Source organism: Pezoporus wallicus, unplaced genomic scaffold (assembly GCF_028554395.1).
Source record: "Pezoporus wallicus isolate ANWC-B61680 ecotype Strahan unplaced genomic scaffold, APGP_CSIRO_Pwel_v1 contig_6354, whole genome shotgun sequence".
Taxonomy (NCBI): Eukaryota; Metazoa; Chordata; class Aves; order Psittaciformes; family Psittacidae; genus Pezoporus; species Pezoporus wallicus.
Genome location: NW_026638688.1, coordinates 828,679 through 1,354,779, shown reverse-complemented (window position 1 = coordinate 1,354,779; position 526,101 = coordinate 828,679). Strand labels below are relative to the sequence as shown.

At 52.1% G+C, this 526,101-nt stretch overlaps 33 protein-coding genes, 1 long non-coding RNA gene and 1 pseudogene across 71 annotated transcripts; 18 read left to right on the top strand and 17 right to left on the bottom strand.

Annotated features, from left to right (window-relative positions):
* Positions 1 to 2,976: 2,976 nt before the first annotated feature.
* RNF44 (ring finger protein 44) lies at positions 2,977 to 18,195 on the bottom strand. 4 transcript variants are annotated; one of them, XM_057412055.1, is made up of 11 exons: positions 18,010 to 18,195; positions 6,436 to 6,616; positions 5,872 to 6,088; positions 5,236 to 5,403; positions 4,885 to 5,061; positions 4,522 to 4,683; positions 4,321 to 4,445; positions 4,088 to 4,175; positions 3,765 to 3,886; positions 3,551 to 3,650; positions 2,977 to 3,322 (listed from the first exon to the last, which is right to left on the bottom strand). In XM_057412055.1, exons 2-11 carry the CDS (start codon positions 6,540 to 6,542, stop codon positions 3,260 to 3,262), a joined length of 1,329 nt encoding a protein of 442 aa, XP_057268038.1. In that variant the 5' UTR covers positions 6,543 to 6,616; positions 18,010 to 18,195; the 3' UTR covers positions 2,977 to 3,259. The 4 variants fall into 4 exon arrangements, with proteins under 4 accessions (XP_057268038.1, XP_057268039.1, XP_057268042.1 ...); XM_057412056.1 differs by lacking the exon at positions 18,010 to 18,195 and adding an exon at positions 9,205 to 9,357; XM_057412059.1 differs by lacking the exon at positions 18,010 to 18,195 and having other exon boundaries at positions 5,872 to 5,991; positions 6,436 to 6,577.
* A 1,053-nt stretch (positions 18,196 to 19,248) lies between these two features.
* Positions 19,249 to 29,347, top strand: CDHR2 (cadherin related family member 2). The gene is made up of 33 exons (XM_057412018.1): positions 19,249 to 19,264; positions 19,577 to 19,655; positions 20,134 to 20,192; positions 20,594 to 20,659; positions 20,749 to 20,888; positions 21,137 to 21,190; positions 21,395 to 21,484; positions 22,019 to 22,108; positions 22,397 to 22,519; positions 22,596 to 22,739; positions 22,849 to 22,924; positions 23,127 to 23,233; positions 23,313 to 23,543; positions 23,621 to 23,776; positions 24,003 to 24,170; positions 24,368 to 24,429; positions 24,515 to 24,755; positions 24,851 to 25,087; positions 25,334 to 25,403; positions 25,491 to 26,102; positions 26,347 to 26,418; positions 26,693 to 26,742; positions 26,840 to 26,991; positions 27,188 to 27,290; positions 27,372 to 27,460; positions 27,626 to 27,700; positions 27,793 to 27,870; positions 27,956 to 28,016; positions 28,124 to 28,248; positions 28,407 to 28,520; positions 28,678 to 28,755; positions 28,861 to 28,921; positions 29,132 to 29,347. The coding sequence occupies exons 3-33, from the start codon at positions 20,147 to 20,149 to the stop codon at positions 29,249 to 29,251; spliced, it is 3,891 nt and encodes a 1,296-aa protein (XP_057268001.1). The 5' UTR covers positions 19,249 to 19,264; positions 19,577 to 19,655; positions 20,134 to 20,146; the 3' UTR covers positions 29,252 to 29,347.
* A 1,801-nt stretch (positions 29,348 to 31,148) lies between these two features.
* Positions 31,149 to 36,263, bottom strand: GPRIN1 (G protein regulated inducer of neurite outgrowth 1). The gene is made up of 4 exons (XM_057411938.1): positions 35,865 to 36,263; positions 34,358 to 34,440; positions 34,028 to 34,240; positions 31,149 to 32,733 (listed from the first exon to the last, which is right to left on the bottom strand). Exons 1-4 carry the CDS (start codon positions 36,261 to 36,263, stop codon positions 31,320 to 31,322), a joined length of 2,109 nt encoding a protein of 702 aa, XP_057267921.1. The 3' UTR covers positions 31,149 to 31,319.
* A 9,352-nt stretch (positions 36,264 to 45,615) lies between these two features.
* Positions 45,616 to 49,722, bottom strand: SNCB (synuclein beta). Its single transcript, XM_057412077.1, has 6 exons — positions 49,566 to 49,722; positions 49,300 to 49,427; positions 47,876 to 47,914; positions 47,405 to 47,523; positions 46,594 to 46,683; positions 45,616 to 46,389 (listed from the first exon to the last, which is right to left on the bottom strand). The coding sequence occupies exons 2-6, from the start codon at positions 49,418 to 49,420 to the stop codon at positions 46,357 to 46,359; spliced, it is 402 nt and encodes a 133-aa protein (XP_057268060.1). The 5' UTR covers positions 49,421 to 49,427; positions 49,566 to 49,722; the 3' UTR covers positions 45,616 to 46,356.
* A 578-nt stretch (positions 49,723 to 50,300) lies between these two features.
* EIF4E1B (eukaryotic translation initiation factor 4E family member 1B) lies at positions 50,301 to 51,836 on the top strand. Its single transcript, XM_057412072.1, has 7 exons — positions 50,301 to 50,395; positions 50,531 to 50,619; positions 50,725 to 50,820; positions 50,952 to 51,015; positions 51,185 to 51,298; positions 51,409 to 51,548; positions 51,660 to 51,836. Exons 1-7 carry the CDS (start codon positions 50,378 to 50,380, stop codon positions 51,772 to 51,774), a joined length of 636 nt encoding a protein of 211 aa, XP_057268055.1. The 5' UTR covers positions 50,301 to 50,377; the 3' UTR covers positions 51,775 to 51,836.
* Positions 51,837 to 60,040: 8,204 nt separating this feature from the next.
* UNC5A (unc-5 netrin receptor A) lies at positions 60,041 to 72,432 on the top strand. Of its 2 annotated transcripts, XM_057412020.1 has the most exons (16): positions 60,041 to 60,149; positions 67,869 to 68,090; positions 68,209 to 68,352; positions 68,430 to 68,533; positions 68,634 to 68,814; positions 68,928 to 69,095; positions 69,285 to 69,449; positions 69,534 to 69,722; positions 69,845 to 70,144; positions 70,237 to 70,324; positions 70,399 to 70,567; positions 70,656 to 70,889; positions 70,992 to 71,141; positions 71,222 to 71,386; positions 71,463 to 71,641; positions 71,853 to 72,432. In XM_057412020.1, the coding sequence occupies exons 1-16, from the start codon at positions 60,041 to 60,043 to the stop codon at positions 72,016 to 72,018; spliced, it is 2,733 nt and encodes a 910-aa protein (XP_057268003.1). In that variant the 3' UTR covers positions 72,019 to 72,432. The 2 variants fall into 2 exon arrangements, with proteins under 2 accessions (XP_057268003.1, XP_057268004.1); XM_057412021.1 differs by lacking the exons at positions 60,041 to 60,149; positions 68,928 to 69,095 and having other exon boundaries at positions 67,323 to 68,090.
* Positions 72,433 to 72,497: 65 nt separating this feature from the next.
* On the bottom strand, positions 72,498 to 77,891 carry HK3 (hexokinase 3). The gene is made up of 19 exons (XM_057412019.1): positions 77,737 to 77,891; positions 77,266 to 77,317; positions 77,018 to 77,180; positions 76,556 to 76,704; positions 76,295 to 76,414; positions 76,103 to 76,198; positions 75,921 to 76,017; positions 75,655 to 75,838; positions 75,328 to 75,483; positions 75,005 to 75,238; positions 74,622 to 74,926; positions 74,406 to 74,545; positions 74,139 to 74,258; positions 73,956 to 74,051; positions 73,757 to 73,856; positions 73,443 to 73,626; positions 73,222 to 73,377; positions 72,810 to 73,043; positions 72,498 to 72,685 (listed from the first exon to the last, which is right to left on the bottom strand). The coding sequence occupies exons 1-19, from the start codon at positions 77,874 to 77,876 to the stop codon at positions 72,550 to 72,552; spliced, it is 2,862 nt and encodes a 953-aa protein (XP_057268002.1). The 5' UTR covers positions 77,877 to 77,891; the 3' UTR covers positions 72,498 to 72,549.
* A 662-nt stretch (positions 77,892 to 78,553) lies between these two features.
* Positions 78,554 to 116,977, bottom strand: UIMC1 (ubiquitin interaction motif containing 1). 7 transcript variants are annotated; one of them, XM_057412025.1, is made up of 14 exons: positions 116,819 to 116,943; positions 115,676 to 115,942; positions 112,626 to 112,783; positions 105,475 to 105,565; positions 100,317 to 100,441; positions 98,866 to 100,005; positions 95,291 to 95,355; positions 92,662 to 92,750; positions 91,660 to 91,739; positions 88,220 to 88,388; positions 82,897 to 82,975; positions 81,229 to 81,349; positions 79,476 to 79,539; positions 78,554 to 79,020 (listed from the first exon to the last, which is right to left on the bottom strand). In XM_057412025.1, exons 3-14 carry the CDS (start codon positions 112,773 to 112,775, stop codon positions 78,767 to 78,769), a joined length of 2,427 nt encoding a protein of 808 aa, XP_057268008.1. In that variant the 5' UTR covers positions 112,776 to 112,783; positions 115,676 to 115,942; positions 116,819 to 116,943; the 3' UTR covers positions 78,554 to 78,766. The 7 variants fall into 7 exon arrangements, with proteins under 7 accessions (XP_057268008.1, XP_057268006.1, XP_057268009.1 ...); XM_057412023.1 differs by lacking the exon at positions 115,676 to 115,942 and having other exon boundaries at positions 116,819 to 116,977; XM_057412026.1 differs by lacking the exon at positions 115,676 to 115,942 and having other exon boundaries at positions 105,475 to 105,562; positions 116,819 to 116,977.
* A 351-nt stretch (positions 116,978 to 117,328) lies between these two features.
* Positions 117,329 to 138,293, top strand: FGFR4 (fibroblast growth factor receptor 4). Of its 2 annotated transcripts, XM_057412032.1 has the most exons (21): positions 117,329 to 117,486; positions 117,587 to 117,690; positions 117,778 to 117,873; positions 119,021 to 119,171; positions 120,627 to 120,866; positions 133,438 to 133,707; positions 133,811 to 133,900; positions 134,034 to 134,200; positions 134,287 to 134,410; positions 134,685 to 134,875; positions 134,990 to 135,128; positions 135,213 to 135,406; positions 135,597 to 135,742; positions 135,967 to 136,088; positions 136,185 to 136,295; positions 136,419 to 136,609; positions 136,886 to 137,008; positions 137,087 to 137,157; positions 137,429 to 137,566; positions 137,636 to 137,741; positions 137,818 to 138,291. In XM_057412032.1, exons 1-21 carry the CDS (start codon positions 117,426 to 117,428, stop codon positions 137,962 to 137,964), a joined length of 2,982 nt encoding a protein of 993 aa, XP_057268015.1. In that variant the 5' UTR covers positions 117,329 to 117,425; the 3' UTR covers positions 137,965 to 138,291. The 2 variants fall into 2 exon arrangements, with proteins under 2 accessions (XP_057268015.1, XP_057268014.1); XM_057412031.1 differs by lacking the exons at positions 117,329 to 117,486; positions 117,587 to 117,690; positions 117,778 to 117,873; positions 119,021 to 119,171; positions 120,627 to 120,866 and adding exons at positions 131,852 to 131,987; positions 132,334 to 132,439 and having other exon boundaries at positions 137,818 to 138,293.
* A 7,925-nt stretch (positions 138,294 to 146,218) lies between these two features.
* Positions 146,219 to 206,183, top strand: NSD1 (nuclear receptor binding SET domain protein 1). 3 transcript variants are annotated; one of them, XM_057412014.1, is made up of 23 exons: positions 146,219 to 146,336; positions 146,540 to 147,201; positions 163,557 to 163,692; positions 166,543 to 166,715; positions 168,500 to 171,089; positions 174,460 to 174,581; positions 174,729 to 175,020; positions 176,806 to 176,915; positions 177,987 to 178,056; positions 178,418 to 178,536; positions 183,110 to 183,253; positions 183,676 to 183,799; positions 186,877 to 187,077; positions 188,479 to 188,658; positions 188,989 to 189,145; positions 189,444 to 189,649; positions 190,179 to 190,291; positions 192,855 to 193,124; positions 194,451 to 194,567; positions 195,742 to 195,883; positions 196,332 to 196,438; positions 199,529 to 199,733; positions 203,589 to 206,183. In XM_057412014.1, exons 2-23 carry the CDS (start codon positions 146,560 to 146,562, stop codon positions 205,913 to 205,915), a joined length of 8,547 nt encoding a protein of 2,848 aa, XP_057267997.1. In that variant the 5' UTR covers positions 146,219 to 146,336; positions 146,540 to 146,559; the 3' UTR covers positions 205,916 to 206,183. The 3 variants fall into 3 exon arrangements, with proteins under 3 accessions (XP_057267997.1, XP_057267998.1, XP_057268000.1); XM_057412015.1 differs by lacking the exon at positions 146,219 to 146,336 and having other exon boundaries at positions 146,402 to 147,201; positions 168,500 to 170,720; XM_057412017.1 differs by lacking the exon at positions 146,219 to 146,336 and having other exon boundaries at positions 146,403 to 147,201; positions 168,500 to 170,441.
* LOC130600611 (uncharacterized) lies at positions 179,273 to 181,606 on the top strand. The gene is made up of 2 exons (XR_008972496.1): positions 179,273 to 180,338; positions 181,094 to 181,606. It is a non-coding gene; the product is annotated as an uncharacterized LOC130600611 (long non-coding RNA).
* A 5,930-nt stretch (positions 206,184 to 212,113) lies between the features above and the next one.
* RAB24 (RAB24, member RAS oncogene family) lies at positions 212,114 to 215,378 on the bottom strand. The gene is made up of 8 exons (XM_057412073.1): positions 215,188 to 215,378; positions 214,189 to 214,257; positions 213,990 to 214,068; positions 213,815 to 213,882; positions 213,628 to 213,727; positions 213,228 to 213,278; positions 213,065 to 213,127; positions 212,114 to 212,627 (listed from the first exon to the last, which is right to left on the bottom strand). The coding sequence occupies exons 1-8, from the start codon at positions 215,302 to 215,304 to the stop codon at positions 212,563 to 212,565; spliced, it is 612 nt and encodes a 203-aa protein (XP_057268056.1). The 5' UTR covers positions 215,305 to 215,378; the 3' UTR covers positions 212,114 to 212,562.
* Positions 215,379 to 215,417: 39 nt separating this feature from the next.
* On the top strand, positions 215,418 to 217,350 carry PRELID1 (PRELI domain containing 1). The gene is made up of 5 exons (XM_057412071.1): positions 215,418 to 215,610; positions 215,897 to 216,122; positions 216,202 to 216,315; positions 216,583 to 216,661; positions 217,075 to 217,350. The coding sequence occupies exons 1-5, from the start codon at positions 215,519 to 215,521 to the stop codon at positions 217,212 to 217,214; spliced, it is 651 nt and encodes a 216-aa protein (XP_057268054.1). The 5' UTR covers positions 215,418 to 215,518; the 3' UTR covers positions 217,215 to 217,350.
* A 102-nt stretch (positions 217,351 to 217,452) lies between these two features.
* On the bottom strand, positions 217,453 to 218,871 carry MXD3 (MAX dimerization protein 3). Of its 2 annotated transcripts, XM_057412074.1 has the most exons (5): positions 218,692 to 218,871; positions 218,583 to 218,612; positions 218,367 to 218,481; positions 218,091 to 218,256; positions 217,453 to 218,015 (listed from the first exon to the last, which is right to left on the bottom strand). In XM_057412074.1, exons 1-5 carry the CDS (start codon positions 218,859 to 218,861, stop codon positions 217,906 to 217,908), a joined length of 591 nt encoding a protein of 196 aa, XP_057268057.1. In that variant the 5' UTR covers positions 218,862 to 218,871; the 3' UTR covers positions 217,453 to 217,905. The 2 variants fall into 2 exon arrangements, with proteins under 2 accessions (XP_057268057.1, XP_057268058.1); XM_057412075.1 differs by lacking the exon at positions 218,583 to 218,612.
* A 492-nt stretch (positions 218,872 to 219,363) lies between these two features.
* On the bottom strand, positions 219,364 to 223,421 carry LOC130600593 (lateral signaling target protein 2 homolog). Of its 3 annotated transcripts, XR_008972492.1 has the most exons (14): positions 223,319 to 223,421; positions 222,495 to 222,635; positions 222,282 to 222,419; positions 221,935 to 222,140; positions 221,762 to 221,851; positions 221,573 to 221,662; positions 221,346 to 221,447; positions 221,024 to 221,272; positions 220,804 to 220,919; positions 220,617 to 220,730; positions 220,358 to 220,456; positions 219,996 to 220,108; positions 219,642 to 219,915; positions 219,364 to 219,543 (listed from the first exon to the last, which is right to left on the bottom strand). XR_008972492.1 is itself a non-coding variant. In XM_057412051.1 (13 exons), the coding sequence occupies exons 1-13, from the start codon at positions 223,358 to 223,360 to the stop codon at positions 219,793 to 219,795; spliced, it is 1,623 nt and encodes a 540-aa protein (XP_057268034.1). In that variant the 5' UTR covers positions 223,361 to 223,421; the 3' UTR covers positions 219,364 to 219,792. The 3 variants fall into 3 exon arrangements, 2 of the variants coding, with proteins under 2 accessions (XP_057268034.1, XP_057268035.1); XM_057412051.1 differs by having other exon boundaries at positions 219,364 to 219,915; XM_057412052.1 differs by having other exon boundaries at positions 219,364 to 219,915; positions 221,935 to 222,137.
* Positions 223,422 to 224,750: 1,329 nt separating this feature from the next.
* On the top strand, positions 224,751 to 232,707 carry FAM193B (family with sequence similarity 193 member B; the record flags this gene model as incomplete). Its single annotated transcript, XM_057411937.1, has 10 exons — positions 224,751 to 224,976; positions 226,850 to 227,089; positions 227,722 to 227,944; positions 228,121 to 228,330; positions 228,639 to 229,053; positions 230,028 to 230,223; positions 230,632 to 230,868; positions 231,374 to 232,376; positions 232,469 to 232,544; positions 232,629 to 232,707. Coding segments are annotated over exons 1-10 (2,877 nt in total), but the record flags the coding sequence as incomplete, so codon positions are not given.
* Positions 232,674 to 239,118, top strand: DDX41 (DEAD-box helicase 41). The gene is made up of 16 exons (XM_057412046.1): positions 232,674 to 232,714; positions 232,809 to 232,968; positions 233,049 to 233,123; positions 233,451 to 233,511; positions 234,069 to 234,205; positions 234,753 to 234,825; positions 234,973 to 235,126; positions 235,231 to 235,367; positions 235,567 to 235,729; positions 235,830 to 235,961; positions 236,425 to 236,496; positions 236,754 to 236,850; positions 237,038 to 237,187; positions 237,330 to 237,401; positions 237,594 to 237,704; positions 237,912 to 239,118. Exons 1-16 carry the CDS (start codon positions 232,712 to 232,714, stop codon positions 238,046 to 238,048), a joined length of 1,734 nt encoding a protein of 577 aa, XP_057268029.1. The 5' UTR covers positions 232,674 to 232,711; the 3' UTR covers positions 238,049 to 239,118.
* On the top strand, positions 238,726 to 241,734 carry DOK3 (docking protein 3). Its single transcript, XM_057412060.1, has 5 exons — positions 238,726 to 238,860; positions 240,091 to 240,384; positions 240,528 to 240,621; positions 240,707 to 240,879; positions 240,962 to 241,734. Exons 1-5 carry the CDS (start codon positions 238,804 to 238,806, stop codon positions 241,670 to 241,672), a joined length of 1,329 nt encoding a protein of 442 aa, XP_057268043.1. The 5' UTR covers positions 238,726 to 238,803; the 3' UTR covers positions 241,673 to 241,734.
* Positions 241,735 to 241,853: 119 nt separating this feature from the next.
* PDLIM7 (PDZ and LIM domain 7) lies at positions 241,854 to 257,116 on the top strand. 7 transcript variants are annotated; one of them, XM_057412036.1, is made up of 21 exons: positions 241,854 to 241,992; positions 243,195 to 243,301; positions 246,611 to 246,762; positions 247,056 to 247,086; positions 248,676 to 248,692; positions 249,282 to 249,427; positions 249,774 to 249,810; positions 250,650 to 250,804; positions 251,147 to 251,183; positions 251,761 to 251,799; positions 251,921 to 252,075; positions 252,403 to 252,439; positions 253,098 to 253,139; positions 253,268 to 253,422; positions 253,758 to 253,794; positions 254,918 to 254,976; positions 255,113 to 255,347; positions 255,425 to 255,605; positions 255,782 to 255,902; positions 256,375 to 256,490; positions 256,746 to 257,116. In XM_057412036.1, exons 2-21 carry the CDS (start codon positions 243,197 to 243,199, stop codon positions 256,830 to 256,832), a joined length of 1,944 nt encoding a protein of 647 aa, XP_057268019.1. In that variant the 5' UTR covers positions 241,854 to 241,992; positions 243,195 to 243,196; the 3' UTR covers positions 256,833 to 257,116. The 7 variants fall into 7 exon arrangements, with proteins under 7 accessions (XP_057268019.1, XP_057268020.1, XP_057268021.1 ...); XM_057412037.1 differs by lacking the exon at positions 251,761 to 251,799; XM_057412038.1 differs by lacking the exons at positions 250,650 to 250,804; positions 251,147 to 251,183.
* Positions 257,117 to 260,279: 3,163 nt separating this feature from the next.
* Positions 260,280 to 270,921, top strand: DBN1 (drebrin 1). 3 transcript variants are annotated; one of them, XM_057412033.1, is made up of 15 exons: positions 260,280 to 260,487; positions 264,448 to 264,503; positions 264,597 to 264,709; positions 264,864 to 264,938; positions 265,018 to 265,164; positions 265,340 to 265,417; positions 265,515 to 265,666; positions 266,036 to 266,099; positions 266,226 to 266,285; positions 266,402 to 266,516; positions 267,621 to 267,758; positions 268,578 to 268,709; positions 269,624 to 270,189; positions 270,268 to 270,370; positions 270,459 to 270,921. In XM_057412033.1, the coding sequence occupies exons 1-15, from the start codon at positions 260,402 to 260,404 to the stop codon at positions 270,527 to 270,529; spliced, it is 1,956 nt and encodes a 651-aa protein (XP_057268016.1). In that variant the 5' UTR covers positions 260,280 to 260,401; the 3' UTR covers positions 270,530 to 270,921. The 3 variants fall into 3 exon arrangements, with proteins under 3 accessions (XP_057268016.1, XP_057268018.1, XP_057268017.1); XM_057412034.1 differs by lacking the exon at positions 267,621 to 267,758 and having other exon boundaries at positions 260,281 to 260,487; XM_057412035.1 differs by lacking the exons at positions 267,621 to 267,758; positions 268,578 to 268,709.
* Positions 270,922 to 271,254: 333 nt separating this feature from the next.
* PRR7 (proline rich 7, synaptic) lies at positions 271,255 to 276,139 on the bottom strand. Of its 5 annotated transcripts, none has more exons than XM_057412063.1 (3): positions 275,660 to 276,139; positions 272,040 to 272,242; positions 271,255 to 271,913 (listed from the first exon to the last, which is right to left on the bottom strand). In XM_057412063.1, exons 1-3 carry the CDS (start codon positions 276,034 to 276,036, stop codon positions 271,525 to 271,527), a joined length of 969 nt encoding a protein of 322 aa, XP_057268046.1. In that variant the 5' UTR covers positions 276,037 to 276,139; the 3' UTR covers positions 271,255 to 271,524. The 5 variants fall into 5 exon arrangements, with proteins under 5 accessions (XP_057268046.1, XP_057268045.1, XP_057268049.1 ...); XM_057412062.1 differs by having other exon boundaries at positions 271,255 to 271,940; positions 275,660 to 276,125; XM_057412066.1 differs by lacking the exon at positions 275,660 to 276,139 and adding an exon at positions 274,381 to 274,402 and having other exon boundaries at positions 272,040 to 272,679.
* A 1,779-nt stretch (positions 276,140 to 277,918) lies between these two features.
* Positions 277,919 to 292,502, bottom strand: GRK6 (G protein-coupled receptor kinase 6). Of its 3 annotated transcripts, none has more exons than XM_057412048.1 (16): positions 292,358 to 292,502; positions 288,895 to 288,990; positions 286,401 to 286,513; positions 286,021 to 286,098; positions 285,678 to 285,778; positions 284,341 to 284,433; positions 283,964 to 284,027; positions 283,399 to 283,539; positions 282,554 to 282,744; positions 281,740 to 281,777; positions 281,515 to 281,604; positions 281,228 to 281,436; positions 280,821 to 280,958; positions 280,443 to 280,580; positions 280,170 to 280,304; positions 277,919 to 279,406 (listed from the first exon to the last, which is right to left on the bottom strand). In XM_057412048.1, exons 1-16 carry the CDS (start codon positions 292,407 to 292,409, stop codon positions 279,401 to 279,403), a joined length of 1,683 nt encoding a protein of 560 aa, XP_057268031.1. In that variant the 5' UTR covers positions 292,410 to 292,502; the 3' UTR covers positions 277,919 to 279,400. The 3 variants fall into 3 exon arrangements, with proteins under 3 accessions (XP_057268031.1, XP_057268030.1, XP_057268033.1); XM_057412047.1 differs by having other exon boundaries at positions 277,919 to 278,666; XM_057412050.1 differs by lacking the exons at positions 286,401 to 286,513; positions 292,358 to 292,502 and having other exon boundaries at positions 277,919 to 278,666; positions 288,895 to 288,987.
* A 3,491-nt stretch (positions 292,503 to 295,993) lies between these two features.
* Positions 295,994 to 297,345, bottom strand: LOC130600597 (alpha-2Db adrenergic receptor-like). Its single transcript, XM_057412061.1, has one exon. The coding sequence runs from the start codon at positions 297,134 to 297,136 to the stop codon at positions 296,108 to 296,110; it is 1,029 nt and encodes a 342-aa protein (XP_057268044.1). The 5' UTR covers positions 297,137 to 297,345; the 3' UTR covers positions 295,994 to 296,107.
* A 686-nt stretch (positions 297,346 to 298,031) lies between these two features.
* Positions 298,032 to 302,377, bottom strand: SLC34A1 (solute carrier family 34 member 1). Its single transcript, XM_057412022.1, is given in 14 exon segments — positions 298,032 to 298,664; positions 298,771 to 298,895; positions 299,055 to 299,171; positions 299,331 to 299,498; positions 299,736 to 299,835; positions 299,945 to 300,040; positions 300,217 to 300,412; positions 300,492 to 300,603; positions 300,713 to 300,856; positions 300,928 to 301,056; positions 301,294 to 301,476; positions 301,625 to 301,741; positions 301,956 to 302,209; positions 302,211 to 302,377. Coding segments are annotated over 14 exon segments (2,448 nt in total). The 5' UTR covers positions 302,363 to 302,377; the 3' UTR covers positions 298,032 to 298,109.
* Positions 302,378 to 302,473: 96 nt separating this feature from the next.
* RGS14 (regulator of G protein signaling 14) lies at positions 302,474 to 311,468 on the bottom strand. Of its 2 annotated transcripts, XM_057412045.1 has the most exons (15): positions 311,409 to 311,468; positions 310,025 to 310,046; positions 308,697 to 308,851; positions 308,498 to 308,590; positions 307,799 to 307,942; positions 307,498 to 307,647; positions 307,191 to 307,311; positions 306,978 to 307,102; positions 306,698 to 306,901; positions 306,535 to 306,611; positions 306,239 to 306,365; positions 305,846 to 305,927; positions 305,628 to 305,680; positions 305,309 to 305,420; positions 302,474 to 305,016 (listed from the first exon to the last, which is right to left on the bottom strand). In XM_057412045.1, exons 1-15 carry the CDS (start codon positions 311,451 to 311,453, stop codon positions 304,796 to 304,798), a joined length of 1,731 nt encoding a protein of 576 aa, XP_057268028.1. In that variant the 5' UTR covers positions 311,454 to 311,468; the 3' UTR covers positions 302,474 to 304,795. The 2 variants fall into 2 exon arrangements, with proteins under 2 accessions (XP_057268028.1, XP_057268027.1); XM_057412044.1 differs by lacking the exons at positions 310,025 to 310,046; positions 311,409 to 311,468 and having other exon boundaries at positions 308,697 to 309,091.
* A 1,944-nt stretch (positions 311,469 to 313,412) lies between these two features.
* On the top strand, positions 313,413 to 315,647 carry LOC130600520 (ADP-ribosylation factor-like protein 3; annotated as a pseudogene).
* Positions 315,648 to 316,320: 673 nt separating this feature from the next.
* LMAN2 (lectin, mannose binding 2) lies at positions 316,321 to 319,862 on the top strand. Its single transcript, XM_057412067.1, has 8 exons — positions 316,321 to 316,420; positions 316,500 to 316,618; positions 316,732 to 316,849; positions 317,111 to 317,190; positions 318,290 to 318,451; positions 318,658 to 318,772; positions 319,097 to 319,216; positions 319,360 to 319,862. Exons 1-8 carry the CDS (start codon positions 316,321 to 316,323, stop codon positions 319,518 to 319,520), a joined length of 975 nt encoding a protein of 324 aa, XP_057268050.1. The 3' UTR covers positions 319,521 to 319,862.
* Positions 319,863 to 320,145: 283 nt separating this feature from the next.
* Positions 320,146 to 322,722, top strand: B4GALT7 (beta-1,4-galactosyltransferase 7). The gene is made up of 6 exons (XM_057412068.1): positions 320,146 to 320,245; positions 320,364 to 320,687; positions 321,323 to 321,548; positions 321,820 to 321,903; positions 322,076 to 322,180; positions 322,368 to 322,722. Exons 1-6 carry the CDS (start codon positions 320,199 to 320,201, stop codon positions 322,521 to 322,523), a joined length of 942 nt encoding a protein of 313 aa, XP_057268051.1. The 5' UTR covers positions 320,146 to 320,198; the 3' UTR covers positions 322,524 to 322,722.
* Positions 322,723 to 327,254: 4,532 nt separating this feature from the next.
* N4BP3 (NEDD4 binding protein 3) lies at positions 327,255 to 332,038 on the top strand. Of its 2 annotated transcripts, none has more exons than XM_057411973.1 (5): positions 327,255 to 327,418; positions 329,048 to 329,491; positions 329,718 to 330,272; positions 330,479 to 330,736; positions 330,931 to 332,038. In XM_057411973.1, the coding sequence occupies exons 2-5, from the start codon at positions 329,078 to 329,080 to the stop codon at positions 331,501 to 331,503; spliced, it is 1,800 nt and encodes a 599-aa protein (XP_057267956.1). In that variant the 5' UTR covers positions 327,255 to 327,418; positions 329,048 to 329,077; the 3' UTR covers positions 331,504 to 332,038. The 2 variants fall into 2 exon arrangements, with proteins under 2 accessions (XP_057267956.1, XP_057267957.1); XM_057411974.1 differs by lacking the exon at positions 327,255 to 327,418 and adding an exon at positions 327,467 to 327,681.
* Positions 332,039 to 332,832: 794 nt separating this feature from the next.
* NHP2 (NHP2 ribonucleoprotein) lies at positions 332,833 to 334,074 on the bottom strand. The gene is made up of 4 exons (XM_057411952.1): positions 333,918 to 334,074; positions 333,768 to 333,837; positions 333,591 to 333,696; positions 332,833 to 333,013 (listed from the first exon to the last, which is right to left on the bottom strand). Exons 1-4 carry the CDS (start codon positions 334,066 to 334,068, stop codon positions 332,888 to 332,890), a joined length of 453 nt encoding a protein of 150 aa, XP_057267935.1. The 5' UTR covers positions 334,069 to 334,074; the 3' UTR covers positions 332,833 to 332,887.
* Positions 334,075 to 334,694: 620 nt separating this feature from the next.
* On the bottom strand, positions 334,695 to 340,969 carry LOC130600519 (bromodomain-containing protein 8-like). The gene is made up of 7 exons (XM_057411936.1): positions 340,934 to 340,969; positions 339,583 to 339,867; positions 338,992 to 339,192; positions 337,706 to 337,851; positions 336,847 to 336,933; positions 335,882 to 335,950; positions 334,695 to 334,945 (listed from the first exon to the last, which is right to left on the bottom strand). The coding sequence occupies exons 1-7, from the start codon at positions 340,967 to 340,969 to the stop codon at positions 334,711 to 334,713; spliced, it is 1,059 nt and encodes a 352-aa protein (XP_057267919.1). The 3' UTR covers positions 334,695 to 334,710.
* Positions 340,970 to 344,007: 3,038 nt separating this feature from the next.
* Positions 344,008 to 360,025, bottom strand: BRD8 (bromodomain containing 8). 2 transcript variants are annotated; one of them, XR_008972489.1, is made up of 23 exons: positions 359,983 to 360,025; positions 359,648 to 359,744; positions 358,696 to 358,765; positions 357,558 to 357,607; positions 356,366 to 356,488; positions 356,148 to 356,228; positions 355,623 to 355,687; positions 354,982 to 355,118; positions 354,339 to 354,554; positions 352,965 to 353,109; positions 351,585 to 351,794; positions 350,913 to 351,193; positions 349,950 to 350,405; positions 349,497 to 349,590; positions 349,240 to 349,286; positions 348,677 to 348,891; positions 348,307 to 348,399; positions 348,054 to 348,122; positions 347,181 to 347,358; positions 346,452 to 346,556; positions 345,559 to 345,603; positions 344,788 to 344,969; positions 344,008 to 344,425 (listed from the first exon to the last, which is right to left on the bottom strand). XR_008972489.1 is itself a non-coding variant. In XM_057412008.1 (22 exons), the coding sequence occupies exons 1-22, from the start codon at positions 359,999 to 360,001 to the stop codon at positions 344,366 to 344,368; spliced, it is 2,856 nt and encodes a 951-aa protein (XP_057267991.1). In that variant the 5' UTR covers positions 360,002 to 360,024; the 3' UTR covers positions 344,008 to 344,365. The 2 variants fall into 2 exon arrangements, 1 of the variants encoding a protein (XP_057267991.1); XM_057412008.1 differs by lacking the exon at positions 344,788 to 344,969 and having other exon boundaries at positions 359,983 to 360,024.
* Positions 360,026 to 360,774: 749 nt separating this feature from the next.
* KIF20A (kinesin family member 20A) lies at positions 360,775 to 368,815 on the top strand. The gene is made up of 18 exons (XM_057412009.1): positions 360,775 to 360,942; positions 361,403 to 361,492; positions 361,622 to 361,741; positions 362,191 to 362,329; positions 362,417 to 362,604; positions 362,692 to 362,836; positions 363,556 to 363,756; positions 363,991 to 364,102; positions 364,214 to 364,285; positions 364,834 to 364,977; positions 365,056 to 365,221; positions 365,469 to 365,633; positions 365,820 to 365,959; positions 366,054 to 366,156; positions 366,565 to 366,775; positions 367,123 to 367,214; positions 367,500 to 367,637; positions 368,161 to 368,815. The coding sequence occupies exons 1-18, from the start codon at positions 360,781 to 360,783 to the stop codon at positions 368,431 to 368,433; spliced, it is 2,661 nt and encodes an 886-aa protein (XP_057267992.1). The 5' UTR covers positions 360,775 to 360,780; the 3' UTR covers positions 368,434 to 368,815.
* Positions 368,753 to 392,841, bottom strand: SFXN1 (sideroflexin 1). Of its 5 annotated transcripts, none has more exons than XR_008972491.1 (12): positions 392,824 to 392,841; positions 381,987 to 382,161; positions 381,170 to 381,340; positions 379,811 to 379,909; positions 378,670 to 378,745; positions 377,504 to 377,589; positions 376,361 to 376,488; positions 375,779 to 375,828; positions 374,086 to 374,196; positions 370,869 to 370,918; positions 370,223 to 370,270; positions 368,753 to 368,875 (listed from the first exon to the last, which is right to left on the bottom strand). XR_008972491.1 is itself a non-coding variant. In XM_057412011.1 (11 exons), exons 2-11 carry the CDS (start codon positions 382,148 to 382,150, stop codon positions 368,779 to 368,781), a joined length of 969 nt encoding a protein of 322 aa, XP_057267994.1. In that variant the 5' UTR covers positions 382,151 to 382,161; positions 392,824 to 392,841; the 3' UTR covers positions 368,753 to 368,778. The 5 variants fall into 5 exon arrangements, 3 of the variants coding, with proteins under 3 accessions (XP_057267994.1, XP_057267996.1, XP_057267995.1); XR_008972490.1 differs by having other exon boundaries at positions 374,096 to 374,196; XM_057412011.1 differs by lacking the exon at positions 374,086 to 374,196.
* Positions 392,842 to 404,905: 12,064 nt separating this feature from the next.
* Positions 404,906 to 410,251, top strand: DRD1 (dopamine receptor D1). Its single transcript, XM_057412010.1, has 2 exons — positions 404,906 to 405,003; positions 405,501 to 410,251. The coding sequence occupies exon 2, from the start codon at positions 407,066 to 407,068 to the stop codon at positions 408,419 to 408,421; it is 1,356 nt and encodes a 451-aa protein (XP_057267993.1). The 5' UTR covers positions 404,906 to 405,003; positions 405,501 to 407,065; the 3' UTR covers positions 408,422 to 410,251.
* The last annotated feature ends 115,850 nt before the right edge of the window (positions 410,252 to 526,101 follow it).

The following is a 526,101-nucleotide window of genomic DNA, read 5'->3' as shown; positions in this document are numbered from 1 at the left end:
GTGTGGAGCTGCTGGAGTCAGGTAAGATAATCCAAGGGTCGGAGCACCTCTGCTCTGGAGCCAGGCTAAGAGAGATGGGTTTGTTCAGCCTGGAGAAGAGAAGGCTTTGGGGAGACCTTAGAGCAGCTCCCAGTGCACAAAGGGACTACAGGAAACCTGGAGAGGGGCTTTGGACAAGGGCCTGTAGGGACAGGGCAAGGGAATGGCTTTAACCTGCCAGAGGGGAGACTGAGATGAGCTCTTAGGCAGAAGCTCTTCCCTGTGAGGGTGCTGAGGCGCTGGCACAGGGTGCCCAGAGAAGCTGTGGCTGCCCCATCCCTGGCAGTGTTCAAGGCCAGACTGGACAGGGCTTGGAGCAACCTGGTCTAATGGAAGGTGTCCCTGCCCTTGGAGCTGAATGAGCTTTAAGGTCCCTTTCAACACAAACTTTTCCACAATTCTATGACCCAGCCACCTCATGCTTCCCCCCCTGGCTCTCCAGGTCTCTCCTCCAAACCCACCCTGGGGCTCTTCCCCCCTAAGCAGAGCATGAGCCCGGCCTCAGCCCTGCAGCCCACAGAGAGACAAGAGCCAGGGCGCAGCGTGTTGGTATACATCATACATTTATTAGTGAATATCCCTCTCAAAATCAGCCACAACATTAAAAAAAATAATGATTGCACTACTTGGTCAAGCAGAACTAGCAACTTTCATTTTAAAAAAAGTACAAATCTGTTAAAAATTTCAATCAGTATAATACACATATATATAATACAACATACTAGTTATGTTAAATGCTACAAAACCAATATGATTCCAATGGAATGGAAAAAAAACAAACACTTTTAGAGCTTTTAAGAACCTTTTTTTTCTATATATTAGCCTTTTTTCAAATACATACATGGGAAAAATGAGGTAACTGTAAAATGTGCAAGTAACAGAGCAAAAAAAATTATATATATATATTTATATATATATATATATATATAAAAACTTTCTAACACAGAACACACGTCCTAGCACCTTCCGGGGAGCCGCGGGGGCCGCGGAGGTCCCACCGGAGGGCCCGGGGACTGGTATAATAGAACAGTAAACAGTCCACTATCCCACCACAGGAAATCATTGGTAAACAGTGGTATCTACAGCGCAGTCAGCAATCACAAACACCCTAAATAATTGTTTTTTTTAGTATTTTTTTTGTCATTTTTTCTTTTTGTTATTTTTTTTTTCTTAAATGATACTTTTAGCTGCTCATTGGAATAAATTCTGCAGCACACGAGCTGTGAGCTTTCGAGTCGCCGTCAAAGGACCGTAAGGCTTTCCTGGCTCCCTGGGCACCACGAGGGCGGGAGGGGAGGAATAGGGGTGGGGGACACGGGGCGTCTCCGGGGGGCACGGGGACTCCTTTGGTTATCAGTCACTGAGTGAGGGATGGGGAGGGGGCCAGGGTCCTGCCCAAGGGGCACCGAGCCCAGCGGTGCCAGTGCCCGCGGCGGAGCTGGTGGCGCCAGGACAGGGCCATCGGCCTCGACGCTCCGCACATGGGGACCGCCAAGGCTGGGGAAGGGAGGCAAGGGGGAGCTGGCCAATAGCGACACACCACCTGCCGCCCCCCCGCACCCGATTGGCTGGGTGGAGACCTGCTGATTGGCGAGAGGCCCCTCTGGACCAATGGCGTGGCAGCGCAGGCAGCACGGTCCCGCTCCCCTCCATGTGCCCCCGGCCTCGCACCCGGCTCCTGCCCGGGGCCAGCCCCGCCGCCGGCCCCCCGCCCCGCGGGGAGCGTCCCCCCGCCACCCTCCCACCCCGTCCCCTTGCACACGCCGCCGCCTCCCGCTCGGAGGGGCGCAGACCCCGCGGGGACGGCCCTGAAAAGTCTCACGGTCCTGCTGTGGCGTTGCGGACATGTGCAGTACAGTGCATGGCAGTATCAGCTGAGCACAAAAACCCCTCTCCCCACCCCCCTCACCCCACAGCCGGCTACACGTAGCCAAGACCACGTTCCAAGCTGGTCAGACATGCATGCATATTTGTGAACATTTACATAGGGCTGGCGTCCGCTCGGAGGCTCCCAGGCGTCAGCAACGCGCGCCGCGAGGGGAGGGCGGCCCTCACGCCACCCCCCCCACCTATCACCCTCCTCACTAAGGAATCATGCAAAACCACGGCAACGCGGGATGGCTGGAGCCTGGCGGCGCCATCTCCCCTGGCCCCACACCGCCCGGCCCCAAACGGTTATGGGGAAGATATGGCAGCGGGGGGGATGCTCACAGCTCCCCCCCACACCGGCTGGGGCAGAGCCAGGGGTAGCACTGAAAATACACCACGAGGTTCTGGATAAACCCCGTCCCGTGGCCCCCGGCCGGGCTCCCCCGCCCCAGCCGCCCAGCCAGCAGGACGGGGCATGGGGCTATTCCAATCTATGGCAGCGGGATAGAGAAACGGCAGCAGGAGCCGCGGGCCAGGCGGACACCTCATGCCCATGGCTGCAAGGATGGGGCTGGGTCTACCCCCTTCAGGCATCATAGGATGCCACGGCCCAGCCCCAGGAGCTGTGCTGGGAATAGAATGAACAGGGAGAGGGGCCAGGGCTGTGCCAGCACCATCCTCCCACTGGCTAAGACCCCAAACGGCCACAACACTCCGGGGCTCCGCTGGGAAGCCGAGGCGGGAGAGGGGCTGCGTGCGGAGCGGGGATGGAGGCGATCCTGCCCCGGCCACACAGCAAGGCTGCTGGTGTCCGACCTCGGCCACCTCCTCTGGCTGCCCCCGGCCCAGCGCTGTGGCTCGGGATGCATCAACCCGCGGCGCTCCCTTCTCTCTCCTCCATGAGCAACGTCGAGGGGAGGAGCCGCTGGGGCAAACGGCCATGGAACCAAAAGCGCGACAGGAAAAGGAAACAGGGAAGGGGGGAAACAACCTACCATTAAAAAAAAAAAGGTGACGAAAGGGAAAAAACGCTAATTCCCTAACGGAGTACAAAGACCTGGAAAGTGATGGAGCAACAATAGCGTCTTTGGAGCGCGGAGGGCACGGCCACGCGCCTCCTGCCTCCAGCACAACACGATTCGGGGCCCCGGGAGCGCAGCCGAGTCCGTGCCCGGCGGGGAGGAGGAGGGCTGGCCGGGAGCCCGGGCTGCTCAATGCTCACCACATCGAGGAGAGGCTTTGGGGAGGGGGGGTAAGCACAGGGTCAGGCCCTAGCAGCGGGCAGCGGCCCCCACCCCTGGCCCGGCGTCCTCGTCCTCTAGCGAATTGTGCGGCTCAGCACCCGCCTGCCTCAGTCCGCATCCCGCTGCACCTCCGACGCATCCGCCCGGCAGATCGGGCACGTGCGGTTTGCCTGTGGGCAGGGAGAGAACAGGGGTGAGTGAATGGATGCCCCACAGTACCAGCAGCACCCAGGCCCCCCCCCTGCACCACCACCACCACAGGCTGGAAACAGCCCCCCACGTTGCCACCTCCCGGGACTGCCTGATCCACCCTGGCACTGCTCCCAGTGCATCCTGTGGGAAATGGCAGAGGCCATGTAAAAGGCACCCCCAGCACCCCAAAAAGGCACGGGCAGTACCTTTAACCATTTGTCGACACACTTGGCGTGGAACTCGTGGTTGCAGGGCAGGACGCGGAGAAGCTGCCGGGCCTCGAAGTCACTGAAGCACACGACGCACCTGGGGGAGGCAGCCATCAGTGCGACCCCACCGTGGTAACACAGCCCCCAACCAACACCAGGCACCCCCGTACCCCCACACCAGGCACCCCGCCTGTGCCCTGGGCTCACTCACAGGGTCTGCTCGGACTGATGGCTCTCGGGGTTGAAGCGGTAGGACGGGAGGTGCTCGATGTCTGCTTTGGTGAGTCCCCGCGGCTTGGCCTCCCCCAGCCGCTCGGCCAGGTTCAGGAGCGCCTGGAGGGACACGCAGAGACTGGCTCAGCTGGGCTCATGCCCCGGCACAGCACCCCTCCAGGCTCTCCCCACCCTGGCAAAGCAATCCCCAAACACCCCCCAGCGCCCCCATCCCACTGCCCCACAGAAAGCTGGAGACAATAGTGGGAACGTCTGGTAGGAGACAGGGAGCTGCTGCATGGCACATGCCTGCCAACGCACCTCGTAATTCTCCATCTCCACATCATCCACGTCCAGGTCCAGGCTGATCGTGGGTCCCACGGCTGTCGGCGACACAGGAAGCATAGAGCTGGGGTGGGCAGGACAGTGTGATCAGTGTGGAGCCACAAACCCCAACCTCCTCTCTGGCATGCCCAGAGCCACCTGTGCCAATGCCATGCCACTGTGTCCCCCATCCTGACCCCCATGCCCACTTGTATCCCCCCAGTACTCACAGGAAATAGGGCAGGAAGCTCGGGTAGTACGGGGGGGGCGGCGGAGGGGGCGGCGGAGGGGGCAGCGCCTGCTGCAGCCGGTACCGCTGGGTGTTCAGCCGCCGGGGCATCATGTGGGGGTATGGCTGCAGAGAGATAGGGTGCTCAGCGCCGTGCCAGCCCCACGGCGTCCCCCCACCCCTCCACAGGACAGGCACTCACCACGCCGAATGGCAGTTCTTGGTGCAGCGGGTCGTGGGGGAGGTAATGCAGCGGCACGGAGGGGGACAGCGTGGGAGCATGGTGGGACGGAGGGTATGTGAAGCCCGCGATGGGGTGCTGCTCCCCTCGCAGGTCCACGTCATTGTCTATCCTCTGCAGAGGCTGTGGGGAAAACAGTCAGGATGGGGAAAGTGTCCCAAATACACTGCCCCAGCATTAGCAGGACAGAGGCACGATGGGCATCCCACCCATCACCCCAACTCAGACCCATGGCAGCTGCAGAAGGACAAAGCCCCCCAAGGTGGTCTTTGCTGGGCCACAGGGTGGATTGTGTCCCCAGCCCATACCCGCACCCCAACTCACCATACGCGGATGCTGGGCTTGGAGAGGTACAAACTGCCCCAGGGGGGCCATGTGGGGCGGCTGGTGGGGGGGCACTGGCGGTGGTGGGGGGTGCAGTATGTAATGGTCGCTGGAGATGATGGGGGGGAATGTCTGGTAGGAGACGGGAAGCTGTTGCATGGCACATGCCTGGATCAGCTGATGGAGGGAAGAGAAAAACAGAGGTCAGACACCACTGTGAGCACGGCTGCCCCCTCCCCAGAGCCTCCCGTGCCCCCAGAGCCTTGCACTCTGCTGGGGTTGGGTCCCCATGCGACCTCTGGGCACCCACAGCCCAGGCTGTCCCCTGCGGGTGTCCGCACTGTCACTCACCGGGGGTGGGAGGCAGCAGAGCGGGTAGTGCTGTCCACTGAACATCACTGAGCATGCTGGGAGCTGCTGGGTGCTGCACCCAGGGATGTGCTGGCCGGCGTGGATGGGGAAGCCTTGCGTCGTGACGGTGGTAACCGTGTAGGAGAGAGGGACAGGTCCCTGGTGCACCTGAGGACAAAGCGCCGAGGGCATAGTCAGGGTACAGCCACAGATGAGCTGTCTTCATCCTGGCAGCAGGATGCTGAGCACCTGGCACTAGGGCACAACCACCCAGCACCACTGTCCCAAGGTGTGCCCAGAGGAGGGCAACTCAATGCAGGCTGTGTTCGAGGTGGGTTTTGTACCCCTCTTAGCTCCCCATGGCTTCCAACCCAGCACTGCCACCGTGGATGAGGGTGACAGTTGTGGCATGAACACTATGAGAGGACAGTCTCCAGCCCCTGGGAGCAGGGACCAACCTGGGTACACCCAAACTGGCAGAGGGAGCCCAGGGTTTAACCGCTTGCCGGACACTTGGCAGCTTCAGAGCTGGGTGCTCCCAGCAGCAACCGACCATCCTGATGGGACCTTCTGTTGGGACCACTGCCCCGGGGCCACCAGAAGGCCACATTTGGGACTGGGGGCTGCTGCACGTACCTGGTCATGCAGATCCACCATGAATGGGTTCTGGTGGGGCGGGTGAGCGGCCGGGTGAAGCATTCGTGGCGGCGTGCTGGGGAGAGCGTATGCGCGGAGCTCATCTACAGGGCCGTGCGGCTGCTGGGGGAAGGCAGGGTGCAGCTGGGGCTCATCCTGGCCCAGCAGGGCTGCCAGAGGTCGTTCGCGTCGTCCCCACTGACGCCTGGCAGGGGGGCTGCGGGGCCACCGCGGGAGAGAAACAGAGCAGGAGTGACCCCCCGGGCCAGGGGCACCACAGCCCCGGGCAGGGTGGCCGCAGGTGGGTCAGTGACAGCTCGGCTCCTGGGGTGAGGTGCTGAGGGCATCGAGCTCCAGAACCGGCTCATCTGATCATCCTGCACATGTCCGCAGCACAAAAGGGATCTCTGCTCCCCAGGGACCCATCGGCCGGGCCAGGAGAATGTGCTTCCCTGTCACAGAGTCCCCCCAAGACCCCCAGGAACCAGTGCCTTGCCCCAGCAGATACACGGAACCATCCCCGTGCCCCCACACCCATGGGTGACAGGGCCCCGCACCCCGTACCTTCGCCGGAGGTGGTCGGGGCTGCTGCAGGGTCCCCCCGAGAAACGACGCTGGTTAAAAGGGGCAGAGGGTGGCCGCCTATTCACTGCCAGTTCCCATGGTCGCATTGGTGACGTCGGGAAGCGGATGGGCACTCGGGACCTCAGGTTCCAGGCAGGGCGAGACACCAGCACCTTGGATCCTGCAAGAAGGTCACTGGGTCATGCCAACCCTAGGGCTGCGGGAGCCCCATATCCTTCCCAGGCCTGGGTACTGCAGCCCACTCCCCACTGCTTTCTTTGGGAAAGGGAAGTGAGGCCGGGGCAGTGCGATGGTGCCATGGATGTGCTGGAGCTGCAGCACACCTGGCTCCTGCCTGTGCCACCTCCACACTGGGAGCCAGGAGCCCTTCCCGTGCCCAGTACTGCCACCCGCACAAGTGACTCTGGGGCACTCCAGTGTCACTGCCCCTGCATGGCTCAGCCTGATGTTTCCTCCAATGGGGATAGCAATGCCAATGAAAGCTTCTGCTGCTTGGGCACCTAAACCTTCGCCCACCCTATCTCCTGGGGGTGGATGCCACCCTTAAGGGCGTTAGGAAGAGCCTGTCTACCCCCGCATTTACTATCCCCCCCACTGCAAGGCCAAAGCCACCCCCCATGCAAGACACAGACACTGAATGAGAGAGAAGCACTGTTTCCTGCAAGCAACGAAGGGCCCTGTAGCTGCAGCAGTATTCCAGGCTGCTCGCCGGCACACAAGGAACCTGAACCACGGCAGGAGCTGGAGTCCAGCATATGCTTGGCCAAGCCAGGCTCCAGTGCTGCTCTAGGGGCTGCTCTCCCTTGCTGGGCTTTGGAGCTTGCTGCTCCAGACTGATGCTGCTACCCCAGTGACAGGCACAGGCGGACAGCGGGGCTCACGGCTCTGCTCTGGCTCAGTCTGCCCATGTCAACTCTGCTGCATCCAGGACAGAACCACACATCCCCATGGAGGGGGCACAGGGACAGGCTGCACCTAGAGCTGGGCAGGCAGCCCTGCTCCCCTGCCAGCCCCACCGGCAGGGGTCAGTGGGCACACAGCCCCAGGCCCTGCCTCACAGCCCCTCCTGCCCCCAGCCTGGCCTGTGTCCCCAGGCCACACAGGTCCACCCCCAGCCCCAGGGAAGCCTGGCACTGCACATGGGACACATCTGCATGGGGAGGCTGCGCTGCCCCATGTGTCCAACCCCCCCCCAGGCATCCTCCTGCTGCTCCCCTGCCAGCACCCCTTGACCTCCACAGCCACGGCCTTGGCACTGCAGTCCACACACCCCTAAATCCTGCTCGCCTGCAGGCTGCTGGTGCCCTCCCAAAGCAGCTCCTTCAGATCCACATCCTGTTCCTCAGTGCACATGACAGAGTCACACCAGGGCCAGGAAGGGCACTCTGAGCCCAGGGAGTGCTGCTCAGCCCCATGAGGAAGCTGGGGGGTCTCAGCCCAGCAGGGAGAAGCCACATCTGGGTGACATGCATCACACCAAGCATGGCAGAAAGTCACCGGAGTGAGCCCTGTGCCACACAGAGGGGTCTCAACCTCACACCCACCTACCAAACCATGCTTAAAGCTGAAAGCAGATTCTTCTCTGTTATTTTGGAGGGGGACCCCAAAACCCACAAGCTGAGCCCCCCAGAAACCTGCCTGGGATGCTGCTGGGGAAGGGGCCACACTCACGGATCGGGTTTGCCCCACAGGTGCTTTATTTTGCCCCCAAACTCCTGTCCATGTGCCCTGTGCCAGCAGCTGGGGCCGAGTTGTTGCAGCGGTGCTCCAGGGTTAACCCCGCTCCCCGGGAGCCTCCGAGGTGCTGCTGCTTCAGTTCCACATCCTCACAGAGCACACGTGGTACCAGGGCACCTTCCAGACCAGACATCACAATGATGGGCTCGGGGACGGGAAGTGCCTCTCTCCACACAGGACACATTAAAGCCATGCAGGGGGTCCCAACACGGCACCCCGAGCACACGGTCCCCGCCGGTGGGACACCCCCGACTCGCGGGACGGGGGTGGCTCGGCACCGTCCTGCCCCAACCCGCACCCACATGGCGCACACCCGGCTCCCGCCTTGCACCCGCAGCCACCCCAGGCAGCGGCACCGCGGCCCCGGAGCGAAGGGGACCGCTCGGTGCGGCGGGGGGCGAGGCGGCTCCCGGGCCCTGCCGAGAACAAAGTTAGCAGCGCGCCAGCGCTCACGCCCGGTGCCATCTGCTCGGGCAGCACCGGGCTCCGGGGGAGCCGCCCGCCCCGCCGCCGCCTCTCCAAGGGTCCTGCCGCCCGGTACACCCCGTCGCCGGCTCCGTCCGTGCACCCCGGGCTCCCCCGCACCTCCTTTCCCCGCCAACACCCCCGGGAGCGGGGTCTCCGCTGGCCTCGCCGCACCGGCAGCCCCCCTGAGGGCCGGGACTCTCCGCTGCCCCGACCCCAGCCCCGCCGGTCTCCGGGACGGCGGCACATCCCGGAGCCACCCGACGGGCGCAGCAGCCCGCCGGGGCACCGCAGCCAGCAGCACCCCAGCGCTCAGCCCCGCCGCGGGTGCAGTGCCCGGCCGGCAGCCCGCGCCCCCCGCCGCAGCAGCGGAGCCCCGCCGGTGCCGGGCCGGGAGCTGTGGCTTTAAGAGCGGCCGCTCCGGGGCCATGTGCTCGGCGCCAAACAAAAGCAATAACAAAGGCGGCCGCCGGGCCCCGCTGCCGCCGCCCGGGGCAGGTGCCGCCGCGGTTCCCAAGGTAGGTCCCCGCCGCCGCCCGCACCTACCTGCACCGATGGCCTGGGCCGCAGCTCCGGTGCCGCTGCGGCGCCCCCGCCCCCTCTTGCCGCTCTTTGTTCACCGACGCCGGGCCCGGGCCGGCCCCCCCCCCCCCCCCCTCCCCGCCGCCGGCCCTCCCTCCCCTCCCACCCTCCCTCCCGCCCGCCTCCCGCCGGGCCGGCCCCCTCCCCGCCGCCGCTGTTTCCGGTGCCTCTTTGTTTTCCGCGGCGGGGCCACCGTGGCGGGGCCGGGGCAGGCGCGGCGGGGCCGGGGGTCGCGGGGGTGCCTGTCCCTTTAAGAACCGGCGGCGGTAGCGGAACGCACCGGACCGAAGTCACAACACTCGGAGGCCCCGGGGGCGCGCGCGAGGCTGGCGGGGGGGGGGGGGGGGGGGGGGTGGGGAGGATGGGGGGGGGGGGGGGAAAGGCGGTGCGCGCGCTCCCCACGTGACCAGGCGTGTCACGCTCCGCAGCCATCTTGGAAGCGCGGGGCCGGGCCGCCACGCGGGGCAGCGCCGGGCTCCCCCCCCCCCCCGGGGGGGCGGTGTCTTAGCAACGGTCTCCATGGAGAGGGGGCCCGTAGCAACGGGGCCGGCCCCGCAGGACCGACCCGCACCGCGCACCGGCCCCGGTACCGGGCGCGCCGCCTCACCCCGCTGGGACGGGCACCGCGGGGGCCCCTTACCTGCGGTCCGTCCCGCCGCTGCCATCGCTCCCGGCCCACTAGGTCTCAGCAGCTCCGTGAGCCCGGTGCGCCATGGGGACAGCAGCACCGTGTGCCCGGGCAGCCCATGCCATGCTCCTGCTGCCAGGTGGGTGGGAAAGCCGGGGCAAGGGGGAAGGTGAAGGCAGGATCTCGGCTCCCCATCACCCTCCTCACCGGCATGGGAGCATGGAGAAGCTGTCCCCATCCCACCCAGCACACTGAGACCTCGCCTGCACCCACCGCCTGCCAGGCACACGCAGCTCTCCCACGGTATCTCCACACAGTTCAAGCTTCCAGGCACCAAAAAAGCCCCTTTTGCTTCAGAAAAGCCTCCCGCTCTCTCCCCTCGACTAAACAAAGAGCAGGAACCCCTCAGAGCATCCCCTCCAAGCGAGCAGAGCAACGCCGGGAGCTGCACACCGAGGCTGTGCCCCCGGCAAGACCGCTCATCCCCAGTCCAACCCCTGCGCTGAGGAGAGCACATCGCAGCGGCTCTGCCGAGAACCAGATGCTGCATCCAAGGCAAACTTCCCCGTGTTAAAACGCACACTTAGAAATTCCCAGGTAGGCGAGCGAGCCAGCCGGCAACCCTGATGTAATGCCTATAAACCAGCCCTCCCCTGACAGCTGGGCTTTAAAGTGCTAACAACCGAAAGGGAGCTAATTAATTTGTAACATCACCCCTTTCAAAGAAAACCTCAGATCCCTGGCAACAATTTAATGATTCAGCAGGCTCATCATTGCCATGAACAGTAGGAGTCTGGTTTGCCCTATCCCAACCCCGTGCCCAGCTCTATATGCCACGATTGCCAACAGCACCACAGCCAACTGCTTCTATCCCCCGGGTAGGGTCACACAAGACAGGAAAGCAGCATACCAGGGTATCATGCAGACCTATGATGGGGTCCAGAGCCATGTGCACCATAGGCGAAAACAGCCAAAGGACTCAATCAGCCCACACCTGAACAATCACCCTGAATGTCTGCACCACTACAGCCTCTTCGCTTCAAGAGCTTGGAATTGGAGGGAAACAGCACTCTGCACTTTGACCTTGTCACTATTTGCAGGCAGAGGCAAGCACTGCACCTTTGCAAGCCTACCAGGACATGGTCTGATCCTGGGCAAAGCACCATCAGCAGGCAGAGGCCATAGATGGTGGATGTCCGAGCAGACACTCCTTCCAGACCCACTCCAGCATCACCAGCTCCCCCATGGCCAGCAGCTATTGATGGCTTCGGGATGGCGGCAGGAGAAAGCCATCAGTGGCGCACGGCTCACCTCCCTGTGCTCCCTGCCCAGCCAGGCTGCACAGTCCCAGTGGCAAAGCCAGGTCCAGCCACACCATGTGCAGCCATGCCGAGCCTGCCTTGCCAGCTCCAGTGAGGACGGGGCACCGCACATCCAGCCACAGGGCTACAGCATGTGGGAAGGGTCAGCTCACATGCTCTCAAGAACAGCCACCAGCATCACACGGCCCTAGGTCTGGGATCTCTGGCTGGAAGAGCCGTGTTAGGAGCCCACGTGATGCCCCTCTGATGCTACACCAATACAGCAGCACTGGCCAGTGCTTCTAAGCCAGCACAAGGGGTCCCCAGTCCAGCTACCAAAACCTGTGACACCCCAAGTGAGCAGAACCTCCCATGCCAGACGGCCTTAGAAAGCTCTCGACTTGCAAGGGCTGCTCAAGCTGAATCTGCCTGCTCTGCAGCCAACGGGCAGCCCATCCTTTCCCTCATGAGAGCCAGGGGCCAGCAGGATCGAAGCCTCCCGAGCCCAGGCTCTTTAAGACACCATCTGCTGCCACAGACATGTCGCCTCCCCTGCCCCATATATAGGTCAGGTCTGTCACAGGATTAGCTGGGGTGATTCGAGTGGTGCGAGCACGGTTCTCACTGGAGGTATGCTCTGCCCCATCCTCTCCCCAACAACCAGCATGCCACAGCTCACCTCCATGTTCTCCCCAGCCTTTTCCCAAGTCCAGGGAGAGCAAGAGGCCCTAGATCCTCCCCTCCCCAGTGCCTTGAAAACAAGTGGGAAGAAAGCAGCACCAAGAACTGGTGCAGGGGAGAGCAGAAGAAATGTCCCTGCTCTGCCCAAGGCCACCAGGGTCCATGGGACACCGCAACATGAGCAGGTAGCACAGGGTGAAGCGGGGGGGTGAGGCTCTCCCTCCCTGCGCCGCACAGCCCCGAGCAGCCGAGGCAGGACGCCTCTGCCGCGATCACACGCCTCCCACTGCCACCCCCGGGCTGACAGCACTCCCATCAAACGCCTCCAGCCACACACACGTGGAGGATGCTGACATGAGGAGCGAGTAGCTGCACAGGCAGCGGAACTGATAACGCCCAGTTTCCTGTCGATCTCTCCCACGTGGATTCTCTGATGTCTAATAGCATGGCTGAGCTGCACTGCAGAGGGAGAACTAGCAGCATCTTCCTCCACAAGAACCAAAATGTATAGCAAGCCAAGACCTTTGAGACACATACCACACCTGACACCATCCAGCTAGTTCAAAGCAGAAAGGAGAAGACTCACAAACAAACACTAAGCTTGCACAATCCTTCATTTCCTCAAGACAGGGTAAATAATCTGCAGAGTTATCTCCACCTTCCTTTGTTTGCCCTAGAAACACTAGCACTACCTGAATAGCATGACCAGAAGGCTGCTGGTGCAGCAGCCGGGCCCAGCTCAGGTCCCTCTGTAGCTCAGTGGCATCAAGCAATGGGTTATGTCCTCTGCTCTCCTGGATGGACTCTTCTCCCCCTGTAACTGCGCATGAACCATGCTCACCTCTGTCTGTCCCAGCATCCTGCAGCAGTCAGTTCCACAGCTCAGCTGCATGGGGGGGGGGGGGGGGGGGGGCGGAGAAAAGCAAATGCTGCCATGTCCGTCCCCAACCTGTTGCCTGGGCAGCCTCCCTGGTCCTCCCCTTCCTTCCTACCACAAGACACCACAGTTCAGGACTCCATCCTCCTTTGCCCTTCATGTTTTAGTTCTCCTTTCATACACCTCTTTCCTAAAACAGACCTAAATCTCTCCTTGAGCACAGCCAACCCAGGCAGCAGGGATTTAGCCCCTTCCCTCTCCCCAGACAGCATCCCTGGATGTCCCCAGCTCACCTGTCACCGCTCCACAAGCATCCTGAGTCCAGCCCACTCTCCACATGCTGTGGACTGTGTTAGCATCTGCCAAGCAAGCAGCGAGGGCAGGAGGGGCTGGGCTGCAGACACCTTCCCCGCTGCTCCGCAGGCTGGGCTCAGGCAGAGCAGCAGTGGCTGGAGTGGTGGCTCCAGGGAAAGGATACGGCAGAGCCAGAAGTTGGTGGACAGTGAGGAGCAATTTCATTACTGCTCAGTAACACGAAGCTTCTCTTGGAAGTGCCAGTGACAGTCAGGAAGTTGGGCTGGGTGTTTTGGTTTGCATTTTATGAAGCCTGCAGGGACACTGACAACCTGCAACGAGCATTCTCACAAAGGAACTCAGAGAAATTCCTGATTTCCAGCAACCATTTACCCTCTTTTGTCCTTAATATGAAATTTACCAACAGGCTGCTTACCAGATGCACCGAAACAGGCAGTGACCACAGCCTTAAGCATGAAGGAGGCTCGCTGCAATACCTCCCCAGTCCATCACCCACAGAGAACCCCACACCAGTGCCTGGGGATGGTTTTACGAGCAAAAAAATGACTTCCAAGCTGACAGCCCCTGTGCATAAAGCGCAACTGTGCGGTGACAGCAGAGCAGCCTGGGGCAAAGGAGCTGGCTGACCTCTGCTACAGCTCTCCACGGCAGATCTTTATTGTTCACCACTTCCCCAAAGCACAGGCATGGACAGAAAAGCAACTAAGACACTCGGCTCAAAATGCAAACGCAGCCAGAGAGCCCCAGCAGCACAGCAGGAAAAAGACAACCTGCCCGAGGGGACCGCGGCTCAGCGCTGCCAGGCTGAGGGGACGAAAGACCAGAGCACGAGCCCTCCCTTCCCAGAGGTGACAGCAAGAGGTGCTGGAGCCCTTGGCACCACCACACAGGCTCACCTGAAAGGAAGCAGCTGCTAACATACACCACTGCAGGCCATGGTTGAGCTGAAATCCCTTGTCCTGCTTCCCAGGGTAGCCAAGGAAAGCCCACAGCCACATCTCCACAGCCAGCAAGGCCAGGTCTCCAGGGACCAGGCTGCAGCCAGAAAATAGTATTCCCAAGGCCTGTCACGAGTGCTGCTTGCTGAGGACACTGCTCGCCTTACCCTTTGCCATGCACACAGCTGGAAAGGGTAAGTGCCCCGGGGTGAATCTGCTGCTGAGAGAGCAGGCAGGCTGACTACCCCCAGCACCCCTGTGAGCTGCCAGCATGGACCCACACTGTTCCTGTCCAGAACTGACCTGGAGCCACCCAACATTCTCATGCAGCTCTGTGACCACAGGGCTCAGGGACTCGCTCTCCCAAATTCCTGCCACGCCAATGTCAGAGGGCTCTGGGAGAGCACCAGCAGCTTCCTCAATAATTTAGCAGCCTCTGAACACATCAGACTGACACCCCATGGACTACATGCAGACCCCTTGGCCAACCATTTCCCTGCACTGGGCTGGTGTTAAACCATGTTTCTCCAGCTCACCCCAAGCAGGGAGCCGAGGGATGGTGGGAAAACACCATGGACCAGCTCCTCAATTCAGAGATTAAAACCCAAAAGCATCCAAAAGCTCCACGCTCTCCTGCCAACCCCAGCAGCACCTCCCCAGCTGTGCCCTGCAGCCTCACGTGACGGTGAAGTGGATGCATACAGTAGGAGTGCTGGAGTGACAGTGTTAGAGCTTGTGTCCGACACACAGCAAATCCCAGCGAATCCCAGCTCTCATTCACAAACCCCACACGCTCTGCGCAGGTACCAAGAGTTCAGTGCCCACAGCCCCAGGGAAAGCACACCTGGATGGAGACAGCCCAGCGAGCACGGGGCTCCTGGACACGCCAGTGTCCACCAGCACAAGGCCCACACCAAGCCCTAGCTATGAGGAGAGCTCTTCCTACAGAGGCCCCTGCTCAGCTGGGAGCCCACCTCCCCAGCACCAGTCCCTCTGCTATATGAGCACTGAGGACACAGGGACACCTGGCAGGACAAGCAGGACTTCACCCCCTCCTGCTCTGCTCCCAGTGACTTCACTCCCCACCACGGCCCTGGGGTGACAGGACTTCACCAGCCCTGCAGACACCTGGAAGAAGTGCTGGGAGCTGAAGCACAGGCCCCACCTGCCAGCTGCTATTTCATTCCTCTAACAGGTCCATAAACCAGGGATAATTAAATCTCCCCTAAACTCTCTTCCATTTAAAATAAAAATCTATAGTCCCTATTTCATTAGCTGCCTCTGGGTTTTACAGCTTGATCAATGCCCCTCACAGAGTCCCCAGTCCCAGGCAGGCAGACACAAACACACAGCAGGCAGCTTCCACCACGCGAATCAATGGGCACTCACAAAGTCTCCTCTCCTCGTCCTTTGTTTCTCATGCATCAGAAGGGACCCACACAGCACAGCAGGTAGGGACAGCGTGTTTCACTGTTCCAGGGAACACTGCTGCCATGTGTGGTGGCTTCAGAGGTCAGATTTAGCACCTGGCAAGAGCTGAAGCAGTGGTGATGCTTCCCCTCTAGTGAAAGGAGGGCCCAGCATGAAGCCCCAAAAACACAGCCATGACCCTAAAGGTGAGGCAGCACATGGGCTGGGAGACACCTCTCCACTCACTCCAAGGTGAGGAGGGACAAGGCTCAGCTCTTGCAGCCCCTCTACAAGCATCACTGGGAACCCAGAGCATTCACCACCATTCCTACCTCCCCACTCCCAAGCACACACCATTTCCTGCCCTTCCCAGCTCTCCACTGCTGCCCTGCCACTCACCGCCTTGTCCCCGCCAGTGTGCCAGGCCGGTGGCTATAGCAGCCAGGGCTCCAGATGGTCCTCACCACCCCTACAAGGCTCTCCCTCCGCTGCAGCGGGGAGCTTCCAGCTCCTGGCAGCAGATGGAGGGACCACAGCAGCAGCAAGAGCTGCACAGGCAGCGGCCAGGCAGAGCACCTGCCTGCCCACAGAGTGGAGCTCAGCACACTGGGTCAACACCCATCACACCAACTCTCTCTGCTACAGACACACATGTCTCCCTCCCACCTTTGCTCAGACAGAAAGGGCAAGATCCCTGTCTGCTGGTGCCAGGACACTTTGCAGGGGCAGTCCCACAATGCCAGTGACAGGCAGACCACACGACCTGGGCCTGAGCCCTCATCTAAACCAACCCGCCTGTAGGCAGGCTAGCACGCTGGTACCATTCCAGGATCATCGCTATGATGCAGGAATTAGCCACTAGCCAGAGCACTGAGCTCCAAGCAAGGCTGGGGTGGACAAAGCCACACCACCCCTCTGCAACTGTGTGCAGGGCAGCGTGCAGGGGGGTGAGAGCAGAGCCTCTCAATCACATCCAGGTGGCTCCCACCTCACCTCCGGTGGCCATACCTGCCCCAGCTCTACTGCCCAATGTGGAGGGGCGCAGAGGGATGCTGAGGGACCGCAGTTCACCTTCTAAACCAAACCCACTGCCCCAGGGACGTGACGCTGCACAGCATGGTTCCCACTGCCGGGCCAGCCTCGAAGCAATCACCCATAGGTGACAAACAAAGGCACCCAGCAGGCGCTCTGCATTAGCAGTATTTTTAGACACCACTGTGGAGCCGGCCTTATTATTTTCATTGCAACGTGCATAATTACCCACCATGCACCGCAGTGACATCAGACGCAGCTCCCCTCCGACCACCGCCACGGCCGGCGCCCGCTGCTCCTCTGGGGCTCTGGGCCCTGGGGATTGACCTCTTTCCCCCGGGCTTTGCCCTGCGCATCTCCCCAGGGTGGGAGTCAGGGTCCTGGGGAGCCCGAGCCGGCAGCAGAGCAGAAGCGGGTGAAGGTGGCAAAGGAACCGAGTGAGGCAGTGACACAGGACAGTGGGGAGGGAGCACAGGGACACGCTCCAGAGCTGCAGACACGCACACCAGCTGTGCTGGAGCACGGGGCCATGCAGAGCTTGTGGCCGAGATGCCAGCACAAAACCGAGCCACACTCGTGAGAAGAGGGACTGTCCCCATCTGGAGGGACAGCACCAGCCTGGCCACAGGCTGCCCGCCGGGCTCAACCTCTGCCCAGGAAAGCAAACCCTGGAGCACACCCCAGCTGCCCACAGCCCTGCCCCATGCATCCTCTGCAGGACCCGGCTGCTGCGGCCCCACACAGGGGTCCCCCCTGTCCCATGGCCTCGGTGCCCCTCCACCCCTTGTCGCTCGGGCTCATCCCTTTCCTACCTCTTCCCCGTGTACAACTTCCTGCAGAGTTTGGCCACTTCCCCTCCCGCACGCCCGGGGTCTCGCCCCGAGCCCGGCCCTGTCCACCGAACCCGGGGCAGGCTGGGGGGCCTGGGGCTCCGGCAGCGGCGGACGGGGCACCCGGGGCCGCAGAACCGGCCTCGGCCGGAGCCACCGGCTCAGGCCCGGCCGGTGAACGCGGGAGGCCCCCGAGATGGGGCTACGGCCAGGGCAACCCCCGCTCTGCTGGCAAGGCCCCGAGGGGCGGCAAGGCTCCGGTTCCGCCGCCCTGCCCGATGTCCTAGGCAGCCGCCTCCCAGAAGGGGCTCCCCGAGAACCGGGGACTCCTCCCACCGCCGTGCGCCTGCCGGTGCATAGGGCCCGGCTGCCCTTTACGGCGCCGGTGCCCCACTCAGCCATCACCCCCCCACACACCGAGGGCTGAGCTAGGCCCCGGCCCCGGCTCACCGGACCCCGCCTGCCCCGGCCATCCGCCCCCTCCGAGCCTCCGCACCGGAGCCCGCCGCGCACCGGGCCCCACTCGCTGCTCCGCCCGCCGCAGTGGGCTTCGCAGCCTCGAGCATCCGCCCCCCTCGCACCGGCCCCTGCCCGCTGCCCTCCCCCGGTGCGCCGGGGTCGGGCTTCGCACCCTTCCGCACCAGCTCTACCCTGCTCCTCCCGCAAGCCCCAGGCCCTACCCGCCGCCTATTTCCCGGTGCACCGGCCCTGCCCCGCGCAGCCTAGGCCTGCGGCCGCCGCCTCACCCCAAACCTACCGGCGGCGCTTCCCTCGGCGTTCGCGGGCCGCTCGGTGCCTGCCGCGGCCCTGCCCGCCGCTCAGCCCGCTCGCATGGCGCGGCGGCCGGGCCCGCCGGGCTCGGTGTCCGTCCCGGTGCCGGCGCCGCTCCCGCTCCGGCCTCAGCCCCGCCTCATGGCGCCCCCGCGCCCGCCGCCCCGATGGAACCGGCCGCACCGATGGGCGCCCGCCCCGCTCCGCCGTACTGCGGCCAAGAGCGGCGCCACCCGAACCGCGCGGCCGTAATGCTCCGAGCGGCAGCGCACAGCAACGCGCCGAGCCGTGCTGTGCTGAGCAGAGCCGTGCTGAGCCGAGCCAAACCAAGCTGTGCCGAGCCGTGCCGTGCTGAGCCGTGCCGTGCCGAGCTGAGCCGTGCTGAGCCGTGCCGTGCCGAGCCGTGCCGTGCCGAGCTGAGCCGTGCCGAGCCGTGCCGTGCCGAGCCGTGCCGTGCTGAGCTGAGCCGTGCCGAGCCATGCCGTGCCGTGCTGAGCCGTGCCGTGCTGAGCTGAGCCGTGCCGTGCTGAGCTGAGCCGTGCTGAGCTGAGCCATGCCAAGAAGTGTAAAGCCGAACCGGGCTGGGCCAGGTCATGCTGGGGAAGATGTCCCAGGACAGCCCGCGGGGGTACCCCGGGACAGACAGGGGCAGTGCGCAAGGGGGTGTCCAGCGCCATCACCGGGAGGCTCAGAGGCCTCCCCTGTCATCATGAGACAGCCCTGAGGGGCTCCAGGGGTATCCCCAGCAGCTAATGGGGTGTCTGTGGGGTGTCCCAGGGCAGCCTTCACACAGGCTGGGAGATCCTGGAGCAGTCCTGGAGGGGCTTGCTGGCACAGGGTGCCAGGCTGGCCCCCTGTACCCTTTCTCCAGGGGGTGCCTGACCCAGTAGTGAGGTGAGATGGGGACCTCGGAGCATGCAGGGTGTCTGGGGGGAGGATCACAGAGCTTCCTGGGCATCCAGACCCCGCAGGTTCCCCAGGGAATTAGGGGTCTGGGGACCAGGGTAATGGAGGTGGGGGTCCCACAGGCCGAGGGATGTCTGTGCCCCCCCGCCACATCCCAGCCCTCTTCTGCCTGAGTGGAGCTGCACAATCCGCCCTTGTCCCCAGCAGGTCCAAAGTAGGTCAGGGAGGCTGGGCCGAGCCCCCAGGGAGGAGAGAGGGTGGCAGGGGGGTGCAGAGGGCTCCAGGAACTCACCCCAGGAGCTGCACCACTGAGTATCTGCCCACCCCTTGTCCTGGTGAGACCCCAGTGTCCCCAGCCCAGGGGATGCAGGGCATTTCCCCAGCACCTCTCCAGTCCCCTGGGGTGGTTCAGGATCCCTCCACATCCCCACAGGCTCTTTATCCCTCCTGGGCGGCACAGTCCCATCAGTGAAGATTGGGATGGCTGAATCCTGGGGGAAGGCACCCTACCTGGGAGGCTGGGTCTGGGGAGAGTGTGAGGCTGGGCTGGGTAGGAACTGGAAGTGAGCACAAGCAATAAGAAAGGTGAGAGAGGGATTTCTCACCCCGTAATTGTGGTTAATAATTGATGAATTTGTTTACTGCAGGAGGCAAAGGTCTCTGTCAGTGTCAAGGTGCGAGCGCAGAGCAGCCTGGCCAGCAGCATCCCCAGTGACGGGGCCACAGGTAAGAGATGTCAGCTGGCGCCTGGTCCCCCACGGGTGCTGTGGTCCATCGTGGTGGGAGATGGGGGTACCTGTCGGTGGGGGTACCTGTTGGCAGTGGTACCCATGGCACAAGGAGAGGGACACCATGGTGGTGTCACAGATTGCTCTTGGGCTCTAAGCACTGCTTTGGCCCCATGAGCTGGAGCAATGGAGCCTCCAGTCATGCCCAGAAGAGGATCCTGGGGTCCCCAAGCACCCCCATGGTCTCCAGCACCTGGAGGCCAACCCTATCCCCTGCATGCCATGTCCTCAAGAAGCCTGTGCCCACAGGTACAGCGTGGAGCCTGATGCTTGCTCACCAGCCTGGCTCAGCAGAGGTGACAGCCCCAGCAAGGTCCCTCCTATCCCAGTGGCCTCTCCCCAGGAGGGGTTTGGGGTGGCTGCTGGGAGCAGGGACACTCAGCCCCGGGCACTCATTCTCTGGTGTGTGCCCACAGGCTTGCTGGCAGGATGGGATGGCGATCGCTGGTGGTGCTTCCCTTTCTCCTGGCAGCAGGTGAGGACTTTGCTCAGTGGTGGGCATGGGTGGATGGGAGGTGTTAGAAGTGCTTTCAGCCCCCAGCACTTGTTGTGAATTCTCTGAGGGCAGCTGGGACCCCCAGAACAGCTGCCCACCCCACTGGCACCTTGGAGAGTCATTGGCAATCTTGCTACCCCAGGACAAGGCAGAGCGGGCAGGGGGCAGTGGGGATAGCATCCAGCATGGGTGCTGCAGCTGGAGGACAAGCATGGTCTGGAGGTGGGAGGTGTGGGATGAGCATGAGGAAGGTGAGAGGTTGTAGGTGTCCTTTGCCTTCTCTGGAGACCCAAACTGCAGCTGGGAGCTGGGGCTAGAGATAAGTGGACATGGGGGTGCAGGGCACAAAAGTGGGTGCTCAGCACGCCTCCTGCTTGTAGTTTTAGGCAACACAGTGCCCTTCTTCAACATGACTATCGTCCATGTGCCTGAGGACCTGGAGCTGGGTGAGTGGGGTAGTCTTGAGAAGGTCCTGGGGTGCAAGAGGAGTGGCTGAGGGTCCTTGGGCAGAGGCTGACCCTGCCTATGTCCCCAGGCCAGGAGGCTTTCCAGCTGACAGCTACTGACATAGATGGGGACCCACTCACCTACAGCATCAGCGGGGAGGACGCCTTTTACTTCTCTGTCAATGCCCAGACAGGCATTGCAACACTGAAGAACTCTCTGGATCGTGAGGTGAGGGCAGAGACTGAGCTGGGGCTCTGAGGTGACAGGGATGGAGGCAGAGCCTTGAGTCCTGTGGGAGAGCTGCTCATGGCAGTTCCTGTGGGTCACTCCCTGGCCTCAAAGACCAGCTCCAGGGGGAAGAGCTGCCTGGGAGCAGCATCCCACCCAGGGGTGGTGGGTGGCAGGGTGTTAGGGCTCTGTTGTCCAAGGATTGAGCTGCTCCTGGCCCTGACCACGTCCTGCCTTGTGTCCCCCAGGTCAAGGCCAAGCTCACCATCACCGTCGAAGTGTCTGATGGGATAAACAATGCAGTGAGTGCTGGGGCACAGGCTGGGGGCTGCAGCAGGTGATGGGGATGGGAGCAGGGTCTCAGTGGGGCTGTTGACAAGACTTGATGGGGAAAGGGCTGAGGTGGGCTTTGGCCAGGGGTGGGTGATGCTGCTGGCTTTGGAGCCAGAGTGGGTGCTGGGTACCATCTCCTGCACCCATCCCATGCCCTCCCTGATGCCTGGTAGGTCTCCAGAAAACTCACCATCATCGTTGATGACCGTAATGACAACGCTCCAGTGTTTCAGTACCTGCCATATGAAGCCTTCATCCCTGAGGTACCTCCTTGGGACCCCCAGTCTCCCCAGGCAGCAGGGCAGGGGTGCTGGGTGACTCCTGTGGCATGGGTGTGCTGGCAGCAGGACACCAGTGTGCAGGGAACAGGTGAACCCACACCCAGGTATGATGCTGTGCCTAGGCGTGGGGCACAACACACAACCCTCCATCCCAGTCCGAGACGTCAGTGCCTAGCTGGGACTCTGCCCTTGTGATGAGTTTCTGATCAGGGAGTGCCTGGTTCAGGCCAGGCCAGGGTGAGGTGGATCAGGGTGCAGATGGGCTGAGGGACTGACTGTTGGAGGGCCCTCCAGCAGCCAGGGAGTGTGGCAGCGGGGGGATCCAGCCTCTGCCCCGTATGAGCAAAGGCAGCAGCTCACCCCTGAGAGTCCCACAGCGCTGGGCAGCCCCTGGAACCCTGCGGGGCCAGAGCACCACAGAGCAGGGCTGGCAGGGCCAGGCTCAGTACCACCACCCCTGATCTCACCCCCTCTGCTCTCCTGCACAATGCCACCACCACCCTGCTGTGTGCCCAGAACACAACATTGGACAGCATCATCTACACCGTGTTTGCCAATGACAGTGACACTGGAAATGCCTCCAAAGTCAGCTACAGCATCGAGGAGGTGAGCACAGCACATTGCAGAGTGGGGCATGCTGTATCCCATGCCACCGCCATGGAGCAGAGGTGCTGGGTGACCTGGCCAGGGGCAGCCCTATGGGTCTGGGGGAGAGGTATGTTGGGTCAGGAGGGCTGGTTCTGCACCCTCTGGGCAGTGGGTGCAAGGTGCTGATCAGTTGCAATCTGGAGATGTAGGGGCCAAGACTGGCAGAAGGATGGGGCTGAGCCTCCATCTCTGCTGGGGCACCTCTGCTCCCTGCCTTGGTGACACAGAGGGATGTTCCCTGCTCAGGTGATCCCAGACAACGCAAACAATTACTGGCTCTTCTACATCCGGCCCAATGGGAATGTGGTGCTCAATGGCTCACTGGACTATGCCAAGAACACCTTCTACCAGATCAAGATCCTCGCCAAGGTGAGAAACAGCCAGGCTGAGGGTGCGGAGCTGTCAGGTAAGGGGGCCATAGGACTAATGGTGCTCTGGTCCCCAGGATGGCGGGGGGTTGCTGCACAACGTGATGGTCTTCCAGAGCAGCTCAGCCTACCTGTCCCTGACCATCACTGATGTGCCCAACCTGGACCCACGGTTCCTCAACGAGCCCTATTCTGGCTCCGTGCCTGAGAACTGTAACCTGGTAAGGAGCCTGCTGGCCACAGTGGCATGTCCCCAGGGTGTCTGGGCCAGCAAGCACAGGGGTGGCTGAAGACATCATAGGTCCTGCCCTGATGGCCATGTCCCTGCAGGGCACCAGTGTGCTGACAGTCACTGCCATGGACAGAGACACAGGGGTGAATGATGAAATCTTCTACAGCATCACCAGTGAGTGATGGGGCAGGGCAGCATGGGCAGGGGGTAAGCAGTGGCAGGGTGGGATGGGCAAGGTGGGGGATCAGGAAACAAGGGTCACCACAGGGAATGATTCTGGACTCCCAGGCACTGCCAGCCTGCCCTTGCTGGCAGAGAGAGGTCAGGCCTGTATTTCCAGTGGCTGTAGCGGGTTCCTGCCATCCCCTTGCCATAGATACCAGCATCCCCTTTGCTATCAATGCCACGACGGGCACCATCACTGTGAGCGCGCCCCTGGACCGTGAGCAGCTACCAAGTGAGGAAGTGCTGCTGGAAGTCAGGGTGAGTAGGAGGCAGCAAGGGGAACCCCATCCTCTTCCTCTGCCTGGGCCCCTCCAACCCTTTCTTTCCTCCTGCCCAGGCACGTGAGAAGAACCTGGACATCTATGGCAAGGTGGCCCAGGCCAGCACCCTGGTGACAGTCACGGTGATCGATGTCAATGACAACAAGCCTCAGTTCTACAACTGCTCCCTCCTGAGCTGCAACTTCTCCACTGATGCCCAGAGCAACTTCACGGGCACCATAATAGAGCACTCCTCCTCCAGACTGCCCGTGTCCAACCTCAGCATCGTCGCCCATGACCCAGACAAGGTGGGAGTCCATCCAGGAGGCTGGGCTGGGGTGCAGGAGTTTGTGCACCCTCACTCCTGTGTGTCTCTCCCCTGCAGGGCATCAACAGCAATTACAAGCTGTACCTGCAAGGTCCAAATGCCAATGCCTTCTCTGTCTCCCCCACAAATATAATGGGCACAGGGGAGGTCCAGATCCTGGTGCAAGACCCGGCTGCTGTGGACTACGAGATAAGCCACGTCATGGTGGTGCAGGTGAGACCCACAGGACTGGCTCACCCTGGGGACAGTTCTTGCTCCTTGTATATGCCAGAGCGCAGCAGGGACACAGCTCTTCTCCTGCAGGGTTCAAAAGTCAAAGCAGAACATGGCTGTGCCCTGACAGCTTCTTCAGTGCAAGAGGAGTTGGGCTGGAGTGTGACATGTCTCTTTCCCATGCTCAGGGACCCATGTGAGACACTGTCCCTTCTCTGTCCTGCAGATTGTTGCTAATGACACAGGGAACCCCACAGACTGCTGCTCTACAGCCACTGTGACCATCGACCTCATTGACAGCAACGATCACATCCCTGAGTTCCCCCAGAGCATCTACAACCTGAGCGTGATGGAGAACAGCCCTGACGGCACCATCATCTCCCCAAACATCACGGTCAGGCACTGGGCAGGGAGTGGGCAGAGCTTACATCCCCCGAGCAGGGTGCTGGGCATGCCTGGCCCCACTAGTGCAGCTTGCATTGAGGGCACTGGACTCTCCATGTATTTTTAGGGTGCTCACTGCCCATGGTTGGCACCCCAGATTCACCACTGCTCTGGCGCCTAAGGCAGATGCTTCCTTCTGACTTTCAGGCCTACGATCCAGACAGCGGTGTCCTGGGCCAGATCACCTACCAGCTGCTCCCAGAGAGCATGTACGTAGGGGCACAGCCAGCCACAACCAGGGCACTGTCCTGGCAAGGGGTCTGAGCCCCGGTAATGTCTCTGTGTATGCCATAGCCATAACATCTTCATGGTTAATGCCACAACCGGGGCACTGCTGGTGCGGAACGGGAGCTTACTGGACCGGGAGACTCGTTCCATCTACTATGCAAACCTCCAGGCGAAGGATGGGGGCAACCTGGTGGGCACCACGGTGCTGGAGATCTCCATGCTGGATGTCAATGACAATCCACCCATAGTCATTGGCTCCTACTTCATCTCTGTGGAAGAGGGACTGAACATCAGTACACAGATCCAGGTACGCACAGACAGAGGTGACAGGCGGCTGTTGGAGGTGAGCAGGGGCTGTCCCCAAGGTGCCAACAGCCATGTTCCAACTGCTGACCTTTTCAGGCCATTGACAACGACGAGCCTGGCAACCCCAACAGCGAAGTGGGCTTCAAGATCTTGCCAGGACCATTCAGCAACAACTTCACCATAGATGCAGCCACAGGTGAGATGCACAGCAAGGAGCCGCTGGACCGTGAGGCCTTGGAAGATGAGCGGGGGCAGATGGTGGTGATGGTGGAGGTGTATGACCATGGCGTGCCGCAGCTCAGCACCTTGGTGAATGTCACCATCACAGTGGGGGTGAGTCCTGGGCACAAGTGGGGACACATGGGGGCAGGCCAGGGCCTGGAGCTGGGATGGATGGGCAGAGAGGGGATGTGGGATCCCTGGCCATGGCAGAGGCACTGTGTCCCCTCTCTGTGGAGGAGGAGGGAATAATTGATTCAGGGAGGCAGGAGAGCACAAATGTCCCTGCTCCTGTCCCCAGCCTGCTACGGGGGATCCCGTTTCCTGGAGCAGCTACAACCATGGCTTTGTCTCCTGCAGGATGTGAACGACAATGCTCCCGTGTTCCTCAACCAGTCCTATGAGTTCGCAGTGTTTGAAGACTCTCCAGGTAGAAGTTGTGTGGCCAGGATTGTGGGACCAGTGGTGGCCCAGAATGTGTGCCTGCTGGCCACTGAGTGTCTGTCTCCACCTGCAGGGGCCCTAGTGGGTGAGGTGGAGGCCACAGACGCTGACCGGACAGAGATCAATTCCCGCATCTCCTTCCTGCTTGAGAGGAGCAGTGGCTCTAGCAACTTCTTGATCCGCTCATCCCGCCTGAAAGCAGGGCACTATGTCGGGCAGCTGACTGTAGACCCCGACATGTCCCTGGACTATGACACCCTGCAGGAGAAGTTCTTCTCCTTGGTGGTGGTGGCGGAGAACACGGCCGCGTACGACGTGGGGGACAATGCCAGCGTCCCAGTGGTGGTCCACATCCTAGACGTCAATGATGAGCCCCCCACCATCCAGCAGGTCTCGCAGGACATTCACGTGAGCGAGAACGGCACGCAGGAGGGGCTGGTGGTCACACTGGTCGCCTCTGACCCAGACACCAATCACTCACTGGTCTTTGAGGAGCTGGCAGTCGCCTGCTACAAGGATGGGAGCAGCACCGGGGATGTGTGCTGGGACTGGTTCCTGCTGGCACCCAACGGCTCCGTGCTGGTGAACAGCTCCGACATTGACTACGAGCTGTGTGACACAGTGGTGCTCACGCTGCGGGTTGAAGACCTCTACACTGAGAAGGGCAACCGCTACAGCCAGAACGGTAACGGCACCCACTGCCCACTCCTTCCAGCACCACTGAGCGTGGTGGGTGCTGGGACCTGCCTCTCCCACCTCCTAAGTGTGAGGAGCAGGGTGGGAGCTACGTGGTTTGGCAATGGAGAGAGGGTGTCCCCAGCTCTTTTGGACTGGAGCCTGCTGGGAGGATGGGGCTGTCACAGAAGCAGAGGAGGGTGCTGCAGGGCTGCTCTGTTGGTGACCAGAGTTCTGCTTTTGGGATATTGCAGAAACCCTGAGAATCCTCATCACTGATGTGAATGACAACGCACCAGTCTTCCTGCCTGTCACAGAGACCTTTGGTGAGCAGCTGGGGTTAGTGCATCCTGTGGTCTCCTCCCTGCACCCACACATGCTCTGACACACTGCCCAGCAGCAGGGACCTTCTCCCAGTAGGGAGGCAGGGCTGAGAGAGTTGCAGGGGTTATTCAATGCTTTCCATGAAGGCTGCGGGGCTTAGGGCAGCAGGGGTATGCTCAAAGCTCTGCTGAGCCCTGGGGCTGTGGGGCATGGGGTCTGCAGCAAGCCTGGCTGCACACCAGGGTGAACACACCATCTGTCTGCTTTCCTTGGCAGTGGTTGTCCCTGAAATCTCCCCAGTGGACCTGCAAGTGGCTGTTGTGAAGGTGAGGATCTGTGTGTGTCTGCTGGGCTCACCCATCCCCACTGCAGGCAGGTGCTGGCCATTCCTATCTGGGCTTCTGCCACACTTTGTCCCTGCAGGCCACAGATGCTGACTCAGGGCAGGGGGGAACCATCAGCTTCTCCATCATCAGTGTGGTGCTTGTGGAGGACAACGGGGTCAGCCGGCCCTTTGAGAACCTCTTCAAGCTGGTGACAACGACTGAGAAGGACATCTACATTGGGAGCATCCAGTGAGGCCATGGGGCTGGGCTGGGCTGGGGAGGGTGCAGCAAAGCAGAGGTGCAGGCAGTGCCATTGCAGGCTGGAGAGGGGACAAAGCCATCCTGGGGTCCTGCCCTGGGTAGGGTGGAGCCTGGGGGATGACGGGGACATCCTGGGGGCATCCTGTGCAGCCCAGTGTGATTGTCGATGTCCCTGTTCCCACAGGGTGGCCAGCAACCTTGATGGCTCGCTGAAGGGGCAGTACCAGGTGACAGTGGAGGCTCAGGACAATGAGGCACCAGTGCACAGAGTACAGACTGTGCTGACTGTGAGTGTCACCCCTGATCTCCCTCTCTGGGGACACCCCGCACCCTGCCCAGCCACACTCACCCCTGTGCTCCATGTGCAGATCTTCACGGTGGATCAGAGCTACCGCATTCGCCTCCAGTTTGTGACAACGGTGGATGAAGTCCAGAGTAACATCCAAAGCATCAGAGCGTAAGGAGAGCGAGGCCAGGCTGGGGAGGTTGGGGTGGTGGCTGTGCAGTGGGGGACACGAACATGCAGGCTGTCCCCACTGGAGCGGGATGCTGAGCTGCTTCCCGTGCCCATGAGTGGAGCAGGAAGCTCAGCCCAGCCTCCCTCCACCCCTGCTGTCCCTAGGGCCCTGACCGCCGTGACCAAGGCAGGAGTGTACGTGGCAGCAATCAAGAGCATGGAGGAAACCCGCGCCTCCCAGTGAGTGGGGCCCTGCAGGCAACGGGGAAGGGGACAGGGGGATCGGGGGTGTCACCCTGCGTCCCGCTTACCCCATCTCTTTGCTCCTGCAGGGTGGTAGCCAAGTCAGTGATGGAGGCGTACTTCGTCTACAGCAATGGCACTGCCCTGGACGTCAACCAGCTGAGCATGTGTGTGCCGGGGCAAGGGCCACGCACGGGCACTGCTGCGCACCCTGACTAGCCCATCCACTCCTATCTCCTCTTTCCTTGGCAGGCTCATACAGTCTGATCCACTGATCCTGGCTGAGCTGGTCAGCCTGGGCCTGGCCATCATCGTGAGTGGGGCTGGGCGAGGGGCACAGGGAGAGGGCACCAACCCCTCATGAGGATGGGGGCTGGTTCTGCTGGCCAGGGCTGTGCCCTCACCCCTGCTCTGCACCAGGGCCCCGGGGAGGTGGTGAATCCCACCAGGGAGACAGAGCTGATCGGCATCATCGCAGGGCTGGCAGCATTCCTGCTCATCTTCATCCTCATCATGACCCTGGCCTTGGTTCTCACCTCTAGGAGGTACCGCACCACCTGCACCCCCTCCTGCCTCCCCTCACCACTCTCATCCTCACCAGCACCCCCAGACTCATCCCTGCCCTCCATCCCCCTCCTGCCCACCCCATCCCAGTGCCCAGCTACCCCTGCCCCTCTCACCCGCCCTGTCCCTGGATTTGCAGCTACAAGAGGAAGCTGCATGCAATGAAGGCTCTGAAGGCAGCCACAACGTTCAGCCCTGCCATGGTGCAGCAGGGTCCTGGCATCCCTGGGACCAACCAGTACAATGCAGAGGGGTGAGTGTGGAGCTCCTCTGGCAGGAGAGGAGAGCCCAGGCATTTCCCCACAGCCAGGGGCTGCAGGGCTCGCTGCACACCCCTCCTGCCCTGGGGACACAGCTGTCCCGGGCTGCCCCATGGGACGGTCACTCACCTGCCACCTATCCCTGGCCAGAGCAAACCCCATGCTGAACCTCTCACTCGATCCCTCACATGACTTGGGCTTCCACGAGGACTCCAGCTCTGTGGCCAGGTGAGCTCTGCAGGCAGGTCCCAAAGGCCACGGGGCCATCACCCTGCGTCCCCACCCCACCAGTGCCTGTGCCCTCTGCTAACGCCCACCCTCCACTCTCCACAGCATGAATTCCCTGGATGAAAACACAGTAAATGCACCTGGGGATGAGAAACTCAAGGCCAAGGTGAGCATGAAAATCGCTACTGGTGTCCAGCAGGGAGTCCTGCCACAGCACCCCATGTCCCCTCGTCTCTGCTGGCTCCCCAGGCTCCTGGATCCTTCATGTCCCTTCCTCTTCACCCCCTTGATAGCCCTCAGTTCCTGGGAAGATGGGAGAGTGTCCCTGCCCCGGGACTCTGTCCCCACCCCATCTGACCACTCTCTTGTCCCACAGCAGGTCAAAGCGGAGCTGACAGACCCCTCTGACAGGGAGGCTCTGGTGGCTGCCCTGAACCTGAACCAGCCCAGCAAAACAGCGTACATCAACACCACCTTCACCACCACGGACTTGTGAGCAGGCATCTGGGGTGCAGCTGGGCCAGAGCAGGACTCAGGCAGCTGCGCTGGTGATGTTGTGTTCAGAGGCTGGCAATAAACCTGTCCCACAGTGGTCACAGTGTCCTGTGCCCATCAGAACGTCTGCTGGGGTGCTCAGCCAGCTCAGGGGTCATCTCTCCTGGCATGAGGAGGGAAGGCGAGTGCCACCATGGGGCTTGGCCCGGCTTCTTGTCCCCAGGACCCTTCCCTGGGCTGCCCCACTGTCCCAGCTCAGCCCCTAGGGAGGGAGGCGCAGGCAGCCCCGCGCAGAGGTTTGTGCAAGGTTTTATTACCCAACATCCACATTGACACAATGGTCCCCCTGCCCCTTCCTCCCCCCAACCCCCCAGAAAAGAAATGAAGAGGAAAAAAGAACAACATGGGTGATGAAGCCACAGCTCGGCAGTGAGGGGCTGGAGGTGGGGAACAGCCCGGGGCAGGGTGGTAGAGGGATGGCGCAGGGCTCCTGGTCGTCCCTGCGTGGCCATAGCACTGCTCCCGCAGCCCAAGGCACTGAGCAGAACCGGGTCCAGTGAGTGCCATGGCACAGAGCAGGCACTGGCTGCTCGCTGATGCTTCAGCGAGTCCCTCACAGCCCCTCCCCGAGCAGAAACAGCCCTGCAGGCCCAAAACAGGCGCAGGATCCCCAAAAGGGATTTGGGGTGTGGGGCAAGACTTGCCCCTTAGAGAGGAGAAGTGGCTGCACTGGTGACCCCGGCACCTCAAGCCCTCGTACACCTCTGCCCGAAGGGGATGGTGCAGCTCCCCAAGTACCCCCTGTTAGCAGCTTCCTGCCCATCAGGTGCTGGTTGCCCTCACTTGGCACTGTGGGGCTGGTCCTCTCCACAGGGTCAGGCCCCACATCATGGCTGGATGCCACGGTGCAGCCGGCTGTGGGGATGCTCACCCCCTGCAATCCCACCCTTTGCTCCCGACGCAGTCCAGAAACGTAGGAAAAGTGTTTGAAAAGAGGGTGACAGCCCCGCAGGACCCCGGGGAGGAGGCGGCTCCAGGCAGGACACACACGGCTCAAAGAGTCTCTTAAAAAGCTCCAAAAATGCAAACACGGTTCAAGAAAAGGCCCCTCCCTCCCACCCTCTAAAACCCCAGCTGTAAAAAGTGGCAGCGCTTTGAGACCATCGCATCCCTGGCTGCTGTTGGATGGGGATGCTGGAGGGACGTCACAGGGTCGTGCACCCACGTCCCAGGCACATGGGGCCTCTCCAGCACTGGAGCAGCTGGATGGGCCCGGCAGCAGGGCAGGCCCCATCCCCACCGCCAGCCTTGGTGAGGATGTGATCTGGGCAGACCCCAGGCAGGGGGAGCTGGGGGCCATGGGGACAGACTCCTCAAGGGCCTCCAGCCACAGTGATAGGGACAAGCAGCTCTCCATTAGTCATGGTTGCTCCCAGCCTCTCCCATTTCAGTCTCAGTGCTCCATGTGCCTACATCCTTCCAGCTCCAGAGCACCCACAGCACACAGTGGGGCAGAAGATGGGGCTGTGGCTGGGATGAACAGGGCTGGATGGGCAGCCACAGGGAGCTGCGTGTGAATGGCCATGGGCTGGTCAGAGTGTGGCTGAGCCCTGGGCAGGCAAAGCGGTGGCACAGGAATGCACCAGCATCTCTCCGGCATGGGGAGTGATGCTGCTGCCTGGGATGTGAGTGAGACCAGAGCTCAGGGGAGCCAGCAGCTCCCTGCCCATGCCCATCCTGAGCCCTCTCCAGACCTGTGCCATGGGCAGCTGCCTCTGGCTGGAAGAAGCCATGTGCTTCTTCATGCTGACAGACGCCACCAAGCACAGAGACAGGGCACCAGCGTCATATCCCGGGGTACCTCTATGGGGCTAGGTCTGTGTGGGGACCCCAGGCTGCCAGGGGGACGCCCAGCAAAGGAGATGCCTTGCCCCAGCATGCAGTGCTCCATCACCACCTGCCCCAGGAGCCCTGCACGCTGGCAGCGGGTGTCTCAGGATGCCAGGGCAGGGACTCCCCCTCACCTCCCACAAGAAGCCCCATGGCACCCCCACCCCAGCAGCAGCAACTCACTCCATGGCGGGGCCGGTGCGGGAGCAGCACCGGGGCCGCCGGACGTTCTGCAGCAGAGCCCGAAAGACACCGGGCTGCCTCTTGGGCTCCTCGCCTTTGCGGGGGTCTCCCTTGATGGAGCTGGTGCGGGTGCTCTGCGGGGGTACCACCACCTGCCTCTCCTCGATCTGCTTCTCCAGGTGCTTCTGGATGGCCATGCCCAGCACCTCCACCTCCATGGAGGCCCCGTACACCTCCCATGTCATCCCTTTCTCGTCCCAGCTCACCTCCCGGATGGGCTCCGGAGTCTCCTCCACCAGCGTCCCCTTCACATGCACCTCGGGGTACGAGGCCTGCGGGGACTTGGCCACTGGTGTCATGGGGCCAGTGGCCACGGAGCGGGTCTCCACAGGCATGGACACCTGCATCTCTGCATCCTTCTTGGAGGGCTCCAGGCGTGGGGCGGCAGCAGAGCCCAGCTCCCTCTTGGGGAAGGTGAAAGCAGCAGCCCCGCCTGGGGGGCTCATAGGACTCAAGGCCACTGACACCAGGGACGCTCGGTTGTCCACTTGTGTACCCATGTCCTGCGTCCCGGCGTCCTGCGGTGGGGTCACTTCAAAGGAGTAGGACTGGCAGAGCAGCTTGCTTTGCTGGGGCTGCTGGCTGCTCCCAGCGTTCGCACGCCGGGCTGGGCTCTCCTCGGCTCTGCCCTGGCCTGGGGTAGTGGGGTTTGACCTTGACTCGCTTTTGCCCTTGCTCCCCGAAGTGCTGGTGCCAGGGGGGTCTGCTGTGCCCCCCTGCGGGTTCTTGGGAGCTTCACCACCCCTTGGCTGGGGTGCAGCGCCCAGGGATGTCCCTGTGACACCCTGGGGCTGCCCCTGGCTTGGAAGCTCCGCTGCTGCTCCAGCAGCCATGGTAGGCTCCGCAAATGCCACGTGTTTGGCAGGAGCCGACGCACTCCCCACATCCTTGCTGGGTGCTTTGAGGCAGGGCTCGGGCAGGGGGGACACGGAGGCTGTGTTCTTCTGGGTGCTGGGAACCTCCATCCCCGCAGGGCCACAGGCTGGGGCAGTGCCACTTGGTCCCCCACAGCTCCCCGTCGTTGCTGCTGCGTTTGGCTCTGTGCCGGCGTCCCGGAGAAGCGTGCTGGGAGCTGGTCCTGTCGGCGATGGCACCTTCTCCACCACCGTGCTGGCCATGGTGCCCTGGGCCTCCGGTGCAGCCACACAGCAGGTCCTCACAGCACGGCCCCCCGCAGCACAGCCGGAGCTGGGCAGGCACTCACCCACTGGAGGGCAGCCAGGGGAGCTGGCACCGGGCTCACAGGCGTCCTCGGCACCGGCCTGGCAGCTCAGCAGCCGCAGCCCCTCGGGCTCCTTAGAGCTGCCCATGCCTGGAAAAGGCTTCTCCCATGCTAGTCCTGCTGTGGGTCTGCAAGAGAGAGGATGGGGCAGTGAAGAGGGAGCAGCGCATGGGCCCCCAGCTCCCCTCGGCTGCCAACTGTTTTTCTGCATGCCATCCATGACAACAGGTTGGGCAGCTGCCTGCAGCTTCTACCAGCACAGCCTGTGTGGTGGCACCCAGTGCCCAGCCCCACGGGAAGGGAGGAACTGTGTTGGCTGCCTACCGTAAAAGCCAACCTTCTCCTGGCACAGCCAGATTGGGACCGGGAGCAGGATCCAGGCGCTGTTGCGCCTGCCAGAGCAGGGGGATGTGGCACAGGCACAGCAGAGGGGCAGCTGGAGAGTGGCCCTGGGCACCAGGCTGAGAGCCTGAGGGGGCTCAGCACCCCCCACCTGCAAGTGGGGAGTTGGGCACAGCATGGGGTGACAGCAAGCTGGGCACAGGGACTGAGGGGGGCTGCAGAGCACAGCCCAGGCATGGGGCAACCCAAGCCTTTCCCTCCATTCACTGGGACCAGTGTTCCCAGAGCTAGGAGTGATGTGTATCCCCCAGGCACAGGAACCCCCAGCTCAGCACCGACACCCCAAGCTGAGGGTGCACCCATCTCCAGGCCATGCCCCTTCAGCCCCCCAGGACAGCCGTGTAGCAGGAGCATGGTGGGAAGCCCCAGAGAAGCCCCCAGCTCTGCCAATGCCAGTGACTCCCTCCGGAGCTGGGAGCGCACGAGTCCTGGTCACGGTCACTCTGGGTCCCGAGAGGGCAGAGCAGAGCAAATCCCCCCAAGGGACATTGCAGGAGCAGCGACCAGGCTGGCACCAACCCTCCCCAGGAGCACCGGGGCCCGGAGGCGGTGACCCCCCGACTCTGTCTCCCCACGCAGCACCCTCTATACCCGGGGGTCATGCCACCGCGCACCCCGACCTGCTCTGACAGCACCCTCCATCCCGGCGGGCTACGGGTGCCCCGACCCGGTGCCGCTGCTCCACGGAGAGGCTGCGAGGCCCCGCACACGCGTGTGCACACGCACAAACACGCACAAACACGCGTGTGCACACGCACAGGCACGCACACGCCAGCACATGGCCACGGGCACACCCGCACGCACGGGCACGCGTGTGCACGCCCCGGTTCCCCTGGCGAGCCCCGGTCAAACTGGCTCCAGCGGCAGCACCGGACAGGGGGAATCCGACACACACACACCCCCACTCCCCCGGCCCCGCCGCCCGTCCCTGGGGAAGCCGGTGCCGGCCGGGCTGCGGCGGTAGCACCGGGAACGGGAGCGAGACCGGCCCCGCCACGTGCGCCCCGAGGCCGTCGTTACCTGCGGCGGCGGCTCGGCTCGGCTCGTCCCGTCCCGTCCCGTCCCGTCCCGTCCCGTCTAGCTCGGCTCGGCTCGGCTCCGGCGCGGTGGCGGCAGCGGCGAGCATGCGTGGGGCGGCGGCGGCGGGGGCGGTACCGCGCCCCGGGCCGCTCCCCCCGGCTGCCGCCCGCCCCGGAGCCCCCGGGCAACGGTGGGGAGGAGAGGGAGGACCGGCTGCCGCGGAGGGGGGGGCCCAGTACACACCCCCCTCCCCTCGCTGCCATGGGTGTCACCCCCCTTGCCCGCCCGGGGAGACCCCATCACCCCCTGGTATTCCCCAGCATCACCGACCCTGTCACCCCGGTGTACCCGGGCACAGCAGAGTACATGTCCGGCACAGGCACGGTCAGGGGGTCCTCAACCCTTAGGGGGTCCTGCGGGTGGGGGTGACAGTGAGTGACACCGAGTCCAGTCCCCCTCCTACCTGGTGATGGAGACGGATGCTTCCCTCCCAGGCATCACCGGGGAGGGGGGGGTGGGAGGGGGTGCTGTACCCCAACCATCCAGAGGGACCGGGACAACGTGTCACCGTGGTGTGACAGAGGTGGGCTCCAGCGCACCCCTCGCTCAGGGGTGGGAGAGGACGGGGAGGGGAGATCGTCCCCGTCTCCCTCCCGGCAGCGCCTGCCTCTGCTCCCAGGCTCAGGCTTTGTCTAACTCCTTCCCACGCACTCCCGCTGCTGGGGGAAGGCGGCCTGCTCGCTTCGCCTCATCCCTGCATCCCCCCAAGCCCCCCCAGCATCTTCCCAACCCCACTTGCATCCCTCCAAAAGCCCCCAGTATCCCCCCAAAACTCCCTAGCTGCCCACCGGTCACCCAACCCCTCTATATATGCCCACATCACCTTATAGGATTCCCTCCCTGACCTGGGGATGTCAACAATGGAGTAAGAGCTATAGATTTATAGGGTCAGGGGGTGTGTGTGCTAATGCTAACCCCAAGACAGGGATCTCTCACCTTGGTGTTACCGTTAGCATCCCCCTACCCTATATCTACCTATAGATATAGATCTATAGGGTGAGGCTGGGTGATGGGAGCTGGCACACCTGGTTGCTTGGAGACAAGGGAGGTTGGAAATGCTCCTTCCAGTAAACAGCCAGGATGGAACAAAAGCCGAAGGCTAAAAATAGGGAGGCAGGATATGGAAATAAAAAGCTTTGCCTCTCCCCTCAACCCTGGGGCAGAGTGGGGCACCCCCATGTCACCACCAGGCGCCCCATGGGTGTCTGGTGTGAGGCTGTTCCCCTGCACACATCAGCGTGTTCCCCCCTCATGGTTTTTGTGGACCCATGGTCCCAGTCCTGCAGCAATGACTGGTCCCAGTTGCCCACCTGCAGGGTTGGGGCAGCACAGGGTGGGGGACAGGTATGGCTTCACATCCCGTGCTGTCCGGTGTGGGCTCAGACCCAGCCCTGGGCACACACCCTGGGGGGACAAAGGACACTGCGGGCAGAATCAAGTCCTGGCAGAGGAGGAGACCAGAATGTCTCCATCCCCTGGCTGGGACCTTGCCTCAGGGCAGGGGGGCTTGGGACCGCATCCTGCTGACATTCCCTTCCACTGCCACTCTCCGCTCTGCTGGCAGCCGCTCTCCCCATCCCCATCGGCATTCCGGAGCGCACCATGTCCCAGTGGCCAGCGCGGGTCATGGGGGGCACCCCCCCGTCCCCTCCGGCAGCCTTCATCCCAGGCCGGATGCCTCCTCCTCCTCCTCTTCCCACCCGGGCACCTCGAGGCTGGCAGGAGAACAATAGCGAGGAGGATGAGTAAGATGGTCCCCATTGCCTTGGCAACGCACTCGCGAGGAGCCAGGCGCTGCCTGACAAGCGCGCTCTGCCTCGGCGCAGCGGGCGCAGGTAGCACGGCAGCCCCCTCCCTCGCCGCCGCGGCCCACCTCCCACGCCGCACGGGCAGCGCCACGTGAACGCGCCCGGCTCCCCCACCGCCGCCGGCACCCGCACACGCCGGAGCAGGCAGCGGCATGCACCCAGCAGCCAGCTCGGGCCAGGCGCGGCCCAGCACCGCCCCGGCTCACCGGTGCCTGGCTGTGACCGGCTTGTGGCCGGGCGATGTGCTCCTCTGCTGCGGAGCTGATGGGCTTCCTGTGGCTGCCCGTGGTATCTGCGGGCAGGGAGGCCGGGCTCCGGGTGCTGGCAAATGGGAACTGAGGGGATGCCTGCGGGCACCGGGCTCCCATCACCGACTGACCGCAGCCCCTGGCTCCCCTCCCCAGGATGGGTCGTGCTGAAAGAGGACCTTTGGTGTGCCCACAGCTGAGAGTGCTCTGGGGTGACAGGGATGTTTGAGAGGTCCAGAAGCAACACGAAAACTGCGCTGCCTTCACAGCACCTTGTCACAGAGGTGCTGGGGGAGGAGCTGATCCCTGCCAGCACCTGCTGTCCTGGGTGCCCCAAAGCACAGCCTGTGGCTGGCATCAACCTAACCCAGCCCTGTGGGGTGGGAGGGCACTGCGGCTGGGACACCACAGTCGGGTGTCTGAGCACATCGCCCTGCATGCTCCTGGGTGCAGGTAGAGCCGCAGGTGCAGGCAGGGACATGGCCCCAGGGGTCCATGCTGAGTGCACAAGAAGGGATGGGGGCACAGGGTGAACACCCCCTGAAACCCCACATCCCCATGGCCCCACATGCCCATAACCCCACGGTCCCATGGTCCCACCCTGCCCGTTCCGTTCTCCACAGCGCCCCCTCACGGCCATCCGGGCAGGGATCAGCCAATCAGAGCTGTTTGCTGCAGAGCATGTGCTCAGCGCCATGCTGTGGGGTCGTGGGGGTGCCGGGGGGCACCATGGCAGGGCGGGCACGGTGCTGGGGCATGGTGGGGTGGGCAGGGGGCGGCCCTGGCACCCCGGGGCTGCTGACCACAGTGGAGACCTTGTTCAGGTCTCCCTGGCAGGGTGCCCTGGGTGCACGGGGTGCTGGAGACCATCCGGTGCGGCAGCTTGCAGCTTCCGGCTGGAGGTGTCCTTCCCCCTGCACAGGGACTGCAGCACTGGGAGATGGTGCAGCACAGCCAGCACTGCGTGCCCTGCGAAGGGGGTGAGGCGGGGAGCATGGACTGAGCCCTTCCATCCCCACCCAGCCCTGTGCGTGGGGCGCTGCCGGGAGCGGGGTCGCTGCGCTAACACGGTGGTGGCTGGGATGTGCGCAGTGGTGCACAGGAGGATGCCATCCTCGGGTGCACCCTGCAGAAGGATGAGGGGTGCATGGGGAAGGTGGTTTTGTCAGCCCAGTGCTACACCAGGGCACAACAGCAGCATGGTGCTGACCCCTGTATGCGTTTGACATCCTAAACACCATAAACTTGCTGCCCCTTACACATCTCAGGGCCTGCTCTGAGCCTGAGAGCTCTCAGCCCCACATCCTCTCACCCTCAGCCTGAAACATTTGCCATGCTGTTTGAGATGCTCACCACAGCAAGAGTCTGTGTCTATGGGATGAATGGCTGGCAGGGTCCAGCTTTCCATTCCGTGGTGGTCTGGAGGAATGGGTCTAGCTGAATGATTGCTGATCACCTATTGCGACTAGATGCTGCTGTTTCAGAAGAGTCAAAACCTTTCCTACAGTGCCTCTGTGCCATTTGTGGTGAAAAGGCAGGGACTCTTCACTTCTCTCTCCTCTCCCAGGGGTTCGTTTCAGCAGCTCAATAGGTGTGGATGAAGTAAAAGCCCTGGCTGCATTAATGACATACAAATGTGCCGTAGTGGGTAAATACAAAGGGAACATGAAGCACATGAGGACCTGGGCATGGGATGGGGCTGTGGTACAGTGAGTCAGAAAAGCTCGTTAGACGCTTTGAAAATCAGAAGTGCTCTAGAAGTGCAGGATGTTCCTCTGGGCACGGATGTGCGAGGGCACGGCTTGCTGCGGCTGCAGAATATGCCACTGGCAGTCCAGGATGTTCGTGTTAATCAGGGAGCATCAAGCACTGTGCTTTTCAGAAGCAGCCTCTGTGCCTGGGTTGTCATGGATTCAGCTCTGGCTGGTGGTTGTGGCAGGCTCAGGGTCTGTATCCCATCCTGCCTTCAGCTCTGCTCCACAGAGGCCATGTGTGTGTGGTGTTGAGGGGGGAGCTGTGTGTGGCGTGGGGAAGCAGCGTCCCCCTGCCTGGGTTCACCAGCAGGGTCCTGATTGCCACAGTCACCTCCTCTCCTGGGTAGCTGACAGAGGACATCTGTTTGCCTCACCTGGTCTTTTCCAGATGTCCCTTTTGGCGGTGCCATGATGGTGTGAGGATCGATCCAAGGAAATACTTGGTGAGCTCACTCCTTCCCCCGCTGACAGCCTGTTACTCACAGTCCAATTCCACAGCCCTCCCTCTCCGTGCCTATCACAGCGATGCTCTCGCGCAAGCCGGGGGAGATGTTTGTAGTAACACTCACCCAGTGACTGTGAAAAGCAGCTTGGGGTGGGGAGGGGGGCGGTGAACTCTGGTTTATGGGTCAGTGCATCTGGGCAGAGACGTGCTGAAGGAGTAGGGGCACTCCTGCTGCTGCCCACTTTCCACTGGGGGAAGATGCAAAACAAGAGGGGTTGAAAGGGCACCGAGCAAAGGGACCGGGAGTTCACATAGCTCTTTTGAGCCCAGGCTCCCCTCATGCTGTGAATTACTTCCCTGGGGGACATCAGGGTGAGCACTGTACAGGCAGGGCAGAGCGGAATGCAGCTCTGTGATTTTCCTTGGGGCCTGTAGTAACAACGGTGTTTTGTTGTTCTGCTATTCTCACGCAGGAACATGAGCTGGAGATAATAACAACACATTTCACTGTAGAAATGGCCAAGAAGGGATTTATAGGTGAGTGTTTTGTCCCGGTTCTGCAAGCAGAGGGTGGTGTGCAGGCAGGGGAGCGGGCAGCGGCTGCCTGGCTGCTCAGGCACAGGGGCTGTCGGCAGCGCTCGCTGCCCTGGTGCTCTGCTGTCTGTGCACTGCTTTCCTCTGCCTGCGCTGTGGAGTTGGAGCAGAGGGAGCCTCCTGCAGCACCAAGCACAACAGAGCTGGCCCAGGCTGCCTCCCAGCTACTGCTGGGCAGGGTCTCACCAGGTACTGTCCTCCATTCCCACTGGCCTGTGCAGTCACAGGGAGGATCGGAGGTTTCTCCCACCTTAGTGTGTGATGGATAACTCAGTGGGTGCTGGTCGCAAGGCAGACCTTTACCTTCTCTCTTTACTTGAAGTACTGGGAAGCCACAAGGCAAATACTCAGCAAAAGCCAAAGCTGTTCATGCCTGAGGGAAGCTGGGGAGACTCTGGGGTATGGGCAGTGCCAGGGTATGGTCAGGGGACTCCTTGGTGTGCCCAGGGCCATGACCAGCCGTGGAAATCACCTGGCTGTACACATGCCATTGGCTGGAGCAGAGCAGCTGAATCGCAAAGGCAGGATTTGGCAGATTTTTCTGCCTCTATAGGGCCCGGGATTGATGTACTGGCCCCTGATGTCCACACCGGGCAGTGGGAGATGTCCTGGATAGCTGACACCTGCACACACACACACTGGGTTACGGGGTAAGCTCCCACAGTGCTGGTTTGGAGCCCAGGATGCTAAGGGAACTGTAAGGGTTTGTGCCCAAAGGCCTGTGCCAGCGAGTTGCTTCAGGTGCAGCTGAATTTTAGGGGAGTGTGAGGGAAGCTGAGGCTCGGGGAAAGTCCCTTCTAGAGGTCTTGCACCAGGTGAGACCTTAACGTTCACTCTGCCCATCCTGTCCTCGCAAGACAGCAGTGCCCAGGCAAGTGTGACAGGAAAGCCCATCAGCCAGGGAGGCATCCATGGGTGACGCTCGGCCACTGGGCGCGGGGTCTTGCATGGCACTGAGAACTACCTCACTAATACTGACTACATGGACCGCATCAGCCTGAGCACTGCCTTCCCTGGCAAGACTTTAGTGCTGCAGGTGAGTGCTCAGCCCAGCTACAGCTTTGAAGAGGACATTTCATTTCCTCAGGACCATTCTGCCTTTCCTTTCAGACTCAGCACCTGCAGTGCTCTCTGGACATAATTTCTCAACTCTATCCTCACCCTGTGGCAGCTGACACTCATTTAAGCAACATTCATTTGAGTGTTTCAGACCTGCTGTGGGTGGATCAGTTTCAAGAGCCAATTGATCTCTTGGAGATTTGAACCAGCGGTCCAGGGGTGCTGCACTATTCACTCTGTACCATCATTCCCAGGGTCTCCCTGTAGACATCCTGCCTGAACGTGCTTATAAAATGGAAGCTGTGCCTGTGCAGCAGGCAGAGCGGAGAGGTGGCTGGACACAGCGAGCTCTGCCAGGCTGGATGGCAGCAGCCAACCAACTCCGGTGATTTCTGCCACCTCCAAACCAGCCACAACAAGCTGTGATGCTACCTATGGCAAAGGTCCTGCTAGTGGGCGCTTTGTGGGTCTGGACCTTGCCTTGCCCAGCAGCCTGGGAGCTCGGCAGGACCCTGAGGGTGCCAGCCCTGCGTTTTCCCCTCTCCTCCCAGGAAGGGCATTCCCTTCCCTGCAGCCCAGGCCTGTTCACAACCGCGGTGAGGTGCTTCCCCCTGCTGTAGCTCCAGGAGCTCCAGCGCCGGGGCAGGAGCTGCTGCCCAGCCACTGCCCGCTCTGCGCTGCTTCTGCTGAGCCCACTGCGCTCTGCAAGGGAGAAATAACCCGGAGAGCGCACACCTAAGCCTTGCCTGCAGCCAGCCCGCTGCTGCCTCCGAGCCTCTCTCCCCGACACAGCTCCCTGCCGCGGGGAAGAGGCGTTGAACCGAGGCAGCACTCGGAGGTGTGGTGCCTTTGCTGAGCCCTCTCCTTTCCACACGTCCTTCTGCTTCACTGATGCAGCAGCGAATGAGAAGGCTGCTCGCTGTGTGTACAGTGTTTTGGTGTATTTTGCAGTCTCAGGAACCAGTGGTGCTTTTCAGAGCTGTACTAAGCTGGCAGGCGCCTTTCTGCAGACAGTACAAACCCATCTGTTCCCGTTAGAAGAGCTGAGCTCCCCCCCGGCCCTGCCCTGTGCCGGTGCCGTGGCAGCAGGTCGCATCCCTCAGCATGAGGGGCAGCAGCATTGCTCAGGCTGTGCCTATATGCTGCTTGGTGCCCACTGAGGGGCTGTGTTTCTCACTGGATCTGTTTTCTACCGAGATTGGTTCTTAGAAGCTGAAGGCATGCTGTACTTGGAACATCACAGCTCTGGGGGGATAAAAACAGGTTGAGCTGAAAGCCCTTATCTCAAGCGTTTTGCTTTTCACAACCCTCTAACTAACCAAGGAGATCTCTGTCCTGCCAGGTCCTGGTCTCCATCCAGCCAAAACACCAAGAACTACTAGGTCAGGGGTTCTTCTTTGTGCTTCTCAGCTCAGGCTCCTGAGAGGGGACTGTTACCAGAGCAGCAGGTCAGTGTCCCCACGGCTTCCCTCTACCCAGCATGTCTCTTCTCTGTGTTGCTGCAGGGCTTTGGCAATGTGGTGCTGTACACCATGAAATACCTGCATGAGTATGGAGCCCGCTGCATCTGTGTTGGGGAGAGAGATGGAGCCATTTACAATCCCGGAGGGATCGACCCAAAGGAGCTAGAAGACTATAAGCGGGTGAGTTGATCCCAGTCAACCCAGCCCCTGTTCGTAAGGAATGGTGGTCAGTGCCTCCCTCTGACGTGCACATGGAGAAGGGGGCTGCCCTTCATCTCCTGCAGAGCTCAGCTCTGAGGTCAGTGCCCAACACTGCCAGGGATGGCCCAGCAGGGCTCCCTTTTCTCATTCCAGGGCCAGAGCACCATAGCTGGCTTCCCAAAAGCAGAGCCCTGTGATGGCAGCATCCTGAAAGTGCCCTGTGACATCCCCATCCCTGCCGCTACTGAGAAGCAGCTCACGAGGGAGAATGCCCCCCAGGTGCAAGCAAAGGTACAGACTGGTTCCAGGAGGCCCTGCCTCAGTGTGTGAGTGACAGCAGCTCAGCCAAACTTTGGCTTTTGGTGCTCAGCGCCCCAGGGAGGTGTTGCATCACTGCACTGACAATTCAACTGCTCTGCCAGAGGGAGAGAGTGTGAGGCGGAGGTGGCAGATCACATCACTTAGGGGAGCAGAAAAGCCCAAGCCCTTTCCTTTGCTGGCAGGGAGCTAGGATTGACCTGGCTGGTTCTTCTGGCAGCCTCAGTCTTCATTGCTGTATCAGATTTTCCCTGCAGGGCAGAGGAGATGATACCCTCGAAGGGTGTCACAGTGTTGACCCTGAAAACCACAGTCAGCAGGTAAGAGCAGGCAAAGCAGGGGAATGCTACAAGTGCCAGCTTCCTCCCTTCACTGTAAGCTCCGGGGACTAAAAGGACATTGCACGCTGGCACCTGGGACTCTGCCACAGCCAAGGCCTTTTGCATCCTGGGCCTTTAATCATCCTGTGTGAAATATCAGGTCTGAGCTTCTGCTCATCCTGAGCAGCTCTGGCGGGGAAAGCACCCAGACCCCTGCCACCAGAAGTGGCCTGAGAGGTGGGGCTGGGTCCCAGCAGCAGGGAGAGCAGCCTGGCACTGGTTTCTTCTTTGGTTTCTTCCACCTATCTCACCTCACCTCTGCCTCTGCTCTCAGATCATTGCGGAAGCTGCCAATGGCCCCACTACACCAGCAGCACATGATATATTCCTGCAAAGAAACATCCTGGTGATCCGAGTACGTCCATCCCCACGTGCACAAGGAAGTGATGTGCTCACGGCTATGAAGGCCACTGAGTGTTATCAACTGCACCAGTGTGGACCCAGCTGGGCTCTGGCAGGCTCTGGGTGGTGCTGATGGTGCTGTCTCAGTCAGCCTGTTCCCTGCCTTGCCTAGCTCCTGAGCACATCTCAGATGCTGGTTTCCCTTCTGAAAGTCATCATAGCTCTAGGATCTGGTCATCCAAGTAACCTCAGGACTGTTCCTGATGGCGGAGCCCAAGGGTATGGGGAAGGACCCAAGGCAGAGGAGGAGAGATCCCCGGATCTGTCATGGGCCTTGGGGACGCTCTAAGCAGCAAACCTGAAGCAGTTTCAAGTTCGAGCAGAAATCCACCTACCACATCTTGCAGTCAGTTCAGCATAGCCTGGAGCAGTGGTTTGGCAAGGTCAGAGGGGAGACTCCCGTCACCCCATCTGTGGAGTTCTAGGCCTGTGTAACTGTTAAGTGCCTACAGCCATGGAGGGTTCCCTTGGATCACTTGTTTCTCATTCCTGGACACTCCTGTCTCCCTTGCTATCATCCCGTTGATGAAGGGGATGGGGTGGAGACACTGCATGTGGAGGTACAGCCCTACCACCTAAGAGTGCTGCTGGGTGCTGCAGGGAACCACTTAGGAGCCAAGCAATGTGGTGGAACCAGCTGCAGAGGTGGCATGCCAAGCTTGAACAGCCTGTGATGATGCCGTGCCAAGCAGAGGGGCTGTGTTTGATAACTGGGTTTAGGGGAGCCAATCTCCAGCCTCTCCCACAAAGGAGACAAAACTTCTTCTCCCCATCAGTCTGCCTCAGAGAAGCACATTGTGTATTCACAACTGGCCTACACCATCGAGTACCCAGCCAAGGTACCACCAAGGGCTCTTTGCCTTGCTCATCCCTGCCCTTGGGCCCCTTGCCTTGCTGCAGAGGCTCTGGGCTGTATTTGAGGAGTGTTCACCCACAGCACCCCATCACCACTGCTGCCAGCTCAGCACAAGGCCTGGGCTCATCTTCCTGGTGGTGGCTGTACCCACCCTGTGGGTAAAGCCTTGTGCTTGGCAGTGTCCCTTGTTGCTGCTGGGTTCTTGTCCTTCTCTCTGTTCCCCCAGACCAATGTGCCCCATCCTGAGGGTTGCTTAGGTGAGCTGGGGGGATGCAGTGCTGGGTTGGGGGTGTCTTGTGCCACCCCTCAGAGAGGTGCTGCGCTGTGCTCAGCAGTGTGAGCAGTGTGTGTGAAGCCCACCCATGAGTACAGGGTTTGTCCCCAGGGGAGTGCTGTGAGGCAGCAGTGGGAGAGCATCTCCAGACCCACTCGTAGGTAGCTCCAGGTCTTACAGAACAGCCCCTTGGTCGCTTGGTGCAGGGGTGACCCTCTCCCTCTTGGGTGCTTACTGGGTCCTCTGCCCCACCTTGTCCCCAGACCCTTCCAACACACATCAGCCTCACAGCTCTCCTCTCTCTCTCTAGCAAATCATGGCCATGGCTGCAAGGTACAACCTGGGCCTGGACCAGAGAACTGCTACCTACCTGCGTGCTCTGGAGAAGGTGTTCACTGTGTATGGTGAGCCTGGCTTCACCTACTGACACAGCGCCCTTCAGGGCTGGCACAAGCATCCCTGCCAGTGCACGGGGAGGGTCACAGTCCTGCTGCACAGGGGTGCCCAGGACATTGTGCTGCACAGAGGGGACACCTTGGTCTCTATAAATGGTTGCTTCGAGCATATTTTCTCCCTGCTGCCTGGTTCTCAGCTCTCCTGGGCTTCTCCCTCTGTCCCAGCCCCTTCACAGCCTCCTGGGCGCTGGAGGAAGCCATGCTGGTGCTGGTTTGTGTCTGCTTGCCCCCACCTGGCAGAATTGGATGAGGGAAGTTAAAAATGCAATGAGCCCTAGTGGAGGGGACAGCCCATGGCACAGCCAGCCCCGGGAACAGCTGCTTGGTCCATCTAATAACACAGGGTGGGTGCTGCAAGCACCGCCGCAACTGGCGCAGCCATGCGGAGCGCAGCCAGCGCGGGGATTTGCAGGCGTCAGCAAACCTGCTGTGTGGCTCTGCTGACTGCTGCAGCTTCCCTCTTTCTAGCAAAGCCGGCAAGCAGCACAAGCTGAGGATTTAATCTGGGGATATTCGTGGTGGAGAGACTCAGAACAGCCTCACCCCAGTGCTGCAGTTGTGGAGTGGAGGATGGCTGAGGACACGGGCTGGGTTGGTGGCCTTGCCCTGGGGAGCTAAAGGAGCAAGGACCATGCTCTGGAGTGTGTACAGGAGCCCCTGTGGTGGGCATCACTTGGTGCGTGGCCCTCACCTGCCCTTGATGTGGTCATACTGCAGCCGCAGGTGCCAGCCCCCTGAGGGGAGCAGGGTCACATAGGAAGGTGGGGCAGCAGAGGAGAGGCTTCCCTTTGCTCTGCACTTCTGGCACAGGATCAAGGTACCTTCCAGGAGGTTCCTTACAAACAGCAGCACATCCTGCTGAAGGGGGAGCTGGGGGAAGCTTGCACCCAACACCTGGTCCCCTCTGTCAGCACAGCCAGCATCCTGGGAGGGAACCAGGATGTGTCTAGCCTTATCCCAGCTTGGGGTCCATCCCAGAAGGCCCCCTCCATTCACCTGCAGACACAAAGCACTGTAGAGAACACACAGGCAGGTGACATGGGGACACTGCCTGCACCAGAAGTGTGGCTGGTGGCTCAGGGCACGGTGACCTGCTGCTCACACAACAGCAAGCAGACAGGAAGACAGCTTGTCATCACAAGAACCCAGTCCTGCCCACTCCCCCAGCAGGAAGGGGTCAGTTAGCCTGCCCCAGCCCCTCATTCCTCTTCCCAAAAGAGGAATTTTGATTCCCCAAATCACCCCTTTCTCCTTGGAACCCACAACCAAGCTTACAGACAAGAGTTGGCTTTATTCACGGACACGAGAGCAGCTGTGTCACTGGCAGCTGCCCTCGTACTGCACATCCAGCGACAGGAGCGGGGCGATATCCATGCCACGGCACAACACAGCGTCGGCACTACGGGACCTCAGGGAGGGCGCGGGCACCGTCACCACCCAGCAGGCTGGGGAGCAGGCTTGGGCACCAGGGGTTCACAAAGGCAAAAGACCCGTCTACCCATAGAGATAGATATAGATATATATATATATATATGTAAAAAAAAATAGTTCCACAATGACCAGAGCAGAACCACAGGGACATGCGTGCAAGCCGAATGTACAGCAGCCCGCGAGCAGGTAAACATGCTTTGTACAGACACAGACACACCGGGATGCAGCCAGGGTTTATGGCGCTGGGAGGGATACAGAGCAATAAACCCGGGCTACACGCACGCGCTCACACACACACACACACACACACACTAGCCCCTGCGGGCAGTGCCCATGGCTCAGGGATGTGCCAGGGCTTGGGGGCTTGGACACAGCAGGGGTTTATCACTGCTAGACACAATACAGAGACACGGACACTGTCCCTTGGAACGGAACTGGAGGAAGAACTCGTGAGCGAACAGGGCAGAAGCACCCCTGCTCCTCCTCGGCACGGAGGCACCGGCCAGGGCCGGCTGGGGAGGAGCAAGGGGCTACCGCCAGTTCGTTGTGCTGCTGGTGGAAGAGGCGAGGATGGGGATCCTTTATGCCTCTGGTTCGTATTCCTGGTATTCCTCCTGTGGGGAAAGAAAGAGCCCTTGAGAGAGCTTCTGAAGCCCCTGTCCCACCCAGACCCACAACAGCCTGCCCATGGGCTGCAGGACTGCAGCTACCTCGGAGCAGGCAGGTTCCTGGCTTTGCTCCAGACAGGGATGGTCACTGGCACGCTGAGCACCTGGCACCGTGTGCCCTCTGCAGTGCCCTGTGCCCCATCCCCTCACCTGCGGGGGATCCTCGTAGTTCTCCCCCTCTGGCTCCAGCAGCGGCTCCACCAGCGGCTCCTCAACAGCCTCCTGGGCCACCTCCTCTGCCTGGGGGTGAACTGGGCGGTCAGACAAACACACACAGCCCCCCCACACCACACCTACCCTCCCTGCCCCTGGCACAGACCAGCAACACACCCAGGATACTGAGAGCTCCACATGGGGAGCACCAGTGGGGCCCAGTGTGCACCCACCAGCCCACCCAGCTGGGAGGAGACAGGCACGGAGCCATGGGAGCAGGGCTTAAGTGTGCGTGTCCCTGAACTGCTCCCAGCCTCATTCCCCAGCAGGCGAGGGGTGCTGGCACCATGTGGTTCCCAGGCACTGGGAGCATCCTGCATCCCTGGCAGTGAGGGCGGTGCTGGGTAACCCCTCCCCGGGGCTGGCAGGAGGGAAAGGCGGGCAGCTGATCCCCCCCAGTGCAGCGGCGCTGGCCTCATTTCTTCAGCTGATGCTATTTTGGGCTAAGCTGGAAGCCGACAGCTCGTGGGGGTGGCGAAATGTCCCTGCCCGCCCCTCCGCTCCCGCAGCTGTCAGGTCACCTCGCAGCCGCTGGAGCAATGCTCCTCGGGTCCCGCATCGCCAGCGCCATGCAGGAGCCCGCACACGCACACGTCCGCAGCAGCATGCTCGGGGCAGTAACGCCTGCGTGCCCTGGACCTTTGGGACCCTCCCGCAGGGCTGGGGAGCAGCCAAAGGGCTCCCCACTGAGCCTGGGGACATGGCAGCATCCCCATGGGCATGGCAGTAGCCTGGAGGCCTCACTCACCTTCAGGTCCACAGGGAATTCCTCCTTCTTCACCAGCCCGGTGGCTGCTGCGATGTTGCCAGCGCCCGAGAACGCTGCTTCACCCAGCTGGGACGCCTGCTCCTTTGCTTTCTCAGCCACTGCAAGAGTCGAGGGTGCCCATCAGTGTGTCCCCCCCCCGGGCCAGGGAGAGGGCTCCAGATGCAGCTCCGTGCCCCGCAGCACCTTGGAGGGCTGGTGGAGAACTGCTGGCAGGATCAGACCCTCCCCATATCCCTATCCTGGTGCTGGGGAGGGGAGGTGGCAAGGATGCTGCTCTGCAGCTGGGCAGGGAGTGTGAAGAGCCACTGCAAATCCTTCCTTGCGGGCCCTGTTATACAAGAGGCTTTAGCTGGGTGACATCAGCCCCTCAATTAGCCTCTGATCCTGTTAGCACAGCCACACTCTTGGGGCCAGAGGGGTACCATGGTGGGGATCCAGAGGGGACCATACCTGAGGTGACACCTTGCACCACGCCTTGGGTTTTACTCCCTGGGGACAGAAAGAGACAGAGACAGGGTTAGAGGTGCTGCAGCTGGACTCTGCACATGCAGTGCGTGGGATGCTGGTAGGGCTCTTTGAGGCTGCATTCTGCCCTGCACCAGGGCAGCCGGGAGCTGAGCACCCGCACAGCTCCCTGCAAGGCTCCCCTGATCCCTGCAGGAGCCTGGCCTGGGGCAGCATGGGGCCTAACGCTGTGCCAGGGCAGCCAGGCAGGGTGCACACCAGCTATGCTGCTGAGCAAAGCCTCCCACTGGAACTGGGATCCATACCCGGAGCTGGGGCCAGCATGGCACGGGAAGCTCACAGCCGGAGCAGCCCAGGGCTGGGAGCTGCTTCTGGCCATGCCACCCTGCCATGCTCCGTTCAGGTGGAGTGACACAGCCCGCAGATGCCAGGACACCCCGCGGGATGGGAGCAGGTGTCTGTGATGGGGAAAGGCAGGGGCTGGACAGCTCCTGCAGGATGAATCCTCAGGGCGCTCCTGGAGCTGCTGGACCCTTCCACACCACGCAACCCAGGGCAAGCACCCACCACCGCCCTGGGGAACAGCTCCGGGGCCTCAGCCCTCCCGCAGAGCTGGTGCCCTCTGGAGCGGGACGGAGTCAGAGCGCTGCGCCCTCCTACCGCTGCGGGCAGCACGGCCTCAGCTCCCTCCCAAGAAGCCCATCACCACCGCGGGCACACTGCCTGCCCGGAGCTGCCTCCTCCCCGCCAGCCATGGCTTCAGGATTCGGCCCCGAACAGACCCCGGCCCCCAGGGGCAGCGCGGAGGGACCTGCCGCCGGCGGGATGCAGGGGAGATGCCGGCAGAGCCGTGGTGTGGGATGTGCTCCAGGACACGGCCTCTCCAAGGGGGGCAAACGTGTTCCCAGCCCCTTGCTCCAAGGTGGGGACATCCCAGCACAGGGATCACCATCTTCACCACGGTCCCTCTCCGTTCCGGCCCCAGAGCATCCTCGGTGAATAGCCACGGAGCCCTTGGGCTCAGACCACCGGGAACCAGGATGGGCTCCCGCGGGTCCCATCCCCTCAGCCTGGGGACCAGCCCTGACATTGCCCCTGCCCGCGGGGCCCAACCTCCTGCCTGCACCCGCCCTGTGGGCAGGGCACTGCGGCCACCGGCTCCTGCCCCGGGACACCCCGCCGCAGGCCGGCCGTGACGGGGGGAGCGGGGCCGGTGACAGTGGGGCGGCCGGGAATGAGCAGGAGAACGCAAGGGCAAACGCAGGATCCGGCAAGGACAGGCAGAGGGGACCGGCAGGAGCATGCAGGGCAGGGGCATGCAAACAGGGATGGGCAGGGATTAGCCGGGGGGCTGGCAGGGGGCTGGGCAGGGGGCAGGCAGGGGGCAGGAAGGCTGAGCCGGCCCTTACCGACATAGAGGACCCCTTCCTTGGTCTTCTCGGCAGCCTCGGCCACCCCCTGCTTGGTCTTCTCGGCGGCGGCGACCACCCCCTCTTTGGCCTTGGACAAGCCCTTCATGAACACCTCCATGGCGGCTCTGCGGGGAGAGGCCGCACGGCTTCACCCCGCCCCGGCCCGGCCCCGCTCCCGCCCGCCCTGCGCATCCCCGCGCATCCCGGAGCCCCCGGCCCCGCCGCCCTCCCGCCCCGGGCCCCTGTCCCGCCGCCCGCCCGACCTGGCTCGCTGTCGGCGGGGACGGACGGGCCGGGCCGAGCCGGGCCGGGCTGCGGCGGGGCGGGCTCAGTGCGGCTGTGCCGGGGCCGCGCCGCGCTGCGCCGTGATGCGCGGGGGGGACCGCGCGGCGCCGGGCTGAGCAGAGCCGAGCCCGGCTGCCCCCGCCCCGCACGGGCTCCTTTCCCTCACGGCTCGGAACTGTGGGACGGTCACATCAAGTCGCACTTGCTCCCTGTTCCCACCCGTCCTGATCCCATCCCGCGCTACCCCCACGCTATCCTGTCCTGGTCCCCATCGTGTCCCATCCCCATCCCACCCTCTCCCATGTCCTCCCGGTCCTGATCCCATCCACTCTACAGGCTGTCCCTGTCCCATCCTGTCCTCATCCCACCACCTCCACGTTCTACCCCCTCTCTACACCATTCCTGTCCCTCATTCCACCCTGACCCCATCCCCTCCTCATCATGTCCTCTCCCCATCCCATCCCCACCCCTCAGCCTGACACTACCCCACCCTATCTGTGGACCACCCTGCCCTACCTCAAAGCACACCATCTCGAGCCCACCCCACACTGTCCGCACTTTACCCCATCCTTCCCCCCATCTTGATTTCATCCCACCCTGACCTCCGTCCCCCAGTGCCCTGCCCTATGGGGGATCCCCCCAGCTTCCTGCCCTACAGGAGGGGCTAGTCTGCCGACCCCCCGACCACACCTCCCTCCCGCCCCACCAGCTGCAGCTGGGGCTGCCTCATCCCACCCGCCTGTGGTCACTTAAGAGCCAGGGGCTGCTGGGGGAGCCTGTGCTGGGCACGATGGCTGCTGGGGAGCAGGTGAGTGTTCCCTGAGGGCTGGGCCAGGCAGCAGAGCCCGGGTAGCCTTGATGTCCCCCCGGGGCTCCCCCTGTGGGTCCGTGTCATGGTGTGCGGGTGGCCATGGGACTCCTGGTGCTGTCCCTCCTTCCCCAGCGCAGGCAAGAGGAGCGGCGTCGGAGGAGGGCTCAGCAGCATGAGCTGCTCCTGGCAGAGAGCTTGGGCAAGCACCCCCTGCAGAACAGGTATGGAGGGGCCTGGCTACAGGCAGCTCCTCCCAGCATGATGCTGGGGCTGGAAGGGGCTCCAGCAAGGCTGACACGCCCTCCCCATGTTCTCTCCCTGCCCAGGTGGGCACTGTGGTTCTTCAAGAACGACAAGAGCAAGATGTGGCAGGAAAACCTGCGCCTCATCACCAAGTTCAGCACTGTGGAGGACTTCTGGGCGTGAGTGTCCCACGGGTGGGCAATGCGTCTCCTCTGGAGAAGCCCTGGGTAGGGGTGGCTGGGCCAGAGGACTACGCTGGGGGCCACTGAGGCACCTCTTTTCATCTGTGTCTTGTGTCCGTCCTGTGCAGGCTGTACAGCCACATCCAGCCTGCCAGCAAGCTCTCATCTGGCTGTGACTACTCTCTCTTTAAGGTACAGCATCCCCTCTGCTGCAGTCCCCTCTGAGAGCCCCCCTGCAGCACCCAGTGTTATGGGGCACACTGAGTGCCAGTGGGGCTGGCAGGCCACCGCGGCCATAGGGTGGGAGGGGAAGCCTGGTTGAGTGCTTGGTGCACCCAGCCATCCCTTTGCCCATCCCTAGGATGGCATCGAGCCCATGTGGGAGGACAGCCAGAATAAGTGTGGTGGGCGCTGGCTCATCACTCTGGCCAAGCAGCAGCGGCACACTGAACTGGACCGTTTCTGGCTGGAGACGGTGAGTGTGGCCCTGCTTGGTTGTCTGCGGGGTCCTAGCAGTAGTGTTCCCACTCTCCCAGCACCAAGCCCTCATGGAGACTGTCCTGAGCTTCATTCTCCTCCTGGCAGCTGATGTGCCTCGTCGGGGAGATGTTTGATGATTACAGTGATGAGGTGTGCGGGGCCGTCATCAACATCCGTGCCAAGGGGGACAAGATCGCCATCTGGACCCGGGAAGCAGAGAACCGGGAAGGGGTCATCCACATCGGGTAATGCAGCTTCATGGGGTAGGGGTGGGTCTGGCGAGAGTGGGGTCCCTGGGTAGGCAGCTGGTGGGAGAAGTGATGCTGCTCATTCATGCATCCCCTTCCCTCCTCCAGGCGCATCTACAAGGAGCACCTGGGCCTGTCACAGAAGGTGGCCATTGGGTACCAGGCCCATGCAGACACAGCCACCAAGAGCGGCTCCCTCACCAAGACCAAGTTTGTAGTGTGACTGCAGGGGGAACAGGGCATTGCCCATGGGGTCCCCTGTCCAATCCCACAATGAACAGCTGCAGATAAGCATTGTCTCTGTGTCCAGGGCTCTGGCACGCTGGGGTGGCTCTTGCTTTGGGGGTGGGGTGTCTGCTGGGAGGGTGACTATGTGTTGCCATATCCTGTATCTGCCTGCTGAGTGAGCAGGGCCAGGAGCACAGAGCTGCCATCACCCAGGCATCCCTGCAGGTTTGGGCACTGTGTGATCCCTGCCTCCCCCAGTGCCCCTCTCCCTGGGGCTGCAAGGGTATCCCTCTGCTCTTGGGAACCCTGGATAGTTCCTGAAAGGATGGTGGATGCTGTCCTCCCCTGGTTAAGGCACGGGCACAGCTCACTGCCCTGTGCACCTGGATGTGGGAGGGGGGTACCAGAGCCCAGGTCCTCTGCCTCAGCTCAGTTTGCTTGCTGGCCTCCATCTCTCCCTAGAGCTTCACATAGGTAGGACACAGCTCTACCTGCTCAGGCACAGCAGCTCCCTGCAGAGTCAATGTCAGGGCTGTAGCACAGCATGGTCCCCAAGCTGCCCACCTTGGGCTGTGTTTGCCCACATCCCCTCTCATAGGCACTTGCAGCATAGGTGATATGAAGCTTATTTATTTCGCAAGGGTTTATTGGTGTCAGACCTGCAGGTTCACAGCCCCAAGCCATTGAGCCCTATAAGTCTGGCTCCTCCTTTCCCTGGCCCATGTCCTCTGCTGTCCTTCCTGGCTGTCCTGGTCCTGTTTGTAGAAGGCCATCCCCTTACTCCAGCGCAATCCATGCTGTTCTTTAATGTTTCGTTTTGGTTTTGATTGTAAGGGCCTGTCCTTCCCCCCCATGCCTACACAGATTCTTGAGGTGGAGCTGCCTGTTCCCCTCCTGACAGTGCTGGCTGTGCTTCTGCCCTCACTGCAGATCTTCCTCAGGAGGAGCCTCCTCCAGCAGCACCCCGGCAGCTCCAGCTCGGCCCTCATTGCATCCCGTCCCGGGCAGCACATCCAGCCCATCCCTGCCTCCCGGTGAGCCCAGAGCTGGAGCCACTCAGCCCTAATGCTGTGTGGTGCCTGTGCTGGCTCAGTGCTGCCCTACCTGCTCCCGGGGCTGCTGCCTGCACTTGGGGCTGCAGAGAGCTGGTCCCACAGCAGGGCAGAGTCTTGACAATACCTCTGCAAGTGCAATGGGCGAGGCATGTCCGTGCCGTCTGCCAGGCCCTGTCTCCATGTCCTTGCATCACGTGCTGCCCCTGGGCTGCTTCTCTGCGCTGGTACAACGGGGACAGGACCCTGCTGCCCTCCCCTGTAGGACAACCAGGCTGGGGTGCTGCCGGCAGCACTGCCCCCAGGGCAGGCGGGGGGGGGGGATCAGCACTATGGGGTGTCCAACGCCCCCGCGCTGGGGCTGTCTGCAGAGGGGAGAGGAGCCCCGGATCTGGCTGAAGACTGCGGTGTGCGCGGCGCGCTCCTCCCGCACCATGCCCGCTCCGGCAGCCCGGGCTCTGCCTGCACTGCCGGCCCCTCGCCACGCGATGGCGCCGCTCGCCCGGCCTTGGCCGTCTCCGGCACGGCAGGGCTGGCAGCCTGCCCTGCCTGCAGTGGGGCACCTCCTGCTCGCCCTGCCTGCAGTGGGGTACCCTCCAACCTGTCCTGTCTAGGGTGGGGTGACAGAGCTGCCCCTCACTCCCCAAGGTGAGAGGCAGACAGGAACCACTTGTGGGGCACGGGCTGTGGGACTGGCAGGGCTGAAGCTGGAGGGGTTGATGGAGGAGCGAGGGATGCATGGGATCCAACGCACGGTTAATGGCCTCTGTGACCACCATCACCGTCAGTGGCAGCATGAAGTGAGTGAGGGCCAGGGGCTGCCTGTCCCTCTGCCCCTTCAACCCACTCCCCTGCCTACCATATTCCCCCCATAGCCTCACACCTGGCTCTGATGCTGAGTCTCACCCCAGCCACTCTGTCCCTGTCCCCTCACCCCCACGCTGGGTGAAAGGGGGCTGTGCTCTGTGCCCCACCATGGGGGTAGGCTAAGGTTACCTGGGGGGTGGTGGCAGAGGCTGCTGCATGCTGCTGCAGTTCGTTGCCATTCGCATGCAGCCGCGGTGGGATTTCATTTGATTGGAAAAGTAATAGGAGCCATTTATCTCCATGGCTTTATGGGCTCCCGGCAGCCCTGCAGCCCAGACAGCCTGGGGGGCTGGCAGTGCCCACCTGCAGCCTACCCTTTGGGGGCACAATGGCTTCTATCTTTAGCTCCTGCACCCCAGGTTCCCTGCCTGCAGGATGAAGAGTGCTGGGAGGTTGGGTGTCTCAGGGACCCCTGGGTGGGTGCAGCGGTTGCCAGGAGCACCCAGTGAGCACAGCAGTGGCAGGGCTGCCCCAGCCTGTCTCATGCCGGGCAGATGTCCCAGCTGGCAGCCGAGCTGGCAGCCCTGTCAATAATAATAATTAAAAATTAATACTAATCAAAAGGGAGAGGCAGATGGCAGCAGACATGCGGCAGGGCTGGGGGGGGGGGGTGGGGTGGCGAGGGGCAATGGATACTGGGAGGCCAGCAAGGATGGGAATGGGAGGGACCAGGGGGCAGTGCAGCAGGAAATAGAGATCAGGGTGGTGTGGGGCACAGCAGGGATGGGGGGGTGTGAGGACAGCAGCATGGCACAGGAGGGGATGCATGTCCCCCTCTCCTGTGTGCGTTGCAGGGTCACCTTGCCGGCAGCTGGCGGGCAGCCCGTGCCTCAGCTCTGCAGGCTGCCAGCACGGCCTCTTCCTGCACCACCAGTTCTGACGGCTCCGGCAGCAAGGACAGATCTTGCCCCTGACATGCATCCAGTGCCAGGATGGGTGCAGGCACTCATCTCATTGCAACCAGTGGGTGCTGCAGGGTTAAAATCCCCCAGAGTAACTGGGGAAGGAGCTGGCTCCATGGCAGAGTGTGTGGGCCGGGAAGAACAGGCAGCACTGGCTCACCGTGGGAGTGGGCAGGCAGCGCGGCTGCGGGCCCTGGGACTGTGCCACGGCTGTTCCTTCAGTACCTGCACCCACCTCCCTGCCCCATCACCAGCATTGTGGCCAAAGAGATGCTCTGGGACCTGGAAGGGGGCACCTGGGCAAGCAGGAGACCTCCACCCCTGAGTACCACCAGCATTTCTGGGTGGATAGGACCCTTGGAGGTACCCCACACCCTCCATACCCACCCTGCAAGGCCCTGAGCTCGCCTTCCATCTGGAATCAGCATGGCAGGCAGGGAGGGGTACCCAGAGCGAGGGGTACCTACAGTGCACCGTTCCCATGACAACCTCCCTGGAGATAGCCGCCGGTGCGGGAGATGTGGGAGGTGAGGGGCCCATGGACCCCTCTGTGCTTGGGCTTCTGCACCTGGCTGCACCCGTGGGTCTTGCATGTGGCCTCAGGCTCTGCCTGCCCTATCCTGACCCTGCAGCATGGGGCAGGCAATCACGGCAGTGCTGGTGTTGTCTCCCTGTTCTGGGCTGTTCTCCTACAGCTGATTTGAACAAGGGGGTGATTGCAGAGGAGCTTTGCTCAGTGGGGTTTGCATGGAGGGGACTGCAGGGAGCGAAGGGGTTAAATGCCTGCAGTGCCATCCCCAGTGCCAGTAGCAGAGAAGGGGGAGCGGAGGACAGCATCTCCTGCCCTGTATAGTGGGAACGTGTACCTGAAAAGGGTCCCTTGCTGTCACTTCTCATCTGGATGGCAACCAGGCTCTGCAACACGGCTGAGCACTTTCCTTCTCCACAGGGACAGGCTTGCGCTTCCCACTTGTCAGAGGCAGGCAGGAAAAGGGGGGGGGGGGGGGGCTCCATTAGCACCCCCACATCCTCCCAGCATGGCACAGGGACCAGTCTCTCTTCAGGCTTGGAAGGAGCTGCTGCCAGCCCCAGGACTTCTGGGGCACAGAGCAGACAGCGGGCAGTGCCACCAGTGCCTGTCCTTTCCCTCCTGACCCTGTGCACCCTGGTGTCCCCTCATGAGGGGCTGGCGATGCTGAAGCCCACAGCCACCCCCCTGCCAGCACCCAGCCGCGGGGCTGCCGGACTCCCCATCCCTATCCCTGCCCAGCCCCACGTCCCTGGCTGGGAGGGCTGGTGTTTCCCGGGCGGTCGATGCACCCATCGATCCCGCGCAGCTCCGCCGGCTGCTCTCCCACCGCCCTGCTAATTAATTGCTGCTGCTGCTGCAGGAGCACTGGGTACCAAGGTGCCGGGGCTGCCTGCGCCCTGCCCTGCCTGCGAGCTCACCACCCTTGCCCTACGCATGGCCACTTTCAGCCCCAAAACCTGCCCATGTATAGGACACCTTCTGCTGCTCGCAGCCGTGTCCGCCCCAGCCAGATGTGGGGACAGGGATGGGGACAGGGACGCTGCCTTTGTGCAGGGCTGTAATGAGATTTCTGCTTGGCTGCCTGGGTAACAAAATCCCAGTCAGAGGATGCAAGAAGCCCCTGGGAGCCCCATCAGCCTCCTGCCCCTGCTCAGCTTGGGGTAGATGGAGATGCCCCAGCACCCACAGTGCTGCTGGGGGGCATCAGCACCAGCTTCAGCCCGGAGCACCCTGGCTGCATAGGATGTGCCCTGGCTGGGAGCACTGGCTGGGATGTGCAGGCCAGTGGCTTCACTGCCTGTCCACCCCACTCCCCCCTGTCCCAGCCCCACACTGCCACTGGTGCAGCCACACCATGCCTGGGCTGGGGGTGCCAAGCCCACTCTTGAAGACCCCATGCCATGTGCCACCTCTGTGCCCACCCTCCCGTCCAGCACTGCCACTCCCTGGCACTGTCCGGTGAGGTTCTGGCACCGTGGCATTGTGTGTGCAGGACCCACGTGTGTAGGGTGGCACCGCACTGAGCCCCAGCCCCTCCAGGCACCCCATGGCAGCAGCAAATCCAACTCCTTGCACAGCAGGGAGCAGCCCTGTGGGTGCCGAGGGCTGTGAGGAGTGGACTGTGCTGGGATGGGCTTTGCCATACGTCTTGATGGAGCCTGTCCTGCCCCTGGCACCACACACGATAATCTGCTCTTGCAAATGGCTAATTTTGAAAATCCTCTTATCAGAATTAGGTCCTCAACATCCATACTTATTTACTTTTTATTGTCACAACCTTCCTATTCCTCATGTGGCTGGGATTGTTCTCACTGCCTCTGTTTCCAAGTATCCCTGTGCACGATGAGGCATGGGGTGCCCCATGCCATGCTGTGCCATGCTGTGCCATGCTGTGCCATGCTCTGTCACTTGTCCCTCACATGTCACACATGTTCCTCACACCCTTGGCTCTGCTGTGGACACCAGCAGCACCAGTTCCCGCTCCCCAGCAGTACCCTCCTGTGCCCAGCACCATACACAGCCCGTTCCATGCCTGGCATCCTGCTTGTGGGGCCATGCATTATGCATTGTTTATTCGTCAGCACCTTCCCCGTTTGTAACTCAATTAAGCAGACGGCGGTTTTGCTAATACAATGGTGTTTAATATTCGACTTCCTTAAACACCACAAATGGATGGGGAGGCAGCACGCAGGTGATCCATTATACATGAGCTCAAATATCTATTTAAATATTTGATGGGAGTTTAGAAAATCTCCGGGCTGGCCTTGACCATGGCTGACGGGGCTGGGCAGGAGGTCAGGAATGGAATGGGATAATGGATAGGAGCTGCCTTGGCTGCCCTGGCTGGATGCAGCACCCAGAGTTCATGGTGAGCAGGGGACAGTGCCAAGGTGATGGTGTCCACATGGCAGCTGCAGCCCACAGAGCCGGGTACCACCACTCGCTGGGCAATGCCCTCCCTCCATCTCCACCCCAATCCAGGAGGGAGCCCTGGCACAATGGCTGTAGCATGTGGCTGAGCCATGACCACGGCGTGCTGGAGAGGAGAATTAATTTTTAATTCCATCTTAATTAGTCTGAGCAATAATCCATTTACAGCACCCAGTGGGGCCAGCACTTCTGGCATCCCCCCGGGGCTCTGGCAGTCATGGGAAACCCAGGCACCGAGCATGCTGCACTGGGGGAACCAGGCTGTCCAGGCACCGTGTTCCCCTCCTTGAAGTTCCCAGATCCTGTGACTCCCCACATGCTGTGGACCCTCATGCTCCCCTGGGTGGTGGTCAGGGATGCTGGGGAGCCCCCACGGGCACAAGCCAGGCTGGCACAGCCCCCTAGCAGCAGGGCTCAGGTCTCTGGCAGCTGCGGAGCAGGATCCAGCTCATCCATTCCCTCATCTCCTCCTCAGCAAGAGGCAGAGCAAACAGAATTGAAAGTGATCTCCCCAATCTGTATTAATTAAATTCTATTAATTCGTCAGTGCACGCTGCTGCTTCCCCACAGACAGCCTGGCCATGACAGTCCATGGTGCAGGAGGGACATGCTGGGTGAAGCCTTGGCATGGCACCTGTGTGGCACCACGCACGATGAGCACATGGCAAGGGAGCTGGACGAAGCCAAGGCAGGAGCAGACAGCACCGGGACCTCGGTACCTGGGCAGTGGGAGTGTTGTTGCTGGCACCACCGGTGCAACGGGAGCTGGAAACCATCCCAGGAAAGCAGCACAAGGAGCATATGGGGCTGGCACCACACTGGGGTCCCGAGCCCCCTCCCCACCGTGCTGCCTCAGGGGGGCACCGTGCTGGGTGCCCTGCACAGGTGCCATCCACACCGGGTACTACTGCCTGGCAGGGGGTGCCAGGCTGGGGGTCCTGGCGCTGCAGGGGAGCTCACCCTGGTTCCCATGGCAGCCCCCCGGGAGCTCGTGTGCAGCGCAGTGACTTCAGCGGGAGCAGATGGAGCCGCGAGGAGTAGAAACATCCTGTTTCCATGCAAATGTCATCAGTAATAAGGAGCCAGCCTGAAGGAGGGTGATGAGCACTGCACCACGGCTCTGCCCATGGCGGGCTGGGGGTTCCCTCTCACGGCTGGGCTCCCACCAGGATCCGTGCAGGATGTGCCTGGGGCAACATGGTGGAATGGGAGTGGGTACCCATGGGCACCATGCACGTGCACTGCCCTGCCTGCCCACATGGCCGGTGAACAAGCATGTTGATACGGGAGGCCTCTGGCAGGGGTGTGATGGTGGGAGACGGCTCTGGCTCACCCCGGGGCTGTTCTGCTCTGGCCTTGGCTCTTCCTGGCACTGCCAGTGCTGCCCTGGGGCGGATGGAGGCCGCAGCACAGCCAGTGCCACCCGGGAGAGCCGTGCTGGCTTCGCACCCGCTTCAGCTCTTGAAGGCATCAGAGCAGTTGTTAATTGTTCCTGCAGCTGCTAATGAAATTATCTCTGCATGGTGCTGGGAGCCTCTGCCCAGCCCTGCCCTGCCTGGTCCCCGCTGCTGGGGACAGAGGGCTGCTCGGCGCTACTGGCATGGGCTCTGGCTCCCACAGAGGGCCTGGAGTCCCTCTGGTACCCCAGTGCAGCCTCACCCCTTTCACCCTATGCCCATACTGTGGTCTGGCTGCTGGTGACGGTACCTTGGCTGGGTGCAGGGATGGTGCTGGGAGGGAAGGGGCCGCATGCTGCAGCAGAGGCAGAGCCAAATCCCCTGGGAGAGGCCAGCCTGGCTGTGTGGGGGGCATTTTGGGGACAGGGCCACGCGTGGGTCAGTGAGATGGGTCCCTGCAGGTGGCACATGGTCCCACCAAGATGGTCGTCTCGTTCCCGTGGCATTGACCAGCATGAGCTGTGGTGCCCAAGCAGGGTGCAGGCAGGACTCCCTTCGCCTGGAGTCCCCCCCGCACCCATCCATGGTGTGCCAGGCTGGGCTGGGAGAACCCTGGGCATCACTTGGCGCAGGTCTGCAGCAGGGATGAGGGGCACAAAGGGGTGCGTGGGGAGTGCCGTCCGGGGGGGGGGGAAGGATGTCCCTGGGGATGATGCCATGCCGTGGGGGTGGCACCTTGCCCGGGCGAAGCGAACCGGGGCTGCGGACCTCCCGCGCCTGTCCGGGGCGGGATGCGGACGGGAGATGCAGCCGGGGGGGTGCGGTGCCGGCGGTGCGGGGCGGGGGGCGGCGGCGGGGGCGCGCCCAGCTGTTGCGCCGTCCCTTCCGCGGGCGGGTCCGCGCTCGTCGCCCCGCATTGGCGGCGCCCGGGCGGAGCGGAGCGGCGCGGCGGCGGGCGGCAGCAGCGGCGGGGCCGGGCCGGTGGCGGTGGCGGGGGCCGGTGGCGCCATGGCCCGCTGAGGGCACCGCGGAGCGCGGCCCGCCCTGCTCCCTCGCCCCGCAGCGCTCCGCGGGGCGCGCCATGGGTGCGCGGCCGCGCCGCCGCCGGGCCCCCGCCGCCGCCGCCGCCACCACCGCCGCGCCGGGGCCGCTCGGTGCCCTGCTCGCCGCTGCCCTCCTCGCCGCCGCCGGTGAGTCACCGCGCGCCCCCCGCGGGCACCGGCATCCGGGCGGGATGGGGGGGTGGGAGTGCGGCGGGAAACTGGCACCGGGGGCTGGACAAGGTCACCCGGGGAGCGGCGCCGGCGGCGGCGGGCGTCCTGCGGGCAGCCGGTGCCCTCCCGAGAGTCGTTCTCTGTGCGGGGTACCCGGTCGGCTGTGGGGTACCGGGGGGTCCGCGGGGTGCCCTCCCGGGCGGGGGGCGTGCCCCTGTCCCTCGGCAGGTACCGCCGCCCCCCCCCGTGCCCACGGACGGCCGCACACCCGTGCCCAGCCGACGCTGGATCGCGGACGCTGCCCTCACTGGCGGGGCTGGCACTCGCCGCCTCGCCGGGAAGGCTCCGCTCCCCCGGGGCCCTGCCAGCCCTGGGCACGGGTGTCCACAGCGGAGCTGCTCCGCGGATGGGGTTCCAGCCCCACGCACGGGGACTCTGCCCCACACACAGCATCCCTGCCGCCGGCACGGGGTCCCTTCCGTCCCCATCACCTGGCCGGGACACGAGGGACCGTGGTGACGGGATGCTCTGGAGAGCTGCTGTCACGTCGCGGGGGTGGCCATTGCGTGGGGGGTTTGCGGGGCTGCATCGGTGTTGCTGCAGACGCGGACGGTCCGGAGCCCGCCTGCCCCCCGTTCCTCCTCATCGGGCAGGACCCGGCGGGTGGGGGAGCTGTTTGGCCGAACCCCCGGGGCTGAGCGGCACCGGCTGCCGGACCGGGAGCCGGGGGTGCGGGGGGTGCCCGGGGCTGGCGGCTGCGGGCAGGTGTCACGGCAGCCTGGAAGTGGCGGCTGCAGACAAAGGACCGGGCTGGGGGCGGGGAGTTGCGAGGGGCTGGACGCGCGCTCTGCGGGGGTCCTGGTGGGGACACCCCGTCTTTCAGCACCGGAGACGTCCCCGGTGCCTGGCCTCGGTGCGCCGGGCGGGCACCCAGCGCGGCTGCATCCCCCATGCTCCCCGCACCCGTTTTTCCCGTCCGGGCACCCCTGGGGACCCCTCGCCCAGAGCTCCCAGCATGGCCCCGTCTGCAGGGGGACACTGCAGAGCCGGCGCGGTGAGTGGGCACCCCCCGACATGGAGGGTGCTGCGGGTACCGACCCCCAGCATGGAGCGCTGCTGTCTCCATGGCACTCGCGGGGCCGTGGGGATGGATGGAGCTGGGGGGCAGTGGGACGTGGGGTGCACCACATCATCCCACACCGGCTCTGCGGCGGGAGGTGTGGGGGGGGCCGGCGGTGCCAGCGCGGTTCGGGGCAGTGCTGTGCGGGAGCTGGTTCCCATCGCTTGGCAGGCAGCTCACAGCCGGCCGCGGCGAGACTGAGCCCAGCCACCGGCGCGGCCACTGCTCGGCTCGGGCCTCTGCGCACCGGGTGCTGCTGCAGCCTGGTATGGCACGGCACGGCATGGCACGGCAGGGCAGGGACCCCTGCTTCTGGGGGCACTGACGCGCACGTTGGACACAGGGGAACCTGGCTGTCCAGGCGCAGGGCCCCTGCCTGCAGCTGTGGAGCAGCATTCCCTCTGTGGGCTGCCTGCTCTGCTGCGGGTGCCCGCAGGGGAACGGCAGTGAGAGCTGAGGCTCACCCATGGGCAGCAGAGCGGGTTGAGCACCCGAGACTCAGTGGCTGCCCCTCTCGACTGCTGCTCTGGAGGGTGGGCACAGGTAGAGGGGCAGGGTTCTGCCCCAGAGTTACCCCTGGCCCAGTGCTGCCAGATGCCAAGGAGAAGGCCCTAGAGCATCTCCTGCCTCCAGGCTTGCCCCTTGCCCCCACACTAGCTCCTGCTGCAGCTCTTCTGGCCGGGGCCATGTGTTCTGCTCTCACTGCTCTGCCACCAGCTTCACTGCACTGCTGGGGAGCCTCAGGCTCCAGCAGGCAGCCCCCAACCACTGTACCCACAACCTGGTGCCCCACAGCCTGGCACCCAGGTCACTGCATCACATCAGCACCCCACACCCTGTGCCTGACTGGACAGTGGAGCCTGTGCAGGCGAGCAGGAGGGCAGAGGGTGACGGGCAGCACTGGCACTTGCTGCGTGGCTGGGAAGCCGCTGTGCCGGCTGTCAGCACAAGCACGCGGCAGACGCAGCCTGCCCAGGGCTGTTTGTTCTGGCCCAGTGCCACACGGGGCTGGCACTACAGCAAACTGTGGAGGGCCTGGCAGGTGCCAGCAAGAGGTGATCGAGCTCCGGTGGTGCTGGCAGGGGCTGGGCACCCCCAGAGCCACTGCGGAACCTCACAGCCATGGGTAAAGCTGATGCTTGTCTCACCTGAGTGGACAGCGGTGCCCAGGGCTACACTGGGAATGGTGCCAGTGTCTGAGGGATGATGGCATGGGGACGGTGCGCTGTGCATTTCCTGCACCCTTGATGTCAGCACCATCACTGCTCCGTGTACTGTGTGTCTGCCTATGGGCAGGCTGAGGTGGGTTGGCGGCAGGCTGGCCACACTGGGACCCCATCTTCAACCAGTTGTCAAGTAGCCCTTGGCCCTGCCGCCTGCCTGCTCTATGGGTGCTGCTCCCAGATGGGTGTCAGGCAGATCACAGCTTACCCTGGCCCCTACAAACCCTGCCCTGCCTGGGGCTCCTGCTCACAGGGTGGGAGTCTTGGGTCCCTCTCCAGCCAGCCCTTCATGAGGCTGCTGTCACCACTGCGTGCACCCATGGGTAGGAGGGGAAGAGGCTTCAGGGCTGGACTTCAGCACCCAGGACTGTTGTGTGGCTGGAGGGGCCTTCCCAGCACCCCAACCATCTCCCATCCCTGCTCCAGCAGGGATACAGGGCTGAGGGTCACCTTGACACTCCTCCCAGCGGGGCCAGGGCTCGGCGGGAGCATTTGCTCTTCACTGTCAGTTAAAGGAGAGACAGGAAACCACTCAGCTCCCCTGGCTCAGTACCCCAGCATGCAGGTCTGGGCCAATCCTATCCATCCACACCCCCACCCCCCCCCCCCATCCCACTGCTAGGCTGGGCTGGGGCACCCCTCATACCCCACTGATCTGGAGCCAGGACAGGACCCTCTCCCTGTGCAGTGCTGCTGATGGGCTGGCATGGCTGGCACAGGTCCTGTGTGCATGCTGGGTCTGGGGGGCTGTGGGGCTCAGCAGGCACCCAGGACTGGTGCGGAACAGGGCTCTGTGTGTTCTATAGTGCTGAGAGGGGTCCTATTCCATTGGTGCCTGGAAAAGGGTGCCCAGAACTGTGTGCCGGGGCCAGTACCCCCCAGGCAGGCAGAGCTGGTCCCTGTGGAGGGGCTGCCACCCCCGGCTGCCTTTGCTGGCTCCGTTGTCCCCAGACCCTGGGCACAGGGTAGCATGGGCATAGCTAGGGCACTGAGGCGGGATGAGGGCACAGGGAACCCTGCCTGCCCCAGCACATACTAATTGAGTGCAATGGGGAGAGCGGCATCAGCTCAGATCCGTAATTAGGCAGCTCCATTGTCATGCAAGCCCGCCCGACTAATTCATTCATAATGAGCACTCGCTTAATCAGCGCCCAGACGCTGCCATGCGCTTGCTGGGAGACCAGCACCCACCAGCCCCACCGCCCCATCCAGCCTCTGCCATGGCCATGGGTCTGGCACGTGTGAGGCACACACATAGGGACCAGGACAGCATCCGGCTTGAGGGGACACACTGGGAAATTGGGGGCATGGCCCTGGGACAGGCGGAGGCGCTGTGGCTGTTGGACATGGGGGATGCATTGGCACGCTGTGCCCATCATCACATAGTCCCCAGTGCTCACCACACGCCAGACTGGCCGGGAGCCAGGCCCTGCTGCCCAGCGCTGGCATCCGACCCTGCTGGCTCCCTGCCCAGCTGGGCCTGGCACTGGCACCCGCCTGGCGTCACCGGGGGGCTGCATGGGGTGGGAACGTGGGTGCAGTGGGAGTGTTTGCCTATGCTCAGATACCCCAGGTGAGTGTTGGAGCAGCCACAGGCAGCTGAGCAGTGCAAGGCAATGCTGTGTCCCCTGTTTGGGGGTCTCCCGGGGGCAGCACCGGTTCGTTGTGGCTCAGAGCCAGCCTCTCCTGGCAGGATGGTGGCCGGCTCAAAGCCTCAGACAAGCTTTATGATTGCAGTGTGTTGTGCCAGCTCCTTTTCTCTATGCTCTGCGGCAGCAGGGACTCCTCGGCAGGCAGGGCTGGCACCCCCAGCTCCCCTGAGCACAGCCGGGCATTCTCTGCCCTCCCCTTGACACCCACCCTGCCCTCGTTTAGGCCATGGCAATCATCAGCAATTACTGCCTTAATTACCTGCTGCCGGAGCACAGGCCGGGCACTGGGAGGTGCAAGGAAATCTTTCATGTTTATGGTGTGCCGGGTCTGGCGCGGGTGCGATGGATGAGCCGCCAGCTGGGATTGAACCTACCGGCTGCAAATCCCACAGGGATTAGGGGGGATCCGCAGGAGGGGGGCACGGCAGCAGAGGCACGTGCTGGCATCGAGGTCCCAACCCCACTGCAGGGACTCCCGAGGTGGCCGGCATCAGGCAGGGGGAGGCTGGGGATGGACGACGTGCTGGGTTCAGCTGGGCAGCAGCATTCGGGCAGAGCCGAGCCATGGTACAGCAGCTGCCTGCTCCCTCCTGAGCGGGCACACACTGGTGTGCCGGTGCTGGCACTGGCACTGCCGCAGCCGCCCGCGGGCAGCCTCTACTCGCCAAGAACACGCTGACCTTCCCGGTGTCTCCCCGCGGCAGGCACCGAGGTGCCAGAGTGCTGCTCTCAGCACTGCCGGGAGTGTGGTACCCGCACCAGGGGCAGGATCAGCCCCTTGAGAAGGACCAGGCTGCTGCCCAGTGGGTCCTGGCAGTGCCCCAGTGCTAGGCAGTGCAGTGTCCTGCAGTCTCTCCCTGCCCAGTAACACCAGTACACCTGCTGTTTCTGATGCTGGGGGACCTACGTGCTGCAGTGAGGGGCTGGTGGCCACTTGGGATGGCAGCAGCTGTGGGGCACAGAGAGCAGGGGTGTTCTGTGCATGGGGAGGGAGACCGGGAGCTGCTGGGGGTCCGGCAGTGCTGGGTTGAAGGGGAGTACTTGGAGCCCATCACAGGGTGTCCCCAACCCCTCTGCATCCCGAGGTGGGTGCTGCAGCCCTGCTCCCAGCCCGAGCACCCTGCCCCTTCGGCAGGGCTGCCAGTGCCCTCGTTAGCCCACGTGGGCAAGCAATAATTGATGATAAAGCCCTGCTTAATGCACTGGCTTTACCAGCCGTGATTTATCGGCGCTGGAGCAAACCGCACTCCCTATTAGCCCTTCAGCTGCTGCAAGAACCCCCGGCCAGGCTGTGCCCCTGCTCCGGCACGGGGTCCTGGGGCTGAGTGGAACCCAGCTCTCTGCCACCCCCCCAGTCCCCGTCCCCTATCCCCGCCGAAGTTCCCGGTTCCCTTTGCCAAGGTGACATAAGCATCTTGCCTGTTTCCATGGCAACGCAGCAGCAGGTGAGCGCGAGGCCGATGCGGGAGCCTGCACACGTGGGGGGCCACTGCCCACGTTTCCGGGTGCCCACGCTGCGTGGGGCGTCTGCAGCGTGGGGGGTGCCCACACTGCATGTGGTGGCCATGGTGTGGGGGGGGACCACAAGCCATGGGGTGTCCATGGTGCGTAGCATGGCCTGCAGAGATAGAGGCACTTATGGGGTTTGGGGTGCCCACAGCATGGGTGGTTGGCATAGCTGTGCTGCATGGGGTGGCTACAGGGTGCATGGGGTGGCCATTGTGCATGCAGTGCCCACAGTGCATGGGCTGCCCATCATGGATGGAGACTCTGTCATGGATGGGGTACCCATCATGGATGGGGTGCCTGTAGTGCATGGAGCACTCAGACCACAGCCCTTCCACTCCATCACAGGGGCTCCAGACCAGCTCCAGCCTCCCAGCCATGCCATGACCACACCACAATGTGGAGCCCCACAGTGTCCCACACAGTGCCCAGCAGCAGCATGGCATCTGTGGGGGTACCTGGCAGGCCCCCTGCTCTGATGCTCACTGCTTGTCCCCAGCTTCATTTGCTGCCTGTGGTCCCACTTTACCCAAAACACCCCCAGTACCTGGTTGAGTGGGTGCTGGGGGACTCAATTAACATCCTGCCTCCTCCACCCATCGCTGCTGGCCCCCACGCTTCCATGGTGATAGACACACAGCTCAGCGATTGCTGTACTCATTTCATGTGTGATTACAAGGCCAGTCCCCAGCACTGCTCCCCCGTTAACGTTCACCCAGCATGCCCGAGTGGGAGGCAGCAGCGGTGCTGTGCAGCGGTGAACCTGGTACTTAATGGATAAATTGGATTGTCTTTTCCCATCCCAGCCCCTGACTGGCACAGCGTGGAGACCCACAGACTAGTGTGGACACCCAGGGATGCCTGAGTGGGAGGCACAGCAGTGAGAGCCACGGGTGGTGTGCTGAGCCGTGCCGCAGCCGGCACCGGGCCCTGCACCGCGCTGGGGACTGCAGCGCCTGTCCGCGCCGTGACCCCTGGGCCGGCCCCGGGCTGTGTCTGAGGGGGTCGTTAAACCAGTGAAATATGAAATGCCTCTGTATCCCCGACAGGGGTTTTAATTAAATTAATTGCCAGCGACATTGTAAAAGTGCTGATGGGGTAATAACCGGCGCATTATGGTTGCCGTTTATCTTCCCCGTGTAAATTAGCTGCCGCACCTTGCCCGTCCCGGCGGGCACCGCGGTGGCTCGCTCGGCACCTGCTCCCTGGCTCAAAGGCTCCTGATCTGGCTGCTGTGAGCAAGATCCTCCACTGGGGTGCTCAGCCAGGGCCCAGGGAGCTCCGTGTCCCCCATGTCCCCTGTGTCCCCAAGTCTGTTGTGCAAGCGAGAGCCAGCCTGGGTGGGCACCATGGGCAGTGGGGGTCCCGTGGGCGAGTGGTTGCCAAACGAAGGCACTTAATTACTGCGCATTCCATCCCATTTAATTGCTTATTAAATCCTAACCAGCCAATTAGCAGCAGCAATTACAGCTTCATTCAGTGACACAATCGCTATTTTATCGTTTGTTAATCAAATGCTTATTTAGGGCCCTGGTTTATTAACTCCTTCTGCAGCAGGAGCCAGTGGGGTGAGGGAGCAGGGGCACCCGGCCATGAATGGGCTGGAGACATGGGCACTGTGGGTCTGTGCCACATGCAGTGCTTCTGGCCCCTGCTGCATGGCACCCACAGCCCCCAAGCAAAGCTGGGGGATGCCTGACGCCCCAAAGGATGTGTGTGCAGCCCAGAAACACAGGGGACAGCCAGCCCCCATGTGCCATGCCTGTGCCTGCTCCCAGGTGGGTGCCAGTGTCCCCAGAGCATGTGCCGTGCACCCCTCCATTCACTCTGCATCCCTGTGCCGCTCCAGGGCACCTGGGGCAGGATGCAGCCCCTGGCCTGCACCTTGCAGTGTGCCGGGGAGCGGTGGCAGTGGGCGCCCTGGGAGGCGTGAGTGATGGCCCTTGTTGGTCACACTACATTTCCTTTTCATTAGCGTTAAGTGTGGACATGAGGGATCGGTGCGGGTTCAGCGGGCACAGCCACTGTGCTGCTGCTCTCCCTGATGGATGGCAGGGACAGGAGGGGGCTGCCGCATGGCAGCAAAGGGGGGGACGGTGGTGATGCACAGAGACACGGGCACAGGGGCACACCGGTATGGGTGATCATCCAGCCTGGGCACAGTGGAGGTGTCCGAGCCCCCATCTCCCTGCAGGTGCTCAGCAAAGCGCGACCGTGGCCAACCCGGTGTCTGGTGCGTCCCCGGACCTGCTGCCGCACTTCCAGCTGGAGCCGGAGGACGTCTACATCGTGAAGAACAAGGCAGTGAGCTTGGCCTGCCGTGCCACCCCTGCCACCCAGATCTACTTCAAGTGCAACGGGGAGTGGGTGCACCAGGGTGACCACATCATGCAGCACAGCACTGACCGCGGCACCGGTGAGCACCAGCGCGAGGGATGAAAGCAGCCGTGGTCATGGGGACATGTGGGGGGGTCACATGGAGCTGGGCTGATGGGCATCCCTCCCGGTGCTGACATGCTGCCCACTGGTGGCAGGGCTGCCGGTGATGGAGGTGCGCATCGAGGTCACCCGCCAGCAAGTGGAGAAGATCTTTGGGCTGGAGGAGTACTGGTGCCAGTGCGTGGCCTGGAGCTCCTCCGGCACCACCAAGAGCCAGAAGGCGTTCGTGCGCATCGCCTGTGAGTGTCTGTGGGTGCCTGGATGAGGTGTGGGGCGCTGGCCTCAGTTCCCCCACTTCACCCCTGTGCCTCCCCAGATCTGCGCAAGAACTTTGAGCAGGAGCCGACTGCCAGGGAGGTCTCCATCGAGCAGGGCATTGTGCTGCCGTGCCGCCCTCCCGAGGGCATCCCCCCGGCCGAGGTGAGCCCCTGCACTCTAGCAGGGCAGGATGTGGCTGAGGGTGCCCCTTCCCCACAGGGACACCGAGGGGGTGACCCAGTGATGTCCCCATGCCCCACAGGTGGAGTGGCTGCGCAACGAGGAGCTTGTGGATCCGGCGCTGGACGCCAATGTCTATGTAACGCCAGAGCACAGCCTGGTGCTGCGGCAGGCCCGCCTGGCCGACACCGCCAACTACACCTGCGTGGCCAAAAACATCGTGGCCCGTCGCCGCAGTGCATCCGCTGCCATCACTGTCTATGGTAAGGCCCCACCGCGCCTGTCCCCACCATGCTGCCCCAGTGTCACCCTCCCCGTCCTGTCCCTCCCCGTATCCCCATGCCGGCGGGGCGCTGACGGGTCCCTCTCCACCCAGTGAACGGCGGCTGGTCAACGTGGACACAGTGGTCGGGCTGCAGCACCAGCTGTGGACGGGGCTGGCAGAAGCGGAGCCGGACGTGCACCAATCCCACGCCCCTCAACGGGGGGGCTTTCTGTGAGGGCCAAAACGTGCAGAAAACCGCCTGCACCACCCTCTGTCCAGGTACCCGCCTGCCCGGGCATCGCCAATGCCCCCCCCCCATGCCGATGCTGCACTCCCCGCTGCACCCAGCCCAGTCCCCGTCCTCCCGCCCCGGCTGTCTCGTCCTCACACCCCCTGTGTGTCCGTGTCTGCGGCCCCGGGGCAGGGGAGGGGATGGCGGTGGGGCGCTGACCCAGGCTGTGCCCGCAGTGGATGGTGCCTGGTCAGAGTGGAGCAAGTGGTCGGTGTGCGGGGCCGAGTGCACCCACTGGCGTAGCCGGGAGTGCTCGGAGCCAGCGCCGCGCAACGGGGGCCAGGATTGCCACGGCCCAGAGCTGGACACCCGCAACTGCACCTCCGAGCTCTGCAGCCATGGTGAGTGCGGCAGGGGCAGCGGGGCTGTCCCCTGGGATAGGCGATGGGGGTGCTGGTGGGTGCTGATGCCCTACCCCACCACAGCTGCCTCTGGTGCGGAGGACGTGGCGCTGTACGTGGGGCTGGTGGCAGTGGCTGTGTGCCTGGTGCTGCTGCTGCTGGTGGGGGTGTTGGTGTACTGCCGCAAGAAGGGGGGCCTGGACGCTGATGTGGCCGACTCCTCCATCCTCACTGCTGGCTTCCAGCCCGTCAGCATCAAGCCCAGCAAGGCCGGTGAGTGAAGGCTCCAGGGACGGGGCTGTGCACCCATGCCAGGATACGGTGCCCCTCAGGATCTGGTCTTCAACCTGTCCCCCCCCATACCCTGTGCCACGGTCCCTCGCTTTGTGCCGCAGACAACCCCAGCCTGCTCACCATCCAGCCTGACCTCAGCACCACCACCATGACATACCAGGGCTCGCTGTGCCCACGCCAGGACGGCCCGGCCAAGCTCCAGCTGCCCAACGGGCACCTGCTGAGCCCGCTGGGCGCCGGGCGGCACACGCTGCACCACAGCTCGCCCGCTGCCGAAGGCGCCGACTTCGTGGCCCGGCTCTCCACACAGAGCTACTTCCGCTCCCTGCCCCGCGGCACCAACAACATGGCCTACGGCACCTTCAACTTCCTGGGGGGGCGGCTCATGATCCCCAACACAGGTACGGGGTGGGGAGGGGGAGCAGGGTGCCAGAGCATCACCTGGCACAGGCGGGTCCCCATGGGCTCATCCCTGCTTGCACCCCACCACCAGGGATCAGCCTGCTCATCCCACCCGATGCCATCCCACGGGGGAAGATCTACGAGGTCTACCTGACCCTGCACAAGCAGGAGGAGGTGAGGTAGGTGCTGGGGCTGCCAGGGCCCGGGGCTGCTGGGCTGGGATATTCCTGCTTCACCTGCCCCTACGGTACAGGCTGCCCCTCGCCGGCTGCCAGACACTGCTGAGCCCCATCGTCAGCTGCGGCCCTCCTGGGGTGCTCCTCACCCGCCCTGCCATCCTGGCCATGGGTCACTGCGTGGAGGCCAGCGCCGAGAACTGGAGCATCCGGCTGAAGAAGCAGTCGTGTGAGGGCACGTGGGAGGTGAGCGTCTGCCGGGCACGGGGCGTTCCAGGGTGGGTGCTGGAGGGGGGATGCCCATGGCCGTGGTGCGTGTCTCTGGGTGCCGCAGGACGTGCTGCAGCTGGGCGCGGAGCCGTGCACGGAGCTGTACTACTGCCAGCTGGAAGCGCAGGCCTGCTACATCTTCACGGAGCAGCTGGGGCGCTTTGCCCTGGTTGGGGAGTCCCTCAGCATGGCGGCCTCCAAGCGCCTCAAGCTGGTCCTGTTTGCACCGGCCGCCTGCCCCTCGCTCGAGTACAACATCCGCGTCTACTGCCTCAGCGACACCCAGGACACCCTCAAGGTACCGGGGGGTCCCCATGTAACCCTCCCGTATCCCGGCTCAGAGCGAGGGATGTGCTCCCAGGGTGCAGCATCTGCTGCCTGACCGCTGCTGTGCCGGCAGGAGGTGATCCAGCTGGAGAAGCAGCTGGGGGGGCAGCTGATCGGAGCCCCCCGGGTGCTGCACTTCAAGGACAGCTACCACAACCTGCGCCTCTCCATCCACGACATGCCCAGCTCCCTCTGGAAGAGCAAGTTGCTCGCCAGTTACCAGGTGGGGAGCCCAGCTGGCAGCTGGGGATGGGGACAGTGTCTCTGCCACTCTGACTCCTTCCCACCATCATCCCACCACAGGAGATCCCTTTCTACCACATCTGGAGCGGGCTGCAGCCCTTCCTGCACTGCACCTTCACCTTGGAGCGCCTGAGCCCCAGCACCTGTGAGCTGGCCTGCAAGATCTGGGTCTGGCAGGTGGAGGGTGATGGGCAGAGCTTCACCGTCAACTTCAACATCGCCAAGGTGAGGGCAGGGCTGGGGGGCTCCTGGGGGTGACCCCAGGATGGGCTCACATCACCCCCCTGCTGCTCTGCCCTAGGACACGAGGTTTTCGGACTGGCTGGTCCCTGACAGCGAGGTGGGCGCCCCGGCCCTCGTGGGCCCCAGTGCCTTCAAGATCCCCTTCCTCATCCGCCAGAAGATCATCAGCAGCCTGGACCCGCCGGGCACCCGGGGAGCCGATTGGAGGATGCTGGCCCAGAAGCTCAACCTCGACAGGTTGGTTTGGGACGGGGACAGGGCTGGGGATGAGGTGTCATGGTGGATGGGGACGGGGGATTTCTGGGCTCATCCTGCAGCTATGGATGCTGGAATGCTGCAGGACCTTGGGAGTGCGATGGTGCCCGCGGTGAGGCCAGCATGGGGCTGGTCCTGGTAAGCGGAGCCACCCCTCTGCCCTGATGTGGTCCCTCTCTTCACCCCCTTCCAGCCATCTCAGCTTCTTCGCCTCAAAGCCCAGCCCCACAGCCATGATCCTCAACCTCTGGGAAGCGCGGCACTTCCCCAATGGCAACCTCTCTCAGCTGGCTGCCGCCGTGGCCGAGGTAGGCAAGCAGGACAGTGCCCTCTTCGCCGTCTCCGAGGCCGAGTGCTGAGCATGGTGGGGATGGAGGCACAACCCCTTTCCTGGGGGACCACCGCCATGGGGCAGCGGGGGCCCCGGCCGGCCCCCAGGCTCCCGCTGCCCCACAGCCCACGGCAAGGGCTGCCCGATCCCCTTGTGAGACAGGGATGCCTGTGTCCCACGGCAGTCAGGACCCCCCAGTGCTGCCACCCTGGGCATCCCACAGCCCCATGGTGGGGGACCGGGGGGCACTGGGTGTGCGTCGAGCGTGCGGTGCCGTCGTGCTGTCTGCGTGTGGGGCCCCGTGCCGTGTTGTGTAAAGACCGTTTTTTTAATTCTGTATTAAGTGCATTCAAGTATTTACACTTGGCCTTATGTACATAGCGGTGCCGCAGGCGGGGGGGCTGCCGGACCTGAATGTAAATAAATTCGATATATATTGCTACGTGGGGCTCTGCCTGGCCATGCTCTGCCCCCAGGCCCTCCCCGTGAACCCCCAGGAGGCAGAGGTGTGGAGAAAAGCACTTTATTGGGGTGATGGCAATGGCAATGGTGCCTGTGCCTAGGGCCCGGCTTTGCGGCAGGCCACGGCTGCCACGAGCGCAGCCCCTTTCCCCGAGCCATCCTCCGACTGCAGGAAAGTGACGGTGCACTTGGGTGCCAGGACCTGCAGCGTCTGCTGGAGGTTCTGAGAGAAGCTGGAGGCACAGGAGGGAATGGTGAAGGCTGGTGTCCCCCCCTCCATGCGCCCCGTGTTCCCCCACACCCCTGTCATAAGGCAAGGGTCCCCGGTGGGTGCCCGCCACTCCCGTCCCCACTCACTGCGGGTGCATCTTGTACAAGGTTCCGTCCACCCCAACGGTGACAACCAGCTGGTCCAGGCCCCGGTTCTCCCGCATCTTCTCCACCACAGCGGCCATGCCGGCAGCACAGAGCTGGGCCGCCCGCAGGGACACGGTCTGGCACACCTCCCGCACCAGTACACTGTCCTCAAAGCTGGCGTGCAGATCCAGGTCCCGCAGTATGGCCAGTACCTTTCGCAGGGCCAGCCCATCGCTGCCCCGGACCAGTGGCACCATTAGCACCACTGTCCCCATCACTGTCCCCATCCCACAGGCAGGAGATGGCATCACCTGCATGTGCCACATCAGTGCAGTGTGGCCACTCTCCCTGGGCTCTGGCTTCACACCCTCCCACCCCGGGCTCAGGGAACTTGCTGAAGCCCAGCACTCACATCTCGATGGTGGAGAGGAACTTGGTCTGGAAGATGTCCTTGGTCTGGAGCTTGGGGCAGGGCTTCCCATGGAACAGGACCCGTTTCTCCACCATTGCCAGCAGGATGTAGCGCACAATCTCCCCCAGGTACATGCCGCTGATGAGCTTCTCGAACCTACCCCAGACACAGCCTTAGCTGAGCACAGCAACCCCTGGGTGTGCCCCGGGGCCTTCACCCACCTCTGCTTGCCCGGGTTGATGGTTTTCTCGTCCACCATCCGGTCGAATGTGGTGAAGATGTGGTCCAGGCAGCCATTGTCCCCGAAGGCCCCCCACTCCATGTTGATGCACATGCGGCCATCATTCCCCTCCACAGTGCCCACGTTCCGCATTTCCTCCATGTAGCAGGCATTGGTCCCTGTCCCTGCGGGCCCAGTGCTGGTGTCACCCCCACCACGGCTCTGCAGAGCTGCTTGGCACCCTGCGGCCATGCCACACGGGCTGGGGTGGTGATGAGGGGATGGGAGACCCCTGAGTGCAGCAGTGCTCCTCACCTACAATGAGGCCGATTTCACATTTAGGGTCGTCATAGCCGCAGGACATCATGGTTCCCACTGTGTCGTTGACCACAGCTACCACATTCAGAGCAAAGTTCTGCCAAACCAGAGATGGGGACGTATGTGGCTTAGTGGCACTGCCTGGGTGCAGGGTGACACCCTGGGGACAGACAACTGTACCCAAGCCCTTCCCTACCTCTTTGCGCTGGGCAGCATCCCGCAGCAGCTGGACCACATCCTGTCCCACACAGCCTGAGGCGTTGAAGCCTTTGGTCCAGTTCAGCAGCACTGCCTGCAAGGGAGGTAGGAGCAGAGGCTGGGCAGCTGCCTTGCACCCTGGGGCCCTCCCCATCCTCAGGGTCTGGAGCCATCCCCTCACCTTATCCAAGCCCAGCTGCTGGCAGGGGAAGGAGAAGGTGAAGCCAAGTGGCAGGATCTGCTCTGTCAGGTCCTGCTTCAGCTGGAAGTCCATGATGCACTCAATGATGTGGTTGAAGAGCTGTGGAGAGGAAACATGGTCAGCAGGGCCCAGGCTGGGGTGATGCCGCAGGGGCTCTCCCAGCCCCACCCCAGGCCCATGGGCAGTGAGGGGGGAGGCAATTCCCATCCTTTCTCCCTCTCCTTCGGCACAGATTCTCAGCCTCACCGCCACACCAGTGCCCTGTACGATGGAGGTTGGGATGACATAGATCTCGCTGGCCATGCGGATGCTGTCCTCCGCCACACGCACCACCAGCACCCGGAAGTTGGTTCCCCCCAGGTCCAGCGCCAGGAATTCACCTCGCTCTGCAGGGCACCAACACGGGGCATCAGCAGGGCCACAGCCACCTTGCACCCCCTTCCCCAGGCCCCCAGCCCTCACCGGTGCCATCAGGCGTGGCACGGACATAGGTGGGCAGCATGCGGACGGAGGATCTGGCATTGGTCTCCTTGCCCAGCCCCAGGTCCATCTCCTCCCTCATGAGCGCCTGGACACGCTGCAGGTCAGAGTGGCTGAGCCGCAGTGGGGACAGCAGCCGATCCACCTCCCGGCGCTGCTCCGCCAGGCGCAGAGCCACTGCTGTCACGATGGCTGCCCCGCGCCCGGTCCCATCCACTGAGGGCAGGAGGGTGATCGTGCACTCCGGGGCCAGCAGCCCTGTCACGCTCTGCAGGATCTCCCCAAACCTGCCAGAGGAAGAAGAGCATGGCAAAGGCCGGGTGTGAAGCACCCCACCGGGGTGGGAGCCCCGTGACCCTCCTCACCTGGTGTGGTCCCGGTACAACTCGCCATCCACCCCAATGTTGACGGAGAGCTGCTCCAGCTCCCGGCTCTGGCACATGTGTGTGAGGATGGCAGCCAGCCCTGCGGCACAGAGCGCGGCAGAGCGGCTCACCACCACTCGGCAGACCTGCTGCACCCGGCAGCAATCCCGCTCGTTCGGCTGCAGTCCCAGAGTCTCCAGCGTGCTCCTTGTCTTGGCCATGCCATCCTCGTGGCTGCAAGGGAGGACACCGTGCTGGTTATGTCCTCCCCATCACCCGCCTCGCCTCCCAGCCAGAGCAGCTCCTGGTCCCCAGACACTCACTTGATGATCTCCAGGACCTGATGGGTCTTGAGCACATTCTTGTTCCTCAGGATGCCAGTATTGCTCCCCGTGAAGATCGCTTTCTCAGCAGCCAGGGTGATCAGCACGTGCCGGACGATCTCCCCCAGATAGAGGCTGCTCACCAGCTTCTCAAATCTGTGTGCAGCCAGCATGGGGGTCAGTTGTGCCCCACCTGGCACCTCTTGGCCCCTTGAAAGCATGTAGGAGCAGCGCAGGGAGCCATGTGCTCCTGTTAGTGGGGCCTGATTTGCCCAGGGGTGGACAAGGAGCCCTGGGGACCCTGCCCTCACTGGGGGGTGGGAGCACCTCTTCTTCCCAGGGTTGGAGGATTCCTTGTCCACGCGTTGGTCATAGGTGGTCACGATGCCACTTAGGGTGGTATCGTCCCCGAAGCAGCCCCACTCGGTGTTGATGCACATCCTCCCGCTGGTCTCCTCCACCATCTCGACCAGTTGTGCCTCAGCCATGAAACAGCTGTTGGTGCCCACGTCTGTGGGGGGTGGTGGGTGTGAGCACTGGTGCACTCCCTCCCCCAGTACCACCCCCTGGCATGGGGGATGCCCACTGCTCACCTACAATGATGGCAACCTCACAGGCCTTATCATCCTTGCTGGAGGTCATCATGGTGCCCACGGTATCGTTCATCAGAGCAACAACATCCACATAGAGCTGGCCAGGAGCAAAGAGAGAGCATCATTAGCCCCTCCATGGGGGCAGCTCCCAGCCAGGCCCCCTCACCTCGTGGCCCCCCCACCTCTTCCTTGTTGATGGCTGACTGCAGCAACTGCACAACGTCCTTCCCCTCCACATCAGTGCACTTGAAGCCCTTGGACCAGGAGATGAGTTCTGCCTGTGGGGAGCACATGGCTGAGCTGTTGGCCTCCAGCACCAGTGATGTGCTGGGCATGAGGCGGCCGCAGACCCAGGTCAGGGTTATCCCACCCACCTTGTCCAGCTGCGTCTGCTTGCAGCTGAAGGGGAAGACAAAGCCCAAGGGGAAGCGACGCTGGAGGCTGCTGAGGCCAGCCAGGAACTGGTGCAAGCATTTTGCAATGAAGCCAAAGAGCTGCAAAGGCATGGCCGGGGGTGACAGGCTGCACCCCTTACCCAGCACCCACCCTGTGGGAGGCAGTCCCGGACCCCTGCCGAGCCGCCATGGTGCTGGGCAGCCCATCACCAGCCACCCTGTGCCATGGCCTCCTCATACCGCTTCCCCCTTGCCCTGCGTGATGTTCATCGGTATGTCAAAGATCTTGTACATCACTTGAGGTCTCTGGTTCCCGTCACCCAAAAGGGTTACACAGAGGGTCCGGACGTAGTTCTGGCACAGCTCCACCACCAGCAAGTCACCCTTCTCTATGGGGGAGCAGAGGTGGTGTCAGGCAGAGACCTTTGCTGGGGCAGATCCCCTATAATCTGCCCCTTAACCTGTCCCAGGGACAGTCTCCCATCCATGGGGGAGGCTCCTGAGAGCCTGAGACAATCACAGGAGACAAGAGAACCAGCTCCTGGCCTCTGGTCCTGCACCAGGGACTGGCAGAGGCAGTGCAAGGGCAGTGCATGGACCAGACACCAGTGCACCCCTCCCCAGCACCCCAAGGCCAAGTCCCAGGAGGCATGTGGGGCTGTAGGTAGCAAAGCGGCCCATCGCCAGGACTGGCTACCTTACCGGTGCCATCGGGCATGGAGCAGATGAAGGTGGGCAGCATCTGCATGGTGGCCTGCGCATGCATCTGGCGGCTCAGCCCCTTGCGCATGTCCTGCATCATGTGGCCCTTCAGCACCTGCAGCGTCTCCAGCGGGACGGTGAGTGCCCGCAGGGCTTTCTGTACCTGGGGACAATGAGCCTGGACCTTAGGGCAGGTCTGAAGGGCAGGGGATGCCTCTTGCAGGGTGCGAGGCAGGGATGTGCCTTACCGGGGAGCCGGCAGAATTGCTTCGCTGGTCCGGCTGTTGGCTCAGTGAGGGCCTGTGTGGAGGGAGCTGGTGTCAAACGCGGATCCCCAGCCCGCAGGGGAACAGGGCTCCGGCCTGCCCAGTCCCGAGCAGGGTTTTGGGGCCCATCCCCGACTCTGCCTCCCACTTCGCCTCTGCAGGGTCACAGCCTCAGCAGCATCGTGGCTTTGCAGTGTCTATCGCGACTGTGACCCGGCAGTCGGAGGTAGAGGAGGCAGCGGCGCCCCATGACGCCGATGGGGGCCAGGGGATTAAAGGGGCTGCCCCTGCCTCACCCTGCCCGCCTGTCTGCTCAACCTGCGGGAGGCCGGAGGCTGGTCTGTGCCCCGCCCGGAGGGCAGAAGGGGAGCCTGCTGAGCCCCATCCCCGGCCCCGAACGCGGCTTCCCCACTCCCAGCGTCGCTCGGCCGCCGGCGGGCCGGAGCCCCTCACCGGTGCACGGGCAGTCTGCCTCGGTCCATCGAGCCCAAGGCCCGCCGCGGGAGGCTGCGCGCAGCGGCGCTAGCGGTGCTCTGCTCCTGGGAGCTCCAGGGCGCCCTGCCCGTAGCGCCGCGCCGCTCCGCGCTGCCCATGGCGGACGGCCGGTGGCAGAGGCCCGGCGGTACCGTTGCCAACGCCGCCGCCGTTGCCCTGGCGACAGGAACGGCACCCTCGGGCGCCCCTGCCCGCCATTGGCCGGCCCGCCGAGCCGCTCGCCCCGCCGTGGACAACGGGCGAACCCCCCCCGCCCCACGGGCCGGTCCCGCTCCCCGCGGCAGCGCCTGGGCTGCCGTCAGCGCCGAGTTCGGATCCCAGCTTTAATTGGCCCCGCGTTAATTAAGCGGCGCAATAAGGAGACATCCACGCGGTTCCTAGCAAGGGGCTCTACAGCAGGGCGACAGTGCTCCTGGGGAACGGGGGACAACACAGCCCAGCCCAGGCTCCTCCATCCTCCCCCCCGGGCAGCGGGCTCCGGGCACACGGCAGCCAGGGAAGCCACCAAGGACACAGGGACATCGCTGTCACACTGGTCTCCACATCCGCTGGCTGCAGCAGGCAGCTGACACGGAGGTGTCCTTTCCCCACAGTGCCCGTCCCCACAGAGCTGGGCACTGTAGCCCCTGCTCAGGAGGCCCCTGGGCTCACAGCATCCCCCCAGAGCCCAGGGACAGGCTGTGGAAGCGTGAATTTGGATGCACAGTGTGCCGTTCCTCCTCTCCTCCCTTCAGTGCCTCCTGTTTCCCCAGAGAAAGACAGCACAGCTCCCCGGTGTTGCTGCAGTTTCATAAAAACATACATAAATATATTTCCATTTCTTTAACAGAGAGCAAAGCTGCACAGGCACCTATAAAACACAGTCACGGCTCCACCCAGCGCTCCCTGCACAGGTCGTACAAAACATAGAAAAGGGGGGGGGGGAGAATGGGGCTGCGCTAGAACAGGGGCACGGTGCCATGGAGGGGATCTGCTGCCCACGGCAGCCTCAGAACTTGTGCTTCCTCCGCCGGCAGCCTTTGGTCTGCTGCTGGCTGCCCAGGCAAAGAGCCGCGTGCGGCTCCAAGTCTACAACGCAGTCTGTGGCTTCTGAGGAGACGCTGGGTTTCACAGGGGAGATGGTGAAGGGAAGGTGCTGAAGGGAGGTGGGGCTGTTCCCCACCGGCCCCCTGGCTCTGGCTGGGCGAGCAGGAGGGGACTGTTGGTCTCCTAGTCCAGAGAGGGGGGTCCCCGCATCAGCACCTGCAACAAGAGCACAAGTCAGTCCTGCCTGGCTGCCCTTTGTCGTGAGCCATGAGCAAGGGAGGAGGGTGCTGCTGAGAGCATTTCTCCCTGCTCCTCTCCTCTTGTGCTTGGATCCATGGAGGGAAGCACGAGTGTGCAGGCAGGGACAGCAGCACCCTGCCACCCCCTCAGGAAGCTGGACATCTCTTGGTGCAATGGCTCTGAGCACACCCTTAGCCCTGCGAAGGCTCTGGGTCGTGGCACCGGTCCAGTGGGCAGAGGCAGGGATGTGCGCAGCCAGCTGGGTGCTGCTGACAACCAGCTAAGCCCCAGCCTCATGCTCTGCTCAGGAATTACAGACCCCTTCAAAAGGAATTTGCTGTCACAGCACAGTCCAGGCTGAGTGGGACCTAACAGGGAGAGCTGGGAAAGAGAAGCTCTGAGCCAGCCAGGCACAGAGAGCAGCTTCCCACCTGCAGACTTGCTCTCTGAGAGCTCCAGCATCCTGAGGAGTCCCCTCTCCTGTCTTCCAACATCCTGGCAAGGAGAAAGAAACACAGTCACATAGTGCTGCCACAAGGGAACCCCAAAGACAGGGTAGCCCCATGCTCCCCCAGTCCATGGGGTCCAGCTGGGTACAAGAGGGAATGCTGCATTTCCAGGGCTTCCAGCTGAGCACAGCTAGTCACCAACGGGAAGGGCACTGCCCCATTCTCAGCCTGCCCGGTTCCTGATCAAAGGCAACCAAAGGCAGATAATAAAGCAGAGCATGGTAAGGAGGGAGGCTGGGGTGCAGGAAGCCACCCCCAAGCCCAGCCAGTGAGCACATGGCTGTCACAGGGGCTCTGCCATGGTTCGGGCACATCCGCAGCACTGCACTCCAAGGCTCCATCCTGCTCCATCCAAGCCCCGAGTGCGTAGGGGCTTGGTGCTGGAGGAAAAGGCCTTTCTACAGGGAACAGCCAGAAGAGGAACACACATCTTGTGCTCCCTCTCTCAGCCCCTGGCAAGATGCAGCTGCTCTGGTCATGCAGGCTAAGACAAGACCGCTTGGCCTGGCTGCTCCCTGACTCTAGCAATGCTCTAGAAGGTACTGGCATCCTGGCTGCAGGGTTGGGGCTGCAAAGCACCCCAAAATGTGCTGTGGCAGGAACCTGCAAGGCCAGCAATGCCACTAGGAAGCTTTCTAACAGCTCAGCCCATGCCCAGCATGACCTGCTCCCCTGGTGACCTGCCACCTTGGGACAGACCCTTGCTGAGCTGTCCCAAATGGCCACCCAGCTCCAGCACCTTCCCCCATACCCCGTGCCTGTGCCTATGTACAGGACCCTACACAGCAGTTGGCTGTGGGGCACAGGGACAGAGCCAAACACCCCCCCACAGAGCTGGTCACATGCAGGAGCAGCCGTGCCCTGCAGTACTCTGAACCACAGCACTTGGCTGTATCCCAGCCAAAATCATCCACCAGAAATCTCATCATTTGCATCTGAATCCCCAGAGGGCTGAGGCCTGTGATGGATTTAAGGGATTATATGAAACTAAGACATCATGTTGCATCTTCATGCTGAGAATCACATTTCTGAGCGCAGGCAAAGCTGTGGCATTGGGGCTTTGCCCGCAGGAACCAGCAGGAAGGCTTGGAAGGACCCCCTCTGCGCTCCATTGGGATCACCAAAGTGGAACAACACGGTGGGGACCAACACCTGATGACTGCCCATAAACAAGCTGCTACCCATACTCCTGCCTCCCACCTCCTCTAGAGAGGCACGTCCCACACACCTCCACGTCTCCCCTGGGATGCTACAGTTTGCTCTCAGCACCGAGTGGTTCCCCTTGCTCTGGCTCTGAAGCCTTCCCCATGGGAAAGGGCTTGTGGATCAAGCCAGATAGGCTTGTCACCCTGACACTGCCCTCCATCTATATTCAGATGAGGAAGCCTGCAAGACTGAGGCGTGCTGTCTGGCAGCGGGACAGTGCTGGCTGTCTGCCTGCTGGAGAGGTTACTGGCAGCTCTGCTGGATTAGCTCACCCCTGGGACAGCTCCATGCTCTCACAGAGTGTCGTGGGAAGGAGGGCAACGAGTTGTCTGGCCACAGCAGCCCGCAGAGATAGGCAATCCTACACCAGGTCGGCTCATCCCATCAACCAGGGAAACAGCTTCTGCTGCCAACCCAGCCCCAAACCCAGCGCAAAGCAAAGGAGATGGTCTGCAGGGTTGCCCCTCACCTTGGCTCTTCGCAGCCTCCTGGTTCCCTGAGCTTGCCTAGCAGCCTGAAGGCAGCTGTCCACATGCCTCTGATACTGCAGCAGTGGCACCAGTGACTTACAGAGGTAGCACTTCTCACACCTGCCAGGCAGCAAAGGACAGAGCACCACATTAGGATTCACCCTGCACTGGGCTCCCAGCCACCAGCAGTGACTTTCCTCCTCCAGGCCACACCACAGAGAAGACATGTCACCAGATCAAGCCTTGCTCAGTGGGGTCAGGCCAGCACCAATCGCAAAGACTGAGTGATTATCAGTTTTCCCTGCCTGTTCCTCTGTATCCTGCTGCTGCAGCAGCGGGACAGTAATCAAATCTGCTCATCTAACTATCTCAAACACCGCTGATTTCTCCCCAGACATAAAGCACCCTGTCAAAATCCACAGAAATGAAGTGCAAGGGCTTTGCAAAGGGGAGTTAAATTCTGCCTGAAAAGCAAACCAAGTGTGTTAAATCAGAGAGACATTTTACCAGGGCTGGATGAACTTGTCTGACTAGTAAATCAAGTCTTTCTCTGCACTGTCTCCATTTTACATCATGCCACGCTGGGAGAGGAATGCAGAGCACTCGCTCCTGCTGGGGGGCTGGCACAGTGTGCTCCTCAAACCCATTCATTTGTGTAGAAGAGCCCAAGCTCATGCAGGACATCCCTGTCCCCCCTTCCCAAGTGTGCCTGGGAACAGAATTATCCTGGCTGAAAGGAGGTGAGGCTCAGGCACGGGTTTACACACCTACACTCGATTCCACACTGGCTGTCGGCAGGGACTGAACCATGCAGGAGGGCACTGGCTCTTCAGGAAGGGAGTATCCAGCCACGGAGCTATTCAGGAATGGACCATCTCCAAGAAGAGACAAATCCCCAGGGACCAGCCCCAGCAGCACTGTGTTCAGTTTGATGAGCAGTGCTCTCATAGTAAAACTCACCCCAGGCTCTAAAACGCTTTTGGAGAGCCCCCATCAAGCAAAACTCTGCAGTACTTTTCCTGTATTTTCTTTCCAGTCAGTGCTGATTACCCAGATAATGTGTCTAAACAGAAGCTGTCCTCTCTATAATTAGCCTAATTCCATTAGTGATGTTGCCATCCACTGTTTGTAACAGCAAAATTGCTTCCATAGCAGGGATTTTACTGTCAGATCCTCTCTTATGATGCTTTGTGTGGGTGGCAGGAGGAGGGGCTGCATGGAAAGACATTAAACAAAGCCACTGCTATTCTGAAAGTCTAATTTAATTAAGAATATCACTACAGGTGCCATATTGACAGCCTCCCTGTCCTAGCCCCTTCTTATCCCAGGGTTACCAAGCTCAAATCTCCTATTAGAAACTGGCTGAGTTAGCACCATTTTAGCTACACAGCTCCCTCCAACCATGGCCAGAGACCATGTACCCCTGACCCGCCATGGATTGGGCTGAAGGGAAATCAGTGCAAAAATAAACAATCTGAGAACAGCAAATTCCTCTTGCTTTGGTTTAAATATAGCCACACTACAACAGAGGCAATGAGGGAAGGCAATTTCTTAGGGAAACATTGCTGTTTCCAATGGCCAGCATTTCTACAGGAATAAAGACATCCACAGGCAAGCTAGAATGGAAGCACAGAAACAATCTTGGAGAGGCAAGCATACCTACTTACTTGTCAATGTCTAAGGATGACTGGCCGCTGTCACTGCTGGCTGCTTTACTTCTTGCTTCTCTCTGACGCCGGGTGAGCACTGGAAGAGACAGGAAGGGTTGGTTACCTGCCATCCACCCCAAAAGCACCCCTACACCATGCCTGAATGCAACAAGTTTCAATCACTTCCACTCAAAGCTGCAGTAGAAGTGATGGTAGAGGCAAAGAAATACTGCACTGGGACAGGCAGGGTCCTTTCCCTGCAGAAGAGGTAGCTGGCCAATTCTCCCTTTTCCAAGGGGGATACTGCAGAAGTATCCCCCCATACTTCTTCCCGGGAGCCAGGAGCCATTTCACACTGTAACTTGTCTTCTGGCAGAAGCAGCTGGATCAACAATATGTAGTTTACAGTCATTTTAAAGCTGACTGCAGCAGTGCAACAGCCTGGGAGGAGAGCTACACAGCTGCTCCAGCAGCACAGCCCTGGCCCTGCCGAACTGAGCACCCTGCCTGCTGCAGGAGGGAGCGTGGTAACTGGCAGCTAGGTAAGGAGAGCTAAGAGGGGCTGTGCAGAGGCTCAAGACCCTTCTGAAGGTGTGGTAGGAAGAGCTCATGCTGGAAAGGGAAGGTTACAACAATCAGCCTGCACTCACCCATGTGAACTGGGGGTGATCTATTGTCTGTGTAGAGCTCTGTGGGGGCTCTGAGTGAAGATCTCTACCAGGGCTAAGCATCAGCAGTGCTCCAGCACAGCTGCTCCAGCACGTGGCTGGCTAGCAAGATCCTGGCTGACCAGCATGATGATGGGACCAACAATTTGTTCCTTCAGCAAGCCCCAGCAGCCTTCCCAAACCTGCTCTTCAGGCATCTGCAGGGAGCATGCCAGAGTGTTCTCTTTCAGTTGAATTCCTCTCAGCATATTCCTGTTGACATGCCACCAGCAAAGCTCCTCAGGGAACATATCAGATAGCTTAGCCTGCCTCGCCAGGGATGTTCAGAACTCCAGCTCCAAAACAGCTGCCACAGTAAGTACTCTTGGGCAAACTGGCTAAGGGGACAATGCAGGGAGCTATTTTACAGCCCAGTAACATTGCTTCCCATACTCTCATTAGGAGAAAGGTCTGAACTGAAGGTATAAGCATGACAAACCTCTTATTGTTGGCAAATCATCTGTCATAAAGGGACACAAAAGATTTTGCAGAGAACAAAGGAGATCCTTCAGAGTTTTAGGAAAACTTCACTTCTAGAGTTAGACAATCCTAATATCTATCCATGATGCTGATACAACATGGCCTATCCCTTAGGAGCAATCACTGATCTGCAGCCACAACGAGCAAATGCACTGCAAGATGCTCAGGAGCTGTTGGGGCTGATGAGAGACATCCACGCTGAAGAACAAAGCTCGAGGGTTTCCTTGAACGTTGGTATTGTCTTGTAGGCGATGACCAATACCAACAGCTCATTTCTCGCAGGCACTGAGGCGGACATTTCTCTTTGACTTGGCCTGGCCCAGATTCGAAGTGGCAGCCTGACATGGAGGACTGATAACAGCAGCCACCCCCCAGGCCACTCCAGCCTCCCAACAGCCCAACTCATATGTGCGTTTGACAGCATGGTGAGAGCCGTTCTCCAAATCAGCATGCACTTGTTAATGTTCGTTTAACACTGCCTCGGGAGCCTCATGCACCAGCTCAGGTGCTAATCAGTTCTAGCTCCTTCCAAAAGCAGTGAACACATCTGACATAATGGCCCCATCAGAGATATCTGGGCCCAGCTTTGCATCTACCCATGGGAAGCCCCCCAGCTGTGCTGCTGGAAGCAGAGGCATAGGAGAGAGAACAGGGCTGGCTGGTGAGGCACAACCCCTCACAAAACATGGTGCTCACCTGCAGAAAGAGTCTTCAGAACACTGGAGAAGACATGCCATGGGGAAAATCCCCACCACAGAGCGGTGCTGACCCAGTGTGTGACAGAAGCCTTGTAACTCTCCCAGGTGCAATGCTCTTTGCTGGGTCAAACACACTCTGTAGCTCAAGAACAACCTGCTCCCTGGCTTGGCACTTTTGGCTGACCCACCAGGCTCCTCCTCACTGTCACCACCAGCCGTTCCACTTTCTGTGCAGGATTCTACCACAGACAGGCCCACCGGCATCTTGTCCCTTCTCAGAAGTGATGAAGCTTTCTTCTGCATCCCTTCTGTTACTCTTTCTGCTGCGTCAGTGCCACTTCTATTGATGTCAGGAGCTTTTCAACAGCACCAGTGCTGCTGCTGAAGACTGACATCAGGTTGCACTTGAGGCTTTGGGAGGAAGGGATATACCAAATGCTCATTTTCCTGGGATCACTTGGGAACTAAGAGGTTGGAGCATGTAGATGAAGGGCAAGAGGAACAGAGCATGTCACAAAGCTCAAGACCATTTGCTGTACTCAGTATCAGCCAAGACTCACTTCCAGACTGAGACCAGCAGACTCCTGCTTGGCAGCAGCAGGAGATGCAGTGACTCCAGCACTCCCATGTCACACAAGCAAACTCTTCAGTAAGTGCATGCAGGAAGAGTGAGCTGGCACAGTGCTTCCATGGCTCCACTCCTTCACTTGGAATTAGCACCAGTCACTGAGCTGGAAACCTGTGACCCGAACCTCCCCTAGCCTGGTACAACAGCAACAGCAGGCTCCTCTTTGTTGTTTACTCAGACCACAGGAAAATGGAAATTCATGAGCAGATTTTCATCCTGCCCAGGTATGTGGTGTTCTGGGCATCTGGCCAGGGCAACCATGTACATATGTGAGGGAAACAGCTCCTAATCTTGCCCAGCTACCTCATTTGAAAACCTGTCCTTAAATATCAGCCAGGCTGAGCTGGCCTCCTGATAGGTAACACTGAAAGACTTTGGTGCATGATTACAAGAAGGATGAAGAGAAGTAAAACCAGCAAGGACCCACCCTTTTGTAACCATAAAACGAAGCCCACTGACAGCTGTAGTCTGCAGGACTGCATAATCTGCAGTTCTAGAGACATCAGGAATAAATCCAATTAGTAAGTCCAAAGACAGACCAGGCACCCCTGACTCAGTGCACCAAAGACAAACTGAAGCCGTCTTTTCTTAACAGATCAGGACATGGCTTAGAGGGCAGAACTTTGATTCTTCTCTCACACAAGGCTGTTGCTGTGCTCTCAAGACACCAGCAGCCAGCCAAGAGCACGCAGCGCTGCAGCAGTAGAGAACAGCTTCTGGACCCACACAGGCGCTGGCATTTGCTTCAGAAGACAACTCTCCCACCTCTTTTTTTCTCCCCATGCATTAGATTTTCCTATGGATTTTGTGCTAGTGATGGATGCCAAGGTAACAGCAGTGGAAGCAGAGTCCTTTTGTACCTGCACAGCTGTGCCAAGCTACTCTCTGGCCTCTGCACAGAGCTGAACATCAACCCTGCCTATTGAACTCAAACCCCACTGACCAGCCCATCAGCTGAGACCTCTTTGCGTGACTGTTGCCTTTGTACAGGCACTTGGAACTGGAGCCAGGTGCCCCACAAGCTAGGCAGGATTGTGACCCACATTACGTCCTGCTCCAGGTCCAGGAAGCCAATTGTCCTGCAGACAGCCTTAGTGCAAACAGCACTGGCATCACAGACTGTTATGGCTAATAAAGCCTGGTGTCTACAGAGAAAAAACTAGAATAACTGGCAATAGAAAACCCAAATTACTGTGATTTTGTCCCCAGACCATCACTCTGCTTAGAGCCATTGCTGCAGACCAAAATCTCTTTTAGTTCAGGCTGGTTTTCTTATGGGTAGACTGTTCTGTACAAGCCAGAACAGCAGAGTAGCAATTCCAAATTAACTACCCTTACAAACATCCCCAAGGAGACCAGTCTGGAAGCAGAGTGGAAAGGCCAGCCTTGAACTCTGTCCTGTGGAACACCAGCACCAAAGGAAAGAACAAATTTCCTCACACTGCCACAGAATTCAAAGCCTTTTCCTGATCACAGTGAGGATTCCCCAGGATCAATGGATATACTCACAGTCCAACCACACCAGGGACCCGATTATCACAGGGCCAAAGACATCCCTGCTAAAAGGCACACTAAAAATTCAGCTCCATTTTCTAGCACAGATAAAACCTTTATCAGTGTTGAGGATGGGAGAGGAACTGTGATAATTTGTGATCTGCTGGAGCTGAACACTTGCATTAGCAGCTGGTTTGTGCCTGCAGAGAGAACTCCCCACCAAAACTAAGCACCAAGCAATATCAGCCACAGCTCTGGCTCCTGTTATCTTGACAGGACCTATGTCATATCCCAACAGATTTAGTATAACAGGAACCTCGTATTTTAAAACTACATCAACTCTGCATTAAGATTACATGGTGAAACTTCTTCCTCCTAGAGGAAAGCAGAAGTTACAGCTCTTGTACTAACTCTGATTTGCTCAAATTGCTTAAACATCACAGATTAAGGTTGCATTTAATAACCCAGTGTGTAACTGAAAATTATATATTCACAACCTAAAAAGTTAATCTTATTACAAGCTATTACTTCGATATTACGTGACATTGTGCTAACACAGACTTTACATTTCAAGCAGCAGCTAAAACATAACTTACTGAGTATGCTGATAACCAACCGGTGTTGTTTGTTCACTTAAGCTCTACAAAGGTTGGCTATGGAAAACTGATACAGAGAAGACTGAAGAGGATTAATATAGGCATTCTGACTGTGCTTCTATGCCTCACTTCACATGAAGGAGAAAAATCCAAGCTCCCAGATCGATAGCTATCATTCTGCAATTTTAGAGGAACAAGAGGGAAACTTTTCTGTAATCTCTTGCAGCTGAACAAGACATTTTTGCACATACAAATGCCAGACTCGCTGCAGAGCACAGGCCGTGCTTGGAGTGGCACAAAACACTCTCCTTTCTCAAGAACCCTGGAGGATGCTCACCCATGTGGCTCAGGAGCTGCCATTTTCTACCACTGGCAGATTCTCTGCAGGTCCTCAACAGAACAGACAATAGATATGTTCTATGACATCTATCCTACTGCCTGAAGCATCCAGGGCTGGAACCTGTGGTTATATTCTGTTTGTACACTTTCCAAGGGACTAATAATGTCATGAATTATGAAGTCAACCAGAGAGAAGATGTCCCTGTGCAGGAGACACTGGAAACACAAGAACCTCTTTTAACACTCTCCTGGCCAGCCTGGAGATGGAACAAGCCAGAGTGAACAACCTCCCTCCATGCCAGGCCATGCACCAAACATCCCGAGAGGCACAAGACTGAAGCATCGGGCTGCAAGTAACAGGGAAGTGGACAAACACAAAGAGCAACTCTCTTGGCAGACCTGGGCTGTCCTTGCCAGCCTCCTGTCCCATGACACCGTTGCAGTACATGGCATGCGGCTCGATCTCTGCAGAGGGAAAGCCTTGATCGCACATGGGGCACAACACATGGTCAGCAGTGGTAGGACTGCGCTCAGCCACCGCCTTGTCAGTGTCTTCATCTCCACCAGCCTAAAGAAGAAATAATTAGGCAGACAGTTAATTGTGCCATTTCTCTTTCTTTTCCCCAGCTGCAGAGCTCCATGCTGTCTGGGAGTCACCCTCCCACAGACTCAGTTTTTCTTGGAAAGTTTTATTCTTCCCTCATCATACACTGGTCAGAAATAACACCACTGGCTGAGTAAACTGTGCAGCACTAATAACTAATTCTTCTTCCAAAGGCAGTATGTCCTTCTGAATCATAGTGAAGCCTCCCTGCACAGCCATGCATACCATTTAAGGCAACCATCACCTGTACTACCACAGAAAAATGGCAAAGCTTCCATTAATCAGGAAAGCTCAGAAGCGAAACTGATGGAAAATTCATGGGGCAAGGCAAGAGTTCAACACCTGAGTTGTGCTCATCAGTTTCTGGACATGATCCGCGCTACACAGGCAGCACTGTCTGGGAACACAGCTTCCCCCAGGATGAAAGGATGTGCTCTTAGGGAGTCTGGGGAGATCACTGGGAAGCTCCTCCTCTCTAGAGGAGGTGGCTGGAGCAGTCATCAGAGGGGGCACACATCAAGGAGAGAGGCAACACTATTAAAAACCCATGTCACAAAGAATTACTAGCAGTACCTTTTCATCAGGGCAAAGTGACAGCCCATGTTTGTTCTCTGGGTGCTGTTACCACTCACCAATACTCTCTCTTTCTGCACTGGTTACACAGCTGCAGAGGTGCTTCACTACTCACCCGCAGAGATACAGCCTGCTCCCTACACTGCCGATGCTCCCAAGGTGCAGCAGACTGCTGCCATCTCACTCATAACTAGATCTCTGCCTAGTCAGGCATGCTACAAGACTTCTCCACATTTAAGAAAGAACCTTTCCCTCCCTGCAGTGATTTTAAAGTTATTTAAATATTAACCACATAGAAGAAATCTATAGGAGAATAATACAGGAGAGTTTTCTGTTAGGGCTAAGCAGTGACATGTAGACAGTGTGCAGCAAAACTGCTGTCTGCTTCCCTCCAATGGTATAATTTCAGGGAAGCAGTAATTGGGGTCAGCCAAGATGCTCGGTGCCACCAGAGTGCTTTGTCACATTACTCAGTTTATTACTTGCCTTTCCAAATGAGGGTCTGATCCTGATTTTTATGTCTTAAAGGGAAGGAAGGTGGTTTGTTGACTCAGACCAGCTATGCAAAGAATTGCAGGACTGGGCCTCAAAATAAAAATTCAACCCACAAAATGCCTTTCTTCCAGACACTGGCTGAAAGGCCACAGCACCGAGCTCCAGGAACACCTCTCTCATTTCCAGGGAGGCTCTTTGCCCTGGATTTCTGCAGAGGAGCTGCCACATGAGTTCCCCCAGCTGAACACAGGCTGCTGAAGTACATCTCTCATAGCATTAGCACTCATACCTTCCTCTCACATCTCAGTGTCCCTACATCTTGCAAAGTCCTCACTGTAGGGCGTCACACAGAGGAGTCATAAAAAACAAGATGTGTCAGATATGAATGATCAGATCAAACCTGCATTATCCTCGTCAGACAACACACAGAAAAAACATGATGGGAAAAGCAGCAGGCACTGCTCCTTCTAGCTGCCATTTCTAAAGCAATCTTTGGAGATCTCTGATTCTGCACACCCTGCCCGCCTACATTTGGTGGTAAATTACTAATTTTAAATGGAAATGCAACATTCTGTAACAAAAGACACCACGGTCCCAAAACTGCTTGTACAAAACAGTGCTGTAACAGTCTAGAAAACCTCAACTGCAGAACCAACCACCCTTGTCAGAGGCTGAGACTGTTGCCTCTCTTCTTCAGCAGAAGAAATTGCTTACAACACATAGCACTTCTAGCCAACAGTGAGCCAAGAGCAATGCTAGAGGCTGAGCTCAACAAGAAGACTACTGTGTCCTGGCTCAGCATCTGCTAGGAAGAAGTCAGTCCCTGCGGTCTGTGCTCACTCCATGCTAACTGCTGATGCACTGTAGCTGTTTCTGCTGTCTTCCTGGAGGGCTGCAGGCTCTGGAATGATACCTTCTGCCAACGATAATGCTGACAAACAATCCCTAGGAAGCCCCACTGCACCACTCCCAACACTGTGCTGATCACCTTCTACTGTTGAGTCAGGGGTGTGAGACCCAGGCACCCTCTGCAAAGCACAAGGCACAGGGCAGCGTCCTGGCCATAGCCAAATGGTCGTGAGCATGCTTCTGTGGCTGCCCAGCTCTGCACAGACCCGCCGCCTCCCACTGCTGCAGTCTCTAATTGACTAAACAGTGCTTGGAGATACCTGCAGAATGAAAGGCACATGAGAGCAGAAGCTGGTTTATTAAGAGGCCCACAACTATGAGACATCAGCACTGCAGACGCACTGTACAAGCTGCAGACTCCCAGAATGAGCTTTCCACAAATGAGTCCTCTTGTTGAGAGCTGTACGACTCTGTATTCATGTACCCTGCCAGAGGAGTACTTGGCAACCCCTTTGATATCGCTCTCTAAATTAATAGACAAAGGGAGTTTTATCAGAAGCAGGAACTAAAGTCAGACATCGGCACAGCGGCAGCTGCGAAGCAATTGCTGTGCAGGTGTGACAACGGGGAAAGGAGCCACACAGTGCACATCTGCATCTGAGGTATGAGGATGGCCCTGCCAGGGCTCCCTGTGAACTGTTCCTGCACAGAAAATAACAGTCCCGGGCTCAGGTCATTCTGCCTGGACTGCAAACCACCACCAGCCCTCAGCACTTCAATGTTGTCTTTATCGCAGCCCAGTCTCTGAGTGAACCTCTTCTTTATCAGCCTCTTTGAAATGGTGCGTGGAGAAAACCAAAGTTCAGATGACGGTAACATGGAAAAGCACATCCCAACACAAGTGACTGAGGTGTTGTAGGACTCCCCTCACAGCTCCTGGGGACCCTTTGCATCGCTGTCCATCACAGCACTATTATTTCTGCGCATGGGCAAGCACCAGCACTGCTACCCCCACGGATGGCATCCTCCAGCACAGCAGTGTATGTGGTATAAAAGAACAAGCTGGGATTTATAACAACTCTCTCCAGCTACAAGACTGAAAGGCTCCAGAAGCAGCTGCAAACAGCCCCCAGCCAAAAGGGACTGGAATTACAAAGCAGTGGAGAAAAAGTGAAGAGGCAACTGTTTGTCAGGATCCTAACAGCAAAAATCCAAGCTCCCAGCTGCCCAAGGGGAAACACCAGCACAGCTCTGCTGAATCAAGGTCTAGAAGGCAGGACTGGAAACAGGACCCTTCCCCAGCTTCTATGCCTTTTACCTGCATAGGTGCATCTCCAGGGCCTGAGCAGAGCTCTTCTCCCTCCACCTCAAGAGCTTCCTGTGGACTCGTCTGGGTCTCTGCAGAAAAACACCTCCAGGTCAGCGCAGGTTTGCAGTCCCCAGACCACCTCCTCACCTGTGGATGTAACTCAGCCCACTTCCTTACAGCGCTTTCACAGCTTCAAAATGTCTTTTTTAGACTTGCCACCGATGTTATCAGACAGTGTGCAACGACACAGCTAGATGAGGGGTTAAAGTCACAGCATGCTGGTGTGAGGACAAAGCCACCTCAGCTTCGCGGCTTCATGGGGAGTGAGACTAGACACAGGGAAATTGCGTGGGATACTTGCTGGGACAGAGACAAAGCAAGAATAGAGCTCTCGCATCGAGACAAACAGAGCTTCCCTTCTGCAGCCTGCCTCACAGTCACACCTCCTTTAGACCTCCACGTCTTCCTTAGCAACAAAATCTGCCTCCAAGCACCACCACTACCCCTCTCTCTCCAGCTGCTCGGGAACAGCAATGGGCTCTTCATGAATGTCCTCACTGAAAACCCTGAACTGGAAAACCTCAAACATGGTAGGGCAGAGCAAGGAAGAAAAACTCGTTGGTCCCAAACACGTTTCATTAATGTAGTAATTTAAGACAAAAAAATTATTTCAGCTCTCACACTTTACATGTTTTGACACTGAAAATCTTGATTGCACTGAAGAGACCATTCCTGACACCTTGGTTTGAGTGATCCCTCCGTATCCATTTACATCCTGGTGTCTCTTCAGCAGCAAGTCCCCAGCAATCTCTGGTCACAGAACCATCTTTGAGGAAATGGGTCCAAAACCAGGGAATCAAATTACATTACCTGAATAATTTCACCCCTGACAAACGAGACTGGGAAAATAAATCTCTGTTGGAATAACCTGAAGTTTTTCTTCTTTTCTCTGAATTTCAAAAGTGTGGAACTTTCAGTGCAAAGTTCAGAGCCTTTTCAAGTGCCTCTTACCTGGGCAGACAGAGATCTCTTCTTCTGCAGAGTTTTCTGTGGCAGTATCTGGGCTCCTTTTACTGCCAAGTGGAGTCAACACAGGGATGCTATTCAAAATATAAATACAGTATCAGTCTCCAATCCAGTAGCTGTGACAGCCACACCAGCCTGCCTCACGCAGCTCAGGACAGCAGATGATGCCATAATTTCCAAGCAGTCAATATCTGATAGCCAGAAATAGGACAGTCAGACCAGGCTAACAGCAAAATATGGGTAGAAAAAGCTGTCCTAAGCAAAATACCTGAAGGGAACATTTTTATCTTCTAGAAGCCCTTGACAAAAAGGCACAAAGGGCCACTATCGCGTGTCAAGGGTGCAAAAATACCTGCTCACAACTGTGCAACTCTCGATTCTTTCTACTCTTGGAAGATTTGGGAGCTGTGCAGGTATCAGCAATGTGCTTCTTTCTATCTAGGGAAGGAAATCCCCAGAGAGAAAAGACACAGAGTTGCTTTATCCCACCCTACCCTCTCCCTCCTCACACTGCTAATTTTCTCCCTTATCACTGCACACAGCAGCCAGAAGCATCACAGACGCAACAAAAGGCAGGGCTTCCCTGCAGCAAAGCCCTAACAGCATTAGTGTGGCGGTTCCTCTGGGCAGCACTGGGTACTGCTCGTCTTGTTTTAACCTTCGGATTCCTCCTTTTCTTCTCTCCCTCCCAACAGTGCTCAATGTCTTTCTGGAACAAGCAGGCACTGCTGAGTAAGTCTGGCACCCATGCTGACACACGCCGCGCCTCGCGTGGCTCTCTGATGAGTCTGATCAAGTATGCAAGAACACACTTTAAAAACATGAATCCCCATACTGACAAATAGAAAATTTATTAAGCTCAACCACAGGCCCTGGAGAGCAGAGAACAGCCACTGCTGATTTATGATAAATAACAAAATTCCGATAGGAAATCTCAAGTGGCTTTTCTCTCTAAATAAAGCATCTCAGAGCATTTGTTATGAATCCAGGCTGAGTGTGTTTTACTCCGTGTCTAACATCAGGGCTCACTTCAAAAGAAGTCACACAAAACAACTTGCTATGACATTTATAAAATGGGCTAATCAATTTGAAGTCAAACCACATTTCTTGCTACACCAACTATCTCCTGGTAACAAAGCCTATAATCATTTATTAAAACCCCAATGTACCCTGCTCCACACAAAGTGTAAAACAATCAGGCAGAGCAGCCCACAGAAAGCAAAGCAGCTTCTTCCCACTGCTCTGCTTCCTAAACTGCTTCACTACCTCCAGACAGCTCCAAGCCGTGTGCTGCTGTGAAGTGCTGCTGAGGGCAGCTGGTTGGGGTGCCTCAGCCTCACCCGAGAGAGGGCTGTGCTGGCAAATTACCAGGAGCCAGATGGCAACACTTAATGTGCACAAAACTGCAAAGGCTGCAGCCATTCCTTGCCTTGCTGCAGATGTGCCAGCTGCTGACAGAGGGGCTGCAGCACCCAGCTGTGCTCGGGCCCCAAGAGGGGCAGCCGGGAGCTCCTGGAAGCTTGGGAATGTCCCGAACTAACCCCACCAGCCACACCAAATGGAAGAGCTCCCTCTCTTGCCATATACAGCCCTGGGCTCTTCTGCCTTAAGGAGAGGGCAGCGCTGCAGAGCGCACATTTCAGTGCCTTCCACACAAGCACACGAGCTCGGACCCCGGCGGTCACAGACTCATCATCCAATGAGCAGTACAGCAATGGCAGTACCAGGGCCCTCCTGCTCCCCAAGGAGAGCTTTAAGCTTGTTAGATTGGTGCAAGCAAGAAGGATTTTCATACTCTGCATATTGATATTAACTGCTCAGGCCAAACGCTGTTAGATCAGAGGAGAGCTGGCAGTTCTGTTCCAAAGCAGGTTTAAATTATAAAACCCAGCAAATTAAAACCATGACAGTATCTGGCCTCTCTTGTAACTTGCTCCTTGAATCTTCTCCCATTTGCCCTTCTTTTCCCACAGCCTTCGCTGCAGAATTGCATCCCACAGGAAGGGAAGGAAAAAACGGAAAAGAGGAGTAGGCTTAAATCTGAAGAAAATCATGTTGACTTGTCCCACACCTGTCATCTGCTGAAGTGGCTTTTCTGGAGCACTGCACTCTATCTTTGGCTGATAGGCAGTGCCGTCTGGCTTCCTCCTCCCTTCTTTCCTCTTCAGCAGTAAGGCAAGAACATAAAAATACACGCAGAAATCCAGTAAACCCTCCACCGTGCTGCCTATGTGCCTTCTCAGGCAGACCACGTGATGGCATCGCTATAACTCACCTTCAGCTCACCTCCCCGTCTCCACAGCTTTAGGGCACCATGTCACACTAGATTCAGAGGGCAAGGATCAAGTCCTCCTACTTGTACGAGAATGCACCTTGCATGTTTTATAAAGTAATAAGGGTAACTGATCTCTTCTCCCCAGTTGTGTCCCACCTTTCTCCCATACTGCTCCAGATTCATGAATTTCCAGGAATACCCTACAGCAGAGAGCTTTTCCAGCAAGCCCTGCAGCGAGTCCCAGTGAGACTGCACCCCAAAACATTGCAGGGAGAGTGGCAGGGTCCCCATCACCAGAGTGAGCCCGTAAGCCCCACGTTCTGAAATCACTGTCCTCACCTCTGTGCAACTTGCATGGGTTCCCCTTCCTCACGAGCATCGTCTGCAGGGAGCGCCTGGGAGGCCTGGAAAGGAACATTCTGGTGTTATGCAAACAACGTACAGGGCTAACCAGGATCTGCTGGGTCATCAGGCTCTGTCCCTGACACCACGCCCAGTCTGTCATGTACTTTTTTTTCTGTAAATGGCCAAGTATCCATCCTGAACCAGGCAGCTCTCCTCCATCACTCCTTTTAGCAAGGTGTTCCCACAGCTCCCTGAGATAACGCCTGGCAGTACTTTTTGTTGCCCTGCTGTCTAGACATATTCCTGGACATTCCATGTCCATCCATTCAGGCCAATGTTGCCCAGTACCTTCCACACCCTCTGCCTGTTCCTAGCACCTATCCTGATGCATCTGTAAGCAGCAGCCACAGTTCTTCTCCATCTCCATTTGTACTGAGCTAGGCAACCAATGGATTGTAGTGTTCCCTCACACTCCCTCAGCTCCCCAGCAGCCCTCACCTCCTCCAGTTTAAAATGTATTTGCCTGAGCAGGGTGACCTGATCAACTGGTACAGCCCATGTCTGAGCATGAGAAGTGCTTCTCTGAAATTTTGTGTCGATAACATCTGTGGCATTTTTCTTGACTGGGAATCAGCTGTCCCATCAAAGAGAGGGAACAGATTAACCTGCACAGTCTACAGCTAGTAAATCCCTGCGCATTTATCCCATTTTTCATTTAGCTCCACGACTTATTCTTTCCTTTCAAATTTGTTCAAAAGCCTTATGCAGTGCCGAGGTCAGGCTAACATGCCAGTCATTACCCAGTTCCCTTTCTTCTTCTCCAGCATACAAGTTACACTTGCCATCCTCTAATCAGATGGAATTACAACGGTTTATTAGCAGTCCTTGCTGTCAGGCCTGCAATTTCTCATGCTAGTTCTCAAAGCAACTCAAGGGGTTTTCCTCCCCCTTCCTCGAGTCTATTAAACTCTCCGAGTTTGATTTCTACCACAGGTTTCAACTTCAATCAGCTCCACTCCTGTATGGCTGATGCGCTTCCCCAGCAAGCCCCAAAACAAAGCCTCCTGTCAGATTTCCCTAAAGTGACTCTAAGCCCCCAAATATTCTGTTTTATCTACACTGTTCTGCACTTCTTCACAACCTACCTCATCATTAACATAAAATACCACACCTCCTCTTTTATTTTTATTTCTCTTTTTTCCTGAACTGCGCATATTTTAATACCTCTGCTCTGGTCATGAATACTGGACCACGCTTCTGGTTTTCCTGCTACATATAAGACATGACATGAATACACTAATTCAGGTCATCAGACTAACTCTCCAGAACGGGGTCTTTTCCCTCCGAATCTTTTAAAGACCAAGTGTCCCCTAACTTAATTTGAAAGGCTATGAAATAATTTATTCTATTAGCACTGAGGTTTGTTAGTGCAGGTTCCCAGGCTATCAGGTCTCCTGACAAGAGCATCGGCCCTGTGCAGACATCCCTGTCACAGCAGTTGGGCACTGCCAGGGTGGAAGGTCTCTGCCCACTCCAGGTGAGGGTTTCAAAGCAGAGGTACAGGCAGCCCCCTTCAAGCACATCCCTTGCACCTCCACTTCACTGGTACAAGACACAGCACAAGGCTTTTTCAAGGACGGCTTTGAATCCCCAGCCTAAAATCACCAGCCCCGTCAGCAAAGCAGCCCCAGGGGCACTGGGGAGCCCCAGGGCAGCACAGGAGACAGGGTCTGCAAGAGATGCAGCACAGCGGGGACACGACTGCTCCGAGCCCCTCCTTTGTCACTGCCAGTGGAATTGTATTTGATAGAAGGAAAAAAAAAATGGAGACGAGGCACAAGCAAACATCAAACATATCGATCCTGCAAGTAAATCACCTGCACTGGCCTCGGTGTGCGACTGCACAGAGGGGCGAGAGAAAGGAGCAACCGCTCAAGCTGGGTGTGATAAGGCAGATGAAAGGGCATTTGAAAATTATTTCCTCTCAAGTAAATAGAAGACTGGCAAGGGGTTTGGGCAGGGGTTCCAATGTTGAAGTCTGCTTCCCTTCCCCCTTCCTGATTTTTTCACCTTAAAAATACCAGAAAGGCTGCACCTACATACACATTACAGCTCTTTGAGCTCTTGTGGTCAGGATGAGTGCATTACAAGTTCCCACTCAGTGCCACTAAACTCTCTTTTCTCCCCAAGTATTAATTAGATATTAGCATTAAACGGATAATATAAAAATAAAATACCCCACAATTTTCAATACTGATTAAGAGTTCATGCCCTTCCCAGCTGCTGCAGCTCTCCAAGGGCTTTAGCATACACCTCCACAGACCTGCAGTCACCCCAATCTTCCAGATTAATAACACCTCCCATTTCCACAGGAAAAGCCAAAGAATTAAAGAAAGCAGTTTGCCTGAAGAACCTTTCAGGTCTTTTGTATTTATCCTAAATAAATGAAAAAAGGCACAAGTCAGTTTCTTTCCTCTGCAGGTCACCTCTAAGGCTTGCTTAAATCTGTCTGCTAAACCCAAGCCAAAGCACTGTCACGAAAAGTCACATTTCAGCACAGGCTGCTCTGCTCTTTTTCTGCAACCAGAAAATGCAGACATGACGTTTTTCCTAAGTGCTCAATATTACAAGACAGAATATAAATATCACAAAACAAGTTAAGTATCTTTCTAACACCAGGGTAAATGATCAAATACACTTGAAAACAGGAACAACAGAGCTGAGGCTTCAGTCACAGAGAAAATAAAGTTATACAATGATCCGAGAGTGAAGTCATTATGAAAAATGAGGGTTGGAAAAGGCTGACACAAACCTAAAATACAGCAGTAATAAATACTTCATCTGACTAGCAATCTGTTTAAACTTAGCAGTGACAGAAAGCTGCCTTCCGCTCCAACAAGAGCCCTGATGGAGACAGAGGCTGACACCTAGCGTCTAGCAGCTCCAACAAGCAAGCCGAGGAGAAGGTGCCCAACCCCACAACAAGGACGATGAGCACGGCTGCGGTGACAGCTCACCCGGGGCAGGCAGAAGATGCCTGTGAGCAGGCAGAGCCTTGCCGGCCACAACTGCAGGGCCACGAGGTAAAAGAGCTCTCACAAGGCTGAAGCACAGACGGACGCAGATGAGCGTGTAGGTGCAAAAAGGAAGAGCTGCACCGCAAGGACAAAAGGCACGTTTCTGTCTGTGAAGGAAAACACACGGCCATGGGTTTATAAGCTGTTTTGCCAGAACTGGTGGTGGTCAGCATCATCTCTGTGCTTCCTACCCTCCCTGACACACTGCCAGGCTTCACCCTTTGGAGAGGGACAACTCAGCTGCAAGTCTTTGTCACAGGTGCATTAATGGACACCTGCCACGCTGCATGATGGCCCCTGCCATTTGTGAGCCGGACATCCGCCTCTACACTTCCCCTCTCTCTTTCACAGTAAGCTGTGTGGCTAGGGGAGGAAGTCCCTACGTTTAAGGGGAGCATTAAACAGCAGTGCCTGCTTTGCAGGAGGGACCGAAGCCTGAAACGGACAGAAGTGCAGGAATGTTCAACAGCTGCTCAGTGGTGAAGCTCCTACCTGGCAGTAGCTGGTGGTTGGTTCATCATCGGAAGTGGAGGTCTCTTCTTCCATGCTGTGCCCTGGACTCTCTGCCTCCCTCCTCTTTGAGGGCAGGAGCCAGGTCATGCTCTCAGACTCCTTCTGCCCATCTGGATTTCCATCTTCTGTACCATCAGCAACCCCATTCTCCCTGCTTATGTGCTCTTCTTTCCCAAGCTCATTTCTGCTCAAGGAAGGACTGGGCACAACTGGGTTACCAAACTCCTTCTTATGCAGTAGCTGCCTCTGAGCCTGCTTCAGGCTCTTCTGGTAAACCTCCAGCTGACACAAGATGACTTTGGTGTACTGGTTGGGGTCCGCCCCTTTGGGGCAGAAGGGGATGCCCCAGTAGTAGTGCACTGTGTCTCTCGCCTCCTCCTGCTTGTACTTCTCCTCTGCTGCATTCGGTACACAAAGCTCAGGGGTACTGTCAGGCACCTCATTCTGCTCTGCTTGCTCTGCGGAAACACAGACTTTGGTGGCATGCCTGGGCTGTGAGCTGTGTTTGGTACCTGTTCCCCCATTGCTCCCCCTGGGGCTGCCACACTGTTCTGCAGTCCCACTCTTCGAGAGCGTGGCTGAGCTCCCAGCACTAGCTTCTCCCACAGAATGGCCAGTGCAGGGCAGGGGCTGCTCTTTTGGTTCGTGGCCTGTTGTTCCAGAAGAGCTGGAAGAACTCATGAACAGTCTCCGAGGTGTCAGTTGCCGGGAGCCTGAAGTCACCCTCCCAAAGGTGGGACTCAGAGAGATGAGGTCCTCTCCGAGAGTGCTGGGTAACGTGTTACTAGAATCACTTTTTGCTGGTGAGGAAAGCTTTTCACTTGACCTTGTCACAGGCTGGTCCTTCCCCGGAGACACGATTATGCTGGATACTAGTGAGCTTTCAACAATTTCCTGGCTTAACCTCTTCAACACTACCAGGGGGCTCCGGGTGACATCCATCTGTCCATTCCCATCAGCTCTGGCGCTCTGTGAGTGGGAGCTGCACTCGGAGCGAGGGGTGTCAGGGCACAGTGCCAGACCTCCCAGGATCTCAGAGCCTTCCTTCTTGGTGGGCTGGCTTTGGCCTTCTGCACACAACTGAGGGGTTGCTTCAGAGTAGTCCGAGGACTGACAGCTCTGAAAAACAAAAGGTTGATTCTCCAAAAGGCACGTACTCTATCAGCAAAGCACACCAAAGGCTGGACTGCAGACCCCGCATCCTGATCAAAACCCTGTACCCCAAAATAGGGTACAGCTGAGGCTTGACTTCATATGCTACACTCACTAGGAATGCTACAAAACATCTACTCTGCAACTACTGCAGTTCCAGCTCATGCTAGAAATAGCTAGGCCCCCACCGAAACCTTGTTTTGTGCAGTGTGGCAAAACAAGCACACAAAGCAGGAGCTGAAGAACCCTAGTAAGCCTCTTCACAGAAGCGCACTTACACTAAGGCTCTCAGCAATGGCCTTCCTCAAGAGCTCCTCCTCTTCCTCTTCCTGACAGTTCACTTGTCTGGCTTCTTGCTCACTCATTTTCAGGGCCAGTGCAAACTGTTCCTCTTCAGTCATCTCTACAGCAGAAGAATAGGAAAATGTCAATTCACAGCTGCAGGTGTATGCAAACAGCCAACACATACCCAGCGTGCTGGGAGAAATGTCCAAGGGTTCCACCTCCCCAGAGCAAAACATCTAAACCTCAGCTTTCCTGAAAAGGTGTCACCAAAACCAGAGCAGGCAACACTAAATGAAAAAGATAACCCAAGTCAAGAACTTCAGCTAGGGTATCTACATCAATCTAAGCTCTGACTCCCTGGTTATATTAACTGCAATGGAATATTTTATTTGTCCTCATCAAACAATGCATTCTACAGCTGCAGAACATGTGTTCAAGGAGAGGAAAAGGACGGATTTCCAAAGTGTGCTCTTTTTTCCATCGGGTAGGCTCAGCAGCAAGGCAGGCTGAAGAACACATATTCTTTAATACACTTTTTCAGCAGCCAAAAAGCACATCTCGCTGCCTTCTGACACACAGATACCTGCAATACCACAGGAGACCTACCCGAGAGAGAAAAAGCTGCACGTTGTTCACCCCGAGCCGCAGGTGGAAAGCTCAGTGGAGGATAATGTTCCTTGTTCGGTGGTATTATGGTGGATCTTTCACATGCATACATCCCCCTTCTGCTCACATCACCACTCCACTGCATCACTAAGTCAGTCATGCATGGGGAACAGGTTTCCTACATTTGTAACTGCTATTTCAGCAGAAAAATCTTTCTGAAACAGTCAAGAGCAAACCAGAAGCTGAGACTGGCTATTTAGAAACAAAGCAGTTAGTTACTTTGGAAAACACTTATTTACTCAGATTCAACCCAACACTTCCACTATGCTTAAAATATATAATGCCTGCAGAATGGAGTGCAGCTTGGAAAACAACTCAACAGCACTCTCAGGAGCTGAAAAATACATCTTCTCACTTGAGACAAATTGACAGATTTCCTTCAGAACCCGCTCCCTCCTTCAGGCAGAATCCTGCACGCACCATCTCATGCGTGAAGCAAGAGGCTTGCTGCTGATGGGCCACAAGATCTTTAAGACACATGATTTGAACAGGAAGGCCGCCCAAGCACAAAACATGCCTCCGTTGCAGCCCATTTCAGGCACAGACATTTCCCTGGATAAAGATACATTCCGAAGTTGCAGGCTCCCATTTTCTAACCCATCCTCTTCCTACCAGCTGCTCCCGAAACACAGCACCGCAGCCTCCCTTGAAGCAGCCTGGGATTCACTGGTCTGAGCACAGCCTGTGCACCACGGCACTACTGCATTGAGGTGCATCAACACAGCAGCAGGCTCTGCTTTGCCCTTCCCCCAACTCTTTGCTAATGGCAGGCTGGTTCTCCCCCAACCAAGCAGGATTTGAAGCATTTTTGGACTGTTCCGATTCCTTTATGTGTCCTACTAAATCAGCACTTAGCTGTAGGTTGGGGTTTTGGTGTGGGGGGTTAATTTCTTCATTTTTAAAGAAAGAGATTGAAGTGAAGGCAGAATGCAGTGCACTCAGGGCTCGTGGGGCTCTTTTGTCCTTGGACAAAGTCATTCTGTGATGTTACAGCCAGGAGGGACCAGGGCAGAAAAAAAGCAGCATCCTTTAATGGAAAGCACACGACAGTTCAGTGTATGAAGAAGGCTCCTCTCCCCAAGAACAGCAGTAATACACAGTGTTTCCACTATGCCAAACACCTCCCCAGCATTCAGCCGATTTGTTTCCCTGCCCAAACCATCACAGCAATCATGCGAGACCCTTCAAACTCTGCCATGTGCAAGAAAACAGATTCACGTGATCAGTGCCCCACAACACAAGACTTTCCACGTGCTTAAATGAAAACAGGGGGCTGAGTGTTCATCAGTTCAGACTATCAACATCCATGAAGCTTAATAAAAAGAAACATTTTTTTGGCGAGTTACTACTGTACATTTTGTTTTCTTCTCCCTCCCTGGCACAGCAATTTCCCCTCTGGAGACAGGGAATGTGCCAGACAAATGCTGCCTCTGGCAAAGAAACCAGTGACAAACAAGATGCACTTAGTGCATGTTCCAGTTGAGTAGGTGCTCCCGAGATGGGGAAATCTCGAGTTTAAATCCACCTGGCATTACGGTGGGGAGAGCAAAGAGCAGTGCTGCTCATGCCTTCCAGGAGACCTGACCTGCTTTAAGCTGAGTGCTGTGGAGCCAATGGGATTTTGTGCTCCACATCTGATCCTTTCTCAGCACCGTGTATTTTATTAAACCTGATGTTGATTGCACTGGCCATAATTTACCATGATTAGAAACCCAGAGCGCTGCATTACCCCCGACCGACCAGTGTGTGCAAACAGAGCACTGGAGCGCTCCCGGGGCACGCCGCGGGGCCAGGGCTCCGCAGCCCTTGGGAGGAACGACCCCTCTCCATCTGGACAGACACGCTCCATTATGCTCAACACATCACTCCCGCTGCTGGGTAGGGAAACGCCAACACCTCCGGCTGGGAATTCTGCATCTCACACTCCAAAATCCACTCTCCACACGTCCATGCCAAAGCAGCAGGAAATCCCAGCGCCTCTCCCGGGACCAGGGCATCCAAGAGACCCACAGATGGGAAGGAGGGGTCAGGGAGAAGTGTTTCAAAGCTACTGCAGCCCTAAACAAATTAAACCATTTCAGAACCTTTTTAAATGCTAATATGGCAATTTGCTAAGCGATTTATGTTCCAGCTTGACGTTTGCAAAGTGAATTAGATGCAAAACCCTACTAGTTGGAGTTCTAGCACTTACTAGTAAGAGATTTACTCAAAGATAACAGAGATGCAAGATCTCAGTATTTCCACATATCCAAAGTGCAATTACAATAAAAACATTCAAATGTGCTTTAACGCTCTGGCTTCCTCCGGAAAAAGAAAGAGAGACTTCTTTAGGGTTTGTATTTCCATTTATCCTGTCAGGATGAAACGTCACAGATATATTTAAGTTATGGCTTTAGGTTAAAATGAATAAAACCACAACAAAGCAAAAAAGGGAGGATACGCTTTATAACCAGAGCCTACGAGTAGCTGAAATGTTCCAGTTTTGAGGAGAAAGATCGTGCTCTACCCAGAAGCTCCAAATCTTTACAAAAGACCAATTTGCCTTGCAATTCAAAGAATTTATTTAAAGACATTGGGAAAAATAATTACTACTTCAAATCTTAATTTGCCTAAAAGCAAACACCAAAAGTCTAATTATAGCTTCCAATAAACGAGAGAATAGACCCACCATCACAAGCACTTAAACAAAAGACCTCCCTCCGACCGAGTGGCACCAGACGCCCCCAAACTCCTCCGCTTCGAGGAGACACATACACCTCCAAGAAAAAAGGCAGTTTTTGCCCCAGGAAGAGAAAAACTATTACCAAGAATTTCAACTTTTAGAAATGCAGCAAAACTCCTCATTACACAATGGCTGGAGAGCTGTCCCTGTTTCCTGTGGGTTTTCTGGAGCACACCAAACACCTTCAACACAGCATCAGCACACTCAACGATGCGATGAGGACATCCAACTTCAGCAACTCCCTGTTCTTAGCACCATATGTTTGGTCACATTTTAACAGCATCTCTAAGGGGGGGGTTCAGTGTTTATTTGGCATTCTGTTTCTTTGGGGAGAAAAAGAAGAAAACAAACTAAAGGACTCAATCTCTCCCCATCTCTGCCTTTGCTATCTTACTTCTTCAACCCAGGACACGCACAGTGGGTTTCAACTCCCACAAAGAGCCAGGCTGTTTCCTGCTATGGCCTTAGGCCTCTATTAAAAACAATTTAATTCACACAGGCCCTGTGAGGACTGACAAGCCCAACTGCTGCTGTTTGTGGAGCACTGGCTGGTGTGCTCCATTTTGTTCAGTGATTGCTTTGGGTTTTGCAGGAGACAACACCTCTCCCATTTTAAAACGTTCTGAATTTAACACGCTAGGCGGATGGCTGCCTTGTGGAGTGCAAGAACATGAGCAAGGATCCATTGGGATAGAGTGGTGTCCAGCTGCCCGACTGCTGTAACAAGTGGTGCTGTACAGGCCTGGTTCAGTGGTCCCTTCTGCTTGTACAACCCCAGCATTCAGAAATGCTGCTTGCAGAATACGAGCAGAACAGCCCAGCCTGATCCCTTTGGCATCTATTTATAGAGCTATTGTCCATGAATGCATTTAAGCCCTTATTAAAGTTGCTGATGCTGACCTCTTCACAACCTCTTATGACAAAAACTTCCAGGAGTTCACTACATGCTGTGTGAAGCATTACTTTCCTTCACCCATTTCAAACCTACCTATCTCCCGCTATTTCCACTGACTGCACCCTGGCTGTAGGAGCTGGTAAACAACAGCTCTGTGTTCAGCTGAGGCATTGCCTTCCTGATGTGAACTTTGATCCCACCTTCCTCTCTTAACAGAGCAGCCCCAGGCTTTCCAGTCTCTCCTCATAAAGCAGCTGCTCCATCCCATTTATGGCACGGGCTGCCGTTCTCTGGAGTACCACCGCGTCCTTGAGATGGAGAGACCAGAACTGCACACAGCACTGTTGATGTGGGTGCACCAACACTTTATATAACAGCAATATGACATAAAGCAAATCTCTTGTTCTTAACACCCTTCCTTGTGTTGCCCAATGCTGCTGGCTCCTCCGGCTGCCTACGAGCCCATGATTTCAGAGAACTGTCAACTGCGACTCAGATCTTCCCTGAGCTGCGACTGCCAGGTCAGAGCATCGTGATGTTTCAGGGAGACAGCAGCAGAGGGGCCTGAACAGGAAGGCAGTTTGTGACTGACAGTGCTTTCAGATCATCTTCAACCGAGTTTGAAACCCGGTGAGGAACCAACACCCTCACACACTTATTTTGGAAGTGCACCAGTCTGTGCCTGGGGAGAAAACAAGTGACAGTGTCTACTCAGAAAGGCAAACTTCACCCCTGAGAAGGGTCTTCTCCAGGATCTGTGCTTCCCCCACCACATCACAGCCTTTCTGCAAAGGAAATAATCTCTAACACGAACAGCAGAAGCTGCTCAGCACCAGTCTACTTCCCCAACCCCACACTCAAGACCTACGTGCGATTTTTCTTTTAGCAGCAAACTTCGTTCTCTCCAGCTGCTGTTTTGTTCTCTTCTTTTGCAATGCACTCTCCTCCTTTGACTCCTGCTGTAATGGAAAAAACCATGGTGAGTGCATACAGCATGTAAGAAATACTACCAGCTCCCTCTCCGCCACGACTCAGACACAAACACTGGTTCAAGAACAAGCCTCTATTTGTGTGAAATTTGAATTTCAAACATAATTCAAGCACATTCTGTAACTATTAAAAGCTGTGTGATAAGCATAATGAGCAAAAAGAGTTACAGACTGACATAAACAGAGAAGTAGGAGAGACAATAGACTTCATGCCAGTCACCACCATGCACTGCACCTGCTGCCCATGATTTTAGAGAGAATTCATTTGGCCTTGCTAAAACATTGGTATTTGTCAGCACTCAAAACAGAAAAGCAAAACCTTTTTATATCCAAACATCACACACCTCTAAGCTGTAACTGCTCCCTGCCATGTAGCTTCTAGTACTCTGCCCGGACAATTTCAGGTGACCAAAACTAGAATCCTAGCCATTTTGGAGGATGATGAGGGCAGGAGAGCCAGCTGTATTTATTCCTCCTGCTATTCTCTCATTGTATTTACAGCAAGTGTTTAATTTTTGAAGCCTGAGTACTCCGGGAACCTGAAGTCTCAAGGCCCCCCATGAACAACCTCAGTGCCTGCTGCTTTAAGCACATGGACTGCCACAAGAATGGTCACAAGCTGAAATGACAGACATTTATGCAAGTTGCTGTCCTAACAGCTCAAGTGAGGGCATACACATTACCAAGGGCTGGCACTGGACCTCTTCCAATGTGACTCTCTGTATCACGTAGGATTAGAATCAAACTCAGCGTTTCAGGCAGAGACCAGTGTGTGGCCAGGACGGGGCTTCATGCATCTCCATCTGAACTGGTTTTGCTCTCCGTGAGACTCCTGCAAACCAGCCACATGCTTGTCCCTCATGCCACCTCCTGTGCCAGGACAGGGCTTCCAGATGGGGCATGTGGCTGGGGCTACTTTAATGCAAGCAGATACACTGCTTATTATCAAGTGTCATCAATTTCTGCTGCCCATTGCCTGTGTTTCTGAACCTGTGAAGTCCTTTAGACTGTACCTCTATGCTGAGTTTTGTTCCAGCCATCTCCAGTTTAACGTTACCTGTAGATTTTATTAATGTATGTACACCACTTGCTCCCTCTTACAGATCATTAATGAGGATGTTAAAAGACACACAGACCTAATATTGATCCTCTTGGCCTCAGCTTTACACCTCCCTGAAACAAGCTTCTCTTCTGTTCATCACCAGCCTTTGCTCACAGTCTTTTAGCAGGATTTCAATCCAACAATGTTACTATCTAGACCAAATTGAATTATTTATCCGACTAAGATTTTGCAAGACATACTATCAAGCAGTTTCCTGAAAGCCTAATACATTACAGCTTCTACATGCCCCAATACCTACACCATTCCTCACTTCCACCAATTTAAGAATCAGCTCACAAAGCAGCAATCGTGCTTGTCAAGTCCACACACACATATTCATGCTTGCACCTAAGGGCTTTTCCTCTGACTGAATCCTTCTCTTCCTCACCCAGCCTGGTTTTGGTACCCTGTGTCTAAAATCTGCTGTGTCTCCAAAAGGCTGCCTCACAGCCAGATTCTCTCTTGCTAGAAGATGGATGCTCACACACAGCAGGAGAAATCCTCTCTCTCCCGGGGCCCTGCACATTTTCCATAAGGCACCGATTTTCCTGTTCCAAACTGCCCTGCAGTGGCAGTCCACACCTAAGGGAGTGCGGAATGGTCTGTGGGGCTGCACCAGGATCACGCTAGGATTGTATGCTGGAGAGAGTTCAGCAACAGCTCTCCTGCTGTCCCCCAAAGCCCTGACTAACAGTGCTAACCCTACTGCAGTTTAAGACAGGGGCAACTTAATCCTAGGCTCTGTAAATCCCCAGCTCTTCTCTCTGGACATCAATCTTCCCCTCATCACTCTTACACTTGCCAGAAGGTCAACCCTGACACTCTCATCTGCAGCTCTCTTCCAGGGCACGGATGTGATTTAAGAGCACACCAAACTTTCCACAGCTGCCAGTGTCTGCTGTGTGCACAGAGACACACGGTTACAATATGCACCACAGGACAAGATGGGGCCCAAACACCTCCAGGGCTTTGGAGGAGAACGGCGTGCCTGGTGGCAGGCAGGCTGCCCAGCTTCACCACACAGCCAAGGCCGTGCCTCAGTGCTGGGTCCTGAAGAACCTCCACATTTCCAGCAGCGGCAGGAGCAAAATGATTGCAGGACACGTGCTGTATGAACCTCATACATTTGAGAAAGATGTTTAAATTGCTCAGCAGCGTTCTACCGAACAGCTTCAGCACAGTGAAGCGCTGAAGCAAATCCAATTAATCCTGATGGACCGAAATATACACACACATCTCAATTCCAAGAATTCTTAAATCTTCTTTATTTTTAAACCCAGAAAATAAAACATACCTTTTAATTAGGATTTATGGCTGTTTGTACCTCTGCTGGGAGAGAGCCCCGCAGGCCCCAGAGTGCTCTGCATAAATGCAGGCATGGATGGAAGAAACAGAAGGGGCCTAGAAAACTCCGAGAAGACAACAGGGCTTGCTCCTTCTGACCCAACCTTTTTAATGCTCATCTCTCTACAAGGATAATAGGAACTCAGGGGGCCACTCAACCAACTGCCTTTCTAATAAGATCACTAGTCCAAAAATAATCTTAATCAATTAAAATATTCCCAAACTGCAGCCAATACTCTTAGTTACAAGGTCATCTCCAACACACAACTTCCAGGGGAAACTAATTATTCTAAGCGGAGGCGAGGTAGGGGCTGTGCACCTCTGCTCAGTGCCAGCCTGGAGAGCGTCTCCCCTCCTCTGCCATCAGTTTAAAGCATAATGGCCAGAAGGAACCCAAATTCTCTTCCTGTGTATCGGGCTCTGCAGTTTAATTTATGATGCTCTCCAATGAGCAATTCCACTGTCAGCATTGTACACAGATGAAGAAAAAGACAGGTTTCCAAAGTCCTCTGCACGTTTAATGGAAGGCAGCCACTATTCTTCCTTGGGTTTTTTTTACCCTGCTTGGTTTCACCAGACAGCAGGAAATCAAATTCCCATTTTAAAAATGCTTTTGCACATACTTAAGAGAACCTGACGCTGCCAGTAGAAACAGACAGAGCTCCACTTGCTTCTAAAAGCCTGTAAATGGAAGCCAGTAGCCAGCCTCCCACATCCTGCTCCCTCCAATCCACATCATAAACCACAGAAATCAGCTTCCACTGACTCATGGAAGGAAAGGCCACAGAAAAACATCTCCATAGCTAACAGTGCAGGCTGCAAAGTCAAAAGGTCTGGGTAGTTTTACTGCTCAGTAGCAGTTGGGACCACCTAACAATAGGGCACAGCCAAACACCACACGTCCTGCATGGGAAATACACAGATGAAAACCAGACTAATTTATTTTTAAAAGCCAATTAGATGTTGGAAGTGCCACCCTTGGCTCTAGCCAAGGCTGCTGCTGCCGAAATTAATATCACACCCTACCTTATTAGTCTCCGACTTCAGCTCATAATCTGTTTCAGCTCTGCTCTGTCTTTCAGCTCATTAGAACAAACCTGCTGGAAGTGGAGACTTGAACAACAGACACAATGGGGCTTGTGCCAGACGTGTAGTTCCTGACACACAGGAGGGAGGCCTCTGCAGGAAGAACAGCTTTCACCAGGCTGTGAGGAGCCTGGATTCAGACAAACCTGATTTCTGAGGAGAAGGTACAGCACAGCACACTCATACTGTGTTCTCCCCTCTGGGAAATGGAGTCCCTCAGTACCACAGCAGAGCCCCTGGGGACAGGAGGGTGCTGTTGTGATACTCCCACGTGGCTCTGCTTCACTCGGATTGCCAGTGGCGTGAGGAGGGCACTGCCACCCTCATGTGAGACTGCCAGCACCATCTTCACTACAAGGGTGCTGAGGCACTGGCACAGGGTGCCCAGAGAAGCTGTCGCTGCCCCATCCCTGGCAGTGTTCAAGGCCAGGTTGGACACAGGGGCTTGGAGCAACCTGCTCTAGTGGAAGGTGTCCCTGCCCATGGCAGGAGGTTGGAACTAGATGAGCTTTAAGGTACCTTCCAACCCAAACAATTCTATGATTCGATGATCTTCTCAATAGCAAGGCATCCCTCAGGCCATGCCTGGTCCTGAGACAAGCGTTCTCTGCCGTAGTTAATGGAGAACAGGACACGGCAGTGGCTGGGTTCCAGCCAATGTCCAAACACAGTTCCCTCTTTCTACCAAAACCAACATCTGATCTAGAACATCAGCACATGCTGCTATTTATCCAGAGTGCGAATATCTCCAAACACAGGGATAATCACGCAAAGGAATGTTCCACACCAAAGGGAAGAGGGGCCATGGATACCATACAGAAATAGATGGCACCATCACCACAGAGTCTTGTCATATGTTCCCCAAGGGCTGGCAGAGCTGATGAATCTGGCAGAAGGAGCCTGTGAGACTTCATGCAGACTCCATGAGCGAAGGCAGGTATTCTCACAGCTCACAAAGGATCTACCCAAGGAAAAAGAGTCCCACAGCAGATCAGCAGCATTTTGGGTTAGGGTCAAAGAGGTTAGCACAGCTACTGGGCCTCTGCTGGCTGACAATCATCTTTCATACATGCGTTCAGAACATCTTGGAGGTCAAAGAGTCTCTATAAAACAGCCCAATTCACGCAGGAGGCTAGTGAGCCAGCCCAGGCAATTGCTATGCTTGGAGAGAGCATTGGTGGGCACTATTTGAAATATTGTCTTTTTGTGAATGACCACCTGTAATCTGGCATGGGCAACTGATTCCCTGCAGGACTGATCAGTCAGGGGAGACAGGAGCCACTTTGCTCATTCGTCACGTCTGCATTTTCTCAGGCACAGCCTGCACAGAGAAGGTAATCTCTTGTTTCCACAGAGCCAGAGAGACTGTTTTATTTTGTCTGACCCTTCCCAAAAAAAAAAGAGAAGTATTCCCCAAATCCAGGATTATATATAGCAGAGATCAGAAAGCCCCACATCCAGAAAACTTCCTTCTGATGCAGCTCTGCGAATGCCACAGCATAGACATGAGCAAAGAAAGAAAACTTGGCAAAAATAAAACCACCATGGATGAGCTTGATAATCCAGCATGACTGAAAAATTCCTGGGAGAGGCAGTCTGCCAAAGATCATCAAAAGTGAGAAGCTGGAGGCTTTCCAGGTGCAGCTGCTACAAGATCTGCTGGTCTGGAAGCAGAACTAGGGACTTGTTCTATAGATACCTGCCAAGAGACTGCCAAGGAAGAAAGCCATCGAATCAATGATGCCCAAATTGTCCTTGTAGCTTTTGATTCATAAGGAACCATGTCCTAACAGATGCAAGATTAATTGAGAATGTATTGTTCTCTAAAATTGCTATTGATCTGAGCTTCCCACACCTCTTCTTGAACACATAACAAGGTCTTACTAGAGCAAGAACAACAGTTGCAAGGTTTGAAATTGAAATTCAACTTGATGCACACTGAAAAGCTGAGACAGTTACAGAAGCCAGACAGTTATTTTTTTTGAGATCCCAAGTAAATCACATTTTTGGGTTTGATTTTGCAGAAAACAACACGACAAGAGACTGTGGCACCGGATCTGGAAGCTGATGACTCACAGAAAGAGACTGAACTGAATAAATCCACTCATTCAACTGACTGAACTGTTGTCACTTATACAGAACCTAATTGGCTCTTTAACGGCCTCTCTGAGCATATCCTTTTCTGTAATATGACCGATTATGCCATCAGAATTTATTGTTTATAGACAAACTTACACAACAGTCAGGAGTCTAACCTTTTTATAGATGTCTTTTAAGAGACGTTTGCTTCCCCTTGCTCAGATACGTGCACATTGAGATGAATAATTGCAGACAATAACAGGTCCTGATCTTTTATGTACTGCAGCAGCTCTTATAGCTGCTGATTTCTTTTTTCCTTATAGGTTTCACAATAAAGGCCAGTGATGCAGCAGGCATCTGAAGTTAACTTAGCATATTGCAGAGCTAAGGGTTTAACCCCACTGAACTATTACTGCCATATGTTCCATTTCTTTCAGGGAATTTCCCAATGGGAAAGAACTCAGACAATGTGAAGAAAAAACATCCAATATCATTTGCCCTACAGCTTCTTACTGTTTATTTCTGGTGCTTTTCCCCTCCTCACATGATAATCGCCTTATTGTAGAGGAGCATGCTGCAGATGTGGGAGCGAAAGGGACTTGATTTAAGATCTGCAGCTTGAGAGTAAACTGAAATGCTTCTGAAAATGGTGGAATTGCAAAAAAAGCCGATTAGGATCCCCAAACACCAGCAAGACAGAGCAGAGCCTCAATAATCATACACAAAAACCCAATTCTAATAGTTTCCTCTCGTGTACCTCAGCATGTTGAGGACAGATTCTCAAGCTCCGGGTTTCCCCCAAGCAGGAGTTCCTGCACTCAACCCAACGCCAACATGACAGACACAGACATTTCAATCTTCTAGGGCAAGGCTGATGTTTGCAATGAGGGATCAGGGATCTGAGCCTTTACGTCTCAGTGAGGCACTCCCACACTGCAATTCACCTTTACACCCTATGGAAGTGGGTTAAAAACTCAGGCTTCTGTAATTCAGGATCAGTTTACCTGACACCAGCTGTGCCTGAGCTACTCACAAGCCCGTGTTCTAAACCATTTTCTTATCTATTTGCACATAATACAGAATCATGTTTCTAAGGTTTAGCTGGAAATCAATCAAATAAAAATGATGGAAAAAAGATTTGTAAAGGGATTGAGGAAAGGTTACTTTGAAATTACGTTTCAAATTCAGTTCTGAGAGGATTTGGTTATCAAATCCCAGACTCATAACTCACCCTCACGAAGCACACCATTCATTTCCTAGTCAAACAGGATTTGATTCATCTCATATGTAAGAAAAGGAACGGCACAATAACCCCTGCACAAAGCCTGACCCCAGCACAGGCAGTGTGGGGTGCTCCAGCTCTCTCCTGCCACAGCAGGCCCTGGCACAGGCTCTGGCCAGCACAAGGTGATCACTGACCTCTCCATCACTGTCAGATATAACAATGAATGCATCCACAAAGCTGCGCTTCTTCTTGGTGTTGGCTGAGTTCCTCTTATCTTCCTCCTCTTCCTCCCCATCCTGGCCTCGAGAGTCCAGGCCCTCTGTGGGCTTCTTCCTCCTCGGCATCCTTCACTCTGAAAGAGAGGGAAGGATTAAAAGCCATTTGTTTCCTTCTGATTTAGATTTCCCCTAACAGCCATCCTTTTTTTTTTTTTTTTTGCTATTTTTAGTCAAAATGCTGCAGGCATCAGAACCTTTATTACAAAGCGTGGTGGATTTAGTGTTACTGGGAGCCACATGTACAAGTCGCCACTCATCTAGTTAAGAATTCTTTATTACAGCTGATTGCTAAAAAGGGGTTTCAGGGCAACAGCAACACAGAAGCCACTCTGAATGCCCTCGCTCCAAAGTAATGAGGCTTTCCTCTTAAAGCTCATCAGCAAACTCCACTAAAGCATTGCTTCACAGCAGGTCTACTGCCCTTCAACACAACCCCAAATGTCCCCTCCTCAGCCCCACACCTTCATTATCCTGGTGCAGAACAAACCAGGCTGTGGCTGCGGATCAAGCTGGAATTTGTGTGCCAGAACAAGAAGCCACCACAGCAGAGCCATTTGTCAGCTTTTATACTCAACAAAACAAGGGGGAAAGGCACGTTCTTCAAAGGAAGCTGTTTTGCTGTCAGCACAGCAGCTCAGAGGAAGGCTGCATCAGCACTACAAAAAGGGAAAATGCAGGCAATGGCAGTAGGCAGGCTGGAAACAAAACAAAAGGTTTATGTTGCAGCCTGGATTTCTCAATGAGCATCAGGCTCCGGAAGTCCTCTGTGCAGACATGCCCAAACCATTTGTATTAGAGAAGGCACTTGACAAGCAGCGAGGAACCTGCTGAGCATTATTAGTGCAAACCTGAGTGCTCTATGAGCAGCACAATTGAGGGCAGATGCCCACACAATGCAAGCTAGCACTTCAGCGTCTCCTTTCCTTGCCAGCCCAGACTGTTGGAGAGAGATGCACAGCAAGTGTTAGCTGCTGTGATCAAAAGGACTCAGACGAGAGGATCAGGAAGAGATCTCGCTGAAGGAGAGCAGGGGGACGGCACACACAGTTAAACCACCCTTTCCCTTCTGTGTTTGCTGTTCGCCAAACAACCCGACAACAACATTTGGCGCTTCCTGAACTGTGATGTAGAAGAGGCTCACAAAGCAGGCTGAGCACGATCAGCTCTGTTGAAGTTAGAATACAACATGTGCAGAGTGGTTAAGCAACAAGCCCCTCGTGTTACACACCAGAGAACAGCAGAGCTGGAAATGTAAGTCAACTTGGCTGGCTCCCAGACCAGTGTCCTTCCACAGGATCATTCTGCCTTCCTTCAAGATCACTGAAATAGCTTAAATGTGCTGCTTAAATCTAAAATAAGAGTAGGAGAAGATACAAAAAGGACCCTAGGTTACCCAATATAGAGCCAAACCGTTCTCTGTAACACCACAAAATTGCAAACAGCCACTTTGTGTAGAAATGATAATGGAGAAGCTCAGAATCCCCATCGGCGCCAGGAACAGCAGTGCACTGCTCCACCTACAGTCCGCGGCAGCAAGGTGAGGCTGAGAGAGGAATAACACGCGTTCCCTCCCTATCTGCAGCCTCCAGAAGCTCTTGTAGCCTCTCAGCCTCCCTTCCTCTGCAAACCCATGCCTAGAGACAAAAGATGATTATCCTGGTGAGTCACGATCTGCACTGAAGGTTTGCTGAGCCCTCTGAAGATGGAACACTGTACAAATGGCATGCAAAGCACCAGAAACGACTGCAAGGACCGCTGCAGTCCACAAACGTTTCTCTGTTTAGGAAAGGCAAACAAAAACAAGTGCTGCTTTCGAAAGAACAATGGCTCTTGCGAAACAAAGCTGTTCTGCTCCAGCCGAGCGCAACTCGGGTCCTGTTGGAATATCCTCATTACACTTCATCCATTTTTTATCTTTTGCTCCAAATGGCCTCTTTGCCCTCTGCCCAGAAAGATGAGCCGAGCCTCACCCCCCCGCTGCTGAGACCTGCCCCACGGAGGGCGTCTGTGGCGGTGGGGAGCACTCCTTTATCAGAAGGAAACCACTTACAGACGGTTTTGCACAGTGATGGGGAGCGAGGCGTGTGCCTCCAGTGCACGAGTCCACACAGGCTCACCCTGGTTTTGAAGAGCCAGCCTGGAAACCTCTTCACCACCAAAACAAAAGCATGTGCCATGCTGCCTTGTTTTTAAAATCCATGCTGGTATCACCAGCTCTCCTCTGACTCCACGATGCATCTTCTGCTTGATGCACTGTGCTAAATAAGAGATCACTGAGAAATATCAGCTGGAGTTTTGATGAGTCACCTACCTTCAACATTTAAAGGGAAGGGAGGAAAAAAAAGGAGATGTAACCACACAACTCCCACAGCGCTGCTGAAAATGAAGGGACTTGTGGCAAAGAGTCTCTGTAAATGTAACTAAGGGAACAAGACAAATAAGAGATCACCTGTAGCTGCGCTAGTCTGAGGCTATGAGTAGGAGAGCAAGATAATAGCTTTTTATTAGACAAGCTGGTACAGCTGAGGGAAGAAAACATGCATCAGAGCACACACACACACACACCCCTTCAGGTAAGGAAGTTAAGCTGTATGTTGCTTTTAGCACTCTGGGAAAGGACAGTTGCTTGTACCCAAGGTGATGACACCTGCTTTCAGGCTCAGTAAAACCAGACTGAATTATCTAAAACTACCTTTGCAGCTTTGTTCACAAAATCGTTTTCCAGTTATCCAGGTTTTTTCCAACTCTGAGTTTAACAGAATGTCTTTGTAAACGCTGACAGCAAAGGTGACCTCCTGACAAGGAACTCGCACATGCCACGCTTCTCCAGTCACATTTTTAGGGATATCCTTGAAGATCCCCAACTTGTGATTATTTGTCATTTTCCCCTCTCATCTATCATTTTGATGAATCAGAAAGCAATTACCGACAGAATAATTCTAAATCTTGACACTGCAGCTACAGACCTGCCAAGCTGTGACAGCTTGAAAAATGCTTGAAAATGAAGCCAAAAATGAATGACTCTCATCCCCGGATGAGTTTCTGAGCCGTTGGAGACACAGGCTGTCGCTTTGTAAACAACTCCCCCCACCTCAGGAAGAGGAGGCTCCATGCTCAGGCAGGTCAGCACCACATGCCTCAATTCAAATATCATCCCTGGACCCCCAGCTCGACCCATCACGCAGCACCCAGCTGATGCTCTGCAACCAGCAAGATATAAGGGCTCAATGCGCCTGGGGGAGAGGATTTCTTTACAGGATTTATCCCTTTATAGAGCTCGGTCTTCACAAGAAGGGACTACAAAGGCCACACGGGTCCATCTGCAAATGCCACTGAGCTCTCGGGAGATCCAAACTGTTCCACTGCCCAAAGCAAATCCTGCACACAGCACCTCTCCCTCCTCCAAGGACAGGTCCTGCATGGCAGGGGGAGAGCAACCCTCTCCCTAGCACCCACCTGAGGTCCTCAAGTCCCCAGCCTGCTGCTTTGGGGCATGGAGGGCTCTGCACGGAGGCTGACAAGGACAGGGTCGGGGCTACTCAACAAGCATCACCCTGGGGAGGAAGCATGGGGGATCCCAGACAGGATGAGGGGTCAGTTCGGGAGGCGGGGATCAGCCACAAGGAGCGCGCTGGGGCTACCCCAGGAGGGGCAGGAAGCCGGCACAGGGCTGAGCCTGGGAGATGCCGCAGGGGATGGGGCCAGGGCAGAGCCGGAGGGTCGGGTTTGGGGAGCCCTCCAGAGGGTAGCGCCCCATGAGGGGTCCCAGAGTGTCCCCAGAGGAAGAGGCGCAGTACCAGGGACCCAGGGCAAAGGACGGGGAGCAGCCCCCGAGGGGAATGATACCGGGTGTCCCCTCAAGGGAAAGCCTGGCGCTGGTGGCCGGCCCCCGATCACCGGGACAGACCATGAGCATGCCTCGGGGGTCAGACCTGGAGCAGCGCCAGGGGAAGGGGGCAGGGAACGGCCTCGGGGGAAGAGAAGGCCCCGAGAGGGGAAAGGGGATCGGTGCCCGGCCGCGGGAGCCCCGCGGCAGATGGGCCCCAGGCGAGCCTCGGGGCAGCGGGCCCGGCGCAGAGCGGCAGGCCCCGCAGGGCACAGGTACTCACCGGGACCGGGCCTCCCGCGGGCCGGCGCCCAGCCCTCGCCGGGACACCCCACCGCGCCGGCCCCGGTCGGCGGGTCCCTCACCCGAGCTCAAGTTGGCGGCGGAGGCCTCATTGCCCTCACCCAATATGGCAGCGGCAGCTTCGCGCTACGTCACGTGGCCGTCGCGGCGGTGAAGTGAGAGCCGCCATGCCGCTGGCGGGCAAGTGGTGGGCCCGGCGTGGAGGGGGACCGCGGGTCCCGGGCCCGCGTCCCGGGGTGCGCCGGAAGGTGCCGGCACTGCCGCCGTTTCCTCATCCCGGTAGCGGGTGCCGCAGACAGGGCGGTGGGCGCTGGTTTCCAGGGAGGAGGCCAGCGCGGTGGGGAGGAGCACCTTCGACCCTCTACCTGCGAAACCTGGGTGCCTCAAAACCCACCGTCACCGCAGCAACCGGCTGCTCCGCTGACCCGCCCGCACAGGCGGGGAGCCGCCGGTCCCCGGCAAGCTGCCCACAACCAACATGGCCACCACCGCCTCCCTCCACGGTCTCGCGGGAGGGCTCCTTACTGTTGCTAAGCGGAGGGAGCGGGCGGTTCTCGCGAGAGCTGCAGGAGGCGGTGGCGGCGGCGATGGCGGACGGGGCGGGTAGCAACGGGGACGCCGCGGGGCTGCCGGTGGGCAAGGAGGCGGGTGAGGAGCCGGGGAACGAGGCGGTGGGGTTGGAAGTGTGCGGCCTGCCCGGGCCGCTGACCCCCTGGCTGTGCGTGGTGTCTGTGTGTGTGTCCCGCAGTGGAGCGCCTGATCCGGGAGAACGGGCACATCTTCACGGAGGCGCAGTGCAAGGTGTGCAGCGCGCTGCTCATCTCCGAGTCCCAGAGGCTGGCTCACTACCAGGTAGGGAGCGGGGGCCGCCGCCCGCCGCCGCCGGGCACCGCGGGGCGCTGAGCAGCGGGCGGGCCGGTCTCTGTCTGCTTTCCGCAGAGCAAGAAGCACGCCAACAAGGTGAGGCGGTACCTGTCCATCCACGGCGGGGAGGAGCGCGGCCCCGGGAAGAAGATGAAGCTGGATGCGAAGCAGGTGAGGGGGTAGAGCTGAAATACGTGGGACCTGCTGGGCTAGAGGCTGTTATACGGCCCCAGCACTTTTATAGGGTAGATTGAGATGAGCTCTTAGGCACAAGCTCCTCCCTGTGAGGGTGCTGAGGCGCTGGCACAGGGTGCCCAGAGAAGCTGTGGCTGCCCCATCCCTGGCAGTGTTCAAGGCCAGGTTGGATGCAGGGGTTGGAGCAGCCTGCTCTAGTGGAAGGTGTCCCTGCCCATGGCAGGGGGGCTAGAACTGGGTGAGCTTTAAGGTACTTTCCAGCCCAAACCATCTTATGAGTATGAAAACACTCTTGGAAAGGAAACTGTGATAAGTGCAGAGCTTGATGGTAGGTGTGTTGCTGGGCCTTGTCCTAGCAAGCACAGTTCCTGCTGCCCTTCCCATTTCAGTAGCCTCTGTGAGTATGTCTTCCCCAGTTAAACAAACACATGTTGCCTTTTATTGATAGGCTTGCTCAAAAGGGCAGGGAAGAGCTGAATGGGAGCAACAGCTTGTCAGGAGTGTCATTGCATAACCTTTACTGCCATGAGAGCGTGTTGGGTTGACCATCTACTGGGACTCTCATTCCTGAGCGATCTGGTTTATACTTATGTAGGTTTCCTTGGCCTGTAGCTGGAGCCTGTTGGTCAGTAAAGGCACCACGTTCCACTCGGCCATCTGTCTGCCCCGTGACTCACTTGGGAAACTGATTCTTCTTCTATGATTGCTTCAGCTTTAATCCCTAACTCCCCAACATTTGCAGGCGGGGGGGGGGGGTGTGTGGTGTGTGTGGAATAAAAGCAGATGCCTTCTCACATAGTGTTAGGCTTAGAAATGACTGCTGCCGCCTGCTCTGTCGGCGTCGTGTTGCAGATGACCCAGCTGATAGCGGTGTTTGCGTTGCTCAGTTCACACCTCACAGAGTAAAAGGCTGCCTGTTCCAATTCTAGCAGCCACAAACTTAACCTTATCTTTAATCCATCCTGTTCCATCGCCCTTCTTTAACTTAACATGGGTGTCTCCAATTACTTTGTTTATTTAGACCCCCAAACCTTAGTGTTTCTTCTTAGCACAAGAAGGTTGGATGAGGTGACCTGCAGAGATCCCTCCCAGCCTCAGCCCCTCCATGGTTCTGTGTGCACAGGATAGCAAGCAAGAAGGCAGCAACGGGGAAGACAGGAACAAGTGTTGTCCCATCTGCAACATGACCTTCTCCTCACCAGCAGTGGCAACATCTCATTACTTGGGCAAGACTCATGCCAAGAACATGAAGCAGCAGTCCCCCAGACTGGAAGGTATGACTGTCTGCAGCATCTGCAGATTGTAATGAGAGGCTGTTCAAGCCATATAAAAGTCAAGAGGCTCATTGGTCCCCAAGTGTAAGCTCTTGTGAGGATGTGTGCACTCTTTACTGTGAAGCAGAGTAAGCCAGCAATACACTTCCAGAAACTTGGCCTCTCAGAAGCCTGCTTGGTGGGCTGGTGTTGGCAGAACCTTGTGTGTTGTTTTGTGTTGCTTTGTTGAGGAGAAATGCAGCTTGTGGCAGCCTTGTACCCATCCCTGTGTGCAGAAATGTTTGTCACAGGTTACAGTGCTCACTAAGAGCTTACAGGGACTGAAGTGATGGGTGAAACTTGGATACAGCAAATTCATCAGAGCTGATCAGCTACAAAGATGGAGCCTCTGGAGTTCAAGAACTTGTGAGCTGCAGATAGCTGGGGACTGGGAGAGTGTAACTGGGAAACATCAGTATGCGCTTGTCCTGACCTTGTGTTTTTCCCATGGCACCTACCACCGGCTGCTGTCGTGATGTGAGACAGTCCAGGCAGACCTCGGGTCTGACCCGGTGCAGCTGCCTGTGTGTCTCACACAGAAGAGCCCAGAGGATGGGGGGGAGACCAGCTGTCCAGGGCAGGAAGTCAGCCAAGAGCTTGGGGTGCTGTACCTGGTCAGGATGGAGGAAGAGCACAGCCTTTGAGTGCACCTGAGGGTAGCAGCTTGTGCTAGCTCCGAGCTGGGATCTTCAGGCAGATGCTGTGCCAGGGTGTCTTCATGGCTTTGCTTTGTGTTGCACAGCAAAGCCACCTCTGGGGTCAGGGTGGCCCATGGGAATGAGCCAAGCCTTCAGGAAGGGGAGGATGTACATGATCAGTCTGCTGCGTACCTTCCATTTAGGCGTGAGAGGAGCTCTCTGAGCCTTAGAAGGCTCCTTGCTCAGGTCTTTGTCACCTCGTAATGAGAGGGTGCAGGTTTCTCCATCAGAAGGGCCGGTTCTCAATGTCAGACCTGGCCCATTCATGCTATTTCTCAGGCAAGACTCCTCGTGGTTCAGGATCAAGTCCTGCAGCTGCACCATGTTTCCCAAAACATTCTTGTTTTTGCTGCACAGGGACTGGTACCCCTATTCTAGCTGGGTGGTGGTAAGAGAAGGTGGAAGCTCCTCCATATCCAGGGTTTCTTGAATATAGCCATGCTTGTGTTAAGGAGAAATAGGCAAATCCGTTGGGGGTTTTTTAACCCTAGAAGTTTTCCTGGCCTACTCTAGTCTTACAGCACACCATTCAGTTTTGCAATGTTAAGGGAAGAGGTGGGAGCAATGTGAATTTATCTAGATGTCTTACATTCTCTGTCTGGGTTTGGGTTTTAGGTGCAGTGGGCTATTTTTTTTAATGTGGGTTTTAGGGAAATAATGGGACTGTTCTTTACCTCTGAGTTCTGTGACTGACCAGGAGTTTGGATTCACCCTACAGAAGCGGTGCCCCCACTGAAACATCCTGCGGCACTCCCCACCTCTGCTGTGTCTTCTAATGAAGACAACAAGGACATTACTGACCCAGACAAGTTCTGCAGCCTCTGCCACGCCACTTTCAACAACCCCCTTATGGCAAAACAGCATTATGTAGGCAAGAAGCACAGAAAGCAAGAGACCAAACACAAGCTGATGGCACACTATGGCCGAACCCCTGATGCACCCGCATCGTCCTTCATGGGTGAGTTCTCAGCAGGCAGGGAATAAATAGCTGAATAGCTGGAGAGCAGCAGTATGTGTCTGACAGGTCTTTGGATGAGAGTCTATGTGGAGGGAGCAGGGGAGAATTGCTTATGATGAGGATCTTGATTATATGCCCTAAGATTGATTTGGTTGATGTTCTAACCCCCTGGCAGCAGAAGAGGTTTTAGATTGTAGCTACTTGTGACAAGCTTTGCGCTGTATTTTGCAATGTTGTCTAATTAGGAACGTGTCCTTTTTGGTTTTTGTCCGGATAATCCAGGGATTTTGGACAGTGCTGTTTCCAGTTAGGTGATTGCATCCAAAATGGAGAGATAAAAGTGGCATTTGATGCTTCAAAAAACATCTTTGGAGGGGACTTACCAAAGATGGAAGGAATAGGTTTAACTGCACCTGCTGCTTCAAAGCACATGAAAGCCAGAGAGATTTCTCCCTGGATGCTTTTCTGTCTCTGTGTGGGCACTTCATGTGATGAACTAATGCAACTCTCTCTGCAGCAAGCAGGAATGTGGGGGGAAAAAATAAAAAAGAGCTATTAAGGAGGAACTTTAGGCAGATAGCTAAAACTCATTTGGTTTATGATCTGCTGCTTATGAGCACTTCTACACAATGAAGGCCCTTAGAGTCCAGTAAAAGCATTAGGAGCTCACAGTAAACTCCCTTGTTCCTCCCAGCAGCCTTCTGTTGGGCCAAGAAGTCCAGTACCTGCTGGAGGCTTGAAGTAAATAATAAGCAGACAAATCATCTTTAAATCTTCTTTGAGGGCTTTGTTCTCTGTTGTAAAAACCCACACAAGCAGAAGATTAATTATTCTAATTCTTTTCAGGCCACCTTTAGATACCGGTAGCACTTATGAGAAATGAGGCTCAATTATCCAAGTAATATTCCTTCCCACCTCCTGTAGTCATGTGGGAGATGGAAGGTGCTCGCTCTCCAGCAGTACCCATCTGCTCTTCACCTAATTAGTGAGCTCTGATGAATGGTTCCAATCAGTGAGAGTCAGGCGCTGACAGTGGCAGAGCCACAGCCCAGGCAGGTGGGCAGTGTCCTCACCTGCCTGATGGATGTGTCCCATCAAGCGCCAGCAGAACCCCAGTACTTGAGGATGCAGCTCCATGGACCTTGGACCTTTCAGGAGAGGTTTTGGAGTCAGGGGCTGCTTGGATGTGATGGGCTGCAGTCAGGGGTGTTTTCTTCTGCTCTCTCTGCCCACCTCTGTGTCCTAACAGCCGTGCCTGTCCCTAAACTCCTCTCTGCTGGGACCCATCTGGCAGCACATAAAGATGTGTTCTTTGCAGTGCAACACCAAGGTATTTGCTTAAAGCTCCTCTAGGAACTGCCTGTTTGGGGTGCAAGGGGGCAGTTTAGACAACTCTGTGCACACTGCTGTTTGCCAGATTTACAACAGAGAGATCCTGACTCAGTTGTCCAGGGCAGCAGACATGAGGGCTGTAACAGCTTGTGCGGCTTTTCCTGCCCAAGTCCATCTCTGTTTTGAGAGCTGGATGTCTCACTAGAGTCTCAAACCTTCCTGAGGTGTAGGAGAAGAGTGGGGAAATGTCTGCTACATCATGTGCTGTGCTTCTCACTCATTGATTATGCTGCTCTGCACCCCTGGGGTGAGTCTGCTCTTTCACCTTAAGGAACTGTTTTAGTTGCAAGACAGGCAAGAGCCCTTCCCCAGTGAGTCCAAATACAGGAGCACTTAATGTCTTGAGGACAACTGCCAGGATTTTCCCCTGTTACAGACTCCTGTGCTGAGCTGTGCTGCCAAGCTTGCCTGGTTGGTATCTGTGACCTCCTGAACTTTAATTCCAGCTGGAGTTGTCAAGTTACACAAAACCATTGATCTGTCTGGTACTACTGTTGTTGGAAACCTTTTTTTTTGTGGCAGTTAACTGATACTCTTGAGTGTAACGAAACTGCTTGAGGAGAGAGCTTAATATTCTCAGTTGGCACCTGAGCAAGGCTAAGCAGAATGCTGCACTGTGGAGCTGGACGTTGTGTGTAATCTCCTCTGGCTGCTTTTTTTTATTGAAACACTACAATTTTACAAATTATCTTCCTCCTTTTTTGTTTATGAGATGTACAGGTCAGGATGAGTGGGAATTTGGGAGATAAATGTTGTTGCAGTGTATCGTCAGGGTTGGTGTCCTAATGATGAGACTTTTACTATGTCTGATACTCTGAAGTGTTTGTAGGAAATGTGTCTTTGCTTTTATAGATAAACAAATCCGTGTTCTGACCAGGAAAGCATTTCTGGCTTAGGGATTCTCTCACAGTGACTGGCAGTGAGGTGAGGTAGTGGGATTCGGTGACCTTCCCATCTAGTCAGGCTCTAGGTTTGCTCTTTGTCTTTGTTTTGCAGTTGTTTAACACATCAGGTGATTGATTATCTCACTTGTTTCTAACTCGGGCACCAAGTTGTTGACTAGCTGTGTGTGCTAATACTGCTGTCTGTTTCAGCTGGGAAGGGGTACCCCTGCAGCACATGTAACATAGTACTGAACTCCATAGAGCAGTACCAAGCTCACATCAGCGGCTTCAAACACAAGAATCAGTAAGTAACCCTCCTGTCTAAGAGTGTTTCCAGCCTCACTGTTCAAATCAGTGGCTTAAACATAACTTAAAATGCAGTTTTCAGTGCGTATTTCCAGCTGATTTACAAGCAGAACGGCAGGGTTTGTGCAAGCTTGTGTTGTTTGTCCTGAAGCGGGTTCACTTCAGCAGCTCCCTCTGCAGACAGCTCTGAGATGCTGCTGAAGTAGAAGGGCTCTGCAGTTCATTTTGGTTCTTGATAGCTCAGCACAGGGTGGACCTTTGCAGGGAGCATGTCCAGCCTGACACCCGTTAAACACGGTTTCTATAACAACCGAGGCTTTAATTTAATTAAAGCCTGGCTCGGGGGGAGATCTTTTTGCCATTTTAATCTCTCTTGGGGTTGCTCATCTTAAAATTTGGCATGTAGTCAGAACCAAGCCTGTATTCCTGAGCTCGCTGTCACAGTTGGTGACTTAAATAATGGCATCCCTGCATACATGATTAATAAAAAAAGAAAAATTAGGCTGCCAGATGATTAATACAAAAAAATACTTGTTCTGGACACTGTCAAAGTTCAGATCTCTAATTTCAAAGCATTTGCTAAAAGAGGCTCAGTAATGAGCTTGGATTGCTTAGAGAGGAGCATAGAAGAAAGTGGTATTGGGAAAATCCTACCTGAAGCAAGGACAGACTCCTAGCCAAATTTCCCAGACAGGACAAGAGGAAAACTGGGATCTGTTGTTGCCTGTCTGTGGAATAAGAGCCCCATGCTCCCTTGGCTCTCTGAAGTACTTGATTGGAAGACACATGCTCCATCTGTCAGCCCAGGCAAGTTTTGGCTCTTGAATGGCACAACTGGATCAGTGAATAGCAAGTATCCCATTCTAGACAGATAACACTGAGGATGTTCCCAATACACACACACACACACACACATAAATGTTCCCTTTAAGGATATGGACATTGTCCATGTGCAGCCACACAACTCCCTTTCAGAACACTGTTTCTGGATCCAGCTTTCGGCCCTGCTCCAGGCCAGCTCCTGCAGCCTGAAGAGAGGCAGGACACTCCCTCTGTAATGGAAGCTCTGTAACAGTCCTCGAGCTGTGCGCTAGCTAATTCTGCCATGCTAAAGGTGTCTGTTTACACACAGGCACAGAGGGCAAGGATGCACTTGGAAGCTGTTTCTGGCAAGTTGTTTACTTGGCTGCAGTAGGCTGTTGCTCCACTGACAGCCATGCCTGCTGAGCAGTGATTGCAGCTGGCAGGTTTCAGAGCACTTCTGACATTGTCTCCTTTTTTCCCTTCTCTTCCTTTCGCTCCCTTCAATGTCCAGGATGCCAGGAGCAGTGTCGGTTGTTGGACCATTCCAGCCCCAACAGTATGTCCGGGAAGAGTCAACTGCCCCAGGAGGCTACAGTTATTTCAGCCAAGACTTCTAGAGCAAGTTGCAGCACTGTTCTTGGAGTTGTTGGTGGCCCAAGAACGCACATCCTTTGCCAGCCCACAATGGTTTCATTATCCCTCTGGATAAGCAAAGCCCTACCCTCCTGTGTGCACCCGTTGAGCAGAACGGGGACTGAATCTGTCAGGAAAAGGATCCAGCTGGAAGAGACTTGCTAGACAGCAAATACTTCACTCCCTTAGAGTAGTTTTCATTGTGTAATTGCTTCCTGTGAAGGTGGGCGCAGTGTGAGAGGAAGTGTGTACCTGGTTAAAGGAGGGTTTGGCAACAGGCTGGTAGTGGCCACCTCCTCACTCACCAGAGCAAATAATGGATTCCTGCACCTGGAGGGCAGCCTCCCGTGCTCAGAGGTGGCTTTTGCTGGAGGAGAGCTCCTCTAGACCATAGTGAGCAGCGTGGATGGGACACGATGCAGGCTGCTTGGCTTTGTATAGGTTAAAGTAGGAAATAACCAGTGTGGCGTCTCCTTCTGTGCCTCCTCCAGTCAGGTTTGTGTGCAGGGTTCCATGAGTCACTGATTGCCATCAGAGCCTTTTGCAGCCACTGGTTCTGGAGCTGGGTTATTTGGGTCTATCTCACATGTAGTAACAACATCTAGTGTGTAAACTGCTGCTGGTGGGAGTGCAGGGCTGCAAGAAGGGTTAGAGCTTCTGGCTCACCCCAACCCTCTGCTCTGAGGGTTTCCACGTGGAAGGAAGTAACTGTTCAGCCTGGTTTCCTATGAAAACAGGTGTATGTGATCATTCACAGTGTGTGTCTTTACCCCCTGTGACTTAAAACTCAGCCAAATTTGGCATCGGTGGAGATCTCCAAGGTCTGAATGCAATCAGCAGAGGAAGGTAGAGCAGGGTGGGTTCATCTCTTAATTCTGTCAGGGTCTGCATGGAAGTGCAGCATTTTCCCTGGGGCTACCAAAATACTCTGGGGAAGGAGGGTTTTAAGGGAAAAGAGAGAGAATAAATCTAGATGCAGCAGAAGACTATAGTATAACGTAGTCAAATCATGAGCTGACTAAAAATCCACGATCTCTGATAAACCTGCCTTGGTTAGTCCTTGCCCAGCTCTCTTCAGAAGTTCTTACACATTTCTACCATCCCAGAAAAAGGGTGCTCTGTATTTCAAACCCAGAAATTAAGACTGATGGTCTCTTCATAGTGCTAATGTACCAGATCTGTTAGAAAAGGCCCCAGAAGGAAGGGCAGCACCTGAGATCTGCTGTGTGTTTTGGACGGGTTCTTTAGATGTTTTGCTTTAAGCTAAGGTATTGCCTGTTCTCTGCTAGCCCACCACAAGAGTCCAGGCGGTGGAGTGCCCTCATGTTCAGTGCCAGTGCTCTGAGTCAAGCATCCCATGTCCCAGCATGCCAGGGCGGGCTGAGCCAGGCTGCTGCCTCCTGCCTGGCCCCAGCAGCTGCTGGAAGACCCTCTGGGCCCTCAGCTCGCAGGTTGTGTGCCAGGGGAGCAGCTGAGCCGCGCTGGAGAGGCACTTCCCAAATCCGCTGGTCAGGTTAAGTGAGGAGAGAGCGAGCTGTTTGCTAATCTCAGTGTTTGGAGTGCCTGCCTTCCCTTCCCCACTCCAGGCTGTGCATGAGCTTTGTTTTCGTTTACCCTGCACAGAATCTGCCATCTTCCCTTAGGACAGGCTCCTGCTGGTCTGGGTTCGCCTTCCTAATGTTTTCCGGGCTTGCTCTGCTGCTGAGGCGTGACCTTAATCTCCTGCTACAGAGGGGAGTCCTTTTAAACCTTGCAAGCTGATCAGTGAGTAGAAAATTGTGATGACCTGAAGGAAACTGTGTGCCTGATAGCCCTGGATGGCCTCCAGCTCCGAACTCTGATGCTTTGCTCTCATCCTGCTGTACCAGGGCAGGTGCCCACTAGAAGTGCTGTGCATCGACACCAAGAGGGACCCATTTCCAGCACTGCCCAGTCCGGTGTGTCACTCCTGTCTGTGTACTGACAGCTTTGCCTTCCCCTGTACACAGTGTTTATATATCTGCTGTTTCCCTAAGGTGAAGCTCTCCAAATAGAGTGTTTATTACTACTTTTGGGTGCTGTCTCTCTGCTAGAGCCCTTCCTGGGATTTTGCCATACTTCAAAGCAAAGAACAGGATGCAGACACCTTTAAAATATTTGGGAGGGGCGGGAAGCTTGTGTTCCCATCTGCCCTCCAGGCCCTGCTGTCATCCTGTGGCACCCTGAGGTCCAGACTAAGGCAGTAAGAGCCTTCCTCTGTGCTGCTCTGGCAAGTCATGAGGCCTTGGGCACACCGCAGTCACCAAGGGGAAGACAGGACAGTCTGGGCTGGGAGGGTGCTGGCACTTGTGCAAGCTGTTGTGCAGCTTGTGCTGAGAACATCCATGATTGATGCTGGGCTGTTCTGTGCTGCCAGAGCAGTGTGATGGCAAACACACAATGCTCTGCTGCTGTCCTGTTTGAGGGCAGCTTGCTCGATGGGGCAGGCTTGGGAGGCAAGAGTGCATGGGACCAGTGTCCCCAGGAGCAGTGCAGGGCCTTGTGCTGGCACCGCAGGCGGCACTGCCACCGGCAGTGTGAGTAGTGCTGGGAGGGACAGGCTGCGTCTGCCTCCAGTGGCACACGGCTCTGCCAGGGCAGCGTGCCAGCTGCTGCCAGCCTGTCCCTCGCTGACCCCTTCCCTTCCTCGCTGCAGGGCTGTGGTGTGTCTGGCACCTCCCAGCCCTTCCATTTGTGCAGGCGCTCACTGGGACAGGTGCAGTTGGTGGCTGTGGTGCTGCCTGTACCCCTGGCATGTCTTCTTTGTCAGCAGCAGGGTGGCTGGCAAGCCCCTGTGCTAGGGCAGCCACAACCAGAGACCCTGCCAGCCATGCTGGTGGCTGCAATGCCCGCGGTGTGTCAACGCCAGCCCCATCCCTGTGCTCCAAGCACACAGACCAGGTGTGTGCCAAAGTCACTGGTGTCCCCACTCTGATGGTTGCCCATCCTAGAATCATAGAATAGTCAGGGTTGGAAAGGACCTTAAGATCATCTAGTTCCAACCCCCCTGCCATGGGCAGGGACACCTCCCACCTTCCTGCTGCTGGATGGCTCTTGAAGGGACCCCAGCACCCATGGACATCACCAGGAATGGATGGCACAGGAACGGGAGCCTTGCTGTGGGACCAGAGCCATCCCACATGCTGGGAGAGGCTGAGGATGGAGCGTGGCCCTTGTCCCCAGTGCTGGTGAGCTGTCAGTCTCATGCCCTGCCGGGCTGTGGCCAGGGGCTGCCCAGTCCCGCTCCTCCCTGCAGGGGCCTCTGCAAGCAGCACCTCGCCGGGCTGGGGCTCTGTCTCCTGCGCCGGGCCCAGCCCCAGCCCCAGCGCCTCCAGGCTGGCAGGCACCGCACAGGGCACGGAGCCACCCGCCAGCCACGTCCCCATGGAAGCGCTGCCGTCCCCTGCCCGTGCCGCAGCCAGCTCCATGGAGCCTGCCTGGCCGAGGAGCCGCTGCTCCCCCGGGGTCCCGCCTCAGCCCCGGCCGCAGCCGCAGCTGCTGCCATCCCTCGTGGCCCCGCTGGCTCCGGCGAGTAAATCAGGTGCAGATGTGGAGGCAGAACCCGGCGCCTGCTTGCGATTAGCGGCTGGGAGCAGCGGGGTGGCCCCATTTCTGCCTCGCAGCCCTCTGCTACGGGCACATCGCTCCGGGAAGAGCCCCAGTGCCACAAGAGGGGTAAGCCCGGCTGGCAAAACCTCCTGCTTGCTCGGCCCCTGGATGGGCACCATGGTGCTCAGCCCAGCGCATGGAATGTGCCACATCCCCAAGGGGAGCAGTGCCCATCCTGGCTTCATGCACCCCATTCTCTGTGCCAGCTGCAGCCCCAGTGCTTCCCAGCACAACCAGGATGGGCAGGGGCAGCAGGGCTGTAGCAGGGATGAGGCATGGCACTGCCAGGCCAGCTCCAGCCCATGTGTTCTCAACATAGCCTTCAGTGCCCAAATCCGTGAGTGCTCCTGTGCTGTGCTGGGGGCTTGGCCACAGCCAGGGTCCCTGGTGTCCCTGTCCGGCAGCCCCTGCACCGGGCCCCATGTTCTTGGCTCCCGAGAGGAAGCAGCAGATTCGTGTTTGCCAAGTTCTGCCTGGTTAAACCTTAACCGGGCCGGGCTGCTCCATTGGTCCCTCCCTGCTGGAGATAAGGATGGGCAGGCAAGAGAGACCAGGGGGTGAGCACCGCCCCAGGCCCTGGTGCTCACCTCCAGAGCAGGACCTGAACTCTGCAGAGCATCCTGCCTGCCCCTGCAGGTCCCCGCTGATACGAGGACAGTGGGTTGTGGCCAGGACCAGATGCAAGGCCAGCAGGGCTGGATGGAGCCGTGCGCTCCGGGGCTGGCCTGACCCCTCCGTGCTGAGGGGTTCGCATCTCCCCAGCACATGGCATGAGCGTGCCTGGCCTCAGCCCCCAGGCTCTGTGCGTGTACGGGGTACAGGGAGCCCCAAACAACAGCCGTTCAGGGGAGGCCAAGAGAAACTTCCAGGAGGAAAGAGCCCCCCGGGCTCCGGCCCCCCCAGGAGCCACCGTGCCACAGGTGCCACCGCAGCAGGAGTGGCGGCGAGCGCTGGGGCCAGGCACAAGGGGCGGCTGTGTTCCCGCAGCCCCGGCTGCCTTCCAAGAGCAATATTGTTGGCACCAGGCAGGCTCCCTGAGCCGGCAGCGCATACACGGGCCTTTCATGAGGGGGAGCGGGGATGATTTACTGCCTGGGGGAAGGGGCAGGGGCGGGAGAATGGAGCCCAACGTGCCGGCGCCCAGCCCCTCGTGCGTGCTCGCTGCTGCAGGGCCCTAGGCATGTAAGCGAGGCGAGGGTCTGGCCAGGGGGGTCACCTCTCCTCGGTTGGACATGGGGCAGAGCGAGTCCCCGGCCCCATCTGCACAGTACCACGCCGCTCACTGCCCCATCTGCGGGGCCCTGAGGACATGCTCCTGCCTTCTGTGGCTCAGTGGCTGTGGGGACACGTGTCCCTTGTGGTACCGCAGCTGATGGAAGCAGCCTGCGGGGTTGGGGGAGCAGGAGCAGCAAAGGAGGGTGCTGTGGCAGGGGTGCACCACAGCAGGGGTGCCGGCGCTGGCACAATCCCCGTTTGTTGAGCTGCTGGCGTGGCGGAGGCTGTGGCGGTGCTGCCGGCAGCGGGTGGCAGGCAGTGGGGCTGCGCTGCCATGAAGGGCTTTTTGTTTGCCGTCAGTTGCTGTTATAAATCAAGCCAGGCAGGCAACCCGGCCCTGCGCTGCCCCACGACAGGGAAGCGACCAGTTCCCAGTAGCCCACAGCACAGCCCTGCCATGGCCCAGCCTGTGCCAGCACCACCCTGGCCCTTGGTATGACACGGGGTGAGGTGCCAGCTGCGATCTCCATGCCCTGCTGCACCCAGCACCGTACCCACCGCTGGGGTAGGAGGGTTCTCTCCATGCCCATCCCACACGGTGGCTCCCACAGGCTCCCCTGAGTCCCATCTCTCCCCCGGCATTCCCAGCGCTGGGAACAAACCCCTTCTCTCTGGTTTTAATTTGGTTTTGGTTCGAGTTGAGCTGAACCCAACATTTTTGTGTGCTTCCGGTACGCTGCAGCTCTGCAGGGGCGGCCGCTGCGCCGTGAAATTGATGTTCTCATCGCTTCACGCGCCAGCAGGAATGAACAGCTGCTGGGGGCTGCCGGCCCTGGGCTGCTCTGGGTGCCCCTGCACCCCGGGGTGGGACAGCACCACGGGGTGGGGACCAGCACCACGGGGGCGGAACATGGGGAGTATGGTGCTATGGGATACCACAGTATCAATCAGCCCTTGCAGGGAAACCGTGTCATGGTGGAAGCTGCTGGTTTCACACGGACGAGGCTGGGCCCTGGCCCTCTTGGCGGGGCTGTGAGGGGTGACAGTGATACCCCACACCCTGCTCACACAACCTCAGGATCCATGCTGAGCATGGGCAAGGCTGTGTGTGAGACCTACCATGGCCCCAGAAGGTTTTGCTGGAAAGCAGGAAGATGGCGAAGCAGAGGGTGATGGCAGCAAGGGAGAGTGGCTCTGGAGCCAGATCTGGCCCCATGTACTGTGGGCACCCTCAGTCCTCTCTCGCTGGCAGCAGGATGCTCATGGGAAGGTGTGCCTGGGGACCATGCTTATTCTGAGGGCCTGAGTCCGGACTCCTCCAGTGCCCAGGTGTGGGCCAGTGGGCAGCGAGGCCTGGGCATAGTGGGGTCTGCCTGCCCCGGTGCAGGCAGCAGCATGGGGAAAGTGAAAGCAAAGTGTTTATGGGCCGGATTAGGGCCACTCCAACCCTGGCTGGCAGCCTGGCCATGTTTTACGATGCTCGGTTATGGGCTCCTAATGAGGGTCACAGCCACTTTATGGCACCAGCAGCGATAACGCTACAACTAATTGCAGCACAATTAGCGAGCGAGCTGATGGGCACCCAGCAACGCCATTACCCAGCCCAAGCCAGGGCTGCCCGCCGGGTGGGCACCGCTGCCGTGGAGCCCGTGGCATCAGCGGGGTGCTCCCCGGGTACCACGGGGGGGAAAGGGGATGGAAGCGGCTTTGTCCTGATGCGCTACTCCCGACCTGGGGACCCGACATGTGGGGTCTGCACGGAGGGGCGATGGGGGAGCAGCCCCGGGGGTTCTCAGCTCCTGCAGTTCCCCACCCGCGGGCGGTGCTGCGGAGGCGGGGCCGTGCCGGGGGGTGCGCAGGGGCCGCCTCTCGATGCTGGCAGGGACCTGCGGGTGCCCAGTGGCCCCCCCCCCCCCATCCCGGCGTTGGGTCGGTTCGTGAAGGAGCCGGCGGAGCGGGGCCGGTGGCAGCAGCGGCGGCTCGGGACCGGTGCCCCCCCGCTCTCTATCCCCCCACCCCTCCGGCGCTCCGGGCGGGGCCGCTGTAACCCGAGCCCGCCCCTACAAAGTACCCGCGTCCGGCGCAGCGGCGGCACAACGGAGCCGGAGCGAGCTCGGAGCTCTCCGCAGCCGCCCCGAGCCCTGCCCGCCATGGGGCCGCGGTGCGGGGCGCGGTGGCGCTGAGCCCGCCGACTCCCGGACTTTGCCCGGGCCCTCCCCGCGCTGCGCGGCGGCTCCGCCGAGGGATCCCGTCACTGCCGGTAACGCCGCGACCCTCGCCCTCGGGACGCTTCTCCCCGCATCCCGCACTGGGACCCCTCTCCCCGGCCCCCACCCCGTGCCCGGTTAACCTCTGGTCAGGAGTCGGTTCCCTACACCCAGCCGGGACCCCTCCACCCCGGAGCCGTCGCGGGGGTTTGGTGCTGGTAGGGTTCCGTCTCCCCGTGCCCAGGGACCCCCGTGCTCTGTCCCCCACTCCGTGCGCACCCGCCGTCGCCGTGCCCCGGGGACCCTGCCCCACAGTGCCCCGGGACCAGCCCCCTGCTCCCCGCCGGCGGGTCCCTGCCTCTCCCGGCTCCGCTCACCCGGGTCCTGCCTGTCCCGCAGGGTGGGAACCGCCGCGCCGGAGGGGCCTGGAAGATGCGGCCCCTGTCGCAGGTCCTGGTGGGGCTGCTGCTGGCGGCTGCTGCCCGGGGCAGGGCGATGGAGCCAGGTACGGCTGCGAAACGAGGAATGGGAAACGGGGCTTGGGACGCTGCAGTGGGGTCCTGCTTTCTGGATGCTGTCCCCGTCTGGGCAGAGAGCCCTTGGGGGTGCTGGGTGCAAGCGCCATGGCTCCGACTGCGGGGCTGGTCTGGCGGGAGCTGGAGGCACTCATCCGGCTGGGGTCCGGCTCGGAGGGTCCGCACCTACATCACCGGGCGAGGAGGTGTGGAGGCTGGAAGAGGCAGGGTGGCTCCGAGCAGGCAGTCCCTGCGCTACGGGGGCTCAGCTTGCTCTGTGGACCCGCAGCAGAGAGGGATGGTGTGAACGCTGTGGGCTGTGCGGGTTGTGCATGGCTTGGTGGGGAGTGCAAACGTCTTGGATGGTCCGTGCCTCTCGGTGGTGGGTACAAGGAGAAGGACATGTTCCAGGGCACCAAAGGGCCGGCTGTCCCGCATCCCCCTGTAATGACCATGCAGAGGACTGGAAATACACGTGTATCCCCCCAGACCCCTGCATGCAGCAGTTGAACTGTGATGGGTATTGCTGTTTTGGTGGTTGGGTTGTTTCTGCCCTCCATGTGCATGCTGCTGCTGCTGGCCATCACCAGGCAGGACACCATATCCAAGCCTCGGCATTGCCGGGCCCAGCCAGGCTGGGTGTGGGGGGTTATCCCAGCCGCGCCTAGGGCACGTGAAGGTCCAATGGTGGGTGGCTGGGAGGGTTTGGTGCCCTCGGGTGAGGCAGGATGGGCTCGAGCACCCTGCACTGCTGGGAGTGGCCCCTGCAGAAGGACGGTGGCATGTGTGGCCTTGGACAGGGACAAGCCGCTGGGGAAGCCACGTCCCTGCGCCCCAGGGCAGAGTCCGGCCCTCGCCTGCCTCCAGGGTGGCAGAGCTGGGCATGGGCTCTGTTGTACCATGTATTCTCCACACTGGGGTGGGCACATGGTGGGGTCCTGCAGGGGAGGGGTGGTCACCGGGGTGGGCACTCACGGCGTCTCTGCAGAGCTGTTTGAGAGCCCGTTGCTGGAGTCAGAAGAGGAACATCTCCTGCTGGACCCGGGCAATGTGTTGAAGCTGTACTGTGACACCAACCAGAGCGGTGTCAGCGTGGTCTGGTACAAGGAGTCCCGGCCGCTCACCTCGGGAGGCCGCATCCGCGTCCAGCAGAGCCTGCTGGAGATCTTGGAGGTTTCCTACGAGGACTCGGGGCTCTATGTGTGCCGGGCACGGGAGACAGGGGAGATCCTGCGCAACTTCACCATCTCCGTAGTGGGTAGGAGCCTCGGCAGCACCCAGCTCCCCCCAGGGCAGCAGCAGCCACTGCCCACCCAGCCCTGCAGGCAGGGATGTCCCTCCCAACCCATTTTCCTTTGCAGACTCGATGGCGTCAGGTGATGATGATGAAGACAGTGATGGGGACGGTCCTCACAGAGATGGAAAGGAGGAGCCCGTCTATGTGCACAGAGGTCAGTGCCACCCCAGGCAGGATCAGCAGCTGGGGCACTGCTGCCTCCTGCTCACTGCACAAATGGCTGGGAACAGCTCTGGCAGCCTCCATACTGCCCCTTGACTCTTGATGTACATCCCATGTCCCCCCAGCTCCTTACTGGACTCACCCGCACCGGATGGACAAGAAGCTCTATGCAGTGCCTGCAGGGAACACAGTGAAGTTTCGGTGCCCAGCCTCAGGCAGCCCCAGCCCCAGCATCCACTGGTTCAAGAATGGACGCGAGTTCCGTGGGGAGCACCGCATTGGGGGCATCCGGGTAAGGGACAGGTCCCACCTCCACAGCCTCCCCTCCTGGATCCTACTCTCCCATCACACCTCCCACCTTGCCTCCCCCCTCTGCAGCTCCGGCATCAGCACTGGAGCCTGGTGATGGAGAGCGTGGTGCCCTCTGACCGCGGCAACTACACTTGCCTGGTGGAGAACAGGTTTGGCAGCATCCACTACAGCTACCTCCTGGACGTGCTGGGTGAGTGCTTCTCTCTGCGGTGCTTGTTCTGGCTCCCTGCTTCCGCTGTGCCTGTCAGAGGGGTTGGGATCACGGGGAAGGGGCAGAGGAGCCTCTCTGCTGGCATCCCTTGCACCTAGCAGACATGGGGATGGAGGCCAGGCTTTGGTCCGCATGGGTCTGCTTTGGGGCTGGGGAAGGGCTCTCTGTGGCTTTGTTGTGGGTTTAGAGAGAGTGAGAAAGGAGCCCTTCTCTGGGCCACTGTGGTGGTGATGCTGCTCTGCTTTGTGCACAGAGAGGTCCCCGCACAGGCCCATCTTGCAGGCTGGGCTGCCCGCCAACACCACAGCCCTGGTGGGCAGCGATGTTGAGTTCTTCTGCAAGGTCTATAGTGATGCCCAGCCTCACATCCAGTGGCTGAAGCACATCGAGGTGAACGGCAGCAGCTACGGTCCCGACGGGGTACCCTACGTGCAAGTGCTCAAGGTAACAAGGGCTGGAAGCACCCAGGTCCCAGATACCCACCCTAAAGTGGTGATGGGGCTGCACAGAGCGCCCTGTGGAGGAGGGATGCTGACCATCCATTCGACTCCCTGTCAGACTGCAGATATCAACAGCTCTGAGGTGGAGGTGCTGTACCTGCGTAATGTCTCTGTGGAGGATGCTGGCGAGTACACCTGCCTGGCAGGGAACTCCATCGGCCTCTCCTACCAGTCTGCCTGGCTCACCGTGCTGCCAGGTAGGGGTGGGAGTCCTGGGGTGGGAGCTGGGACCCCTGATACACAGGAACTGTGGCTCTGTTCGACTGATTCGCTCCCTCCAGAGGAGGAGCTGGTGCGGGAAGCTGAAGCCCCTGAGACCAAATACACGGACATCATCATCTACACCTCGGGCTCGCTGGCCGTGGCCATGGCCATCATCATTGTGGTGCTGTGCCGGATGCAGACTCAGTCAAGCAAGCAGCCCCTGGAGCCCATGGCAGTCCACAAGCTCTCCAAATTCCCACTCATCCGACAGGTTGGTGCTGAGCTGGAGCCCTGCAGGTGTGGAGGAACCTTAGCGACTGACTGGTTTCACAATGTGGCACTTTACCTTGCTACCAGCCCCAGGGCTGCCCTCGTTACTGCTTCCTGAAGCTCCCTTGCCCCATGGCTCCAAGTGAGGGTCTCTGGCTCTGGAGCTGAGGTCCCTTGGGCTCTCTCCGCAGTTCTCCTTGGACTCCAGCTCCTCCGGGAAGTCCAGCACGTCCCTGATGCGCGTCACCCGTCTCTCCTCCAGCTGTGCCCCGATGCTGGCTGGGGTCATGGAGCTGGACCTGCCCCTCGATGCCAAGTGGGAGTTCCCCCGAGACAAGTACGACACTGTGTGGGGCAGGTTTGGGGCTGGGGCCGCTCTCCCCGGCTGCCCTGGGGACAGCAGCACATGGGTGATGGATGGGGAGGTTTCTGGCCACCTCTGAGCACCTCAGCACCACTGTACCCTGGTGTGCTGGGATTCAGCTTGGATGGAGAGGGGCAGCCCTGTGGGGAAGCAGAGCCATCCCTGTGGTCCCTCATGGTTCTGCCTGTCCCTGCCAGGCTGGTGCTGGGCAAGCCCCTGGGCGAAGGCTGCTTTGGCCAGGTCGTGCGGGCAGAGGCTTACGGCATCGACAGAGACCGGCCAGACAGAGCTGTCACTGTGGCTGTCAAAATGCTGAAAGGTAATGGCTCCTCCACCAGTGTCCCAGGCAGGGAGGTGCAGCAGTGCCAGGCTGTGGTGCCACCCTGCTGGCATGGTGACAGCCCTCCTTCCCCAGACAACGCCACTGACAAGGACCTGGCTGATCTCATATCTGAGATGGAGATGATGAAGCTCATGGACAAGCACAAGAACATCATCAACCTCCTGGGAGTCTGCACGCAGGACGGTGAGGGGGCTCTGCAGGCAGGGCATGGGCATGGAGCGGGGAATGGGGGCTGTTGGGTTCAGTAGCAGGCGGGATGCTGTGGTGGGGCAGGGCAGGGGCTGAGTGGAGTGGACACCCTTGCAGGTCCTCTGTATGTGATTGTGGAGTTTGCTGCCAAGGGCAATCTGCGCGAGTACCTCCGTGCCCGCCGCCCCCCAATGCCTGACTACACTTTTGACATGGCTGTGATGCCCGAGGAGCAGCTCTCCTTCAAGGACCTGGTCTCATGCGTCTACCAGGTGGCCCGTGGCATGGAGTACCTGGAGTCCAAACGGGTAGGACTGGCACAGGGACTACTTGTGCTCAGCACAGCCTTGGGGAGCCATGGCAGTGATGGAGGACCTGTGTATCCCTGGTGAACCCACTGTCCCCATAGAGAAGGAGCCCAGCCCCTTCCCCTGGGCTGCCCAGAACCTCCCAGCTACATCCAGCAAAGCTATGGGCAGTTAACTCCCCCAAAATGTGGGGCTTAAAGCCTGACCCACCTTCTGGGTGGCACGGAGCTGGAGCCACCATCTCAACCCCTCAATGGGTGATGTTCTCCCTGGCAGTGCATCCACCGTGACCTGGCTGCCCGCAACGTGCTGGTCACAGCAGAGAGTGTGATGAAAATCGCTGACTTTGGCTTGGCCAGGGATGTCCACGACATTGACTACTACAAGAAAACCAGCAATGTGAGTGGGTTCTCTGAGAGAGCGGTGAGGGATACAGGGATCTCCAGTCAGGGCTGAGCAGGGGGTTTGCTCTCATAGGGTCGCCTGCCAGTGAAGTGGATGGCACCCGAGGCCCTGTTTGACCGTGTCTACACCCACCAGAGTGATGTGTGAGTCCTGGGGCTGACGGTGCTGTTGGGTGTGGGATGGAGATGCTGCCTGTGGGCATCAGGGAAGCACTGTGGGGTTGTGCATGTACTGGAGGGTCCCCATGAGTGCTTCAGTGGTACTCCGTGGGCACAGTAGCAATCCCGTGTCGCATCCTCACCACAGCTGATGCCACCCTCTCTTCCTTGCTCCCATGCAGGGTGCAGGAGGGTGAGCTGGGCTCAGAGAGGTCCTAGGATGTGATTGACCCCACTTTGCCATGTGTGATTCCAGGTGGTCCTTTGGGATCTTGATGTGGGAGATCTTCACACTGGGGGGCTCCCCTTACCCTGGCATCCCTGTTGAGGAGCTCTTCAAGCTGCTGAAGGAGGGGCACCGCATGGACCGGCCATCCAACTGCACCCATGAGCTGTGAGTGCCAGCCAGACAGGGTGGGCAGGGCCCGCAGTGAGCCCCCGCTAACGCGCCGTCCCCCCGCAGGTACATGCTGATGCGGGAGTGCTGGCACGCCGTGCCCTCGCAGCGCCCCACCTTCAAGCAGCTCGTGGAGGGGCTGGACAAGATCCTGGCAGCCGTTTCGGAGGAGGTGAGTGGCTGGGAGGTGTCATGGGCAGCATGGACACTGACAGCACCGGTGCTGATGGTACCATCTCTCCCTGCAGTACCTGGATCTCTCTATGCCCTTCGAGCAGTACTCGCCCTCCTGCGAGGACACCGCCAGCTCCTGCTCCTCTGATGACTCTGTCTTCACCCACGACCCACTGCCACTGGCTCCGCGCCTCTTCTCCTACCCCAGCGTGAGGACTTAAGGGTGGGCAGGGAAGGGTGATGCCGAGGCTGCCTCTGCCCTCGCCGGGAGTGGGTCCAGGTTCCCACAGGCTCCCTGCTTTGTTGGGTGTGAGCAATGTGCAGGTAGGCCCCCGAGCTGCAGCACTGGGGCAGGGCGTCCTTCTCTCTGGGCTCTATTTCTGCACCAAGCCCTCAGTCCTGGCTGAGACCTGCCTGGCATTGCAGGGCAGCGGGAGCCAGAGCCTCTGCAGGGTGGGCACTGCCTGGGATGCCCATGGCATCACCCAGGGAGTTGGGCTTTGGCTTCAGTGGAAGTGTCTGTGGGCAGGAGCTCCTGCTGCGTCTGTACATAGCCACAGAGATGAATATTTATGTACATGAAATACCGACCTGATAAATTATTTTTTTGGAATAGACCCCAGTGCAGTTTCTGGGCTGCTCCTGGGGCTGAAGGGCTCAGCTGAGCTTGGAAAGATGGGAGAGGGGCTGCCTCCTCACCAGCTCAGAGCCCTGTGGGTGCTGCTGGGGAATGAAGAGGCAGTGCCACAGGTGCAGGAAGCGATGTCCCTGCTCCCACTCGCTCCGGCACAAAGCACCCTCGCATCTGTTCCCCATTAGCTGCTGCTGCGCTAAGCCACCGTGAACTGCGCTACCAGCATCGCCCTGAAACCGATCCCACAACTGCCACGGGCTCCCAGGCTGGGAAAGCGCTCTGGGGCCCGGCCCCGTGCCTGGGGACCTCTCGCACCCCCCCTGCCCGCACCCGCCCCGGGACTGCAGATAAGAGTGAGTTACAGTGCATGGCCTCCCTGGAGCCCCACACCCCTGGGAGTACGAGCTGGGGGGCTCCAGCCCCAGGCCCTGCTCTCTGGTGCCTGCTTTGTGCATCCCCCTTGGCCATGGTGCCCGGAGCACTGGCAGGGAGGACTGCAGCTGTCTCACCCCCTCCTGCCAGCCTGCTCCAGGTCTAGGGTTTCATCTAGGGCCAGGCTTTGCCGGCCATTAGCTCCAGGATCTTGTTTCCTCCTCCAGCTCCCAGCTGCACTTGCAGCCCCCCCAGCCTAAAGCTGGCTCTGCAGCATGACTTGCCCCAAGCTGGCCTGAGAGGAGGGGGGTGGCAGGAGCTGTGGGGCAGGACCTAGGCCAAGGGCAGCTGGAAAGGGGGTCCCTCGGTCCTGCCCACTGCTGTGATGGCACTGGGGTCTGGGCTTTCAGGATGCTGCTTGTGGCTGCCCTTGTGCAGGGCTTGGTTCAGCCATGGGTGCAGTACCTTGCATGTGCTGGGGAGCCTGGCAGCTCTTAGAGCTGTCCTGGGGTCCCCTCCTTGTCACAGCCCCTTGCAGGGCTGCTGTGGGGACCCCAGCCCCTGTGGTGTGCTTGCAGCCTGCATCCCCAGCCCTGCTCCCCTTTCCTGGGATGAGCCCCAGCTCCAGCACGGCAGGCAGAGGCAGGAGTGAAACCTGCCTTGCCCAGGAGGGATCCCAGCTGTCCGCTAATGTGCCAGAACCAATGCATTTCGCACAGCCCCTGAATGGAGCATTCACACGCTGGAGGGCAAACTGCCCAGCCTGCCCAGGGGTGGACACAAATGGGTGCGTGGGGAGGGGGCTCAGTTCGCCCCCACCTCATTCCAAGCTGGGGTCTCCATGCTCGGGGCAGCGTGGGGAGCAGGCAGTGCCCCATGCCTGGCAAGGTTTGTACTGCTCTTGCTTGCTGGGCTGTTGCCTTTTCCCTGGAAAATGGGGCCACAGCTGATTTCAAAGGGTAAGGCCGAGATGGGTCCATCAGTCCTTAGTGCAAGGTGGGGGTATACAAGGGGACATGGTAAATGGGGATGTGCCACCCCCTGCCATGGCCTTGCTGCTTTTCTGCTCACCTGTTGAGCAGGGCATGGGTGCAGGCAGTGCCTTTTCCCCCCAGCCCAACCTACAGCAGCTCAGCCCAGAGATGCTTTTGGGGTCCTGATGGTGCCCACCACTGTGCCCCATCCCCAGGCACCAGTGCATCCCGCATTGCTGCAGCAGCGGGTGCTGGGGGGCTGTGGGCACAGGGCAGCCGGGGCTGTGGCAAGGAGGCAGCCCAGGGTGTCCCGCAGCCCCACGACAACTGGAGGCAGTTTTTATTGTTTAACATTCCTGGTATTTTCTGTCAGGGCTGAACCAATTGTCCTTAATCCGCCAGGCTCTGCTGGCCAAACAAGTGTGGCTGAGCCACCAGCATCCTGTCCGAACGAACAGGCCCCTTTTGTGAGGGGGATTTAGCGTGTAGCCCAGTAAATCCTGCTGGTTTCCTGAGGCAGCGTTCCCACACACCACTGCCACTACACCCCCCCAACGCCCCCCCCCGCTGCCTGCCCCCGGACCCTGGCATCACTCCTGGCCTGGCCATGCCCACAGCACCCTGCTGCCCCTGCACCCTGCCTGCCCCAGCCCTGGGGGGCTGTGTGTCTTCCCTATGGGATGTGGGGTGTTAGTGGGGCTGAGGAGTTTTCCAGCTACCCCCCTGTGCTGCTGGTCCTGGGCAGAATGCTGTGGTCCCTGTGGGATGCTGTGGTTCCTGGGAGGATGCTGTGGTCCTGAGGGAGACGCTGAGTCCTGGGGGAGATGCTACAGTCCTTGGGGGTTGCTTAGTCCTGATGGATATGGCTCTGATCCTGAATGGGATGCTGAGCCCAGAGGGAGACAGCACCCGAGGGGCAGCAGGAAACCGGCTGATTCCTCATTCCAGCCCCGGGATGTGGCTCTAAGCCACTGGCCTGGAGATGCCTTCGATTAACGACTCTGTTGTGGGGCGGGAAGCCTCTGTTGTCTTTTCTCCCCAAAACAAAGGCGACAGGATTTTATCTCAGGGGAGAATCTGGCTTTTGTGAGATGCAGAAAGCCTCTGCCCCCGGGCAGGCAGGGTTTGAAAGACAATAGATTCCTGCCTTCCCGACCTGGCACTGCCCCTCTGCCTGCTCCTGCCCACCATACCCACTACTCTGTGTCCCTGTCCCATGCCTGTGCCCAAAGTGAACCACTGGTGACCAGGCAGCAGAGGGGAGAGAAGGGACCCCATGGGTCAGCAGGCACGGAAAGGGGGCCCGTGGGTGCCCACACTTGGGGGCAACCCATGCTGCTTCCCAGGCAGTGGCTGGGGCAGGGGCCGTCCTCTCCCACCAGATCCCAACACCAGCAGTTGCTGCATCCCTGGACACCACACACACAGACACCCACACCCAACACACCTCCCTGTCTGCACAAACACCCCCATCCATGTACAAGCACCTGCGCACACTATCTCATGCACATACATGCACACGCCAGCATATCACAGACTGGGTTGGGTTGAAAGTAACCTCAAAGCTCACCCAGTTCTAGCCCCCCTGCCACGGGCAGGGACCCCTTCCACTAGAGCAGGTTGCTCCAAGCCCTGTCCAACCTGGCCTTGAACACTGCCAGGGATGGGGCAGCCACAGCTTCTCTGGGCACCCTGTGCCAGTGCCTCAGCGCCCTCACAGGGAAGAATTTCTTCTTAATGATAACCTAAATCTTCTCTCAGTTTAAAGCCATTCCTCCTTGCCCTATCACTACTTGCCCTTGTAAAAAGTCCCTTTCCAGGTTTCTTGTTGGCCCCTTTAGGCACGTGGAGCTGCTCCAAGGTCTCCCCGGAGCCTTCTCTTCCCGCAGGCTGAACCAGCCGAGCTCTCTCGCGGCGGCGGCGGCGAGGGAAGCAGGGCTGCGAGCCCCATCTCCTGGCCAGCGGGAGCAGCTCTGCTCGGGGCGCGCTGTAATGGGACGAGCGGCCCCCCCCCCGCGCCGTGGAGATTTGAGCTGGTGGCAGTGGCTTATGCGGCGGGCCAGCCCTGGGACTGTGCTGGAGCGCTGACAAACTGAGCTTGGTAATGGTTTGCGGTACGGGGATGTGTCCTGGCTCTGCTCTCCACTCATCAGCCTCAACGATGGGGCTGGGAGTGGAGCAGGGTGTGCAGAGGATCCAGGCTGCAGAGCTGCGCCATGTCCTGGTGTGGATCCTACTTGTACTCACTTCGGGTGACAGAGACCAGCATAGGAAGGGCACCCAATGAGCACGGGAGCCTGGTAAGCCTGGGTTTACTTTGAGTGGATGGAGCAAAGCCCAGCAAGGGTTCAGCTTCATGGCCCAGGGCTGGGGCCCTGTAATCCCCTCAGCTGGAGATGGGGGTTGCCATGTCTGCTTGAAGGCTGGGAGCAGGGAAGTGCCTGAGAGCAACTCAGCACCCAGCTGGGCACCCTGGACCTCGATCCCTCGGGGACTATCCTATGCTGCACATGCCTGTGGCAGGGACAGCTCTCCAGCTGACCACAGCCCAGCGATGCCTCTACCATGCAGGGCAGAGGAGCTCAGCAGCGATGGTTCCTGCCCCAGCAGCTTGTGGCGGAGGTCCTGCCTCTCACTCACTGCCCGTGTGTATTGTGGGGCTACCCCTCCAAGGTTTTGAGGGGCTATGGGAGCAGCAGGGCAGGGGGTTGCAAGGTGGAAGACCTGGGAAGCCAGGCACATCTGTCCAGCTGGGAAAAACTCAGGGCTGCCTCTGCCGGCAGATGCGGGCAGCTCTTCCTGCTTGCACAGACACGGCGCTGCCGGCACAGAGCCGGGCTAAGCCTCGCGGTTCCCCGCTGCTCCATCCCCAATGGTTTCAAGCCCCGCAAGCCGCTTCCTGGGGGAAAGGGGCCTCGGCGAGCCCCGGGCAGGATGCTCTCTCCTCTCCTCTCCTCTCCTCCTCTGCTTCCTTCCTCTCCCCGGCCGCGGCACACCCCCCCCCCCCCCGCCTGCCGCGACTTTTTAACCCTTTCACCCACGCTCCGGCCGTGCGCCAGCCCCACGACCACGGCTCCCGCCCGCTTCCCTGTGCTTTGTGCGGGGTCCCCGGCGTCGCGCTGCTCCCGGCTCCCCTCCGCCGCCATCCTCCCGCAGCGCCAGAGCACCTGCCGAGGGCCGCCCGCAGCGAGCCCGGGCTGCCCATGGCCCCGTGCGCCACAGCTCCCCCTGCGCTGGGCTCTCAGCTCCCCCCCTTTGCACTGGGGAGACCGAGCGGGAGACCCCGCTGCGGGGCCGCGCTCCCTCTGCTTCGCTGCGGCGGCGGAGAGCGGCCGTGGCGGGAGCCGGGGCTGTGCATCGGATGCTGTGCGCCCGGAGGGGAACAAGGGGGCCGGGGCCGGGCTGTGCACAGCGACCGGGGCCTCCAGAGGGAGCCCGCAGTCACCCCGTCGGGCTCCGCAGGCCCCGCCGCGCTCTGCGAGGCCGGACCGGGCCGGGGGGCTCGGCTAACGCGGCCGGGGGGGTGGCTCGCAGGCAGCGCCCGGCAGCGGGGTCCCTCACGGTGAGGACACCCCCAGAACCGCAGACAAAGCGCTGCGCTATGGCGGCAGGGCCGGCCCGTGCTGCCGCAGTGCCGCACATCCGGGCGGGAGCGCAACCGGGATGCCATTTGCTTGCTCCTGGCCGGAAGGACCCTTCCTGCTGGTGCTGGCCATGGCACGGGGAGAGGGGACACGGCAGAAGGGGAGTGCATCTGAGGGCACCATCTGAGGGCACCCAGCCACCCTCACCCTGCTCCTCTCTGCACCAGTAACTGTGGGTGGTGGGGCGCAGTGAAGAAATCAGCACTGGGCACCACTGAGGCACTGCTGCAGGGATATGGACATGTCTGGGGTTGCCTGAGCCACCCAGTCACCACAGCCCGAGTGGTACAGCCCTGCCCACCAGTGCCTGTGGGGCTGTGCTGTGCCAGGAGCAGAGGGCTTGGCCTCTGGGGGAGGACACCTGGGGAGCACCAAGCCCAGGTGGGGAACTGCCCTGCTGCTGGCCCTGGCTCTCCTCACTCAGCCAGCACCAGAGGGGGACATGTGAACAGAGTGAGGGCAGCAGTAATGGTCAGATCTGGTATGTAGCTCCACTGCTCTGGGACAGTCCTGAGCCTCTCGGCAGGGCAGCCCTGACTCACTGGGTCTGGGGTGCCAGGCTGTGGGGAGGCACCACACCATAGGGTGCTCCCGCCCTGTGCAGAGCCCTGCCCACCCCCGGGGGAGTTATAAATAAACTATTAGCTTTATTTTGGGAACGTGGCGGAAACGTGCGTGGCAGGTTGCTCGGGAGAGAAAGGGGAAAGTTGGCTGCCTGGGTGTGCCGGGGTGTGGCTGCTGGAGCTGGAGTACATCCTGGAGAGACTGGCTGTGCCCAAGGTTTTTCCCTGGTTAGGCATAAACAGTGGGACCCTGGCCATACCAGGAGCTGGGAATAAGGCCGCATTGATGCTAGGCCTTGGTACGGAGCTTGTGCAGCGCTTGGCACAGAGCCGTTGCAACTCCATGTCGCTGCAGCGCATGGGCACTGGGCAAGATGGCCCATGGTGGGTTGGGTACCACTGGCTGAGGCCTGGGCTGGGACCCTGGGGGTAGAAAAGTGTAATGAGCAAAACCCCTGACCATGGAGCTTCCCATCACATCACGCCATGTTCTGAGACTGAGCATGGCGGTGTCTGTGTGCTGGCGGCACACAGTGGGGAGACAATGGAGTTGCGGACCTTGGTATAACCCCGCTGGGGCACGTGCTGGTGGAGAATAGCTGCCCCATGGCCAGTTGCAGGTAGGGCAGGGCCAAAGGGGGAAGCCGAGAGCCCTAGGAGGAGCTGCCAAGGTGTGCAGTCAAGGCGCAGGCAGGGCACAGGGATGCCCGCTGGTCGGATCCTGCAGGCCCGCTGAGGCGCCAACCTGCAACCGCTCCAGAACGGTGTTTTCAGCGGGGAAGGCAGCACCCGTCCGGGCAGCGAGTACCGGGCAGCAGGTGCTGCCGCCCGCAGCGTGCACAGAGGCTGAGTGGGGCCCCTGCCCGGCGTGGAGAAGGCGGTGGCGGCACGGTCAGGGGCTCCCGCACGGCCCGATGGTGGTGGTGGGGGGGAACAAAGAGCAGCGGCGGGCGGGGGGAGCGGGTCCGCCCGGGCAGCGCAGAGCCGAGCCGAGCCCCGCGGCGGCACCCAGCACCCCGCCCGGCACCCCGGGGGGCAGCCGGGCCCTGCCCTGCCCCCTGCTCAGCCCGGGCAGCACCGCCCCGGTGCCACATCCTTGCGCTACCCTGGCCGCTGCCCCCCGCCCGGCCGCCCCCGCCCCGTGCCTGCCCAGCCGTGCCTGCCCAGCCGTGCCGGTGCGGCGGCGGCGTGGCGCGGCGCCCGGACCCGCGCGGCTGGCGGCGGAGACCCCGGCCCCCATCTGGAGGTAGCGACGGAGCCGCCACCGCCCGCCGCGGGGCCGCCGGCCGGCCGAGGAGGAGGCGGTGGGCGCCGATGGCGGCCCGGCCCGGCGGAGCGGGCGGGCGCGGGGCCGGCGGCGCGCCGCTCGGCGGAGGGAGAGAGGGCGGGAGCACGGCGCTCGCTGTCCGGGAGCGGCGGAGCCCCGGCGAGGACAAGCCAGGCCGCGGGCACCCGGGCGCCGCTTCCCGGCGGGCGAGGCTCGGCGAGGCTCGGCAACAGCACGGCCCGGCACAGCGGGGCCCGCGGTGGGCGACGGCCCGGCCCGCGGGTGGGTGGCGGGGGGGAGGGCGGTCGGGGCGCCGGGCCCGGCGGACAATGGCAGGGGGTACCCCGAGCCCGGCGGGGGAGGGCGGCGGCCCGCGACCCCCGCCCCGATGGCTGCCCGCTGCGACCGGGACCGGGACCGAGGCGGAGCCGGCGGTCCGTGCCGCTGGGCAGCAGCCGCCGGGTGCCCCGCCGGGGCGCAGGGCCTGGCGACTCCATTTTGTGGGCGCTCGCAGGCCTGTGGCCTGCTTACCGGCCCCGCGGCCGACCGGGAGGGGGAACGGAGGGGGGAGAGGGCAGCGGCCGGCTGGGGCACCGGGGCCGGCAGGTGAGGCACTGCCCGGCCGCCCCGTCCCGCCCCGTCCCGGAGGCCCGGTGCCCCCACCACTGCTTGAGATGGGGGTAGCGGGCCCGAGGGTGCGGGGCCGGGTGTGCCGCCATGTGCGCGAGGCCGAGCCGGTGTGTCCGGTGCGCAGGGGGGAGCGGGCCCGGCGGGTCACACCGGGGGGGGGCAGCACTGAGTGTGTGTACCCCGGGGTGATGGCGCTTACGGGAGGGGGAGTAAGGGGGGGCGCCCGTGGATGGGGGGGGCGGTGGGGGGTAAGGGGATGGGAGGGGGGGAGCTCGCGCGGGCGCGCGCTGATTGGCCGCCGCCGAACCCCAAGAGTGGGCGCGGGGGGGCGCGCGCAAGCGCGGGTCGCGCGCGCCGGCGGGATGGCGGCGCCGGGCGCGCGCATGCGGGGGAGGGAGGAGGAGGGAGGCGGCGGAGCGGCGCTGGCGGGGCCTGGCCCGGCCGGGTCGGCGCGTCTCCTCCTCGGCCCGCACCGCGGGCAGGCGGCGAGCCGGCCGCGGCGGCCGCAGGTGAGCGGCAGCTGCCCGGACAAGGCGGCCGGGCCCGAAGCCAGCCGGAGTCGTGTCGTGCCTGTGCCGGGCGGCGGGCCGAGGCCTGTGGCCTAGCGCTGAGGCGACGGCGTCGGCCCGCGCGGGGCCGGCGGATCGCAGAGGGCCCCCGGGCGCGGCTGCCATTTTGCGGCAGTGCTGACCCCATTGTGCTGTGCCCGCAGGTGGATGCCCGCGGCCCGGCATGGAGCAGGCCTGCGAAGTGAGCCGCCGCAGCTGCCTAGTCCCCTTCGGCACCTCGCTGGCGGCAGCCGAGGCCAAGGGCGGCCCCGAGCCGCCCGCCATGCAGCTGGCGGCCGCCAAGCCCGTGTACGGCCAGGATCCCTCGTCCTGCTACATCCCTTTGCGCCGGCTGCAGGACCTGGCCTCCATGATCAACGCCGAGTACCTCGGCGGCGCTGCCGACGGTGCTGAGGCCCTGCCCGACCCCGGCTCGCCTCCACCCCGCCTCCCCGCTGCGCAGGACCCGTCAGCCGGCGTCGACGGACCCGGACCGGCGGCCGAGGCGCCCCGCGGGGCCTTGGCCTTCCCCCTGCTCCTGCGGGACGACGGCGAAGAGGAGGCGGAGGAAGAGGGCACTGAGACGCCGGAGGAGGAGGACGAAGACGACGACGACGACGAGGACTACGACGAAGAAGAGGAGGTGGACGCGGAGGAGGAGGAGGCGGCCGAGCCCGTCTCCCGGAGCCGAGGCCACTCCGGGCCGCAGCAGGGCCGCGGAAGCCCTCCGCCGCCACTCTTGCAGCCGGTCGAGCCGGTACCGATTACGGTGTCGGACGGCGGCCCCGGGGAGAAGCCGGAACCTTCTGTCGCGGCCCTGCAGCTCGTAAGTACCGGCGGGGGGAGGGTGGCGCCGGGCGGGGGGCCGTGGCCGCTGCCATTTTGCGGCGGAGGCCGGCGAGGCGCGGTGCGGCGGGGCCGGGCCGGGCGCCCTCGCAGCCGGCACCCTCGAGCGTGGGCAGCCATCTTGCCGAGGGGACCCTGCGAGGCGCCGTGGCCGCAGCCTGCGGCTGCCGCCCTTCGGGGCCAGCGGGGCCAGCTGTCAGCGGGCTCTGCTGCGCACCTTCCGCGGCCTCTTTTCCTCTCGGGAGTAAGAGCCATCATCACCGCGCCGCACAGCAGCGGATCACCGCGAAGTTCGGTGGAGTTTTTCCCCCATTACAAGGTTCTTTTTCCTTTTCTTTGCGCGCACTGCAGATGAGGAGGGCAGGAGGAACGCTTTTCCTATCCTGCCAGCTTCGCTGTGCCGCTGTCAGACGGCTCTTTGTTTGGCCTGGCTGGAGGTACCCAAGCTGTGAGAGTTTGGCGGTGGCCAGGGAGGGGCCGTGTCACGGCCTGACAGACCCCGGCCAGGAAAGCTGGCCTGCTAGTTTGGCTTTTTTTTTTTCTTTCTGAGCTCACAAATTCCTTTATTTTGTTTTCTGATATGCTTAATAAGAAGCAAAACTGGTTGAACTTTCAGAATTCTGAGTTAGCTGCATTCAACTTTATTGTAAAATGCGTTTTTGAACGGAAGTATTATTTCTGGGTCGTCCTCAGAGTGATTATTTGCAGATATGTATGTATATTTCTTGCAGCTCTTAAGTGTTTTTTTTGGGGGGGTGTTATTAGTTGTGTATGTATTTCTTAGATATGTTTTGGCAAATTTAAGGTTCTTTACTGGAGGATGCTCTGGGTGTTAAGCATTACTTGATGCAGGGTGTGAAAATCAACACATGTGACAGCACTGACACCAAAACCATCTTGCTCTCTTTAATTTCAGTAGAGCTGCTGATGCTGGACAGATGCTCCTGGTGCCTACAGCACTTGCGGAGAAATATTTGCTTTCACCTGAGTGCAGTTGGGAACATGCAGTGTTCCTGCTGTGTGCTCTGGAGGAGGGGGAACACTTGTCACAGGGAAGGGGCGATTTCAGGAAGGTGCTGACAGCGGCTTAATTTGTCAGGCTCAGCTCTGACTTGTGGATCCTCTTGAATGTTCCTTGGGAAGAGTCATTCTCCTCGTGGATACTCAGTTTTGAGTGTTTGGGGGTAAGAGGCTGCTGTTGGGCCGAGGTTTGTGCACACACTTAGGTTTGTTTTGTAGAGCAAAGCGGGGATCATTCAACAGACATGTGCTCAGTGATGCGGTTGTGGGAGGGTCTCACTTTGTAAACAGAAGCGAGCAGAGGTACTTTCACAACACTTGTCTCTGCCATGGCTTTACAACGTGCTTCACAGAACTGCAGCTTGTACGGTGACAAAACTGGCTTAGTGATTGAGCCTGGTATTTGAATATGCATCTAGGGGTTGACCTTCCCGTAAAACTGCCTTCCTGTTTGCTGTGGTACATTAGTGTTGCTGAATTGTGCTGGTGACTTAAAACATAGCTGCATTCAGAAGAAAACACAAAGAACAGCGTTTTTTAGGCAGCCTGGGGTCCTTCTCAGGTGTTGAATTCTTCCTTTAGTAAGTGCTGGTTGTCTGAGTGGTCCTTCGTTTTAGCCTTCTGCTTGTGGGATGGGAAGAGAAGGGGGATTTTTCTCTCTGCCAAGTTATCAATGTGACAGTTAAATCTTCTGTTGAACATGACATAGTAACTGGAAATAACCAGGTTCGCTCCTGCGATCATGTGTGGATGTCGGCATTTAATTCCAGCCTCGTTTGTGTTTGGGTAACTGGAACCAACTTTGAGAGCCTGCTAAAACTAAAACTAAACAAAAAAACAGCCTGAAACAAGAACCACAAGCCCTTGGGAGTTCTTCACTGATGTATTTAGGCTGCTTTGTCACAGCTTGGGCTACTGTTCCAGGTAATAACCTTTATCCAGCCTGATGATGGGGCTCCTCCACCTTACAGAGAGACTTTTTCAGAGCCTTTATTCTTGAGGCTTAGCTGCTGCTCAAACTTCCTGCATGTATCTCAAGACCTCTGTGTCTGCCCCTTGCAGGCTTTGAATTTTTCACTAGGTCATTGTGAACTGGCTTTGAAAATGCTGATTTCCAAAACGTCAGGAGTGCTTCCAGCTGAAGGGCCATCTTTTGGATTTAGTCTTTAGTGGGATGCAAAGTTCAGCATTTAAGTAGTGCCTCTGGGTGGCAGGTATTGTTTTGTATGGGGATTTGTCAATAGCCCTGGCATCCTGTACTCAAATGTTGCCCCAAACGGGGAAGAGGTTGCTCAGACAGCATTCAGTTGTAAAGAGGGATCTGCATATTCTGAAGTGAAGCTATATTAAGTGTCAAGTTAATCTTAAAGTTGACTGAAGCTCCCCATGCTCCCAGCAGCCACTGACAGATTTTGTGTTGGAGAGAAGAAACTTACAGCAGTGGTTCTTGGGTCTTGTTTCTGCTCCAGAAGTGATGGTGCAGTGACTGCTGGCAGCTGCTGGCTTACTTCCTTGTGCATGTGTTTTGGGTTATTGCCACTTAAATTGAAACAGGAGGCTGTTTTTTAATTTCTCTGTTCTTTACCATCTTGACATGAGCTTCTCTTTAGTGCTTTCCCAGCCTTTATGAGTTGAAGAAGTCCTGGGCAGCATTTTTTGGAGTTAAGAGGGAGAATTGGGCCCTGTCTCCAGCACTGGGGAGGATGGGTACAGCCACATAGGGTCTGAGTGACATGGGTCTTGCTTGAACTCAGTTGCTGTGGAGCAGGAGGTGGATGTGTCTCTGACAGAACCCACATGATGAAATTTTGCTTTTTTAATGTAATTTTTGGTGCTTTATTATTTGGCTTTTGCTTTGTCAGTTTGTTGGCTTTTAATTGCTACCCACAAAACATGTCAGAGTCATTTGGTTTGCAGAGTTGAGCACTCGGAATCAGAGTTGTTGGATTCAAGTACATCTGTGCCACTCTTGGTGCATGCATGTTCTGCAGTGTATGATCCCGGTTAAACATTCATAAGCTGTTTTTTCCACGGGATGCTGATGGATTCAGGCTGCAGGGCGTGCAGAGCTCGCATGTGGCACTCGCTCAGTGTTGCTTTTCATTCTTCTCATACTATTTCCTTGTCCAGCTCCACGCTGTAGGAGTGTGATGTTCAAGTAATGGCAGTGATGAAATGAGGTACAGGGAAATCCAGAACCACATCTTTCATCACTAAGGATGGCTGCTTCCAGTGGCTGGATGTAAGGAATGAGTAAGGCATATGTGTAGGGCTACTGGAAGGTTTTCACTTTACCAGAACCACACTGTATGCAGTGTGTTAAAAGCATTGAAGGCCAGCAAAGTCCTCTCTTTAAGCGTACAATTAAGCCATGACGAACTTGAGTTCTGTTGCAGTCTGCAGCTGTGGGGAGAGTACTCTCTTTATAAAGAGGATGTGTCCCTGAGTGAGAGTTACTCGGGTTCTTTGTTTATCAACTGAGATGTGTAGTGCCATTTCTCTCTTTGCTAAAAATAAAATGAAGGAACCAATGCCACGTGGTGTGTGTTACTCCTGCAAGTGGTTCTGCAAGAGTCTCCTACTACAGACTGATTCGAGGTGTAACTAACTACCAGTAATATTATATCCCTGAGACACAATAGGCATGGCAGTGGTTTGTTTGAGCACGGAACATAAATTTCCTTGGTCAGTTGACATCTTCCTGGTGGAGAGATCATTTCCATTTGGCTGTCTGCACTTGTTGCGGACATGGTTTCCCCCTCTGCGCACCTGGTGAGACCAGGCTGTAGGCACACTGCTGTCCCTGTGTGTGCCGTCTTGCACACACTCCTCTTTGCCACTAAGATACATGCTGTGAGCACAGAGCTGGATCTCCCCTGGCTGTGGCTGCTGGCATCCACTGGGCCCCTCTACTGAAGTGCATTCATGTCTCATACAGCTCTAAACTTAGTCAAAAAGGACTTTAGCTGTGGTGGACATCCAGAAGAATGGATATTTCCATGGTTATGGCACTGTCTGGGCTGTTACTGCTCGACCGTAAATTTTTGAGGTCCTTAAAGAGCTTGTGGGGCTTTCATGCTTTGATGGCACGGCGCTGCCTCTTCCTTGCAGTGGTGGTGGTGTGAGCAGTGGGTGTTAAGATGCTGTCACAGCAGGACAGCGTTCCCTAGGTGCAAGGAGGAGCAGCTCCCTTTGAGTGACAAAAGGGTTTTTTAGCACAGAGTAGGGTCTGGAGCACAGCAGATTGGATCCTGGAAGTATTTATTCTAGCATTTGGCTATAGTTGTTCTTCTTTCCTTCTTTCATTTCTATTTGTTCTCTAATCTTGTATTGCTGATTAGGTGCAAAATGCCTGTTCCTGTAGGTGATGTTACAGAAAATAACATGGTTTCTCTAGAAAATATGGATATTCTGGCTATGTGTCATGTGCTGTGAAATGTGAATGATCAATGACAGTTCATATGGGGCTGTGCAGCTCTCCAAAGCTGAACATTGTCTGTGTGCAAATAGCAAAACCAGAGGTTTTTCCTTGCTGATTGGACAGCCCTGAAGGTGAGGTTTTGCTGAATATAATGGCAGAAACCTCTATGTTTTTCTGCTTTCTATACTTAAAACTTAGTTTTAAAGCTGGAGTAAGAAAGGCTCTGTTGAAGCAATGTCTTGGTTAACATACTGTCCGCAGTCATAAATATTTCAAGTCTCCAGTGAAGATTGTTGCCAGAGGAGTGTAGACTTCGCTCAGCTGTTCAGCAGTGAATTTGTGCTCTGTAGTGTGGTGTGCTTAGTACATTGCCTGCTACTCTTGCAAGAAGAAAACAGCCGTCAGTAGCAAGAAAATCAGATTTTATAGGTGCTTTTTTAGGATGCATGCTGCCTCTCGGGGCCTGCTGCCTCTGCTGTCTCTGTATCAGCTTGCTAGGGATTTGTTTTTAAAAGTTCATCTCCCAGAACTTGGACCATTTTTTCCTCTAACAAATCTTACCTCATTGAGGGTACAGTGATTCTGGTTCTGCACTTACAGCTTCTTCTAAGAGATTGTGGCTCAGTTTGATGCTGGAGCAGTGATAATTAACTTCAGGGCAACATCCTGGTGCTTTGCCTGACATCATGGATTTGTTGATGGCCTCTTGCAGTATAGCAACTTCTCCTTGCACCTCACTGCACCTTGTTTCCACAAGTGGGGTTGAACTGTAACGTGTAACCATTATTAGGTTGGGGATTCTGTCTGTTTTCCTTAATTCATGTTAACAAATCTGGTGGTTGCTGCAGAGGGGTCAGCTCTGACTATGTTAACAGAGTACTTGAGCCCCAGGGAAAGAAAAGTGACATTTTCTGAGTTATAATTAAGACAGGACTTATTAAAAAGACATTCTTAACTCAAAAGTCAGTGTTATGGGTGATGATCAACTTCCAGTCTAGTTGCTTAGAGTATACTTAGGTTTTTCTTGCCTGTCACTGACAGCTGCTTGTACATAGTATTCCCCCTCACCCCCCCCCAGTTACTTGCTCTGGCATTTAGAAAGGCACAGGTAATAGAAACACCTAAAGAAAAACTAAATCCTAGCAAGTTTGCCCTGGGAGTTTAATGCCATTTTTGATACCAGAAGAATATGACCTGTGTTTTGTTCTGTCTGCACAGAGCCATACGTGCTGCGCAAGGCAGTCTTCACTCAGTGAAAGGCATTGCCAGGATTTCCAAGTTAATGTGTGGAAGAGGTCTGTATGAGAGTCTGCTTTCAATTAGAGAAGCAGTTTTCAACCTCTGTTGATTTGTGGACCCCTAAACGCTTCCCAGGTGCAGACTCCTGTGATTTTAGACCTATCAACAATAGCCTTGCTTCCTTTCATATAATTTCATGGCATCAGAAGTATTGTTCTGTGGCCATGAGTTTGCAGACTGGTAGTTACAGAACACATTGCAAATGTTGTAGTGTCTGACCTGTGCGAGTTTTGTATTGAGTCAAATGTACTGTTGACATTTGTGCTGCTGGAGCAGGCAGGGCTGTCCTCCCCTGCCTGGCTTGCTGCTATTGCCTCTTGCAGGAATGCGTGATAAAAGCTGTAGTTTGCTTTGCTGAAATAGTTACTGGAAGTTTAACTCAGTTTGGCGTGTGCTGGTGTGAGCATGATGTTACTGGGTAAGGTCAAGCTGGTGATGGGAGGAACTGCAAGGTGTAGTGACATCAAAGAAACAGCTCGGTGCTAATACAGACAGTTTAGGGCTTTTTGGGTGTGCTTTTGTGTTTTTGGCTTGTTTGGTTTCTGTTCTGGTGGACAGGACTGAGCAGTCACCAGTGCTGCCCTGTGGGCTGCAAAGAGCAGTCCATGGCTCAGCCTGCCCAGAGGTCAGTCATGTGCAGGTTTGGAGATGCTGGAGCATAATCCCTGCAGTTGTGGCTGGGGATTGTAGGGGCCTCTGTGAAGTTGCAGTGTTTGTGGTGGTGCATGAATAACATGTTGGTGGGAGTGTTACCAAAGACACGTGCAGGGCATAGGTGTGTGTTTGTAATCCCTCGGGAACATGCCGTGCTCCTCCCAGGAGGCAGGTGCAGCCAGGGAGCTGAGTGGTAGCACCAGGGAGTTTGGCAGTGCTGCAGAGCTGTGCTGTGCAGAGGCAGTGGAAGATGGGGAGCTGCGTGTTCTGCTGGTGCAGTGCTGGGTGCAAACATAGGCCTTGCTTTGGCTGATGTGAGCTCCTGTATGTGCTCAGCATACACCCCAGCAGGTGCCAGCTGAGATTCTCTGTCCTTGTTAAATTAGAAACGTGGTTCCAGCATGGCTGCTGGCAGTAGCTTTGCAGCAGTGATTAAATGTGCAGCAGAGGTAAAGATGGGCTTGGTTTGCATCCATTCTCCTGTGTGTCCAACAGCATTGATGGAGCCAGGAGGCATTTCAGCAATGTGCTTGGTTCTATTGAACGATGGAAAAACACTTGTTACAGTTGACATGCTGACTCTTTTGTAGTACTTGAGGGCAAGTTGACCCTGGCTGGGCACCTTCGCTTCTGTCTCCAGCACAGCCTGAGCACCAGGTTTGTACCAAGTTGACCCACTTGGGTCTATGCCTGATTTGGTTGTAGCTACAGCAAATGCATGTCATCTGCATCCACAAATGAATGGTTTGTCCTGCAGCCAGGGAAATCTGCCTGCTGCCCCTTTGGGGCTGAGTTGCTGCAGTGGCTCTGTGTGAGGCAGCAAGTCTGCGGGTGGAAGGGGCAGCACTTGGGATGTACATGGCATCGGGAATGGCGTTGCTTGGGAGCACTGTCAGTGCCTGAACCACAGAGAAAGGGCAACATGTCTGCAGTTGTGGAGGTCTCCCCATGTCCCTCTCCATCCTCTTCCTCATGGAGTGCAGGTGGGCAAGTGCTGGATAGGGAGCAGCAGGTAGGGCTGCCAAGCAAAGCTTTGTGTGAGTTCTTGATAGGGAACTTGTTCTGTAGGTTATGTACGGTATCAGACAGCTCTGCTGGAGACAGCACATTCACACTGCTGTGGTCTTCAGAGAAAACCCCACCTGGTTTGCTAGGTACTAAACCAGCCGTGTAGCTTGGTATTCAGACAGTCATCAGTACTAACACTTTGGGGACTCGCTTTTCATTTTCTGACATGCAGAATTTGACTTTGTGTGAGAAACCAGAAGTCCAACACAGCGTTGCCTGCTGCCCAAAGGATGGGGTGCCCTTTGGTTGGTATTTTTGAAGAACAGAAAATTTCTTGCCCAGTAGCATCTTGGCACACTGGAAACCTCCAGCTTTTTTTTTCAGCTCCAGTAGGGCCTCTCCTCTGGTGCTGAGCATGCAGCAAGGCTCTTGCCCTGAGCCCTGCTTGAAGCTTCCATGTTCCTCTCCTTTTAGAGGAGTGTGCTCCTGATTTTCCCTCCCACTGTTGGTGGAAGATAGAAACCTGCCTGTTGCCTAATTCAAGGAGGGCGGGAGCCAGGGTGGTTATTGCCCTTTTAATAGTTCCTGTTTGCCCTGATGTTTCTTTGTTGTTGGTTTTCCCAAGCACCTGTTTAGGCTTACTGCTGCCCACAGATTTCTAAATAACAGCAGTGAACCAAGTCATATTCCTCTTTAATTTTAGCTGCCTGTCCTCTCCCAGTGTGTGCATGAAGCTTGATTCACAACATAAAGGCTGTAAAGCCTCTCTGAAGCATAAGTTTGCAGGACCTGATGATTGAAGCACAAACCTTCCTCAGGGTATGGCTCTAAGAAGTAAATAAGTAAAACCAGGATAAGTTTATTACACTGCTACTGGCCAGAAATTCTGATTTCAGTGCTAGTAGGGGTTCAGCAAAAGTAGTTGAAATTCTAAATGCAAATGACTTTAAATACAATTAAAATTTATTTTTATGTGAACAGAACATTTGTAAATGTATGTTTGTTTTGGAAAAACGGTTCAACTGGGTGGGGGATTGACATGCTCATACTGCCTGGTTTTGAGGCAGTTACTGACCTGTGTAAGTGGCATCTTTGCATTTGGACTAACAAAGGAGTTGTACTGCCTTCTCCTGTGGACAGATCGCAGTTTCCACAGAAGGTTAAATTTGCAAGCCCAGGTTAAATGTTTATTGCTTTCAGAGAAACCCACAGAATTAAAATAAGCAGAGAAACCAAGCAAAAAGCCCTAACAACAACCAAACCAAGTAACAAGGAAGTATTAGCAGGTGCACATTTAATACAACCCAAACTGCCAATTTTTAGCTGTTGGGGTTCTAATACAGGATATGCTCTGCGCTGCATGTATGTGCTGTTCAGTGATACTGCTTCATTCTGCTTACAGCTTAAGCTGTAATGGCTGCACTTTACATACATAAATCAGAATAGCCAAGTTTCATTTTATGCAGTTTAAATCTGGGTTTCATTTTATGGATTTAGAAACTTAATTTCTGAAAACAAACGTTGCATTCAGATGTGTTGCTTGTGTACAATCTGATAACATAGAAAACCACAAAAGTAAGGCTGAAAAGGGACAGATCCATTGACCTTGTTTCAGTTTGGGTTTTTTTGGTTAGTACTCAGACACAAGAAGTTACTTTTGATATTTGTTCTTTGTGATACTTGGCAAGGGCCTGGTAATACCTGCAGTTCTGAAACAATTACTGCTGACTGGGGGAGCCAGATGTAAAGAGAACTTGGTTTCTCGTTTAAAATGTATGCAGATAAGCAAGTGTGAGCCTCTTCCCTCTGCTTCAGGCTCCTGACAGTGGTTTGAAATCTTTGTGTGTCTGGATTTCTCTCTGCTGGGGATCTGGGTAAGATCATACCCCTTCTCCCCCACCTCCTCCTTCAGCCTTCTTCAAGCCTTCTGTCAGGTGCATTTCTGGTTATTAGGATGCTAAAGTACATTAGGTTATTAGGATGCTAAAGTAAAGCTTTCTGTTGCACTGCTGTTCCTTCCATAAGGAATATGATCTCCATTAAGAAAGTGAACCAGGGATGCTGTTAACCAGTTATCTTGGTGTCTCAGGCTTGGTGTTCTCCCATCAGTATGTTCCTCATTTAAAATACATACATTTATAACCCCTGAACTTGATAGAAATGCTTCTGGATGTGGGAATTACCTGATGCAGTGCCATCAACTCTCTTTATCTTTCACAGTGGTTCATACCTAGCGCTAATTGCATGTGTAGCTTCCACAGCCTGGAAAAGGGTACTAAAAACTAGCCAAAGACAACAAATACCGGCAGGCATGTAGATAACAGACACTTGGCTTGTATCATAATCTCTGCTGTGTTTTTTGCTGGTGAATATTTAATTAGTGAGTATTTAACACTTTGGTGTGATAATGGTCCCAGATAAGAGGTACTGTTATTCTTTAGTCACTAATGTAGGTCAGACGCCTGTTTACTTTTTGCTGCAGTGCTGAAGCCAGAGGAAGACTGGAGCAGTGGGGGACAAAGAGCATGTCTCCTGGTCCCCAGAGCATGTCCTCTGTCCCCAGCAGTGCTGGCTGCCACTCCAGCAGACTTCTCTGACTCCTGTGTTTGACTTGAAGCTTGCTGTGAAGTGTCATACAATTATTATGCTGGTGAGGGGCAGTGATGGTTTCAGCAGATACACTGTGCAGGTATTGTGCTTTGGGTGTTCTGTTTTTTTGCCTACATACTCCAGTTGGGTTTACCCCTTTCTCTGTGCAGGGATTTATTCCTTTAAGTTCTCTCACAGCAGAGTTGCAGAGGGTGCTGCTCTACCTGCACACTGCAGGCTCAGCATCGCAGCCTCTCTCTGTAAAGGCTTAAAGCTTGGATGCTTGGTAATGCCCCTTTGTACAGAGGAAACTTTGATTGATGACCTCTTTTTGCTTGGCTTCAAATACTTCTTAAGCTATGAAGTAGATAAAATTTAATTTTCTTTCCATTTTATGTTTTTCCAACCAATTTGTTTCTCATTTCAAAAAAGCTTCTTTAAAACGCAAGTCTTTGCTGATCATAGAATAGTTAGGGTTGGAAAGGACCTTAAGATCATCTAGTTCCACCCTCTCTGCCATGGGCAGGGACCCCTCACACTAAACCATTGCACCCAAGGCTCTGTCCAACCTGGCCTTGAACACCTCCAGGGATGGAGGATTCACAACTTCCCTGGGCAACCCATTCCAGTGCCTCACCACCATATAAGAATTTATTTCTTGGCTTTCATCACAGGTAGTTACTAATTTCAGTTCTTAATCTCAGCTCCTTTTTATCTTTACATGCAACATTCACAAACAAGATTATTTCCTAGTCCCTGTTGTCTTCTGTCAGTATTCATTCATTTCTTAGTGCACAAGTTTTGGAGCTAAGTGAAGTAATGAACAATAGATCACTGAGTCTTCTCTCCAACTTCCCATCCTTAAAAGCAGGACTGTGGTAGGAGTTGTACTTTTAACTGTGTCTGTCATCAGCAGTCGCTGTATGGGAATTGCAGCCATCACTGCTTCATTTCTGTGACAGGTTAAGTGATGTTAATGTGACCAGCTAAAGGATCTGAACCCCCATGTGATGGGAGCTCTATGGACTTGTGAAAGAATGATAAGCCTGAGCTCAGAGGGCTGAAGTTGAAGCTGCTCTGCTTTGTTTTAAACTGTAAGTTAATTCAGTGAGGTTGAACTTCAGCTGGAGGGAATCATCCTCTCATGAAAACTTTAGGAGTAGCTTCAGCAATGCCCTTCCAGGCTAGTTCTAGGAGTGTTTGTAACAGGATTTGCCCCACTTGCTGCCCCTCTTTTGCAGGAGCAGAGGGTGAATAACCTGTTGTGTGATGGTGAAAGGGCAGGAGCTGGCATGGCACTTTCCAGCATGTGACACCAGCCCTGTGGTTGGTTGTATTAGTAGATATTACTTTAAATGGACTTTTAGGCCCAGGTTAATCCAATGCCTTCAAGTGTCACCTCTCCAAGTTTGCTTTGTTAGGTATTTTTATATACCACCACCCCAGGTACAAAGAGCTGTTGATCTTCAGCCATATCTGGGAATGGGTTTGGTGGCTCATGGGAATGAAGTGAACTCCTTTTCAACCCATCCTCTTCAGGAAAAAAAGTGATCATTGAACTTTAAGGGAAAAAAAAAAGGTGATAGTGGGCAAGGTGCTGACCTGACCCTCATCAGACTCCCAGTTCTAACTGATAAGTAGTAGATATTACAGCTTGTTTGTAATCAAGTTACAAGCTTGTTTGCTGGTGTGCTGCAGGGAGAAGCACAGGGATTGCTTCCCCAGGAGTAGGGAGGTTTGAGAAGAACATGGGAAGTTCATGGGGCAGAGCTGCTGCCTTCTGGCAGCTGATGTGTGCCTGTGCAGGGTGTGATTTACTTGCAGCTACCAGTGTGGTGAGATCTGTGCAGGAGATACCCTGTGCTGCTGCTGCAAGGCCCTGGGCAGGTGCCTGACATGCTCAGCAGAACAGGCTGTTAGTGTTGTTTATTATGCCATATTGTTTAATTATCGCTTGGATGTGGCTGCCTCCTCTTGTTTTCTTCCTTGGCTTTGATTCTGTCCACTTGCTGAAACTAGGCTTGGCTGCCTTCATTATTCTTGGGGGACAGCAGCTTCCTTCTTGCTTTTCTTCCTTTTCACACAATCTCTTTTGCAGACTCTCTCCTAAAGTATGTTCTGTCCCTTTCTTCATTGGATAATGTCATGTTTATAATTGTCAAGAATAAAACATAACAGGGATATTTTGACCACACATTTATATGCTGGCTTTCCAAAGCAGGTCTGAATTTCAGGTGTGCAGGGCTACAGTGGCTGCAGCTTGCTGCTTGGACTCTGGACAGCAAGGCTCTTTGGGTATGTGATGCTGAAAATGTTGGCCTGTAACATAATATATATGTATCTCTGTCTGCCTCTTTGCTTGTAGTTTGGTCTTAACATGGCTCTGCCAAGGTGGTAGCATCCCAGTTGTGCTGGGGCAGCTAGAGTGTCTAGAGCCGTGCCACACTGTGCTGGAGATGGTGGTGCTGCTCTGGTTATACAGAGATGATCAGTGCTGCAGAAGAGTGCATGCTATGGCTATCAGCATATATGTATGTTTGTGTGGACTTGTGCTTTGTGCCACGTCTTCCAGGAAGATCAATGGGTTGAGCAGCAGCTTCAAGTGCCGTAGCCCAGAGTTGTTACTGGATAAGCATTATTTTTGTCACTGTCTAATTATGTGATTATTTTAAAGGGAAGATTGGCGAGAGACAGTCAAGGACAGTATTTATTTATAACGTAACAGTAAAATCACTTAGAAATATAAGCTTTCCTTGCATGATACGCTTCATACTTGCCTCACTATGAGAATTTCAGGAGGGGACAGACACTTTGTTTCTGTCAGACTGCTTCCTCACGAAGCTGAGCACCTGCTTCTGGTATTTTCACCCAGTGAACTGCAGAATGGTGGTTTGGCACAGTACAAGTTCAGGAGGTGACTTTCAAGGTGGAAGTGTTTGTGTTGTCTGATGCAGAACCTTGGCTTGTGACCTCTTCATCTGTGGTCAGTTGTGACTTAGTTGCAATGGTGGAGACTGGTTAAAAATATCCTCAAGGTACATTCTTGTGCTCTCCAAAAATAGCACAAAGTCATCTGAAATATTGTGTATTGTCTAGCATTTAGTCTGTAGCTTGTCCTATCTGAGCAAATCATTGCCAAACAATTGATAACAGAGTAGACGATACTGACTTCCTTTAGGGGAATGTTTCACAATACAAAACCTGTGGTGTTGCCTTGCTCAGCCAGGGAGCACTGTCCTTCCCTTCCTCACTAGTCCAGACCTGTAATCTGCTTTGAATTCAGCTTCTCTCCACTGCAGTTAGGACATGGTACCTACCTGGTATGCAATGGTTCACAAGTTTTCTTGTTATTTAAACACTTGAAGGTTTCCATGCTCTGTAGCTAAACAGTACTCAGACCATATGTTGTAGGGATTATGTCTGAAGTTCATTGTTCAGAAACCCTTGGCCTTTCCCTAGCTGACAAGAAAGCTGCCATTACTGCAGGGCTGAGGTTTTGGCCATTGAGCTGTATTAGCAGTTTGATCTTGGCACAATAAATCTTAATTGTAAGAGGAATTAAATTACTTGTAATCTGACAGAAGAAATACATGCTTTGGGTGTTGTAATTCTGGCATCATGGAGCAGTTTGGAGGAAGAGACTTACTGTACCTGGATATGCTGATAACTGATGCTGTTGCTCTGCTAGTTGTTTTTTTTTTTTATGTTAATGTTAGAAATTCTAAAACTCTTAGGGTATTTCCCCCCCCCCCCTGGAAATGTAAAAGGCATCTCTGGCCAGGTGGTGGGATCTGGGGAGAGAACAGTGCAAGACAGTGACCTGCCGCAGTGCATCCTGTCACAAGGCTCTCCTTGGACATGGGAACATGGTGCTTCATCGTCTTCATCTGTGACCCACTGGTGGGACCTTTGTGGTGGGTGGTGATGAGTCTGACTGCTGGTGCCAGGGAAGGGATTGCAAACTGCTGAGGAATGAGAATAGCAGTGACTGCTGAGGAGGAGGTGACTATTTGAGCATTGTCTGAATAGTTTCCTGAAAGCCAGGTTTTCATCAAGCCCCTGTGTGTGGGGTATTGGAGGGTGACAAAGAGTTGATTTAAATGCAGACTTGCCTCTGGGCAGGACTGGTGGTGTCACTCTGGTGGGTCAGTGTGAATGGCTTTGGCAAAGCTACTATGCGCTGAGATTGAGAGAATCAGATATAACAGACATGAGCCCATTAAAGTCTGGAGTTGGAAAATGTGTTTTTTTAAAAAAAGGCATTTTTGCAGGGAGAACAGAAGATGTAGAAGGGCCTTAAAAAAAAGGTATGTGGGAGGGGAGGAGTATTGCATCTGCATTTTAAAAGCAGCAGCAAAGGCAGCACCTCTGGTTCCCATGCTCAGGGATGCATGGTTTTGTTCCAGAAAACTTGTGTCTGTGGTGTGGTGGAGGCACGGAGGCTGCAGCAGGGTGGTGGCAAAGTGAGGGGCTGCAGCCCCCTTCCCAGTGTCCCTTCATAGAATGGTTTGTGTTGGAAGGGACCTTAAAGCTCATCCAGCTCCAACCCCTTACCATGGGCAGGGACACCTTCCACCAGAGCAGGTTACTGCAAGCCCTGTCCAACTTGGCCTTGAACACTGCCAGGGATGGGGCAGCCACAGATTCTCTGGGCACCCTGTGCCAGCATCTCAGCACCCTCACCAGGAAGAATTTTGTCCTAATATCTTACCTCAATCTCTCCTCTCTCAGGTTAAAGCCATTCCTCTTGTCCTATCCCTGCAGGCCCTTGTCACAAGCCCCTCTCCAGGATTCTTGTAGCCCCTTTAGGTTTGGAAGCTGCTCTAAGGTCTCCCTGGAGCCTTCTCTTCACTTTCCCTGTTCCTGAGCTCCTGCTAAGCAGTAAGTTATTGTATGGCTTTTGATGACTGAGTGAAAAGAATTCCAGCAATGTAGTCTGTAACATCATTACCTGCTTTTTCATGTAGCAGAGGAGTTTATCCTTTTGTATTTACTTCAACCACATGAAGAAAACCCATAAAACTCAACCTGAAGCTGAATGTACATTTTATTGGCGAGGTCTGTTGTGTTTTAGTTGCTAGGATGTTGAACTATGAATTGCAAGAGACGTGCCTCAGGAAGGGTGGTGAGCAGGATGGAGAAGCAAACTGAGAAGGTGTGCATTTGTGGTATGACAGCTTTAATGAGGAGCATATTGCTAATGCTTATTGGCAAGAGTAATACCTGCAGCACTTCTTAGAGCTCTTAAAATGATGAACCCAGCTGGGACATGTTGTCTGGTGCTGGCAAACAGGCAGATACTTCACAGCTGGGCACGGGGAATTCTGTATCCTGTGGAAACCTATTGTACCCCATCTTGGCTCAATTAGTCACAACATCAGTAAGCTCCTCAATCCTCTTCTTGGCAGAGGTCCTGCTGGTAGTGCAGCGTCCAGCCAAGGAGCTGTGTGCTCAGCAAACAGCACGGGATCTGCTCTCCACTCTTCCGCAGCGAGACAGAAATGGCATTAAGCTGCGTTAGGATTTGTGTGTTGAAAGATTTTGACATTCTTGTGACGGCTGCACAGCTCTGGGAAGCTCTCACCTGTGTGGCTGTTGCTGCAGAGCTCATACTTGTGAGTGGGTTTGAGAGACAGGCACAGTCTGCGTGTCCATCTGTCTCCTAGAGGTGGGATGACTGCTGTTGTGCTGCCTTGCTCTGCCCCAAAGCTGCAGGGCAGGAGAAATGGCAATTCTGCTAGTATAAACCCAAAATTACACCATAAGGTTTTTTTTTCTCATTGTGCTGGCCTTGGGTTTCAAACAGTTTGTGGTGAAGCTTTTTCTGGAGTACAGAAGCAGGGCAGTTATTAGCTTGTATATACCAACTTTCTCTTTCCTTTAAATTGATTAATACTTATTTTGCTGTTCGCATCACCTTCTTCCAGTCAGGAGTATTTAATTGTCTCTTACTCTACTTTTACTGTACATTGCAACCTTTGAAATTAACTTTGCTTTGCTTTGAATGAAATTGGTGTTAGTAAAGTAAGGGGGCCTTTAAAGTCTTGCTCCAAATATTTACCTGCTCCAATATGTGAAGTTTGAGCTCAGTCCTTTACCAGAGGTCATGTTCCTTACTGAAGCTTAACAAAAAAAAACAAAACAGGTTTGTTTTATCCTTTAAGGAGGATGGGGAGAACTGTTGTGTTTTGGAAGGTGTAGAAACCACTAAGGAAAATCAGGACTTGCTTTTTAATGTAAATGTGTCTGGTGGCCCAATGTAACTGGCACCCAGGGGGGAGGCAAATCTCTCTGAAAGCATCTGGAGCTTTAGTGATTTCTTGTGTTCTGGTTTTTCCCCAAAGATCCAAGCCAAGAAGAAACCTACTCCAGTGAAGTATGAAGTTGGGGATCTTGTTTGGGCCAAGTTCAACAGGCGCCCTTGGTGGCCATGCACAATTTGTCATGACCCAGTGCTGGACTGTCACTCAAAAATGAAAGGTACTGTATCTACTCAGACTACAAAGTGGAGGTGTTGTTTATGGCAGGGTGCTGCAGTTTTAAATTAAATTTCAAGGGCCAGAAATGCTTTTTTAAGGTATGAAGAAATAAGACTTTTCTGTGGAAGACATGGATCTAAAAAGTGGACCTAAATCTGGGAGGAGACAGGAGGAAGGTGGGGCTGAGGCTGATGGAAGTGGCATGGATAGCTGTTGGACATGTAGACTTTTCTTCCCAGGGTAGCTGGGCAGAGCTTAAGGCAGTGCAGAAGAAAGAACATCCTCTCAAGAAAAGGATGCAGAGAAAAGGAGGTGGATCAGAGAGGTGAGGACAGAGGTGCCCAGCGGGTGGAGAGGGAGAGCTGAAGTACCTGGACTGTGTGAGGACGCAGTCGGCTAGGCTGGAGAATGGGAGGCTGGAGAGGCTGAGAAGCAGGGTGTATGGTAGCACAGTGTAGCTGCTGAATGCCTGAAGGTGTGATGGGGAACATGTGTGAAGAAGTGGAATATTTTTGGTCTTGTTTGGCACAAGGAAGCAAGGGGCTAGAAGTATCAGGAAAACCTGGAGATGGAGCCACATGTGTGAAAGTTTAGGGCATAGTGTGTCAGGCTGAGAGCTGGCTGAGTGGAAGGGATGGGGGAAATGAGGCAGAGCTGTGTGTGCATGAGTGCCAGGAAGGAAGACTGTCTTAAGTTCAAGGCAGAGAAGTGTAGGTTAGTGATGGAGAGAGCAGAGGGGAAGTGGTTGTTTGTTTTGCTTTTAGGATCATACAGCCTGCCGTGGGGAGACTGCCACACATGGAAAGGCTTGTTTATGTGTTTCTGGATTCCCCTTCAGATGCTTTCTGTTCTGTGGGCAACTGAAACCCCTTGACCAGTGCCGTCTGCCACTGGCAGCTCTAGACTGGTGAGGTTGCCACTCACTGATGTGTTTCTCTCCAGTTCTTGTGGTCCTTGTCAGCTCTAAGAAGCAAGTGCTGAGAGCAAGTAGACTTTTTTCCAAGTAGGCATCAGCTCAGAGCCCTCTATTTCTGTAGAGACATGATGTAGATTTTCCAACGTTGTGCTCATGTCATGCCCAGGACTGATTGCTGCAGTTGTCTTGTTTTTCTTCCATCTTCCCCTTCATCCTGATTTTGGATAATACTGAATTTGCTATTTTAAATAGTCCCTTTTAAGCTCTCATTCCTGTCAAAAATGTTGCTGGAAGATAAGCCAGATGCATATTCGCTCCCCTCATCTCTCCCCATGAAGTTTTGGGCAGGATTTAGTGTATATAGCTGTTCATTAATCCCCTCTCAGCCTGTGTATAAGGATTTCTAATAAAGGAATTTTGCAGGGAGGAAGCATGCTATTAACACATTCCTGCAAGGTCTGATCTCCTGCTACACGATGGACTCTCCGATCGTGTTTTGTCCTTGTTCAAACCAACGGAGCTCTGAGGAAAACTGCATTTTCCCGTGGTGGCTGTATGGAATGTGCTTGTCTCCTCCCCCTGATGCCGAGATGGCAGAGCTGAGCTCTGATTTTGGGCAGGGGGAGCTGCTGGGTAGAAAGCACAGTCCCACTGCCTTGGCTCTCCTGTTGCCAAGGGAACACTCCTTTCAAAACAAGACAGGTCACTTCAAACTCATTATTTCTGCAAAAACCTCTTCCCTTGGGTTTGAGGCATGGGATTTCATTTAAAGCAGTTTGCCTTTTCTCAGCAAGCCTTTGACTGAAGATTTTTTGGAGCTGAAAGATGCAGGCTTAGTAGCTTGAGTTCCACTACTGGGAATGGGACAAATGAAGTCTGTCATCTTTGTCCTTGGTTTGATGTTGCCCTGGTCATTATTTGTCATCCTCTCAGTGGTCTTGTCCAGAATCTTGGTGTCAGCATCACTAAAGGCCAGGCTGCTGTGCTGTGCTGGAAATCCTGGAAGAGGCAGCATAAACCAATGGTCTGTGAAATCCAGAGTACATGTTCAGACGGTGAAGGTGTTCCCAGGAGAATGTGAAGCACACAGTGCAGTGAAATGCAGGCAGAAGTTTATATATCCCTTGTTCAAGCTTTGTTTGCTCTGTTCTAGTGCTTTTAACCTGTGCTTTTTCATCAGCACACCCAGTACTGGTTCAGCTCTTACCTGTACCATGTCAGTTCAGCATTTTCAAACAGAAAGCACCTTTGTCAAATCTTTAGTTGTGCCCTTATGATTGAGTTTGTGTGGAGATACTCACTGAAACTAACATTTTGTCACATTGCACCTAGTCCTTGTAGAGTGTGTACGTATGTGTGTACTGCTGTTAATATTTTATGTCCTAAATAAGAGTGTGTTTGGTAACAAAGCATTGAACAAAATGGGATATATTGTGGTGGGAGAGGTTCAACCTGTATGAGTAAATCCTATCCAGAAGGATGTCATTTCTGGGTGTTGGCCAGCATACTGTTGTTTTCCCAATGGTCAAGTGGACTGGGCTGTTTAATCATTAATCAGGGAGTAGCAACAAAGCAGTGTCCTGCCTGATACATTGTGTGTCTCGGGCAAAAGAATATTTGGGTAGTTTTGCAATATTTTGCAGCCAAGCCTTTGCTCTGGGGAGATTACCCATCTTAAAACTGTTAAATCAATTGATTATAAGAAACATAAGCACAACTTGGAAATGGAGAGTGGCAACACAGACCGTAGACAGCGGAGATCAGAGGTGTGTCCCTCAGCTCAGAGTAGAAATCCCCAGAATTCACATTCATGTGGGAATGTTAGAAAGCAAAAAGTGGATGAAAATTAATTGGCAAATTACTGGTTTTTGTGATTCTTTGTGTGTCTTTATTCTGTCATTTGCAAGGGGTTATTTCTGTTAAATTTCTCAATAGTTTCCAATCGGAGACCGTACCGAGAGTACTATGTGGATGCCTTAGGAGAGCCTTCAGAGAAAACCTGGGTTGCTGGGAAAGCTATTGTCCTCTTTGAAGGAAGACATCAATTTGAAGAGCTGCCCATTCTTCGGAGAAGAGGAAAGCAGAAGGAAAAAGGCTACAAACATAAGGTGAAAGATCTTTTTTCTCTACTATGTTTTTGATTCTTTGAATCTGCACAGTACAGAGTATTCCTTGATGCCAGGAACAGCACTTTGGCAGCTTTCTTCTGTGGCAGTGACTGTAGCATCACAGCCAGGGAAGTGGTTCTTTGCATCATTACAATGAGCAAAGTCCATAAGCTGCCAGGAGTTTCTAGGCACTCTTTCATATCTGGGTGTGACTTGCTGCTTTTACTGCCCCAGACAGGAGGAGTCAGGTCTCTGCTGGTGAGATGCGTTCAGCAGCACAGCCCTCTCCTGATGTCTATTATAGCACGCTTCTAAATAACTTCCTGTGCTGTCTGGCAGCCTCTTTTGGCTGATGTGAAGCAGAGGTGGAGTTGCACGCTTCACTAGATCACTGACTGAGATAAAGCAGAAGGGTTTTTAGCCCTGCTTCAGTAATTCTCTTTATAGAAACCTGTTAGGACTTACAGTTTGACTGGGAAAACACTTTGCCAGTGAGGTTCCAGCATTACTGAAAGAGAGCAAATAGGCAAATTAGGCAGTGTTGTCTGTTTTTTCTTTTTATCTTTTTCCAAGAGGTGTATGACCTGTGTCAGTGCAAACCCATCAGATTAAATGTGCTCTTGCAGATGTGAGTCCCTGGGTGTAATGCTCTCATTTGTTTTCCCTTTTCCATGGGCATGTTCAGTATCTTCTCTACGGACTTTTCCCCTTTCATTCCCAGCCCTTTATCAACTAGTTACATGCTCCCAAGTAACTTTTCTAGTCCTAGAAGGGCTGCATGGCTTGAATCTCACCCTAGAAGTATATGGTCGGGTCTGTGGCTGCAGTAATCAAATGTTTGCATAATGTGCAAGTTTGCATTCCTGCAAGCCAGGATCTGATACAAAGCTGAGAGGTTTTGGCTTGGTTTGCTATCAGGCTCCATAAAACTTTTTTAATTTGCCAAGATGCAATTTTGTTGGTGTGGGTTTTTTTTAGGGAAAACTGTGAGAAATTTGAGCTGTTCCTTGTGCCTTGGAATTGGTTTTGATTTCGGGAGCAGTTGTGAAGCCTTTGATTTGCTGTTGTGCAGCCAAAACCTACCCATACAAACAAGAAACAAGTTTCTTGCTGGTTTCATGATATTAGCGGAAATTCTTGTAGAGTATGCAGAGTGCTCTTTATTATATATTAAAAGATAAAGAGTTAAAGCTGGGAGACTTCACAGTAATGGACATCTTGAATTTGATAAGAGTACATTTTGACTCTGTGTGTAGATCTTGCGTTTGTGCCAAGGTGAGTTGATGGAGAGGGAAGATAGAGTGCTCCGAGTTCAAGGAGTGCAGGCACAATCAAGAATGAGCAAAGCAAAGATGTCTGCTCAAATGTTTTGGGGAAAATTTTGGTGCATTCACCTTGAGAAGCTTGTTGGCTGTTGCTTTGTGTTTCTATGCCAGGGATCCATACCATATGCGTTCCCCTTTACAGGCTGTTGTGTTCACGGTGTGCTGGGATGCCAGGACATCTGGCTCCTGGGAGACCTGTGCTTGCAGGGACCTTTTTGCTGGTTTGGGAGTGCACAGGGATTTTTATTAGGCTCAGCAGGAGCGCAGGATGCTTGCCCAGGAGCAGTATTTTCTGTGTCTGTAAGGCATAGGCTGGGAATCCACGTGATTGTCTTAAAGATGTAAAATGGAGGGCTGTCACTCTGTTCTGTGCCTTGTGTACCTTGATCTCACTTTTATCTTTTTGCTTACACACTCAAAATTGTTTTTCTTTCTCTTTTTGTCTCCTCTAACTTGAAGGTTCCTCAAAGGTTTATGGCTAAATGGGAGAGCAGTGTTGGACAGGCAGAAGACATTCTTCTTGGAGGGCCAGAAGAACAGAAGTCCAGCCAGAACTCCAGTGAGCTGGACAGTGAGAAGGAAGTGCAGTTGGAATATTATACTAATGGCCCTGGAGCTGAAGGGGACAGGCAGCTCAATGGCTGTTTTAAGTCTATGACTTTAGACTCCAGACACCCAGCCAGGGAGAAAGGAAAATTACACATTAAGCCACACATGAAAAAAAGCTCTGACAGCAGAAAGAGGACGAGAGTAAAAAAGAGTGGTGCAAGAGGGGAAGGATCTGCTGGAGAACTCAAAGATAAAACAACAGAGAGCTTAGTTAGAAACATGATGATTGGGGACCTACCAGACAAACACGCGTCTCATGAGCTTCGCCGGATTGCCAGCAGTTTAACAGGCTCCAGTAGCACCAGGGAGAACCATTTGCTTTCCTCCTTTGGAGAAAGACATTTTGAAAAGACAGCTTTGAAACCGGACTATGAGAATCGTAAAAGTGATGCTCTGAAGAAAAATCTCCAAGGGGATTTGTTTTCAAGTGCATCTTTGGAGAGGGAGAAGAGCTCCCTGGGCATTTTGTGCAGTTCCAAATTACAGATACACTATTCTGCATCTGATGCTGGTATTGAGAAAAAACAAACTGAGTCTGATTCATCCTCTTCCCTCTCAGATGGTGGGAACAGTGATGCAGATACCATGGACCAAAGTTCAGAGAGAGCTTCTAGTGCTCTTGAAGTTAGTGATTCTTCAGATAAGGTGGAGAAGGAATTTCCTATGACGTCAAGTGGAAACATCAAGCTTTCCATGTATCTTTCCCAGAAGAGCAACAGAAGGGCCAGGAAGAAGTCGTACAGAGACCGCAAATCTCTGGGCGGTTCAGTAATCAGCAGACTTGATGCTGAATTTGCAGATGGGGAGCTTGAAGTAGGCTTCTCTGATGCTGAGATGTCATTGACAGCTCTTGAGTGCTCTTCAGATGTGAGAAACGACAATCTTTCCCCAGCAAACAAGCACACTACTCCCCAAAGTGTTTCCAAGGACAGCTCCTGGCCTGCTGTTGAAAATCAAGCAATCTTAAAACCGAAAAGCACGAAACTGTCCCGAATCAGGAGTATAAAATGCAAACATAAAGAAAAAGTTGCTGGGTTAGAGCCTCTTCTTGCAGAAGAGGAGGGTGGTGTGAATCACTGCTCTTCTGATACCAAAGGTTTCTCTGACCTTCAGAGGGATTCTCTTCAGAGCGGCAGAAAAGTTGATGGTCAGAAACTGTTAAACAACATGCATGAGAAACCCAGGGATTCTGCTGAAATAGAAACGGCCGTGGTGAAACACGTCTTGTCAGAGCTGAAGGAGCTGTCTTACCGGTCCATGAACGATGATGCCAGTGACTCTGGCACTCCAAAGGCCTCAGTACCTTTACTTTTCTCTCCTGCCTCTGGTCATGGTCGTTTGCCTATTGAGCCAGATTACAAATTCAGCACCTTGTTAATGATGTTGAAGGATATGCATGACAGTAAGACAAAAGAACAGCAACTGATGACTGTTCAAAATATAGTTCCATTTCGAAATACCAGCACAGCTGATGGTTCTGGAAGCAATTCTGCGAGTTGTCTGAAGTCCTTGTCTATTGTAGGTCCCTCATATAAAATCGAAAAAAATGGAGATTGTGTCCAGGAAACAGTAAATCCAAACTCTGCTCTAAGCAACTCCTCATTTTCACGCAATCCTCCAACCAAGTTGACGGGGATTGGTGCTGGTAAAAGGGAGCCCACGAGTACTGCTGTTTCGGGGACAAAAGGCACCAATTGTGTGTCCAAACGCAACTGTTCAAAATCTAAGCAGTCATCAAAGCTTGGAGATAAAACAGTTTCAAACAGAAAGGACTTAAAACCAGGAGGGCCAAGTAAGTTACTAAGTCGGTTATCCAGAGGTTCAGGAGAACGTGCATTCCGCGTTCACGGTTCGGTTACCAGTCCTCTAGGTAATGGAGCAGAAGATACTGAGAGGAAACAGTCAACAGAGTCTGTTGGTTTAACAGAACATTCAACTGATGAAGACTCTGCCTGTTTATCTGATGACAATTTAGATCGTATTGGAAGGAGACCTGAAGCTGGTAGAAATATTGAGAGCTGCATTTCTACTGCAAATGGAGAGAGTCCAGGCTTGGATTCAGAGGCAAATAGTGAGAGCTCTCTTGGTGATGAGTCTAATGATGTAAATCACGTAGCACCCAAAAAGCGATGGCAGCGTTTTAACCAAAGCAGTGCTAGATCTAATAAGCACACCAGTAGATGTAGGGAACAAGGAAACTTGGAGAGTGCCTTTGGCCTGAATTCTCGTGGCTTTTCACGGAAGGGAAATGAGTGCTTGGGACGTAGGCATTCCCCTCATACAAAGGTGCTTGAGGGAGACCTTGCAGATCAGGACTGTAAGAATCATTTAGACTTAGCTGAGAAACGTTTGAATGTATGTGGTAAGCCAAACAACAGTGTGATGGACTCAGAAACAGAGCTTGGCAACTTTGCTCCCCAGTCTGAATTCTCTGCACAAGGTAAGGGAGCTGGACTTGCACCAGAGTGTGTATTTGTATACATTTAATACTTTCTCATTTAAAGCTTAAGTTATGGAACTTGGGACTGTTTGGAGATGGACCCTTTCTGAGCTGAAGAAGGTGTGATATGTTGGTTTGGGGTTCTCTGTAAGCACGGAGAGCAAAGGCAGCAGAGCAATTATGGGGTTTTGCTTAGCTTTTTTCTGTCAGAAAGCTTAAGTACATTACAAGTTATTAGTTCCTCCACAGTGCAAGGTGAAATAAGCATCCCTCCAGATTTGGGAATTCTTTTAAATTTATACCTTCATAACGTGTTTCTTAGAGTCATGTGCTTGGTGTTAGCTGATAGGTCAGTGCTGGAAAGTGTTGCGAAACTGAGCCTCAGTGGCTGCTCTGACTTAACAGTGCTCTTCGGTTTGTTTTGTAGGATTTTTGGTGTTTTAGTGTGGAATTTTAGGTGCTAATAATGAAGAGGGGAGCCCCACAGATTGCCTTATTCACAGCTCTGATGTGGCTGCCTGACTGGTGAAGGGGAGAATGAAAGAAGGGGAAGCTTCAGGGAGGCTGGGCTGGAGGCAGGCAGAAGGCAGCATTATTGAAAGGGAAATGACCTAGGAAGGAGGAGGCTTCTGAGGACTATCCCTGAAACAAACTAAATGCCAAAGGGTGTGTGTGTATAAGGAACAGGTCCAGCACAACAATAATAAGATCTATTTTATATAGATTTCACCAAACTAAATTGCTCTAATCTGGTTGTAATAGCATGAATTAATGTAACTTGATGGGATTTTGAACCTGTGTGCTTTCTGTCACTTAGGTGTTCCCTCAGTGCACATTTTGGTGTCTGCATTTTGCTATTAGTGGTTGTAGGAGGTTGCCTGCACCTCTGTTTCGGTGTGGAAAAGGCAGCTTCTGGCATAGTAGTTGTAGGACCTGCCCAAGGCAAGTCACAGCAGGCACAGAAAATGAGCCCATAGGGTGTAACACATGGGGTGGAAGTTCTGGTTTGAAGTTATGACCAGCTTAATCATTCCCTGACTGCTGTGGCTGTGTGGTTTTGAGGACTTAAATCTTCACAGAGCAGGTGAGAGGATGCGCATTGTTCTGGGGCTGTCAGGGCTCTGCCACAGGAGTGTCACAGTCCATGGAGGGAGCGAGTTCCTCATTTGCACCAAAATGCAGCCAGGTTCTCATAGCTTCATGGTGGTTTCACTATTGAAGGTTCCCTGTAATGTTGCTGTATGAAGTGAAGATGCAAGTCTACAGAGAGAGCCAGAGAAGAACTGCTAAGAAGTAGTAATGTTAGGAGAGGAAGGAACAGGCTCTTGGGTAAGGCAGCATTTGTGGAGAGCAGCACAGAGCTGTCCTGGTGCTGCATGGAGGGATGCAGTGGCAGTGAGGGCCTGGATTTGCTTGCAAAAGTGGCAAATCAACTGCAGTGTAACCTAATTCCCTGCTCCAAATAGTAAGTGAGCCTCGAAGCACATCTGAAGCTTACCGATGCAGATGTGCCATAGGGAGGCAGTGGAGATGTGTGAGGAGCTGTCTGGACTGCAGTAACATCCCCAGTGTGCTAGTGGGAGTGAGTAAATCTCTAATGCTGTGAAAAGCCCATTTGTGGAAACCAGTCTTGCTTTTCTATCAGACAAGGCCAGTTACATAGTAGAGAGAACAATGCTGGAAGTAAACTAACTGCATCTTACAGAAGACGCTTGCTCTGCCAGTGCTTTGAGAAGACGTGGCTAATCCTTGCCTGCAGCAGGCAGAGTGTCAGTGTAAGAAATCACAACAGATTGCAGTTACAACTGTCTAATTTCCACTAAGCTCAAACTATGAATTCATCATCATAGCTGAATAGTGACATTTGGCATATTTTTGGTACAGACTTTGCAGTGTGATTGAGTGCAAATCAGACAGAAGTGAAAATTTGGTCAAATTTGCTGATGTAAACCCATTTTTATAACTAATGGTTCTGTCAGGTGTGTGATTTGGCAGTGCCAGTCAGACTGCACTTGGGATTCTTGTACATGACTTGCTTGGGGAGAAAAAGGCAGCTAAGCCAGCCCTCCTGGCGCAGTGCAGTGTGCTCTGCTGCGTGGCTTCAGGGCCCTGAATAGTTTCCCAGTGAGGATCCTCATCCTATAGCTGTGTTACGTGAAATGTGTATTTCACCCAGACACCTGTGCAGAGCGTTGCTGGAGGTTGAAAATAGCTGTGTTTGAGAAGTTTGTTCCTTCTCTTTTGGCCAAGTTTGACTTCTATATGCTTGTTTAACCACAAAGCCACAGTAAAGGGTAGCAATCTCGTCCAGTATCCCTGTTCTGAAGTGTTGCTCTGGAATGCTTTGGTATAAAATCCTTCTGTTTTAAAGGTGAAAAAGCCACACCTCCTACATGTGAGAAGAAGCAAAGAGAATATTTATTGTTTGTTCCTAAACTTCCAGGAGAGACCACAAATGTTTTTGTGACTAGAAAAATTTTCTGATAATACAAAAAAGAAGGAAAGTCTGCGGTATTTCAGGATGTGAGGAAAAGACATAAATTTGCATCATCTTTCTTTTGTAGCTTGCTGAGTAGCAGTGACACAGAGCTCTCTTTTTGGAGCTTGCTGTGTGCCAGGTTGTTGAGATGGTGCAGCATGGGTGGTTAGGTTTGTGTTGAGGAAATAAATACCTGCTACTGGGTTTCCTTTGCAGTGGTGTATCATTGTGCAAACTCAGAGATGCGGGAGCCCTGAAGAGCTTTCAATTGCTGGCAAGGACTGTTTGCTCCCTGATCTCATTGTGGAATCTATTGTTGGGAAGCAAAGGCAATAACTGGGCTGGCAGCAGCAGATGGGGAATACAAGGCTCTTGTAGTATATAAAGGAGGAGGGGAAGGGAAGGAGTTAGGCTCATGTGTTACAAGTGAAACTAGTGACTGAACTGTGGGACGGGAAAACAGTGCTTCCCTGTGTCCCTGCTCTAAACCCAAAGGAGTTTGGGTTAACAGCAAAGTAACATGATGAGTCTTGAGTTGCCTAATGGTCTTAGGTTTCAGTAAAAGTACTGCAAGAAGGTTGGATGTAATTTGTGTAGGGAGATGGTGGGTGAAATGCCAGGAGCCTCTCGGATACCTGGTTTTTGCTTTCTTATCTGAACTGCATGAAGTCCCTTAGGTCCTTAAAAATCCCACCTGCCATCTCAGGCTTGTGGAAAATAGGAAGCTCAAAAATTATAAGGCTGTATCAGTGAAACAGGTTCCAGGGCTCTTCCCACATGGAGCCCCTGGAAGGGAGGGCAGAAACAACTACTATTTAGAGATCATGGGGATCATTTTGTCTTATGATCATCTCAGAAACAAAGTCTTGAAGCTGCTTTCCTTTTTCTTAGTACATTCAGAGAGGAAACGCCTTAGAAAGCCAAGTAAACGGCTTCTGGAATATGCAGAAGAATATGATCACTTATTTGCACCCAAGAAAAAATCAAAGAAGGGCCAGGAGCAAGCACAAAAGGTGGGTGAAGGCCAACGTGCTCTTCATGTGTATTGCTCTGGGGCTCCAGTCTGTGTGCTTTTGATGCATTCTTGCTGGCTGAGTGTTCTTGCTATGTGTGGTGCTGTGCAGGAGGAATGTTTTCACCAACGTGTTTCACTATGCTAGGTGAACTCTGTGGTGAGGTCTGAGTTTGAAGGAGGTCTTCCTGCACAGTGCAGTCCTGACAGAACTACCCAGCGGGGGCCCAGTCCTTTGGTTTCAACTCCATCTTCAACCAAAGAGTCCCCTCCCATCCTTGAAGCAGAGTGCTCCTTATCAGAACTAGGATCCCACTCCACTAATCCCACTGATCAACTTCTAGAAGGACCTACAGAATCTCTGGAGCTGGTGTTGTGTTCCTCAGATGCTTCTGAAGTTTCTGCTTCTCCAGATGCAGAAGAGAGATTTGTGAAATCAGGTAAGTGGGAGGCGGTGTGATTCTGCTCCCACAAATTAGTAATATCACAAGTTCAGCAGAAATTGTTGCTTCAGTCAGTGTGAAAAGGTTCGTAGGTGTTGATCAGTTAGTTTGGTTTTGGTTTGCTGCATTCGTGACCACTGCTGGTGCTGGAATGGGTGAGAGGGCAGAGGCAGTGGGTGGCCCGGTGAGCTGAATGATTACACTTATGCTAATAGCTTTCTATAGTGTGTCTTCCTTAGGTCCTGGCAGGGAATACTGCTTTGTCCAGAAGAAGAAACTCACAGCTCCTTCTCTTGAGTCCTTTCCGTGCAAACAGTGGCACTTATTTAGCTTGAAGGTCTCTTGCTGCTGTTAAAACCTCTTGGATGAACGTTGCTGTGCTGAGCTTTCTGTGCAGTCTAATCTGCAGAGCTCATGGGTTGACATTTTGTTCTCCTAATGAACTCCAGGAATTGTGGCAAAGAAATCTCTCTGGAATTTTTTCTGGAAGACATTTTTTCCTTTCTTTCTAAGAAAAATTGCTGTAGAAGTTGTTGGAGACTTGTGGTAGCAGCAAGCCAGGGCCTTGGCTTTCAGTAAGGCACAGTATACAAAGAGTGAGTGTGGTCTGATGGGCTTTTCCCTATTCCAGGAGTCAGTATTGGCATCTACTTTGCAGTGCATTCATTCTCTGGTAGCATCTGAAGACATGTCCAGGGTTAAAGCCCTAGTGTTCTGGCTGTGCTAACGTGGAGGCAACACCGTGTTCTAAAGGGCCTATGGTCAGTCAGAAGCATTAAACCAGGCAGAAAGATACAGTCACTGGGAGGTCAGCCTGTTATGTTTGAGGGGAAAGGGGTTGCCTTGTGGGTGTCAGATGGAAATGGAAAGTTGCAGAGGATTAAAGGAAGACAAACTGGGGATGTGAACCTCAGGTTGGAGGTGCAGGAGAGCAGTACAGGGTGCAGTAGTGGGAACAGACATCCAATGTGCAGAGGTTGCTTGGCTCTGAGAAAACTTGCCTCTTGCCTGAGACACATGGAGCCCAAGCTCTGTTTTGGCAGTCTTGCTTTGAGGATGATGCCCTGCTGTTCTCTCCATCAGGTGTCCGATACATAAGCATTGTCATGGAAAGGACACAGCTAAGGCTGATAAAGCAAGCAGATGAACAGGGTGGGATGGGTAGCAGACTGTTTCTGTGGAGTGCCTTTCACTCATAGCTTCGTTTTTGTTGGTCATTCTAAGTCTATACTGTTGCCAAGATCAGTGTGGATGAGCCTAGGTCTAGCAATTTGTTACCTCCTGAGTGCCGGCAAAAAGCTTGAGTAGGAAGTGGTGCAGGTTACAGCTAGTTTGTTTGGGGTGTCTTTTCCCAGGTACTTCTAACCAGGAGCATGTCCTTTAGCCTGTTTACTATGTGCAGCATGAATCCTGGTGACAGTAGCGTGGGAGTGGAGGCAGGGCTGATTTGTCAGTGGTAGGACTGGTTTATGCCAGATCAAAGTGATGGGGAAATCGTGGTCTGAATTGTGCTGCCAGGATGGGTTACCTGCTGGCATTGACTCTTCTGTGGGTGGATTTTCGTATTGCATATTGAGGTTTGCCTGAAGGTCGTGGCAGACTGAGGTCTGTTTCTCTGGAAGTTGCAAAGAAACAGGTGATTGGCATCTCTGCCCAAGGAGCTTATGGTCACAAAGACAGGATGAAGCCAGTTGTTTTGAACTGTTGGCTGATACTTGGTTAATGGTTTGGTCTGAAGGTAAGAAAACCCCTGTTTATCTGATGTGAAGAGTTTCATTTCAGGAAACTTCGAAAGCAAGCGTCAGAGGAAGCCCACTAAAAAGCTCTTGGAATCCAATGATTTGGACACTGCCTTTATGCCAAAGAAGGAGGAGTGGACTCCCCCAAAGAAGGTACTTCCCTTCCAGCTCTTTTGAAAACCAGATAGAAAACAAGCCCAGACAGCAGACCCTGCTGAATGAGACACAGTGCAATGGGCTGTGGTTTTTTTGTTGGCTGTAGACCAGGAGCAAAGGTCCACCCTTCCCAAAGGTGCTGGTTGCTGTGTTATGATGAAGAAATCTGCTGAACATAGATGTGTTCCCCACCCCTCCCCACTTGTACTGGTGATGGGGTAGTCTTGGCTATAAAATCTTTTCATTAATTTATATGGAAAAGGAGTCACCTGGATGCTGGCTGGGAAGGTGTGAGCAGAAATGTTCTGTGCAGAGGTTTTCTGTCACTGTTACGTTGTGGTGCAGCTTGAGCTTCAACTTAAGGTCTTTTCCATCAGATTTCCTCTGAACACCATTTCTTTTGTTACCTTTCCAGGTGAGCTGGTGAGTGGTATGTAAGTGCAGAGCTTGTAGCAGGATAGAGGCTTGAGTTGTATTACATGTAGCATACGGTGCTTGGTGCACATTTTTAAAGAAAATGCTGCTTTTCTCCACTAAACACTTGATATTCAGTGACATGGCTTGGAAAAAAAGTAACTTACAAAGAATGGTTTCAGGTGGAGTACCTGCACAAGACTTGTGGCTAGTGTTTCTAAGGTTGATTAATAGCCATTTTCCTCCTGTGTGGCACAGCCTTAATACAGTTATCATGGTTGCAGTAATGCAGAGGCCGGTGTATTTCAGTCTTAAGCTCCATAAAAGTGTAAAATCGGAAGAGATTCTCTCTTCCCAGCAGCTTACAGGGTGTTAGCAGCCTTCCTGGGAGAGTCCAGGAGACAGTGGATGATGCTTGGGAGCACAATACGAAGCAGACTCAGCATTCCTCTCCCTGCCCAGAGGCTGACTTTTCCATGTGGGATCTGTCGCGCACACTAAACAAATGTTTTCTTGTGAAGTCTCTAATCACTGATGAATTTGTGACCTGAGCTGTAAGTTACGTGTTGCAGTTGTTCGTAAGGGCTTTGAATGGCTGAGGGACCTTCATCTCTGATTTGCCTCTTGTGACTTGACTCTGTTGTGTACTTGCAGGGTACTGGCCTTTCAGAGAGCGACAGCTCTGAGCTCTACTCACCAGCTCACTTGTCAGACCTGGGAGAAGGTAAGTGGAGACTGTTGGTGACATGTGGGAGGAGGTAGTTACCAGCGTTTGATTAGCTTTGTGTAAGCTTTGTGTTGGTAGTGTTTCTTCTTTCATGCTGGAGGCTGCCTCAGGAAAGTCAGTGATACCGTTCAGCAGCTTAGAAAAAGAAGCTAAAACCAGTGTGAATCAATGGTCCTCTGGTGGTCGCAGGAGAGAGGGCAGGCTGCCCGCAAGCTGGTGTTATCCCAGCCCTTATGCCTTCAAAGACAGCAGGATCCAGCCTGAAGCTCTCAAAAAGGGTGTAAAACTTGCTGGTGGCACCTGCAGCAAGGGAATAATTTCTGCATTTTCCTTGACTGTTTTTTCCATTGCATCCCAGCTTCTGAAAAACTCTTGGAGAAGCAGCGGAAGCGGAAGAGACAGCGCCATACCTCTACTGCAACGCATTCCAAGAAGGAGAGAAATGAGGAGGGGCAGGGAGAAACCCCACACTCTGAGGTACTGTTGTGTCTTCCTACCCACTGTCATCTCTGTAACCTGTCTGCTACTTCCCAGGGCACTTTGCGGAGCCTAGGCCAGTGCATCTTTGTCTGGGTGGTGTGTCTGTTGGGAGTTATCCCACTGATGTACTTGCATGAGTTGGGATTGAAGCTGAAGATACCACCTTGATTCAGTACCTATTTTGTGATGACTGCTTAACTTGGGCTCAGTTTTTAAGCTGCTGCTCAGCTGATTCTCCTGGAGAGAGTCTGTTCTGTTCTGGTAGAACCAGGGTTAGCCTGGCATCTTGCTTTGCACCTTAGAAGGTCTAACTGTTGTAAAAGGTCTTCTCTGGTGGTGGTGGTGGGAATCTTTCCCACACCAGTATGACGCACAAGCGCTAGGCTGTGGACTTCCACCCCTCCTTCTGCTTGTACCCACATGGCAGGGTGAGGTAAGGAGCACATTGGAGGGGGTGAATGGACCTGTCTGTGATTGCTCACAGAAGCCTGATTACATTCTGCCATCTAGCAGAAGGGGATAACAGGGGTGACTCCCTTTTACTGCATCCCAGTAGAGTTGGCATACAAATATCTCTGACAAGCACGTTTTGCCTTTTAGGAATGAGCCAGGTGTAGGGGAAGCAAGACTTTTCCTGGGGGAGGCAGGACACCTCTCGGCCTCTCGCCATCGCCTCTCACTTCCAGTGGCCCAGGTTCAGGAGCAGGCTGTTCTGTCAGGATAGTCAGTATGTATTTCAGGAGCCAATTATAGACATATATTGTTCTATTTGTTGTTGTAATACAGCTTCCAGGAGAGCACAAACCTCACACCCCTCAAAGACATGCCAGCCACCCTGCTGCTACTGCTTTCTGAAGAGGTTGTTTTTGTTGGGGTTGATAAAGTGGGGTAATACCCCTGGGCTCTGCAAGCCTTCCTGTGATGGTGTTAGTGCTCTTGCTGAAGTATGCTCATCTGGAATTATGTGTCAAAGAAGCTTGTACAAATATCTTTGCCAGTGCTTGGAGGGGGCAGTTAACACTGTTGGCTCTTAGGTACCCACTAAGAGACAGCACATTCTCTGTGAATCTTTTATAGGGAAGATGCAGAGCTGCAAAGTAGCTAGGCCATGGCTCTGAATCCTGCACCCACCATTCACTGCAGGGGAAGCCCAGGGAGTCTTAACTGCCTCCAGCCTTAGATATCTGTGTTGAATACCTGAAGTTAGGTATGGTGAACCATGCCAGAAATAAAAGGCAATGCTTGGCACCTTTTGCCAGCATCCGTTTCTCTGTGGTTGTCTCTTGAGCCACTGTGGTGAGCGTTCACCCCTTGGCTTAGATGAGTGCATGGGTACTGGTGAGTATTGGGATGCTGTGGAGATGTAATTGTGCTTTCATGTGGAATTCGGACCAAGCTGCTCCATTAAGTGGCTTTCCGCACACCAGACAAGGAACTCCACTTTGTGCTGAGCAGTGGTGCTAGAAGAAATATATGCGGTCTGATGATGCAGCGCAGCGAAGCCTTGGATCCACCTGATCTCAGAGGAAAAGAGGGCATAGGAAAGCATGTCCGCCTGGGCTGAACTAAGCAGCTTTCTCTGTCCTTGCTTGTCTGTGGAGCCAGGAATGCAAGATTTACAACATCAGGGCAGCAAGAGACTGAGAGAAGGGAATGGAAAATGCTGTTGAAATGATTGTCAAGGTTGTGAGCCAAGGTCAGGCTGTGTCAAAGAACAGGCATTTTGAGGATGTGCCAGATACAGCAGCAAGAGGTAGCTCTGGAAGAAGACCCAGGATGAGACCTGCCCTCTGTAGGAGGTATGTAGTTTTGCAGTACTTAAGCTGGGTAGAGGAAGGAAGGGGAGCAGTGAGACAGGTCTTTTGAGTGATGGCCTTGAATGGCAATCCACTTCTCCCTGTTCACAAAGCACAAATATCTGGCTTTGCCCATCCTGCCTAGCTCTGACATTCCCTTCCCTGTGTGGTTCTGGAAGCATTGACGCTAAGATCCTGGCATGTGAAACGTGCAGACTGGCCAGCTGTTTGCAGAACGAGAGAGGATGGGTTTAGGCTGAAAGAGCAGGGCTAGAGCATGCTGTGCCACACTGAGCAGTGTGGGCCCAGTTGTTAAGGCAGCATTGCTGCTGACAGTCCTTTCAGATCTGAAGAGGGAGTTGCTGTCGTGTGACTCCTAGATGCATTTTAGTTTCCCATTCCATGAACATGTGAAATGTGGCTATCAGGTTTCAAACCAAGGTGTCCTAACAGCTGTGGTAGAAAGCCGCCCGAAGGATGCAGTTCTAAATCCCGCGTACCTCTGTCTGTAGCAAATCTCTGTGTGTGTGTATTTTGAAACCTTAGCTACAGAAGGAAGCCAGTGCCACTGACCACAGGACGGGTGGTGCTTGTTTACCAGCACCCTGCCGCTCCTGACCAGGGACCTTGGGGACCATGAGAGGGGTGATACCACTATATGTCTGTAACACCGGGGCCCCAGCGTAAGCAGAAGCTGTAGCTGACATTGTTTGCCCATTCCAGTAGCTGATTAACCCTGCTCTTGTTCTTCGTTACAGTGACCCCTGCAACCCTGAGGTCACTGCTGAGCTGAGCGGAAGAGGGAGCACCTATGTAGGAATAGGAGTACCTGAGCTGTAAGCAGTCCTTGGAGCACCAATGGCTGGTGCAGCTCCTGGAGCATTCCAGGAGCCAAAGCAAGCGTTTGGGCGAGAGGGTTGCCTTGCTGCAGACCTCATAATTCCCAGCAGAAATAGAGCTGCAAGAGCAGAAGTATCATAGCAGTTAGCTTGAGAAGATGCTATTGTGTGTAGAGGCAAAGGTGGCTGTTGTGGTTTTAGATGGTCTTCTTACCAATGCCATAGAGACGTTTCCCTTCCCTTTGCCAGGGCTGTGTGGTAGGGTGGCAGCAGCTTATGTGCTCATTATCAGTATCCCACAGGCTGCATCACTGCCAGCCTTCCAGTGAGACTGTAATGATAGGCTGTACACTGTATGGGATGTTGGACTGGCAGTAGTTCGTAGCTGGGACTTTGCTCTTTTTGTGCTTAATAAAGGCAATTTATAACATTTATCTTTGTATTGTGTGCTTTAATAATACTGCCAGAGCACCTGTGCATCACTGCTCCACAGAGCTCACATGGCTTTAAACTATCCCCAAATAAAACATACTGCTTTATTCAGGGGAAACAAGCAAAACCGACCAACAAAATAAAGCACCAGGCAAAAGAGGCATCATTATCTGAGTAGAATACCAGCTCCAGGTTCTTCTAGCTTTAAACTTTGGGAGATCCTTATGTCCTTATTTTTCGCAGGATAATCATTTAGAGGGCATTCAGCTTATCCTACAAGCTTTAGTAGCACCACAAATCAAGCTGATGTTGTCCCATACTGAAAACGGTGCAAAACTCCCTCATAATGGTTAGCTGAACATCTGCCACCAGGCAGGCTTGAAAGTGTGAGAGTGGTGGCTGCTGCTCCTGCAGAACTTTGAATTCCTCACAAGGTCTTTCAGTTGTACAACAGTCGGTATGGCTTGGTGACCCAGGGAGGAACTGGTAGCTGCACACTGAGATCACTCAGCTAACTGCAGTGAGCTGGGGTATTGAAAAAATGGCAGAGTCCTTAAAATGTTCTTGCTCAAAGCCCTTGGCTAAAGGCATCCCTTTGGTGCAGCATCAGTGGCCCTTAAGGCATACTAAGACATGCTGGTGTGTTGCCTAGACTGTACCAGAGGGGTCTGGAAGCTGGTGGGATCATCCTTCTTAGCTCTTGATTGCCTGTCCTGAGAAAGTGGAAGGCAGAGTTGCAGTATTTTGTAGTAGATCTTTAGGATACCTGTTGCTGTCCTTCAGCTAAGAGTGTCTGAGCAGGTCCTATGAACACATTGGAAGGTGTCCTTTGACCTTGGGATGCCTATTGACTTTGCCCATGAGGGTGAGGTTGGCCTTCATCTTTGGAAACTCATGTGTCCTAGCAGGATGCTCTTTCACTTGTAGTCAGTCAGCGCTGTGATACTCATACAGGACAGATGCTTATGAGACTCACAGGCAGGGTGGTGGTGTAAGTGCTCTCCTGCACTATTCACTTTGGTGTTGACCAGCTGGTTCTTCTAGCACAGGCGCTTGAGTACTTCTGTGCCTCTATTTTATATGGAGGTAAAATGTATGGAGACAAAGTTGGGGAATGCCTGTCTCATTTGCGGAGTGCCAGCTGCAATAAAGTTTTTCATTTGCATTTCCAGTGCATGCAGGATGCTTCAGACTATCCCAGCCTGCCTCATTTATTCCTATGCAGGGCAATACCTTTTTTCCCTCAGCCATGACTCTTTCCTCAGAGGGGGGTTACGCACAGAAAAATAATTGTGTTGAGTATGTGATTTTTTTAATGATTTAGTAATTTAAGAGTTCTTTCCTTTTTTGTCTTTTGGTGGAACTATATGGGGGATGTCCTCTCCAGGGTGGGTAACATACAGACTAACTGCCAGATCTCTGTTATGTGTTTAATGGCTGAATTTGTCATTTCCAAGTGGACAGGACTCACTGACATCCCTGATTCTGGATTTCTTTTTAAAGGGAGAAACATCAGTTCATGGGACTGCTGCCAGCCCCAAAGAGGGAAATGAAGAGGGGTCAGAGAATGACCATGGCGTGCCTTCATCTAAAAAGATGCAGGGGGAGCGTGGAGGAGGAGCAGCTCTCAAGGAGAACGTGTGTCAGGTAGTGTCCTTGAAGAAATCTCTTTGAAACTTTACTGCTCTAAAGTGGTTTTGTGCAAGTTCTGGAACATACCTAGGCTTATCTGGTCCAGATAAGCCCAGGTAGCATCAAGGTGCTTTTGTAGGATTAGCCAGCTCTTTATTCTCTGAATTGAGCCTTTTCTCTGCAATTTACTCCCCTCCTGCTGAAGTTCACAGATTTTTAGGGAGATGTGACCAACATAGGATTCCTTTTAGCCAATGCATGGTAGCAAGGACTGGATGGCAAATGGCAGTGGTGGTGCACAAACCACCTGAGCTAACTGACATGAGGAAAGCTTAGCTTTTTTCTGGTCCCTGCTGGCCAGCACATGGATTGCTGCTGTGTGGGATGAGTTGGGAAGGAGGTTGCTCAGATTTGACGTTGTGTTTCTTTCTCTGCAGATCTGTGAGAAGCCAGGGGAGCTGTTGCTGTGTGAGGCACAGTGCTGTGGTGCTTTCCACCTGCAGTGCCTTGGGCTCTCCGAGATGCCAAAGGGCAAATTCATCTGCAATGAGTGTTCCACAGGTAGGGCAGCTTTTGTGAGTGCAGGACAGGGTGCTTGCTGGTGCTTCCTTTGCCATAGTATTGTGCCTGCAGTAGAGCTATTAGCTAGCTTTCAGTCCTCTTGATTATGGGCTTGATGTTTGATAATGACTTTCTAGTTAATTGGTCTTACTGTTGATTCAGACATGTGGGGTGTGAAGAAGTGAATGATGTCCAGGATTCATGAAATCCTGGGAAAGAGAAGGGGAAATTTTTAGCTGGGACTAAGGAGAGAGGGCTGGTGGGGAGGATGAGTCTGGAGCAGGCTGGAAAGGTGGTGTCGTGGTTTAAACCCAGTCAGGCAACTCATTCACTCACTACCCCCCCCCCCCCCTTTTTTCCCTCCCCCTACTCCCAGAGGGATGGAGAGGAGAATCAAAAGAATGCAACTCCCACAGGTTGAGATAAGAACAGTTTAGTAACTAAGGTATAACACAAATCACTGCTGCTACCACCAATGATAATAATGATAAAGGAAATAACAAGGGAGGAGAATACAACACCTCAGCACCAGCCAACCGATAACTCGCCCCCCCCCCCCAGCCCGACCAAGCACCGACCGATACCTCCTCCAACCCCGCAGTCCCCCAGCCCTTCTGGCTAACTCCCAATTACATCCTGGACATGACGTGCTGTGGTATGGAATACCTCTTTGGTCAGTTTGGGTCAGGTGTCCTGTCTCTGCTTCCTCCCGGCTTCCCCTCCTCCCTGGCAGAGCATGAGCCTCACAAAGTCCTTGGCCAAACCAAAACATCCGTGTTATCAGCTCTGTTCCCGAGCCGAAAGTCAAAACACAGCACTGCACCAGCTACCAAGAAGGAGAAAAAAGACTGCTACTGCTGAGCCCAGGACATTATCCACCCCTTATTCCATACCATTCACGTCATGCTCAGATCCCAGATTTTCAGTATACCATCACTCTTATCTTAGTGCATGGACCAGTCCCTATAAAGCTGCTGAATCCATCTGGTCCATGATGTCAGGCTCCATCTCTTGTAACAGTCTTCCAGAGCAGGAGAGACTGTGTGCAGTGTTCACACTCGTGAATAATCTGGGCAATAGTGTCCATTGCTAAGTCCACCCCTCGATCATGAGTCCATCTCTGTGTTGCATCTCTGCTCTGATGGCCTGAAGTGCCATTGGCCCACCAGGCTTAAAATAATTCACTGTCCCCTTAAGCAGTTTCTGCAGCTTGTTGCTGGGGACTCCATACAGCTGCTTTCCATCTCCGATGCTTCCAAAGCACTGGAGGGGCCCAGTGGACTAGATACTTGCCAATACTGTTCCACACACCCTGCCACTCATGACTGTCCAGCTTTGGGGAAAATCTCTTGGTCCCCCTATATTGTCGTCTAACCCCAGACAAGACCCAAACCTGACTGCTTAACTTTTGAGATCAGACAAAAGGTTGTGGGTAAAACACCCTCTGTATGTGTGCCAACATGGTGATCCCCATCACAATCAGCAGGCAGGTCCCAAGGATACCCAAAGGCCATTCAAAACCTTCTGAACTCTCAAATGATGCTGCTGTACTTGTCACTGGGGCTGGTGTAGCTGCTGTGCTTGCCAGCTCTCCCACCACCAGCTTCTCTTTTCCTGAGTCCAGCTCTTCCTCCTCTGCCTTGCTGGGAAATGCTGCGTGGTCTCCTGCATCCTCCTGCGGCTCGGCGGGTGGCTGCCGGGGGATGCTCTCGGCCGTCGCGGGGCTCGGCTCCTCTGCTGCCTTCTCCCTCTGCTCGGCAGCCGCCTCCTTCCGCTCCTCGCCTGCCCCGACCTCCTCCACTGGCAGCCGTCCCCTTGCGGCCTCCGGCCCTGCTCCCGCCGCCGGTTGCTCCCCAGGGCAGCTCTCCGGGGCCGCTCCCCCTTGGCTCCCTGCAGCCTCACAAAGATGGAGGCGAGGACGAGGGCCAGGACGGTGAAGAGCAGCCGGACGGCCAGGTACAAGTCCACGGCCATGTCCGTCCCGCCCTGCTGCTGGAGCCTGCCCGTATTACAAGTCATTGCCATAAAGCACAGTGAGACAAGAACCTTAGCCCAAGTCCCACACTTGATAAACACTAACACAGCAAATACTGCCTCTAAGTAATGTACTCCATTCTGAAACTGTGAGATCAAGAGGAACAGCTCTGAGAGCCAATAAATCAGCATTGTGACGAGTGACTATTAATCCAGTCAGATCTGTTGTTACCTCAACCCTTCTTGCCCCACATTGGGCGCCAAAAGAACTGTCATGGTTTAAACCCAGTCAGGCAACTCGTTCACTCACTCCCCCCCCCCCTTCTTTCCCTCCCCCTACTCCCGGAGGGATGGAGAGGAGAATCAAAAGAACGCAACTTCCACAGGTTGAGATAAGAACAGTTTAGTAACTAAGGTATAACACAAATCACTATGGCTACCACCAACGATAATAATGATAAAGGAAATAACAAGGAAAGAGAATACAACACCTCATCACCAGCCGACCGGTAAGTCGCCCCCCCCAGCCCGACCAAGCACCGACCGATACCTCCTCCAACCCCGCAGCCTACCAGCCCTTCCAGCTAACTCCGTTACATCCTGGACATGACGTGCTGTGGTATGGAATACCTCTTTGGCTAGCTTGGGTCAGGTGTCCTGTCCCTGCTTCCTCCCGGCTTCCCCTGCTCCCTGGCAGAGCATGAGGCTCACAAAGTCCTTGGCCAAACCAAAACATCCGTGTTATCAGCTCTGTTCCCGAGCCGAAAGTCAAAACACTGCACTGCACCAGCTACCAAGAAGGAGAAAAATGACTGCTACTGCTGAACCCAGGACAGCTGGGAATGTCTTAAGTAGGGTTGTCAGGTTTTGGTTTTCTTCTTACTATTCCCTTGCCTGATACCACAGCTAGAATAATACTTTTATTTGATCTGGAGTTCTGTTGCAGCTGCAGGCAAAACGAACCTGCTGCAGAGACCTGTGCTTTGGGATAGGTACAGTCAGTTGGAAAGTTGTGCTGTGCTAATATGTGGCCTGGTGGAAGTGTCAGATCTTCATTTGGTCCTTTTGTGTGCCTGATGTTACATCTGCTGCTCTTTCTTCAGGGGTCCATACCTGCTTTGTGTGCAAGAGCTGCGGGGAAGATGTAAAACGGTGCTTGCTGCCCCTCTGTGGGAAGTACTACCATGAAGCCTGCATACAGAAGTACCCACCCACAGTCATGCAGAACAAGGGCTTCCGATGCTCCTTGCACATCTGCATGACTTGTCACGCTGCTAACCCAACAAACATCTCTGCATCTAAAGGTACCAAAATCTCGGAGGGTGTTCTAGGAGATGCGGTCAGAAGCCTTTTCTTTGTTTCATGTCTAGTCCACTAGCTCTTTAAGTGGATTTTCTGTCCTTGACACAGTGCTTTGCTGTAGGGAGGAATAGCTTTTCCCAGGGGAGTGGAAGGGGAGGTGTCAGTGTGCGAGGTTACTGCTCATCAGCACTCCTGATGGTCAGACATGGCACTAAAATGTTCTCTTCTGTCCAGACGCCTGGATGCCTGCACGTCCAACGGTGCCACATTGCCTCTGGCTTTTTTAACAAGTCTCTGGAGCTGTACTGACACTCTCATGTTTCTCCTGCCTACTTTTCACTGTGCTGGTGCTGCAAATGGTGCCTGCTTAGCAGCCCTGGCTATGGAGACAATGACACAGAGAGCAACGTAGTAAAAACTACGATATTGTTGTAGTTCTCCTTTTTTTATAGTGCAGACTCTTGTCTTGTAGTGACACCCTTGGGTTGAGACTCTTGGGCAGACATTTGTTTTAGCTGCTGGCAGCAGAACCTTGACCTTTATCTCACATGATTAAACTTAGAATTTTTATGTGTTTGTCTTGTATATCTGCTTCTCAAGCTGCCTTCCTTTAAATCCGTGGTATCTTAAGATGAGCAACAAGAAGACCAGCTCAGTTTTTATCCTCAGGGTCTGTGTTAAAGGTGTTTGGGGGGATTTTTTCACCACATACCAGTATCTGGTGTAGAAGACAATGCAGGCCTTAAAGGCCACAGCTGACAGCTTCCCTGCTGACCATTTACGTTGTGTTCTTCTGGCCGCTGCTTCTCAGTGGTCAGATTTACCCCTTTCCTCCCACCTCTTCTTGTTTATGGTTTCCTGTGAGGAACTGAAAACAGGCTCTCCAAAACCTTGGGTTAAATTAGGCCTGTGGGCAATTTTAAATTCTCCATTTTGGAATTTCAGGGTAAAATCTGATAAAGTGGAAAGGCAAGTGCTGATGTTTTCAGAAGCGGCACAGTTTGGTTTCATTATGTGCAGCCAAGCACTTGGAACACCCCCTCTGTAATTACTGTCTGAGCTGATTTACTAATTATTTGTGTATGATAGGAAGCAGTCCCAGTCTGTGAACTCTTGAACTGTTTCTGCATAGCATGCAGGAAGATTTTCACTTCTAAATAATAACGATTTTATATATGTTAGATACAAACATAAAGGATATTCCTAGTTCTACTTATGTTTTGTTAAATAACTTAAGAATCTAGTGAGGATGTCATGGACAGGCAGTAAAAAAGGTCAGTTTCCTTTTCACGTACAGTTGATCGTTTTGAGCGCAGGTATCAAATAGAGGCTGGTTTTGGCCAGGAACAAGAACTGATTGTCCTTTAGAGGCTCAGTGTGCTCCCAACATGTTCTGGTCCTAGGCCGCCTGATGCGTTGTGTGCGGTGTCCCGTTGCTTACCACTCGAATGACTTCTGCCTCGCTGCTGGCTCCGTGGTGCTCGCCTCCAACAGCATCATCTGCCCCAACCACTTCACTGCACGACGGGGCTGCCGCAACCACGAGCACGTCAACGTCAGCTGGTGCTTTGTCTGCTCGGAAGGTGAGATGGTCTGTGCTGGGCCCCCTCTCACCAGAGAATGCCCGCACAAGAAGCTATTAGCGAGGCAGAAGCTTTGACCACTCAGAATGTGCCAGTGAGATCTGCAGAGAACAGATTGCTTTCTTATGCATTCCCATTTAAGTCCAGCTTAAGGCTAGGACTTTTTCTGGATCCTCACAAGGATTCTTTTTGCAGCATGAGTAGGGCACAACTTTTGAAAAGGGTGTGCAGAAGAGCATCATGCCCTTTTCTCAGCTCTGTCTCTCTGGAAGTGTGGAGTCCAAGGCTTCTGCACAGTGACTGATGAAATCCTTCTCCTTTTCTTTGCAGGGGGCAGCCTCTTATGCTGTGAGTCATGCCCGGCTGCATTTCACCGTGAGTGTCTAAACATTGAGATGCCAGAGGGAAGCTGGTATTGTAATGATTGCAAGGCAGGCAAAAAGCCACACTACAAGGAAGTAGTCTGGGTGAAAGTTGGGCGCTACAGGTAGGTGAAGGTAGAACAGAGTTGTCCCCATCTCTTCTTCATGCAGTACTCATGGTGATCGAGGTGAGAAGCTGCTCCTCTCTGCAGGGTACAGTGCAGCAGCCTCTGGCTTTTTTGCATTCAAGTAGTGGCTGGTAAAATGCGTGCTCTTCTCCTCCAGTAGCCTCTTGTCTCTCCCACCAGCTGCACTGGTAGCTGTCACACACTTTTTTCCCCACGTGTCCATGAAGTAGTGTGCTTCAGAGTTGGTTGGAAGCTGGGAGTCCAGCTGTTTCATCAGCCCTTCCCTGTGTTGCAGGTGGTGGCCAGCTGAGATTTGCCATCCTAGAACGATTCCTGTCAACATTCAGAAAATGAAACATGACATCGGTGAGTTCCCTGTGCTGTTCTTCGGCTCCAAGGATTACCTGTGGACCCACCAGGCCCGTGTGTTCCCTTACATGGAAGGTGATGTGAGCAGCAAAGACAAGATGGGAAAGGGCGTGGATGGCATATACAAGAAAGGTAACTTGTCTTTGTCCAGGGAGGTGCATGTTCTTTTCCTCTTCATTCCCATTTGCAGAAGTGACTTTTTTGGAGCAGAGAAATTTTCTTAGGGCTAAAGTAAATTTAAATCTGTAGAATGAGCTGCTGCTTATCTGTCATCCAGTGCACTCAGTGTTCATTGGTCTGACCCCCAGAGAGGGAGAAGGGTGTGCAGATCTTGAATACTTCCCCAGCTCTGACATAGCCACTCTAAATCTGAGTGAGCTGCTGCTTTGTCAGCTTTCCTGTGTCACATACAATCATTATCTCTGTATAAAAACACACTTGGGAGTTGTGAATGCAGCTGCCTGACAGTTTGGATGCTTCATCATCCATGGGCAGGTCCCTTACTGTAACTCATGTGACTGCACTGGCTGGTGAACCTCTGCCTGTGAAGTACACAGCCAGGGAGTTTTGCTTGTGGAACTGGAAGCACCGGGTGGACACTGGCCCAGCTTCCTGTGAGCAGAGGAAGTTTTTTCATAACACAGCCTGTTCTCTCACATAGCTCTTCAGGAAGCTGCAGTAAGATTTGAAGAGTTGAAGGCTCAGAAAGAGCTGAGACAGCTTCAGGAAGACAAAAAGAACGACAAGAAACCACCTCCCTACAAACACATCAAGGTGAGGGGGGGGGGTGTGTCAAGTATGGAAGTCTTGAGCTGTTGGTGCAGGTGATATACAGGTATACAGAAACATTGCTACTGTTAGGGCATTTGGCTGCATTTAAAAGTTCCTTTGGTCCTCTTGGCATCTTCAGTCATCCTCCACAGAAAGGATTCATGTATGCGCAGTGCTGTATGGAAGCTAGAGACTAGTAAGAGAGGTACTCTGATTTACTGGAACAGATCTGGACATCTCTGTGCTGTCCCATGTCAGTTGTGTGGTCTGAAGAAATGTCTCTACCTGGAGAACTTAGGGGAGAGTGCTAGTAATACGCAGTATGATCAAGTGCTGTGTGCTGCTCATGGCAAGGAGGGCATCCCAGGACAAACGATGGTCAAGGTGCGGTGGAGCAGAGCTTCATGGAGGATGGTAGCTCACAGTATCTTGTTTCATCCCTGCTATTGTTCTGTATCTCTTTTTGTATGAGTTGGTGACTGGACAGAAATACTAAAGCTGATGTAGCTTCTGGAATATCATATCAGCCATTCTGCTGAGTTTTGGGGGAACTCTTCATGTTTGGGCTGTATTTTGTGGTAGATCTAGAGCAGCAATTGAAGTTCTGTAGGATGGAGGTGATTTGAGGGGAAGGCTGGGGCCAGGCAGGTGTATGTGTTTGAGGTGTGGGTCCAGACTGATCAGAAACCTGGTGACTCAGGACTGTGTTCTTTTTTCATTGCCTCTGTCAGCTCTTTCCCTTTTTTTATGTGGTAAACTATGAAAGCTTTACTGACTGCTGGTGTTTTTTTATGTCTAGCTGGGACTTCTAGGCAGGCGGTTATATCCTGCGTAAGTTACTGTACAGTATAAAAAACATAGCTGAATGCTGTGGCAGCAGTATTGGCCAGGCAGCTTCAGTGGAGGAAATACAGTTTCTCATTAAAGGTATTTTTAAGCTTGTCTGTGGCCACAACACAAAGGAACTTTGGAAGCAGTTTGGAGCCTTTGAAATACTCTTTTAATATAAATAATAACTGTCACGGTGATTAGCCGTGGCAGCTCTCGTGAGTGCAAGCTCTTTGTCTCTGTGAAAGCAAAGCAGTTTGCAGGAGCATACAGTGGACTGGAGAGGCTTTCAGGGTGGAATAGCTGGAGCTGACTGTATCTGCTCTTGTCCTGACCTTCTAAGGAGATCAGCACCTGGTTCATTCCAAGGAGACACGAGAGTCTGCTGCAAAATATACTTGGGATCCTTCATCACATCAGGGTTGTGGCTAGTCCACGCATTGCCCTGTTATGGAGCTGGTTTGGAACTAGCAGTGCCTCAGAGGAGAGTAAGGCAGGCCTGCTGGGCACTTGTGCATGCTGACACTGTGATCACTTGGAGTGGCAGTGCCAGAGCCAGCAAGGACACTGCTGCCTGGACTGACCTGGTCCTGTGACTGTCATCACTGAGTAAGAGATGGAAAGCACCAGAGGAGATCACAAGAGTGACAAGGAAGGTGGGAGGCATTATTAGGAGGAAGTGGAGACTATGCTGAAGAGGTTAACCAGGGTTTCTGCAAGGTTTGCTTTTAAACAGAGAAGGAGGATCCAGGGCAGGCCAGCCTCAGGCAGGCTGCCAGCATAGAAACCTTGCTCTGTGGGTAGAATTAGGTAAATAATGTGGGGGCTGGAATAGTTGTGCTAAGTGATCCCCTCCTTTTGTGTTCTGAGAGAGGAGAGGAAGCCAATGGTATTGCTTACCCAGGCAAAGAACAGCGAGGAGCTTTTCTTCAGTGTCTCTCTCCAAAGTACTGACTCTGTTGCCCACTTTTCAGTGTTTGCTGCCTTTAACCAAACCCAAAGGACCCTGCTCCTTCCACAGACATGCCAGTCACTTCTCCAGCTGGTGCTGCACTCTGCTTCCTTCTGGAGCAGTTTTTAGAGAGCTCCTTGCCTTAACTCTGAGCTCCTCTCTGGGCCTTCCAGCCGTAGCCTTGGATGGTTTTTCTTTATTTCTATCTGCAGGACAGTGGGGCAGGAAGCTGACTGCTTGTGGCCTGGTGCATAGGTAGGCCCCCTGCACTCTGTCATGAGCATAACAGCCCGGTTCTGATAGTGACAGCTGAGAGCACAAACCAGCTCAAAGGTAACAGGTTAAACAAAACAGGACTGTAAGGGAAAGCTGAGGAAAAGGGCTCAATGCACAGAGGCCAGGAAAGGTGCTGTTTTACATAGAAAATGGTTTGGTGTTGATCACAGGTATGGTGTGCACCCAGCAAGAGTGCTGGGCCACTTCAGTTGGATGTAGACACAGAGGTGATGGGAGGGGGACACTTGGCAACCTCCCTCCCCTCCGGAATCACAGAACGCACACTGAACCAGTGGTGCTAATGGGGGACCTGCAGCCTCCTTAGCTCTTCCCTCTAACCCCATACCTCTTGAAATAGTGTGCCCAGAAGCACATCTGTACTTGTGTCTTGCTGCCCCTTGCTGTAACTCACCCTGCAGCCTGTCAGCTTGTGGACAAGGGTTGGGTATAGAAGTGGCTAGCAGGGTAACTGTTGTTCTTGAGAGCTGACATCCTTCATGTGTGTTCAAGGTGAACCGGCCGGTGGGTAAGGTTCAGATCTTCACCGCAGACCTGTCTGAGATACCACGTTGCAACTGCAAACCGACAGACGAAAACCCATGTGGCCTGGACTCTGAGTGCATCAACCGCATGTTGCTCTATGAATGCCATCCCCTGGTGTGCCCCGCTGGGGAGCGCTGCCAGAACCAGTGCTTCTCCAAGCGACAGTATCCTGAGGTACAGATTTTCCGTACACTGGCACGAGGCTGGGGCTTACAAGCCAAAACAGACATCAGAAAGGTACCTTCTCTGTTTCTGCATGTAGTTTTCTCTTGCTGCTTCTCTCTTATTCAGCGTTGGTTTCAATAGATCGGAAAAATTCCTGACTTCCATAATTCGAAGATGACTTCTTGCCATAGAATGCTATTTAGGTAATGGATGAGTTTAACTTTCCCAGTCCTGACAAGAATGTTTTGGCTCAGATAACCAAGAAAATGGTTTGCATGTTGTTATCCCACATGGTAAGAAAGATGATTGCTTGATCTGTCTGCTTGGATGGACAACGGGCTTTGAATACACCAAAACATTGGCCTGAAGACTGTGCTCAGGTTTTCCATATGGGGAACAGTGATTATACCTCCCCCATTCTTGAATAACCAGGCTTTTCCAGCATGAGAATCTTGTATCAGAAACTGAAATCAGGGCTTGGCTCTTAAAAAAGGGTAATGTCTTGGAGATGGCTGTTGTTATTGCTGAAACTGGTATCTCCAGATACAACATTTGTATTTGGTTTTAAAATCCAAAGAATAGTAGTTCTGTGGACACACATCTGTGCTGAATGAAAAGGAAAAATGTTAAAGAGAACCCCAAAGCTAAAAAAAGGATGAAGTGAAACAGAGGACAGATAGCTTAGTAGGAGAAGAATGTCTGAAAAAGGAGTAGTGCCAACGTGCTATGGGGGAGGGCTTGATAGCAGAAGGAGAAATGTGAGTCTCTCCTCTTAAGGCTTTGCTGCTTGCTGTAATACAGGTTAAAGGGTCTCTCTGCTGTTCATGTGCCTGGAAGTTATGTGTCACTTTCAGCAGACAGTGTGGAAACAGCAAAACTCAGTTATTTAATAGAGACACCTATTAGCCCCACTGCAGCAGAGTTGGTGTTCCCTTTGATGGCTGGAGTATGGTCTCTGTGGTACTTCAGTGCAGGGAACTCCATGGATCTACTGCAGGAGCAGTTGTCCTCAGTGCATCATGCTGCTTGGTGTGGTTGGTCCCCAAAGGGGTATTGTTTCATGCTGGAATGTGGTTTTGCAGTGCTTTGAGCTTTTCAGCAAAGAGCTGGTTTTTGTGGTTCACTTCTGCGCTATCCCTGAACCGTAATTCTTTCCATAGCACAAAGATGGCTGTTGTTTAATTTATTTCAAGTTACTTCTTGAGTATATGAAAGGGATGTATGATTCAGGGCTCTTAGTGAAGATTATAGGTCAGACTGGCTGCAGAGCACATGGAGATATTTTTATGAGAAGGTTTCCACAAAGGAAACAGGAACTAAGTTTTAGAACAAAGATGTATGTCCCTTCATCCTGGAGGGAATTTGTCTCATCTTACCAGCTTGTTTCCTCTCTGGCAGGGTGAATTTGTTAATGAGTATGTTGGGGAGCTAATTGATGAGGAGGAGTGCCGAGCCCGAATCCGCTATGCTCAGGAGCATGACATCACCAATTTCTACATGTTGACACTGGATAAGGTATGTAAAGGGATTTTATTTGTTTTTGCCAGGATAACTTATAGAAGTAAAATGACAGCAAGGAAGGCACAGAGTGGTCTTCTCCAGTAACTAAAATCGGTGCTAAGAATTTGGTATCTTCAGGATGCTTCCCAGCAGCTGAACTCTGTAGAGTCCAGACCTGGGCTGGTGTGTGCCAGAGAAGGCATCAGCCTTCAGATACACAAAGTACCAGGCACAGTGAGACCTTCATTTTAAGTTCAGATCCCAGGTCTTGCTGACTTAAGTAAAGCAGTGGAGTTTGTTACACCCACAGACTCCTCAGTGGGTCCTGGAAGCCAGGTTGTTGGTATGAGCTCCTGGCTTACAGAGGTAAGTACTTGTCAGATGCTTTCCATGCTTTTGTCACTTAACCTTGTGAAGATTAGAGGGAGACCATGCAAGCAGGCACAGGAAGCAGCTCTCAGGTGTGGGACAGGATAACAAGGCGACTGCTTTCTGGCTCTCCCCTCTTGCTGGAAATTCACAGACCATATATTGTTCTCCTTGTTTGTCTGATGGGTGGGAGCAGGGGCAAACCCAAGTGTTAGTATCTGTCCCATTATTTCAAAAGCAAATCTCAGTTGCAGCTGCCCTCTCCTCTCCAACACAGACTAACAAAGTGGTAGTATGCTGTAGAGAAGTGTACCTCACACATTACATACTGTTCCTGTTTTATACATTGACCTACAAGAAACAGGAATTGCTGTTTCACTTTTAAGCAGAAGTTGGGGTCTGGAACCACCAAGTGCTGCCTTAGAAGCTTAGTGATTATCCAGCACTGACACCGCAGGGAGAGTTAACTTCCCACAAAGCAGCAGTAGGATTTCCCTGGCTGTTCAGGAGCTCTTGTATCTTGGAAAAGGAAGATGAAGCCGTGCAGGAGACTGTTTTTCTGTGTGATCTGCCAGTGTGTGGAAACCGGTTGGGTGTCTGTTGATTTTTCCAGGCAGCACAGCGACACCTGTCACTTACACTCGGTTAAAACACATGGATGAACTTGGATGCTTCACGAGCATCCCCAAATGCCTCTGATGTCACGCATTTCAGTACTGGTTAATGCTTTCTTGATATATAAACTGGGCTGCAATGGTCTGAGCAACAAATAACAGTTTATTAACTGTGTGTTTCTGATTTTTCTTTCTTCCCATTCCAGGATCGAATCATTGATGCTGGGCCAAAGGGCAATTACGCTCGGTTCATGAACCATTGCTGCCAGCCAAACTGTGAGACTCAGAAGTGGTGTGTGAACGGTGACACGCGGGTCGGGCTCTTCGCAATTGTAAATATCAAAGCTGGTAAGAAATCTTGCTCTGGCAGTACCTGCAGTTAAAACGTGGGAGTGTTTCTGTAAGAAAGGGGAGGGTTTGTAGCTCCCTGGGAAGATGGTTAATTTTTGTTTTCCTATCAGTATTCATGAGACTTAAGACCAGCACTGACATAATGAAACACATCCATGGTATAAATGGAGGTTCCTAGTTCTGATTTACAGGGCTGAGAAATGGAACTAAGCATGCTACAGGTGGGGTGGAATGCCTGTTTTAGCTGTAGCACATGGTAGGAGCATGGGGTTGCACTGAACTTTCAATCCACACAGATCCATGGGAGATGAATAGTTGGTATCCTTGTGTGTTTGTGACAGTCATTTGTGACATTGTATTTCAAAAGTGCTTTTATTTCAGCAGTGAGCCATTCTGCCCCATAGCTCATTACATCTTGCTTGGTCTTGATCTGCTTTTGTGCCAGGGACTGAGCTGACTTTCAACTACAATCTGGAGTGTTTGGGAAACGGAAAGACTGTTTGTAAATGTGGTGCCCCAAATTGCAGTGGCTTCCTAGGAGTACGGCCAAAGGTATGATGTCTCCTTTAAGCATTTGTTCTTCCACATCACCTTCTTTCATAGACATGCATCATTTGTTGCAGAGATCTTAGGAAGGGTAACAGTGTGGCCATGAGAACAGTGCTTGAAATGAGCTGAATATTCAAGTTCCCATGCTGAGAGAACAGATCTTAGACCTCAGTTATACAAATTGCTAGAAATAATGAAAGGAAATTGTATTTTACACCAAAAGAGTAAATGAAAGATTTTTTTCAGAATTTTCTGTTTATTATCATGGTAGTTTCCATGGCACTAGAGGAGCAAAGGACAGGCATGGGAAGGAGTTCCTTTGGATAACCAGGAAACCACAACTCAGCCCATTTCCCAAAGTAGAGGCCTGAGTAAATTGTGGGCATGCATGAAAGGCCAGCAAACTTGCATTCCTTCAGACTGGAGGTGCTTTATTCTACATCACCATCTTTGCTGCAATAAGAAACTTTGTTTTTTTTCCTTCTATTAATTAAGCAACTGAAATTTACACATCAGACAGGCATAAGAAATGCCATATATATAGTAGAAAAATCACTAGCTTTTAGAACTCGCTGGCTTTTGAGAGCTTCATTTTGTAACTGCAATGTTGCAGTAACAGGAATTGATTTCAGTTACCTCCTTGTATAAGCTGGTTCTCACTGGGGAAAGGAAATTACAGGAGCAGTTGGCCGAGTTCCCAGCTGTCACCAGCAAAATCCATGTCTCAGCTGTTGGATTGTTTCAAGAGCTTCACCAAATCAGTCTGTAATCCCTCTGCTCTGGTATGTGGATACTGGTGGCTTACCCACAGTTAAGGGTCAAAAGCCCTGTTAATAGATACGGGAGGTTTTGTGAATTCTCCAGAAAAGTTAATTCCTCTGCAGAACAAAGTTATGATAAAAAAATATAAATAATTGATGTGTTAAGAAGTTGCCGGGTGAGCTGAATTGCACATCTGATGTACTTAGTTCCTTTTTTAGGGGTTGAGATTTAAAGTTCAATTGATTTTGTGCTGCTCCTGTGTTACACATGGTTTGATAGTAATTTTTACCCTGAAATTGTAGGTTGCATCATGGAAATCAGAGAAAGGTGCCCTTTAGTTGGCATTAATGTTCCATTGTGATGCCTGAGGCGACTCACTCTATCTTGATGAGATGGGCTAAGAAACAATGCCCAAGAAAACAGTACCGTGGGGGGTGGGGGAGTGGTTTTCTTTTCTTTTTTTTCAAATTCCTCCCACAATAGATGCATTTTTAAGCTTCCTGAAGATACAGCAAGACAAGATTATGGTGTAGCTCAGTCTTCAAAGTGACCTTGCTAACTGGGACTGGGGAAGAATGCTTGGAAGTCTATTGTATTGAAGTGTGAATCCCTTGGTCCAGCTGTTAGACCTTGCCTTAGACATTCAAATTAGCTGTGAAAGGTTTTTCTTGTTCTCTTTGTGGTTAAAAAGCCGAGGTACTAGACGCTGATAATAGGTGGATTGATTTCACTGGCTGCATTTTCAGTGATAAGAAAGGCTTTACTGGTCCCCATTGTCAGTGTGAATGGTGGTATGGAAGGAGAACTATCCACCGGTAGAAGGGAAGGAAACAATCCAGAGCTGTAACTCCCTAGTGGCAGGACAGCTGGATAACCACTGTTGCCCAATTATAAAATTGTAGGTCTGCAGACAAAGGTTTTTAAATGTTTTGTTGGTTTTGGGTTTAGTCTTCATATGAGAGCGATGAAAATAGTGCCCAATATTTATGCAGAACAAAGGATGCAAAAATCGCCTTGTAGGTGTCATCTCAGCACACAGATGTTTTGTGCCAAGAACCCATTATTTGGACATAGATACGTGAAAAATGACATAAAATTTAGCTCAGGTCTATTTAGATAAACTGAATGGATAGTGCTTGGATAAGGTCACTGATTGGGGACAATTAACATCATCTTTGTAGAGTGCTTGGTACAGTGGGAGGCTTAGCCTGGAGAGGATCTCTGCTAAGGAGGTTAGGAGTGGTCTGAAGAACTAGTCTGAAGGGAAAGGCAGCCTTTGAGGAAGCCTTAGGCCAGAGAGCACTTAAACCATTTATATGCCAATCTGGGGACCAGTTGTGGTTATTTCATTACTACCTGTAACACAGTTTTTGGAAGCATGGTAATATAATTGTAATAAAAGGGTGTTGGAGAGGATGGGGCTGTTACAAAGGAGTAACTGAGTATAACTGGGAATGGGCTGGAGTTCAGAGATTCAGTACACCAGAGTACAGAGTGCACACCTGAAGGGTAATAGAAGCAAATCTTCCATGGTCACGAGCAGCAGTGGAAAAGAAGCTGTTGAGCAGTTCAGCTGCTGCAGGACTGAGCTACTGTTGTGATGTAGTTGTGAAAAAGGCAAATGGTGGCAGTGCTTTGGGAGGGAATTCCTATTCTTTTGGAGAAGCGTTGATGTCATTGAACACAACATGTGAGGCATCATCTGAAGTAGTGTGTTTGGGAGAAATAAACTCCCTAGGGGTAGAGAAAAGCAATTAGGAAGACTGAGGGTGCAGACTGTAACTTTGGTTTATGAGAAGGAGAGTACGTCCCTGTGCTTACTTCAGGGAGAGAGGAAAAACTGTCTGGAAAAAAGCAGCATTGACATGAGAAAAATACAGGTCTAAACTGATCACAGATAAATGCAGACTGAAAACGGGAAGAGGAGTGAGGAATGTCAAGAAGTGCAGGAAGGCTTCGGAGGGACTCTTCGTAAGTCATGGATGCAAGGAGATGAGACTGCTTTGAGGGCATGAAGCATGTGAAAGGTGGCACAAGCTCAGTGACATCAGGCAGCCCCTGGCTCCTCATTCTGCTGTTGCTAATTGTATATATCCCACGTTTAAACAGGCTTTGGTGCAGGGTTTCCAGGCTCTTAAAGAGAACTATTTGCTGTAGTAGATTGGTTGCCAAATATTAAGAAGTATGTAGAGATCCTACATACATGCGCTTTCAGGTACAGCGGGCAGTGGGGTTTTTGTTTGCAGGGTTTGCAGTTACCTCCGCTGTAGCAAGAAGGGAGGAGATGGAAGGGGCAGAAACCTGCATTAACTGACATTGTCTCACCCACAGAGCCAGCCCAACCTCAATGAGGAAAAGTCCAAGAAGCTAAAGAGACGCCCGCAGATGAAGCGCAGGTCGCAGGCGGAGGTGATGAAGGAGCGAGAGGACGAGTGTTTCAGCTGTGGAGATGGAGGGCAACTGGTTTCTTGTAAGAAGCCAGGCTGCCCCAAGGTGTACCATGCAGACTGCCTCAACCTGACCAAGAGACCTGCAGGTCAGTGCTCCGCATGGCTAGGCTCTGCTTGGGTCGTGGTGTTGACTCGGTGTCCCAGGTGCTGCTCATCACCTTGCACTCACTTCACAGCATCTCAGGGTTTAGAGAAATCTTTCTTACATGGTCCGTATGATACAGCCCTAGTTTTCACCCCAGTGTGCCTGCAAAAAAGTGAATTAATTGCTCAAGGGGCACCTGGTTCTTGCCTAAAAATGGTACTTATGAGCCGACCCCATCCTTGGGGCCTGGCAAAGGACAGTCCCAATGACAGCTGAGATACTGGTTCCTCAGATTGGCTATTTTCCCAAAGTTGAAGGCCATTGAGTGAGTTGAATGGTGTAAGGAAAAGCACTGGTGGAAAATAGGAGTCACAGAAGAATGTGTTAGATGTCTGAACAGCCATGAGTTCATAGTAAAAGAAGAGAACAGTATCAAAGCATCTCCTAGTTTGTGGTGAAATGGGGGCAGAAATTTGAAATAAAAAGAGAAAATATTCCAAAAGTACTTCTGGTTGGGTACAGACAAAGAAACAGGCTCTGTGTATGAGTGATAAACCAGCTTTGAGTTCACTAATAGGTTACTAACAGGAGTTTCTGCAACCTTTAATGAGTGTTCAGGTTTAGCAATGCTCAAAAAGTGAAAAAGTGTGACCCGAGTCTTGGTAGTCCAGTTAGCCTGATGTCTGCCAGGCCAGGAGCATGGGAAAGCTGATACAGCATCAAGTTCCTGAAAAATTAAATGGTAAGAATATAATCAGTACTAGATGACAATTTTTTAGGTACAGTAACTCATCAACCCTAATTTAGGAGCTTTTGCTAAGATAATAAATTTGGTTAATACAAGCAACTGCATTAAAATAATTTGTTTAGGGGGTTGTAAATCTTTGATTCAATACTGAAAGCGTTGTCGTAATTAGAAGCTCCATATGCAGCTCTGCAGTGTTTCTGAACCCACTGGAGGCAGGTGAGAAACATGGAGCTGAGTGAGCTCTGGAAGTAACTGTCAAGAGAGTCTCACTGCACTACAGGGAGCGAGAACTGGGTGTTCAGCATCTCTAGCCGTAACTTGGCAAGAGGTGTAGGAGGGCTAGTAGAGTATTTTGTAGCTGACAGAAATTATGCTGTGTGTTAAGTCTGGGGGAGAATAAGGCGTTTGTATGGAAGAGCTTGGGTTGCTCATTGAGCAAACACTGTAAAAGCCAGTGGGAGTGCAGGTTATTCCTATGGAACGTCAACATTCCAGGTGAGGGAGCCCTGAATATCACCTTCCTGTTTATTTTCATGTGCTAAAACAGGGCTCTGTAACATCCTGGCAGGTTTTCCCCTGCTTCAAAGTCCCCAGTAAAGGAGAATCCCGCCTTTCCCTTGCTTTCCATTTGAAACGTTTCTCCTAACAGCCTCATTTGAACAAACAAAGGTTTGCCAGCTCTCCAGTATCCAGTTTTTTACATACTGGAAGGCTGTGATCTCTCTTAGTCCTTTTCCAGCTTAAACAAACACAGCCTCTTCTTGCAGCTCCTGTTCTACTGTTCTTGGTCTGCTCTGGACTGTGTCCCGTTTGTCTGCACATTTTTAGACCTAGTAACTTGATTTTTAGCAGCATTGCAGCCAAGGCCTTGCTAACCCCAGCAGAAGAGAGTAACATAGTTTGTGTTTTAGAGAAGGTTTCTCAAGAAATGAGATCTGACTTGTTTTGCAAAAATAACTTTTAATGTTTGTGATGTCTATGATTTGCCCTTTCATCCTTGAGTCTTTACGCTGATTGCTTTTCACATACTTCCTTTCTTCCTCCTGCAGTCCTGCTTTGCATTAGTCTTTATTTAATTGCACTTTTCCTGGTGCAAGAGCATCTGTCCAGTTTAAATTCTGAGCCTATCTAGCTGCATATCCGCAGTCCTTCACAGTCCTGTTGTTATTTGCCCGTTTCTGCAAGACTCTTTGCTGTTCTGCTTCCAGAAATGTGAATTCAAATACAGACTAAAATAGACTCCTGCAGGATGTCACTGAAAATGCCTCCTCAGTTTGCCAGGAGATCATTAATACCTGGGTTTTTGAGAATAACTTTTCAGTCAGTTGTAAGCATTTTACTCCTGGGCTGTTATTTTTATAGCCTGTTCCTTAGAGTATCGTGCAGGACATGAAAGGTTCAGCACTTTTTCCTGCAAATGTTTCCTCTGCCAGGAGCATTGCTGTGGAGTAATTGGAATTTCCTGCTTGTTTGCATCTTACTAATTGTGCGATCTTGCTTCCAAGAGCTCCTGGCTGTCTCTGGAGAGGCCGATTATTCATTAGGCCTTTTATCCTGTCAAAGACCATTAGAGTGGTTTGATAGGATTTATCTTTCCTGCAGTATACTGGCAGCTTTTGACTTTATTTTTCCATCCTTACAAATGACCTCTGTAATAATAGCCTCAGAGTCTTTCCAGTGGCCAAAGTGACTGTTGAGTGTGGCTCTCTGGAATGTTGATGGTGTGGAGGGAGCAGCAACAGCCTGTGCTGCAGCACCATGAGCCTGGAAGGGGTAAACCATATGTAGTGTTAAACATCCCTGCTCTGAAAAGTGCTGAAAAATTGGAAGAGACATAGAAAAGTGATGTACCTATTTTGGGACTGGAACAGAAGCCTTGGACAGGCTTCAAAGGAGAGGAAGAACATGCTGCATGTTGTCTTCAGCCCTGGGGGAAAATCAGCATGAGAGAGGGGAGTGGAAAACTGATGTTGCACAAGTGCATTGAGAGATGCGCATAGCTACTCAGTGCCATGCTGCAGTCGTGCTCTCTTCCAGCCTCCCTGGAAAATGCTGGTAGCCAAAGCCACAGATGCATGGGCCTGGTTCAGGGAGGATGGGAAGTGCTCTGGCCAGACTGGTGGTGCAGCAACGCTCCATCACTTGTGCTCTGAGCATTTGCCTGTGTGAGGGCTGCTCCCTAGGAGCTGTGCTTCCCTGCAAAGCAGGGAGCCGGGTGGGCATGGAGGAGCATGGGGGCAGGAGGTGTATTTGGAGGGGCAGCTACACTGGTCCTATGGGGAGAGGTCAGGAACTTGGCATCCTGTAACGTGGGTGCAAATGGTCTCACTGTTCCTGGTGTCTGTGAACTGGTGAGAAGCATTTGGTAGAGACAGCAGCAGCCTTGGGTGGGAGAGCAGGGGGTTGAAGCAGTGAGGTCATCTACAAGTTTAAGAAGCAGCAATCTCTGAAGTGTAATGTTTTTTCCCTGTGTGATGGTGTTGATAGTGGTGGTGAAGAGATTCAGTGTGAACATGGAGCTCCTTAGGAGGGAGAAGCTTGGCTTTGTATTAAGAAGCAAGTTTATTCTGGCTATACACAGAGGTTAAGGAAAATGCCTTGGGTACAACAGAAACTTACTCCCTTGAGATCACTGCCCTCACTACTTCTCTCTGATAAACAGGAAGGCAGGTCATTGACCCAGAATAACAAAGACTTAGGTGAACCTGACACATCTGTTTTGAAAAGTCCATTGGGTGTACTGTACAGATACCACTGTTGCTGGCTGGGGAAATCAGAGACACAGAGATATGCAAGCTGGGTGGTGTCTACTCTTCTTTAGGCACCTGAATTGGTTAGTGTCATGCTGGAGCCAGATGGGCTTTTGGTCTGCTATGGCATGGCTTGTGTTTGTCAGGAGTGTCATTGCCCTTGTTGCTGCTGAAGATGCAGGTTCCTGTTAACTGCCCATCAAACCTGGGAGCTATGGCAGAAACTAAGGAGGACATGTAGAGGTGTATGGGAGTATTACAGGGTGTTTCCACTCTCCCTTAACTGCTTTTGCCTAAGGTCTTGTCTCTTCCTGTTGTACCAATCCTAAGGTACCTTTTTCTTTCTCCTGTGCTGCAGGAAAATGGGAGTGCCCATGGCATCAGTGTGATGTGTGTAGTAAGGAAGCAGCTTCCTTTTGCGAGATGTGCCCCAGGTCTTTCTGCAAGCAGCACCGAGAAGGCATGCTCTTCATCTCCAAGCTGGATGGACGTTTAAGCTGCACAGAGCATGATCCCTGTGGTCCTAACCCTTTAGAGCCAGGAGAAATCCGTGAGTTTGTGCCTCCCATAGAAGACCTGACTAATGATGAGGAAACCCAGCCACCGGAGCAGCCACCTGCAGACACAGACCTGAGCATTCAGCCTCTGGACAGCCTACCTCAGTCTGTGGCCCTCAGACTGCAGTCACCAGAAAAGCCCCCCGCTACCTTAGCACTAAGGCTGCCGTCATCAGACAAACCCCCCACCACCCTAGCCCTGAGGTTGCAGCCGTCAAACAAGCCCCCTACCACGCTGGCCCTCAAGCTGCCTCCACCAGACAAACCACCCGCTGCCCTGGCACTGAGACTGCCACCATCAAATAAACCCCCCACCACCTTGTCACTGAGGCTGAAGCCATCCAACAAACCCCCCACCACCCTGTCACTCCGGCTGCAGCCTTCAGACAAACCTCCCACCACCCTGTCACTCCGCTTGCAGCCAGCTGACAAGCCCCAGGCTGCCCTGTCCCTAAGGCTGCAGTCAGAGAAGCAGCCCATCATCTTAGCACTGAAGCCTCAGCAGCCTGACAAACCTCCCACCAATGCAGTGCTCTGGCCGCTGGATGAGTCCTCCAGTGATGCCTCACAGCCTCATCTGCCCAGCACATCCCCAGGATCTCCTCAGTCGTCAGACGAGTCGCTGGTTACTGCTGGTGCCTTGCAGCTCCAGCTGTCAGATGAGCCTCCTGCCACCCCTGGAGTTTTGGCGTTACCAGACGAGTCTCTCCTTGACACCAGGAGCCAGCAGCCAGAGCTGCTGGATGAGTTCCCTGCTGAATGCCTGCATCCTCAACTGTCGGACAGACATCTTGCCACAGCAGGGACCCTGCAGTGCCAGCCAGTGGATGAGCCTTCTGTGGCTGAGCAGATTCAGCTGCTGGGCAAAGCTTCTGCCCAGAGTCTGCAGACTCAGTCTGTGGAAAAGGCTCCCAGCTCTGTGGTGTCACAGGTGTCAGCATTGGAGATGGCTCCAGCTCCTGGGGTGCTGTGGCCTCTGCCCATTGAAAAAGTCCCTGGCTCTGTGGTCTCACGGATCCTGCCCATGGAGAAGGCTTCTGGATTGGTTGTTCCACGGCCCCTGCCTACAGAGGCTTCCTTCTCCGGGGTAGTGCGGGTTCCAGTCACAGAGAAGGCTCCGAGCTCTGAGGCATCCCGTCCCCTACCTCCAGAGAAGGCTCCTGCCCTGGGTATGTCACGGACCCTACCCACAGAGAAGGCTCCCAGCTTAGCGGCGCCGTGGCCCGTGCCTCTGGAGAAGGCCACTGGCTCCCGGTCGCCGCACATCCTGCCCATGGAGAAGGCTCTCAGCTTAGGGGCCCTGCGCATCCCGCTCACACAGAAGGCACTCACCCCCGGGGTGCTGCGGCCGCTGCCTGCGGACAAGGCTGCTGAGACCGGGGCCCTGCGGGTCCTGCCTCCAGAGAAGGCTTTCGGCTCTGGGGTGGCTCGGCCTCAGCTCCTGGAGAGGCCTCTCACTCTTACAGCCCCGTGGCCCCAGTCGTCGGACAAGCTGGCTGCTGCCGTGGCTCCTCGACCTCAAGTCTTGGACAAGCCTCTGGCTGTGTCGGCTCCGAGGCTGTTGCTGTCAGAGAAGGCGCTGCGGCCTGTCGACCAGAATGCTCAGCTGAAGGAGAGAGGAGCTCCAGCGGTGGAGCTCAGTCCCCAGCAGAAGGAGAGGACTATGTTAGCAGGCGAGCAGATCTCTTGGTCTGCTGGGAAGGCAGTGCTGCATGTCGGACAGGTACCTTGGCCTACAGAGAAACTCCAGATGCATGAGCAAACCCACTGGCCCACTGCAAAAGCCCTGACGCCTGCAGAGCAGCCCCCCAGGACAGCAGAGAAGCTACCGGAGCCAACCCTTCAGCCCAGCTGGGAAGTGGCCTCAGCCCCAGCAGAGCAAACCCCTTGGACATCAGAGAGATTGTGTGTGTTTGAGCAGACCCCTCGGCCAGCCAGGGAAGCGCCATTGCCCCCGGAGCAGATGCAGTGGCTTGTCACGAACGTTCAGACTATTGACCAGATTTCTTGGCTGAGTGGAAAACCACAGACTCCTCGGGGGCAGGACCCTTTGCCTGAACAAAACACAGCGCTAGCCCGTAACCAGGATTCTGTCTGTCGTGAGTTGGCCAACTCAGAGCCAAAGTGAGGTTGGTGAATATGGGAGGCAGGTTTCAGTCTTTCAATGTTTAGGGAGGGGGAATCTTTATTTTGGTCTTTTGTTTTTTATTCACTTCCCTGAGCCCAGCCCCTAACCCATGCACATCCTATCCATATTCTCCTGTGACACGAGCAAGGACATTCTCTTAAGTCTGAGTGTGGCCCAGCCAAAGGAAGAGAGCATCTGTGACCTTTTCCTCTTCCTTTTGCAAATGGTAACGCTGAAATAAAGAGTCCGCTCTGGGTAAAAATCTCCAGTTCCATTGAAATGGTCACATTACTGATGCAGTGTGTTTGAGCTCCAAGTCTGATTCACAGGCGGGTTCCCAGGTACAGCCAGGGGCCTTGCTCTTCTTCCTGTATTGAGAGTCAGGCTGCTCTGGGAGCGGAGCTGTTTCAGGATCAGGCCATGAGCAGTCAGGTGTATGTATGCTCTTGCTAGATTCTGTAGCAACAGAGAAGGGGTTTATCCATCGTCTGCCCAGATCTCTGTCCCTGCAGGGTGTTGCTTTGCGAGGTTTGTCCGTATGTTCACTGGGACGTGCTGTGTGCGTGGTTCACTGGTGGACAGTTGTCATCTCCAGTTGAGCTGGGAGAGGAGTGCGCTGCACTCGGTAGGTACAGTTTACTCCAGCAATAGACAGTATCTATTCAGGCTCTGTTGTACACAGCTGCAAGTGGCCAGGCCTGAGAAACGGAGAATTTGAAGGAGACCAGGGAAAAGAGAGATCTTGGAAGAAGTCATCTGGCACTTTCTTCATCCTTGTGTCTTAATCCTTAAGCACAGGACACGCAGAGTGTTTCCTGCACTTGAAAGCATTGTGACCTATAAAGCAGCAATAGCAGAGTAGGGCAGAGTGGGTTTCCCCAAGGTGCTAAGCACCACCCCAGCAGGGTGGTGGTGCTCCCTTTCAGATTCCCATCCAGTCTCTTCTTGTGTCATCACCGTGAGCCAGCAGACTGAGCAGTCTTTTCTCCCCTTGCCCCAGACGCTTTCAAGACGTGTTCACAATCGTACCTGGTCTTCGCAGCAGCAGGACATGCTGCCGAGCTGCATAGGAAGCCTGTACCATTCGCTACGCAGTGTGGAGGCAAGGGTGCTGTAGCTGTATCAAGACCCATCTCAACACCATCCCCTTGGGTAGCTTCTGGTTTAACTCTTCTACAACCAAAGGAGACTTGAATTAACTGGACTGTGTTTGTGTGCGTGTGTGTGTGTGTGCGTGCATGTGTCCTTCCAACTGAATAGTTCTCACACTGGAACACGGTGGGCTTCAGCAGCTGGCTGGCTTTCTTCTTTCCTCTTCTCCCTTTTCCAGTTAAGGAGATGCTTAGTACGTGGTGGTCATCAGGCTGGTGCCCCAGACTAGGCCTGCTGAAAGCTGTTCATTCAAGCATTGAAGCAGAAGTTCACTTGGCCATGGTACTCGTGGGACAAGCAGTAGAGTCCCAGGGACCTGCAGAGTGGCACCTTGTGACTTCCAGCACCGAGAGGCAGGAGGAGGACGGGCTTGGCCTCCCTGGTGGCACTGCTCAGGCTGGATGGGGCTGGTGTCGTGCCAAGGAAGCGCTGCTGACCGGCACATGCTGCTGACCAGCACACTCTCCCACTCTCACAACGCATTACCTCTGTGGCTTGTTTGAGCTCCGTGGATCCAGGCACCGCAGCTTCGGATCTCCGTGCCCACCGCCAGACCCTTGTGCAGCTCCAGTGTATCCTTGTCCTTCCAGGCTGATCTGCGGGTCTCTCTGTGGAAAGAGGAGCACTAGCTCCAGGCTGACCCTCTCCTTCTGACGTGGGAGCAGATCTTTGTTCCCACCTGGCTTGCAAGTGCCTGCTGCTCCCAGAGCAGATGGTCACGAGCTTTGTGGTTTACTATGAAGGGAGGCAGGCACTTGTACTGAGACAAATCCCAATCCATTCTCCTTTTCTGATGTGTGCACCCCAAGACAAATGTCCTGCTGTTAAAGCCTGTGTGCGCTGGGCACGAAGGGACATTACCAGTGCTATGGTGCATCTCTTCTCTAGTCCAAATCATTTCAGATCCTTTGTAGAATAGCTAGTGACTTCAAACAGCTTTATGGCTTATGGAAACTTCCTGTTTGATGTTGGGTTTTTTTCTGGGAAGACTGGCAGGTCAGTTCCTGCTTGCTGCTGAAACTGGGGAAATGCAAGCAGCTTGCGTTTCTGCGTGACTCCTGCACAAAGAGAATCAGGACAGCTCCTCAGAGAAGAGAAATCTAAGGGCATTCATTAACTCTTTTTAAACAAAATTTAAAAAGAAAAAAAAAAAGGCGCTGATGTTTGGTCTCTTCAGTATTTATCATGTGTGAGAAGGAAAATAAACCTTGACTTTTCCTTTATAGGCCTTCCTGTGAGCTGGACTTAGTCATGTAGATTGTGTCAGTAGGGTTACCTCCGTGCCAGCCGCCCAGCCAGCTACAGCTGTAACCAGAAAGGTGTCTGCGCTGCTCTGTCCACCTCCGCTTCGCATTGTCACGTGTTCACTAGTTCCTTGTTCCATGAAAAAAAATAAACTGTGAATATTTTTGGTGCAGGCTTTTTTAAATCTGTAAAATGGAGACGTTCTCTTCAGTGCAGGTTTGAAAAAATCCCTTCTGTCAATGGTGTGCTCGCTGTAGGGTGAGGTTCGTGGCAGCAGTGGCCTTTCACGCAGCAGGCTCTTCCCCAAAAGCTTGTTCTGAACAGTGAATGTGGATTGAACCGTTGCATGGCATTTCAAACCCACAGCCTTATTCCTCATGTCTCTCTGTACCCCACCTCTCTTCTTGTCTCCCTCTTGCCTCTTCCATGAGCATCCAGGTTTTTGGCTTTTACTGCTTTTCAGCTGCTGTTGGGAAGTTGATTTCGGCGTAGCTGCGAGGCTGCTCAGTAAAATTGGCATTTGGAAACATCATTGCAGGGGGAAGCCAGTGAGCTGCTTTTCCTTCCTTGCCCTCGCTGGGCCCCTGGGCGATGCTGTGTCAGATCAGGAGGGCTTTTCAGGTGCACCCAGGGCTTGCAAGAGGAGTAGTGGTGCTGTGGTGGTGGCTGGCTGTCCTGGGCCACCTCAACAGGACCAGCAGGGCCTGACCAGACATGGAAATAGGTCCCAGCAGCCCTGCCCTGCCTGCCTTCAGCAGCAGGGAGCATGAGCCAAGGTACAGATCTGGGCAAGAAACCCCCCACAAAGGAAACGTGGGCTTCTGCAGCACTTGAGGTGATTCATGCTGTTCGTGGCTCCTTGGAGGAGGAGAGGGCGATGTCTGTACTGAAGTAGTTGGGTTCCTTCCTGCACTTTGCTGCCTTCAGAGTTGAGCCACTTTGAATCACGGGGGTTTTAAGGTAGAAGAACGCAGCAGATTAACACATACTCTCTGCAAACTGCTCCTGCAGGAGAGGAACTGCTGCAGCTCTGCTCCAGCCTCCCTGAGCCCTCACCCTGGGCTGGGCGAGCTTTGCTACAGCTCCATGACCAAGGCCGTGGTGTTTTTCTGCTGTGTTGGAGGGATCTGATTGATCACTTGGCCACTAACAATCAGCAGTAATCGCACCCGAGGTGTGTGAGGTGACTCGTGTTGATTCACAGTTGTGGAGAGTTATGGAAGAAGAATCAAGGGTGTCATTAGTTCTGCTCAGAGCTCTGTCTCTTTCTCTGCTGTCCCAGGAAGGCTCAGGGGAGAACTTCTCAGGCTTTTGAGCTCATCCCTGCTTTAGGACTGGCTCTGCTTTACCAGTTCTGAAGGGGATGAAGGGTTTGTTCTGCTGGTCAACAATCCTGCTCCGAGCAGAGGGCTGGGGTCCCTGGCTGTGGCCTCCATAACACAGCAGGACCTGCAGTAGTGGTGGATTTCCATACAGGGCAGGAGAGTCCCAGCTAACACTGGAGATGGAGGAGGGCCTCTGCCAGCCAGAGGCAGAGTGAATCTAGGTGAGTCTGGCAGAAAAGAGACCACTGTAAGGGATAATCCCCTCGTGCACATCTTCACATACCACCTAGCTCATGGTAGCTTGCTTTATTGCTGTTCTCAAGTTAAAACTCTTTGTATTCAACAAAGTAAACCTCACAAGAACCAGATTCACTTCAATGCACAAGGTATCTGGGTGGTACTGCAGGAGCAGGCATTGTAATTCAGGGTCAAACCCCCTGCAGGCAGAGGCTTGGCTTTGAAAGTGGCTGTGGTTGAAACTCCAGAGCTGAGACGGTTGGATCTGAAGGACAGTAACTTATTAAGGTGAAATGATGTGGACTGAGGATGCTAGAAGAGCTTCAGCTCAGTTTCACAGAATGAAAGGAAGAAAAAGCAGTCCTAACCCTGATGCTTCTCGGCAGAGGTTTAACCTGAACATGCTGTGGATGTGCACTGCTCCTCCCTGACACCATAGCCAGCATTGGGACAAGGCAGGGGGAGTTTGGGAAACCTCAGACCTTCAGCGCTTTCCATTTATTTTTAATTTCAGCCTTAACTTCTGATTTTGCTTGGTGTTTGGAATAACCATAATTGTAACCTGCTTGTAATGTGCTTTGCCCTAAATTACCGATGAGGCTTTTCAGCCTTTGCCAGCCAGTGAGTGTTAAAGCAAAGTGGCAAACCCTGCAGCTACTCTTGAGAGTACACAGGGGGCCTGGGCTTTGTGCTGACCCCTCCCCTGTGATAGCGGTAATGCTGGTGGCAGCATTTGCAGCCAAGGCTGTGCCTCTTGCAGCAGCACAGCTGGGCTGACGGGTGCTCGGGGCTCAGGATATGGGATGCTGGAGCTTGGGGACCACGCCACCACTTGCCTGGGAGTCTCGCCTGGGGGTGGCAGTGCCCTCGCTTAGCAGGAGCTGGGAAAAGGCAAGATTTCCACTCCAGGTGGAAATCCCTGGGTGGGATTTTCCAGGTGGAAATTCCAGGGTGGAAGCCCCTATGGCACTGAATCTACCTCCTAGGGAAATCTGAGAAATGGGTGTTGCTATGTCCTATTTCAAGGTAAAGTTTTAATCAGTTTGCCCTTGGCGAAGCACTTGGGCTATTGTGGTGCTATTGTAAACCATCGGCAGCTCAGCGCGGTAGGGCTGAACTTGGCTCCAGGCCCACAGTGTGGAGGTTTCTTTACCAGTCGAATCCCATCCCAATAGCTGGGGCTGGGCTTCAGTGTCTGTGATAGAAACAGGATGAGGCGTGACTCGGTTCCTTCAGTTCAGGATGGTTTTGAGACTCAAACCAGTGTGCTAGTGGGCCCCATGGGCAGAGGGAGCAAGTGGAGCCACGTGAAGCAAGGCAGGCATCCGCTAACTGCATGTTCTTTGTGTCCGTTTGGTACTGAGCTGGTTTCAGGTTTTTATTGGTTTTTGTTTTTTTCCTTTCTGATGTTTCCAAGTTGTTGACTTCAAGGAACTGGGGTTTGTGGATTTTTTTTAGACACTGGGAACTTGTTATAAAGCAAAGCAGCAGCACCAGGAGGCTCAAGGCAGAGCACGGCTGGTGCTGAGGCTGGGAGGAGGTCAGATGTGTTGGCAGGGAGCAGCTCTCCCTGTGATGGGCAGAAGCCTTTCAGCAGCAGCTCTCCTGGCCCTGTTTAACCGCGGTGCCAGGTTCACCACCCCCCAGCCTGCTGGCCAACCGTGTCGGATACCGCACCTGGCTTCGTGTCCCCATCCAAGCTCCGGTGCCACGTGTGCTTGCTGGGCTCCTGGCGGCCGGCTACGCTGGGGGCTTCCAGGGAAGTGGGCCATGGGGGGAGTCACCTGTAGCAGCAGCGTAAGTTGTGCTGAGGCCGTGAGCAGGATTGCTCAGAGGAGTGGGGAGCCATGGTGTGAACAGCCCCACGCTGCATTCCTCCCCTCGGAGGTGTGCTGCCCATGGGGTGTTGGCAGGAGGGATTTCACCTGCAGGGTTCCATCCGGAGGAAGGGCAGTGGGTGCTGAGGTGCCCAGCTTGAGGCAAGAGACTGCCCTGGCTGGGATTTGTTGGTCGGTTCTAAGCAAGGATGCCAGAGTGGGTGAGACCTACATATTTCTAGCATGTATGTTATTTTGGGAAGAGGGAAAAGGGGAGAGTCTTGGACCATTGATTACTTTAATTTTGCTCCCCTTAGACTGGTGGCTGTGTATGTGAAATTTACAATGAAAAGAGGGTTGCCCTGCCCAGGTGCTCCCAGAACATGTACTGTAATTCTTTGTATATAGAAGAAAAATTACTGTAAAGTAAAGTTTAACTTTACTCTCGATGTCTTCTTGTGGTTTGTCTTGGTGAATGGGGGGGTGTGGGGAGACCCCAGCAGGGATGGGAGAGCCCTGGCACTGGCTCAGACCACAATGCATTTATTTACATCGTACATCTCAAGAGAAGACGCTTAAATAAATCTGCAAAGAATCGGGCAGCATCTCCAAGAGAATAAGTTAACGGCCACGGCTGGGCCCCAGCAGTGACCTGAGGAAGCAGCTCCTGCAGTTCCAGGTGGCAGGGAGAGGGTCCCCGGGGATGCCGGCTGCAGGTCCCAGCACCACGGCACAGCCTCTGCTGCTCAGAGCAGTCCATGTGGCTGCTGCCACATTGCAGAGGGGCCCATACAGCTAAAACACAGCAGGTAAAAAAACGGAGCCCAGCGCACACCGGGCAGCAGCAGTGGTTCCCTTCTGGCAGGAGGTGTCAGTGGTGGCAGCAGCTGTAGAAGTAGGAACCGCTCCTCTGGCCCAAGTCGACACCCTTGTCCTCTGGAAGAGAGCAGGGGCACAGGCTGCCGGCACATCCACACCATGCAGGAGCCTGAACGCTGCCAGTCCTGGATCTGGGCCCTGGCAGGTCTCAAAGGGAGGGGTTTGGTGCCCTGGCAGGGCTCATGGCCACGGCACAACCCAGGGATAGAGGTGTCACTGCGGTGAGCACGCCTGGACAGGCCTGGTGCAGAGCTGAGAGCCGCTCCCATGGCCCAGCAATGCTGACTGCCTGTTCAAAGGCCACTCATGGCTGTTAGACGGACAGGCCAAACCTGGCCTGAGCAGGGATCTGGACACCACAATGGCACCAAAGCTCCATGGGACAACCCCCAGCACGGAGCCACAGCACTAGTCCTCTGCCCCTTCCCCAGGAGGACGTGCACCCCCTGACATGGGAGAGGGTGCCCGGGGAGGGCTGGGTCCTGCCTGCTCACCTGTCATCACCTGGAAGGCGGTGAAGTGGACGTAGTCCTCAGCCACCTTCTGGAACAGCTCATCTGTGGGTAGAGCGGGCAGGGTGGGTGCCAGCAGGATGGGTGCGGGCAGCCCCTGGCCAGGCAGAGCCCAGGGTACAGCCGGCAGCAAGAGGCAACTCACCCACACTCTGTCCCGTCTTGCTGGAGGTCTCGAAAAGCTCGGCCTTGATCTCTGCAGTGAGGGCCCAGGTTAGCCCCTGCTATAGGAGCAGGACACGGCCACACAGGCTCAGTCCCCCCCAGAGTCAACCCTTGGGCACGATGGCTGCTGGCAGGAACCCAGGGCAGGGCTCCATGCTCCTGTCCCCTTGTCCCCGCTGGCTGCATGCCTGCCCGTGTCAGGACATGCCATGCCCAGGACCTCACCATTCAGGGAGCCTCGGCACCAGGCGCCCCCGGATCTGCTGCGGATCCAGGGCGAGGGCAGAGCCCCTCGCACCTCCCAGCCGGAGGCAGCAGCTCCATTGCTCACCCGCTGCCCAGCCACCAGCACTCCGACCCCACGCAGAGCCCGGCCGTACCGTCAGCGTAGTCCTGCACATCGTGGAAGTCGACGCCCCGCTTCCTCCTGTCCTCCTCCAGCAGGTCGCTCTTGGTACCGCACAGGTAGATCCGGCAGCCCTGCGGCAGGCAGAGGGATGGCAGGGACACGGTCGTGGCACCGCCGCCGGGTCCCGGCCCCTCGGTGATCCCCCCCGGGCCCGTTACCTCCTCGCAGTTCTGCAGCTCGTTCACCCAGAACTTGGCGCGCTGGAAACTGCCGCTGTCGGTGAGATCTGCGGGAGAGCGTCAGGGGCTGCCCGTCCCCTGCCGGTGCCGAGATCCCCAGCCCGGGACCTCCGCAGCCACCGGCTTCTCTCATCCCTCGGCACCGTGCCCTTACCATAGCAGACGATGGCAGCCCGCGCCCCGCGGTAGTAGATGCGGCTCATGGCCTCGTACCGCTCCGAGCCGGCCGTGTCCTGGGGGCGACAGGGGAACGATCAGCACGGGGGGTGGGCCTACGGGTCCCCGCGCCAGCGGAGCGGCACTGGGGGCGGCCCCGGGAGTTCCTCCGGGGTGCCGGTACTGCCCGCGCTTACCCAGATTCCCAGGGTCACTGTCTGGTCCCCCACAGACATCACCTTGGCCACGAAGGCGGCCCCGATCGTCTGGAAGAGAAGCAGGAGGAGCGGTGGGGAACGGCCCGGGGACACCGGCCCGGGAACACAGGGGAAACCTGGCCGGGAACACAGGGGAAGCGGCCCGGGAACACAGGGGAAACCGGGCCGGGAACACAGGGGAAGCGGCCCGGGAACACAGGGGAACCGGCCCGGGAACACAGGGGAAGCGGCCCGGGAACACAGGGGAAACCGGCCCGGGAACACAGGGGAAGCGGCCCGGGAACACAGGGGAAACCGGGCCGGGAACACAGGGGAAGCGGCCCGGGAACACAGGGGAAACCGGGCCGGGAACACAGGGGAAGCGGCCCGGGAACACAGGGGAAACCTGGCCGGGAACACAGGGGAAGCGGCCCGGGAACACAGGGGAACCGGCCCGGGAACACAGGGGAAGCGGCCCGGGAACACAGGGGAAACCGGCCCGGGAACACAGGGGAAACCGGCCCGGGAACACAGGGGAAGCGGCCCGGGAACACAGGGGAAACCTGGCCGGGAACACAGGGGAAGCGGCCCGGGAACACAGGGGAAACCGGGCCGGGAACACAGGGGAAACCTGGCCGGGAACACAGGGGAAACCGGCCCGGGAACACAGGGGAAGCGGCCCGGGAACACAGGGAAAACCGGGCCGGGAACACAGGGGAAACCGGCCCGGGAACACAGGGGAAGCGGCCCGGGAACACAGGGGACACCGGGCCGGGAACACAGGGGAAGCGGCCCGGGAACACAGGGGAAACCTGGCCGGGAACACAGGGGAACCGGCCCGGGAACACAGGGGAAGCGGCCCGGGAACACAGGGGAAGCGGCCCGGGGAGCACGGGGAATCCGACCCGGGGGGACGCGGCAGGACCCAGGCCGGGGACACGCGGTGGGGACCCGAGGGGACGCGTTCGCGTGGAGCGCCCCGCGCGTGCCGGTGCTCACGTTCTGGTAGGGCCCGGGCCGGAAGCGGCGGTGCGCGCAGCGCTCCACCAGGCTGCTCTTGCCCACGCCCTCCTGCCCCAGCAGCACCACCTTCGCGTCCACCCGCCGCCCGCTCATCCTCGCGCCGCCGCCGCCGCGGGGCGGGGCCGGCACCGGGGCACGGCGGAAGCGGCGGGGCCGAGCTGGAAGTGGGGGGAAGCGGAAGTGCGCGGCCGGAAGTGCGCGACGGCGGCGGCGGTGGCGGTGGGGCGGGCGCAGGGCCGCATGGCGGCCGCCCAGCAGGCGCGGTGCGGAGCGGGCGCGGCGGCGCGGCCCTGAGCGGCGGCGGCCCATGGGGAAGTACTGCGCCAGCCTGAGCGTCCTCAAGGGGCCCTGGGACCAGGTCTTCGCCGCCTTCTGGCAGCGATACCCCAACCCCTACAGGTGCGCCGGGGACGGGCCCCCAGCGCTGCCCCGTGGGTCCCTGCACCCCTTCGCGGGTCCTCCGTGCTTCGGCCCCTTTTCCCAAAGCTCTTTTTCGCCCTACGGCGCAGGGCCGCTGCCTGCACCCCCCATTTTCCTGTGGGTTGCATGCCCCACGCCAGGGGCAGTTGGTACCCCCCCCCCCCTTAACACCGCAGCTCTTCTCCCCACCCTGCTGTGCCTGGTGGCTGCCAGGCAGCGGCGTTCCTGGCTGGGAGCGTGGGCTGATGTTTCTTCCTCACATTAGCAAACATGTCCTGACCGAAGACATCGTGCACCGGGAGGTGACGCCGGACCACAAGCTGCTCTCCCGGCGGCTCCTCACCAAGACCAACCGGATGCCGCGCTGGGCAGAGCGCTTCTTCCCAGCCAACGTCGCCCACTCCGTCTACATCCTGGAGGACTCTATCGTGGACCCCAAGAACCGAACCATGACCACGTTCACCTGGAACATCAACCATGCGCGTCTCATGGTAGGTGACCACCCACCGGCAGGGTGCAGCCCGGTGGCAGGCGCTGGGCAGTGCCCACAGCCGGTTGTGTCTCATGCAGGTGGTGGAGGAGCGCTGTGTGTACCAGGTGAACCCCGAGAACAGCAACTGGACCGAGGTCAAGCGAGAAGCCTGGGTCTCCTCCAGCCTTTTTGGTGTCTCGCGGGCCATCCAAGTGAGTGCTGCCAACTGCTCGAGCAGTGCTGGGTACCCTCTTTGGAGAGGCCTTAAAGCTGCTGTTCCCCTGCTCTACCCCTTGTGCTGTTTTCTCCACCCTTTCCACTCTCTTCCCCCGTCCTTATAAATTCTTGGGGCACTCAGAACCATTACTGCAGGTGGGCATGAGCCCACCAGATGTTTAGGACTGATCAAGCTGGAAAAAAGCCCCAGGACTGTGTGTGACTACAGTTGGACCTGCAGTTCATTGACGTTTCCCTTGCAGGAGTTTGGTCTGGCCAGGTTCAAAAGCAACGTGACCAAGAGCACTAAGGGATTTGAATATGTGCTAGCAAGAATGCAAGGTGAGCACTCACAGGCAGGTTGGTGATGACCAGAATGGGCTCTTGGTGTTACAGATCACACCGGGAACACTCCAGTCCAAGGGCAGGGCAGGTTATGACTCGAACTAATCTGACGGTGAAATCCCCGTCCCTTGTCTTTGCCCCCATGTCTTGGTACAGCCTGCTCTGAGCAGAGCAGCGCTCACAGGGCCAGGCAGGGGTGGAGCTCAGGCAGGAGGGGACATAACGTGGCAGCAGTCATGTGGCTGCAGTTCCCCTTCACGACATGCCCTGACGCACGCAGGTCAGGAGCCCTGGGCTCATCTTCCCTCCCGCATGGGGAAGTTTCTGAGGTGCCGGGGCCAGTCTAGCTTGCATCAGCTGGGGCAGGGCGGGAGCTGCTGCGGCTGGGTTAACAGCCTCCCCTGTTACAGGAGAAGCTCCGGCCAATAAAACGCTGGTGGAGACAGCCAAGGAAGCAACCGAGAAAGCCAAGGAGACAGCTCTGGCTGCTACGGAGAAAGCCAAGGACCTGGCAAGCAAGGCAGCCACCAAGAAGAAACAGTACGTGTGAAGGGCCAGGCGCAGGCTGCACCAGAGCAGATAGGAGCCTCCTTAGGTTTTGTACTTCTAAACAAACTGTACCAGTCTGACAATCAGCTGCTGTTAGAACCTTTCTGAGATGTAATTATCATTAAAGAATCAACTCCAATCTCTGATTTGGCTGGGGCTGGCCTAGCTAGAGCAGAGCCCAGTGCTACCTCCACTCCGGGGGTCCAGCTGCCGGGCTTACAGGCAAGACACAGGCAGCATTTTCACCAAGTGCCTTTACTAAAATAATATGGGGTATGTACAAGAGAGGAGGGTGGTTGAGGGGCATGAAAGCAGGTTGCTTAATGCATTTGTTTCCCCATCCTGGCTCTCCAGGGATGGCTGAGTCCTCCCACAGCAGCGTTTGCTGGGGCCAGGGCTGCTTCACACCCCTGCCAGGAAGCCCCCAGCCCTCATGGTGGGGGAGTGGGAGGGTGTCCCTGGCACAGCCAGGACCTCTTCCAGCCGCTCTTGGTGCATGCTGCGGTGCACAGCGGGTGCCACAGTGCTGCACCAGCCCCTTGTGCCTAGCACCATGGCCAGTGCCACTTAGCAGCTGGCTGTGGGGGCCAGGCTGGGTGCCCCTTACCCGGGCAGCCATGAGGAGCCTGCATATCCGGTGGCAGCAGGCGGGGGGAGGCAGGCAGGCAGCGCAGGGAAGGCAGCAGGTGCCGTCAGGACGCGGGGATGCAGGGGCTGGAGTAGCTGTGGTCCCTCCCAGAGCCAAAGCTGGGCAGCAGGTCCCCACTGAACGCCATGCCATCCACCTCTATCTCAACATCCTCTGGGTACCGGGGGAGGCCAGGTCAGGCTCCCAGCAGCCTTCCCTTCCCTGCCCACTCTCACTTCTCTCACTCACCTTCCTCGGATGCCTCCGAGAGCTGTGAGGAGTCCAGGCTGTCAGCCCGTGCCCGTTCCCCGGCAGTGGGTGAGAGCAACCATTCCAGACGCTGTTGCAGGTTCCGCTGCCGGTTACGCAGCCGGTCTTTGGCCTTCCGTGCCCTCAGCTCCTGCTCCTCCAGCCTCTGCAGGATTCAGTGAGCCATGAGCACAGTTCCGAGCAGGGCAGCCCTGTCACCACCCAGGGCCCTCCAGCCGGGTCCCCAGTCACAGGGCCCATGGCCATCCTGCTCACCTGAATGTGAAGCCGGGCTCGGTGGAGGAGGCTCAGTGTGGTGGGACGGGCCGGCCCTGCTCCCGCTGGCACCTGCTGCTTCAGCCGCTCCAGGCAGCACCGGAGCTGTGCTCTCCTGCGGCCGGGGTGGACGATGATGCGCTGGTCAACCCCAGCAGAGGGAAGCACGGAGACGGCCACCCGGTGCCCCGCCACCGCCCCCCCACGCACTGGTACCTGTGCTTCTCCAGCGCGTTGTGCACCGACCTGCAGGAGAACCCCCGGGGATCAGTCCCGGCTCCACCGGCGGCCACCCCGCCTCGTCCCCACCATCCCCGGCGCTCACCTGACGCTGCCCACGGCGCGGCGGGACCGCGTGGGGCAGAGCGAGGCGTACCCGTGCTCGGCCTCGGCCAGCCCCGGCGGGGAGCGCGCTCCGGCCGCGCCGCGCTCCCGGCGCTCCAGGAACTCGGCCGCCTGCAGCAGTACCTGGATGCTGGTGGCCGCCGGCTCCATGGCGGGGGGGGGGGGGGGGGGGGGAGCGGGCGCGGCACGACGGGACGAGTGCTCATTGGCTGCTGTGCGCCCCGCGGAGCTGACGTCAGCCCGGCGGGGAAACAAATTCGGGCGGGAAAGCGGGTCCTTCAAATTTGAATCGGCGGGAGGGGCGGCGCGGGGCCACGCCCCCTGGAGGGAGGCCACGCCTCCTACGGGATGACCACGCCCGTTTGCCGCTAGGCCACGCCCCCACGGCGCGCCCGCTCCCGCCCGTGTCCGAGGGTGCGGGTTGCCGGTGCGCGCTCACGCGTTATTGTCCACACGGGCCAGGCGGGGAGCGCGCCCCTCCGTGTGCACCCCCCTGACCCTCCCAGCCCACTCGGGGCACCCCCACCCCCCTGCCACCCACCCCCGGCACCTACAGGTGTCCCCGGACCGGCTGCACCCACCCCACCCCACCCCAGCGGGACCGCATGGGAAGCACCCATCCGGCGGTTTATCTCTTTATTAAACCAGGCAGAGGCGGTGGGGAGGGGAAGGGAAGGGGAGCGCCCGCACCCGTGGGCGAGGGCCAGCCTCCGTCACAGCACGGCCCGGCCCCGGGGCACCTGCTGTCATGTGAGGGCTGTTTGCACCGTCTCAGGCCTGGCCCCGGGGTGGGGGAGGCTCTGCCCCGGGCCCAGCAGCAGCCAAAGTTCACCTGCAAAAAAAAAACCACCACCACGAAGCACGTTTCCAGCCGGGGGCTGGAGCTTGGCGGTGGCTGCGGTGCGTGGGGTGAGGCGGGCCTGCGCCCACCCCTGCCTGGGGTCCTGCTGCCGTGCACCGGGGGTCCTGCCGCCATGCCCACCGGGCAGTTGTGCAGTCACGCAGCTGCCCAGCAGCCCCAGAGCAGCTCTTTCTCCCCATCTGCGTCGCCCTGCGGATGCAGATCTGGTCCGGGGGGGTCTCACCGGCTGCGGGGCGCGGGCGCAAGGTGCGCGGTGTAGCAGTGTGTGCACACACGCACGGGTTTGGGCTGGCCATAGTGCGGCAGCGCAGCGGTGTGCGGTGAGCAGCGGGCACAGAAGATCTGCAGGGAGAGAGCCAGAGTGGGGCTGAGCAGAGCTGGGCACCCGTGGGACCCTGTGCCCCAGCCCCGCTCCCTCCTACCTTCCCGCAGCTGCGGCAGTGGTGCCGGCGGCGCAGCAGGGTGAAGGGCGAGCAGCAGGCAGAGCACTGGCTGCACCTGCTGTCCGGTACCCACTCAGGCCGGCGGTGGGTGCCTCAGGGGAAAACACATCCGTGAAACTCCCAATCCCAGCCCCTGTCACTGCCCCAGGATCGTTCCCAGCTCCCTTTGTTGGATCCACACTCACAAGTGTCCTGGAGCTGGCCCCAGGCAGGACACACCAACTATCCCTGTGTGCCCAGGACTGCCCAGGGCAGCTGCACCCCCCGCCAGGCAGGACGGAGCAGGATCAGCCCCAGCCTCAGACCCTGCCCCACAGCCGTGAACCCCATGCAGCCCTCACCTGCCCTCTGGAGCCCAGCAGCTTCCGTGGGGCTGGAGCAGAGGGGACAGTCAGCCACGTGAGGAGCATCTGCTGCACACAGGTCACTGTCCTCTTTCTCTGCGGGAACAAGGGTTATGGTGGTCCAGCCAAAGCAGGGCTGGGCACTGTGGCTGCAGCATCCCCATGCCCAGGGCTGCAGCTTGGTCTCACCAGGGATGGGCTATGGGCAGGGAAGAGAGGAGCCGTCACTGTCCCTCCTGTCCCTGGGGTTACTCACGGCTGGCTCTTGGCTCCTCCGAGGGCTCTGCCTGCGAGGCCACAATCTTGAAGACTGTTTTCAAGATGCTCCGCAGGTCGCTGGCAAAGTTGGTCTGGAGCTGATCGGCCACACCTGCACCGGGAGAGGGGGGTCAGGGTGCTGGGACAGGGCTCTGGGTGCAGGGGTTGGCTTGGAGATCACTCACCCGAGATACAGACGAAGAGGGTGTGCAGCATGTCCTTGGTGCTGCTGTAGCGGGAGCGCAGCTCTGAGCAGTGGGCGCCCGGGGCGGCACTGAGCCCCGTCCCTGGGGGCTGAGGGCTGCACAGGAGGGAGGTGATGATTACCCCAGGGGTGGCGTGAAAAGTCCCTGTCTCAGAGGGCAGGGATTGGCCACCTTGGTCCTGTTCCCTCCCCCCAAGCACCCCCCCCACCAGTCAGTGCCCGGGTTTTCCACTGCACCAGGGGGTTCCAGCCACGTCGTGCAGGCAGGGGGTGATGGGGTGACATTCGGGACATCCAGGAGACCCCAGGGAGCAGGAGGGTCTGCTCGGGGTACGGCTGACCCCCAAGCTGGGGGGGTGGCCGGACTGCAGGGATCTTCCTGCTCGGCTGTGCACAGGCTCCTCTCCAGCAGGCAGAGCTCCTCCACCGACAGCACCCGCAGCAGGTCCCTGTGGTGAGCGGATGGCATTAGCCCCGTGTCGCTGCCCCACTGCTGCTCCCTCATCACACCTCACCATGTACCTGATCTTCTTCAGGAGGTTGTAGAAGGGGCTGAAGACCCGAGACATCTGCTCAGGGCTCCGCTCCAGGCTGAGGGGACCGTCAGGGTAGATGAGGAGACCACTGCAAGGGGACAGAGCCCAGCTCACATCAGGGGTTTGCCCAGGATCCCAACTTCCATGGGAAAGAAGGGACTGGTATAGGGCAGGGAGCACTCAACACCTCCTTGTCCAGGGGGCTGTACCCACCTGATAATGGCCAAGCGAGGGATGGTGAACATCAGCAGCGGTTCGTAGCCATCAATCATCTCCTGGGTCAGATAACCCAGGTGTAGGGCTCTGGGGGGGTCACACACAGTGGGGCTGAGCCCAAGGACACAACCCCATCCCTAGGGCTGGGGTCCCTACCACCCCTGCCTGGCTCTGGATGCCCCTCACCTCTCCACTGTCTCACAGAAGAGCACAATGATCTCTTGCTGCCTGTAGATCTCTTCAGGAGACTTCACCACCACCAGTGAGGACACATAACTGGAGAGATGGGGGGATCATGAGGCTCCTGCAGCCCCAGCACAGCCCCCCCCCCTCCCCAGCATCCCAACCCTGGCTCCCACCTCAACTCGAACTCTGCGAAGAGCCGGTCGAACTGCACGAGCACAGCGCGGACGGGCTCCGGGTAGGAGCCAGGCTGGCTCAGGCTCTGCTCCCGCAGCACTGTCCGCACCAGCTCCAGGCTGCACAGCAGGTTCCTGGCCTGGGGCCTCAGGTGAGCCCCGTCTGCCTCCTCCACCTCTAGGAAGGTGCCAGCCAGGAGACACTGCTGGGACCAGGGCCTTGTCAGAAGCCAGCGCCTGGGGCAGCACAGCCCCTGCACCCAGGATCTGCCCTCGGTGGGGTGCCCCTTTCAGCCTGGGTGAGCTGGACCTCATCACCTGCCCCAGGACAGCATCTCCACGCTCACCTCAGCAGCAAAGAGCATGTGGTTCCCCAGGTTGTCCACCAAGAGCTCCTCGGGGAACTTGACCAGGTAGTCACGGCTGTGCCGCTGTGTGGGGATGCACTCCTCCATGATCCGCTCCAGCACAGACAGCAGGTGAGCCTGAGGACAGCAGGGATGTCACCCGCAGCCACCCGTAGGGCCCAGGGTCACAGCGGGGCCCGGGCTGCCCCATACCTGGCTGAGGTGGAGCTGGTTGAGGAGCACCAGGTACTGCTGCGGGTCCAGCTCCGCATCCAGCCCGTTGATCTCAGCCACCACCCGCGTTACCCGCTCATCGGCAAAGAAGAACTGAGAGAGCAGGCGGGGGTCGGAGCGCTAAGGGGAGAGCAGAAGGGTGATAGTGGGAGCACCCCGCAGCTCCGGGTGCTGAGCCAGCACCCATGCTCCCGGACTGGGGGGTTTGCCCCCCTGGGGCAGCCTCAGGACCACTCGGGCAGGTACAAGGGGCCCCGACAGCGGCTCCGTCTGCGCCGATCTGGACCGGGGCCCTGGCCCAGCCCTCCCGGGGAGCGCCGCGGTCCCCACCCACCTGTACCTCAGTTTCCCCAGGGCAGAGCAGGATGAACAAGCTCGGCCGCATCCCGGCAGCGTGGGCACGGATCCGAGCCCGGCTGTAAACACCGGCTCGGGTGAAAGGTCCGCGGGGAGCCCGCTGGAGAGCGGGCAGCCCGGAGGGGCGCTCCTCGCCCCATCGCTCCCACAGACCCCCGAGGGGCCGCCGGGATGGACGGGACAGGGGGAAATCTCCTTGCCCTGGGAGCGGGCGGTGCCGGTACGGGCGCTGAGCTTCCCGGTCCTGCCCGCTGTCCCCCGCACCCCCCGCCGCACCTCCAGCCCCGGGGCTGGGCACCGCTTCGTCTTCCCGCTACCCTGCCAGGGGGGTCCCAGGCGCCGCCGCTCCCCTCCCGCCCCCCTTCACAGCTCCCGGTGCCGGCGGTGGCCCCGGGCAGCCCCGACTGGGAGAGGGTCGGCCCCGGCACGGCCCCCCCCGTGCTCACCTTGGGCCGGCGGAGCCAGCGGCGGAGGGCGGCGGGCAGCATGGCGCGCTCCGCAGCTCTTGCCGCCGCCCGGCTCCCCGCGCCCGCCGCTCGCCGACGGGGCGGGCCGGCACCGGGCACCGCCCGGGGGCGGACCGGGGAGGTGTCCGCCCGGCACCGGGACGACCCGGAGGACCGGCCCCTACCGCGCCCCGTCCTGCCCGCTGCAGGACCCGGGGCTTTGCCGCCGCTCGACGGGCCGGTTCCCCCCTACGGCGGGCAGGGTTCTCTCGCCGGCTGTTCTGGTCTCGGTTGCTGGCTCCGATTCCCAAGTGCAACCCTCGCGCTCCCGGGTCTCCTCAGTTCCCTGGCTCTTGCCTCCCGGTTCCCCTGTCCCCTGGGCCCCCGAGCCCAACCTTCCACAGACCGGGACACCCCAGAGATGCAGCCCCACAGCCCCTCAGCCCCGAGCATCCCCGGGCTGCTGGGGTCACCCGCAGGCATCCGCCTCCTCTCTGCTGCCTGTCTATGTAGAGAGGGGGGTGCCGAGCAGGGTGTTTCAGTGGGAGGGGGGCAAAGCAGCCCCTTGGTGGGAGCAGAAAGGGCCGAGTGGCCACGGAGGGGTCCCAAGAGATGCTCAGGATGCTGTGCAAAGCAAAATGCGCCGGCTGTGCCAGAGGAGGCTGCTCCTGTGCCTCAACAGTCCTGACACTGCTGCCCACAGGATGTGGGTGCTGATAATTCAGATGGCTGAAAGCCTAATGGGGTGGATTCACGGGTAAAATATCCGCCGAGGACGATTGAATAAACACGGCGGCACTACCTTGGCTTGAGGAAGTCCCTGAGTCACGGCGGCCCTGCGGCATCCAGGCTGAGCCGGCTGTGGGTGCACAGCGCACCTGGAGCCCCGCCTGTCCCTCTGCTGTGGGCCGTGCTGCCACGGCGGTTATGGGGGGCACAGTGGGCTTTCCTCAGCGGCCAAGTGCTCCACATGTCCCAGTGTCTACAGCCCTGTGCCCTGCTCCACCATCGGAGGGGAGCTCCGGTCACAGGAGGCGCAGGATGGAGGAAGGCCCGGCCTCACACAGACCCCTGCCACGATGGGGGGTTTTGGGGTGATGCGTGGCCCCAGAGCTGGCAGGGAGGTGAGGGTTGAGCTGGTTCCCAACTCTTTTGGGGGTCCAACCTGGGGGCCCAGACCCCCAGGCAGCCTGTGATCAGGCAGCAGATGGAAATGGGGACAGTGGGCATGGTGCTGCATGGCACTGCATGGTTGTAGGGTACTGCATCGGGGGAACCCTGCGCTGGGACCAGAACATGTGGTGAACCGTGCAGGGCTTGCCCTGCCTGGATGGGGTCACGCAATTCCGTGGATGCCGTGGCACTGAGCGCAGCCAGGAGCACACAGGGTACCTGGAGAGCATCGTTACATGGGGTGGGGTGCAGATCCTGGCTGCGGCGGGCGGCGGGCCGCGCTCGCCATGACTCGCAGGCGGAACAAGGCGGCGGCAGCGGCGGCGGGTGTCGGCTCCGGGCCTCGCCGTGAGAGGCTGGGGGGTTCCGACGCCGGTCCTCCTCCCCCTCCTCCGCCACCGCCGCCTCCACCGGAACCGCCCGCCCTGCCTGAGGTGGTGGTGGCGGCGGGCAGCAGCGGGGAGCCGGGCAGAGCCACCGCTCAGGTACCGGGTTAGGTCCTGCGGGGCTGTCTTGGAAGGGGGTTCAGTGGGGCAATGGGGAACGGGGCAGGATCCGGGGGTTGGGCCAGAGCCGAGCCCCCTCCACTCCCCCTCCCCGAGCCCTGCCCCATCCCTGCACGACCCCGTCCTCGGAGCATCCCTGGGGCGCCGCCACCCTTGAGGCACTGCTGCCTCCCACCTCCCGCTTTTGGAGGGTCCTCTGCACCCTCGGGGGTGGTGCTGGTGGGGGTGCCCCGGCGGAGCCGCGCTGCCGGGGTGCGCCTTTGGCGGGGGGGGCAGGCTGAGGTGGGTGGGGAAGGTAAGAGGTGAAGCCCCAGCCCTTCTCCGAGGGGACTGGCTGCCTTGGAATGCGGGAGCCACTTTGTGCAGCATCCTGGGGCACGCGTGAGGCTGGGCTGGGTGTGCGGGCAGGGCCTGACCTTGGCTGGGTTGGGCTGGGCGGTGGAGCTGGGTCGTGGCCATGGGTTATGGATGTATTGAGCTGCAGTGGGAGCTTGGGGTGTCTCTGGCAGATGGCTGGGGTGCTGGGGGCTCCCACTGATGCTCATCTCTCCCGGCAGTTAGGGATAGCTGAGATCAGACTTTCCTGGGGAGGATGGATCAGCCAGGAAGCCTGTGCCCCCACCATTGCATGCTGCTCCCGCTGACATGACAGCAGTGATCTGCAGCATGAGAGCAAAGGGCTCTTCTGTGTGCCCCTTACTCGGTCCCTGTGAGCAGATCTGCCCAGGAGCCCCATGTGCGCTGGGGAGGGCAGAGCCCTGCGCTCGGGTGGCGTGGCCGTGCTTCAGGGGGTGTTCCCACCGCTCCTTCCTGCGGGAGGGTCCAGCCCTGCCCATGGCAGGTGGCTGAGCATCTGCCGAGCAGGCTGCGGGCTCTCCCGCACCTCTCGCTGCCCGGCTGCAGCTGCCTGCTCCGGGCCGTGGCTGGGAGCCGGGGGCTGGGCTCCGGGCCCGGATGCGCTGGGCGGGTTGGGGACCGCCGCGCTCTCACCCGCCGTGCGCTGTGTCCGCTCCCGCTGAGACACGGGGCGGCCCTGGGAGCCCCCCCTCCTTGCGGGTGGGCAAAGGGAGCTGTGCCCCCCCTCTGCTCTGCTTGGCCTCTGACCTTTGCTTCACCTTGAGCCTGGGAGACGCCATCTGTTTCGCAGCAGCAGTTCAATGTGCAGCTCATTGTCGTGGGGCCCCGCCGCGGCGGCAGACAATGGGGGCCCCCTCGCCCGTGCCACGCCGGGCTCGTCACGGCTCTCAGGCCTCCGGCGAGCCCGCGAGCTGCGTCCCGGCTCCTGCTGCTGCCCAGTGCGGGGAGAGCACGGGGGGCTGCACCCACCACGGTGCGTCTGCCGCCGGCTGCACAGAACAAAGAGGCAGGAGGGAGGGCCTGTGGTTCTTGGGTAACACAGTGGGGGGTCTGTGATGGGTAAGGAGGGAGGGTTGTGGCTGGCGGACCCCTCTTGTAACCCTGTGTGGCAGTTTCTGTGTGTCTTGCTCTTGCTTTGCTCTGAGAGTCGCCTTGGTCCCACTGTACCAGATGTGATGGTGGGAGTTGCTAGGGGCTTCCCAGCCTTGCTTGGTGGTGAGGCTGGTTCTTTAGCATAGTGTGATCTTCCCAAGGGTCCAGAATGCTCCAGGCTGGCACACGGCAGGCTGGCAGCAGCTGGGCAGCCCGAGGCTGCTCTCCTCCAGTGGGAGAAGGTGCAGTTCCACATGTAGCCTACAAGAAATCCTCTGGTTTGGTGTCAGCATCCTGAGGTCTCATTTGCTGCCTCATCTTCCCTGCACCTGTGCAGACCTGCTGCCCTGCCATGCGGTGGATCATACCTGGGGTGACTCATGGTCTGTGTATCCTTCTGCAGGTGCTGCCCACCACTAACCAGTCAGTGCAGACATGCTGCTTGCTCTGTCACCGGGAGCGCAAGGACTGGGGAGGGCCGTCCCACAATGGGCTGGTTTCCCCCGGCGAGAGGCTGCCACCGGACTTCGTGCCAACACTTGTGCAGAACCTCCTGGGAGAAATGCCACTGTGGATCTGCCAGAGCTGTCGGAAGAGCGTGGAGGAGGAAGAGCGGCGGGCAGTGCAGGAGCAGGCCCTGGCGGTGAGCAGGGTTGGAAAGGGAGGGCTGAGGTGCTGACCACCCTATGGTGCTGCCTGAGTGTGCAGGTCCCCTCCTCACTCAGAACTGAGCGCCCCAGGCATCCCTCCACCATGCTGCACTCCCTGGGGCTTCTGCTGCTGGCTCCCTGGGGAGAGTCTGCCATGGAGGCTTATCTGGCAGCGTGTGTTGGGTTGGAGCTGTCTGCCTGGAGAGGTGCTTCTCTGCCAGCCCTGCTCCAATGTGTGTTGTGCCGTGTGCCCTTGATGCCAAAGCTATCTCCCTGGAGTGGCAGCATGTGCCAGAGCAAATGCCTGCCTGTGCATGCATGGAGCTCAGGGGAAGAGAAGTTTCCTCCTCCCCGATTTTGTTTAACCCTGGCGTGGTTTGAGGGCGGACAGAGCAGGCGTGTGGCTCTTGCCACAGCATGGCTGTGCTGGTGGGGGTCCTGGGAGCCAGGTTGTGTTGCTGTTGGGCAGGTGGGCAGTTTGCCACCCCCAAGACAGTGACAGAAGCAGTTCTTGCGTGCTGAGCCCCTGCCTTCAGGCAGTAGAGGGGGTCTTGGTGCTGATGCCCTGGGCCAAGGGCTTCCCCTCCCAGTCCACTGCTGCTTCACTCTTTGTTTTCCTTGCCAGGTCTCGTTATCCCACACATCCTGCAAGTCACAGTCTTGTGGGGGTGGCTCCCACTCCTCTTCCTCCTCCTCCTCCTCTTCTTCCTCCTCGTGCCACGGGAACTCAGGGGACTGGGACCCCAGCTCTTTCTTGTCTGCTCACAAGCTCTCGGGCCTCTGGAACTCACAGCACACCAACGGGGCCGTGCAGGGCAGCCCCCTCGGGGTCCCCCCTGCTGCACTAGGTGAGTTGAAGCCAGCCATGGGGTTGAGCAGAGCTTTCTGCCTAGTCCTTAACTTAGGTGGTTCCTTTGTGGGCAGGGGCAGGCAGGCTGGGCCTCTGGATGCCAGTGCCAGCAGGATGCCTGGGTGCCTTTACAGAGGGTGCTGGGAGCCAGCCCTAACTCCGCGTTCCTTCCAGGCGAGAAGCACCCTGGCCTTGCTGTGTCTCTGGAGTGCACGAGCCAGGCGCCGGCCGCGGCACCAGGGCTCAAGGCCTGTCCCTACAGCCACGCAGCCTCCCCCACCTCCAGCAGTGCTGCCCCAGGCTCGCCTCTGCCTACCTCACTTGACTTCTGCAAGACACTGCCGAAGCAGTTCAAAAGCATGTGCCGGAGGGCCACCCCACCAGGTACATGCCCGGGGCAGAGCCCTCCTTGGCCTCCTGTGCCACTGATCCACACAGCCTTCACTGCCCAGCACCTTTCCCCATGATCTGCTGTCCATGGGGCAGGGCTGAATCATGTGGGAGAACCAAGGTGCTGCTGAGGCCCTTTGTGAGCAGGGATGGCTTCTAGCCCAAGCATCCTGCTGCCTGGGGGGAGGAGGGGTTTGTCCCATGGAGAAGCAGCCTGTGGAGAGTGTGAGCAGCTCTGAATGTGGCCCTGGCCTGTGCAGGATAGCTGGTGTCTGACTGCCTCTGCTCCTGCCCCTTTGCAGGTGAGGCCTTCCACTCCTCAGAGCATCATCAGCACTCCGACCTCACTGCTCCTCCCAACAGTCCCACGGGCCTCCCCTCCCAGCCACCAGCGCTGATCCCCTCCAAGCAGACGCCTGCCCATGCGGGGCCCTTTGGCTCCCCACCCCACGTCCCACTGGGCACCTCTCCGCAGGCTGCGCTCTTCCCTGCACCCAGTGTGCAGGCAGCAGCCCCAAAGCTGGTGTCTGAGTCCCCTCCCGCCGGCACGGTCTCGCACAGCCCGGGGTCGTGCAAGAGCCCTCATCTGCCCTCTGCCAACGTGCCGCTGCTGAAGATGCCGCCTCCGCTGTCAGGCTGCACTCATCCCTGCAATGGGCACTGTAGCACTTCGCTCATCCCTCCTCCTGCCTCTCACCAGCTGCCCAGCACGAACAGGTGAGTAGAGGAGCCCTGTCTGCTTCCAGCCTCTCCTTTCTGGGCTATGTGCCCATTCTCCCTGCCCGCGGATGTGCTTTTCCCTGCGGAGGGGCTGGCTGCTCTGGTGTGGTGGTGCGGAGAGCCGCTGTCTTTGCAGGGCAGTTCCGCTGCTTCAGACCCCTGGTCTATTGAGGGTTCAGCTCTTTCTCTCCCCACGTGTCTTCTCCCTGCGGTTGTCCTTTAGTACTGTGGTGCAGAAGAGACTGTGCTTGCTCCTCCTCCAGCTAAAAGACCAAAAGGAACCGCCCGGTCAACCTGCTGTTGGCCAACAGGACCTTTGTCACTGAGACCCGTCGGGCAGCTGTGGCACTGAGCAAAAGTCCTCAAGAAGATGAAGCCTGTGGTCTTGTTCTGCTTGCCTGCTCCCCTGGCCCTCTTTGGGCTGCCTGTACCCTGGAAGAGAGCGGGTGCTGTTTTTTCTCCGCTGATTAAGTGTTCCCTGTGGAGGGCCAGCCTGGTCCTGAGCTGCAGCTGGAGGAGTTGTGCTGTGGGCCTTGCCCTGGCCTCCCTGTCTGAGCTGGGTGGTCTGTGGCTGTGGGAACCGGGCCTGCCTGCCCGTGGGGATGTCTGGCAGCTGCATGCAGTTCCAGCGTTTCTCACCTGTGCTACCTGCTGCCCCCAGTGAGTACCACTCCCTGCCCTGGAAACAGCTTGTGGCCTGGCAGAGGGACACTGATTTCTGGAGCTCTGGTGCACCAGCCTCCTGCTTGCCAGAGGCCCTGGGGGGCGAGGAGCTACAGATGTCTTTTGCCGTGAGCTCCTCTGGCATCTCCCCCTGGAGGAGGATGCAGGGGAGGGGGTTTGCCTTGCAAATCCTTCTGCTCGGGCACAGGCTGCCCTGGGAGGGGTGTTCCTACACAAGCAGTGTGTGGGCCAGTTTTTGAGACCTCCTGGATCCTGCTCACCTTTCGCCCTTCTTCCCTCCTGTGCAGGGACCCCTCTTGCAAAGGGCACAAATTTCCAAATGGTACCAGCTGCCACCCGCCGCAGCCCTGCGAGGCAGATGAGGGGCTCGGGGAGGACGAGGACAGCAGCTCTGAGCGCAGTTCCTGCACCTCTTCCTCCACCAACCAGAAAGATGGGAAGTTCTGCGACTGCTGCTACTGTGAGTTCTTCGGCCACAATGCGGTGAGTGAGGGGCTGGTCTGCAGCCACCCCCAGTCCTTGTGCTCTGCTCTGCGGTGAGGTGTTACACAGCCCGTGTGCCGAGAGCACGGGGATGGGCAGGTCTGGCCACAACTGCTTCCTGCCAGTGTGTGCATGCCCCCTTCACTTCCATCATCATCATCATCATCATCATCATCAGTGTGATGGTCCCCTCACTCCCAGCTTGCAGCCATCTGCTCAGCCCTGGGGCTCGGTTCTGCCAGCCAAACCCTGTGGCTTCACGGTGGAAGAGAGTTCCGTGGGGGCTGTGCTGACTTGTCTTGCTGGGACCTGTGAGGCAGGGATGGTTGGGGAAGTGGGTGTGGGGCTGGTGGGAAGCTGGGGTTGGCTTTGTGTGCCTGTCCAGCTGATGACTCTCACCTACTGCAGCCGCCAGCTGCTCCCACCAGCCGCAACTATGCTGAGATCCGGGAGAAGCTGCGCTCGCGCCTCACCAAGAGGAAAGAGGAGCTGCCACAGAAACTGGGGCACAACAGCAGCTCTGGAGAGCCTGCCGTGGACCACCGCAATGTGGATGAGCTACTGGACTACATCAACAGCACAGAGCCCAAGCCCTTGAACAGTGCCAAGGCAGCCAAGCGAGCACGGCACAAGCAGAAGAAGAAGGTGAGGGTGGGCAGAGGGAAGCGTTGCCTGGGGCAGGCTGCAGGAAAGAGGTCAGAGCAAGACTGTGCCCCTTGCAGGGTTTTGTCTTCTCTCCTTTGCATTCCTTGTTTTGTTGATCTCCATCTACTTTGCTGCTGTCTCCCCTGAGGTGACAGTGGTGTTTGGTTCTGTGCAGGGTTTCCCCTTCCCCTGCCTCTGATCCTGCAGAGGGTGGCTCAGCCCTTCTGGGTGCTTTGGATTGTGCTGTTCTACCTTGCTGTATGCCACATCTCTGACAAGCACTGCATCTGTGGTGGGGAGAGACCCATCTGTGCCGTGATCATTCATACCCAGAGCAGTGTTGTGTACAGTGTGGCAGGTGTTGCACTGCAGAGGACACATGGCAATTTGAGGGCTTTGGAAGGTGGGGGGTGGCCATGCTGAGCACTGGCCCTTAGGTTTGCTGTCTAACAATGGCTAGCCCTGGGGTCTGGGCCACCCAGTCCTCATGGCACCCATGTTGCAGGAGAAGGAGAAAGCCCAGCTGGAGGCTGAGGCCCAGAAGCGGGCAGAGCACACCCCTGCAGCCAGCCAGGCCAGGGAGCCAGCCGAGGAGAAGCTGCTGGAGTGGCCAGAGCTAGAGCTGGAGCGGGTGAACAGCTTCCTCAGCAGCCGGCTGCAGGAGATTAAGAACACCATCAAGGACTCCATCCGAGCCAGCTTCAGTGTCTATGACCTCAACCTGGACGTCAACGACTTCCCCAAGAAGGCAGCTGTTCTGGAGCAGAAGAACCTGCTCTCCAACCTCAATGGCTCCTCTGACCTGCAGGACATAGACCTGGCCCTGGCCCCGCTCAGCCTGGGCCCTGCCAAGAGCCACACACTGCTGCGGAGTGAGCTGGGGACCCGATGGAGCGAGGGGCCTGGGGAGCCGCCACCGGCCCCGGCGGCTGAGAATGGCGTGGTGAAGCGCCTCAGTGCCGTGCCCAGCCTCTCCCGTATGATCTGGGTGCAGTCCAAGGCTGCGGACTCTGCTGTGGATGGTAGCGGGCTGAGCCCGGAACCCAAGGAGGGACCACAGCCCAAGGGGCTGGAGCCACTGGAACCAGTACCGAGCCGGCAGCGCAAGAACAAGCGGCAGAACGGGACAGCAAAGAAGGGGGAGGGCATGGCTGCAGTGCCCCGGCTGGAGAGCCCTGGTGTGAAGGGGCAGGTGCTGGGAACCAAGCACCCTTCCAAGGCCAGTGCCTCAGAGCTGCAGCGGGTGGGCAGCTGTGCCGAGCAGGGCGAGAGTGGCAAGGGGCAGCCCTGTGGTGGCGGCAGGATGGAGAAGGAGAGAAACAGCGAGTGGAAAAGCCGGAGGGGAGAGGGCAAAGTGGAGCTGCCAGAGCCAGCGCAGCAGCATCTGCCTGCACTGGGCACTGGGGACCGGCAGCTGCCAGTGCCTCCCATCTTAGGGGGCTCCCCCCAGCCTAAGGGCAAGAGCAGGAAGAGCCGCAACAAGGTGGAGAAATCCAATACCTCGATCGGTGAGTGCTGGGAATGCCGCTCTGTGCTGCCCTCTTCCCGCTGGCACCTTCCCTGCCCCCTGCACTGACCCTCTGCCCCTCTGCCTTGCCAGATGATGTGTTCCTGCCCAAGGACCTGGATGGGGCTGAGATGGATGAGACCGACAGAGAAGTGGAGTATTTCAAGAGGTGAGAGGCAGCCCTGAGGGGTCAAACCCGGCTCGGGGTGTGGGGCTGGGGGCTGACCAGGGCTGTCCTTCCTGTCCCCACCAGGTTCTGCCTGGACTCGGCCAAACAAACACGGCAGAAGGTACGACTACGTGCCCTACGTGCCCGTCAAGCAGCGGAAGCAGCAGATGGTAACGGGGCCCGGCGCTGGCGGGGAAGGGCTCTGAGTGTCCCCCCTCAGCCCAGCGCGGGGTTCTCACTCGGCCTCGACCCATTTCCTCCCAGCTGCAGAAGCTGCTGCAGATGCGGCGGAAGGTGGTGTCGGAGGAGGAGCAGCGGGACAGCGGGAGCGAGCAGCGGGGTGACGAGGATGACATCCCCCTGGGGCCACAGTCCAACATCAGCCTCCTGGACCAGCACCAGCACCTCAAGGAGAAGGCAGAAGGTAGGGGAGCAGCTGGTAGCTGGGCTGGGTGACTTCCAGAGGGGAGTGGCTTCCATTGCCTGACTCTCTCCTCTCCCCAGCTCGGAAGGAGTCAGCCAAGGAAAAGCAGCTGAAGGAGGAAGAGAAGATCCTGGAAAGTGTGGCGGAGGGCCGAGGTGAGTGGTGGGAGCTCTAAGAGCTGTCAGGGCAGCAGTAGTACCTGCCTTGCAACACTCAGGGATGTTTACACCCAGGGATGGGACAGGAAATCACAACAGAACCCCTCGGTCAGCATCTGACTGCCTGGGTTAGCCTTGCCCTGGCAGGCCCCTGGACAGGGCAGGCTGCCGCACTTGTTGTTCCACTGCCCAAAGGGCTTTCAGGGATGTTGCATTCCCTTCTCTGTCTCCACATGTGGTCTTTGCCTGAGTAGCTCAGTGCTGAGGTTAAGTGCATCTGGAGATGGAGAGTTTACACTGACCCCCTCTGCTTTGTTCTTGCAGCTTTGATGTCAGTGAAGGAGATGGCCAAGGGCATCACCTATGACGATCCAATTAAAACCAGGTGTGTTTCAGGGTACAGAGGTTGTCTTTCTGAAAGCACTGCCTCCTGGCAGCTGAAGGGAACCAGCAGCCATACAGCCTTGCAGGCAGAGCACTGGTTTGCAGCCACTGGCTTTTCTCTTGCTCTGCTGTCTGGCTTCTTACTGCTGAGTGTAAGATCAAAGGCTGTTGAGTCACTTTGGATGCTGTTTTATAGACAGTAAGGTTTGCTAAAGCACAGTTATGTTAAACTTGAAGATTTGAGGTGGGTATTCAGATCTTGGAGGTGACTAAGCTACAGGAAGAGACTGGGGGAGACTACAAAGCTGGTGCTGCTTGAGGCAGTGTCACTGAGACATTTCTAAAAGATTTTGGCGTATTCCATCCATAGGGTGTTCTCAGCTGTTAGCTTGGCACTTTCTACTGAGACTTTGGGGAGACATTTCATGTGGAACTGCTCCTGTGCTCCTTGGGGTTACTTGTTTTCCTTGGTGGGATGCTGGAACCCAGCCCCTGGGCCACAGGCTCAGGAGCCTCAGCCTCATTCTGCACCATGACTTTCCTCTGTTGCCCTCACAGCTGGAGAGCACCTCGTTACATCCTGGCCATGTCGGAGGCCCGGCACGACCGCGTGCGCAAGAAGTACCACATCCTGGTGGAGGGGGAAGGGATCCCACCCCCCCTCAAGAGCTTCAAGGAGATGAAGTTCCCAGCAGGTGGGTCGGGAGGAGCTCCAGACAGGGAAGGGGGAAGCTTTGTGCTGGGAAGTGCACATCAGTGAGAGAAGCTGTTGAATGGAGAGGGCCTCTTCATCAGGGACTAGCGATAGGACAAGGGATAATGGTTTTAAACTTAAACAGAGGAAGTTCAGGTTAGATAGAAGGAAGAAGTTCTTTACTGTGAGGGTGGTGAGGCTGGAACAGGTTACCCAAAGAAGTGGTAAAATGCTCTGTCCCTGGTGGTGTTCAAGGCCAGGTTGGACAGAGCCTCGGGTGACATGGTGTAGTGCGAGGTGTCTCTGCCCATGCAAGGGGCTGGAACTGGATGATCTTCAGGTCCCTTCCAACCCAAACCAGTCTGTTATTCTATGATTAATGCTTGGTGTTAGTGGGGTCACAGCTTGAATTCCCAGCAGTGCCTGTGTCGCTTGGTTTTTCCCCAAGCGGTTTGGGTTGCTGGTGCGAGAGCTGCTACTGGGACATGAGGAGGGAAAGAAGGGGAAGACCTCATGTAACAAACGTGCATGTCCATGTTCTGTCACAGCTATACTGAGGGGCCTGAAGAAAAAGGGAATTCAGCAGCCAACACCCATACAGATCCAAGGCATCCCCACCATGTGAGTGCTCTACCTGTCCCAGAGTGGGGAGCAGTGTGAACAGGGAGCTCTTCCCTGGCAGATGCACCCTGTCACCTTGCTTGAGCCCCAGAGGTTTGAGATGTTCTGTGATGCTGCTTTTCACCACTGGCCCTACTTCTCTGCCAGCCTCTCGGGAAGGGATATGATTGGCATTGCCTTCACTGGCTCTGGGAAGACCTTGGTGTTCACCCTCCCGGTGATCATGTTCTGCCTGGAGCAGGAGAAGAGGCTGCCCTTCTCCAAGCGAGAGGGACCCTACGGACTCATCATCTGTCCCTCGGTGAGTGTCAGCGGTGCTGTGACAAGCATTTGATTGACATTCAGTGGCAATCTCTGATCCTCCCTGCACGGAGGTGCAGGAATGAGTGAGTTCTGTCTCTGCAGCGGGAGCTGGCCCGGCAGACCCACGGCATCATCGAGTACTACTGTCGCCTGCTGCAGGAGGACGGGCTGCCCCCGCTGCGCTGCGCCCTCTGCATCGGGGGCATGTCTGTCAAGGAGCAGATGGAGACAATCAAACAGTAAGACCTAGAGGGGTTTGTGGGGTTGGAACTGTGCTCTGTTTCCTGGTAGGGGACTATGGGGTGGCACTCTAGCTAGATGGCTTCAGGGAAGTGTCGGGGCAAAGGTGATGTGCCCAGCAGGTGCCACATTCCCTATGTGTCCTGCATGGGGCAGGAATTCCCAAGTGTGTGACCATGGCCTTCTCTTGTCTCACAGTGGTGTGCACATGATGGTGGCAACCCCTGGCCGCCTGATGGACCTGCTGCAGAAGAAGATGGTGAGCCTGGACATCTGCCGTTACTTGGCCTTGGATGAGGCTGACAGGATGATTGATATGGGCTTTGAAGGGGACATCCGTACCATCTTCTCCTACTTCAAGGTACAGAGCTGCTGTGATACCAGCACCCTAAAGCTCAATCTCCAACCCCATTTGGTTGGGTGAGTGCTAAATCCTTGTCCGCACTGTGTTCCCCATGTAGGGCCAGCGGCAAACCCTCCTCTTCAGTGCCACAATGCCCAAGAAGATCCAGAACTTTGCCAAGAGTGCACTGGTGAAGCCCATCACCATTAATGTGGGCCGAGCGGGTGCTGCCAGCCTGGATGTTGTGCAGGTGAGGTAGTTGGGTGCTCCCCCAGACTGTGTGGGAGGCCACCAATATCTGTGAGGGCAATTGATGCGTCTCCCTGCCAGGGAGTTGGGGTTCATAGAATCACAGACTGCTTTGGGTTGGAAGGGACCTTAAGATCATCCAGTTCCAACCCCCTGCCATGGGCAGGGACACCTTCCACTAGACCAGGTTGCTCCAAGCCCCATCCAGCCTGTCCTTGAACGCTGCCAGGGATGGGGCAGCCACAGCTTCTCTGAGCAACCTGTGCCAGTGCCTCACCACCCTCATAGTGAAGAACTTCTTCCTAATATCTAATCTAAATCCACCCTCTTTCAGTTTAAAGTCATCCCCCCATGTCCTATCACCACTTGCTCTTACAAAAAGAGTCCTCCTTCCCAACGGGTTAAGGGATACCAAGCAATAGCAGTTCCTTTGCTGCCTGACTCACCCCTGTGCTTGTTCTTAGGAGGTGGAGTATGTGAAAGAGGAGGCCAAGATGGTGTACCTCCTCGAGTGCCTGCAGAAGACCCCACCACCGGTGAGTAGTGCACTCTGACTGCTCTGGCATCATGGGCACAGGTGCCACAGTGGCACGGGTGGAACTGGCAGTGGGGATGTAGGGGCATGCCGTGAGCATGATGCTGCAGGACGCTGGCATGTGAGTGAGCTGTGCTCCACATGTGAGCAGGTTCTGTGCCCAGAGCTATTGTGTATTCCCCCCAACGATTGGGAATGGGTTTCTGGGGGGTTGTGCTGGTGCCACGTGGCTTTTCCATGATGTCTGTGCTGCTGCAGGTGCTGATCTTTGCAGAGAAGAAGGCAGATGTTGATGCGATCCATGAGTACCTGCTGCTCAAGGGTGTGGAAGCTGTGGCCATCCATGGAGGAAAAGGTTGGTGAGGGTGTTGGGCAAGCCCAGGTTCTGGTGTGCCCTGCCTGGGGCTGTGTGTGGCTGTGGGGAGGTACCAGTGTGAAGCAGTTTGTGATGGTCTGAGGAAGGGCTTTGAGGTTAGTGGTTGCTGTGATAGGTAGTTCTGGGAGCTCTGCCCTTGCTGATGTTCTCTGCTGGGCCTTTGCAGATCAAGAAGAACGGACAAAAGCCATTGAGGCCTTCCGGGATGGGAAGAAGGATGTCCTGGTTGCCACTGACGTCGCTTCCAAGGGCTTGGATTTCCCAGCCATCCAGCACGTCATCAACTACGACATGCCGGAGGAGATAGAGAACTATGGTGGGGACTGGGACCACAGAGGGTACAGTGGGGTGGGCACAGAGGTCAGCGAGGCTCTGTGCTTGTCTCTGCAGCAGCTGGGGGCAGGGGTAGTCTGTCACATTACACTGACCAAGGCCCAATCCTGTCTCTTTCTCCACAGTTCACCGCATCGGGCGTACAGGCCGTTCAGGCAACACAGGCATTGCTACCACCTTCATCAACAAGGCCTGTGGTGAGAAATGGGGGGGCGGGGGGGTGCTGCGGTTGTGAGGTGCAGCTGGGTGCTGGAGCTGCCTGTGACTTGGCTGGGGGTGTTCTGAGCAGGCAGGGACAAGGCATGATGGCCTGTGGAGGGGATATGGTGATGTGAGGCAATGCCCCCACCCCTACCTGGGCTGCGTCTGATCTGTGCCTCTGCCCCCAGACGAGTCGGTGCTGATGGACCTGAAGGCCCTGCTGCTGGAGGCGAAGCAGAAGGTGCCGCCTGTGCTCCAGGTGCTGCACTGCGGGGATGAGACCATGCTGGACATCAGAGGTGAGAGACTCCAGGCTGGCTGAGGGACGTGTGCTGCGGGCAGGATCCCAGCTCCCAGGCCATTCCTGCTGCCTTGAGGCTGTCATTGCCTGCCCTGCTGTGGCATGGAGGGGAGCTGCTGTTGTAGCCCCTCTGCTCTGTTCTGGGCAGGAGGGCCACTCTGCTGGCACGGCACACCTCCCCCTGACCTTGTCACTCCTGTTGCAGGCGAGCGGGGCTGTGCCTTCTGCGGTGGCCTGGGCCATCGCATCACCGGCTGCCCCAAGCTGGAGGCGATGCAGACCAAGCAAGTCAGCAACATCGGCCGCAAGGACTACCTGGCTCACAGCTCTATGGACTTCTAGCCTGGGGAGCCCTCTGCCCATGCCCCACTGCGTGGGCCTTGGCTTCCACTCAGCCTTGGTGCCCCAGCTGCCCCCTTGCCTTTCCCAAGCCCAGGGGCCTGTCCTTCTCTGCCATGGCCCCTTTTCCAGGTAGTTGGCCAGCTCAGCCTGACAAAGTTCCTGCCCCTGGCAGAGCTGTGGAGCTGTGCTGCAACAGCCATGACATCATGGTTGGGTTAAGTCAGCCTTACCTCAGCAATGTTGGGCAAGCAGGTAGCAGTGCCTGAGGGGAGGAAGAAGCCCCAGGAGGGGTAACTGGTCTGTGGCTGGCTGCCTGCTGCCTCTGCAGGCCCCTGCAGTGCCCTGACCAGGGTCTTACCTCGCTCTTCCCCAAAGCCCCTCGATTTCTCCAGGAACATCCCTGTTTTTTGGGCGTTTTCAGCTTGTGGCTTTTCCGTGCCCCTCAAACATGCTCTGATGCAGCTGGGGTAAGGCAGAGCTTGCCCTGATCCTGCTGGGTGGTCCCTGTGGTGTTTCCTGTGCTCTGCCTGCGCACGTTCTGCACTACTGCCCTTCTGCGAAGGGGAGGGCGAACAGACAAGACACCTCCTGTGGCCCAGCCTCTGCCCCTCATCCCACACACCAAAAAGGGGAAGTTGTTGAGAGAAGGAAGTCTGCCCCATGCAGTAGTTTCAGCTGCAGCAGTCACATTTTCTCCACTGCTGGCAGCCCAAGTCACCAGTCCTTGCGCAGGGTGCCAGAGCGCTGCTGGGCCCATGGAGAGACCGGTGAAGGATGGGATCCTCTATGTGCAGCACTACAAATTTGGAAAGGTAAAAGGTGGACTGGGGGCTGGGTACAGGGTTTGCCCTGCTCTGTCTTGATGCCAGGCCTGGAGCTGGGCCCTCAGTAGCCTGGGAAGGGAGACTGGAGCCAGACCCCTCAGAGCTGCCTGGAGGGGGTCCCAGGGCTCTGCAGTCCCAGGGGCAGGGCTTGTCCTGTGGCCGAGAGGACTCATGCTGCCTGCAGGGTCCCTCTTCTCACTTGGTCACTGTGTGATTGGCAATGAAACAATAAACGTGTGTCACCGAGGCGCAGCCAGCGTGTGTGTGTGGGAGTGGGGCACCAGGGCAGCGTGTGGGATGTGGCTCTGTGCGTATCCCTCCATCAGCCTGGTTCTGGTGGGACACTGCCATTCATGGGGCACCCCTTGTGGCTTGGCCTGCTGCTCTGCACCTTTGGGGTGGGCACTGAGTGCTGCAGCCCTCTTGGTTTGGGATGGGTGATATGGTGGGAGACTGCAGGGTCAAGCCAGCTCTAGAGAGGTGCGAGATGGGTGTTAGTGAAGCAGGCCCATCAGTAGCATCCTCTCTTCCCTTGAGGTGTCAGTGGATGTGCTGGGCTGCAACCCCCCTGCTGAGCAATAGCTCACCTTGGAAGTGAAGCGGGCAAGCCCTGTGTGTGTGTGGCTGGTGTCCTGCTGTGTATGAGGCAGGGGGCTGGCAGTGGTGGGTATTTTGGCTGCTCTGGTTTGTGCAGGGTGGAGGCTCTGATGGTGCTGTTCAGGTGCGTGGGGGCACTCGCCCCCTCCATCCCATGACAGGCTGGGAAGGTGCTGGTGCTGCAGAGCCTCCCCTGGGAGGAAGCGGGCTGCAGGGCCCGTTCCTGCTCCACAGATGTGAAGCTGCCAGCAGGAGCTTTAGCAGCTCAAAATGGCTTTAATTTGCATCAGGGTCTGTCCTGAGCACAGCTCTGAGCTCAGCTGCAGCGGCAGCAGGCCGGCACTTGCAGCAGGGAACAAAGAGCAGGACCTGGTGCTCGGGAGCGAGCGTGACTCATGCAGTGAGCCAGGCTCCCCTCACCCCAGCATGGGGACTGCCCTGCCCCGCAGCACTGGGGGTCTGCACTGGCCCTGGTTCGCTGGGGACCCCCATGTGCCCCCTCCTATCCCTTTCCACCCTTCCTGAGCACTGCTGGCCCCGCATGGAATGGAGCACTGTGAACACAGCAGGCAGCTCGTTGCTGACTTGGTTTTCCCTGCCTGTGCCATTCCTGTGCCCCAGAGGTCCTGGAGGAAGATGCGAGCCCAGCTCTTTGCTGCCAGTGCCTCCGGCGTGGCCCGCATGGAGAAGTTCGATGTGCGGGATGATGGCATGATGCTGGAGAAGCCCTCGCTGCGGCAGTGCGCCCGCCGGGTGATCCGCCTCTCTGACTGTGTCTCCGTGGGCCCAGTGGGCACAGAGAGCTGCCCCAAAGCCACTGCTGCCTTCTACCTCACCACCACGGAGAAGAGCTACGTGCTGGCTGCCGAGCAGCGCGATGAGTGGATCTCCCAGCTCTGCCAGCTGGCCTTCCAGGTACCACCATGGGGTCCAGTATAGCTGGGAGCTCTTGTGCTGCTCCTGGCTCGAGTGACATGGGGGTTCTGGGTTGTATGGGCAAGCAAGGGGTGCTTGTGCTCCTGCAGTCCAGGGGCAATGCTCACATGCTTCTGTTTTAGGGGACAAAGGAGATGACACAGAGGAACACCAGGACCCAGCCCAGCCCCCCTGTCCCCATGGAAGAGAACGTCCTCTACTCCTCCTGGCAGGACTGTATGTACAGGAGTGGTGTATTGGGCTAGGGTGGGCTCCAGCTCCGTGCTGTGGTGCTGACCACTGCCTTGCTCTGCTCCTGTAGTGACTGAATTCCTGGTGCTGGTGGTCTGGACGGATGCGGCTGCCCGCTGTGGCCTGCGTGGGCACTACCTGCTCTCAGTCCTTCCCCAGAGCCTGACGCTGAAAGACCTGCAGTCCCGCCAGCCCCTGCTCACCTGGCCCTACCCCTTCCTCCGCAAGTTTGGCCAGGATCAGGTGGGTGTCCCCCCTCCCTCCCTGGAGCTGCTGGCTTCTCAGGGTGGATGCTAGCTCCTCACCCTATCCTTTGATCCCACAGACTGTCTTTTCCTTCGAGGCTGGCCGCCGCAGTGACACTGGTGAAGGCACCTTCACCTTCAGCACCCCCCGGGCCCCGGAGCTCTGCCGCGCTGTTGCCGCTGCCATCGCCTGCCAGCAGCAGGGCAAGGACACCCCAGACCCCCGGCTCTCTGCACAGGGCCTCGAGCCCCAGTCCTGGAGCCCTGGGGCTGAGGAGCCCCAGCCCAGCCCCACCCCTGGGGGGTCACAGGCCCCATCCCAGGCCCCTGCCAGCCTTCTCCACTTCTCCGCTGCTGAGCCAGAGGGCACAGGCCCCATCATCTATGCCTCCATCGCACGGAGCCAGCAGCAACCCCTGTTTGCAGCAGGGGCGCCGGGCTGCAGTGAGGCCTGGGCTGCAGGGAAGCCGGCCCCTGAGCATCTCTACGAGAACATCTTCTCTGCGGAGCCGGGTCCAGCCGGGGCCGAGGAAGAGGAGAAAGGGCGGTGGGAGCTGGAGTGCCGGCAGGCCCCCGAGGGCCACAGCAGCGAGGCGACCCCCCTCTATGACAACCGGGCCGCCATGACCCAGGTCCCGCGGGGCAGCCCCCAGCAACCCGAGCAGCGCTGGGGCAGGGGGGGGCAGGAGCCGCTGTCTGGACGCGCCGGACACAAGCCCCAGGGCACCCTCCGTGCCAGGCTGGTGCGGCTGCTGAGCCGGGAGGCCCCCGGCCCGCGGGACTGGGCCTGATCCCGGTCTGGATGAGGTTCGGTGGCGCGGGGCGGTGAATAAACAGCCAGGGCAGGACCGGGCGCTTCGGGGTCGGTGCTGCGGGAACAGGGTGGGGGCAGCCAGCAGCTCCCCGCTAGGGGGCGCCGCTGTGCTCTTCGCTGCAGGCAGGCGCGCGTGGTGATTGGCCAAGCCGCCGGCCGGCTCCGCCTCCCCCTCGCCGCTATATAGCGCAGGGCCGGGCAGCGGGGCGGTGCCCGAGTTCGAGTCCCGCGGCAGCCGGATTGCTCCGCTCCCCGCTGTGGCGCCCCCCGCCCCACCGGGGGCCCGCCCGGCCGCGGGTGAGTGAGGGCTGGGGTCCGCGTGCTCTGCCGGGGGAGTGGGGTCATGGGGGGTGCGGGGCTGAGGCCTGGGTCTGGGAGCAGGGGCTTGGTTGGGGTCGGGCCCATGTGGGGCAGGGTCGGGGGCCCCGACCTCGGGAAGGGGGCTCTGTGGGCCGGGATGGGGAGGGGTTCCCCGTGGGGCGGGCTGTGGAGCGGGGCTCGGGGGCAGGGCTGGCTGCCCGGCCCGGCCGTTCCTCCGGAGCTGGAGAGATGCCCATCGCGGGGCTGCTGGGGACCCTGGCCCAGCCCCGAGGGGAGATAGGGGCTGCCTGCCCGGTCCCGGCGCTTCGGCGCTGGGAATGCCTGACACGCAGCTTCCTCCGGCCCTCCCGAGCGGGGAGCGGGCTGGTGTCGTCTTACACGCCTTATATAGCCCGCACCGGGCCGGCAGAGCGGGGCACGCTGGCCCCCAGCCCTGCGGCGCCCGCCGCCGCCCGGCCGTCCGGTGCGAGGGGCAGGGAGGGCGTGGGCCCCTCTGACCCCGGCTGGCAGCGGCAGGAGGAGGGTGCCGGGGGGCCCGTTCAGGTGAGGGGTGTCCGATGGCCGCGGCTGCCCGGGCCCCGGCCGGCTGACAGCTGTCAGTGTGGCCCTGGCAGGCAGCGCAGCGCCGGGATTCCCTCCCGCCGAGCCCCGGCTCTGAGCGCAGAGATGGGCTCGCTCCCAGGTACCATGTGCTGGGCCAGCTGCCGGAGCGGTGCTCTGCCAGGCGCCTCGGGTGGTGTCCCGCAGCTCCTGTGCTGCCGCTGATCTTCCACCCGGCAAGAACGCTTCTGGTTCCCATCCTTCCCTACCCGCTCCCACTTCTCCGTGGTCTGAAACGGTCTTGGCTTTCAGCAGCGTGAGTTTCTGGGATGCTGCAAGGGATAACAAGTGCCAGGTTTGGGCGAGGGAGGGCAAAGCCAGCGGGTCCTCCGCTGTGAGCGGCAGCGGGGCTATGCCTCACTCTTTGCACTAGTCAGCATTAGTCTTGGCTCTGGCACTGCTGGAGGAGATGCTGATAGATTTGGGGTGCGTCTCTAACCACAGTGTAGGATGGTCAGGGTGGAAACATGACCAGTCTCCTGTCCTGTTGTGTAAGGCACCGGCCCCCCTCCTTGCCTGCTCTCCTTGCATTTTTCCTGTGTATCCTAATGCCAGGATCACACCCTCTTCCCTTGCAGAGATGGGTGACATGGAGTCCTACAAGGTGATGCTGAACGGGCCAGCGCCCTGGGGCTTCAGGCTGCAGGGAGGAAAAGATTTCAGCATGCCGCTCTCCATCTCCAGGGTAAGAGAAGCCAAGACCAGTGATACCCACCCTTCCTCCTGCCTCAGGGGGTGGGAAGCCATGGTGACTGCATCCAGGTGGCTGAGGCAGAGATATGTGGGGGATGTATATGAGTTGGGGCCCTGGGAATGCTGCATCCTGCCCTGCTTGGCTCCATGTAGCCTCCTTGGTGCCTTATCAGCTGCAGTCCAGCTCGGGGGTGTTCCGGGCAGAGATGTGAAATGCTGCCCGGCCTCTGCAGAGTCATTCAGCTGCTTGGGGGGGCCGGGGAGGCCCCTTCCTGAGCTTGCCCACTGCAGGGGGAGGGGAGCTGCTCTCACGTCTCTGAGCTGTGGGGCCAACGTTCTGGTCTGCACTCCATTGCTGGGCTCTGAGTTCCAGGACCCAGCCTGTGCCCTTCTGCCCCCCTGTTGTGTGCTTCCCAGCTCCACACCTGAGCTGGCCCCTGAAATGGACAGGGAAGGGAGGAAGCCTGTGCTGGTGCCTGCACAGAGATATGGCTCCCTTTACAGAGCCAGCCAATTTCTGCAGCGTGAGCAAGAGCCGCTGTGCTGCCTGTTGTGGCTGAGGTACCTGGTGTGAGCTGCTCCCGCTGTGATGCTCACCCAAGCCATGTCTGGCTCCTGGCTGTGTGTGTGTCCTTGTCCCTGAGCAGCCTGGTCCCCAGGGTGGGTGCTGGCCGGGGCTCTGGTCACACAATTGCCTTATAAGCATTGGAATGTGACTGCATCGCCCGTGCCGCTGACGCTGGGGCTGCTGGCATGATGCTGCTTTTGCAAGGACCACGTTGCTGGTGGCACCAAGCGCTGCGTGGGGCCTGCCCCTGGCAGGAGCCTGGCACCGTGTGTCTGTCCCAAAGAGCACGGGTCTCTGCAGCATCCCACACAGACCCTGAGTGCTCTGTGCGAGGCTGGAGCTGCCAGTGCCGCTGCCCCGGGGCCTGCGAATCAATGCTGAGCACAGAGACGGCTTCAGCGGGTTTATGCGCTAAAAAATGTTTCCCTTGGCTGCGAGCCAGAGTTTAACAAAGGGTCTGGTTGGATGGAGGAGCCTCCCAGGGCAGGGGCCTCGTGAAGCAACATCCCCGCTGTTCAAGCAGTCCAGCGCTGCCCTCGGGGCTTGGACACTGCTGCTGTCCTGGGCAGGGCATGCAGGAGCAGTGAGGATGTTCCCAAGGGATGTGGCCAGCTTTAGCTGTGCTGTATGTAGGGACGTCGGCCCTGTCTTATGGGAAGGGGTGGCCCTGCACCCCAGAGGCATCCCCAGCCCTAAAGCTCCTGCCCAGAGCACACTGCTGTCCTTGGCCACTGCTTCCCTTGAGCAGGGAGCTGGCTGCACTGGCAGGCCTAGGGCTGCTGGAGCAAGCTGGAAGGAAGCGTCCTGCCCTGGCTTTGAGAGCTGCAGTGAGGCCCTGCTCTGTGGGGCAGGGGAGCACATGGGGAAAGCAGCACTGGTGAGTGCTTTGGCTCTTGGCTGTGTCCATCACCATGACACTGCTGGGTGAGCTGCGAGGCTTCTTCAGCTCGGTGGTCACATAAAGGAGGTGCCACCCTGGTCCTCTGCGTATTTCTTGCATGGTAAGGGGCTCTGCTGGGGTCCTGACACCTTGGCTAGACAAGCTGCAAGAGCCTGCAAGGTCCTGAGCTGCTTGTAGTGGAGCCAGGGTAAGGGCTGGTGTCTGGGGGCTTGGATGCTGTGTGGAGGAGAGACCCTTGGTGCTGCTAGCAGGACAGTGCTGGGGGATGCTTCCTTGGCCGCAGTGCAGGTGCCTCACTCCCCTCAGTGCTGTGTGAGGCCCTGTCTGGGTGCCCAAGCCAGGGACACCTTTCTGGATGTAGTGATGGAGGCACTGGGGAACAAAGGGCTGGCTGGGTGGAGGGGGAGGAAGGAAGCCCTGGAAGCAGGAGGGCTGGCACTGCCATGGCTCCTGCCTGAGCTGGCACCTGCCGAAGGGGTTTCCTGGCGCGGGAAGGGCAGCGTGGCAGGCTGGGTGCGGTGTGTGACGCAGCCTTTGAGCTCTCCCCTTCCCGTGTAGCCCTGTGAAAACCTCTCCCAGATCCTACTCCTGCTTCCAAACATATGCAGTCACCTCATGCCTTCCCCAGCCCTCCAGGGCAGCAAGACGGGGCTTGCAGCGGTGCGGCCGAGAGCCGGCCGGCGCCACTTCATGCCCAGGGCACCCTGTGGTGCTGGGCAGGAGGAGCGGGTGCTGGGTGGTACAGGGACACAGGAGGAGGTACCTGTGTCCTATGGGGTGGCAGTGGGATGCAGGTAGTGCCAGGCCGCATCCAGCCTGGTTGTGGGGTTTGGGCTCTCGTGGAAGACCTGTGCTGACGTGGGGGAGGAGAGCACAGCTCTGGGACAAGCAGGGCCCCGTGCATGGGCAAGGAGGGGCTGGGGCTCGTCGCAGGGTTTTCTCAGCCCTCTGACAACGCTGGGAATCTGGCTCGCTCCTTTTATGTTCATGTTGAACAGGACTTGAGGAAATACTTGGTCTGGGTCCAAGCGCCTCAAGTTCTTCTGTGCTGGAGGAGCAGGAATGGCTGCAGCCTACCCACGTCTGTCTGTCAGTGCCTGCGAGCTGTGTGCGGTGCTCGGGGCCCTGCTCACCTTCCGCTGTGCATCCCCGGCGGGAGGGGAGGGCAGCCTCTGCTTCCCCGCACGGGGCTGACGCAGCGCCGGGCCACAGAACCGTGCTGGGGACAAGGCACATCCCCGGTGCAGGGGAACCCATGGCTGTGCTCACAGGTGCCCCAGCGGGGTGAGGCCTCAGGGAGCTGTGTGGGTCGGGGTTGGTGTCTCCCTGCCCTGGGGAGTGCTCCCACTGTGGGAATGAGGTAACGTCTGCACCAGGAGGGAATGGGACGTGCGCCTGGGGGCTGCCTCCCCTGTCCCAGCGCTCGCCCCGGGCGATGAGCTGGACGTGCCTGTGGTTTGCAGCCAGGCGTGGGCTGTCCGGCGGGTCCTGACTCACTGCGCTCGCTTCCCACCGCCCGGATGGCTCTGAGGGGTGGCCGGGCCTCCTGCTGGGGCTGAGGCAGCACCGAGGCTGAGCCAGCACCGCCTCTGCCGTTCGGTGTCATGGGGACTGGGCCCCGGGGTGCTGTCATGGCCCCAGCTGTGCGCTCAGTGGAGGGGCCAGTGGGCTGGGAAACGGGGGTGATGTGTGGGTCCCTACTTCCCCCTCATCAGGCTTGTATGGGTGTCCTTAGCTGGGACCCAGCAGATCCCTGCTGTCAGGAGGACAGGGCTGTCCCTGTGCTCCCACATCAGCCGTGCTGGCTCTCCCTGATTCTGTCTGTCTTTCAGCTGACACCGGGCGGGAAGGCGGCGCAGGCTGGTGTGGGAGTGGGCGACTGGGTGCTGTACATCGACGGGGAGAGCACCAGCTCCATGACACACATCGAGGCCCAGAACAGGATCCGCGCCTGTGGGGACAGGCTCAGCCTCACACTGAGCAGGTGGGATTTGTGGGTCCTTGTGTGGATGGAGCAAACCGCTCTGCCCAGTGCCCCCAGTGCCATCTCCCGGCATCACTGCTCCTTGCTCGGAGCCTGGCAGCCCCTGGATGAGTCCAGGGGCTCTACTTGGCTGGATGAGGCTTGGCCTGGCCGCCAGCCCTCTCCTGTGAGCCATGGGACAATGTCAGCAGTCCATGGCTCCCCTTGGGTGGGGGCTGCCTTCTTGGGGTAGCAGTGTCCTGGTGCTGGCTGGTCTGGTTTCAGTACCTGCCTCCCTGTCTTCTCTCTTGCAGAGCTCAGAACCACATGGGGAAGCCACAGAAGGTACGTGTCGCTCCTGGTGCTGCAGAGGTACCTCAGCCTGGTTTCAGGGGAGGGGAATTGGCTCGGAGTGTAGATGGACAAATGGACTTTGCTCCTGGGGCCTGCAGGCTTTTGGGGGGACTTGGGTGTGTTTGAAGGGCTGGAGAACTCCCTGCTGGAGGAGCGGCCCTGACTGCTGTACTGCAGGGGATCAGAGGGAGCAGGGTCTGTCCAGCGGGCACCCAGGTCATGGCTGCTGCCCGCCTGTGCCCCTGCCAGTGCTGGGTGCGGGCAAAGGCCAACAGAGGTGAGGAGGCCAGGCAGTTGCTCATGGCCTCGGGGCCCTGTATTTGCCAGCGCTGGGCAGTGCCCTGGCACGGGGAGCAGGGCTGGGGCCGGTGACTCCTGGATGGAAGCCACCTGCATGCATTCAGCTTCGTGCTGCGGGGCAGTTTGGATCGGTGTGTGCATGCTCTGCCCTGCTGCGTGCAGCAGCGAGTGTCTGGGCACTTACTAATTCTCCAACAACCCTCAGGCTTGTGACCTGCAGAGTGAGGTGCCAGCCTGGCAGAGCCTGGTGCCCTGTGGTGCACATGCTGTCCGGCTTCCCTGCCTGCTGCGCTGCCTGGCCCCTTGCATGCTGCTTGACGTGTGAGCCCGTGTCTGTGTGTTTTGTCTCGCTCAGGACTCACTCCCCTGCTCTGAACCCCTGAAATATAACTTCGCTCCCAGCACCGCCCTCAACAAAACAGCCCGGCCCTTCGGGGCAGGCTCGCCTCCGAACCCACGGCCCGGGCTGGTGACGAAACCCGTGACGTACGCGCCCCTGGCGCCCGCCTGCACCCCCCAGCACAATGGGTACGTTGCTGTCTGTCCTGCTCCCCAAGGATCGGAGGGACCCCGTTGCCCGGCCCTGCTGCGCCTTGCATGCCAGGCCCCAGGGTGGTAGCGGGTAACAGTGCCCATGCTGTGGGCCCCCGGTGGCTGGTGCTGAGGAGGCACAACAGGACTGTCATGCACAGCCATGCACGTGCTGGTCCCTCGCTCAGGGACGTGTCAGGCCTGTGGGGAGTCCTGCAGGGCATGGTATGGTGGTTGCAGCAGGACATTCACTGGCATCTGTGGCAGCACGGAAGCACCAGCCAGTGCCTGCCCCGGGATGTCCTGCTGGTCCCATGGCTGCCAGGACGGGCTGGGCACAGTGAAGCCCTCGCACCCCATGCAGCGCTGTCTTCACCCTGCTTGCAGGGAAGAAGCTCCTGGCTTTCCAGGCTGCCCACCCGTGTGTCTGGCAGCTGCCTGTCCCGGTCCCTCCTGCCAGGAGCTGCTGTGGTGCCCTGAGACAGGGCAATGGGGGTATGCAGCCCTGGCTGTCCTGGGCACCCAGGTGTGTTTTGGGGGGCTGAGGGAGGCATGGTCTGGTCTGCTGGTGTCTGCCCCTGTGCCCCAGTGTGCTCCCAGCCCTGGGCAAGCTGGGCATGATTCTTGGGGTAGGGGAACTGGTGCAGGCCATAGGTGAGCTCTGGGAACTTCTCGGGTGCTGCGGGTCTAATTTCTCTTTCCTTTTTCTTTCTTTCTCTCCTCCCTTTCTTTTTCCCTCTCCCCTACAGGTGCTGAGCCTTGACAAGTCAGTAAGCCTTTTGCCTGCTCTTTCTATCCTCCCTGCATGCCTCTTCCCTGCTATTGCCAGCCCAGGGACAGGCAGTGTGTGCTGCTCTGTCCATGGCGTGTGTCCCTCCTGGCAGCATGCTGCCCCTAGCCTGAAGGGCAAGCGCTGCCTGTCTGCTGGGGCCCTGGAGTGTTCTCATGCATGGTCCCTTTCCTCCTCCCCAAGACATGTCTTAGTTGGGCAAGGGCTGTCAGCTGTGCTGGGTACCACACCCAGGGCCAAGCAGGCATCACTGCCATGGACACCATACGTGTTCATTGAGCTCTCATGCAGCTGCCCTGCCAGTGATTTATTTACCTTGGCTTATTCTTGCCCTGTGCTTTCCACTGCTGTCCCGTGGGACCAGTCTTACAATGCCAGGAATGGTGGTCAGTTCTTAATGGTCCCTCCTGACATGGAGGAGGAGTAGGGGGTGTGGGGAGCAGGCAATGTGTGGTATCTCGGGTACTAATGTGCTGCAGTTCTGGCCTGGGGAAGGTGTGGGGCAGCCCCAGGGAGGTTATGCCGTGGGGATCTGTCTGATTTGACAGACCACTTTCACTCGCAGGCAGCCCCTGGAGCCCCCCAGCACCCCTGTATATGACCCCATGAAGTTGCAGCTGATAGAGGATGCTGAGAGCTGGCAGCCCCGCTCTGGGACCTCCCAGTCCCGCTCCTTCCTCAAACTGGCCCGGCTCACGGGCACTGATGGATGTAAGTTCCCTCAGGGACTGGCACTGGCAGCCTGGGGGTGCTTGGCTTTGCCAGGGCCACTGCAGCCAGATTGATGACCTGGTGTATTATGGCACTGAGCGTTGGCTTAGGCCCCGTGTGGCCTCTCAGAGCCGCTGGGAGTTGCCCAGGGCTCTGTGTGGGCTCGTGGTGGTGCCACTGGGCTGGGGCCATGCTGTGCCCCATGCCCGGGCACGGCTGTGTGCTGGTGCAGGAGGGCAGCAGGAGGAGAGGGTGGTTTTCCTGCCTTTTCTTTTCCTTCCTCCTGTGGCTGGTCCTCAGTGGCCATAGACTGACTCTCTCCTCCTTTCTCTCCTGCTGTGCTCAGTGGAGGACCATGAGGATGTGCTTGTTAAAGAGCCCAGGTAAGGGGAGTGTGCACCAGGGTAGCAGCAGGAGCCTTGATGGTGCCACTCAGGGCTGAGCCCACCCGGCTGGTTTGCACTCACTGCTTGCAGTGACTCTGGGGAACCTCTTTGCCCTGTTGTTTCTTCTCTCCTGTCCTCTGGCTCCATCCTCACGTTCCATCTCTGTTCTCTAGCTCTTCCTAAGCTGAGCTCTTGATGGAGCTGCAGAGCCTGCCCTGCACTCGCCACGCGATGGGCACCCTCAGTGCTCAGCCACCGATCTGACTGTCACCTCGGCAGAGTCCTGCCTACGCACCCACCTGCAGGGCTGGCTGTCCTCAAGCACGGTGTGCCAGGCAGGACCCTTGGGCACTGCTGGCACTGAGCTGGGGAGGCTGAGCTGCACCGTTGCTTCTTGAGCAAATCAAACCTGGAGGAGGCTGGTGGCACTGGCAACACTTCACTGGGGGGGTTAGGAGGTGCTGTGAAGTACCTGGACCCGGGGCACAATATCCTGTGGGGTTGTGAGACAGATGGGTAGATGGGGGTGAGCGTCACCAGCGTTCCTGTGGAGCTGGGGGTGGCCAGGAGTCTGGTCAGGAATGAGTGCTGCTGGGGGTGTGTATGGGAGGGATGCACTGAGCCATGGGTCAGTCACCCAGTGCTGTGCCGCCGGTTTTCTGATGCCACAGGGATGCCTGAGTCTGGCTGGGGCAAAAGGGGGCTGTGACGTGTGCTGGTGGTGAGGGTCTGGAGTGGGTGTTAGTGTGTGTGAGGGCAGTTTTGGGATCACTGCCATGTGCCCAAGCAGGGTCCATGGATGGTGCCGGCTCAGCACCTGCCTCTGTCACTCGCAGGCAGCCCCCGCAGCTGCTGGAGCCCCCCAGCATCCCTGTGTGTGACCCTGGGAAGCTGCGGCTTGTAGAGGATTCTGAGAGCTGGCAGCCCCGCACTGGGACCTCCCAGTCCCGCTCCTTCCGCAAACTGGCCCAGCTGACAGGCACTGACAGCAGTGAGTTCACACAGGACCTGGCAATGGCTGCCTGGGGGTGCTGGGCTTTGCTGGGGCAGCTGGAGCCCGGCAGAGGCTGCATCGTGGCACCGGTGTGTTGGATGTGTCCCCATGTGGCTCCTGAGTCGATGGGAGCTGCCTGGGGCTGTGCGAGGGCCTCTGATGGTGCCACTGGGCTGGGACCGTCCTCTGCCCTGTGCCTGGGCAAGGCTGGGTGTTGGGGCAGGATGGTGGTGGGAGGAGGTGTTAGTTTTCCTGCCTTTCCTTTTCATTCCTGCTGTACTTGGTCCTCGGTGGCCACAGGCTGACTCTGTCTCCTCCTTTTTCTCCTGCTGTGCCCAGTGGAGGATCGTGAGGATGAGCTTGTTAAAGAGCGCAGGTAAGGGGAGCATGTGTCAGTGCAGCAGCAGGAGCCACAATGGTGCCCACTTGGGGCTGAGCCCACCCGGCTGGTTTGCACTCACTGCTTGCAGTGACTCTGGGGAACCTCTTTGCCCTGTTGCTGTTTTTCTCTTTCATCCTCCTCTGTTCTCTCCACTCCCAGAACTGCACTGTTGGCAGAGCCACGTGACAGGCATTGCCAGCATTCACTCATTGCTCTGACCATCACCTTGGGAGGGTCCTGCCAGGCTGTCCACATCCGGACTTTCCCTGTGCTGGGTGTCCTGGGCATGGCCCTTGGGCACTGCTGGCACTGAGCTGGAGAGGCTGAGCTGCACCAAAGAGGATGTAATGGGTAGGGGCAGCTGGTGGCACTGGCAACACCTTGCTGGGGGCGTTGGGAGGTGCTAGGCACATGTCTAGGCACAGTGTCCTGTAGGGCTGCAGGTGGCTGCAAAGCTGGTCATGAGTGAGTGCTGATGGCACCTTTGTGGGGCTGCAGGTGCATAGGGTGGGATGCACTGAGCTGTAGGTCAAGTCCTGACTATAGTGCCACCGTTTTTCTGATGCCACAGGGATGCCCATGGGTCTGGCTGGGGCACAGGGCACCAGCGGTAAGTGCCAGGGTGTGGCAGGGGGGGCTGGCATCTGCGAGGGCTATTTCAGCATCCCTGCCTGTGCCCAAGCAGGGTCCATGCATGGTGCTGGCTCAGCGCCTGCCTCTGTCACTCGCAGGCAGCCCCCGCAGCTGCTGGAGCCCCCCAAGAGCCCCGTGTGTGACCCTGGGAAGGTACGGCAGGTAGAGAACACTGAGAGCTGGCAGCCCCGCACCGGGACCTCCCAGTCCCGCTCCTTCCGCAGACTGGCCCAGCTGACGGGTGCTGACAGCAGTGAGTTCACACAGGACCTGGTGCTGGCTGCCTGGGGGGTGCTGGGATTTGCTGGGGCAGCTGGAGCCTGATCCAGGCTGTTGTGAGGTCTGGCACCGGTGTGTTGGCTTAGGCCATGCGTTGCCCCTCTGAGCTGGGTGGAAATTGCCCAGGGCTGGCTCACAGTGGTTGGGCTGGGGCTGTGCTCTGCCCCGTGCCCGGGCAGGGCTGGGTGTTGGGGCAGGAGGGCGGTGGGAGGAGAGGGTGGTTTTCCTGCCTTTCCTTTTCCTTCCTGCTGTGCCTGGTCCTCAGTGGCCGCAGACTGACTTTGTTTCCTGCTGTGCTCAGTGGAGGATCATGAGGATGAGCTTGTTAAAGAGCCCAGGTAAGGGGAGTGTGCACCAGGGCAGCAGCAGGAGCCGTTCACTCCTGTAAGCTACTCACTGCTTGCAGTGACTGCGGAAACTCTTTGCCCTGTTGTTTCTTCTCTCCTCTCCTCTCCTCCTGCTCCATCCTCACATTCTGTCTCTGTCCTTTCACTCTCCCAAAGCTGAGCTCTTGATATAGCTGCAGAGCCCGCCCTGCACTCACCACACGGTGGCTCGATGGGCCCCTCCAGCACTCAGCCACTGATCCGACCTTCCCTGCGGGAGGGTCCTGCCCAGGCACCTGCCTGCCAGTCTGGCTTCTCCAGTAGGGATGTCCTTAGAGTGTGTGCTCCCTGTGCTGGGCAGGACCCTTGGGCACTGCTGGCACTGAGCTGGGGAGGCTGAGCTGCACCACGGTGTTCCTGGGCATAATGGGTAGGGGCAGCTGGTGGCACTGGCAACACCTTGCTGGGGATGTTGGGAGGTGCTAGACACATGCCTGAGGCACAGTTTCCTGTGTGGAGCTGCAGGGGGCTACAGGGCTGGTCATGAGTGAGTGCTGACGGCATCTGTGGGGCTTGTGCCTCTGTGGGGCTGGGGGTGCATATGGGAGGGATGCACTGAGCCGTGTGTCAACCACTGACTGTTGTACCGCCGTTGTTTTTAATGCCGCAGGGAAACCCATGGGGCTGGCTGGGGCACGGGGGAGATGTGGTGGTAAGTGCCAAGGTCTGGCAAAGGGCTTGGTGTCTGTAAAGGCACTTTTGGGATCACTGCCCTGTGCTGCAGTGCTGGGCAGGAGCTGTGCATGGTGCCGGCTGAGCGCCTGCCTCTGTCACTCGCAGGCAGCCCCCAGAGCCGCTGGACCCCCCCAGGAGCCCCGTGTGTGACCCTGGGAAGCTGCGGCTGATGGAGGATGCTGAGGACTGGCAGCCCCGCACCGGGACCTCCCAGTCCCGCTCCTTCCGCAAACTGGCCCGGCTCACGGGCACTGATGGATGTAAGTTCCCTCAGGGCCCAGCGGTGCTGGGCTGCCTGGGGGTGCTGGCCTTTGCTGGGACAGAGAGTGCCTGGCAGAGGCTGTGGGGTGATGTGGCACTGGGGCTTTGGTTGTGGCCCTGTGTGGGCTGCCCAGGGCTCTGTGTGTGCTCGTGGTGCTGCTGCTGGGCTGGGGCTGTGCTCTGCCCCATGCCCAGGCAGGGCTGTGTTGTTGGGGCAGGAGGGCAGCAGGAGGAGAGGGTGGTTTTCCTGCCTTTCCTTTTCCTTCCTGCTGTGCCTGGTCCTTGGTGGCCACAGACTGACTCTCTCTCCTCCTCTCTCTCCTGCTGCGCCCAGTGGAGGATCATGAGGATGTGTTTGTTAAAAAACCCAGGTAAGGGGAGTGTGCAGGGCGGCTGCAGGAGCTGTGGGGCTGCATGTCCCAGACAGGACCTGCTGGGCGCTGCTGGCACCAAGTTGGGGATGCCAAACTGTGCCATGATGCCCCAGACACAGCGGGTCTAATGCGGCTTGTGGCACTGTTGAAACCTCACTGGGGTGGTTGTGATGTTTGGGCAGCACCTTTACATGGGGTGTAACATCCTGTGAGCATGGTGTGGGGCTGTGGGGTGGTTGGGCAGAGCTGGGTGAGTTTCACCTGCTCCTCCCTATGTGAGGACAGAGAAGGGAGCTGGGGCTGTGTTAAGGGGTGCCGGGTGCTGTTCTTTGCCCCATGCAGCTGGGCAGGGGTGATGCACAGTGCCCCTGTTCTCCCTCCCCCTCTCGGAGATACCTCCTGCCCTGGCGCTGTGACCACTGGGTCCCACCTGTGTCTGGTTTGCTCTGCTGCAGATGAATGCTTCTGGCTTTGGAGCTGTCTCCTTGTCTTTGCCCTGGAGAGGCACAGAGACCCTGGCTTTGCCTTTGTCCCTGTCCTCTCGCTTGGCTGGGTTGTGCCTGTCCGGCCCTGCCTTGCCCTGCCTGCTCCCCAGCCCCATGGTGGCAGCCTGGAGGGGGGCAGCACAGGCCTTGTTCCTCCTAAGATCAGTGTGGCCCTGCGTAGCTGGCGGGGATGGCAGAGCCTGCCTGTCCCCAGCTGTGCGAGAGCTGGGCCCTGGTGCTCCCCACTCCGTGTCAGGTCCAAGTCCCTCTGCACCCTGGTGGGGCTGGGGGTGACTATCATGTAAGTGGGAACCCAGGGTCTCTGGTCCCTGGGGTTCCTGGTCAGTCTGGAGCAGGCCCAGAGCTGGTGTGATACCCCAGCAGGCCTGTGCTCCCTCCCATTGCTCCCCAGAGCGCTGCATTGGGTGCCAGAGACCCCAGGCATGCTGTGTCTTCGCAGGGCTGAAGGTGCTTGGCTTGGTACCCATCATCACCAAACCAGCTGCTGGCTGGGCACATGGGCTTGGCCGGCTCCTGCCTGCTTGTTGGGGTGGAGGAGTCGTGCTTGCACACACGCAGGCCTGTTGGGCAGTGGGGTTGAGTGGGGCAGGCCGGATTAACTGCTTGTTCTGTAGCCAGGTCTCCGTGCCGGACCCATCCCCAGGAGCAGGGATGAAGACTGAGCCAGGACTGGGTGAGCAAATCTTTTCCTGTGGTCTTGGGATGAGTGGGATGTGGGTGCTGGGGGATGCTGCTTGCCCATCTATGGATGCTGGGAGTGGGCTGCTGAGGGATCAGGAGCACTGTCCTGGAGACCTGTGTGTGTGCAGCCCCCAGGACCCCTGCCGCCACCCCTGGCCCTGCCAGCCGCCCTCCCTGGGCTGTGGACCCCTCGTTTGCGGAGCGCTACGCCCCGGACAAGACCAGCACCGTGGTGAGCAAGCACAGCCAGCCGGCCACACCGACCCCCATGCAGAACCGCAGCTCCATCGTGCAGGCAGCGCAGCAGAGCCCCGAGGGGCCTGGCCGCACACCGCTCTGCTACAAGTGCAACAAGGTCATCAGGTGAGCCCTGGTCACCACCACTACCACAGCAGCATTCTGGGTCCCGGCATGGCTGACGTGGCTCTGTCCTGCTGCAGGGGACGCTACCTGGTGGCGCTGGGACATTATTACCATCCCGAGGAGTTCACCTGCTGCCAGTGCAGGAAGGTGCTGGATGAGGGCGGCTTCTTTGAGGAGAAAGGCTCCATCTTCTGCCCCAAGTGCTATGACACGCGCTACGCGCCCAGCTGCGCCAAGTGCAAGAAGAAGATCACAGGGGTGAGTAGCCTTCAGTCTGCCCCACGCCTCCCATCTTTACTTCCTGCTCGCCTATGGGCACCTTCCCTTCCCATCCTGATCCCATCCCATGGGATCCCTTGTCCCTTTCTGCCTTGGATGGGACTCCCCATGGCACGGGGTGGTCCTGCCCCTGGCTGATGGTGGCTCCTCTCCAGGAGGTCATGCATGCACTGAAGATGACCTGGCATGTGCAGTGCTTCACATGCGCTGCCTGCAAAACTCCCATCCGCAACCGTGCCTTCTACATGGAGGAGGGACAGCCCTACTGCGAGAGAGGTAGGACCTGGGGACCCCATGTGTCACCCTACATGGCACTGGGGCATCATCGGGGCTCAGCAGCTGCCCACAGTGGTGAGGGTGAGCTGTCCTGCACTGCAGGGCTTCCCTGAGCCACAGGGAACACAGGGACCCCACTCACACAGCCCTGAGCCCTCCATCCCGGTCCTCCCCGGATGCTCCCGGGGGTAGTGTCATTGCTCCCGTGTTGCCATGGTGATGACGCAGGATGTACATCAAAGGCGAGTGCTGCATCCTGGGAGATGAGGTTTGCCTCCTCCGTGCGCCCAGGGGCCACCCTACACAGCACAGGCATCTCTCCTGGGTGTCTCAGTCATCATGCCCCTGGGGCTGGCAGCAAGTTGTCCCCAGGCTGTGACTGGGGGATCCTGGCTGTGCAGCAGCCCTGCTCCCCTGACTGAGGGGCTGCAGTGCTGGGGAACACTGACCTGGGCTCTGCCTCTGCTCGCAGACTATGAGAAGATGTTTGGCACAAAGTGCCGCGGCTGCGACTTCAAGATCGATGCTGGGGACCGGTTCCTGGAGGCGCTGGGGTTCAGCTGGCATGACACTTGCTTCGTCTGTGCGGTGAGCCATGTGCCGCCCTCCCGGGCTGCTGGCAGGGCTGTGGCTCTCCCTGGCAGTCATGCTGTGCATCGGATGCACCAGCAGCATGGGGTCCCTGCTGCAACAAGGCTTTCCCACTTGGCCCTATGCTGGTGGCTCAGAACCCTGCCTCCTGCCATCTGCACCACACCAGTGCTGAGCTCTGGGCTATGGGTGGAAGCCAGGGGCTGTTTCAGCCCCCTTGACCTGACCTCCTGTGCTCTCTCTCCTCCCCAGATCTGCCAGACCAACCTAGAAGGGAAGACATTCTACTCCAAGAAGGACAAGCCGCTCTGCAAGAGCCACGCTTTCTCCCATGTGTGAGGGGCAGGAGTTCAGCTGTGCCCACGCGTGCCCCTGGCCCTGCATGCTCCTCTCCACCCCACCCCTGCTGCCCCCAGGGAGCCAGGCTGGGCCCTTGCCCTTTCCCCTTGCTCCTCTTTCCTGGCAGCTCTTGGCCTGGCTCCAGCCCAAGGCAGTGCTGGGTCCAGAGCCCCTTATACCTGTGTCTCCTGACTGGCCCTAGGAGCCCTGGGACAGGGATGCTGCATGGATCTCCTGCCCCCCAGCCATGCAGTGTGGTGGTTGTGTTGTGCTGAGGCTGGAGCTGGGGGAGGGTCTGGCACAGCAGAGCTGTTCCCTTGCTCGGCTGGGGCCCTGCTGCCTAGTGGCTCAGCGCTCGGGCAGGGATGCTCTGAGCACATCCCTGACTGGGTGAGGACCAGCCCCCTGCCACACTCTCTCCCATCTTCCCTGCTGTGTGCTCAGTGCGTGGGGCTGGAGCCCTGGCCCCACTCCCCTATGGGCTCCTGCCTGCAGCAACCTCCTGACCACCCCACAAACTGCTGCAGTGGCTTCCTGCCTACCCCAGCTCTGTGCCAGGGGTCTCTGCCTATGTCCCCCCTAACCTAAGCCCACCATTCCCCTGCGGCTGGCATGTGGCAGCACCCCCCCAGGGGCTGTGCTGGGATGCAGGGCATGGCTTCCTACCAAAGAGCGCTCTGCCACTGCCGGCCTGGGCCTGTGAATGCCTCTCCCAACCCCACACTCTCCGGTCGGGTTGCTGCTGATGTAGCCACGGTGCTTTTAGTGCCTTTAATAAACACTTCTCTGCAAGTGCCTCCTGTCTCAAGGAGTTTTGCCGAGCGAGGTGCAGCCGGTTGGGAAGGTCACAGTCAGCCCTTGCCCTGCTCCCTCCCAGGGCCTGACTCAGCTCCTTCCAGCTTTCCAGGGAAAACCCTGGCCTCGCATTCGACCTCCTCTGCCTGTGTCAGCGTGGGCTGAATCCCTCATGGCTGGGGTTGTCCCTCTGTCTTCATAGCAAGCAGGACTGCTGACGGAGGCAGTAATTACTGAAGGGCAAAGCTGCAGCAAGGGAGGATGGGGCAGGGTTTGGACCCTGCAGGGTGGTCCCTGCTTTGCCCAGTTGTGTCCCCTGGTCTCTGCTGTGCTCTGGCCCTGGGTCCTGCACAGGGACCAACAAGCGGGGGCACGCGTGGGCCACGTGCATCAGCTCTTGGCGCGCTCCAGCATAGATCAGCCAAGCGCTTGCTCATGGATGCAGCTGCTGTCCCAAAGGATGGGTGCGAGGCCAAGCCGGCACCTCTGGCTGGAACGGGCTCAGGGCAGCGGGTGTGGGGAAGAGCTGCTCCTCCTGCTCAGCTTTGGCAGCTGGAACGGTCATTAGTAATTGCAGCTCTTACTGTGATGAGCAATTGTAAGGAAAATTGCTAATCTACTGGAAGGTTCTGCTGAGGGCAGGAGCTGGCTGTGGGAAGCCAAATGCCTCCCTCCCAGCATCACCCGGAACTGGCTTGTGGCTGGGGTGCCAGCTGCAGGAGTGCAAAACCCCATCTAAGGTGGGGAGGGGGAAGCAGGAGGAATGGAGGTAGGCGGTGGTTGAGCTGGGTGCTTGCACTGAGGTATGTGGGGCAGTGGAACGGTCACACCGAGGAGCAACAGGACATGGCTGACAAAGGGGGAACGGAAACAGCTGGTGCCTGCCTGGCAGGGCTGGGACAAGCAGGGCTATGGTAAGTGCCCCAGCGTGCGTCCCGGCTGCAGCCAAGGTCAGGGGAAGCGCAGGGGAAGGTGAAGCGATGGTGGCCTCACGTGAGCAGCCACCGAGCCAACGCTGGCTCAGCTGGGACAGCGGAGGGCAGGGCAGGGGAGGCAGCTGTGCGGGACGGAGCCCTGTGGGGTGGCACGGCCCTGGAACTGGTTGTGCCAGCTCAGCCCCTGGGTACCCGACCTTGGAGTGGAGGCAGGGCCACAGCCTGCCTCTCCTTTGTGCTACTGCAAGGCACGCATCCACTGGGGGCTCAGCCCCTTCTGCTTGGTGCCCTGTTGCCTCTGACTCCTACTGATGACACCTTGACCACCCAATGTGCTTCTGTGCTTTGCCGAGAGCAGCTCTTGCCTCCCAACTCCGTGCGCCATGCGAGAGGCTTGTGCTCAGGCAGCGGAAGGAGGGTCTCGGGTGGGATACGGAGGTGGAGCCTGAGGAGGGGCTGCTGCCGCTGCTCCGAGAACAAAGCCTGGCAGCAGGCTCAGGGCACCCATCATGTCCTAAGTTGGGGTCTCACCACATCAACCCCAATGGCAGCAGAGTTGCTTGCAGGGTGCCTGCTGCAGCCCTGGCCCTTGCGCTGGCCCCGGCAGCTGCTCCACAGATGCTCACACACTCCTGCAGCCTCTGAGGGCGTGCTCCAGCTCCGGCCTGGCTCCGAAATGCTGGTGGGAGCCGGGTGTGGGGGGAGCAGGGGGGAGCAGGGGGGAGCAGGCAGGGCCCGTCGCACCCCGTCCCCTATTCCACCGACTATGGGGGGCTCAGCCACAGGCAGCTCTGAAGGGCTTGGTTTGGGAAGGGCCACACCAGCATCAGCCCCAGCTTGTAGGGATCAGTCCCCGTACACTCCCCTCTGCCACTCCAGCACAGAGAGCCCTTCAGCACGGCTCTGGGCTGGGATGTGGGCAGTGCTAGGGGTCGGTGGGGGGGGGGGTTAACAACAATGCTGCCTGCCTGGCAGGAGCATGTAGACCCTGCCGGGAGCCCTCACAGAGCCCTGCAAGGTCCGTGCACGAGCAGCTTTATGGGTTCATGTGGAGGCAAAACCTCCTGGAAAAGGCACCATCGTACTCAGAGATGGGGAGGGCAGGTGGGTGGCAAAGGGGCCCCCACAGTGGCTTTGCCCACTGATACCCTGTGCAGAGCGAGGGCATGGCTGGGTCCATGGGGTAGAGCCCACAGTGCCACATCCTTGGAGAGGAAACCTCAGGGCACAGGGGCAGAGGGTAGCTGAGGGCATAGGATTCCCAGTGCCCCTAGGGTGGGGGGACATGGGGCAGAGGAGGGGCGGGTGTGCAGAGGAGCAGGAGGTCCCCAGGTTGCAAGGTCCTCGGGAGGGGCAGCACAGGGCACCAGTCCCCAGGGTGGAGGAGAGCCCAGAGTCAAACACCGCGGGCGCAGGGTCCCGGCGGGGAGCTGAGCCGCGCTGCGGCTCTCCTGGTTCAGAGTCGCTGGTGGCGGGGTCGGAGCAGAGCGCAGGCTGCGGGTCCCTGGGGTGCAGGATCCCGGGGCCGAGCCGCGTGCGGGGGCACCCCGGGGCGGGTGGGTGCTGCCCGCACCCCCGAGGGCGAGGTGCGGTGCCCGGCGGCGCGGCCCGCGGTGTGCCCCGGAGGTGCCCCGGGGGCGCGGCGGGGCCGGGCGGGGGCCGGGCTGGGGGGTGGGGGGGCGGAGAGGGGGGGGCCGCCGTTCGCGGCGCTAGGACCGGGCGCGGCGGCGGGCGGAGCCTCCCCGCCGCTCGCCCCTCCGCCCGGCCGCTGCGGCAGTGTCTCGGAGGCGGGCAGGCGGCCGGTCCCTCCGGTCCCCCCGGCAGCATCCCGGCCCCGCCATGGCTGGCGTCGGCTTCGCGGCGCACCGCCTGGAGCTGCTCGCCTCCTACCAGGACGTGATCGGCGAGGACAGCCCCACCGACTGGTGAGCGCGCCCGCCGCCGCCGCCGCCCCTTTGTCCCCGCCGCCGCCGCCGCCCTTTGTGCACGGAGCCGCCCGGTATCACCGGCCGCGCCCCGCGCTGCGCCTCCCGCCGCCCCGGGCCCGCGGTGCCGGCAGCCCCGGCACACAAAGGCGGGCGGGGCGGCGGGGGGGGGGGGGGGGGGGTTGCGGAGCGGTGTGCCCGGCCCGCGGCCCCCGGTGCCCGCACCTGCCCGCCGCTGCGGCCGCACCGGCCCGGGGCGCGGTCTCCGCTTTGTCTGCGCCGGGCCGGCACGTGCGAGCGCGGGACCCGCCGCCTCCGGGAGCCCGCGGCACGGCCCGACCTCCCGCCGGGCAGCGAGCGCGGGGAGCAGAGCATCCGCGCACGGCGGTGCGGGCCCGGCGGTGCCCCCGGTGCTGGGCCCGGCCCCGGGTCCCTCGCCATTGTCTGGAGCCGGAGCCGCGGGCAGGGGCGCCAGGGGAAGGGGGAGATCGCGGTTCCCTCTGCCCGGCGGAGCGAGGCCTGCGGCCGCCAGGACACCAGGCATCCCCCCCCCCCCCCGGTCCCGCTTTCCGCGGTACCCCAAGCTCCCGGGGTGCTCCATCCCCGCGGGGCCGCGGTGCATCGGGCCGGGACTGCCCCACCGCGGTGATGTGCTGCTGGCTCGGGACGAGGGGGCCCTTCCCCGGCGGGACCCCCGCGCTGCTCTGCCCTGCCTGCACCCCCCGTGCGGGGCACCCTGTGCTGCGGGCGCCGGGGCCCGGCAGGATCCAGGCACCGCTGCAGTCGGTGCAGCAGCCCGCAGGGAGCATCTCCCCATCACCCTCCTGGTCCTCCAGCACCCATCCACATCTCCCAGCCCCACCCGGGTGCCGTGGGGCTGGCTGGGGGTGTCTGACCCGGGATCCTCTCCTTGCTCCCCCAGGGTGCCTGTGCTGTGCAGTGGGGGGGGATGCTACTGGTATCCTGGGGTGCAGCTCGCTGAGCAGAGCTGGGTGCTGGATGCATGCTGCTAGTGCTGATGTCTGATGGGGATGCCAACCGTGCACCCACCACCCACTCTGGGTGCACCCACTGCCCAGCTTGGGGTATCCAGCACCTGGTGTGCATGCTGCTCTCTAGCCGGGTGCCTGCTCTTGGGACACAGATGGGGTCTGGGAGCCCCCCGGGCTTTGTGCACCTGGGCGGGTCCAACCCCCTGCCCGGCCCCGGGTCTCTGGGGAGCCCCACAGTCCTGCTGCCAGCCCAAGGGCACTGTGGGGAGCGCAGTGTGTGCTGGCCAGGAGGCAGCTGTCAGCCCTGGGTACATCGCTTCCCGGCATCTGCTGCAACGAGCCCTCCCTGCCAAAGCTGCTGAGAGCAGCAGAAATGGTTCCTGGGAAGGCAAGAGCCAGGGCTAGGCTCCCCCCCCTCCCGGTTGGGCCCCCCCACCTCCAGCACTGAGCCCCATCCAGGCAGCGAGCCTCTGCCATCCCCATCCTCGGTGTTGAGCTTGCCCCATCATCCGCAGCCCATCCATCCCATGGTCACTGGGAGTATCCGGTACTTGATGCCAGATGGGAGCAGCATCCCCACTGCAGGGCCCAGTGCCCCGGTGTGGGATGAGGGGTGATGCTGGGGAAGCTGTACTGGGCAAGGTGACGGGGACCATCCTCCCTGGTGGTGACCCAGCGTGGCTGAGCCAGGGGCTGTTAGGACACTGTGCAGGAGCCCAGCCCTATGTTGGTGCCGAGGGATGTTGTGCTCTTGCCCAGTTGGGATCCCTGTGTTTATCCTGAGATCCTTGTGTTTAGTCCGGGATTCCCCCTGCTCCAGCCCGGTCCTGGAGGGTCCAAGCGTCCCCTCCCCCTGCCCGGCCCCGCGGAGGCTGCTGGGGCCCATTACTCGATCAGAAAGGAATTTGGTGCTGCCTTCTGAGCACGCCGACTCCCTGGAGCTCCCAGCCACATTGGAAACACATGTGCCCGGGCTGGGGTGGGCGGGCTGGGGCGATGCTACCCCTCCCCAGCCACAGCGTGGGGTCAGGCAGCTGCGAGTGCTGCATGGGTGCTGCTCCAGTGAGCCATGGGGCCATGCCAGGACAGTGGGGCCACTGTCCCCTTGGTGGGGTGATGGAGGATCTTCACTGGAATCCCCTAGCCATAGGGAGCCCACCCTGCCTGGGCTTCACCAGGCACCTCTGGTGATCTGCCTGGAGACCAGAGGTGGGAACGGGCTTGTGTGGGTTGGGTGGAGGGATTAAAGCCCAGGGAAGGGGGTGAGTGATGTAGGATGCTGCCTGCACCCGATGTGACATGACTGGTTCCTGCTGCTGGGGGGATGCTGTTGGGCTGTGGGTTCCTGGGACACCCCTGGGGATGCTGCTGGCTCTGCTCACCTGCAGACTGGAAACCTTTGGATCCTCCATCCTTGGATGTGCTGCCAGGCCATGCTGCTGGCCTGTGTTCTGGGCATGGCTTTGTTTCTGCTGCAAGCCCCGGCTGTACTGGGAGCATCCCTGGGTGCAGGCAGCAGCATTGCACTCAGCTACCACCCTGCATGTTCCCAGGGGGAAGAGACCAAGCAGTGGGTGCCCACAGCACAGCAGGTCCTGGGCTGGGGCTGCATTTGCCCTTCCCCAGCACAGCATCACAGACGGCGCTTTGCAGCTGCTTTGCCGGCTCCAGGCCGGGAGCTGGCGCCGGCTGGGGCGGCCGATTAGCAGGATCGGGATGTGCGGATTAAAGTCAATCTTGTTGGTGCAATTATCTGCGGCTCGCTGCCAGGGGCTCAGGGCTGTAGGTGCCAGGAGGTGGAGGAAGCCCCCCTACTTGTGTTCCACACCCGTCTGCCTTCCCCTTGTCCTCCAGCACCCAGGGTCCAGCCGTGGCCCTGGTTTCGGGGTGGCTCTGCCCATAGGGACCCCCAGGTTCCCATCCCCCAGACTGTGGCTGGAAGCCGGGTGAGCATGGCTCTACTTGGCACTGGGGGATTTTGGTGCTCTGACAAGCACTGCACAGGCGCCGCCAGCCGAATGCCGATGGGCAGAGCCGCCCTGGTGCAGGGATGGGGGGGTCCAGCACAGGCGGCCCCAGCTTTCCGGGTGCAGCGTGTGACGGTGGCAGGAGGTTTGGGTGCCTGCCAGGCCCCGGCAGATCCCCACTGCCTGCCTGCCTCCCCCGCTCCCCTCCGCTAATCACCTCGTCATCAGGGCAAGCTGCATCCCAGCTGGGATGGGGGGGTTGCTATGGCGACGGAGGATGCTGGTTGCCTAGCAACATCCATCCCCTCGCCCACCTGCCCTGGACCAATTTGGCATGTGTTCTCCCCCCCTCTATAACTGGCTGCATGCCCCTAGGGAGGTGCAGGCTGGTGGGGGTCCCCATGGAGCCCCGGGGGGGGCTGGCCAGGGTGCAGTGGGAGCGAGAGGGGGTTTCCCATCCGCTGGGAATGGTTTCCAAGAAACAGTCTCCATGACGGCCCCATCACACCCCGGCGGCACATTGATTTGCTGCTGCTGGTGCACCGGCATCCTCCCCCGGCCTGGTGCCTGCTGGGCTGGCAGCTCACGCAGCCCAGCACGTGAGCGGCCCCAAGCTCCCTGCCAGGCCATGGGGCTGGCCCCAAAGCTGGTTGGTAGCTGGCAAGGGTGGGGGGAGGACAGGGGCAGACATGCAAGGAGCCACAAGGCCACAGTGGCTTGTGTCATCGCACGGCTGCCAGCTGTTCCCTGTGTCCAAGTGACCCTTCTGTCCCCAACCTGGGGACCCTGCCTGCAGGGAGGGGGAATAGGCCCTGCCCAGAGCCCTGGCAGCCTGGCCCTTCACAGTGGTGATGGACAAGGGTTTGGGGTGGCTGTGTGGCAGCTTGGGGACACATGGGCAGTCCTCCAGGATTCCAGTGACCTCAGTGTTATCAGGATGGGGAGGTAGGAGGCTGGCTCATGCTCCTCCCAGCTGTGGCTGACCCACACTGCTTCCCCAGGGCCCTCTACACATATGAGGATGGCTCCGATGACCTGAAGCTGGCAGCATCAGGAGGTAAGCTCCTCTCCCCACAGCTCTGCTCTGCCAGCCTTTTCCCCGGCACCCATCCTGGTGCTGGATGGACATAGGCTGATGGTGCTGTGCCAGGCGGAGGTTTGCTGGAGCTCTCTGGCCACTTTGAGATCCAGAAGGTGATGTACGGCTTCTGCAGCGTCAAGGACCCCCAGGCCGTGCTCCCCAAATACGTCCTCGTCAACTGGGTGAGTGAGGGTGGCCGTGCTGGTGGGGCTGTGCTGTGCTCACCAGAGCCACAGTGTTGGCAGGGGCATTGCTGGGTACAAGGCCAGGGAGGATGCGAGTACCCCCCTGTCCCACTGCCCGTGGTGGTCGCCCTGCCATCCATCCCTGCCATAGGTAGGTGAGGACGTGCCGGATGCCCGCAAATGCGCCTGCGCCAGCCACGTAGCCAAGATTGCCGAGTTCTTCCAGGTGGGTGATGCTGGGAATGGGGATGATGCTGCCGGGGCACGGACCCTGGTCCCTGACGGCTGCTTTGCCCCCTCCCCAGGGCGTGGATGTCATCGTCAACGCCAGCAGCGTGGAGGACATCGACCCCGGGGCCATCGGACAGCGGCTCTCCAATGGTCTGGCCCGTGTCTCCAGCCCAGTGCTGCACCGCCTGCGGCTGCGGGAGGACGAGAACACCGAGCCCGTGGTAATGTCCCCATGGAGGCAATGGCGATGGTGGCGGCGATGGCAGCGGGCGGGGGGCATCCCTCCCGCCCGGGGCTCCTGTCTGCCACAGCCCGTCACCCCCTGTGCCGCTTACTGTTATATCCCCCCTCGCTGATCCCAGCCCCTCCGTCCCCCCCGCCTCTCCTCCGTCCCAGGGCACCACGTACCAGAAAACTGATGCCACCGTGGAGATGAAGCGGCTCAACCGAGAGCAGTTCTGGGAACAGGCCAAGGTGGGGTATGGGGAAGGCAGAGGGTAGCCCCTGGGGAGCGGGGTGAGCTGCTGGCAGGCTGATGGGCAGCCCTGTCCTTCATCCCCCCCCCCACCAGAAAGAGGAGGAATTACGCAAGGAGGAAGAGCGGAAAAAGGCTCTGGATGCCCGGCTGCGGTTCGAGCAGGAGAGGATGGAGCAGGAGCGGCTGGAACAGGAGGAGCGGGAGCGACGCTACCGGGAGCGCGAGGAGCAGATTGAGGAGCACAGGCACGGCGGGGGCTGCGGTGGGGCTTGTGTGCGGGCATGTGCGTGTCTGGGGTGGCTGCGAGCGTCTGGGTGGGCGCAAGGGTGCTTGTTCAGGGGAAGAAGTTGTTCCCGTTGAGGGTGCCGAGGCACTGGCACAGGGTGCCCAGAAAAGTGGTAAATTCCCCATCTCTGGCAGTGTTCAAGGCCAGCTTGGACAGAGCCTTGGGTGACCTGGTTTAGTGTGACGTGTCCCTGCCCATGGCAGGGGGAACGGGACTGGATGATCTTGAGGTCCTTTCTAACCCAAACCAGTCTGTTATTACATGATGGGGTTGGGGCAGGGGCTGGCAGGAGCCAGTGCCCAGCCCCTCTCCTGTGCCCCCGTCGCAGGCGGAAGCAGCAGAGCATGGAGGCAGAGGAGGCCCGGCAGCGCCTGAAGGAGCAGTCCATCTTCGTAAGTGCTGTGGCGGGCATGGAGCCGGGCTTGGAGCCGCAGCCTGGCATCACCCCCAGGGAAGGGCCTTTCCCAGCTGGGTCCCCAGGGCATCCCGTTGCTGGGGGTGACGCTGTGTCTCCGCAGGGGGAGCAGCAAGAGGAGGACGACAGGCAGCAGCTCAGGAAATCAGAGTCGGAGGTGGAGGTGAGTGTGGTGTCAGCCGTGCCCGGTGCTGGACCTCGCTCCCCAGCCAGTGGTGCCCAGAGCATGTGGAGGGTGCCTGGGGGGTGTTGGGTCTCAGCCTCCCCCCGTCCCCGCAGGAGGCTGCTGCCATCATCGCTCAGCGGCCCGACAACCCCCGGGACTTCTTCAAGCAGCAGGAGCGGGTGGCATCGGGCAGCAGCGACGCCATCTCACCGGGCAGCCACAGGACAGGTGAGGGGCTGGGGGGGCTGCGGGCACCAGGGGGGCACAGAGACCCCCAGGGGAGCAGGTGAGTGTGGGATCTGGGGGGGGATCTGTGATGTGGGGAGGGGGTGTCCCCTCTGCTGTCCCCAGCGCCATGGTTGTGGGTGCCATGGGCACAAGGATGGCAGGGTGTCATTCTGCTCTGCTGTGCCGCCATCACCACCACTGCCACCACACCTCATGTGGCCCCTGCAGCCGGGGCAGCTTGGCAGGGGCTGGATGTCAGTGTCTTCAGCAAGGGGGGCTCATCCTGCTCCTTGCTGGGTGTCGTCCATTCACCCTTCATGGCACCGTGCTGACAGCCACGTTGGCAGCGTGGTCGGTGCGGCTGGGGTTCGGGGTGGCTTGGGAGCTCATCCCATGGGGGCAGCTATGAGAGTAAGTGGGGCACCTGGTGTGCTCCTGGCTGGCAGGGAGTGACCCATAGAGAGGCTGGGCTGCCCCACAGTGAGGGGTCCAGCCCTGGGCCTCTCTTTGTGGCTCTGGGGTAGGGGCTGGCTGCCCTGGTGAGCACCTTGGCCACGGGGCCATGTCATTGCGCAGAGCTGGGGATTGTGCTGGGGTGCTGTGCCATAGGGCTGTGCTGGAGGAAGCCTGTGATGTGTGTTCTTGCTGTGGGGTCATGCCATGGGTCATGCCATGGGCTGTGCCATGGGCTGTGCCGTGGGGCTGTGCTGTGGAGTTGTTCCTCAGGGCAATGCCGTGGGTCTGTGCCGTGGGTCGTGCCATGGGCTGTGTTTTGTGGCCGTGCCGTGGGGCTGTGCCGTCAATTGTGCCGTGAGTTCGTGCTGTGCCTGAGCAGATAGTTGGTCCCAGGGCTGTGTCCTGGCCTCTCTTCCCACATGGCCTTGCAGCACCACCTTCCATTCTTCTGTCCTGCTGTCTTTCCATCCTCTTGTCCCACCATTCTCCCACCCCGCTGTCAGTGCTGCCTCCTGTCCTGCCATCCTCCCATCCCGGTGCCTCCGTGTCCCGGCCCCACCATGGCTGCGCCGAGCAGGGACTGACCCATCTCTTTGCTCTCTCTTCTCTCTCCGTCCGTCTGTCTGTCTGTCTGTCTTTCTCTCACAGGTCGTCTGCACTGTCCTTTCATAAAGACAGCTGACAGTGGGCCGCCTTCCTCTTCCTCCTCATCCTCCTCCCCCCCGCGGACCCCCTTCCCCTATATCACCTGCCACCGCACCCCAAATCTCTCCTCTTTCTTTCCATGTAGGTAGCTGGGAGACCCTGGGCATGCAGCTTCGGGGGGGCCGCACCGCGGGCGGCTGCCCCAGAGCCCACCCCAGCCCCACAGCACATGGAACCGACAGCAGAGGCAGCGCCGCTCCCATGGGCACCCTACACACCTCAGCTGGGGCTGGCCCCATGGCGGGTGCTGTGCCCCTGGGGTGGGAGGATGCAGCAGGCTGTGCCTGTGGGGCAGCTTGTGCCCGTGGTATGGGAAGGGGACACCAGGCAGGCTGTGTCTGTGGGACAGATGGGGACAGGGCAGAGCTGTACCCATGGGGCACACCGTGCCCATGGGGCAGGTGGGGATGGAGCAGGCTGTGCCCTGGAACACGTAGGACTGTGTCCATAAGGCAGTGCAGGTATGGAAAAGGCTGTGCCCATGGGGCAGAAGGGGCTGGATGGTGCCTGGGGCCGTGTGGGACTGTCCCCCCCACTAGCCAGGGATGGCAGGGCACAGAGCTGTGCCTGAAGGGGCTGGGCAGTGCCAGGGCCCAGCAGGGTGATGTGTGGGCAAGGCGGGTGTGCGCCATGGCATATATGGGGCTGCCTGTGCCCATACCTGGCAGATGTGGGGTCTGTGGCTGCGTGGGGCCAGTGGGCATGCCTGGAAGGGCACATGATGGTTGTTGCACCCATGGGTGCCTCTGCCCCGCCAGTGCAGGATGCAGTGGCAGGTATGTGGTGACGTGTTTGACAGATCATGGTTGGCGTGGGGCAGGAGCAGGGGCAGTGCTGGGGGGCTGGTCCCCTGCCTGTGTGCGCACCCCCACATACACCCCCCGTCTCCCTTGTCTGCAGGCAGCCAGTCGGACGCGTACCGCAAGGCCTCGGCAGCGGGCTGCAGCCCCTGCGAGCGCAGCCCTGCCGCCACGCCGCTGGGCACGCCGGGCACCCGCGTGCCGGGTGACGACACACCAGCAGCGCCCAAAGGTGGGCGCAGGGCTGGCACTGCCCGGGCTCATCCCCGCAGCGCAGCCCCTGCTGCAGCCCCGCCACCCTCCCTTGCATGGCATTGTGCATCCGTGCTGTCCTGTTTGCATCCCTCGATAGACCCCTGCCCCGCCGGCTCTGCTGTGTCCCCAGCACATCCCCGTCGTATCCGCTGCTCCGCACCGGTGCATCCCCGCCGTCTCTGCTGATTCCCCCCACCCAGTGCTCCGCCGTCATTGTTGCATCCCTGCTGTCTCCAGTGCATTTGCTAACACCAGTGCATCCCTGCTGTCTCTGCTGTACCCCACCCCTGCATTTCCCATCTCCAGTGCATCCCTGCTATTGCCAGTGCATTCCCTGCGCCAAACATCCCCACCATGTCTGCATCACCCCAGTGCAGCTCCCACTGTCTCTGCTCCATCCCCCAATGCGACTTTGCCCTATCTGCCATCCCCACCAGCGTTGCTGCTTCCTTCCATGCATCCCCACTATCCCACTGCATCCCTAATGCGTCCCAGCCAATTATGCTGCAGTCTCCATGTGTCCCTGCTCTGTCCCCATTGGCCCCTTTGCACCCTCTGGTGCATCCCAGCTTTCTCTTATGTGTCCTTCCAATGCACCTCTCCCTGTCCCCTCCACATTCCCTGAGCTTCCCAGCTACTCCCCCCCACCCAAGTAGGGCCGAGTCACCCCCCAAGGGATCGCCTTGCCCCGCACCATGTTCTCTCCATCCCTGGTCTCCTGGTGCATGCCATGGGTCCCCTCCTTGCCCACCCACTCCCACCCATCCCCGCAGCATCTCTCTGCTGCAACCACACAAAGAAACCCCTCTCCCAAGTGCAGCCCTTTCCCTGGGTGTCCCTGAGCCCTGGATAAGGGGGCTGCCCCCACTGACTGCTGTGCCCCCCTTGCAGACACCCCCAGCCCCAGCACCCAGGAGGCCGAGCCAGCCACCCCCGAGCAGCACTGGCCCTTCCCGGGGCCGGAGGACAAGGCTGCCGAGCCCCCCGGGGACGAGCCCAGCCCCAGGCCGGTGTGGACAGCAGGGGGTGACATCCTGGGGGACCTGGTGACCCTGGAGCCCGCTGAGCCCTCCCCGCCACCCACGGCCACCGAACCCCAGCCTGGGGGGACCCCCAACCCCGAGAGCCTCATCGACCTGTGGCAGAGCGACGGGGCTGCCCCCCCGGCGGCCTGGCCCCTGCCTGCTGCCCCTGTCCCCGAGGGACCCCCGGCCGCACTGCCCGACGAGGGGCCCCTGCTCAGCCTGGATGAGCTGCCTGAGCCCCCCGCCACCTTCTGCGATGTGGAGCAGGAGGAGGAGGAAGAAGAGGAGGAGGCAGCCGGTGGGGGGGGCCCCCAGCCCGGGGGGCTCGGCTGCCAGAGTGCCCCCCAGGAGGATGTCCCGGGCCGAGAGACCCCCCCCATCACCAACGGGGAGATGGCCCCCAAGGATGGGACGCCGGGTCGTGGGGAGCAGGTGAGCATTGACAGCGGGGAGGTGGTGGTGGGGTGATGGGGTGGATGGGGGGCGTCCTGACCATTGCCCCCACCCCAGGCCAGCGAGGGCTACTTTAGCCAGTCCCAAGAGGAGGAGGTGCCCCCCCCCGAGGAGCCATCGGCCAAAGCCCCCCAGCCTGTCTTCTACAACAAGCCCCCAGGTGAGTGGGGACGGGGAACATGGGGGGATTGTCCATCCCTCTATTGGACATCCCCGCCATGCTGACCCCCCCCACCTTGTCCCCCCAGAGATTGACATCACATGCTGGGACACGGACCCCCTGCCCGAGGAGGAGGAGAGCTTCGGGGGGGGTCTGTAAGCCCGGGTCCCGCTGCCGGCACCCGCAGCTTGCCCCGGCCGGCGCGGGGCATGGGGGGGGGGTCACAGCTGGGGGCCTGGACCCCCCCATTACCCCGCTGGGGCCCCACAGGCTGAGGCCTCCGGGTGGGGGCCCCCCCGCTGCACCCCCACCCCGGGGCATCTTTTGCAGCCCCCCCATCCCCTCTCTTTTTTAAGTTGTCGGTAGGAGCCGTGTCAGCCCCCAGCTCCCCATTAGCAGCTCCCCCCCCCCCCGCTGCCCCAGCGCCCCTTTGGAGGGGGGGGACATGACACACGCTCGCATCCCTTGCCCAGCTATGGGACAGGGTCCTCGTTCTCTTCGTCCCCCCCCCCCCGGGAGTCCCCAGTACTTTGCACGAGTTAAAAGCAAAAAGGAATAATACTAATAATGGATGAATATGGCAATAAAGTGACCTGACCGAGCGAGGCTGCGGCCAGCAGTGGCCCCCCCCCCCCCAACCCAAACCCCAGCAGGGAGCTGGTGTGGGGATTTCACCCCCCCACTTCTTTCCTTGCTGGGAGCCCCTCCCCCCCATTCCCTATCCCTTTCCCCATTCCCGGTGACTGTTTTTGGAAAGCACAAGTTCTGTACCGGCGGTGTGCTCATGTCTGTTAATAAATAAAGAGACTCCCATGGGGGCTGCAGCCTGCTGGGGGAGGGTGCAGGGAGGGCTGGGGGGATCCCCTCAACGCCAGGAGCCAAACCCGAGCCACAAACTTTTATTCTCAAACTGTAACAAACGAAAAAGTTAAGAAACAAGAGCAGAGTCCGGGTCCCCAGAGCCCCCGGCCGGGGGGGGGTGCAGCAGGGGCCAGGCGGGGAACCAGCCCCTTCCGCGCCGGCGGCGATGGCCCGCGCCAGGGCGGGTGTCCCCGGGGTGATGGGGGCAACCGAACCCAAATTCCCATGCCCCCTCCTCCTCCAGTGCCGGAGGGGCACCCGCAGTAAGGTCCGGGGGTCCCCCGGTGCCGCTGTTAGACAGCGGTAGTCCTGCCGAAGAGGGGCATGGAGACCGGGAGGTGCCAGGGTCCCGGCTCGTAGGTGTCCCTGCTGCTGAGCTCCGAGTCCGTCCAGCTGGGAAACATGCGAGGGGAGCACTCTGCCTGCAGGTAGAGGTCCGGGCAGGCAGGGCCGGGGCTGGCCGAGCGGGGCAGGTGCAGTGAGGAGCCGTAGCCGGCATCCAGGAAAAGGGGTTTGTAGCTGGGGGGCTGCTCCTGCTTCTCCAGCCGCTCGTGGCTCAGGAATGGGGCGTTGATTTTGCGGTAGAGCCCCCGTGTGTCCATCAGCACCTCGCTGTATGGTGGGGGGGGCTCCGCCATCAGCAGCGCTTCCTCGTAACACGGCGGCTTTGACAGGTCTGACTCTGCAAGGCAAAGCCCCCCCCGGACCCCTGCTGCCATCAGTGCTGCGCCCCGCTTCTCCTGCCGTATCCCCCCCCAACACCAGGGAGAAGCGCACGCTGCGCCGACATCTCCTCCCTGCTCCTTACCGTGCCGGCAGCTCCAGGGCCGGGGGGGAGGGATGTGGTGGGGGTGATGATGGTGGGGCTCGAGGCGCAGGCGGTGGGGAATGGCGATGCCGGGGGGGCTGCCCCCATAACCCTCGTAGTGCAGCGGCTCCAGCTCCAGCGCACGTAGGCTCTGCTCCCGCAGCCGCTCCTCCTGCTGCCGTTTCACCCGCCGCCGCAGGTAGCTGCAGAAGCAGCACAGCAGCACGATGAGGCCCCAGATGAGCCAGAAGCCCGCGAAGCAGGTGAGGAAGGTGTAGGTGCCCTGGGACATCACCATCTTGGCTGCCGGTCCCGGGGGGAGGCCACAGCCTCTCCCTGCCCTCGGGGTGGGGGACGGGATGCTCAGGGCAGCCGCAGGGCCAGGGCAGGACCCGATGCTGCCAGGGCTACCGAGGGCATCTCCCCGGGCCGTGCCCGGCGGCGTCTCCTCCGGCCCGCGGGCGCCCGCCGTCAGGGGTCCGTCCTCGCCATGGAGCCGGGGGGGGCTGGAGCAGGTGGGTCAGGCCTGGGTGCGCTGGGCGGGCGGTGGGGCTGGGGGCCGGCGGGGCGGGCGGCGGGGGGATGGGGCCGGCGGGGTCCCGCTGCCCATCGCTGGGAGGGGACCGCTGGGGAGGGGGCCCTGCAACGAGACAGACGTGAGTGTGAGTGTGGCAGGCACGCGGCCGCCGCGTTCCCATGGCGATCGGCGGGGAGCCCTACGTGCACCCCCGCAGTTGCCCCCACGGCGGCAAACCCGCACCCAACCCCAGCTCCCCGCCACGGCACTGGCGGGCACCCCCGGGGAGCAACACGGGTGCTGTGGTCACCACAGCACCGACACCTTCAATGCCAGGGGGTGTCCGCTGGTGTCCCCCGCTCCTGCCCACCCAGTGCACCCCACATCGGCTGCAGAGCCCGGGCAGCTCAGCCCCCTGTGCTGCCAGCAGGGAGCCCCGGGGTGCCTGAGGAAGAGAAGGAGGAGGAGGAGGGACGCGCAGAGCTGCCGGCTGCCTGCGGCACGTGGTGCTCGCAGGAACACGTGCACTGCGGCCATCACTGGCCTCGCGGCCACCAAAGAGGCTCAGGGGATGGTGGCACCTTGACTCGGTGATGCAGGGCAATGGGAACTGTCACCCCTGTCAGGTCACTGCCTTTAGGCAGGGTGACAGTTTGGTTATGTCCAGCCAGGCACCAAACAGCGCATCCCAGGGACTGGGGGGAACATGCACATCGAGTGGGGAGCACCACCCATGGGTGTTCACAGATAGGCATGTAAGCATACGTGAGAATTATGGCATGGGAGAAAACTGCCCTGCCCATGGGGAGATGGGTGAATGCTGAAGGGCTGGTGGCTGAAGGCGGAAGGACCACGGTGGCATCATCGCTTCCACGTGCCTCTGCTTGGCAAAAGGGTCCCTATCAGCTCATGGGGCAAGATCGAGGTGACCATGGCAGGGCCACCGGGTGCCAGGGGGCTGGGGGGGCAGAGGGAAGGGCCAGCGGGGCCAGAGGGCTGAGCCCAGCCGGAAGGAGGGATGAGGGAAGGAAGAGGCCGGGAGCTCTGGCCATGCTCTGCGGGCAGTGGTGGACAGCAGAGGCTGCTTCATCGCACGGAAGCAGGGACAGGGGCAGTGTCGGGATGTCAGTGCCTGGGGAGGGGGTGCCCCTTTTCTGGGGCTCCCCAAGCTGACATCACTGCCTGGCCAAGGCCAGCTCGGTGCGGGCAGAGCCCGCCGGTGCCAACAGGGTTCCCACCGGCAGCCTGGGTGTCCCCGGGGGCACCGTGTGGGAAGGGCCGCGGGTCGAGCACCGGGAGGGCTGCCAGAGGAACACCGGGAATGATGGCGGGGAGGGGAGTACTGACGGCGCCTGGAGACCGGGGGCGTTTGCATCTGGGGGGAGCGGGGCTGCCTGGGCCGTGCGGGCTGCGTGAGGAGCGGGGCCGGGCTGGGAGACACCCACACCGGTGGGGGAAAGGACCGGCTGCCCGGTTGGGAGCAGCCACCGGGCCGCCCCGCTGCCCCCGGCCGCGGCCTGGGCCCCGCTGCCCGCCCGGCGCCTCCGGCGGCAGGGGGACACCCCGGCGGGGACCTCCCCGCTCCCAGCGCCGGGCGCGGCAGCCCCCTCCTCATCCTCATCCTCCTCCTCCTCTTCCTCCGCCGGAGCGCGCTCCCGGCGGGCACGGACCGGAGCCGCGCGCCCTGCTACGCGCCGCGCGCCTCGGCCCTGGCCGCCGCTTGCCGGTGCCGGCTGTCCCGCGCGCCCCCGCCCCGGCCCCGCTGCCTCCGCGCCGCGCAACAGGCGGAGGCGTCGCGCCCGCTCCCTCCGCGGCTCCCGTTACCGGCGGCGGCGCACGTGGCTCAAGCGGCGGGCGGCGGCTCCATAGGGTGGCGGCGGCGGGAGGGGGAGCGGGGGGAAAGGAAGGGGCCCGGTGCGCGCCCGATGCGCGGCGCCGCCGCCGCCTCCCGGCGCTGCCTTTGTCTCCGGTGAGCGCTCCCGCGCCGCCGCCGCGCGCCGCCCCGCCCGGGCTCCCGCCCCGCCGCTCCGCCCCGCCCTCGGCTCGGGGAGGGACCCGGCGGACCCCTCGCACCCCCACCCCGGGACCCGCCGGCGAGCGGGGGCTACGGGCACTACCATGGGAATCCCCTTCCTCTCCCCCGGGGAACGGCCGCGGGGTACCGGTGGCGTGAGGGCCGTGGCATCCCCGCGGGTGACCGCGGGAGACCCACAGGGCGGGGATCGGGGATGTCTCCCGGGTGACGGCCCCACGGTCCGGGTGGGGTGATGTTCCACGGGGTGATGCCACGGGCTCCCTCATCCGCTGGCCCTGCACTCGCCCGGGAGGTGGTTGGGGGATGCCGGGGGATGCCAGCCACCCACTGCCCCGGTGCCAGCCGCAGCCTCCTTGGGTGACAGGCACGGGCTCCCCGGGGGTGGCGGCCAGCGCAGGGACAGTGACAGGGGCAGTTTAGCCGCTCACGAGACCTTGACAGCCCTCACTGCAGCGGGGCTCACGGCTGTGCGGGGCAGGAGGCGAGCCTGGCCCCGAGGACAGCGAGGGACAGCGGTGGCACTGGGTGACACAGGAGCCTGCCCTGGGGGTACCCCGAGCTGCCCCTGCTCCCGGAGTAGACCCCTCACTGGCTTCGTGTCCTTGTGCGCTGGGGCTCCCCCGCCCATTTGCCATCGGGGCCGTCACCAGCTCTTCTCTGCTGCGCCCAAGGCTGGTGGTCACGGTCCCCATGGGAAACCTCCCCAGGCTCCTTGGGACGGCTCCCCATCCGCTGCACCCTGGGGCACCCCGGTGACAGGGCAGAGCCGTGCCAGAAGCCGGGGGGGGGGGGGGGGGTGACCGGGTGTGGGTCCCCACGCAGGCTGTGACCCCGCCGCTGCTTCCTCCCCGTGGGCAGGGTGACGGCCGCACACACGGCGCATTGTTCTGCCGGGGCCGGGCCGGAAGGACTTCCTCCATCCCAGCCAGGGGACGACCCGGGGCCGCCGGGCGCCCGCACGGGTAGGCAGAGCGGCTGCGGCAGCCGGCCAAGCCCCGCCACCTCGCTCGGAGCAGGGCCGTGGTGGCCATGCCTCCCCCGGCCCCCTTGGCCCCGGCTCCGACTCACCTTGTCAAAACTCGCCTCCTGCGATCGGACCTCAAAGCGTGGCCGCGGCCGCCCGGCAGAGCCGGCTCGACGGTTGTGGGGGTGCCCGAGCAGCACCCTCGGCGGGCAGGGGGCTGCGGCCATGCAGGGGGGCTCGGGTGCTCCTTCGGGGCGGGGGTAACGCAGAGGCGGGGGGCACGGCGGGGCCCTCTGGCATCGTCAGGCCAGGGCGATGGAGGGCGGGGGGGGGGGGCAGGCCTCCGGCCCCGCCAGCGCCGGGGGCCGGGAGCTGCCTTCCCCTTCCCCACGGCGGCGGGGGGAGGCAGGCGGGGGAGCGCTCCCCGAGCCACATGGTGGGCTGGAGGAGGAGCCGTTGCCCAGGCAACAGCTGAGAGCATCCTTCACCCCTGAAAATCGTGTGCCGGCGCTGCTGCCACAGCCCCACGGCTAGAGACTCAGCACCCCGGACCCACAGCGCCCTAGCGCCCACTCAGAGCTCCGTCAGGAGCTGCCGTGCCCGTGGGGCACAGCTCCAGCCATACACCAGCACCCCGTGACCCACAACCTGCTCTCTCCCCTCCCCTCAAGACAGGGATGTGGATGAGGCACACCCCAAATGTTGGGACTGGGACAGCACTGGGCAGGGGGAGAGCTGGAGACAGGCAGGACCCCCTCCCTGCCCTGCTCAAGGCTGAGGCTGCCCCAGAGCCCAGCCCTTCCCGCACAGCCACGCTGGCGGGGTGACAGACACCACTAACACACTGGTGACCCCAGGACCCGGGTGCCACAGCCCCAGCAGTGCCGGCAGGGCGGCACCACATCCCTGGCTGGTGTGGTGGGAGCAGCAACCCCCAGGCAGCCCCATCCCCCATCCCTGCCTGCTCTCCTTCCATGGCTGCAGAAAATTCCTGGATTTTACCCCAAGATGCCCCCTCCGAGTGTGAGAACTCCTCCTCGGCCTGCTCCCATAGCAACTGTTCCCTAGCTACCCAGCCGCACTTGCTATTCTCATCCCTGTGCAGCTGCATGCAACCCCCCCGCGCTGCGCATGAGGCTGCTGCCACCACCGGCAGCCCCACCACCGGCCCTGGTCCCCAAACCCACCCTGCAGCCACCCCAACCCCCTGTGCATGCTCCCTCTCTGGTGACTGTCATGACCCCAACCCTATTCACACAGTGCTCCCTGTGCTTTCAGGGGCTGACCCTTGGCCTGAAACTGCTCTGTGCTGACACAGGGTCTCCCAGTGCACAGTTCCCCCAAAGCAGGGATGCACTGCACCCAGAGGGGAGCAGGACTCTGTCCCCAGCCCCACAGCACACCAGGACAGCCCAGGAGGGGCTGTGCTAAAGGCAGACAGGGGGCATGGCAGACATGAGCACCCCAATAGTACAAGGCCCAAACCACCTGCCAGAAGCCACGAACGGCCACCCATGCTCGCCGGGGCTCAGCATCAGCCCTTCTCCTGGAGGACAGGAGACCCAGCAGAGCCCATGGCAACAGGAATAGGGGGGCCTGCTTCTCTCCTTCCAGCCACCAACCCTGGCTGGCCCACACAGGCCCCCCTTGACCGACAGCAACAGAAGGCACAGTCAAACTTAGGCTTAAGAAAAGGTTAAAAATTTAAATACTCTCCAACTTTAGTGCAAGGCAAGCAAATGATACCACAGGTCCAAGTCGGTGCTCAGCCCCCCCGGGGGGCCTTGGCTCAGAATGAGCACGAGGCAGCAGCACACACACGTGCACGCACGCATGTGTACATACACAAGAGACAAGTTATTGCTTGGGGCACAGCTGGGACAAGTGTACAAGGAGACAGGACAAGCAGAATAGAGAGGTGGGCTGAACCCCACACTGCTCCCCAGGGCCATGCACTCTTGCACTTGGACACACACCAAGCCAGCACAGCAGGCATGCTGGTCCTGGCCCTGCTCACTCTTAGGTCACAGCTCAGAGCATGACCCCAGGAAGGGACATTACCTTTACCACAGCTTCACTCCCTGAGAGCAGGGTCCCTTATGTGTCTGCTCCTCTAACACCACGGTGGGCCTGGAGGGTCCCAGCATGCATAGATGGGTGGCCCAGAGCTGGCAGAACCACACTGGGGCTCAGATCAACCCTTTGGCCCCAGCAGCAGATACCTTCCAGCAGGTACCTGCTGTGGCAGTGGCTGCGTCGCACTGTAGCAGTCTGGAGAGGAGACCACGATCAGCTCTCCGGAGCTGGCAGCATGTGTGAGACGAGGCAGGAGGAAGAGGGCTCCAGCTGACAGGGAAGCAAGGATGAGGCAGTGACGCTCTGCTGCCAGGATGCAATGGTAGACGCTTTGGCACAGCAGTTTCCTGTGCCTCGGGGCTGAGCAACGGACTCCGCTGGAGCCAGGGACACCTCAGCACAGCCAGAAAGGTCCAGGAAAGATGCTTTAGACACCTCAAGGCACAGAAGGCCTCTGCCCAGGATTCCCTGGTAACAAAGGTGGCACCATCACTCCCCGCATAGGAGGACATTTGTGCCTGTGACAGTGTGGGGGCACTGCAGACCCCCACCTATAGGTTAAAAACTGGCATATGTAGATTAAAAACTGTGATATGTACAGACCAACATACATAAATATACACCAAATCTGCAGCGCCGCTCCGGCACCATGGAATGTATGAGCAGAGCTGCTCCAGCCTGGCCTCAGCAAAATCCCTCCCTCCCACCCTGGGTCCAGGAGGGCAGTGGCAGCAGCACAATCCTAAGTGGCAGATTCAGAAGCATCCAGGTCTGCCTCTGGGATGAGGGTTTGCCCACAGGCAGAGGCACCTCAGCCTGAGCTGTGTGCTGCTGCCAGCCTTGGAGCATCCAGTCTTCAAATGCAGGTGTACAGAGCTGTAAACGAATCCACCTTGTGGGGCCGCTGCTACCTTGTCCTTCAGGTTGGGCTGTTCTGCTGGGCAGAGGCAGAGGGGTCCCAGGGGCTGAAGAACAAGCTGTGCTCTACAGCCGGGTGGGCTCTTCCTCACTGTCGCTGCAGTTCCCACAACAGTCCTGAAGTCAGAAGGGCAAGGAGAGGGAGGAGGGAAGAGAGGAGCACAGCAAGCAGAGGGTGAGCATGGTCACACAACCCAGCCTACAGCTGCCCTCTGGCGAGGAAGGGGCAGGTCCCCCTGATCTGCTCATGGGAGAGCTACATGGAAGCAAGGAGCTGGAGGGGAGCCCCCATTTGCAGAGGAACAGTCAAGCTGCATGTGGGGGTTCAGCTCCTGGCAGACAGACTGGTGAGCACGCAGCTGACTAGCTCAGAAGCTGGGAGGAAAATGGGCTCCGTGGACTAGAGCACCCAGCAATACAGCTTAGTGCCAGCACAGACGATTGGCCCTGCTCAGGGCTCAGCCAGCCGCAGAAGCAGCTCAAGTCCTTTTTGCTGGAATAGGAGTCTGAGAACAGGGCAATGTCAAACCTTCACGGTTTCTTAACCCTTCTGCGTCTCCCAGACATCCAAAGAGAGGAGTGAAGGAAACTTCAAACTGCCCCCTGGGAGCAGAGCTCCCAGCAGTGGCTATGCAAGGGCAGCTTTGGCTCAAGCTGAGGGCAAGGCCTCCCCCATGAAGGAAAGCAGGGAAGCGGGATTAGTGGCTATGGGGCAGTTAGAACAACAAGCCGCTTGTGCTCTGCTGGGGGAAGGGGATAGGCACTGAAGGACAACACTCCTCTTTCCCAGATCTTGCCATGTCCACGGGCCACCAGGTATTTCCCTGAGCAGAGCAGCCAGGAGAGACTGCTCACCTCTGGAAAGAGAAAACACGTGGCAAATCACAGCCCAACCCCTGCTACAGGCGGCTGCCCATCTTCCAGCAGGTCCTGCCTGCCTCGGAAAGGCTGGGTATCCCAGCCCAGAGCTGGCTCTGGCTAGGGCAGCCCACTGAACAGTGAAGCACAACTCAGAGCTTGGCAGGGATGCAGGAGTCAGCACCAGATGGCTGAGAGTGGGTCCAGAGCCAACCACGCTTGAGTCCCACAGCTGCAAGCAGCTGTTGAGAGGCAGCAGCCCAGACTTTGCCAGTCCTAGAAAGAAGGCAAAGGCTGTTCTGGGCAGAGGAGACAGGCAGGCAAGCAAGCCTACAGCAGCTGCAAGATGTTTCCATTCTCCTCATCCCTCGAAAGAGCTGCTCTTTCTGCCTGGCTCACGGTCTGGCAGAATTGCTCTGGAGAGCCCAGACAGCCCATTCCAAAAGCAAGGTCTTCTTCAGGGATGTTTTATGCACATAGGAAGGGAGAAGACTTGCTATTCTAGTGCTTTCAACATCCCTCTGCCTGAGTGACTCCAGCACGTTTAACCAGGACATGCCACTCCAGTTCCCTAGACTGCCCCAGCATGAAGAGTGCACTCCCTGAAGCTCTGCACAGGTGCCTGAGAGCCCTGGGGCCTGGTCACCCACTGACTGCCTGCTGCCCTCGTGCCCACCTCCCTAGCATATCTACTTGGCACAGGCAGGAGCAGGCTCATCGCTGCTAGAGGACTTGCTGAGGAGGAAGCACAGGGATTCTTACCTGTCTGCTGAATAAGCGCTGGAGTAACCCTTTTTTGGGCTGTGGAGAAGGCTGCCCTTTCCAGTCCAGATCTGGAGGCACTGTCCCATCTGTGCTAAAGACATTTAGCTCTTTAAAACACTCCGTCTCGATCATCTGGAAGAGGGCAAAGAGAACTATAGCAATCTGTCACTGAGAGCTCAGTGAGCAGCAAAGCAGACACAAACCCTGCAAGACACTGCACTCTGCCATGGTGGGCACAAGCAGGAGCAAAGATCGGCCCTGCAAACCTACCTCATTCTGCCATGGAATGGGCACGCTTCCTGTGGCAAACTTCTGGTAGAAGTCATTGTCTGTGGGCTCCAGCTCCACCCCTTTCACCGTGGAGAACTGCTCAATGTCCAGAACATCCTTGCAGTAGATGGCCTGAGGCTAAACAGCACAAAGATTGCTCTAATGCCAGGATCCAGCGATGATGCCACCACCACAAACAACTGTGGCTCATGGTCAAGCCCACGCCCCCTCTCCCTGCAGCCCAAAGCTTGCTTGACTGCTGTTCTTGCAGGCTCCAAGAAACAAAAGGAAAGGGGATGTGCCCCATCTCCTCAATTAAACCACACCAGGGCTCTTGCTTCCCAGTGACTGAAGAGGTCAGGATACACAGGCACTTACATCTGGCTTGAAGGGGGGGTCCAGCATGCCTGCTTCCAGCCTATTGAAGTTGAGGTGTTTGAAGAGAGGATGCTCCTTCACTTCCTTGGCCCCAGCTCCTCGGCACCCCAGGCGCTCCAGAGGATCTTTGCACAGCAGCTGCAACACAAAGGGTATCGGTGCCCTGGACAGAAGATGTTTTGGGCAGGAACAGCCCTGAGTTCAGCTGGGCTCCTGCAGTGTGTCTCTAGGGACAACATGGGCCCACCAGGTAACTGCAAGAGTGAGGAACTGAAGCACTCTGGACCCTTCTCTACTGCCTTATCAGAGACAAGGGAATCTGGCTCCACCACACCTCTACAGGGCACAGCCTCCGTGTTCTCCAGCTACGTGCAAAGGAGCAAAGGGTCAGGGATACCCACTCGTACCATGGTGCAGAGGGAGCGGGCACAGGGCGAGAACTTCTCTGAGTACTCCTCCTGCACTTCCTTCACCAACCGCTCCACCTCCTCCCGCTTGATCTTCTTCTTGCGCTGCTGGAAGGGGGACTGTCCCTCGATCATCTCGTACACCAGGCAGCCCAGAGCCCACCAGTCTGGGCTGAATGTGTAGCGCTCATTCTTCACCACCTCTGGAGCTACAAGGGGTGAGGGACGTGTGAGGGCAGGGGAAGCACGGGTGCAGACCACTTTTTGATAACACTAGGGCCACTTACCCATGTAGCCAACTGTCCCTACCCGGCCCTTGATTGTTTGGCCCTCTGGCACATGCACAGCCAGCCCCAGGTCTGAGATACGGATGTGACCTGCACAGAGGAGGGGCCAAGTTAACAGGACAAAGTCAAGGGGCAGTGTTTGAAGCTGCCAAGAACACAGAGAAACTCTGGTACAAGCAGATGAAAAGGACTCGGGTCCAGAGCTTTTCTTGAACCTGCACTCACCGTGGTCATCCAGCAGTATGTTCTCCGGCTTCAGGTCCCTAGGAAGGAAGGGGCTTGATTAGCAAGAAGCCTGCTGTCAAAGCAAAAGACACAAGCAATAGCATCATCTCAAGAAGTCACAGGTAAGCAGCAGAGGGATGCAGTGCCCCTCCCTCAGGCACACAGATAACGTTCCTCTCACCCTCTGCCCCATAGCTAGCCCAGCAAGCTCTCCCCTCGTGGGCACAGAGAGGCAGGCCAGGACAACATTGAGTCCTCCACAAGGAAGCAGTGAGCATGTGGGCAATTCCCTTTTTGCAGGTGTAGGACTCACTATGGGGCAGCCTACACAAGAGAAAAGGAGCAGCAGCTTCTTCTGCTTGTCCTGCCCCAAGGCAAGGCACAGGGTAGGACTAGAAGGGACTTTCCAGCCTGTGTTTAGCCATGCTGTCCCTAAGGGGATCACACAACCTGGTCAGTACAGTCATTACAGCTTGTTCTCCATTCTGCCCATATCAGGGCAGCCTACCCTCCTTTGTTCTAGAGTCAATACTGCCCAGCAGTTAAGCACCCAAGTGCCTGCCCTGAGGCATTCACAAAACGATCACATCCTGTTCTTGGCGATCATTTACCAGCATGAGGAAGCCAAGCTAAGCTCCCCCTCTCCTCCCATGAGATCAGCTTTCTGTTCCTGATCCTTTCTCACTCAGTTCTGTACTGCTTTCAAGCATGAGCTTATTTTCTTGAGCAGACAGACCCAGCTGGCCTACTAAGAGCAGCTTCTTGCTTCTGCAGCCCATACAAGGTCTCCCAGCAGGGACCAGGCAGTGCTCACCTGTACACTATCCTCTCCTGGTGCAAGTCCTCGAGGCCACAGCAGATTTCAGCAGCATAGAAAGCTGCCCGGGGCTCCTCGAAGCCAGCCTCTCCCATGTGGTAGATATGGAACTTGAGGTCCCCTCCATTCATGAGGGTCAGCACTAGGCAGAGAGCATCTTTAGTTTCATATGCATAGGCTAAGCTCACCTGCAATTCAGGGCAGAAAGGCTGTTAGAAGACACAGCTGGAAGAGGGAGGTGCCCACACTCTGATGGGCACTTTGTCACACCCAAGCAGCCACTCCTGGGCAGCAGGACTGGGCCTTTGCCAGCAGAGGAAGCAGAGGGGAAACTGTGCAAACCCATCAGTCCCAGCACAGCCCCAGCTTTCCTCAGACAAGGAGGACGCTGTTTCCTTGATGCAGAACTACTCCCCTCCATGGCTAGCAGCACCCAACAGCAACCCTGGGGCAGCATCTGGTGAATCCTCCACAGTGGGAGGTTTCAGGTTGTCCACACCTCAGTGCAGACAGGGAGAGCTCCCTACAGTTCAGGAATAGGCTTCTGCCCACTTGGGTGTCTGTAGAGACAAATCTCACTGTTTTCTTGTGCCCCAGAAGCTAAAAACGTGCCTGTGAGACCAGACGGGTGTTTGGCCTGACTTTGGTGGCATTTACAGGCAGTAGGAGGTCCTCCCAGACCACAGCCTTGTGAGAGATCTGCAGCCACCAGGACCCTAACCCGAGGGCAGGGTCTGCTTCTGTCTCTCCCCACCAGGTGAGGAGCACAGAGGTGCCAGCCCAGCTGGTTGGAGGAAGCATCAACTACTGCAGCAAAGTGAGAGCAATTCCTATGTACTTACTACAAACCTACTGTTCACTTTTTCCAGGATCTGTTTCTCATTCAGGGCCATGGCCTCTCCCTTCCGCTTTTTGATCCGTTTCTTCTCCAGCTTCTTGCAGGCATACATCTTCCCTGTGGCACGCACTTGGCAGGCACAAACCTGGAGGGAGGACAAGGCTCAGCACCCTTCCACGGCTGTTTCCAGGGTGGGGGTCTACGCTCTGCTCTTAGGAGGAAGCACAGGAAGGCAAAAATGTCCCTGTCCCCACCTCCGTCTGAGGTTAGCAAGAAGCCTGTTGTCAAAGCAAGGACACAGGGAGCAGTGATGTCTCTGGATGTCACAGATAAGCAGCAGAGGGCTGTGATGCCCCTGCCACCTGCAGTAACACCATGACTGGTGCCTGGGAGGACAGGCAGCCATTCCAGAAACAGAAGCCTGACAGTGGCAGTTTTTGATGTCCAGCACACAGCAATGCCCAGCACCCTAACCCACCACTCAACCAGCCAGCAGAACCTGCCTCCAGGTGAAGAGAAGCTTGTGGCTGCCTGGTACCCCAAAAGTAGAGGAAATGGTGGTCACTCACCTCCCCAAAACCGCCCTTGCCCAGCACACGGTACTGGCGGAAAGTGTTTTTGGTCACTGGCTGCCTGTGAAGTAAAGAAAACTGGAGTGAAATGGGAGCAGGAAGGGAGCAGGAGCTGAAGCCCAAACCACCTCCATGCCCTGACCTGAGAGACTGTAGCTCACCCCAAAACCCCTGCTCAAGCAGACCTTGCTTCCTTGCAAGGCAAGCAAAGATGGGGCTGCTGATGGTGCCAGGGCCCTCAAGAAGAGCAAGAGCAGACAAAGGCCAGGCCCTTGGCTCCTGCCAGAACCCAGCACAGGAAGGACCCCAAGGGACCCCTCAGGCAGCCTATGCAAGGAGGGTGCATGTCTCCCAGGGATGCCGGGAAGCATTACCGTTCCAGCCATTTCCACTGCAGGAAGCGACTGAAGTACAAGCTGTCGAGGTAGTCAGCAAAGGGGGCCACACTCAGGTAGTCGTGGATAAGCCTAGGAGAGAGCAGAGCCAGCAAGTTCCTAAGGGCTGATCACAGCGGTCCAAGCAAAGAGGAGGTGAGCAGCCCTGAGGGCACATTTACTTTGCCATCCCCTCACCCAGCCTCATGCTGAATCACCCACGTAGCCCTCGCCCAGAAAGCCCCCTCCATGCTGACCCTGATGCAAAAGGAAGGTGTGTTGGAGGTACCGCTGTGACAAACAAACACCCTGGGACAGGGCTGGCACTGCTAATTGTGGCCTATCAGCACCAGCCTGGGCTGTGGGACAAAGCAGGATGACAGGACTCTGCAGTTGCCCCTTTGCTCGCAGGGCAAATGCACACAAGGCTATAATCAGCTGCCGAAATCTGCTGGTAACATTCAGCACCAGGTGCTGAGTTCACTTTCAGATTAATATCCAGCACAAAAGGCCACAGGGGATCTGGCCTGGGAGAGCTAACTGCCTTGGAGACCAGTGCCAGGGCTGCCCAGTGGAGTAAAGAGCCTTAGACACAGTGTCTAGACTGGAGACATGCATCAAGGAGAAGCGGATGGGCTCTTCCCCTTTCAGAGCTTGCCAAGAGCAGGCAGGGCCCAGCCCGGAGGCTCTGCATTCAGACAGTGACACTAGTTACCACACACAGAGCTAACGCTCCCCAGAAGACTGCAGCAAATCCATTGCCACAGCCCTGCACTCAATTGGGCAACGTGCTGCAGCTACTGTTCAGGGAGGGGTGGAAGCTCTAAGCCCGGTTTGCCCAACAGCTTCCGCTTCACACCCGGAGCCAGGGCCTCAGCCGCTGCCTCTGCAATAGGAACAGAAGTGACCTTAGATCCCTGCGGCAACAGCCAGCATCACCTAACCACAACAGCCACATCTGCAGCCAGCAGAAGAGGACAGCTGGCACTGGGGCTGTCAGCTCTGCTCTACAGGTGCCTGAGAGATCCTGGCACAAGACAGCATGGCCAGATGCTGAGGCTCATTGAAACAGCACCTTCCCAAGTGGCAACTCAGACCCATGGCAGACTGAGAGGAGTGACAGGTTTCTGCAGCAGCTTGGGGCTCCCAGAGCTCACAGGAGCTCCCTGCACTTGCTTTCCTGTAGCTGTGCTAACCCAAGACTTCCCAGGCTCCAGCCTTAGCACCAGCCCTCACTCTCCTGGAGGAAAGGACCAAAAGGGATGAGGTGAATTAGCTGCAGCGCCCACCCCATACAATGGTGCAACCTGCAGGTAAGCCCCAGCTCTCCAACTTACTTAGTGGATTCCTTGAAGAGCTCCTTGGAAGGCTCCTGCTCCAGCCTCTCAGAACAGGCATCCACCAGCTGCGACGGAACTTCAGGCACATGGTCCTCACTCTGGGGACAAAGGGATGGAGTCAGACATAGGGAGCGGAGCCCAAGGGTCCTGCCAGGAAGGAGAAGCCCACAGTGGCTTTAGGGCCACTGCCAAAAGCAGCATGGTTGTTTGTGAGGTGGTAGGGTGGCTCTGTACTCTGTCCTCACTGTCCTGCCCAGCATGTTCGCTGTGGCAGGACATGGGTAATGACAGCTGTCAGCTGCTCTACCACTGCAGGCAGCGAACACAACCTCTTACTCACATTTGGCTTCAAGTACTTTTCAATCAGGCGCTGCCCACATTCCTTCCGCTTCTCATCTGGAGCCACTTCGTACCCTGCCTGCACAGAGCAAACAGCGTGAGGAGCAGGTCCAGCCACGAGCCACAGCAACCAGGCAACAGATGCAGAGCAGCAACACCCTCTGCCCAACATTTCCCTTGCTTTCCTGGAAAACCAGATCTCCGGCAAGCAGCTCCCTAAGCAAAGGACTAACAACAGCTCACGGGTTTTTCCTCCAGGAAAACCCTACATGCCCAGGAGTACCTGCAACTGTCAGAGTACTCAAAGCCAACCAGTCCATGCCCAAGGCACCAAGAACATCCCTGCCTCCCTTAGCAAAGCCTGACAAGCTCTGCTCTTACCACGGCATCCAGGAACTTGACGCAGCGCGACAGCTCAGGCCGTGTCTCACAGAACTGCCGAAAGAGCATGTGCCCGATGGGCTGCTTCTCACACAGGCTGTGGTAGTCCCGCTCTGCAAACATGGAGAAGACCACTCACTGCCAGCCCCCAGAGGAGCAGCCACAGCACACTGCCCAGCCCCAGGCAGCAGTGGAGGGGCTTGTGATCCATCAGCCCAAGGCTCCCAGGAGAGTGATGGGGACGAGAGCTTTTATGTTCCTATATGAATATCTTCTTCCCCAGAAGATGTTTGACCTCCTGTTCTGTACAGCCTGGCCTAGCTTGAAACCTAGCAAGAGACCTTTTGTGTCTCCTGCTTGCCTGGAGACTCTCTTCTCAATCCTTTCTACACAATCAACTGACTACTCCAGAGACACAACTTTCCTTGGAACACACCAAACTTATTTTGAGGCAGATCTTCCAGGCCAAGAGTTGCTCTGATGACTCTTGCAAACCACTTGTATTCCCAAAGGCCCTGCTGGAAGCAGCAGCATGAAAATGGGAGGCATCATTTCCACAGATGTCCTGTTAATGCTGCACACAGCAATCGGACCACCCCACTCCATGGGACAGCCACGTGGTTGTACATCAACTTCTATTGCCCTCTTAAGCTCAGCTTCCCTGCTAATTCCTCCTACCCCTCTCTGAAGTCTGGCAGCCCAGGCACAAACCCTTTTGACTATCAAAAGCACTTCCACTTCTCCACGTTTTTCCCCTCCCCTTCCACTCATAAGGCGTCTGATCGTGTGCCAGAACAGATTTCTGTAACAGCCTCTGCCACCAAGGGCTGCCTGGGGTGCAGATGTGCAGCCATCCATCAGGGCAGGGATCTGTCAGCACTCTCTGGCGCTGGGCACCGCCGGCCTTCCCGAGCCAGTGCAGCAGTTTATCCCGAGGAAGCTGCAGCTTCCTGAGGGTGCTGGAGAGCACAGCGCTGTGGTGGGGGAGGAGGCCGCCTCGCCAGCTCCGCAGCACTGGCCTGTTTCCTTGTGTCCGCAGGGGAAGGAGTTCCCTTCAGCTGGGGAGGACAAGAGTTTGCTGCCAGAGAGATCAGAAGCTTTTGGGTGTCCAGGCTCAAACAAGGTTGTTCCCTGTGGTCAGGGCACACAAAGCTTAATTCTGCAGTGGGCAACCAGCCCACCATGCCCACAGTCCTGCCAAGCCTTGCAATAGGAAAGAAATTTCCCTCACAGCCTGCTAGAAAGGGAAATAAAGCCACTCCATCCAAAGAGTGACCCAAGCACGAGGAACAGGGTCATCTCTCCCACAGGGAAATTAATTGAGGTGGCTGCAACCTAGGCCAGAAGCATTTCTCATGTGCCTTCCCAAGGGGAAGTGGATACATGGGTGAGGACAGCCAGCAGCTGGGAGAGATTTGCCTCCCAAAGCTTCACAAGGTCACCGTCTTGGACAGTAGGACAGCAGGGACAGACAGACAACTGGCACCCACCACTGGCAAGTGGGCAGCACAATGAAGTCCAGTGCTGTAAAATGTCATGACACCCACGGGAATGGTGGCTGCAGGCAGAAGATGGACATCAGCTGAGGAAAGCTCTGCTGCTCTGCTGAGGGCACACAAATCAAAGAAGCAGGCAGGTATTTGGATGGCCAAGATAGGAGCAGCAAGGAGAGCCCAGGTCAGAGCCGTGTTCATTCAGTGCTCACAACTTGCTCCAGAGGCAGTCTGCAGCAAAACCAAGGTGAGAGTCTCCATCTGACTACACCTGGCTGTAAAGCCAGCCCCAAGAGGTGATGCACAGCACGCACTGGGCTGTTGTGGGCTTGCGGGTTACAGTATGAATGTCCCACTCTCCAGCTGGCAGCTGAATCTGGAGTGACAAACAAGCTCTCCCCAGGAAGCAGAACATTCCCACCCTCTGTGCCCCAAAACGATGGCACATGATCTCAGGACCAAGCCTGCTGCACAAACAACATTAAAACCATGAAGAGTACAAAGTGCAGTATTAAAATGACAGGCCAAGCCCTGCCCACCTCTACAATTCTCATCCATACTGCACAGCAAGAACCCACTTTTGTCTGACAAAAGCTGCTGCATTAGTGTTAGAAGTCAAGGACTGTGGAGCAGGGCTGAATCCCAGCCTGGAAATCCAGAGGACATCAGCGGGACCTGTGTTATTTATGCAAAGGCACCCCAGGGTGCCACTGCAGAACTGCAACACCCAGCAGGTCTGTTTGCACAGAGAAGGTGGTGTATCCCTAGTGAAGCTCATCACAGACTACAAGGTGTGTTTGTACATCAACAGGCACTACCCAGCGAGCATTGTGCAGCTGTGATGTACCCACCCACCACTTCTTCCCTACACCTTCAGCTCCAAGTGATCGTGGCTGGGATTTGGCCAACATCTCTGACCCTCACAGGACTCGACTTCGGGCGCACGACACCCCACATATGGTCACCCACTGGCACCACTCCAGCCAGCCCCTGTGTCTCACCAAGGGTTTGTCGAAGGTCCTCGCAGAGGCTGATGTGGGGGAACTGCAGCATCTGGCGCCATTTCTTACTCTTCCCTTTCCTGTTTCCGCCACCACCTGCAGGACACACAGAATTGGTACCATGAGTTACGAAGCAAGGATGACCAGCTGCAGCCGAGCCTTGCCAGGAGCTGAGTGAGGAGACACCCTGTCTGTTTACACAAACAAGCCCAGGCAAGGAAAACAAGACTGAAGTGGTCATAGCAGCCTCCTGGCTGGTGGAACAAAGTGTTAGAGCCTCTGACTGCCAAAGGAAGCAGATGGACCAACCACTCTGGCTGCTGAACAAAGTCCCAACCAAGAACATGAAAACTTTTCACCTGGACCTTTCAGTGGCTTGTATTTGTGATGGGAGAATCACAGCAGGGCCAGCCACAGGTCACTCTATGCACGCATAATAGTTCTTGGCTTGCAGGCCTGTCCTCAGGACCTCTGCATAACTGATCATCTCTTGAGGCCAAGCCTTGCTTGGTGTGAAGCTCTTCCTGCTGTAGTAAAGATGTTCATGCCACCTACTCATTCCAGGCTGATTGCTTACTCCAGGGAGAGGCTCTAAGAGGGAGGACATGAAGCTGGGAGACAGGAATTCCTGCTCTAATCCTGGCTCCACAACTTACTGCATCGCCTGGGGCTCATCACTTCAGTTTCCCACCTGTGAAGTGGGGACACTCCCACCTTTCTACAGAGATAAGCCAGCCTCAGAAAAGGGAGATCAAGAGCCTGATATTATTCTAACTTCAGTTGCTGGGGTAAATGCCCAGTGCTGTAGGACAGGGTGGGAAAGCTTCTAGATAGACCAAAAAATTTACATCATAGCAAGCACTAGGTACTGAAATAGGATTGCTGGGATCAGCCAATCTCCAGGGACTGCTTTCCCCCTGTCCGGTGCCAACACACACAGAGTCTCCTACCTCCCTTTGGAAATATGTTAAATCACCCTGCTTGAAAGAGTTAGGCCAAAGGCCTTCTGAAATCGGGGGGGGCTGAACATCATTTATCAGCTCTTAGGAAACACTTTCATAACATTTTCCTCCACTGCGGATGCAATTCAGCCCCAAATAATAGACACAGTCCATGGGCACCCCAGCTCCCTGCACTGCAGGAGGCCTTGGCTGGACAGGCAGGTGGGATGGGGCCATCACACACAAGGTGTCCTTGTGCAGGGCCAACCTCAGGTCTGAGCCCCTGGCACGCTGTGGGTCACTGTGCTACATCTGCCCCACACCAGCAGCTGGGCTGCATGATTGTACAAACTCAGGAAGGAAGTGACTCAAGGGTAAACAGGGGTGGAAGGAACCAGCAGCACAGACACCTTGTCAGCCACAGCTTGCAGCAATGAAACGGAGGGGGACAACTAAGGGAGGGCACAGGAGGAGAAGCCATCCTCACCCTGAGAGTCCTCAAGGAAAGGCAGAGCAATGACCCACAGCTCCTGTGGGATGTGGAGTGGCAGCTTGCATTTCCTTGAGTTGTTTGCTTTGAAAGGAGGCTCCAGCACCCTTCTGGCATGGTCCCTCCCAGCACCACAGCAAACAGTCCAGAAGGGAACTTGGCTCCTGCACACCAACCTCCCAGCACCTGCTATCTAGGGATGGGGCAAGGGGGGGGCTGCCTCCACCAAGAGCTCACCACAAGGGAGCTTCAGGGCTTAGTGACATCTCAAAGCTGGCCTGTTGTCCCTCTGCAGGAGGCAAGCAGGCAAGGGGGACAATGGGGAAAGGATCCTTCACCTTCCCTAGGCAAAACCTTCCTAGAAGTGCTTGAACGAAACACAGACCATAGTCATCCTATGGCAGCAACCGAAGACAGCTTTCAGTATCCCTCAGCATGTCCAGAGTGATCTCAGCCCCACACTCCCACACCAGACCAGAAGGCTCCCAAGAAAGCTGAAAGAAAGCACCTAGTGGTGCCAGACCTGGCCAGCAAAGCAGCTCTGTCCAGTCCCACAGGCTGCCAGAGCTCACCCCAGTGAGCTGTGAGGTGGGAGAGCCACCATGGGAGAGGCACCACAACCACCTGCAGCTCTCACAGGCCAGGAACCAGCCAGTGTGAGTGTGCCAATGGATCATATCTGCCTGCAAGCAAGCTGCCCAACTCCTGCCATGGGAGAGGCACTGGGAAGAGCTGCAGCAGCCGTCCTATGCCTCACTCTGCAGCAGTGACCAAACTCTACTCTGCTGATGGAACAAGAGGAGCCAGTCTCCTGGTCACTCACTCCATGTGAAGCAGGGTCTTGCGTCTGGAATTCACAAATGCTGCTGTTTGGTTTTGAACCAAACCTTGCCATTATGAGCCATAATGTCATGGTCACTGAGCCTGGAGTACCTACAACTAAGCCTGATTTTCAAGCAGCTCAGAAATGTTTCTGCCCATGTAAATTTAATTTCGTTGTTCTTTGCTCCCACAAATCTAATCTCCAAAGCCCTCTAACTGGATTTCAGCAGGCCCCTCAGGCTCCAGAATGACTTGGTCTGGCCAGCTGCACACCAAGGGCCAGGAGGGACTGTGTTTCCTGGCCACTTTATGTGATCTAATGAACTTCCCGATACCTGGCTGCATCAGATGTTCTCTGCAAAGGACCAGACTCTTGTGTGACCCACTGCTCTCTTTAAGCCATCCTGAGGGTTCTCTGTACAGCTTCTCAGATGCTCACAGCAGCCTCGCTGATGGCAGGGGGCACTCCACACCCATGCCCTGGAATGCAGCCGGGACCCCTGAATCTGCAGGAGGGCTGTGAACCCAAAGCTCGTGGTGCTGAACAGACCAGGGGCCGGGGCTGGTGTGAGGGTGGCGGTGGGGTGGGGCTCCCCACCGCAGTTTCGGGATCGGCCCTTGTGTGGGAAGCGGCACTCACCAGCCTGAAATCAACTTTCTTCTCCTAAGGCACCAAAACTGCGTTTCCCCTCTGCCAAGGGGCAGGAGCAGCCTCGGGAAGGGGGAATGCAGGAAACCGCCAGGACGGAGGGGCCCAGCGGGGCTGCAGCGCGGCCTCCCCAGGGGGAGGTCAGCACCCCTGGAGGAAACGCGGCTTGGGGCGCGGGGCCACCGCCGGCTGTCCGGAGCAGCGCCCAGCACCGGGGCCCGTTCACAACCGAGAGCTTTAAGGCGGCCCGTGCCCGACCCGCGCCGTTACCTCCCCGCTTCCAGGAGCGCCGGGGGCAGCCAAGGCCGCGACCCCCGGCAGGGCCCGCCCGGGGCTAAGTCCCGGGACTAGACGCGGCCGGAGACTGCAGCTCGCCCGCCGCACACCGGGCAGCAGACGCCGCTCTAACAACCACACCGCTGGGCTCACGGCTCAGGCCAGCGGCCGGCATCTTCCGGGCGCCGCGCTCGCTCCGCGCACGGACTGCTCTGGGCCTGCTGCCCGCCCCGCGGCCCCACTGCCAAGTCCGAGCACCGGCGTCAGCCCGGTACAGCCGCTCACCTTCGCGGGCCTTCAGGAGGACGGTGTTGGCGACGATGTTCTCCAGCTCCATGGGCCCGGGGGCGCCACCGCCTCCCGCCCGGCTCCGCGCCGCTCCCGTCCGCTCGGCCCGCGCCCCACCGCCGCTCCCCCCGACACCGCCGCCGCCGCGCCACGCCCCGCCCACCACCGCCCGGCCAGCCAATGCCTGACCACGCTCCTCCCGCGCCGCGCTCCCATTGGTCCATCCCCCCAGGAAGCCCGGCCCCCTCGGCCTAGCCGCTGCCCTCCTGTTGGCTTCGGGGCGGGCGAAGGTCTGAGAGGGCGGGGCGGGGAGAGAGAAGCGCGCGTCATTAGGAAACCATTGGCGAGGCTCAGCCGGGAAGAGGGAGCGGGTGCTGATTGGTGAGGGACGTGTCACTCAGCCACCGCTCTGGGAACGGATTGGATAAGGCGCAACAGAGGAAGAGACCCTCCTCCTTCTGCATCTGATTGGGTGTGGAGCTGCCACTCTGCCCGAGCGGGGCTTTGTGCGGGAGCCCTGGGCTCGGTTCTCCTTAGTCGGCGGTGCCTTGCAGGGGTTGGGGTTGTTGCGGTGGGAGGTGTCCCGTGTCCCGCGGTGCTGCTCACGGCGGTTGGGTGGCCCGCCTTCCCTTCTTTGTAGCCTGGCCCTGTGCTTGCGATGGCTTTAATAATAAAGTCTTCGAGCACCCGTGTCTCTGGTGTTGGCCGGTCCCTGTGCCATGGTGACACGAGCTGTGGTCTCCCCTTTTTCACCGCTGCTGTGAAGGTTTGGGGGTTCCCCGTCCCCGGGTGCCGCTGGCTGATGCCAGTGGCTGCTTATGTGCTGTCCTGGTAATTGAGCTCCTGGCTGAGTGCAGCTGGTCCCACAGGCTTCCTCTGTCCAATGATTTCCTCTAAGAGCCCTTTTTTCACTGTACTTCCATTGCCAGCAGCTTTATCCTATCTGAAAATGAGCTGTAGCATGAGAACCTCTTCCCCAGCTGCTCCTCGGCAAGTAGGTCATTGATTTCTCTGCAGAGCTCAGTGATGTACTCAACTTAATGACCTGTCGGCCCTGCAGGTGACCTCCCACGCTCCCTGCTCCTCCTCTGTGTAAAGCCACTCATCAATCCGCTTACCAGTTAGCAAGTTGTGCCTGTCCTGCTTTCTGCTCCTTCTGACTCTCAGGAGCAGATGCCACCTCTGCCTTCCCATGGCTCCCATCACTGGCTCCAGCCCATGGGTGATGCCTCCTTCCTACCTTGTGTGTGGCTGGTGGCAGTGGGGCTGCCCCGGGTGTGAAGTATGTGGTACCCAGGGCACAGAGGGGCACATGGTGACAGGCAAATCCCTCCACCAGCCTCTGTCAATGGCAACCTGCTGGTGGGCCTCTGAGCACCGCTCAGACAGGCTGTGCTGGTGATCAGGAGGGAGAAGATCATGTCCTCAGGCTGTAGTGAGGCTGATAATAACACAAGTTACTCCAAGCACTCATTGACCCTGCAGTCAGTGCTGCCTGTGGTCCACCATGCCCTTCAGCATCCAATGGAGATCAAGTGTTGCATCTTCTGTTTATAAAAACGCAGCAATAAGGAGGAGGATGCTTTGCCCTGGCATACCTTGGAGGTGATCTCCTGTGTCACTCTGCCATGAGAGATGAGCTCACACCGTGAGCTTTCTTTTTTTAGAGCTGCTTTCCTTTTAAAGGTGGCACACACTTATTTTGAGCTTCCAATGTGATGAATTTGTTCCCATGCATTTGCACACTTAACCCTTAGGTTGCTACTTTCCGCTTCCTCCCAGCTGGCGTTTTGCAGCACCATGGCAAGAGTTGTTGGCCACGGAATGCTGCTGAAGCAGCATGAGTGTCCAGAGGGGTCCTGGTGTCCCCATAAGAGCTGGTGGCAGCGCAGATGGTGGAACTGGCACTCTGCTTTTTAGCTGTGCAGAGGGGACCTTGCTGGAGAGGGCTTAAATCAGGGGAGTAAGTAAAAATAATCTTGAGAAACTGAAGAACCAGCTGAAAATGCAGGATGCAGTTCCAGGCAGAGGTAGTCCCTGGGGCAAAGTGGGGGACCAGGTGCTCCCAGACTGTGTCCAGCCCATGGGATTTGATGTGTTAGAGATCAGCCTGAAGCTCCCTTTGGTGGCTCTTATGTCACCCTGTTGCCAGAACAAGCTGAATGTGTCAGTGACTCCTTGCCCAAGTAGAGGGGTCCCTGGGTGCCCTCAGTCCAGCTGGTCCCTGTCTCTTCCTGCCCTCCAGCATCCTGGAGCTGTGTATCCACGCCCAGAAGGACGAACAGTGCCTGCTCCCTGTGTCAGCCCCAGTAGTGCTGTGCAAGGATGAGGTCAGGGTGCAGGAGCCAGACACTCCCCAGGGTGCTGCCCATGGGGCTGGTTCCCATTTGGCAAGTGCTCCTCTCCCTGCCCAAGTCCCCATCAGACACCCTCATCTCCCTGGGTATTTTTAGAAGCAAACTGCTGTTTAATTATGAGAAGGAGAAAGGCGACCACAGAGGGGAAGCCAGGCAGCAGCGATAGGGCAGCTCCTTCCGCAGACAGGGCCAGCCGGGCTCCAACCACCAGGACCAGCCATATCCAGGGGATCAGTGCGAGGCCCCCATCCCAGCACCGTTCCACTGGGAGCTTCCACTGACCCCAAAATTCATGCCACAAGCCTCCATGTGTAGGGCCAGCAGGTGCAGGAGATGGCCATGGGATCCTTGCCTCTGCGCGTACCCCTATCCCTTCCAGACCCTCTGACCAGCTGCACCCACCCCAGCAGGGGACATGGGGGACGGTGGGGAATGGCATTCCTTGGGCTCCATCTCCCAGGCGCCAGTGGCTGTTTTTAGATGAGTGAAAGTCCGATGTTTGGAGGTTTTCTATTTTGAGCATAAAGCTGGAGAAGTGGAGCAGCTCCTGACCCCTGGGTGTCGGCGCAGCACAGGGCAGTGAGCAAGGCAGGGCAGGTGCAGGGCCCCTGCCACCCCTGGGGGGATGTGGTTGCCCCCGGGTCTTCACCCTGTAGTTCCCCTGGTGGCCTCTTGCAACTCAGGCTGTGCCGGAGCTTGTTCCCATGCTGTGCCATCTTCCACACTCTCCCAAGGGACACGGCATTTCCAGCCCTGTGATGTCATTCCTCCTTTCCCTCCTGCAGCAAGATCCCAGTGAAGCCCCTGAGCAGGATGTGAGGTGTCCCACCCCAGCCCCACACCCCTCATACCACCCACAGAACCCCCATAGCATGGCACAGCTACATGCTGATGGGAAGCGAGAGGGGATGCCCTTGGCTGAATGGCACAGGTCTTGGACTGGGTTGCTGCGGTGGCATGGCCAGCTCACCCTGGCACTGGTGACACTGCTATGTGGGGGGTTTCATATCCCTGCAGCAGCCTGGGGTCTGTCCCCTGCATGAGGATGCTGGGTGTCATGAGATGGGGAGAGGAACTGGGGTTTGCCTGCCAATGGAAGGGCTGGCGCTTCCCAGAGCTGCCATGGTGAGTTGTCATCACTGGCAGGTCACCCATGCTGCAAGGGGGACAGATGGGTCACAGCAGGCCTGGTGATGGCTCCCGCTCACTGGGCTCCTGGGAGGCAGATGCCAGCCCTGGGCACAGGCTTTGGCCTCGTTTTATTCAAACCCTCATTTCCAAAGTACCTTGAGGTGCTCCCCAGTGCTGCAGTCCAGGGTCCATGGTGGGGCCGGGCACTGCCAGCTGCAAGCAGGGCTGGGAGCTGCATCCCCCATGTGCTGGTGTGTCCCTAGGTGCGGTGCTGGCAGGGGATGGCGAGAAGCCGTCGGAAGGCAGCTCGGAAGTCCCGGTTGAAGAGGGTGTAGATGAGGGGGTTGAGGCTGCTGTTGCAGTACCCGATCCAGAAGAAGAAGCTGAAGAGGGGCTTGGAGATGTGGCAGCCATCCCCACAGATAGCCCCCAGGCTGTAGGTGAAGAAGAAGGGGAACCAGCACAGCACAAAGGCACCCATCACCACAGCCAGCACCACGGTGAAGCGCCGCTCCTGCACCCGCATCAGCCGGCGGCGGCACAGCAACACGCTCTGGTGCTGGTTCCGGTGCCTCCAGCCCAACATCCTCATCCCTGGCTCCGTCTTGATGGCAGCAGCGAGGCGCAGGGAGCGGGTGGCGAGGAGGGCTGCAGCCCTGCGGGTGGTCAGGCGATAGACGCGGCAGTACATGGTGACCATGATGAGGCAGGGCCCGAAGAAGGATGCAGTGCAGGAGGCCAGCACGTACCATGTCTCCTGGCTCAGCTGGCACTCGCGACCACCCGGCCGGGCCCACAGCAGCGGTGGCAGTGCCACCAGGGCCGCCGCAGCCCAAACCGCCCCGATCATCCCCTTCACACGCCCAGGGCTGCGGCGCAGGTTCAACCGGGCCGCGCGGGTGACGGCCCAGTAGCGGTCGAGGCTGATGGCGCAGAGGTGCCCAATGGAGGAGGTGCAGAGCAGCACGTCCAGCGCCAGGTACAGGCTGCACCACAGGCCCCCGAAATACCAGTAGCCCATCAGCTCGTTGGCCAGCGAGAAGGGCAGGACGAGGACGGCCACAAGGATGTCCGCTGAGGCCAGGGACAGCAGGAACAGGTTCTGCGGGGCCCGCAGGGCACGGCTGGTGGAGATGGCCACCACCACCAGCGTGTTGCCCAACACAGTGGCCAGCAGGACAGCCAGGGCGGCCAGCAGGATGAGCCCCATGGCTGCAGGTGAGTGTGGGGCACTGCTGCCACTGCTGCCATTACCGGAGGCATTGGAGAGGGCATCGGCTGGCTCCATGCTGGCCCAGCCCCTCGGGTGGATGAAGCCCCATGGGGGTGTTCCCCACCACAGGTGCCCTGCTCACCAGCCCCAATGCATCTTGTGCCACAGCCCCAGCATCGCTCAGTCCTTCTGTGGCCGTCCCGGCCACACCGCTCCAGTACTGACCTGGTCTGGTGGCAAGGAGAGGTCGTCCTGGTCCAGTAGTCACCTGGCCATGCACTCGAGGTGATGGCGCTGGGAGCCCCGAAGCAGCTCCCACCGCAGCCCTGCTGGCTGGGCTGGTCCCAGCCCGGGAGGAGGGCGGGCGGGAAGGAGGAAGGGACCGGCTGATAAATAACACTGGCAGGAGCCCAAGCGTCTGCAGGCAGTGGGAGACGCCATTATTGCCAACACTTAAAGGGCTTCTGCTGGGCTCACCATGGTGGGTGGGCTCCTGCCACAGGCAGCAGGGTGCACGGTGAGCCAAGGGTACTGCCTGACTGTCCTGAGCCAACATTCTGCTGATGCCCAGCCTGGCAGCCCTTCTCCAGCTGCACCACATGCCTCATCATGTGTGGAGCTCTGCCCCACTGACACGCTGCTGTGGCACATAATAGTGTGACATAGACCCGGCCATCTCAGCCCTCTGGGGACGAGGCAGGTGAGAGAAGATGCTGCCCATGACACTTTGGTACAATCTGGCTGCAAACTGCAGGTGCAGGGTTCGGCTGTGGCTTTGTCAGTGTGTGTCCCCATTGCACCAGCAGTGTGATGGGTGCAGTGTGTGGTGTGCTGGGCACCACGCAGGGCTGGGCTGTGCAGGGGTGGCGTACGGACAGGAGGGTGCATGGTGGGTGTCTGGTACCGGTGGCTCTGACTGTGGTTCTGACAGGGTTTGCAGAGGCAGGAGCCAGAGACACACATGCAGGGCGCAGGTGCTCAGCATTTATTAGACACCAGCTGAGCAGGGATGGAGGAAACCGGGCAGCCACGGAAGCAGCGGTGCCGGCTAGAGCCGGGTGGCTCCGTGTGGGAGCGGGCGAGGGGAGCCCATCCGGACGGTGGAGCCGGGCACCTCCTCGGGGTAGGAGAGCATGGGGTTGTCCAGCCCCAGCCTGGCCTTGTCCCGGGGAGGGCCCTCGCGCTCCTCCCAGCCCTCGGGGCTGCGGCAGCGGTCGGTGCAGCAGAGGGTGGCCCTGGTGATGAGCCGGTCCAGGGGCTGCAGTGAGTGCATCCAGGTGGGGAGGAAGTCCCAGGTCTGCAGGCATTTGGGCAGGCGGCCAGGGCTGTGTGCCTGCAGCGCGTTCACCAACCCCACGAAGAAGAGGAGGCTGAGGAAGGGTGCGCCCACCCCCACCAGTGCCCGCCAGCCAGCCATAGAAATGCCAAAGATGAGGGAGGGCAGCAGGAGGAAGCAGATGATGAGGTACAGCACGGCAAACCAGCGGTACTTGGCCGTGCGCTCGCCCAGCGCCTTGGCCATGCGGATGGGCAGGCGGGTGAAGGGCAGGGGGTACCACAGCAGGATGCCGGAGATGTTGAAGAAGAAGTGGCAGAGGGCGATCTGCAGGGATGGCATCACAAGGGGGTCGGGCACATGGGCTTCCCCCAGCCCCTGCTTTGCCCAGTGCCCCCCTCCAGCCCAGCTATGCCTCCGGGGTTGCCTGTACCTGGAAGGAGCTTGCCAGCTTGTCCCCCGGGCTGGCCAGGGCAGCCAGGATGGCGGTGGTGGTGGTGCCAATGTTGGAGCCCAGGGTCAGTGGGTAGGCGCGCTCGATGCTGATCACCCCTAGGCCTGTGGGACAGGCACCCATCCCGTCCCATCACTCCTCACCAGTGCCATTCCCACAGTCTCACAAGGAGGCACAGCTCCTCTCAGCCCTCCAATTAGCACCAATGGGCCACTGTGGCTGGGAGCAGCACATGGCAGGGACAAGGCATGGCTGGGACTCACCTATCAGGGGTGTGATGGCTGAGGTGAAGACAGAGCTGCTCTGCACCACGAAGGTCATCCCAGCACCCACCACCATGGCGAAGTACCCGGTGAGCCAGCTGAGAGGGTGCGGGAGGTCTGCCATGACATGGGCATGGGCATGGACACAAGCATAGACATGGACACATCAGCTGGGAGCAGCCTGTAGCTCCTGGATGGTGATGGGGAGGGGTCTGTGGGGATGGAAGGTGGGGATAGGGATGGAGACTGGGGCAGGCAGGGTTCCATTGCACTCACCAGTGTTGATGACCTTCTGGATGGCTTTAGCCACTTGCCCCTTGAGCAGGGAGTTGAGGAGTTTGACCAGGAGGATGAGGCATGTGCAGAGCACGACAAGGGACCCGGCCAGCAGCACCAGCCCCACGGCCAGGTCAGGCAGCGGCGTGTCAGTGAAGAGGTGCTCACCTGCCCCACAGCATGGCTGGGAGAGGAGCTGGGGCCGGCCTGGCCCTGCTCACAAACCTGCCCTCCAGGACAGCCCCACACCTGGACCCCAGCCCCAACATGTCTTGGCCCTACATCACATCACCGCTCCAGCCCCATGCCCAGCATCTCTCCAGACCACATACAGCCCCCCAGTCCCATCTGCACCTCCCCAGCCTCATGACCTCTGCTCCCCAGTGCTGCCCAAGCCCCACTCACACTTCTGCCTGGTGATGTTTTGGAGGCTCTCGAGGCCCTTGGTGCTGCAGTGGCCAGGGCCTGTGCAGTTCAGGGGGGGAGCAAGATCCACAGCAGCTGTCTGCAGGGAGAGGGTGTTTGCAGTGCCTCCACAGAATCCTCAGCCCCTGCCCTCCTGCCACGCTCCATGGGATGGTTTAGTGGCCCCAGCAGAGCCATGGGCTGCTTACCTGGGCAGGTGCAGGACCACACCAGATGCGGATGAGGCTCCGGTTGCGCAGGCTCTCATCCCCCGTTGCAATGCCGGTGATCACTGACTTGTCCAGCTGCAACAACACATGGGTTGGAGGGGGCCCTTGGGGCTGACAGCACCCGCAGCCTGGGGACATCACTGGGATGGGGGCACCACTGTTGGCCTGGGGACGCTTGGATACAACCATGGTCAAAGGGACATCCACCAGCCTGGGAACACCACCCCTGGGGACACCACAGCTGAGGAGACCTGGATGATGAGCTTGGTGAAGGGCTCTGTGATGATCTTCAGCAGATCAGGGGCATCCTTCCCACTACGGATGTTGAAGGTGGCCACCACCAGGCGAGTGACGTGGTGCAGGTACCCTGTCACCACCTCCAGCGGCAGCAGCACCAGCACTGACAGCCAGTTGAAGCAGTCGTGCACCGTGGCACCGGCAAAGGCCCTGTGCAGAGGAACCCATCACCATAGGGTGGCCCCTGGGGAGCAGCTCCCAGCCCCCCAGGTCCCTGACCAGCTCTCACCGTTTGAACTCACTGCGGTCACCAGCCTGCATGAGGGCCACAATGGTGTTGGTGACGGAGGTGCCGATGTTGGAGCCCATGATGATGGGGATTGCAGAGCGCACCTCCAGCACTGGGGACACAGAGACCTGTTAGCCCCATGTGGCTTGGCTCAGGGTGATCCCATCCAGCTACCCTATTCCCAGTCTCAGGTAACCCAGGAGTCCTGTGGGTGCACTCACATCCTGAGGAGACCATGCTGACGATGATGGAGGTGGAGGTGGAGGAGCTCTGCACCAGCACAGTCACCAGGATGCCCACCACCAGCCCAGCCACGGGGTTGGAGAGGATGGCATTGTCCTTGAAGATGTCTCCTGCCACCTTGCCTGCAAGGAGCATGAGCAGCAGCATGCTGGCACAGTGGGTGCCAGGCACCCAGGCACCCCCACCACCCTACCTCCAGCCAGCTGGAAGGCAGAGCTGAGAACATCCAGGGAGCACACGAAGAGGTACAGGAACCCGAACATCAGGGGCACCTTGAGAAGGGAGACACAGATGGACTGGACCCTGGCCCAGTACCCCAGCTCTGCACAAGACAAGAGAAAGTGTTAAACACTGGTTGTGGCGCAGCCCTGGCTCCCTGGGCTCTCGCAGCCCTACACCATCCTCCCATGGCAGGATGGGGCTCGTGTCCCCAGCCATGCCACCACTCCCTGGGTCCCATCCATCTCCTCCCACCCTTGAGTGCCTTGTGCCCCCTGCCTCCCTCTGGCAGGTCTCTGTGGTATTCCCCAACCCGGGTGCTGTGTGCCCGGGGTCTCACCTGGCTTCTGCAGCTCATCCAGACCAAGCCGGGGCCCCTGCCAGGGCAGCGTGTCCAGCTCGTACCGCTCCCGGCCCTCGCGCAGGCGCCCCGGGGAGCCGGGACAGAGGAAGCCATGGTCAGGGCAAGGCACCGCTCCCACAGTGAAGGGGCAGGAGTGGGCACCCGGCAGCCGGTGCAGGGCTGGGGAGAGGGGACAACCGTGTTACAGCCCCATCCTCCTGTAGAGGAGAGCCGGGAACTGCCTGGGCCAGGATCTGGCCAGAAGCAGAGCTGAGCACAGCGGGGTGAGGAAGAGGAGGAGGAGGAGGAGGAGACTGGGGGCACCTACCTTGGGGGCTGGGGCAGTATGCGAACTGGGGCCCGTGCATCACCCTTCCTGCCCGCACCGGGCAGCGAGGCAGCACCGGGCTCTCCCTGTGGTACGGCAGCATCGCTCCTGCTGAGGCTGAGCAGAGGCAGCCACGTGTCAGCACAGCTGTGCTGCAATGACCACCACAAGCCTCCCCAATCCCTGCAGTGCCGGCACCACCGAGGAGCACCATCCCATCACCCAGTGGTCCCCTGGCCCACCAGTCACCACCGTGCCAGCCCAGTGAGCTCCTGCAAAGGCAGGCAGGAGACATGGGGAGGGGACCACTCTTGCCCAGTGGCCTGCTCACCTGAGGCTGGCCTGGCACTCAGGGCAGCACTGTGTCCACATGCCACATCCACATGTCTCTCCAGCGAAGTAGCCTGCGAAACACCACAGCCCTTTATACTCATGCCAAGAGCAAAGTCTAAGGAGCCTGCGTTGCCCCTCGCCTCTGCTCGCCGCTCACCTCCTCCCCAGAAATTCCTGCAGTTAATGGGTAACCCCACAGCATCCCCATCAGCTGCAGCACTGCGGTGGGATAGGGCACATGGCACCGGGTACCGGTGCACCTCTCCCTGCCTGAGGCTCAGCATCGGCCTTGAGCAAGTGGCAGCCAGTGGTAGGAGGTCAGACAAGGCAGAGCTGGAGCCCAGTGCCTGAGAGGCAATGCTAGAGCAGCCTCAGCTCTCCATCACTTGGTGCTGGGTTCTTCATGCCCTGCACCAGAGGAGGAGGGCTCAGTGCTGGTGCTGTCAAAGTGTCCCAAACTGGAGGAGAGGCCACACACACATCCACCTTCCTTGGAACCATCTGAGCATCAGCTCTGCACAGGACGTGCGGTCCTCGCTGCCTGGGCATTGGTGGTGGGTTACATCAGCATCAGTGTGATCCTTGTGCCCTGTCGCTGCTGGTGATGGTGCCACATGGCCTGTCTCAACCCATGCCAGCAGCTCGGTGTAGAACAACCTGCAGCACTGTGAGGGCTGCATGAGGCAGAGACTGCGTTTTCCCAGCATGTGTGATAGGGTGGGCAGGAGGGGAGCGACGCCAGCGCTGCTGTCACCACCTCCTCGATGATGTTTATCATTACCTGCTGTTTACGCACCTCTAGCCAAGTTTCCATCCACCCACAGGGTGCTCAGTCAGCTCCTGTCCACGTCTGCCCGGGGAGAGCCAAGGGCCAAAGGCTCCTCCAGCCCAGTGACTGCGGGGAGTGGGCATAGAGAGTCCACACAATCACCACATCCTCATGCCTCCATCACTGGGCACTCCCAGGACCCATCACCAAAGACAAGCCAGCTGCAATTGTATGGGGAGAGCAAGTGGAGGTCCCTTGGGTACCCCAGGGTGCTCCTGCCACTGCTGGACCATCACTGAGCCTCTACCAGGTCACAAACCAATGGAGCCAAACGCCGGGGAGGTGCCACAGCAGGGTACACAGCAGAGGCAGAGGGTTGGGGACCTGTTTGTTCATGGGGCGCAGCCAGTGGCACCCGCAGAGCCCGGTGCCAGGCTGCAGTGGGCTGGAGGACCGTGTCCGCACTTGCCCTGTGCCCGGGGGCTCTTGGCTGGCTGCCACACAATCATTAACGCAGTGAGGCCCTGGCAGCTCTGGCTGTCACTCATTGACAGGGTCAGGGCTGAAGTCCTTGGCCATGCCGGCCCCACAGCTTCCCCTACACCATCAGCAGTGCTGGGAAAACAAGCTCCTGGCACCACTCCTTGCTGCAGGGCAGGGTGGCACTAGAGCCGAGGGCTGACTCCAGCCCTGCCCTGGCCCTGGGGTGGCTCTGTGGGGTATGGGAAGGCTGGAGGGACATTACTGCCCGGAAAAGTACCATCTGGCTTCAGTGGTGGAGGAAGGAGAGGAATGCACGTCAAGGCAATGCTTTTTATTTCCCCTGGTTTCACAGGACAGACAGGACTGAGCAGCACCACAGACACAGAGGGCTGTGACCAGGGCTGCAGGGCTGCAGCTGGCCACGGCAGTGTGGGGCTGGGTGGCCATGGCCCTTGTCCCTGCGTGAGCTACAGGGCTACCTTGGGTCACCCTCTGTCTCTTGCCGGGCAGTGGTGGCAGAGCGGTGACCCCAGGGCACAGCCAAGCAGGGCCCCAGCATGTGAGGACAATGGAGGGATCACTTGGCTGTTGGGGGGAATGCTTCCATCACAGTCTGGATCTGGGACCTCTGGGGACATGGGGCTGCTGGGGATGGGGACCTGTAGAGCACAGCCAGGTCTGGCAGAGCTGGGCTCAAGGTTACAGCCCAGCCCAGCCGCTGGCAGAGATGGCAGGCTGGGCACACGCTGGGTACCTGCACACAGGCTGAGATGCTCAGCACCCAGGGATGCTGCATTCCTCTGGCATTAGAGAGCTGAACACCTCCAGTCCTGACCAGGCTGGGGCAGGGGACCTACTGGGATCTGCTCCTGTGGGTCGCTTCAGCAGACACCCAGGAGCCACAGGGTCTCTCTGCAGGGGGGAGAAAGGCTCCTTTGGCACGACCTGTGGTCTGTGTGGCGCAGGAACCAGGCACCCTGCTCCACAGCAGTGCTGTCATGGCATTATCAGGCCCAGCCATACTCACACAGTGTGGACAGTAACAACCTGCTCTGCAGGGCCTGCAGGACCATGCACTCCAACTATGGGGAATCCCTATTCTTGCAGGGTCAGGGACCGGATCCAGCCCTCAGCTCTGGACACTTCTGACCCTGCCTGCCCACAGCACTAGGGTTGGGGCTGCCACCCCACCCTCTCTATCCTGAACACCTTTTGGGTGCTTTCCCTACCCAAACAGTCAGTGGGGCTTTGCCAGCCCAGCACAGGCAGGATTTGCTGGGCGGGCAGCTCTGCCACAGGCACTGGGTAGGACAGTGCCAGGCACGTGAGATGTTGCAAAGTGCTTTGCAATGAGGGTTCAAACTATGTACAGGACACCCTTAACGTGCACCAGGATGTGACCCACTGAGGGGCAATGGCAGCTGCTCAACCACTCACAGTGACACGACACGACAGTTTGGGGCAGGACGTGGATGGATCTGTGGTCCGGGCAGTGTTGGCAGTGCAGGGCAGGGGCTGGTTGAGCCCATGTTGAACCCCGGCATGGCCCGAGGGCACCACACACCGGTGCAGATGTGCAGCAGAACTCATCGGAGCTCGTGGTCAACTGGAGGCTGAGCTGGAGTGGGCTCTGCGGGCTGGGGATGGCTGCTCCCCTCAGAGCCCGGGCGATCCGGCCCCTCGCAGGCGCTGCTGTCCTGCTCAGGGAGCTGGAGGAAGTCAGGCAAGACCAGGTCCTCCTTGGAGAGCAGCCCACGTTGGTCGTTGGCCCGGCAGCTCTGGGCACGGTTCAGCAGCTCCACGAGCCCTGGGGGAATGCAGGTTGTGTGCCTGAGCCTGGCACTTGGGCTCTTGTGCTAACAGCTGCCCTCACCAACTGATGTGACCCTGAACATGTCACAGGTACAGCACCCACACCTTGTCCCTGCTCCATGCCAGCACCCATGCATATCCCCAGCATACCAGGGAACCCTGGGGCCCTCACAGCTCATGCCCAGCTTCACAGGACACTGCATCCACCCCCAGCAGACTGGGAGCCCTGAGTCTCTCACCCCATGTTTTGCCCCAGCCCCTCAGGTTTCAGACACACCAGCTCTCACCTTCCAGGTCATAGGTGCGGCGGTTCAGGTTTGTGGCAGCAGAAGAATGGGCCCGAGAGAAGGAGGAAGACATCTCCCACAGTGTATCAGGCTCTTCTGTTGGGCTTCCCTCCTGTGATGAGCAGCCCAGGCTTCACCCATGGGGCAAGGAGGCAGCACTGCCACATCCCCATCACCCTCCCACAGCCTGGCTCCCCCCTTGGTGCCCTCTGTCCAGCCCTGTGCTACGTGCCAGTGTTGCAGCAGGACATATGTTCCCCATGGACCATGGCAGCAGCCTTGGGGCATCCCTGAGCAGGGCAGTGGGATTTGAGCTCACCTCACTCCTGAGTGGGGATGGGGCAGCCGCAGCACTCCCTGTCACTCGCATGTCTGCAAGATAAGTGATGCTCAGTGTCTCATGCCAGTACCCCAATCCTGGCCCAGACTGTGACAGGATAAAGCCCATCCCACGGAGCAGGAGCTATGGCCAGCAGAAAGCAGCCTGGCCCTGTGAGTGCTCTGTGGTGGAACATGGGTTGGAGGAGGACACTTTACCTGCTGGCGTTTCCAGGACAAGTTTCTGAGCAGCCACTGTGCTGACCAGCATCTCCAGGTCCAGGGCAGCCAGCTCACCTTGCTGCAATGTGAAGGACCAGCAAGTGTCACACTCGCTGTGGCATGGCAAAGGCAGCCAGGCTGAAGAACCTGTGAGCTCCCCAGCCAGACCCTGCTGGGTCATGGGCTGGACAGTGCAGAGCACACCCATGGGTCCCCCTCTCAAGCTCACAGTGGATGTGGTGCCATGGCCCATCTCAAACATTGGCATCCCTCCATGTGCCTGCAGTACAGACCACTGCTCCTTAACACTGTCAGCAGCCCCTGGCCCAAGCCCCAGACCTGTTTCCCCCCCCCGGGATCCTGTCTGCAGGAGGCTGGGTGAGTGCTCACCCTCCGCAGCAGCACCAGCTCCACGCTCACACCGTACTTCCCCAGCACAGGCTGCAGAGCTTCCCGGATGCGCTTGGTTGGCTTTGCTGTGATGCGGATGGTCTTCTTGAGGGAGGAGATTTCCAGGCTGTGGATGGGGGAGAAGAGACTGCCTGGAGGCAAACACAGACAGGCAGGGGCAGAGCAAGGGGTTTGGGACTGCCTGGGGGCAGTTGGGTGTGGGTCACAGTGCATGGCTGCACATGATGTGGACCAGACGTACGAGAAACAGCATCAGCCCCAAAGCTCCCACTCACTCAAAGCTTATCCTGTTCTCCAGCTTCACTTCCTGGTCTGCCAATACGGAGCACTCCTGGTCCAGCACCAGCGCTTTCTGCAAAAGCCAAACCATAAGGAGAGAGCAAGCAAAACAGCCCGTGGTCCCAGCCTGGAGGCAACATTCCTCTCTGCCCCTCCTACCTGCTCATTCCCCACCAGGTAGACCTTGATGTCGGGGAGGCTGAAGCCACGTTTCTCACAAATCCCCGCCAGCATGTCACGGATGGAGTGGCCAGGCCGGATGGAGGCCAGCGAGGCTGTGCCGTCGGGCAGGTACACACAGCAGTACTTCATGGGCTTGGCTGGCAGCTCTGCCTCACTGCCGCCCAGACTCTTCCGATGGCCCTGCAGGAGCGATGCGGCGCGATGAGCCCAGCCGGTGGCAGCGTGATGCCGTGGGGCCGGCATGGGGACAACTCACCTCTGTCCAGGGGCTTGGGGCCGTGCTTCCTGAAGACAGGAAGCCCAGGTCCAGGCTGGCGGAGGAGTTGAGTGAGCCCTGGGACTCCCGCCACAGCATGGCACTCCCACCACCTTCTCCCCCATCTAGGACAGACAGAAGGACAGTGATAGGGAATACAGACACTGTTTGGGGGGGGTGTGGTCCCTCTGCCCCACTCGGCACAGCACCTACCTGCCCAGGAGGGCTCCCTCCTCTCTCCCTTCCTGAAGGAGCGGCGGGGGCTGCGGTTGGCACCACTGCCTGCCGTCTCCACACCCAGAGGCAGGGACTTGCCCAGCTTCAGCTTTGACTTCTGGGGTGAACAGAGAAGCATCTCAGCATGGGGACATCCGAGGCTGCCCCTTCCCTTTCGCTAGTCCCCTGCCTGCTTGTCTGTCCTCAGCCTGGGACTGGGTTTGCTCCGAGCAGCAAGGAAGGGACCCAACATCATTTCAGGTGAAGGGACAGGCCCTCGTCCCCTCCTTCCCACCCCACTCACCTTGCTGAGGTCGGGCGGAGGGCTGCTGCTGCGGGAGTGGGGCCGCAGGTCGGGCAGGGGCTGCCCCTGGCTCTCTGCCCGCAGGCAGGCCTGGTAGAGCGGGGATTTCACGAAGCGTGTGTAGCTGTCAAACTTCATCAGGTTAAAGATCTGCAAAAGGAGGACGTGTGTGCTCAAGACCCCGGCCCACCCACAGCTCGCCCCAGCCACTGCCCCGTGGCACAGCCCCATGGTGACAGCAGCGATGCTGGGTGATGTGCGGGGTGGTCCCAAAGCTCCCATCCTGCAGGTGCTGTTGTACCTGGAGCTGCTGGGTGCGAAACATGTCTGGGGAGGGGGTGGCCAGCATCTCCTCCCCAATCCAGGCCTGCTTGTCGATGTTCACGGGACTGATGGAGTGGCTGGAGAGGAACTCATCGTAGATCCGCCGTGCCTCCTGGGCCAGCTGGAGGGGAGCAGGGAGGTCAGGCTGAGGCCGGGAGCAGGGGGGTCAGGCCGAGGCCAGGAGCCCCTTCCTCACTGCTACCCTGCAGGGAGCTCCTGGTTCACCCCATGGAGGAACCTGAGCCCTGAAGGACCGAGTGTCCCCTTGGGACCAGCTCGGTATCTGGGCTTCAGGATGGGCACTGGAGCCAGGCATTCCCACCCAGTGCCAAGCTCTGGGCACAACACACCAGTCTCTCCACAGACACACAGCTGAAGGCAGGAACTGTCCCTCCAGCTGTGTGGATCTGTCCCCATGATCCCAATCCAGCTCTCTGCCCTTGGACTCTCTTTTTCTGCCAGCAGCACTCTCCACCCTCTGGCCACTCCACGACGGAGAAGCACACCCTTCAGATACACATCACATCCATCTCCTTATTCCTCCCACAAGAGCACCCAGCCTGCTCAGCCTCCCACAGCAGGGGTCTGCTGGGACATGCAGGCACGACAGCTACTCCCATGCCTGCCCACCTCCCTCCCAGCAGCTCTGTGACCATGGCTGCACGGAGGCCAGTACCTGCTGCGTGTTGCTGGCTGGGATCTGCTGGAACCGCTCGCATGCCTGCCAGAAGTAGACATTTTCAGCGCTGAACTCCTTTTTGAGGAACTCCTGTGGGGCAGAGGGAGCTGCTGGCCTGGCTGGCACCAGGACTGTGGGGCAGCCGGTGCCAGTCGTGAGAAGGAGCAGGGACCAAGGACTGGGCTGTGGCACTCACAGTGAAGTAGGTGACAGCCACACGGTCCTGCAGCAGCGTCTCGAAGGATTCAGCCCAGCTGACCACAGACCCCGGAGCAGAGCTGCAGCAGGCAGAGGGTCCCGGCAGGCTGTTCACACTGTGGTTGCTGCCGCGGGCCCTGGAGGCGTTTAACTCTGAGAGAGAAAAAGGGTCAGTCCTGGCAGCCTGGGTGCTCCCCAGTGTCACTCCCATGTCACCAGCAGCTCTCTGTATCTGCATCAGTTTCATCCACCTCATCCCAAGCAGAGCCAGCAGCCCTCAGACAGGGAGCACAAGGAGCATCACAGCAGCATCCTTGGTGGGTTGAGCTGGTGATGGCAGAGCTGGCACTTTCTGGCACGGCAGCCTCCCTGCCAGCACCGGCCTCTCCTCCCTGTGTCACCATGACTCCACCAGTGACTCACTTCCCAGGGGAACAAAGCGGATGTGTGGGGAAGGCACCCAGCCAGGGAGGGAAAGTGGGGAGGAAGGGGACCTGGGATGCACACAGCATGGAGGGAAGCTCAGAGGATGGGTAGGGGTCCTGATTTCGTTCACCATTCCTCCAGCCATGACGAGGAACAAACCCAGTGAGAGGAGGGCACAGAAAGTGTCATCTCCAGCTCCCAACCCAGAGGAAACCCTCTCCTGGGGAAACCCAAGGTGACCAAGCATTCCAATGTAATCCCTCCATCAAAAAGATGGAAGTTCCCAAGGGCAACTCCAGCTTTTGAACTGGTTTGGATGGTGAGCAATTGGCAAGAGAGTCATTTGCAAGAGAAGGTAAAGGTCTCTCCCAGCAAAGCTGGCAGGAGCAGAGGAGGAGTCAGGCTCCTGCTTTGCTGGGCTCCCCACCCTTTCCCTCCTGTCCAGAACAGGGGGTAAGTGCACACACTCTGCCTGTGGGAACATCAGCCACCAGCATCCCGCATTGGAAGGATCCTGCAGCGGGACGGAGATGGGTGAATGGACTGAGATATCTGATACACAATGAGACAGATGGACAAACAGACTCCCTCAGGAAGCCGGGGGCTGTCTGGTACCCAGGTTCTGCTTGCCCCAGGAAGCCTCTCAGCCCTCAGCACCCAAGGGTGCCAGCTGAGCAGGAGGGACAGGCACAATGGGATGAATGGGGGTATGGTGAGTCCCTTTCAGAGGGCTCATCCCAGAACCGCAGGGGCCCGGCTATGCACTCGCCCATGGCACAGCCTGTACTGACACAGGACCTGGCTCTCGGCTAGCTCCTTGCCCCTGGCATCAGGCTGCCTCTGGCTTCCCCCTCCCCTGCCGATGATGCTGGGCTCCAGCAGAGCAAAGAGCAGTCTTACCTCCATCTGACACAGCCGGACCCTGTGGGATGGAGAGAAGAGAGGTGAGAGGGGCCACACGGCACCTGCCAGCGTGGTGGAGCGGTACCCGGGTGAGCAGCACCACCAGGGCAAGACCAGTCCAAACCCAGGACACAGGTTGCCTGCAAACACTGCTCTTGTGATAGCTGGAACCAGAACGGCTGTCCCATGGCAGAGGCAGGACAGCAGTGAGCAGGGGTGGGGGGTTACAAGGGATGCACAGCTTTTCTTCCACCTCCTGCACATCTACTTCCCTTGGGCCAGGCCAGCAGCTGGGAAAGGGCAGATGCTATCGGATGTAACCCTGCCACCGCTGCCCAGAGAGGAGAGAAGCAGCCTCCTCAGCACAGGAAGAGGAGGGGAGGAGGGGAGGGAAGGAAGGACAACCACAGACCTAGGCAGGCAAACTGCCTGCTCCCTCCTTCCTTGGGGCCGGGACTACTGGAGTTGCAGATGCCCCAAACTAGGGACTGGAAGCTGCTAGCCCAGGGCTCAGCAGGACAGGAAGCCCTACAGCACCCCTTGGGCCATCCCAGATACCAGCCATGGGGACGCGGTACCCCAGAACCCACAGCAAGCAGGGACATGGGCAGAGCCTCCACAGTCAAAGCCCAGCCAAGAGGTGCTGCCTCTCATCGCCTGCCTGGGGCCCTACTGAAGTTCTCCCCACCCTGCCAGCCCCACACACCCCAGCCTACCCTGCACACCGCCTGCGTGTCCCCATCCCAGACCCACACACCCCAGCCTCACTATCCCACTCTTCCCTCTCCTTTCTTCCCCACCGCATATCCCGCTGCCACGCCCCTTACTCCAGCCCCACATATCTCTATCTTGCCGGCTCCTTGCTCTTCCCCATCCCAGCACTGTTAATTCTTGTAACCCCATCCCCATATGCCACTGTTTGTCCATTACCCCAGTGCCATACACCCCCACTTACATTGCCGTCTCAGACTCATAAACCCCTGTCTGCTTATTACTCCATCCCCATATGTCCCTCCCTGCCTGCTCCTATACTGCTGTCTGCCCTAATACCCCTCTACATCTCTGCTTGCTTTGAATACCCAAGTGCAGTGCCCAGCCCCAGAATTTTCACCTGCCTTTATCCACCCCACACCCCTGTGCCTGCCCGGTACCCAGCTGCACAGCGCCTGCCTCCTGCCCAGCCCCATACACCCCTCTGCCTGCCCGGCACTCAGCTGCACAATGCCCCTCCTGCCTCCTACCTAGCCCTGTACAGCCCTCTGCCTGCCCGTTATCCACTCCACGCTCCCCCGCCTGCCCAGTTCCCGGCCCCAGTCCGTGCCGCCGGGCGGGGCATCCCCGGGGGATGGAGAGCGGCGCCCGTGGCCAGGCAGGGACTCACCATGCGGCCGTTGTGGACCAGCAGCAGCTTGGCCTTGCCCTGCATGCCTGGCACCGCCCGGCCGAGCGCGCTACCGGCGCGGCCCGCGGCCCCGCAGCATCCCCGGCGCGGCTCTCCCGGCGCTCCCCGGCACTACCGCTTTCGGCTGCCACAGGAAGTGTCGCCTTGGGAACCGAGACCGCAGCGGGGGGAGCGGAGCCGCCCTCCCGCCCCGCGCCGCCGCCACCGGCCCCTGCACCGCCCCGGCAGGCACCGGCTCCAGCGCCGGGACAGACGGTGCCGCTGCCCCGCCGCATCCCCGTCCCTGCCGCCATCAGCATCCACATCCGTGGCCCCATCTCTGTCTGCATCCCTGTTCCCGTCCACATCCACATCTTCATCCCTTTCCCCATTTCCATCTGCATCTACATCCATGACCCCATCTCTGCCTGCATCCTGTTCCCATCCACATCCACATCTCTATCCCCATCCCTATCCCTTTCCCCATCTCCATCTGCATCCACATCCACAACCCCATCCCTGTCTGCATCCCTGTTCCCATCCACATCTACATCCCCATTTCTGTTCCCACCCCTGCCTCCATCTGCATCCATATCTGCATCCCTGTTCCTAACTGCATTCCCATTCCAGTCCCCATCCCTATCCCTGTCCCTGTCACCATCCCAATACCCATCCCCAACTCCACCCCTATTCCTGCCTCCATTCATATCCATGATCCCATTCCCATCTCCCTGGCAGCAGTACCGGCACGACCCTCAGGGCCACCCCCAGGCCCATTGCACGGCATGGGGCTGGGAGGCAGCCACATGTAACTAGGGCATGTGGCTGCTCCCAGCCCTGTGCCATGCAATGGGCCTGGGGGTGGCCCCGAGGGCCGTGCCGGTGCTGCTGCCAGGGAGAGCTGCCTGCACCACGGATGCTGGCAGGGCCCGGCAGAGGAGTAGCGGACTTGCCGCTTGGAGCCACCAAACTGATGCCTAAGCAGTTTTGCCCATCTCCTAAGGTCGGGGTTCCATGCTGATCAGCAACCACAAACCAGTCAAGGATATTTTAGGATATTTGTTAGGAAAATACAAGTAACTAACAGTTTGAGGATAAACCGCAGAGCACCATGGCAACCTGCTCATGGAAATGCTAATAACTGGGACGTAAGGTGGGTGATTAACCTATCAAAAGCAGAACCCTAACATTAAGTCGGGTGCAGATCTATGCGGAGAAAAATGAAGTGTTCCCACTGTGAACATGCACAAAAGCAGTGTGGCATTATCAGCCGCAGCCCTGGCAGGGGGTCTCCGGGCAGGGGTAGTGGAGTGTGGTCCCTGCTGCTGCCCCATTGGCCCCTGCTGCAGCTCAGAGCAGCAGTGGGGCAGGGGGTGATGGTGCTGCTCCCTGTCCCTTTGTTAGAGCAGAGCTGTGGTGTTTGGCTTGGCTTTGTAACAGGAGTTATAAATAAGAATGTCTCACCAAGAGTGCGTGACTCACGGTCCTCACCACAAGGATAACCTCTGCTAGGAAACCTGATCTGAGGGCCAAACTGCGGCATGAAAGAATCAAAGACATTGCCTCATTAATGTATTTAATGCAGATGGTGAACAGAAGAGCCTTTAACCCCACTTGGGCAAGGTGCCTGTGCCCCTTTGGAGCCCATTCCTGTGCCATCCCTGACCTCCGGTTCCCAACAGCCCAGCCCTCGCCCTGCTCCAGGGCCTGGTGGTTTCCCTTGGATGGCAGCGGGGACCTGTGGCAGTGGCTGACGTGGCCTTGAGCAGCTCCAGCCTCAGTGTTACCTCTTGCTGCCCTCCACGGGGGCAGCTCATGGGTGTTGGTGTGAGGGGATGGTGTGCTGAGGCATCAGTCCTCACACAGGAGGCTGTGTCAGCCCCATGCACCAGGATCCCATCACCATGCTCTGCCCGTGGTGTCTGGTACCACATCCTCCTGCCATGCTGCCATCCCCAAGCCACCAGCTGGTCCCATTGGGAGAGAGATACCCTGTGCCCCAGTGCCCCAGCCTGCAGGACCTGCTTTATTCTGGGGGTAGGGGATGGCGGGGCGACAGCTGGCTGGGGGATTTGCTGAGGGCATTATTTAATGCTGCGGGTAAATGGAGAGACAGCAGCTAATTCTGGAGCCCATAATCCTCTTCCTCCCCTGGGATGGGCAGTGTGCCAGCCTCACAGCCTCCGGCGGGCCCTGGGGATGAGCCCCTGGCAGGTCCCCAGGCGTGCTGCGTGCTGCAGTGACTCCTGGACCATGGGTGATGTGCAGAAGGTAAGCGGGGCCCGGTGACATCCCAACTGCGCCAGGGCATCAGCTCCCAGTGTCAGTGCTGGGCAGGCTGACAGAGCAGGACTGGGGCTTTACGATGGGCAGTGTCCACAGCTCGCCCAGGAGCCAACAGGGCTCTCAGAGCCAGGGACAGCCACCATGGGGGGACCAGGGTTGGGTGGATCTGCCATGGGGTCACCCCAACCTGGGACAACATGGGAGCAAAGCCCTGGTGCTCACTCAGGCCATAGACATAGAGTACCACGGTGAACAGCATGCCCAGCTTCCCCCTCTGAAATGAGAGTGCTATGCAGTGACCTGGCACCCTGCAGGACTCACCCAGCACCCCACGCCCCCAGGGGCTGCTCTCCGTCATCCAGAGGCTGAAAGGATCCCCGGAGCAGGAGGTCCGCATTGTCCTGCTGGGGTTGGACAACGCGGGGAAGACCACGCTGCTGAAACGCCTGGCGTCTGAAGAGGTCAGCACCATCACACCCACCCAGGTAGGTGCTGCTGGGGGCCAGCAGGAGGGTGGCAGGCCCTGCCCTCCCCTGCCAGATGCCAGAGTTTGTTCCTGTTCCTGTGCAGGGCTTCAACATAAAGAGCGTCCATTCGCATGGCCTCAAGCTAAATGTCTGGGATATCGGGGGGCAGCGCTCCATCCGCCCATACTGGAGGAAGTATCTGGGCAGCACAGACCTGCTGGTGAGTGGGGTGGCCGCCTGCAGCCCCCCCAGCCCCGCACATGGAGAGCCATGCCCTCTGCATGGGGCCCTTACAGCCACTGACTGTCCCGTTTGTCCCCATGGCAGATTTATGTCATTGACAGTGCAGACCAGAAGCGTTTTGAGGAGACAGGACAGGTATGAGGGGTCTGCTGGGGGGGAAACTGGGGGGGTCCTGGGGCTCAGGCTCTTCTGGCACCAGCTCTTTGAGGACTGGAGTGGGAGTGAGGCTGCTCTGTGCCATGTCTCCGCACTGCTGTGGGGGCCAAGTTGTCCTGAGAGCTGTGTGGGAAGGGCTCGTGATCAGTCTCAGCATGCAGAGCCAGCCCACTCTATGGCACATCCATGACCAGCAGCTCCCCCTGATCCAGGCATGATGCCCAAGGGGTACCCAGCATGGGGGTGACTCTGCCCCTCAGTCCCCAGCCCTGCTCCCACCTCCCCAGCACCAGGTGAGCCATTTGACCAAGTGAAGATTTAGAAGTAGCAGATTCAGAGTTACAAACCCTGGGAATGAAGCTGAAGAGGGGAAGGTGAGACTCCAAGTGCCAGCCTTGGCTGTACCAGCACCAGACGGCGGCGTGGGTGTGCCAGACAGCACAGGGCTGAGAGCAGCTCCTGTAGCTGCCCTTTGCCCAAGGCTCTGGGTGCTGGTAGTGCTTCAGACCTCAGGCAGTACTGCATGCGGCTCCAGGATCTCTGCAGGGCAGATAGAGCTTCCTCTCCCTTGGGATGTCCAGACCTCACTGCTTCTTTGGCTGCAATAAGAGCACCAGAGAGAGGGGAGTGTGGCACTGTGGGGGCAGCCCACCCTGGGCAGCTCAGGCAAGCAGCCCAGCAGCTCTATGGAGGAGGGCAGCAGCCCTGGGAGATGGCTCTATCTTGGCAGGAGTTGGCAGAGCTCACTGAGGAGGAGGCCCTCACAGGGGTCCCGCTGCTGGTGTTCGCCAACAAGCAGGACCTAGTGACTGCTGCACCCGCAGCTGAAATCGCAGAAGGGCTGAGCCTCCACACCTACCGGGACCGGGAATGGCAGATCCAGGCCTGCTCAGCCTTGTCTGGGGAAGGAGTGCAGGTAGAGCTGGGGGCCTGCAGGCTCTGCAGAGCTGGGAGAGAACCCCAGGACCTGCCATGCTCTCGGGGCTTTGCTCACATATCTCTCTTCCCTCCAGGATGGGATGAACTGGATTTCCAGCCAGATCATGAATAGGAAGAAGTGAGAGCTGCAAGTGCCAGAAGGGACTGAGCTGCAGGTCCCTAAGCCACAGCCAACCCCCCTCATTCTTAGACTCCCCCAGAGGCTCAGCAGGGCCCTGAGCCTCAGACCGCCATGCTCAGGGGTGCTTCCCACCCAGACTTTCACTGATCATTCAGCTTCCCCTCTCTCTGCTTCCCCCAGCTCATAACCCCCGACCCTCCTGCAGCCCTTGTGCTGTTGCAGGGAAGCACATGCCCCACTGCGTCAAGGACTTGCCCACCTCCAGAACAAGAACCTGCTCAGGACATGTCCATCCACACTGCTGGCACCCTCTGCAGAGGCTGCTGCGGCACACACACTGCACAGAGCACACTGGGCACCCCACGATGGCACCAGCTACATCCTCTGATATGGCACCTACAGCCAACTGAATAGTGTGTATTCCACCCTGTTCCCATAGGATGTGAGTGGTGCTGCCCCAGCCATGGCAGTTGGCTCGGGAAGGCCGAGTTCAGCTCCTTTCACTGGCCAGAGGAGCTCCCACATGTGCACAGGAGCTGGCACAAGGACACAGATGGGACTTGGCTGGGCAGTCCCCAATGGAGGGGTCACATTGCCTGCTCACAGCTTAGCTGCAGCTGCGGGGGCTGCTCTGCAGGGAGCCCTGGGAATTCCATGGTCCTCAACGCACCCGAGATGGGCCTTCTGCACCCAGCTGAACATGCTGGCAGTGGTCGGGCCGCGCCCGGCTCCCGCCGAGCTCACGGATGGCAACAGCGAGCACCTGAAGCGGGAGCACTCGCTGATGAAGCCGTATCAGGGTGAGCGCGGGGCCGCGCGGACGGGACGGACGCCCCGCGGCGGCCCGGGCTGAGCCACGCTCTCTCCTCCCCTTTGCAGGCGCGGGCTCCGCCGCGATGCCGCTGTGGGACTTCCAGGGCAGCACCATGGTCACCAGCCAGTACGTCCGTCTGACGCCCGACGAGCGCAGCCGGGAGGGCTCCATCTGGAACCGTGTGGTGAGAGCCCGGGGGGAGCCCTCGGGCGGTGAGGGGAGACCGCGGGGGCCCGGGGAGGCCCCAGCGCCTCTCCTGTTCCGGCTCTGAGGCTGCTGGGTGGTCTCTCCGCGCAGCCCTGCTTCCTCAAGGACTGGGAGCTCCACGTCCACTTCAAGATCCATGGAGCCGGCAAGAAGAACCTGCACGGGGATGGCCTGGCGCTGTGGTACACGCAGGAGCGCCTGGTGCCAGGTACGGTGTACAGTCGGGGCTGCCCACCGGGATGAAGCCAGGTCAGCTTTCACGTGTACCCTGTCCCAGAGGGTTTCCCACCAGGGAGGGTGTTTGAGCTCCCCTCTGCCTGGTCTCACGAGATTGGATGGTGTGTTCTGCATCTTCAGACCCTTGGTCATCAGCCTGGCAATAAACAGCTAATGCAGCTCTTTTCAGTACAAGTGTCTGAGTATAAACTCTCTGGGAGCCTTTTGTTTCCAATGTTCTGCTCTGTTCTAGGTCCTGTCTTTGGCAGCAAGGACAACTTTCACGGACTGGCTATTTTCCTTGATACGTATCCCAATGATGAAGCAACTGAGGTGAGTCAGTCAGTGCCAAGGAGGCTGTTTCCTCAGCAGCTTCATGCTCCAAGTGCTTCCTGGCCAGAGCAAGAAAGAGGCTCTCCTTATATGATTGGGCTGCTCTTATCATGGGAGCTGGAAAAAGGAAGAGTTTATACATGGAGATAAGAAGGTCCTTGCTCCATCTTCTGCTGGTTTTGACTACACAGATGTTTCCAAAGCCCTTCCTCCTCCTCATGAGAGCATGGCACAGGGCTGGTATGAACTATGCACCAGCTACTAAGTAAGTTAGAGGAATCAGCCCAAGAGTATATTAATCCTGACTGTAATTTCCTGAACTTCTCTGTGCTTTGGTTACTTATTCCATGTTGTTCTTGCTTTATTCTCCATTGGCAACCTGGGTATCTAAAAGACAAACTCCTGGCCAGGCTTTTTGCTCCAGATTCTCCATGGCCCAAATACAGATCAGTCCCATGGGGCTGGTGTCCTTTTCTTCTGCCCCGGTCTGTGTTTGTGGATCCCATTACAGTAGTCAGAAAACATAATTCTGCTAGTGAAATTTGTTGCACTGAGACCATGACAGTTAAGTCACAAAGCACCTGGAAATGACCCATGTCCCTGTTATCTTGATGCTTGCTGGGAGGTCAATTCTTGCCTCCAGCTGACCTTTCTTGGTGTGTGTCATCTGCTGGCTACAAAGCCCTGAGCATTGTTATGCTGCTTTTGTGAGATTTCTGCCCATTCTGGGTCCTGTGCTCTGTTCTTCTTACCCAGGCTGGTGCTTACTGTGCAGGTTTGGGGTTGTCTCATTGCCCTGGACATGTGGCATGGTGTGGGCTTCTGCAGGGTCTTGATACAGAAGGTCAGAAGTGGCTGCTCTGCTCTAGCCAGAACATGCTCCCACTCAGTTTAGAAGCAGCTTTATGTAGAAAAGGAGCCTTGATTTCATTGTCCTGCCCTCTGCACCTGACTGTGCGGTGAAGCTGGGGCTCTGCTGCTGTGCCTTGCTGAGATCCTGCTCTCACTGAGGTTTCTGACCAGGCAGGGGAAGGTGGCTCTTGGTCTGCAGCCCCAAGGCTTGTGCAGGCTGAGGGCAGTGGCGCTCTCCTCCCTGCAGCGTGTGTTCCCCTACATATCTGCCATGGTGAACAATGGCTCCCTGACGTACGACCACAGCAAGGACGGGCGCTGGACGGAGCTGGCGGGGTGCACTGCTGACCTGCGGAACCAGAATCACGACACCTTCCTGGCCATCCGGTACTCCCGCGGTCGCCTGACGGTGAGATGTGGTGGATGCCTTCATGGTGTCTCAGGCGTGGTAGCCGGGCAGTGCTGAGGGGCGGGTGTTGCTGTGTCGGTAGGTGACCTGGAGATGGTTTTCCAGGCTCAACCGCCTGCCTCTCCTGCATGTCCAGCTCCAAAAGAGCTGCAGGCGTGCTGGATGGTGGCACCCACTCCTGGTGTGACGCTCGCCTGGTCTTGCAGGTGATGACTGATGTGGAAGACAAGAACGAATGGAAGAACTGCATTGACATTGCAGGGGTGCAGCTGCCAACCGGCTACTTCTTTGGTGCTTCTGCTGGCACTGGAGATTTGTCTGGTGAGAGGGGGCTTTGCTCGCAGGAACACGTTTGGAGCCTGGCTGGTAGCGCTGTGGGTGCATTGTATGGCTTTGATAGCTTTGTTTCCTCAAATTGTTCACCAGGCTCTTTTGAAGACCTTCTGGGTAGGGACCTGTGGCCTGGGAAGGGAGGTGTTTTGAGCCAAGGACCGTCTCAAACTGCAGTTTGACACCTGGGGTGTGAGGGGGGCTTGAGAAGGAAGGAGGCCTGGACCTTGTGGAGCATGGTGCTAGGGGTGTTCTGAGTGTGTGGATGTCTCTCAGAGCTCCTGACAGTGTTTGGTGCTGGTGGTTGTTTTCTAGACAATCATGACATTATCTCAATGAAGCTATTCCAGCTCATGGTGGAGCACCCCATAGAAGATGAGACCGTTGACTGGACCAAGATAGAGCCTAGTGTCAGCCTCCTTAAATCACCCAAAGGTAAGTGGGGTGATTGGGATTCGGAAACCTTCACTGGAGCACATCGGGGCTGGACTCTTGAAGGCATCAGAGCTTTGACACTGTGCAAGACTCCACAGGAGCCAAGGTCGGGTTGGTCTCTGTAGCTGTTCTTCTCCTTGCAGACAACGTGGATGACCCAACGGGGAACTTCCGAAGCGGGCCTCTGACAGGCTGGAAGGTGTTCCTGCTCCTGCTCTGTGCGCTGCTGGGCATCATCATCTGCGCTGTGGTGGGAGCTGTGGTCTTCCAGAAACGCCAGGAGCGGAATAAGCGTTTCTACTAGCAGCAGAGCTGGGCTGTGACCTGCACCCAGACCCATCTTTTTCTATGAGGAGCTGTAAATCTGTGGTTTCTAGAAGCTGTTTCTGAGATACATCAGAAGTATTTTTTATCTGTCTGTTTGGCTGTAACCCCTGCCTGGCACTTGGCAGTAGCTGGGTTGGACCGAGGGGGACGATGCCCGCTGGGACCCTGGGGCTGTTCTGCGGGAGCCTGGATGTCGCTCCCGGTTTTTCCAGCACTCCTCCTGCCCGATGAGATCTCCTGGATGGGACCTGCCGTGCTGGGTGTGAATGTGAGGGCTGTGGGAGGGGGCTGCGAGAGGGGCATTAAAGGAGTGACACCAGCTGCGGCTCTGGCTTTGTATGGGGTGGGAAAGAGGGGGCTTTGCTGCAGTGGGGATGAAAGCCTGGGGGGCGTCCATTGGGGGTGGTTCCAGCTTGGTGTGGGGATGACCCGGGGGGGGTGTGTGTGTTCCCCGCAGGCTCCGGGGGTGACACGGAGGAAGGGGGGGGGGGTATCCTTGAGGGTTGCGGTGCGGTGCCCACCGGAGGGGGCGGCTGCGTGTCCCCGCCGGCGCCGGGCGGAAGGGAGCGGGGCGGAACGTCGGAGCCGGGCCCCGTTTCCGGCTGGGAGCGGCGGGCGCAGCCAGCGTGTCCCGCGGCGGCGCCGGGCGAGCGCCATGGGCCCGGCCCGCCGCAGGGCCGCGCTCCGCCTGCGCGGTGGCGGGTGAGCGGGGGGGGGTCCTCAGGGGTGATGGGGGGGGGGGATCGCGGCGGCTCGGGGGGTCCCGGCGGGCGCTGACATCCGCTCGCGTTGTGAGCCAGGCCCCGCTGCCGCCCGGCAGGTTCTCCGTGTTCCCGTTGTTCTGCCTGGCGCTGCTCCTGGGCTTCGCCTCCCTGCTCTGGCTCCAGCTCAGCTGCTCGGGCGAGGGGCCGGCCCCCGGCGGCGGGCAGAGCTGGGGGGCTCCCCTGCAGCCCTGCCCGCCCCAGGCCCCGCTCCCGCCGGTGGAGGATGAACCGTCGTGGGGTCCCCATCGCCTGGCGCTGCTCGTCCCCTTCCGGGAGCGCTTCGAGGAGCTGCTGACCTTTGTGCCCTACATGCACCGCTTCCTGAGCACCAAGAGGATCCGGCATCACATCTTCATCCTCAACCAGGTGGATCATTTCAGGTAACGTGTCCCCTTGCCACAGCGAGCGAAGGGAGTGAGGGGAACCCCCTTCCAAGCCCAGCCCCACCATGAGCACTGCACTTGCCTCTGGCAGTGTGAAGAGTAGGACCTGGGGAGAGATGCTCTCCCCAGATGTGCTCATGCTAGGGCTTACAGAAGAATGAGTTGGTGTTTTGCTTCTCTCTTCCTGAGCAAGAAGAGAATTATCTACCCCAGACATATCAGCTTGTTCCCTGGTGTCACCGGTCTATAGCACTAAACATCTGGGGATGCTGAAATGAACAGAAACGCCATGGGGTGCTTGGGAACACTGTCGCTTAGCCCCTGCTCGCCATTTGGTACCTGCCTGCAGCTCCAGTGGGTGCTGTGGAGCTCCCCAGCTGGCTTTGGGCAGAATGGAGCTTACTATAGCTCCTTGGGGTCTGCAGTGGTCAGACCTCTGCGTGTCACCGTGAGGCTCAGCGTAAGCTTCAGGACAGGCAGGTGAGGCACCCAGTGCTGCGGAGGCAGGGAACACTGTGTGTGTGTGTCCTGTTTGGGGACCAGTTGGACATATAGCATTGAGGAATACAGGAGAGGGATGTGAAGGGATGGTGGCAGCTGTGCATGGTGCTGAGAGTCTCTGTCTGTGGCAGGTTTAACAGAGCATCCCTGATCAATGTGGGCTTCCTGGAGAGTGGCAACGACACTGACTACATTGCGATGCATGATGTTGATCTCCTGCCCCTCAATGAGCAGCTGGACTACAGCTTCCCAGAGGCAGGACCCTTCCACGTGGCATCCCCGGAGCTGCACCCGCTCTATCACTATCAGACCTATGTGGGTGGTATCCTGCTGCTCACCAAGCAGCACTACGAGATGGTGAGTGCACAGGTGGGACATCATGGACAGTCTGGGGCAAAAGCTATGACACTGTCGTGGTGGACGGGCATACATTGTATGATCTACAGTTGGGATGGGGGAAAGGAGTCAACATGTTTGGGGTCAGAGTCTGCAGTGTGAGCTGCTTACGGACAAGGGTTGGGAGGCTGCACTGGTGCTCAGAGCTTGGGATGCTGGTGTCTGCTCCACTCTGGTGTGTGGAGTTGTGCTGGACAGGACCTCAGCTAGTATGGTACCCTTCTCATTCCAGTGCAATGGCATGTCCAACCGCTTCTGGGGCTGGGGACGGGAGGATGATGAGTTTTATCGACGTATCAAAGGAGCTGGTCTCCAGGTGAGTGGTGCTCTGTGCCTCCTAGGTTGAAATTGCCCTTCTTGTCTCCCCTTTGGGTCCCTAGCTGTAGCTGCCCAGGTAGGGACCCGGGGAAGCAGCCCTTCAGTGCTGCCTCCAGTAGCAGGCGCAGCAAGTTTTCTAGCAGCTTTACAGAAGCTCTGCTCTCTTCCAGGTTCGCCGTCCCTCTGGAATCACAACTGGATATGAGACTTTCCAGCACCTGCATGACCCAGCCTGGAGGAAGAGAGACCAGAAGCGTATCGCTGCACAGAAGCAGGTGAGATGTGAGACCCTTGTCTGCTTGAGGGGAACCACAGGAGATGCAGGCTGTGATCATCAGCGTGTGCTCTGAGCTCTCCTTGCTCGTGTTCTCTCCTGCCAGCTCTGTGCTCCCTGCCCAGGCTCTGGGTACTTCCCCCTCTGCTGGAAGCCAGCATGGGCTGAATAGTCTCTGTCTTCCTCAGGAACAGTTTAAAGTGGATCGGAAGGGAGGACTGAACAATGTGAGGTACCGGATCGAGTCACGGACAGCTCTGAGTGTGGCAGGAGCCCCTTGCACCATCCTTAATGTCTTGTTGGACTGTGACACAAACGAGACCCCTTGGTGCACATTTGGCTGAGCCAGTTGTGTCTCTGTGCTTGAGCCAACATGTCAGGGCTGCTGCCCAGCTGCTTGGACAAAGCAGGATCTTTGCAGTGGCTGATCGTGGCGGTGAGATGCAGAGGAACAGAAAAGGCCAAGAACCGGGCTTTGCTGGGTCTGACAGAAGAGGCTAAGAGCGGGACTCGGTGGCATTGCTGCAGACACTGGTGCTGTCTCCCAGGGCAGATGCAGGATGCTGCTCTGGACATGGCTGAGCTGCCACCCAGCTCAGAGGACAATAAAGAACTATTAGGGCACCTGTGTGTTTTGAGTGCCCTGGGCTGTGCCGTGCTGCTCCTTTTTCCTGCTCCCTTCAGCTTACTGGCTTCAGTGCACCCATTTCTGGCATGGACCCAGCTATACTCCGGCTGGACAGGTGAGCTGCTCTGGTTTGGAGTCCAACACAGTCCAAAATGGGCTTCAAGTGAGGTGGTGCCTGTGTTTCAGCTGCCAGGTACCCCCAGGGCTGTGCTGCGGTCACTTCATTGCAGGAAGCGGTTGTGCCATGCCCTGAGCCCCAGCATCCGCAGCTCTGCTGGATGTCAGCAGTTTAGGTAGCTCAGGACTTAAGAGGAGTGAGCAGGAGAGCTCTGGCCGAGCTATTCCCTTCCTTGCCTGCCTTCTGTGGCATGTGCTACCTCAGCCTTTTTGGGAGCATTGGAGAACCTGATGTCCCCCCGTAAGTGCTGTGGGAAATTGGATCTGCTCTGGCCCTGTATGAGGTACCCTGGGAAGGGCTGGCTGCCAGGCTCACCGCAGTGCTGGTGGAGCTGGGGTGATGGTGTGGGCGCAGGGCAGGAATTGGGACAGTTGCCCCTAACCTGCCTGAGTCAAGGGGAGCAAGAGCTTCCCTGGATGAGGCAGGAGCTGGAATGCTCCCTCAGAGGTGGGAAAACAGGGGTTTGGGTTGAGAGAGACGCAAGGCTGTGTGGGGCCCAGGCTGCAGATCTCACCCACTTTCTCTTGCTGCCAGGCTGGTTTCTCCCATGTTGTGGCAGGACAAGGGCCTGGGCTGCCTCTACCAGCAGGGTTCAGGGGTATTCACTTGCTGAGGATATCAAATGCTGGTCCCCCACTGCTGGCAGGGCTTGCAAGGGCTCTGCTGTGGGCTCAAGCACCTCACTGTGGATGTGGCTTGTCTGGGCCAGTGAGTGGGTTGGGGAAGGTGCCTGGGTCAGCCTTGGGGTGCTGGTGGGCAGGAGGTGGCTGGGCAGATGCGCCCTGCAAACCCTGGGTCTCTGACCTGCTGCTGCCAGAGCAAGAGCAGCCGTGGGAGGTGGCAGAAGCACTGATGCTGTGTGCTGGGAGAGTGCCCTGGGGCAGGAGACATGAGGAGGAAGTGAAGAAGAGGAGGAGGCGAGTGTCCTCTTGTGGCTGCTGGGAACAAGCTGCAGTGCTGGACCCAGGCAGTGGGAAAGCTGGGAAGGTGCCAGTGGGTGAGGAAGGGCACTGGGTACTGGCAGTTACTTGAGTTTGGTAGAAATCAGCCACGCCAGCACCTTTTGCTGGGAAGTGGGATGTGAAGAATTGGGAGGGACGGATGTGGGGGCCCACATGCCCTGCTCAGGAGCCAGCTCTCGAGTCCCAGGCAGCAGTAGGAGCCGTGGAGGAGCACGTGGTCCATATCCACTCATGCTGGGACCAAACAGGCGCTGTGACCTCTAGGATGCTTCTGCTCACCCTGACCTGCTGAGGGTGGCCGAAATGCCCACCAGCTCTCAAAGGAGGCCCCTGCCAGCGCTGGACTCCTCTCTGTCACCAGCCTGGCCTGGCCGCCTGCTGGGTGAGATGGTGCTGTGCTGCTCAGCAGTGGAGGGTGCTGGGCTGGCTCACAGATGGTGCCATGCGCTGGCTTTGAGGTCTTGGCATGCGTGTGGGGTTCTGCTGCCTCCTCAAGCTGGGCAGACCCAGCCGAGCAGCCGGTACCACTCCGTTCAGCCCCGTCTCCAGTGCTGGCACCAGGCCCTCCGCATTTCCTGGCCCCTTTCATCCTGGTCCCCTGCCTGGCACTTCCTGGAGCAGTTGCTTTGCCGGGTGCCTGCAGATGTCCCCAGACAGAAGTTGTTGCCATCCCAGGAAGATGAGCGGCCCCAGGGACATGGCACCTCCGGTGAGGAGCACTGGGATAAGGGAGGCACAAGCATCAGAGCCAAGTGTGGGGTTTGTGTACTGTGTAGGGGCAGCAGGATGAGAGAGGAGCGTCTGGAGAGATGTGGTGCTGTCTGCTCTCCATGCTGCTCTGGAGCTGGGTGAGGATTCCAGAGCCCTGTGGACTGGGGTGTGAGAGGAAATGCCTCCTGATGAAAGGGTGCACGGTGATAAGGATCAGGCCATGCTGCTTTGCATCATCCAAGGCCCAGGCAGACCCAGCCTCAGGGGATGTCCTTGCCCCAGGGTGAGGACATGCTGGGGACGCGCTACCAAAGAGCTCCCAACAACAGCCTCTGCAGCCTGGCAGCCCCAGAGGCGCAGTGCTATCTGGCATGAAGATTGCAGATGGGCTTGGACACAGTGCGTGGCTCCAGAGGTGTTCCCAGGATCCATCATGTCCTTCAGTGAGGTTGGAAGGAGATGCTGGTCCAGTGTCTCCAATGCGCAGGTTTTGGAATTGACCACCTGTATTGCAGGCACTTACCGGTGCCTGAACCGCAGCCAGGGCTGGCGGAGGCAGATCAAAGTATTTATCTGCACCATTCAAAATAGATGACACAGTTTCAGGCAGGTTTCATGAAGACGTCGATGTGCAGAAACAGAGAGCATATGTGCCCCTCGCACTTCGCTCAGCGCTAAAGGCTTCTCTCCCGCTGCCTGGCAGCTATTTCTCAGCTCTGCTAGCAGCCCCCTCATCCTCTGCTTGCTTTTGTGGAAGAGGCACCGTGCTGGAGACCCGGCTTCCTTTTATAGCTCTGAATGTGACTCCGAGGTCGCTCGGCTCTGTTTCACCCCCCCACGCACTTCGGTATTAGCAATGGCCCAGCGGGAGGGGATGAAGTTTTTCCCCATCGCCTTTCTGCAAGTGGATAGCACCCTGCCTGCTATCCCTGGAGCCCCACGGCGCTGAGCTGGAGGCCTCCTGGTGCTCCCATACTCTCAGCAACCCCGAGGTGGGGGTCAGGGTACTCAGGGGGCAGAGAGATCCTGCAGAGTCCCAGGCCTGCTGCCCCTTTGCGACCCCCTTCTGTGGCCCAAATTGCCATCAGTGAGGCTGCAGGGGAGCTACTGCATTTGGTTGGCTTTTATTGCCAGGTTGCTTGAACCGAGTGGTTCCCAGAGCTGTTTGCTGGCTGCCACATGAACTTGCTGTAGTATCGTGATGTAAAGGGACTGGGGACTGAAGGGAGCAGGGAGATGGGGGCTAGAGAAAAGCCAATGGGGGGCAGGAGGATCTCAGCATCCCTGGCTGTCAGAATGTCCCAGGCAGGGACGAGCCTTGGGGCGCTGTGGGAGCTGCCAACGCTGGGAGACATGCAGGTGGAATGTGGTCCACAGTGGAGACAGGAAACGGCGCAGACAGGAGGGAGGGAGGGGTGCGGCTGTGACCAGCACCCGCTGAAGTCAGCCTGGCATCACTGCAGCCTGCCTGGTCCAAGGCCCCGGTGGGATGCTGTTACATGCCTCTGCAGCATGTCCCTGTTCCTGCGGGCTGCTAGGGGTGCCCCATTCATAGCTGAGCTCTGGAGGATGGGAAATGCCACCATTGCAATGGGTCCCCAATTCAGAAGCCACAAGCTGCCTCTCCAGTGTACGGCTGGGCAGTGAAAATGGGCTGTGGGGAACAGGGAGGGTGGGATGCAGGGACCGGGTGCATGCCTTGGCACTGCACCAAGGATAATGTGAGCACGTGAGCAGGGCCCGGGCACAGTGTGTGTGTGTGGGTGAGCACTGGCAGCACAGAAAGGACTCTGGTGTGTGGTGGGGGAGCTGGCAGTGTTGGGGCTCTGGTGCATGCAGGATACATGGGTCCTGTACCCAAACTGGGGACAGAGCGGGGGCAATCCTTGCCCAGGGAGAGATGGGCACCGTGTGGGGCTGCTGCAGGTGTCCCGCTCCTCCAGGAGGCTGAATGCCCAGTGACCAGCTCTGCCCCGTGCCGGGATCCCCTGCTCCCTGTGCCTGGCACGGTGCAGGGGTGCTGAGTGACAAAACCGGCTCCCGGCCATGATGCGGCAGGGCTGATTTAGAGGGATGAAGCGTGTCGTGTCTCATCGGCACCAGGCCAGGCGCTGGGGCAGGTGGCAGCTCCCCAGAGGTTATTCCATGCCTTCATGGCATGCCACGGCCCGTGGATAGAGCTGTGCAGCGCAGGCACCTCTGGTTAATCCTGCCCCCCCCCCCGGGTGCTGTGTTGGGAGCACAAGGGGCTGTCCTACAAAGGGAGGATGCAAACAGTGCCCCACAGGACCCGTCTGCCTCCCGCAAGGGCGTGGTGAAACCATCGAGGCTGGGCAAAACTCTTCTCCCCTACCCTGGTGGCCCAGGGGAGGGAGAAACGGCCTGCTCCTACCAGCCCCCCCGCCACGGTGATGGGCACCGGCGATCGGCTGGAGCCGCTGCTGCCGGTCCCGGGGCTGTAACCGAGGGAGTTTGCAGGGGGCTCACCTCAGTGGGTGCTCGGCGCTGCACGCAGCCAGCCCGCCCCGGACACCGCCCTGACCCGCCCCGCCGGTGGGCACGGCCGGGCCGTCCCCTTTCCTCCTCTTCCTCCTCCCGCCCCTTCCCGCACCGCCGCCGCCGCCGCCCGCCTCCGTGCCGCGATTTGCCGGTGCCGGCTCCGCCCGCTGCCCGCGCGGCCGCGGCCGAGGGGCGCGTTCAAACACGGCGAGGGAAGGAGCGGCGAGAGGAGCCGAGCGGGATCGCAGCGCCGCCGGCATGGTGAGTGCGGGCCCGGTGTGCCCCCCCCACCCGGGGAACCCCGGTGCGCTCCGGTGCCCTCCGCCGTGCGGGGCTTTGTCCCGGACTGCAGCGCGCTCGGCCGGGCCCGGCCCCGGGTTCCGACCTCCCCCTCCGCCTTCTCCGTGCCGGAAATTCCGGCCGTGCTCGGTGGAGGCTGCGGGGAGGTGCAGGGGGGGCTGCGGCGAGGCGGGCGCGGGAACCCCGCAACCCCCCCGGTTCCCAGCCGGAGGCCATGGGAGAAGGTTTGTGGCCGGCTCCTGCACTGGCAGGGCTGGACGGGGGCAGGGCTGGGGTTGGGACCAGATCTCATCTGGCACCCCTGGAAGGAGCCGGGCTGGCCGGACCGGTGTTTTGCCGCCTGGGGGGTGATGCCCTTCCCGCCGCAGGCAGGACACCTTCGGGCTCCCCCGGCGTTTCCCAGACCTCCCACAACCTGACCTACTTCCTCGGCCGCCTGTGCCGGGAGGAGCTGCTGCGGGGCTCGGCCCGTGCCAAGGGCTGGATGCTGTGAGCTTCCCCCCCATGGGGACATCCATGTCCCCCATCCCCGTGCTCCGCGGGGCGCCCCGATCCTCCCAGAAGGTCCATCCCTGCTGCCCTTCATGGGGTGCTGATGCCCGGAGCAGGTGCTGGGTTCGCAGAGGGAGGTGACAGCGCAGGCCGGGAGCTGTCAGACAGGTTTGTGCGTGGCAGCAATTAAAAGCGGGGTGTTTGTTTACCCGCGTGTGGTGCTGAGAACCAGGGCAGCTTCCTGGGTGTAACCCGGCCTTCGAGCCCTCGGCGAGCCTGGGAGCCACGGGGTGGAGGGGCTCTGCCTCGCCCCTTCCACACTCACTGCGTCCCCTCCACCGGGGCTGCCCATAAAGGGCTGCGAGGGCCATTGTCCCCCTCAGAGGGGGGGAGCCAAGGCCGAAGTCATCCATGCATCCTTCCTCCCCCGGCCACCTGCGCAGGAAGCTGCATTGTCCCGTCTGCTTCCTGCCCCTTCCCGCCGCCCTCCCACCGTGTCCGGCCATGGGGTCCCCAGCACGCACGCAGCTGCTGGGCTGAGGCTGTCTCGTCACCGCCCGGTGTTGGGGTGGGAGTGCCTGGGGATGGAGGGGGCCATGGGGAGGGCTTGAGAGCTCGCCCTGTGTGGTGTGGGAGCCTGTGCTGTGCGGGAAGTGTCCCTGTGGAGCGGGAGATCTGTGTGTCCCTGCACGCGCTGGGGAGGCCAGGCTGGGTCTTGGCCCCAGGGTCATTGTGGGGAGGTCTCCGGGGAGTGACCGGGCGTTGAGGTCCCCGTGGGGTGTCGCGGTGCTGCGGGGCTGGGGCTGGCGCCAGGCCCGGGCGAGTGCTGCCGGCTCCCAAACTCGCCTGGGCGGCAGGTGCCTGTTCTGGTGGCGGCCCCGTCCGCAGGCGGGAGGTGGGGCTGGGTGTGGGAGGGAAGTGCTCCAACATGGGGGGGCATCGGGGGGAACCCCAGCACCCTGCTCACCTGGCTCCCCCAGGGCCTGGCAGGACCCTCCCAGCACTGGGTTGACCCTGGGTGCCAGTTGGGAAAGGCGGTACCAGGGGGTTTGAAGTCCCGGGCTCCCGGCATTGCTGACTTTGTCTCTCCTTCGGCAGTGCTGGTACTGGGCTTTTCTCTAATTCTCCATGGCAGCAGCACAGGGTCCTGTGACCTGTGAGCCCGACACCCGCATCCTCTGCACCTACCTCTCCTCGGAGCCCGTCGGCGTTGTTGGCAGCATGGGAAGCGTGGGCAGCCTGGTGGAGAAGCAGGATCTGTCCCCACTGGAGCTGCGGGCCCCAATGGGGGGCTCACGGGGGCTTCGGCAGCCTGATGGCTTGTTGCGGAAGGGGCCGAGCCAGCGGGAGCTCTTTGGCTACCTGCATGGGGCCAAGAAGGAGACGCGGTCGGAGCGGAAGCACCAGACGTCGAGTGCCTGCTATAAGCGAGACTATGAGAGTGACCGTGAGAACCGGTCCCCTGAGCGCTGCTCCCGAGAGCACCACCGTGGGGCTGACTTCTCGAAGAGCTCCCTGCCTGAGAGGGGCCGATTCGACAAGGTGAGGCTGTGGGTGCCATGCTGGGCCCCGAAATAAGTCTTGTTCTGTGGGAGGATGGGGCTGCAGCAGAATGGTCTGTGCCCTGGATGGGACGTGGGGATTTGAGGATGTCCAGGGATATGGGGCTGGGAGCAAGCAGAGTCTCCCTGGCTCCGGGTGCCTGTGTGTGCTGGTGGGTGGTGCTGGGCGCTGATGGGCTCATCCTGACCTTGCTCTTGTTTTTCAGTGCCGTATCAGGCCCTCAGCCTTCAAAGCGGTGGCTGGCAAAGGGCTGGTCTCCATGCAGGGCCTGTCCTCTTCCAAGGGGCAGAAGCTGTCCAAGAGCAATGGGAGCCTGCACACGCTGCTGTCTCAGAGCAGCACAGCAGCCTCACAGCACGGCCCACTCCGGACCCACCTGCTCCATGCCATCAGCCTGGATGAGGCCTCCGACTCCAGCCACAACTCCATCCAGAGCTTCCCTTCCTACGGCTCCCGCCTCAAGCCTGCCCAGAGCCAGTTCAGCGCCTCCATGGGCCATATAAACCACATCGGGGGCTCCTTGGACAGGGTTTCTCGGAGCCCCAGGGACCCCTTGGTCTCTGAGAAGGTGCCCTTGTCCTGCAAAAGCATGGCCACGCTGAGCCGGCTGCAGAGCCCCGGCGAGCCCCCACCGCCCTACGAGTTCACCTACTCACTGGAGGATGCGGTGAAGCAACTGGAGGACCGGCTGCAGGAGACAGGAGGAGAGCTGCGGCAGCTCAAGAGGAGCCTTAGTGAGACCGAAGACCCCTTCACGCAGGTGAGCTGTGGGGCTGTGCTGGGTACCCTGGGTGGGGGTTAAGGACACCAGTGTCTGGGTGGAAGGTGAGTTGAAGGAGCTGGTGTCCTGCCATGGTGGGTGATGGAATATCTGAGCACGGGAGGACCCAACATCATGGGACCTTCTGGGGCTGCCCTGCACAGGGCAGACTATGGATCCTCACAAGCATCAACCTGTGTTGGCAGGCGTTTGAGGACAAGCAGCGGCTGTGGCTGGACGAACTGGAGGATCTGAAGCAGATGTACATGGCGCGGCTGCAGCAGGTAACGCAGCAGGCGCAGCGCGGGCAGCGGGCGCTGCAGCTGCAGCTCTACAAGGCACAGCAGGAGAAGAAGCGGCTGCAGGAGGAGCTGAGCATGCAGCACTGCCAGTGTGAGGAGTCCAAGCTCCGGCAGCCACAGGGAGAGCGCGTCAGCCCCAAGCTGGAGGAGACCAAATGGGAGGTGAGTCCCCTTCCTGTTGCACCCTCCTGGTTGTGGGGTTGGAAGGGAACAGTGGTTCCATGTTCTGGTGTCATTCATGGCCATGGAACAGGGACAAGCCAGGTGTGGTGCTTGTGGTCTCCCAGGGATGCTGTGGTGACAACCCAGGGTCCTGCTCCCCCAGCCCTTCCTCACTGCTCACCTGTGCCCTGCAGGTGTGCCAGAAGGCAGCAGAGATCTCCCTGCTGAAGCAGCAGCTCCGGGACACCCAGGAGGAGATGGCTCAGAAGCTGGGTGAGATCTTCAGCCTGAAGACACAGCTGCGGGAGGCCAAGGCGGAGGTCCAGGCCAGGGACTCCCAGCTGGCACAACTGGCAGACTCCTTCCAGAGTGCCCCAGAGCCCAGCGCCGCGCTGCCGCTGGGTGATGATCCCATGCCGTCGTGCCAGGACTTCCCTGGCTGTGAAACTGATGACTCCAAGTGCCGGGGCCTTCACAGCGACACGACGGAGCCCCTGGAGCGTCAGGTGGAATGGCTGTGGGCAGAGCTGCTGCGGGAGCGGCGCCAGGGCCAGCTGCAGGCTGTGAACTTTGAGCTGGAGAGGAAAACCTGGCAGGAGGAGAAGGAGAAGGTGCTGCGGTACCAGCGGGAACTCCAGGCCAGCTACATGGAGATGTACCACCGGAGCCAGGCGCTGGAGCGGGAGCTGCGGCAGCTGCGGTCGGAGCCCAGGGATCTCGGGACCGACTCGCCGTGGATCGAGCGTGTGGAGTCCTCGAAGATCTAGTGGTGGGATGCTGGTGGGACTGTGATGGGGGAAGGTCTTGTGCTGCTGCAACGGGACGATCTCAGGGTCTGCACAAGGACTGGCTGCCCAGCGCTGCCCTGGGGTGAAGGACTGTTTGTGACAAGGGAGGTTTTCCTTCTTGCAGTGCTTCAGGCCCTTCTGGGGGGTGTCTCTGGAGATGGGGGGGGGGGGTCACCTATGCCAGGGTGGGGGTCTTGCATGTGCCCCGTGCTCTGACTCCAGGAGCGTTTGCCCTGTGCTTCCTTCTGCCATAGGGGCAGAAACCAAGCGCCCTGTGAGACATTCCCTGTCCCTCCTGCTCTGTGCCCCCTGTTCCCTACAACCCCTAACTTAATATCTTGCTAATGAGAGGCTCAAGCTGTGTCTCCAGCCCCACTGCCTCGCTGTGAGGGTTCCAGCTGCTGCTCAGCAGTTGCCCTGTCAGCAGGGTCCTGGTGCTGGCAGTGCCCTGTTCCTGCACTGGGCTGTGTTGGTGCCATTGGGAAAGCAAAGGAGAGAAGCCTGAAAGTGCTGGTGCTCAGCTAGTACTTTCCATGTCACCGGTACTGGGGTACTCTGCAGTGGAGGGTGGTTAGTGCAACTTCCCTGCAGGAATCCCTTGAGCTGAGAGGGGTGAGTGCCTTGTGTGAGGAAAAGATGGGAACCTGGTGCCCTGCCACCAGGAGCTGGGAGATGGTCGGGGGGGCATGTGGGCAGGGATGCTCCCCGAGCTGGGGAACCCCTGAATCCCGCCTCCCAGAGTAGCTGCTGGGGAGCTGGAAGGAGCCCTGCTCTGAGCCTGTAACCGCGGAGCCATGGGCCAGCCGGGCCAGCTCTCCTCGGCCTTTCCTGCAATAAACCCGATTCCATTCTGTCCTGCCCTTGCTTTCCTCGGGTGCGGGGATAGGAACCGACCCGGGGCCTGCAGTGCCTGGGGAGGGTCAGCGGGGCCGCCTCCCCCTGGGGCTTCCAGGCAGCCGCCACGGGGTGGAGGCGGCGGCCCGGGGCCGGCGGTACCAGTCGGGGCGTCAACCGGGGCTGAGTCACAGCCGGGCCGGGGCCTGCGCGACCGGCTAGGCCCGGCAGACAGGCTTCGCCCCCTTCCACCGGGATGGTTTAACCCAGCCAGACCTCCTCCCCCTCCCGCCGCGTAATGGGCTGCACCTCATGCCTCAACCGGACGCCCCCTTGCGGCTCGGCGGCCCCCAGCCGTATGCTCCCCCCGCCCCGGAACAGAATACTGGGACCGCATCCTACAAACCCCACAAATAGTCTTTATTCAACCCCAAAACACTCACCCCTTCCCCCGCCCCCGGCCAACGCCCGCAGCCGCATCCCCAAGAAAAGAGGGGGGGGTCGGAGCTGCACAACCCACCCCGGCTCTTCACAGTGGGAGGGGAAGAGACTCCACCTCCTCCAGGCATTCATCGTAGGTCTCCTGGTACTCCTCATGTGGCTTGATCATGATCACGCAAGTCGGGCGCTTTGAGCCAGCTGCGGCCCCCAGGTCCTGCGGGACAGAGAGAGGTTGTGGGGGGGCTGAAGGGCACCAGGATGCCCCCCCAAGGTGAGGCCCAGCCTTTGGCAGACACACTTCACACCCTGGTCCAATGCAAGGAAGAAGTCTGCCAGCCCCTCTGGACTCCTGCTGGGTTCAAGAACCGTTTTCCCAGCTCATCTCCTGCATCCCAGAATGTGGCACGACGCTGGACCTCCTGCACACTCCACGCTCCTTCTCCAGCATGGGAGCCAGGGACTGTGGAGCTGCCTGCACTGGGGACAACATCCTAAAGGCTCCAGCCTATGGGGGAAGCATGTTCCACTACCCCTTCCCAGGAATGTCCATCACGCCACTGGGCCAGTGCCTGTTCCTGGGAGCAGGCAGGTACCAGCTCATAACTAAAGGGGAAAACAGCTCCCAGAGCTCCTGTCCCTCGCAGCTGCAGGGACACAATCATGGCAAACAGCTCTGTGGTCCCACGTTGGAACACTCCCATCCCCTGGTGCAGGACCAGGTGCATTACGCAGGCACCAATCTGTGCCTCTCCAGGAAGGCTCATCCAGGCTGCACAGCCCCAGACCCTTACCGACTTGGAGGGGACGTATGCATAGGGGAGGCTCCTGTCCTCGCACATGATGGGAATGTGGCAGTACACATCGATAGGCTGCGTGTCGCCGGCCAGCACCGTGATCCTGCAGGGAAAGCCCGTGTCAACCACCGCGCCGGGCAGAGGCTGGGGCAGCGGAGTCGGGACAGCGCTTACCCCTTCTCCCCCTTGTTGATGAACTTCTGGACCTCCTTCACACCGCGACGGATTTGCTTGTGCTTGGCCGCTGCAAGAGAATCACACCGTGAGGGGGCTGCGCCGCCACGGCCCAGGCCCACCGCCGCCATGCCCCGGTGCCGGCCAGACCTTTCCTGATACACTTGTAGAGCTTGCGTGTCAGCTTGCGGGAGGCGAGCGGCCGCGCGATGGGGTTCAGGAAGTCGAGCTGCTCCCGGTACGAGAGCTCGGGCGTCCCCTCAGCCTCCGTCGCCCCCTCCGCTTCCTTCTCCCGCGCCATTGCCGCGCCGCCGAGAGCTTCCGCTTCCGGAGCACGCACGGCACGGCAGCCGGGAGTGACAGCTCCACACCTCTCCGCCAGCCAATCGGCAGCCCCTCAGGCACTGCCCGCCCACCGCGCCAGCCAATGGCGAGCGGCCCCTTCCCACCCCCGCGGCCGCCTCGCCGGGCTTCCCCCGCTCTCCCGGCCCCGCTGTCGGAGATGCTTTTTCAACACGGGCCTTTACCGGGCTCCGGTGCGCGGGGCCGCAGTGCCCAGCCCCAGCCCCTCAGGGAAAGGCAGCGTTACGGAGCCGTCCCGCAGCGCCCTGGGTGCGCACTGCAGAGGGCTGCGCCTGCCGCATCCCAGCTCCTCACAAAAGAGGATTTTCCCCCTCCCTTCTTTTTGTCATCCCAGGGAATCTGTTTTCCACTGCAGGGCTGCGCTGCTGCTTTTACCAGGGGAGAAAGGAGGCCCCTTCCATGCCCCTTCTAGAAACCATTTTGTTCCTCTTCCCATCAACCTGGGAACAAAGGGGGATAAGCCGCCCCTGGGGGATAACTAGTCTTGCTGCAGTGTCAGCACAGCCCCTAAGCACCAGCAGACCCCCTGAGCAATGGGGACAACACTGCTCCAAAACCAATGGGGCTTGGACATGGCTTGTTACCTTTTCCCCCACCCCAGCCTGTCCTTTGGGCACAGGAGGGCTTCACCCAACATCTGCAGCTGCTCCAACACCTCTCGCTGCATCTCTATGGCCATGTGGTGCACGTGGTGGTTGAAGCTGTTGTACATCACCGCGTTCTGGAACATGAGCATGAGGTCGCGCTGGAACTGGACCATGGACCGAATCTGTCCCTTTGACAGTCTTCTCTTTATGCTGGTTAAATCCATGGGTCTACAAGACAGAAGGAAAATTAAACTGCAGCCCAGGGCCAGGCATTAAGGCTCTGCATGAAAGTGCTTGTCCTCGTTCCAGCATGTCCATGAAAGCACAGCTATTTGCTGTCAATTTTATTGCTCAGGACAAAGAGGGGGAAGTCAGAAATGCTTTTCAGACAAAAGTAAGTTTAGCCAATGTGACACTTGCTGTCCAGTCAACTTGGCAGGTCATTAGCAGTCACCTCTAAAAAAAACCCTGATGCTGAGCTCCAGGGAAGGCAAGCAGAGCAATTCTAATTAGTCTTCAGGAAGCCCAGGTTTTAGTCCAGGAGAAAGAAAAGCTACTAAAATAGGTATCTATTAAAACCCCTTAAAACTGAATGGTGCCACTAGCAAAAATAGCAGTGCTGATAAGGGGAACATGATGGAGAATAAATATTACTTCTCTTATTTTGACAGAATGAGAAAATGAATGGCTGCAGAGAGCACAACTGTGACCAAAATAGAATGTAACTGAGCTCTGAAAAATGTCCTTAATCTCTCTGGGAAATATTCTTGTGACCCAATTCTCCCCTCACAGTAAAACACCTGGGGAGCAAGCTGTGGATGAGGAGAGAGTATCTACTGAGGCACATGTTTCCAGCATGGGGAGGAGAGGCTGCCGAGCTGCAGAAGCTGGATCCCCTGCTCAGGCAGGGCTCACAGCTGCATGGGTTGTGCCTGGAGTAAGTCAGCAAAGGGCAGGCAGAGCTCCTTTCAGTGCCAGAGTCAGTGCAAGCTTCCAGGTTCTAATCACCCAGAAGGGAGTTTTAATAAAAGAAATCAGTGGGAGATGCTGGTGACAGCTGAAGTCTGGAAAAGGATGAAGGAAGCCACTGGCCCTTTGGAAACCAGAGAAGACCAAAAGACCCAGACAGAAATCAACTAGTGAGCACTTCCTCTACAAACTCACCTCTTTACCACATCTCTGTACCCAGGGGCTTGTTTCTCTGACACCGCCTTCAGGAATGGGCTGCTGTACCTACAGCGACAAGCACAAAGAATGATCTGTCTGCTTCTCCACCAAAGACAGTATTGCCACATGGGCCAGTGCTTGCTTCTCCCTGCTTGCCATGAGAATCACAGAATAGTTAGGGTTGGAAAGGACCTTAAGATCATCTAGTTCCACCCCCTGCCATGGGCAGGGACACCTCACACTAAACCATGTCACCCAAGACTCTGTCCAACCTCAAACACCGCCAGGGTAACCTATTCCAGTGCCTCACCACCCTCAACTCTGTTCTCATGAGACCTCACTTGGAGTATTGTGTGCAGTTCTGGTGTCCTCAACATAAAAAGGACATGGAACTGTTGGAACAAGTCCGGAGGAGGGCCACGAGGATGATCAGGGGACTGGAGCACCTCCTGTATAAAGACAGGCTGAGAAAGTTGGGGCTATTTAGCCTGGAGGAGAGAAGGCTGCATGGAGACCTCATAGCAGCTTCCAGTATCTGAAGGGGGCCTATAAGGATGCTGGGGAGGGACTCTTCATTAGGGACTGTAGTGATAGGACAAGGGGTAACAGGTTAAAACTTGAACAGGGGAAGTTTAGATTGGATATAAGGAGGAAGTTCTTTACTGAGGGCTACAGCCAGCATCTGGTGGCTGGCAGGACACGACAAGGCAGGAGGCTGAGCCCCTTGCTGAAAGCTGGCTGTGCCAGCTGTGTAGGAAGCAACATCTGGGCTCTACCATGTGAAGCAGAGGAAATAAATATGCAGTGTTTTCTCCAGCTTTGCTGCACACAGCTGTTCTTGCTGCGAGGACAGCCTGTGGTGGCTGCTGTGGAGGGGAGGACAAGGCTTGGTGACACAGGAGCCAGAACTCAGGGCAATGTGTTCAGGGGCCATGTCAATCCAACCCTTTGCCCCCACATACCTGTGACTGGCTATCATCTTCCAGATGGACAGGAGCGTTCTTTTGAAGAGCAGATGCTGCAGGGGGTTCTCCCAGCTCAGCTGCACCCTGGGAAGGGAATGCATTGCCAGATCATCACACTGGAGACAAAGTAGGAGGCAGCAGTTCGTTAGCACCCACCACATTAAGGTGAATGAACTGCAGAGATCCTTTGCTGTAGCTGTGCGAAGCCTCTCAGGATGAAATGGTGTAAGCCATTTGAGATGGTGGATAACCATTTAGTTGTTCATTCTGCATCTGAATGCACAACTAAACATCCTGAATTCAGGAAAATGCAGAGCAATAGGTAGAAACCAGAGCTGAGCTGAGCTGAGCAGCTTTAAAGGGCAGGATCAAGTTCGACGGAAAAGCTCACACTACTCTGAAGTTCAGAACTTTACTGAGGAGTTTTTATTTAGTTTCTCATCCCCCCAAACCCATGGTTTTCCTTCAAAAGGCAGCTCAGGTGATCACACACATGTCAGAGCCTGTGTGTGACTGACACCTGCACCTGCCTAAAGGTCATGCTGTCTTAGAAGCTGGACTTGACATTGCTTGACAAAGCACGATGTTCAGATCACACAAGGCTCAGCTCCCTTGACGAATTTGCCTTGTATTTTCCATTTAATCTCCTACTTAATCTTCTCACTTCATCTTAGGATCATTGCCCCAGAATGCTGGTAGATCCATAGTGACAGCACAAGTTACCTCCTTCCCTCCTGTTCTCCTTGGCTCTCTCACCTTCCTGGATGTGACCTGTGTCATACATTTGTTCTCATGTGAGACAAAGGAAACAACTCTGTTCTGCTGCACCTTCAAGAGAGCAGAACAAACTACTTACAGCTGCGTGTCAGCAGGGCTAGTGGAGTCCAGCACAGGGGCTGCAGAGGTGTTATCACTATCATCTTGATCCTGGGCCTGATCACTCATCTCCTGTGGATGTGGCTCACCAAAAACTTGTTCTCCAGAGGTCTCTTGAGTCTTGTCCTGAAGAGCACAGAGGAAAAAGATAAATCTAAAATGGCAGCCCATCACCTGAATCCTTTATCTAGAAGCCAGCCTGCTGCTTATCCCTTTACTGCATCCAGTCTCAGCTGGGAGCTAGCTTGCCCTCCTTTACTGGAGGATGATGCTTAACCTTATTCACTGTGCATTCCAGTAACAGCTCACCTCTTGGATCATAACCAGCTCAGGCAAACACAAACACCGTGGGGCTGACTGGTGCCCAGTGTTGTGTCTGTCTGCTTTTCTGGGAAGAGTCATGGATGCAGAGAGGGCAATAAGGAGCTGAGGTAAGATTGCCTCGGGCTCAAGACATAGGTAACAGGAAATCTTACAGTGCAAAGGGATTGTTTCCTTACAAACTCCCACATGCATATGACAGAACAGACTCAGCCAGGAAGGAGAGTGATGTTGTAGTGATTTGCCAATAAAATGTAGAGAGTGCAGAGGCTTTTTGGAGTCCTGAAGTGGGATTATGTGCAAGGGCACCTGAGAATCTTCAACAGATCTGAAGCAGAGAACAGACTCCTCAGGAACAAAGTGGACACTGTGCTGTGGCTGGCTTTCAACACTGGGAAACTTGTGAGGGAACTGCTGGGAATAACACCAACACCTCACAGGCTGGTGGCAGCCCACAGCCCCCTAGACACAGGACTGATGCAAACCCAGGCTAGACAGTGCCTGCTTCCAAGACATGATGGTCTTCAGGGGCAGATGGTTATTGCTATCACAGCTACGTGGGCCTGAAACCAGCCAAGCTGTGTGCTGCATAACACAGCAATTAGAACAAGGCAAGTATTCCAGTCTTGCCTCAAACCTGAGAGCAGACTGCCAGCTCTCATGAGTCACCTTTACACTGCCAAGGAGCAGTTCCTCCAACTCACATCTGAGGGTTTGATTTGCAACAAGCTTCCTGTTCAGAAAGATACATATCCATACCTAAAAACCACATCCTTCCTCTCATATATTTCTTTTGCATTCCCCTCCCTGCTGATTCCTCCTGTGTGTCCCTGTCTCCCCACTTGGAACCTGGGACTTCCCCATCTCTTCTACAGCTGATTTCCTTTACTATCTCTTGACTCTCATCCAGGCCCAGAGGCTCTCTTAGGATCACCTCACCCCTACCTCTCTTCCTGGGAAGCGTTTCTCATCTTCTGCCAGGATGTGTAGCTGACTTTCCTCTGCTCCCGAGACTGCTATTCCTGTGTTTCTTTCCTGGCACCTTACGTCTTCCCCATCACACTGCTTCCCAGAGCCACAGTGAGCCCACCGAGTCCGTGATGACTCTGCACTGCTAATGCAGAGAGGTTCCATCATCTGGGTTACCTGCAACATGGAGATTTACAGCTTCAAATTCTGAAGGCAAAAGGAAGAAGAAATAAACAGCACAGATGCTATTTTTGCTTTCACTCACTCACGCCTTTCCATTTTTAGGAATCCTTGCAATATCTCCTGATGAAGCCCTGTGTTGTTATTGAAGTTTGAGTTCAGTGACATCTCTGTGCTTTAGGTGAGCTGTTTCAGCAAAGCAACTGTATTTTTGTGATGCCAGCTCTAAATGGGAGGAAGGGCTAAGGCTTGGGGTAGGGAGCAAGTGAACTTGGGGCATCTGCTCCTCCCCCAGACTGTTCCTGTGTGTAGGGATGGTGGAGCCCCTGATAACCCTCATCTTTCAGGAAGATGCCACCCACTTTCTTGTCATCCAAACAGTCTTACCTCTGAGAAGACCTGGAGAAGACTGTCATCTTCACATGGACTCTCTGCCTTTTGGTAGACTTCACTATCATCCTCCCAGAGAGGATCACTGAACTCTGGCTCACAGTCTGCCTCTTGGCTGCTCTCCTCTAGCTTCCCCATGGCCACCTCTTCAGTATTCCTCCAGCTCCCCATGTCCAGATCCAAGCTTGAATCCCAGCTATGAAGAGACTGGAAGTCACTGTTCTTCTCTGACTCGCTGTGAGACTCTGTCTCAGACTCGCACCACACCCAGGTATGTCCCACCTGCAAACAAGCATAAAGAGACAGCAACGTCTTTGTACCCTGATCCAGAACTGCAAAGCCCAGCTCATGTCCTGACATACTCGAGAGCCAAAGCATGGGAAGGACTCTGTGAGGTGAGCAGCCTGCACCTGAGCCCACATCACAGCATGTGGTAGGGCTGTAGTTCTACACCACAAACCACCACTTCAGATCAACTGAGCTTCAGGTTTTCTTGTGCCTGTGCTGTGCTCTCCCCCAGCCCAGGGGTCTGTGAGTTACTGTGCTCGGGTGATGCATGTTTAAGGTGCCAAAGGCATTCAGTAGAAAGCTCAAACCATGTCACGCTGTGGCTCCTGAGAGCCAACTGGGGCAGTTGTGAACACCTAGAGACTCCAAGGACAACTCACTGAAGTTCCCTTTGCTGCCCATTTATATTTACACTTTTTACATAAAAACATTTTATACTGGAAATAACTTATGACAAACCCCACAGGCACTTTGTTTTGAAAGTGACAAATGTGATTTAGCTGGATGGTGGTATCTTGTGTACCCAGTGAGAAGAATTATAATCACATGCTGACGGGACAGTTCTACACAGCTCAGAAAATAAAAGCATTCTTTTAAGAAGGAGGAAACCTTTCATTTCATCTCTGTTCACTAGTCCTTGCCTAAGTGTCTCCTGCTGCATAAGTCCACTATGAGTTCTCTAAGTCAGGGAACTGCTTGCAGAGTCACAGTAACAACAATAAAGACTGCAAGAAAAATGTGTATCTTGCCACTGAACTCAGTGCTGGGTGCTGTACCTATGGAGAATTCTATGCATTAATTAGCAGTGTCTCTACAGCTTTAATTATGTACAACCTAATTTTCCCAGACTTTTGAACAAGCACATTTCTCACCAATTTCCTTTTGCATTCTCAGGGCTGCTAGCACAGCTACAGCTATAACTTGTGGTACAAACTTGTTTGCTTATTTTATGAACTAGGAGCTAGGATCTAAAAGGCTGTTCTGAAGCCTCTTTCAAAGTTAACTTCAGCGGAAGCAGATGAAATATGATGAGGTAAGAGATAACATTTCCTGCTCTCACCTTCCAGCTGAAGGAGTTGGCAAACTGTGATTTCATCTGAAGAATAACCCCATGCCTAAAGTGCTTTCCTGCACCAGCAGCAGAGCTGGCTGCACATGCAGAACCAGACACCACAGCTCAGCTAAGAACTGAAAAGCCTTAGCCCAGGGTAATCCAATCACTTGTCATCATCTTTCTGTATTCCAGTTGAGAGGGATAAGGATTTTCAAATCAGGAAGCCCAGGGAACTTGGGCATAAGCATTGATTAAAAAGCTCTTTGGCCTTATGTTCAGTTTTACTAAATCCTGGAAGACTCAAGATGCCAGAGAGCAGAGCAGCAGCATCAGTGCAAGACAAGTAGGATGAGCGAAATGATTACAGACGGCTTAGTTCCACACCAATTCTGTACCAAAAAAAAAAAAAGGACAAAATGATACAGACTTCAGTTCTTAATTAAGAACTGGCTGACAGCTCTTAATTATGTTGGCTACGTAATTCACCAGCAAGGAATCATTATCAAATTGGAAAGTTTTAGTTCGCTTTGGAGAGATCAGGCACTGTGCAACCCTTGCTGATACAAGAAGCTGTTTGAAATAAAGATGATGGCCTTTAAAAGGAACGTACACGTCAAAACAAGAAAAATGATAAAAGCCTGAACCCTGGTACATGAAACGCAGAATTCACAATAAAGTCGGGAAAAAAAAGAAAGAAAAAAAAAAGAACAATTTGCTAAAGACATAAAAGCAAATACCAACAACAAACCCCATCAAAAACATCAGAAGTAGAGAGCTGCCAGATGATCAGTGGGGATGACGCATGATCAGTGCCAAACATCTCAGTGGAAAATAGGGCCAGTTGGAAAAACCATATTAATCATCGTTATCAGCAGTTGCCACAGAGGAGATCACAGGAGACTTTCATTTGGAATGGGTCTGGGAGACTGTTTCTAATTAAAATGTCAATGGCGGAGATTTTAGAACAACTCAAGGGAGGGACTAAACTCATTAAGATTCACTTATGGATCCTAAAGAAGCTTAAATATAACATGACTATGCCTATACTGTGTAACCTGTCACTTAAGTTAGCCCCAACACAGGAGAACCAGAAAGGTTGCTTTTATCTGCCTGTAACAGGGTGGCTGTTGGGAGATGCAGCACAGTAAGCCTCAGCTCTGCACTAGATAGATTAGAATGAAGCATTAGGAAAAATAGAATTAGTAGTCAGGGTGTGAGATGATGAACTGGGAAAGAAGCAATGAGGCTCTGTAGAGAAAATAATCTCTTAGATTTTGAAGATCTTAAATGGCATTAGAGATTATTAAAATGTTATAGGACAAGCAAAAAGGTTGAGAGAAAAATATCTGGTTAAGAGAAGAAACCAATGCTAGGAATGAACAGCAATGCTTTCCATAATGAAATCAAGTTACTAGTGGGCATACTAAAGGTCCTCCCATGTGCTGCAACCTCAGTTTTTCAACACGGACAAAGATGGGTCAGAGTTGTTATAGAGAGGGAGCCAGACTCTTCTCTGTGGCCAACAGTGAAAGGAGAGGGGGCAGTGATGACAAGCTGCACTAAAGGGAATTCAGACTGGATGAATGTTTACTCTGTGAGGATGGGTAAGCACTGAAACCAGTTGTCTGGAGGCGTTAGGGAATCTCTACTCTTGGAGATGTTCAGAACTTGACTAGACAAAGCTCTGAGAAACCCAATCTAAATTTGAAGGTGGCCCAGCTTTGAGCAGCAAGTTGCACTAAATAAATGTGCAGAGGTCACAGAATCATACTATCAGAAAATTGTATCTTACTTAGAATCACAGGATCAGAAATGGGAACCTTTAAAGGTCATTCAGTCCACCCCCCCCAGCAACAAGCAAGAATGTCTTTAACTAGGTCTGTTTTTTCAGAGTCCCATCCAGCCTGGCCTTGAATGTTTCCAGGGATGGGGCACCTAACACATCTGGGCAACTTGTGCCAATGTCTCACCGCCCTCATCATAAAGATTTTCTTCCTATATCTAACCTAAATCTGCTCTCTTTCAGTTTAAAACCACTACCCTTTGTCCTACTGCAAAAGGACTACTAAAAAGTTTGTCCATAAAATAGATGAAAGCCAAAAGAACCCTGTAACTTTTTGTGCTATGAAATTAACCACCTGTGATCTCTGGAAAGTGAGGACATAAAAATTCTTATCAGAAGTCTGTCCCAGTTTTAGTAGTGAAGGAAAATTAACCAGTAAACAAACCAAAGGAGTCCACATTTCTCGCATCAGTAGAGTGATTCTTGGTGGAAATACCCTCAGCTGTACATGGACTCAACACTGCAGACACAACCAACTCCAACACAAAACTCGTGAAAATCAGGAACTCTTACAAGGTAAGGCAACAATCCCTCTGGTCTGAATCACAGTGACTCAGGTTCCTGCAACCTATGTCAAAAGGCTGCACCCTATACATTCTGCACAGTGTAGACCACTCCCAGCTACTGCAAGGATCAGGAAGGATAATGTTGGGGGTTTTCCTCCCCCTGGAAGTTCACATCGGCAGAAAATTCGCATGTTTCATCTCAGAGGTCGTATGAGCAGAAAATGACTTGAGAATTGTCACAGAGAACTTAAACCTCAGTTAAGCATCCATGTTGCTGAGGAAAAGAACCATAACTTCCAGTAGAGAGAAGCAGTTCAATTGTGAGATCAACTGTGAAACCAGGTACTGGCCTGCCTATAGCTGCTGGAATCACAGATTTTCACTCTTTAACAGATCTCTGGGAAAGAATGTAAGGTACGTTTCAATACACTGGTCTCTTAAAGTTCTGACAAGACTGTAGGATTTAACTTTGCACAGACAGATCCACCACTTCACCACAGTGTCATGTTCTCACACATTCAAGCACAGAAGCTTCCCCTCCATCCAAGCATGACGCAACATACCATGACTGATGGATTGTCTCTAATGTCAAAGCTCTGCCATGCTTGTTACAAAGATAACTGGAAGAAAGTTATATTTGTAGTTATTTGAGACAGGTTTGCACGCTTGTACAACACCAGGGCCCCTCACTGCAGAGCGCTGCGATGTTCAGTACACTGCACACTGTACACTGGATTTGTTCCCAGACTTTAATATACATACACATTTACACATCACTAGTAAAAATCTGTACACTTCACATTACAGTACATACGAGCCACCAGTTGCTAGCTAACACCAGAACACTGATGAAGCCCAAGACGACTGCCCTAAAACAGGCAGGGGGGCTAGTCTTCCCCTCCAGGAAAGTTTCTTTGGGTTACACATTCCGATGAGATACTGCTTTCCAGAGGGGCAAGCGAAGAAGGTGGGCCAGGTCCCAGAAATGGACCTGCAGCTTTTCTTCCTCCTCCAACAGCTGTTAACAGCGTCTTGCTTGCACTTCAGCTCTGGGTGCCAGGTGCTGGGGTTTTCTGACTGCCTGCAGCATCATTTCTTCATCTTCATGTCTGCCTCAATGGCGCAGCGACGCCCTCTGGTGCCTCCATCCTAGTGACAAGGCAAACAAGAGTTACGCAACCCAAAACACAGAACACTTCCTCCAGCACTTGGGGAGGTAAAGAACTGCGCATCTGATAACAAGCTTTCATACCTTCCAAACAGGAAAGCTTCCTAAGGGAAGCTGTCCTAAGACAGCCTACCTGCAGACCTACCTAAAGTTCACCCTGGACACAGCACAGGTGCTGGGATGTGCAGCATCTCTGTGCACTGTGGGCAGCCAGGGCAGAGAGAGGCACAAGGCTCTCACCCAGACAGATGCTTTTTGAGCCTGTACAGTGCAGGCTTTCTCCTAAGCAGTAGGTGCTAGCTTGGCTCTTAAGATGGGAAGAGGAAACTGCTGACTAACCTACCTTATCAGCTGCTGATCCCTATGGGAAGTGCTCCTCCAGTTGAGTGACCCTGGCTCCCTAGTTTCTCCCTAGTTTCTCCGCACAGCTCCTTTCCATGAGCAGGAGGCGAGCTGAGAGCTTCCTTTGATCCGCTGCCCTCTCTCTCTGGCTGACATGCTGACTCTCCTGGAGTACTCCTCTGTCTTTAGACATACGCGCGAGAAAAAACCAACTCTCCATCTTCCTCCCCTCTCTCCTCCCCACAACTCAGAGACTTGGAGTTTCCTGGAGGGAATATTTTTCCAAACACTTTCAGATCACCACAGGCACAGAGCAAGATATTTCTGCAGAGTATCTTATTTGCTTTCTGGACCATGATTGATAAAGGAGTACACAGATGACTCCTCACTTTCCCCAAGACCTTTTGTACTGTCTCGAACGTGCAGAAGGGGCAGCTGTATAAGCATAAGAGATGTAGGAACTACAGTAGTGCACCACTTGGTCTGTCTTCCCACTTACATGGAAAGAAAGCAGGAGAGAAGTTGTGGAAGAAAGCAAAGGCAGATGACAAAACGAGAACACCTGGAACCAGAAGACTGAAGCCCCTCCCACTCACCCATGCTGAGAAAGGGACCAAGATATTTCTTCTCTAATGATTCCAGTTGTACAACCCCTAAGTTAAACACACACCGCTGCAATGCTAAGGATGCTGTGACAGTGCAGCAATCACCCAAAGAGCAGAGCACACTGCCAGCAGTACTGCAGTACCTGCTGCAGCCTTTCAATACTTACAAAGAGAGAGAGAAGGAAGGCAGGAGAGCCCATTGGGACACTGTCCTGTTAAAAGGCCAAACAGAAGGACTTATCAGATATCAGATATGGAAATGCACACACCACAGAAGCACTGAGCCCACACAACAGCATAGAGAAACACGTGCCCCATTCCCCTTCCCGCATGGCGTCAGTTTTATGCAGCAGGAACATAAAAATGCACAAAAGAGGGATACTGCGAGAGTCAGAATGCTAGGAAAGGGATATTCCCTCGTTCATGGCAAGGCCTAGTCTACCAAACAATCTCTGCATTTTGCAGTTGCCACTAGAACTAAGCAGGCAGTCCTTGCTATCGCAATGCTACATGCACTAGCTGACAGCACTTGAGATCACTTAATCGTTTCAATGTGTCTTTACAGAAGAAAAAAAAACCCAACAAGCAAACCTAGATTGCTGTTGTTTAGATCATTGTGGAAGTCAAAGGTTCTCTGGTGCGTTTTACACAGCAAACCAGAGCAGAACGATTCCCTGGTTCTAAAAATCTGACTGTGAAGTGAAGGACAGGGCAGAGGCTACTCTTCCAATTCTCTACACCTTCACCATCCTGCCGTATTATGCCTCTTCCAATACTCTGTTTATTTCCCTACAGTTTTCATCACCTGTTTTTAAAAACAGGGAATGGAACTATTTGGATTACAGAAAAAACTCATGAGATGTGCCTCTGGGATGATGTACAGCTCCAGAGCTGAAATCTCATCAATGGACACATTTAAAGAAAAACTTATTTGCGTGAAGATGCTGGAGCCACTGCAATCTCAAAAACATTCTCTCCCTTTGGTATGGAAACTTCATGCAGTATTTTGGGTTTCTTCAAAAGATCCCAAGTGCCCTTCCACAGGGTGAAGCATCCTCACCTTCTCTGAAGCATCCTGCTTACGAGTGGAGTCGCGCCCACGTAGGCTCTTTGCACTGATCCCTGACTCTGATGTTTGCATGATCAGTTGTGTGGCCAGAAATTGCTGCAAGAAAACCACACTTTGTTAAGATACTCAGTCAAAACAAGCTCAGTTAGTGAGTGTCAGTTAACTATCACAAATCACAGTTTGGGAATGACTGGGTTAGAGGCAGTTTCAGTTCCTTGTCTGCTACTCAGAATAAGTTTCTGCAATTACCTGAGAAGCCACAAGTCCTGAGGAGCTCTAAAACCCCAGTTCAAACTGTGTTAGCACTACAAGCTGGGACACTCTACTTCATAAGCCATTTTAAATGGCATATATTCACAGGACACAGTTTCATGTACACTTTATACCAGCATAAACCAGCACAGCCACCAGAAGCAATCGCGTCCCTTGTCATTCACTGTTCTCGTAGCCTGTTTCTGTTCCTCAACCACACCCTGGTTCTTGCTGGCCTAAGCATTTCCCTGAAGGAAATTAGATTTGAAATTGGTCTGGGCTGAACCTTAAAAGAAATTCTGCTGTGTTACATCTAACTTACCTACAATCTAGTTCACCAAACACCTGAGCTAGCACAAGAGAGGTGCAGAGAAAGATGAGACTGCTTCAGTCAGAGACACTATGAGCATAGCTGTGGTGTTACAAAAGTCTTTCCCATACATATGGGCTAAGGCAGATGCACTTTACCTGGATCTGCTCCAGGACATCTCGCTGCATCTCCACAGCCATGTGGTACACATCATGGTCAGAGCTGTTGTACATAACTGCATTTTGAAACATCAGCATAATGTCACGCTGGAATTCAGCTGTGGTTCGTATCAGCCCATTCTCAATGTTCTTTTTGATGGTAGATAAATCCATTGGCCTATGAAAGAAATGCAGTCAGAAACAGCAACAGAAATATCTCTTTACTCACTCTCTTGCAGACAGTACCACGTCTACTTAGACCACCTATTTAATTTAGCCAAACAGGTTTCCCCACGCACAGACTGTGTTCCTGAATTCCAAGGCCCTGGGGCCAGAGGACCCAAGCTGTCCAGCAGTTATTATGAATGGTAAAAACACCCCAACAGATGCCTCAGAGAGGCATTTGCCTTCTCCAGGCATCAATGAAAGAGACATTAAGGAGCTAGAGCTGCAGCCACTGAATTGTTTAGGAGATATTTTGGGGGACAGGAGGAGATTCTAGTAATTCTTCCAGAAGAGTCTGCTATCTGGGGCAGTAAAAATGCTCATTAAAGAAGATAGGTCTCTGGAATTCCTACCCTTGGACAGAAACTGGAAAAGCAGATCAGTCACGTACCACCTTACAGATAAAAAAAATATGTGTAAGCCAGTGTGCGTTGTTCAAAGATAGGGCTGTGTAAAGATATCTGTCTGTTACTGAAGACAACCCTTTTCTTGGGGAAACCTGCTTCTGACTGAATCATGCCAGAAAAAAATAACCTTCCAAGTTTTGCAGTTGCATGGCAACTAAAGCTACGTTGTTCCTGCCAGAAATCCTTACACAAATGTGCAAATACACAGAGTTCAAATGATGGGAAGAGTGCTGAGACTCACCTCTGCACAATACTGTGGTAGCCTGGTGCTATATCATCAGTTACAGGCTGCAGGAAGACATTGGCGTACCTGCAGAAAGAAGGAGTTCACTTAGTGTCCTCCTTGCTGGTAAATCTTGGGTTTATGCTCTCACGTTTATTTGTGTGCTAACAGGATGATTCATCATAACCCAGTGAGCCTCCAAGAAGGAAGAGTGGAAACTTGTCCAGGATTAGTCACTTCTTTCTGCTGGTTCTCCAGATATCAAACCCACCTGTGATTAGCTGCTGCTCTCCAAACTAGCATGATGGCTTTCTTCCAAATCTTCTGGGCCTGTATTGCTTCCTGGTCTTCACTACACACTGAGCTGGGAAGAAAAGAATAGAACTTCCTTCAGGAGTCTGCACACTACCTCACAGCAGACACCTTATGGTTTGTTTTGCCTTTGACATGCCTACACTAATCCATGGGACCTGGTGCTACAGTGCTGCCTGCGCACTTGCAAGCAGAGACCCAAACAAATCATCAACAAATTCCCCCTCTAGAGCTGCTCAGCCAGCAAAACAGAATCGTGAATTCTATGTTCCTCCCACAAAATAATGTGGGATTTCACTTGTGTACCTGAGAGCTTCACTGATACTTACAACTGCGAGGAGGCTGGGCTGCTGGGGATGGAGTCAGCTAGCGTGTGAGACTGTAAAGGTGCATTATGGACACTGAAGCCATCATCACTCTCGCTCACGGGGGGTTCGTTATCCATCTCTGACAGATATCCCTCACCCTGATCTTCTTCTTTGGGCTCCTCCAAACTGGCAGCCTCACTGGCACCATCCTCATCATCCTCTTCACCCTGCCCATCCTGAAACACAAAGTTCATGAGTCTGCACAGCCAGCTATGGCAGCAACCTAGAGCCTCCAAAGCAGCTATGGTTCAGCAGTGATTTTCTTGCTATGCTGCTGACAGCTGTACAGGCACTTTGCCAAAATCCCAGTCACTCTACCCTGCCTCCCCCCGCAGACACAGAAACACACACAGAGCTTCACAGTCCCTGAAGCAAGCTCCCCTTTAGCTCCAACTGCAAACTGCCCACTTCTCAGTGCAGAAAGTGGAACATAAGCTTTGCTTTTCAGCAGATGGGAGCCAGGAAGCAGTAGTAGTAAGATGTTACTAATACACTCAAGATGACTACGACCAATTGAGAATTACCTTCATCTGACTCCTAAACAGGGCTTGGGCCTCCTCCTTCATTGACTCTGTGAATGAAAGAAAAGCAGAAAGGTTGATTCTCCAAAGCAGTCTTTCCTACAAAAGCTCCTGCACCAATACCTACTGTCCTGCAGTAATTAATACTGTTCCTACACGTATCTTTTCTCCCTCCTCCCCAAAAGACCTGAACCAGATCACTGACAACTATCCAGCTAATAATGTTGCATGTAAAAGATTTCCTAGCTGAATTAAGTTACCTGACAGCTCAAATTTGTGCTGAACATCAGCCTGTGAGGAGTCTTCACTCACATTTGGGACTTGTGGAGGGGATGAATCATCATCAGGTGGGGTCTGGAGGGAAGAGAAATGCACAAATCTAGATGTTTGTGTCAGCTTACTTCAGTGAAGGTGTGGGCACATCTCACTCACTCTAACCTAACTCAAGGCAAAATGAAGTTCACTGAGCACCTTCCCAACAGCAATTCTGCACATGGGCGGGGGGAGATACACAAAGGTACTGCCTAAAGCAGAGAGCTTCTCTGCAGATCGAACAGATCAGCAGCATGACTCCCAAGAGAACAATCAGTCACATTCATTGAAGGGATACCTTCAACCCAACAGTCATCCTTCCTCTAAACTTCTCTCCTACCTACCACAACTTCTCCTTTCTTTCCCCACACCAGTTCCAGACAGCCTTTCTGCCCACATACCTCTGCCTTCACTGTATTGTGCACCATGTCTTCTCCCTTGGTTGATTCTATCTCGATTTCAGAAGTCTCTCCTACTGTTACAGCTGCTCTTTGATCTTCTTCTGTCTCTTGACTTCGAAGCTCTGGTGTTTCTGTCACTCTTGCAGTTGCTGCTATGGTTTCCTCAGAGCCCAGCTGATTCTGCTCCTGCTCTGCAGGTTCTGTCTTTATTTCTGATCCCAGATCACCAATGCCCATTAGGTCTCGAATTCCCTTTGCCTCTGCCTCCTCACACTCCAGTCTCTCTTGCTTCACAGTCACAGACACTTGGGGTATCTGGGCCTGTTTCTCATGCTCCTGACGAATTGAGTGTTCCCATGGGCCAGGCAGGGTCTGAGGGTCATCTGTATCTTCACAGAAAGAAGACAGAGCAGCTTCTACAACTGCTGCATCCAGGACTTCAGGGTGGTCGTCTACCTTTATTGCCAAAACACAGAGCAATGCAGGCCAAGGTCAGAAAAAGAGATTAAAAAAAAAAAAAAGAGTTTATGTTATTTGGTAATGAGACAATTGTGGAAAACCTGGTGTACCAGGTTTACAAAGCTGCCTTTCACAGCCAGACTCTTATCAATCCCTGTGGAGCTCCAGTTTCAGAAATACAGCAGTTCTGGAGAGTGTGCTGCAAGCAGTGCTCATTTGTCTGCCAGGGTCATAACCCAAACCCTACCCAACATGAGGAAGTAAGAGATCTCCTTCTGCGCTTTGAAGAGGAGCACCAGGCTAAATGTAGTAGACTAGCAGCAGACACAGTAGTGTCACAGAGCCGTTTCCTACTGATCTGCACAATGATGGTGAGAATGTGCATTTTGCAATAGTTATTTTCTTGCTGGTCTAAACTAATCAAATTGGTAAACAGTAATCACTTGACATTAACCTAACTGGATGTGGAGCAAAAGGTGCTGTCATTCTGCTTTGCCTGCTTACCTTGTCCTCAATGATGGCTATAATATTTCCAACTGTATCGAAGTCCAGCTCTTCCCCTGTATAGGACACTGCAATATCCATTTTCTCAGCTAAATCCAGGTCTTCTTTCCCATCCATGCAGTGATCTTTGGAAGACCCTGCAGTACCACCAGCCCCAGAACCCAGGCACTCTTTCTTGATGGAATCAATGATCATCGATATTTCACTGCTGTCCATGGACACTGTCACAGTGTGGGTATCAGACACTGCCTCCATAGAAACACAGGCTTCTGGCTGGCTCACTGCACACGGATGAAAGTTGTCAATCAGAGACAGATCTGAAGAAGTCAAGCCCACATAAATAAACACTGCAGTGGATAAGACTAACCACAAGTATCCTAGGTTTACCCACAACAGCATGGCTTAGAAAAATAATAGAAAAACAGGGGTTTGCTTTCCCACAATAAAGTGAGATTCCAGCCCTTGAACCACAATACAGCAACACACCATTAACACCCTTCCCCTCCTCCCCTCCCAAGCAAATCTTGTTTAAAACCATCTGTTTACTCCAGCTGAAAGGTTGGTGAGTCCAGGGTGGTAAAAGGCCAGCTGAGATCTTGCTGGGTGCTGATCCCAAGGAAGTTCTGCTTCCCAGCAGTGCAGGATCTATGAATGCGTAGTTCAGGAACGCACCTGTGGCTACGCCTTCTGGAGCTGCAGCTGGTGGCACAACAGATGGTGCTGACAGCGTGGGCATCATGACAATTGTAGCCTGGGACACAGGCTCTACTGGGGGTGGCAGGAGCTTAGCTGGAGGTTCGCTGGCAACAGCGGAGAAGGAAGCAAGAGGTGAGGTGAACTGTGCAGGACCAGCTTCTAAAAGCCGGGAAAGCGTAGGAGCACCTAACAGAAAGTAGAAGGGAAAAAGCACATGAGCAAGAAGCAGCCACCACTCAAGTCCACAAAGACACCACTGGTCTCTTCACTGTCTGGTGGCTTCTTCTGCAAAAAAGACACTGACAGGTACCTACAAATGGTCCCCAAAACCATACGGAGAACCTGCACCCCAAAATGCACAACTCCTTTGTGTGTGCAGTCTGAGACAACCATGCAGACTATGGGACACTGCGTTCAATATAAGGGCTGCAGAGGCTAAGCCACACATGCAGAGAGATGCCCTTCCAAAGGCTCATCCCAATACAATTACAGGAAATCTGAAAAACAGTGCTGAGAGAGCCACATAAGGTGAGCCAAGACAAATGGTCATCACAGGAGCTGGAAGGGAGCAGAGGGGATCTCTCTGCAGGTCTTTCCTGGAGAATTCCTCTTGTATCAAAGGTTGCCACTCATCTTCACAGTAACATCCAGTCTGAATTTACCAAACTGTCTGGACCAAATTAATGGGTCTCGAAGAACAGAAGTGGATGAGGAAAGTGTATTATTCATATGGAATTATATATGAATAAATGGCATAAATGCTCAGTTGCAGACAATGTGATTAAACCACTGGTTAGCACGAGCTGAGAACCTTCACCTTAGGCAGGTTATTCTGAAAAGGCTCTATACAAGGACTCTTGCACTGTCCCTCTCACCCTGCTCTCCGTGCAACTTACTCTGGAGTTCACAGTCCACTGTGGTCTAATCCTCAACAGGCCTCTAAGTTAAAGCAGAGGTAGGATACAAGTTCTCCAGGTTCATAGGGAGCTGCAGTTTGACACATTTTTCCCCCTCACACAACTCCCTGTCATTTAGCCCTTTCTTTCTACACTGAAATGCCCAGTATTAGCCAGTGTCAAACCCAGAAAACTAGACTTCATGGACTAGGATCAAATCAAGTCCAATTGTTCACTGATTTTAGATCAAGGCACTCTTTCTCCTGCAAGCATAAGGAAGTTCTTAAAAACAGTAGGGGTGAGAGGGATGGGAGTACAGAAATAGCAATACAACTCATAAAGCCCCCAAACCAGCCAGGCTAGATGTCCTTCATCTCTCTCCAAAGAGAACTGACATAGACATAGAACAGTCTGAAGGTACATCTGAAGGGAGAAGTGTACAGGGAGAGTCCCAAGTTACCTGAAGCAGCAGGAGATGCAGGGACAGCACCAGGTGCCGACTGCATTTCCCCACTGTGCAGCACTGGGAGGACACCTCCTACCTCCAGCAGGACTCCTGAGCTGTTCAAATGTCCAGAAGCCACTGCCATTTCATTTTCACCAACCTGCCAAAGGAGGACAGAACTGAAAATCCTGGAGATCACCATCACATCAGTGATTCTCTGCCATATATGCACCTCCACAAATATGTCCATTATCTGCAGCATTTCTCCTGCACTTTGTCCAGTCTAGTCCCTGCCTGAGGCCCCCAAGCAAGTGATCAACATGAAAGTCTGAAATTAGTTGTTCTTCTCCAGCTACAATACAGCTGCACTGCCACCCTCCTTTGAAGTTAGGCCAAATACATCATCTGCTCTACCTTAGTTCCTCTGTTCAAGGACCTCACAATCCTCTACAGATACCAGTCTCTCTATCCCCTTAGATGGCATGGAATTATACCTTATTTTGAGTTGAGGGAAACTGAAGCACCAAAGTGGAAAGTAACTCTATCAATGTCATACAGTAAACCTATGATGGACCTTGAAGCAGATACAAGCCATCTGCTTAAAAGAAAACAGATGGTTTACAAAGAAAACCCAGTCTTCCACAGCCCTTCCTTGCTGTACCCTATGTTACATTGCACCATGCAAACATACAACCCATGAATATTTACTCAAACAAATAGAAAATACCCCAAATCTGACTATTTAAAAAAGGAAGTCAACAGCAATACACCTTTTCCATCACACAAACACTAACATAAGGAACCCATGCCATGGGCAGGCTGATGGCTGTTCTTTTCAGACTGGGATCTGAACAGGGTCAGCAATGGTCACCCTCATAAGATTTCCAGAGTCACTAACAGGAGAAGTGGGCTGTCATCACAGTGATTTTAGTAACTGTCTACAATTAGGAGAAAACTGAAGCACTTCAATGTTAGTCATGAACTCCATTAAAGGACTCCCTACTCCTATGCTAAGATCCATTACAGATACTGAAACTCAATTTTAGGCCAAGATGTAAAAGAACTGTGAGCCCAGCCCAAAGTAGAAATCAAGAACACCTCCACGGAGGCTGACTGGGATGATGCTGACTAACATCCTTCCTCCCCTGGGGAGAAGGATTTCCTCTAGCAAAGCCTGCAACTCCAACTCCTTACAACTGAGGGAGACAGCCAGTCCCACGTGCTGAATGCTCCCTGCAGTCCTGAACTATAGCACTGCTGGGAAAGGGTCCCACTCTGTGGCTCACAGGAATAATTCTATTGCTCACCTATCACTTCTGTTGGGACTCTCACAAAAAACCTGTACGCTTTAAAAAAAGCCTTTGCATATATGAGCAGAGAGCTCCATACCAGCCTGGGGCTTGTGGGCAGGAGACTGCCCTTCTTCAGCAGCTCTGAGAGCAGAGGGGAAGGAGGCGGAGTTGCTTTTTGTCCTAGCATCTTTTTCTGGGGTGAATCATCAGTGACTGGGGTCATGGGGGCATCCAGGGGAGCAGAGCCTGGAGGGGTGTCAGGGATTCCAATGAAGGAGGCAACTGGGGTGCTGGGCAATGTCCCTGGAGTGACCTGAGAAAGAGAAAAACCACACTGTTCAAAGCCACACTCCACCACACGGACTAGCCCCACTTGCTCCTTCCCCCTAGAGCATTGATCCAGCACACCACAGACACCTACTCCATTCACTCACTGCACCTACTCCAGGCATATGCTTTCACCCTTTCCCTGCCCTGTAGTGCCACTTCCCAGGCACACTGAAGACTGCCTGGCCAACCCACTGATGCCCCTAACACAGCCTTTGATCCAGGCACCTGATCATCACAGACATGGAAGAGGGCACGTAGCAGCAGTGTACATCAACCACACTACAGCACTACCACAGCAAAAAGTCTGCAAAACAAGGCAAGGGCGTCTCCACAGGCTCCTTCTCCATAATGGATGCAGAGCTCTATGTCCCAGACTGGTCTTTCTCTCTTACTATGAGAAGGATCCTTACCCCTGGACTGGCCTCATCCACAGCAGGCTGAGACAGATCTCCCAGAGCATAGTCTCCCCCTGGGGAGGTTGAGCCTGCAGGGGAGCGAACCATCACACTCGTCAACCGTCGTTGTGGATTCTTAATGGCCTGACGAGCTGGAAGAGAATAGAAAAGAACAGTGAGATTCCATGAGGGCAACTTGGACAGTCCCTAAGAGTTAACCTCTGACTTCATCTTAAAGAACCCCAGGAAGACAATCTGTATTGTGGGAATTTCTTGCACCACACCACAGACAGGTTAGCTCACTGAACTGCCCCATGAGCTATAAATTAATTAAATATTCAGAACAAATCTGTCTTCCTTTTCTCTTCAGACAATAGTAAAACTATAGGGAAAACTGAAGGGGTAAAAAGCCTGACACTCACAAAGCTCATTGCTAGTCCCGCTTTCTCTAAGGTATACCTTTTCTACAGAACTTGCTCCTTTCTCAAATGTCTCTGCATTTTGCCTTGCTACAAATGTGGTTCTGGAAAGAAAATACAATCTTTCTCTCCAACTCCAGGGTCAAGGAATTCCTCCCAACAGGTCTTAACAAGATTTAAATATTTCCCAAATGCTCTTATGAATATATGCATCCCTTTCTGGGGAAAAGTGCTTACCCTGATAAGCAGCATCTGTAGCCTTCCTCTTGACTTCTGCCTCCTCCTCCTCCAGTTTTTTCTTTCTGCATACAGAACCAAAGCCTACTGTCACAGAGCATCCCACTTCCCCTTAGTTCCTCTTCTGCAACAAGCTTTCTGAACCCCACCCCATTATCTCCAGACAACAATGAGCTGCCTCTGTGGTCTCAGGCTCAATTCCTCTGAGGAGGAAAGCAGAGTCAGAGGCCAGTCAGAGAACAACACAGTCGGCAGAAAATTTCACTGCCAGCTGATTATCAAAATGGAGGAGGCACGCATGATGCTGCAAGCCACCAGCAAGCTCTGTATTGATACATTTCAAACCATGCTCCACACAACTTGGTGCCCTCCAGGCTAATCTAAGTCCACCCTCAGAGGCCAAAGCATCAGCCCAGCTGCCCCATTTCTCTTAATCCAAAGTATACGGAGCAAGAGACAGCTAACAGTGTCAGAGAACTATAAACTCAGAAGAAAGCGTAACATGGAAATAATTAAGTAACTCACATCATAATTTCATTGCATAGCTCCTCCAGTCTGTTATCCATGTGTCCAGCCTGGATCAGCTCTGCATCCCTCTTGAGTTGCCTGTAATCGGGAAATCTTACTTATCACTGAACAATACACCCTAAGTGGCATTTTCATCCCAAGCACCATCCCACTTAGGCAACTTTTCCAAAACAGGGCTCTTGGATGCACCACAGCTCAACTCCTCTGCCGCATACCTGTACTTTTCCTGTGTTTCTTTAATGATTTTCTTCAACTCCTCAACTCGTTCTGCAGTCAATTTCCTCACAATAACATCTTCCACAGTTTCCACAACTTCCCCCTTCTCACCACGTTTTCTCCTAGAGTAAGAGAAAACCAAAACCAGTTCAGACATGAAATACAGAAAACCTCCTTTCATAAGTGGCTGCTGCCTGTCCTTCCCGACACATGCACACAAAAAAATCCACCTCTTCCAATTTGCCTTAAATGATGTTGGACAGCTCAATGTTTAAACAATCTCTTCTGAAAACCCCCCACCCTAATTCTTCAATGTGTCCAGTGTTAGAGATTTCAGGAATAGATCAAAGATGCAAAACCACTGCATATTCTCAATGTGCAAAAAAATCAATCATTCCGCTTCAGAAAAGTTTCTTTCTACCCATGAAGAAACACCTATTTTTTGACCCTCCATAAGTCAGTCCTTTTGTCTTTGCAATTCTAGTGCTGAAGATCATTCAGCACTACCACAAACAAATACCACTTTTAAACATCCTGCATTTGATTTAATTTGATGTGAAGTCCCAAAACAAAACTCCTGGAGTTAGGAGTAAGAAACATCTGAGACCATAAAGCTGTAGGGATAGCATTGGTAAGAAAACTGTAAGAAACTACTGCAAAACAGAGACATATTAAAAACCATTTCCTCTTCCCACTCCTGCTGTCTTTTCTACCTCTATTCTGAGTGGTGATTTTATGTGCAAAGCTTCTGATCAGTAAGACTAACATGTAGAGTTTTATTCCAGACAAATAAATGTTTCCTTTTTTCTGCATAAGTCCACAAACGCACGCTGTGACTGACTCAGCTGTGGCAGAGAGGCCCCAGTTTTCCGGCCATGTACTGGAACAACAGCAGGGCCATATGGAAGACACTAACAAGGACACAGTTTTCAAACCACATAATACTGAAATACTTATGAAGAAAAGAGGAGACAAGACAAAGATACAGGAAGCATCTTCTGAGGAACATCTTGGGCTTGTTAATCCTTCCCATCTGCCATATCCTGAATCCTACCCATGCCAGTTGTGACTGCATCTCCTTGTCGCTTTACACTCCTTTTGGGAGGAGCACTACCACGTGCTTTGCTATAAGAACTGACAAGTCTACCCCAAACTGCTGCAGACTGCACTCGTGCCAGACTTTATACTTACTTGGGGGTCTCTGTAGTCTCCAAGAGCTCTGAATACTGAGATGCACAGTGCTAAGAAAAAACAAAGAAAGTCAGAGGACACTAAAGAGTCAGCTGCGGCAAACACCTATCAACAAACCCTAAGGGCACATACTCCTCCTTCTTCAGTGGTTTAACACTTTATGAAGGCATGTGACAGTGCTCTCCAGAGTCTCCCCTAGGCTATAATTTAGCGTAGCTCAAAGTGAGGAAGCGTAGCTCAAAGTGAGGAAGCGTAGCTCAAAGTGAGGAAGCGTAGCTCAAAGTGAGGAAGCGTAGCTCAAAGTGAGGAAGCGTATTCACTCTCTTACTCCAGCATTGCCCAGGCTGATCTTCAAAACAAAGTTAAAGAACAGATGCTCCCATCTAACAGTTTAGAAATCAAAGCAAGCATGACTAGGGAAGCTGTAGCTGTTACAACGTTTCTGTCCGTGAATGTGAACCAAAAATGTTTTACTGGAGAAGACAAATAATTCTATCAAGGCCATCTTCACAGTTTAAAAGGAACAGTTAGCAACCTAAACCACCAAACTTCTCCTCCCTTAGTTCTTTATGCAACAAAAATTCCAGGTGCTTGCCCAAACAACAGGATACCAAACATCAAAATACACGGGCATCCACAAATTCCTGGGGCAAGGAATTCCACAGCTTAATTACATGCCTGCTGAAGAACAATCTCTTTAGGTTTGCTTCAAACCTGCCTTCTAGTAGTCTCCTGATAGCCTCTAAATCTTTACTATAAAAAACTTTATTAATTCTTACTGATCCTCAACACGCCACTTCTGACTGTCCAGGCATCTGTCGTATTCCTGTAACATCATCTTACATAAGGGATTCTACCTTACTTAGCCATCCCTTACAAGAAAGCTGTTTCACGTCTTTGATCATTCTTGTCTTTTCCTTAACTTTATCTAACTGCACTGTAAGCTCAGATTTCATTTCAGAAATAGGAAAAAGTATTTAACATGATGCAAGCAACATTTTGGGGGTTTTGTGTTTTTGTTTTTAAATAATTTTGCTTTCTTTTTTTTTTTAAGTAAGAAATGCATTTTTTTGGGCAGCTGTATTAACTATCCCATGCAGAATTCACCTTTTCCAAGATCCAAATGTCAGTACCTTACCTTTTGGGAAAACCAGTCAGGTGGGCGTCCTGGCTCTGCAAAAGGTTTGATAGCTCTGCTGACTGAGACCCTACAGGAGAGAAATGGCAAATCACTGTCAACTTACTTTCTTCCCCAGCCAACATGCAGAGAAAACACCCTGACCCGTTTTGACATTCATTGGCATTCAATGACTGAATAGCCATTATTTATTTATTTATTCATCACTGAATAGCCCTAGGATTTATGAATACAATGAACTTGCTAAGGAGTTGTTATGTTTAGAAATTATTCAAGTACAGCCCTTGGACTCAAGAATATTTGCTTGCTCCACATAAACAACAGTTTCACTCCCTTGCTTTGAAAAGCAAGTTTCTAGCTTCTGATGACACCACTATGTTTCACAAAAACCTTACCCTGGTGAAGCAAAAAGGCAGCAAACCAGAGCTCCATGTTCAAATGCTGTGTACAAAAATCTGTTACAAAATATTCTTCTTGACCACAACTCACTTCTTCCAATTTATGAACACTGAATCACAGAATGGTTTGTGTTGGAAGGGACCTTAAAGCTCCTCCAGTTCCAAAGCCCTGCCACTGCAGGGACACCTTCCACTAGACCAAGCTGCTCCAAGCCCCATCCAACCTGGTCTTGAACACTGCCAGGGATGGGGCCGCCACAGCTGCTCTGTGCAACCTCTACCAGTATTCATTCTTTGCTCTGTTTAACACACTTCTGTTTTTATGCAGGGGTTATAAAAGAAGCAAAAACACTGTCCAGGTATGCTCCTAATACTTTCACCTTTAATGCCCCCATCTTTGTTTTGAACAGAAAGCACAAGCGTAAGAACTAAGCTGTCAGGCAAAGAACCAGCACAGTGTAAAGCCACGCTAGGGCACCCCACACAATCCCAGGAATGCCATATCCACGCATACACAGCGGCACAGCGGGCCACCGTCCTCACCACCCGCTTACCAGTTCTGGTCTCCGCTTCTCATGACGGACGAGGCCAGGCAGAGCTTCTCGCGGATGGACCAAGGCTCGGTAGGGCCGGCGCTCAGCAGCTTGTGCTCTGCCGGGAAGGGATGGACTTAGCGGCGCAGCCGACCCCAGACGTCCGGTCCGGTCCGGCCCGCCCCTCCCGAGCCACAGCCCCACCCCTCCCGGGTCCGTTGGCCCCCTCCTTTCGCACCACCGTTAGCACCGCCCCTCCCGCTCGGTTCCCCTCGGGCCGTTCCGTTGCCCCGTTCCCGCCCCAGCCCCGCCGCCGTCGCTCCACCACCGCATCTCCCGACAGACCCCACACTCACTGCCCGGCCCCGCCGCCATCTTGCTCGCTCCGCCCGAGGTGAGGCAGGGCGGAGCCATACGCAAAGACCGACGGGAGCTTCGCAGAAGGTGGAGCGCCCAAGCCCCGCCCCTTCTTGCCGCACGACGGGCTCTGATTGGCGGCCGGGCAGGTGCGGGCTCCCATTGGCGGAGCAGGCTGGCGGCGAGGTTTGAAACCCCAACAGAAGGCAGCGAGCGGAGAAGGTGAGCGCGAGGTGTGGGCGCCGGAGCAGCGGGTCTGGGTCTGGGTCTGGGTCTGGGTCTGGGTCTGGGTCTGGGTCTGGGTCTGGGTCTGGGTCTGGGTCTGGGTCTGGGTCTGGGTCTGGGTCTGGGTCTGGGTCTGGGTCTGGGTCTGGGTCTGGGTCTGGGTCTGGGTCTGGGTCTGGGTCTGGGTCTGGGTCTGGGTCTGGGTCTGGGTCTGGGTCTGGGTCAACTCGGAAGAAGCTGTGCCTGTGCGGTGGTCTCTGGGGGTATTGTGGAGTGCAGCCTGCGTGGAGCCGTGTGTGGTCTGTGCGTGCTATGTCTGCTGGACGCCATGTGGCGGTCTGTGCGTGCGAGAGGTCCGGTGCGTGTGTGCATTTGCAGCGGCATCCCGTGATGGTGTGTGTGCAAGGATGGTTCCTTTTGGCAGCCCATGCTTGTGGGGGACAGACTGATGTGGCAGCGGTGGCAGACTATGTAGTGGGGTGTACGTGTGGGGACCAGAGTTTGGAGTCATGCTGTAACATCACCCTGTGCTCCCTGTGCCCCTTTTTCTCCAGGAGCTGTGTGGAGGCATCATGGCGCAAGCACTTGCCTCCCCAGGGCTGTTCTCTGATGATGATGCTGCAGCAGCTTCCCCTGTTCTTGAATCCACAACAACAGGGTTTGGGGCTGATGTGCGCAAGGACCTGCTGTCGGAGTTCTCTGCCATCTCTCCAAATCCCGAGGGCTCCCAGCAGGTGAGGTTGGAGCTTTAAAGTCACAAGCAGGGCAGTGTTTTGACTTGTGGCTGCTGTGTGTCTGTACAATGGTGTTGTGCTGCATGGCCAACAGATACTTTTCAGTAGAGGCTAGATGAAATGTTGCTCTGGGGGAGCAGTTCCTGTTACGAGCACTGCACTATGAAGCGCCTCTTCACATGATTCCTCTTAGTGTGGTACTTTGTCTGGCCACTGGTTTTGCTGTCACGTCTTCAAGCTCTTGGTCTAATTCACTAGCTAAAAGAAACACTGGTGTGACTGGAAATGCCTAAGAAAACTTATGGTATTGCTGGGGATTTTGGGATAGAGGAGTGTCCATTAGTTATTGAGCACTAGTTGGGGTAGCTGTGTGTTCCGTGCTGTGGTTCCTGTAGTGTTTTGGTGGAGGCTGTGTACTGCCTCTCTAGCTGCTGTGCTTAACCTGTGCTGATTTTTGCAGCCTGTAGCTGAAGACAGTGATGGAAAATTAAAGGTCTATTTGAGAGTTCGTCCTCTGAAATCTACAGAACTGGAAAAAGGAGAAGACCAGGTAAGACACTGAATGAAGCAGTCTCCGAGCTGGTTGCCCGTGTGCTTGCTGGGAGGTGGACTATCCTTTGCTGTCTATGCTAAGGCCTCTTGTAAACCAATGTGATGATGGGGTTTATGTGTTCTTTAGGGCTGTGTCTGCATTGAGAATCCGGAGACCCTTCTTCTAAAAGCCCCTAAGGACTCCTTCACCATGCGGAGCACAGAACGTGGAGTGGGACAAGCAGCACACAGGTTCTCTTTTACTCAGGTAGGTAACTGGGACAATTCACCTGGAAGTCTTCAGAGCTTAAACCATCATTACAGCTTGAAAGCTGACTCATTAATGTGCACTGATTCTAATGCACTGCATTAACTGTGTAGTCTTGAACAACCTTCTGTTTGTTTCTGTCACTGTTTCCTTAATTTTTCTCTTTTTAAGCTGTTCCTGACAACTTTTTTTGGCAGCAAATACAAAGTTCTTGTTTTGCTCCTGAGACTCCAAACACACTAGAGGCTATAGTGCTATCAGATATTACTGCATTAAGCAAGTGAACAGCTTGTTTTAGTGGTCTGGACTGGAATTACTGGTGGGTCTGTTTCTTGTGATGTGGGGCTAGTAAAAGGAACAAAGGTCTACGTAATATTACTTGAACAGCTATCAGCAGTCAAAAGATAGGAAAGGTCTATATGAAGCCATTTTTCATGTATCGTTTGCAGATCTTTGGACCAGATGTGGGGCAGAAATTGTTTTTTGATGAGACAATGAAGCAGGTGGTCAAGGATGTACTGAATGGGCAGAACTGGCTGGTTTACACCTATGGCATCACCAATTCAGGGAAGACTCACACTATTCAGGGTAAGGAAAACTAGGTGTTAGGAGCCTGTTGAAGGAGTTGTCTGCTTCTACATGCTAATCCTTAGCTTGCTGCTGTTCTTGCTTCAGGAAGCAACAAAGATGGGGGGATTCTGCCTCGCTCCTTAGCGGTCATCTTCAACAGTGTGGGGGACCAACTATACAAAGGCATGGATCTGAAGCCCTTCCTCTCCAATGAGGTGATCTGGCTGGACAGCAAGCAGGTGCGACTGGAAGAGACCAAGAAACAGACCATGCTGCGGGGAGGTCTGTGGGAGGTAAGCGCTTGGCCTTTAGGCCTAATAATACAAGGGGAAGGATGATGTCATATAGCATACATGCTCGTGTTCTTTGTTTCCTTCCAGGAGGAGCTGTTAACACCAATGAAGAGGAGTCACAGTGCTGAATCTCAGCTCCAGGCCACTGCCAGTGGCAGCTTTGACAGTGGAGTGGCTGGCCTCTCTTCATCTAGCCAGCTCACCAACCATTCAGATGTCAGCCAGACAGAAGGTAAGTCTGGAAGCCTGTTGGGTACTACCTGCTTCTTATTGGAGGGTAGGGGAAGAAAGAGTGATGGCTATTTGGATGCTGTGTTGTGGGTATAAAGGAGCAAAGGTGCTGTTGTTTTGCCAGTTTTCCCTTTGAAAGATAAGGATGTTACGGCTGAAGAACTTCGTATGTTGACAAGACATACATACAAAGAATTCACTGCTGCATAATAACCAGCCCTTGTGAAATGTAGTTATTTGACACCACTTCGTTCAAGGGGTGTGGTTATTGAGCAGCTGAATGCCATGAGATGGGGATAGCTGGAAAGCAAGGTGCTGAAGTGACACGTTGCACTGAGTGCTTGTGCCCAGACTCTCAAACCTAGGAATGACCAGCTCATCTGGAAGGTACTGGCAGCATGGAGTGATTATTGAGGATTAAAATGTTATTTATGCTGTGAAGAGTTCATGGTTGAAATATCCTATACTTCTGGAGTCAAGAATATGGACATAAAAGGTCCCTACACACAAAGAAGGATGCTCTTTAAGCAGATTTTAGGCTGCCTCCTGCAAACATGCATTAGAGTCGGTCTGAATGAGAAGAGGTATACAGAATAACTTGCATCAGCGGTAGTGTTCCTGCTGGAGAAAAACATCTCACTCTGGCTAAACCTTTCAGGCTGGACTTGTAAAAAGCTGCAGTCATGACTTTTTTTCCTCCTTTTTGTTTTTTTCCTCTAGAGCTGGGCCCTCGCTGGGCTGACTTGGACCGCATTTCACTCACCAACACGGGAGATGTGCAGTTCTCCATCTGGGTCTCCTTCTTTGAGATTTACAATGAGTTCATCTATGACTTGTTAGAACCAGCTTTATCTGGCCAGAGCCGCAAGAGGCAGACACTGCGGCTCTGTGAAGACCAGACTGGCAACCCCTATGTGAAAGGTAGATTTACCCAAAGGATATTTATTACTGGCTTCCTAGGGAGACTTGAGGGACTGGGTAGGTGTGTGGCTCAGCAGTGTGATGTGTTGGGGATGCCCTCTATGGCTGCCCCTCAGAGGTCTCTGTCTCTGATTTATAGGAATGTTAAGTTTGCTAATGGCAAGGAAATGCAGTGGTGAAGCTGGGGCTAATAGTCTCCTGACTGCCTTGCCCAATGTGTGCCTCCTTTTCCAGATCTGAACTGGATCAATGTCCGGGATGCTGATGAGGCCTGGAAGCTCCTGAAACTGGGTCGGAAAAACCAGAGTTTTGCCAGCACCCTCATGAACCAGAACTCCAGTCGAAGGTCTGAAGGGGGAGGGAGGTTTAGGCAGAAATACAGTTCTGAAGGGCTTCTCAGAATTTGTTTGAGGAAGGTTGCGTTTCCTTTTTAAAATATCTGCCTGTCTCTTCACAGTCACAGTGTGTTCTCCATTCGGATTCTGCACTTGCAAAGAGGTGGCAGCGAAACTGTTCCAAAAATCAGCGAGTAAGTTTTATGCGCTAGGATTTGAAGGTGTTCTCTGTGGACTCAACTTCCTGCCTTTTGCCATGGATATGGGGTATGGGAAATATCTGGAGGAAGGACTTGTTTAAAGTATTGGAGTAAATGTTCCCACTCTTCTTGGAACTGACTAAGAATTTTGTGAGGAGTACTGCAGAGTACAACTTGAGGTAGTTCCTAAGCTCTTTGAATGAAGGTAAATGTAACACTGCACCTGCAGCAGGGCTGATCTGAGTGTTACCAATGCCTTTTCCTGGGATGTAGTTGTCTCAGTACCTGGGAAGTGGCTGTCCTGAGGACTGGCAAAGGACCTTCGAAGTTGACACTGCAAGCTCATGCTGGTTTAACCTTTTGTAACCCCTAGAGTAGGCCTTTTTGTCCAGCAATAGCACTACACACTAAAAGTACTTCCCTTCTGGGGAAGCTGGGAAGGTGAGCAAGGTGTAGGGGATTGCAGGATGTCTGAATTCTACACCTTGATAGAACAGGACAAACCCAGTAGTTCATGTGAACATCCCCTGTGCCCTCTTCAGGTTATCCCTGTGTGACCTTGCGGGGTCAGAGCGCTGCAAAGACCAGAAAAATGGGGACCGAATGAAAGAAGCAAACAACATCAATACCTCTCTCCACACGCTGGGTCGCTGCATTGCTGCCCTCCGCCAGAACCAGCAGTCCAAGTGAGTATCCAAAATTCCAGAGGGAGGATGTAGGGAAGCTGTTCTTTTCTATGGGCTCACTCTTGTTTCTCCCCACAGATTGAAGCAGACCATGGTTCCCTTCAGGGACAGCAAGCTAACCCGTGTGTTCCAGGGTTTCTTCACTGGACGTGGGCGCTCTTGCATGATTGTCAACATTAACCAGTGTGCATCTACATATGATGAAACTCTGCATGTAGCCAAGTTCTCGGCCATTGCTAGCCAGGTAAGCAGCACAGACCAGGATCACGGTATGGTCAGGATACATCTTGCTTCTTTGAGAGTGAGCCCTTTTCCATCACAAGATGGGATGGCTTGCAAATCTTCCCTATGCTTTTCCAGTGGATTATTGTCTTTACAGTACTTCCAGATTCTGCTAAACTGAAAGAGTTGACAGGCTGCAGAAAAGTGCTGTGCTTAAAGGCTGTGCAGCTTCTTTTGTGGATTAGTAATAATGCCCTTTTCCCCTTCAGCTTGTTCAGGTACCACCCACAAAGCTGGAACTTCCATCCATCCAATCAATCATTAAAGAGCACAACAGGCGAACCAGCCAAGGTGCAGAGGCAGTGGCAAAGGATGAAGTGGAATCAGAAGATGACAGTGAGGATGAAGCGGATGTCTCCGTGTATGAGAAGGAGGTGGGCTGTGTTTTTTGTTTTTTCTTTTTTGTTTTTTTTTTTTACAGCCTTCATGGACAGAGGATCAAGAACAGCTTTAAAGGATCTTAAACCTAGGTCACCTTATCCTACAGATACGGGATTACCTAATTTAAGGTTCAATTCTGTTGTGCAGTGTGGGCAATGGGGTCTGTGCCCTTTTTGCAGGACTTGCTGCGTGTAGTGGAAGCTGCACGAGAGCTGCTGGTGCAAGAGCGGCAGGAGAAGCTGCAACTAGAAATGCGTCTCCGTGAGGAGATCTGCAATGAGATGCTGGAGCACATGCGGCAGAAGGAGCAGTGGTGCAGGTACAGCTTACGTTGATCTCCCTCCCTTTGTTAAGGGTGATCTATGCTACCAAGAACTGCCAGCCCCTGACATGTAGTTGTTTGCTCTTTGTAGCCAACATTTGGATACTCAGAAGGAGCTGCTGGAGGAACTGTATGAGGATAAACTGAATAACCTGAAGGAATCACTCACTGACTATTACCAGGAGATGATCCAGGTGTGTTTAGGGCAATGAAATGATATCAGGAAAATGGCACTGGGTTGGGAGGGGCTTGGGGTACTTGAATCCATGAAGGTGACTTAAGCAAACAAACATTTTGCTTTTTGTGATATTATTGGATAGCTTGAGCCACAATTCTTGCTTCTTGTCCACTGCTTTATGTAGGTGACTAGGTTTTCTGATTTTCAACCCTTAATCTGAAAGTTACTCATCTCTAGAGGCTGCAAAAAAAGTGGATTAGGCTCCCAGAAAATGGGTTCACACTTTTCACTGAAAGGGCACTAAGGCTGGGTCCAGTGTGTAAAGTGTCTGATTGTGAAAGTCTCCTGGAAGAAAAGACACTGAAAGTTTCAGGAAAGCTGTGTTAAGATCATCTTGACTATTTGAACAAACTTGCTTTCCAAGGAGCGTGATGAGAAGATCGAGGAGCTTCAAGCTGCTCTGCAGGAAGCAAAACAAAAATTGGACAGCCTGGATACTAAGCAAAAGGACCTGGGACAAGGCTTGCGCCGATCAAAGAGAGTGGCAGCTACCTCATGTGCTCTGCAACACGAGCTGGAAGATACTAAAGCGAAGCTAGAGCAATGTCAAACAGAGTTAAATACTGCAACAGCAGGTAAGGCAGTGATGATGCTACACTGGTCCTTAACTACACCAGAGCAGCCCTTATAAAGGGTTAGAGATACATTTTATCAGCAAGCACACTTGATTCAGACATCCTGAAACCACTATTCTGGGTTTCACTGCATTTTCATGTGAAAATGGACTTTAGGGCAGGATCATATCCCAGTTCAAATTCTGAAGTTCCTCTGCATAACTGATAGGGAGAAGTCTGGAACACTTGTGCATATCTGCACAAAGCTTTTCTCAGCTTGCCTGTGGCAGCTTATCTCAAGGGGAATCTTCAGAAAAACTGAAAGCTTATGATCGTACTGTTGCTCATTGCTTTTTGTCTGTTCCTAGAGTTGCGCAAGTACCAGAAATTGCTGGAGCCACCTCCCTCTGCCAGACCCATTACTGTGGATGTAGACAGGAAGCTGGAGGATGGACAGAAGGTAACTCCATCTCTGTTACAGAAAGGAACACTTGCAGGGCAAGGTAGTTGCCAGTTTAAGAGTGTTTGGAGCTGCTGTTTCCAGATTTTTAAGCAAATGGTTGAAAATGTAATGGGTATGAAAACCTTTACTAGAGATGCAAAAGGCTCTGTAATGTGGGATCCCAGTGTATCTCCCTCAAATGGGATCCTTCCTCAGGTCCTGCATGTCTGAATTACCCTGGGGTGGCTTTGCTTGCACAGCAATGTCAAAGCTAGATCTCATGTTGAACCTTTTTTCCTGTAGAATGTCAGATTGCTGCGTTCAGAATTACAGAAACTTGGGGAATCTCTTCAGTCTGCAGAAAGAGCGTGCTGCCACAGCACAAGTGCAGGGAAACTTCGAGAAGTGCTCTTTACATGTGATGATATTCTGGCTAGACAGGTAACGTTTCTGTTTTGTTGTGGCTGTACAGGGGGATTTCCTCTATGTGCTTTGCCATAATCAGCAGAATAACCTAGGTTCTTGAAGCTGCAAATAAAAATGACATTCTCTAGATACATACTATTACACTAAGGGATGTATACTGCTGATTTTTTCCAATGTCTGAGTCAGACTGCACATCTAACTCTCCAGAAAAGACCCAAACTGTTAATATTCAGCTGACAGTCTACACCTAAAGCAGGAGAATTCAGAGTTCTCACTTCCTTATCCAATTCACTCTATCACAGTTCCTATGGCAGCATGTTTGCAGAAGGATGGATTCAGCTTTTTCCTATCCTTACCGTTTCTATTTTGTTATTGAACTGCTACACTGTTGACAGTAGAAGCTTTTATACATGGCCTTATTCAGCTCACCAGTTAATGAATTTTGGCAAAGGCAGATTTTTATCTTCAGTTCACAGTAACCAGGAAGTTAGACAACTTGTCATGTCTACATACATATCTGTTGCCTCCCCTTTCTCAGGACCAAACACTGGCAGAACTGCAGAACAACATGATGCTGGTAAAACTAGACCTACGGAAGAAAGCAGCTTGTATTGCAGAACAGTACCACACTGTACAGAAGCTCCAGGCTCCTCCAACATCTGCCTTAAAGAAACGGTTCTGTGCCAACCGGGAAAACCTACAACCTAATCAACCTCCTGGTAAAAAGCCCTTCCTGCACAACCTCCTGTCACGTTCAGCTCCCCGTCCTGCTGCTGGCAGAGGGTGGCAACTTCGTTCAGTTGCTCTATGACTTTTTATGGAGAAACCCCTGCCCTACTATTACTGGAATAGGTGGCAAATCCAATATAATAGCATGTATTTTTGTGTGTTTGTTTGTTGTTGTAGCTGCTTGAGAGCTTATATAAACATTTTTGGATATGTATGGTTAAACTTTTAATTGATACCAAAGTGGACAAAATGACCTTTTGTATTTTAAACACTACAGCGAAGTCTTGAAATATAAAATAATGGAGGTGATCGAAGTTGTTTAACAAAAGGACAAGCTGAACTGAGCTCTTATCTTCAACTACGTTGGCACATAGTTCAAAAATAAGGTCACAAGATCCTCCTTGAAAGATACTTTCCCTTCCTTGAATTATAATCCTTTATTAAAGTATACACGTTCTACTTCAGGGCTGTTCTTTCGGATCTTGGCTTCCAATTCTGGCTCCAAGCGTGTTACAGACATAGAACTAAGCAAAAGAAACAGTGAAATAGTTACATATAACAAACACTTGAATGTAAAGTAAGATGGAAGACATATCTGGTTAAGCTTCCTGGAGTGTGAAAAGAGTTTTCAGCTCTTTAACTTCTCATGAAGGAATTGTGCTCACAGTGCAGGGGCAAACAAATCCCTGCTTAAAAGGCAGCAGGACAGTCAACAGAGTCAAGAAATGGCTGTTGGCTAGGAACCGACTTAGCTGCTTGCAGTTGTTTCTGGCAATACAAACTTAACTTTTTAAAGGTGTTTTTATTAAATATAATGTATTTGCCTATTTAACTCACTGCCTGACTTTAGTCACTTTTATGACTCTTACAAACCTTAAAGTGAATTTAATCTGCCAGGTCATTCAATTAGCTGCATTATAGTTTCAGGTCCAATCTTGTGAAACGCATAGCCCTGGTTAAAATCAAGAACTGTACCACACTTGCTGTGCTAGTTTGTTAAGTCATCTCCAGGTAGCTTAGTGCTGCTTACCACCATTCTCTACTCTGCCACGTATGGAAGCAGATGATTTCAGACTGCTTTGCTGTACTCCAATAATTGCATCAGATGAGAACTGGGTATTGTTTTCTGGAAGTTAAAAGCTACTTTATTTGATCAATATTTTAATAGATTTAGCTCCAGCTTGCACTGTTTAGACAACCACTAAAATATGAGGGACAGCTTAATTGAATTTAAGACCCTCTTCATATTACATACTGCATATTGTGCGAACTTAATGTTTGCAAGTAACCCATCCAGGTTTCAGTCTGATGTCAGCTATTTTGCTTCTAAGATAGTTTTCAGTACTGAGCTATTTGTGTATTAATGGAAAATTCTTTCTAGAAAAATATAAATAAATTGCAAATAAGCACATATAGCTAAATGCTGTTCTGTGTATAGGCCAGTGTTTCCAGCTGAAACTAAGATGGGACTGTTTAATCAAAGTATAACCTTACTGGATGTCAATATATTATTTAGACCACATTAGCCTTTTTTATGAATCATTCTAGTGATTCTTAACTCTGTATTACCAAGCTCAAACATCCTGGCATGAGAACACATGGTTAAACTATGCACCCAAACCTCTTGTTTGCTGTCCCTATGTACCTGTATCTCGAGCTGCTAAGAGTCTGTAAACAAGTAAGCCCAATTCTACTGTTATATATTATTGATGTGTAACATAGTTATTTTTCTATATATTCTCATGTTTATCACACTTGTTTTATGGGAATTAACTGTATGCTCTAGGAGGCAATGATGTGTTTGTGTTTTTGCAATACCTTGCATGCAGCTGGGAGTGTAACATTAAGAATGATGTAACGGGAATACATACCTTTTTTGAGGAAACAGTGCACAACACAGGGGTGTGGCAAACACAAGACTAAAGGAGACAAAAATGGGTTTGCAATAGTTAGGGTACTAAATGAAAATTCAGACTCTTTAGGCATGGTCTTAAGGCAGAAAGCTCTTTTTTTGTATACAGTGAGCTTAAAGTTCCACGAAGTAAGTGCTTTGTGACCTTTGTCTCTTGCTGCATTATACCTTATGAAATCTTTTATCTACTATGTAGTACTAAATGCATCAATACCATGCTTACAAATGTGTATAAAATTATCATTTTATGTTCTTCCAGTGTTTCACATTGGTGTCCATGACAACATAAAACATTAGACAACAGCAGAACAGCAGCTGCACCTCTCCATTAATCAAATGTTTCAAGAATTCAACAACCTACAGGATTAGATTCCAGCAAGCTGCTCCATGCCTTTTGCCACTCCCTTTCTTTCTCCCTCCCTCTGCTTTTCTTGTCAGATCCTTCATTATTGGCTTTTTTTTTTTTTTAATAGGGTGTTATCAGTTACATTAACTGCTGTAGCCTTTTTTTATTTATTTAAAGAAAGAGCAAATACTGCTACTCCTTCTGAAAAAAAACCCTTCAACTATCTCTTAAGACAGCAGACACAACCCAAAGAACTCACCAGAATCCAACTAATCCAACTTGAATGGGAGCACTCATCCAAGGATACCTCTGTTGAAAGGAAAGTGCACAAAGTGAGGAGGGTATCTTTTCTCCCCCTCCCCTCCCACCATCCTGGAATTCTTATATTCTAAGAGACACGACGAAGGCAAAACAAGTATCAGTATATATTAAAGCTGAGCTCCAATTTGAGAGTTCAATCCCTTTGAAAAGTAACAAGAAAATTCCCAGTGATACCAATGTACACTGATATCCTGAGTAAGTGTCCCTTTGGAACTATGACAGCTGGTTGACTGTTTTGTCTGCCTCTCTTAGCCCTTTTTTCTGACTTTGATGCGTAGGAACTTCTCCCTGTAGCAAGTCTGGTACCCAATTATGCAATCCTGATTATGCAAGAGTTCACCTTTTATTACGGGAAAAAGGGTAGAAGGATTGGGAAAAATAAAGCTGAGAAAGCAACACGCAACATATGGATGCATTTTTAGCATATTACTCATTACTGCAACTTTTGCAGAACTTGGAACATCTACCAAGAAATAGGACATTTTTCATGTAGGTCTAAACTATTTAGGAATCCATTCCCCCCATGTTAGAATTTTAGTGGAAGTTAATTACCAATGAAACAAAACCAGACCCATTCAAACGATACTGCTGCAACGGTCTGTTGCTGCAATAAAATCAGTGTCTCTGGTTAGTAGTGCACACACAACTGCACATCAAGGAAGCTGATTTTAAAATAAAACAGCAAATGAGTTAAAATCACGTTACAGTGGATGATGTTCTCAAAAAATAGTTTATTTTCCTGCAAGAAGCATTTCTCAAGATGTAGAAGTTAGAGGGGAAACTGGTGAACAAGAAACAGGCACTACCTGAGAGCAAAAATAGAACAAAGAAATTTAGGAACAAAGCCTGGTGTTAAAGAAGGTCATAGCAGAAGAAGAGGCATGGAAAACAAGCCTGTGAAGAGTAAACTTTCTCCACAGTCTGAGGGAGAAGAAATGATGTAGAAGATTGCTTCTTTTTCCTACCCCCCACCCGGAGTCAAGCTGTAATCCAGAAATGAATGCAGAAGGAACTGTGCAATTCAGCAATAACCTGTAACAATAGATAAGAAACGGAAAAAAGACAGTAATAGCAAAAAGATAAAGAGTGAATGCAGCAGTGCTCTGCTGTTCTGGCACTTCATTAAACAAACCTTCATTTGGCTGTCAGCTGAGAGATAAATTCACTCATGCTCTACGTTTTATACACGGGGAGAGTTCATAACAAGAGATGGTGTGACTGACAGTGGAAGAGACGTCGGACCGTGGCATTGGTAAATTGCACGTATTTGGGAACACAAGTCAAACTACTGTGAATGACTTCAGTCTCTGAGGAGGATTAAGGGAAAGGGATGCTACGCATTGCAGTGGGAGCTGAGATACATAACAGAAGATCCCAAATATAATTTCGTAACTAAAAAGGTTGTTGGAGGGTGTCATGAAAGTAATAGATGGTTTAATACCTCTGTCAGAGTTGGTCACTGATCTGAGAGAGATGTCTGCTAGCACAGGCAATATGAACGACATCTATTTCATGTGCTGGAACATTTTTGCCAAGGTACTTCATCTGAGTTACAGCCTTTATTTTTCAAGAATGCTACCAGCCTGTGCTCATCAAGAAAGATGGCAAGATAAAACTGAGAGGTCAATCTTAAGAATTGAGTTGCCCAGGGAACAATGTAAAACAATAAAGCAAAACTCAAATGCAAGCTGTACATCCCTACAAAGAGATAAAACGGAGAAGTACAAGATGGCAGAAGAATTTACTGTGTTAGAGAACTATAACTTAACTCCAGAAGAAGGCAGCTCCTGATGAATTAGAATTTAATTTCCAGATGTCTTTATGGCATCTTCAAGGGTTAGCGTGAACAGAGAAAATGGAGAAATGATAATTAAGCAAACAAAAGCCATAAAGAGAATCAGCTTTTTTTCTCACTGCTTCCTTTCACTGTTGGATTTCAAAATCTGTCAACTTTCCAAGGCTAGCCCTGTTTTCAAAAGAAAAAGAAAAACTGAAATGGTAGTTAAATTAAGAATGTATGGAGGACCCTAAGGCATAAGACATTCATGAATGATCCTTAAAAAAAACCAAACCCAAACTCAACCAAAAAGCTCTCTGTTCTAGTTTTGTAACAGTTTTGAATACGTATTTTAGTTTCAAACTAAGAGACCCCAAGGAGCTTATTTTAGGGATATATGAGGAAATTTGTGTAACAAACTTTGATATTAATACAGTACAGCGGCCATGAGAAACAGTAGCTGAAGCTGTAGGAGCAGTAATATAAACTGAAACTTCAGTGTCAGTTGGAATTTCCAGAAGTTTCTATGGAAAAAATGAATTTATTTTCTTAGGAGAAAGGTTACCTGTAAATAAACTAAATCTACAAACACTGTGCCTCAGAGGAAGGTTGTTTATGGATCTTCCTGCTGTAGCAGATAAAATGACTTGGTTCTGTGCAGAGCTAGTCAAGTGTAATGGGATAATGAACACAGACATTATTCAGCCCACTCAAGAACTACTACTCTGAATAATCACCTAGAAGGCAGCCAAAGCCACTGCTGAAACCTATAGCAAAAGCACACATATTAAAAAATATTTTTTCAAGTAAAGCAATAATTAGATTCTTTTTGAAGCAGTAAGTATGTGCTTGTGTTCTAAAAACATTTTTGAATCGTTTTCTAGCAGTAACTTTTGGGATTATTGTTAATTTATACTAATGTCACCATCGAAACATTCTCATGAGAAACAATGTTGGAATATGGGGGATGAATAGTGCTGCATAATCTTCATCTTATTTCAAATATCAGAGAATGATAGCCTGCTATCACAGACATCAGCATTCCAGAAGCTTTTCTGATTTACTGCAGAACTTCATTTCATTTTCTCCATTATTTCACAAACCATTTGCCTGTTTTCTGGCCTTATGCATTGCTTAATAGGCTTTGGCAAGCATACAAGAATTATTTTCAAGAGTGATGGTGTGCAAAAGCAAAGGCTAAGAATAATGAGTTAGTAAAGCATTGTGTGGTGTTGGAGGACTGCAAATGGGATGGTGCTTCCAAAACCTCAAGAGGACATGCAGAAGCTGCTTGTTAAAAATGCAGCTCATTCCTCAATGGTTTTAATACTAATCTCTATCAAGTGTTACACTGACTACCTGCAGAACAGTTTTTCACCTGAACTCACAGTCTTTGAGGCTGAGGGGGTGGAACAGGTGAGCATAAACGGTCATGACGGTACCAAAGACCACTGAGTAGTCACTGAAGAAATCGCTCATTTTTGCTGATCTGAAAAATTCACAACACCCTTATATTGATTATACCACACACGAACTACAGACAGTTGTCTCCAAACCCTGAGGATCACTGTAACTTCTTCACAAATGTCATGTATTTGCCAGTTGAGTTGATGGCATTTGTGATATTTCTCCCATGTCAAATATACATAAAATTTATTTATTTATTTATTTATTTGAACAAGGGTTAATGTTCTGGGTAATATGTACTCACAAATGTAACACTATCTCAAGCAGCTTAAAGCTACTCTGCAAACATGGTAGGGGTCAAAAGAAATCAGCTATTAAGTATTAGCCGAATCTGTACAAGGCTCTTCATGCTGCAGAGAAATGGTGTATTTGGATGCACAGCAGCGTTACTTCCTTCAGGAGATACAAGCAGCACACACACAGTCATTTACTCTGAACTCAAATGCCACATCTCCTGCTTTTACATTCTGAGCAATAGTGTTTTGTGTTAGCAAGGGGAGCGGGAAGAAAAGAACTTTCAGGAAAAATATGGTTTCACATTTGGAATACACTTGTGACTTCTTCCCAGTTTCACATGGTGCATGTAACTGGGTAATCTAACCGCACAAGAAAAATGAAAGGCAGAAATAGTAAGAAATATAATTTAAATATTTTAGAAATTTTTATCTTAGGCAAAAAAAACCAGACAACTGCCCCTGCTTGTCCTGCCAGTCCCCACCCAAACCACTTTTCAAGGGGAGGGTCTGGAAGCTCAGACCACGCTCTCCTAACAGGAAGGAGATATTGTTTTGGGCTACTGTTCCCAGCTTGCTGGGTGGGTTTCACAGGCAGAGACTTTGCCTGGAGCTATGCAGTAAGTAAATCAGGGATATCTGCTGGTGAAGATGAAACTCCCTTTACTGGTAAAGGATTACAGAGTTCCTCATCTGAACATTATTTCTCTTGTGTTAGACAACCCTATAACTAATGTCATTATTCTTCTTTAGCCTCTCATGCATACACAGTGCACGATGTTGATTTAGTTTATATATTTACTAAGACCAGATGTTTGACATCATACTGTATTAACATAAACAGAATATAAGAAATAAGTAATCTTTGATGAAGCATGCCCGTTCTATGTCTACCTTGCACTTGCTCATCCTGTAAATTTTAAAGGATCATTTTCAAAAGAGGTTTTTACCATCATTGTGGTTTCCAAAGTCAAATTGCTACTATAGCAGCTAAGCAAAACCTCTTTATTGCTATGTTGAGGAAAAAACATCAACATTTTCAATGTTTTTCTAATAAACTCTATTCCAAGTCTCAGAAGAAGGAAGATTCATTTACTAGGAGGAACTCTACATTTTTAAGAACAATTATAAAAATAACAACTTCATATTTTCTTTAATGTCATTTTACACTGTGATGAAAAGAACCAGGCTATCTCTGTCTAAGAAAGGCACAAAGAAAGCAACAGCTGTAAAGCACAAGCTCTACTCACACTCTACAAATGGTGTCCTTCCAGAGTGTTTGGGTGGCACATATGAAGGCTCAGAAAGTATTTTAAATTCATGACAATATTAGGATAGGAAATACATATACATAGATTATCTAAGACTAACCTTTAAAAAGGCTTTCTTTTCCAATGTATTCATTATGAAAGGAGGAATTGCTGCAAATAAGGAAAAAAAGAAACATCAACCTAGGGGAAAAAGACACTTTAATTTTCTATTAAGATTAATACAGTATTCACAGTCTTCTGTCATTAACTGAGCTTTCATTTCACATTGCCAATTCAAGATACTGGATTGGTATTTACAGAGGTAAATTCTCCCATTAAGCAAACCTCCTAATTTCACATATAACTAAACCTGAGCTCAGCAATTTGGCACTGGGCAAAGCACCTACTCTTCACTAAACTAATTCTGCCCCAGTGGAATTTGTTGCCATTCCTTTGCTATCTGTGTCTTTTCTGCAAAAGCATTGCAGGAGCTTTTCTGCTGCCCTTCAGTGCAACACACAGTGGATATATTCACAGCAAGAAATGTCTACTTCTCTGTGGAACTTCTTAATGGAAAAGTAAACACTGGCTGCATTACTGTATGATAATTCAACCTCTAAGAAAAATCACTTGTATAGACTTTAATCTCTCTCACATTAGGAACTGACAATCAGGAGCTGCACGTTACTGCAGTTATTCTTACCCATGCCAGGAGCAGCCATAAGAATCCTTGATATAACCACCTGGGCAATTGCCTGCTGAGCTGCTTTTGATGAGTCACCCAGTCTGTTTCCATTCTCATCCATGACAGGGATTCCACACTTGATTTCTCTGTTGAATAAGGAATAAAATAAAGCAATGACAGACATGCATTTACTCTCCTTTTTGTCACCTTATCTCTGTTCCCTTAAAACTGTTGTTTCTAAGAATTACAGTTTGTATTTTATTTTCCATGTTAACCTGTTTGTGACACTTTGGCACAAAAATTTCAAAAGGCAGAGAAAGATCTGGGGGAAAATATGCTCAAAAGCAAACAACTGAATATTTGTAACACCAATCTGCTGCTTCAGCACTCTGAGGGGAAGAAAAGAGATAATAGATGTGTTATTTCTGTATTTCACAGAACAGAGAGGTTCCTTCAAAAAGCAATTCAGAAATGTGGGATTTTCTGGACTGCTCTGGAATTACTCTGTCCTTTCCAGCAGACAAAACAGGGAATACAGGAAGATTAGAACTAAACCAGAAATCTTTGTGAAGGCTCCCCTCTGACATTCTAGGCTGAGGTTTCATTTCAACCACTAAGAACATAATTGAAAGCATAAATGGATGCACAAAACAAACTACATTTCTGTATCTGCATTATTGTCTACTACATCTTATCCACAAGTGCAAGGTTAGCTGTTAAACTCATTCAGGGGAGTGAGAAGCAGACAGAAGGGCAGATATACTGAGATACACTCCCTTTACTCTACTCCTCACCTTTTGTAAAAGATAAATGCTACCATGGATTGAACTTCATTGTAAATACATACTTTATATATTCCCTTTTCTGCCCATAACCTTGTGTTTATAAGATGGTGCTTTTCATTTGTTTTTCCCCTTTAAAGGGCTGGTAATTGGTTTCTGAGATGTAAGACTGAAGATCTCTATGGATATTTATCTGAAGAGAATAAGGATGTTCTATTTTATGCCCGTCATAATGAATTAATCAAAACAAGCTCATGCATATGGTTTTAGCTAGGTTCTGAAACAAGCTAAAGATATATAATGTGCTTTTTACTTAGTAACTTGCTCTTCTAAAAACTCAGTAACATATAGAATGAGTGATCTTTGTTCTTTTTCAAACCTTTGCCTCATTAGTGGAATATTAATGCAGTTAGCAGCAGCAACAGCAGCAAATGGAACAAACCGTCCTATAAGAGGTGAGACATGCTGCAAAACACACAGAGAGGGAGGGAAAAGGAAATTAAAAAGAAGAAAATAAATTTATATAATAATTTTATTTCCCAAGGTCATATTAAAATGCTTCATGTGCTAATGACAGACCAGACCTGTTTCCTTTAAATTAAAACGCTGTGAAAACTCATTAGTGGGGCAGAGGTAAAACAACAAACAAGTCATAAATACTTCTCTCAGAGGTACCAGTGGCATGAAAATAGAAAACCCAATCTTAATTCAGTAGCATCACTGCAGAGAAGTGTCAGCTTCTGAGCATGACTGTGAGCAACAGTAAGGAGACCTTAACTTTACTGTCTCTGCTGGCAAGGTCACAGCATCCATACCAGCTGCTTTGCATCTAGAGGCACTGACTATGGAGGCTATTCATCTAGGCAGTGTCTTGTATAATATGAATTACTCTGCTTGGAATAGCCTCTCAAATAACTTTTTAAAGCTATACCATTACATTTAAGCATAAGCTGAGGGGTACAAAATACAGTTTTTCTATTTGGTTTTAATTTGTGTTTTTTTTTGGGGGGGAAAGCATCTATTTCTTTGCCTTGTGTTTTGCACTTGTTTAAAGAATTTGAGTTTTCTGCATTTAGGAGCGGCATCTCCTTACAAGTTCTTCAGCCAGTCCAGAAGAGGTGTCCAAGTTTGCAGAAGCGATACTGTACCTTAAAACCACACCTAGACAGTTTACGGGATAATGAGCTCACATTGTTGTAACTACACATTCACTGCAATTAACTTTCAAATGCTATTATATACTCTGACATGTAAAAAAGAAACTGCAAAAAAAGGCACCTTATTAGATACAGTTTGTATTAACAAAACACAAGGCTGTTAGATGTACATATAAGGAGGGCAGGCTGTTTGAAATACATATAAAAGCATCTACATGGGGCAAAAATAAGGTTGGGATCTCAAGGGAGCTATCAAAGGCCATTACAGCTCCATTCTGGGTGCTGCACACAACATGCCACAGATACACAGAAGGAGAAATGAGCTATTAGCATCGCATTAAACACCAAAGTTTAGTTACAAATGGCAGAAAAAAAATATCAGCAATACCTTTGTTAGTGCATTAAGTCCTAAGGCTGTTGCAACAGCACCTGTGGTAGCAGAAACATAGGCTGTTCCCAGCTGGCTAAAAGAAAAATAAACATGTTTGCATCTGGTCAACATTTACTTCACTTTTAATTACATTCTATACATGTAATCATACCCACCCAGAAAGTTAAAAGGCAGACCTTTCTGTGATACTGCCATGAGATATGGATGAAAGATTCAAATTCACACTAAAACACTTCTATTTCACTAGCAGTAAAAATCACATGCAAGCAACATTTTAACATTGAATCTGGTTCTGCTGGTTCTGCATTGCTATCTGTTCAGCATTTTCTCATGTGTCTGAATGAACGCCTTGAAGGATTTAGTTCTGTATTTAATTTCCTAATTACTTAAACTAATAAAACCAGCTTGGATTTCTAATGCCACGTCTATGATAGTAATTAAAATCAACTGTACCGAAACCCATACATGCAGACCAGCTATGATGCAAACACCCAAATCCAACCCAGTCTGCTCTAAAACACACTCTACATACTTCCCAGCTATGAGGTGTCTCTATATCCTTGAATCTACTGCTTTCTACTGGACATCTATAGGCAAGTCAGCTACTAAACCAGAAAGTCAAGCACTGCAATTCCAGTCTCCTATTTATGATTTCTAGCTTTCTACATCTATTTAGACTCTCACTTTGCCTTCAAGCAGAAACAAGTACTGCACAGACCAGTTCCTTGGAGGGTCCTCTTTTTGCAAATAAGCACTATGTGTGGTGTGTGCTATACTTCAGGGCACTGAAGAGATGGCAGAGAGAGAGACACCTGAAGGTCTGCACAAAATACCAACTTAGAAATATCCTGATGTAAGACCAAACCAACTTTCAAATGACTGAGCAATGCAGCACAGACTCCTATTAAATCCTACACTGTTAAGTGCTTATGATCGAAGTGCACAGGCTTATCTTTAATGGCAGAAATGGAGTTCTCACCTTTATCGTTCTTAGGCTTCTCATCTATGCATATCAAATTAGTAATAAACATAGATGAAAAAACTTATCCCTCTATCACCTCAAACTTTAAAGCCCAACCATGTTCCAGGACATCAGAGAACTATTTATAACTCATATGTATGTGGTTTTGTGTCTGACCTGACAGTAATCGGGGCATCACCGCTCCTGTTTGTGTAATTTACTACAGCATTGAAGGACTGGTTAATCCACTGCCAGAAAAGCACCGCTGGTGTCGTTCTTGAAAAGAGAAATATTAATAACAACAAACCCAAAAATAATAATAATGTCATAACAAAAATTAAGTTGAATCAACAGCACAGGAAAATTACAGCAAATCAAGAAAAGCCAGTGCAAGCAGTAATCATGCAGAGGTCCTTACTTATCTAAATGAAACAATACAGTTCTTGAGGTACTGTCTCAATAATAAAAGTACTTCTACTTCTAAGAATAGAATTTAAAAGCTTCGTAATTAAATACCAAGGTGCACTTGGGACAAAGGTTTGTTGTAATAACAAAAGCATTATAGAAAACTTCTCTATAAAAACCACAGAGAAATATGAAATGCTATAATTTCTAGAATATTTTTTGAGAGTTGTTACTCCTTTACAGTCTGCTAGTTCTCTTTGGAAGCTCCATAATGACCTAGAGGTGGATTTTAGGACACAGGTTTTATCCTCTCAGTCTTCAAAAAGTAAATATGATGCCATTATTTTAATAAATCCTTGTGACATTAAAACATTCACGTGCATGTAGAACTGAATTAAAGATTAAAAGACAACTCCAAAATGCTCCTGATCCACAGGTAGCTGGATGCTAGGAGAGTATACCTGGGAAAAGTGTTTCTTTCTCTCCTCAGACCACAAACTCTGCCCCCAGTGGAGACACCACTGAAGATTCTTCACCAGAATTTCAGCAAGGAGAACCAGGCCACCAGAAGTAACAGGTGCTATTGAAAACTCTTTCTGATCATTAAAATAACTTTTAACAGGGCTTTCAAGCTTACACTTCATTAAATTACTTAATAACACAGTTTCAGGAATGTGGTTCTCATTCGAGGGCGGATCGGGAAATTTAGAGTGCTAAAGAAGAAGCAGTAGCTGTGCCAATTATTCTGTAACAAGCAAGAAAACAGAGTGGAAATGCTACAGTAGATGTGCTAGGTCTCCAAGGTTAGAAATTCCTAAGTATCTCCTCCTCTTTGTCCTCTACACAACTCTCCTACACAGATGAATTCTGGATCATTCAACTTTCCCAGTTTGAGAAAAAGTGGGATGGTGAAGCAGAGGAGCTAAGGGATTAACTCACAACTACTTCTAGAGGAAACCATAAAATAAACCATTAAGTGTAAGGGAATGCAGAGAGAGAAAAGAAAAGGAAGCAAAATTTTACCTTTGTAAACATTATAAATCTTCTAAAATGCTATTTCAACAATAACACTGATTTCAACTTCTCTAATTTGTAAGCAAATCTTTTCTGTAAGATACTGCCATCACTTACCTATAAAAGGTCATCATACAACCTGTGATAGTCATGTTCATGGGTACCTGAGCTGACATTCGGCCAATCAAGATCATCTTTTCACCAGTGTCTGGGTGAAAGGCTGAATCATAGATATATTTTGCTCTCCACAAGTCATCTTCTGTCAAGCCAGGTGACACAATACCTTGTCTTGGGACGAGTTAGAAAAACAAAGTAAGACAACAGCAGAAAGCACAACTGTTATAAAACGCTGCAAATTCCAGTGACAAATGCGGCATCAGAGGATTTTGGGATGTCCACACTAAGTTAATCTAGCCTCATAGTTAGCTTGTAGTTCTTCAGCTTTTAAATGGACTGGTGAAAGGAGAACAATCAAAACTCCCAGTAATGGTTATGTTGGCTGAGTCGATACATGCAGCACCAAATTTCGATTTACTCGAACCTGTACTGGATTTCAGAGCTCAGACCTGTGGCATCACCAGTGTGGAATTCTGGAGCAAGTAGAATCGTAAATACCTGCAAAGTAAATTTTCAAACAATATAATGCATATGGGGTTTTAAACTTTGCTGTCATATGAACTAATTTCAGAATTTAAGAATGCTATTAAGCATTCCGTATTTCAGAATTCTTCATAGGGGTTCTCAGATGACACAACTTCTCCATTCATTAGCAAGTTTATTTTAAAATGAAAAAAAGGTGTCTCAAGCTCTGAAATAAAATGAGAGTGGTACAGTGAATACAGTGTTTAAAATCTTTCCTTTTAAATACATAACCATGTGCTTATTATTGACATGGACTTTTTTTGGCCTGCAGTAAAAGTGATCAATGCCATACCTGTAATCATGCACAATTTTTCTTGCATTTTCCAGCTGAGCATTAGATAACAAAATATTCCGGGGGTCTGTTACAGTAAAGAAGTGATTGGCTCGTCCAGCAAAAGTGCTTTGATCCCATCGGGGCTCCTTGATATTAATATTTAATGGTATATTTCCTGACATATTCAAGAACTCTGTGAAGAAAACATGAAAATTTGCAATTCAGAATTCCATTTATATCATTATGCATCTATAGCCTGCAAGATGAAAAGTGGTTATGCTTAGAGTAAAAAACCAAACATCAAACAGCTTGCAGAACTGAAGTTTAAACAGGCAAGTGCACATCCTGAAAGCAGATGATGTCCCTTCCCTCCTGCCCCAAGACATTTATGCACTACACCTTTCTAAGAGTACGAGTACCTAATTAAGAGGCAGAGGTACACAGATACATGTACAAATACCTGGGGATGAGGCAGATGCAAAAAAAGTAGAAAAAGTTATAAATAAATAGCTGTAGTAAATAGCAGCATCAATCAAAGTGTGCTTTATTTCAGTGATGAATTACTGTTTGCTGGAAATACTGGCTTGCAGGGAAGAAGAAACTGAATATTTCAGGAGATGCCTAAAGACCTGCTGCAAAGAGCAATGACAGGAAAAGTATTTAATAAAATCCATTTAACTTCTCTGGCATAGAAAAACAAAACAAAAATTAGGGACAAAACCCAAACAATTCCTTTTAATAAATGTTGTTTCTCTAAATCCATGCTTTAGCAAAACATGGATTATATAACGCAACAACCTGCAACATTATGAACACATGACCCGATCTTCTAATGATGACTTCAAAGATGGTTAAAGAACTACACTGGAGGGCACTGAACTAACATAGTTGTGAATTTATGGGGCCTAAAGCCCAGAAAATTAAAAATTACTTCAGGATGACTAAGCTTACTTCAACATCTAATGAAAGGACAGTCACTGCATAGGACGAGATATATGAACTTTAACTTTCTTAAGAGAAATTTCCGCAACATATTCTGTACTCAATTCTAAACAAACAAAACCACAAAAAGCCATCCTCCAAATAATGCTTGTAACTCAAATGGCTGAAGTAAATCGGAGCTATAAAAAGTCAGATGATATCATATAGAATTTTAGCTGTTTTAATAGGAAAAGTATCATTATGAGGAAAACTAATATATATGTTGTAAGCTGCCACTAAGTATTTTCATCTTAAGAACACCATGGAATTGACTGAGACATTTTGATCAATTTGCTGAAACTTAAGTGATGCAGAACAGAAAAAAACCCAAACCTGAACCCACAAAAAGGAAGTGACTTATCATGTAAAGTGCCTCCATCATAAAGAAATGTGAGCCCTGTGGGGATAAAAGGAGAGACCATTCATGAAATCTGAAGAAGCTGTTGTCCATCTCTCAAAGGTAATTACAATTCTTCTCCTCTGCCTCAAGTGGAAAAACTTGGAAGTCTGGAAAAGTAAACTGCTACAGAAATAAAGGCTTAAGTCTCCCCATTTACCATATGCAGCAGCTTTAAGCAACAGGAAGGAGGAGGAAACTAGTAAATACTTAAAAGATATTACAGAGCAGAATTTCTAGAAAAAAAACCCAAACCCAACAAACACTCTACCCCCCCCAAAGAGTCTGTTCTTGAAAGCCAGCTAAATCAGCTCGCAGTCATTCAAGGACATGATGCAACTTTGTAATCTCTCTCACAAGAACCATGAAATCAAGTTTTCAAGCAGTTGAGGACTGTTTTGTAAATATTCTGCCTTGAACCACTTATCAGTCAGAATTGCTCTTGGAGTGGGAATTATTCAGGGAAAAGACTGTTTCCTTGCATTTGCCCAGACTCAGCATTTTTGTACTTATGTAATTGCACAACCATGACTTATTTAGGACTCCAGTGGTTGTTATTAATGTGATTTAATGACTATGAAAACCTAGTGGCCAGATACTACTTTGTGGCATACCATACAAACATTATAAGAAATATTTGTTTCCCTACACATCATCTGCCAGGAAGAACCACTGGTGACACCCAGATTGCTCAACTTCTTCCCAGTGCTACACCAGCCCATGAAGTTCATTAAAATGGTGTGTGCAAAAGCACGGTGGCACTGAACACCCGACACAGTTGTAAAGCTGTAAAGATAAGGTTGCAAAAGTGCAGAGTAACTGCGTTACACATGAAGATAACCAATATTTAAAGAGGATTTGGGAAGCACTGGTGAATATTCAAGGCAAAGTCCCACATGTGGTCATGAAGAAAGCAATGTACTCCTAAGTACACCGAACTTTAAGAACCCCAAAAGGATTAAGTAACTAATTATGAAGAGCATGTACGGGTTTCGGTACACAGCATGATTAACAGCTGAATGATGAAAACATCGTACCTCAGCTATTACTAAATAAGTTTAAGAATTTATTACAAAACCCTAATTTGGTGCCATTCAAAAAAGATGTCCTTCCTTTCATACAGCTACAGAGAATTAAAGTTTATTTCAGTTAAATAATCAGTTTCTATAATATAACTATTCTATGATTATAAACCCAAAGAGTTTGTTTTCATTAAATGAAAAAGACAAAACAAAGCATTTAGGATGTTTATGTTTTATGCTTAGCTTGTATTACTTATAACAGAATAGTGAAAATCCAAAGCATTAAATAAGAAAGATCGCTGTTTTCCATCAGAGTCAAGCTCTTCCTTGGACAACTATTCTCCACTTACGTACAGATCTAATTACTGAATTTTACACAAACTAAATGAATTTGGTTAAAAATCACACAGAAATTTCAAGTACACAAATATTTCTGTGTCTCGCTGTCTAAATTTTCCTGTCATTAGGAAAAACTCAGAGCTGCACAGGCAAAGTAGAGCTGTTTGCCTTTGCAGTGTAGAGAACAATTGTGTAAAACCAAGCTGCGTTCCTACAGATATTGCTGACCTCTGGATATTAATGAAATGACAGCACAGGCTGCAGGTAGGACACCAGTGGAGCTGCTTTTGCTTTTTCCTGGTGAACTGTATTAACAGCTTAAATGCTCCATTAATCCTTTCCAGACATGTTTAAAATTTCCAGTTTCTATTCCAAGTCATCATGTGCAAGTTAGAGACTTCCAAACCAGCACAAGCTCTCACAGCTTTTATCACAATAACACCCCCCCCCCCCCCCCCAGATACACAATAAAGCATAAATCATTCTAAATGCTTGGATAAAGGCAACTATAATGAAGTATCTCCAGAAAATGGTACCGTTAAAAACACATGATAATCTGAAATCACAAGCTCAAGGTTTTCTACACCTCTTTCCATCCAAGGCAGTGCTCTTTCTGTATTAGTATGTGAAACCAGGAAAAATGACGAAAAAAAGCCAGTTTGTACTAATGAAAATTAAGACCTTCTTACGACCAGCACTGACCTTACTGAGAACTGAGCACACATAGCACAAAAAAATACCTGTACACTGGGGCTGGTAAGTTGCTCTGTGAATGCTTCCCTATTGGTACATTATTTGTAGGAAAGTCCAAGTTTAAATATTTATATAATTAAATTATCAGTTTCATCAAGAAAGACTTAAAACTGCTTAGGACACCTTATGTTAATCTGTTTAAAGGTGTCTAATGAATGCTTAATAAAGTAGTCTGTAAATAGAAATGCTTTTCTTTTCACTCTGATTAGCATATATACTCCTGTGTTATCTGTGAATTATTTTTACATACTTCTGTCCATAAACCCAAGCCCTTTGGTAATAAGAAATCTATACAATAAGGATTTGCCTTCAGTGCAGATGTTTCATGGTTTAATTCAGGATGGTTTCACTCTTTCATTTTGCCTGCCCTGACAAGGGTGGACCTGCAGAAAATAAGACTTATACCTTTCATGTCCTATCTTTTATCCCCTCACCACTTGATCTACACTGTGAATGCTCTGATGCTCCTTGAACCATGTGTGCTGATAAAACTGACTACCTTAGAAGAAAACAAATGCTGCATAAAGAAGAGAGTCCAGCTGTCTCCTGGATTAGGATGTTGGACTGGCACAGTAGAAGATCTGGGAGCACACAAGGTCTGCGCTCCCATGCTTCTTCTACAGACTGATCAGTGACCACCTTGGGTTACCATTTTGCTCAAGTTCAGGATCTGTGGATGCAGGAGGAGTCAGGTGTAATGCACATCTTGAAGCTTTAAACCTACCAAAAAAGGGTTAGTGCTGCAGCAGCAAAAAGCATCCTAGCAGGAAAATGGGAAAAGTACATTAATGGAAGACTCTTGGCATATGTTACAACAAGGGACCATGCTTGCAGTCACCGTGTCTGTTTAGAAAGATAGCTACAGAAAACACTAACTTTAATAATACTAATCTTAAAAAAGATAAAGGACAGTTTATAGCCTCTAATCCTGCATAGGCTGAGGTGGGGGCCTACAGGGCGGGGTTAGATCACATGCAAAAAGGGATTCAAACTTTAAGTAACAGCGATTTAAATACACAAAACTATTTTCTTCTAAATGATGCAACTGACATAATTGACTTGCATTTTAAGTATATACATAGGAACAATGCTGTTCTAAGTTAAGTTCAAACTAGAAGTCATGAAAACTGTGGACAGGGACAGAGCATCAATGCCCACAGAGAAGGAACGGACATCATGCATACAAGGAAGAGTAAAAAGTTCAGACACTGGAATAATGTAACTTGGAGAGACATAAACCTTGCAGTGAAGTAAAAAGGGTGGCTGAGTTTGCCAGTCTTGGGACTCTGAGGCACGGCTCTGTCACAACAGTGCCTAAGACAACAGGTAAATTTCTGTCTTGAAAACCTGCAAGTTTTCCAGCAAAATATTTTTAGACTAAAAACCCCAGCTCTCGTATTAAAGAGACTGCATGATGCTACTCATTATTTATCAGTCCCTATTATTAAATGATGACAAGGGAAATAAATCCCACAACACAAAACCATAAGCCAATAAAATGCTTCTGTACTTCAAAAGGATCCTCTTATAAAATAGGATGTCCAACTATAAAGTAAAAATGGTGACTGCACAAAAATGGTTCCATCGATACATTATCCAGCAGCCATGCAGTCATCATCATAAACTGTATGGCTTCTGTTTTTTTATTTAAACAGTGAGACTGTAAAACTGCAAGAAATGGGTACCACACCCTCAATTTAAGTTGCTGCAACAGTATTTTACCTAGCTGTCACCTTAATTTTCAGATACAATTTTAGAGGGGTGCTGCTGTTTGCATAATCCCTTCAAATATTCAATGGCAAAAGCACTGCAATGAAACTATTTAAGGTTTAATTACTATTTTAACTGCAATGCTTTGTCAAGGGTGTAACTCTCCTAACTTCAGTGATATAATTCTCCATATAAATTAAATATGCCCAAGATTCCAAGATTTAAGTTGTTGTTATGCACATATCCATAACAGAATTATGTAAGGAAAAAATAAAGGACATTTTGGTTAAATCAAATTAAAGTAAATCCCTCTGAATCTTGACATAAGTAGAAAGTTTGCAAAGGGACTGGAAAGTAAATGCACAAATCCTCTAGAACAAAGATAAAAACGTTTGCTTTGTTACAGTCCACTAATGAATACAAACTTCAACATCAGCCTGACACTCAACTGCTTATAAGCATCTAAATTTATTGTTCCCGCATCAGTTGCTACTCAGTAAGTACCAACAGAGTGGAGACCCCCTGTAAAATAGGACAAAACTTTGGATCTGCAGCACCTTAAGTTTTAAGGTGGAAAGGTTAGGAGCAAAATTACCCAAAAAACAACGCTCTTCCTTAAACGACTCTATTAACAGAGGAGTCAGGACACAACAGTAATTGTACAAACACAAGTTACTCTAATAATTCATACTGAAATGGCACTTTGTGGTCATGTTCCTCATGGGAGGATCAGCAGTACTGGAAAGGATAAATGACAGCATCATAATGCAGTCAGTTAACATCTATCATGAAAAATATGCAGTAAGGAAGGAAATAATAAACATTCTTGATTTTTCTAACAACAGGTCAGTTAGAAAGGTATTTACTAGAACCACTTGCACCCATAAATCCTGAAGTTGGTAACAGTCCACACTAGTAAATTAAACCAGTAATAATGGACTATGCTCTCTGGCACATTCATATTATTAAACCCTTTCAGTTTCCTAAGTAGGGTAGCTGTACCCAAACTGCCCACGGAGAATGGCAGCTAAATCCTCCCTTGTGCTGCTGGATTGTCTGGGTGAGCATCAGCTGTCCTGGGCAAAACTGCTCCATGCTGTGCTCCAGAAAGTACATAGTACAGGGGACTGCATTCCTGTGACTGGGAACAAACACTCTTTGGCACTGTTTAGCTCCCCAGCGCTGACACAGAGGTTTCGTTACCCATATGTTTCACACTGTGGCATATTTTCAGAGTCATAGCTGCAATTGTGTGTTTATAAAGTTTTTTTTGTAAGCATAAGACTGTCAAGCTATAGAAACAGCCACGTCTTGCCATGTATTTGACACCAAAAGTGGAGCCGAAGACATGGTTCTATGGACTGGATGCAATTAGATGTGGTGATACAGATGGCCTACCAGACAGTGTGAAAATGCACTTCCCAAGAGTTTTAAAGCAAATTTCACTGCCAGCCTCTCCTCTGCCATGCTCTCTAAAGATCCCTGCTCCTGCCTTCTCATCTCTCCCCCAGCCCTAGTAAGCAGAAAATAAAAAGAAACTAAAAAGCACTAAAAGAAAAGAGCGAAAACTCAGGTCTTCATCTTAAGAAAACCTCTCAACTCCATTTTTTTTTACTAACCTAAAAAAATAAACCTTTACTTTAAATTAATAATTCTTTGACTTTCTTTTTCATCCTGTACTTTCAATCAGAAAGCGGCACTGAACTAAACTGGAAGCCCTAGTACTAAGCACACCCAAATTTTTTGCCCTCTCTGATCAGATGGAATCGCCTGCCAGGTCACGGTCTAATGTTTAATCCTAACATTAACAGGAGAAAAGGCCACAGAACTAGCAATACCAGGAGACCTTAAACCTTGTTTAAAGGTTAACAACAACAGTTGCAACAATTCTACAAAATGCAGATTCAGGAGTTGTCAGGAGTTCAACTCTGCTGTTCCTTTTCAAAGTTCACATATTAAACATCACATTGAAGGTCACAGAACCACTTTTCAAACCAAAGCAATAGCCAAAAGAGCAGCAATGAATATTTAATTTATTTCAGACAGCAACATACCACTCAATTTTGAACAACTCAGACATTTGATCATTTATTTTAAACCCTGTTGCATGCCTTAATAACCCAGATGGGCAGATAATCTGGGAAATTCTGGGCAACATAAACTCATGCAGCAGTGAATAAATGATGAAAAGCAACTTTGCTACCTTCCTTGGAATCATTTATATTTTCTTCTGTTACTGACACCTTGTATTTTAAACCAAGTCTTGAAACAATCCACAATTAAGAAACTTTGTCAGTTTCTTTCCAGTATCGAAGCTAAAAACTCATGTGAGAACTACCCCAGCAGCAGGCTTTCCTCAACAGGTACAAAAGGCCTGAATTCTCCTGAGCGAGGATCCTTCAGCAAACATCCTTAGATTGGGTACCAGACAGAGTACTGCCTCAGTCTTTGTACGTAACTGTCTGTTGCTTTTTGCTTATATAGGGGCTGGAGCCCAGGCTGCAGCCTCCTGCACTGCAGAAGTGGACTCCATTAATGAGAACAGCCTTTTGCCTCTCTTGCATGCAATTCCAGAAGGTCAGCAAAAACTGAGCTGGGGGAGTCAACAGAGAAGCCTATGTTCAAAAGCAGTGCAGAAATACTGTGATAACGAACATCATAACATTTCCCTTCTTGGTGCCCAACTCCCAAACAGCAGCCTGCAACGCTCTGTTACAAAGCATGGAACATGCTGCGTGCTCCAGCTTGAAAGAGAATTCACACCAGCCTACACACAGGAGGGCGAGTGAGCAGTCTAGCCAACACAAATGCTGAAAGGAAGGGGTAACTTGCGCAGTGTCCTTTACCAGGACTTAGACCCTTAACTTTATGTATGCAAAGGCGCTCAGGTCAGATCATGATTCACAAAATCTCCCAGAGGCAACTAAGAGTTCCTTTTTTGAAAGATGAGATGAGGCTTTTCACTGAAAACCCAGTAAAAATAGAAGGTAACAGCAGTGCCTCTTGCTTACCAGAATCCTAAAGAACAGGAATAGTTCAAAAGTTGAAGTCAGTTGCTGCTGAAAATGTTTCATGTGCAGATTCACTGGGAGAGAGAAAAAAAAACCCCACTTGACACACTTAGGTCCCTTAATCTCCACTCTTCAAAGCAGCCCCCTAACAGTCTGGCGTCCTGGGGTCCCAGAACAGTGCCCTATTCCGGGAAACAAGAGATGCAGGCTGGAAAATCTTGAGGCTGAGAAAAATACCTGCTGCTATAAAATGGGGGAAGAACAGCTTCTCTTCTTCCTCCAACACATTTATAAACCAAAACCCAGGGTTGCTTGATTGTTTTTGCAGAGCAGAGTTCTTTAGAAGCATTTCCCACCCTGCTTTGATACAGAAATACTTAGGCATCCAATTAGGCCTATTTATTCTTCAGATAACACACTGACCCTTTTTGGGGGTCCTTTGCCTGAACAAACTCTGATTCTTCTTTTCCACAAGCAGTAGTCACTTTATCAGCTGCTGTGTTGGCTTAGGAGAAAAGACACAAAATTAACTACACTCTGATTAGTAAAAGGTGGTCTATTCTATCTTAAAACTACAACACATAGGCAAAGCAACAGCAGAAAGGCAAACCCAGCTACCCCCCATATTTTAATTACTCTGGCAAAGAACCCAATGCATTCTGCAGGGATGTCAATCCTGGCAGTATAATTAGTTCAGATGAGAAGCACTAATAGATTTTTAGGGGGAGAAAGCATTTTTGCATGATAACAAAAGAGCACATATCAGACTTACTGGGGTCATTAAGCAACAGTATTGCTCTATTTGCACTATGTTTGTTACCACATTTGAAAGAAGGAGCACAGCTGATGACTGGGAGAAGTACGATGCAATGTACTTACACCAAATGTTAACAAAGCAACTCGCCAAGTTCTCCTTCCCCAAAGCAGCTTCTATAAGTAAATATCTATTTATTTATACCTGCAAAGATTATTATCTTTCCACTCTGATTTCTCCTCCTGCAATCATAAAACCAAACTGAATGCTGGAGAAGGCAAATGATGGCTACACTATAAGATACTTCTCTTTTTTTTTTTTTTGCTTATAAATGTACGTCCCACTTGTAGCCTAGCAACAAAAGCAGAGTCTGTGTTAAATGGATGGAGCCTTCTGCTGGGGCTCTCTCCTCAAAGCAGCCATCTTTGCCCTGTAACTTGATGAGAGATTTCATCATTTCCACATTAAAGCTCCCTCCAGATGTTAGAGGCTGCTGCACCCAGCTCAGCAGTGCTGGCTTTCCATTTCCCACCTTTTCTCCCATTGCACGAGGTGGATCGCAGAGACGTGTCACCTGTTCACTTCGTCTCTTCGTTACGAGAAATGACGCTTCTTTGCTAAAATGGGTTAGTGCAAGCTCTTGTTTCATTTCAGTCCTGACTGCTGCAAGCCTGCCTCTGCTCCTTAAGTTTTGAATATCCCCTGGCGAACTGGAGTAGGAGCTCTGCTCAGGCATGCTCATGGCCTCTTCTGCAGCTTTTCAGTTTCATGTAGCTTTTTCTGATAGAAACCATGCAGGTGATTTTTTAACTACACATGGGTACAAAGCCAGCCTTTGCCCCCTCCCCCTGTTCTCCCAATACCCATTATAATGACAATCAATTATTTATAACTCAATAAATAAATACTTCTCATTAAAATCCCTGCCTTTGGCTATCAGGTGTCTGACCCCCAAATTATCTGCCGTTCCTCCCCTGGAAAGGAGGATCCTCCACCAAGGGAGGTTTGCTTCCTGCAGGCGAGGGATCTGTGCCGTTGCCACACAGCACCCTGCGGCTCACGGCCCGTGCTCAGGGGACACTCGTGGCCGGGAGAGGTTTTGGAAGCGGGTGGTAAAGAGGGAAGTTGCTGAATGTGGAGGGAGAGGGGGGACCCGCTGGGACACCCGCTCTGCTCCCACTGAGGGGATGGGGCGATACACGGGGCCGGAGCCCTAAGAAGGGACGAGGGGACACGGGGCTGGGCCTGCGGGAAAGCACCGGGGTGACGTGCGGGGCTGGGCCCCTACCGAGGGCACCGGGGTGGCACTGGGGGTGGCACCGGGGCAGGATCCTCCACCCGCTTCCCAGCCCGCGGCCCAGCCCCTCGGGGAGCCCGAGCCGCGGGGACGCCCCTGCCCGGTCCCGGTGCCTGTACTCACCGCGACCGCTACACGCTGCCGGCTCCGCGCTGCCCCTCGCCCGGAAGAGGCTTGCTCGGCACCGCGGGCAAGCGGCCGAGGGAGGCGGTTGGGCCGCCCCGCTCCTCTCCGCTCCGCCCCGGCGGGGCAGGGCCGGGCCGGGCCGGGCCGGGCGGTCAGCGGGGAGCGGCGGTGCCGGTGGAGCCGGGCCGGGGCTGCCGGTCGCCTCCTACTGCCTCCGGCCGCTCCACCTACTGCTGGAGACGCCCGTTGCGCCCCTGGACCCTGGGGAGGCAGCTCAGGGCCTGAAATTGCGTTATAGTTAATGACAGCAAAGCTGCCGGAGGCATTACTGGGAGTGGTAACAGGAAAGCGATGCTGGGGAGAGGTGGGCCATGAGCAACAGCGAGAGCAGGTTCAGAGAAAGGCAGCTGGGCAGTAGGGAGGGATTTCTGCAGGATTTCTCATCATTCCCGCTTTAATACGTACTGCCGGAAACAACCAGCGGCGGGGAAATGTTCGTAGGAAACCACAGTGAAGGAACCTTGAGAAAAACAATTTCCCCTTAGGTTCTAATCCTAAAAAAAAAAATTAAAAAAAAAAATAAGACAATGCATTCCTATGAAATCCCTTCTGGTTTATGCAAACTTTGTGTAAAGTGCCTTAAAAATGTCAGATAAACACGTGTCTTTGATTCTGTTGGAAGCTGAAAATGGATTTCAGGGCATTTCTTTCCTTTTAGAAATTACAGTCAATCCATGTTTTCTCTTTATAGCATCTAATAGGTTCTCTGATTGAGATGTGATGTGCAATCATTTGATACTTAATAAAAACTGTAGGGATACTCAATTGCACTGTTTCTATTCTGTCTCAAGCCCAGCTTTGCAGTGTACCTAGGCATAAATTAGATTCCTAACACACATGCCAAGAATCAGCACATTAAATCTGATAGCATTATAAATCAGCAACACAGGAGCTGGTCTTATCCCATAACTGATGCTGAGTGTTTTGGGAATAGAGGGACATGCGTTCAACTACAGCAGTACTGCATACCAATTGCAGCTTGCAAGCAATGCTAGTTTAGCTCTTTTGTGACCAGAATAACATACTGACAAACAGAGGCCGATTGCAACTACCATCTATAATTCAGCCCAGCTCCTCTAAGGTCTTCTGTTAAAATTCCCTTTGTAACAATGCTGTTCTATCCACAGGTCTCATCCCTGAAGGGGTGGCAGCGTGCAGAGCAATCCTACTCTTCAACACTTTGAATATGGGGCTGGCAAGCTCTGACCCCTGCTACTGCTCGTTGCAGGATGCTAAATGGGAATTTTATATTAAAAATCCAGAACTCTCCCCAGGTATTAAATGTTCATGGAGATACACTCACTGGTGAAATCTTTGCTGTTAAAACTCAACTTCTGTGAAATTTTTTTCTTTTTTTAATTATTATTCCATAAAAATATAACTGTGTACTCTGAGTTTGGTTTTCAGCTTTTAGCTGCCCTACCCAGTTTATGATTTTCAGTGAAAAGTTAAGATTCAACTTTCATTCTGACACAGACACATCAAATCTCAGATGTCCACCTATCTGATTCCCCCAAGGCTCCACAACTTAGGTCTTACAGATAATACCTAGATGATAGCTGTAGGTGCAAATATACCAGGTGAGATTCCATCATGAAAGAGTGAAAGCTGGCACTGATACCCTTGCACTGCATTTCTCTTGTGCACCAAAATTTGTTCATAATTTATGTACTTTACTGCTAGTTTATTTAGTTCTTTTTAATCTTATCAGGCAGATCCCAGTCTCTGTGACTACTCACAGATCCAATACTGGGTACATCTTTGATGGTATCTCGCCCTCACACTTGTTGCTAAAAACATTGCAATGGCTGAGCATGAAAGACATTCAGCAAATGGAGACAGCTGGATGTTGTGCATGGAAATAAATCATTTGTCAGTGGGTGTAACTGGTGCTGTGGTATATGGTGTACATTCTGAGGACTGATGTCTTCTGCCTCTAATAATTCTTGTATGGCAAAGAGACTAACTTGCTAATCTCCTTTAAAACCACACATGGTCTTTTCTGCACGCCACAATAGAAACTCTGCTTGCAGAGTCTTTAATGTAAATATATTAATACCTACATTCTTTCTCTGGGCAGCTGCAAGGAAAGCTACTCATTCGTTCCTTGAGTTAATAATTTGCTCTGTACTCAGTGCAGATGGTTTTGAACAGCTACGTAACTTCTCTTTCACTAGGCTAGTCATTTCTCCCATCGCTGAGAAACAAATCTGATTTTTTTTTCCATGAATCCTCAAAAGTCTTCATATGGCTCTGGCCAACCAACAGTTGCTCCTAGGCAACAAATCTGGAAGCAACTGGGTGAATGGGGGTAGTCACAAAGAATACCTAACCTCTGGCTACATGTGTTTCTCTGCACTAATTTTCATGCCAAGACGTTTTCAGATGTATTAAAAACTGCAGAATCCAAGAGGATGTGCCAACTCCCAGATCCAGGTGTATGTTTTAGCCCAATCGTGCTTCCATTCTGAAATGAAACCTGGTTACTGATTCCATCAGTGCCCTCCATGAGCAGGAAGGTCAGGGGAATGAGCTGGAGGGGCTGCCGTGGTCTCCAGCCAGCCCTCTGCCTTGGAAGATCAGGAGGGACAGACCCCAGAAGGTGGCTTTGAGCATACTGATCTACAGCTGAATATTGCAGATTTGTTCTTCAGAAGTCCTGGTCTCCCCAGATACTCTTACACAGACAGTCTTATGCAAGAAATTACATGTAGCTTGGTCAGTGCCCCATTTGTAAGCTCAGGAGTGTGTTTTCGTAAGGATCATGCAGAGTGTAGTATCTTGGTGGTTAAATTACAGTGCAAGTACTAATGGTAATATAGAAATACTAATACAGAAAGCATGTGTGCAGAGACTGTGACTGTATTAATGAAATAAGCCCTACCCCAGCTCCTGTAGAAGCATTCTTTTCAGTTGCCTTATTTCCTAAGGAATACATTAATAAGACTCCTGCAAAACTCCAGGTGTACATTCAGTCCTTTGCATACATTGAACGATGAATTTAACCATCTGTGTGTTCCCAGCTGGAAGAATTCTCAGACTATTGCAAGGCAAATTCTTCCCTACACTGACCAGAAAAAGAGGATTTCTGTTCCTCTACAATTACTGCCTCATATAAGAAATCAGCTTTACTGTATTTGCTTTCTTAAAACTTCCTGTATTCATAATATTTACATTGGACATTAATGCTTTTTATGTTTTTTACCATTTCAAATTGGCACTGGGAATCAACTGAGAAAAACAGCTGCTGCACATTCCTTTCATTAACATAAAAGTCCAGTAAGTGGCACTGCAGGACCAGGTTTTCCACTACCCTGGATCGCAAACTGCAGTCAAGGAGAGCAAAGGCAAGCGTGGGATATGTCATGGCTTTTCTGCTCAATGGAAAAAGTAGTTGTAGAGCAGGTGGGAAATAATGTGTGGTGACAGCCCTGAAGGTGCAGCGCAAGGAACTGGGGTGTATTCATTTGCTGGCTCTGGAACATGATGTTAGGAACTTGCTTTGGCACCAAGCTGGCTGTTATCAGGGGTTTGCCAGAAGAAACCAGTGACATTTCTGGGAACTATTCATTCACACTTGATGGGAGGTGCCTGAGAAGGCTTTGTGCTGGGTTTTGCTATCAAGAGCAGAATATTGGGCAAGGTGAACCATTTATATACAGTGTTTCCTATGGTCTACTGCCTTACTGTACATTAATTTTAGGAGGAAATCCAAACCCCAGACTGGAAGGAATGTTGGAAGTGCCATTAAGTTCAAAGACTGTTTCTGTACATGAGCGAGGGATTTCTGAGAGTCTGCATCAGTATTACAAAACCCACCACCCTGTTTTCTCAGTCTTAGCTGATAATGAATAAACTATTATCAAGGGAAATTTGGTCAAACAGACAAGTACCACTACGCATTTTGGCAATATAAATTGTAATGAAACCCTTATATAAGCTAATAGAGGATTACTTACAAAATCAGTTAAAGGTTTTGGCTCCATCTGCAATATTTGAACCCAATTTTAGGTTACTCATGCTGTATATACTGTGTCAAGCTAAAATAATGCAGATCCAATTTTCCTATTTATCTAGATATATAGTTATATCAGATAAGACTGGAAGGGAATGAACATGAAGAGACAATCTGCATTTAGAAGGGACATAAAGCTGTATTTAAAGGGATAAACCCGCTTTTCAAGGGAATTAGGAAGCCACTGCCTCTATGATGTGGCTATTTTATAAATGTCTCCTGTGGGATTGTTAATGCCCTGAAGCATCTGTGCTAACTGCTGTCAGCAACAAGACGTTTGATGAGGCAAACTGATCTGAGATGTCAATATGCAGCTATGGATGTAGTATGGGGGCAATAGGAGGTGTGGCACCATCCTGGCACAGGGAACAGCCACAGGATCTCACAACTGCTTCAACCAGGCTTAATAGATTTTTTTCATCACTCTCTAGGGACCAGATGTTGCAGACTTCTGATACTTTCACCTCCTGAATCTTTCCAGTGGCTTTTGCAAAGAGCAATTAAAAACATTCACTCTCAAATATTTACTCCTGCAGCAACATGGGATGGCACTTGATAACCTCTGACAGCAGAGGCAGAGGGTGACATATGGGTGCATGTCACAACAACACAGGAAGGCATGGCGCAACATGAGCAAACAGATGAGAACAAGATGTAGCAGCACAGCATATGACAAAACAAGATAACCACAGGGCAACTCAGAGTAGCATAGAGCATGCCACAACATGACATAGCATGCAATGGCACAAACAGCATGGAACAACACTTAACACTATGCCACAAGCATATACTGGGAAAGCTGATAGAAATGCCTAGAGAGCAAGGAGAGATTCATAGCAGCAGAAAATTCCTAGAAAGGTATGGAAAATGTCTAGAAAACCATGCAAAATGCCAAGAAAGCTGCAGGGGACTCCTAGAAAATTACAGGATATTCTTAGAAAGCAGAACTGAATTCCTAGAAATCTGCATGTGTGGGGACCTTCATGAAAGCAAAATGTGAATTCCAAGAAAGTTGGCTGCAAAATCCTAGAAAGCTGGAAAGAATTCCTTATGAAATAAGGAGGAATTGCTATGAAGCAATGGAGGATTCCTAGAAAGAAATACACAGTACCTAGAAAGCTGTGGGAAATCTCTAAAGAGCAGAAGGGAATTCCTCTAAATAGTACACAATTGCTAGAAAACATCAAGGAAATTTCTAAAGAGCGTTAGCAATTTCTTGAAAGCAGCTGGAAATTCCTAGAAAGTGAAGGTAAAGCTCTAATAAGGTGAAAGAAATGCTTAGAAAGCAATGGAAAATTTCCCAGAAAGCAATATGCAATTTCCTAAAAGCTGGGTGGAAATTCCTAGAAAGCTTGTGGGGACATTCCCAGAGATCACAAGTCTCTCGGTTGCTCTCAGACTTCTTGTTGCAACTTCATTGAGAGATCAATAATGGATAATAATTGGAGGGCTATACCAGGGTAGAAACCCTTTTCTTCATGTCTTTAACCCAAGCCTAAGAGAGTGGGTCTGGTCAGCATATTGGGTCTCTGTTCCCATCAGAAGGGAGTCTCCTATGTCAGTGACATGTCTTTGTGGAAACAGTTTTGTAGGGTGTAGGCTGACTTAACCTCAGTAACATCTCCAAGCTAGATGAACCATTGTCCTTGTTATTGTTTGGTTCCACATGCAGAGCCTCATACCTATTGTGGAAGGGCACCTGGGATGGTGGGGTAGTCATGGAGGAGACACACCAGCTGTACCAGGCAGGAACTTGTCAGCATTGTCCCCATCCCTTAAATCACTGTGTTCATTCAGGTGAAGAGGTTAGGGAATCCTCTGTGTCATGTGTCCTGTTGCCTGTTGGGCTGTCTCAGGGAAGGCAGGATGCAATTCCAGTAGTCTGTCTCTTGGTCCCTACTCCTCAACCTACTCACCTCCACCCCCAGCTCAGGGAAATCCCCTCATGCACCACGTTACAGTGCTCTGCTGCCAACTGTGCCATCACTGGGTGCAGAAAAATGCAAGAAAGCAATGGAAAAATCCTGCTCCAGCTGTACATCCTGTAGTGCCTAAAGACCTGGGGGAAGTGTGTAGAAAGCAGTGCTAAGAAGAGCACAGGGGAAAATCAGCCGCTGTAAAGAACAGGGTAAAAAGGGAAACCAGAAAGTAGATAGGATCGGATCCCATAGCCTTTCCTTAAACATAACTTGAACAAGACATCCCTGATTTTAACCTCTCCTAAATGGAAGGAACTGGTTTGGTGGACTGAGGAAGAGACACTGAATGCCAGTGTTGGTGGGCTTCAACTCACACTTAAGCTCAGCCCTGAGCACATGAGCTTTGTGAGGAGGGAGCAGGAGGCACTTGTTGACTTGGAAAGCCTCTGACCTTGAGACAGATTTTGAGAAATGGATGATGAAACTCGGGGAATACTTCCAGCCTGGAAAAGTACTGTCTGTAAGAGACTGTCAGAGCAACAACTCTTTGCAACACAGGGCAGGGAGAAGCCAAGGGCATTGAGGCAGGCAGCAAAGAGGGAGACATTACCTATGTTGCTGGGATGAAACAGTCCTGTCTGATGTGGTGGAACAGGCATAGAGGCTGGAACAGGAAAACAGATGAGCTAAGGTAAAAGTGTATTTGGGATTATATCATAGCCTGGATTAATTCAGTCAGATCACTGGGTTTTTCAAAAGTTTGATTGAAGGTTCTGGCAGGAGGAATGAAGCAAGCTAAAGTCTGGACCTTAGTGTGGATTCTTGTTTGGACTATTGTTCTAGTGTTTTATTGAATTTTGTGGAACGTTTCTGACTGCCATCAAGCCCAAACTGTGTGATTTGGTAAGGACTTTGACAACCAGCATCTTGCCTCCGAGAACAAGTTAATCCCAGAACCTGAAGATGGGACCTTGGTTGATCCAGCTGCAACACTGCAACAGCAGCAGGGTTGTCTGGGAAGCTGCAGAGGGGAAAATGCTGCCTGAGACAGCAGAGCTCCAGAATTGGGACATTTGGAGTGCTCTGGTCATTGCTGGACTGGTGGTTGACCCTCTCTACCATAGCGGGACCCACTGCATTCCTGTGTGGGCACCGTGCCCCCCTTACAGAGAGTCCTGGCTGAGCATCCCTGGCAGAGCTACTGGCTCCTGTGGCTCCCTGTGGAGCAGGTGCAAAATGGTCCTGTTGGTCTTCACTACGAGCAAGAAGTGATGCTCTGTGCAGTGTCAGCTTCCATGTTTTTGGTAAGTATTAGTTTAAGTATCTTTAATTCCAGGATTTGTAGCCTGCCGATGGAAGGGCTCTGGAGCCTGGCCATGTTGGATGTGCAATAATGTGGACTTAATAACCAACTGTAGTGCAAATTCCTACTCACTTGCTCCTCTAACCTTTAGGGGAAATGGGCTCCTATAGGTACCAAGCACAAGCTTCATTGTCACACATCCTGCACCAGAACACAACAAAAATCTGCTGGTAGAAGATAAAAAGCTCTTCTCCATCCATCAATCAGGGGCTGGGCTGCAATATGGGGAAGAATCCATTTTATGCTGGCACGCAGCTCAGGAGTAAATCTGTAATAACAGCTTAGGAGGGAAGAGTGCCACCTACCAAGCCATCTGCTAAGAAAACTGTATTATCTGCAGTCTCATCCATTGTTGCTAGAAATCACTGTCGCACTCATCTGTGAAGAGTTTTGCTGCTAATATATCTCTTTGTAATCTTTTTATCCATCCACTCAGAATTAATTATTTCTCAGATTAATTTTGTTCTAATGAATCATTCTGTATCACTGGCTTTATTTCATTTCTGAGATGCTAATTAATATGTCAAAGCCATCTTTAACATTAAAAGTGCTGTCATTTTTTCTGTGACTTTCCTTTTGATTCATATATTCAATTTTTCTGAGGGCCTAAAATGTCCATCCAGCGTGGAGTGAAAGAAATAATGCAAAATACGCAGTATTAAAAAAATACATGCATATGGAAATAAAGCATAAATTGGGATGCAGTGGCCAAGTCTGTGTTAGTTTTGTGTCGATTTACTAGTTTATTTGCTATTTCATGTAGTAGGTCCTCAGCAATCAGCTGTGTAGGGATTTTATATACATGGATTAGTATATAAAATTCATCAGTGCAATGCATGTCTACATTTATCAGTGAAATCATTGGGAATTTTTAGTTGTTTTGTATTTGTTGGCTTAAATTAAGTTTTAAAGGCAGGGTCTTGCTGGTTTGCTGTGGATTTTCTGGCACTGTTCTGCCATGCCGCAGGGCAGTCGCAGGAAGCATTTTTCGTTCCTTAGAGCGCTCCTCTCCTCTCAGCTATAATTTATTCTCATCATCCTCTGCAGTTTGGCTCTCTACCCACTCTGGAAGGAAGTGTTGGCAGGGCAGTAATCCTCTTCTACCCCATATCTGTGGCAGATGGGAATCCCATAAAGGGGGGGGGGGAGATGTTATGTTTCCCTGTTTGAGTGATTTGCAGGGTTATTTAAGATCTAGTAATGTCCTTTGGTTGGATGGAGCAGTTTGAGATGCAAGAGGAAGGGTCACTCCAAGTGTTCATTGTGGAAAACTTCTGTCTCCGGTCCTATGGGAGTTAGTGGGTGGAACTGGAAAAACCCCATTAAAAAATCACTGCATAAACTCTGTCTGTTAAAGAACACAGTTACTGGCAGTATCACACCAAGCTTAAATTACCCATGGCTCCTACGTCGCAGGATGCCGGGGATTAGATGTGTATTTAGATGACAGCTTCTGCTTGGCTCCCTGGCCAAGGGTTGGATATTTCTGTCTTGTCTTCCACTTCTCTCTAAAAAGAGCCCATTTTGTTCTAAAATCTGAGGGGTTACAGCTGAAACCAACTAGTTTTCCTCCGGGTCTGCACTGCAAGTGTATAGAGGGATTACAGACGAGGGAGGAAAAGGGGTGCAGGGCATGAATGGGCTTTGAGCAGGAATGGGGATGGGAGTGAAACACTGCTCCTTTCCCTTTATGAACAGCTACGTTATGGATTTCCACTGCTCCTAAAGCTTGTATGTGCAGAACCCTGCAGACACGAGGCTGCTTTCCGAGAGTGTGCTGCCTGATCTCCTGTAGAGCAGATATCCTTTCTGCAGGCTTCTGCTGTGGCCCAGGGATGGAGGTTGGCTCTCCTGCCTGGGGCTGGGGCTGTGTTCTGATAGTCAAGTACCAATGTACCAGGGAGGGGGGATGCTGGAGGAGCAGCAGTGCCTCATGAGCAGCCAGTGCATCAGCTCCAGATCCTGGGAACCAGTAGCACTGCCCAACAAATCCTTCCTATTTATATCCTACTTTCATTACTCTCTGTGTCCAGCTCTGCCCCTCTGCCTGAACTTGCTGCCTCAAACTAGTTGTTTACAGACTTTCATACATGGTGTTTCTGTTTCGGCTTTTTCCTTTTCCTGCTCGGTGTCGATACTTCTGCACACACTTCACCAGTGACCTGATAGCCAGGGATAGTTTGTGCACTGGTTGCCACTGGAAATAGTTCAGAAGTCAACATTAACAAAGGCGCTGATGTGCTTTTTGAGATCAGCCCTACTGAATCCCCCAGACTGTAAAGTCCAGCTGTGGATGGACATGCCCATAATGTACAGCCAAAAAAACCCCACTCACATTCAATACTGAATGTATTGAATGCCTTCTGTTAGTATTTGGGGACTAGAAATCATTTACCTCACTGATCCTTTCTCCTCACTGGTGTATCTTTATTGTTCAAGAATGAGCTTGAGATCCTTGTTGATGGTTTTATTTTAGCAGTAAAGTAATAGTTTTATCTGCTGCTACTCTTTGCTCTGTGCTTTTTTACTCACTACTGCCATTTGCCCCGTGGAATGCCCAGCATGGTAATATCAATTTAACCAGTGTGCTTTACTGATCTTTAAGAGAGTTCATAGCTGTTCAATTTCCAGGAACTGCTGATTATTCTGAGAGGGTGAAACTGAGGCTAAACTTATCTTGGCTTATTATTATAACCAGTTATTTAGAAACCTGACAGCTCTTTTAGACATTATTTCTGCTAACATGCCTCAGCTGATTTCATGTTTAATAAATCCCATGCATGCAGACTCAAAAAGTCATCCTGAGAGTGATGTGAGTACAATTTGTATCCACATACCGTAATATTATTGTGTAAATTAAGCTGCCTTTCTCCAGCTCTAGTATGTGTGCTGTTTTGTAGATTAATGCATGTTTATCTCTGAATGCAAGATTTGGATTTTGTTCAACTCTGACTTTGTCTTCCAGTAGCTAATTACTGTTTGGATGAGGATCATTTGGATCAAGGTGCTACTGAGTATTTATATTTTTTAACCTTCCTAGAGGCCAAATAGGACTTTTTCCATTCAGAGTCTCCTGGGAGCAGCAGGTGCCTTATAGGGCACAAATGCACAAATGCTTTCATTTTCTGGGCATTGCTTTGATTCCAGCATCAGTCAGCACTGGTTGAAAAGCATTAAATAAAGTTAAATAGCTGTTTTATGTGGGTACCCAGGGAGAACTAAACAAACTCTGTTTTGTGTTTCTGAATCTCCAAGAAACACCTGCACCGTTGTCCTGTTGCAGGCAGTTTTAGGCAAGTCCCAACCTAGACGAGAGCCGACCCTTGTGCTGGCTAGAAGCAGGTTAGCCTGAGAGCAGCTAAAGGAAAATTCACCCTGTGCTTTGTATACCTGGCTCCCAGAGCTGTGGCAATCAGCTGCCTCATCCCACCACTAAATTTACCTAAATCATCACAGCGGCTTAATGACTCTCACTTTTGTTCCTCACCTGGGTATGACTATTAAGTCATGAAAGTTTTAAAAGCCTACAGATGAGCTGAAGTGACAAATGAGAACAGCAGGGTGCCCTGCATGAAACACTGGTGTCTGAAACCTGTGCAGCTCTTGAGGGGCTTTGCTTCACTCATACGGCCTTGGTGGAGCTGGACCTCATGGGTAGCCCTGAGCTGGCCATGAAGACTTAGAGATGAGACAGAACAGAGGCGCTGACTTCTGAACCAGGTACTGGAATTGCCAAACTGATAAGGACCGTGACTCTCATAGGCTGCTGTGAGTAGGAGGCTAAAAGGCTTTTTTCTTATGTCAGGTTCAAATCAGAGTTTTAAACCCTCATTTACATGAACAGCATTAAGGTCTTCCAATGCTGAATTCAGCCTCTTCCCCACGAAAGGCCACTCCTCAGCAAAAATGAGCTGAAGAGTTTGCTTGATGAGACGATAAGCAGACGATTGAGAGCAGACTGCTCTCTTCTTTGCAATGTGTACCTCGGTGTTTCTCTCCAGTATGCCTCAAAGATTGTGCTGTCTGTGTACTCTGGAGCTGTGATTTCTACTGGAATAATCCAGGATGGCTGTGGTTGAAAGGGATTTTGGGGGAGCATCTGGAAGTTCTCACAAACAGAATATGCTCAGTGACTTCTTACCCTGATGTTTCCCCTTAGCCTCAGGTTTTTACCAAAAACCAGGAGCATGCTATATTTTCGTAAAATAAGTATCACTCACTAAACCTTCCCTGCGTTGTGCTTGAAGAAGAACAGAAAGAAAGGAATCTTGAAATTAGAAAAAGAAAACTCACAGGGAGTTTCTTTAGATACCTCTATTACAAAACAGTTCAGGAATCATTTCCTTGTTTATTTTCCCCCTCCTCTGGGGATGAATGATGGTTAAAGAACAGGATGATAAGAAGGGGGGAATAAGAACTTGCTGAGAAGAAGTTAAAAAGAAGAAAAAAGAGAATGAGAGGTGGAAAGGAGAATAAGAGTTAGCTAGTCAGGGTTAGCTTAGCTCTGTGTCTGCTTTAAGTGATACTTTGAAAAAATACAGATGGCACAAAAGCAACTTCAGTAATGCCAAACGCCATGAAATTAATCTTGACACGTTAGTTGCTCTTCTAGGAGGCTTTTATTCTCCCTGTGATGTCTTTTATCTTCATTTTCCCAATTTTTTTGTGAGAAAAATGCCAATGCAAGTGTAGCAACTTACAAATCAGCATGTTCACCTGTCCTTGCCTGTTGTGGCTGAAGTAAGAAAGAGAAAACCCTTTTGGGAAGCGAAGAGATTTGAGGCTTAACCTTCCTGGTTTTGGTGCTTAATACCGAATCGGCAGGCTTTTTGCAAAGGAGAAATCGCGGGTGGAAAAAGTGTGGCAGGTTTTTGCTCGCAAGGAAGGTGGTTTATTGAACCGTTTTCTCTGCAGACACAGAGCCAGCTGCCCCAAACCCCGCGTTGCCGTCAGGGGGTACCCGCTGTCCCCTTGCCTGATCTGGAACAAGTCAGGACGCTGGTCCCCGGTCTGTTCCCCGTTCCTTCCCTGCCTGCACGCTCTGACAGCGATGCCCTTCGTCGCTGTCACCAGCCCAGGCTCTGGGGCTGCTCCGCCAGTTAGCGCGGTGGGGCGCGGGGCCGCGGCCGCCCAGGAGAGGGAGCCCGGTGGCCGCGGCTGCGCCGGGAGCGGCGGGGGCGCGGGGGCTGCGCGGGGCTGCACCAAGGCGGTGGAGGGGCGGCGCGGAGCAGCGCGGTGCCTCGGCTGCATCCCGCCGCCAGCCCGGCCCTCCCCGCCCCGCCGCGCCCGTGAGTACGGCCGCGCTCGCAGCCCTTTCCCCGCCGCTACGGCAGGGGTCCTACCCTCCCCCCCCCCCTTCTTCCTGAGGGTGCCCCGGGGTAGCGCTGCTCCCAGGGGCGTCAGGGAAGCCGCGTCCCGCCTCCTGAGCATCGCCCAGCCCGAAGTTAGGTGCCGGTACTTACTTTCCGCATCAACTGACTGAGCTCATCAGGCCCGCAGCGCCCAGGCATCGGCAGCGCCGCGGGAGTCCCGGACCTCGGGACGGGAAAAAGTAATCCCGTTTGCCTTAAACTCCAGAAGAGCCGTTCGTTCCGGAAGCCCGGCTGCGGCTCTCGCCCAGGCTGCCTGGCCGGTCGGGACGTTTTTCACCTGAAAGGCAGAAAACCGGGGAGAGGCTGGCTAGAAGAAGCTGCGCCCGAATGAAGATGTTAGAGGAGGCGAAGGGGCGTTGCTTTTTGCCCGCTGCGCGCCTCCATGTCTGTCTTTCCCTTTCTTAATCCCTTAGGAAGGACACGCCAGGCGGACAGACCTTTCCTGGAGGGGAGATGCTGCCGAGCCCTGCCCCGGGCAGGAGGAAGCCTTTGCCGTCGGGCTCCCCCGGCACCGGGGATGCGCGGCCCGGGGCGGGCTGCGGGAGAGCGTGAGGAGCTGCCCCAGCCTGCGCCTTGCTGAGACGGAAAAAGCATGGTAAAAATCGGACCCGATCCCCGGAGCGCAGCCCCGCAGAGCAGGAGATGGGATTATTCCGGGACAGTCGTGGAGAGCTATAACCGGGCAGCGCAGTGTTAAAGCGAATAGTTCCCGCTGGAAGAGGAGCCCGCAGCCCGCGCCGTGGCAGAGAGGAGCTCACACCGCTTCTCCTCTCGCTCTTGTTTCTCCTTCCACTGAACGACAGAGGGAAGAACTGGTACTCGGCCCTGGCCAGTGTTGGGAATACCGTGCCTTTTGCCTGGAATGATTTGCCCCGACTTGCCGCTTCGACGGGATGTACAAAGTGCGACTAGGACTGATCTGGACAACAGAGTTTGCAGAGTGATGGGCAGACGCCGAGGGATGGAGGCGACTGGACACACAGCAGTGGGGTCCGTCACGCATGGTCCAACAGCACAGACCTGCTGCTGTCCTGAAAACTAACTCCTCATGGTCCAGGTCTGCTGGCTCCTGGTTTTACTTCTCCACTGCCAATCTGCACTTTCAGGGACACCACCCCCTCACCCCTCACATGCACCTGATGCAATGCAGTGCTTCTGTGTTAGTTTTGTGTATAAGATTTGCTATGCAATTCCAAAACTGAAAGAGGAGGAGAGACAGCCCTGCACCCCAGAGCAAACAGAGTCAGAGGTGAAAGGTAGGAGCCAGCATTTCTCATTTAAATAAAACTAAATAACCTGAGCTACTGCTTACTGAAAACCTTTAAAACACACCTCCCGTATGTTTATTTTCTTTGCCTCGGAAGTGTAAAACAGTTTGAAACAAAGTGAAGATTTGATTTCTGAGCTGCCCAGAAACAGAGAACTGATGCATTTTGTCACAGGAGTGTACTGGGAGGAAGGATGGAGTGTTTCATCAGTGAGACATTTAGGAAGCTAGAGAAAAAGCACCTCATGTAATACGCTCCAGTAAATATGAAGGGCTAGTGCAGTGGACACTGGAAACAATCAATAGCCTATTTTCATGGGAATATATGCAAACGTGGAAAAGTGATTGCTTCTGTGTGTGTGGGGTGTATTTGCAGAGGACAGCAGCAGAACATTTGCAGGTGAGCTGTCTGAAGTAGACTGCTTCATGCTGGGGTGGTGCAGTGTGTTTCTGAAGGGATTGCTTGAAAAAACCTGTCTGTAGGGTGAACTGTATTTGTGCAGTTTGAATTCCTGCTCACAGAGCTTTCGGTGTTGTTCAGGGTGACTCAAAGTGAGTGCAGTCCATCTGGGGGTGAAGGGACTGCAGAAAGGACCTTTGGTCTGTTTGTTGATGAGTAATTAATGGACGTCTGATAATCTCTGATCTCTGCAAGGAAAGGAGCTGTTGTCGTCACGAAAATCATGGTATAATTTTCCCTCAGGAGAAACTATGACTTGGAACAACACCACTATGGACGGGGAAGGGTTGCTGGTGGAAAGGGACTCTTCCTTTCGAATCCTCACAGGCTGCTTCCTCTCACTACTGATCCTCTCCACATTGCTGGGAAACACACTGGTGTGTGCAGCTGTCATTAGGTTTCGCCACCTCAGGTCCAAGGTGACCAACTTCTTTGTCATCTCCTTGGCTGTGTCAGATCTCTTAGTGGCAGTTTTGGTCATGCCTTGGAAAGCTGTGGCTGAGATTGCTGGTTTCTGGCCTTTTGGTTCATTTTGCAACATCTGGGTGGCCTTTGATATTATGTGCTCAACAGCCTCCATCTTAAATCTCTGCGTCATTAGTGTGGACAGATACTGGGCCATCTCCAGCCCATTTAGGTATGAGAGGAAAATGACTCCCAAGGCAGCTTTCATCCTGATCAGCGTGGCATGGACTTTGTCCGTGTTGATTTCCTTCATCCCTGTGCAGCTGAACTGGCACAAGGCTACAACCACAAGTGTTTTGGACCTAAATTCCAGCTTAGAAGATGAAGGCATGGACAACTGTGATTCTAGCCTAAACAGGATGTATGCCATCTCCTCTTCTCTAATTAGCTTCTATATACCTGTGGCCATCATGATAGTAACTTACACAAGGATATACCGGATTGCTCAGAAGCAAATACGACGCATCTCAGCTTTGGAGAGAGCAGCAGTGCATGCCAAGAACTGCCATACCACAAGTGGCAACAGAAGCAGTATGGACTGCCATCAACCAGAGAGCAACTTCAAAATGTCCTTCAAGAGGGAAACAAAGGTTTTAAAGACTTTGTCAGTGATCATGGGGGTGTTTGTGTGTTGCTGGTTACCATTTTTTGTATTGAACTGCATGATTCCCTTCTGTGAGCCTACTGAACCATCCAAGGGAGCAGAAGCCTTCTGCATTAATTCCACCACCTTTGATGTTTTTGTTTGGTTTGGATGGGCTAATTCTTCCCTCAACCCCATCATTTATGCCTTCAATGCTGATTTCCGCAAGGCATTTTCGACCCTGCTGGGATGCTACAGGCTCTGCCCTCTGTCCGGCAATGCTATAGAGACTGTTAGTATTAACAATAATGGAGCAGTTGTTTTTTCGAGCCAACATGAGCCCAAAGGGTCCAGCCCCAAAGAGTCTAATCTGGTTTATCTGATTCCACATGCAATTATCTGTCCAGAAGAAGAACCTCTCAAAAAGGAAGAAGAAGGTGAACTATCTAAGACCTTGGAGAAAATGTCTCCAGCATTGTCGGGTATCTTGGATTATGAAGCTGATGTTTCTCTGGAAAAGATCAATCCCATTACACAAAATGGGCAGCATAAAACCTGAACAGTAAGGTTTACTCAGCAAGACCCAATAGTGTATATTGTAATAATCTTAAAAAATCCCCCACAAAAGCCAAGATTTTTTGGCAAGAAACTAAGCTCTAGGGAGAAATACACATTTACATCAAGCCCAGAATTAATTTTCCTGTCATTCAAAGCAAATTTAACATTTTAAACAACAAAGAGGAAAAATAACAGAAAATTGGTAAAAAAATACATAATTAAACTGTACTGTTTGTACTAGAGAAAATATACAAATTTAGATACAGTGCAGTGACAGAGAAAATATTTCTTCTTCTCTACACAGAGAAACCAATTTTAGCTTAAAATGAGGCAAAAGATAAACGTTAAGTATTTAAAGATTAGTGTTTACTAGAAGTTAAAAGATTGCTGTGTCTTGTGATAGTGGGTGTGAAGAGGTCATAATTAAAGACTGAGGGATTGTAAAAGTAGGTAGATGCCTTCTTAAAATTATTTCTAAAATATAATTGAGCCTTATAACGAGAATGGTTATTTTTAAAGCTTTGGGAGGTCATATGTTGATACTGGTTTTATTTATTTATTGTTTTAAATTGATATTTTTCATATGTTATAACAAATCTAACTTTATTTATGTTATTTAAAATGTCTAAATAACGGGATATTTTTGGAGTGTCATAACTGCATTTTGACCAGTCAACCAGTTAGCACTTTATTACAAGCTTTGATAGTCTGGAGGGCCAATGAGGGTTAATGAAGGAATGTTAAGAAGCTCACTGAGAAATGAAGGAATGAACAAAACTGATGCTGTGTTGAGTTCATTTGCTTGTGGGCTTTTCTTTTTAATTTTAAGTGGGATTTCTTTCAAAAGATAGGACCAGCATTGGCTGAGTTGTGAATTCTCTTCCCTTATAGAAATAAAAACAAAAAAAAATTGCTGCTATTTATTTTTCAAAAGTTTCATGTTACAAAGACTTTGCTAGAATGTCGAGTTTGTGGAGCTGTAAATACCTTAAATATGACTACAACCTTAAGAAGAATTCAATTTGAGAAGAAAAGCTTCTTAGATAACAATTCTTAGTATATAATGTTTTGTATTTATGTAAGATAAACAGCTTTCTCAGACTTTTCTTATTTCAAGTCTTGGATATCTTTTCTGAACAAACACAATTGGTTATAATGGTAGTAAAGATGCCCAAACCTCATTATCATCTGTATTTCTGCAGTACCACCGGGATCATGCTGTCTGTCTGCTACTGTATCAGAATTAAAAAGTGAGGTACCTAGTGCTTTACTTTGGATACTAGGAGGACATTACATTTTAGTAATTGCCATGTCAATAGTCCATTCAATAAGGATTAGTGCCTCATTACCATTTTGGATTAAGACATTTCTAAATATGGATGGAACTGCAGCCCCCAACTCAAACACTTCCTGTGAGCTCCAAAAAAGTTACCAATGTTTAATTCAGAAAACCTGCTACTTTTCCATTGTCCTTCCTGCTTTTCCTTTGCAATGCCAAAAGCAATCAGTGAACATTAGCAACAGGAACATTGGGTATTAATATTCAGCAGCATTCAAAGAAAGCTATTTGTTTTCTGAATGGGAGAAAATACCCTTTGGAGCAACTTTTTCATAACATATATATAAAAAAAAGTGTTGTCAGGAAAAGAGAACTGAGAGGAAAAAAACCCATAAAGTCTAATGAACTATATACATCCTGCATCAGGTCTGTGTATTTATGTATTGTGAATGTTTTCATAATTTTATTGCCTGTATGCTGCTTTCATACATATAATAAAATTATTTTGTGAACAGAAGGTCAAATAAACCTCTCTACATTGCATTTATTAAATACATGCTGGGTTTTGACAGTTGTATTGATCGTGTTAAAGGCAATGATGGTTCCTCTTTTTCCATTTGCCCTTATTTGGGATCACACCCGTGAGGCAGATGGGAATTTTTGTCAGAAGCAAGAGAAAGCCCTCTCTACTTAGAGACCTCTGAGCCCTTGCTCTAAACTAGGATTTGAAAGCAGTTTGGAAACAACCACACTGCTTCAATGTGACTAGTTAAAACCAGTTAAAGCTCGACCGACTGGTGACTCTTAGTTCAGTGATTTTTTTGCCTTGGTGTAACAGAGTAGTTAACTTGGTTTATAACAACTTTTTATTGTTGCTTCCCCTCCCACCCCCAAATCTGTGAAGTGCTTTTCAAAGCCTGATACAGCCCCACTGCTGGTGTCTGGTTTTTGGAACAAAATGAATCACTTCAGAAGTGAGGAGATGGTGGGTGCAGCTGAGGGACAGCAGCCTTCCTCTCTTCATGGCAGCCCTCTCCTTTTTTTTTGCCTCTGTCAGCATATTCATTTTGCAATGAAGAAGTAAATGGGGTCACTTCTGCCTCAAGCATTTCCAGCGTGACCCATTCAGCAGCTGGGATCTGAAGTGGTGCATGAGCTGTGGTGATGTCCAGCTCCCCTCCTTCAGTGCTAACTTCCCTTGGCCAGTGAATTCAGCAGGTCTGATGGCAGGCAGGGAGTAGTGTCTGACTGCAGGCTTTTTTAGCTCCTTGGGTAAAATTTCCTTGCATGGTGCTGATGCCTGATTATATTATTTTTGTACCTTTGAGGAACTATTTTGCTTCTTAAAAAGTACACAGGCCAAAGCAGTTCTGTGGCTGCTTAGTCAAATAGATAACGCCTTCAAGAGTTTTTATTCTCAAACCTCCCAGCAGCCTGATATAATAGCAAAAATACAAAATATGATTTAAGGAGATCATGTAAAGCAAGATGCTGGTTTTGTACTCGTTTATATGGGGACGATGTGTATTCTGAAACAGTTTCTCTAGGTATGACCATCTTAGGAGTCATCCCAGGACCTCCCTCCTTGCAGATGAACCTGAGCTTCAGAGGGGCTCTGCAGAGGTCAGAGTGCTACCAGCTGTTGCTGCTGGGTGCTTCCGTTGGTGTGATAGGCATCCTGCAGCATCCTGCTAAAGGCAGGGCAGGGGAGACACTTTGATGAATTGATTTTATTGCTTTACCTCTCATTCTATTTAAACTAATTTTTGCTTCTGACTCCTTTCCCTTGCATACACTTTAGAAGACCACGAATTTGCCTTGATCCTCATTTACTGACATACCCCATTTACCTTTTAATTTTCCAGCCTCCCAACATGAGTTTCTCTACCTCTCCTCTTTACCTTTCCTCCCATTGCTGCCAGAGCTGTTCTGTCACCCTGGCAGCTTTATTGACCCAATAATAATGAGAAAAACTCCAAATTAATATCCTACCCCCTGCACAGCCAAGAGTCCCCTCCCCACAGCCTGCACCCAGAAATGCCTCTCTTACCTGTTGCAGAGACTGGAGACCAGTGTCGGGGCAGACTAGAAGGGACAACAGCATGTACCTGCTAACTGCTGCTCTATTTATATGCTGAATTAATTGCTCAGAAGCTATATTACCTGCTCTACTCCTGCTCCCCAGCTGCTCAAAACCAGTGTTCTGCTGAAACTACTGGTCACAAAAATGTCAGGGTCCACCCCAGGGGCTGGAGACACGCCAGACCCACGCCAAGCTCTGGCAGAGCTGATAACAGAGAGTTAACTGATGAGGTTTGGCTGTAGTAACCCTGTGAGGAGTGCTTACTGTTCTGTGCTAGCAGGCAGCAGCAGCCTGTCTGCTTTTCCAGAGGGGGAGAGCAGCAGAAGTGCATTTGCTGTAATGTCTTCTTTGAGATAACGGCCCCTCTAGTGAAACACTTCCCAGGGAATGTGTTTCTCGTCGTGTGTTGCAGTTCACGGAGGGGCAGAGCCAGAGCCACTGAGAACCAGTGAGGTGCCCGGACATCAGGATGTCACTGCTCCCACTACGATGGCCTCCTTGTCTACCCCATGAGCATCAAACACTTTTCTTCCCACCTTGCCCCTCCAAGCAGCATTTCCCACTGCAGGGCAAGCCTTGCTGTGTGCCTTTCCAGTGCACCTGCAAACACCCCATATAACCTTTATTCCTGCATTGCTTCCTCATGATTAAAGGTATTTTTCTGTTTCTGGATGGAAGAAGTTAATAATCACCTACTTGCTTGTTAATGTGTGTCCCAGGTGCTCCAGGAATGCCGTGAACAAGCCTGGAGACACTGAGCTGAGGAGGATAATGTTGGGAAAGAGGTCTTTCCTTTCTGAGAAGCTGTTTCTGGCCTCTGAAGTGAGGATTTCCCTTCCTTGAGCTGCATGTCTCATTTATTGTGAAGGACTGCCTTATTTTGAGCGTATTGTGTTTTTCTCCCTCCTCACTCAACTGATGGAACTGGGAAATTCAGCATCATCTTGTAACGTTGCCTACTTTGATAGCAGCAAATAGATGTTCAGTTGTACTCGTGACTCAAGTGCGCTAAACAGACTGTAATTGTTTCAACAGTTACATTAATCAAAATGCCCATTTTATTTTCATATTAAGGAAAATAAAAGAATGATATTTAATGCTGCAGAGTAATTTCTCAGTCTTGAAGTTATCTCTCAGGCAGATGTGAGCTATGGTCTGCAATGATGCACAGCCTGAGCATGGGTTGTCGTTTGTGTGTATAGTGTGTGGAAAAGTGGTACAAGGAAAAAAAGCAAATTAATGGTCCTTGTGGTGCACAATCCTACTCACCTACTAAGACATGCTTAAATGTTATGATTTCTATGTTTGTTATTCAAACCAGAACCCTGTGATGAATGTATTGTCTTTTACTTGGGGTGTCAGGGAGGGCATGGTTATCGTTTATTACTGCTAGTGCAGGGTGTAATGCCATTTCATACTTGAATTCCATCTGGTTCCAGTCTGTCATGTCTGTCTTGTGGGAAGCTGAGATGGGAGGAACATATACAAGGAGGTTTTAGGGCTGCTTTCATGTCATTATCATTTGTCAATCTTGAAGGACCTATCGCTCCTGTTACCACAACAGTCCTGGGTGTGTAGGTTTGGGGGACACTGCTGTTAGGTTTGCTACAGGAGCATCATTGCAATGCTCCCTGATTTGTCTTCATTACAGCTGTCATGTTGTGCCCCATGCTGGCATCCCAAATGGCTTCTGCTTCGTTTGTTCAGCCTCTCCTGCCAAAAACCAAAGAATCACCTCTAACAATCCTTCAGTGAGCAGTTTCTGGGGGCAGGGTCAGCCAATCCTGAATGTTCCATCTCGAGTAGATGGAGACATTCCCACCCACACAGCCAGCAGGTGATGACTGTTGGTGTGAGCGCTACCAAAGCAACTGCTCTGTGGTCCTATGGTGGCTCCCATCAGAGGAGCTCAAGGGGCATCACTGGCAGGAAATCACTGCTGCGATCATTGCTGCTGCCATTAACGGGACTTCCTGGGCAAGCAAGCACTTTTTTGCTGAGCAGAGACAGCCTGGGTCTGGCTGGCATGGTTTTGCTGTATTACAACATGGAGATTTCAAGAGACAAGCATCACTAATCCAATCCCACAGACTCACTGCAGCTGGATGTGGAGCCCTTGGAGTGCTCAACAAGTGCAGCCTGAGCACGGTGCCTTCTGAATGGGTGATGGAGGAGACACCCACAGCTCTGGCTCCCCAGGGGCTGCCCAGATTGCTTCTCTATGTTATCTCCCTGTCTGCAGCTCAGGATCTACAGCAGGAGTCGCTGCTAGAATTTCAGTGGAAGCCTTGATTTTATTCATTTTGCAGCCAAAATTAGGCCACCAATGCTGCCAAGAGGCATGCTTTTTTGGTTTGTTACACAGAGAATGCATTTTTAATGCTTAAGTGCTGTTCTCTACCATTGGGCTCCCATGTGATGCATAACTGCAGCCAGAGCTTTGCGGTAAAATAACATTTGATTCCAAGGAGGATGGAGTAAAATAGAACAAATAATATTTTTTCATTAAAACTGAAAAATATTACTTTTAACTGGCCAGGCTTTGGCCTTTCTTTGATCTCAGCTGCCAAGCAGTAATTCTGTCTTGTGAGGCTAGAACTGGAGCAAGAACAATTTTCTTATCAAAACCAATGTTTAGTATGGTAGGAAATCTGTGCCTTGGCATGGGCAGCAACCTTCAGCTAAAGTTGATAAACATTTTGAATGCCTATTTTTTATTACTTCGTCTTGCTCAGACTCCGAACTGCTCCCCAGTTGCAGTAAAGTTCTGTGCAGAATTCATGAATCTGAATTCTCAGCTGGGCAGAACAGAGAAAACCTGAACTGAAAACCACTCCCCACAAATCCTAAACATCCTCCCCTCCACTGTGAGGTGGAAACAAACGTATTTGATTCTTGGACACGTGTGATTCCTTTCAGTTATCCCTGTGAAGATAATAATTGCAAAGACAATTAGGGAAGAGGATTGAGGATTATTTTTTCTGAATAAATATCCACTGTGCTCTAGATGGGAGAGAAATTCTTGCCTTGGATTACCCGACAAAATAAACCTTTCTGGGTCATGGACAGTTGCCAACTCTTATGCAGAGTCACTGGGAAGCATGTGGAGCATTGCACTTCTCTTTTCTTTCTTCATGTGAACTGGGACCTGAGATCAAAGATATTGGGGTACTTGCATGAGAACGGAGAGCAAAAGCTTGGTGTTGATTTTAAGTCCTAGCTGCCAGCTCGTGATGCAGCCTGCTGCTTCTCACTTTGGGTCGCAGTTTCTCATCAAGTGACCCTGGTGAGAAATATTTCCTATCCCAGAGGTTTTCTGATTGACAAAGGTACCTGGTTAACACCTAGAAAGATGAGTCATTGCAAGGAATTAATGAGTCACCTGAAATATAGTCACATAACTTTGTGATGTTTACTGGAAAACAATGAGTTAAGTACAGTCCAAGCAATAAAGTGTTCACTTCTTTGTGCCCGATGTTCTCAGCCAGGTTCAGCAGGAGGGAGCTGGATCGGGCGGTGCCATTGCGGCAGTACAACACACTAAACTGTTCCCTTGCTCCTGTCTCATGGCAAACGTTGGGAGCAGCTCTGCTGTGTGGGATCTGTGTGGGGTGCATCCGTGTGGAGTGCATCTGGTTAACGTGACAATCCGTGTCGTTTGGAACAAGATTAGAAACAAGCTCAGGCAATTCCTGCTCTGCCTGGGAGCAGGGTACATGCTTACGAGAAACTGGGCATCTGGTGTCTTTCTGGAGTGATGTGAAAGGTGTTTTTGGGAGAGGCATGCAGAGGCATGAGTCTTCCTGAGCTTTGAGGAGTTTCTGTTTCAGACCTTCACAATCTGAATTTATCGCTTTCTTCCATGTGGGGGCATGGTTTCGTATCTGCATTCATTTGAGACAGAAGGCCCTGTTTTAGAGCAGTTGTACACTTTAAATTCTCCCATCAAGTAAAACGCAATTGGTTTCTTCCCGTTTCCTGCTTAGCAGAAGACACGTTCCCTTCTGTGGGGATGCATTAGCAGGGCAGAGACTGCACACACAGGGAAGAGATGCTGGAGTCACTCAGGGACAAATGTTGATCTATTACAGCTGAATAAATCCACAGTAATGTAATTTATTCCCTGGGATTTGCATTAGATTTATCCTGGCATATATATGATCGCAAAGTTCTTCATGCACGGTTCCCCTGCTGATTATCACAACGCGATTCGGATGAAATTCCAGACCACCTTAAGACCCTGTGATGTTTCCCTCAGAAGACCTTTTTTTTTCAGTTGCTTATCTCTTTGGTGAGCCTCAGCCGTTTGGATGGAGATTCTTCTGTGTTGGATGGGAGCCTCAGGCAAATCTACAAACTTTTAGAGTGTCAGTCACAACAGTGAAGTCAATGCAGCGTAAGAGAACAGGAGAAATAGAAAGTTGTATTTCCCACAAGAAAATTATGGCTGTTGCAAGCAGAAGCTGAAGATTGTTGTTCTTTGGAGCAAGGGCAGACAGTTCTGCAGGTGGCTGGAGCTGCCTGTGCCTTCTGTTGGATTTTGCTATTCCATCGGGGAAAATTATGCCTGAACTTTAGCAATTTAAGTGTTCCTGGAACCACCTCATTTTGTGCAGGTTCGGGAGCACGTTAAACTCCTCTGATGAAGGCATCCCCACCAAGTGTGCTTGTTCTACCTAGAACTGAGCTCACCTCCACTGAGCTTTTGAGGTCTGCAGAGGCAGAGGAGGGTTTTCCCTGCCTTGATTATGGTGGTACCACAGGTGAGAAGAGAAGCAGGGTACATCCTGTGCCTTCAAAAACCCATTTTGATGCTCCCAGGCACGTCTGCACCTGCCTGAGACATTTTACTTTAAACATGAGAGGTAAATAAAGCTGTTCTTGCAGCAGCATCACCATTGCACGAATAGTTTAATGGACTTCAGGTAATTTTCAGTTGTTACTAGAAAAGGTGGAAGAATAAGGCTGAAAAAGCTCCTTCTGCTTTCCTGCCCAGAGGAGGCTGTCCAGCTAGACAAGGGATTTCTTAGTGAATGGCATAGAAAAGCCACTGATAAGTGTGGAACAGCAGTGAGGATGGTACCCAGAACCCTTCACTCCCAGCCCCACTATGTTGGTTGTGAAGCTGGGTTTTTCCCTCCAATGTGAAGGATTTATTATTAAACAGCAACTAAGAGGGAGATGTTTAATTTGCCATTTTTTGGTATTAATAAAAGGATATGCCAGCATGTCAGAAAGGGAAGACAGGGCTAATCGCTTGCTTCCATGTGTGTGTGTAGTTGGCAGATGTGTGCTCAGGGTGATTCCAGCATTGCCATCCAGGAAATGAAACCAGCAGAAGTCTGCCCTGTTAAAGCTGACACAGCTTGGGAAGACTTAAACAAAGCTAAAAAGGAAAATGAACAGCTGGAGCTTCTATTCACATTAAGGCAAAAGATGGGGGAGATTCATGAGGGCCTGGGTGAATCTGAGGAAAAGGAGTAGTGTCCCACTCATAGCATCCTGCAAAACGCATGCTGGCAGCAAAGGCCAACACTGGTGAGTGTCTGCTCCCACCCATGATAACCAAATCCAACTCCAGAAGGTTTCCCTGGGAAAAAGCTTGTGAGGAAACATTCCCCACAAGGCTGTCAGCCTGCATTGCTGGAATTCACACCAGTTTTTTTTCATACTAGCAACATACCCAACTTATTCCCAACCCACCACATGGAGGGTTTCTGTGGTCTGGCTTCAGGCATCACATATGCCTGCTTTGAAGCAGGAATTGCCTGCAGCAGCTTTGCAGGATTGCATTGTCTTGCAAAATGTCAAAATGTTGTGCATTTAAAATAATCTGTGATGTTAGAAAGAAAAATAATCTCTTCTGTACGTTACTTGTCTTTCTGAACAAGAGTTTTGATGATAAACACTGTATAAAGTGGTCTGAAATAGAACCATAGAGCCACAGAATCATAGAATCACAGAATCATAGAATAGTTAGGGTTGGAAAGAACCTTAAGATCCTCCAGTTCCAGCCCCTTGCCATGGGCAGGGACACCTCCCACTAAAGCATGTCAAGCATGCATTCCAAGCATGTCAAGCTGCATTCCAGTTCTGTGTTCCAACTGGATGTGGACTTTTGGAAGTATTATAGTAAACGTGGAGCAGGGGAAGAATTGTTTAAATTAATTTTTATGCCTATCGGCATCATGGTTACTTTTTTTCTTAATTGGCTGAAAACAAGTGTCACTGAAGTGACCCTTTTTTCCTAATGTTCCCATCAACTTCTCAAACCCAAGCTTGATGAAAGGAACTAAATTGCTGATATTTATCTGAGCCTAAAGAAGCACAATCACTTACAATTCTTGGCTCACAGAAATGGAGAGGCAGCAAAAACATGCAGCTCCATAATTTGGTTTTACTGACATGAGCAGGCAACGTGCTTGACATCTTGCAGGATACTCACAGAATCAAAGGAAGAGTTTTATTCCTAGAACTGAAAGACAAACGCAGAGTTCCTTTACAGAATTCATTTCCATTTCAAGTATCTGGGTCTTCTGATGGAGCTGATAGCAAGGGAAAAGAACAGAAATTGATTAAATTGAGGATATGAGTTTGTCTAAAAGAATCCAGAAACGGATCAAGCTGCACTTTTCATTTTCTGGAGTGTGTCAGAAGGAACAGCCACCTCTGTGACAGAAGTGCTTTTGTCTGTAGCTCCTAAAATGATTTCTTTTATTTTACTGATGTCTTCGCTTTGTTCCTGACCAGTTTCCCCAGTGTTTGAAGCTTTCTAGAAGAAGAAAAGACCGGAACATCTACTGCACTGTCACATATCACACGGTGATCTTATGTAATGGTTCGACAACCGCATGATTTCTTCTTCAGACACTCAAAAGGCATCCCTTCCTGCTGGGCTCTAAGCCTGCTCTCCTGGCCCAGCACTAACAACTACAGCAACCAGCTCATCATGTGCCTGGGCTAATGGCTGGTGTTGGTTTGCTTGTTTCCCCCTAAAACTCATGGAAAACTTGGACAGAGAGAAAGAAACCATCTAGGATCATGGAAAATATGAAGTCTCATAGAGAGAGAAGGAAAAGGAGGAAAAGGAGAAAATCAGCCTTCATATTCCTCCAGGTTTTATCCTCTCACTAATTTTCAGCACCTACATATTTCTTCCTGCTGTGAGCCACCCACTTGCCCACCTCTACCCCCACTGTGGACAGTTTAAGAGGTAAAGCAGAAGCCACACACAGGCATGCAAAACAAGGAATTCACATATCAGTTCCCACTGTAGGTAGGTGTTCAGCCATTTGAAGGAGGGCATAGCTCCGTCGCACATAATGGTGACTTGGGAAGACAAATGCCATCACTTCAAACATCTGCCCCTTCTTTTTCCCCCAGCTCCGTATGCTGAACATGATGTCCTATGGTATGGAATATCCCTTGGGTCAGTTGGGGCCAGCTGTTCTGGCTGTATCAGCTCCCAATTCCTTGTGCACCCCCAACCTCCTCACTGAAGAGACCTTGGCTCTGTGTAAGTACTGCTCAGCAATAGCTAAAACATCCCTGAAATATCAGCACTGTTTCCAGCACGAATCCAAACCATAGCCCTACACTAGCTACTATGAAGAAAGTTAATTCTATTGCAGCTAAAGCCAGCACAGCTGGGAATATTCCCTATCAGCCAGAGCAAGCAGAGCCCTGGTCATTTCCTGCAGGGAGCAATGGGTTGCATCAATTTACTCATGGGTGGCCTCATGCTTCATCAAGAAAAGCATTTTCCATCAATTGGGATGAACGGCCAAGTCCCATTGTGACCTGTGGGCAGCTGACAAGGCTGTGACAGCCATAGAAGATCCTGCTTCTGGGTGATATGGATGAAGCACGAAACCTTCGACCTCTCCCTGGGTCCTACACCAGCGGGCACAGCCCTGGGGCTGTTTACACTTTGCTATCCTGCCTGTGTTGGTGCATGGAGCTTTATATACCTTGGGAAGAGCTGAGAGCCTCCAGATGGTTGGCGTGGTACCTTATAGAAGAGTCAAATCATTATTACAAAAAGCCACATGAGTGATTTTGAAAGTAATAAGAGAATGTTGCTGTAACATGAGGGACCTGGGATCAGAAAAGCAATCACTTTTGGATAAGTCATTCAGCCATTTAACCTTCTTATCATCTGAGAAATCCCCTGTAATGGACTCGTGGCTGTATAGTACCATCCCGTCTGTAAAGCAGACACTAATAATGTCATTGTTTTATCGTTCTTCATTCTGCTGTCAGTTAACCACTGTTTTCTCTGTTAGATAATAATAAAGCTGATGTGCATTTTACTGTGTTCAGATATATTGCTCTCTAAATGAGAGGAAATAATTTCAGTTTAATGTTAGGCTCCAGTGAAGGACGAAATGAACATGAAAAGCAAGTACCCCCTTGAAATCATAGTTCCAAAAGCAAAATTTATTAATGCATGCTGCATGCCCATTTTTCACCAGTGTTTTGTATAGTCACATATAAACTGTCACAGCTCCATCAGCTTAATAGCACTGCTCTTCCAACTAGCACTTCATGTTGAAACCCTTTGGAATGAATGATATTTAAATAGGGGTGTGAATATTGAGAAATTGAAGAATTGAACCTTTTTGTTTAGGCCCTTGAATATTAGCTTGCTACACATCTCTCATCACTCTGCACCTATTTTCCTAAAAAAAGAGAAGATCTGCTGAGAGCTTGCTCCATTGCCCAGCTACCCACACAGGCAGTGTTATCTTCTCTTCCATATTGTATTATCCATCACCTGAGTTTATTGTCTTTTATCCTTTTAACAGCATTGCTACAGCATGTGGGTGTGAATGAGGAGACGGTGCCAGCTTGGACCTCGGAGACTGGCTCTGCTACTTCTGTGCAGGAGCTGCTGCAGCTCTGTTTCTGCTTTGCTACTCTCCTGCTTCTGCCCCAGCCCAGGGGATGCTCAGGAGGAGTAGCAGATCATCAGAAGAGAACAGTGAATGTCACAGGCAGGGTTTCATCCTGCAAGGTGCATGAGTAGTTGTTTAGTGCCCAGCCATGTTCCCTATCTTACTTCCAGTGAGAAGCAGTACCTCTCTCTGCACTAGCTTTCCCAGTGAAGGTAATGATTTTACTTTTGCATGCCCAAGTTCCCTAAACTTGGCTAACAAGATGTTGTGTGCACCTCTGAATTTAGTTTACATTATCTTTCACCTTCCCTTATTATCTATTATTCAGATAGTAATAAACAACTCTTCAGAGGCTTTAAAAAAATGAAGAAAAACAAATTCTCTGATTGGAATAAATTGCTTGTTTTTTGTTTATTTCTTCAAGAAATGGCTGTATTCGTATTCGGAATATAAATCTTATTGGAGCATATGCAGACTATGGCAAACATCTAAAGAAAAAGATGAGCAGCTTGTGGTTGAGCACAAGCAATAAAACAAATTTCAAATTTAGCTTCCTATTTTCTGTAACGTGCCTCTGCCCTTCATGCATACTGTAATCCATCCTGGGGATTCAGTAAGGCATTGGCTGAATGCTCAGATAACCACAGAAGGGAGTACTTCAACACGGGATAGTCCAGGATGTCTACTCTGAGATGTATTTAGCACAGCCTACCAGGAGACAAGTTGCTCAGATGGGGCCATAGGCTCGATTTGTTTCCAAGATACTCTCTTCTGAAGCCATTGAGGTAAGTATATCTGATTGATGACTGTTTTTCAGACAGGACCAAGAGGTTGAAAAGCTAAAGAGGATGTCTGCTGGAAAATATACTCAACAAAAGCATCAATTTGTCTCTGGAGCAATTTGGTGTTTGCAGTGAAACCCACTTTGTCCTGGAAAGCAGAGTAAAAGAAAGGAAAGGGTGAATAACACATGAGAGGTATCCTTTCATGCATGTAGACATATGATGGGGCTCAGACTACATGCTTAAGGAGCAGGATGTAACAATGTACAGTGAAGGCATTCAGCAGAACGAGACAAGTGGATTAAGACAAAAAAACCCAACTAAATTTTCGGAGAAGGGTCACGGGCAGTGTATCTTTATGGTATCGTGGAGAGAAATTAGAAAATGGCCCGAGCCCAAAGGAGACCGAGACTGTAATGTGTGAGTCACAGGAGCTTGATCACAGGCCCGAGAGGTAGAAAGTGAGCTCAGACTTTCAGTCATTCTCTCCAGGCAGGAATGAGTCAGGCAAACAGACATTTGAGGATGCTCGTTCCAGAGGAGGACTGGAAAATGCGCAGCAGAGGAAGAGCAGCCAGTGTGTGAGCTGGGTGGCTGTGCGGAGCACCGGGAGGTCTCAGCCCAGGGCTGCTTGTCAAGGGAAGCCACAGAGAGGCGTGTGAGGGCAGATCTCTAACTGCTCCAGCCCTTACTCCGCTCTCATTAGAAGGGCCGAGACAAAACCCTCATCCAGATGTAATTCTTGCAGCTCTGGCCTTACTACAGTGTCATTTAACCTACCCTGAAAATGAGAAAAAGACCGTTCTTATTTTGTCTTATTTCTTGATCCATGCTAGCTTTGTTCCAGATCTTTTGGCGTTCACCTTAGAGATGATTTACTTTGTGGCTCTTCCAGATACTGGAAATTTACAGGGTAGATCAGTGAGGAGCATGGAAACACGTGTCCCTGGCACTGCACCTCCAGCTGTGCCACCGCTGCGCAGCTGCTTTGCAATCCAGGACCTCGCACCCTTCCTGGTGTTACACAAAGGAGGCTGGGGGTGGATTGGTGGTTCAAGGGCGGGAGCTATTAAGTACATTGTTTAGGAAAGACTGTAATAGAGGAGTCTGCAAACAAAAGGTTGGGGACCCACACAAGAGCAGAGAGGTGCTTGGTGTGCCCCTGCGCTTGCTTTGCTGCAGGATCTGGGGAGCTTTGTGTGTGTGTGGGAAAGTCACGAGCCTGAACTTCTGGCAGGTGGGACTGGCTGTTCCGCGACATGATGGAGGGAATGTTTGGAGCAGCATCCTGGAGCAGCTGCAGTGAGTCTCTGTGCAGCAGGGAATGTGCCTCTCCCCTGGCAGTGTTAGACCTCCCATACTATGAAGCTGGGTGGAGAGAGCTCTGCAAGGACTTCAAATGGAACAAAAGCCTCTGTCCCAGACGACTGTTTCCTCCCAGGGCTCAGTGCTGCTGGTCCAAGGAAGCCCTCACCAGTCCACAGCGTGGGGAGGTCCAGACTCACCTTTGAAGGCAGCAACTTGCTCTTTCCCTTCTCCAGAAGCATTAGGTCCAAGCAGAATCACAGCCATGTTAATACTGAACCACGGAGAAGACGTGTTAATGTGAAGCAAATGCTTCAAGCCCTGCCCCTTTTTAAACTTCCAAAGGCCTTTTAAAGTAAAAATTTCCTTTTCTTTTTTCTGTCTGAATTCCAAGTGCTTCAAGAGAAGATGCCTTATTACAGAACTCATGCTATCTTTTCAAATATTAAAAGACATCAGGCAAAGCTATACTTGTGAGTTGGGACTGGATAGACGTGGGTCTGAATGAGGTGATGCCTGGGATGGCAGGCAGATGAGGCACCCAAACCAAGGCTACTGGTAGTGATAGATGCTCTCTCTTGGGCTCTGATCCTCAAACCGCTCGTGCTGTAGGAGTTGAGGCATTTTCTGCTCCTTCCAATTCTTTTCCTTCCTTCTGCCAAGGTCCCCCCTATTAAGGATGCATTAAACACGGATGGGATAAGCATGGTCTCAGTAATTAATGTTTTTCCTCTTATACATGCAAACAATCATAAAAGGCATCATTTCCTATGAATGCTGCCCTTACCTCTTCGGAAATTTTTATGAGATTCCAGGCTCTGGTTCTGGATGAAGAAGTTGTCCTCCCACAGAAAATGTAAAGATAAATGATTTGCTTATAAGTGCATGGATTCTTATTTAGTGTGAATATTCTCCTGAAATAGAAGAGGGAATTATAAAACTTTTGTCTTACAAAATGAAGCTCTTTCATAGAAAGAAGAAAGAGCGTTAATTTATTCATAAAGGCTCAGGACTGTTTTTTAAGGGTGTTGTGGAAAGTATGTAGAAAGTGTGCAGCAAAATGTGAAATATCTGAAATCTGAGCATTTTGGAATGTACCTGAAAACAAAGAGTGGGCTGATTTTGTGGGATTTTCAATTGGAAGGTGATATTTGCTAGGCTATTTTTTCATATGACATTTTCTAACCTATTTATGTGTCAGTGTGGTTATTTGCCCAGACTGCACATTCAAAGCTATCTCAAGCAAAAGTAAAACTTCCATCAGTTTAGTATATATAAATATGTAAAAGAGGGAAAGATCCAAAACTGAAAGAATTTTTTGAGTTTCAGAATAACATAAGATTAAAATGGGTTTTATAATTTCAGATAATATCCAGGTTATTAATACATCAAATATAGAAAAGTGGGCTGAAGGCTTGTTACTGTTGTTTTCTCTCAGGCCCTTCCTGAATAACGGCATTTTCCCAGCTCAGCTGCTTTGCTTACGTTGCCCAAATCTATTAAAGTTTATCAGCCCCATGAATGAGGGTTCGCAGAGCTCCCAAAGATCACCTTTGCTTTTCTATCCCCAAAGCTCAGTTCTTTATCAGCTGCTCTTCCTCTGTGCACCCACACAGCTTCACCCCGCACTCCTTTCTCTGCAACAGAGACTTAAAAGGTCTGTATTTTCCTTTACCACAAGGGAGCTCTGCTGTTGTGCTCAGTGTGCTAACGGGGCAGTTTGCCATGATATTTTCCCTGGAAATTCCCATTGTCAGATGGAGATATCACACCGAAACACTCCCTCTCCATGGATTAAATAGCTCCTGATGAACCCTGGGTATTCTGTGGCAGCTCTGCTCAGGGTGCGCGCATCTCTGACCTCTCTCATGCAGAGGCATCCTATCCTCCATTAAATTAATGCCCAGGCTTTGCTTTAATCATGTTAGCAAACCCACAGAGTGACCGGAGCAGCGTGTTTGAGTGCTTGGTTCAGTGAGGACACAGAACAGCATCCAGGCACATCCCCATCACCTCTTTGGTTATGTTCCAATGCTGATTAAAGTATTTGCTGAAGAGAACTCAGCTCAGACAAAGAACAAGGCTTGCAGTGATTCCTGAATTTATTGAGTGTGTTTTTGTCCACTTTAACTGAACGACCGTATATGTAAAATATGCTCCTTTCTCAGAACATCTTGAGGACAAATTTCATTGTAACATACCTTTTTATTGTCCTTTTCAGAGCAGTTTTCTAAGGAGCTGTCTAAAAATTTATCCTTTCATCCCTCAGCTCCCCACAGTCCCTCCTGGGCTGAAATAAGAGTCTTTTTACAACATATATCACTCAGTGCAAACCAGCTTGGGGCAAGAAGGGAACAATGTCTTGTATCTGTTACCTTTGAAGAAGAATTTGAAGTAGAAGGCAGTTAATGCTCATACAGAAATTCATCAGAATGGGAGAAATCCTCTGTGCTAATTGTTGGATCTTTACTAAGCAATGAGAGCCAGGTCTTTGCTCATATAAAGAAGCCAAACACAGCCTGCCACTAAGATAAAGTACATGGTTGCCGCTGCAGTGGCAAGCTGCTCACAAGCAGTGAGCTACCAGTAGACATTTTACCCTTAAACTGCAACTATGCGAATTTTCTTTAGCGGTCCAGGATCCATGACAGATCCAACAGGATGTTGCTTAAGCTGTGATGATACAAAGAAATTGGAGCTTGTTGGTAGGCATGCATGTATGTGTGAGGTTGTAAATCAAATATTCAAAGCTGTCAATAATGAGTGATGCCAGTGATAGCAATGATGAAGTGACAGTGTAGAAATGAGTCCTCTGATCTTACACATACAAATTAAAGCTAAGCTGCAACCTAACAACTTCCATGAAGTTGCTTTGATGCATATTTTATTTTTCCACTAAATAAAATGACATGTACTCTTGCGCCTGCAGTTCCCCAGCTCTTCCCATCAAGTCTTTCAGGATGTCATTTCTCAGACAGATCTCCCGACTAAGTCAGCACACAAATGGAGGCATGAATTCAAGTCAGTAGACTTGCTGGAATGGGCAGTTCACAGGGAAATCACAGCTCACTAACAGAGGAGTCATCATGTAGAAAGATGCCATGCCATGACCATTTCCTGTCTGATGGGTGTTTGAATGTGCTCTCAAACAGCACGCTTGTGGCAGAGATGTGGGATTACCATTATTATCAGGGACTTTGTTGTGCCTTATGCCCCCGGCACTCGTCCCCGCACCCATGGCATCTTGGCTACACAGAACTGCCCAGAGGTTTGTGAATTGCCACCTTCCTGTTATTAACCTGCCATACCTGGTCATTCTATGAATTTATACTGTAAGGTTGATTGACCTCTGTTTTACACCACTGTGTCACAGAAAGTCTGCTAACGATGTCCTTGTCGGTAGACAGCACTCCCTTGCTCTTCATCCCCTGCCTGACATTAGCTGACAGAGGGGATCTCAAGCTCACTGCCTGCAGCTCCCCAGAAGGTGCATTTGCAAAGACATTGAGTGCACCCCTTTCTTTGCAGAAACTTGCTTACCATGTGACCCACATGAATTAAGAAGCAAACTTGTTCATGTTCCTTTATCTCACCTTGTACCGATGGCTATGGCACTGCTTCTAGAGAAAGGTAGTGTAACTGCTGAAAGTGGTTGTGTTAACCAGGCTGCCCTGTGTGGAGTGCTGCTGTCAGATTAATATTGCAAGACAGATTGATTTTTTTACATTTTATTCTTAAGGCAAAGTGCAGCCAAAAATGCTTCAAGAATGAAATGTCTTTTTCTGCAGAAGAACCAGCTGGCTGGGGCAAGGCAGCTCTTGGGAGCCACCCTGGTGTGAGTGCTGGTGGTGAGGCTTGAGAGTGCAGTCAGGGTGCTGTGGGTTGAAGGACAAGGGAATCACCATGCTGCTCTGCAGCCCCTTCCAGCCAGGTTAATGGGGATGCCAACAGGCTCTGGTTCCCCGGGCAGCCCACCCTGGGCCCCCATCCACACATCCTGTGCCTGCTGGATGCCAGCTGCATCCCTGTCCTTGCCTGAGCTGTGCTGCTGGCATGTTATGGCCAAACCTGTGTCTTGACCTTTTGGCTTGATTTGCAGTTGCCACCTCACTATGCACTTGCCTGGGGCTCTGGACTGTGGCTGATGCTGGCTGTGGCCACTGGACATGGTCCGCTCTTGCTCAAGTACTGGGGGACTGTATCACTCGCTGGGGGCTGCTGCCTTGCTGTCACCCTTGATCCTGCTTGCCAGACCCTTGCAAAGCAGGATTCTCTGTCCCCTCCTTGACTCTGCCATCCACACTCAGGCTACAGCACGATGCACCAAGTCTTCAAATCTTGTGGCAAGAAGGGGGAATAATAAAAGTAGTTTTCCCAATGCAGAGCTCCTCTTAAGTGCATGTATGGCTGGAAGAGACGGCTACAGAAATCTATGAGAAAGCACAGGTTAGAAATATGTTGGTCCTGGAACATGTTAGTGATTTTATAGCCAGGAAGAAGGAAACCTCCAGCCCTTGTCTTGATGACAATGTTCTTGGCGAGAAAAAATTGCAAATCAGAAATGCTGGCTTAAAATCTGGTTCCATGAAGGGGAAAGGAAAGAGAGATGCAGAGAAACCACACAGCTACAAAACTGGGAAAATGCGATTTTCTGGGCTTTGGGAAATTTAGCACCCTGTTCAAAGCACTTGGATGTCCCCATCTCATCCAAAGTGTGTTACATGGCTGGGTGATGCAGCAGCACAGAAATGTGCTATCAGTGATATGGAAGCATTGCCTGAGGTAGCAGAAGGTGCTCACAGTGTGTCTGTGAGCAATAAATCAGGAGGATACAGTCAAGTAACAGCACCGGCCAGACTGTGGGGTCTGGAGGCTGTTACCTTAGAGCTACTTAAACTGTAGTCAGAGAAACTAACAAGGCAGGATAAATGATTCTTTGGACTGTGATTTTCTGTGCTTTGCACCTTTGGGAGAAATAAAAATAACCTGTGCTTTGCCAGCAGGCAAGAGTAAAGAAAGATGCTTTAATATGAGATCAGAATGTAAAGGGCAAATGAGGAATTGAGAGCTATGAAAAGTGAGGAAAGCAAAGAGGGCACTGGTGCAATGAGTTTTGGCTGGAGATGGATTAAAAACATCTAATAGGAAACTGGTTGAAATGCTGTTGTCTTCACCAGTACTGAGTGAGTCTGTTCTGAAGAAATCAAAATATGTTTCTTCTATTTCTTTTCCTTTGACACACTAGCTGAGTGCTTAGAAGATTTCATGGATGCTTTTGCTCCTGGTGAGGCTGGCAGGCATCTGCCAGGCTGTCTGCTGGGGCTGATGGCAGACTCTCATCCTCCCCCCTTGTACCCTGCTGCAGCTTTCCTCCACCTGCCCCTTTCCTGCTGCCAGCTCCTCAACCTCCCTGCGGCTTGTCATCTCCGTTCCTTCCCTGTGGGCAGAGTGTGAGATTGAGAAAAGCCTTCCAGGGAAAAAACCCAGGAAGCATCACCGAACAGCAACAGTTCTTCCAACAGAACTGAACATTTCAGACAATATTGCAAAAAAACCCCAAACCAACCCAAACCCCAAACCAACCCAAACCCCAACCCAAACAAACCAGGGGGATTACCAGAACAGTCTGCTCAAAAGAGAACATCATTTACCCAATGAAGACTGCCAGGTGGCATGGTGTGAGGGGATGGGAGGCCAACTGGGGACATGCAGAGAAGGTCCACCAGGATGGTCAGGAGAGGAGTGAGTCTGTTGAAAGCCAGGTATACTTCTCCACCACTATGGTGAGGTGGAATAGGTGTCTGCAAATGCATTAGGGAATAAAAACCCTAGAAAGACTGTGGGGAAAGCAGTTTATTTGAAAAGGGCAGCTCAGAAAGAAGCTGGTACACAGAAGTCATGGTGAACTTCAGCAGGAAATGACAAGGTCTCACTGCTGGGATGCTGTGGCTCTGGGGCAACTTATCTCCTCCTGAGGTGTGATGTGGGTGGGAAAGGCACACATGAGGGCTCTGAGTGCATCTCAGCAGCTCCATTAGGTCGTGGAAGTGGTTGCAAGATGCTTGTGCCTGAAGCAGCAGCTGGGCTCAATGATGCTGGAGGTCCCTTTTAGTGCGATGTGCCTCTATCTTCTCATCTTCCATGTTTTCTCCCTACTGCCTATCTGCCTTTTTCCTCCATCAACGGTAAGGAGTTTTGCCTTGCATGAAACTTGCTAATGGCAAGGAAAAAAAAAAAGAAAAGAGAAAACAATGTAAGAAAAATACTGGCACCATCACTGTCAGAAATGTTTCACTTGTTTCCCCAAATCCACTCTGAGTCTCTTTTACATTCACTTTTGAAACATCTGCATTCAGAATCTGTGCTGCAGCTCAGCTCTGTCATCTTGTCTATTATGTGCAAATCATTTTTTTTGCTTAAAATGTTAACATAAAATAGCATTGTTTCACCATAGTTAGAACTCTTTTTCCTGGAATTTATATATGGATTTTTTATTTTGGGAAGAAGTGAACATGAGACTTGATAGTGTTAGGTAACTACCTGCTGCTTCTGCATCCTTTTCCATGTTTCTCCAGTGAACTAGATCAGGTCTTGAAGTGTCTCATCAGCCAAGACTGTCACTAAACTGCATGGTCTTTGGCAGGGATGCATCTCCAGTCCTTCTGCACTGTGTAGCTGCATAAGAGCTTTTATAGAAACAGAATGGAAAGGTGTTAATCTTTGCCTGCTAATGTTCACAATCAAGAGCAGATGCTTATTTTGGGTTTTTTCCTATTTTTTTTTTTCTTTGCATTAGGAGCAGAATTAGAATTTCTTTCTGATCCTGTGCAGCATAGCTTGGGGTTCTGTCACTGCTTTGAACACTGAAGATTTCAAGACTAGGCTGGATGCGGCTTTGAGCAACCTTCTCTAGTAGAAGGTGTCCCTGCCCCTGCCAGGGAGTTGGAACTAGATGAGCTTTAAGGTCCCTTCCAGCCCAAACTGTTTTATGATTCTATAATTCCATGATGGAAAGGCCCAAGGCAACACCTGATCAGTGAGCAGCAGATCAGAAGCTTCTCTGTGTGTCATGATACATGAACAAAGGGACTCTGGAAGGTGGGAAGCTGCTGGCAGCGGGGAATAATTTCATGAAGCATTCACTAAAGAACAGTCTTTGAGAATAAGCATTTTGACTAGAATTTCAAAGGAATTTGGGGCTTATAGAAATACCAAGGATATTCAGTTTTCATTATTGATTGTAATTAAAATCTTGTAAAAGTTGTTTAACTTTGTGCATTTCATTGCTCATCACCTAGCTAGTAGTTTTCAAATACTAAGCCACTGCCTTAGTCATAAACTGACATTAAACCCAGGTAGATGTTGTCTGAAAGCCTATTCTCTTTAAACTACTGATTAATGGCCATTTCAGTAGAAGAGTCGACCTCTGGTAGTCCCCTCTAACTGCAACCATTCTGTGATCAGTGGTTTCATTTCTGTCCTCAGTGGTCACATCTGGATATGGAAGGAAGCTCATTGAACAGTTACCTAGCTGGTAGACCTGGTGAGAAGGGGACCCGCTGGGCAGGTTATAGAAGCTGAGTTATTTAATCCCTTAAGTAGAAAGAGGGAGGTGCAGTTGCTGAGGAGGTGTGTGAGAACTTGCCTTGCTGCATCTGTGGTCCTGTGATCTTCAAGAACAAGGATCTTCTGTCTCAAGAGGAACAGGGAAATAAAAACAAACATTATTCCCAAGGCTCATTCATCTGTTTAAATTCTCACACTCAGTTCTTTTCTGCTGTCAATCTTACATCTCTCACTGAAGAAGAATTAAGAACTGAAAGACTCAGATAACAGTGGAACGCACCTCAAATAATAAAGGGACAGAAAAGGAGCAAGGGCAAATCGTGCCATGGAGGAAGGGCTGGTTAAAACTCGAAATGTCTTGAAACCAAGAAGTGCTAAAATTTTGTGGTGTGTTTTTGTTCCAACTTGGAATGAAAACCATTTTTTTTCCCAGGGAAAAATAAAAAGAAAATATGAAAAGTGTGTTTTGCAAACATTTTTTGTCCAAGAAGCAAACATTTTTTGTCAGGTCTGGTGAGAGTTCTTTGCAGTTCTCAGTTATAATATTGGTCTCACATAAGTTTTTTTCACTGTTAAATGACCAAGTATGACATGAAAAAGTGTTAATGTGACCTTAAGAATTCATCTTTCTTTTCTTTTCTCTTTTCTTTTCTTTTCTTTTCTTTTCTTTTCTTTTCTTTTCTTTTCTTTTCTTTTCTTTTCTTTTCTTTTCTTTTCTTTTCTTTTCTTTTCTTTTCTTTTCTTTTCTTTTCTTTTCTTTTCTTTTCTTTTCTTTTCTTTTCTTTTCTTTTCTTTTCTTTCTTTCCTCTTCTCTTCTTCCTTTTTTCTTTTCTTTTTCTCTTTCCCAATTTTCAAATAATTTGAAAAGATTTTTCAGACAATAAATACCCACAATTAAGATATGCTGAACACTTTTTCCTCTTAAACTCAGAGGTAGTAGAGGTAATGGTGGTACTTCCAGTCGCTATACTTCTGAAGTGTTCTAGCTGACCCTGGTGAATAACTGAGCTCTGAAAATTGCAAGGTTCTGGGAAAACTTGAAATTTTGGACCAGGGAAACCCTTGGGCATGCCACCCTGATTTCACTGTCACCAGAGCTAAAGCAGAAGGAGTTGGAAAAGCATCAGTGCCCTGACCTTGGCTTGGAGGGTGGATCCTTCTGTGTCCCTACCAGCATGGGACCTTGTGCATTTGAAACCTTACATCTTATTAAAGTAGTAGCAAACCTGTAATGAAAATTTGGGTGGCATAGATATGTATATATTTTTTATATAGCTCAAACTTGTTACAAACAAGATCACAACTTCATATACCTAATGTGAGTGAAAATGAAACCGTCTGTTGGATGAGTTCCCACTGTGGAATAACAGATGCATAAACCATGTGCCATAAACAGTGCTTATGGCTTTGAACCTACTGTGGGAGGCCAGATTGTGTTCAGTTTTCTCCCACAGTGATTGATTGCCCTGGGGGTATTGCTCAAGAGGCGCGTTCCACTTTTTGGCTAACATGAAGTAAAATTGAGTAAACTGATAGTTATTATATAGACTTAACACAGAGTTCAACATCTACTGGACTTCTTCCCTCTACAGTCCATTGAGCTGCACACAGTGCTTTCTGAATCTAGTTGAGCTCTGGCAGAGCTAAATAAGTGATTTTTCAGCTCAAAGATTTTGAGGACTCCTGGCAGCTTTACAGTAGAGCTATTAACTCCTGTGTTTCAAATTTGAAATGTACACACCATATAGTGTTGAAGGTTACTTCTTGCACATATTTCACCACAGTTGTCCCAATGCTAGGTTGAAAATCCAGAGTGAAATTATACCTTTTAGATTGAAATATATATGCTAGGATTCAGGGAAGAAATGTTCATCTTTGCACAAAGCAGCCTGCAAGATAAAGAAGGATTAAAAAAAGATACCAAAAGATATTGAAGCTGTTGCTTGAAGGGTTTCTAAAGGCTGTTGCTGCTGGTAACCCAGTAACGGGGAGCGTCTTTGTGTTTGGACCTTCATGTTGGATTTTGCTGGTGATGGACAAAGTGTGCATGAGGATAACCCAGGCTTTGTTTAGTGGCAGTTCTGATAAGAATGCACAAAGATACAAAAAGGATAACCTTATAATTTTATTTTTTTAAATTATTATTATAGCTAAACGCATACTTTGATCTAACTCCCTACTCCTCTGACTTTGTCTTGGAATTGTTCCATTTAACACCTGCCATTTTTGGGAGAGCTTTTGTTTCTACTGCCTTCAGCAGACTGGAAATGCATTAACTGAAATGCCCATCAGATAATTCAAGAGGTGTGAGTACAAACCACAGCACTTTAGGGTTATTTTAACAGTTCTGTTTGCCCTTTCCCTTCATTGACAACATATAATAGAGAGGATAGAGAACAACCTGCTTCTGATTTATCTCAGTGGAGTCTTAGTTCTCTCATTATCTTGCACAACCAAACCTTGAACAAATTTAGTTTAATGACATTTTGTGTTGGGATAATCAAATATTTCTCAAGAGCTCCATAATAGCATTTCTTTGAACATGTATCACTTCTGCAATCTCCTCATCCTTTCTTCTGTTCCTTTGTTCCTCAGTGAAAGTACTATTTGCTGTAAAACATTTCTTTTCACTAGCTATAGACATGCAGAAATTCAGATAGTGTTTCTTTTAAAGTAACTCTTAGGGTTTTTAAAATACGTGAATACATGTAAGCGAGCTCTTTGAAGATAATTTTTGGTCTGCTGAGGCTCATAAAAATCACTGAATATTTATAACATCCACCACAACAAAAGCTAAGAAGAAAGATATCAAGTATAGACTACAGAAACTGCTTTAAAGAGACTTTGAATGGAGTTGTCAAAGAAGCCTCAGGGAATTAGGTGCTCAAATTTCATTAAAGCTCATTGGAATGTAATCAGCTCATCCGCTTGGTCTCCTAAGTACATCCAAGCTATGTCCTGAGTATTGTTACAAAAAGAAGAGTTTAGAAATTAATGATTTGTGTCTCTTTTAAAAATACAGGATTGTTTAATTTCCTCCTCATTGGGAAGATCAACGGCAGGTTTTGTTTGCACTGAAGGGCTTCATGAAACACGGCAGGACATCACTGCCTCCATTTCTGCCTGCAAATTCTGTTTGGGCAGGCTTTAAGGATTTTCACATTTGTCCAGGATTTCTCAATGGACATGAAGCCCATCTGAAATGCTGAGAAGGAACACAGAACCGCTGCAGTGTGTCCAGGGTGCATCGCAGATCCAAGCTGCTTGGCTTGTGAAATAGGTGAGGGAATGATGTGGGCAACCAGCTGGCAAAAAAGCAAGTTCTGCAAGAAGGGTGATAGCAAGCAATGGATATGGTGAAAGCCAACCACAGGTCTCACTGCTGTAATAATTTTGGGATAAATCACAGCCCGAAAGGACTGCGACATCACCCCAATACAAAAATCTATTCTTGTATAGGCAAAAAATTGTCAGGATCAGGCCTACAATTTGCTCCTGATCCTGAACTCACCAAAAGAAATGATCTGGCTTTCTGAATGGAGCTTGTCACTGTGCCAGCATTTCAGCTTGGCTCAATTCATTTGTTAATTGCAAATATGGTTTGGGTGGAAGAAAAAACAGGAAAATTAGGTTTGGATTGAAAAATTGCATCCCATTTGACCCTTTCCCAATGCATTCATGAATGTATTTCATTTAGGGATGATTAATTCCCTTAAAAAGGTATTTAAGTGAATATCTAAACACAACATTTTTAACAGAAAAAAATGCTCAGGATTTTTATTAGAAAAATGCCAGAACCATTTTTTTTCCCCAGATTTGAAATTTCTGTTTCCAGCTTTCTTAACCAAACCAAGTCAATGAATTTGCCTCTCATGCTTGGAATGGTTTCAGTTCATGTCAATGTTGGGCTCTTTCTTTGACTTGCTGTAATGCTGAATGTCAGGTCTTGTAAAACATGGTCTTCATCTGAAGGTGCCTGAAATGAGGACAGATGGGTTTGGCTATTAATCATTAGTTCATTAGTTTCACCTTCCAAGTTCCCATATGTTCCTCTAGAGGACATTGGTAAATTTTGAGGTAATTGGGAAAGCCTCTGCAAGTCAAGTTTGGTTGTAACTCCACCTAAGAAGCATAAAGGACTTTGGATTTGTGCTAGCAGAATTTCAAACTTCATTTGGACAGCAAATAAGTGAAGGAATATATCAAGGGAAAATGAGAGGAAAACCAAAACCTACTTCAATATTTTTCACGGGAAAGATACTTTACGAAGAAACCAGACTCTAAAGGTGCCAGAATTACTTGACAGAAGCCAAGTAAATGCTGCCAAGGATCTTCTACAGCAGTGAAACATTTACATACTGTCCTAGAGCTCGACCTTTTCTTGTTAACTGTTGATATATGAACTATATTCCTCATGGCTTTACCTTTTCCTGGTACCTGCAGTGGGCTGAAGTCCAAGCAGGCTGTTGTGGATGCCGGTCATGCCACATAACATGTCTGAAACTACTCTGTGCTGTACCAAGCTCAAGGTCCAACTTCATTACACTATTTCCAAAATAAAGCCAAGGTCCACAACACCTACTGCACTTTCCTGAATATTATCTTCTTCTAAACCACCAAAGCTCCACATGACTTTAGATTTTTGTTTTCAGTGGGTTTTGTGAACAAATGTACAATTTGCTACTTTGAAGTGAAGATATTCTTATGAAGCTATGGCTGCCCTGGATTTATGGTTGAGGCAATGCTGCTTGCAGGGTTTTATAGTGCTGAGAGGTGCAACATGAGGGCCCCTGTGCTTCAAAAGGTCAGTCTCTTCTGAGGACAGGTGTGCTCCAGACTTCTGCCACACAGCACTGCAGGAAAAGAAGAGCAGAACTGATTCAACATCAGAGGGTCTTAGGTCACAGCTGCTGTGCAACACAATTGTTTGAACATTTGAACTTCTCTGGGTGGCTAGGCTTGGAAAAAGCAAACAAGGAAATGGCTGATGGCAAACAAGAGGCAATACCAAAGACCAGTCCCCTCACTGAAAGCCGACCTCCCCAGGAGACGGGGTAGATGGTGCTCTGAAGATGCTCTGTCTGGGCTGACTAGCTGCGACAAAATGTTACGTGTCATAGATGTCTAACATGAGACAAAATAAATCCCTCTCTGCTATTTAGCTGACTTCTGTTTTGCTTGTTCTCATCATTTTGTGACAAATTACGGGATGCCAGACATTTCTTTCAAAGCTCAGTACTTTCTGTCATGTGAATATGTGAGGTTTGTCTTCCTAATAATCCTCTGACCTTTGTGGCTGCAATGAATAAACAAACTAGACCTCCAAAAGATCAGGATCATACATATATAAAATATATATTTATAGATGATAACAACAATTCTGTTCATCTTCTATTTTGAACTTGCAGAAGGCTGGTATTTGAAATCCTAGCAACTATGACCATTTGTAAACTGTCAAACCAGGATTTAAATGCTTTAGGTCATCAGCTTTATACCATATATTCAAAGAGGCTGCCTAATTTGTACCATATATTCAAAGAGTCCCAATAAAATTAAGGGAAGCTTTGAAAACTGATTTAGTGGAAGTTTTTATCTTTACATGAAAATATTTAATATTCAAAAAGTGCATTCTCTAAATAATTGTTGCTTGAATTAGAAAGGGAGCAGGACCAGCCTCCTTTTTACCTTCTTGTAGGTGCCTTTTTGTCTCCATGTAACAGGCATTATCTTTCTCACTATTTCAGTTTATTCCTTTTTCATCCTTTTCTCCTCATCTCTGTCACTGAATTCATTATTCCTTTTACTGACACATCTACTAAGTGAGCTAAGCCCTATTATGATTAGCTTCAAAATATGCTAATCAAAAACCCTACAGTATAAATATTTAAATTTCAGATTTTAATAAATCTACGTTATCAAAAGTAAAAGGAAAGAAAATGAAGCAACAGAGCACATGTATTATGTACACTATTATTATAGGAATGTATGAGAAAGCCTCCACAGAAAAGCCTCAATTTATTATTATTTTTTTTTAACAGGGGTCCTGTTGTGAAACGTTACTGCAATGAGTAGGTAGGCAGCCTATACCTACGCAGTACTGGTAATTAGAGAGGTGCCTTGTTATTCTGACAGGCAGCATTGCTACCATCAAACCATCTGATCAGCTGGATTCAGCCCACTATTTTCACAGTGAACACGCAATTTCCTTAAAAATACTGAATTGTATCTGCGTTTGGGTGACTCTCACCATACTTCGGGTCAATTCAACAAGGACCAAAGCCAGCTTTAATACCCACAAGCTGTATCAGAGTACATTTCCCACTCCCTATAACGGTTGTGAACAGGGGGAGGGATGACCAGCAGCATATGTAGTTCCATGCAAATACCACTGTGCATCTCAGGATGGAAGGGCTAAAACCTGTCAGGGAGCCAGAGAGAAGCCTTTTCATAAGGGAAGAGAAACAATAGCTTCCTGAAATGTCCTAAAGATGCTTCTATTGGCCTTCACATGTAATGTGCTGGAAGGAAACTTACCTCTTCCAGCCATGAATGAAGATTTAAGCAGCTTTGGATAGGAGAAAAACAGCTCAGCTGAAAAGATGCCATCTTTTGTGTATTTGTTTTATCTTCCAGAGCTTCCCATAGTTCAGTATTCAAATACCAATTGCTTTAACAGTCCATGACTTCCAGCTTTTGCTTACAAGATATTCTGTAAGTTACTCAGTTCCTTATGTTTTGCACATCTGCTCTAATCATGAATTCCCTTGATCTATGGGTGAAAAGAGACTGAACTTGTGTTTAATCTCATCTTTTGCCATTCCAAGGGTTTGGGGTCCTTGAAGGAAGAAAAGGCTGCCACATCGCTTGAATATTTGTCCTAATTCTAAAAGACAAAATTTCTATAGGAAGAGGAGTTCTGTGTCCCTTCCTGTTGATGAACAGATGGAAAACGTAGCTAGTAGAGAAGTTTCATTTGCATCATATTGCTTCCTTAAAAACCCTTAAGAATTACCATTAGAGCCTACACATTCATAATTGATTAATGGGACAGTTTTTAATGTTGTTTTGATCTGATATAGCTACAAAGGCCTGAGATATATGAATTCATGCAAGGCAGAATTATACGTCTTTCCCAGGATGGTTTCACTTTAAGAGTACAAACATAAGCTTCCTACAGCTGTCCCATGGTATCTGCACACATAGGCTTATTCCATTTTGAAAACCCCAAGGTTCCTATGAAACTTCTCCAGGATACATTCTATACCTTATACTGTAGCTATATCTTCCACTGTTCTAGAACACTGCAAGATTGCACAAGAATAGAGAACTGTGCATCTCATGCTGTGTATTTTTATACATGACATTAAAGATTATTACATACCTACCTGAAGTCACCAAAAGCATTAAAAGAAAGCCAAAATCCATTCTGATTTTGTTTTCCAGAAGTATTTCTACAATCAAGAACTACATTTTAAAAGTCACAAAGTAGCTAAATCAGAGCAGAAACACAATGTGGAGTGCTCTTAATGCTACTTTGCTTTTTCCGATAATTCTTATGGGAATAAATCTCTTCAGACCCCAAGAGAGAGAGCACAGAATCACACATCCCTACCAACCTGAAATAAAAGTACGAAAGTATCAGCAATCAATAATTCCCCAACTGGCTTCCATCGGCAGCTATCTCAACTTATCAGACCGCCTGAGGACAATTTCCTGCTGGAAACCCAGTCTGAAACAAGGGTTTAAGTGAACGAGTGATGATAATGTGCTTTGAAAGTTAAGCCAGGGGTGATTAAATGTCTGTGGGTAATAAACAGAATTATAAGTATTTAGAAAACAAAGCTCAACTCCACACACAATCAGAGCATAGTATATCATTAGCTGTTGTAACCAAGAGACATTCATTTGTGGGACAAGATAATGGTTGGACGTGATAAACCGTCTCTTCCATTAAGTGCTGGTTTCTCCACTCTTTAAAATGCCTCCCAGTAAGCTAAGTGCCGTGTTATAAGCATTTAACATGCTCAATGTTACATTTATACATTTCATGATTTGAAGTCGCTTCCATTCTCCCAAAAGTCTCTTTGGCAAATGCTATTTTGAGAGAGCTGAAGAAGAAGAAAATCTGGCTCTTTCAAAGATGAGTTTGCTCCTGTGCCACATGGATCATAGTGAAATTTGACTGGGAGAAGCCCTAGAGAGTTGAACTAGAACATATCAGCTCACATTTTGAGCCATTCACTTGCATCATATTTTCAGACAATAAAGTATAATAATTCAAGATTTAAACTCTGATGGCTTCAATTGCTTAGCAACACATTCAGCAAACTCAGATTGTTTCAACTATGAAATGGAAAGAACTATAGGGATCTTGAAAACAAATTCATATTAATCTGACTGATTTCATTACTTCTTTTGCCTTAACTGCAGGATAACAGATAAGGCAAAATCCAGTACAAGCAGTCATTGTAGGCTGGAAAAGCAAAATTATTTGGCCTTTAAGGAAGCTGTTATCAAACATTTCTATTTTGGAATATAGAGGCAATAATACAGTTACAAGAAAACAATCTTCAGAGCTTGGTGCAGCTCTGCTGAGCACAAGGTTTGAAACAACAGGTCCTCATTGTTGTCAAACAGATTTCCTGATTAGTGTGAAAAAAAAGAAGCCTATTTCGTGCCACAAGAGTCAGCTGAAGCCTGGGGATTTTTGCTATAAATATTGATACGCCCTCGCAATCGCTATTCTGACTCATTCACTTTCTCTTTCCTGTTCCCCTCTTTGGCTTTGGTTTTCATGCTAATGTTACACTTCTTACTCACCAAGTGGTAGAATCACCACTGCCTTCAGCAGAGCTTTGAAAGCCTTCCTTTCAAATCTTTGGAGAGCAAGCACAGTCTGACAGATCACCTTTAATTTATCCTGTCTGCTTAGGAAGCCATCTGCCTGGGGAGCAAGGCTTGTATTGATGCAGCACCTGTGCTGCAAGCCTGGGCAGGAGCTCCCCCGCTATCTTAACATGAGGTCTGGTTGCCACCAGGCTTGTTGGGTGCATTCCTCTTCCCTCTGCCCCTCCTGCCCTTGTGCAAGCACTGCTGGAACAGCCAAATGGAAACGTTTCCATGAAGAAAGTTTGTCTTTTTTACCTTTTTTAAAGGTTGCTCTAAAAAACAGCCAAAAGCAAATCCCAAAGAAGACGTGAGAGCTTTCCTACTCTCCTGTGTTGGATCAGGATAGAGCACTGTGAAAAACGTGTTTTTAAAGGTACTCACAGTGACCCCAGTTGTGAGTAAAGGATGAGCCCATTGAAGCATGAGGGGGTATGATCACTCTTTGGGTAAAGGGGTGCACGGATTTCACAGGATTTTGTGGCTGATCTCTAGCAATATTTGGAGTTTTGAAAAACCAATGTCCATTCACTTTTGTTTTCCCACTTTAAGCCTGCAGGTTTTCAAGGTGCTTCAGTTAAACCACAGCTATGCAGGAAATATCAATTACTGATCTTGGTTTTCTGCCTTCCTTCGAGTCTGATTCCGGGTTTCCTGAAGTAACTTCTTTTCACTTTAGTGTTTTCTGAAATTGGTTCTTCAACAGTTTTCAACCATGGCATTACTATCAACTTGCATCTAGAGATACTTCGTTTTATTAATAGATTTTTGATGGACCTTCTTTCAGGAAACCCTAGATGGACTGTATCACCTATTTTTTGTTTTTATTCATTAACCAAGTAGCATTACTGGGTTGAACAAGCAGCATTCTCCTGTAGCTATTCTGTTTTTATTCAGAGGTCATTGTGTTCTTCTACTAGTCCTATTATTTTATCTCTTTCTGTATTTTAAATCAATTTCCTTATAAACTAAGTGAAACTCATTCATTAAAAATTCCTGCAATCAAGGTCCTACCCTTCCAAAGGAGGCTCCAGATCTCGAGTAGAGTTTCTAGTTTCAGAATTTTTTTTGGCATTGTCATTAACCACGTTTCAAGACACTTTTGCATGAATAACCTCTTATCTAATGGCCATTCTCTGGTCTTCAACAAACTCATGTTAGTCACTGCCCCAGGCCTTTATCTTGCTTCAATTTGTAAATAAAATGACAATCTTGTCTTGGTTTGAGATGATATTGCCTGCTGTTGAAATGTAAAAAGAGTTTAAAAATAAAGCAAGAGCCTCTCCAAAATGAGATGTTAAGATATTCAAATAGAACTGACAATTGAATCAACTGTTCACACTCTTGAAAGCAGGCAAAGTTTTCTTCCCAAAAATGTGGCTGTAGAGATGAAATCACTGGTCTGTGGAGGCCGTTCTGGTTCATGCTTGCTGCCCTGTGCTGAAATCCCACTCCTGCCCCACACTAATTGCTTGATCATTAATCCTGAGCTTCTCTATTACATTTCTCAGTCTCTTTATATTGTTGACTGCATATTGGTTGAGTACCCTTGTGCCTTGAGCACCCAAACACACATGATGATGGCATCTGCCCTAGCTTGGTCAGTGGTCACCACCTCTTCTGTGGGCATCTCTGCAGGGAGAGAAGGTGAGCTATCATCTGTGGCTCCTGAGGGACTATGGGCAAGACAGAAAGGTGGGAGTGAAGGGAGGAAAAGAGAGGGCATCTCGGCAGGTGCCTGACCTGCTCCTGCCCTTGTTTTCCCTGCTCCTTGGCTATAGATAGAGATGCCAATCTCCAGAACTGTCAGTCTAACATCCTCCACCCTTGTGAAAATAACTTTTAAAAAGTGACATGGATCAAACACGTAAAATGGTTTTTAATTTTAATGTAAATTCCATCTTTGCTCTCCTGAGTCTGGAGGTGTCCAAAATTTGAGAAGCAAAAAATAGAAGACTTTAAAAGAAATATTAAATGATTTTCTAGCTGCATTTAAATGTGCAGTGTTCTGAGTCTTAAAATAACATGAATTCGGTTTTATGTTCTCATTTTTTTAAGCTTTGCACCTGATATGTATGTCAATAATTTGAGCATTGTTTGGTATCTGAGTACTTTTACTTTCTGGTCTTTGGAGTGAGTGTCTTTGCAATAGGAAGCTCTATCATTTCCCTGTGTTTGCCAACTGATCAGTTAATTACTGATCCTGGCCCCCAGCACACTGGGTTATGCCACCCAGCTGAGATCTGAGCTAGAAGATTTGCTGAAATACTGGTTTAAAACGTTTATTTCACTGTGTTTTAACAGTACAGGAACTGGGCACTGTATGACATGAAGGTTAAAACTGATTGATGTCCTTTTTTCAGCGTAGCAGTTCAGATCTTGTAAAGCCCTGTCCCTGTCTGCCCCCCACTGCTGCCAGCTGTGGCATTGCTGCAGCAAAACTGCTATTCCCGCAGGGATGACTTAGAGGGGATGCAAGTGACCTCAGCAATGTTTAGTACTTGATTCACATACTTTTTGGGTAAAAAAAATTAATTGCACTGGAGAACAAGGCAGAGACAGGCAGTGGAACTGTGTGCGCCTGCAGGCAGAGCATCAAATAACTTGCCAGACTTAGAGGTCCCTCTCAGAAGGTTGTTTTCCAGGTTTCCAAAAATGGAGATGAAAATCCATCCTTTTATCATCTCTGAAAGATTTTGCTTTTATCGTGAAGGATGTGCTGTGCACAAAAGCACACTTTGCTTACATCCCCTGGGAAAATGACTTATGAATACAGTGCCCCTAACCGTACTTAATTTTTGATCCTGGCTTCGAGAAATATTGAAATAGGATTAATGTTGCTTCTAGTCAACTGAGGATCTGGTTCATACAATGCAATTGTTGAATAATGCTGAGGGGGTGAAATTATTTACATGTGCTCAGAAGAAGGAAACAAAGAGGTGGAGCAGACCAGCCCTTGTGTTTTATTATGGGATAAACTAGGGAATAGGGAGCTAAGCAAACAGAATGGGCAGGCTGGCACTTGGTATGAATTGTTTGTCACAGGGAAAGTCCCATGGATATTGCAGTTGACAGGTGCCAACTGATATGCTGTGGTATTTTGGAATTTTTCCTCCTGCTCTTCAACCATGGAATAGAGAAGAAATTTTGTCTTAGAAATTTAATCCTGTTTTTTTTTCAGTGATCCTGGGTTCAGAGAGAGGATATGGGAATTTTCATGTGATAAGTCAGCTTTGGGGCTATTACAGTGTGAAATTGAGGCCAGTGCACTGATTCAGAGAGACTGCTTCACCTTCCTCCAACATGACAGCTGATGTGCAGCTTGTGCTCTATCTCATGCTGAATAGTGGGGGTCTCCTCCTGGGTTTTCAAGTTATCTAAGGAGGTTTTGAAATGAAAACGTGTTTCAGTGAGTTTTGTCTTTTTCTGGCTGCAAACTGACAGATCACCCCAGAGGTGTTTTGCTCTTTGCCTATATCATTTATTTTTGTGACACACTGTAAGTAGTTTATAATCTTTAACTGATGCATAATATCAGGTGGCAAAACACTACTTATTTTATTGCACATTATAGTCATATAGTATATTTTTCTTAGTTGAATGGTTTTATAATTATGCAGAAAAGCTTTCCTGGGGAATATCATACCATCTTAATTTTGCTTACTTGAATGATGTCCAATCTCTGCTTAAAATTCCCTGTTCTGATGGGTATTCCAGCTGGCAAACTAGAACAGTCACAGTAAATTCATTTCAAAGTGCAAATTAATATTTGCCAAGATGCACTCACTCTCTTTGCAGCATTCAATCAGCTCTCCCTAAAGCATAATGGGTGGAAAGACTGAAATGGATGAGATACCTATTGCAATTCACATTAATGTTACTAATGGGAGTTCTAAATGAGAACTGGAACAGGCACTAGATGAATTAATATGTCTCTCTACTTAATTAATCAGTCAGTTTATCAGTAGTTGTGAATACAGTGCTTCTGATCTTCAGGAAAAGCTCACCCTTCTCGAAACCATGCACATATCTGATTTTCATGACTGAGAAGTGTATGTTTATGAGTTGCTCAACACAATTCTTTTTTTTTCCTCTAATTGAGAAGCTTCTTGAGGTTTGTTTTTTTTTTTCCTGCTTTTATTAAATGGGTTTTTTCCTAGAAAACACATGTTTCCACTGGAGAATTTATATGAAAACAGCTTTTTATAGTCAACTTTCATTAGAACTGTTTTAAATCATCTCCAACCAGCAGAGTCTGCACATGTTGAGTGTCCCCAGAAATCTGGGTTGTCTTAATAGAGTAGGTAGAACCGTTTCCATGTTGTATAGATATTTTCATTGTTACTTAGAGAATCACTAGAAGTGGTTGTGCCCCGATATTTTGAGATTGTACTCATTTATGATATTTAGGACTGATTTTTTAGCAGACATATGGCTTTAGTGGGAGATTTCAAAATCAGAGATAGATTCACTACAAAGAAATGATTTGTTTTGTGATTTAAAGGTAACAACCATAAGGGCTGAACAAACTTCAGCTGGTTTGCTGGATGAAGAAGAGAAAGAATTTCACAGTACAATGTGCTCAGATCCTGACACCTCTTTCATTTTAGGCGCTTAGTTGAGCTGAGGCTCATGTGGAGAAAGAATAGTCCAAAACTTTGATATTCTGAAAGCCTTGAAGTTAAGAGGCAAAGATGCTGCAGGAAACCATTAGACGCCAGTACTGTGGGAATGGGACCTGAGAAAAAGCAATGTTGGTAGCAAGGAGACAAGGCAAACATTTGGGTTTAAGCCTAACAGTAGGTGCTAGCATACTTCAGTGCCGCTGGTGGCTGTTGTAGGTGACTGGGTAAACTTCAGGTTTGGAGGACTTGTAATGAGATTAGCCTTGGAGGGATCTTGGACTTAAAGCACTATCAGCAGTATTTGTATTCTGGTAGTCTGGCTTTCTAGGCTGTGATAATTGTATTGACATTCCTGAAAGTAGTGGGAATTAAGAAGTTGGGCAGCTTGGAATTTTCTTTTTCTTGGACAGAGTCTGTGAATGAAGCAAATGAGTTTGAATACAAGATTAAAACAACGTCTGTGGAACTGATGGTCTTCTCAGCTAGTGGCTTCTTCGTCTGTGTCTTCTCATGTGTGTCTTCACCAAGACCCTCAATGAAACATGGCAGTTATGAGGCCAAGATAATTCATTTTAAGGTTTCTGCTTCTTCAGTGGCTTGAGGTTAGTGGAGTATTTTTAACAATGGCCTGATCTTGGTTGATTTACTCTGCAGATCTTCTGTGTTGTCTTTGTTGCAGTGAGGTATAAATGAGGACTAAGACATCTAGGAAGGAATGGATTATAGTGTACTAGATTAAACTCAGGGGACATCTCTCCCTTCTGGATGATTAGTGGGAGAATCAAATGAGACATTTTGACTTTCCGTGTGGATAATCTGGATAACCATACTAGGAGCTCACAATCTGACTTTTTTGGTTTGTCATTATTTTCACCTTTCATTTTTTGTCTCTTTCTAAGTTTAGTATTCACTTACAAGGTATTTTTGTATAAAAGATACATTTTCTAAAGAAGAGAAATTCACTCAAACATTATTTGTTCCATTTGAAAAATGACATTTTAGCTGTTCTTTTTTTTTCCTAAACCTTTTATAATGTCAGCTCAATTTCAAACTTTTCAATATGGGTAGTTGTAGAACGCATTAAAAAGCTTGGATTTAGGAAGCAGCAGGATTTATTTCTTTTTTTTTTTTTTTCTTTAAGTCAATCTCTCCCTCAATTTCCATCCATATTGAATTTAAAGCAGACTTGCATTAGGTGGCAAATTTTCACACCCCAGTAACCTGCCTTATGGGTCATTCTTTTTCTATAAATATTGCAGTTTATATTGAGTTTATACTGGGGAGCACAAAGGTTTCCAAAGGTGATAACACTGTGCCCTTGAATTGTTCTGTGCATTGATCGTGTGGAGATGTGAGGGCACTAAAGCATTCTACTAAAGCAATATTATTCAAGCTGAAAACATGCCAGTCATAGCTTTCTTTTCTTTTGCTCCTCTTTCTTCACAGCTTTGGTGGCCTTTTGTAGTTATAGTGACATGAAATAAATCAGTCCCCTCAGCCTGACAAGCAGCAGCTAATTCCTGTGATTGATAACTTCCTTGACCAGGGCTGTCACTGAGGTATCCTACTGGATTTCAGGATATTAATCCTCATCCTGTATATTTCTGTTCTTCTTCATGTTGTTGTGACAGAGAACGTGCACCACTATAAGCTCTAAAGCAGCTGAGACTGAGAGCAACATCATAGCCACGTCAGAGATGAAAACATCTCTGCCTTGCTGCCAGATGACTCTGAACTGGGCTACAGGCTTAGCATAGCTCAGAGGGAGCACCCAGCACCCTGATGGTGGAGGGCCTGGTTCACCACATGGGACCTGGCAAGGAAAAGCAGTGCTTGTATTCGCCCTGGTTGGTCTGGGGAGCTTGAGCACTGGCTGGTGTTGAACAGTCCCACACTGGATGTGTGCAGACCCTCTCTGTGCTCAGCTAATATTGGAAAGGTTTAATTGATATTTTTCCAATGACAGTTTGAATTTCAGTGGGTTGGTGAGCCAAACTGTGGGAGATGTAGCACCATTCCTGACCTCTTGGACCTTTCACTTGTGAGCTGCTAACAGCTATTTAATGACTGGGCAGCTTTGATGTTCTGCTAATATGCCTACCTTTGCTACTTTATAGTAAGTCTTTTCCAGTTCCCTAAACTTGTTCACTGCCTGGCTGAGCCAATAGTTTTGCCATTTAATGAGAAAGGAATGGCTCACTAGACTCAAGGATAAAAACATTTATTTGCAGTGTACATGCAGGCTGCAAGGAAATCCTTTAATTAAAACCTGAGAGGTCAAAGAAGATATATGGGTTGAATGAACTCAATTCATTTATCAGTATATGTATGAATATGCACAAATCAATGAGCTGGTGAAAGCACAGTAAGTTTAGTTCGTGCAATGAAAATTTAAAACATGTAAAGGAACATCCAAGAAGGCTTCTGTGCCTTAAATGGGAACAGAGCAGAGCTCAGTTTCAAAAGCACATGTATGGTCAGACTTCTCTCTGTTAAAACCATCTCCACAATCACTGTTTACTTGACAAATGGAATTTTACCCTGTGTTTCTCTTTGAATAAATGTTTAAATATTTTTAGAATATTTTTTATATATATATTAAATACAATGAATAAAAGGAAGAGGAGGAAGACATAGTTACAGAAATATATGCTAGTTCTGCCCTCTGATAATGCAAGGACATATTTATAAACTAATGATTTTGGATTTGATGATTTTAGAGCCACCAACCCTGTACAGGATTTCACTAGTGAGGGATGCAGCACAACACAGGGTCTGGGGGAGTCTTTGTGATGGAATGACTCCATATAGTGAACAATTTGCTGTTGCAAAAAGCAATCCAGTATAAGAAAGACTAGACAATTTTAGTAAAGTTAAATAAAAGCATGTCTAATTTACAATTTGATACATTTTTAGGTATCAAATTATAATAAACTTCAATAAGTTTTGTCTCTCTAATGGAAACATAAGGTTCCTCCAGCTCACCAGTTAGAGACGTCAAATGCCATGCAGTGCTTTAAGGTAATATAGATCTGATCCTAATAGAAAAGCTGTAATGTGGGTGGAAAAACTCCAGTCCAGAAGTGGAAGAGCATAGCTGCCCTCAAGCCTCACTGCAGTGAGGATTTGAGCCTAGGGACAATTGGGCATCTGTTTGCAAACATCCATGTGTTTCACTAAGAAATAAAGCAATGGGAAATTCTGCCTGCAGGGAACCTCGCATTAAGCAAATAACATTATGATGAGGAGCGTACTGAAACTGTAAGACTCCTTTCTGGAGTGTAATCTGGTCATCGGCATAATTTGGATAGTTCTTTTGGTCATCTCTGCTTAAGGAAGACTGCGCTTGGTGGTAGCAATTGCAGAATTCCCCATGTTATTCAGGTAATCCATGTTATTCCCTTGGTTCTCTCACTTCTTGTTCCCACACATTTATTTCCCTGACATTCTGGGCTCAGATCTATTCTTATGTTGGTTATGTTGTTTGACACAACCATCACTGTACTGATTCCTGGATCAACAGAAATTTGACCCATCATTTATCACTGCCTGTGAACCCTTCCTTATACCCCTTCAAAAATACTAAGTGAGTTCTTTGTGTCCAGACCCATTTTTTTCCTTCAGTGAATGGGCTCTGCTGACTGAGGCAACTTTTCTTGGGGGGCTCTTGAAGCACCCTTTCCATGTGCATAGAGGATCCCCTTATGTAGAGGCTGAGCCTTTTGGTCTCAAGCTCAGCACTGTACTCAAGGACATGCTGTGCCTCATGCTTCGTTTTGTTCATTTATTCACATGGAATTAAAAGTGTACCAAAAATAATGAGTAAGTAGGGCAGGGTAGTGAGTTAAAAATAAGCTGTGACATGCTTCAAGCATTCCTTCATGTCCAGTTACATCTGATTACTGTACTACTCGCAGTGACCACTGTCACAGCCATTTCCCCAGCACGGTTAGAATAGCTAATCAGCAGCTTCCCTACCACTGGGCTTCAGGACTGGAGCTGCAGAGGGAAATAGAAAGCTGCACTACCCTGACCATAGCACATGATAAGAAATTATCTCTGTTGCCAAATTCATCTTTAAAACACTGTACTGCAAACATTACTCCATTATTTAGGAGTGGGTGGAGCTGGCTTATTACCAGCCACCACTATTACTGATGCTCTAAAAGTTTTTGACAACAAGCTGAAGTTGCTCAGTTATTAATAGAGATGTTATATTTTATTCATTTCAGATAAAAAAACCCCATAGGGTACGATATAAAATCCCCTGAAGCTGAAGGGGCACATGTCTTCAGGACTTTGAATCATTGAAAAGAAGAGTTTTCTTGGAGTGACCTTATGAACCTCACCTCTTATGGATATTTTTCTGCACATGTCTTTAAGTGGTCTCCTTAAACCATCCAGCCAACAGCAACATCTACCTTTTAGGTCCTCTCTTCTCCCGGGAGCACTCTTGGAAGCATTTCTATACCATGTTTACTGCGCAAGGGGCTGGAGTAAAGTCCTGCACCTCTGCCATGGCACTGAGCTAAAGCAGGTGGCTGTGCACTATGGAAACAAAGCTACATGACTGTGTTTGCTTTTCTGTGTGCCGCCAAGCTGTACCAGAGGCTGTCTGAAAAACAAAGCGCTGAGTTTTGAGACATGCCTTTTGCCCTGGGTTTAGGGTAAGGCTCTGGACATGGGCTGGTATTGGGTGGTGGAGGAGAACATCTCTAAAGTAGTGCAGACATCTCCTATGAGCTGTAGCATAGGATACTTTAGCTTGTGCTAATGTGGGGACAGAGTCCTTTTGGTGTGTTCATAAATTCATCCTTGCCCAAAAGTGTGGATAACTCAGCTGCTGAGTAACAACATCAGTTTTACTTGGTAGAGTTTGCTCACAACTGACAGCTTTGATGGACCACATTCTTGCAGCAACAGAACAAATGCTCAGTTCGCATTAATGCTCGGAGGCTGTGACAACTGTTATGCACTTTTAGGTTGACACCTGTTTAGTGCTGGTTAATCCTGAATTTGTCCCATTATAATACAATCATGCTGTCATTTCCAATGTGGCTGTTTTCTGCACAGACATGCACGGAATTGAAAAAGCTGTTTTATTCCTCTCCAGCTGCCTGGAGGAGATAAGTCCTATCTATATCTCAGTTCCATGCTTTGTATCTACCAGAGGCAGGAATCCAGTACACCAATATCACTGAGATATCACTGTGTTAAAAGAGTGGATGGATATAAATGGGACTGTGGACAGATGTGCATTTTGTAATTCCCCTTTACAGATTTTGTTAAGGTGAGTTTATGGGATTCCTCCCATGATAATTTTTAAACAACCAGTGCTTTGGCTGCGCATCTGCATTTGCAGCCTAGCAGAATTTGTCCCAGTTTCTCATTTATTGATTCCTGAGAGTTAAGCCGATGCAAACATTTTTCCTAACTACTAAATGCAACTTATAACTTGCAGAAAGAATAAAGTGAGTCATCAGGCAAGTTGCTGATACCAAAAATAGTTTCACAAATAAATTGAAAGCAAAGGCATAATGTCTGTTAATCTGTTGGAAAGGTTCTGTTGGTGACACCAATATCCACATAGAAAAAGCTCAGCTTAATATGAATATTATCAGTTGCAACTGTATGGAATGCATAAGCAAAAATGCGTGCCATCATATTTAAATGGGATAAACTTTTGAGGAAAGGAAAGAGAGCATTCCTTACTTTGTCATTCTTATCCATTTCACTATCTTGTTTGTCAGCCTTTTGATTGTTAAATACTTAGCATGTTATCGAATGGCAGAGACTGTAGGACAGTGATTATAGTTCACTCCAGAGGCAAAAAAAATTGCTAACGCTATTATTTGTGATCTCATTTTTTGGTCCGATACTGTGGTTATATGGGGCTGCAGAGAGGAATAAGGATGCTGAAGTAGGAACAGCTTAGTTCACTTAAAAAACACAGTGCATTTTGAACTTCCCTTTCCTGTCTGTGGAAGGTATGACCCTCCCATTTTACTCCCAGGGAAAAGGCTGTGAAGAAAGAGTAAATGCTTCTGCGGGGCAAGGTGTGCCATTTCTTTTTTGTGCCATGGTCACAGTCCTTACCAAACTGCTTTCGCTTATTAACATAATGCATGTGTGTCAACTCAAAGCCATATGTACTAGCAAGGGGAGATGCTAGGATGAAGGTGAACAGTAGAAACTCTCACTGAGATAAGCCTTGAGGACTACATTAAATAATATTTTTCTATTTGTGACAGCAAAAATAAAGATCACAGAGAGACTTTTCAAAGTATAAGAAGAAGACAAACACATACTCACAACTGAACATCAATGGGAGTCACCTGCTATCCATACATACAACAGGTCAAAAACAAAGTGGAATATAACCTGGATAAATTTAGTTTCCAACCTGTGTGTTAAAGCAGAAGATTTGCTATGGGAGTATTCAGAAGTGATAAACACACAGGAAAGGAAATGCCAAAAAAGTTACAGGAGATGAAGGCTTTTAAATTCATGGGGACTTAGAATAAAACCCAGCCTTTTCAAAAGACCTGTTTTAGGTGCTGGATAATTGTTAAATGAAAGTTTACTGTGGTGTTTGGCTCCTGTTCCCCCAGCCATATGTAGACTCATGCAAGGAGACATTAAAACTAATACCATCTGTGGCTGATCGTTTGTAAGCCTTAATTAGTAAAGTTTATCCTTACACTGAACACAATCAGTGTGTTTAGCAGACAGTAGGCCCACACGCGTCAGCAAGAAGCTTTCCTCTAGAAATGCCATCATCCATGTCAGAAGAGTGGGAGGGAAACTTTAAGGAGATGGCTACAAATGACTGCAAAGAGGGACTTTTTCCTGTGATATTCCAAGGACAAGGTTAGCACAATCATTTTCATATGGCCCATGGAAGATGTTTTCTCTATAACTTATTAGCAGTTAGTTGAACGCTTGCATTTGAAACTATTGTAATACTTAACTAAAATAGTTACTTGCTGTGAACAAATCTTGATGACATCTGTCATCTCCTGCACTGTCACAGAAGGGTTCTGAGGTGTAGAAAAACAGATTTTAACTTCTTCAGCCTACTTTGATATGTGATCAAGGTCCACTTTGGGCTGGGATTCATATAATTTGATTTTAGCCAGGCTTGACAGCTAGTTTAGCATGATTGTCAGTAATTCTAGGACTAGATGATCTCCAGCGCAAACTTCCAACCCAAAGCATTCTGTGATTCTGTGTGATTCACCCTATCCTAAGATAAGATGAGACAGACGAACTCTCTGTCTCTGACTAGGTGACTAGTTTGGATTAAACTTTCTCCTTTCAAGCTTGGGGGAGAAGAATCCTTTGGTGTAGAGGCACTTTGCAATATTCTCCATTACTTCCTCCCTAAATCTGTCAGGATTTAGCTTCAGCTGTCTGGAATTAAAACCCAGCAGTCCAGTCCTTAATGCCACAGATCCAATCAAAATATTTTGTTCGCATTGGTTTCACTTAGCTCTGGTCCATCAGTATCAACAAAGCTAGGCCAGTGGTTTGCTCCAAACAGCTCTGTTGAGACAAGGAGACAGCAGAGCTTTTAGCTTGAAGGCTGATCTTTTTGAAAGCTTGGGGATCATAGCAGTGATCCTCATCTAAGAGAGCATGAACTATCTCACTGCTTCATGTTAACTATCTGATAGAGAGAGCAGATCTGGCTGTAGTTTTGGACGCAGATGCAAAGCAATTCTTCCAGATGGAAGCCAGAGTGAAGCAGGCAAGATGCCACCTGGAAAGAGAGGGGCCTTGCTGTGCAGATGCACATTACAAAAATGATAGAAATGTAAAATTATGAAAAACCATATATGGTGAATGGGATATTTCATTGAATATCTTGTGGCTCACTCCAGTCTTTCCAAAGTGCTAATTGTGAACAGCAACATGTAGCCTGGTAATAAAGCCCATAGTAAGAATCAATTTCCATCTTTCTGGACTTATCTATGTGAGGTTTTTTTGAGTCACTGTTTATTTTGTAGCATGGGGTTTATCCAGATTTTGCACTCATCTGAATGTTGTATTTTTAAGGGCTGTTGCAAATGGTGACAATTTTGTGGTCTTGCATCATACACCTCCACACGCTCCACTGTATTTTGCCCATGAACTGAATTGACTGACAGCAGTCTTTGTGCAGTGAATAGAGGGAGCTGTGTTATGGAGTTAAAAAACATGTTTCTTAGAAAGTACTTTTCAGTTTGACAGTGGACAAGTTTCTTTACAAGGATCTCATGGAGTCAGAAATAAAGATGGACAAAGAGGAGAAAATGAGAAAGAAAGGTTGGTTTGACTGGTGGGCATGGGAATCCTAAAAACCAGATCTCTGTGTATCAAAGTTATCTTCCACACTATTTCTTATACCGGTATTTACAATTGAACTTAGGGTCAAGCAAAGCTCATGCCAGCAGCTCTTTGTAGCAGACCTGTCAGCTCAGCCTCTGGCAGTAATGTGTGCCAAGCTTGGAGGCTGCTGAATTACCACTGGTTGCCTGACTGCTCCTCTCCGGAGTGTGATGGGAACTCATCTGCACATTACAGCCCTCTAGTTTGCCTTGCCAGGCAGATGGCTTGTGATTTATCTCGAAAGAGCATCATTTATAGAGTATTAATTCATAACAATCTCAGGATTACTGGATGTGAATTCATTACATCCAGACTGAGGACAGTTTTCTGAGGCAGCTCTTCAGTGCAATCCTGTCTGTAGATTTGTGAATACATTTATGTTCAAGAGCCATCAAATCTCAGACAGGCTACATCTGCCACATCAATTTTTAAAAACTTTTTGTCATGGGAACAAACATGACAGAAGTCTGTGAGAAGCAGAAATAATAATGATTCATTTCAGCAACTCTTCAAATACCCTAAAGAATTTGAGACCATGGATGGATGGAGCAACAACTGCTTGGTCATGTTTCAGGGTCCATACTGTCCTCACCTCTAACGAGGGCTTACTTTTAGAACCTTTTTTCTTTCAGGTGACAGACCTCTGCTGTCTGGAAGCCAACAGATACGAAGGAGGTGCTGAACAGTTCCTGTGACTGTACAGCAGCAAATGTGTGACAAGCTGTCTTATAACACAAATTCAGTAACTATCAAACTCCAACAGTCCACAAAGAAAAATCAAAGCTCTTTCATACCATTCTGCTGCCAAGAGGCCATCACAAAGTAGGTAAGGTTGGCTAGAGCAATTATGAGGAAGCTCTCAAACTGGATTTTGTGTTAGAGTAGAACTGGCATTCTGTGTACATAATGAGTACCTGTATTTCTGATGGGGGTACTGGGGCTTTGGTCTTGCCTTCATTTTTTGAAAGAGAACTGTGACAGTGTAGAGCTAACAGCACTTGTCACCCGCTTTCTGGGCTCTCAGTCATGAAGACTCAGGAGCTTCAGGCTCTTATTGCCTCTGGTATAGAAAATCCAATGGTTCTTCCATTCTCATCCCAGAAAATTTAACTGCAAACACTGTGCTTCAGGCAATTTTGCCGCAGCTGAATTTACTGGACTGAAGAGATATAACTCCATTATAACAGGTCATAACTAGTAGTAAATATCCAGCTGGAGGAATCTAAACAGAAATTAAGTGAGATTCACACTCCTGGAGGGATGACTTTTGACTGTTTAGAAAATCCATTAATATCTCCACAAATTCCTGGAAAATACACACGTTTTTCTTGCTTAGAAAAAGCCACCCTGAAGCGTTGATGGCTGAGAACAACTCTGTTGTGAGAAGAAGGGCTCTGAAAATCAGGATAAGAGTGCTGGGGGAAGAGATTATTGACTCAAGCTTTGATGAATCTTAATGTGAGGAAGTGATCTAAAATGCTGTTGTTTATTCATGCCAACCAAAATAGCTGCCCATGTTTTTAATGTACAGCCCTAGAAACCTGCTGGTTGAATGTTTGCCCCTACAGAGAATACATACACTGATAAGAAATAAAGTTGAATAAGTTGAACTAATAAGAAAAAAATAAGTTGAAATGAGAATATATCCCAATCAGCTAGTACTTAAAGCAGGCAGGAAATTGGTGGTAGGGCTCTGAACCCCGGGAGATCTGGGAGCTCAAAGCTCTGACTAGCTTGGCTCCCTTCTCACACTGCCCTGAAGGTAGAAAGCAACTCCTGTATCTTGCTGTCTTTCTACAGGAAAGTTGGACTATTTCTGCGTTGAAATGGTGCCAAAGGGGTCCTGCTGAGCTCCTGAAAGGAGTGCACAGAGGGCTAAGAGCAGATGGCCACATGGCCAGGAGATCGGCTGCCTGGCCCTACACATGTGGCTCTGGTTCACCAGCCAGACACATCCCCAACACCCACATGGACTCAGATGCAGTGGGAACAGTGATTTGGCAGCTCCTCATCAACAGCTTTTCACCCTGAGGAAGGCAATGTCTCCTGTTGCAGTTTTGCAGGTGATGAGAAGGCAGCTGCTTACCTAAAAACTGTTTATAGCCCCTGACTTTGCACTCTGACACGGGACTCCAGGTGTAGTCGGAGGCACCACTTTGCTGGGAAGAATGTGAGGTTCGGTTCAGATTAACCATCAAAAAAATCATACTGGAAAAGATTAGAGCAAGCAGTTTGAAAGCAAAGCCTTTTTCAAAGTGTTGCTCTTAACTGTGTTTCTAGGCTGGAACAGAGAAGCTGAGAGCAGCAATCCAAATTTTCATCTTCTCCACTGAGCAGCATTAATTAGGTTTTAATGTCATTTGACTGCACTATGCTATGAATCAGACACTGCTGGACTGACACCTGACAAACTGGAAAAAAATGAGCAGCTTTGCAAATCTATTCATTATGTACTGGCAAAGATGAATAAATCAATCAGGAATAAGATAGAAACTGCAGTATAGAACTGAAAGCTGCCACAATACTGGCCAGATATACATGAGAGATCAAAGAATAACCAAATCATTAAGTAAAACAGTTTCCTGCTGGTACCATTACTTCTCTGAAGAATTCAAAAAGTGCAGCCAGTTATTCAGTCTATATAGCTCTGAATGTCCCATTTCCAAATATGAGCAATAGTGTAAGAAAGTGTAGCAAATGTACTACTGCATGGGAGTGACAGTCCAGTATGCGCTGTCTGCCAGAGAGCAGGAGTTACTGCTTGGGAGGAACAGAAACAAATGGTGACATCCTCCAGTGTATCCACCCTGTATCTCTGGCACCCCCAGTTGCTGTATTTAGGATAGCAGGGGGCATCTCCCTACCAAGCTCTCCAAGGTATCCATTCTGACACCTGCTGTGCAGGATTTTGTTTTAGCCCTTTGTCATCCTGCTAGTACTATTAGCCTCCACCAGTGCCTGCGGCAGTCATTTCCAGTTGTTCCTTGCTGTGTAATTATTCTGATTTAGTACTGCAGCTCTGTATTCACTTTATTCACCCTCTTCATGAATTTTGTCTGCCCCAGCTGTCTTCTCTCCATACTGAAGACATTTTTTCTAGTCTCTTGTAAAACAGCTTCTACCTCTGCATCATTTTAACTGCTTATTCTCTCTTCTCTGCCTTCACTACTTCTTTCTTGAGGTGTGGAGACCGGGACATCCAACAGCACGAAAAAGGCATGAGCATGATCAACTTTTATATAGCTGCAAAATGACATTGTCTTGGCTTCTGCTGCACTATGTCCAGGTGATTTCTGAGAACTGTCACGGACAGCTCCAAGGTCTCTTTCCATAGGCGTCAGTGCCTGTTCTGAGTTCAGTCTGACAAAGGCATGGTTCATGTTCTTTTCTTCTAGATGTATCACCTAAAATTTATTGAAGTCCATTTGCCACTTTTATGCCCACCACTTAGTTCTGTGAGGTCCTCTGAATCTGCATATTTTGGTGCATTTGCTAGCTGCAGAAAGCTGTGCTCATTTGGAGGAGGCTTCTGATGCACAGGTTTCCATGAACTTGGCTGTAACGCAGCAGGGAGCCAGTGGCAAAATTCTGTCCTAGAAACACCTGACTCCCTCTACCTTCTGGAAAAGCAGTCAGGCATGTTTCAGCTCCAGTTCCTAAGCAGATGTAAGCATTGCACCTACTTTTACACATATCAGAAATCTTAAGGAAAGGCTGCATACACCTAAAGTTAGTATCTCAACACCTTCCTAAACCAAAAGCATTATTTAACACCCTGCCTAGGTTACTCAAACCCTTGATTCTCTCTCATACACACAGGCTTTACTGAGTTGGAGGAAGACTTCTCCAAGAGCTGCAAGGGGTCATCTCAGCAACACACTGTATAAATTGTCATGTTCAAAGATGGTGACGAGCTGACAACTTCCTAATAAGAGCCTAACACATTAGCACTGCTGCCCCAAGGCAGACAGAAGAGCTCTTTTGCAAGTGTTGTAAATTAAAACCAGCACGTAATATGAGATAGTGATGTGCTGGGAAGGAGGTACCTGGCATTGACAGCAGGCAATGAAGATGTTCAGTTTGGTGGGAAAAGTAGATGCTGATTAGAAATGTACAGTGAGCTCTCCATGTGTGCTGTGAAGCATCTGTACCAAATTTCCACCTTGCTTTTTTTTTCTGTAACGCAAATGAATTCTTGGTTACTGGGAAGCTGATTTTTAGTGCCCAAAATAGATCCCTTTATTTAGCTCATAAGGCAGCAGGTGGTATTTAGCCCAGTCTATGTTTTGAGAGGCATCAGAAATGATCTGACTGGGAGTTTGTACACAGCTTCAACTTACATGTTTGTGAACATCTACTTAAACCAGCATTTTGAGACCCCCCCAGCTGTGCTTCCACAGCTTCTTCATATTCATAATGCCTTTTTGTAGTACAGAGAGAAAAAGTACCTGAATGTTGATATTATTCACTTTCCCAAAACAACCTTGAACTAATTATTGTCCATGAGGATGAGATGCAAAACAAAGCATAAAGGTAAAACTATGTGTAAATATGCCAGCTGGCTGCTGGATAACTGTGGTTGTCCCTCACCTTGTGATCAATAACAGTTTATTGACAGTTCATTAAAAGTTCTTCCATGTGTTTTTACCTAATTTTTCATTAATAGACTAACATCTTTTATTATCTACTGCCAAACTGCATGCATCTGTTCTGTCACAGTTTGCTTGTTCACAGCAAGCAGCTCAGAGTAGAAGAACCCATATTCCATCATCAGTCCTTATAATTTTACCAGCTCCTGATCACAAATCCCCCTAGTGACACTGTGAAAATTCTTTTATGAGAGTCATTTATTGGACTATTGGGTTTGTATGCTCTTTCTTAGCAAAGAATATGCATAACTTTCTATTGATAGATCCTAAAAATGTCATATCATGTCAACTGCTTCAAGATGTGAGCTGGTGCAGAGCCTAAAAATAGCTACTTGAAGATGATTGGACTGGCCTAGAGCCAGGCCGGGATCAAGGAGGAATAAATGTGACTTAAATTCACTTTTGCTCACTTGTGTTCTAAACTCTGACTGAAGATTGCATGAAACTAATGCAAATGATATGGCTCTGTATAAAAAAGAGTGAGAATGAGAAGAGAGTGAAATTTTTACTCTAGTTCCCATGTTGTTTTCATCACTGCTAAGGCAGCACGTTGCCCATATTTTAGGTGCTACAGAGTCTGTAAAACAAAGAAGTTGGCAGTCATTGAAGGTATCAGTGAAATGTTGTTTCTCCAAATGGAACGTAAGAGAGGGAGGTGGAAAGGGAGCTGCCTACCTCCTTCCCAAACTGCAGCTTTGTACAGTATCTTTTCTGCACTTGAACCCTCCTTTAAAGATAGCACAGCCTGTTCCTAAGCTAATTGGATACCTGAGTCACAAAAATCACTGGAATCACCATAGTGATAACAAATACATCACAGAGGAAAAAAAAATCAGCTGTTTAAGATGGACTACCAGTGGCCCTTAAATAGATGCTTACTTAACATTTGGGATTTGGATTTCTTCATGAATAGCAATTCCAGTGAATGAAATGCCAAGTAATACCATCTCCTTGTGTGGCTGGCTTTGACATTTCCGAGCATAGCCTCTCTCCTGGGCCATCATTTTGCACCCACACTTGTCTGACAACTTGCTGAAGAAATGCATCCAAACAGACAACGAAATGACTGGATGATTTATGCAGAAGGGAAGTAAACAAAATATCACTGAGAATAAAACCTTTTCAAATGCAACTATAAAAAGCAATATCAGGCAGTTCCAAGTGCTGGAAAATTGCTTTTCTCACTGCAGCTTGGCTCATTTCAATTCATTCCTTTGGGATAAGATTTATCTTAATGAGGTTTGACCGGACTTTGATTTAAACATCTGAAGGCTCCACAACAATTGTTGCTAGGCATTTGGTCCTGCTCTTTTTTGGACAGTTAGCTCATAGCCATTACGCAGAGACAGTGATGTTCTTAGAAATCTGCTGAGAATAAACACATTTAGTAAATCAGTAGGATGGGGACTGTGAAAATGCAAGTTCTCTGTCCTGTTCTGTGGCTCAGTTTTCATAAATGATGATTACATTTGTGCATATTTCAACTACAAATTGTTTTGTCTCGGAAATTCTCCACACTACTAGTTTTCCTTTGGACTCACAGTCTTCTCTATTTTCAAATGAATCGTTGGTTCTTAGTGTTAATCTCTGCATGTTTTCTTCTTTTGCCTTTTCCCTTCATCCTTATGTTACTTCTCTCTTAAGAGCAACATGCAAGAATGAAATGTGAATGGTTATTTGCCCCATTTTACCCAGACAGTATGTCAAGAAGCTATGCACAGAATCTGTGCTGTGCTGTTCAAACAAATGACACATTCATTAGATTCAGCTGAGCATGGGAGCAATATTGAAGATGAAGTGCAAACTGTAAACAGGTCACTTTCTTCAAGATAAAGTGGGTTATTTCAGTGCAAGACCTAATTAAATGTGATTTCTTTGAACTCTCCCTTTTGTGGTCTAATGTATGCCTATTAGGGAAAACAAGATTATTCCTTAGCAATTCTGACTTTCCTACTTGGGGATACATTTGTTCTAAATTACTTTTTGGCTCCCAGGGAGCTTGTAATTTACAGATCTGGAGATTTCCATGTGACGTAGAAAAAAATCCTAGTTTGAACAGATCTCCTGTTTCAACTGAAAAGAATTAAATATGGAGAGCAATGTCTCCCACCTGTGAAATGAAGTTCCCGATGAATGATTTCTCCATTGTGTGAGAAATTGTAAATACACTATGTGAAACTGTGTGAAATATGTTTCAAGGCTCTTTTGTTAGTTTTTTCCCCCCCAGAAAAATTCCACCAGTTTCATCCAGCTTATCATTGCGCCAAGGAAAGCGAAATCATCTAAAATGTGGGCACCTCTGAAACGCTTTTCTGTTAAAAAGGTCATTGCTTTGTTTCGAGAGTGTCTGATGGTGCAAAAATTGAGTTGATAGCTTTCAGTTTTCAAATACATACATGCTGATAGATCAAATTTAAGATGGGACAGAAACTATGTTTCTAGCATCTCTTTTCCCAGACTTTCTGGAACAGACCCCTTGCTTGAAAACCATTAACCATTAGCCAAGCACAGGGCAAGGGATAATGCTCTACAGAGCTTTCCATCTAGACAGCAAGACACATGGCACAGAAAAGCAGAGGACAGAGACATTTGAACTAGATTCATCTTAGCTAACCAAAACCTTGGCTGATTCTTACTCTGAGGCTACAGAATATCATAGGTGCCATATTTTGATGATTTATTACCCTAAAATGTCCTAGATGTTTATAAACATTCCTGTATTCCACCCTAGAGTGGCACAGGTTTGACAGGACTGAGTAGCTGGTACATGTCTCCACTTGAGACTGAGTAATGGGGCATTCCTAAGTCCTGGGCTCCAAAGGGAGGAGGTCTGGGCTTCCCAGGGATGCTCACCATCTGCCTTGTCACCTTCTTTTGAAATACGGTTGGAACAACCATAGAGTGACAGCACTTGATCATTCTGAGACAACTGAATGATGCAGGGTCGGCCCTCCCCTTACCCAGAGGGATTGAATCCAGCCCCAAGTTTCCAGGCTCTGGTTACTCTGGACAGGATGGGTGTGAGAGCAAGCAGAGGAAGAGGAAAGTTTGTTTCTACCTGTGTGAGGTAGGAAACCGCAGTGCTCTGCCCCATGGTCAGAGTACTTCCCTGATTTTGTATTAATCTGCAGGCAGGAGGAAGGTGGAGGAAGGACTGAGTGTGTCACCCCCCTCCTTTGGTGATACTTCTAGCCACTGGGTATTGTGTAAGGCAGGATTACTGTCACCTTCTCATCCTCCAGCAACTGCATTTTAGTCAGTCATCCCTGCCAGCCCTATGAAAGGAAGAAAGTTATCTCAGATCAATCCCTGTTCTCCGAATTTCCATGCTGACAACTCTAGGCTGACGCTGGCTCGTTTTGGAACCATACATTCCCTATACAATATGTAGGGACATTATGTGTCTATTACCCATAGGGTTTCTAACATTAGGCAGCAAACCCCCTACATTTATTTACTGGATCTGGCTTAAAATGGTTTTCAAGATCACACTGCACAGCAGCAGAACAAACAGGACAAAAATTTACTGAATACTGGTTGCAGTTAATAAACAGATAAAAGTATCTAAAAACTTGCAGGGGTGCTGTGAACCTAGGAAAGCACCTGCTTTTCCTTGCTGTCCTCCATCCTCTCCCCCTGCAAAGGCCCTGCTTTGTCTGTACAGGTGAGAATGGGCAAGAGCAGCATTGGTCCTAGTCTTTGTGTTGGTCCTCCTAGCCTTTGCCATGGAGAAGTCAGCAGGTTTTCAGTCACGGGAATAATGCATCCTTATGACGTCTCCTGACTCCAGGCTGGAAAGGAACCATCTGTTTGTTATACCACACACTGAGCCTGTGCTATTGGCAATCTTCTGGGCTTCAATGAAGCCAGCTAAACTTTGCTCTGGGGACTGCATACAGTGGGGCATGAGGGTAATTCTCATATTGGAAGCTGGTGAAAACAGGTCCAGAGAAGATATGCAAAACAAATATGTATTAAACCCAGGCCTACTGCTGCATAGAAAATAAGAGAGTAGCTTGAGGGAGAAGCACAGGGGGATAAAAATAATAATGTATGCTATTCACAGAGCATGAAGGCTCTAGGGAAGAAGCATGCTGAGAAGATGCTAAGTGAGAGCATGTACTGTGCAGAAGAGTTGGGGGAGGAAGAGAAATGCAGCTCCAGAACATGGTGGGTGGGAAAGCTGATCCCAGCAGAGTGAGGACAGGCAAATTCATCTCAGGAGATGATCACAGTAGCAGTGACAAACCTTAACTTCACAAGATGTTGCTTATTTCTGTGTGCATGCGCATATGTAAATAACAACATTGCAATTTCAATCAAGAAAACCACAGCCTCTCTTCAGATGTGAGAAACTGCAGATATGGGGGTGGAAGTGTCATCTCCTCTGTGTGCTTTCAGACTTAGTGGCACGTGATTCCTTATTCCCTACAAGTAATACAAGCATTTAGCCTGTTTTCATTGGGCTCTGGGGTATTTTTAACCCTGACTGATCACTCCAGTCAATCATGGCATATATTGTGACACTAATAGCTAACCACTCAGGTGCTTTGCAGTAGGGCAACATGGACCTGTGGTATTTTAATTAACTAAAACTGGCATTACATAAATGCCACGATGAAAATACTGAAAATAGACCCATACTGACAAACTCTCTTTTAACAGAATCACTCTTCAACGGTGTGCTAATGCTAAAACCTTTGAGAGTAAAGAAGAGATTGCAAAACAAGATGTTGACCTCAACATACAGCAAGCCTATCAGGGAGACCTGCGGTCTTTTGTTCAAGCTCCAAGTTGTTATGTGCAAAAGATTTCTGGTTGAAATGTCGCACACACTCATTCTGATTTAGGCCTAAAAAGTTTATAATAAGTAGTGGCAGTGGATCAAGCTTTTGAAGGCAGTAGGAATCTGGTGATCTAGGAAGCTGAGGTGCCTGCATGTCACCCTCCCTACCAGCCTGTCTGTGGACAAAACTTCCTTGGTAGTGGTGTACAGCTACAGCACTAGAGAAGATTTAAACCTGGACCAATCCAGATGATCATGGAGGAGATGGGTCTGCCTGCGTCTGGCCAAATAGACATGCTAATGGATGGCGGCACATGCTACCGGCAAGGACTGATGCCAATATTCACACATGGCACTATACATAAGTACCCCAAAACAGACACTGCAGGGGTGACCAGTGTCCATCTTTCCAATAGGAATGCTTTGATTTGTTCTTCACTGCAGAGCAAAGTGCACAGAGAGAAGCTTGGAAGTGTCAGAGCCCTGGAGAACCCCAGACTTTGGAATGAAAGAAACAGAGGAGTGAGATGGGCTTTCACGACAGCCCAGAGGGGAAATAGGAAGTGGCATGATCATTTCTGGCGTAAAGGACGACACAGAAGTCCAGACTGCAATGGGGCTTCAAACAGATTAGTGACCAGAGTTTGTAAATCTGACAAGAGCTGAACTAAGATGGCAGAGCTCTACCAACTGCAATGTGTTTAGGGAAGCTGATCTAAAAATCAAGATTATTCCAAGAAACCATCAAATCTTGGTGCATGCAATGCATGTAGGTATGTGTTCTTAGCTCTACTAAGAACTTCATACCTTGAAGTTTAATGGTCTGCTTTAGTTAAAAGGTTTCTTTTTGAATACTGGTAGTCTTCATGTAACAGCACAGAAGACAGCATTCCTAATTAGGGTGATCATACACTTGTATTGATTGAATTGCAATTTTTTAGTGATATTATAACTGAGCTAACATTTTAATAAATAGCAAGGCAGGTCTGGAGAGCAGGTTTGTCTGCAGTCTGCTGTTGAATACCTGCATGTGGAACATCTTCTCTGGCTCTAATACAGACATATTAAAAGAAGTCTGTGTTTCTAAAGATCTTAAGAAACATTGAAGGTCAGATGAAAAGTTGAGTAAACAGACACTCTTTTTAAGATGTCTTCTGATCTCGTTCAAATATTGTGCTTTTTTCTGCAGAATCTTTACTTAATCTTTTAAATAAACCTCATGAACATTAAGATGATAGAGTACAGAAATGGTGAAATCTAAGGTGAAAAGCAGCCGCTTTTTAATTAACTACCTATATGCTTATTTTGCTAAAGATTACAGTCTGTCTCATGAACACAGGTACATGAGGAAATGAAGAGACTGAGTACTTGTACTGTGAATTACCAGGATGTGTGAGCTCTGTTTTGAGCTCTGCTATCGATTTACTGCTTGATCTTGGGCTTGTCATTTCGTCTTCCTCTGGGTATTGTTTTTTTTCGCCACCGTTGGGTATTGGGTCATTTCGCCACTGTTGGGTATTGTTTTTTTTCCCTAGCCTTCTGCCTCATCTGGCTATGCTCAGTATTCCTCTGAACAGTTTTTCCTGATATGAATGGCTGATGCTGAGTACTGTGACACCCTGGTCATGGCTACTGTGCTAGAAAGGTGCCTCACTCTTTAACTCTGAGTTACTATGAGGGCAGTTTGAGGCCAGTGTTGGACTCAGCACAGAGCTCTCTTGGAAAGGCGCTGGCCAGGGGGCTCAGCATTCCTGACTCAAGTCTCCATCGCAGGGACAGGGGCGATGCGGGCAAGCATGTGATTATCAGGCAGGGAATTTCATCCTTGCCAGTGGCAAGGGAACACGAAGCAACACAAAGTCTTCAAACAATTGATTTCAGCACCAATGTCTTGATTAAAATACTGTAAAAAAAGGCTTGTGGTCTCTAACAATTACAGATTTCATCGCACAAATGCACCTCAACATGAGAGCAATCGCCTGCACCGCCAAAGGGGATCAGTGCACCGAGAGCATCCTGCACTGAGAAACCACTCCAGGATACCGGGGTGAGAGCTGTGTTCCTCACCACAGCTGCAGTGGAGACACAGTAAGACGTCTACAGGCTTGCACACCCAGTCAGGGTAGAGCTGTCTAATGAATTACCAGCTGCCTGCTGACCCCAGAGTTATCTGCATGCTCAGAGCTTGTGGCGAATGGGAAGCAGTTTGACTTAGTTCAGCATTAAATGATGGATAAACTTAGATCAGATTGCTGTAGCTGTGGGTTAATAGCTTGTGCATAAATGACTCCCGTGACTGAGCCCACGTGCAGTGATTAGCTAAGCCACTGAAACTTGAGTGTGCCTGTATGCCAAATACTGCTTGTATGTGCAAATTTGGGTCAAGATTTATGAAACCAGGTGCCAGAAGTCTGTATATGCAGCAGTTAAATCTACCTGTTTCCTATAGAATGCTAAGGCTCTAGCAGTGACCCCCAGTTTTACCTTCACAAACAAATGAGTAGGTGAAGCTGCAGTGGAAGCAGCCAAGTATCCAATGTTTTTCAAATCAGGGCAATATTCTTTATTAAATCCACGGTATTGAGCTGTTGCCTGTATAACTTCATATTTTCCTAAAACTAAAGTGCACAGAGATAGCACTAGTTTTAACATCGCCTTACTTTTCAAATATGTCACTCTAACACAAATACACACAGAGGAAATTCAACCTTGGAAGTCATAAGGTTGTGAGGTTTAAAAGTCAATAAAGTGCACTGAGGGTCCTTCTCAAAAGAACAATTGTTTCTCAGACTGATTCCTGTCTTCCACTTTAATATAGTTCACACAGGTCAGGCTCTATTGAGCATTAAAGTTAAAAGTGATAAAATGTGAATGGATCACCAGGAGTGCAGTCTCTGCACTTGCATTTATTAGCAGGGAATTTTTATCATTTGGAAATGCTTGAAATCTTTCCTCCTAATTTGGTGACCCAGACTTGCAGAGCTGAGCCATGCTTTTCCTTATTGTCATGGGTAATAAAGGTTGGATTATTCTCCTGGCTTCTGAGGGAAATCTTATTATTACTGGGCAGCTGTCACTGAAAGATAGTTTATGTTCAATTTGATAGATTATGTAATTGTCCTGGTTTTGACACAACTGCAGCATTGTCTCAGCAACTGTAAACATACAGCTGCAGGAAACATGAGCTGGGGAGGTAAAGGAAGAAAATTCACTTCTTCAAGGGGAAATGTTAAATCTAGTTCAAATCTCATGAAATCGGACTGTATTTGGTTATAAGGTATTGCTGGCTTGGTCTTACAGCTTCTCTTCCTGTTTTTTCATTGTTGTCATTTATCGATGATCCTCAAAGCCAGAATCTTTCACCGAGATGCTGAACAGATGCATAGAGGGAAAGCTTTGTAGGTGTAATGGAGCCGAGTATGTGTTAGTAACCCCATAGCAAAATGCAGAATTTGCGGCTATAAATGGATGCACTAATTAACAAGGTTTCAGCCCTCTGTTAATTTGTTTTCTTTATTTGGATCCTTAGCATTATTACCATAAAAGAGGGTCAGCAGTTATGTCAAAGAGCAAGTGTCTGGGAGGTGAGTTCTGCTTTTCCAACATGTCTCTGACATTCCTTCCTGCTGTGTGAGCTACAGGCTGCTATGAAGCTCGACTACCTGCTGAGGACCTTAGGAAGCCTGGACATCATCCCCAAAGAAGAACTCTTCCTCCTCTTTTCTTTTCTTTTCTTTTCTTTTCTTTTCTTTTCTTTTCTTTTCTTTTCTTTTCTTTTCTTTTCTTTTCTTTTCTTTTCTTTTCTTTTCTTTTCTTTTCTTTTCTTTTCTTTTCTTTTCTTTTCTTTTCTTTTCTTTTCTTTTCTTTTCTTTTCTTTTCTTTTCTTTTCTTTTCTTTTCTTTTCTTTTTTCTTTTCTTTCCTCTTTTCTTTTTTCTTTTCTTTTCTTTCCTCTTTTCTTTTCTTTTCTTTTCTTTTCTTTTCTTTTCTTTTCTTTTCTTTTCTTTTCTTTTCTTTTCTTTTCTTTTCTTTTCTTTTCTTTTCTTTTCTTTTCTCTTTCCTTTTCTTTCCTTTTCTTTCCTTTTCTTTCCTTTTCTTTCCTTTTCTTTTCTTTTTTCTTTTCTTTTCTTTTTTCTTTTCTTTCCTTTCCTTTCCTTTCCTTTCCTTTCCTTTCCTTTCCTTTCCTTTCCTTTCCTTTCCTTTCCTTTCCTTTCCTTTCCTTTCCTTTCCTTTCCTTTCCTTTCCTTTCCTTTCCTTTCCTTTCCTTTCCTTTCCTTTCCTTTCTTTCCTTTCCCTTTCCCTTTCCCTTTCCCTTTCCTTTCCCTTTCCCTTTCCTTTCCCTTTCCCTCTTTCCCTTTCCCTCTTTCCCTTTCCCTCTTTCCCTTTCCCTCTTTCCCTTCCCTTCCCTTCCCTTCCCTTCCCTTCCCTTCCCTTCCCTCCCCTCCCCTCCCCTCCCCTCCCCTCCCCTCCCCTCCCCTTCCCTTCCCCTGAAAGGAAAGCTTTAGGAACTCTTCAAGCAAGTAGCCACCTGTCCTGGGTTCAGCAGTAGCAGTCATTTTTCCCCTTCTTGGTAGCTGGTGCAGTGCTGTGTTTTGACTTTCGGCCTGGAAACAGAGCTGATAGTAATGCTTTGGTTTGGCCAAGGACTTTGTGAGGCTCATGCTCTGCCAGGGAGCAGGGGAAGCCGGGAGGAAGCAGAGACAGGACACCTGACCCAAACTGACCAAAGAGGTATTCCATACCACAGCACGTCATGCCCAGGATGTAATTGGGAGTTAGCCAGAAGGGCTGGGGGACTGCAGGGTTGGAGGAGGTATCGGTCGGTGCTTGGTCAGGCCGAGGGGGGCGAGTTATCGGTCGGCTGGTGCTGAGGTGTTGTATTCTGTTCCCTTGTTATTTTCCCTTATCATTGTTGTAGTTGATAGTAGTGGTGGTGATTTGTGTACATTGCCTGCTGGACTGTTCTTGTCTCAACCCGTAGGAGTTGCACTCTTTCGATCCTCCTCTCCGTTCCTCCGGGAGCGGGGAAGGGGAGAGTCCCGGTGGGGGGGGGGGGGGGGGGGCGGCCCTCGATTGTTGTCAGCTCGGCACCACTCACTGGGAGTGAGTGAACAAGTTACCTGACTGGGTTTAAACCACGACACCACATTACAAGAGGAGCTTCACGAGCAGTGAAGTGTCTGGGAATATGAGCAAGAGATCAGTGCATGGTGGTGTGTGCTGTCACACGCTGAGTGACAGCCCTGCCTTCAGACTTGGCAAAGGGAAGGCAAGCTTGCTTCCAACCCTTAGCTGACAGACTCAACTAACACAAGACTAAGGAGACTTGGTTCTCATGTCTGCTCTGGGCAGGAGAACGAATCTTCCCTTTCCTCCTGACATGCCTCTACATAACAGATATGATACTCTGGGGCTGGAGAATGAAAAGCACGTGTAATGGGCAAGACCCAGGAAAAGCCAGCCATCTAAAGCTGGTGCTATTGGAGGCATCTCTGTGGAAACGTATTTCAGAAAGAAAAAATGCTGCAGAGCAGTGAGAAGTGGTGAAAAAACTGTGAGAAACAGCCCTGCAGACACCAAAGGCAGACTAGGAGGGAGGCAGGGTGTTCTGGGATTGGTACAGCTATTTCCCTGCAGTCCATGGGAGAAATCACAGTAAAGCAGCTATTTTCCCTACAGCCCATGAAAAGGACCACAGTGGAACTAATTTCCTAAATGAAAAAATGCCCCTTTGAAACACGCCTTAAAATTTTGCTCAGAAAACCTCTCAGGGGAGCTTTATTTTATATAAAACTAATTGCTTAGCTTGGTCTTTATTAATGAAAATATTTCTTTCCCCTAGAACACAATTATCCATCTCATTGGCCATTCTTCATAGAATTTGCCATATTCTTATACCAAATATATTCTTGTTCTTATAGTTTCAAAAACTATAAAGATTTGACAGTTTAAACTTTGAACTGGAATGGAAACTTTATGGAGAAAGTGAAGAAAGCCATTGGGAGATAAGAACAAACTTGTTTCTGTCTAGTTTCTCTCTCTAGGCTCATAAGATGCCTTATTTACTCACTTGGAGTACCTGTCTTCTTCATATGCGGATGCAGTATTTGTCATACAGATCCACTAAAAAATGAGACCCCCCAGTGTGGCAAAACCACATTTTGGGAGATGAGCAGCCAGTTAAGCATCTTGTGGCTTGGCTTTAAGTGTTGTCAACAAAGAAGAACAGTTGGCACAAAGAAACAGAACAAATTCTTAAAAGAAGTTGACAGCACCAGAGGAATTTGTTACAAATATCAGAACCAGGTTTGGTTGTGTACACAGCTTTTTGTACAATACATTTCAACCTTTATACATAGCCATGTGATAGCAGGGCAGCTCTGTCCTAATTTGTCATGCTCTATATAATATCTGGTCCCATAGAGATCCCATTAACTTTCTATCTGATTTATAGCAACCCCAGATTCCTCCGTTTCCTGAACTGAAACACTTACATGTGTATCATAAAGATATAATGCTACTGAGGTATGTTTACAACAAAGGTGAAGACCTAGATGCATACTGAAAGGGAATATGAAAAAGATTCCATGAGCAAATTTTGAATAAATAGCTTTCTTATTTACACACTGGCCTCCTTGCTTTTCAGACTGCTGTGTATGAAGAGCAGCTCCGCTGACAACTACAGCAAGAAGAGCTTAACTGGGAGAAAAGTAAGGTTTTTATGAATTTCTATTCTGAAATGTGACTGAAATAAGGAAGAATCACTGCTTTTTATCTTCTGTTCTTCCTGAAAACAGTGGAGCACAACATATAGCAGGAGTAAGATAAAATCACTCAGTCAAAACAACTGATGTCTGTTTGAAAAGGTAATAGTATTTGCTGTGTTTTGTAATATCCCAGCTAAGACAAAGATAACAGAGTGCAGAAATATACCCTGTATTATGTAAAAGAACTGAGAGATTAAAAGCTGAGTGTGATCTCGTTTACCCAATACTTAAATTGATGACTCTTGCAGTTATCAGTGGCCCTAACCTGCATTACAATAGCAGATAGGAATATTCAGTCATAAAATCTGAGGTCTGATGTGTTACCTACCCTAACCTAGAAGCCCTTCAATATTCCACAATGGTAGCCTTTCCATTTGAACTTGACAAGTTACACAATTATTTGATGCCTCAATTTTCCCAGTAGTGAACTGAAGACTTCTGTGAGTGTCACAGTGCCACCGAGAAACTCAATAATAGTGAAATGATTTCAGTGTCCAAATTGCAGGCACTAAAAATAGATTTTTTAAAATGACATTCTCTGTGAGCAACATCAAGATACCGAAGCTCTCCCTCCCTGTGCTAGTTAAAAAGAAATATTTAAAGATCCTTTCCCACTTAAGGTAAGTGCATTTATTGCTCCCTGAGGGGTCCCACTATTTCCAGTGACTGATTGAAATTACATGGAGTTGCTCACTGGCATTTCCAGTCTAACTAGTGAAAATCAATTGCTGAATTTAGTTGCAATGTTGTCAGTAAATAGACATTCTGATCTAATTTCAAGGTCGATGCACATCAAGCTTAATTAAAATGGTGTGTTGCCCATTGTTATTGAACTGCCTAAAATATTCAAGAGGACTCTGAGGACTCCAGCATACATTGAAGCTATAGGAAAACTGGAAATAAACTTTTTTACTATACTTTCAAATCTATAAGAAAATAGTAAGAGGAGTAGAGAGCTCCTATTACTGCTTCCATTTCTATTATTCATAAGTTATTGGAAATAATTTTCACAGAGAGCTTCTTGATGAAGCTGAACTGGCTAAACCCAGCACTGACACTGAAGAAAGGGTCCATTTTTCTCCAGCACCTAGCCTGCTGTGCCCTCCAACACATTGCATGCTGCAAGTGTGAGTCTGTGTTCTGAACAGGGAACCTGGCCTAAGCTAAGCCCAAATGAGAAACAACATAATTCCTACGCTTTGACTTCATGTTGAGTGTATAATTGCTTGAATTTTCTTCAAAATAGCAAGATTAATTTTCATCTCTTGTACATTCTTAAGGCATGCAAAATCTTTAAATTTTGTAAAAACTAATTATTTTCATTGGTAGAAGAGAGGCCATCATCTGCAGCCACCGTGCAATTTAATTACAGGAGAACTAAGACTTTTCTAGATATTTAACAAAATGACCTCCTGAAGCACATAAAAAGAAAGTACCAGGAAGGTATAAATTAAGGTGAAAGACACAGTGGGAGTCAATTCTCTTTTCCCTCCTCCCTAGTTACACCCACTGAATGCAATACTAATATGAGTCTCTCTACTTTCTCCTTGCTCCCACTGCCTTTAGTGAGATCTGAGTTTGGCCTATTATCTGACTCACTTGTATTGGATGTGATATGACATCATTTAAGTAATTGTTTAGCCCAATGGGACTCACTTTTTCCACCCACTGGCTTTGTACGCAAAGGCAGAATTAAACCCACTGCATTGACTTTCCCTGTATTGGCATGTCAAAAAACATTCAGAGGGTAACATCATTCCTTTTTTTAATTAATAAGAATATGAGCAACTCTTCCTTTGTGAAATATTCATTGAAAATTTGCTTATAAATATTCATAAATGTTAACAAATAAACTTTATCACACCAGTGACACTTAAGGAAATGAGAATACACACACACAGAGCTATGTTGTATTACAAACCACTGCGATCATGACATGCTCCAAACAAGATTTATCTCAGATGTCTTGAGCACAGATGATGTCTCCTTTAGACACATCAATGGCTGTTTGTGGCATAATAGCAGTCCCATGTTTTAATAATTTAACTACTCCCAGCATAAGCCCTTGTTTATTTCCTCAGTGTGTATGCAGTGATGTATCACACATTCTTAACAGCAGATGAAATGCTTGCAATGACATTCCTAATGCTGGAAATCTGAACATTTGTACCTGTTGTATATTCAAAATTGTCTCCATTTTCCTCAGCATCTTAGTACTACAACAGACTTGCACTGGGGAAAGAAAAGTTTTTATTTTAAATGGTAGCTGCATGAGATGCTTGATGAAACTATTAATAGTTCGGATTATTTTCCTTGCTCTTTTACCTAAAATAGAGCTAACGAGATGATGACAGTTCATTCTGAAGCTCTCACACACCTTATTTCTGGGCTGGGTCTTCACCGAGACCAGCTCCAGTTTGCTGCCCTGAATCTGGGGATTCACTTGAGCCCTTGGTTTAGCCAGCAGCTCCCCTGCCTCTCCTGGGTCAGACTCAGACACTCTTTCTATCTGTGTGCATCTTCAAATAGTTCCTAACATGACCCTGAGGTGGATTATCCCTTTGACAATGTATGTTTCACAAAGCTGGAAGGTTCATCAGCCCTAGACTGCAGGTGGTCAGCTCAGGATGTGGGGAGTCTCTACCTCCTAGTGCTCTTCCTGCTTGTGCTGCACTATCAAGACATTAAAGCAAGGACAAGCTCCTTGTGCCCCAGCTTATCTATCTTGAAAATGTATGGATAACCTTTTGCATCTCAATAGAGGAATCATCTGAGATTTTGAAGGATACACAAAGGTGTCAGATACCCACGTGCTGCTGATGCTTACAGAGCGCTGGGTGCCGTGAATCAGTCCTGGTCCTTACAAACATCCTCCAGACAAAGACTGTTACAGGTGCCCTTGCTTTTTCCCCTTTCCATTTCCAGCGCTCTTCCTAAAGTGCTTTTGAGCTGCAGAAATCAGAGAAATTGGAGGATTAAAATGACTGCATTTGAAAAAGAGCAGAGAAGTGTGGTTACAGGAGCGGCCCGAGTGAGGCGTTGTTTGACCTGCTGCTCTTCATCTCATGAGGCCAGATCTGGGATTCTGTGCACCCTTTCATTTATAAGATGAGATGACACACTGCCTATGAGCTAGAAAACATCTCTCATTAGCTGCGTGTCACAGGATCTTTGTCTTGTACCTTCTCCACAGCACTCAGGAGGTTTGGTGGGGATTCCAGAGCTGACTCCTGTGGGGAAGTGGGTCTATAGCTGCTCAGTGAAGCATTACCTTGGTTTGATGATCAAGGCACTCTGAAGTGAGGTGAGGTCACCCACTAGCAGTTTTGAACAGAATGCTTTTACAGGAGAGTAATTAATCTAATTTAGTCAGAATTTTCAGAGAAATCTCATAGGAGAGCTGTGAGCAGAGGAAAGGGAAGGAGCCCTTCAGAGTGACTGTGCATTGGCCAGTTTTATATTCACCATGCAGCTTTACTAGGGAGTGAGAAGAAATATCTGGATTTTAACCTGATACTATAGAAGCTGCTGTTAAGAGGTACAGCAAAGGTTGTCAGGCATCTGCATGAGCAGTCCTAATGGCAACCACTGTGTAAATGAGCAATCACTAATGTAAAAGCTTTGCTGTGGGGTTTTATCATCTCAGAAGATTAATTTTTGGTATCTGACAAATGAATCATCAGATAAAGCTGTGGCAATTGCCTACTTTAGCAGGCAGTTACTTTCCACACCTTTGTCTAGGTGACATTCGATGTAGGGTCATTTCTCTATGCCACTTTCACTGCCACCATCACTGCAGGCACTGCCCACCAGATCTGCAACTAAAAATCGTCATGGTAAAGTATTTGCCACTGCAGAAAGTCTGAAATTACCTCCTGCAGAGTCCTTGTCAGAAAATCAGCCACAAAAGGCAAGGAATCGCCACCAAGTGCATTGCTGCAGAGGGGAGACATATAAGTAGCTGTAACTCAGATATTCACCATGATCTGTATGTTCTAATCTAGGCTCAGTGAGCAGCAAAGTGATGAAGATGATCAGACTGATTGATCTGCAAGCTAAGTATAGCCAAAATATATCACAAATATGAAATGACACCAAACTCACAGAGTGGTATGAAGACTGGAATTCATCATCACAGTGTATTGTGGGATGGGACCATACTTTATGCTGGCTTTTACTTTTGCTCACTTACCATTTCTCCTCACTCCTCATGTCCTCATGCATACCCTGTGAGACAGCACTCATATATAGCAGCTTGTTTGCTGCAGTACTGAATCATTTCTTTGAGTTTAGCTGAGAATTTGCTTACCAAAGGATATGGACGGAGAGCACGGAACACATCCTTGTAGATGTTTTCTGCATAATTGTGTGCATGCCCCAGGTCCTCTTGTGTATTAGTGGTTGCTGTCGTGAATCTTGAGAGCAGCAGGTATATGAGCTGTAGGGAAGGAAAGAGCTAAGGATAAAGATTAACTTCTGTTGACTGGAGAAAACAATCACATTACAAGGGTAAAAGGAAAAGAAGAGAGAGACAGTTAAAACTTGCAGCCTGACTTATCTCTTTGTTGTGCACTGGTTTTGCGACAGTTTCTCTCCCAGTTAACATCCCACACCAAACTGCATCAGGCAGGGAACAAAAAATAAAAGCAGGATTGAAACATATTTTAAGTCATCAGCAATTTACTGCAGTCCTTGAGTAAACTGCACTAAAACTTCAAGCTGTCCCCCTCTGTGTTTTCTTTCCTCAAGATAGTGGATGGAGGTTGCAGAGGACAGGGTGGTTGTGTGGAGTCTTCCCTGTCCAGACGTGGAGGCAGAAGATGCTGAAGATAGGAGGATGGTTCTGGTGCTAAACACAAAATCTAGACATGCCATCCCTTCTTCAGCCACCACCAAAAAAGCACGTGGTCTGTTTCTTAACCAGTTGCACAGGCGCAGCCTGAAAGGGGGTGAGTTGCTAGGGAAGGACCAGTAGGCAGCTGAGCCTGTGGTACAAAGCTGGAGAGGGCTCTGTACAAGACTTTGTGCCAAAGTGCCACAGGGCTGATCTGGAAGCACCAATCCATGTAATGAGAAGAGGTCACTTTTCCCAGGCTGCCAGGAAGATGTATATGATGAGTCTCACGCTGTAATTCCTGTTCTGAAGGCCAGCAGCCCTATGTGAATGTTCATGAACTAAGAGAAATAAGGCAGATAGATATCATCAAACAGTGAAACCTCACTTTAAAGTGAGCTCTTGAGTCAATAAACCCATTCCCCTCACCCCCCTGCTTTCCACATACTTAGCCAACACCAGCTGTGGCCCAATTAAACTCAACTGCTTACAGAAATGGATCTGTTACAAACAAGTACACAATGGATTATGATTGTAATCACTTAAGAGGTCACAGCAGCTCAATGCTTGTGTTTCCTGATTTCTGTATGAGATGTAGGACCGAAGCTGACCCAGTTTGAGCAGCTACAGACTCTCCAGCCCCTTGTTGTTTGTTATGATAGTAAAATACAACTTGCTTGTGATGTCAATGAGCAACCTGGCACTCTTCCTCCATGTACCAACTCTTTTAAATTAGTGCAAGAGGTAGATACTGCCATCAGATTAAGAAGGAGTGCATGAGAGTAGCAGACGAGCTGTTACTTGCAATATCAATATGGTCATAACTCCAGGCTCCTAACTCAAGTGAACTAAACATTAAATGATAGAAATACCTTGGTCCTGGTGTAGATGGGGAAAGAACCTACAGATCCAAAGATTCTACAAGGTAAAATGCTCATGATGGTTTTCCTTGTGCAGCTTAAATCCGTGTCTCCCATGGCGAGGTCAGGAATGTGCCTCTGCTGTCCTGCTGTTACCAGCACCTCATGGTGAGAATGCTGCCTCCTTCGTGGGGATGCCTCTTGCTCTCTAAAATGTCTCAGGGATTTCAGACTTTATGCCTGGGGGAATAAATTCTCCTGGTGTGCAAGGCATTTTACAATGGCATTTAATATTTTGCCATTTGAGACATGCAATCGTTTTCTGTCATGACTCTACCAATCCTGCCAGCTAAGAAAGATACTACAGACATGACGTGCAGCCCTTTTTCTTCTTTTGAGTTCTTTTCTGAAGATCTTTCTTTATTGGTCTTCCCTCAAGGCATTAGCCTATAATCTATAATGCCATCTGCCTTGTTGGGCTATAAGCCAGGTCACCTTATTAAATCAGCACGGAGTAATTTACAGCATTGTTTTTGCCGAGTGACAGAGCTGTATCAGGGTAGCAGAGGCAAAGATGCTTTTGTGCTAGAGCAGAATAAAACACACATTCCGGTTCTTGTGTATTTCAGCAAGAGAAGGGGAAAAAAAATGGGGCTCCCCTTCTCTTGGAGTATTTTTTGTTTCCTGTTTAGTTTCTGAATAATACTGTGATCTTCAAAATTGCTGCTGAATGAGAAGCACAGTGGCAGGGCTAGATTGTGGAAAAGACCAGTGGCATTTTTAGGATGTAGGGCTGAGGTGAGGATGTGAGAAGCTACAGCAAGAAAGAGTAGGAGACATTCATTAACTGTAAGAACCAGATAAAACCTCTCCTTTATTATAAGGATTGATGAGATTTCTGCTTATTCTAAGCATAAATCTGCCTCTCCTCTGTGCCTCCTTTAGCTAAACATACTTGTAGCTGCAGCTACTTTGTCTTGAAAAGAAAATCTGAAGTGACTGCTAGAGAGCCACAGTTTATATTAGGCATATATACTTGAAGCTGTTTTGCTCAGCTGTCTGAAGGACTGTAAGAAAATAGCTGCATGATGTAGCAATTTCAGTTCTTGCTTTACATGCATATAAAACAAATAAACCCAACCAAATATTACCTTCTAGTTGGAACAGCAGCTGACACCTTAGCTATTAAAAGCCACTTGAAAGAGCTGAAAATGGCTTCCAAGGTCTTGTAAAAGTTTAATTAATTTTTTTGTTGTTTTCCACCTTCTGGTCTATATTTTGCTCATTTTCACATTGGACAAGTGGGCTGTTTTTAATGCTTTTTATTAAATTAATCTCAATATTTACTGGGGCTTCAGGCTAGGGTGCATAATTGCACTTGTTAGTGGTGTGAATATTGAGGATTACACAGAAAGTAAGCTATGTTAAAAGCAGCAATATATGATAAAAGATAATCCATGAAACAATATCACCAAATGATGATGATGATAGTAATAATACTAGCAAATAGGATGCCTGCAGGCTGTCACAGTTATTTTAGTTCAGAACAGAATTGGAAAAATACATAAGTTAATTTTGCCAAATATTATCTAATATCAATCTATGTTATCAAATATAACATGTACCAAACTACCCAGAAACCATTTAATGAAAGTTCGGGTAACACCTCTCTAAATCACTAGGACTCATAATGAGCAATCAGATGAAAAAGATCCAACCAGTAATGACCCGGACAGTGTTTACAACCAATGAACCTATTGTAAGCAGTCTAGTGATGACAAAGTATCTTTGACAACACATTGTTAGAAGGCCTAAGCCTACAGGCAGCTTTAGAACATAAAATAGCAATACACCTCTCAACCTTTTATGAGTGACATAGGCCATGAATACACTTAACTCAGGTCACGAATGTACTAAGAGTAATCTGGCACTCACCACAATATACAGATTATTCCAGGGTGTTTTAATCTCGCAAGAGTAGATTTCACAAGAGTAGATTCCATTCTATGATGAGATTAAAAAAAAATTAAAAACCCTTCTAACAACAACAAAAAATGGAATTATGGTTTAATGGAACCTGATTTTGCATTTTTTCATAATTTACCTTGGAATATTCAGGTTTACTGGCTTGTGAAACTGTTTTGGAAAACTCCAGACTAACCCCTTCAAATGGACCAGAAAGTATCCAAAAGGATCATTTGCCTTTTTTTGGTGTATAGCTGATTCTGAATAGGAAGCTGCAAGGGTTCTGAGTCATAGTGATTTTGTATTTCTTTCATTCTTTTAATTTGTAAAGGAGCTGGTTGGAACGTTTTTAGTTTATGATGCTGTAGGCTAGTGTTGTAACACATGCAGAGCCTCAGGACATCAGGACCTTGAAAATTAAAGCTGAAGAGAGACATGTCCAAAAGCTAGTTTTGTTTTCCATGCATCTGAGACCTTGTGAAAACAATATTTCTTAATATAATTTTGCCCCAAATCATGTCAGTGTTGTTAGATTAATTAGTGTGTTCAAATATTCATCATAATTTTGTTAAAAGCTAACAAAACCAACTTGGATAAGCGTTGTCGATAGCATTATACTGCAAACTGATCACATACTGTCATTAAATATGAAAGCAAATTCTTCAGCTTCAGCTGAACCTGCAGACAGTCTGAAAACTCTCTTACTGCATTTTTAAATATTCTTACCTTCCATCACTTTGGCTGCACAACTTAAAGGCAAATTGTTGTATTAAAGGCAGCAATGAAAAGTGACAGTGTTCTTGTTAACTTAAACACTGCTATGTAAAGTTAAAGTAAGTAAGACTTTTAAATTTTCAGATCTGTTGATGCTTGGGGTTTTCAGCGTCTTCTGAGTAAGTGATACCAAAAAACTTGTCTCTAGAGATTAAATAAACAAAAAAGACCCAGATGACACCATCCTGAGAGTTTCGGATGCACAATCTAAGAGATTAGAGAGGGTAGAAAAGGAGAAAGGATGGAAAGAACTCATTGTCTAGAATAATAGACTAAAATATAGTTGAATAATTATTAATAATGTTAGAGTTCTTTTTCTAAGTATATACTTAGGATGGAATCTGAAGTTTTAAGGCTACCATAAAAGTTATATTTTGCCACATTCTCTTTTAAAGCCTATTAAAGTCATGTAGATGCATCCATCAGCTGTTATACTGGGAGAATGTGATGACAGGAGACATCTTAAGAAAAAGAAAAGTCAAAGGATGGTGAAGGGAGGTAGGATTAGTATAGATTATGGCACTCGTTTGTCTGCATGAAGGACATTTGCTGAGTTGTAAGATTTTTAAATTATACTGAAATTCAGACAAACTCCATGTCTGAGGTCTCTGAATAATCCTTACCTTCAAGTGCTTTTACAGAAGGTGGAGGAACTCCACTGTCACTGATGGCAGTTGTCAGTGGTTTCCCAAGGCTATATTTTCCCCTGTTCTTGAGTACCTAATTATTCTGCAAAGTTTTTTGCTCTATATGATTTCAAAACCTCATAACTCAGGATTAAAAGAGTAACAGATTTGAGTCTTTTCAGAAAGGATTTCTGTCTGGTTCCTTGAACTGGAAATTCATGTTTCTTAAAATTATAATTGAGCCAGTGAAGGTTTTGGATTGAAAGAGTCAGGAGTATCAAAACTGAAAATGAAAAGTGTTATCAGTGGCTGAAAGGCTGATGAAAACTGGTCTGATAGGGCTGAGTAATTATCTGGCTAAAATACAGAGTAAAATTATCCTGAAAGGAATGTTTGCTATGGGTTAAGACCAATGATTCATTTCATTGAGAGGCTTCCTACAGCCTTCTCATGAAAGACTGCAGACTTGGAAAAGTGCAGCAGTCTCTAATAGAAATGTGAAGAAATCAAAAGGCCAAGCCCTGTCCAAGAATAGTGACAGGTTAGATGTTTAACTGAGCGCGGTCAGGGATGGTTTTAATGTTGGTTATACAGAAGAGTACAACTGGCAAAAGGCATTTGCTTATATATTTTGCTAAGAACGTTTTAACCCCCTCAAAAAGTTGTTATTCTCATGTGATTTTATTGTAAGCTTGCATTTCAGTAGAAATCAGCACCTTAAAAGTAGATTTGCAGAAATTATGTTAGAACGGAGGGAAGATAAAAAGCATATTTGTCCATGAAAAAAAAGACACTTGTGTCTTTAATAACAAGAAAGCTCATTTAACTCAAAGAAAGACACTCATACGTGGAACAAAGCAGCTCTGACTGGAGGAGAGATGCCCTTTAGAGGTCAAATAGCTTCTTAGACTTCTACAGCTCAAAGAGTTCTGTTCTATCCAAGGGAAAGGAAACCCAGGAAGATTGCAATGGTTATTTCACATTGCACCTAAAACACTGAAATAACCTCCTGAATAGATTCTTTGAAAGGAAATGACTTACTCATTTTGAACCCATCTGAGTTCAAGCATCCAACACTGAGGGCCTGAATAGTAGTTGGAACAAGAAGGAAAGAAAATCTGTCTCTCACAGAACACACATGAGGAAAAAAGCTTAAGAGTATTTACCTTGCAAGGGGTTCAACAAATAACTAACAGCGGTGCTGTGGTTTCATACAATTTTCTAGTGAACTGTGCTTTAACAGTGACATTTAAGGAGTGGAATACAAACTACATCATATTTACATCTGAGGTTATCCTGCAGTATTACCCCCAATGGCATGGTGATTCTCTGCAGCCTAGAGACAGTTCAGTAATGGCAGGAGAATGCATTCCTGCTGAGAACAGGGTTTCTAATTGATGCCCGGGCATTTCTTGTTATCATATAGAGGGAAAGCTGTGAAGAATGAAAGCTGTGAAGCTCTATAGCTTTACATTGCCTGGGCTGCATCAGTGCAAGTGATACCTTATCCTTGTCCTGAACATCCCCTGGGCTTGAAGTTTTAAATTTTTGTAATCTGAGAAATGTGTTGTTACCATTCCTGTGGAAAGGCTACGTCACACTGAGCAGTCTGGAGCAGTAAACATGCCCGATGCCCTCTTCCTTCTACAGACATAGATAGAAACAAGAGGAAGGGAAGAGGCAGATGCTTGCAGCTCTTTGACAGTCAGTCCCTTGGAAGATGCCTTGTTCTATATATAGTACCTGCATGCAGTTTTCAGCTGCTCACACCTTGCAGCAGCAAAGAGGAAGAGAAGCTGTGGATTCAGTTCAGCTACAGCACTTTGAGAAGAAAAAAGGGGAGTGAGTTTTTTTCCGAAGAACAGAGTTTCCTCAAGCACCACTGACTGGGGGCATCATCTGGAGCAGAGACACAGGACACCATGAAAAATAGGCCATTTCTTTATCCAGTAGTACCTTCCATGGGACTGGACCAACCAACACCAGCTCATTTGAATTATTATTCTTAGAAGAACACTGAAAACATGCCAAAACATCACTGCTCTGGCTCACTGGCTATGCAAATCACAAAGAACATAGCTTGTCTTAAGCTTTCCCATAACATGGAAAACATACTGTGATGATACTCTTTCTGAAGAGCTGTATCTTAATCTATTTTCTTTCCCATCTGTGGAGATGCCTGCACAGCTCCAGTCCTCTGGAGCTCCAGCTCCAGGCAGCTCACTCAGAGATTTGTTTGGGAGGCCCCATCATAAAGCAAGCTTCATTTACTTCCCCAGCTCTTTCTTTAGCAAGACTGTTGTAGGAATGGGAAGATTAAGAACATTTTGCAAATGCAGGGTCTGCTTCTTTGTTAGAGGCTCTCAAAGACAGAGACATGCAAGGAAGCTTGGAACTTTTACTTTCTGAACTTCCAAAATATGAAAATCTTCTGAGGTTGATCCATAAATAGCCCCTTGTCAGTTAGTCAGCTGTGAATATTTCTGCTGTTATTATAGAGATCTTGCAAGCTCAAGTCAGTGGCTAAAAAAGTACTAAGCACAATGAGTTTTATTCCATTGTTATTCAATACACATCTCAGGAGAGGTGACTAAGAGGTGAATGAGAGATTTCAAAGTATCTTATTAACTCTCTAATTTAGCACACAAAAAATAACTTTGGTGCAGAACCTCATTTAAGATCTGGCTGAAACTCTTGCAGGGAATAATCCTTTAATAAATTGGTCTTTTTTCCCCCTAGGGTGAATTTACCAGAAAATAATGACAAACCAATGCATATGCGTGTTAACTGCAACTACTCTGACCCTATGCAAACACATTTCAGTTTATGGTGCATTCTTGAGATATTTGCTATGAAGAATAACACTGCTCAGTCAATATACAAGCTGTTGAGCTATGGGAAGTTGATGAAGTCTTTTTTCTGCTCACTGAGACTTGTTCTGATTGTTAACACCAATTTAACAATTCAGATGCAAATAAACACATCAGTAGAGATGTTTCTTCCAAATGTTTACAAATTAAGTTTAACTCATCAGTGTTATCTGTAGGATATATTGACACAATATATTTCTGCTCTAGGTAAGAATACATAAAGGACTTTGGGATCTAAAGGATTTAGAAGGTTATTTTTCTATGTCAATATTCGTAATAGCCTATCTTGCTCTATGTCAAAACCAGTGCACTTATCTTAGACACTTCTGTATGCTATACAGTGCAGTCATACACACTATTTCTCCATTTATTTGTCGAAGTTTAAGTAATTTTGAATAGGATGTGTACTACAGTAAGTGTTGTTACCATAGGTAGACAGTAATTTAATTCATTCTGCAGTGCTCCCATAGGTTGCATCCTCCTGTGACAAAAGGGCATCAATCACTCTACCAGTGTTTGCAGAGGAATATTTCACCTCCTGTAGGTCACTTGCTTCTTCCAGATTTTGTGCATGTAAGAGCATACTTCATTTTGCAAACTTTCAGCTGAAATCAACACAGCATTTTCTTGGGAATATTTACTTTTAAATATCTTACTGAATAGCCACCTTTGCTGGGTAGTCTCAATTTAGATACATTAGGTTTAAAGAACACAAAAATGCTGCACTTACTACATGAATAAATCTCTTTTCATTTTCTCAGATCTGTTTTTAAGACATCAATACCAAAATTTCACATTCATAGTGGAACTCACAAATGCCTCCTCTCCTAAATCAAAGGCAAAGTTTCACCCTCGCTGGGAGCATGTAACCAGGGGCAGCTTGTCTGGTCTGACCATGTGAGAGGAAGGTGGGATAAGTGATGGGTCTCCAACAATGCAAGAAAAAGTCTATTAGACACAATCAGCCTTGAGCAGAGCAGATAGGTGCTGCAGACAAGGTCATGGTAGTGGTCACGGAGAGACACAAAGGACACATGGATGCTGAGCCATAATGGGCTCCCAGGGATGCGCAGTGTGGATACTACAGACACACTACTCCAGGGATGCCAAGTCTGAGCAGCATCAAAAAGACCCACTGGTACACAGTAGCTGACCCAGGGGCCAAGAATTGTTCCCCATGGTGCAAGCCCAGTATCACTGGACAATCGTTCATGACTATTGGTTAGGTGCCAAAAGATGAATTGTCAGCAATTTCACTCCAGAACATTGTAAAGCTGTGGCATTTTATTTCCCAGCAATATATATGGACACACAGTTTATTGTTCCTTTCTTTTTACATTTTCCCCTGCTCTTTTAATCCCTAAAGTTTTTAATTAACTGTTTCTCTTTCAGAAATCATTTTCCCCGAAGGCTTAATATTGCACTGTTCTCAGAATTAAGAAAAAAGTGATCTTGATTTGGGACTCCCATTTCATTATTACAATGCTATTGTATTTATTAATGGTGGGGAATACAGTGAAGCAGGTTGAACATTATAGGTAGCATCTTGAGGGTTTATTTTGTTCATCTTGATAAAACTTTAATGGTAGTGATTTTTTTTCTCCCTAGCTTCTAGCTTTTCACTTAATTTAGGGGATTAGTTTTTGTTCTGGACCTTATTTTGATCCTGACACATGCTGTATTTCTTAGAAAGCTATAAGAAAGAGTGGTATGGATAATAGATGTCCTCAGGGGCCCATCACAGGAAAATTATAATGGCCTTCATTTCAACAGTCTTCGGTAGTAACACTTAGGCTTTTGTTACAATTTCAATACATTTTTCATTCCCATATAGATAGCACTTTGCTTGCACTCTTGTTAATTTGAGTCTTTTACTTTGATCAAGGGAGCTCATCCTTACAATACAGTGTTCATAGGCACTCAAGGTGAGCTCCTGGAGGCTTCATATCTTTTTAGGATGGCAGAAATTAGCCAGGCTTGGAGAAATGCAGATATGTAGTTGCATGAGTGAAGTTTCCTTTTACAAGCAACAAATTAGTTCCTTTTCAAAATCTCCAATCTCTGCACCTAACCCCTCCCCCGCCCCCCCCCAAAAAAAAAAAAAGGCTTTATATTGCTTAATACACATTTTTATTTTCCATTTAGTTGCTTTTGGAAAGGGAACCTAACAAACAGAGGCACTGTTAGAAACAAAAGGCAGTGATTCGTCACTGACTGTTCATCATCAATTAGCATCCTATTTGATCTGTAAGATTGAGGGGAGAGTAATCGAAGAAGGTTGAAATGAAAACCCCAAAGTGAGTATAGAAGAATACACCACAACACCCCCACACAGCTAAGCTAGCAGTAGGCAAGAAGCATCCTCTGATTACAGCCAGTGACCACACAGACAAGTCTATTTTAGGCCTGAGTTCTCCAACTTCAGGGTAACAAGTCTGCCTTTGCATGGCACCTCTTGGACCACATTGCTGCTGTGAATAGGACAGCCCCAGGGAATACAGACATACTTAGGTCTGTGAGCCTAAATAAAGCTATGCTTTGTCAACCAGTTGTTACACATTTCCATGAGGAAAGGGGGAAAAGAAAAACAAAAGGTAACCTCCACAATCAAACCCAGTATTTGACTTGTCAGCTGAAAGTGGTTCCTTTTGAAAGAAAGGGTTCGTTTTGCAAGAAGGGTTTGGCCAAGTTTATGAGGATTATCAGGTAAGAGTTACTTTACAATGAGAATAGTATCATTATACATAGTGCTTGGAATTAGTGGATGCAGGTGTGACTAGAGGAGGCAGGGAATGAGGTTTGCAAAACTGAGAAAAGGTGTGTGTCATACCAGCTGCTGCTGCTGGGACCAGAGCAGCAGGGTAACCTCATCAGGAAATCTGAATGTGACCAAAACACCAGTGAACAAAGTATTATCTGCATTAGTGTTAAGACAGCTATACTGCTACAGCGAAAAGGTAAGAGAATTGCCCCTATTTCACAAATGGATAACTGGGAGGATAATTAAGCATGTTACCTAGATTCAGCACTTGAGCAGGATCCATGTGTTCACTAGGAATCAGATTTGCCCTTGCCTTCACATGTCTGCAGTCCTGGGAAGGTGGTTTTTGGTGTTATCTTATTAGCTAGCACTGATGCAGTGTTAAGGAGCATATATACTAGTCTGTCTCACATGGAGATCTGATTTTCTCGTGCTAGTTCTTCTGATAAGATGAAAGAACAGTCACTTGTTAATGAAATATGTGGTTCTTGTTTGGATGCAGAGAAATATAATGAGAGTCTAAAATAAGTGCTGTGAGCCAAAGTGGAAGCCTTCAGGTAATATAATTATTCAAGGTTTGGCCAAATATTAAATCAGTGAAGATGGAATTTTGCAGGTTCTGAATTATCATTTGAACAGCAGCCAAAAAAATAGTATGACAGAATCTCTTGCTGTCTTTAATTAGCTATCAAACTGAAATATCAGAAATAAGGTCATCATGGAAAGTTAAACTCAGAGCCTTTCAAAACTAAACATATTTGGTCAGAATATCTGTTTGAGAATAATAAATCCCAAGGTATGCAAAGTCACTCGTTGCCCAGTTTTTGACCTACAAGTGTATTTTGAGCTGAATACATGTATTTCCCCTTGTGCATGTCTCTAGAACTGAGTAGCAAAAGTATAGCCCTTATCAAAAGGGTCCAAGATCATGAAGCTGGATAAGATGGGGGCCCCCAGCCTAATGCAATGAACACATCTTGTACAGACTGACAGGATCAGGCTCTTGATAAAGTAGTCAAAGAGTGGGAAAGAAAGTTGAAAGGCTGTAACAACAAGTCTTTTCGGTCATCTCCTTGGGAAATAAAGATTATGGCAGGATAAAGTTTATATACATCATCTCAAGAAGACAATGGTGTGATCTGTCCTTAAAAGTCCCATAATCTCTCAGAAAAAAATAGCCCAGTGTTTTATGACCCTGTTTCTTTTGAAAATGTGTGCTCTCCAGAGCCATTGCTGTACAGTGGAGTGCTTCCATTGGAATCAGAGCTCCCCACAAGGCTGGTGCACTCCTCAGCTTGAGACATTAAACTGTGAACCATGACAGCAGTGGTCATGCTGCTAGGGCAGAAGAAAAAAGAGGGAGAAGGGAAAGGTCACAGGGAAAGATGAAATTATAATGGGGCAGAGGGAGTCATTTGTGTAGCCTTCCAGGATTACTTTGCTTCTTTCTAAATTTTAATTTTAATTTTCCTTTTTTTTTTTTTTTTTGGTGGTCTCAAGCATTAAAACTGCATAATCCATGATCTGTCCCAGAATTACGGGGCAGTTTCTGGATACAGGCACCTGAACCAATAACCCACTCAACCCAGAGCGTGTTACACCACAGCCTGATACAGGAACTCCATAATCAGACCGTATCAAGCTATCTAGCTTCTTCCTGACCACAGCAGGCTAACAGTTCTTTAGATTTGCATCTCCTGATTGTTCCTCAAAGAGTGCACAAACTGATCTCCAAGCCAAAGTCCCACACAGCGATTGCATCAAAGCTTGCTCTCCAAAGCAATAATCAAACATGTTAACCACAAAACCAGTCTTCCTTCTGGTGTGAGGATAAGCATTTCTCCTTATACAGAGGTATATTTAAGAATCACCAGGGTGACTCTATAGTACTGAGAAAGTTGCTATGGTAATTTCATAATTAAACATCACTGCAAATTGCCAGACAGGATCCTCACACAAATGAATATTTTTTGGAAATGCATTTTCATTTTGGCAGGCTTTAATTTATGCTTTACCCTTACTGCTCCTGCTGTAAGAGGGATTTACATGCCACATGAAGTAAGGACTGTTGCTGGAGATACCTGCCTTGCTCGTGATGAATGAACGACACCAGGGTCCCTGATTCTGTCACAGTGTGACAGTGCGTGGTACAGTGCTCTGGGTGTGGGGACTGTGGTATGCCTGGGGAAGGGAAGTCTCTATTCTTGTTCAAAATCAGAGTTAACCACCTACCTCCCTTTCAGTGCTGCTGCTGAGCACCCTGACTAGATAACTAGAAAACCATGTGTGTCCAGAGCTTGGGAGGCTCGAGCCTCCTGTGTTGCAGATGCACCTTATGGACCTCAGCTTCAGCATTCTGTATTTTCCAAATGTGACCACTTGCTCAGGGACCTCAGCTCTGACAGTCAGGGTTCTGACTAGCTGCACGAAACGGGTAAAATGGTGAAACCCCCTTGAACTCCTTTCAGTATTTTTGATGACTGATGTTTTGCTTCTTTTACGTCTCTCAACTCTTAACAGCTATCAGAGTCAGTTGTTTTCCTTTTCACATCTCTTAGCCCCTCTTTGTCTTTCATTTGTCATTTTGACCAGAAATCATCTCCTGCTGTCCCTCAGGCTGCAGTGTCCATCTCACTAGATCACATCAGATTTTCTGTCAAGTACTTCCCTCTTCCCTCCCACGTGGCTCTTGGCTTCAGAAGAGTTCACTGATTTCCGCACAACCACATCACTGTTTTAAGGTCCTCCGGTTGCTGGGATGTTCTAAAAAAATGTACTATATTAGGTGCCAAGTTTACTATATACCCCACAGATCAGTATAGACTTCACCATCTCCTTTCACAAACTTAACTGTGCTTATTATCTATTAAAAGAAAGGGCCATAATTTTGTCCTTTTTGTGCTATCAACAGATAAAGTCTGTAACTCTTGCTGCAGTAGCACACCTCTGGCTTATAGTCCAGACAGTGTGTAGATCCGCATGCAGCAGATGCTGTATACCCAGTCTAACTGGTTTCTGGGGTGTGGTGATGCTGTTCACTGGAATCAAGTTTAGCTCCCATGACACTTGTCACATTACCTCTCTGAAAACTTTGGATATAGAGTTAAAGCCTGTTGATTGCCATTCTTTGTTGTTGCAGCCACAAATGCGCTCTTAAATAAGAGCAGTCCTTCTGAGCAAGAGAGTAAAAAATATGCACAAAAAAAAGAGAGATTTCTTCCACAGAGAAGTTGCAAAGGGTATGAGAAGAAAGCCATTTGCATGAATTGACTTCTATGCAAATGAATAAATGAGTTTCTGAATGCATGAGCTTATGGAAAACCTAAAACTGCCATCCTTCTGCCTTTATAATATTAGCTAGAAGAAACTACTTGAAATGAAAACCATTTCTAAAAGGTCAAAAAGAAGGGAATGTTTTTTTCTGTTTTAATAAATTATTTTATATTACCACTGCTAATTGCCACTGTTGTTCAGTGTCCTACATATGTTGCAGCGCTTAAAACTCTTCTGAAAAACTCATGCAGTTTTTATAGGAGATTAGCTGGAGCCATGAGACTTTCAGTAACCTCCTACCTTGATGCACAGGCTTTTTGCTCATTCTGCAAAGGAAATGCTGATCTTGAATTGAGTTTCAGATTGAAGTTTGCCTTTTTTCTTCCATCAAAGTCAGGAGTATTTAAAACTAGTAAGAGTATGATCAGAAGTGCCTCCAAATACAAGCAGGCTGAGCAGGGAGCTGGTTTGAGCAGACACTAATATTTAGTATTGTCCAATGCAACCTATTACATGCAATTCTGCTTATAAAGGAAAGGTTAAAGAGTGAAAGCAGAGCAGATGAAACTGTGTGTTAATCACCCTTGCACTGGGATCTCAAGTCATCCAAGAACTGTGAGATTCAGCTGTTTTACCTTTGAATCCCTATAATCCAATCAAGAAAACTTCTTTAGTATAAGAAGAAAACATCATTAGAGTTTTCAAAACTGACATAGCTTTCTTATTATGCTGTGTAGCTACGCGGTGTAAATGTGTACTATACACAAAGACTTTGCAGTATTTGAATGTTTGAGCTCTACATCCTCTCCTTTTCATTAGTGGTAATAGATAAGTAAATCAGAAATGCATGTGGGAGACCTTTGAGAATTATAGAAATTAACTAATCTTTCCTTGAGAAGAATGGATGAAACAGCTCTATTTCTTGTCTGTATGTGTACTATTACATATGAAATGTAGATATGTATGTTTAGAAGCCCACTCCCCTAATACTTACAGCATAATATATGCATATATGGTACTTCTGTCATGGCTTATTATCTATCAGCCCCAGGGTACCCATTGAGATGGCACACGCAGGATCATGTTTTCATTGAATTAAATCTGGTATAATTGTAAAAATATTAGGGAAAATACTCTTGTTTGGTGCAGGTCAGCTTTATTACCTTCAGGAGTATGAAACCTACTTATACATGATCTGAGGAAAAGAAGAAAAAGATCTCATTTCTCCCTTTAGCTACATAACATAATTGTGCTGGTAGTTGCTGACTTGACTTAGTGCAAAAGTCCTTGAGTTCATCTCCCAAGGCACCACTTAATAACCTAGGATCATTTCACTGTCCACTTGTATAAAAGGCTGGGAGGGAAGGATGAAGTTGAGTGGGCTCTTCAGGTAGAAGAGCCTAATATTCCTAAACAGGGATATTTGACCCTGGGCCTGATGACTGCACACAATCCAGCTCATACAACTGTGCTGGGGCTCCACTTCCATCATCCAGTTTTTGACTCTTGCAGGCACCCTGGGGAACCTGCAGCTAAGTGAAGGAATGCATTTTGCATCCAGCTCTGAGTTGGCTGCACATCTCCACCAGGACAGGACTTCAGACACTGAGTAAAGGACGGAGAACACCTTGGTGGTTGCTTTAGAGCAGCAGCTTACACTCTTGTTAACAGCTGCAGGCAGTTTAAAATATACAGCCTCCAAACAGATGCATTTATAACGTTTACAGCATTTCTAATTAAGTCAGTGATGGAATTAAATTTTGCCTCTAAGCTTGTTTCATAATAACTGGCAACTGGCAGCATGGCACCTTCCTAAATATTCTACCATCTGAAAAAAGAAATAATTGGCAAAGGAATAACATGACCTTCAAATATTTTCAGTGGCTTGCAATCACGTAATTGAAGTATGTAAGGGTTAAGCAAATTTGATCTTGCCTGTCTCCTGCTGTGATGCAGATTCCTTAATCAAGTATAATTAAAAGAGAAAAAAAGAAACACCAATATGATACTGTACACATAGAAATAGTAATCACAGTGGCAGCAAAGTCACTGTTATGCAGTGGTGTATATCACATGTAGCACTAAATACTCACAAGCTGTTCACATGAGCAGTGGTGTTCATGAAAATAATCCACTGTTTTTTCTGGGTCTACCTGCTGAGAAAGGATTCACAAAATCAAGCCTGTGAACACTGACAGACATCTGGTTCTGTCACAGATGTGATTTTGACGTTGTGATTATTATGTTAGGCCAAGTGACATTAAAATTTTGATTTATTTGCTTCTTTTTAATTAGGTGACATTTGCCAGATGAGCTGTATAAAAACCTATGATTTTTGGTAATAGTTGGTTCTGGTTCCAGATGAATTCCCATACAGACAAAAAAAAAGAGAGAGCTCCGATGAACACACAGGCAACCGAGTATTTTTGGTATAATTTATTTTTCTTCAGATTTGCTAATAATACCTAATTATAATAATAAATATTTTAATTTAGTCGTGGCATTAATCATCACCTTCATTCTCATCTCACGTCGGCTGTGACATTCAAATAATACTCATGATTTCAGTAGGATAATTCCAGTTCTACACTGAGGCTCCCATGCAAAGCAGCTCTACTTTAATAGGACTGTAGAATACAATTCTCTTTCTCAGTTAAGCCCCACTGGATAAGGTCCTTAAGGAGGGAAAATTAAATTGGTTTTAGACATGAAACTTTAGCTTGTTTCCCACCTACCCAAAAATCTCAGTGCTCAGTGAAGTTGCTTTACTAATAGTGATTTCTTCGATTCACAGGTTGGATTGTTTTTCTTTCCTTTTGCTTTTTCTATTTGTTATTGCTGATGAGAAATTGTTATGCAGAAAGCAAAAAGTTAAAAATAAAGGATAATAAAGTAAAAATTTCAGATTTCTAGAACTATATTCAAAATTAAGATTTCTAGAACTAGATTTCAGTTTAATAGACTAGGAAAACTGCCTGCTGTATATTTAAGTTTTTCAATCAGTGTAGTTGTTTTGCTCCCTAAAAGAAAGGAGATAAATGAAGCAGTTTTAATTAAGCTCATCTTTTTTCATAGTCCTGCTTCTCACCCACACTATGATGGAGGGTTGGATACGTAATTGCGGACGAACACTACACTGCAAGAACAAATTCTATTTATTGAAAAGGAAAGCTAAAATATTTTATTTTCAAAAAGACTGTTTTGTTGGGTTTTTTTTTCCTCTTTCTGTTTAATTTTGAGAGTAATTTCTTACTGCTGTTCATCTCTGGTTTTCCCCTGAGACAGCCTATGTTAGAGAAATGTTGATAGATGACATATATTTAGGGGATGATAGCAGCAAAGTGAAAACAAACGCAGGTGAACTGACAAATACACCATTTTTAATACTGATAGATTGTTCCTAGTATTAGCAGTCCCATTCTTCAGACATTGGAGAGACATGGGCAGCTGTTACCCTGTTATCCCCTGGGGCTGAACAGGGCTGTGTATGAGCAGGGTCTGCCCTGCTGCATATAAGTGCTGCCTTGAAATCACACTATTTAGACAAGTTTCACCCCCCTACAGATTGATGTATGGACATGGTTTTTTTGCAAGGAGGCATTCCAGTTGGAGGAGACTGAGTTGGAATTGGCACTGTGTTGGAAGCAGGGGAGGAATGGGCCAAGGCTGGTCATGCAGCCCCCACCCCACAGCTTCTCTCACCAGAGCCTTTGCCCCTGGTTTTGAAGTGCAGGCTGACTCAACCTTGCTCAACCCTTGCCCTTGCTCAACCTCCCTCGCCCTACCACACTTGGCAGCAAAGGGAAGCAGTTTGTACCCACGAGATGCCAGCAGTGTTTAGCCCATCCAGACCCAGCCCAGTGCATTCCCAGTCCCTGGCTCCTGTCTTTCCTTGTTCTGCTGCTTCCCAAAGAAAAGCTTCCTGGCACATCACCAGTCCCATGCCCTGTGCATGGTCACCTTGCACACTGTTAATGGCAGCTCTTCACCAAAAATGCCATCAGCACTGCAGAAATTAAGGCCCCTCAGATGTGTGGTTTGCCACCAGTATTTCACAGGCTTTTAGCTCCAGAGATAAATGCATATGAATTAATCTGACGTTAATTAATTTTTTTTGCTTTATTTATGAGGTGCTTTATGATAAGGTTGTATTATTACTAAATATTATTACATATAATCTTTATTATTACTACAGCTTGTAAATATGGCTGGCTGTACTAATCTTTCATTTCATGGCTCCCATAACAGTATCGAATAGAAACTGAAATAATATGTAGTCACCAGTGACTGACAGCTTTGGTTTTTAACAGAGCTGTCAAAAGAGAAGGGCACTCTCTGTCAGTCTGCTTATAAAGTAAAGGAAACTAATAGAGAATCTCAAAACCCTTTTCTGTGGTTGCAACATGCCGGGAAAGCTGACAGAATCAAGACACGGACTCTTTTAGGTCATGGTTCTGAAGAAGTCATTCATTTGTTTTGCCTCGTATACTTCTTGGCTAACCTTTTGTTTTTGTTTGATTTGGTTTTGGTTTTGATTCTTTTTTCATGTGAAGCTATGCTTTTATGGACAACTCCTCCCAGACAAATATTCTGGTGCTAAGCTGAGTAGGGTTTTGCACAAGGGTCAGAAAAAACTGCCAATGATTAATGGCAAAGGGCTGGAGGTGATGTACATTTTTGCAATGATTAATAAACCTTGCTTAGAAACATCAGTGAATCTACGCAGACAGCAGCACTGCAGTTACCGAGAGTTCAGTAGGAGCAGCTTAAATAGCAAGTGAGACCAGTCACCAGCTCTGCAAAAGCATTCAACACCTATAAGAGGTCTGCAGATCGTTCTTTTCAAGACTTGTGTTGTTCCTTGTTGCATTCACTTTGGCTCAGCTTTTCCTCCTTCATTAACATTATTTCCTGCTCAGATATGTCAGATAACGTCATTGCCATGCACATTTGGCAGTGTGTTGAAAAGGATCTCCTCTCACAGGACTGAAATAAATAGCCCCATGAGCATGCCAGAGAGGTTTTTTCTTCTCTGTGAGAAGAAACTCCCAAGCTTGCAAAGGTCACTGCATTTATCTGCCCTTCCTCCTTTTTATCAAATAGTGAGGAATATTTATTTTTTGTCTCTAGGTGTAGGAGTCTTCCTGAAGTCTAGTACACAAATATAAACTAATTAAAACCCACACAAAACAGGAAAGAGCTCTCTGCTTTGATTTACTCAGAGACAGAGCACTTCAGCCAAAATAACTATTTGCATGTTAGAAGCATCTTCATTTGCACCTACAGCAGATAAGATGCCATGAGCCCTTAGCATCTCTTAAGGATAGATTGTCTGTGGGACTTGGTTCTTTCTGGTTAGCTCAGTAGTCCAAGGAAAACCTGAAACCAGAAAAAGCAGCTCTCCCATGCAGCCCTGTGCAGATCTCTCTGTAACGTGGAGAAGATAATTGCATAGTTCAAAACCATGGAGAGGTTTGCAAAATTAAGACAGACATTCCAGCCATCCCTCGCACAGTCAGGTTTTTTTGTCTCTCTTTTTCTTTAGCTAAGGAAAGAGCACAAACCTTAACCAGCTTGTCAGTTTGTGTCACAACAATGTAATTTACTCGATGAGGCATTCAAGGCTTTAGCATGTACTTGACTGGCAGTTTCAATCACAACGTTTCTCTACTGGCCAGCAAGCAGAAATCGGATGATATAAGAAGCCCAGAGTGTTGGCAAGTTTTGCAGCAAGCTGTGTTTGCATTAGCAAGTGTAAATAGGTCTCTGGAAGGCGGCATCAAACATAATTTTAGTGGCTTTTTTCCTCTGTGCTTGCAATTAGCTGGGAGGGGAGCACAGATGTTTTGCAAAAAAACTCCTATCAAATGTAAAGATGCAAAATTTTTAGGGTGGCTCTAATTAATTTTCTGCATCAGTTTAAATGGCGTCTTTATATTGTAGCATTGTGCAGGATGTTCTGAAGTGACTGGACTAAAATTGCCTACTGAATTTTGCTGCATGAGATGAATTTGGCCTGTTCTGCTAAGCATGTATACTGAAAATATCATTTTATTGAGTCCCTAGACAAAAAAATTTCCACAAGACATGACTGGGAAGTCTGGTGTGTTTCTGTTGTTTATTGCAGCTGTAATTTGTCCTAATTTATTCTCATTGTGCTATTTTCACAGGCCCCATCGCATCTGTAGTGTTTACAGAAATGTATTGGCCAAGTCTAATCTGCTTGGCCACAACAAACCAGAAAAGAAGTGTTTTAATCTTTCTTTAGCACAGTGCTTGAGTTTGACTGGCAAGTAGTTCTTGAAGCAGAATGCCTTGGCGTGCATGGCTTGCACAAACTCAGCTCAGGGAGCTCCGAACTAAGACCTGCCCCTGAGAAACTTTAAATCAAATGGGGAATCACTGTTTCAGACAGCCTGGGTATGGGCAGCTGTAGGTACTGATCACATGGACTGACCTGCAGCAGCATAAAAATGTCCTCGTTCACTCTACTCACAGGAAGTGCACTGACAGACAGCAGTACCTTATACCATGTAGGAAGCCATCAGCTAGGAAGCAGTCACCTGTGACAACCTTATGCTGTACTCTCCTCCTGGCGATATGTAAGTTTGGCAGAAATGTTACCAAGGAAGTTTCAAGCCTGTGTTCTCAGCAAAGGCTAGCTACAGGAAATAACTGTTGTGCATGATTAATGCAAAATAATCATGTTGCTCTACAAGTGTTTTTTTCCTCTTAACAACCTAGCTTGTTATAGAAGAAGTAATCATTTTTATATTAGAGCATTTGGGTTGTATTGAAACAGCATCTTGATGTTGAGGGGAGTCTGATGCAGCGATTGTAATAATTTATATTGGCCGGGGAATGGCACAGTAGCTGTTGCGAGAAGATTTAAATGTGAAATGTGGTTAGTGTTTTACAGAGGATCTAGCTGGCGGCTGCAGTCCCATAAGAATCCATGGGCTACTTTTAGAATATCAGAAAAGATTAAGTAAGGGAAAAAAGCAGTACACCGAAGTTTGTTGGGCCAGATTCCACATCTTTAGAGATCCAAGATGTTCTGGCCTACAGGAATAAGATGTCACACTGTAATGAGGGATTTATATTCTTCAGAAGTCTTTAGGAAAATATATCCATAAAAAGTAATTATTGTCTGTTTACATAATTTTAGTTGCACTTTAATTTTTAAATTGAAATTTGTAGTTATTCTAAGTCAATATTCAATATCCACAGAGTGCTGTCTCCATCCTGATAGACAGTGTTACAACCCTTTGTGTAGTAAGCTCCCACTGTGTAATTCAAAGATGACTAAGCAACGTCTTTTTGCTACGAAGTAGAGGGAGGGGTTAGGAGCAGTATGAGGGTACCACCATGCTCTTGGCAATCTGGTTTTTAATCTAAACAGAAATCCAGGGGTTAATGGAGGAGGTAAACATAAATAGCACAGATAAATGTTCTTGTTCTTAAAATGCCATGAAGTTTCACTTGAGGTTATCCTTGAAATCAAGAGAAAAAGAGGCTGTTTTGCCTGGAGCTGGAAAGTCAGTGTTCCGAAAAAAAGTATCAGGGAAAATGAGGAGAAACAAGAGGGAGGTTGAAAGAGGGAAAACTGCAGTCCAACTGCTTTGGAGCCAGCAGTGCAAATTCTCCCAAAGCCAGCACTGCGCCTGGCTACCAAAAAAAAGCTTTGCTGTGGACTGTTGGCAGAATATATTTTTGTATGTGTGTATGCAAGTAGGAAGTCATTTACTGCCACTGTGAAGGCAGCCTTGCTGAGCAAGCCTGGGGGGCCTCCAGAGCAGCTAGGAGCAGCCAAGCTTCAGTTTTTTGCAAGTTCATTAGGTAAAGGATGCTGCAAGAACAGCCAATGCAAAGACCCTTGCAGCTGAGGTCTGCTTTGAGCCAAAAGCATTGCTAAGAATGCTAAATTTAGGTTCTCAAATGTAGGAGAAAACCAGACGTGAGAATAGCTGTGTATGGGTCACTGCTCCGTGGATGCTGTGTGGTCTGAGCCACAAATGGCAGAACAACCTGCTGTACTTTCTTTTTGAATCGCTGGATTGAAACAGAAGAGTTAGCAGGGACTGACAGCGCTGGGGTTAAACTGTGCTGCAGTCATGCATTAGCTTGAGCCACTTGTCATAGGGAGAGAGATAGCAGAGACACTAAACAGATGCTGCAAGAAGAGGTCTTAGACATTCCTCTGTGTAAGGGTTTGATGAAGAGGGTACAGTGTTTTCTTTCAAGGCAAGAGGAAGCTATTAAGCCTGGATTATTACAGGGGAAGGAAAATATTTATCATCATATTTATTTCTCTTCATTTCATCAAATTAAAGTGAAATTTCTGGTTTTGTCAAAGATCAGGACAACCGCGCTCATTCTGAGGATGAAAAATCTTCACCTCAGCAGTTACCAGTATATCGACAGAAAGAATTCAAGGCTGAAAGCTTCTGCAGCAGAAATCTTTGCAGCAGTTTCATGTTTTCAACTTAATTTATGCTAAAGACCTTGAAGAAAAGAAGTCTTTTCTGCAGTGCTCACTTTCCTGTGCACTGGAGTTAAATCAGCGAGTTGATGGTTTAGCCAGTCTTAGCACTCTTTAAGCCATGGAGTCTGCTGAACTGCACTATTTGGTTTACCTTTATAAAGCACCCTTTGTGATCAGGTTTTCTTAAAAGAAGAAATGGCAGCACAGCAAGTTAGGAATTCTTGTTCAGGAATACAGGAACATGGAGCGTCACAGCCTATAAATTATGGCCCATGAAAACACAATAAGGCTTTTGTCCTCAGCATTTGTACACATTGAAATGCCAAAAGATGGGCTTTCAGCTGACACTTTCCTATCAACTTCTAGAAATTACAGCTGGATCTGAACTTTTCTCAGTTAAAGGAACAATAGTGAGCTTCACTAAATACACAGTAAACACAAACCCCCAGAGAGAGAAGTCTGCACAATTTTAGCCTTTTGCCTTTTAATTGATCAAGCTGGACAGACACTGAGAAATGTGGAGAGAGTGTCTATGACACTGCAGCAATGAATCAGTGCTCAGAGACTGTCTAGAAGGTCCCAGAAAAATCCCAGTGTCACCATGAGCCTTCCCTGGCAGTGTCGGGTCCCAGACAAAACCCTGGCTTGAATTTGCAGGGTAACATTTTAGTTGATCACTGCTATTTGCACAGCTCTAACTACATATTCCAGCAAACACCACAGCAGGATTCTTTCCTAACCCCAAACCTTATCTTCAAACTTGCTGTGCTCCATAGCATCCTTAAAATGCACTAGTATTCCTTGGGACTTTGGAAGCCTGCACTGAGACCCACCCATGATCTGTGTTGTTAGTAACATACTTTTCATGGCAGTAAGCGTAGGTGCCTGGACAAATTCTTGGAGCTCCTGGACATTCAACTTGAAAGCAGATCTCCATTTTGCATCAGATTTGAAGTTGTAAGTGTTGGGGTTTTTTTTGGTGACCCAGGCCCCACTGTGGCTATGCTCTGTGCTTCTGAGATTTAGCTTTATACTCTCAGTAGCATGAACAACTGCACAAACCACCCTAGGAGAAAGGTTCAAGAGAAGTATCGTAGCTGACAAGCACAACGTGGGAAGAGTCCGGAATGACTAAGTATGATGTGCCAATGAATTGCTGGTTTTCATGACTGCCCCAAACCTGAAGAATCCCAAATGACGTCTGTGAGTACAATCATTTGACCCAGCCCACAGACACAGATGGATACTCAGAAACACATGCCAAACTGTTCGGAAGGCAGATGGAGATGAAATTAAATCATATCAGCTCACTCTGAACACAGTTCCTGAAAGTAAGCTTGGCATATCCTCAAATTAAAACCAATGCAAATCAAAATGCTGAGAAATTAAGACAATCCTGCATTTTTACAGATAACTGTAGCGACATTACTTGTACACTAATGGCTTTGAGTACTTTTCCTGAACTTCTTGTCTTAGCTAGGAGATACTCAGTGAAATATCATCACAGTGGTTGCTCTACTGCTTAGTGTCATAGTGGCAGCAGTAAGTATCACCACTAAAAGCAAGTGCTTTATTTAAGGAAAAATGGAATGGCTAAAACATCTAAACCACAAAGCATGACTCTTTTGCACTTCAGGAAAAATTTAGACCTACTGTAAATGTGCTACAGGATCGTATGTTGCATCCTCCTGACCAGATGAAGTCTGATACATCCTTAATGCAAATTAACATCCCATTTTCAGGAATATCTCAAGTTATTTTAATTGAGGTCTTTGTACAGTCTCTGCTGGACTGCTGCAAAGGAGAGGATGGGAGTTCCGTTATCTGCTCAATCGCTCTAATGCTACTACCATCCCTTTCTCTTTGTGGGAGGTGGCAGGTTGTGGAGAAGTCTCTTTTCTTGGGCAAGCACCCCCTGTCTTGTTAGCAAAAAGGGTCTCTGATGACTGGTAGCACTCTACCATCTCTACAGCACTGTGCAGATGTCCCGGCTAAAAAGGAGTCGAACAGGTTCAGAACAGTATTTAAAGAGATATCAGGGAAAAGCAAGACACCCTGAGACCTAGAGAAGAAGACAGAATTTGCAATTATATTTCTCTAGAAATGCCTCTTTCTGAATTTGGCCCATTACATGTACTTACCAGGAGAAAAACAGTCCATAAACAACCCTGCGGATTTATGAAGTATAGACAGAAAGGGGATAAGTGACTTATTATAATTCTGTCCTGTACCTTTCCGTGCTGGGACATGCGAACCTTTCGTACATGCTTATGATAGATGAGCATATTATTCAATGCAAGGTGGGAAATCCCTCACTGATGGTTGCTTGTATGTTTTTTCTTTGCCTGTGATTCTTCTTCTTTTGGGCTATTAGAAGCACCAGGGCTGTCAGAATCCTTTCACAGAGCAGGGTTACCTCTTCACATCCGAGCAGTAAGTTGTAAATGCAAGGTCTGGTTCAGTGCCTTAAAGATGCCTACCCTGAATCTACAGCTCTGCCTCCTGGTCAGAAAGCTCCTGTATGGGCATTGAGCCCAGCTCTCCTCAGCTGTGGATTTATTCAGCCTGGATGAAATCTCATTCTAGCTATTTTCATGTGCCAGTTACGTATATTTACCCAGTATGTTTTTTGACTTTTCCATTTCAGCATCTCAGCTCTGAGGCAAGTTGTACAACTTCCATTAGAAGTATGAAGAACCTCTCACTCTCAGCAGCACTGTAAATCAGAGATTTAATCTCAAATGATTACAAAACCAAAAAGAGTAAATCAATTATAGTTAGCAAATTTACCTGGTTTTGAATAATAGTTCTCACAGAATAAATACTTCTACTCTGACATCAGTCTATTGCTTTGAATTTATTTTGGTTAAAAAGTTCTGTAGTAATTAATGGTTCTAAAGGGAATCACATCTTGATCATTTTTTCCTGGATATTTATTCATACTCTTCCTTTATTCCTGGTCCTTGAGATGAGGATGAGCTTTTGCATAGTTTGTATTCATTATAATGCAATGATAGCGGATCAGTAGGGAACATCAAGAAGAATCATTTGTCATGAATTTTCATCAGTTTTAATAAACGTTGAATGCATTTTTCTTAGTTTATTTAAAAAAATGTAACTACACATCAGAGCTTGGATGTTGTAAAGGAGTTATGTGAGTGGAAAAGGAAAAAGAAATTGTCTCCTTCACGTATTTCTGTCTGCAGGCTATTCAAGTATAACGGTGTACTTTCTTCATTTCTGACTTAGAACCTGTGGTATGCACTTGGTACTTTTAAATGGAACCTTGCTCCTAATTTATAGATGGAGGGATAGCAGGATTAATTCAAGTAAAGTCCCTGAGGAAGAATTGGAGAATTTGAAATCTAAAAAAAAAATCTATCTCTAATTATACACCATTTGCGGTTTCTTTTTTAAAATACACCAAGGGTGCAGAACCATACTGCCATACCATGAGGAGACATGATTAATTCTTCTTATTCTCTTTTATTTGCAGGGAGCTTCCTTATCTGTACAGAAGTATCAATGATAAATTCATTTAACTGAGCAGCACAATAAATTGGCAGGACAGAAGGAACTGATATTCATCAAATCATCCCCAAAGTGCACACGGACACAGTGCAGAATTTTACACAAGTGTCGAGTACTTCATGGTTGCTGAAAAATCTTTGCTCTGATGAAAATGAATGTAAGTTTAAAGCTAGCACAGTATTTAAGATCAGATGCAATGCTGGAGAAAGACATAGTGCAAGCCTGGCTTCCACTAAGGAGATTTCCACTGGATTTTCATCAACATGTGCCTGTCCCTCAGTGTGAGCTGGCCCAGCAGTACAGATGGAAGGGCATCCTCCAAGAGTGAAGTTGGAACTGAAGAAAAATTAAGGTAGCAAATGGTTTTAAGCAAAACACCTTTATTTATCCGGCTGTCTCAAAATCTACCCCTCATTGTGATACGTGTACAGCAGCTCAACCTAATGACCCAGACAATGCCCATTGAAATCTTTTGCAATATGTCTGGAAACCATAAATATTCTGAGCGATGCCCTGGGCTCAGAATGCGCAGCCCCAAAAGGCAATTTTTCCTTAGCTTTATTCTTTTTGTGCTGTTTTAGTCACATTTATTTCAGAAATACTGTTTTCCTCTTTTAACAGTGGACAGGTAAAATGCAGTTTCATGCTGGTTAGTGTCTAAAGGGCCAAAGCAAGGGCCATACTGATATCTTTAAAAACAAAACTGGAAACTGAAGTTCCTCAGGGCTTCTGTTTATTGTTTTCTATGTTTGTTTCTCTGTAGCTTGCACATGAACCCTATCGCTTCTGCCATTTTGAAATGGGACAGATCCATTTCAATTGATAACATTTACATTAATCTAAATACAGTGTATAAAAACAGAAACCGTGACCTGACTACCTTCATAGATTTTCAAATGAATTCACTTTGAAACAGGCAGCGTTATGAAGGTCAGATACTTCCTGGACCGTAATAAAGGTCTGAGACAAAATGATAAAAGTTTTCAAACATATTACTAAAAATTGATCAGTTCTGCAGGGGTTTTACCCACTCAGCTGCACAGGTACTCAGATATTTTCCTTGCAGCACTCTGCCGCTTTAATCTGAAGCACCAATGAACAAAGGATTTCAGATCAGGCAAACTTGGAATTCTTCTTTGAGATCAGGTGTCACTGTTTAGTGACGCTGACATCTAACAGACTCCTAAGACTGTGATGGTTATTAATATACTAATCCCATGCAATTTAAAATTTATCTCTATTATTTTTATTATTTTCATATTTTCAGTATTTTAAACATCTTACTTTATCATATTACCTCCCTTGAAACAGTCAGAACATAATCTCAAGTGTTGTAGTAACCAGATCATGCAAAAACACTCAGCCAAATCAGTATAAAAAATGCAGAAAAATGGGATGGAGCTCATTTTTGTTAGCTGTGATTTATGTGATGTACTTCAGGTCTAGTCTATACAGAAAGCAGTATCACATGCCCTCGTACTACCTCAGTGCACAGGATTCATGGAAGCTTACTAAGCCAAACCCAGTACTGTTGGTAATCTAATAGAAATAAAGAGGACATAGGAATCATTTAAATTTCACCCAGGTATCGCCCTTCTACACATGAAATTCAGATTCTGCTGTGACACTGTATGAGCTGTTATGGGGAGGGGAAAAAGATGAGTGTTAGAGACTGCCAGTGCTGCTGCTGTACAGAGAATGGTATCTTTGTGTATGTACTTAGATGTATTTTCAGTATTTCTTTTCACAGAAGTATTTTCATGAACTATGCAAGGCTAAAGAACTCAAAGGTATACAAATAAATACAATGACAGAATCATAGAAACCATCATAATATGGTAACATATGTGCACTGCATTTTACACAAGACAGCTCTTGTTCATTCTCTATCAGACATTATCTAGGGCAACAACTCTGGGGCTGGAAGGCCTCATTGATTCATCTAAAAATAGGGTCTAAAAATAGGGTATCCACTGTGTCAATGCAATTATCAGTTGTTTCAGCATGCAGATCTCTACCCTAAACTTACAGCCAGAGAGCTTTGTTTAAATGCATCGGCTTCTGAGCTCACACAATACCATTATCAGCTTTCACTCAACCAGAGCGATCATCCATTGATGTGTGGAACTTGCTAATGGGGATTTTACCCGTGGCCTGGTTGTTGATTATTACTCCCTTTCGACCAACACACATTAAGTGGATTATGCCGTTAAATACTTGTTCTCAAGTGTCCTGGATAAAAATTACATTGCCTTTTGCAGCTGAACACTAGAAAAAACTCTAAAAATATTGCCATCATTGAAAGCTATCGCCAAAGAAATGCAGCTTATGCCTTTCCTGATTATTTGTCTATATATTGCACTGGTATAGTCAAATTTTATGATCATCACCACTTTTAGTAGACATTAACAAAACGGTGCTCACCTCTACTCCCTCTTTCCTCTTACAGCACATGAACAACAGGCACGGTATAACCCTGCTGGGAAGTTATTTTCCAGGACCATAATGACCAAAGCAGCTCCTAACAAAGAGTGTGAACCTGGATTTATTCTGATTAGGATTCAGACGTAAGGAGGAGGTACAAAGGATGACAGGTAGGAGAGCCAGGAGTCGCTAAGGATTGAAAAGACTGTGTTAAACTGGACATTCTTAGGAAAAAGCTCAGTAGGGAGCAGTGAGAGGTTCTGTCCAGGTGTGAGTAGCAAAAAATGGTGGGAGTAATCAGTAGGGCCATTCTTCAGAAACAAATGTTGAATATTACTCACAAGCTGGACTAGAGTGACTGATATCGTTTGGCCATGGAAAAGGCTCAGCACCACCCTGAGACCTCTGAACTGAAGTAATCCTGCTAAGGCAGAGTGCTATGTTCAGTTCAGTGCACGATGTTTCACAAAAAAACACATCTGCTGGAGACAGTCCAGGAAAGATGGGACAGAGTGAACGAAGTATACAACTTGGGAGAAAAGACCAAAACCAGTCATTGCAGATTTGGGGTCAGTTGTGTCAGCACAATGAAACCCCAGGACCCTATTTCAGGCTGTCCTGCGCCCAGCCTTTGGTATTTCCATTGCCTGTTATAAGAACTTTCATATATGAGACAAGAAGGTGTGTGAATAAATCATAGTCCTTAACTTCTGCAGACAGTATAAGAAGGAATGGGCTTATATTACAGGAAGGAAGATAAAGATTAGACATTACGTAAGCTTTCTGAACTGAAGGACAGTGAAGATTGTCTGGGAGACAGATTTTTAGAAAATATATGGAGAATACTGTATTTCAGCATATAAATATTGATGCTTTTATATATATTTCAACTTAAAAATACACATGTCATATTTACATAATAAACAAGGCTGATACATTTATATTTATAAAACATAAAATATCAACTGCAAATATGGTACTTACTACACTGGTACACACGACGATCTCTTTGCATTCTTTCAGACCTATTATTCTCTGTTTTTTTTCTATGATTTTTATGATGTAGTCTATCCTGTAGGTGTCTTAAGATGATGTGTATGTTATGCCTCACTGACAGCTTCCTCAGTTTCTCTGATTTGCATCTAACTCACAAATGTTAACACCTGATACAGATCTTTGCTCAGAGGAATTCAGGCAAGTTGCTTTAAGCAAACATGTTTAAATGGTGCTCAAAGAAGTTGGCAGAGTTTATGCAGAGTCTATAAATTAGTTTTATATGATCCTTCACTGGTTTTAGACTTCTCCTTACTTTGCCTACTTCTTTCAAAGCATGTTAAATCCGGCAAGTCTTGACAGCAGTCATGAATATGTCTGAAACTCATAATAAAAATGCTAGCATTATGCATGCAAATCAGCAGAATATTTTTTGTATTAAGGTTGTTGTCTATATCTGAATATTTCACTGCGCTCAGATCAACTGAATGTTATAAAAGTCTTTTTATTTTATTCCAAATGTTACAGGATAAGCTGAGTTGACGAAATGTAATTTTCATCTTTGGTTCTGCCTGCCTACATATCTCAAAGCCAACCAGTCTCAGGTACTCTTACAAATCCGAGCACAGAGAACTTACATGCAGTCATACCCGTATGAAAGGTTCAAGAACTAGGTCAACAGAATTCAGAAATTCTTCTGAATCTCTTTCAAAACACAGCAGGTGTAATGGAGCAGGGAGCCTGCCTCAATAGCTGCTGTGCTGCACCTCCTGCCTGCTAATATTTATGTATGCTGGCAATCTTTTTTGCATGAAAAGGAACAGGGTGACAATAATAAAGGTGAAGCCAAATAGAATTATTGCTGGCTTTTGCTGCTAATGGGGTAGGTGTCTCACTGACCTGCAGTATATCAAAAAATTGTATGTAGCCTGAAACCTAGATACATACTAGAAAGCACATTCCCAGCACAAATGCCATGTTGCAGACATTGTAGAATTAACATATGCAGCCTGTAGGAATGCCTCATTATAAATACTGCTCCTAATTACGGGTAAGACTCATGTGTTTTTATTTTGTTCGTAGAAAACATAATTTTGTTTAGTATAGGGAGGTGGATTATGGGATCTGGCTGAGATATCATTTCTTTGTAATTCAATAAGGGTATACATAAATTGGGTCTTATGAATTTGAAGTGATAAGGTCCTTTGAGATCTCCAGATAGGAAAATGGAAAATATTGCTTATTGCATAACTTTGCATTACACGTGTGTTCTCTCATTCATCACACTTCAGACAGCCTTGTACCTTATTCTGAACATGCAGATCAGTGTTCCTGTCAATCTCAATCCATTTATCAGCTGACACTAAATGTAAAATAACACCAAGAGAACCAAAACAATTTTTGATGCCAGGGTACAATAAGTGCGTTCATTACTAGTCCTACGGAGAGCTGTATGAATGCAAAAGAGGCTCAGAACACGCTCATCTTCTGCATCCTAGGATAATGAAAACAGATGTTCTTAAAAGTACATCCAAGGCCCATGTAGCTTCATATGCCTGCTGTCCTTTTATTGCCACTAAAACCTTGTACCTCCAGTGTGACTATTTTAGCAAAAATCTTTTATGCCGATGCACATTTTTCTCTGGGCAGAACTTCAGGCCATTGGGGATGGACACCAGGCAAGGTTAGGGGAGGCTTTGTGGATGGCTGAGGTGTGCGAAGGGAGCTGTGAGGTCTGGGGATGATTGGGATATTCGCAGAGATTTCTCTTTCTCTCAGAAATGACCTTTCCCTTATTCGGTTGGATCCCCAGTTCCCTGTAGTTTCTATTCAGCCATCAGGATGTGCTCCCTGCCCCAATCAGGATGAGGGTTTCCCCAACATTTTACACTGGACTGGAACATGGTCACTGCGCAACATCAGAAAGTTTTCACACATGTTGTTTCAATCCTTGCTTTTTACGAAGCTGGCCCCATATTGATCTAAACACAGTCCTTGAGCTTCATTAGAATATAGTTTAGAATAAATTTTGTCTTTAATTTTTATTGATATTAAAAACAACTCTGTAGAAAATTAGTCAGATTCTTGTTGCCTCCATGTCAAGGCTCAACCTTTCACAAAAATATGGATGCTTCACTGCTGGGTGGGGTGCAGGGGAAAATATCACCTGAAGAAACTACATTTAAAAACATAGACTTACTTTTATGTTCTTATGCTGATTATCTGATACATGAAGTAAAGTATCTGAGAGGTAGCAACTGCGAAACTAATTTTTTGAGAGTTTAATTTAGTGATTTTTAATGTGTTCTACCATCAGCACGGAAAAAAACAGCCCTGAGATTTCTGACTCTTTACAAATTACTCGGTGCTTCAGAGCTCTGAAAGTTGTTGTCCTGAAGGAATTTAATTGGGAATTAAACAGCAGGAACACACACACAAAAAAAAAAAAAAGAAAAAAAGAAAAAAAAGAAAGAGCCACTTCTGTAGCAGGCTGTCCATTACCAATTCACATTAAAATATCTGGTTATTAAATCCACCCAAGACTACTCAGAACTCTTGCATATTTGCCATTGCTATCTGTGTAAAGCTGCTCTTCCCATTTAACAGCTTAAACCTTGATAAAAATCATTCTTGATATCACCTTGTGCAATGGCAGAAAGAGAAGATTTCCTGCTTTAGCCACAGGGTGATGACAGACCCCGTGGAAGGGTCAGGAGGGAAGTGAAAGAAAACTTGGTTTAGGTGTTGTGCTGGAGAACATGAACACTCACCCTTGCAATGGTCTTTGCAGGCAGCCGGCAAGAAGTGCACAGGAGCTGTGTCATACGCAGTGTATAAACTTGCCTGCAAACGTAAGGAGTTAAAAGCACAGGATCTCGCACCTCCTGCTTTGTTGATCACTCATCCTGCAACAAGATTAAGTGTATAAATGAGCAAAAGGCTCTGCCTGGCAGCAGTCAGTATTTCTCATGCTCCTTGTACCCGAGCAGAGCTCTGGAAGCTGATGCTGCAACGACAAGCTGGAAACAAATCCCTGCAGTAATACACTCCCGAATCATTACAGTTCCTCTGCCTAAGGGAGGGGGCTGCCCTCTTAACATAAAAGAGCATTTAACTTTCAGTTTAAACTGAAAGAAATTGGATTAGTGAGTCACACAGGCAGGATCTTGCTGTTGTCAGAGGTGGGTTTGCTGTCTTGCTCTCATGAACTTGGTCTCTTTGAAGAGAGATGCAGCCCCCCCAGCAGCTTGCTGTTTTAATCCTTGCAATATCTCATGACTGCCTAGTTTTAGTTACGGATTTGGTGCAATGTTAAAAGCTTTCATCAGACAAAATGAAGATCATTAGCAGAACAAGTTGTTCCATGTTTAAGAAAAACTCCTGGAGATTTGATTGTGGAACACACAGAAGTTTTTCACAGTTGACATTGGCAGTGATAAAATATATCCAGGCTTTATGGAGGCCAAGGGTCTTATTTGCTAGTGAATCACTATCTGTCTATAAGGAATATAGCATGCATGCTCTTACCTGTATCCTCTATATGCACACTGCTTAAGCTACTTGTGAACTTGGCATAAGTTCTCTCAGTGAACGACTTTAATGTCTGAACAGTGGGTGATTTGGACTTAAATTATTATTATATTCGTATTATTTATATTTCTGGTAACAGATGTCCCATTCTTCAGTCAGGATGTGAGTAGCTTTTCATTTTGTGCTTTACAAACAGCCATTCAGTGGTGCTTCGCTCCCCAGAGAGCTTCCAGCCTTTTTCCCTGCTCCTGGGAAGACTTGCACCCCTGCTTTTCTAACATATTCTGAATAATTCCATTAAGGATAATTTTTGGAAATTGGAGACAAACAATATGTACACTTTGTGTATGTGTGCACGGACATCCATACATGTGGACACAACATGGTTGTCAAATTTCTTAGGTTTGTCCCCTGCCTCCACTTTCCTTTCCCCTCAGCAGCACAGCTCTGATCAGTCTGGAGGACTGTAAGAAAGAGGGGTATTTGGGGACCTTATGGATGAGTTCAACAAGAACAGGTCCATAAGGAAAGATGTATAAGATGTGCTGTGTCAATCTTTATGATACATGCCCAGAGGCAGCCTCTGGCTGTTATAGCCTGTGGCTTCAAAGATGCCAGTTACAAGTGTATTTTAAAAATTAGTTTGCAATTTTGTTTTTATAAAATCCTACCTAGACAATCCTATTTGGACTCTTCCCAGTAGCATAACAACCAGTTTCAGTATTCCTGCAAGCATCCCTACAAATGCCATTTACCAGCCATCCACAGCTCTCTTCAAAACAATGGAAACAAGAAGTTTCAGAGAGAGCAGGGACACAGGCACTTTGGTTTTCACATCACATTCACCTCACACAGGAGTTTTAAGAGATTTACTTTGTTTAACATTACAGAAGGATTTTCATAATCAGTCCCAAGTGTACAGTTTATCTCTGAGCAAATATAATAACGTCTGTTCTTATAAATTATTTTGGGCTACCTTAACCTTGGATGGAAAGTGAAAGGGGAAGGCAGTGCAATGCATACTTAGCTACAGTGATAAGCAGATAGATAAAATTTATTTGTCTTCTCCCCATTTAAAATTTCCCCAGCTGCCTCCATCAACTCTCCCTCATTCTTTTTCATACTTTTTCCTTAGTTTTCAATCTTACTCTGAATGACAACATTAGCTTTCTAAACTACTCAGGAATATCAGTTTTCCCCCAAAGACTTCCCTGAGGCTGATTTGTATAAGCTGCAGTCATCTCTTTTTTTTTTCCTTTTTTTTTTATGACTTCCATTGAACAATGTCCTCACTAATGACATTTCCCCAGCAATGATGCACCAGGGAAAAGCATGGGATGAGAAGAAGGAATGATGAATACAGCCTAAATGGATGGAGGAGGAAGTGTTACAATTTGCTCCTGTGTGACTCCATACAAACTACAACTCTTGTCTCTTTCCATCTACCATAAAGATGGAGCACTATGCTGTGATACTGGTAGACAGATATATCAGGCACACTATCGCATAATACTTTTTGCATCCTTACAAAGAAGATATATGCCAAAGCTTGCAATATGTGTTCAGTGCCTGTCTACACAGCCTGATAAAAAAGCCTCAGCTACAAGAAAAAGACTGAAATAATCTGAAGACGAAAATGCAATAAACTTCCTGCAGTGAGAGCAGGTGATCTACAGAGGCAGGGTCGTTCCAGTCTGGCAAATTCAGTAACTTAAAAACACCTCCAAAAAGCCATAACCCCAACTACTTCTCCCGTCCCCCCAGAGCTGCATCTGGCTGTATCCTTGCCTTGGATATTTCTTTCTCTTCCCTGCCTGTTTGCTCAGGGATATACCCTGAAGTCCCAGGATGACAAGGAGGACACACCTCTTACCGAAGCCCAGTCTCTATGTGCATGTGCTCCTTGACTACTGTTGGTATTTGTTCTATAGCCCAGCCTCTAAAAAGCAGACTCATGCTGTCCTCTGTCCTTTTGCCCCTTACCAGATAGAATAAATGCCACTTGGACCTGCCACAATTAGTAGGTAAAGCTGAAGCAGATGTACAACAGAATGAACTTTAGTTCAAGCTGTGAGTAACTTGGAGTGTGCATGGCCAGCTTTGCTGTAATGTAGTTTTAAACTTTTTCCTGAGAAGGAAGCTGTGAGGAAACTCTCCCCATCCCCTTCCTTGTCTGTAGTCAGGCTGCAGAGCTCCTTGGGTAGAAAGCACTGCAGATGCTGACAGCCAGGGATTGAGCAATAAGTGTAAACAATCTATTTTCCATTTATTTGTAATACTTGCTTGTTGTAGCTGGAATTTAATATATTTGAATTCATTGACAGCAGGAATTATGCTGAACTATCACATCCTTGCACTGGAGTATTTCTGGGTTACTTAGCAATGTCACGTAAGATAACAGAAAATGTCATTTTTACTCAGCCATCACAAGGTGCCTTACAGTGTGTGTTACTGCCTTTTTATCTTTGCTTCCCAAACAACATGCATATCTCAAAGCTATGGTATCCTATTTAGGATCCATCTAACCCAGAAAAGTAACAGAAGCAAATTTGAGAGGGAACCAGCCAGGACTCTTCAGGTTCCTCTCTGAGAACTGGAGACTGCCTGGAATGCTCAGGCATTGGGGAAATAGCTGAATGGATGATTTGCTTGGCAGCAGAATTAAATATGGACCCAGAAATTCATCTCCCAGTTCTCAAAGGTTATAGCTAATTTCTGGACTTGCCTTCTTTTTGTGTTGGTCCAGTCCTTCTTTGTAGAGGTTAAAAGGAACCATGTCATGGAAGGAAAGGACAAGTGAAAAAAATCAGAGGGATGTCTCTCTTGAACAGGATGTTTTCAGAGACACACGCAAAGGTAGACAGGAGGATCAGTCTTTAATTAAAGTTGTAGTGTGAACTGTATCAGTCACTGAACAGGATGCTTTCAGAGACACAAGCAAAGGTAGACAGGAGGATCAGTCTTTAATTAAAGTTGTAGTGTGAACTGTATCAGTCACTGAACCAGATGAAGAAGCATTTCTTTGCATTTGTATTTTCAGACTTCCTTTTCTAAATGAGCTGTAACCACTACGAATTTCACAAGAAGATTCAAGCAATGAAACATTGACGCTCTGCAGGGGGGAAATTCATTTTCCTGGAAGGTTTTAAAATTTTGGAAACAATTCTGATATTTATGTAAAATTATTTCTTTTTCCTAGGATTTCTCTGGAAAGCAACAATACAGAAGCTCGATTTTCAGACTTGGAGCATTTAACAACCTCAGCCCTGTTCCTGCAAGTTGGTTACGACAGATGTAAAGAAATTAGTTTGCTTTCAATTTGAAAGGCTGTAAGCCTGGGATACTAAGTTTGCAGTCAATGAAACTGAAGATAAAACACAGAAATAAACTGTTCTTTTTACAACAAGCTGCTCTATAGAGTCATAAACAATAATTAGCTTCTACTTATCACTTCTTTTTCACTTAATCTCAAAGAGTATTATGAAGAGGAATGTGTGATTATCACACTAAACAGAGGGTGACTGTGTCACAGGGAGGCAGCATGGCTCCCGGAGATGGTGCAAAAGTCAGTCCAGGAACAAGGCTAAACTGCATCCTTCATGATGACCAGCTTGTAGGCAATAGGTCTATGCTCTCTTTAGAAGAGCTCCTCAGGTGAGAAACTCTCCTTCCTGGTACACTGCAGATGGTCAAAAAAACCACTCTCACCAGCAAACACCCCCCACAGAGCTCCACCAATATAAGCCAAGCCCCGCATCTTTTTGTTTAAATGGCTGCAAAGTTACATCCCATGCAATCATGGCCACCAGCTGCCCGTGGAGACCCTCACTTTTGGGATCGAGTCTTACAGTGGTTCCACATGAATCATTTCCTTAAGTCCTAATGGCAATCAGGCTCACTTTGGTTTCATTAACTCTAGCCATCTGTTGAAATGAAGGCTGACTCTCTTCTCTCCTGTAGTCTGTCTTTTGCATTTGCAGGCATCTTTCACAAAGCTTAGAATTGATTATGCCAGTACTGAGTTAGAGAACACTGGGCTGGAAACCCAGTGAGGCTGGCAGGTCAATATTGTTTGATTCCACTTGAAAGTCTATTTCAGGAACTCATTGAGCTGTTTTGGGACTATGTCATGTGCACAGCTAAAATTTACAGCAGCACACAGCAGTCAGAAAGCATTTCTAAATATTTATGCATATACATTGGCACGAGCAAACATACACATAATCAAGAGTGCAGTTTCCTACTGTGCAACTGATTTTCTTTAGAAGGATTACTACAATCGCAGTAGAAATGACCCCTCTGATGCTATGTCCTCCTTTGACCAGGTTTGGTTATCTGCGTGTTAGGTTGACAGAACATAGATGGTTATGACCTCGATAGAGTTGCTGTTAGTTTTTGACCCTGCAAAGTAGGATGCTGTATCTGAGAGCACTGAAAGAACCCCCAGCATACACTGCCTCATACGTTTAGCATTTTTGGAACAGACAATTTGCTGGAAACATTTTAACGTGGGTTGTTTTTTTTTTAACTCTTCAGCAGAGGACTCTTTGAAGTAAATAGGCATTAATTTCAGCCCCAAGAGTCAGTCAGAACATCAAAGCTGTATACACTTAGCACATTGCAGAGTTGGTCTAAGAACAGCTAGAGAGGTCTTTAAATACACCTGGGCTACTTGCTTTGTCTGTCTTCACTTACCTAGTATTTAAGACACCTGGGTACTAAGTCTGTCTGTAAAGAAGAGGTCTTAAAAGAGACCTCTTAGTTGATGAATCCAGTATTTTGGACTGTTTCAAAGTGGTTTCTGTGTTAAGTCTTACCTGGCTTCAGTGCAAGCTGAATGAGATAGGCACAGAGAAATAATCATCAATCAGGTCAGTTCTTGTTGCTGAATGTTATGAGCCTGAATCTTTCCTCTAAGTTGTTCCGAAACATTTCAGTTTGCCTACAGGTAAATATGAGCATGGAGATATATATATATATATCTCCCATGCACACTGTATTTCTAGAATAGAGAAAAAATATCAAACCTCAGAAGCTACGCTGAAGTGTTTTGGTTTGATTGAATCCTTAGCTCATTTTGTATTACTGGAGCCAAGAGAAAAGAAAAGTATTTACTCATTTTGTTGTGATCTTGTAAAGCCTTTGGTTCTGCTTTGTTAGGTATGAGCAGCCATCAGAGATGAAGGAAGCTGCTTGTCCTAAGCAGAAACATTTACAGCAATGTATGAACTGACCTGCTACCCAGAGCTTCTGGTTTGCCTGAATTCTCTATTCTAATACTAAATTCCTAGTTATTTCAGAGCAGGTATTTTCATTTTCTCTATTAGCCCTTCTTAACTCATTAACTCTGTGCATAATAACTATTCTATCTGCCCATAGAATATAAACAGGAGATGTAAAGCAAAGTGAGACTGAAAGAACAGGCATGATGTTATATTCTATAATTTTCTTGCTGTGTGTTTCTTTTCTTGATTCCTAAAATACATCCTCTCTCCAGCCCAGGATTTTAACAAGAAAATTACTCTCTAATTTAGATGAAACAGTTTTACAACAGTCTTCTTAAGACCTTTTAAAGAAGTATAGGTTTGCTGGAGGCAATATTAATGAGGAAAACATGTGAGCAATTAAAGCTTTGATTTAAAAGTACCCAGAATTTGTCTGTAAATAATATGAAGATAGCAATAAATATAGGGAAGAAGCTAAACCAGAAAATAGTTCATTTAAACAGGCATATTGAAAACTGAGGGTTTGGTTTTGGGGTTATTTGTTGTGGTGTTGACGTTTAGTGCAGAAAAGGGAGGTAAGTTAAAATAAAGAGAGCATGAGGAGGTGTTTTCCCAAAGTATTTTAATCTTGGTTATTTATTGTCTTCTCATTTATTATCACTATTTATTTTCTTTGAACTTGAGGATACAGTACCATAGCAAAAATAATATGGACTAAAAGTGGTTTTGGGGTAGACGTGGGGGGCATGGACAAGGAGTGTCTGTACCCCAGCAGCGTCCTAAGAGACAAATCGTGGAGAGTCCTTGTCTTCAGGGCAGCTTTAGCAGTGGGAGAGCTGTCGGGGCCTTTTTCCAACCAGTAATCACCGTGATGCATGTACAGTTAGATAATCTGTAAATGCAAAAATCTGCAATCAACAAAATTAACATAAGCTCCATGCCAAGCCATAATTAATAACAAAAAATAGGCACCAGCTCAGAAATGCAAGTGCTTAATACTTCCAGAAAAGGTTAGTGGAAGAGTAATATTCAGTTTTAGGGATTCTTGTCCACAGCTATCAGAATTTGGAAATGTAAGTATGAAAGGTGTACAAGGCAGTTCCTGTATATCAGCTTGTATAGCTCTGGAAAGCTTGCTTTTGTTTCTTCTGCATTCCTTTTCACTGCTTGAAAGGGTGCTGTTGCTAAACTGGTAGAGTCATTCCAGACTACTTCTGGCTTAACTGGGAAAGCCTAAGTTTCTAATTACTTACTGAGTATTAAATATATCTGAATGTCTTCCTACAAGCTTGTGTGGTTCCAGCTCCCCTCTGTGCTTTATTCCCCACTCCACATTCTCAAACCGTGTCTCTGTGGGCTTCTTGCTGATGTGCTATGGTGGGAGCTTGTTTTGAAGCTAGGCTGTATAGGAGCTTCATATTCTGAAATCCTGCTTTCTTATTACAAAATATCTTAATCTTTTTCACAGATTAGCTGAAAAGAAAGTAAAAATTAGCTGGCAATGAGCACTGGCATAAAGATGTACTTGCACTGTTATGGCATAAACACTGAGACTAGCTGTGTCTAAGGGAAGCCAGAAACTGCAGCTGGGTGAAGGAGCCAGAATTTTCAGCATGTAATAGCAGTAAAATTAAAAAAATATATATTCTTTACCCATTTAAGGAGTAGCCAATTACCTGGACTGTGAGGACTAAGAGTCTTTGTATTTTAATCTTTGCTATTGTGATTGATGATGTTATTCTTAGTCATAGAAATGTGTCATCCTATTTTAAGCTTAAAGTAAGCTGTGTTTGCCTCCATAGCAGCTTGCAGTTGTGAATTCCAAAGAGCAATTGCTGAAACATGCCTTAATGACTCTACTGTTATTATTTTATGATATTGAAATAGCAGTTGCTGCAAACAGAAGAGATTTATTGGCTAGACATTTGGATACCTTCCTGTTTATCATTTAATGAATTTAATATATAACAAGTGTATGCTAATGACATCACTCCTCATCTTTTCAATCACTGTAAAACAGAATCAAGATTTTAAAGAAAATTCTGAAACAGGGAGGCTTAGATGTCAAAGACAGGGCTTGATGCAATACACTTGCAAAAATTCAGTCTTGCAAACTAATAAATACATGGGATGCTTGTTTTATTCACCTGAGAAACTAAGACAGTACACTGTTTGCACTCCTCTCTGTCCTAGATCATCATGCTGCTCTCAGTTGTGCTTTGACTTCAAAGTCAGCACCATGCCAGAGGACATGACAATTAGGTAGAAAGGCAGTGGATTTAAGTGTCAGCAAACCTTCCCTCAGTCTGCTGACTTACCTGAGGGAAGACTAGCAACTGAACCTGTGCAATTTAGGGAAGATGAGAAAATGCAATAGTTTAAAAGGGGAAAAGATTCCTGTTTGGAGAACTACTAGCTCCTGAGCTGAATGTGGTGTGACACTACCATTTATCTCTGCCCAGCTTAGATAGGAATAGCAGTTAGATAGGTGTTCTAGCAATGCAGCACAGAGAGCAAGAAGAGCTACCATCCCTCTGACTGATTGCACCGATGCAGATGGATGTAACACTGACACACTCTTCTGGTTTTCCATTGACTTTAGTCTTCTAATTTGCAGGTAACGATTGCAAAAGGTGCCAGAACAACAGCATGAGAACAAGAAATTTCCTATTATAGGAAGTTTGCAGGCAGAAAAATGGCATTTCAAGCTATCTGGTCTAACGGAAGGTGTCCCTGCCCATGTCAGGGGGGTCAGAACTAGATGATCTTTAAGGTCCCTTCCAACCCTAACTGTTCTATGGTCCCTTAGATCCAGCCCTTAAGACCACCTAGGAGGTAACAGTGTTTTTAGGAGCCAGATTGTAGCTGGCTGTTTGCAAGGGCCTGTGTGAGGTGATGAAGGGTGATGTAAAGGAATATTTCTAGCAAGTCTCGGACACCTAATTTGGAAATCACTCTTAGAAATACCACAAAACAGCTCCCTGATCTTGCATCTGTGGACCCAGATTGGATGGTTTTGGCATGTCTAACTTGGTAAAGAGTGGAAGTTCATAGATTTTTGAGGGCTGTGCTTGCAGAAGTAACTGTATTGCTGCATTTGTGAAAATGCATTCCGCTTTGGAAAGTCAAAGGTGCTCCCTGCCAGCTGTCAAGCCCCACCATGCATCTGGAATTAGCAGCTCCTGGATTATTTGGTAGATACTCCAGCAATATTCCTATTGTCATGCTGCTTCTGCCTGGTTTAGAACCAGAATGGCACAGGTGGTGGAGGATCTTTCTTCTATATACTGATAAAAGCAGCAAGTTCTTTGGCTCAGAATTGTTTTTAGCATATGAAGAATCTTTTGCATCTTAAAAAGCAATCCCAAGTAGTTGGGCCAAATTTATATCAGCGGTGAGGTAGCCAACACTGCTGGTAAATGCCTAGTGTATTGGAATCCGTGGGAGCAATTAGGAAACCTCTGTCTACATCTTTAGGCACTTAGTGATTTTAAGTGCATAAATTAATCCCTACTGGGTAAAATATAAAGATAGTTTTCTAAAAGGCTCAAAGGTTTTATACATTTCTCATAGAAAACCGAGCTCTTCAGCTTCTAGTGAGAGATCTGTAAACACAAGAAATGGCCCATTATAACAGACCAAGTATCTTTTAATAAATAGAAAAATAACTGTAGCTGGGACTGAAACACAAGGAAATAACCTTTTACTAGCTTACATCTTCACAGCTACTTTGATATTTTTACTTTCTGCTGTTCTGGGAGCTCACAATTGTCATGGCTTTTCAATTGTTCTGCTTCAGCTGTATGATTTTTCCATGAGTTTTCTTTCTCTATTAGATTAGTGGCTCAGAATATTCCAGATCCCAGTTTAGCATCTGCTTTCTTTGACTACCTATTTCTCTTCACAAACTCCATTATAGCCCTTAAGCTGGATGATACATAAATGTCCTGTGGGATCCCCAGCCGAATAAGCTTTACTGTCCAAAATGAGGTGGAAGTGTACATTTTCATGATCTTTCTCAAATACATTGCTTTAAATTTGTTTTCCCTCCATCTGTCAATTGGTTGCCTTTTATGGCAAATTCTTTACTACCTGATTCCTTTTTGTTTATCCTAATTGAATGAAAGGTTTTAAAGGTAAGTCCCAGTTCAATGATGGGTAATGGCTAAAATGGTTATTAAAAGAATTACTTAAAAGATATTGCCTATTTCTTTCTCTGTTATGGTTTATCTGCACAGGAAAGCTATTGCACAGCAAGGCATAACGTGAATTTTAAGTAAAATAACTATTTCACATTAGCCTCCCACTGTCACCCTGCATGCAGGTTTCACTTATTCCACTCCTAAAATTGGCTAAGAAATCTTGCATAAATGTATTCTTGCTGGGAAATGTTGTCCACATTAGGATTTAAAGATGAAATAACTTTCCAAACTCCTTTCCTGACAAATTAATTCAATTTTTCCAAGTCTAAAGATGGCTTTGTCACTGCTGGGTCATCCTTTTACTCCAGGAGCAGTCTGTAGCTCCTAATCCTGCCTGCTAAATCATAACTTCATTTATCCTCCAGACAGGTGTGACTCAGCTGCACAACAACACTGATGGATCTTGTAAACTAAAGGTGTTATTTTCTGACAGTGACTGGCTGTTTGGCTTTATGACGTTTGAATTAATTCATGTTCTCATTCACATTCAGTGAAGGTAGAGAAAAGCTTAGTGATGTGTTTTGATTTAGACTTTCAGAGGCTTAATGTACTTGGGTGTGTAAGTCTCACGGACTTTAAATAACTTTGAGAATCTTATTTAAACAACTGATTTCTGGGTTTTAGGAAAATATAGAATAGGCTGGTTTAAATCAACTGTGTTCCCTTTTCTTTCTCCTCTTTCAGAGGAGTTGCATTTGCATAGGAAGAGGATTCTCTAAGTAAAGACACAAAGTCCATTTTATGACTAGAAATTCAGCAGCCAAAACTAATGTTAAGCATTGCCTTCCAACTCAATAACAGACCAAGTCAAAACTCCATGGCATAGTACTGAATATTAGAATTAGGTTGAGTTTAAATTATGTTTTGATCCATCTATCCTTTTGCCTTACTCTAAACAAGAGGGTTTAAGACTCCTTTCCACCTTGCTGTCCAAGATCTGATATTTAGCATAAAGGAGGCCTGCTGCATGACAGCCCTGTGAGCTGTGAGGGCAGCTGTCAGACATCAGTTCACCAAATAGAGAGTTTCAAAATGCATTTTGTTAACTCTGAAGACTTATATCTTAATTCTTTTGGTTTCATGCAATGAAAGGGTGAATCTGAAATAATCTTGTCTATTTGAAACTGAGGTTGCGTTACCTTTATTTAGTTCAGAAGTTCTTTTTCCCTGTGTTGATTTTGATTTATTATTTCCTGACTTAGGAAAATAGGAGTGAATATGGAACACGTGGGTAGAAGACTACTCATTGTAGGCCACCTGTCAAGTGAAGACAGAGGCTGAATATATTAAGAGGGGTTTCCCCACAGTGTTGGCTGGGATTTTTTTGTTTTGTGTTGGTTTTCTGTTTGTTTTCCGAAGTCTGTGTGTGTTTTGGTTAGCATGATGTTCATGTGTGTAGAGACTGTCCTGCTTGCAGACAAGACATTTTAAATCCCTAGAAACTTTTTCAGCCTGACATGTTACTGATAACAGGAATAACCATTCCTTTTGAATATTGCCATTAATGTGACTTTGTTTGCCTATGAACATTAGTGACATTAGCAGTTGCCAGATCCTCAAGACTTCATCCCCTGCCTGAGCTGCACTAAATGTGCAGGCAGTCGCAGCACTAAATGTGTAGGCAGTTACTGCACGCTCAAAACCTCTCATTAGCAAACACAACCAACATCTCTGGGGGCTTTCCTGCCTGTAGATGGAAAATGCAACCGGTACCCAGGCAGAGTGCGCCTGGGCTGTGGGAGCACCTCACTTCCTTCCCTCCTGCTTTCTGGGTGGGGAACTCTGCCTGGGGGAGACTTCACCATGTTATTGCTTGCTGCTGTGCACGCTTCTGGTCTCCCTTGGCCCCTGCACTGCTGTGCATCAGTTACCAGTGTGCTAGTGCAGTTCTGGGGGGGGTTAATAACTTACAGTCAGAACTCACTGCCTCTCTTGCCTCCTCCTGCTAGTTTGGTTGGGGGTTTGTTTGTGTTTGTAATACCCGAGGTCTCTGACTTTGGGTAATCTTGGGTTATTTTTATTTTAACACTGAAAGAAAGGGTCCAATCTCCTTGTGAAAATAGTGTTGACTGACATTGTTTCAAAGCAGATGTAGAGATAAGTTTGGTCCTGAAATTTAGTCAGCAGGTGGGTGTTGTTTATTGCCTAGCAATTAGAACTTATATTAACATAACATCTCCTCAACTTCAAAAATTTGAGAGCTCTCTGTGAACAGATTCCCAAGAGCTCTCCTCTGCTCTCTTCCCTTTGTCTTTTCACTTTCCCACCTCCACACCCATCCACCCACCTGCCTTTAAATGTGCTGTTTCAAATTTAGAGTTCAAGAAACTTTAAGTCTAAATCATGACAGATATTTTCTTCTAGGGCAGAAGCAGCTTGCAGCCCACCCCTCTTTTATTTTAAATCAAGTTAAAGCAGACTTTCTAGACTTCAGAAACTTTTTCTTTTTTTTTTTCTCTTAGAGTGTGCTTTGATAAAAAGGGAGACCTCTTCCTCTCTTGTTTGAGAGGAAATAATTATGGGAGATAAGTCCTGATTTTTCTTCCTTCCATCCTCCCTCAACCAACCATTATTAACACTGGACCAAATCAGCTTTGTGGAGCAACCAATGCCTTGCTCTGATCCTAGGGCAAACCCTGAAAGATCAAATGCAGATTCCCTCGCTTGCAGCCATCACTGTTACAGTTGTATGTGACTGGTTTAATAAATACTGTCATCCTAACCCTCTGTGGCAGTCGCTTTGCTGATGAACATGTACAAGCTTGTTTATCGGATGCAAAATCGCTGCTCAAACATGATTGTTAGGAAGAGGCTAATCGGATGGGAAAGTGATGAGGAAGAGATCAGACTCTTAAGTCAAATCCAGTGAGGCTGCTCTATCATATTAGTACCTTTTTTCCCCTCTCTGTCTACGGAATTAAAGCAGCTTATCCTGAAAGAAGGCAGCTAATTTGATGTGAAGACTGCCGATGCAAGCAGTTGCAGTGCTGCTTTGCGTTATGAAAGTGACAGGAAAGGGAGAGCTGGTGCAGCCGCCGGACCCCGGCCAAAGCTCTGGGAGCAGGCAGTATCATAGCTGGTTCCTTTGCCGAGTTGCAGAACAGAGAGCAATCGTTCAAACGGCCGTGTGTGGTAACGGCTGGGTCTGATGGCTCTTTTGAGGCAAATGGGAAAACTCTCAGTTGAAACGTGCACAGGCTTTTTTCAGCCTCAGCTGGAAATGAGGAACGCGGCTTCTCTGCTCATTAAATAAAACCGCTCCCTTGTGCTGAGAATGGTGCCAACTTACTGTAACAGAAGCTCTGGTACAAAGCCTTGACAGCAGCCTTTATCCCCCAGATAACAAGCTTGACAAGTACCTTTGCCATTTGGGCACATTGAATTCTCGGGAGAGCTTCACATGAATAAATCATTACCTCTTTAGCAACGATTCCAAATTAACGATCCCCCACCTTTTTTGACAAGCACTTCTATTGCTGTAGGTTGTGACTTGTGGCTCCTTAGAGGATGGCGACAATTGAGGAGTCCTGAAGGCTTTATTTTCTCCTTCTTGGATATTCCAATAACTTTTCCTGTGACTGAGTAGCTGAAAAAAATATCTATAATTATCACAAAGGTTAGCACTTTCAGAATAACAGCATAGAGCTGGGAGAAGAAATCCCAAATGAAAGGAAAACCGTCATGTTAGATCAAAGTCAGGATCAAGACGAACACCAAACTTTCTGGAGGTTGAAAAGTAGGATTTAATTACTGTGCATATCAGGGCACTTTTTTGCTTCTAGTTTTAATTAGCAACACATTAAGGTCTGAGGAAACACCTTTGCTTAGATACTTGCATCATAAACTGAAAGCTATGAACGTTTTCTGTGTATGTAGTCTTGTAAAATTTCATGTACAATGTTGCTATCCTGAGGTGTGCAAAAAGTTTGGGGAAGCGCCCTGCATATTGTTGCATGGTTGGAATACCAAAAGATAATAGTCCCTGATTTTTGCTTCCATCGGTGTAACCCAAGTGGTTTGAGTGTCACATCGAACTGCATCACATTTTTCTTATTTTTGTATCTCACCTAAGATCATGCTTTTATACCTTAGATTAAAAAAGTAGAAGACTGGCTCCAGGGAAGAACTTTAAGTTCAAATATGAACTTTCCTAAAATTCAGGTATTTAGATCTTTGATATTGAGAAAGTTATTTCTGTCGCAAAGCGTGACTGTGTCTTTTTCTAAAAGTACCTGATAAGCCATTAGCATATCTTTAGTCTTGCTTTACTAGTATAATTCTTAAAACTTCAGTGCAAGTTTCAATGAGTCGCTATCTATCTGCTCTTTGCTGGGTAAGCAAGGAGCCATTCTAGTAAAAAGTGGAAAATATTACCTGAGACCCCACCGCATTGAAACCAAAATGAGAATTAGAGAGAAACCTAAAGTCCCTGACTTTTAAGACATTCACTTTGGAGGGGACTAAGAGAAGGGGATGTTTGGTCTTTATTTTAGCATTCCCAGTGCTGAAAAGAGAAATAAAACTGAAGTTGGTCTAAGATTCAGTGTGTCCAGAGGAGCTACTAACTGTAATTGGCATAACCCTTAGATGTATGCAAGTAAAGGTTCAGTGCAGCAAGACTTTACATTTTAGTTTCACAGCTGTGCGTGCCTGCCACCTCTAGAAATGCTTCACTAGAGTAGTGGGATGCACCTGCATCTGAGTATATTCTTTCCTAGAGTTTTAAGCTGTTGTTATCAGGCAGTCTGTATAGCACGAGATCAAAATCTGTGTTTTACAGCCAAGTCTTACCAAGGAGGAAGATAGAGAAAAGGGATCATTAAGAATGTTATTAACCCTTGATATATAAAGGTTGCTCTTAAGTAATAGTTTCAAAAGTATCCAGTAAAGAGACAAGATGGGAGAAGCAAAATATTTGCAATAACAACTTTTATGACTGATACAGAACAGCTTAGTGTCAAATGTATTCTCTAATGACTAAATATGCTTATTTTACAAATCTGGACCTAGGTCAGGGTTTGTTATATAATCTTTCTTTGAGTTCTCAAATCTAACCTTACATGTAAACACGAAGCTTTAAAATTATTATTTTTAACATTAGACTTGGTTAAGATGTTCTACTGATCTGTGTCAGGAAGCAAATTAACATATCTTAAAAATGAATTTGCATAACCTGAAAAAAGTTTCACACAGCCTAATATAAATTTACATTCCTAATAAAGTATTAACATATCCAAAAATGGATTTGAAATAGTACAACTATATTTTAAATCCTTCCTGGAGATTCCTAACAGCTTTGATTTGCATGTCCTGACTTTGCTATATAACATAGAACTAATAATTACTTGGTTAATAAATCAGCCTTTTAATGCTCTGCTGCTGCCACCTTTGTTTATACAGTTGAGAGTTGCAAAAAAAGCAACTATAAGTTTTGGCTTTTGCACATAGTAGCACTGAAGTTAAGACCAATTTGCAAAGGGAGGATATTTCAGGAGATGCTTTGCTGGACTTGGCTAGAAAGTTGGGTGTAAAGCTTGGATCAGTCTTCACACGTTCAAATTCTGACCTCAAACCCAAAGCTCTTCTCTCTCTCTCTCACTAGACAAAATCAGAATGGGGATTTCCGGCAGCCCCTTAGGTGACTATTCTAGATTTTATTCTCCATAAATACAAGATAAATGTTGTTCTGCGGGGTGTATTCCTGAAGCCTGGAGAAATTTCCAGAGAGTTTGGTAGCAGCATGGTAAGACTCAGAACTCAGTAAAGGGTGTTATGCATTTACCAGTGGGGGAGGTCCTGACATCTGAAAGCCAGCCTCACCACAGATGATATTTGAATATTGGTACTTGAGTCTGTAGCCACTGATGCATAAAGGCTCTGATTCAACAAGGTACTTGAGCTTTAGGAGTCCTACTGAAATCAAGTAAATGATGCGTGTGTTTAAAGTTATGCACATAAAATCTCGCTGTAATGGAGCCATGAGCAATTCCCATTGGAATCTGCCATTGAATTTTGCTGCAACTGAAACAGTGGCCTTTTAATATAAAACTACGAGTGAGACCAAACAGTAAAATGTTGCAGTTACAATTTTCTAGAAGAGATGGTACAAGCTGGCAATGAGGTAAGGTGAGGCAAGGGGAGACAATTTTTATTTTTAGTGTGGTTTTCCCCAAATCCTTTCCTTAATGGCATCTTGCTTCAGCTCTGTGCATCTGAAATATTAACAAAAGGCCCACAGCACTAAGCCAAGCCCTGTGGCTGGGTTGGTTGTTTCTGTGGCTCATAGTGTGTTGGGAGGTTCTTAAAGCAATGACTCTTGGAGTGGAAAAGCAGAAACCAGCACACAGTTCAATTTGTTCAGGAAATTCCATCCATCACCCTCACAAGATCAGGATAAAGTGAATTAATAGACTTAACTTCAAACCTGCAATAGGATGTCAGGCAGCTCAGAGCAGGAACTTGTAATATCTGGAGGTCCAGATGGACTCCTGTTGTCTGCCTTTACAGCTGCTTAACTGTGCTAACCTGATTTTACCTGTATCAAAAAGATCCTTTTTACCATGGTGCATGCATGGGTTACATAAGAAAACAAGCCAGGTCTTCAGTGGCTACGAGCCACTGTAGCAGTGAAACCCAGGGGCCAATACCAATGGCACCAAGTGAGACCTTGGTTCATTGTTTTATATGCTGACTTGTGATTCTTCTCAGATTTTCTCCTTCTGTCCCAAAATGAGTTTGTTTTGCAAGCAGTTAAGCAAAATTCCCTTCTGACTGGTAAACTGTGTGGAAATACTGTGCGTAAATGTTGTGTGGACACCACTGAAACAGAGTAAATATAGAATCCATGTGATGTTATTTATAGCAATTATGATTTTGGAGCATAATGTCATGTCTCTTTCTAAAGACCTTTGTTGTCTTTATTACATAATGCTGCACTCTCCATATGGTAGATTTTGCCTGTGGCTAAAAGCCAATAGAGCATTCTTTGGAGATGAGTCCACTGGAAAAATGACATTAGGTGCTGAGATGATAAGTATTCAGTAGGTGATTACCTGTTGTTATTTCTGATGTGCGCTTCCTTTTTAAAACTCTTGGAATAAAACAGAAGGGCCTCATTTGGAAGGGATTTAGCATCCAGCTCTGAAAACTGGGGCCAATCGCTCTGAAGTGCTAACCAGGCAGATGGCTTGCACTGGTACCTCATCCCTGGAGGCCAGACAGGATTTCTTGTGTTGAAAAGAAAAAACATCTAGTTGAAGACTAGGGATGCTGTCTGGGAAGCTAGGGACTGGGTTAGGAAAGCTAAGGCCCAGTTAGAATTAAACTTGGCTAGGGATGTTAAGGATAGCAGGAAGGGATTCTACAGGTACGTAGCAAATAAAAAACAGACTAGGGACAACATAGCCCCCCTCAGGAAGCTCTCGGGAGAACTGGCTACACAGGATTTGGAGAAGGCTGAGGTTCTGAATGACTTCTCTGCCTCTGTCTTCACTGGCAATGGCTCTGACCAAACCACCCAAGTCGTGGAAGGCAGATGCAGGGACTGTGAGAATGAAGACCCTGGGCCAACTGTAGGAGAGGAACTGGTTTGAGACTATCTTAAAAATCTGAACGCGCACAAGCTCATGAGCCCTGAAGAAATCCATCCGCAGGTCCTGAAGGAGCTGGTGAATGAAGTTGCGAAGCCGCTGGCCATCATATTTGAAAAATCATGGCAGTCAGATGAAGTTCCTGATGACTGGAAAAAGGGAAATATAACCCCCATTTTCAAGAAGGGGAAAATGGATGACCCAGGGAATTACAGACCAGTCAGTCTCACCTCTGTGCCTGGCAAAATCTTGGAGCAGATTCTCCTGGAAGGCATGCTAAGGCACATGAAAAACAACAAGGTGCTTGGTGACAGCCAGCATGGTTCACTAAGGGGAAATCCTGCCTGACCAATTGGGTGGCCTTCTATGATGGGGCTACAGAACTGACAGACAGGGGTAGAGTAGTTGATGTCATCTACCTGGACTTGTGTAAAGCGTTTGACACTGTCCCACATGACATCCTTGTCTCTAAATTGGAGAGACATCAATTTGATGGATGGAGCACTCGGTGGATAAAGAACTGGCTGGATGGCCGCAAGCAAAGAGTTGTGGTCAATGGCTCAATGTCCGGCTGGAGACCAGTAACGAGTGGCGTCCCTCAGGGGTCGGTGTTGGGACCAGTCTTGTTCAGCATCTTTGTCGCTGACATGGACAGTGGGATTGAGTGCCCCCTCAGCAAGTTTGCCGATGACACCAAGCTGTGTGGTTCGGTTGATACCCTGGAGGGAAGGAATGCCATCCAGAGGGGCCCTGACATGCTTGTGAGGTGGGCTGATGCCAACCTCATGAAGTTTAACCATGCCAAGTGCAAGGTCCTACACCTGGGTTGGAGCAATCCCAGGCACAGCTACAGGTTGGGCAGAGAAGAGATTCAGAGCAGCCCAAGGAGAAGGACTTGGGTGTTGGTTGATGAGAAAATGAACATGAGCCGGCTTCAGTGCGCGCTTGCAGCCCAGAAAGCCAACCGTATCCTGGGCTGCATTAAAAGGAGCGTGACCAGCAGGTCGAAGGAGGTGATCCTGCCCCTCTACTCTGCTCTTGTGAGACCTCACCTGGAGTATTGTGTGCAGTTCTGGTGTTCTCAACATAAAAAGGACATGGAACTGTTGGAACAAGTCCAGAGGAGGGCCACGAGGATGATCAGGGGACTGGAGCACCTCCCTTATGAAGACAGGCTGAGAAAGTTGGGGCTGTTCAGCCTGGAGAAGAGAAAGCTGCGTGGAGACCTCATAGCAGCCTTCCAGTATCTGAAGGGGGCCTGTAGGGATGCTGGGGAGGGACTCTTCATTAGGGACTATAGTGATAGGACAAGGGGTAACGGATTAAAACTTAAGCAGAGGAAGTTTAGATTGGATATAAGGAGGAAATTCTTTCCTGTTAGGGTGGTGAGGCACTGGAATGGGTTGCTCAGGGAGGTTGTAAATGCTCCATCCCTGGCAGTGTTCAAGACCATGTTGGACGAAGCCTTGGGTGACGTGGTTTAGTGTGAGGTGTCCCTGCCCATGGCAGGGGGTTGGAGCTTGGTGATCTTAAGGTCCTTTCCAATTCTAACTATTCTACGATTCTAAGATGGCCCTGATCATTGCAAGGTGTGGGTTGAGGGGTGGGGGGTTGGACTACATGTCCTTTAAAGATCTCTTCCAACCTGAAGTATCCTATAAAAACCCATAATATTCTTGATAGAGGTGGTATTGTTAACGGTGCCATATACTACAGATATCCTCTTACATTCACATTTTCACAAACAGAAAAAACCTTCAAATTGAAAGCACTTTATTTCAAACATTCCATGGGGTAATGCACATTTGACTTAGGCAATATACATTATATATACTCACAGCTATTTCGGAATACAACCAATCCTGTAATAACTATATTAACTATTAAAAGATGCAATGCTAATGAGAAATCATACCTTAATAATGTATGAACACTGGTATCAGCCTTTCTAAAGCCTTAGGTATAAGAGGTACAGACCATTAAATTTTAGCAAAATGGTCATGACACAAACTGTATTGAATCATTAATTGAAGTTGTTATTGTATTTTTATTGGACTGGATCACTTTATGTGTTAGTTAAATATGGATCCCTAAGGAATGCAAATTCTGCAATTGGCAGAGCCAATCATATTTTAATCATTCTCATTCATCAGTTTGCTTTCCTTCTGGTTATGGAACAGAGAGTTCAGCTTGATTCTCACAATAAACTAAATAGAGGAAATTTAGATTGATTTATCTAGCCATTTGTCAAAGTCAAATCCAGATCATAAGATAGAAAAGGAGAAAAGATGTTCATGAAACTATATTAGTTATAGTGGTCATAAACGTTTTGTACAAGAGAAAAAATCTCCCAGTTTTTCCCTCACTTGTAAGTAGATGCAGTAATTCTTCTGATTGCACCTAGATCTTATCTTTAATCTCAAGAATGTCTGCACATTCTTCACTTATTTATCGATCAATTTTCTTTCTTCACCTTCAGTTTTCAAGCACTTTAGAGAACTGCTATACTGTAGGTCCCAAACTGAGCCAAGCCCTATGTAACCTGTTACTTGAGTGGCAGAATAACCACAGCGCTCTAGTGTGGGTAGATTGGCTGCTTCCTTGAGTGAAGGCTATAATGAGCTGTCAGATAAAATTCTGAGCTCTAACCTCATGTAGACTGCTCCAGGAGGTACCATCTGATAGAGGAAAAGGTGATGGTGATCATGATTCAGCTCATCTCCCAATTAATCTTAATTTTTCACAGATCCCAGGCTCTTCTCTGGTCTTGGCTGCCATGTGATTCTCATTTCTCTGCCATCAGCATAGCAAAACCCAAGTCCTAATGATAGCTGCCTTGATGACATCTGTCAAGAAAGTCTTTCTGCCATCCTTACCTGTCCCATAGACTTGGGGCACAACACAGGTTATGCACCAACCTGTTATTTTGGCTAGGTATTGTAAAAGTTGCCAGCAGGTGTGCATACTTATTCAGAACACAATGCAGAGTTTATTTGGGAAACTCTACTGGCTTTAAATTCAAAACTGTCACTTGATTTCTCTAGCAGACAATATAATTATTCCAGAAGAACTAGGAAGCATAGAAATCCTTTACACAATGGTGCCTATGTTAAAAAATATTAAGAATCTGCAGAATGTATAAAACATGAGAAAGGTTTATACACAGAAATTGCTATTGAATACATTAGAATGAAAGACAGACAGAGAATGAATTAATTTGTTTCAAATGATGGTATGTAGTTTAGTCAAGTTCTATAATTTAATTTTAGTGAGAACAGTATTTCCTAATTATCTGTACATGAGCAGATCCATAAATAAACCATGGATTTTTTTCTTCTATACCAAGTTTTCACACACACAGAAAAAATCCCCAAACCCAGCATTTTGGTAACTACATCATAAACAAGCTAACTGCAAAACAGCGGTGGAAGGCAATAATGACTTTGTGAGCAAAACCATTCTTGTGAAGTTTTGAAGCATCTGATGATGAGCAATAAACTCTTAACAGTTCCTCTGTGAAGATCATTTGGTTTATGCATGAAAATTGGAGGTACATGGAGAGGTGCCTTCTTTCAAGGCTGGGACTGTATATAAATATTTTTGTAGATTTGGCTATGATGTTTGCTGGGACAAGGTGGAATATATAAATATTCCTTATTTTGTGGCTAAGCCACAAAGCTTATAGCTCAGACAACCCTATCAAAGAACCAAGAAAAGATTAGTGAAACCTCAGATACTCACCTGG

Bases quoted from the DNA above. Each gene is read 5' to 3' on its own strand.
- RNF44 (XM_057412055.1), bottom strand. From the start codon at position 6,542: ATGCGACCATGGGAACTGGCAGTGAATAGGCGGCCACCCTCTGCCCCT. The intron at 4,684-4,884 runs GTGAGTTGGGGT...TTTTCCCCACAG, and splicing joins AAGCCCAGCATCCGCGTATG to CCTCTGCAGAGGATAGACAA. The intron at 3,651-3,764 runs GTGAGTGAGCCC...TGCCTCCCCCAG, and splicing joins CATCAGTCCGAGCAGACCCT to GTGCGTCGTGTGCTTCAGTG.
- CDHR2 (XM_057412018.1), top strand. From the start codon at position 20,147: ATGGGATGGCGATCGCTGGTGGTGCTTCCCTTTCTCCTGGCAGCAG. The intron at 21,485-22,018 runs GTACCTCCTTGG...CTGTGTGCCCAG, and splicing joins ATGAAGCCTTCATCCCTGAG to AACACAACATTGGACAGCAT. The intron at 23,777-24,002 runs GTGAGACCCACA...TCTGTCCTGCAG, and splicing joins GCCACGTCATGGTGGTGCAG to ATTGTTGCTAATGACACAGG.
- GPRIN1 (XM_057411938.1), bottom strand. From the start codon at position 36,263: ATGGGAGCCCGGTGCCCGCAGGCATCCCCTCAGTTCCCATTTGCCAGC. The intron at 34,241-34,357 runs GTCGGTGATGCT...CCTCCGCGGCAG, and splicing joins GGGTACACCGGGGTGACAGG to CCGGTCCTCCCTCTCCTCCC. The intron at 32,734-34,027 runs GTAACGACGGCC...TCTCTCTTGCAG, and splicing joins GAGCCGAGCCGCCGCCGCAG to ACCCACAGCAGGACTAGCAT.
- SNCB (XM_057412077.1), bottom strand. From the start codon at position 49,420: ATGGAGGTGTTCATGAAGGGCTTGTCCAAGGCCAAAGAGGGGGTGGTC. The intron at 47,915-49,299 runs GTAAGGGCCGGC...TTCTGTCCCCAG, and splicing joins GGAAGGGGTCCTCTATGTCG to GGAGTAAAACCCAAGGCGTG. The intron at 46,684-47,404 runs GTGAGTGAGGCC...GTTCACCCCCAG, and splicing joins AATTCCCTGTGGACCTGAAG to GCAGAGGAGGTGGCCCAGGA.
- EIF4E1B (XM_057412072.1), top strand. The intron at 51,016-51,184 runs GTACAGCATCCC...GCCCATCCCTAG, and splicing joins GTGACTACTCTCTCTTTAAG to GATGGCATCGAGCCCATGTG. The intron at 51,299-51,408 runs GTGAGTGTGGCC...TCCTCCTGGCAG, and splicing joins ACCGTTTCTGGCTGGAGACG to CTGATGTGCCTCGTCGGGGA.
- UNC5A (XM_057412020.1), top strand. From the start codon at position 60,041: ATGGGTGCGCGGCCGCGCCGCCGCCGGGCCCCCGCCGCCGCCGCCGCC. The intron at 68,353-68,429 runs GTGAGTGTCTGT...GTGCCTCCCCAG, and splicing joins GGCGTTCGTGCGCATCGCCT to ATCTGCGCAAGAACTTTGAG. The intron at 70,890-70,991 runs GTACCGGGGGGT...CTGTGCCGGCAG, and splicing joins ACACCCAGGACACCCTCAAG to GAGGTGATCCAGCTGGAGAA.
- HK3 (XM_057412019.1), bottom strand. From the start codon at position 77,876: ATGGGCAGCGCGGAGCGGCGCGGCGCTACGGGCAGGGCGCCCTGGAGC. The intron at 76,415-76,555 runs GTATGAGGAGGC...ATGCCTTTGCAG, and splicing joins CGCAGGGCAAGGGGGAAGCG to CTCTTTGGCTTCATTGCAAA. The intron at 76,018-76,102 runs GTGGGGGGGCCA...GCTCCTGGCCAG, and splicing joins CAGCCATCAACAAGGAAGAG to CTCTATGTGGATGTTGTTGC.
- UIMC1 (XM_057412023.1), bottom strand. From the start codon at position 112,775: ATGCCGAGGAGGAAGAAGCCCACAGAGGGCCTGGACTCTCGAGGCCAG. The intron at 95,356-98,865 runs GTAGGAGCTTCA...GTTCCTTTCCAG, and splicing joins CAACCACCAGCTACTGCCAG to GCCTCCCAGGCGCTCCCTGC. The intron at 79,540-81,228 runs GTGAGGGGCAAC...TCTCCTTGCCAG, and splicing joins GGAGGCTGCGAAGAGCCAAG to GATGTTGGAAGACAGGAGAG.
- FGFR4 (XM_057412032.1), top strand. From the start codon at position 117,426: ATGGCGGACGGGGCGGGTAGCAACGGGGACGCCGCGGGGCTGCCGGTG. The intron at 117,874-119,020 runs GTGAGGGGGTAG...CTGTGTGCACAG, and splicing joins TGAAGCTGGATGCGAAGCAG to GATAGCAAGCAAGAAGGCAG. The intron at 137,158-137,428 runs GTGAGTCCTGGG...GTGTGATTCCAG, and splicing joins TACACCCACCAGAGTGATGT to GTGGTCCTTTGGGATCTTGA.
- NSD1 (XM_057412014.1), top strand. From the start codon at position 146,560: ATGGAGCAGGCCTGCGAAGTGAGCCGCCGCAGCTGCCTAGTCCCCTTC. The intron at 187,078-188,478 runs GTACCAAAATCT...TTCTGGTCCTAG, and splicing joins AAACATCTCTGCATCTAAAG to GCCGCCTGATGCGTTGTGTG. The intron at 199,734-203,588 runs GTCAGTGCTCCG...CCTGTGCTGCAG, and splicing joins CCTGACCAAGAGACCTGCAG to GAAAATGGGAGTGCCCATGG.
- RAB24 (XM_057412073.1), bottom strand. From the start codon at position 215,304: ATGAGCGGGCGGCGGGTGGACGCGAAGGTGGTGCTGCTGGGGCAGGAG. The intron at 214,258-215,187 runs GTGAGCACCGGC...CTTCTCTTCCAG, and splicing joins GGCCCGGGCCCTACCAGAAC to ACGATCGGGGCCGCCTTCGT. The intron at 213,728-213,814 runs GTAACGGGCCCG...TGCCTGCCGCAG, and splicing joins AGCTGCAGAACTGCGAGGAG to GGCTGCCGGATCTACCTGTG.
- PRELID1 (XM_057412071.1), top strand. From the start codon at position 215,519: ATGGGGAAGTACTGCGCCAGCCTGAGCGTCCTCAAGGGGCCCTGGGAC. The intron at 215,611-215,896 runs GTGCGCCGGGGA...TCCTCACATTAG, and splicing joins CGATACCCCAACCCCTACAG to CAAACATGTCCTGACCGAAG. The intron at 216,662-217,074 runs GTGAGCACTCAC...CCCCTGTTACAG, and splicing joins TGTGCTAGCAAGAATGCAAG to GAGAAGCTCCGGCCAATAAA.
- MXD3 (XM_057412074.1), bottom strand. From the start codon at position 218,861: ATGGAGCCGGCGGCCACCAGCATCCAGGTACTGCTGCAGGCGGCCGAG. The intron at 218,482-218,582 runs GTACCAGTGCGT...CCCCGGCCGCAG, and splicing joins AACGCGCTGGAGAAGCACAG to GAGAGCACAGCTCCGGTGCT. The intron at 218,016-218,090 runs GTGAGTGAGAGA...CCCGGTACCCAG, and splicing joins CTCGGAGGCATCCGAGGAAG to AGGATGTTGAGATAGAGGTG.
- LOC130600593 (XM_057412051.1), bottom strand. From the start codon at position 223,360: ATGCTGCCCGCCGCCCTCCGCCGCTGGCTCCGCCGGCCCAAG. The intron at 221,448-221,572 runs GTGGGTACAGCC...GTCCCCTTGCAG, and splicing joins CCTCGCTTGGCCATTATCAG to TGGTCTCCTCATCTACCCTG. The intron at 219,916-219,995 runs GTAGGAGGGAGC...CTCTCCCTGCAG, and splicing joins ACTGCCGCAGCTGCGGGAAG to ATCTTCTGTGCCCGCTGCTC.
- DDX41 (XM_057412046.1), top strand. The intron at 235,730-235,829 runs GTACAGAGCTGC...TTCCCCATGTAG, and splicing joins CCATCTTCTCCTACTTCAAG to GGCCAGCGGCAAACCCTCCT. The intron at 236,497-236,753 runs GTGAGTAGTGCA...GTGCTGCTGCAG, and splicing joins TGCAGAAGACCCCACCACCG to GTGCTGATCTTTGCAGAGAA.
- DOK3 (XM_057412060.1), top strand. From the start codon at position 238,804: ATGGAGAGACCGGTGAAGGATGGGATCCTCTATGTGCAGCACTACAAA. The intron at 238,861-240,090 runs GTAAAAGGTGGA...CCTGTGCCCCAG, and splicing joins AGCACTACAAATTTGGAAAG to AGGTCCTGGAGGAAGATGCG. The intron at 240,385-240,527 runs GTACCACCATGG...CTTCTGTTTTAG, and splicing joins TCTGCCAGCTGGCCTTCCAG to GGGACAAAGGAGATGACACA.
- PDLIM7 (XM_057412036.1), top strand. From the start codon at position 243,197: ATGGGTGACATGGAGTCCTACAAGGTGATGCTGAACGGGCCAGCGCCC. The intron at 253,140-253,267 runs GTAAGTGCCAAG...TGTCACTCGCAG, and splicing joins GGCACGGGGGAGATGTGGTG to GCAGCCCCCAGAGCCGCTGG. The intron at 255,348-255,424 runs GTGAGCCCTGGT...GTCCTGCTGCAG, and splicing joins AAGTGCAACAAGGTCATCAG to GGGACGCTACCTGGTGGCGC.
- DBN1 (XM_057412033.1), top strand. From the start codon at position 260,402: ATGGCTGGCGTCGGCTTCGCGGCGCACCGCCTGGAGCTGCTCGCCTCC. The intron at 264,710-264,863 runs GTGAGTGAGGGT...TCCCTGCCATAG, and splicing joins AATACGTCCTCGTCAACTGG to GTAGGTGAGGACGTGCCGGA. The intron at 270,190-270,267 runs GTGAGCATTGAC...CCCCCACCCCAG, and splicing joins CGCCGGGTCGTGGGGAGCAG to GCCAGCGAGGGCTACTTTAG.
- PRR7 (XM_057412062.1), bottom strand. From the start codon at position 276,036: ATGCTCTCAGCTGTTGCCTGGGCAACGGCTCCTCCTCCAGCCCACCAT. The intron at 272,243-275,659 runs GTGAGTCGGAGC...CTGCTTCTGCAG, and splicing joins AGGAGGCGAGTTTTGACAAG to CTACCTGCGGCGGCGGGTGA. The intron at 271,941-272,039 runs GTAAGGAGCAGG...TGATGGCAGCAG, and splicing joins GCCCTGGAGCTGCCGGCACG to GGGTCCGGGGGGGGCTTTGC.
- GRK6 (XM_057412047.1), bottom strand. From the start codon at position 292,409: ATGGAGCTGGAGAACATCGTCGCCAACACCGTCCTCCTGAAGGCCCGC. The intron at 283,540-283,963 runs GTGAGTGACCAC...TCCTCCCTCCAG, and splicing joins GCAAGGGCGGTTTTGGGGAG to GTTTGTGCCTGCCAAGTGCG. The intron at 281,778-282,553 runs GTGAGCACTGCC...CTTCCTTCCTAG, and splicing joins CAGGAGAGGATAGTGTACAG to GGACCTGAAGCCGGAGAACA.
- LOC130600597 (XM_057412061.1), bottom strand. From the start codon at position 297,136: ATGGAGCCAGCCGATGCCCTCTCCAATGCCTCCGGTAATGGCAGCAGT.
- RGS14 (XM_057412044.1), bottom strand. From the start codon at position 308,954: ATGAGGTGGATGAAACTGATGCAGATACAGAGAGCTGCTGGTGACATG. The intron at 307,312-307,497 runs GTGAGTGGGGTG...TGTTCACCCCAG, and splicing joins CTCCGCCCGACCTCAGCAAG to AAGTCAAAGCTGAAGCTGGG. The intron at 305,017-305,308 runs GTGAGAGCTGGT...GCATTCCCCCAG, and splicing joins CCGCACCTATGACCTGGAAG to GGCTCGTGGAGCTGCTGAAC.
- LMAN2 (XM_057412067.1), top strand. From the start codon at position 316,321: ATGCTGGCAGTGGTCGGGCCGCGCCCGGCTCCCGCCGAGCTCACGGAT. The intron at 316,619-316,731 runs GTGAGAGCCCGG...CTCTCCGCGCAG, and splicing joins GCTCCATCTGGAACCGTGTG to CCCTGCTTCCTCAAGGACTG. The intron at 317,191-318,289 runs GTGAGTCAGTCA...TCCTCCCTGCAG, and splicing joins CCAATGATGAAGCAACTGAG to CGTGTGTTCCCCTACATATC.
- B4GALT7 (XM_057412068.1), top strand. From the start codon at position 320,199: ATGGGCCCGGCCCGCCGCAGGGCCGCGCTCCGCCTGCGCGGTGGCGG. The intron at 320,246-320,363 runs GTGAGCGGGGGG...GCCGCCCGGCAG, and splicing joins CTCCGCCTGCGCGGTGGCGG to GTTCTCCGTGTTCCCGTTGT. The intron at 321,904-322,075 runs GTGAGTGGTGCT...GCTCTCTTCCAG, and splicing joins TCAAAGGAGCTGGTCTCCAG to GTTCGCCGTCCCTCTGGAAT.
- N4BP3 (XM_057411973.1), top strand. From the start codon at position 329,078: ATGGCAGCAGCACAGGGTCCTGTGACCTGTGAGCCCGACACCCGCATC. The intron at 329,492-329,717 runs GTGAGGCTGTGG...CTTGTTTTTCAG, and splicing joins AGAGGGGCCGATTCGACAAG to TGCCGTATCAGGCCCTCAGC. The intron at 330,273-330,478 runs GTGAGCTGTGGG...CTGTGTTGGCAG, and splicing joins CCGAAGACCCCTTCACGCAG to GCGTTTGAGGACAAGCAGCG.
- NHP2 (XM_057411952.1), bottom strand. From the start codon at position 334,068: ATGGCGCGGGAGAAGGAAGCGGAGGGGGCGACGGAGGCTGAGGGGACG. The intron at 333,838-333,917 runs GTCTGGCCGGCA...ATTCTCTTGCAG, and splicing joins CTACAAGTGTATCAGGAAAG to CGGCCAAGCACAAGCAAATC. The intron at 333,697-333,767 runs GTAAGCGCTGTC...CTTTCCCTGCAG, and splicing joins ATCAACAAGGGGGAGAAGGG to GATCACGGTGCTGGCCGGCG.
- LOC130600519 (XM_057411936.1), bottom strand. From the start codon at position 340,969: ATGAAATCACAGTTTGCCAACTCCTTCAGCTGGAAG. The intron at 336,934-337,705 runs GTAAGTAGTTTG...TTCCCTTCCCAG, and splicing joins AGCCCTGCTGACACGCAGCT to GGTGCAGCTGAGCTGGGAGA. The intron at 335,951-336,846 runs GTATGTGGGGGC...TTGTCGCTGTAG, and splicing joins AAGATGATAGCCAGTCACAG to GTACAGCAGCCCATTCCTGA.
- BRD8 (XM_057412008.1), bottom strand. The intron at 349,591-349,949 runs GTATGTGGGCAG...TCTTCCCTCCAG, and splicing joins ACAATACAGTGAAGGCAGAG to ACCCCACCTGATGATGATTC. The intron at 344,426-345,558 runs GTAAGTATTGAA...CCTTGTCACTAG, and splicing joins CCTTCCTTCTCTCTCTCTTT to GATGGAGGCACCAGAGGGCG.
- KIF20A (XM_057412009.1), top strand. From the start codon at position 360,781: ATGGCGCAAGCACTTGCCTCCCCAGGGCTGTTCTCTGATGATGATGCT. The intron at 361,742-362,190 runs GTAGGTAACTGG...TATCGTTTGCAG, and splicing joins ACAGGTTCTCTTTTACTCAG to ATCTTTGGACCAGATGTGGG. The intron at 365,222-365,468 runs GTAAGCAGCACA...TTTCCCCTTCAG, and splicing joins TCTCGGCCATTGCTAGCCAG to CTTGTTCAGGTACCACCCAC.
- SFXN1 (XM_057412011.1), bottom strand. From the start codon at position 382,150: ATGTCAGGAAATATACCATTAAATATTAATATCAAGGAGCCCCGATGG. The intron at 378,746-379,810 runs GTCAGACACAAA...TTTTTCTTTTAG, and splicing joins GATGCCCCGATTACTGTCAG to CCAGCTGGGAACAGCCTATG. The intron at 375,829-376,360 runs GTAAGAATAACT...CCTTATTTGCAG, and splicing joins TATGGCTGCTCCTGGCATGG to CAATTCCTCCTTTCATAATG.
- DRD1 (XM_057412010.1), top strand. From the start codon at position 407,066: ATGACTTGGAACAACACCACTATGGACGGGGAAGGGTTGCTGGTGGAA.